Consider the following 576,716-nt stretch of genomic DNA (forward strand, 5'->3'; position numbering starts at 1 on the left):
ACAGCACCTATCAAATCAATAGGATTCCCTGTTGAGGTCAAGGTTGGTTCTGAGCTGTTTCAGTAGTCCATACAAGCATGCTGCCTCCTCACGGCTATGAATTTTTAAAACTGGATTTCACTTGAAGAACTTAAATGACCTGCATTACTCAGCGTGGTGCAAAATAAGGTACAGATAATAAACTATGTCCATTATGATGCATGATTCACACCATCACTGAAAACTGAAACTAACCCTTGCCAAAACAATGCCGCATTAATAAAAGACATTCCCATTAATAGCACGAATTTCACAAGCTGAAGGCTTCTGTAAGTGCTTTACAGACGACAAACTGCTTGTGAAATGTGGTCACGGTTATAGTGGTGCTTGTAGCCTGCACACAGCAAACTCCCATAGACAGCAATGTGAACTGACCGAGATTGTTGATCCATAAGCTCCTCTTCAAAACAGTGCTGGGGAATCACCACTGGGCTCAGACCAGGATTGAGTTTCTAGTTTCCTTCAAAACGTCACATTCTTTCAGTTCTGCCCAGGGAAAGAGGCATCCTCTATTAGGGGTGAAAGGGCAGTCCGTCCATTTACCCAACTTGTCAATGTCCCTCTGAATATATAATCGAAAGAACTGCGGATGCTGCAAATCAGCAACAAAAACAGATGTTGCTGGAAAAGCTCAGCAGGCCTGGCAGCATCTGTGGAGAGAAAGCAGAGTTCAATGTTTCAGGTTGAGTGACCCTTCCTCAGTTCTGACAGACCTGCTGAGCTTTTCCAGCAATATTTGTTTTCGCTCCTAATGTCTCTCTGTAGTCACTCAGTGTTATCCTCACAATTCTCCCTTGCTTAGTATCATCTGCAAATACACAGATTTGTTTATATAAATCAGAAAAAGCAATTGGCCCAGCACTGATCCCTGAGGAACACCACTTTTGATTTGTCTCTAATCTCACACATGCCCATTTCTACCCACCCTCTGTTTCCTACCTTTCAGCCAACTTCTAAAACCAAGGACCCATCAGTAGCAAACATTTATAATTTGCCAGCCAAACTGCCATGTTGCACTATATCAAATGCTTTCTGAAAGTCCAAATATACAACATCTACAGCAGCACACTCATCCACTATCATCTTTTACTTTCTTGCTTTGCAAGGACAACTCACTTCTGGACTAATACATTCAAGGACTTTGCTTCCATCATCCTTCCGGGAAGGGAGTTCCAACAACTCAGAGCCCTCTGAGAGAATTCTTTCTTTTATCTCACTTCTGTTTTAAATGGGCACACCCTGATTTTAAACAGCAATCCCCTAGTTCTAGAATTTCGCAGAGCTTTGTGCATAGGAGTTGCTGTTGTACAGGACATTGGTGAGGCCTCTACTGGAGTTCTGTGTGCCGTTCTGGTCACTCTGTTATAGGAGGGATATTGTTAAATTGGAGAGGGCTCAATAAAGATGTACCAGGACGTTGTCGGGAATGGAGGGTTTGAGTTATAACGGGAGTTGAGATAGGCTGGAACATTTTTCATTAGAGCATAGAAGATGCAGGGGTGACCTAACAGAGGTTAATAAAATCATGAAGAGTACAGATAAGATGAATGATGGGTGTCTTTTCCCTAGGGTTGGGGATTTCAAGACTAGGAGGCATATTTTTAAGGTGGGAGAAGAAAGAGGAAGTAATAGATGTAGGGACAGTTACAACATTTAAAAGACATTTGAATTAGTACATGAATAAGAAATGTTTGGAGGGATATGGGCCAAGTGTAGGCAGGTGGGACTATTTTGATTTGGGATTACGGTTGGCGTGGATTAGTTGGATTGAAGGGACTGTTTCCATGCCATGACTCCCTGACTCTAAGAAAGATCCCCTCCACGCCTATCCTACCTAGACCCTCAGGAGTGTATATGTTTCGATTAAATCAGCTCTGAATCTTCTAAACTCCAGAGGACTCTTTCAGAAGATGCGGTTGTCACTGATGGATTAGCATTTGCTGAGCTGACTGGCTTCAGGGCGTATTGACAGTCAATGACATTGCAGTGAGTCTGGAATCATATGTAGGATATACCAATCATGAACCAGATGGGCTTTTACAACAATGATAACATGACTGTCATTAGTCACTCCAGATCTTCATTCATTCAAATTTTACCATCTGCCACACTGGGATTCAAACTCTATATCCACAGAACAATAACCTGGAATTCTGGATTTTAATCCAGTAACAATACCATTATAGCTCCACAACCTACCCCTGCATAGAAATGATTAATTCTCAAAACTGCCAACGTTTGTTAAGTTGCGATGAAATGAACTTCGTTTTCTTACAAATGTGTCCCCTAATTTTGATGCCCAGTCTAAAATCAATTTTGCCTTTACAGTTTTGGAATTCACAAAACAGATTTGGCCGAGGATAGTCCAACTTAGGGCGTTCAGATAAACAGCCTACTGCATGAAAGTGATGGAAAGAGGTGTAACATGCAAAGCATTCTATGTAATCAGATATTCAATGCCAGCCAAAAGCTTATATTGTATTAGTAATGAATTGCCTTGAGGAGTCTCCAGGCTCCTGGAGTTTAAAGGTACTTTAGCCATTTATGTTGCTTTTGATTTATTTTGTAATGCAACAAAACTCATTTTCAACTTTGCATGGTCTCAGTGAAAATCTAACTCATCCAATCAGGATTACATAAATTAAACAACGCTAATAGAATTCTTAGACCTAGACAAGAACTCTTGGTCTATGCAGAAAGAAACACTGCAAAATGAAGAGAATAAATAACAGCAGCAAAACTGCAACAAAATGGAGGTCTAAAGCCAAGAATTTGGCATCAGAATTTTCCCTCTAGATTTTCCTCAAAGATCTTGAATCCATGTCTGCTAGTTCTGACACTTTTAACAATGGAAATAATTTCCAATATGCTAAGAATATGAGAGTTTAAACCACAGCATTAATAAGGGCTGTGGCTAGGGGTAAGCAACGGCCTCGTGGCACTATTGATAGACTATTAATACGGAAACTCAACTAATGCTCCAGGGACCTGGGTTCAAATCCTGCCATGACAGATGGTGGAATTTAAATACAATAGTTTAAAAAATAATCTGGAATTAAAAATCTACTGATCATGATGAAATCATTGCTGATGGTTGGAAAAGCCCATCTGGTTCACTAATGCCCTTCAGGGAAAGAAATCTGCCACCCTCACCTGGTCCGGCCTACACATGACTCCAGACCAACAGCTATGTGGTTGATTCTCAGTTGCCCTCTGAAATGGCCTACTAAGCCATTCAGTTGTGTTAATCACTACAAAGTGTCAAAACAATGAACCCAGATGGATCACCTGGCATCAGTCTAAGCACCAGAAAAGACAATGGCAGAAACAAACCTATTCGCCCTGCAACGACCTCCCCACTAACACTTGGGGGCCACTGCCAACATTGGGAGAGCTGCATCATAGATTAGCTAAGCAACAGCCTGACATAGTCACGCTCACAGAATCATACCTCACAGACAATGTCCCAGACACCACCATCACCATTCCTGGATATGTCCTGTCCCACAGGCAGGATAGGCCTAGCAGAGGGGGCAGTACAGTGGTATACGGTCAGGGAGGGCATTGCTCTAGGAATCCTCAACTATGACTCTGAATCCGTGAAGCCTCACGGCTTCAGTTCAAACATGGGCAAGGAAACCTCCTGCAGATCACCACATCCCGTCCTCCCCCAGCTGATGAATCAGTACCCCTCAGTGTTGAACAACACTTGGAGGAAGTACTGAGGATGGCAAGGGCACAAAATGTACTCTGGGTGGGGCGGGGGGGGGGTGCGGGGGGGGGGGGGGTTCAATGTCCATCACCAAGAATGGCTCACCAACAGTAGTACAGATTGAGCTGATCTGGACATGGCTGCTATACTGGGCCTGCAGCAGGTGGTGAGGGAACTAACAAGAGGGAAAAACATACTTGAGCTCATCCTCACTAATCTGCCAGCTGCAGATGCTTTTGTTCATGACAGTAATGGTATGAGGGGCCACCACACAGTCCTTGTGGAGACGAAGACCCACCTTCCCATTGAGAGTAACTTCCTATGTGTTGTGTGGCACTGTCACTATGCGAAATGGGACAGGCTTCAAACAGATCTAGGAACTCAAGACTGGGCATCCATCAACAACAGCAGAATTGTATCCCAACACAATCTTTAGCCTCATGGCCCGGCATATCAAGCCAAGGGATCAACCCTGGTTCAATGTAGAGTGCAGGAGGGCATGCCAGGACCAGCATCAGGCATAGCTGAAGGTGAGGTGTCAACCTGGTGAGGCCAGGACTACTTGCATGCCAAATAGCATAAGCAGCAAGTGATAGACAGAGTTAAGCGATTCCCACAACCAATGGATCAGATCTAAGCTCTGCCGTCCTGCCACATCCAGTTGTGAATGGTGGTGGACAATTAAACAACTCACTGGAGGAGTAGGCTCCACGAATATCCCCATCCTCAATGATGGAAGAGCCCTGCACATGAGTGCAAAAGATATGGCTGAAGCATTCACAGCAATCATCGGCTAGAAGTGCGAGTCGATGATCCATTTCAGCCTCCCACAATGATCCCCAATGTTACAGATACCAGCCTCCAGCCAATTCGATTCACTTCATCTGATATCATGAAATTGTTGGAGGCACAAAGTACTGAAAAGGCTACGGGCCCTGAAAGCGTTCAATAGTACTGAAGATTTATAAGGGGAAATCATGCTTGACAGATCTGTTGGAATTCTATGAAGATGCAACTAGGAGAGTTGACAAGGGGGAGCCAGTTGGTGTTATATATCTGGACTTCTAGAAAACATTTGACAAAGTCCCACATAAGAGATTAATGCACAAGTTTAAAGCACATGGGATTGGGTATGTGAATTGAGATGGATAGAAAACTGGTTGGCAGAGAGGAAACAAAGAATAGGAATTAATGGGCCCTTTTCAAATTGGCAGGCAGTAACTCGTGGGATGCCACAGGGATCCACGATGGGACCCCAGCTATTCACAGTATATATCAATGATTTGAATGATGGAAATTCTGAGTTTGCAGATGATATCAAGTTGGGTGGGAGGATAAACTGTGACGAGGATGCAGTGTTCCTTCAGCATGATCTTGACAGGTTGGATATGTGGGAAAATCAATGGCAGATACAGATAATTTGGATAAATGTGAAGTTATTAATTTTGGAAGCAACAACCGAAAGGTAGATTACTACTTGAATGGCTGTAAACTGGGTGAGGGGAGTGTACAGCTGGCCCTGGGTGTCCTTGTGCACCAGTCGCTGAAGATAAGCATGTAGGTGGCAGCAGGTGGCAAAGAAGGCAAATGGCATGTTGACCTTCATTGCAAGAGGTTTTGAGTATAGGGGCAGGGATGTGTTGCTGCAGATGTACAGGGCCTTGGTGAGACCACACCTGGAATATTGTGCGCAGCTTTAGTATCCTTTTCTGAGGAAGGATCCTCTTGTTCTCGAGGGAGTGCAGCAAACGTTTACCAGGCTGATTCCAGGGCTGGTGGGTCTGACGTATGAGGAGAGATTGATTAGGTTGGGATTGTTTTTTGCTGGAGTTCAGATGAATGAGGGGGTATTTCATAAAGAATTATAAAATTCTAACAGGACTGGACAGGGTAGATGCAGGGACAATGTTCCTAATGATGCATGTGTCCAGAACCAGGGGTCACAGTATGAGGATTCAGGGTAGACCATTGAGGACGGAGATGAGGGGACATTTCTTCACCCAAAGAGTGATGAGCCTGTGGAATTCATTGCCAAAGGAAATAGTTGATGCCAAAACATTGAATGGATTCAAGAGACTTGATATAGCAGTTGGGGTGAATGGAATCAAAGGCTATGGGGAGAAAGCAGGATTAGGCTATCAAGTTAGATGATCAGCAGTGATTGTGAAGAATGGCAGAGCAGGCTCAAAGAGTCGAATGGCCTCCTCCTGCTCCTATCTTCGATGTTTCTATGATGTGCTCCAGAGCGTCACTCCCCTAGCCAAGCTGTTCCTCTACAGTTACAACAATGGTACCCGACAATGTGGAATATTCCCCAGGTGTGACCTGTACATTAAAAGCAAGACCAATCCAACCCGGCCAATTCCTACCCCATCAGTCTACTCTCGATCATCAGTAAAGTGATGGAGGGTGCCATCAACAGCACTATCTAGCAGCACCTGCTCAGCTATGACCTGCCCAGTGACACCCAGTTTGGGTTCTGCCAGGGCCACTCAGCTCCTGACCTCATTACAGCCTCGGTTCAAAAATGGACAAAAGAGCTGAATTCCAGAGGTGCGGTGAGAGTGACAGTCCTTGACATCAAGGCTGCATTCGACTGAGTGTGGCATCAAAGACATCTAGCAAAACTGGAATCAATGGGTATAAGGGGAAAACACTTTAGGGTTTGGAGTCATGCTTGGCACATAGGAAGATGGTTGTGATTGTTGGAGGTCAATCACCTCAGCCCCAGGATATCTCTACAGGATTTCCTCAGGGCAGTGTCCCAGGCCCAACCATCTTCAGCTGCTTCATCAATGACCTTCCCTCCATCATAAGGTCAGAAGTGGGGATGGTCACTGATGATTGCACAATGTTCAGCACCATTTGTGACTTCTCAGATACTGAAGCAATCCATGTCCAAACACAACAAGATCTCGACAATACCCAGGCTGAGGTTGGCAAGTGTTAGGCGACATTCACACCACCCAAATGCCAGGCTATGATCATCAATAAGAGACAATCTAACCACCACCCCTTTGGCATTCAACGGTGTTACCATCTCTAAACACCCCACTGCCAACATCCTGAGTGTTTTCATTGACCAGAAATTCCACTGGGCTCACCACATAAACACAGCGGCTACAGGAGCAGACCAGAAGCTAGGAAGACTACGGCGAGTAACTCACCTCCTGACTTGTCAAAGCCTGTCCACTATCTACAAGGCACAAGTCAGGAGTGTGATGGAATACTCCCCACTGGCCTGGATGGGTGCAGCCCCAACAAAGCTCAAGGAGCTTAACACCATCCAGGACAAAGCAGCCCACTTGATTGGCACCACACCCACAAGCATCCACTCCCTCCACTGCCGACACTCAGTAGCAGTAATGTGTACTATCTACAAGGTGAGCTGCAGAAATTCACACACCCCAGCAGAAGTAGAAATATGAGGTTACATCTGATTGTGTGTAGTGCTAATGATCACAGCAACTGTTATTTCTGACTCCAGCATTGACAGCTCCCACTATCTACAAGCCACTTGATCTTGCTTTTCCTGCAGCCTTGTGCTAAGGCAGATCCACAGCCCATCCTGATTTCATGAACCATATGGCTCTTTGCTGTGCACTAATGGCCCGAGGTGGCTGGGCCCACCTCACATAGAAGTGGTCAATGTTCCTGAAACCAGGCAGGTAAAAAGATTGGCTGCACCTTTGCTTAAGCATCTTGGTCAGTCTTTAATTCACTTGTTGAGAAAGGATAGAACTGGAGAAGTGAGAATCAGTGCCCGACTCCCGCGGAATTTTCTGTGCAGTTTCCTGATGAGGCCTTGACAGTGGTTTATGGCCCTCAGTTGCTCAGTGGCCCTTTTATAAGTGAATGGCGCTGGTCTGATTGTTCTGTTGTCTTGCAATTTACACCTCACGGAACGTCAACGGCCACCGAACCTCTGAAAGCCCTTCTGTGTCCCATAGAATAAAAGGTTTGAAGTGGCTCTACTTCACATTAGTATGGGGCAGTCAATAGGTTTCTACAAAATCCCATCATCCACAACCTGAGCAAGGACACTGTAGATAAATTCAAGGTCCATTAATAGCTTTGTTAAGATAGTAACAGAGGAATCTTGTTTCAGTATGTTTTTCTCCTATTCATTTGTCGGCTGGCCCAGCATTTCTTGCCCATGCCTAGTTGCCCTTGAGAAGGTGGTGGTGAGCTGCCTTCTTGAACCGCTGCAGTCCTCCTGCTGTGAGTTGACCCACAATGTCCTTAGGGAGGGAATTCCAGGATTTTGACCCAGCGATAGTGAATTAAAGGCGAATTAAAGATATAAACTTATTTCCAAGTCAAAATGACAAGTGGATTGGAGGGCAACTTGAAAGTGGTGGTGTTCCCATATATCTGCTGCCCTTGTCCTTCTAGATGGAAGTGGTTGTGGGTTTGGAAAGTGCTGCCTGAGGATCTTTGGTGAATTTCTGCCGTGCATCTTGTAGACAGTACACACTGCTGCTACTGACCGTCGGCAGTGGAGGGAGTGGATGCTTGTGAATGTGGTGCCAATCAAGCGGACTGCTTTGTCATGATGGTGTTAAGCTCCTTGAGTGTTGTGGGGGCTGCACTCATCCAGGCACCTTGTTTTTCAAAAATAGAAAGGTCATGGGGGGACATGTCAAAGAGCAAATCCCCATCCTGGGTATTTCTTCTTTGGTGGTGGGTGGAGTGATGAGTTGGCTGACATCTCCTGATTTTGTCACTTGGAGAGTCATTCTGTTTCTATAATACCTCCTTAAGCAAGACCGGGGAAAAAAAAGCCAGCGAAGGGGTTAGCACGAGTAGCTATCATCTGTGAAAATGTGACTTACTGTGATGTTGAATTCTTGGCTTCAGTCTTTTCAGCTGTTCGACTACAACTTGTCTCAATCTGGATGAATGGATTGGATTGAGTCAAGAGGACTTCTTAACCTCTGAACATTTTCACCATGCCTGGTGGTAAATCAGCAATGAAGCCGTATATTAGGGAAATACAAATGTCAATGAGTTGATAGGATTAAAAAGAAAGGTGAGTGAATTAAACATGAAGTTAGGGAAACACACTTAACTCCAACAGTGTCAGGCTCTAGCGTCAATGTAATACAGGCTGTCAACTGGCAGATTGATTTTATTTCGCTGTTACAAAAATATGCGGGCAGAAAAGAAAAATCCCTTATGAATTGGAACATGGATTCCCAATAGAAAACATGCAAATCTGGGATTCGAAATAGATTCAGTTGCATTTACCGCAAAGCGTCCTCAGCGTTCCTTTGGTCCTGTTGTATTGTATCGCCCTGTCGTTCCTGGTTATTGTCTCTTCCCTGGCATTTGAATTGATGGTTCTCCTTTGTGTTCACTAATAGCATAAAGCAAAGTAAGTAAGGGGGGCTTGTGAATTATTGTACAACCAGTAAGTTCAAAGAATGAGATTGGTACAGATCAAGGAGAGAATACTTGACAGTCTTATTATTGCTGAAAGCAGCAAAATGCCATTTTATATTTGCTTTAACATGTATTGATTATGAATAAATTACTTTCAAAACAAGAAAAACAGATGTTTTTAGGGTTTCAATGCATTTTTGAATCTGTAATGAAGCAATGATGCAGACAGGTGTACCCTTGAGCTCTGTGGGAAGCTAGTCCCTTGCTGAGATATTTGAATCATTGGTAGCCACAGGCTAGGTGCCAGAAGACAGGAGATTGGCTAACGTGGTGCCACTGTTTAAGAAAGGTGGTAAGGAAAGGCTAGGGCATTATAGACTAATGAGGCTAACATCAGTGGCAGGCACGTTATTGGAGGAACCCTGAATGTCAGGATATACATGTATTTAGAAAGGCAAGGACTGATTAGGGATAGTCAACATGGCTTCGTGAGTGGGAAATCATGTCTCATTAACTTAATTGAGATTTTTGAAGAAGTAATGAAGAGGGTTGATGAAGGCAGAGCAGTAGATGTGATCTACATAGACTTCAGTAAGGCGTTTAACAAGGTTCCTGATGGTAGACTGGTCAGCAAGGCTAGATCAAATGGAATACAGAGAGAACTAGCTATTTGGATACAGACCTGACTTGAAGGTAGAAGGCAGAGGGCAGTGGTGGAGGACTGCTTTTCAGACTGGAGGCCTGTGCCAGTGGTGTGCCATAAGGATCGGTGCTGGGTCCACTGTTTTCATCATTCACATACATTTATATAAATGATTTGGATGTGAACATAGGAGGTATGCTACTAAGTTTGCAGATTACACTCTTGGTCAGTGAAGAAGGCTGCCTCAGAGTACAACAAAATAATGAACAGATGAGCCAATGGGCTGACAAGTGGTTTAATTTAGAGAAATGTGAGGTGCTGCATTTTGAAACTGCAAATCAGGGCAGAACTTACACACTTAACAGTAAGGTCCCGGGGACAGTTACTAAACAAAGAGACCCTGGAGTACAGGTTCATAATTCCTTGAAAGTGGGGTCGCAGGTAGATAAGATTGTGAAGAAAACGTTTGATATGTATGTCTTTATTGGTCAGTGTATTGAGTATAGGAATTGGGAGGACATGTTGCGGCTGTACAGGACTTTGGTTAGGCCACTTGTGGAATATTGTGGGCAATTCTGGTCTCCCTCTATAGGAAAGACATTGTGAAATTTGAAAGGGTTCAGAATAGATTTGCAAGGACATTTCAAGGTTTGGAGGGTAGGAGCTATATGGAGAGGCTGAGTAGACTTGGGTTGTTTTCCCTGGAGTGTCAGGGGCTGGAGGGTAGCCTTATAGAGGTTTATAAAATCTTGAGGTATGTTCATAGGGTAAATAGACAAGGCATTTTCTTCAGGTGGTGAAGTCCAAAACTAGTGGGCATGGGCTTTAAAGTGAGAGGGGAAAGATTTAAAAGAGGCCTAAGGGTTACATTTTTCACACAGAGGATGGTGCACATATGGAACGAGCTGCCAGAGGAAGTGGTGGAGGCTGGTACAATTACAATATTTAAAAGGCATCTGGATGGGTACACGAATAGGAAGGGTTTACAGGGATATGGGACAAATGCTAACAAATGGGATTAGATTTATTTAAGATATCTGGTCACCATTGACGAGTTGGAGCAAAGGGTCTGTTTCCATGCTGTGTATTTCTATGACTTTTTTAAAAAAAGATATTCACATAATAAGGGCATCACCAACCAGGCAGCATTTATTGCCTAGGGGAAGTTCAGAGTCAACCACATTACTGTGGACCTGGAGTCACATATAGACCAGGAGTTTCCCTCCTTAAAGGGAATTAGTGAACCAGATGGGCTTTTCCTCCAACAACCATCATTAGGATGTCAATTCCAGATATTATATTGAATTTAAATTCCACCATCTGCTGTGGCAGGATTTGAACCCAGGCCTCAAGAACATTACTAGGTCTCTGAATTAACCATCCAGCGATAATACCACCAGGCCATTGCCTCCCCATGACTTGCTGGCTGTGGCTCCATGAGCTAAATTCCCAGTTTAGGCTGACATACATATGGGTATCTCCACTATATTGTTGGGTGTGTCATCCTTCATTTGAGATTTTAAACTGCATGGTACAATTTGGCATTTCTTTGGGGATCTTCGATTTTCATAAGGGGGCCTACGCCATCTGTCTGCTCAATATGCACACAATAATGCAGGCTAAAATTGGATTGGCATCAACAGAATTAACCATTCAGCCCCTTCTTTACCGCCTGCTGCACCTGCATGCTTACCTTCAATGACTGATGCACAAGGACACCCAGGTCCCACTGCACACTCCCCTCTCCCAATTCAGGTAGTAATCTGCCTGATTAACCTCCCATTTATCCAAATTGTACTGCATCTACCATTGATTTGCCTACTCACTCAACCTGTTGAAATCATGCTAAAGGATCTCTGCACCTTTGTCCTAGTTCATCCTCCCTGCTGTTAATAGCCGTTAATGGAGACTGTAGTGACTAACAACAGGTGGTGTGTAAGGGCAGACTATGTGATAACAAGGCCCGGTGTGTAGGGGCTAGAATATGGGAGAGTTTAAGCCCTAAAATTATTGAAGTTAATATTGAGTCTGAAGAGCTACAGGGTCCCCAAGTGGAAAATGTGGTGTTCTTCCAGCTTGCATTGAGCTTTGCTGGAACACTGCAGCAAGCCTGAGGCAGAGATGTTGGCCAGGGAACAGGGTGGTGCGTTAAAGTAGCAGGTAGCAGGTAACAGGTAGCTCAGGGTCTTTTTAGTGAGCAGAACATAGATGTCCTGTGAAGCAGTCACCCAGTCTATGCTTTGTTTCCCCAGTGTGGAGGAGACCACATTGTGAGCGATGAATGCAGGAGACTTGATTCCGGGAAATGCAGGTAAAGCTCTTCTTTATCTGGAAGGTATGTTTGGGCCCTTGGATAGCCTGGACGAAAGAGGTATTTTCCTAGCTACCATAAGTTCGGAGGTAGGGTCACCAGACTCCAGGCATTGACTGTGATTTCGCTTTATGGTTGCTGCCGGACCTGCTGGGCTTTTCCAGCAACTTCTGTTTTTGCTTTTGAAATATATCGTCTGCAGGCCTTTTGGTTTTTATTCCCAAACGATGCACTCACCCAGGCTGTGCATCTCACTCTGGATGGGATTACACCTTCCTGACTGCGAAGCGTACAGATGGTGCATTTTCATCAGGGCCTTTCTAAAAAAATAATAATGTAACACAAAGGTCGGAGGTGTCGTTGACAGTGTAGAGGGCTGTTGTAGGCTGCAGTGGGACATTGACGGGATGCAGAGATGGGCTGAGAGGTGGCAGATGGAGTTCAACCTGGATAAATGCGAGAGGATGCATTTTGGAAGGTCGAATTTGAAAGCTGAGTACAGGATTAAGGATAGGATTCTTGGCAGCGTGGAGGAACAGAGGGATCTTGGTGTGCAGATACATAGATCCCTTAAAATGGCCAACCAAGTGGACAGGGTTGTGAAGAAAGCATATGGTGTTTTGGCTTGCATTAACAGGGGGATTGAGTTTAAGAGTCGTGAGATCTTGTTGCAGCTCTATAGAACTTTGGTTAGACCGCACTTGGAATACTGCGTCCAGTTCTGGGCGCCCTATTATAGGAAAGATGTGGATGCTTTGGAGAGGGTTCAGAGGAGGTTTACCAGGATGCTGCCTGGACTGGAGGGCTTATCTTATGAAGAGAGGTTGACTGAGCTCGGTCTCTTTTCATTGGAGAAAAGGAGGAGGAGAGGGGACCTAATTGAGGTATACAAGATAATGAGAGGCATAGATAGAGTTGATAGCCAGAGACTGTTTCCCAGGGCAGAAATGGCTAGCACGAGGGGTCATAGTTTTAAGCTGGTTGGTGGAAAGTATAGAGGGGATGTCAGAGGCAGGTTCTTTACGCAGAGAGTTGTGAGAGCATGGAATGCGTTGCCAGCAGCAGTTGTGGAAGCAAGGTCATTGGGGTCATTTAAGAGACTGCTGGACATGTATATGGTCACAGAAATTTGAGGGTGCATACATGAGGATCAATGGTCGGCACAACATTGTGGGCTGAAGGGCCTGTTCTGTGCTGTACTGTTCTATGTTCTATGTTCTATGTTCTATTACTTAATACTCAAAGTGGCACGAATGTCCACCATAATGTTAAAACAAGTTATATTCGATACTATGTAAGTGATTTCATATCGGGATTGACCTCGGTGATACAGGGAACGGGAATAGCTGAGACCCAAGTGCATTTAGATGAGATGATAAATGATTCTCATCAGAACAAAGTGTTTAAAGATTACAAATCATCACCAGTTTTCCATTCAAGCTAGATTAGAATTGTGCAGTGCAGAAGGGAGCATTTGACTTATTGTCACTATTGAAAGAGTTGTACAATTTGCCTCACTTCCTTAGCCTCTCTCCATAGCCTTGCAAGTCGTTTTCCTTAGCACATATTCAATTTCTTTTTGAACATTCCTACTGTATAACTTACATTATTCTACATAATAACAGCTCACTGTGCAAAAAGCATTCTCCTTATCTTCCCATTGGGTCTTCTGTCAGTTGTCTTCAATCTGGGCTACTGGTTATCAACATCATGCCACAAGAACCCATTGCTCCTCATTTACTCAATCAAAATCCTTAATAGTTTTGAACAGCTCTGTTAAATTTCCCCTTGGTGGAGGGCTCAATGCCCAGGCAGCACAGATTTAAGGTAAGGAGCAGGAAGTTTAGAGACGTGAGGAAATTTTTTTTTTCACCCAGAATGTGTGGGGAATCTCAAACTCACTGCCTGTAAGGGCAGTAGAGGCATAAACACTCACACCATTTAGGAAGTAGTTATATCTATCACTTGAAATACCAAGGTATGCATGGCTTTGGGCTAAGTACTGGAAAATAGGATTCAAATAGTCGGTGAGGGATAGTAGGAACTGCAGATGCTGGAGAATCTGAGATAACAAACTGTAGAGCTGGATGAACACAGCAGGCCATGTAGCATCGGAGGAGCTTGAAGGCTGACTTTTCAGGCCTGGACCCTTCTTCAGAAACAGGCCTCAAAGCTTCTTCTGAAGAAGAAGGGTCTAGCCCTAAAACATCAGCCGTCCTGCTCCTCTGGTGCTGCTTGGCCTGCTGTGTCCATCCAGCTCTACACCCTGTTATCTCAGAATAGCTGGTGGCTGTTTTTAACCAGTGTAGACTCCATGTGCTAAATGGCATTTTTTTTGTGTTATAGATCTCTTTAACTCCATTTTATTTGCTGAGCTCAATGTGAAGGAGCAGCACACAAATAAATGCAGTGAGATAGCTGGCCTTCAGTTTTAATTTACGTGTTGTAATTTATGCCTTTTAGTTTTCTAGCATTAGTACACATCTATTCGGGTTGTTTTTGAAATGTTTCCCTTTGGCGAGGGAATTCAGATAGCAAGGAGTGTGTAAGAACTCATTAATGTGAAGTCATCTACTCTATCTTTGCTGCTGCTTCTTTCACCGTACTGACAAGAGATGACAGGCTTTCATTGTTAATGAATAAGCTGGGAGAAAACAATCAGAATGGTCTCAGATGATCAATTCAGCTCAGTCCAATTTGAATGTGCTGCAGTCTGCAGATTAGCAAATACTCTTCCCCTCACCCTTCTCGTCCAGTTCCAGCATCAAAGAGCACTTGTGACATTCTGAGCACGTACAGAGAGACAGCGGTGAGGGACTCACGTAGATGGGTCTGAAACGGGTGTGAGTGAGTCAGCGAGCTGTCTTATACACAGTTCCCCGTTTTTATTCCTATCAGACCGAGTTGTACATAGAAAATCAGGGAAGATGCAAAATGGGCTGTTGACTCGTTATCACTCTGCTCCACAGTCAATAGGCAGAATTTAAGGTGAGTTTGAGGGTAGAGAGGATGGCGGACTGGACCCTGACATATTCTAGACTCTGCCCCGTTAAATCTATGGCACTGAGGCCTATGGATGGCTTTATACTCCACCGTCCACTGCACACAGCCAGACTAACGTACAAACTGTATCTTTTTGATGAACTATCTGCTTACTTTCTCTCTTTCCTTAAAAGCCACAGGAGCCTCAAAGGCTAGCTGAGTTCTGTAGCCAGGTAAATACCAAACAGGGAATCCTCTCACTCCTATCGTCAACACCCGACTAAACACAGCAGGAACATCTATGTTTTACCAGAAAAGTAAGCTGTTGCAGCGTTGTATTTGCAAGGCACTACAGGATTTTGACTGGTCAATAGTCAATCATAAAAGGCACCTGCAGTTACATCTCAAAATCCTTATGCGCATGGCAGCCATTTTGAATCTTATAGAATCACAGAAAGATATTTGTTGCACTACTTAAAGACGCCAAGAATAAAGAATTGTTACATATGTGTTTGACAATAAGGAGCTGCAACCAGCCCGAAGATTTCCACATGGTTGCCCTGTTGTCAATGTGAGGTTCGATAAGATTGCTATATCTTCAGCAGTCTCTTCAACTGAAAGCAATGAGTAGGAACAAAAAGAAATGCATAAAAACCAAAAGAACTGCGATGCTGTAAATCAGAAATCAAAGTAGAAATTGCAGGAAAAGCTGAGCAGGTCTGGCGGCATCTAAGTTAACATTAAGATTCATATGTTTTGTTATGAGTTCTGCGTGACAACAGGCCAGATGATGAGAAACGGGGAGACACAAGTCAGGAGTTGTTAGAAGCAAAGTGCAAAATGTTTGAGAGAGAGAATAAGAGGCCTCACAAACGGCTAGTGTAGTAAGCAAAGAAGCTGAGAGTTTTCCATAAATAAGGATACAGGATGCTTAAAAGAACTTTTATTTTATACACAAGGGGTGCATCCCATGTCAACTGAAGGCACAGAGGAGATTTGTCACAGCAAAGCTAGGGCAGCATGGTGGGTCAGTGGCTAGCATGGCTGCCTAACAGTGCCTGGGACCTGGGTTCAATTCCACTGATGGGAGACTGTCTGTGTGCAGTGTTCACATTCTCCCTATGTCTGTGTAGGCTTCTTCCCACATCCAAAATGACCAGGTTAGCTGGATTGGCCATGCTAAATTGTCCACAGTGTCTGGGGATGTGTAGGTTAGATACATAGAGTCCCTACAGGGTGGAAGCAAGTCATTCAGACCATCAAGCCCACACTGACCCTTGGTAGAGCTTATTTCTCTAACCTTGCATCTTCAAGGCTAATCCACACAATGGGCAATTTAGCAATGTCAATCCACCTAACCTGTACATCTTTGGACTCAAGTTGGCTTAGCCATGGGAAATGCTGGGTTATCGGTCTGGGTGAGATCCTCTTTTGAAGGTCAGTATGGGCTGAGTGTCTCCCTTCTCTGTTGTAGGCCTTCTAGGAAGACATTGATGGTGTTGACCTCACTGTAGGTAGGGTTTGGAAACTCTTTGAGAACTAGGAACCCTTTGCCAGTCACTCAACCTTACTACATAGGGAGAAACAAACACAAAGAGATAATGCTGGGCTGGAAATATATTATGCAGAGAATGGATTGTAAGGCAGGGCTGTCACGTCAGGTATATGTTATGAGAGGTTTTCTGGATTTAGCATCAGATTAGTTTCTTATTAATCCATTACTTGTTTTATTATAGTATTTAATCAATGTTGGTTTTTAAAATAATAACTCACAAATGTGGGATGCACAAAATCTGAACAGAAAGTGCTGGATAAACTCAACAGGTCTGGCAGCATCTGTTGAGTGAAAAACAAGAGTTAACATTTCTGGTGAAGGGTCACTGGACTCAAACTGTTAGTGTTGATTTTTAGCCCAAAAACTTAAAATCATGATTTACAGTTAAGTTGGTCACTAGAAATTTTAATCCTTTGCTTAAAGTGATCGGTCCGCATGCTACACCAGTCTATCAGCGTGACTCGTGTGAGCTTTGTTCCAATCGCTATGACATTGCTTGCTTACTGACATTCAGGTCCTGATTTTAACAGTCACGCTCCATTAATCTGCCACTTTCAAACTCCTCAACAAATAGGGCCAGCCACATTGGAACAAACCATTTAGGTCCCCAAACTTTCTCCACCATTCATGGGGATCTTGTTTGGGTAGTGAGCTAACTCACTATTCCTGCCTTCATTCTATACTCCTTGTTCCCAACATATACCAAGGACGTTATTTGGAAGCAGCTGATGGGCTGGTCAAATTGAGAATCTGATGGGGGGGTGGGGTCTGTACTTCATTGTGTGAGCCTACGGAATAATCTGCAACATAAAGTGGCTATGAGTCCCAGAGACCCCCATTAGGAACCCAGGCTGAAGTCTGCAGAATCCTGCTGAGCTCAGGAAAATGCCCTACTCATTGAGCAACCTATAAAATGCATTCAAGGTGAGCACTGAAGGCTTCTCCTAGCTCCAGGTTCCTGTCTTGGGAAGCTGCTGTGGCTGGTTCAAGAAGCTGTCACTGCTGTCCCACTCCATCTTAAAGGGGTGGGTCACAGTCTTGGAGTTGACGTCCTTATAATCCAACCTTCCTGGAGACAGGGCAGTACCAGGAGAGACTCAGCCAGAGGACGAACCACATACAGACTCCCTGCTGAAGTGTCCTGTGGGAATATTCCAGAGGTGCCCAGGTCTCCCACCTGTAAAGTTGGGCTTTAAAAGGATATTCTCAAATCGGGCAAAGAAGGGTTAATCATTAAAGATTAATTGGACATGACAATAATCAGTTGAAGGAAAGTTGAAAAGTAAATGAAAAACAGACACAGTGCAAAAATGTATCAGTGATAATGGGAACTGCAGATGCTGGAGAATCCAAGATAATGAAATGTGAGGCTGGATGAACACAGCAGGCCCAGCAGCATCTCAGGAGCACAAAATCTGACGTTTCGGGCCTAGACCCTTCATCAGAGAGGGGGATGGGGTGAGGTTTCTGGAATAAATACGGAGAGAGGGGGAGTCGGACTGAAGATGGAGAGAAAAAAAGATAGGTGGAGAGGAGAGTATAGGTGGGGAAGTAGGGAGGGGATAGGTCAGTCCAGGGAAGATGGACAGGTCAAGGAGGTGGGATGAGGTTAGAAGGTAGGAGATGGAGGTGCGGCTTGGGGTGGGAGGAAGGGATGGGTGAGAGGAAGAACAGGTTAGGGAGGCAGAGACAGGTTGGACTGGTTAGGGGATGCAGTGGGTGGAGGGGAAGAGCTGGGCTGGTTGTGTGGTGCAGTGGGGGGAGGGAACAAACTGGGCTGATTTTGGGATGCGATGGGGGAAGGGGAGATTTTGAAGCTGGTGAAGTCCACATTGATACCATTGGGCTGCAGGGTTCCCAAGTGGAATATGAGTTTGCTGTTCCTGCAACCTTCGGGTGGCATCAGTGTGGCACTGCAGGAGGCCCATGATGGACATGTCATCTAAAGAATGGGAGGGGGAGTGGAAATGGTTTGCAACTGGGAGGTGCAGCTGTTTATTGCGAACCGAGAGGAGGTGTTCTGCAAAGCAGTCCCCAAGCCTCCGCTTGGTTTCCCCAATGTAGAGGAAGCCACACCGGGTACAGTGGATGCAGTATACCACACTGGCAGATGTGCAGGTGAACCTCTGCTTAATGTGGAAAGTCATCTTGGGGCCTGGGGTAGGGGTGAGGGAGGAGGTGTGGGGGCAAGTGTAGCATTTCCTGCGGTTGCAGGGGAAGGTGCCGGGTGTGGTGGGGTTGGAGGGCAGTGTGGAGCGAACAAGGGAGCGAGCAATGCAAAAATGGCCCATTATGACTGGGGGAGCTCCTTGACCTTGAGGAGCTGTGCGAAACATCTGCTTGTGTGGTCTACATGGGCCTATCTGGACTTGTTTTCCACCTATTTTCGAGGGCTGGAAAATTACTGAATTTGTCATGAAATGGGAATTCAGCATAGCCTTAGATTATGAACAGGGCTAACATCAGCGACTTTCCCTGTCAGACCAGGATCATGAGACTGGGACTGTGGAATCTGAGATAGAGCTCCAATTGCCACTATCACTAAAATCCCCAGTGTACAGAAGGCAATGTGAGACTCATATGCTTGTATAGATATTTGGGTATTATGCAGTTCAAGCTATTGGATTTTCTCAATAGTTTTCATATGTCTCCTATATATATTAAACAGACTAAGCTACTTAATTTACTTCATATTAAAATGCATGTGTCTCCTTGTAATAATTTTTTATCAGATCTTAAAGAACCCATTAGATGCTTTGAACCTAAAAATGCCCCCCGCTCCCACTCTGCCCTGTGGGAATTCAAGCTGAGGCGGGTGCTCTAGTCTCTGAGCAGGATGCAGTCAGTATGTCTACAAACAAATGCCCTGGGGTCACCCAACCACAGCTCCAAGGCCAACGTGCTCCACTACAGGACAGGCTGAGGAACCCAGGGCTGCACTGAGAGGTCATGGGATCTACAAGGATGACAGCCTTCTGCAAATAAATGATTGGCATGGTAGAGATGTAGCTATATATACCTTATCACATTTATAAATACCTGTTCATCTTACCACTCGCTGCAGTGCCTTCTGTATTCCAGCTTACAGACTCCAATCCCAACATTCCCCAAACTTCCTCCTGCAACAATGGCTCCTGGTAGCCTTTCCCCTTGACTTTGGTGGACCAAGATGCCCCGCTATCCATGTGGCTTATATTCTTGAATGACATGATGGGCAGCCCAAAACGCTGAGTAACTTGACTCCTGGTTGAGAGACAGTAAGGACCCCACCAAAGATATTTCCTCCACCACCCCTGTGCTTTTTCCACAGAGACTGTTCACTCAACAACTCCCTCATCAGTTCCACGCTCCCCACCAACCCCTCCACCACAGCCGGTACCTTTCCCTGCAACCACAAGAGGTGCAATATCTGCCCTACACCTCCCTTCTCACCTCCATCCAAGGCCTCAAACAAACCTTCCAAATCCGGCAGAGATTCACCTGCACTTCATCTAACCTCTTTCATGTATTCATTGCTCCGATGTGGTCTCCTCTTTATCGGGGAGACCAAGCACAGACTCAGGGACCAGTTTGCAGATCATCTGTACTCTGCATGCACCAACCGACCCGATCTTCTGGTTACCATCCATTTTAACTCCCTGCCCCACCACTCCCCTCACACCATGTCTATCCTATGCCTCCTCGACTATCAGCGTGAGGACAAACGTAAACTGGAAGAACAACACCTCATATTTTGTCTTAGGAGCTTAGAGCCCAATGGCCTGAATATTGACTTCACCAGCTTCAAAATCCCTCCACTCCCAGCCTTATCCCATGTCCAGCCCTCCCTCTCCTTCTGACCTTCCTCAACTCACCTAAGCTGTCCATCTTACTACTCACTTACCCACTCCACCCTCCCCACTGACCAATCATAATACCTCACTACTCGCTCCCACCTGCCTCCATCTCACCTATCCTTCCCCCAGTCCCAGCCCACCCCTTCTATTTGTTTCTGGGCACCCGTCCCCCTCCACAGTCCTGACGAAGAATTTTGGCCTACAGCATTGCCATTCCTGCTCCCCACATGCTGTCTGACCTGCTGTGTTTCTCCAGCTTCACACTGATACACTCCAGACTGATGCCTGGACAGTTCCCTGACTGTTTTGCCTTGACTCCCACAGTGGCCATCCTCTGAGCCCATGCGTGGCGTTTAGCTTGCTCACACCATTTCTGTCACTGACGTCTGGTTCCACAGATCCACGCAAGTGAAAAATACAGTTAGAGGGGACACTGGGGTTCAGAGCCCCAATCCTCTCCCTGACTGGCCCACCCAGTGCCTAACTCTGCCCATGCTCCTGGACTAAGATCAGAGTTGAGTTTCTGCATTGGGAGTCCCTAACTGAGATCTTGATTGAGGAACTTTGAGACATGGTCGATGCACATACAGTATGCTTGCTGTGTACACAGCTGGAACATGCTGCTGATATGAGACTGACAAGCAGGTCAAGCCGCCTGGTTCTGCATCTGCACTAAACTAGAACGCAATGAGTCTTTAAGTCCTGGCTGAGCAGCCAATACATACAAAGGCAAGGCAGGGTAGCTCAGGAATGCTACGGCTGTCCAAGTAGGTACAGAATGAGTGAGGGTTGAAGAGATCAAGCCTCCCTGAAATGCACCCTGGTCCAATCTGAGATCTAGGCCCCTGTCCATGAGTACAAAGCATCCGAGCAGCAATATTCCATTGCAAGTTATGTCAATGAGCTTTAAAGTGAAGCATTGAAGTGCAGAACCGCACTGTAAATGAATCAGAGATGTGCCACGGTGATAGGGTGAGGATGGCACATGCCAAATGCCAAGCTCCATGGATGTGGAGTGTGTGCTATCACTGCCCATGGAGTGTTCCCTGGGACATTGCTGTCTGGTGTCCAGGATGGAGATCTGGAGGGACAAGCAGCCAGCTGTGGTCACCCGATACCCGCTATGGTTTCATGTCAGGGATCATCACCATTTAGTGCCTGTTCTGCAGCTGGGAGAATGTGAGCCTGCAGATCAATCAGGCGAGGATAATAGTGATAAGGCTGATAACCCCCATCAATTAGCCATTCATTTCTCACTCACATGAATCTCATTGATTACCAGGGCTTGTTTGAAAAATGCGACATTTTGCTTTCAACTTTGAGAAAGGCCTCACTTAATAGTTCACGTAACTTGGCTAAATTCTTCAGCACTGACCACATTATTCAGGGCCCGAGAAGTTCCTGCCTATTAACTCAATTTCTCATTCCCCTCACACTGGTAAATCTGTTGAGCATACCCAGCATTTTCTGTCTTAATTCCAATAGGGAAACTAATATTAAGACAAGAGCAGAGAAAATTAAGAGGAGATTTATGGACAGCTTTCAAAACAAAATGGGATTACGACAGAGTGAGTAAGAGAAACTGAGACAAATTTAGAAATCGCTGGAAAAGCTCAGCAGGCCTGGCAACATCTATGGACAGAAATCAGAGTTAACGTTTCAAAGAGACTATTTTTGTTTCTGAATTACAGCACCTGCAGTTCTTTCACTTTTTATCAAGAGAAATTGGAAAATTATTTCTACTGACAATTCTTTAGTTAACAGAAAGCGTACAGTTCAGACGATTAGCACTAAAACCTGAGAGAGGATGGGTATTTCTTCCATTGCTTATGGTTTGGAATGCACCAGCTGATGGAAGACAATTCAATGGAACTTCCAAGACAACAATTACTTCTGAAGTGAAAATAATGTTCAGAACAATATGGAAAGGATTTTGAAATTAGATTGATCAACCAGGCCCTGTGGGCTAATTGATCTCTTCTTGAACTGTAAGATGCTACAATATAAATGATTCTGTGGCACTGTTTGAAGGATGGAGTATGACTAACATTGCATCGTCATCCAAAAACAGACTAGCTACTTATTCAGCTTATTTGTGTTCTCATGGGTCTTGCTGTGTTGTGAATTGAGTGAGACAGTGACTGTTATCATCTAGTACCATCAGAAGAAATACCTGAGACCTAATGGAATGAAGGAAGAGGTAATCGATAGAAAAGTTGCCATCATCTTAAAAGGCCTTAGGGCTGCTCTGTCAGAGAGAGAAAGAAAGAAAGAGACACTGAAGATATGTGAATTGGGTGAGAATTGGTTGGACAGCAAGTAATCAATTGGCTCTGAGCTTATGGAACCAGGTTATCAGAAATAATGTGGACTGGATCAGTTTAAATACTGTCATCTATGAGTGTCTAATATTTGTAACACTGAGTGGTTGCCTCAAAATGTAAGGATTCAGGGCTATAATTTCCCACCCCTGCATTGGAAAGTGAGCCTTATGACCAGTAGAAGAATGAAGTTGCAATGTGGACATCAAAGAGGAAACAAGGTGAGGCTTTAGTAATTGCATTACCAAACAGAAGCAGGAGAAGAAGCAAAGTTTTTTTTTAAGAACTGAGGTCTGAAGCATGGATCAAGTTTTACAAAAATTATTAACTGCAAGTTTGAGAAGATTTACTGGAGGCGTACTGATGATGCTACTTCACAAGGTGACAAAAAGTTTGCAACCAAACCCATTGGCTCAGAGAGCATCTCTACAACCTCAAATTGCTAACTTCCGTGGCTAAAATTGATCAACATGATGGCCTATTGACTGGTTACAAGTCATGGTCAGATTTTGACAAAGTTCAAAAGACTGGGGATAATGCCATGGAAGAGTACATAATGGAATTCAGTAGATTGCATACAAGATTGCAGAAATTCCAGTTAGAAATTCTCCCAGCTGTAGTGGCATTTAAGTTAGTATCCATTAGGGACAGACTTCTAGCTTTGGCAGAAGTTAAATCATGGATAAATATACACTATGAAAACAAATGTCAGAAATCCCAAAAGAATTCCTACAGGAACAAAAGCAAAGTTGCTGGAAAGGCTCAGCAAGTCTGGCAGCATCTGTGAAGGAGAAAACAGAATTAATGTTTCAGGTGCGGTGACCCTTCCTCAGAACTGATAGTAGCTGGGAGAACGTCAGTTTATATGCAGAAAATAGGGAGGTGTGTGGGGTTGGGAGTAAAAGATAGGATAGAGCCCAAAGAGAGAGAAAGACAGTTGGACAGACAAAGGAGTTGCTAACGATCAGGCTAGGGGGGTGAATAGTTGTTAATGGGGACTGTTAGTGGGGACAACTATTCACCCTCCCAGCCTGATCGTTAGCAACTCCTTTGTCTGTCCAACTCTCTCTCTCTCTTTGGGCTCTATCCTATCATTTACTGTTCTGGGGAGGAGTCGCTTGACCCAAAACGTTAACTCTGTTTTCTCCCCCACAGATGCTGCCAGACCCACTGAGCTTTTCCAGCAACTTTGTTTTTGTTACTGAAACTAAGTATTTGTCAGAAGGGAATCAATGGAGAAATGTGACAGTTATAAGTAGAACAGGGGAGGTTACCGGCAAATGGAAAAATGTAATAGTTGTACAGAGTGAGGCCTGGAAGTTAGGCCCATGGATTGGGAACATGAAGTATGAGATGGAAGGTAAAAAAAAGTATAAAATCAAACAGTGGATCCTGGAGCAAATAGCCCCCTAGAACAAGATGGCCGACATCTGAGAGGAATCATAGTAATCAAAGGCAGACGCCAAACAGCAACAGGGACAAATAAAGAGTTGAAGTTAGTATGAAATGAAAAGAAATGCAAAGCAAATTGAAATGGATGAATAGCAGCTGTCAGATAGCTGATCATTATTCAACAAAAGGAGCAAGTTCTAAGAAATTGTTGGACATTCTGAAAGAAAGACATTTGGGAATTTAGTGTGCAAAAAGAATAAAGCAGAATCATAACATGTTATTAGTTCATTTGTTTTATTTATTGTATGGACTGGTTTATTTAAAAAAAGGAAATTTCTTATCATCTAATATGGTCTGAAGGAATGCCTGAGACTGAATGAGAGAACATTCCATGGACTTTCATATTTCCCAATCAATTTGATTAGCGATGTTAATACAACCCCCGGAACAGGGTCAAACTGGAATAAAGACCCCTGAATCAGATGGGGGAACACTCCCACTGTATCACAAGAGCCCCAACAGGTGATGGATTGGATGAATAGATTGGGTGTATATTGATTGTATAAATATGGGGAGCTAGTGATCAGCAGGCTGTGAGTGTCGTGGAGTGCCATTAACTGAAATAAAGCTCTCACCAAAAGATATAGACTTGGACTCTGTTTAAAGGCAGTTATCTTCTAGTGTGTATCAATTATCTCATTTTGAAAGTTTTCCATTGTGAATGAGTCGGCTGTTCAGATGCAAGTACAACTTCTTTCTTTGTGGGGACCGGCAAAACCAAAATCTATTTTTATTACATGGACATGTGGTTTTTTTTGGGAGGGTGTGCGATGAATGTTTTCCTGTTGGCATTCCCTGATTTTATTAGTCAGTGAAGACAATTAAAAGTGACCTTGAATTTTTTTGGCTTTGTTTCAGTAGAACCATTCAGAAAAAGGGAGCATAGTTGGAGTTGTCATTCTGAAAGGTTCTAGTACCACATCACATGATTCATTCATACAAAAAAGGAAGTGGGATGAGTGTGTGTTTTAAGTTCTAATTATCATGGTAAAAGTTTTATTTACATTCCATGTCTCTCACTTACATGAAAGGAATCTAAACTATAATAGCTCTGGATTTTCAAAAATGGAAAGTCTATTTTTATGAAAATGCCTTCAGCCACTAATCTATAAAGAAGCTGAGATGCAATGGAATTAAAATTCAAAGTCACCTCCGACATGTTTTTTTTCAGCTCTGTTGACGGCATTCAGCTATTTTGAATCATTTTGGTGTTTACAAGTAATGGAAGCAGATTACCACAAAACACTGAATTGCTGATGATTCAGACGCAAGGCCTGATCTTCAATTTAAACCTGTGACAAGAAGAGCTTCAGCATAAGTACAAGTGTAACAAGCCTCAGGCAAAATTAGAATTTAGTCATTTTTCCTCAACTGAAATGTGAATACGCAGCACAGATTCCACACAAAGAGCTGCCGGTTAGTTCTGTTTCACCCTGCAATTTGTTTTTAGCAGGTTCCTACTGAAAATATCCCTTTTGCCGTGCTATCTAAAACTGCACTTTTCACATCTGGGGGACAAAACCATATCCCTCATGTGATTCCATTTTTTTGAAAGGCATTTCCCACTGAATTTAAACTAAACAGTGACAAGTCCACTATAAATGTGTCCAGCTGAGATTTAGGCAGGTTTATAATTTGGACAGAATAAATCAGATCAAGCAATGTTTTAATATTTTATTGTTGCAAATCTCAAACCATCAGCATTCACCAACTCATCCAGCATTCTGATGAATAGAAAGCCCAGAGTCACAATACTGATGGACCTTAATAAAGCTGGACTTTGTCTCTAGCTCCGGAGAAGAATATTATATATCACTTCTGATGATCATAACTCTCCCCTCCTTCCCGCCTTGTCTTCTTTTGCTGCATATTCAATGACCATTCTTTGCATTTATTTCAAAGCCCCATAATAAATCACCCTCAGAAAGCCATTGAGGCAAAGAGATGTTATCAGTGCTTCCATAGAAACATTATTCTTTCTTTTACTTCAAAACGATTAGAGCTGCCATCCCCGATGGCAGACTGTGCAGTTCGCCTCCTCATATCTAATTTGTTCCTGCCTCTTTCTGTGTCATTCAAGTATCTTTTCAAATTATTTTTATTTATATACCCTGAGTGTGCTTTGTTGTTTCTTGCCTGCTTTTAACCAGGGGCAATTTAAGAGTTTCTTTTTCATTGACTTATCACTCAGTTTGCTTCTTATGTGTGAAATGCAGAGGTTGTCAGTTTTGTAGGCAGGAAACTGTGGTTTCCATCAATGTAACTATTTGTTACTGGGGTCACTCAGAGGGAGGACAAGTCACGATGGATAAAGTAAGCTGAAGAAACCAATGTCCATGTTAATGTTCACACTGAGGAAAAAAGGCGCGTTGACCACTGCAATGAAGCTTACTGATGCCGCATTGATTTGAACCAAACAAAACATTTACAGTTCACATCATCTCAGTGTGTAATCTGAGGCTTATAGCCGACAGCGCCCAGTCTTCTTGAAAAACCCCTGATTTTGGCCTCTCGGCCATTGTTGGCCATGCCTTCAGTTGCCAAAACACACATTTCTTTGCCCGCCCTACCTCTCTTTTCTCCTTTAACAATGTCCTTAACTCTTTGGTCATCTATCTAATATCTCCTTGTGTAGCTGAGTGTTCAACTTTGCTTGTGAAGGACACTGGCTTGTTTTACAATATTAAACCTATTTTCATTCATGTTGTTATCCCAAAGGACAAAGGAAACACTATTACCAATGCCCACTGCTCATGCCAGTGTCCTTTTGTTTTATTTTTAACTCAATCTGCTGAGATATGTTGTTACACACCTCGAGAACAAGTGGGACTTGAATCCAGTCCTCCTGGCTCAGAGATAGGGATGCTACCACTGCACCACAAGAACTCTCACGGACCTAGTGTTATTTAAGGTTATGTTTCTGAAGAGGTTAACGTTGGTGATTGTATTACCACCGAATCTGTTGATGCCATACATCCTGGGTTGAGAATAAAGTGCCCATCTTAAGACCCCAATACAAACAGATGTCTCATCTCTGGCTCCTAACTCTTTCAAATGAGGTCTAACCAGCCACAATAACCATTACTAATATACAATAAACTGCATCTTGTTGTTCTAACAAGTTCAAATGGCCTGTACACAAAATAACAGCAGTTTTACCAAGTATTTAACAAACACAGAATTGCACATTTCTACATTGATCTACTTCATCTAATTTTTAAGAATTGTGCATATCATGCTACTGTGATGCTGTATTGTTGTTTTATTTTTCTCGGCATCTGGAGTCTCATTAATTTTCAGGAGTTAAAATTGGGCCACACTGTAAAATGGTTTGCAAGCACTGCTTGATAAGCATTGTCAATGCAATCAGTGGGATGAAAATCAGGCAGGTTCAATCACGGATGGTTGGTCAATTCCAGTTAATTGAATTGTGTGCAAGGGTGATAATGAATGCCAGTGAAGTGAAGTTTCATTCATAAAGTTCTAATGAAGACCAGTACCTGGTAGGCAAATCATTTGCGTGCTTTATTCTGTTCTATTCTGTCATGTTCCATTAGTCTTGTTGAACATTGGAAGAGGTGGAGGCCATGCATCCCCTTCAGCTTGCTGCGCCATTTATTGACAACATCTCTGATCTGTGGCCTAACTCCTACCTACCTTTGGCACATATCCCTTATGACTATCGGTGCAAATATCCAAGTCATTAATAAATAATGTGAATAAGTGAGGGCCTAACACAGATCCCTGTGGGACACCACTGGTGTCATCCTGCCTATTTGAGGACCTACATTATCCATACTTTCTGTCATCTGCCATTCAACCAATTTCGCAGCCATGTCAGTAATTTCTCCTCAATTCCATGGGCTTCAACATTAATCAACAATCTCTTATGTGGGATTATATCAAATGCCTTATGGAAGTCCATACAAACAACATCCACAGACATGTCCCCCACCAACTACCTCAGTCACCTCTTCCAAAAATTCAACGAGCTTTGTCAGACATGACAAATACCTGTCATGATCCAACGCTGCCTCTCCCAATTAACTGAAATTTTTTCGAGGTGTTCAGTTACCCAGTCCTTAATTATAGACTTGAACAATGTCCCTACCAGAGATGTCAGGCTGCCATAAAGGGTGTCTTGGCTGTATGGAGAAAGGGTTTCATTTTTACTCTATAGCAGCAACATCTTCACTGAGTGAGCTGGTTGTGGGTCTAACCTTCACTGCAGTAGCGTGAGCACAGGAACCAGGCTGATGTTTCAGTGCACTACTGACAGAGTGCTGCTTGGCAGAGGTACTATCTGTTACTGAATAAAGACTCTTTAACGTGGCTGTGAAAGATCCCAAGATCTGAAGAATAGTAGGGACGTTCTCCTCATGCCTAAGTCAATATTTATTCATCAACTGACACCACCAAAGCAAACGATCTGATCACATTTGCTGCCTGTCTGTTCAACTGTGCACACATTGACTACACTACAAAAGTGACTTCACTTCAAAAAGTCCTGGTGGTTTTAACCTCAGTAAAGACACTATAAAAACAAGCTTTTTCTTTGCACAACACTCGCTATTCTACCATATAAGATGACATTATCAGATTCATGAAGAAATTAGCTTTTCTCAATTCCACTTCATAAATATCAGGACAAGAGACAGTTTCATTGAGTTATATTTTCTCAGTTTGTATTGTCATGTGACTGAGTGGTTATGCTGGCTGACACACTGATACTCGTCCCAAACCTCAAGTCATCAAAGACTTTCCCGGCAAGTCCCCATGGTCTTCATAAAATCATAGTCAGATAAACAATCAATGGCAACAAAGAAGAAAAATGACCTGAGTTATCACTCGCTTTTATTGTTTCAACTCGTTAAGTGTAGGGTTAGTCCGGCTTCAGTTGTCAGGTAGCGTACTGACTGCTTAAAATATAGCTGTCTCTGGATGATGCACTGTTTCATTTGTTATGATATGGGATTGAATTCCTGTGGCCTGTCCCCTGGTGGAAATAGAATGATAGAGCTCCAAATACAACTTCAGAAAATGTGATGCCACATTGTTCTCTGAGACAGTCTCCATTGTGCTGGGGTCCTACCTGGAAAGATCACACAGTTAAGATTAGATTAGACTGGATTGCCTACAGTGTGGAAACAGGCCCTTCAGCCCAGCAAGTCCACACTGCCGCTTGAAGCATCCCACCCAGACCCATCTCCCTGTAACCCACACACGCCTGAACACTACGGGCAATTTAGCATGGCCAATCCACCTAGCCTGCACATCTTTGGACTGTGGGAGGAAACCGGATCACCCGGAGGAAACCCACACAGACACGGGGAGAACGTGCAAACTCCACACAGACAGTTACCCAAGGCTGGAATTGAACTCGTGTCCCTGGCGCTGTGAGGCTGCAGTGCTAACCACTGGGCCACCGTGCTGCCCCAAAATATGAATTTTGATGTCTGGAATAGATCCTTTAAAGGCTGGTTCTTTTTTCACAGGAACATAGGAGTTTGAGGGGTGACCTTGTTGAGGTTTGTAAAGTCATGAGCCACGTAGATAAGTGAATGACAAAGTTCATGTCCCTAAGGTGGGGGCGTTCAAACCTAATGCGCATATTTTTAAGGTGAGAGGAGAGAGACTTAAAAAAGGCAAAAGGGGCAATCTTTTTATTCAGACAGTGGTTTGTGTAAAGAGCACACTGCCAGAGGAAGTGATGGATGCAGGCCCAGTTACAACATTTAAAACACATTTGGACAAGTTCATGGCTACAAAAGCTTTGCAGGGATATGGATCAAATACAGGCAGCTGGGATTGGTTTAGTTTGGGAACATGGTCGACGTGGACCTGTTGAACTGAAGGGTCTGTGTCCACGCTGTATGACTTTATGATTCTTGTCTCAGTGAGACCCTGCTGATATAATTGGTACTGAACTGGGTTTGTGCAGTACATTCCTCGCTATGTCGGCTAGCAGTTCAGGCCAAAGGCTAGTAAATTTCACTTCCTCTTCGTAGGGTGAACTTGAGAGTTCCATATAACCAGCCCGGGTCACTGACTCTCTCACATTCCCGAGTTAACCCGCCCAAAATCCATAACGGGGAACTGCACCTTGCAATGAGGGAATAACCAAAGTTCACGGGGAAATAAGCCTCATCCACATGAACAAGGCAATGCAGCTGCCAGAAGGCAAGATGCTCAGTGTATCTCATTATCCTTTCAGTTCAAAGTTGTCTCCCTCATGTTGCCAAACCTGTTCCAGTTAGCTGCAAACTACTTCCAATCTATTTCTCTTCCTGCAGGGAAAATGACTCCCACTACCCGCAGCACAGTGTAGGGATATCCACTCCACCTCTACGTATTCCTGGACAAGTGTTCCAGGCTACTCTCAAGCCTCATAGCCTTATCACATTAACTGGGTAGTGAATCAACTCTTCATTGCTCAACTGAACCATTCTACATTCTCAGTCAAGCAGCCTCTTCATTCCCTAACCCCGTCTAATACTTTTTCCAAAGTGTTGTTTTCAGTTGTCTTGCACAGTTCTCCTTCCGGGTCAGTCGTAGTAGTGCCTTGGAGATTAGTTTTTCTAAAAATCTTTTCTCCAGCTTTGTCAACCACTTGTGAAGCCAATTTGAGGGTGGTTTGCAGGCTAACTTTGTACAGATATCTTTTCTGCGCCAAAGGCACTTACCTAGTGTGACAGATCCAAATTGGCAGAGACTTAGACAAAACTTTGCTGGCCAAAATCCTATATCCTTCTCCCCTGACAGAAAAAAAAGTTGTCAAAACACTTAAAGAAGAGACTATGCTTTTAGGAATGACATTGAATTTCTCTGCAATCTTAACATCAGTACCTAAGATGACAGCCATTGATTGGTTAGCCACCTGAGAATATAGATATCTCTTCAGCTCTGCTGTACTGATGCTCACAATCTTATTCATCAAAACTCTTTGTTTTGTGCAATCATAAAATTGTTAGTTTATCTTTAAGTAGACATCTTCCCTTTTCTAATAACTCTGTGTAGACAGGGACTATACTCATTGGAATTTAGAAGAATGAGAGGGAGCCTTATAAAAACATAGAAAATTATGAAGGGATCAGATAAGATTGATGCAGGGATGTTGTTTCCACTGTCGGGGGACCAGGCTGAAGTATTCCCCACCATCTGTAGCAGAGTATTAGATTCATCTTGATCATGTCCTGAGATCACATGATCACAGAACCCAGTCTTTAGTGATCTGATTGTGATACCAAGAAGTGGCTCAGCATTTTGGAAAGGAAAGGCTATGGGCTCTAGTAAGTGTGTGGTTGCAATGTTGTTCTCCTAGCCATATTGTTCCAGTCTAGTTACAATGCTGACATTCATCTGACAATGTGGAAGAGGACCCCAGTACATCTGGTACAGAAAATGCTGCACAATGGATGATTGGTCCAACGTGAGCAATGACAGCCCCATTAAGCTACTCTGAGGCATCAGTAAAGTGATGGAAGGCATCATTGATTGTGCTATCAAGTAGGACGTACTTGTCAATAACCAGCCCACCATTGTTCAGTTTGATTTCCACAAAGTCCATTTGGCTCCAGAACTCTTGATAATCTTGGTTCAAAAACAATAAAATCTTACATTTTTATAGTTCCTAATGAAAGCCTTGTGGAGGAACATTGTACAAGGAAGTATGATAGCAAACCACATAAGAAGCTATTAAGTTAAATGACCAAAAGCTTGGATTCTACACTAAGGAACACTGGCAGAGAGGTCCTAGGACAGAGATTATTGGTCTCCAATAACAACATCTCTCTATTTGCTTGGTATGACTTCAAACTGTAGAGAGTATGCCAGTGATTCCTGTTGACTTAAATTTTGCTCGGGTTCCTCAAAGGCTAAGTTAGGTCAAAAGCTGCTTTAATGTCCACCAGCAAGATTCAAGAAGCTTGATACCATTCAGGATAAAGCAGCCCACTTGAATGGACCCCATCCACGACCTTCAATATTTCCTGTCTCCACAACTGTGCAGGAATTGAATCTATGCTGTTTAGCTCAGTTGACAGGATGACAGGTGTAGGGTATACTGTTGTATGCTCTATGCTCCATCACCAGTGCTCTGGTGCAGAGTGGTAAGGCTGTGATTTCGTGAAAGGGGAATTCAGCGAGAAGGGAAGGGACATGGTCTTTTCCCTTTTACTTTCTCTACCTTCAGCCCACAGGGAGGCCAGGATTTGAGTAGCTGCAGGAGAGGGGTACGTTTTGAAAATATTCAAAAGTGGCATTACAGGGAACAACTTATTAAGTGGGATTGGGATAAGTGGTAGCCTTGGCAAATAAAACCGAGTGAGCATTTGTCCTGTGATAGTGGGAACTGCAGATGCTGGAGAATCCGAGATAATAAAGTGTGGAGTTGGATGAACACAGCAGGCCAAGCAGCATCTTAGGAGCACAAAAGCTGACGTTTCGGGCCTAGACCCTTCAACAGAGAGGGGGATGGGGAGAGGGTTCTGGAATAAATAGGGAGAGAGGGGGAGGCGGACCGAAGATGGAGAGAAAAGAAGATAGGTGGAGAGGAGAGTATAGGTAGGGAGTTAGGGAGGAGATAGGTCAGTCCAGGGAAGACGGACAGGTGAAGGAGGTGGGATGAGGTTAGTAGGTAGGAGATGGAGGTGCAGCTTGGGGTGGGAGGAAGGGATAGGTGAGAGGAAGTACAGGTTAGGGAAGCAGAGACAGGCTGGGCTGGTTTTGGGATGCAGTGGGGGGAAGGGAAAAGCTGGGCTGGTTGTGTGGTGCAGTGGGGGGAGGGGACGAACTGGGCTGGTTTTGGGATGTGCTCCTGAGATGCTGCTGGGCCTGCTGTGTTCATCCAGCCTCACATTTCATTACCTCTGAGCATTTGTCCTGTCCAGTCGTTAAAGCGAGAAATGATTTTTAGTTTAGATTAAGCAGATTTAAATAATAAGGGATCACTGGTATATGTTTTATATTTTTTTCCAGAAAATGTAAAAGGAAGAGAGTAATCTGAGGGTAAGTGATGGTAAGGCGTCTCATTTGGGCAGAATGCTCCTACTGTGAGGTGTGAGAGGTCAGAGCCATTTCCAGTTTCCAGGCAGACCATTGCAGGTCCTGGGAAACTATGTTTTGGATCGGGAGTGACTGGAATCACTATGGAGTCTCCACAGAGCTGAGACCTTCATAGATAGCACATATAGTAACTGGTACTGGCAGAAAGGAAATGTGGTGTTCACCAGACAGAGCTAAAGCACCAAGCAGGGAGTGCATGAGTCCACTGGGGCCACCTCTCTCTCTCAAACAAACAAACTCCATGTTTTGGGCAATGCTGCAGGAGATGGGTTCTCAAGAAAATACAGTGAGAGCCTAGTCTGTGGCAACAGAAGTGCCTCATCTACACAGGAGGCAGTGAGGGTAAAACAAAGTTTCTGAACACAGCAGTGATAGAGGCATTTAAGGTCAGAGGAACAGATAGACACTTCTGTGGCTGCAGGCATGATGCCAGGGTCTTATGTTACCTCCCCGGAGCCAGGGTCGAGGATGTCACTGTAAAACATTTTGAAAGAGAAGGGAGAACAATCGGAGATTGTGATCCATGTCAGCACACAGATGAAAAGAGGGATGGGGGCCTCAAGCAGAAAGTTGGGGGGTAGGAAATAAATTTTAAAAAGACCTCAAAGGTAATAATCTCTGCATTACTCCCAGTGTTATGTGTTAGCGAGATCAGGGATAGCAGAGCATACTGAATGAATGTGTGTTGGTAGGTACTGTGTAAAGTGTGTGATTTAGATTTCTGAAACATTGGAATTAATTCTGGGAGGGATGGGAGCTATACAAGCTGGATGGGATGCTTCCCAGCAGGACTGGAACCAATGTCCACACAAGGGTTTCTGCTAGTCCAATCCAAAACTAGCGTCCTAAATCTGAACACCCAAGAGGTATGAGGGCTGAGTTGTTTTCAATTGATGGGATTATCTCACTGAAAGGCATATCATGGATTGCAATGCCTAATATTGGTGAACAATGTAACAGTTATGCATTTCTTTTGGGTGAAAGAGCACAACAGAAAAAAAATGGCCAAATCATCACTAACAAAAGAAACTAAGGATAGCATTATCTCCAAAGAGGAGTCAACTAACGTTGTTAGAAAAAAACAGTAGCCAGTATGAGGACTTAGAACAGGTTAGAATTCAGCAAAGAAGGGCGAGGAGATAGATTAACAGGGAAAACACAGAGTATGAGAATAAACCTGCAAGAAACATAAGCAACAGAGTGTAAGAGCTTCTGTAAGTACGTAAAAAGAAACTGTTTAGTGCAAAAGAAATCTCTTATGATCTGAAATGAGAGAATTGATCATGGGGAGCAGGAGAATGGCAATTATAAGAAAAAGAAAGAGCCATCAAACAATTACTTTGGTTCTGTCTTCACAGAAAAAGACACAGATAACTTGCCAGAAATGCTGGTGGAGCAAGAGAATATTGAGAAAGAGGAGTTGAAGAAGAATAGCTTTAGGAGAAAGAAGTGGCGCTGGAGAAATTAATGACTTGAAAACTGACAAATGAAGGTCTGATAGATGACATTGCAGGACACTAAAGAAAGTGATAATGGATGTGATGGTTGTATTGGTTGTCCTCTTGCAAAATTCTGGAACAATTTGCAGGAGATTTGGTTGGATGCCTGTTTTCACTGGAGTTTGGAACAATGATAGAAAATCTCACCCAAGCCTATAAAACTCTGACAGGGCTGATAGACTGCATGTAAGGGTGATGCTCACCCTGACAAAGAGATCCAGGATGTTAGCTCACAGTCTCAGGATATGCTGCTGGTCACTTCAGACTGCAGTGAGGAGAAAGTATTTAACTGGGCGTGCCGTGAGTTAAAAACAAAGAGGGAGTGAGAAAGCCAGGAACCACAGACTGTATTCCCAACCTGTAACAGGAAAAATTGTTTGATTCTATTATAAAGGATGTGATGGCACGACATTGAGAAATACCAACTGGGTCATATACGGGCTCATAAAAGGAAAATCATGTTTGACAAATGTACCGGAGTATTTTTGAGGACTTTGGGTCGACCACATTTGGAGTACTGTGCACAGTTCTGGTCGCCACATTACCAAAAGGATGTGGATGCTTTGGAGAGGGTGCAGAGGAGGTTCACCAGGATGTTGCCTGTATGGAGGGTGCTAGCTATGAAAAGAGGTTGAATAGATTAGGATTATTTTCATTAGAAAGACGGAGATTGAGGGGGGACCTGATTGAGGTCTACAAAATCATGAGAGGTACAGACAGGGTGGATAGCAAGAAGCTTTTTCCCAGAGTGGGGTCTCAGTTACTAGGGGCCACGATTTCAAGGTGAGAGGGGAGAAGTTTAAGGGAGATATGTGTGGAAAGTTCTTTACGCAGAGGGTGGTGGGTACCTGGAATGCATTGTCAGCGGAGGTGGTAGAGGCGGGTATGATAGCATCATTTAGGATATTTCTAGACAGATACTTGAATCGGCAAGGAACAGAGGGATACAGATCCTTGGAAAATAGGCGTTTAGATAGAGGATCTGGATTGGCTCAGGCTTGAAGGGCTGAAGGGCCTGTTCCTGTGCTGTAATTTTCTTTATTCTTTGTTCTACAGCCAAAAGAATATATGAGAGAGAACTAGTGGATAATGTGCATTTGATTACAACAAAGTTTTTGGTAAAGTCTCACTCAACAGGTTGGTTTGCAACATTAAAGGACATGAGATTAGTGGTATTACACTGGCATGGACTATGAACTGATTAGCAGACAGCACACACAGTAGGAAAAATAGGCTCATTGTCAGACTGGGAGGCAGCGACGAGTTTGCTGAGAAAACAAAACAAGGTGGCATCATGGGTGGTGAGGAGGCTATAAAGAGGTTTCAAAGCAATTTAGGCAGTTTGCACATGTAGGCTACAGATCAGCCATGATCTCATTGAATAATGGAACAGGATCAAGGGCCTGAATGGTCCCCACCTATTCCTATCTTCCTACATGAGCAAGTCCATATCAAATATGATAAAGTGAGGATAAACATAAAGAGAAAAAAACAGAATGGCAGAGTATGATTTCAATGGTGTTAGATTCGTCAATATTGCTTGACCAGGGGACCTGGTTGTCTTTCTATACCAATCAGTGAATGCAAATATGCAAATACAGCAAGTAAACAGTGTTTTGGAATTCATTTCAAGAGAGTTTGAGTAGAGGAGTAAATTAGACCATATCTGGAGTAAAGGGAGTAGTTTTGGCCTCTGTACCTAAAGGCATTATTGCCATAGAAGCAGTGTAGCACACTTTCATTTGATTGATTCCTGGGATTGAAAGTTCACAGTGTGAGCAAAGATTGGGTCAACTAGGCCTGGAATTGAGAAGAATAAAAAAAATTCATTGAAACATATACATTTTGAGAGGGCTAGACATACTGGATGCAGAGATGATGTTTCTCCTGAGCTGACGTGTGTCTCAGAACATGCAGAAGGCCCATTTTGGATTAAGGTGAGCAGAAATGCTTTCACTCAGAGGTGATGATCCTGTTGAATTCTCTACCACAGAGATTTGCAGAGGAAATGTGTCAGAATATCCTGAAGTAAGAATATACTTAAAGTTTCCAGAAACTAAATGGGTCAAAGGGTATGGGAGAGAACAAAAGTTTGAGATGGAGAATCAGCCATAATCATATTGAATAGTGAAGAGGCTTGATGGGCTCAATGGCCTCCTCCTGATTCCATTTTCTGTGATTCTATGTTATGGAGGTAGAAAGAGGTGATCTTAAAGAGGGCACAGATATAGTGTCAGAAATTCATCCCAGGGTCAAATAATGCAACAAATAGTTTGCTTCACTCTCAAAGAGTTGTCAGGAATGGTATTGGAATTAGTAGCCAGGAAATAGACTATCCAATTACTTGGGTTTTCCAACAGCTAATTGGAGGAAATTTCTGTTTATCCAGCACTGAATGTTGGATAAATAGGCTGCTATTTCGGCCACAGTAATGGGTCAAGAGAGGTGCTGGGAATAAGAAGCTTGGGGCCATTAATGCTCATGTATGCAGCATACTTACAAAAGCGGCCCTGTAAGAGGAGCACTATAGCAACAGCAGCAGCAAGCATAGCAACCAGAGCACCATAGATACAGGAGCGCTATAGTTACAGAGGCGCCATAGTTACAGGAGCACCCAAATTACAGGAGCGTTATAGTTACAGGAGCGCCATAGTTACAGAAGCACAATAGTACAGAGGCTCCATAGTTACAGGAGCGCTATAGCTACAGGAGCGCCACAGTTACAGAGGCGCCATAGTTACAGGAGTATTATAGTTACAGGAGCACCATAGTTACAGGAGCATTATACAATAGTAACAGTAACAGGGAGACAGTGATGCAGTGGTAATGGTTTAGTGGTAATCCAGCAAAGACTGTTAATTCAAGCTAATAATTCAGAGGCCCAGGCTAAGCTTCAGTGACATGGTTTCAAATCCCACCACAGCTGCTAATATAATTTCAATCCACTGAAATCTGGAATTGAAAACTGGTCCCATTACTGGTGACCAGGAACCAATTACCAAATGTTGCAAAAAATTAATCTGGTCCAGTTTAGGGAAGGAAATCTACCAACCCTCCCTGGTCTGGCTCATATGTGACTCCAGATCCACAGCAACATAATTGATTCTTAACTGGCCTCTGAAACAGCCCCCATAGGCCATTCAGTTGGAGAGAAATCAGAGACAGACAACGGATACTGGCCTTATCAATGGCTCTCATAGCCCTATTAAAAAATAAAGGGAAAAGACAGTGCAACAGGAGCCCTCTAGTATTGATAGTGCAGTAAGAAAAGAACTGTATAGTAATAGTAACAATATTTCATTTCTTTTTATATAAAACTTTTTCAGAACTTCCCCTTTATGCAATATTTTATGAGTTATGGGAAGGTATAGAGGGCTAGCTTTCACTGGATTAGGGAAGTAAAACAAATCTCAGTTTTACAAAGCATTTGTCACTGAATGCAGTTTGCAAAAGCAAGGTCTCTGGTTCTCAAATAGGTCTGGTATTTCTAAATCTGTTGGCACATTCTTGGAATCTCAGACATGAGCATTTCCAGTTGATTTCAAACAACCAAATGGTTCATATTTTGGACTGAAGGCACAGTTTTCGCTAAACTTGATTTGAAGGGTTTTTCATAACGTCACACTGATTATTTCCATTGTGTTTGTACCCCTTGCTGCTTTGATCCTATGCCTCTTAGTTTGATGTTTGGCTGTTGCTGTCTGCAGTCCATCTTTTTGTTTTATTTCAGCTTCACTGGTAAATAGACAGTCTAGCCCAAGTCAGACCAGTGCAGCTTGGATTCCTAATTGTCTGATATTGTTTCATGAGTAAACCAGCTTTGATTACTTTCACTTGTCGAAGTTCAGTTTCACTATGTGCCTAAATATACGCAGCAATGTTCTCCTCCAGAACTGAGGGAATGACAGCTGTTAGGGAAGGCACATTCGGCTGGGGACCCTTTATCCTTGAGGGTAACATGGAGGTCTTTACGATTATGAAGGGTTTTGGGAGAAAATATTTTTCTACTGGTGGTGGAATCTAAAAGGAGGGAACACAAGTAAAATGAGGAACTGAGGAGAGAGTGGTTACAATGTACAACATTTTGCCACTTGAAGTGACTAGGATTGATATAGAATCCCTAAAATGTGGAAGCAGGCCATTTGGCTCATCGACTCACACTGACCCTCCGAAAAGCATCCCACCCAGATTCATCCCCAACCCCCTACCCTATCCCTGAAACCCTGCATTTCCCATGGCTGATCCACCTGGCCTGCATATCCCTGAATGCTAGAGGCAATTTAGCATGGCCAATCCACCTAACCTGCACATCTTTGGACCGTGGGAGGGAACCAGAGCACCCACAGAAAGCCCACGCAGACATGGGGAGAATGTGCAGACTCCACACAGAGAGTCACCTGAGGGTGGAATCGAACTCAGGTCCTAACACTGTGAGGCAGCAGTGCTAACCACTGAGCCACCGTGAGAGCAAATTAGTCATATAGAAGGGAGAAATGATTAGAAGGATATGTTGATTGGGTTAACTTGGAGAAGCATGTTGGTTTGTGTAGAATATAAATGCTCTGGAAACTCTCTTTTTGTCATTTCCATTAACATTCATCTATATAACTCGATGAAGTAGATGTCCAAAAAATTTCAATCTGTCATGCCCATTTTTTGCCTCAATGCCCAGCCCTCACCACCCACAGCTTCCATGTGCTCAGACTGGCCCACGGTCATCTCAGCTGCCCAGTGAACCCAGGCTGCTGCTAACAGTCATCTCCAGCTCCCAGGACCCTGATTGCTCTGGATTCACAGCCTCCTCACTCCCTAATTCTACCAATGCCAACATTCGCAATTCTTTTCCTCCCACTGTTTATATATTCAAAATAAGACACATGAACAATGTTTAGAGGCCTTCAATCACCCCCTTCCTCATATAACCCCCCCCCCCACACACACACACACACACACACACACACACACACACACACACACACACACACACGCGCACGTGCGCAAACACACACAGGCACACTCTTGCATATGCACACATATACACGCACACATATGCACACACTTACATATACACACAAACATTCATGTACACACACACATATATGCACACACACAAACAAGCACATGCACACAGGCACACACTTGATCGCGTACACACACACACTCACAGACACAAACATGCACACACACGCAAGCATACACACACACTGTGCACATACATGCACAAGCTGCACACACACACACACACACACACACACATACATGAATACACATGCACACAGACACACACATACACATGTAATTACATGCACATACATTCACACATACACATGTGTGCACACACACACCACACACACATGTACACACACATGTGCATGCACACATATATGCACACATATGCATGGACACATTCACATGTACACACACACATAAACACATACATACACACACACACATACACACACACACACACACACACGCACACGCGCACACACATTTGCGCGCACACACGTGTTCCCAATTATGCATGTGTACACATGGTGTCATCGGCAGAGGATATTCAGATGCCTTTGATATCCTTTCATTGGTGGTCTCACTACAGTTAAAAGGAGAGTCAATCAGTCTGCCTATTCTAACACATTTAAAAATGCCCCTAATGTAGCACTTCCCCAGGCATTGTGCAGTGAAGAATCTATGCGAATGGAAACCAGCAAAAACATCTTGAGATTGGTGAAATTGAGTAATGATGGGACCTGATTGCTCACTCTAAATTGATTTCTTCATCTGAGTTCTGTTTTTTTTTGCCTGTTTGTCTCCATGTCAGTGTGCATTTTACTGTGCTCCATCACCAGCACACTCGCTGGCCTGCAAGCAGCTTATAAATGATGACATTTGAAACAAACTCAAAAGGAGAATACTAGGGAATACAAAGATAATGCTTTGTTTTATTATGCCATTTTCTCATCATCGCTGTGCACTTTTGGAAAATTGCAGGTACACTAAAAAAATCAGAACACATTTGCTCCTTGCCATTACCATTGGAACACTGTTTCAAAAGTATCTCAGGATATGAAACAGGAAACAAGAAGCAAATCAGTAAATAAGAAACATAGAAAATTAATCCTAGCTCAGGCTGAAGAGCCAGCATGTCCCCTGTTTTATTTTGATGTATATTGATAACATGGAGGAAAAAACAAGTGAGATCCAATTTTGGATGAAAAACTGTTGAGTTCTATTAATCAATTTATTTATCTCTCTCTCTCTCTCTCTATCTATCTAACTATCTCTCTCTATCTACCTATCTCTCTATCTAGCTTTCTATCTACTGATTTTCGTCATGTGTCCCTAAGTACAGTGAAAGGTTCTGTTTTGCATTTTGTACAGACTGATCATACCAAACAAAGTACATTAAGGTTGTAGAACAGAGTGAAGAATACAATGTTACAGCTGCAGAGAAGGTGCACAGAGAACGAGATCAACATTTAAATTTAAAATTTGAGAGTTTCTTTCAGAAGCCTAGTAGCAACAAGGAAGAAGCTGTTCTTGAATCTGTTGGTATGTATGTTTAAGTTTTTGTTTGACCAATGGAAAAGATTGGAAGAGATTATAACTGGGTTGGGAGGGGTCTTTCTTTGCGATGATACATTGATGCATGCTCCAGTGGCTGGTCTCTGAAGCTGGGCCTCCCAGGCAAGATTTTCATGATGGTGGTGAGCTGACTGCCCCTGTCATGTCTCCAGAAATGGCTTACTGTTAACACCATATATTAATTTGTTTGGGTGACGTGCCTGACAGATATCAGTCCTGTCCTGAGGCCAAGTGATGGTGAAAGAAGGAGAGGGAGCAGTGTCCCTGAGAGAAGCAATGCTGTTTCCTCACCATCTCCATAGAAACAAGCTCAGAAGGTGCAGTCCGTTATGGCAGTAGATGTGAACAGCCCCAGGAAGAGCTCTACGAAGTAGAAATAGTTTTCCAGGAAAGGTCCTTACACAGATGTTAATGCTCTTATTCTCATGTTCTATCCAGAAAAGTGGCTGTGCTACTAGATGGACTCGGAACAGTAGATGAGGAAGAGATAACAAGGTGTAGAGCAGGATGATCACAGCAGGCCAAGCAGCATCATAGGAGCAGGAAAGCTGACATTTCAGGCCTAGACCCTTCTTCAGTCAAGGCCCAAAATGTCAGCTCTCCTGCTCTTATGATGCTGCTTGGCCTGCTGTGTTCATCCAGCTCCACACCCTGTTATCTCAGATTCTCCAGCATCTGCAGTTCCTACTGTCTATGGATGAGGAATAATTCAATCAGAGAGTAGTGAGCCTGTGGAATTCTCTGCCACAAGAAACTATTGGGGCCAGTTCATTAGCTAGATTCAAGAGGAAGTTGGATGTGATCCTTGGGGCTAAAGGGAACAAGGGATGTGGGGAGAGGATGGGAATAGGATATTGAAATTGCATGAGCAGCCATGATATATTGAATGGTGGTACAGGCTCAAAGGGCCATGTGGCCTATTCCTGCATTTATTTTCTATATTTCTATAACGGGGATGCCTGGGCCAATAGTCTGAAGATAGGTGTTCAAATCCCACAATGGCAGTTAAACTTAAACTTACTTAAAAGAGTAAAATGTGGAACTCAAAGACGGAACTAGAAATAATAACCACAAATTTAGCAGGTTGTTGCTAAAAACGGAACAGAAGCAAAAAAAACCCAGTCATTAATGTTCTTGAGAGAAGGAAATCTATTGTTCTGGAACAAAAACAAAGTCGCTGGAAAATTTCAGCAGGTCTGTGAAGGAAAAAACAGAGTTAACATTTTGGGTCCGGTGACCCTTCCTCATAACAGGACCCGAAACGTTAACTCTGTTTTTTCCTTCATAGATGCTGCCAGACCTGCTGAGCTTTTCCAGCAACTTCTGTTTTTGTTCCTAATTTACAGCACCCGCAGTTCTTTGCGTTTTTAATCTATTGATCTGACGCAGTCTCCCCTACCTGTGACTCCAGGCCCATTCCAAACTGCTGTGAATTTTCCTGCAGAATGCACGAGCCAAACATCTGCAATTAACTGTGAAGCACTGGGTGTGCTACCATCCATATGTTCAAATTGTGTTGGTTCTTTAGGGGCTTATGTGGTTGCATGTGTGTGAGGATAGCCGCCTTGTGTTCTAATGAGAAGAGTCCTGTAATCTTTTTATTACATGTCTGCAACTGATGACATGCTACAGCATAGACCCGGCCTGACTATTGAGGCTGTGAGGAGAAACATTAGCTCCAGGTCCATTTCCAATAGGTTCCTTCTCTACTCTCTCACGAGACATCATCAGACTGGTGCTATTGCACTCAAATAAGTACTAACTCTCCAGACACATATACAGTAGTTCGACAGCAGGGTGGCAACGTCACTTTCTCAAGGGTGAGAAATGTTAGTCTTCCCACTGAAACCCACATTGTGTAAATAAACGAACACAGAAATCCTTCAAAATCCATTCAAGGTGAAAGGGAAGAAAAAAAATCAACGTATATTTTCTGATAATCACAAGCATCTACTCACAGTTAGAAGTTAGAGCTACAGTTATCCAGTTGGGTGATGTACCTAACCCTAACTCCAGAACTCCTATAGAACACAATCCAATCTAGATGCTTCACAGTTCGTAGGGAATCTAATCTAATCTAAATGCACTTCCCAAGACTGCAAGAAACTGCAGAGAGTTGTGAACACAGCCCAGTCCATCACACAAACCAGCCTTACATCCATTGACTCCATCTATACTTCCTGCTGCCTTGGGAAAGCATCCAGCAAAATCTAAGACCCCTTTGACGCCCGTTATACTCTATTTCACCCTACACCATCAGGCAGAAGATACAGAAGTTTGAACACATGCACAAACATATTCAAGAACAGCTTCTTTCCCTCTGTTTTCAGGCTTCTGAACAGACCTTTCAAATGCTAATTCTGATCTCTCTCCCCCTGCTCCTTCTTTACAGCCGTAAGACTGTATTCTGCTACCCTGATGAACTTTGTGTGGTGCGGTCTGCCTGTATAGCACGCAAAACAAGGCTTTTCATTGTATCTTGGTACATGTGACAACAATAAATCCATCAATCATCCTCCCAGGCTCCATGCCCCTATCCCCTTTCCTCAACACAATGCTGCCAAAGGATCACTGGACTTGAAACCTTAGCTCTGTTTTTCTCTCTACAGATGCTGCCATACTTGTCAGGCTTCTCTAGAATTTTCTGCCCTTCCTGCAGATTTCCAGCATCAGCAGTTCTTTGTTTTGTGTTTTTTTTTGTTTTACGCATTGCTTTCACCTTGTTGCTTGTGACAGATCCTGTTCCATCGGTACTGAGCACCCTTTCACAGCTCACCTTCCCTTTAATGTGTAAGTTGGTGACTAGTGAGAGAGGCACTGCTGGTACTGTTCAGATACTCATGTTTCTAACGGGGGGGGAGGGGGGAGAGGGGATTTTATTGATTACAAGGGGGGGGGGGGTCTTAGCCGATTCTTCCCTCCAGAGTTAAAGTGGTGAGGAGACTGCAGCGTTAAATGCCATGACCTGAGCTCGGGTCAACTAACTGGGATGGCGTTTGGGACATGGCAAGTTGACAGTAAGGCCCAGGCGTTTGTTGTGCCTCACTGAGCCACTGAAGGCTCCGTCATATCTATCTGACTTGCTGATCAGGGAAAAAACATTTTAAGAGTTTTGTTAAAGTATTCGCCCTCTTTAATTTTCCCAGCAAGTTCCCTCACTTTCCAGAACATGTTGATTCCTGTGAGGACGTAGTTACGTAACATGCAGACCGTTGTTTGAAAGCCGTTTGTCGGGTGATGCATCGTTCATACGTGAACTGGACAGTGTGAAAGCTATTTAATTGTTAGGCTGTGCTGCAACTGAATGTCAACAATGTCTACAGACACACGCAGTGTTTATATCAGTGATTACTGATTAAAAGCAGGAACCCTGGATCTCCTCTCCTTTCTCTAAAGCCACACACATTGCTGAAAATCCAAAGATCTCAGCACATCTTATGGCAAGTGCTGAACAGAAGTGCAACATGTAGTGTCCCTACCCGATGAGCCAGGAGGCCTCCCTCTTTTAGTGCTGTGCTGTATTTAACGGCTTAGAATAGAGCAAGGAGTGTCTTCAGTGTGTATGGCTCAGCTTAACACTGAACAGTTTATTCAACACTCAATCATTGGGGAATCCTTTTTATAAATGGCTTTGAAAGACAGTGGCCACGGGCTTCACTGTAACATCACAGAGAGCACAAAGTCACTTCTGTACTTCTCTGTTTAGTTCTACGATATCTGTGACTTGTGACTGTAACCACCAGACAGTGCTGAGAGTTGGCCCAAGACTAAAAGCAGAACTGTGCTTACTTTTTGTGTTTCCTCCTCTCCCACGTTATTCATATCTTGTCTCTTTGCGCATATGTCCATAAGTGTACAGGAACTTTAAAAGGGGTAGAGTATAAGTTATAGAGTTATAAGTTACCAGTTTGTTTCTTCCTCATCAATGATTGAAGCTGTTTGATTACAATAAATGATGAGGTTCTTGTTAATGATATGAACCAAGTTTGAATATTCTTCTAATTTGATTTTGATAGTTAAGTAAAATTGGGAAATTCAGTCCCCTAATCAAATTTTCATATCTGTGACAGATCTGAGAAGAGTGGGGCTCTATTTCCGGAGCCCTATCCCAAGGAATCATGACAGTAGGAATTCTGTGATAAATGAGCCACCTCCTGATTTCTCAAAGCCTCAAACAACAAGGTACAAGTCAGGTGTGTGATGGGATATTTTCTGTGTACCTTGATTAGTGCAGCTCCAACATCATTAAGGAAGCTCGACATCATCCAGGGTAAAGCAGCCCAATAAATCAGCAAATACCTAACATTTTCAACACTCACTTCTTTCACTATGGACACTCAGCAACTCTACTATCTACCATGGACAAGATGACAGACAATAACGCACCAACCAACTCAGGGGTTCTTATGGCACAGTGCTAGTGCCCTTTTCAGTGAGCCAGCAGATCTGCATTCAAGTCCCCCACTACTCCCAGGAGTAAGTTACATAAGGGAGAGCCTTCCTGTACAGGGTGATCAAAGGGCAGCTGTCCAAGGAGCCAGGGAGACCACACTGGGAGTATTGAGAACAGTTTTCATCCCCTCATTTAAGAAGAAAAATCATTTCATTGAAAGCAGTTCAGAGATATTTACTGGGATGATCCCTGGCATGGAGAGATTGTCTTTTGAGCAAAGGCTAAAAACGTTGAAATGCTACTTGCTGGAGTTTCAAAGAATGAGAGTTGATCTTGTTGAAACTAGTTGGATTCTTAAGGGGCTTGATAAGGTAAAAGCCGAGAGGATATTTCCTCCTATGAGAGAGTCTAGCACGAGAGGGGGTAGTCTCAGAATTAATGGGTGCTAATTTAAGACTGATATGGGAATGAATTTCTTCTCTCAAAGGGTTGTGGGTCTTTGGAACTCCTTGCCACAGAGAGCTGTATGGATAAATTCCCTGTGTATATTTAAGGCTGAGATAGATAGATTCTTGATCAATCGGGGAATCAAGCGTTTATGGAGAAATGGCAGGAAAGTCGACGTAGGGAATGTTGAATCCTATTGGATGGCAGAGCAGGCTTGAGGGGCTGAATGGCCTACTCCTTTACCTATTTCTTATGGTTTTAAAGTCCCTTCCACGGCACTTTCCAATCTGCAACCACTGACATCTGTAAGGACAAGAGAAGCAGATACATGGGAAGACCACCAATAGTAAGTGCCCTTCCAAGCCACTCAACATCCAGACAAGCTCACTGGTACATTCAATGTCACTGGGCTAAAGTTCTGTAACTCCCTGCCTAGCACCATTTTAGGTGTGTCTACATCGTGTGGGCTGCAGGAGTTTTAGAATGCAGCTCACCCTTACCTTCTGCAGGGCCATTAAGATTGAGGAATGCAAGCTGTTTGGCCAGCCATGCAGGTAGGGCTTGACATCACCTCAACCATGAAATGAGAACTTCCCCTGTGTGCTTTTGTGGGAATGGTGACAACAGAATGGAACTGTCACTGGGTTAGTAATACAGAGGACCAAACTGATGCTCCGAGGGTTTTTGTTCAAATCTGTTAAATAAAATGAACCAAGTGTGGAATTGAAGGCTAGTTTTGATAATGCTGATTATTAACTTACCTTTGATTGCTGTTTTAGAAAAGATTCTGTATCACAATGTCCTTTAGGGAAGGAAGTCTGCCCCCTCACCTGGTCTGAACTACATATATCTCCAAATCCACAGTAACTGCCCTATGAAATAGCCAGATGAGGGGATGAGCAGCAAATGCTTCCCTTACTACCTGGAAGAATAAATATAAAATATAGAGGCATGAGTTAACTGCTTTCCTGTTAACAGGTTAAAGTTATTTTAATTTTCATTCAAAGTGTGAGTATTTGAGTAGATTTACTAAATTCATTAAGATACTGCAAAAAGGGATAGTCGGAGTTGTGCATATGCAGGGAAATTCTCTGGATTCCACTGATTCTCTGGAGTGGTTTTCAATGGAAACTTTGGGGTATCGGCATTAAGTACTTTGTGCCATTTTTACCCAGGATCTGTTGGCTGAGTTTTGTTGCAAGCCATTAACGTAACCCACAGTAAAGATTCCAGTGTGAACATGTCGTAGTTCAGTTTGTGGCTGGGCTGTTTAGTGTCTGCCATCTGTAAGATGTGCTACAGAAATTCACCAAACGCTCCTTATACAGCACCTGCCAAGCCCATGATCACTTCCACATAGAAGGGCACATGGGAACACCAGCACCTGCAAGTTTCCCTCCAACCACTCACCATCCTGGCAGAGAAATATATTGCCATTCCTTCTCTGTTGCTGGGTCAAAATTGTGGAACTCCATTCCGGAAAGTTTGAGGAAGGGTCACCGACTCGAAACGCTAACTCTGTGTTTTCCTTCATAGGTGCTGCCAGATCTGCTGAGCTTTATCAGCAACTTTGTTTTTCTTCCTTGCTTTTCATCCCTGAAGTTGGTAGGTATACCTACAGCACTTGGATAGCTATGGCTCAAGAAGGCACCTCGAAGGAGTAACTAGGGATGAACATTAAATATTAGCACAACCAGTAAAGTCCACGTCCCATGAGTGAATAAAAACAAAGCTCCCTAACCAGAAACTCAGCTCATGTTCTGGGGGCGCCTGGGTTTGAATCCTGCCATGGTGGATGGTGGAATTTGAATTTATTTGAAAAACAAAATCCTGGAGTTAAGGGCCCAATGATGGCCATGAAACTAGTGTTGACTCTTAGGCAAACCCATCTGGTTCTTTGGGAAGGAAAACTGCCAAGCTTACCTGGTCTGGCCCACATGAGAATCTAGGCTCTTAACTACCCTTTGGGCAATTAGGGCTGGGCAATAAATGCTGGCCTAACCAGAGACCCTGGCATCCTGTCAACGAATTAAACTTAAGGCTACACTCTGGTGTGACCCTAATGGAGCGTAACGCTCCTAATAGAGTGATGTTGGGAGGAAGTTTACAGCCATCTTGTGGGTTTGAAGATGTGATGGGGGGGTGTGGGTGGGGAAGGAAGAACGCGTAAAATGCAGCGCATGGCTTTCCTGCTCTCTGGCTCCCCACTTTGACTGATTTTCCATTTTATTTTGGGGGGGGGGGGTGCTGGTGTTGGTCATTGAAGGAGTCAGAAACCACTCACCTCACTGCAGCCTGCCAATAGACCTCATTAATACTGTTAGCAGTACTCGCCATCATTAGCTCCAGTGGCCACTGCTGGAACCTGGCATTGCTAAAACAACAGAGCTATTGACCAATCTGATTGCCTGGCAGCTCAGCTCTCTCTAGTGGTGGAAACCATCACCTTAGCCAATTAATGCCCTTCTGAATATTAAATGGCTGCAGGGCAGTCGATATGGGGTGTTCAGATGATGTGGTGGGAAATCTTGCCTTGTAAAAAATCCTCCCCAATGACTGTTCAACATAAACTGAAGAGGCCTATCTTCTCTCGAAAACAGTTTGTGTAAAAGATCTCACTGCACTCTGGTGAAGTGGAGCTTACCTTCGACTCCCAGCCAATCTCCCTCAAAGAGCACTAAGACAGATAATCTGGTCATTATCACATTGCTGTTCTTGGAGTCAATAAACTTGGAGTGGGAAAGCACAGCAAGTCAGATAGCACCTGACAAGTGGGAATGTCAATATTTCGGGCCAAAACCCTTCAACAGGACTGGGGAGGGGGAAGGGAACCCAGAAATAAATGGGGGCAGGGCTGGGCTTGGGGGAGGACAGGTGAGATGGAAGTAGGTGCATGCAGGTAGGGGGTTATGGTGGTTGGTTAGTGGGAAGGGTAGGGAGGATAAGTGAGTCAGGAATTGGACAGGTTGGGTGAGGAGTGATTTTGAAACTGGTGAAGTCAATATTCAGGCCATTACAATGTAAGCTCCCAAGGCGAAATACGAAGTGTTGTTCCTCCAGTTTACATTTGACCTCATTCTGACAGTGGAGGAGGCCAAGGATGGGCATGTCACCAGGGGTGTGGGAGGGGGAATTCAAGTGGATGGCAAATGGAAGGTCAAGTTAGTTGGTGCATGCAGAGTGCAGATGCTGTGCAAACCAATCCCTGGATCTGTGTTTGGTCTCCCCAGTACAGAGGAGGCCACTTCGGGAGCAATGGATTCGGTAGATGAGGTTGGATGAAAGTGCAGGTGAATCTCTGTTGGATTTGGAAGGTTTGTCTGGGGCCTTGGGTGGAGGTGAGAGGGGATGTGTAGGGTCAGGTGTAGCAGCTCCTGCGGTTGCAGGGAAGGGTACTGGGTGCGGTGGGGAAGTTGGTGGGGTGTGTAGAGTGGACAAGGGAGTCACGGAGTGAAAGGTCTCTGCCCCCAAGTTGATGCTTTCGGAGCTTACTTTACATGTATTAGTTTTAATTAATGTAATGTTACATTCATTACATTGCAACAGTTGTTGTACTTCAGAGTAAGGCTTCATTGACCATACGGTGCTTGGAGATGTCCTGAGAGATGAAGTCGTAGCAAATGGAGTGAAGTCAGAGTATCAGCCATGATGGCATTCAATTATGGAGCAGGCTTGAGGGGCCGACTAGTTTACTCTTGTTCCTATTTCTTACATTCCACACTGCACAATTATAAGCTGATTATTCTTAAATGTTTCTCTGTATGGTTTTGCATATTGAGCAAACTTTGATTTTTGAGCCTGGAAACGTGATGTTTGTGAGGGACCTCTTAACACTTTTAATATGCCACTGGTCTGTCTGCAAGGTCAAAACAGCCATTCACCCAGTAAAGACACCAGATAGGAGAATGTCATATAAAGCCATTAAGTGCTCCAAATCTCATATTACACACAGCAGTCTCAAGGCTTTGATTGCTGATGGTTACGTTTGTTGTGCTAATCAATCATACATTAGATGTTTCCAGTTTGGACTATAGGCGCTGGTTCGTGTTTCAACAGGTGGCTGTCTTCAGTTGCACTTTGTCCGAGTACGATCCCATCAGGCTCAGCGCTTCCAATACGCACATTAAAAAATGTCCATATTGCAGTCCACATGTTGCATCAAGCCCCAACGGGAAACATCAAGAGGGTAACCGCGGAGAAAATTCTGCAGTCTCCAAGAAATACAGCTCAAAGCTCAAACTAACTTCTGCGATGCAATAAGCCTTCAATTTGAAATTAAAGAGAAACTGTTCATAGGTGATCTGACTTGATGGGCTGAAGGGCCTCTTCTCTACTTTTTTAAAAAAATTAGAATACCTACAGTGTGGAAACAGGCCCTTTGGCCCAGCAAGTCCACACTGCCCCTTGAAGCATCCCACCCAGACCCATCCCCCTATAACCCACACACCCCTGAACACTACGGGCAATTTAGCATGGCCAGTCCACTTAGCCTGCACATCTTTGGGCTGTGGGAAGAAACCAGAGCACCTGCAGACATGGGAGAATGTGCAAACTCCATACAGATAGTTACCCAAGGCTGGAATCGAACCCGGGTCCCTGGCACTGTGAGGCTGCAGGGCTAATCACTGAGCCATCATGCCGCCCCTACTGTATGATTCTGTGATTTGTGAAACCTCTTTGTGTCAAATTGAACCTTAAAATTGGTTGAATTCCAGCATCTGGGATATTTTATTGCCATTCCGGATGCCATATCAATACACGATGTAGGACAACGTTCTGCTCTTCATTGAAACCTCAGAAACTGCAAATGTGAGCAACCAGCAGTCTCAAAGCTTGGATTGCTAATTTTCTGGCTACCATGACATTCAGAGAGCAAGACATCTGACATTTCCCAGCCTCACACTCGCTCATTAAGCTTCTGACTCACTTGGTTGAATGCTGAGCCATATCAGTGAGGCAGCTCGAAAATTCTCTGGCCAAAAATGAGATCAGTCATGAACAGATCAATGGCCTTTCTCCAGATAACAGTTTCCATTATTCAAGAGTCATCAAACTACGCTTTATACCTTGAGCTTTATCATGGAGCAGAGTTAGGTGACAGGCCCTAAATAGATCAAACCCCACTCTGTTGGTGTTATTCTGAGCCACACCAACATGTCTCAACTGAGCCCTCGAGGTCCGAGTGACATTCATATGTATCATCAATTAAAACCTACATGCTGCTTCCAAGTCATCAAAGCCATCACTAAGGTCTATGAGTTGTCAATAAATCACTCATTAGTGTTTCCATTTGTGCATTCAGCAAGAAATTGTGATGAATTGGATGCTGCTTACTTCACAACATGCTGCAAATCATTGGTTAAAACTGGTGCTCGAACTGAGTTCACTAATTATTTGCATCCCTAGGATACTTATTGTGGTAAGTTTTTATAATAACTGGATGATTTTATTTAGGAATGATAAAACAGGAAGCTTAGTTACTAGGGTAACCTGTTTGTTGCTCACAATATTAAAGTAGGGCAGCGGTCTCCAACTCTTTTAGGCTTAAGATCACTCCTTGAAATGAAATGCAACCCATGCTACACCCCAGGTAAATTTTACAATAAACAGCTTATTTCTAATGTAATATAAATTTAAAGGCAAATACATATCATTGTCGTTTTGTCATCTACTCACCAAGTCTCATTGTGACACTTGGCTGTACATCATCTACCTGTGTCTTGAAGCCTAGGTTATAGTTCGAGATGGTTAGCATATGAAGAGAGACTGGATCAGTTAGGACGACGTTCTGTCCAAGTTAGAAGAATGAGGGCAGAATATTTTAAAAAACCAAGAAAATTCTAACAGAACTAGACAGGGTAAATGGAGGAAGAAAATGATGGAGGGGTCCAGAATGAGGCATCATAGTTTAAAGATAGACGATTTAGAGCCGAGAGGAGGAAAATTGTCTTCACGCAGAGAATGGTGAGCCTGCAGAATTTTCTGCCACAGGAAGGTGGTGAGGCCAAAACATTCGAATGTTTTCAAGAAGGAAATGAATGAAGTTTTATAGAGCTAAAGAGGTCAAAGGACATGGGGAGAAAGCAGGAACAGGACACTGAGTTGGATGATCTGCCATGATTATATTGAATTAGACAGCAGGCACAAAGGGCCGAATGGCCTACTTCTCCTCCCATTTTCTATGTTTCCATGTGTACAGCTCATGAAATGAATATCCTTGCCAGAACAGAAGTGTCTTAGCTGGGCCACGCTGTAGAACAAGGCCAAATAGCAGCTCGAGAGGTTAAAAAAGGGCTATTTTGGAAATTCCATGCCTAAAACAAAACACCAAATTTTGTGATGTGTTGGCCTGGGTGGATTTTACTGGATACTTGTTCTAATCAATAACAATGTCAGGGGTCCTTTGATGAATCTGTTAAGGGAAGGTAGAAAATGTTATTGTCACAAAAAAAGGCAGTGTATTTGACAACTTGAAAGCTGTGCTGACAACTGCACTAGTTTTCACAGCATCAAGTTGTGAGAAGTCATTCAAACTGGCTGTTGGTGCCAATGATTTCAGTGTGGGTACTACAAGAAACGGAAATGTCTTGTCAACTATTTTTCAAAGAAACTATAAGCATGTAAGCCGAAATGTTCAGTGGCAGAGGAAGAGATACTGAGTCTTTTGTTGTTTTCACAACAGTTTAAAACTCATAGCACCAACAATGCAAAAGGAATTGTCATTTATCACAGCCACAGTTTTTTCTTTCTAGAGGAATTTCACAACAAGATATTACAACTTGTATTTTGCTGGAGTTTAATTCTCCTGCCATACAACTTAAAACTCCTTTATGCTCCTAGAAAATACAATGATACACCTGATGCTTTAACAAGAGCACACATGAAGAAGCCAAAGTTCAGTGATTCAAATTGTTTTATATAAAATATGCTTGACATAGAACTCATTGTATGTTTAATGTTAATCAGTTATTATTGTTAATACAACGTAGAAAATATTTTTAATTGGAGATTAAAATGCCTCTCAAGGATGTATTACATTCTTCTCTGGGGAGAAGTGTGATGAAAGATGTATGAATTATTTATATATGATTAGGTGTCACATGTAGACTTTGGTTTTCAAACTAGTGGCATGTGGTATTGGTTACTTGCGTGAAAAATACACAAAAACAGTGTCAGAGAAGCCTTCTAGAATAATGAGCTAGTCTGAAATGTGGCAGAAAGCATGTGAGTGCAAAAACCCCTGGAAGTGGGAATGGAACATTGTTTGCTTTTACTGGGGAATTTCTGAAAGGGAGTATAAATACTAAAAGCACTCACTTGCTTTTCATTCAAAATAAATAAGCATTGCTTTTAACTCAGAAAAAAAAAGAGATTGAAAGGTTTTACTGCAGTTTTGGTGGGGACCTGAACTGGAGTCAACTATAGTTTCACTCCTAGAGTAAAGGACATTTCAGTTACCTCAGTAAAATGGCTTAATTTGAACAATGTTCCAACCATGAGTGTATGCTAATAAATTAGCAGATTAGTGAAAGAATGAGAAACCTTCAGTTTTGTCATATTTGTATCCAAGGCTAACACTGTTCACAGAACAGAATGAAAGAGAAGAAGTTGAGTCAAACCTAAAGCTTTGATATCGAAAGATAATTTCTGAGGATTTAGAATACTGTAATCTCATTGAGTTGGGGAATAGTTGAGATTTTGCTTTGGTTTGTGCTTTAACTTCTTTCAAAGAGTTCTACATTTAGGTAGCTTGGTTTATTTATATTCTCTTTGTGCAATAGACTTCTGTTTTGTTGGAGAAAATCTGTAACCTTATGTATCTATGCTTTAATGAATGATCACCAGGTCAACTAAACAAAATCCTATGTGATCTGTGGAGCTATTTCTGGGATCTGATTTATCAATGAGGCTGGGGATATTCATGGAAGCTTGTCTATTGTAGATCACTTCTGCTGTTTGGTGTGCACCTAGTCCTGTGTTGACTCAGAGGCCAGCTACTTCAGATGAGGCATTGAGGCTTATGATTCACTGAGAAGCTTGTCATCAACTCTGAACCAGCTGATCTCAGTTCGATCCAGCAAGGATTCTTGTCGGTAGGGGCAAAGAGTTAGTTATCATTGAACATGTCCTCTCCTACACTTGGGGAGCAGAGAGTTAAATCTCAGCTTTCCAATTTGCATACAGCATTCTCTCACAAACAGCAAAGTGATCATAACCAGATTATCCATTTTTGTGATGTTGAATGGGAGATAAATATGGTCTAGCACACCAGAGATAACTTGCCTGGTTACCTCCAACATGGCCCAATGTGATTTCAGACATCCACCTGAGGCTCAGGGATGGCTTTGGTTTAACATCTCATTGGAACAACATTAGCTCCTTCAGTCCTGCTCTGACAAGTCAGCCTTGAATCTCAAGCTCAAGTCCTACAATGGACTTGAATAGCTAACCCTTTAACTCAGAGGCAAGCATGCTACTAATATTCTATTAACCTTTCTAAATGAACTATGTTACTTTTCTGCCATGTTTCTGGTACGTTAAGCCCCTTACTCTGATTGCCAGTGTTATTATCTCATGGGAGAAAACAGCACCTATAGTTTGAAAGTCTATTCTAACTAAATCAGTTTGTCCCACTCTGTGTAAACCTGCTGAAATTTAAAGTTGATTGACATTGGTGAATAGATTAATGCAAATTATTGTTGGAGGTAAGCCATTTTTTCATACTTCAATGTGGCATTACAAAACCCTTTCTTCATCATACATGCTCATCTTGCCATTTTGCAATATGCCTATTCATTCACAGTTTATTTAACTCCATTATCTCCACTTATTAATGATATTCACATTGATCCATCCTTCTGCATTAGAGTTTTATTACTTTCCTGCTTGCCAATATTTCTATTCTTGCTTAGTATTTCTGAACAGAAATGCAGGGTTACAAGGATGGGATGGGACTGGGAGGGTCGGTGTGGATTCGATGGCTCAATGTCCTCCATTGCACAGCAGGGATTCTCTGCTTCTATTTGCCATATTCTGTAATGCTACACATAGAAATTAATGTCACATTGCTTGTCATCTTGACATGATTCAGGAAAGAATGCTATCATGACAAAAATGTAACAATTTAGAAAAATACTGATTTTTCAATGATTGTTGATTGACTTAACGGTATCTAAATAGGTACAGAAGCGAGGTGGCAGTCTACAATTAGAAAGAGGAATTGGTGGCATAGTGCTACTGTCACTGAACTAGCAATTCTGAATTCCAGGCCAATGTCTGAAGACACCATGGCAAATTGTAAAAATTTAAATTTAATAAAGATTTAGCTCAATGGTAACAGTGTAACCAATGTCAATTGATATTTTTAAAAAAAAACCTTGTTTACTAATGTCCTATAGAGAAGGAAATCCGCAGTCCTTACCTGGTCTGGCCTACATGACTCCAAATCCGCAAATACGTGATTGATTCTCAATTGTCTGCTAGGCAATTAAGGATGGGTAAGCCTGGAAAATTAGGATGAGCTAATGATGCCTATATCTTTTGAACAAAATTTTTAAAAGTAGTTTAAGGGTTCTGGTTGCAGTGACCTTATCTCTGAACCAGGATGCTTGGGTTCAAATCCCACCTGCTCTAGAGGTGAGTCATAACATTCCTGAACAGGGTTGATTAGAAAATATAAAACAAAAAGCAAAGAACAATGTGTGGGTAATTGATGACTAATAAACTGTCAGAAGGAAGGAGTAAGTAAACCAATTAAATTATCTTCTGAAAATGTTTTAATTAGGTTTTATGAACTTGTGGCTAACCAAAGATATGATCAAGCAAGCTAGTCTCTAGATAAATGTGTGTACAATATCCAAACTGATATTTGAGTACAGAGACATTGTTGCACTCTCAGAGGTACTCTCTTTCAGTTAAGACATTAAGTTGAGGGCTAGTTTGCTCTCTAAGGTAGTTGTAAAAGATCCCACAGTGCTATTTAGAAGAACTAGGGGAGATCTAACCAATACGCTGCTCCTCAATCAGGTTAGGTCCTTATCATATTTGTTGGACCTTGCTGTGAACTGATTGTCTATTATGTTTCCACATTACAATACTTTAAAAGTGCCGCTTCTGCTGTAAAGCATTTTGGGATGTTCTGTAATCATGAAAAATGTTAAACAAATGCAAGTCCCTTCCTTTTTCTAATTGTGACTTAGGGTGATTGTATAAAGTAAGTGATACTGAATTATCTGCTTTGAAACATCAATCCCCATTCCATTCCCATTTACCTTAAAACCAGGGATTGGAGAGATGTACAGCAGGAGGGTACTTTGATTTTGTCTGTTTTATTCAGTCACTTGAGACCAAAATGACCTATTAGTCTTGAAAAACCTTCAAATAGTGGATGTTTTCAGCTACATGCCAGGTGCAGCAGATAAGCAATGTATTTTTTCAGGTTGAAGTAATGGAGAGGTGTGTATAACGGAGACCTCTTTAGAAACTCAATGGCATTTTAAAACATTTTTTTGAGGAACAAGACCTGACGGAGGAATTCAAATTTTAAAAAAAAACAGGCATTCCAAGTAAAGAAACACTCCTTTCCTGCAAAATAGCCATTTACTTGTTCCTTGTACAATTTATTATATTGCATTCATAGGAAGTACAACCCTGATGTGATGATGTTCTGTGACAGTGTATAAATGCGCAGACTCTACCCAAGTAGCTGATTGGGGCCTAGAATGGAGTCCACCCTTGGTCTCTGAAGTGAGTCACCCTTATTCAGCCATACCTCCTGTGTTGAAATCTAAACTGAAGTTCTTCCCACATTTCATATTTGTCTCAATTGAACAGATAGCAGTGTATTCTTGACACAGCTTCATGGAGAGCAGCTGATGTTTAACAACTAGCAAAACAGCATTTTCAGGAATCTGTGGTGATCCAAAAGTCAACATTTAGCAATTTTCAGCTTCAGCTGAACAAATAGTGCACAAAGGACCAAACACCATACAACAACATTAGTAAAAACTTGCAGAGCTCAGTTCATTAAGAACATTGCCAGTAGCTTAATAACTGGCTCAGCACCATTAAGGCACTTTGATTGCTTCTTGAGTTGTATGCCTGTTATGATTTATTCTGCATTTGAGGGATTTCCCATTCAGTCAAATACAAGTTTGAGCATGCAAGTTATACTGGAATTATTCGGACAATACTTCAAACTGTGCAGTCACCGCCTTTCTGAAACCAAATATTTTCATAGTTTATATTCTATTTAGAACTTGGCCCTGAGCCAACCTAATAATTTACTCTTGGTAAGATAGACAGAAGCTTATGCAGTCTTATTTTATGCCATAGACTGGTGAGTGGCTTCAAAAAGCTGGACATTAGCACAACAGGCTTCTTGTTTACTGGGTGTTAACATCAATTGGGTGCTGTATGAATTACTTAGCAGGAACAGTGCTGAAAATGTCCATATTTATCAAGGTCATCCATCATAGAACATAAATTATATGTTGCTACATTTAGCAAATGGCAGATATTATATTGATGGCTCTTTAATTTGATGACAATAGTTTGTCATCTTTCCTCAAAATTGCTGTCATGTTCACTATTTTACAATTTAATTCAATCTCTCCCATCTCTCTGGAGATTGCTAAGGTGAACCGCAATATAGGTCTACCATAATCAGCTGGCTCCAGTTAGATTTGGTATAAATTCTAATGCTATGTTCTCTCCACTGTTTTGCATCAATTCTTCTAGTCTGTCATCAGAATTTCCCCCCATTACCACAAAAGTCATTTTTATCTATTGCATTTTTATTTGATCGATTCTGGCAGTTAGTACATAACTTAGCTTTCAGATTTTTCATGCATCATTTTGCCTCTGAACTCAGATGATTTAGAAAATGTCAAAATGATTTCAACTTCTTCGGTTCAAAGCAAGACTGCAGTAGTCTCTCTGTTATTCCATGCATTTGTCATAGGCAACGTAGATATGATTATGAATTTCAGCAAAGATGCTTTGAAATGCTTTTCGCCCTCCTGTGGTGTTGCTCATATGTGCAAGTAAGGAGTTGGACTCCTTGTGGATGGGTGTGGGGGAGGTGCGATGGTAGCAGATGGTGACTCCAGGTTCCAGCAGATTGAACATTTTTTTTAAAATCTGTGGTTGTAAGGGATGGTTAGTACACACATATTCATACAGATCTGAAAGGCCACAAATCTGTCACAGAATAAGGTAATGCATCTTTCTCTGTTAGACCAGGTGCTGAACCATGGCCATACCCTTCCTTGCATTAGGACCATAAGGGCATCAGTAGGTCATTCTGCCCTTTAAGCATGCTCTACCGTTCTATCGTGAGGCTGTCTTTAAATTAGTAAGAACGAGGGAGGGACATATTAAGAAGTGAAGTGAGCTAAGTTTTGAAGGGAAAGGGAAAGGAGGATATGAGGCAACACATAAATGTCCATAGCATAATGGTCAGGCTTACAGGGGTGTAAAAGGAAGGTGAAAGTCCAAATGAGGAAAATTACTGTTAGGAATAAGTGAGCCTGTCTCAAATAATACACACAATCTCTGTAATTAAACAGGGGAGCTGGAGGCCATAATATATTTCATCAACCCAGTCATAATGAGGATTACTGAGATATGACTATATAAATGTCAAGACTGGCAATTAAAGGTTGCAAGGGTAAAAAATAGGAAATTTAGGAAAGATGAAAATGTCAAACAGGGTGGTAGAGTGGTTGCACTCATCAGAAGTAACACAATGAGAGTGGAGTAGAGTAACACAGCCTTCGATGCAGCTAAAATAGAATCCACATGGGCAGAGATAGAGGATAAAAAGATCAGCCACATTTGTAGGATTAAATGGCAGACCACCTAAGAGTGAAAAAGACTGGAGGAAGAAATAGACAGACAAGTCAGAGAAATGAGTATGAATATAGAATAATAATCATAGAGATTTCAATGTCACCGATATTATTTGGCTACATAAAGGGATCAAATTCCTGGAATATGAATGGGACTCCTTCCTAACCCATTGTGTCAAATGTCTGACAAGCAATGATTTGTTACAGGAATGTTACAATGCAATTCAAAGAAGTAAAGTAGCAGTTGAAGCAAACATCTGAGAAATAGTAACCACAATATCATATGATTTTCCGAATCTTAAAGCATAAGTATGATGAAGACGAGGGGATTAATTTGAGAAAAGCTGACATTTGGGGCCTGAGAAAAGAATAATAGGGACAGCAATAATGGCAATCAATGTTGTGACCAGCAATGAGAAACATTTAGCAGAATTTAAGAAAAAAATCAAGCTAAACACTGACAAAAAACTGTGGATAAATAAAGACATAAGGGAAATAGCGACAGTAAGGATAAAACCTTACCTTGATTATCTAGATAGCAAAAGGGAGCATAAATTGAAGAATATAAAGGGATTTAGAGGGAAGTCCAAAAACAGAATTGGGAAGGCAAAATTGAACTATAAGATAATCAAGATATGCAAGTTATATAATATACAAGAATATAAATAAAAAATACATAATTTCAGCGTGGATATAGGGTCATTGTGGGATGTAGAGGATAAATTTATCCAAGGATGACTGAAAAATCAAATAACTATAAAGAGTGTTTTAAACTAAACAGATGTAGGTGGATTCTGGGGAGGGGATACGCAGATTTAAAAATCAAAAGGATTTGGTGGCATTGGAAGGTAATGCGACCCAGAGTGGGCCAGAGTGAACAAACATTAAAAGAAGCAGCAAATAAGGTCAAAAGGGCAAATTACAGGAGACAAAACAGAAAGTACTGAAGAAACTTGGGTGAGTATCTCACTGCCCCAAAGCCAGTCAACTATCTTCAAGGCACAAGTCAGGAGTGTGATGCAATACTCCCCACTTGCCTGGATGGGTGCAGTCCCAACCACACTCAAGGAGCTGGCACCATCCAGGTCAAAGCAGCCCACTTGATTTGTACTCTACCTACTAAGGGCGCTACATTTTGCTTGAAAAATAATCTTATGAATGGAATAGAGGAGCAAAGGAATCTTTGGATACAAATACACAAATCAATAAAAGCAGAGACACATGTCATTACAATCATTAAAGAAAACACCAGAACAAGCACTTGGGCTTATTCCCAGAGGATTTAAATTGAAAAGTCAGGAATTTATGCAAAACTTGCGATCAACTGATGAACTTTGGTGAGATCACACTTGGAGTGTTCTGAATGTTCTGATTTCTGTATTATGAAGAGGCTACCGGGGCATGGAGAAGTCAGCAAAAGCATTAAGAAGGATACCACCAATGTATAGGTTGCATTGGTTAAATCCTATCAGAAACCTCGAATTCCTTCCCTACAACACATGGCCTGCGACAGTTCACAAAGACAGCTGACCACCACCTTCTCAAAGGCAACTAAATACGGGTAATAAATGCTAGCCCAGCCAACAGCCACATCCCACAAGTGAATAAAAGAATAATTAGCTGAGAGTCGCATTTTGCCAAGTTCCATGGAAGATTTCTCTGCAAGGCATAATCTCATTCAATTGGCCCAGACTTGCTTCATTAGCCCTGTACCCTAATGGTGCCTTCTAATCCGATGCTAACCCAGCTCTCCCACTCAGCATTTCTGGAGGTGCTCACCACTGCCAGGATATCCTGGGATTTAAAAAAAGCTACTGCTCACCCAGTAAAGCGCTGGAATTCCAGAGCTGGCTTCATTGTTGCAGATATTCGACTTGTCTGTGCAGAAAATGGAAAATCGATTCTCCGTCTTGCAGATGGGGACCCCAGTGGACGGGATGTGGGGAGATGGGATATCTTCCTTCCCCAGGACCGGGAGAGGAGGCATGACTGCAGACTATGAAGATGAATGAACATCCCCGCTTAGAGAGATTCAGGTGTTTAACACGGTGTATTCACGAGCACCTGGGACAGGGTCAGGGACTGCACGCAATGGGCTCCTGCTTTTGGTTCATTCACAGCATATACTGCATGCAGCTTCACTGTCTGGGAGTCTGGGTAATGAGGTTAACCTTTGAAGGACCCCACATCTCTGGAAAATGAAGCTGCCTCCCTCTGTCCCTCTCATAATGAAGCACTTACCCTGCCCACTGCAGCCCCTTCCATCCCTATTGCTGGTTATTGTCAGCACAACGGAAGGCAGCTGCAGTCCCTCCTCAAACACTGAGTTTCAGGCTCAGAATCTCACCTCGATCAGCCTCCAAAACCTTAACCTTCCTTTCTAAAGCTGCCATCCCCGTTAATCTCAATAGCTTTGCAATTCCCCACTCAGACCTGCATATCTAAATCTGACCGCCCCCACCCATGCCCAGACACAGATACACTGAGTAAGGCCACTGTCCACCATGGAAGCAGTGTGCAGCTTACAGTTGATGCTCCCCATTTCTACAATACCCCTTTGCCCTCCAATGCTCTGTCACCAGCCCCATATCTTATAGATTTTGTTGCCCCCCCACCTTTAGTATTGTAATCACCTCTGCATCCCAATAACTCCAGTCCTCATATTGCACATTTGAGGGCCCCCATCCCCATCCAGCAATATTGTCTCCTGACAACCCTCCCATTAGCCTTTAGTGGGCTGACCATGCACCCCCTCCCAACACACTGAGCCGATAAGCCTGAATGATGAGTGACCCAGACCCCTGACTGATATCTGTCCAGCTCCTTCTTTGTGTTCCCATGATTCCCCAAAGCCATAAGGCTGACTCTGGCACACTCCCTAAAAGGAAGAGATACAGTCACTATGACCCAGACTGCACAAGCCTCTCAACCGACCTTGGAATCTGCCCTTAACTTACTTTGCCTGGCTGAAGGGCGTCTCCCTCAAACTGACTGGGGACCACTCCGCTTAGACTTTGAGATGCGTCTGGGTGATGAACATGAGTGTGTTTACCATGTATGTAAAATTGGTCTAGCATGGTACCATACAGCAACCTATCCAGCTCCTTGGTTGATGAGCAGTTCAAGCTGCTTGGCCCTGTGCCTGTGCCAAACTGCAGGCAGTGAGATTTTAAGGTCTGGTTGGGCAGCCAATACATACAAAGGCAAGACAAGATAACTCAGGAATGCTACAGGTGTCCAAGTAGGTGCAGAGTGAGTGAGGGTTGAAGAGAGCACTCGAGCATTCCTGAGATGCACCCTGGTCCAGTCTGTGAGCTGGATCCATTTCCTTATGTACAAGGTGTGTGGGCAGCAGTGGTCCATTACAAGTTGTGTCAATGTGCTCTCAAATGCAGCACTGAAGCGCTGAACCGCACTGTAAATGAATCAGAGATGTGCCACGATGATGGGGTGAGGATGGCACATGCCAAATGCCAAGCTCCATGGATGTGGAGTGTGTGCTATCACTGCCCATGGAGTGTACCCTGGGACATTGGTGTCTGGTGTCCAGGATGGAGATCTGGAGGGACAAGCAGCCAGCTGTGGTCACCCGATACCCGCTATGGTTTCATGTCAGGGATCATCACCATTTAGTTTCTGTTCTACAGCCGGGAGAATGTCCGTCTACAAATAAATGAAGAGAGATTAAGTAGTGATGATGGTGATAGTAAGTAACAATCACCATTGATAGTCCTTTTGCTGCTCAACAGTTATAATCTGGTCTCAGTGCCTGGGGCTTGAGTGAAAAGTGTGCCTTCTGGTCTCAGCACCAAATTTATCGCCATGTCCAACGGTGTTTTGGTCCAGGGAAGATTACACACTGAAGGATAATGGATGACATTAAGATTATGAAGGGTTTCGATGGAGTGGGCCCAGTGAAAGCATTTCCACTTGTGAAAAAAAAGCAGAACAATATGTTAGCCGCCAAGCTATCAATCATGGAATTCGAAAAAAATACTTCCTAACCAAGAGAGTTCTGAGAATATGGAACTTGGCAACAGCGAGAGTTGTTGAGACAATTTGATAGATCTAAGAGGAGACTAGATATGTTGGAAGGAGAAAGAGTTTACTGATAGTGGTAGGTAAGGAAAGATGGGTAAAGGCTTGATTGTTGTGAAAATGCCAACATTTTCATAACTGTGGGTCGGTTACATAGACTTTTAGAGCTGAATGACTTGTTTCTGTTCTGGCTAGCCTCTGAAATTCTATGCACATAACTGGTCTGTACCACAAATCATGGAATACATGGCACCCCTTTTATGTTAAGGATACAATGTCATTGTGGTGACATTAGTATTTGGTCATGTGTGAACTGAGTGATAGCAAATTAGCAGAGGCAATTTCCCACGCAGATCTGAATAAGGCTGCTAATGGAAACAGTGGACTGTTCATTAAAAGGTAAAGTCATCATAACCTTACTGGATATAGGGCTGCTCTCTCATTAGAGAGACACAACGAGTGGTGGTTTAACCTAAGGGTCACCATGCCTCAGATGAAGGGAGTCCTTCATTGTAACCTCAGAGAGTGCAACAACTGAACCTGCATTGTTGAGGATCCTCTATATTACATCCAGTCAACTAGGACGTTCAATGACAGGGACACTGGGTTTTTTTTCCAGGTTGGGATTCAAATTCTCAAACTGCCATGGTTAATCTGAATCAATGGGCTTTAGATTTTAATTCAGTGCCTCTCTATCTGCATAACATAAACCAAGTTCAATCCCTCATTCTGCGCTATTTCGACAAACCTACCACTTTGTGTCTCGAATACATGTGAGATGTGTAGCTACATAAACGAGGTCAGGCTTTCCAGCACTAGGGCTGAAGCAGGAGATCCCAAAGGAAGAGCTCATCACCGCAATCCCGTTCAAAGGGCCCACCTTTAATGGCTGCCAACTGGAAGAGTGCACAGAGCAGTTCCTTTTCTCAGATAGTGCTTGGAAGTATTTCTGCAAGAAGCACATCAAAGGAGGGCTGCCCTGTTTTCAGGTCTCAGGGTACCCTCGCAGATGGCAGGTGCTATCAGTTCTGTGTTTAACATTCGAGGCATCAGAGAAAGAAGTGAGAATAACCTGAGAATGTCCATCACGGTGCTGTTGATGTAACTGTAACATGACGATGAGTTAATCAATCTCCACATGTTCCTTGTCACACTGCTGAGCTTGACCATAGCTTCATTCAAAATCCTTTGAACTAGATACATCCTGAAAGCCACAAGTGGCTCTATACTACAGCAGGAAGATTTTTGTTAAAGCCAAACTATTGCGCATTGTGACTTGCAGGGCTGAGTCCACATTGTTACAACATGCAGTTTAAAGAGAGAATGGGGCCATACAGCAGTGAAGCAAAGGGATACGTGCACAGCGTAGACGTTAAGATATCTTGTAAGTGATGCTGGACATGGGTGGTAACTGCAAGAAATAAAATATCTTTTGAAAATATTTGCATAATTCAAGATGGAAGATCATTGGGTCTTGACAATGTGTACCTTAAGTGAGCAGAGAGAACACAGCAAAGGTCCTAATCACTACTTTTAAATCTGTTTTAATATACAAATATGCTGGAGGAAAATGTTCAATGTTAGATCCTTGATCAGAAATGGAAAAATATAACAATAGAATCATGGAATGGCCACAGCAGAGAAAGAGGACAATCTGTCTCTTGTGTCAATTCACTGCATGAACAATACAGTTAGTCCCACTTCCCTGCTGGGCAGCATGTACCAACACCTACAGTCACCAACCCTCCAACAGACCTCATACAAAAGCAGAATAGCATAGATCCCAAAATACTGGAATTGCTCAGCAGGGCAGACAGCACCGGTGCGGGAAAGCTGAGCTAACTTTTCAGTCTGTCTGACCTTTCGACAGAAACTGGAGAAAGTTGACGATGCAACAAGTTTTAAGCAAGCACAGCATCAAGGAAAATGGGAAGGGAGAAAAACAGTAAGGTGCTCATTAGAATTACGACAATAATAGGCTTTAACTGGTGCATTTTATCCTAGTTTTTTTTAATGAAGAAAGGTGGAGCCAGGGTTGTGAGCGGTCTGCCCCAAGCCAATAAAGTAAACAGCTTGTGAGGCAGTGATAATGGGAACTGCAGATGCTGGAGAATCCAAGATAACAAAGTGTGGAGCTGGATGAACACAGCAGGCCAAGCAGCATCTCAGGAGAACAAAAGCTGACGTTTCGGGCCTAGACCCTTGCTTTCAAAGTGGAACAATAGATGCAGCATGAAGGGGTGTAGTCAAGCTCCCATAGAATCAGGATTCAAGAGGGTTTAAGAACAGGAACAGAGATGTGTTGCAATTATACAAAGCCTTGGTGAGACCACACCTGGAATGTTATGTGCAGTTTCGGCATCCTTATCTAAGAAAGGATGGTCTGGCTACAGAGGGAGAGCAGCAAAAGCTTACCAGCTGGATTCTTGGGATGGCATGACTGATGTATAAAGAGAGACTGGATCAGTTAGGATAATAGCCACTGGAGTTTAGAAGAATGAGGCAGATTTCTCATAGAAATCTATAAAATTCTAACAGGACAAATACAGGCATGATGTTTCCAATGACTGGAGAGCCCAGAACTAGGGGTCACAGTCTTAGGATACTGAGTGGACCATTGAGCACTGAGATGAGAAAAAGTTTCTTCACCTAAAGAACGGTGAACTTGTAGCATTCTTTGTCTTAGAAAGCAGTTGAGACCAAAACACAGAATGTTTTCAAGGAGTTAGATATAGTTCCTCGGGCTAAAGAGATCAAAGGATATGGAAAGAAAGTGGGAACAGGATGTTGAGTTGGATGATTAACCTTGATCACATTGAATGATGAAGCAGGCTAAAAGGGCTGAATGGCCTACCCCGCTCCTACTTTCTATGGTTAGTCCTCACACAACCCAGTCAGTTAAAGTCTTCCAGTCTGAAAATGCCCTGTGTGGGGACATTGAGAGCCTGGAGAAAGTGAGAACAAATGGACGGGTATGGATGCGTTTAGAACACATAATGTAGACTCTCTGGAAGCAGGCTGCACCAGACGAGAGTGCATTGTTCTCTCAGGGAGATACACAGAGAGCAGATGGACATGAACATATAAAGAAAACAGATTAATCATTACCAGAAGTAATAATAGAATCAGAACCCCGCAGTGGTTGAGAACGCCCTTGACCTTGGCTCCTGCATTTCCCGCAACACATCCCTCACACCCCTCCCCCACCATAACCGCGCTAAGAGAATCCCCCTCATCCTCACATACCACCCCACCAACCTCCTGATACAACGCATCATCCTCCGAGACTTCCACCATTTACAATCCGACCCCACCACCCAAGACATTTTTCCATCCCCACCCCTGTCTGCTTTCCGGAGAGACCACTCTCTCTGTGACTCCCTTGTCCACTCCACACTGCCCTCCAACCCCACCACACCCGGCACCTTCCCCTGCAATCGCAGGAAGTGCTACACTTGCCCCCACACCTCCTCCCTCACCCCCATGCCACGCCCCAAGATGACTTTCCACATCAAGCAGATCTTCACCTGCACATCTGCCAATGTAGTATATTGTATCCATTGTACCCGGTGTGGCTTCCTCTACATTGGGGAAACCAAGCGGAGGCTTGGGGGCTGCTTTGCAGAACACCTCCGCTCGGTTCGCAACAAACAACTGCACCTCCCAGTCGCAAACCATTTTAACTCCCCCTCCCATTCTTAGACAACATGTCCATCATGGGCCTCCTGCAGTGCCACAATGACGCCACCCGAAGGTTGCAGGAACAGCAACTCATATTCCGCTTGGGAATCCAGCAGCCCAATGGTATCAATGTGGACTTCACAAGCTTCAAAATCTCCCCCTCCCCCACTACGTCCCAAAACCAGCCCAGCTCGTCCCCACCTCCCTCACCTGTCCTTCCTCTCACCTATCGCCTCCTCCCACCCCAAGCCGCACCTCCATTTCCTACCTACTAACCTCACCCCACCTCCTTGGCCTGTCCGTCCTCCCCGGACTGATCTATCCCCTCCCCACCTCCCCACCTATACTCACCTCTCCACCTATCTTCTCCTCTATCCATATTCGGTCTGCCTCCCCCTCTCTCCCTATTTATTCCAGAACCGTCTCCCCATCCCCCTTTTCTGATGAAGGGTCTGGGCCCGAAACGTCAGATTTTGTACTCCTAAGATGCTGCTTGGCCTGCTGTGTTCATCCAGCTTCACACTTTATTATCTTGGATTCTCCAGCATCTGCAGTCCCCATTATCTCAGAACCTGGTATATGTATGGTTCACATATATGGTATTATTTAGTATCTATATCTAATGACTAGTTTCTTTGAAGTCAAAGCATGAAAATAGTTCTTGACTTTGCCTTCTCCTCAACCAACACATAGTGAGGCAGCAGTCTGTGCATTGTATCAGATTACCACCAAGTCCATAAGAACTTACATTCCCAAATCAGGAGCACAGAATCAGGGAAATTCCCAGCTCGGCAGTTCGGCAAGTACGAGCTGTCTAATAGCTGCCCAGCTGAACAGTGCAATTGGATAAAAGGGCTGCTCATGATTATATTGGCTGTCCCGAAGCAGCATGACAAGCATAAAGAGATGTCAGATGGCACAGCTATGGAGACGGTCGCATCCTGGTACCATGGGCTGCTAATGATATTCTCCATTAACTCAGGTTATTATTATACCCCAGGAGATGCCTCATTACATGTCTCATGGCCCTTCGCTCAGCTGCCTGACCTCTTGTCGCTCATCGATTGGCGTATGCCCACTGAACTGAGGCTTGACCAGATCCCCCACAGTTGCATAGTGACATTGCACAGCAGTCAGACTCAGAGCAAACTGGTAAATGGCCAGGAGCACCATCATCTCAGAGTGACAGCAATGAAAGCCAGGCTCTACAGTATTTGCTTTAATTGACTGAGATATAGAAACACGGTTGGTGCATGTCGTGTCACCAATGTGTGAGGACGATACCAGACTGCTTGTTACACAATTTTATGGCCAGAATGTTACACCAGAAGAAAGTGCAAAATGAGTGGGAGTTTCAGGAGAATCATCTCCAGGTGAGGAGTTGCGAGGCAAAGATCTCCTATCCAGTCAGTCAGAAGCACAAATAAGCTGTAGCAAGAAATCTCAGCAGCAGATAGTGTCTCAGGTACACATAGAAATAAATTAACTATATTCCCAGGGAGTACTCTCCCTACACAGAGAGAGAGAGAGAGAGAGATTGCTGGTGGTGAGTTAACACTGGGGGTGCACATGCCTCAGACAGAGGGTGAGCTAGAGAAGGTAGAGCCTTTACTCAGTGCAGAAATTGAACCCATGCTGTTCACATCACACAGCATTACAATCCCAGCCAGCCAACTGAGTTAAAGACAATGCCCACAGTTAGCTATGGATTTCGAGGCAGGAAATGTACCCCAATCTGTTGCTTTTGGCGCAGTGATTTGTTAAGCACAAGCACTCGAACGTCAGGGTGTTGGTTAACATATGCACCCTGCAGCCTAAGGAGCACGATTTGGCACGAACCTCTCACGTAGCACTGAGGACTACTCCTATAAGTGGACACGATACAGAAGTGAATACTCAAAGGGATACCACAACACGTTACAGAGATTTCCCCAAGGCTGGATCATACTTCAGCTAGCATCATTTCACCAACTCAGTGTCACCTCAGCCCCTCCTCCCACCACCCAGCGTCACCTCACCCCCCTCCTCACACTGCCCAGCATCACCTCACCCCTCCTCCCACTGCCCAGTGTCACCTCACCCCCTCCTCCCACGGCCCAGTGTCACCTCACCCCTTCCTCCCACGGCCCAGTGTCACCTCACCCCCCTCCTCCCACTGCCCAGTGTCACCTCACCCCTTCCTCCCACTGCCCAGTGTCACCTCACCCCCTCCTCCCACTGCCCAGTGTCACCTCACCCCTTCCTCCCACTGCCCAGTGTCACCTCACCCCCTCCTCCCACGGCCCAGTGTCACCTCACCCCCCTCCTCCCACGGCCCAGTGTCACCTCACCCCCCTCCTCCCACTGCCCAGTGTCACCTCACCCCTTCCTCCCACGGCCCAGTGTCACCTCACCCCCCTCCTCCCACTGCCCAGCGTCACCTCACCCCCTCCTCCCACGGCCCAGTGTCACCTCACCCCCCTCCTCCTACTGCCCAACGTCACCTCAGACCCTCCTCCTACTGCCCAGCGTCACCTCACCCCCCTCCTCACACTGCCCAGCGTCACCTCACCCCCCTCCTCACACTGCCCAGCATCACCTCACCCCTCCTCCCACTGCCCAGTGTCACCTCACCCCTCCTCCCACTGCCCAGTGTCACCTCACCCCTCCTCCCACGGCCCAGTGTCACCTCACCCCCCTCCTCACACTGCCCAGCGTCACCTCACCCCCTCCTCCCACTGCCCAGTGTCACCTCACCCCTTCCTCCCACGGCCCAGTGTCACCTCACCCCCCTCCTCACACTGCCCAGTGTCACCTCACCCCTTCCTCCTACTGCCCAACGTCACCTCAGACCCTCCTCCTACTGCCCAGCGTCACCTCACACCCTCCTCCCACCACCCAGCGTCACCTCACACCCTCCTCCCACCGCCCAGCGTCAGCTCACACCCTCCTCCCCCCGCCCAGTGTCACCTCACCCCCTCCTCCCACTGCCCAGTGCCACCTCACCCACACCAGGCCTCCTCACCAGCCTCCACCGTGGCTCACCTCACCGGATTCCACCCAGTACCACCTCACCCAACCCGGGTCACCTCACCAGCCCCCATCCTTTGTCACCTTGCCCACCCAGTGCCACCTTGCCCATGCCAGGCCACCTACTGCCCCCCACCCTGGGTCACGTCACCAGCCCCTACCCCGAGTCGCCTCACCAGTCCTGACCAGTGTCACCTCGCCCACCCTGGGTTACCTCGCCCACCCAAGGTTACTTCACCCCTCGGCTTTCAGGGAGATGTAGTGATGCCTGAGGTGGTACTAGCTCACATTCTGAACTCAAATAGCATCCCAATTAGAGGATGCAGTCTGCATGTGGATATAGCGCTGGAAGATCCTTTACAGTCGTTCATGGGACCCAGCCAGCATTTATTACCCAACCCTAACTGCCCTTTAATAGGAGTTGGTGAACTGCTGTTTTACACTCCTCGCTGAAGACAACCATATCTGACTTTGGACTGGTATTGCTTTATCAATGCAGCTTCCTCCATGACCCAAGCACGTCCAATATCACAGGGTGGACGCTGAAACAATGATGCCCTTCATGGGGCAACTGAGAATTAGGGGAACTGCTTCAAAATAAGGTGTCTCCCAATTAAGTGATAATAGGACTGATGAAGTGTCTAGGCCCAAAACGTTAGCTTTCCTGCTCCTAAGATGCTGCTTGACCTGCTGTGTTCATCCAGCTCTACACCTTGATATCTCGGTGTCTCCCAATTAAGATGAAGATGAAGGCCAATTTCATTTCTGAGACATTCATTCATGTTTAGAATCCTTTACTCAAGATAGCAGTGGAGGCTTGGTCAATAACTATATTAAATACATTCAACGCCAAGTTAGATTCTTGATCTATGACACAGTTGTGTTTTTGAGCAGAAACAATTTCTTGAGATCTTGTTGTGCACCATTCTCATGTACCCCAGCCAGGAGCCAGTTCAACTCTCTTTTGCAGGAATGCAGGGAAACACTACATGAGCTGTCAACTTATGGTTGTAGTCTAATATTGGCTGAGGTAAGAAAAATTGCCCAACACAGAATCGAGTCCCGCCCTTGAGTCATCTCAGAAAATTGCTCCTTTGTCACCTGATGAAGCAGCAGTGCTCCGAAAGCTTGGGATTTCAAATAAACATGTCAGACTGTAACTTGGTGTCATGTGACTTCTGACTTTGCCCACCCCAGTCCAGCTATGTCACCTCCATATCAGAATTTATATGGGCACTGATTAGAGGTAAAGACATACGTCATATTCATTATCACATTTATGCAGAATTGGTGTGTCAAATTAAAACAACAGAAATGGACCTCCCTTGTCTCCAAATGTGTAACCCCTGATTCATTGCATGAACAAAATGCCCTGTACCTAAAGATTGCCATCACAACAAATTCAGCAAGTCAGCTCTGGAATGGATGCCTGGCAAGCTATCAACATTCCCTAAGCAATTCTGCACAGCTGGAGGGACTCAAGCACAATATTCAACGGCCATTGAAATTATTTAAGCAAAGAGGATTCCATGCCAGTGTCAGGGCAGAGTCCAGGTCTGATAAGTGATGTTAAAATGGCACTCTCCTTGCACTGGCATAAGTTGGCCATGGAATTGCCAGGCAGAACTTTAAACCTTTAGGACTGTACAAGGGTTGATGTGGATGGTAACTGACTGAGAATCCTAACTGAATAACAGCCATATGGCTGCAAATCAAGAGACGGTTGGACAAATACAAATACAATCTTGTTATATCCTTTTGAATGGCACGAGAAAATGCCATTTCACCTTTCATCCCCAGCATCTGAGCAGCGGCAATATAAACTATTCAGCAAGGAACATGTTCCATTCATAATGGATAAGAAACAGCTAAGGCAGGATAAATGAGCAAAGATATGAGATCCTGTCTCAGCCACTCTCAAACTTCCCCAGCTGCAATTTAAACACAAAGGAGTGTTAGAATAGTGTGCTCTGGAGAACATCTTCAATGATTATCAGTTTTTAAATGAGGCATTGCATCTTATACTTTGGAAACAACTTGAATTTAATGGCTACAGGTTGGGTTTCTGGGGGCTTGTGAAATCCTTAGCACCCAAAGGGAGGCTGGAGAGACTGGATTCAGCAGTTAAGCGTTTGTCTGGCACTGCTAGTAATCAAGGCAAGGACGAGCTGCATCTCTTACCAAGTTGTGGCCAGTACAGCTACAACACTGGCATTTACTTGGTCATGTAGAAAATTGACCAGCTCTGCCCTGTCCAAAAACCACTCCAGCCTGTTGGCACCTTATTATTCCACTTTCAACCATCGGGAAACCAGTGAACAGTGCTCTCAGGCAGCACTTACTAGAAACATAGAAGACACAAGCAGGAGTGAGCTATTCAGCCCTTCTAACCTACTCTGCCATCCAATAGCATCATGGCTGATCATCCAATTTAGTACCCTGTTCCTCTTTTCTCCCCATATCCTTTGATCCCTTTAGCTCTAAAAACTATATCTAACTTCTCCTTGTAAGGGGTCAATGTTTTGGTCTCAATCGCTTTCTGTGGCAAAGAATTCCATACGCTCACCACTCTCTTAGCAAAGAACTTTCTCCTTATTTCAGTATTAAATGCATGTCCCAATCTCCTTATTCTGTGCTCCTGAATCTGGATTCTCCAGTCTTCAGGAACATCCTCCCCGTATTTACCCAACCTTGTCCTGTTTGAAATATATTGGTTTCTTTGAAATCCTCCATCATTCTTGAAACTCTAAACTGGTAACATCTTAACCAATCCAGGCTCTTTTTATACATTAATCTTGCCATTCTCAGTCTGGTAAATCAATTTTGCACTCCTTCCACAGCCAGAACACCCTTCCTCAGATAAAGAGACCGAATCTACACACAATAGTCCATATGTATTCTTATCAATGCCCTGTACAAATGAATCAAGTCAGATGCACTCCCGCACTCAAATCTTCTCTCTTTGAAGATCAACATTTGCCTTCTTCACATCCTGATGCACCATCATGTTTACTTTCAGCAATTGGGGTTCAAGAACACCCAGGTCTCATTGCATCTCCATTTTCCACAAGCTGTCACTATTCAGACAATACTAACAGATGTTCTGCCTGAATTCCATCTGGATCAAATGGTTCTAGGTCGTATTTCAGCTTTGAATCAAATATGGAAAGGGAGGGGCTGAATTTAAAAGTTAAAGAACTACTCATTACATGAAGGCAATATTTAATCACATTTAATAGCACTGAAGAGCTCTAGAAAAATTGAAGTCAATGGGTATCATGGTTGGAGTCATACCTGTCATGTAGAAAGATGGTTGTGTTTGTTGGAGACCAGTCATCTCAGCTCCAGGGCATCTCTGCTGGAGTTCCTCTGAGTAATGTCCGAGGTCCAACCACCTTCAACTGCTTCATCAATGACCTTCCCTCCATCTTAAGGTCAAAAGTGGGGATGTTCACTGATCATTACCCAGTGTTCAATTCCACTCCTAACTCAATGACCCAATGCAGCACAACCCGAACAACATTCAGGCTTGGGCTGGGAAGTGACAAATAAGGAGAGATGGTGATGTCATGGTAATATTATTAGCTTTGTCATCCAGAGGCCCAGGCTAATGCTGTGTGGACATGGGTTCAAACAGCACCACTGTAACTGGTACAATCCAAATTCAGTTAACAAATCTGCAACTGAAAGCTAGTCTCAGAGGTGGAGATCACAAAATGATCATCAATTATTAAAAAGTCATGCAGTTCACTACTGTCCTTCCGGGAAGGAAATCTGCCACCCTTACTTGGTCTATATGTATCTCTACAGGTTAACGTGGTTGACTCTTAACTGTCCTATTATATGGCCGAGGAGGTCATTCAGTTCAGGGGCAATAAAAAATGGGCAACAAATTCTGACCCTACTAGCAGTGCCCACATAAAATGGATAAGAAGAAAAAAATAAGCAAAATAATTCACACACCACACAAATGCCAAGGAATTAGTATCTTGAATAAAGGAAAATCAGACAACCTACCCTTGACATTCTATGTTGGTAACCTTACCATTGATGATCTTAAGACCATCTTTGACCAGAAACATGACTGGACCAGCTATTTCAATAGCTTGGCCACATGAACAAATTGGAAGCTACATATTTTGCTGTGAGTTATTCGCCTCCTGCATCCTCAAAGCCTGACCACAATCCAGAAGACGCTTGGGAAACATGATGGAATATTTCCCAGTTGCCTCGATGAGTGTGGCACCAACAACATTCAAAAGGCTTGACACCATCTAGGACGAAGCAGCCCTATCCCTTATTTTCAACAATCGCGCCATCTACCAGCAGTGTACTGTAGCTGCTGTATACATTATCTACAAGATGCACTGCAGCAACACAATGAAACTTCTTCGTAGCATCTCTACTGTTTCACTCATGTTTGGAAGTGCAAGAGGATGCAGCTGTGGCCCCCATTTTAGTTGCAGAGTAAAAGCTTACTCATGAAACACTGGCAAATTTGTGCTGATTATATAACCAATCGACTGTTCTACTCTCAAGGACAATACTTAATCCAGCTTTCAGCTTCATCAGTTCTAAAGCCTTGCAGTATCATATTTCAAATCTTATTGAAGAACTCTGAGCTCCCCTCCCAACCTCTGGTGGAATCAATTTTTTTTAATACGCCCAACATAGCCCAATAAAGTGTTCACATCGAGGATTCTGTAACAGCAAAATCATTTTCCAAAGACATTGAAGTAGTGAGTGCCCTTCATAAATAATTGCTCAATTTAATCTTATTAGAAATTCTCCCTCCACTGGCAGTATTCAAATCTAACTACTAAAATTAGCTAATTGCATTTGCTCCTCTTGAAGCAGGACAATAAATTAAAAAAGAAAGACTGGGCAGGAGGATAAGAATTAAGCCAATAAACTGAAATAACTTGTTTACAAAATTGCAGCAAAGAAGCACTGATGGGTAGCTAAAGCCTGGCAGTGCTTTACACTGATGAATTTACTGGTGATATTTAATTGAATGTCCTTGCTGATGACTTCAAGTTGACAGTAAATGATGTGCTTATCATATATTCTACCAAAAGAGCCTGAGAAACAAGACATTCATTTGGAAAGCACACCGCATGTGGCTGCAGGATGCACACTCACAGTCACAAGTGTAGTTCTATCATTCACCTTGATTCATGAGATTTTTATGAGGAGGGTAAGTTTCAGACTGTCAGGTCTTAAGATCTTATAGATGTGGTAATTCATTTTGTTTATCAACTATGTCACAGCCTTCCAGTTTCCAATGGCACTGAGCTAAGGCATCCTATCGGGACATCACTAATGATCAAACCAATATTGAAGTTTACAGAATCTTGACAGGGCTGAAAAAGGCCATTTGGCCCATCATGTCTGTGCCTACCCTCCAAAGAGCATCCTGCCCAAACCCAGCACCCTACTTATTCCCATAGCCCCCATTTTACCTGGCTAATCCGTCCAGCCTGCGTATCCCTGGATACAATGGGCAATTTAGCATGGCCAATCCACATAACCTGTGTGTCTTTGGATTGTAATAAAGACCATAAGACATAGGAACAAAAACTAGGACATTCAGCCCATCGAGTCTGCTCCACTATTCAATCATGGCTGATAAGTATCCAAAATCCATTCTCCCACTTTTTCCCCATAACCCTTGATCCCCTTGATAATCAAGAACCTGTCTATCTCAGTCTTAAATGTACTCAATGACCTGGCCTCCACAGCCTTCTGTGGCAGTGAACTCCAGAGACTCACCACTCTCAAGCTTTAGAAGTTTCCCCTTATCTCCATTCTAAAAGGTCTTCCCTTTACTCTAAGGCTGTGCCCTCGGGTCCTAGTCTCTCCTACCAATAGAAGCATCTTCCCAACATCTACTCTGTACAGGCCATTCAGTATTCTGTAAGTTTCAATTAGATTTCCCTCTCATGCTTCTAAACTCCAATGAGTATAGTCCCAGAGTCTTCAAACATTCCTCAAGTGTTAAGCTTTCCATTCCTGGGATCATTCTCGTGAACCTCCTCTGAACCCGCTTCAGGGCCAGTGCATCTTTGCTGAGATATCGGGCCCAGAACTGCACACAATGTTCCAAATGAGGCCTGATTGGAGCTTTATAAAGCCTCAGTAGTACATTCCTGCTTTTATATTCAAGTCCTCTCAAAATAAATGCCAACATTGCATTTGCCTTCCTGACTACTGACTCAACCTAGAACTAGAACTCCCAAGTCTCTTTGCACTTGAGACTTCTGAATTTCTCCCCATTTAGAAAAGATTTTATTCTTCTTACCAAAGTGCATGGCATCACACTTTCATACTTTGTACTCTATCTGCCACTTTTTACCCATTCTCCTAACCAAATCCTTCTGCAGCCTCCCTGCATCCTCAATACTACCTGTCCTTCCACCTATCTTTGTACCATCTGCAAACTTAGCCAGAATGCCCTCAGTTCCTTCATCTAGATCATTAATGTATAAAGTGAAAAGTTGTGGTCCCAACACTGACACTAGTGAAACATTACTTGTCACCGGCTGCCGTCCTGAGAAAGACCCTTTTAACCCCACTCTCTGCTTTCTGCCAGACAGCCAATCTTCTATCCATGCTAACACCTTGCCTCTAACACCATGGGCCCCTATCTTACTCAGCAGCCTCCTGTGTCGCCCCTTGTCAAATGTCTTCTTGAAGTCCAGGTAGATAACATCCATTGGCTCTCCTTGATCAAACATGATCATTACTTCCTCAAAGAATTCTAACAGATTTGTCCAGCATGACCGCTCCTTCATGAAGCCATGCTGAGTTTGCCCTATTTTATCATGCACTTCCAAATATTCAGAAATCTCATCCTTCATAATGCACTCTAAAACCATATCCTTGAACAAGGTTAGGCTGAGGTAATTTTCAGTCTTTTGCCTTACTTCCTTTTTAAACTGGGGTGTCACATTAGCCATTTTCCAGTCCTCTGGGACCCTTCCCAACACTAATGATTTCCAGAAGGATCACCGCTAATATCTCCACTATCTCTTCCGCTATTTCCTTAAGAACTCTGGAGTGTAGTCCATTGGGTCCAGGTTATTTATTCACCTGAAAGCCATACAGTTTTTCTAGCACCTTCTCCTTGATGATAGCCACCATACTCAGCCCTGCCCCCAACTGTCACAAATTTTTGGGATTTTACTTGTGTCTTCCACTGTGAAGACTACCACAAAGTAGCAATTCAGTTCCTCAGCAATTTTCTTGTTCCCCACTACTATCTCTCCAGCAATGTTTTCAAATGGTTCAATGTCCATTTTTGCTTCTCTTTTGCCCTTTATAAGTTTAAAGAAACTCTTACAACCCTCCTTTATATTACTGGTTAGCTTAGCCTCATATTTAATCTTCTCCCTCCTTATTTCTTTTTTTGTTGCCCTCTGTCAGCCTTTGTAAGCTTCCCAGTCCTCTGGCTTCCCACTGCCCTTCGCCACATTATATGCTTTTTCTTTTGCTTTCATGATATCCCTGACTTCCTTAGTCAGCCATGGTTGCCTCATCCTCCCTGTACCATGCTTCTTTTTCCTAGGGATGAATTTTTGCTGCGTCTCCTGAATTACTTCCAGAAACTCCTGCCATTGCTGTTCCACTGTCTTTCCGGCTAGGCTCCTCTTCCAGTCAATTCTGCCCAGCTCCTCCCTCATACCTCTGTAGTCGCCTTAATTTGGCTGTGATATCATTACCTCTGTTTCTACCTTCTCCCTCTGAAATTGCAGGGTAAATTCAATCATGTTATGATCCCTGCCTCCTAAGGGCTCCTTCACCTTAATCTCCCTTATCAGGTCTACCTCATTGCACAACACTAAATCCAGTATTGCCTGTTCCCTATTGGGAACAAACTACTCCAAAAAGACATCTTGTATACATTCCACAAGTTTCTTTTCTTGCAACTCACTACCCACCTGGTTTTCCCAGCCCAGCTGCATATTGAAATCCCCACGATCACTGTGAATTTGCCTTTCTTACACACCTTTGCTAATCTCCTTGTGTATCTTGCGCCCCAGTTCCTGATTCTTTTTACCTCTGCAGTTCCTCAACTCGACACAAACCGATTCTACATCATCTAACCCGACTTGATTACCATTGATTTAATTTCATTTCTTACTAGTAAGGCAACTCCAATCCCACTGCCCACCTGCTCATCTTTTCAATAAGATGTATATCCTTGGATATTCAGGTCCCAATCCTGATTCCCGTGCAGCCACGTCTCCATGATGCCCACCATGTCATATCTGCCAATTTCAATCTGTGCCACAAGCTCATTGACCTTCTTTCTTATACTGTGTGCATTCAGATGTAACACCTTCAGTCCTGTATTAACCATCCCTCTTCTCATTGTCACTCATTTATCCAGTGTGCTTGAAGTTTGATTCCTAACCCTTTCCAAATACTCTGTCCTATTTGTGTCTGTGAGACATAATGACCTCAGGAGGAAACCAGAGCAACCTGGAGTGAACCTGCAAAGACATAAAGGGCTATGTGCAAACTCCATCCAGACAGTCACCTGGGGGTGCACTTAAACCCAGGTCCATGGTGCTGTGAGGCAGTAGTGCTGACTACTGAGCCAGTGAGCCACCCAGGCATTTTTGGGTGGAGAAAATGAGGTGTGATAATCCTTATATCAGAAATGTCAGCTAATTGTGACAGAAGATGAGATACTAGCCAGGAAACCTGGAAGGAGATCATCCAGTGTTTCAGGGCAATGTCCATTGTGCAATGATCCCAGTTGATGGCAATACTCAACAGGCCAGATCCCACAATGTAACGTGGCTTAATAAATGATATTATATATTATATATTTAAGCAAAAATAATCAAAGAACTGCAAATGCTGGAAAATAGAAACAGAAACAGAACTAGCTAGAAAGACTGAGCAAGTCTGGCAGCATCTTTGGACAGAAAGCAGTGCGAAAATTTCAGATCCAGTGACCCTTCTTCAGAAGTATTCAGATGCTGCCAGACCTGCTGAGCTTTTCCAGAAATTTATGTTTTTGTTTTGTATCTAATTATGCAGTCGCTAATAAGATGATCAGTCACTGGAACATATTCACATAAGGCTGCAGATTTTAAAATTTATTGAAAAGAAAATGTATGTGCATGTATGTACATGGAGGATAATTCTTAACAGAAGCGTCAAAGCAAAATTTCAACCTGTTCCCCAACAGAATCAGTTGCAGAGTTTCAATCCCAGAGAAACATGACACCTTTCTCAATTTCTAAAATATTTCCTGAACTAGTTTCCCTAAGTTTCAGTTTCTAGGAATGTGGAAGCAATTTTACAATTCCTTTCGGACATGGATGGGCATGAACCTCTCACAGTTCTGACGGCCTAAATATTCAGTTCTAACAACATGAAGATTTCTATCCAAACTCTCCTGGCTTAGAATGTTCATGGACTAGAAACCACTTTTTTTGAGGTAGCTGGCTGCTCTGAACAGATCAAAACAATTTGGTTCTCCTCATAGAATCAATAATTGTTCTCTTCTGAAATTAACTCTGAGTTCTTCTGAATAGAAATATTATGAAGTTCAATCCAAACTAATTGCCTCAGCGCATCAAATACTCAATAAGTTAAACAGTTTATCTATTAATCCATTTCAGATACTCTGGTACACAAGTGAATGTAGACTCATGCATTCTCAAAAATGATACATTTATGTTACTGTTAAAATGGCTTTCTGAAAACAAAGATTCTTCACAGAACAAACCAAACCACATGTGTCTCTTTTTTATTCAAATCCGAATTCCAAAAATGATAATAATGTTATACAGGTTTATCACAAGCGCTAGAAAGGATTGGAAGGAGAGGGAAAACAGAATTAATATTTACTGACCACTAAAAGGAAGAACAATGTGGGAGACTCACAGAGCCAATTTATCTTGTGTCAAATTCTGGCATCAAAATTGACAGCTTACAGGTGGCAAATACAATCACTCCATAGAAGAACAAAGACGCAAGAACAATGCAGCACGGGTACAGGCCTTTCGGCCCTCCAAGCCTGCACTGACACATTTTGTCCTTCCATACTAAAACTGCCTTCACTTACAGGATCCATATCTCTCTACTCCCTTCCTGTTTGTGTGTTCGTCCAGGTACTTCCTGAATGCCGCTATTGTGTCTGCTTCAACCAGCTCCCCTGGCAGCGCATTCCAGGCACACCCCACTCTTTGTGTGAAAAACATGCCTCGTACATTTCTTTTATTTCCCGCCCCCACTCTTAGCACCTTGAACGTGTGCCCCCAAATAATTGACACCTCCACCCTGGGAAAAAGTCTCACACTGTCCACTCTATCCATGCCATTTACAATCTTATGAACTTCTGTGAGATCATCCCTCACCCCCCGCTGCATTCCAGAGAAAATAAACCCATTGTATCCAAACTTCCTTCATAGCTAAATTCCCCCTTACTAGGCAACATCCTGGTAAACCTTTTCTGTACCCTCTCCAAAGCATCCATATCTTTCTGATAGTCACAGAATCTTAGTGTAATACAGCTGGCCTTTCAGCCCAAACTAGTTCATGTTGACCATGGTGCCCACTCAGCTAGCTCTAATTGCCTGCATTTGGTCCAAATCCATCTTACCCCTTTCCAACCATATGCTTACCCAAATGTTTTTTTTTAAATGATAGAGAAGGGAATTCCCTCTGGTTATTGATCATTAGGATGGGATGCTGTTGGAATGAATGGGATTGTACTTTTACTGTGTTTCAAAATCGTTAAATGTGTCTAATACTTAAATAGTTAATCTAGTTATCTTCATTTATTTAGTGTAAAAATTCTGTATTATTGTTAAAACTAAATCTACAGGCAACGTTCTATACCTGTGTTTCAGTGAATGATTCCATCATTCAAACAACATTAAGAAATACAGTCTACCAAGCCAGGTTTTAGACTGGGATGTGACTTGCCCAGGAACAATATCAGCTGGAATCATAATGATAACTCACCCCGACTCCCCAAAGCCTGTCCATCATCTAGAAGGCACAAGTCAAGTGGGCAATGGATTACTCCCCACTTGCCTGTACGAGTGAAGCTCCAACAACGTTCGAGAAACTTGACGCCATCCAGGACAAGATAACAAAGTGTGGGGCTGGATGAACACAGCAGGCCAAGCAGCATCTCAGGAGCACAAAAGCTGATGTTTTGGGCCTAGACCCTTCATCAGAGAGCTCTCTAATGAAGGATCTTGGCCCGAAATGTCAGCTTTTGTGCTCCTGAGATGCTGCTTGGCCTGCTGTGTTCATCCAGCCCCACACTTTGTTATCTTAGATTCTCCAGCATCTGCAGTTCCCATTACCCCCACCATCCAGGACAAAGCAGCCCACTTGATTGGCATCACATCCACGACCATTCAGTCTCTCCACCATCAAGTGCAGTGCATACCATGTCGCACATGTACTGCAGAAGCTCACCAAGGTTCCTTTGGCAACACCTTTCAAACCCAAGTCCACTATTATCTAGAAGGTCAAGACCAGTAGATACATGGAACACCGTCACCTGCAACTTCCCCTCCAAGCCACTCACCATCCTGCCTTGGAAATATATCCTTCACTGTCGCTGGGTCAAAAATGTGGAACTCCCTCCCTCATGGTAGCCAACTGCAGCAAAAGGACTGCTGTGGTTCAAGAGGGCAACTCACCACCACCTTCTCAAGGCCAACCAGGGAAAGGCCAATAAAAACTGGCCCAACAAATGAAGTCTGTGTCCCATAAATGAGCTTTTCTTCCAAACAGTTGTATAAATGAACAATTAGTTTCTCACTCAATTTAAGGCTTTTTTACATTTAGTGCTGCCTTAATAAACACACATTAAAAGGTAAAGTTGCCATAGCGTTGATCTCTCATTCGTGAGAAAGATGACTGACTGTCCAAAGGTCACTAAACCTTAGGTGAGGGGCAAGGGGCTTCATGGTAATTCCAGCTGGTATGGGAATTGAACCCATGATGTTGGCATCTCTCTGCATTGCAAACCAACCATTCAGCCAACTGAGCTAACGCGTGCCCAAAAAACATCCATCACCATTCGTCCACTTATGTTGACTTCTAAACTATGCATTAGTTGGAACGAAAGATTGAAAGGTCCTTAATTTGAAAAATTTACATGTGTTTCTCTCCTCAACAGATTCTGCCTAACTTGGTTAATGTCTCTACCATTCTTTATTTATATTTTGGATTTCCAATTTCAAATCAGAAATCCATATTTCAGATTTAAAGAACTAGCCATTTGGATACAGAACTGTCCAAAGGAAGGAGACACAGGGCGGTGGTGTAGGGTGGCTTTTCAGTCTATAGGCCTGTGATCTGCAGTGTGTCCCAAGGATTGGTGCTGGGTCCACCGTTTTCCATCATTTATATAAATGATTTGGAGTGAACATAGGCGGTATGGTTAGTAAGTTTGCAGATGACACCAAAATTGGTAGCATTGTGGACAGCAAAGAAGGTTACCTCAGGGTACAACAGGATCTTGATGAGATAAGCCAGTGGGCTAAGAGTGGCAGATGGAAGTTTAATTTAAATAAAGATGAGCGCTGCATTTTGAAACGACAAACCAGAGCTAGACTTATACACTTAATGATAAGGTCGTGGGGAGTGTTGCTGAACACAGAGACCTTGGAGCACAGATTCATAATTCCTTGAAATTAGAGTCACAGGTCAACAGGGTACCGAAGAAGGGATCTGGTAAACTTGCTTTTATTTGTCAGGCTATTGAGTATAGGAGTTGGGAGGTCTGCGGCTATGCAGGACAATGGTTAGGCCACTATTTGAGTACAGCATTAAATTCTGGTCTCCCTGCTAGAGGAAAGATGTTATGAAACTTGAAAGCACTCAGAAAAGATTTACAAGGATGTGGCCAGGGTTGGAGGGTTTGAGCTATAGAGAGAGGCTGAATAGACTGGGGATGTTTTCTCTGGATCGTCAGACGCTGAGGGGTGACCTTATAGAAGTTTATTAAATCATGGCGGGGGGGGCATAGATAAGTTGAATAGCCAAGATCATTTCCCCAGGATAGCAGAATCCAAAACTAGAAAGCACAGGTTTAAGGAGAGAGGGAAGAAATTTAAAAGGGACCTAAGGGGCAACTTTTTCACACAGAGGGTGATGCGTGTATGGAATGAGCTGCCAGGGGAAGTAGTGGAGGCTGGTGCAATTACAACATCTGAAAGGCATCTGGATGGGTATTTGAATAGGAAGTGTTTAGAGGGATATGGGCCAAATGCTGGCAAATAGGACTAGATTAATTTCAGATATCTGGTCAAGGTCAGAAATCACACGACACCAGGTTATAGTCCAACAGGTTTATTTGAAAACACAAACTTTTGGAGGCTCACTTCTTTAGGTCATGGATATGTGATCAGCACGGATGAGTCGGACCAAAGGGCCTGTTTCCATGCTGTACAGCTCTATGAGTATCTGTGAACATTTATGTTTACCATCTGCTATGGTCATTTTTAAAGATGCTGCATTGAAAAATTCTTTTTATCGTGTATCTGAAGTGTTACATGCCCTAATTTGTCAATATTTCAGACTGATACTGCTCCCAGCAACCTTTTCATTTCAAAATAGAATTGCTAACTTTAATCAGGCTTACTTATTTAGTAGTCAGCTGGCTTGGTACTGTTGCGCTTTTAAAATTCTGGATTATTGGGAGACAGCATCAAAGACACAGTGAATGAGCATGAACAAGTATCCGTCTATCTAGCATAGTCAACATGGGCTGGAGAAGAGTACATCTTTTAGGAGCCATAGAGTTGTTTGGCACAGAAACAGATCCTTTGGTCCAACTCATCCGAGCTGACCAGACATCCCAAACTGACCTAGCCCCATTTGCCTGAATTTGGCCCATATCCATCTGAACCTTTCCGATTCACATACCCACCCAGATGCCTCTTAATTGTTGTAATTGTACCAGCCACCACCACTTCCTCTGGCAGTTCATTCCACACACACACCATCCTCTGCTTGAAAATGTTACCACTTCAGGTCCGTTTCAAACCCTTACAGTCTCAGTAACATCCTTGTAAATCTTTTTTCTTGCACCCTTTCTGGTTTAATAGCATCTTTCCTGCAGCTGGAGGACCAGAATCCTGGAAACTGCATCTGCAGTTCTTTCAGTTTTTACATTTTTTCATCTGCTGGAGAAGTCGTACAACAGGATAATATCTTAAAATTTGACGTATTCAGCAGTAAAGTCAGGAAAACCTTTTCACAGGATGGGCAGAGGAACTCAGGAATGTCTCCTGTTAAATTTTGTCGAAGCTGACATAATTAACATTTTCAAGAAAGCAGTGAACAGATATTAGTTTGGTAAAGTTACCTCAATGCATGAAGGTGTATAAATTGAGTTCTGGTAAAAGTCAGGGATGATTTAATTGAATGCCAGAACACATTTGAGGGGCTGACTGGCTCCCATTTCTATGTTTCCACATCAGCACCTATAAAGATGACAACACATTGGACAACTGAGGAAGTGTAGCTTTCCCAAAGCAGTTGTTTTATGAATGAGAATTTCTACTGTAGCCTCACCTGTCTGCATTAGTGGACATGAACATTAAGAGACATAAACATCTGAATAAATGCAGAAGGGTTTTCCTAGTGTCCCCATTAACTCTCAACCAGCATCACCAAAATGAATTATCAATAAGACCACAAGAAATAGGAAGAGGAGTAAACCATGTGGCCCCTTGAACCTGCTTCACTTTTCAATAGCATCATGGCTGATCCAACATTCTTCACATCCACTTTCCTGCTCTTCCACCATAACCTGTGTTTTCCCGACTAATTCAAAATCTATTTATCTCAGCCTTAAATATACACAAAGAAATCTGCCCTCACAGCTCTCTGTGTCGAGTAGTTCCAAAGACTCTCAACCTTTAGAGAAGAAATTCCTCCTCATTTCATTCATAAGTTGGTGCCCCTTAACTCTGAAGCTATCCGTTCTGGTCTTAGGTTCTCCCATGAGAGAAAACGGCCTTTCAGAACTTATCATGTCCATCCCCTTGAGAATCCGATATGTTTCAAAGAGGTCACCTCTTATTCTTCTAAATGCCAGTAAATTGCCCCCAACCTGTTTCATTTTTGCTCATAACACAATCCCACCATCCTGGGAATCATCTTGATGAACCTTCTCTGAGCTGCCTCCAATGAAATAATGTCTCTCCTTAAATGAAGGGACCAAAACTGTTCACAGTACTCCAGATGTGGTCTCACCAGCACCTTGTACATGCTTATTTAATTGTTCTTGTTCTTTTTGAGGGATACCTTTCATGCAAATTTACATGCATCTTTTTATTTTTGCATTTTTTGAAGTTGCAGACTGAAATGAGAAAGAATTGTTTGTAAAATCAGTGTTTTGCAAGAATTGCTGTACGTTTGAAAAGCAAACAACCTGAAACTTATGGCAAGCATTGTTAAGGGATTAATTGATTTATGGACTAGTAACAGTTATGAATGGCAGAGGCCTTTTTGCCTGCCAGGACCTGTGGGTTCGTTCTGAGACAATTAAATCGCTTGGGGATAGCAGCAGTGAGATATGGAGAGAAGTGACCAGATCTCCACCAGCTCAGAAGCTGTGTCTATTCTCTGCAGCCAAAATCCACTTCGAAATTGAAGAGCCTATCATTCCATTAGCTGATGTATATAATTGAGATATTTTGTGACTTTTAACCGATAAGTCAAAAAGCTTTGTATAAGTGAAACAGCCACCCTGTGCCTCTTACAAACTAGAGGAAGTCTTCAGAAAATGAAAGCTGAGATGAGACTTTCTGATCAGTAAGAAGCCACTCAACAGATCTTGTAAAACAAGATGACTGAATGCTCCCCCAGTTTCCCTGCATCCATCAGAACTTTCCCTGTTTATGTCTGACTGTGCATGCATGCAAGGAGGAGTTTATAAGGAGATTAGAGTTTTAATTTGTAGTGTTATAAGCTGACAGCTATAACCATATACCTGGAGTTAGAACCTAATTAATTAAGATAAATAATAATTCTTGTTCAGTACAGAAATCTGCTCATGCATTGTATTATCTTCAGTCTGAAAATCAGGTAAATTGTGCAACGTTTGTTTAGTTTTGGAAATCATTAACTTTTGTGATGACTCCAGTTTGATTGACTTGTTGGTTAAACTGGACGTAGCATTGTCTGGCAGAGAAAAAAAGGTAGAGTAATTGAGGTACTAACACAGCATTTGGGTTTTACAAGGAATAGAAAGAGGCTGGATGCTTCTTGGAGTGAAATGTTCAAATCAGGCGGTATTCAGTAACAATTAAAGCGGCTTGAGCATGAGGAGAGAGTGAAGGGGTGGAAGAAAATGACAAGTAGAGAGCAGGCAAAGATAAAGAAAAGAAAATGAAATTGAGAAGTATGAACATGAGAAAACTAGAATTAGAAGTGCAAAGAGAAAGGGAAAATGGCACTGTTGGAACACATGGTGTTGTATACTGATTCAAGCCCTGGTGGGGAGAATCGAAGTCAGAATTTGAAGTCCAAAAAGGATATTTTAAGTTTTTATGGGCGCTAACAAAATTTGAGGGAAGGGCCGTGGAGGAATTCTTTGTGCCATTTAAGAAAATCACAAGGCAAATATATTGGACAAAAGGGACCAGGCATTGCTCATGCTGAGTAAATTGACAGATAAAGTGCAGAAGATTTATGGCAGGGGTGGTTTCTTAGGATTTTGATGTTGTAAAGAAAGCAATATTGTCCGCTTACAAGTTAGTGCCGGAGGCATATTGGCGCGGGTTCTGGAATTTAAGGAAGCAGCCTGGGCAAACCTATATTAAACTTTAAAAAGGCTAAACAAGGTAACTTCAGCAGGTGGACTTAAGCATGAGAAGACCAAACCACTTGTGAAGTTATACAGAGGTTATACACTGGGAGACTTTTAAAAATTTACTACCTTCCATCATGAAAACACATGGTGAGCAGCAAAGGTCCATATCTGCTAGATCGGCTGCAGTGATCGCTAACAATTATGAGTCAGTCCATAAACCTAAGCCTATTCTCTGTCACCCGCATAAATTCAAAAAGGATAGAATGGAGATGAAAGGTAGCCAGGGTAAAGAGTAGATAGCTGGGAATGACCAAGGTCTCCTCTATATATAAGTAAGAATGGAAATTATTGACAGTGAGAGTTGTAGGCTGAGGTGTTTTTTCTGTTCTGACAAGGTGGGACATGTGCCGGGGCGGCACGGTGGCTCAGTGGTTAGCACTGCAGCCTCACAGCACCAGGCACCCAGGTTCAATTCCAGCCTCAGGCAACTGCCTGTGCAGAGTTTACACATTCTCCCTGTGTCTGCGTGGGTTTTCTCCGGGTGCTCCAGTTTCCTCCAACAGTCCAAAGATGGGCAGGGTAGGTGCTTTGGCCATGCTAAATTGTCCCGTAGTGTTCAGGGGTGTGTGGGTTGTAGGGGAATGGGTCTGGGTGGGATGATTTAAGGGGCGGTGTGGACTTGATTTAAGGGGCGGTGTGGACTTGTTGGGCCAAAGGGCCTGTTTCTACACTGTAGGGAACCTAATCTAATCTATTCTATTCATTCAGAAAACTGGATGTTGAGAGGAAAACCCATGTAACTTTGTACAGCTTGGTCAATTAAGTCCAAAAAGGAAATTCACAAGTAAAAAGCCGCAGATATGTTTATAACTTTAGCTGAACAAAAAGACCGGAGGTAGATATTGCCGTGAGTGCAAAAGAAATACATAGGGCAATTGAATGGTTTTTAATCTAAAGGAATTTTGGATTAGTTAAGAGGAAGACCAAGTTATTGTAAGATCACAATATTGAGAATAGCACATGAAGGTCCTATTGGCATGGATAAAACCAATTAATAACTAAGTTATATTTAGGTATTAAAGCTATCCTCACAATCTGAAACAAGCACATTCACATGATAGAACAGACAATAAAGCTCTGCAGAAGTTTATGGTTTAAAAAAAACACTTCTGTAGTTCAGGGGTCCAATCTCATAGGATAAAATGAGATCACTTATTTTCATTCCCTGAGTTTCTTGCAGGCAAGATTGAAATGCAAGCCACTGAAGAATCATGAAAAAATTTCAGACCAGGCTTCAGTTCAGACAGAAAGTCAGTTAGACTTAGATCTTTGCATAGAAGTAACAGTTCAGCTTCCAAAGGTGTATGAGATAATCAGATATTGTCAGACCATACTTGGACTGCTGTGCACACAGACTTGGTCACCTTATCTCAGGGAGGATATGATTACCACATAGAGACTACAATAAAAGTTCACGAGACTTGTTCCTGGGATGGCAGACCTCTTCGATGAAGAGAGATTTGGCCAACTGGGTCTACACTCTAGAGGCTTTCAAAGGATGAAAGGTGATCCGATTGAAAATTACAAAATACTAAAAGTGATTGATAGGGCAAATGAGAGGCTTCCTGAGTTGCAGAGTCTAGAATTAGGAGGGACAGTTTCAAAATTAGAGTGATGTCACCTAGGCCTAAGTGGTGGAAAACCTTTTTTATTCAGAGTTATGAACCTTTTGGATTCCCTACCCACGAGGGCTGTAGAGACTCACTCTTTGTGTATATTTAAGGTATAGATTGATACATTTTGATTATCAGTAGTGTACAGTATAAGTGAGTAATAAGTATTTAAATACCTAGTCAGCTATGATTGTATTGGATGACTTATAAATGGGCTGAATGGTGTATTCCTGTTCCTATTTCTAGAACTTTCTCTGGAAATACTTCACTGTGAGAGAGGCCTCTTCAGCTGCTCCTGCTTTAAGGGCTCTCCACATGTTTTCGGGGAAGAGATCGCTGTTTATTGTAAGCTGTAGACTTGGTGTCCTCATGGTGATACACCCCGGTGGCCTAGTTAAATGGAAACTGACACCAGAAGAGTGTTGCTAAGCAACCTTCAGCATGTAGGCCCCATCTCTTCCAAAATCAGCTTTGTCCAAAATAAAAGCTTTAAATCTCATGCCTTACTTTTCCTGAAAGCTTTGCTTGCCCCTTTCCAAAGTTATTTGACGTTTCAGTCATTTGCAGGCAAATTGTAAAGTGAACTATTTCCAAAAAGAAAAAATGGCCTTTCAAAATCCTGGTAGAACATAAAAACTAGGAGCAGAAGTTGGTCATTCAGCTCCATGAGCCTGCTCCACCAATTAATACGATCTTGGCTGATCTCATTTTGACCTGAACTTGACTTTCCTCCCCACTCTCCATAACCCTTCGACCCATCACTAATTAAAATCCGGCATGCCCAAGCAGCTCCATATTTCCAGTCCCTTAATTATTTATTTAAGCAGGAGAAAGTGAAAAGATTTCTCTCACAATGAAGTATTTCTGGGAATCCAAGAAAGTTCCAGCAATAGGAACAGGAATGAGCCATTCAGCCCAATGAATAGGCTATCCAAATATGATCATGGTTGATCAAACATTTCAATACTTTGTTATAAAGTATGCACAGCCAACAACGTGACCAGAGGTCCTGGTCAGTTAAAACAGACAGAGTGACAAGCAACTTAGAGACTGGAGCAGCGAGGAGAGATTTGGACCTGGCCAGTTAGCGCAGTGCAAGCAGGCAGGCTCTGAGCCCACATTTGGAGCGTGAAGCCTGGAATTAAAAGTGGTGTCCACACACAGCGGGTAGGACGTGACTGGTGTGAAGCAAACAGCCTACAGTGGCAGCATTGAGTCTGTCTTGATGGGACAGAAAATCCTACAGGTTGATGTGGAACAGCCTCTTTGTTTTAACACTGAGCCACAGACAAGCAAGTCTGCACGCTCCTAAGCTCAAATGGTTGGGGGCAACAATATGTCCCGTTTGCTCGGGTCTGTCAACTCTAATCATCCACCGGACGAGGACCTTGCTCCGTCAGGATCTTGTGCAATAAAGTGAGTGGAGGTAGATTTAGGGGAGACATCAGAGGTAGGTTCTTTACTCAGAGAGTGGTCGGGGCGTGGAATGCATTGCCGGAGAGGGTAGTGGAGTCGTCCTCATTAGGGGCATTTAAGCAGCTATTAGATAGGCATATGGATGATAGGATAAGGAAAGGGTGGAGGTTAGATAGACCTTAGGTTTAGGGTAAAAGTTTGGCACAACATCGTGGGCCGAAGGGCCTGTACTTTTCTGTGTTCTTTGTTCTAAAATGTTAACCTCAGTCCTTGGTTAAAAGAAATTTATTTAAAAGTGTTGAAATGGTTCAAAATCTTACAGCTTTTCTTTCCCCACAGCGTCTGGAAATACAGTTATGCAGTCCCAACAAAATGGCATCTGTTAAAAAAAAGGAAAATATCAATTCGAAATAAGAAAAAAGCCGAAGTTGATAAATTTTTTATTAGGTAAGTAACGAGTGCATGTAAATAGAGATGGATCCAATCAGCAATGAACTTAGTGAATGGTGGAAGATGTTTAAGGGGCAGAATGGCCTTATCATGTCCCTAGATTTCCAAAGGAAACTGTTGACTTTTCAGACACTCATACAGAGATCTATTAAATCTTTCATTTATAAAAATCTGTGATATTAAAAGGGGTTACCGTATAAAATAGGATCTTGAATCTTACTGTATTAGAAATCAGAAGATGCATGTTGAAGGAGTTACTCTCCTGATGTATCATTCCTCCACTGGGTACAGTCTCCTCACATACAGGACATCGCATTCCCTGCGACAATCCATTATGTCTCCTCAAATAAAACTTCCCTCACTTTGTCATTTTGAAAATAAGTATAAGAAGTTCAGAGAGACGATCAAGAGAGTTGCCATACTTTCCAATCACACTCGATTTTAGGACAAAGGATGGCTAGCTAGAATCTACAGTGGAAGTTCAAAGGAGGTCACTGAATCATTGGAATAGATTCTGTAGCGCATACAGTTCTGAAACCAGCCTTTGTGCCCATCTGCTTTATGCTATCTGTGAGTCTTCAACATAAGAAATAAGAGCAGGAGTAAGATAATTGAACACAAGATCCTATTCTGCTCATTACTGGGATCAGGGCTGATCTGATGCTGCCTGAACTCCACTTTAGTGCTTTCATTATTCTTCATTTAACACTCCCCATATATCTTCTTATTCTTGTGCCTCCAGCTTATCATTCATTATATCCACACAGCTCATGTCAACCACACACACCCACCCCCTGACAAGTTCCACAATCTAACCATTTACCACAAAAACAAGATCCTTCTAAATTTCTTATAGCATTTATGAATCATCTAATTGTTGCCTAGAGTTTCAAACTACATGACACGAGATATTTCCCCTGCATAAGCTTTTATAGCCTACAAAAAAAAAGCAAGAGGGTCAGCCTGTTCAAGTTTCCCTGACAAATACAATCTCTTGGTAGTGCCGTCCCAAGTACAGAGCCCATAGAGATGATAGGGCCTTCTTTCTCTGGGATCAAAGATGCTGGGTGGGATTCCACACCCACCAAGAGATGTTCACCTTCCCTACTCAGCAGCACCATTGGGGGCTACTGCTGGTACTATACCCATTCAAGGCCTCTGATCAAGGAGGGACCCAGTCCATAGGTGAGAGTGATGGAGTGGAAGAGTTTGGGGGTTGGGGGGAGGGGGCGGAGTGAGACGTGGGTTGGGGTTGAGAGGGAGGTTTGTGGAAGCGTGTCACCAGCAAAGACAGAGATTGACCGTCAACAAACCTCCCTCCCCACTTTTCCCTGACACTGGGTTCCTCAATCAAGAACAGGACCATAAGACCATAAGACATAGGAGTGGAGGTAAGGCCATTCGGCCCATCGAATCCACTCTGCCATTTAAATCATGGCTGATGAGCATTTCAACACCACTTCCCTGCACTCTCCCCATAGCCCTTGATTCCTTCTGAGATCAAGAATTTGTCGATCTCTGCCTTGAAGGCATCCAACATCCCGGCCTCCACTGCACTCCGTGGCAATGAATTCCACAAGCCCACCACTCTCTGGCTGAAGAAATGTCGTCTCATTTCAGTTTTAAATTTACCCCCTCTAATTTTAAGGCTGTGCCCACAGGTCCTAGTCTCCCCGCTGAACGCCTAGCGTTCACCCCTTCTAAACCATACATTATCTTGTAAGTTTCTATTAGATCTCCCCTCAACCTTCTAACCTCTAATGAGTACAATCCCAGGATCCTTAGCCGTTCATCATATGTTAAGCCTACCATTCCAGGGATCATCCATGTGAATCTCCGCTGGACACGCTCCAGGGCTAGTATGTCCTTCCTGAGGTGTGGGGCCCAAAATTGGACACAGTATTCTAAATGGGGCCTAACTAGAGCCTGATAAAGCATCAGAAGCACATCGCTGCTTTTATATTCCAACCCTCTTGAGATAAACGACAACATTACATTCGCTTTCTTAATTACGGACTCTACCTGCAAGTTAACCTTTAGAGAATCCTGAGCCAACACTCCCAGATCCCTTTGTACATCTGCTTTGCGAATTTTCTCACTGTTTAGAAAATAGTCAATGCCTGTATTCTTTTTTCCAAAGTGCAAAACCTCACATTTACTCACATTGAATTTCATCAGCCATTTCCTGGGCCACTCTCCTAAACTGTCTAAATCTTTCTGCAGATTCCCCACCTCCTCAGCACTCCCTGCCTGTCCACCTATCTTCGTATCATCAGCAAACTTCACCAGAATGCCCCCAGTCCCTTCATCCAGATCATTAATATATAAGGTGAACAGCTGCGGCCCCAACACTGAACCCTGCAGGACACCACTCGTCACTGGTTGCCATTCCGAAAAAGAGCCTTTTATCCCAATTCTCTGCCTTCTGTCAGACAGCCAATCCTCAATCCAAGCCAGTAGCTCCTCTTGAACACCATGGGCCCTCACCTTGCTCAGCAGGCTCCCGTGAGGCACCGTATCAAAGGCTTTTGGAAGTCTAGATAGATAACATCTACTGGGTTTCGCTGGTCTAACATACTTGTTACCTCTTCAAAGAATTCTAACAGCCTTGTCAGGCACGACCTCCCCTTACTAAATCCATGCTGACTTGTTTTAATCTGACCCTGCACTTCCAGGAATTTAGACATCTCATCCTTGACAATGGATTCTAGAATTTTACCAACTACCGAGGTTAGGCTAATGGGGCTATAATTTTCCATCTTTTATCTTGATCCTTTCTTAAACAAGGGAGTTACAACAGCAATTTTCCAATCATCTGGGACTTCCCCTGACTCCAGTGACTTTTGAAAGATCACAACCAAAGCCTCCGCTATTTCCTCAGCCACCTCCCTCAGAGCTCAAGGATGTAGCCCATCAGGGCCAGGAGATTTATCAATTTTTAGACCCTTTAGTTTTTCTAGCACTTTCTCTTTTGTAATGCCTACCATACTCAACTCTGACCCCGGCTCTTCCTAATTGTTGGGATACTACTCACGACTTCCACTGTGAAGACTGACACAAAGTACTTGTTAAGTTCTTCAGCTATTTCCTTATCTCCCATCACTAGCTTTCCAGCATCAATTTGGAGCAGCCCAATGTCTACTTTTGCCTCTTGTTTGTTTCTTATGTATTGAAAGAAGCTTTTACTATCATTTCTAATATTACTAGCTAGCCTCCCTTCATATTTGATCCTCTCCTTCCTTATTTCTCTCTTTGTTATCCTCTGTTTGTTTTTACAGCCTTCCCAATCTTCTGATTTCCCAGTGCTCTTGGCCACCTTGTAGGCTGTCTCTTTTTCTTTGATATATTTCCTGACTTCCTTTGTCAGCCATGGCTGTCTAATCCCACCCCGGATAATCTTTCTTTTCTTTGGGATGAACCTCTGTACTGTGTCCTTAATTACACCCACAAACTCCTGCCATTGTTGCTCTACTGTCTTCCCCGCTAGGCTCTGCTTCCAGTCGATTTTCGTCAATTCCTCTCTCATGCCCCTGTAATTACCTTTATTTAACTGTAACACCATTACATCCAATTTTGCCTTCTCTCTTTCAAACTGCATACTGAACTCTGAACTCTATTATGATCGCTGCCTCCTAAGTGTTCCCTTACTTTAAGGTCTTTTATCAAGTCAGGCTCATTACATGGCACTAAGTCCAGAATAGCCTGCTCCCTTGTGGGCTCCATCACAAGCTGTTCCAAAAAGCCAACCTGCAAACATTCCATGAATTGTCTTTCTTTGGATCCACCAGCAACATTATTTACCCAGTCCACCTGCATATTGAAGTCCCTCATGATCACTGTGACCTTGCCTTTCTGACATGCCCTATCTATTTCCCGGTGCATCTTGCGCCCCTGGTCCTGATCACTGTTAGGAGGTCTGTACATAACTCCCATTATAGTTTTTTTGCCTTTGTGGTTCCTCAATTCCACCCACACAGACTCCACATCTTCTGACCCTATGTCATTTAATGCTGTAGATTTAATTCCATTCTTAACAGACAAGGCAACCCACCCCCTCTGCCCACCTCCCTGTCTTTTCGATATGTTGTGAATCCTTGGATGTTTAACTGCCAGTCCTGAACTCCCTGCAACCATATCTCTGTGATGCCTACCACATCATAATCATTCAAGAGGATTTGTGCTGTTAATTCATCTACTTTGTTGTGAATACTACGAGCATTTAGGTAAAGTGCCTTAATGCTAACTTTCTTATCATTATTAGAGAGGTTGGTAATCCCAAGATGTCTTAAGCTATCCTTCCTTTTTGCTGTATTCCTAGTCTGCCTCGAGCCTAAATCCACCTGTACACATGCTATCCTGTTGCTTATCTTTCCATTTAACTCCATACTCCCTGTCTCTTTCACTTTCCCTTACCCCTGACTCAGAAGTTTAAAGTCCTACTGACCACCCTATTTATCCTTTTCACTAGAACACTGGTTCCAGATCGGTTCAGGTGGAGACCGTCCCAATGGTACAGATCCCTCCGGTTCCAAACCTGATGCCAATGCCCCATGAAATGGAATCCCGCTTTCCCTCACCAATCCCTTAGCCACGTGTTTACTTCCCTAACTTTCTTTTCCCTGTGCCAATTGGCATGTGGCTCAGGCAGTAATCCGGAGGCAACAAACATGCCAGAGTTTGCCTGCTGTGGTCGCTCCAGGGTGAGTCCCTGTTTGTCACTGCATTAGAGCCAGCGGTGATGGGAAAGGGGATCTTAAATTGGCGTGGAATGCCCTGCCTGCAACAGAGTGGACTCACCAAGTTTAAGGGCATTTAAATGGTCATTGGATAAACATATGGATGATAATGCAATAGTGTAGGTTAGTTGGGCTTCAGTTTGGTTTCACAGGTTGGCGCAACATCGAGGGCCGAAGGGCCTGTACTGCGCTGTAGTGTTCTATGTTCTATGTTCTATTTTTGGACCTAAATGGTCAGAGTACACACACGATGGCTACCCAGAGCTCTTGATTAAAACACCCTCAAATCCTAATCTTGCCAGATTAACTGTGATTTATCCAAAATCTGTGTAGATTTAATATTTCGCATCTTTGCGAGCTTAGCAAGATTATTGAGTCGCATTGTTGAAAAGCCCACACAAGTACAATGGGATTAATGACTTCCTATTATGCTGCAACGTTTTATGATTTTTATTTTCTCATTACCAGAAGAAATTTGGCTTAATGTATATTTTTTTTTCAGCAGAATAACCCATTTAAAATTAAGCACCTTGCTGTATCCTATTATTACTTTGGCTTACAAGCTCATTCCTGAACTATATTTTTCATGCTTTAACTGACTGAAGTGTCCCTTTCAGGCAGCAGGAAATTAAATTGTCATCTCATTCCCTGCACTTTCCTTTCTGAATGAGCACATATTGCTCCATTCGATTGCACAAAATTTGATGGGGAGCCCAAAGAATTAGTTCAAAAGGGAAGGCTTAGGGACTTTACTACAAACATATACAGAATTTAATGTGCATTTTTATGTGAATTGTGCAGCATATTTACACTCCAGCAATCTGTGGGAGGCAGATAATTCCAAAATAAATTTTGACCACATGGTCCAAACTGTTGGCCTGTGTCTGTAATGCCTGGTGCCAGGACACAGTTTGATCATTTAACACCCACTTTTTTCTACCAAAGAGTCCACAAAATAAATCATTCAAATCAACAACAACCATGCCCATCATCAATAATAATTTACATTTATATAGCATCTTTAAAGTAGTCAAACACCCCAAGTTACCTCACAGGAACATTGTAAAACAAACTGTGACTCTCATGTCAATACAGTGGCCCTAAGAGGTGTATTTTATCCTGGGTTGTTTTGAGGAGAGGTGATGAGCAGTCTACTAGAACCAGAGTAAACAGCTCGATACACCTTTGGTTTTTGTTAAAGCTAGAACAATCGAAGCAGCCTGAATAGATGTGGTCAAGCTCCCACCGAACTGGGATTTTTAGTTTTTGCTTTCAGCAATTCCTATTGATGTCATGAAGAAGTGAATGCTATTTTTCCCTGTCTGAATTACAGCCAAAATCTGGGGGTTCTCTTCCTGCTATAGGAGTTGCATATGAGACAATCTGTGTTCTGAATTTACCATTTGTCAAGGGTGTGCTTATGGCATGTTACTATCTTGGAAGTTAATTAGTAATAGTTACTGCATCAATTATTCTGTTAAGTTATTTCAATTCCTCCCTTCTTTTGTTGTATTTTAATTATAGTGGATGAATAAAGTGTGTTTTGCTTAAATTCTGTTATTTGACCAATTGAGTTGCAACTGGAATGCAATACCCTACATTTATCCTTAAAATAAGAAAATGTTAGCATCTAGACTATTTTCTGAATATTTTGAGGGGGTTTGGTCTCGCCGATAACACCCTGCTCGACATGAGGAGATATTTGTGTTTTTTTTCAATGCAATGAGTATAACAGGTAAGGCAGATGGACTTACAGTCTGGATTAGTATATGGAACTATGATGCTGTGGCTATTACAGAAACTTGGCTGAGAGAAGGGCAGGTCTGGCATCTCAACATGCCAGGGTTTAGATGTCTCAGGCTTGAAAGAGAGGAAAGTAAGAGAGATGGGGGTGTTGTGTTACCGATTAAGGAGAATGTCACAGCTGCAGTGAGACAGAACATCTTGGGAGGGCTCATCCAGCAAGATCTAACGAGTAAAACTCAGGAATGAGAAAGGTGCAATCACTATGATAGGGTGATAGTATTACTCTTCCAATAGCCAGTGGGAGATAAAGAAAGCATAAGCCGATCATAGAAAGATGTAAAAACAACAACATTGTTGTACTGGTTGATTTTAACTTCTTCAGGGGCTAAGAGGAGGCAGAATTTGTTAGGTGCATTCAGCAGGGCTTCTTGAAATAGATGTAGGCATTCCAGCTTGGGAAGGGTACGTACAAAACCTGGTATTGAGAAATAAGCCTGGCCAAGTGATTCAGTAGGCTAGCATTTTGGGAACAGCAATCATAATTTACTGAGCTTTAAGATAGTTATGGATGAGGATGAGATTGATCCTTGGATGAAAATACGAAACTGAGGGAAGGATATTTACAACAATATGAGGCAGGAACTGGAAAAATTGATTCTGGGCTGGTACATCTTTTTAGGATATTTGGGAGCCTTCTAAAGGCCAGTTGATCAGAATTCAGGACCAGCATGTTCCTGTGAGGATGAAAGTTAAGGAAAACAAGATTCAGGAATCTTGGATGACAAGAGATATTGAAAGATGGTCAAAAAGAAAAAGGAAGCTTATGTAAGGTTTAGGAAACTGAAATTTGGCAAGTAAATATAAAGGAAGCAGTAAAGAAATTAAATAAGGAATTAGCAGGGTTAAAAGGGGCCATAAAATGTCTGGGCAGATGACTTTAGGAGAATCCAAAGACATTTTATACATACATTAGGAGCAAGAGGGTATCTAGGGAAAGCATATGTCCACTCAAGGACACAGGGGGAATTTATGTATGGAGCCAGAGAAAATGAGTGAGGTCTTTCATGAGTACTTTGCATCAATATTTAACAAGAAGGACATGGATGTTGGTAAGATTAAGGATAGGTATGTTGTTATTGTAGGGTTTGTCAATAGTAGAAAGGAGGAGGTGTTACATGCCTTGAAAAACAGTAAGGTAGATAAGTCTCCAGGGCCGGATGGGGTCTAATCCAGGATATTGAGGAAGGCAAGGGAAGAGAGTGCTGGGGCCATGCTGGTGATGTTTGTATCCTCTTTGGCCACTGAAGAGGTCCCAGAGAATGGAAAATAGCCAACATTGTTACTTTGTTTAAGCAAGGCAACAGGACAAATGTGGGAAATTATAGGCCAGTGGGCCTTGCATCATTGGTAGGGAAATTATTGAAGAAAATTCTTAAGGACAGGACTTACTGACATTTGGAAAGTAACAGACGTATCAGGGATAGCCAGCACAGCTTTGTGAGGGGGGATTTGAGTTTTTCAGGAAAGTGCTGAAGATGGTTGGGTAGTGAATACTGTCTATGTCGGCATTACTAATGCATTTGGCAAGGTGCCCCATGGTGGGCTGGTCCAGAAGATTAAGTTACACTGAATCCAAGGTGGGTTAGTAAGTTAGATCCAAAATTGACTTGGTCATAGAAGACAGGGGATAGTTGCGGAGGGGTGTTTTTTTCTGATGAGATGTCTGTGACCGGTGGAGCTCCAGAAGAATCAATGCTGGGGCTTCTGTTGTTTGCAATACAGAAAAAATGATTCGGATGAAAATACAGGTGGTCTCACTAGTAAGACTGCGGACAACGTGAGAATTCATAGAATTATGGATGGTGAAGGAGGTTACCAAAACATACAGCAAGATATAGATCAGTTGGAAAGATGGCTGGAGAAGTGGCAGATGGAGTTTAATACAGACAAATGTGTGGTGATGGATTTTGGGAGGTCAAATGCAAGAGGGAAGTATGCAGTAAATGGTAGGACCCTTAGGAGCATTTATATACAGCGGGATCTTGGGATGCAAGTCCATAGATCCTTGAAAGTGGCAATGCAAGTGCATAAGGTGGTAAAGAAGGCATTTAGCATGCTTGCCTTCATAGACAGGGCACCGAGTGTAAACGTTTGCAAATCATATTGCAGCTTTATGAAGCTTCAGTTCGGCCACATTTGAAGAACCGTATGCAGTTCTGGTCCCCACACTACATTAAGGATGTGGAGGCTTTGGAGATGGTGCAAAAGACATTTATCAGGATGTCACCTGGATTAGAGCGTGTGAACGTGTGAACTATAAGGAGAGGCCAGGCAAACTTGGGTTGTTTTCGCTCGAGCACTGGAGGCTGAAGGGCAAACTGATAGAAGTATACAAATTTATGAGAGGCACGGATAGAGTGGAGAGTCAGATTCTTTTTCCCAAGGTAGAAATATCAAATACTAGCAGGCATAGGTTTGAGGTGAGAGGGGCAAAGTTTAAAGGAGAAGTGCAGCAAAGTTTTTTTTGCACAGAGGGTGATAGGTGCCTGCAATGCAACCTGAGTGGAACCTGTAGAAACTGAAACGTTTAAGTGGCATTTAGAAACAGTAGGGCATAGAGAGATATGGGCCCTGTGTAAGTAGGTGGGATTAGGTTAAAATGGCATCACGGTCAACACAGACATTATGGGTGGAAGGTCCTGCTTCTGTGCTGTACTATTCTATGTTCAATGTTCTATCCAGTTAATTTAATGGATTCAGATTACGTTTTGGCATGACCAGAGAGTTACGACTAAAATCCTTTACACTATTCACATTTAGTCTTCAGTGATCCAGTTGAAATCACAACCCTCAGAATAAGTGGTCTCGATGAAGCAGACTGAGTCAGAGTAAACATCAGCGGTCCTCTGAGGATCATCTGTATTTTGCCATCATTTTAAAACTCTTTGAATTGTAAAGAAGTGATTTCAGCTCCACAGGAGTCAGCTGTGGACAATAAATTGTCATGTTTAAAGTGAGCTATTCTCACCTCAGGAAATCTCGTTGGATTTTCCAATTGAAAGATTTGGAAGAAATTCCGCTGTAAGTTTTATTCTATTTTGTTTTTGGGCTGCTCAGTTTAAAATTGGCATTTTTCTCGTGGTCCAAGAGAGTTAAAGGGGGCACTCACCTTCCATTTCCCAGCTTCAACTTCCCTTAAGCCTTATGGTTTACACAGTGAGGGATTTCTTTATTATCACTGCCCTGAAACAAATGGTCTCCAAAAAGATTTAAAAATGGGGTATTTTCTCATTTGGTTAACATAGAGGGTCCTTCCCTTTCAAGGCATAAATCCGCAGCCTCCATCACACTGTGACTTCTGTAGCAATGCAAAAGGTGATGAAGAAAGGGTAAATGGAGTTGAAATATTTCATCAACAAACGCTGGAAACCAAAAATTACTGAATTCTATTGGACCTGGCAGCTCCAGGCTCAAACAGAACAACCATTCTGAATCTGGAGACGCAGATTGCCAAGCAACAGAATGCACATTAATTCGTTTCCAAAGTGATATCATTACAGTTGGCAGTGTGCCCCATGGCATATGCCATCAAAAAAGATGAGAACAGCAACAATATGGTAACACCATCACTTACAAATTCTGCTCTAAGTTGTAAACATCCTGCCTCAGGCATATCAATATTCATCACATTATACAACTATTACCATAAAAGTCAAAACTTAATTATTTCTGCACTTAAACCACCATTCTGAGCCGCTTGGGTGAGATTTTCCCAATCTGACCCTCAGGGGTTCAGGCTAGAATTTACGTCTACTAACCAAGACCAGCATGACCTGATCCAGTTTTCCTCCGGGCGCAGGATAAATTCCAGATGAGAACGTTCTAGGCAAGAAGGGTAGCACCACTTCAGAGAGAGCACCGTGGGTGCACCTTCACAGGGAGATCAAGAGCTGCACCAGGACAGGAAGTGCAGCTAACCAGAATAAAGTGTCTAAACAGCCTCTTCGACAGCATTGACCTGAACTATCAGTTAAGTAAATGTCACCAAATCCCAAGGCCTCAAGCTGGGCTCAGGTCAGTGCTGCGCCATAGAAACATCGAAAATATGAGCAGGAGTAGGCCATTCGGCCTTCCTCCACCATTCAATATGATCAGGGTAGATAATCCAACTCAGTACCCAATTCCCACTTCCTCCCCAAACCCTTCTTTATTCCTTTAGCCTTAAGAATTACATCTATCTCCTTCTTGAAAGCATTCAATGTTTTAACCTTGACCGTTCTCTGTGGTGGATAATTCCACAGGCTGGCCACTCTGGGTGATGGAATTTCTCCCCATCTCAATCGCAGATAGCCTACCCCCATGTCCTTAGACTGTGACCCCTGGTTCTGTGCTCCCCGGTCATCAGCAAAAACTCCTTCCTGCATTTCTACTGCTCAGTCCTACATAGAACACAGAACATAGAACATTACAGCACAGTACAGGCCCTTCGGCCCTCGATGTTGTGCCGACCTGTCATACCGATCTGAAGCCCATCTGACCTACACTATTCCATGTATGTCCATATGCTGTTAGAATTTTGTAGGTTTCTATGAGATTCCCTCCTTCATTCTTCTAAACCTAAGAGAATACAGTCCTAACTGACCCGGGAACAAAAACAAAGTTGCTGGAAAAGCTCAGCAGGTCTGGCAACATCTGTGGAGGAGAAAAAAAGAGTTAACGTTTCGGGTCCGGTGACCCTTCTACAGAACCCTCTGATTCAGTCTGTCTTCATATGTCAGACCTGCCATCAAATTTTGTTGAACTCCTTTCCCAGCCAGAATATCCTTCCTCAGATAAGGAGGCCAAAATAACACACAGAACTCCAGAGGTAGTCTCAACAATGCCCTGTATAATTGCAATGATGGCCAACATACTATTTACCTATTATATGAGGCTATAGAATCTTGAAAGATAACCAGCAATGCATCCACTATTTCTAAGAACTTCAAAGCTTTGCTCAGCCAGTTAACATATAAAGTGCCACAATTAATGCAATGAATAACACTTATTTGCAGAGTGCATTACATGGCCCTAACAGGCCTCATGCCCTAGTTCAACTGCTGGCCCAGTCCCCGCACATCTCATGCAGATTCCCCACTCCATCCTCGATTGGTCTAGCAGGTCACATGTCTTCTCCCTCAGATTGTCAGACTCTGGGGATTTATCAGCCTTATATCCCTCAACATTCCCAACACCATTTCCCCACTGATACTGATTTTCGACAGTTCCTCCCTCTGACTGAACCCCAGACGTTTCTGGGACACTCTTTGTGCCCCCACTTTGTGAAGGCAGAACCAAAATATATATTTAATTGGTCTGTTATCTCCTTCTTCCTCGTTATAACTTGCCCTTTTCCTGACTGTAAGGGACCTACATTTGTCTTCATCGATTTTTTTCTCTTCAGGTCCCTATAGAAACTTTTACAATAAGTTTTTAGGTTCCCCACTAGCTTACTCTGGCACTCTATTTTCACTTTCTTAATCAAACCCCTGGTCCTTCTTTGCTGAATTTTAAACTGCTCCCACCCTTCAGCTCTATTGCTTTTATTGGCCAATTTAAATGCCCTTTCCTTGGATTAAATAATATCCCTGATTTCCCTTGGTACCTATGGTTTGAATAGAAATGAAAAATTGTTGCAGTTCCTCCATGAGCTCTTTAAATGTTGGACAAGCCAGCAACTTATTCTTTTCTTCTTGTTCTCAGGCTGTTGCCTTTTTTAAAAGAAGAAGAATAATGTCCATTGGGCTGTCTTATAATCCCAGCTGATAGTAAAATTGGACAAGCCAATTCTCAGAGTGAAACCAAGATTGATAGCTCTCTGCTCTTCCTCGAGCAAAGTCCTGAACCGTCCTCACCCAACACCACCCTCCACTTGGCCGAGCTCGTCCTCACCCTCAACAAGTTCTTTTTAAATTCCTCTCATGTTCTTCAGGTGAGGGAATGGCCATGGATACTCATGTGGGCCCCAGTTATGGCTGTCTCTTCTTGGGTTTGTGGAACATTCCTTGTTCCAGTCCTATTCTGGCCCCTACCCACAACTCTTTCTCTGATATATCAATGATGTCAATGGTGCTGCTTCCCTCTCTCAGCCGGAATTGGAAAAGTTTATCGATTTTGCTTCCAATTTCCACCCTGCTCTCTCTTTCACCAAGTTTATCTCTGACTCTTCCCTTCCCTTCCTCGACATTTCTGTTTCCATTTCTGGGGATAGACTGACCAGTAATATCCATTTACAAACCCACCAACTCCCACAGCTACCTGGACGATACATCCTCACACCCTGCTTCCTGTAAAGACTCCATCCCATTCTCTCAGTTTCTCTGCCTCTGTCATATATGTTCAGATGAGGCCAACAAGGGAGCCTCTGAAATGTCCACCTCTACCTCAACTGCAGATTCCCCAGATCTGATGTCGACAGGGTCCTCAACCGGATCTGGCCCATCTCCCACACTTCCACCTTAACCCCTTCTCTTCCCTCCCACCACAGCGATAGTGTTCCCCTCATCCTCACCTACCATCCCAGCAGCATCCACATCCAGAAGATCATCAGACGCCATTTCCGCCACCTCCAGCGAGATGCCACCACCAGACACATACTCCCCTCCCCTCCCTTGCCCACCTTCCGCAGGGACTGTTCCCTCTGGGACACCCTGGTCCACACTCCCTTCACCCCCAACACCTCCCCACAGGCCTATGACACCTTCGCCTGTAACCAGCAAAGGTCTAGCACCTGCCCATTTACTTCCTCCCTTTCCAGTATCCAAGGGCTCATATATACCTTCCAGGTGAAGCAACACTTCATCTGTACTTCCCAGAATCGTGGCTACTGCATTCACTGCTCACACTGTGGTCTTTTTCACATTGGGGAAATGAAGCGTAGACTTGGTGACTGCTTCGCAGAACATCTACATTCTGCTGCAAAAAAGACCCTGAACTACCTGTTGCCTGCTGCTTTAGCACACCATCCTGTTCTCTGGCCAACATCTCTGTCTCTGGCTTGCTGCAGTGTTCCAGTGAAGCTCAGCACAAGCTGGAAGAACAACATCTCATTTTCCAGAGATAATAAGAACTGTCAATGCTGGAGTCAGATATAACACAGTGTGGAGCTGGAGGAGCACAACAGGCCAGGAAGCATCAAAGGAGCGGGAAAGCTGATGTTTCAGATCGGGACCCTTCTTCGGAAAAAAACAAAAAGAAGAAGGATCCCGACCCGATACATCAGCTTTCCTGCTCCTCTGATGCTTCGTGGCCTTCTGTGTTCCTCCAGCTCCACACTGCGTTAGCTCATTTTCCACTTGCAGTCACTGCAGCCCTCCAGACTCAATATCGAGTTCAATAATTTTAGGGCCTAAACTCTCCCATGCCCTAACCCCGTACCACACACACAAGGACTTGTTATCACATAGCCTGCCATTACACACTACCTATTGTTAGTCACTAATAGTCCCAATTAACAACTCCCAGCCAGATCATATCAAATCCTTTGTCTGTTCAACTGTTCTTCTCTCTGTTTAGGCTCTATCTTATCATTTACTCCCTCCCCACCTACCCCTCTCCCTATTTTCTCCACATAAAATGACATTTTCCCAGCTACCATCGGTACTGAGGAAGGGCCACTGGGCCCGAAACGTTAACTCTGATTTTTTTCTTCACAGATATTGCCACACCTGCTGAGCTTTTCCAGCAACTTCTGTTTTTGCTCCTGATTTACAGCATCCACGGTTCTTTTGTTTTTTTTATTTGATAGCTCAAGTTTTATATTTGCAATTTGTGTACTGTAGTTGTCAGTCATTGAACAGACTCACATAAGGCTGCCAATGTACTTTTTTAACAAAAGAGCATCAAAGTGTAATACACACAACAGGAAACAAAAACACAATCCATCTTACATTATGAAATGACTGTTTGAAATCTTATTGCAACGATCAGAAAAAAGGATAAAGCCTTTTAACCTCAACAGCAGCCTTGCAAATACACAATTCTGTTTCTAAGAGATACATACTCAGAGAAGTGCTACTCTGTTTCCTCTTCAATGTTTCTCATTCAGTTGTTATAGCTGTACTTGGTATCCTGCCATGAAATCTCAGCATTTACTTGATGTTGTCTCCTTTCCTTAATGCCTCTTCATATGGCCCTCAAACAAACTACTAACATGGCTAACAGGCTCATTAACATGTTCTTTAAACTATTGCATTCATCAGGTTTGTAAGATATACAAACATACAGAAAAGGAATTAACCTGTTCAACCCTTTGAGCCTGTTCTGTCACTCAACAATATCTTGGCTATTGCGTATGTGCTTGGAATTCCACATTCCCACCTGCTCTCAATAATCTCTGATTCCCCTGTTCAATAGGAATAAGAATTTTTCTACTTCTGCCCCAAAATTATTCCATAAGGCCATTAGATGTACCAGCAGAAATAGGCTATTTACCCTACTGGGTCTGCACCCACCACACCATTCTGATCTGATTGCCCTCAAGTCTACTTTCTTGTTGTTTCTTCATAATCTTTGATTCTTTTACTGCTTAAAAATGTTTCTATCTCAATCTTGAACATACCACTTTGACCTTATTTGCTGCTGTTATTTTGTTTATACATTCTGTCCCTTTCTGTTCCACTCTGGGTATCATTACTTAAAGAGCTGGCTTCCAATGAAGCCAGAGATAATGGGAACTGCAGATGCTGGAGAATTCCAAGATAATAAAATGTGAGGCTGGATGAACACAGCAGGCCAAGCAGCATCTCAGGAGCACAAAAGCTTTTGTGCTCCTGAGATGCTGCTCAGCCTGCTGTGTTCATCCAGCCTCACATTTTATTATCTTGCAATGAAGCCAGATTGTTTTTACTCTGTGAGCATACATACCCTCTCTCCAGGACACTCCCCCACCCCACCCACAATTAATTTTGAAGCCCTCTCCACAACCATTGATATTCAACTCACCAGGACACGATGCTGCTTGACCTGCTGTGTTCATCCAGCCCTACACTTTGTTATCTAGGACACTTATCCCATTGTGGTTCAAATGAAGCCCATCCTTCTGGAACAGCTCCCTCCACCCCAGTGCTGATTTCAGTGCCCCATTAGCTGAAACCCATTCCACCCACATCATTCTTTGAGATATGCATTTAACTCCTTGGCTTTATTTATCCTAAGCCAGTTTGCTGATGGCTCAGGTAGTAATCACAACATTATTACTTTGGGGGTTCTGCTTCATAACTTCGCTCCTAATTGTTCAAATTCTTTCAACTTAACTCCTCCCTGGACCTATCACCATTATTGTCATTAGGCTAATCCAGTTCAGTTTCTGGTCAATGAAAATCCCTAGAATGTTGTTAAATGCAGTTGTCTTTTAATAAATCCATGCTGATTCTGCTGAAGTAATGTATCTTTTACCATGCGGCTAGAAGTTAAAATGACAAGCCTGTGATAGTGGATCTAACTTTACAATTTCTTATGGGCAAAGCTGCCCGTTTGCAAATTTTGAATTGAATTAGCTTTAGTGTAATTTATACACAAATGAACACTGTGAAAAGTTGCCATTTGCAGCACCATGTTGGTACATATCTTCAGTTACAAGATCAATTACCATGGAACAATGTTACCAACACATGAATTTTATGAAGTTTGCAATGTTTTGCTTTGGGGAATTCACTTTTAAATTTACGGTTACCTTAACATTGTGTAGTTGAATCAATAATTTTATCAAGTATTCCTCTCAGGTTTGGCCAAACACAACCAAATCATTTACACATATAACACAGTTACGTCTTCGCTTCAAAGACATTGTAAATCTATCATTGAAAAGTTGCTGGTGCATTTTTGAATCTGGACAGCATGACTTTGCATTGATTAAGTCTGTCCAGTGTTATAAAAGCTGATATTTCTTTGGCTGTATCAGCTAATGGATCTTTCTGTTATTCTAATAAAGAGCAATATTTTACAACAAACCATATTTTCTCTCAGTAAGATCTTCAAGTCATGGAATCAGATACAAATCTGCCTTCATTCCTGTTAAAACCCATTGGATAATGTTTGCTGATTGTCTAGCCACACTACACCAGGCATGTCCCAAAACTTAATGATATACTGAAGGCACTCAGAATCCCAAATTTTGCCTTTTGAAATCAAGTGATCAGAAAACATTGTTAGATCTTCTGCTCCGAGGAAAGCTTGAACAACAAAGACATTATGAAATTACAGCCGGGTAATACACTTCACACCTTTCTTGTTTACAAACTCAGCATGTATAGATACATAGAGCATCAAATGAGGCCATTTGGCCCATTTTATCCATGCTGGTCCGCAGAGATCTGTCTCGTCACTTCCCATTTTCTAGCTTTGGCCAACAGGCATGAAGGACATGGTTGTGCAATTGGGTCCCGAAATAACTGCTGAAATGTTATGCGAGTTCCAGACTCAACCATGCGAGTTCCAGATTCCCACAAGCCTCTGCGTGAAAAGAAATTCTCAAGTCTGCTCTCAGCCTTCCGCTGTAGGTTTATAGCCCTTGGCTATTGACTCCTCTATGAATGGAAAATGTGCTTTCCTATCCATCATATCTATGCCCTTCATAATTGTATATGCCCTTATCAGGTCTCTTTTCAACCTTCCTTGTTCCAAGGAAAACAATTCCAGCCTATCCATTCCTTCCTCATAGATGTGATCCTACAATCCAGGCATCATCCTGTTTAATCACCTATGCACCCTCTCCTGCACAACCATGTCCTTCCTATAATGTGCTGACCAAAACCACATGCACTATTCCAGCTCGGACCTAACTAGCATTTTATACAGTTCCAGCATAACCTCCTTGCTCTTTCTAATGGTCATCTATTCTATGCATCAGCTAATAAAGGCAAGTATCCCATATGTCTTTTTAACCGTCCCTGCTACCTTCTGTGATCTGTGCATATGCACACCAAGGTTCCTCACATCTTTAATACTTTTCACTTCTCCTGAAGCCACTTGCTTTGTTAACCTTCCCTCATACTTTTCCAAGTTGAATTCCATTTGCCTTTGCTCTGTCCACCTGACCAGTCTATGGATACCCTCCTCTAGTTTACAGCTATCCTTGTCACTATTTACACTCTACCAATTTTTGTGTTATTTGCAAAGTTCATGATCATACCATTTAAATTTAAGTCCAATCCTTAATCTACATGACAATCAGCAATAGTCCTAATATGGAATTCTCTGGAACCCACTGGAAACAGACAGGCAGTCACAGAAACATTCCTCATCACCCTCAGCTTCCTGTCCCTCAGCCAAGTTGGGGGCCAGTGTTGAATAATCTCAACATCATAATCCTCTGGGGTTGAGAATCCCAATGATCCATAATCCTCTGAATGAAGACATATCTCACCACCTTAGTTACAAATAGCTGATTCCTCAGCCTGGGGTAGTGAGCTAGGTGGAGATCTGAGAGGTAAGGGGAGTGCAGAATGGGGCGACAAGATAGAGGCCGGAACAATGGATGAATTACTTTGAGTTTTGGATTCAATTTGTGGTTGCAGTTTGAGCACATGGTGGTAACGTCAACAGCACTGACTTCCTGTTTCTTTGGCAGGAAATACACTGATCATTTATAGACAGATGGTGAACACTAGGTGTCCCAGCACTGATACTTACAATATGTCTCTCTCTGACAACTTGACAGAGTTGCCTTAATTCCTCCCTTGATCATTTCAATCAATTCTGCTGCCTGACCAACGACACTGCATGTGTTGACCTTTGGCAAAAGTCACTAAATCACAACTCTTCTGTAAATGTATTTATCACATTGCCCTTGCAAGTTCTCTGTAGTGAATCACGAAAGCATTAGAAAAGATTGGATAACCATGATCAGAATATATGCTGACAATTCCTTTTACAATAGTCTCTGTTTCAAGAAAAGTTATTAAATTATTTTCCTCACAAATATTTAACAGCTAATGTTCTAGCATTCTCCTTATCAGTAACATTAATCTAATGTATCTAGATAGCTTCATAGATTAGATAAAATTCCCCTTTTGAAGGTAGGAATTTTATTCACTGCCCATTAATCCTTTCACGCAAGCGGAGGCTTGGGGACCGCTTTGCAGAACACCTCCGCTCAGTTCGTAACAAACAACTGCACCTCCCAGTCGCAAACCATTTCCACTCCCCCTCCCATTCTCTTGATGACATGTCCATCATGGGCCTCCTGCACTGCCACAATGATGCCACCCGAAGGTTGCAGGAACAGCAACTTATATTCCGCCTGGGAACCCTGCAGCCATATGGTATCAATGTGGACTTCACCAGTTTCAAAATCTCCCCTTCCCCCACTGCATCCCTAAACCAGCCCAGTTCATCCCCTCCCCCCACTGCACCACACAACCAGCCCAGCTCTTCCCCCCCACCCACTGCATCCCAAAACCAGTCCAACCTGTCTCTGCCTCCCTAACCGGTTCTTCCTCTCACCCATCCCTTCCTCCCACCCCAAGCCGCACCCCCAGCTACCTACTAACCTCATCCCACCTCCTTGACCTGTCCGTCTTCCCTGGACTGACCTATCCCCTCCCTACCTCCCCACCTACACCCTCTCCACCTATCTTCTTTACTCTCCATCTTCGGTCCGCCTCCCCCTCTCTCCCTATTTATTCCAGTTCCCTCCCCCCATCCCCCTCTCTGATGAAGGGTCTAGGCCCGAAACGTCAGCTTTTGTGCTCCTGAGATGCTGCTTGGCCTGCTGTGTTCATCCAGCCCCACATTTTATAATCCTTTCACGCAGTTCCTTTTTGTATTTTAGAGGTAAATATGGATATTCGTGCTTCAGCCATCTAGTCCCTGGGCTTCTTGAGTAAACTTAGATACCGGATTCAAACCTGGGTCCCCAGAATGTTATCTGAGTCTCTGGATTAACAGTCCAGAAATAATACCACTAGGCCATCTCTCCCCATCCCCAAGTCTCCAAAGCAGTGAGGGCCAAAGAAAAGACAAGTTAGCTAAGCATAAAGCTCCAGAAAATAAAATGCTCTTAAGGTGACAGAGTAAAAGACATCCTACATGATTCTTGAACAACATTAAGATCATAAAACCATAATATATAGGAGCAGAAATAGGGTCTACAATCTCTGCCATTCAATGAGATCATGGCTGATCTGTTAATACTCAATTCTGCTGCCTTTCCTTATAATCCTTACTTCCTTCACTGATTAAAAAACTCTGTCTATCTCAACCATGAATAAAATTAACAATGCAGCCTCTCATAGCCCTCTGGTAAAGAATTCCATGGAATCATTGCTCTGAAAGAAAAAATTCCTCCACATCTCTGCTTACATAGGTGACCCCTTACTCTGATGTTATACTTTCTAGGTTTTTGAGAAGACTCTCTGGTCTTAGAGTCTCCCACAAGGGAAAACAACTTCTCTGAATCTGCTGTCCCTAAGAACCTTGCCTGTTTCAATAGTGTGTCTCTGAATCTCCTAAACACCAGCGAGTACAAGCTCAGTCTACTCAAACTCTCGTCTTAAAACAAGCTTCCACAGATGAAGGGTCTAGGCCCGAAACATCAGCTTTTGTACTCCTGAGATGCTGCTGGGCCTGCTGTGTTCATCCAGCCTCACATTTTATTATCTTCCACAACCAGGGTCAGCCTTGTGAACTTTCTCTGTACTGTCTCCTGTATATCTTATCTTAAATACCATGATCAAAGTTGTTCACCGTATTTTAACTGTGGTCAAACAAAGCCTCTTGTATGGTTTTCACAAGGTTTCTGTATTCTGTGCTGCAGTCCATATTAAATAAAGGCCAACATTTAACATGACTTTGTTATTGCCCAAAGAACGTGGATGCTAGCATTTTTTGTTTTCATTTTCACATGGGCATTGCCAAATTTCTCTGTTCTCCATCTTTCTGCAGTCATTTTCAAATTGATTAATAATCAGCTCCTCTATCTATCTTGTCAAAGTGTATAACCTCACATTTTCCTGCCATGTATTTCATCTGCCGCCTTTTTGCCCAGTTACCTAATCTGTGTCGATGCCTCTGAAGATTCTTCGTGTTGTCCTCAGTCTTACCCTTTCACCTACTTTTGTACCATCTATAAACTTGGCAATAGTTCATCAACTGTCCTCATTCAAGACATTAATATATTGCGTATAATCGCGGTCCCATCACTGATCCCTGTGGTACTCCACTAGTTGGAGGTGCCATCCTGATAATGCCCCCCTTATCCCAACTTTGTGTATTCTGTTAGTCTGTTAATCCTTTATCCATGTTAGTATACTATCCCCAACATCATGGGGTCTTATTAACTGGCAAAAAAGTGTTGTACCTTATCAAATATTTTCTACAAATCCCAATGTATTATATCCACTGCTTCCCCTTTATATATTCTGTATGTTACTTCCTCAAACGACTATAATAAATTTGTCGGGCACGAAGCCATGTTGACTTTTCTTGATGATGTCATGTATTTCTAGATGCTCTGCTCTTCCATCCTGTACAATAGACTGATATTTCCCAATCACAGACTGGACTATAGTTTTTTCTTTGTCTCCTTCCCTTTTCGAATAAATTGGAAGCTTTCCAATCTTTGAGGACATTCCTAGAATCTAAAGATTATGACTTGTGCATCTATTATCTCTGTTGCTACTTATCATATCCTTGGATACATTCCATCAGCTCCAGGCTACCTATTGACCTTTAATTCCATTAGTTGCATCAGTGCATTATTCTTTAGTAATAATTACAATATTTATTCCCTTTCCTCATTTTGACCTTTGGTTATCTGGTATTTCTGGAATATAGTTCATGTTTTTACTGGGAATTCTGGTGCAATGTATTTATTCAACTCTCCTGTCATTTCCTGGTCCCCCATTATTATTTGCCTTGCTTCATTCTCTAAGCGGGCTTTGCTCAGTTTTATGTCTTTCTTCCTTTTTTTTAAGATGCTTTTGCTGTCCAACTTACTTGGAAGTTTATCTTGTCCCTCATTATTATTTTTTGGTTATTTTTTGGAACTTGCCAAGTATTCTGACTTGCCACCATTCTTTGCCACGTTTTATGTTTTTCCAACAACTTAATGGTCTGCTTAATGCCCCTGGTTAACCATGGATGGATTATGCTCTTCCTAGTTTCCTTCTTTTGCAGAAGGGGATATCTTTATTGTGAGCCATGAGCTATTCTGTTAAAATCTGCAATTGTTCCTCAACCATCCTTGCTGCTAAACTCCTTTCCAAGTCACTGCCAGCCAACTCTGTCCTCATTTCTTTGTAATCCCCTTTCTTTTAAACTTGCCATAGTTGTTTCCAGTTGTATTGAAGCTCTGAAGAGTCTCCCTCTCAAACTGAATGCTAAATTACGGTAAATAAAAACAAAAGAATTACAGATGCTGTAAATTAGAAACAAAACAAACTTGCTGGAAAAGCTCAGCAGGTCTGGCTGCAGTTGTGCAGAAAATATCAGAGTTAACATTTTGGGTCCAGTGACTCTTCATCGGGGGCACTGAACCCAAAACGTTAACTTAGATATTTTCTTCACTGATGCTGCCAGACCTGCAGAGCTTTTCCAACAACTTCTGTATTTTGCTAAATTATGGCCACTATTTCCTACATATTACTCTGAATCAGTAAATAATATTCCCCATTGCACATCACTAGATATAAAACTGTCTGATTCATGATTGGATCCACAATGTTTTCTTCATAGAATCCATAGAGTGCTGGCTATTTGTCCCATACAGAACCTCTGAAAAACATCCCACTGGACGCACCCCTCTGCCCTATCCCTCTACATTTCCCATGGATAACCTACCTAGCCTGCACACCCCTGGGCACCAATGGCAATTTAGCATGGCCAATCCACCTGACCATCATATCTTTAGACAATGGGAGGAAACCAGAGCACCCAGAGAGCTCTCACATAGACATGGGGAAAATGAGCAAACTGCACACAGACGGTCACTCGAGGGTGGAATTGAACACAGCTCCTTGGCACAGAAAGGCAGCAGTGCTAACTATTATTACATCGTGCCACCCAATTTCTTGGACATTAGTAGATTCATGTAAGTTTCAGCACAGTTCAATAGTCTGTTTCTGTGCTGCACATGCACCACCCTCTGTGTGAAAAAATTGCCCCTCGGGCCCCTGTTGAATCTTTCTGCTTCACCTTAAACCTATACCCTCTAGTTTTGAACTCCCCTACCCTGGGAAAAAGACCTGGGCTATTTACTTTATCCACACACTTCATAATTTTATATATCTCTATTAGGTCACTAATAGCTTAAAGGATAAAAGTCCCAACCTATCCAGCCTTTCCTTACAACTCAAATCCTCCAGTCTTGGTAACGTCCTTGTAAATCTTTCTTGCATCCTTTCCAGTTTAACAATATCCTTCCTGCAGCAGGCAACTGAAATTGTGCACAGTATCTGCAGTGTGGCCTTACCAATGTCTTGTACAATTGCAACATGACAAACCAACTTCTGCACTCAATGGTCTGACCATTGAAGCCAAGAGTGCCAAATGCCTTCGTAGCCACCCTGTCAACCTGTGGCACCATTTTCAAGGAACAAAGTATTTGTTCTCCATGTTTGACAACTCTCCCCAGGGCCCTACCATTACTGTATAAGTCCTGCCCGGGTTTGCCTTACCAAAATGCAACACCTCATATTTATCTAAATTAAACTCCATCTGCCATTCCTCCGCCCACTGGCCCAGTTGATCAAGTTCCCATTGTACTCTTAGACAACCTTATTCACTGTCCAATATACCAATTTTGGTGTTTTCCACAAACTTGCCCATCCAGGCCTCCAATATCCTCATGTAATTTTTTTAAATATATGGCGAACAACAGTGGGCCCAGAAACAATTCTTGCAGCACACCGCTGGTCACATGCCTCCAGTCTAAATAATAACCCTCTACCACCACCCTCTGTCTCCCACTGTCAGGCACATTTTGTATACGATGGGCTCGCTCTGCCTGGATCCCACATGATCTAACCTTAATAACCAGTCTCCCATGCAGCACCTTGTGAAGGCTTCGCTGAAGGTCATGTAGACAGCATCTACCATTCTGCCTTCATCCATCTTCCTTGAAACACTCAGTCAAATTTGTGAGACATGGTTTCCCATGCACAAAGCCATACTAACTATCCCGAATCAGTCCTTGCCTTTCTCTCAGAATCCCTTCCAAAATATTACCCCCCCCCCACTGATGTCAGGCTCACTAGTCTGTAGTTCCATGGGTTTTCCTTGCAGCCTTTCTTAAATAATGGGACAACATTAGCCACCCTCCAGCTTTCAGGTATCTCACCGCTGGCTGTCGATGATATGATTACCTCTGCCAGGGCTGCAGCAATTTCTTCTCTAGCTTCTGACAATGCCCTGGAATGCATTTGATCAAGTCCCAGGAAATTATTTACCTCTGCAATTCATGCACTATTTATTTCCCTGAGTTTCCTCGATTCATTGGCTTTCTCCACGTTAAATATGGATGTAAAATATTCATTTAGGATTTCACCCATCTCCTGTGATTCCACATGTGAACAGCCTCGTTGGTCTTTAAGTGGCCCTATTGCCTCCCTAGTTACTCTTTTGTCCTTAATATACTTTTAGAATCTCTTTGGATTCTCCTACCTTATCTGCCAAAGCTATCTCAAGTCCCTTTTTTGCCCTCCTCATTTTCCTACACTCCCTCTACTCCTCAAGGGATTATCTTGATCCTAGTTGTCTATATCTGACATATGTCTCCTTCTTTTTTCTTGATCAGAGCCTCAATATCTCTGGTCATCTAGTGTTCCCAACTCCTGCCAGCCATGCTCTTCACGTGATAGGAACATGCTCTCTCCGAGCTCTTGTTAGTTCCCTTAACAAATCCTCCCACTTGCCAGATATCCCTCTACCTGCAAACAGCTTCCCCAGTCAACTTTGAAAGCCCCTGTTGAATACCATCAAAATTGGCCTTGCCTCAGTTTGGAACTTTAACTTGTGGACCAGGCCTATACTTTACATAAGTATTTTAAAATTAATAAAATTATGGTCTCTGGTCCTGATATCGTCCCCCACTGGCACCTCCTTATTTCCCAAGAGGAGGTTCAGTTTTGCCCCTTCTCTAGTGGAACCATCGACATATTGATTGTGAAGGTTTTCTTGAACAAATTCCTCCTCATTCAAGTCCTTAACACTATGGCAGTCCCATCTATATCTGGGAAGTTAAAACCTCCTACTGTTAACAACCATATTACTCTTACAGCTATCTGCGAGTTCCTGATATATTTGCTCCTCAATTTCCCACTGACTTTTAGGGACCCTATGGTAAATTTCCACCAAAGTGATCACCACCCCCTCTTATTTCTCAGACCCACCTATATAATCCTCCCAGGGATATTCTAAGTATCGCCATGATGTTTCGCTGATCAAAAGCACTACTACATCCCAGGCCACACATCGCTGCCCATTGACATCCTCGCTTCCCCTTCCATCCTTCCTATAGCACCTATACCCCAGAACATTGAGCTACCAGCTCTGTCCCTCCCACAGCCAGTTTCTGTGAAAGCTAAGATATCCCAGTCCCATCTTCCCATCCATGCCCTGAGTTCACTCGCCTTACCTATCAGACCTCTTGCATTGAAACAAATGCAGTTTCACAAATTAGTCTTTGCTAGTCCTCTACCGTGCTCTTGCCTCCCTTCTCTTTAATTTCTGTATCAGCCTCAACCTTCTGTCTTGTCTCAGTACAGTTTAGGGTCCCACCCCCTTGCCTGGCTGGCTTATAGACTCCCAAGTAACTCTGACAAATCTCCCCACCAAGATGTTGGTCCACCTCTAGTTCAGTGTCATTTATCTGAGGAGGAGATGGATTGGTGAAGCAATGCATTTAGTCTTGTGACTGGAATTAGTGATTTTTTTTCTGCCAAAGTTAAGGTGCTACTGAAAGACCTTGCCAATTAGGAGAATATATTGAAAATTCAGACAGGTTTATCCTTCATGATCCCTGCCTCCCATTCAATATATTGTTATCCATTAGAATTAATCAATGGGAAGGCATATGGAACCAGAGCCCAAGTTCATAATGTATTCCCAGGGAGAGAGGCTCTGTGGCAGGAACATAATATGATTAAAGTTTATGCACAATTTATACACAGTTTGGCGGTGTAGCCACAATAACTATTGGGGTAATGGGACACCAATTTGGATTGAACAAACCCTGTCTTAACTTTGTTGAACAGTTGGAGTATGGGTTTGGAGGTTGTCCATGCTTGCATCGAGTTTAGCCTTCTCAACGAGTCTACTGGTATATGCAGATCATTACCCCACTGAGCTCAGAGGGGAGAAAATGGATTTTCTTCCATCCATCTTCACCTTTTCTATATCTTGACCTTATCAATCCAGAGAGCTTGTGACTGAAACGGAGCTGATTGCCAGGCATGGTGTAATAACGGGCCTGTTGGGTGGAACTGTCCAATTCTACAGCCTGGTATTCTCTCTGGCATGAGGGGTTTTGATATTTGGTTGATCTGCCTCGGCTATTCCAATTGAATCTTGGCTTCAAAATAATTTTGCAAGTTTACTTCCACTCAGCACACCATCGGCAGGAAGCAGTGATATCTCAGAAGGCAGTTATTTCCTGATGCAGGGTTAATCGTGTGGTCTGTATTGGCAACAGTGCTTTCGCAACCAGTCTCAGGAAACCACCTTGTTCAGATGGTGAGGCTCCCAGGTCAGTGCTGTGTCCCCCAACCAAAGGATGTGGGTCATATTCAAAACAAGATAACAGGCCTGATTAGATCAACCAACTTTAGGCGTATCACCGTTGTAACAAGTGGACATAGGCCCAGGGCTGTGTATTTCTGTCCAGCCCATGCATGTGTATAGTCACTCATAGTTACTATTCGCAGAACAGAGAGGAAATAGACTAGTGGTATTATCACTTAACTACTAATCCAGACACCCAAATAACATTCTAAGGACCTCAATTCAAATCCTGCCCCAGCAGACAGTAGAATTTGAATTCAATGAAGAGTCTAATGATGACTATGATTGTCAGGGGGAAAACCCATCTGGTTCACTGATGCCTTTTGGGGAAGGAAACCTGGTCTGGCCTACATATGACTCCAGGTCCACAGCAATGTGGTTGACTCTTTACTGCCCCCTGGGCAATTAAGGATGGGCAATAAATGATGGCCTAGTCAGCAATGGCCACATCCCATGAGAGAATTTTTTTTAAAAATTGAGTTTGATTGGGCCAATGCTGGGATAATGATACACTTGGCTGGAGCATCCTGAATTCAAGCTCACTATTGTGTTTGCATCTCCTGTACCCATTGTGGCTTCCTCTACATTGGAGAAACCAAGCGGAGGCTTGGGGACCGCTTTGCAGAACACCAATGCTCAGTTCGCAATAAACAGCTGCACCTCCCAATCGCGAACCATTTCAACTCCCCCTCCCATTCCTTAGACAACATGTCCATCCTAGGCCTCCTGCAGTGCCATAGTGATGCCACCCGAAGGTTGCAGGAACAGCAACTCATATTCCGCTTGGGAACCCTGCAACCCAATGGTATCAATGTGGACTTCACCAGCTTCAAAATCTCCCCTTCCCCCACTGCATCCCAAAACCAGCCCAGCTTGTCCCCTCCCCCCACTGCATCCCAAAACAAGCCCAGCTCGTCCCCGCCTCCCTAACCTGTTCTTCCTCTCACCTATCCCCTCCTCCCACCTCAAGCCGCACCTCCATTTCCTACCTACTAACCTCACCCCGCCTCCTTGACCTGTCCGTCCTCCCCAGACTGATCTATCCCCTCCCTACCTCCCCACCTATACCCTCCTCTCCACTTACCTTCTCCTCTATCCATCTTCGGTCCGCCTCCCCCTCTCTCCCTATTTATTTCAGAATCCTCTCCCCTTCCCCCTTTTCTGATGAAGGGTCCGGGCCTGAAACGTCAGCTTTTGTGCTCCTGAGATGCTGCTTGGCCTGCTGTGTTCATCCAGCTACACACTTTCTTATCTCGGATTCTCCAGCATCTGCAGTTCCCATTATCTCTGATCACTATTGTGTCTTCTGCCTTGTGCTCATTATTGTGTTTTCTAACTTGGAGACACGCAGAGATGACACAGCAGATTCTATGTCCAAACAGGGTTTTTATTTATAGTTGTTTAAAATGCCTGTTTTTGTATTTCTTGTTTCAGTTCAGTTTCCATTTCCCCTTGTACCACACCCAGTTTTGATGAAGAGCTAACAGACCCACAGAATCAAAAATACCAAACAACTGAACCATCAAAATTCACCATCTCAGAATAAACAGGTAGAAAGTCAAAACGGAGGTTATGACACATCTCTGTGCTCCAATGCATGTGGGTCATCGGAATTCTCTATTCCAAGAGATCTGCAGGTGCTCAGACATTGAGTGTGTTCAATACAGAGTTTGATTTTTTTTGGGTACTTGGAGATGCTGTGAGAGAGTGGACTTGCAGTATAAGATCAGCCATGATCTATTAAATGGCAGATAAGGCTGATAAAATCAAATGAATTACAAGTTTATCTATTTATGATGTCCTAAATCTCTCAACTGTAATCCATCCCAAAATCCCTGTGATTCCACGAACAAAAGGCAGAATCATGTTGGAGCATCAACAATCTCATCTTTGGGTTAGAGAGCTAGGATACTGAGTGGCATTTTGTTGGCATGTTTCTCATGCGCAGAGAGCAGCAGATCATATGAAAAATCACGAATGCGGAAAGGGTGTTGAGCTCATTGTCAGTCATTTCCTTACTATTTCACAACTCTTAACTACAAACTATATTACTTATGTCTGTAAACTTTCCCCACTACTCTGCTTGAGGTGAAATTAGAGCGACTGCCCTTCCCAGCAAGGTCTCATATGACCGTGTGTGACATCAAGGAACTCTGGCAAAACTGAAGTTGAAGAGAAATCAGAGGGAAAATTCTCCACTGGTTGGAGTCATGCCTGGCTCACAGGAAGATGGCTGTGATTATCGGACATCAGTAATTTCAGCTGCAGGGCGTCTCTGAAGAGTTCCTCAGTGTGGTGGTCTAGGCCCAGCAGTCTTCAGCCGCTTCATGAATGATCTTCCTTCTATCATAATATCAGAATTTGGGACATTTGCCAATTATTACCCAGTGTTCAATTCTACTCACAACTCAATACCCCAATGAAGCACAACCTGAACAATATTCAGGCTCGGGCTGCTAAGTGGCATGTAAATAGATGGCTGCATTCTGTCAATGAATAAAAAGACTGAAGAAAATATAATGGGGGGGTAATAAAAAGGCAATGATATTAAATAAACACAATGGATCCATCTTCACAATAAGGACACTAAAATCATTTGGAAATAAAGGAGAACTCAGGGCATAACTTACTCCTCCCAAAAGGTGAAGAGAAGAGGGAATAATTAAAGATTAATCCCTGACACAAAACATTAACACTGCTTCTCTCTTCGCAGACGATACTAGACCTGCTGCATTTCTCCAAAAGTTTCTACGTTTCTCTCGGATTTCCAACATCCATATTATTTCACTTGTATTTGGAAAGAGATGTTTGACTTCAAGGGATGTTCCTGATAATAATTGCTGAGTTGAGGAGATTATCTGATCAGGAAAGGTTGAATAGACTGGGTGCAATTATGGAATGGGCCAGAGGCGAAAACAAAAGAACAGTGTGATTAACTCTCATTAAACAAAACGTCTGTAAAATAATGTTGCAATAAGCTGTAAGAAGATTACTTTTAAAGGAATTGACTTGAAAGTAATGATTTTTAAAAACTTTTTGACCTGTTTGTAAATTTTAATGTGCTATCTGTCTGCTAAAACTAACTGATTGCTAAACTATACAGTATATTGGTCAGGCATGACAGTGTGAGTTTATCTAGTGCTTTGAGACTATAGCCTTTGGGCTGCAGCATTTTTCTAACTTTTTGATGTTTTTCCTTCAGGAACTCCATTAGTGTGTTTCTTTTCTCCGATTTCCATTTTTATCCTCGGCATTAGGGTTTCAAGAAACTAATTGAAGTTTCAGGAAAGATGCTTCATATATCAATCACAAAACATTAAGGTGGATAGTTCCTCACACTGCTCCTCCACTTCCTGTCCCCACTTGTTGTTGTGTGATGAGCGGCAAGGGCTGTCACACACCACTGACCAGCAATGAACTACAGCACCCAGCATAATAAATTCTGCAGGGGTCCTCCAGAGCATCGTTCCAGTATGCTGACGTGTGCAGTATAAGATTTCACATGGAAGCATAGTTTTCTCTGGGTGCATGCCACTACAGGCTGCATGGCTCTGTTCTGGATTCATTGGAGGGTAGCCCTTGCCCCCTCATCGACACCCTTCAGGTTGGAGCATTATCTCAATTGCAGCCTCTGCTGAAAACAAACCCCGATTAAAGAGTTTGTTACTGCCGTTAGGATACTCAGCACTGGTACTGTGGAATGTCAGAGTCTCTGTGGCAATGCCACCGGTCCTCAGGCCCAGGGACATGTGTTCAGAGAAGGCAGAAGGCGGAATTTTAAAATAATAATTCTGGAATGGATAGTCAGTTTCAGTCAGGTAAGCACAAAACTGCCATTGATTGGCATTAAAAATGCTTCCCGTCAGGTTCACTACTATCACTCATGGAAGGAAATCTGTCAATGTTATCCGGTCTCCAGGTCCACAACAATGCGGCTGACACTTAACTGCTCTCAACAGCAATGTTACCTTATTCATTCACAGGAAGAGGACATCACTGGCTCGGCCAGCATTTATTGCCCATCCCTTATTATAGGGCAGTTACGAGTCAACCACATAGCTGTGGGTCTGGAGTCACCAGATGAGGTAAGGATGGCAGTTTCCTTTCCTAAAGGCCATTAGTAAACCAGAATTTTTTCCAACTATCAAACAATGGTTTCGTGATCATCATTAGAGTCCTAATACCATATTTTATTGAATTCAAATTCCACCATTTGCCGTGGCAGGATTTGAGCCCACATCTCCAGAACATTATCTGGATCTCTGGATTAGTAATCCAGTCATAATACCACTGGGGCATCGTCTCCCCACTAGAAGGAAAAGCAGAAGTCGCTGCAGAAACTGAGCAGGTCTGCCAGCATCTGTGGAGAGAAATCAGAGTTAATATTTCAGACCCAGTGTCTCTTCTTCAAAACACTGGACCCAAAATGTTAACGCTGAGTTCTCTCCACTGATGCTGCCAGACCTACTGAGATTTTCCAGCAATTTCAGTTTTAGTTTCTGATTTGCAGCATCTGTAGTTCTTCTGTTTCTTTTTAATTCAGTGTTTCCTCATCAGAGATGGATAACAACTGCTGGCCTTGCCAAAGGTTCCCATTTCCTACAACGGAAGTATATCTGGCAGTGTATTGTGGGATTGAAATTATTTTTGGTTTTACTCGATAGCTCCTAGTGCACTCTGGGAGAATATAGCTTCCTGCTCCAAGCTCTTCCTCCACATTTTCTCCTTTATCTTCCTGCATTTCGCCGTGTTATGGATGGTTTCTTTTCATTCTCTAACTCATGTTGTGTTCTGAGACAAATGTTAATGTTTACATGTTGAGAAGTCTGACTTGTTCAAAAGTCTTTGAAGATATAAAACAGTCCTTCAGGATCTTTTTTAAATATCTTCTAATCAACCTTCCCAAAGACTGAGTGGGTGAGTAAACTGTCCAGTGCTAAGCTGAACTCTACAGGCAGGGATGGGCCTTGCTCTCATCTCCATATTTTCCCAAATCAACATGCTCAGAAGTGTTGTCGCATATCTCTGGTAGAGGTAGGGCTTGAACCTGGGACTCCTGGCTTAGAAGTAGGGACATTACCACAGCCCCGCAAATGCCCTCCCCTGCTGGCCTTCACAACTTGGAATAAGTGCAAAAAGCTATAAATACTCTGGTAATCATAGCAACAGCCAGAGTAAATTAACCAGTCATTAAGTTGCTGATGATTTCTTTAAATAGTGCTGATGGGTGGGGTGGGATGTACTGATCACTGATGCTTAATGCAAGTTCAGAAGTGCAAGGTTAAGAACAGGATGTTAACGCGTCTGTTGAGCTCTGAAATGGCACAGTTAGCATCAAAGATTGACGTCACAGTTTGCGTGTTTCTATGTTCGTGCAGCTGACATTCTGTGTGTGTGTGTGTGTGTGTGTGTGTGTGTGTGTGTGTGTGTGTGTATTAACACCTTCATCACAAAGGCATCACCCATGATTTAGCCCATAAGTATGTCGGTGGACACCGCAAGCAACATTCCTGGAGATCCAAGGTGGGTGTTCACAACTAAAAAAGTCAGTGCCAGTGATTCCTTTTGTAGATGCATCTTTGCACATTCCAATTGTACGTGGGTGAATTCACTTTGATGCTCCTATCCTGAATAGCCAGCCTGAACCATAAGGCTGAAGTGAATGGCCAAAGCTTACAATTCCTCTTGTAACAGAATGTTGTAATATTGATCGTTTAACAAATACCAGTACCTTCCACTCTTTTTAGATTAAATCAGTGCTTGCAAGCGAAATCACATCGCCAAGCCTGCCCTGGGAGATCAGTGTTCTCACGGATGTCAGCTGTTGCTGCTTCTCCTCCTGTTTGCTTTGCCTATTACTTCCTACACGATTGCTTGACTGCTGAAAATATGTTTCTTTTTAAATAAAAACAGAAAAAACATGCCTGTGACAAAGCTTGTCCCAAACATACCTCCCTAATTGTGCTGATTTTATGGAAAGTTGGTTGGCACATGAAGATGGTCTTGATGAGTGGGATCCTGGTTATGATATCCTATAGGTTTCCCTCTACTCAATAATTTCTCTGGTATTAACATTTACTCTGAAGGCGAGATGATAAAACTCCAGTCTGTAGATTTATTGGTTGCGCTACCGCATACCTGTTGGCCATTCTAATAGCTTTATTAGGCATTTCTTGACTGATCTCGAAACTGTTTCTTGGGATCTATATGTCAAGCTTCCCATTGCCTATGGAATGCTGGGAGAGAATTTGGCCAATTTCTGAATATTATCCATCATAAACTGTTATTTCCTGTTGCACCCTTTCGCTTCGAAAAGTTGTCTTACTTCATATTCCGTGAGTTTTTCTTTAACCCCCACAGTATTCAACCCCCAAATGCCTAATTTCTGATCTCTAGGATCATTTTGCCCGTTGCTGATATTGCCATCCCTGAACCCCCCGCTATCAACATCCTGGGGGTTTCCATTGATCAGAAACTGAACTGGACCAGCAATGTAAGTACTGTGGCTACAAAAGTGAGTAGAACCTGTGAATTCTACAGCAAGTAGCTCACTCCAGACAAGGCATGAGTCAGGAATGTGATGGAATGCTCCCCACCTGCCTGGATGAGTGCAGCTCCAACAACAGTCAGGAAGCTTGACACCATCCAAGACAAAGCAGCCCGTTTGGATGGTGCTACATCCACAACATTCAACATTTACTTCTGATGGACAGTGTACTGTCTACAAGATGCACTGCAGCAATTCACCAAGGCTCCAAAGACAGCACCTTCAAAACCCATTATATTTACTGAGATAGCAGGAACTGCCGAAGCTGGAGATTCTGAGATAACATGGTGTGAAGCTGGATGAAGCAGTATCAGAGGAGCAGGAAAGCTTGACGTTTTGGGTCGGGACCCTTCTCCAGAAATTTATATTTACTATTATTTTTACTGCCTAGAAGAACAAGGGCAGCAGGTACAAGGGAACACCACTACAAGAATGTTTCCTTCCAAGCCACACACCAACCCGAATTGGAAATATGTCACTTTTCCTTTGTTGTTGTCAGATCAAAATCTTCTCTTCCTAAAAGCATTATGCTCCTGGCCTGCAGCAGTTCAAGAAAGCAACATACTGAAGAGATAATGGGAACTGCAGATGCTGGAGAATTCCAAGATAATAAAATGTGAGGCTGGATGAACACAGCAGGCCCAGCAGCATCTCAGGAGCACAAAAGCTGACGTTTCGGGCCTAGACCCTTCATCAGAGAGGGGGATGGGGTGAGGGTTCTGGAATAAATAGGGAGAGAGGGGGAGGCGGACCGAAGATGGAGAGTAAAGAAGATAGGTGGAGACAGTATAGGTGGGGAGGTAGGGAGGGGATAGGTCAGTCCAGGGAAGATGGGCAGGTCAAGGAGGTGGGATGAGGTTAGTAGGTAGCTGGGGGTGCGGCTTGGGGTGGGAGGAAGGGATGGGTGAGAGGAAGAACCAGTTAGGGAGGCAGAGAAAGGTTGGACTGGTTTTGGGATGCAGTGGGTGGGGGGGAAGAGCTGGGCTGGTTGTGTGGTGCAGTGGGGGGAGGGGACGAACTGGGCTGGTTTAGGGATGCAGTAGGGGAAGGGGAGATTTTGAAACTGGTGAAGTCCACATTGATACCATTAGGCTGCAGGGTTCCCAGGCGGAATATGAGTTGCTGTTCCTGCAACCTTCGGGTGGCATCATTGTGGCAGTGCAGGAGGCCCATGATGGACATGTCATCTAGAGAATGGGAGGGGGAGTGGAAATGGTTTGCGACTGGGAGGTGCAGTTGTTTGTTGCAAACTGAGCGGAGGTGTTCTGCAAAGCGGTCTCCAAGCCTCCGCTTGGTTTCCCCAATGTAGAGGAAGCCGCACCGGGTACAGTGGATGCAGTATACCACATTGGCAGATGTGCAGGTGAACCTCTGCTTAATGTGGAATGTCATCTTGGGGCCTGGGATAGGGGTGAGGGAGGAGGTGTGGGGACAAGTGTAGCATTTCCTGCGGTTGCAGGGGAATGTGCCGGGTGTGGTGGGGTTGGAGGGCAGTGTGGAGCGAACAAGGGAGTCACGGAGAGAGTGGTCTCTCCGGAAAGCAGACAGGGGTGGGGATGGAAAAATGTCTTGGGTGGTGGGGTCGGATTGTAAATGGCGGAAGTGTCGGAGGATGATGCGTTGTATCCGGAGGTTGGTAGGGTGGTGTGTGAGAACGAGGGGGATCCTCTTAGGGCGGTTGTGGCGGGGGCGGGGTGTGAGGGATGTGTTGCGGGAAATACGGGAGACGCGGTCAAGGGCGTTCTCGATCACTGTGGGGGGAAAGTTGCGGCCCTTAAAGAACTTGGACATCTGGGATGTGCGGGAGTGGAATGTCTTATCGTGGGAGCAGATGCGGCGGAGGCGGAGGAATTGGGAATAGGGGATGGAATTTTTGCAGGAGGGTGGGTGGGAGGAGGTGTATTCTAGGTAGCTGTGGGAGTCGGTGGGCTTGAAATGGACATCAGTTACAAGCTGGTTGCCTGAGATGGAGACTGAGAGGTCCAGGAAGGTGAGGGATGTGCTGGAGATGGCCCAGGTGAACTGAAGGTTGGGGTGGAAGGTGTTGGTGAAGTGGATGAACTGTTGGAGCTCCTCTGGGGAGCAAGAGGCGGCGCCGATACAGTCATCAATGTACCAGAAGAAGAGGTGGGGTTTGGGGCCTGTGTAGGTGCGGAAGAGGGACTGTTCCACGTAAGCTACAAAGAGGCAGGCATAGCTGGGGCCCATGCGGGTGCCCATGGCCAACCCCTTCGTCTGTAGGAAGTGGGAGGAGTCAAAAGACAAGTTGTTGAGTGTGAGGACGAGTTCAGCTAGGCGGATGAGAGTGTCGGTGGAGGGGGACTGGTTGGGCCTGCGGGACAGGAAGAAGCGGAGGGCCTTGAGGCCATCTCCATGCGGAATGCAGGTGTACAGGGACTGGACGTCCATGGTGAATATGAGGTGTTGGGGGCCAGGGAATTGGAAGTCCTGGAGGAGGTGGAGGGCGTGGGTGGTGTCACGGACGTAGGTGGGGAGTTCCTGGACCAAAGGGGAGAAAATGGAGTCCAGATAGGTGGAGATGAGTTCGGTGGGGCAGGAGCAGGCTGAGACGATGGGTCGACCAGGGCAGGCAGTTTCGTGGATTTTGGGAAGGAGATAGAAACGGGCTGTGCGGGGTTGGGCAACAATGAGGTTGGAGGCTGTGGGTGGGAGGTCCCCGGAGGTGATGAGGTCGTGAATGGTGTTGGAGATGATGGTTTGGTGCTCGGGTGTGGGGTCATGATCGAGGAGGCGGTAGGAGGTGGTGTCGGAGAGTTGGTGTCTGGCCTCGGCGATGTAGAGGTCAGTGCGCCATACTACCACTGCGCCACCCTTGTCTGCGGGTTTGATGGTGAGGTTGGGGTTGGAGCTACCTACTAACCTCATCCCACCTCCTTGACCTGTCCGTCTTCCCTGGACTGACCTATCCCCTCCCTACCTCCCCACCTATACTGTCTCCACCTATCTTCTTTACTCTCCTTCTTCGGTCCGCCTCCCCCTCTCTCCCTATTTATTCCAGTTCCCTCTCCCCATCCCCCTCTCTGATGAAGGGTCTAGGCCCGAAACGTCAGCTTTTGTGCTCCTGAGATGCTGCTTGGCCTGCTGTGTTCATCCAGCCTCACATTTTATCAACTTACTGAAGAGTTCATCTGGGAATGCTGAGTGATAAGGTAACGCTAGAATTGGGCAAGAGGGGTGCCAGAAGGACAGGGTGAGTCGTAACAAGGTGCTTTTGGTAAGATATGATGACAGATCTTGCAAGAGATCATGGCAAAAAATCTTTTAAAAGCCTCGACACAATGACTTAGCCAAAGAACTAGGGATTGGGAATCAATGGTGGGCTAGCCAGAAACTTGCACGTCCCGTAAATGAATATGAAAGTATTTACTTTTAACGTCTTCTTTTTCTTGCTGAACCATCACCCAAAGCACTAACTGTCACTGTCAGTACTTATACTTGAATACTTTCTTGCTGAAGGACCAGCTATGGGTGGGTTCTCCTGTCTCTTGCTGAGCCAAGACCACAAACAGCAACCCTCACTGTCTCTTCTTTCTTTGCCTCCTGCCATCACCAGACATAGAAATTCCTTAAAAATTCATTCACAGGATGTGGACAACCCCGGCTGGGCCAGCATTTATTGCCTGTCCCTAGTGGCCCTTAGAAGGTGGTGATGGGCTGCCACCTTGAACTATTGCAGCCTAATTGCATTGATCACAAAAATCGCTGAATTTTTGCTAATATGGCACATAATTCACATTGGGCACTTATCCCAAATGTAGCTTTCCAACTCCACAATGAATCCAACTGTGAGATAATTTAAATATTTTGCATAGATTGAGTCTAACATTCATAGAACATAGAACACGGAACAGTACAGCACAGTACAGGCCCTTCAGCCCACAATGTTGTGCTGACCTATTATCCTACTAAGCTCAATCTACCCTGCATACCCTACATTTTACTATCCTCCATGTGCCAATCCAAGAGTCACTTAAATGTCTCTAAAGTATCTGACTCCACTATCACTGCCGGCAGCGCATTCCACACACCCACCACTCTCAATGTGAAGAACCTACCTCTGACATCTCCCCATACCTTCCTGCAATCACCGTAAAATTATGCCCCCTCGTAATAGTCACTTTCGCACTGGGAAAAAAGTCTCTGACTATGCACTCTATCTATGCCTCTCATCATCTTGTACACCTCTATCAAGTCACCTCTCATCCTTCTTCACTCCAATGAGAAAAGCCCAAGCTCCCTTAACCTTTTCTTATAAGACCTGCCCTCCAGTCCCTCTGCACCCTCTCTGAAGATTCCACATCCTTCCTACAATGAGGTGACCAGAACTGAACACAATATTCCAAGTGTGGTCTAATCACAGTTTTACACAACTGCAGCATAACCTTGCAGCTCTTAAACTCAATTCCCCTGCCAATGAAAGCCAACACACCATTTGCCTGCTTTACAACCCGATCAACTTGGGTAACAACTTTGAAGGATCTATGGATGTGGACCCCAAGATCCCTCTGTTTCTCCACACTGCCGAGAATCCTGCCATTAACCCTGTATTCTGCATTCAAATTTGACCTTCCAAAATGAATCACTTCACACTTTTCTGGGTTGAATTCCATCTGCCACTTCTTTGCCCAGCTCTGCATCTTGTCCTCAGGTATATTCTTTTGGCACAGTTGATTGAGGATTTTCAATTAATATTATCTCTGGCACATTCATTCTGGTTGCTAAGAATCAATCTGCATGTTATCTCCACACTACATCATCTCCCACTCGTATAGTGTAGGAAACCGGTCCAGTCTGTGCTACGGTGATCACTAGTACTTGCTTCTTACCAATGGTGTACTTCCAACAACACCTCTTCACTATTTTGGAAATTGTGTTGATTGGCTTTGCTCTCCCATTGGAAAACCTGATTGTTCCTTTGGCTGAGTGTCATTGCTTTCGCCTCATCTTGCCCTCACCTTTCCTAGACAATGTTGTCATTCACTAGATATCCCCAGACTGGGCCAGAATCCCTGGTACCCCCCACCATCTTGAAAATGTCACTGGGCACTCAGACAATTCCCCAGTATTCTGAAGCTACACCAGACCCCCACCCCAACCACACAGTGACGGATATTCATTCTGACAAAGGAAGAAATGGTGCTATGATTCTCCAAAGGGACCTGGAGGTCCTGGATGCAGCAAATGAAGATCAGGCATCACCCTAAGGAATAGCCATCAATGCCACAAGAAGGTCAATGCCCTTCTCTGCTCCACCAGGTAATGTGCCACTCTCTTCTCTCTGCTACTTCACGCTCGGTCATTGAACCCACCTTCTAGGAGGTCTCATGGTCTGTCACTCTCACTACTGCATTCAACATCTTCCCTCATTCACTTTCATTCACCCCCACACCTCCACCTCCTATGTCATGAACCCTGCATGACCTCTGCTCTTACTCGGGTATCCTTGCCAAGCTTCAGCAATTCGCACCAACCATAACATGTGTGCCACCAATGTCCATCCCGCTCAATCCCTCCTTTTTTTCTCATTCTATGAGAAGACAGCCCACAACAGGGCAGAAAAGACCTAGATGGGTGAAGACGATTTTTCATTTGAGGACTACATCCTGTCCCTTGCAGGATAAGACCCGGAACAAGACATCTATGTCCCCCACAACAGAGTAAGTCCCACTCTACATCCCATTGCAACTCACTGGAGCACATTGATGGGCTGTGTGGCCTAATTCTCCTTTCTGTCTTGCTGGTACCAGTAGGATGAACATAAGCTTGGCGGGAAAATAGCTTGCTCAACCAGAAAACAACTCTTCAACCCGGAAGGAGAGAGGATTGAGGCCTCAGAGGAAGGTTCAGTATAACTGCACCCTGAGCCTAACCAGGTCAGCTATAGACATCAAAGTGGGAGTGTCACATTTGGAAACTGTGAGACCACATAACTGCAATAGATGAGGGAGAAATGCTCCAGGACTGGGAGGCTTGCCAGAGAGCAGGCACCTGCTCACGTCCAGGCAGGAGATGACCCTGTGGTGTCAGCAATCAGTGACTTCGTCAAAGTACACAGGGAGCAACAGGAGTAGCTGTCAGGGTTGCAATGGTCCACATTGTCCACGGTCTACAGCAATGAACTATGCCATGGAGTAGTGCCTCAAACATGCATTCGTCTGTCTGCATGGGCAGCTCGCTGGTTGCCATGGAGAGCCAGGCCCAGCACCCTTGTGGCCTGCTGGAGAACTGGGCCTAATGTCACCCCAAAGAGAAGGCACCCAGGTGAAGGACAAACATCACGCAGGCCCTTCAGAAGACTCCTCTTGGGACACCGCGGGGGGGCTAAGCCCTCCAGCTCCACCCTGCAAGACCTCCCCCCATGCCTTGGAAGTTGAAGCCGTGAGGGTCCACTTGCCTCTGGCACATCAGGGCCATCCAGACACAGCTGTCCTTCGGTCTACCCGAACTGCCTCCAGTGTCAACAGGCTCCACAGGTGGGCAGGTTCCCTCGAGCCTGGTTCATAACCTGGAATAACCCAGAGATGTAGTGGGAGGGCAAAGGAAGAAAATGTATATATACATGTTACCACATTTGTATAAATGTAATTGGTTATACAATGCATCTGTTTTTTAGAGTTTCTTCTTTGCTTGGGATGTCAGTATTCCAGCATGATGCCAATGTCCTTGTCCATCAATGAATGAATGCCTGAGTTGAGAGCCTGCTACAGTGTCTAGAAGCAAGAGGAACAAAGCACATACAGGCCACAGGGTTCTGCGGCACTATTACCCCTCATGGCCAAACATCCCTATCCCTTCCCTGGCCTCTGTGTCCAAAGATATTGTTGGGAATGAGGTGTTCAACAGTATCTGGGGCAGAGAGGCATACAGCAAACTAGGAATTATTTTTTACTCTTTTTCCATTCATGGGGTGTGGGCATCACTGACCAGGCAGCATTTATTGCCCATCCCTAATTACCCGGAGGGCAGCTAGAGTGAACCGTGTTGCTGTTGGTCTGGAGCCACATGTAGGCCAGACCAGGGAAGGACGGTAGTTTCCTTCCCTAAAGGACGTTAGTGAACCAGGTTGGTTTTTCCGACAATTGAGAATGGATTCACAGTCATCATTAGATTTTTAATTCTAGTTATTTATTGAATTCAGATTCCATCATCTGCCGTGGTGGGATTCAAACTCCAGTCCCCAGAACATTATCTGGGTCTCTGCATTAACAGGCCAGTGATAATACCACGAGGCCATCGCCTCTCCCTCCTTAGGAAGCCTGCAGGCCTATGTACCAGGCAGCGCAGGAGTTAGGTGTAATGTCGCTGCCCACTAAAAGCCTCAGACCAGTGAGTCTTACAGCCCCCTCCCTCAGAGGAGGAGACATTTGCCCCCACCTACTCCAGATGGGATCACAATCATTTTCCTTCCCAGTGTATAGTTTCAATTTCCAGTAAAATGGCAGATGGTAGTAAGCAGACATTAGCCTCTGTTTCTCCATGATCCTGCCCCCTCCTCACTTACCCTCCACTCCCAGCCCTGGCTATATAATGTGACCATGCCTGGTGTGGTCAGACACCATCCACCCCTGAAGCCAGGGTTATCTTGACCATGCATGAATCATTCCCATATTATCCCATTCCCATCCATGCTTTACCATGGCCTCCCAGGACAAACACAGCTGACTGCCTTTACAACTCTCATCACCGTAAGCACAGACACCACCCTGCCTCCACCCAACCTGTACACACAGATTCCAAGGTCTCCTTCGTGCACAGCAGCCCCTCAAACATTGCATCTCAACTCTCCTCTGAGCCATCCCCAGTGCACGGCCTCACACTTTTCCAGGTTAAATTTCACTTGCCACTGCTTTGCCGTGTGCTGATATCTTCCTGCAGTTCCTGACTATTCCCTTCATTACTTTACCACTCGACCAACTTTCATAATATTCACAAACCTCTTGTTCATTCTCTCTATGTTGAAGTCTATAACACTAGTGTTATGGTATGAAAAGAGGCCCTTTGGCCCATCAGATCTGTGCCAGCCACCACGCACTTATCTACTTTGATTCCTTTCCAAAGCACTTGCCCTTTAACGTTTTATGCTAGAGCATTTCAAGAGTTTATCGAAATATTTCTTTAATGTCATGATTGTTCTCGCCTCTGCTAGCCTTTCAGGTAATTAGTTCCAGATACTCAACATCCACTAAGTGAAAAAAATTCTGCTTCAATCCCCTCTGAACATCTTGCACCTTCCCCTAACCTTATTACCCCTGGTTATTGGCCACACCACTAAGGGAAAGATTTCTTCCTATCCACCTAATGTATGCTCTCTTGTGGGCCTCAGTCAGGTCCCCCCTCACCCTTTTGTGCTGTAGGGAAAGAACCCTCATCTGTTAAGTTGTCTGCACAGCTCAAACACTCGAGACCAGGGAATATCCTCTGCACCTTCTCCAGTACAATCACACACTTCCTAGAGTGTGGCGACCAAAACTGCACAACTGTGGACTAATCAAAAGCTTATACAGCTCTATCATAATCTCCCATCTTTAGTACTCTATGGTACAACTCATAAATAAATATTAAAGGCAAACATCCCATTTACTTTCTTAAGCACCTTATCCATTTGTTGCCTTCAAGAGTCCCAGCACGGAGTCCTATCGAATCAGACTGAAAACAGACGTGGGACCCTCTCTTTGTACTTTTATTCCATTTGTTGCCCAGTATCTCAACAGTCAGTCCTCCCTGAAAGTTCACTTTTGGAGGGTGTTGTGCTCCAGTTGATGTTGTTCCTCAACAAGCAGTACCTCGGCACTTATACCTAAGATAGCACAGCGTGTAGTAACATTAGACACGTTTCACTGCACTCCAGCACTTTTGTACTTGAGTACACAAGACAATAAACTTTAAATCTACAATCTAAGTATAGGAGGTGCGGTTAGTAAGTTTGCAGATGACACCGGAATAGGTGGTGTAGTGGACAGTGAGGAAGATAATCTCAGAGTACAATAGGACTTTGTTCAGATAGGCCAATAGGTCGGGGAGTTTAATTTAGATAAACGTGAGGCGCTGCAATGTAGAAGGGCAAGATCAGGGCAAGTCTTATACACCTAATAGGTGGGGTAGGGTCCTGGGGAATGTTGCTGAACAGAGACCTTAGCGTGTAAGTTCATAGTTCCTTGAAGGTGGAGTTGCAGGTAAACAGGATAGTGAAGAAGGTGTTTGTTACACAGCATTGAGTAAAGAAGTTGAGATGTCAAATTGCAGCTGTACAGGACATTACAATGGTTAGGCCACTCTTGGAATATTGCATTCAATTCAGGTCACCCTGCTACAGAAAAGATGGTCTTAAACTTGAAAGGGTGCAGAAAAGATTTACCAGGTTGTTGCTGGAGTTGGAGAGTTTGAGCTTTAGAGAGAGGCTAAATAGGCTGGGACTATTTTCCCTGAAGCTTTGGACACTGAGAGGTGACCTTACAGAAGCTGATAAAATCATGAGGTGCATGGATATGGTCCAAAGGCAAGTTCTTTATCCCAGGGCAGGGGAGTCCAAAACTAGAAGGTGCAGGTTTAAAATGACAGGGAAAAGATTGAAAAGGGACCCAGGGATAACTTTTTCACACAGAGGATGGTGCGTGCATGGAATGAGCTGCCAGAGGAAGTGGTGGAGGCTGGTACAATTACAACATTTAAAAAGCATCTAGATGGGTACATGAATAGAAAGGGTTTGGAAGGACATGGGCCAAATGGGGCTAGATTAATTTAAGATATCTGGTTGGCATGGACAGTTTAGACCAAAGGGTCTGTTTCTGTGCTCTACAACTGTACGACTCTATGACTGCAAAGCAAGTATCCCATATGCTTTTTTAATCACCTTATCCACCTGTCCTGTTGCCTTCAAGAGTCCCAGCACTGAGTCCTGTAGAATCACATTGGAAACAGACATGGGATCCTCTCTTTGTACTTTTGCTCCACTTGCTGCCCAGTACCTCAACAGACAGTCCTCCCTCAAAGTTCACTTTCAGACGGTGTTAAGCTTCCAGCAGATGTTATTACTGGCCTCAGAGATCAGATTCTGATTTGCTTGTTTTGATAAAGTGGACATCCCCCATAACACAAGCATGCATTGCTGCAGGAATTGCTTTAATTTCGAAGTTTATGAACAAATGAAATGAACATAAAATAGAATAAATCGCACCATATACTTATACAACAAATTTAACTTTTATAATCACACCAGTATAATCCCCTTAATCCAAAAGCACTTCTTTTAAATTGAAAAGAAAACACACAATGGCAGTTGAACAGTAACCAAAACACGCCTCTGACACAATACTCAAAAATACCACTTGTACAATATGCACTGTATCTTCAGTCCCCATATATATGATACCTGTAAGTGATAAGGTTAGGATTATGATTATTTCAACTAATAGGCTGGAACTGCAGATAGAATATTTTTGGAACTATTATACATTTGAGCTTATATGTGCTGAGCTTTAAGTAGACCTTACAAGGTTTTATTCTAACACTTCTGGTCTGGGACTAGCACTAACTTCACTCTAAGACAACCTGGCTTCACAATATCCTTCCTTCTCAGGATCACTGGCCTATACCGCTATCTTCATCCAGGGACTTGAACACATTACTGCGCATAACTCAAATTGAAATGAAAAAAAAACTCTCTCCAAACTATGCGTATTCCCCTTAAGCTTGGAAAAGCAAGTTCCAATAATGTCTAACAAATATTGAACCCTTGTTATTTATCTTGCCAGATCTCAAAACAATCCAAGATAAACATAAATCAGTGAAGAGACACACAAAAAACCTATTATAGAGCCAAAGAATCATAGAGCATGGAAACAGACTTTTCAGTGCAACCAGTCCATGCTGACAATGACCCCAAAACAAATTAGCCCCACCAGCCTGTACATGGGCCATATTCCTCCAAAGCTTTCCTATTCATGTACCTATCCAAAACTATTTTAAACATTGTAACTGTACCTGCGTTGACCACTTTCTCTGGAAGTTCACTCCATACACGACCAACTCTCTGCGTAAAAAGTTGCTCTTCATCCTTTTAAAATCTTTCTCCTCTCAGCTTAAAAATATGCTTCCTTGTTTTGAACTTCCCCACCATAGAGAAACAATCCTTGTCATTCGCTTTATCTACGTCCCTCGTGATTTTATAGTTATAAAGCAGAAGTTGAACCCCACCTGTGAGAACTACAACCGAAACACCCAAAGCGGAGCACCCCGCCCTATAATCTGTAAAGGGAGTGTGAAAAGTGGTGTAACCTCCTTCTCAGCAACTTCTAGTGAATAATTAAAATAAATCTCTGACACTCACTTCATAATCAAGAAGTAAAAATGTATTTATCTAACTCTAACAGTGAACAAATTAACAGCTATTAACAAACCAAATGAATCTCTTCTAACTGTTCACTATTCCCGAATAAAACGAGATACTAATTGTATGCTGCTCCAACAAAATACAAGTCACATTTATAAACAAAGAATAGAATATAGTCTCCCAAAATTACAGCCAGGCTCCATGGCTTCCAGAATGTTCTGTGCTTTCTTCATCGATTTTTCTGTCAGAAAGGCCTTCTGCATCGATTCTTTCATGAGGAAAATTCACTAATTATGCATTGTGTACCTTCGTTATTTAGAAGGTGCTTTCTCTAAGACACACAGGAGTTTGCAAGAGCCAGCAATTCTCTCTTGAGTGCTGAGAATTGTTAACTCTGGCAGGTGACAGTTAGCTCTCCTGTCTTTGTCCAACAACCCCTTTCTTTTTGTACCCTTGATGACATATCAATTTCTTACATTAGGATTGGTCTTATGTTGTCAAAGCCAACGGATTTAAATTTAATTGTTTTTTACTATCTAAGTGCCTGGTTCAAATTGATTGACTAAATTAAAAATCTTGTCATCTTGGTAAAAAACTGTTGGTTGGCCTACTAACTGTACGGCCTTTTGATACAAATGTTTCAATTTGGGTGCTTTCTGTGAACATACAAACTTTCAAGCTAACGCTCACAGACATCCATTTAAATCTCTAAGCACAGAAAAAGCACACCGTCTTTTAAAGGGACCATATAATGCTTTTCTCCCTAGCATTTTACAAACACTAAATTCTAACTCCCTGCCTCCCAACCCAGTAGTATTTAAAGAATTATACAGCACGGAAACAGGCCTTTCGGTCCCCGACACTGACCATGTTCCCAAACCAAATTAATCCCACCTGCCTGAACATAGGCCTTATTCCTCCAAAGCTTTCCTATTCATGTACCTATCCCAATGTGTTTGAAATGTTGTAACTGCACCTGCATCAACCACTTCATCTGGCAGTTCATTCCACGCACTAACCACTCCCTCTATAAAGAATTTGCCCCTCACGTCCTTTCCAAATTTTTCTCCTCTCAGCGTAATAATATGCCCCCTAGTTTTGAACTTCCCCACCCTAGGAAAAAAGATCCTTGTCATTCACCTTAACTATGCCCTTCATCACCAACCCAAGGAAACCTAAACACATAAATAGAAAGCGGGACATAACACCAGTGCTTCACCGGAGGCTCACTGATGATGTTACCTAGAATGGTGACGAAACATCTGAAAACGAACCTTCCAGCTCAGCGAGCAAACTCACATCCAGCCCTTCATGACTTTATAAACCTCAATAAGGTCACCCTATACTCCTGTGAAAAATGCTCCCAGACTTTCTAGTCATTTTTTACATCTCACACTCTCTACTCCAGGCAACATCCTGGTAAATCTTTTCTGAATGCTCTCCAAGTTTGTTCTTCCTATGACAGGGCAACCAGAACTGGACACAGTATTCCAGAAGAGGCCTCACCAATGTCCTGTACAACCTCAAAGTGAAAGTCCCAACTCCTGTACTCAAAGGTCTGAGCAATGAAGGCAAGCATGCTGAACAATTTCTTAACCACCTTTCCTCCCTGTGATGCAAATTTCAAAGAATTATGTACCTGAATCCCTAGATCTCTCTGTTCTACAACATTACCCAGGGCCCCACCATTAATTTTATTAGGTCCTGGCCTTGTCTGTATTTTCAAACCACAGTAATTCAAGCCTCAAAAGCTTCAGAAACACAGAAAACATATGTTACCAACTCATGAAATCCAAACATCCAAACGGACAAATATGTATATATACATATATATGTGTGTGTGTGTGTGTGTGTGTGTGTGTGTGTGTGTAAATGACATGTTTAAATCACAAGGGCAAGCCATTTTTAGGAGGACCAATCTAGCAACGGAATCACATTAATGACTTAAGCCATTGGGTCCAATGTTGACTGTGAACTCAGTCAGCATTGTGTTACACATTAGGTCATAAGTGACTACTCTATTGATAAGTAGACATGACAATGCTTGGCCCAAAGGGAACCAGTCTGCATCACAATGCTTACTCCCAAAAACAGGTCGAACCAAAATTCACCACTTGCCCCCACTGTCACCCCTCACCCCATCCCCTACCCTTGCCCGAAGCCTGCTTATTTGACTGTCCCAGTGGCTTCAATTGATTTTGTTTTCATATTCTCAATGTTACTTTACGTTGAATGTGCTTTTCTCAGCTTTCCTCTCGAGGGGGAGAAAACTAACGCTGGCTTTATAATATATTGGTACTCCAGGAGAACAGAGGCCTGCCAGGCAAAAACATTCAATGCAAGTTGTCAAGGAATCATAATCAGAGGACATCAAAGCTCAATGCTGGATCACAGCAGCCGGAGGTTTAATCCATGTAGGCACTGGGTTAAACCAGGATGTCCTTGTAATTAGTCCTGTCATTGCTCGGGCAATTAGCATGTCTGATATCCTCCCTCTGACACTGCCAAATATCATTGAGCATTCGCATCTTATTTACACAGCTTTCTGATGGCTGAAATGTTGATAAGGGCAGGCTGAATGGAAGAAAGACACCCAGTGTTAAGCTGCTTGCTTTAGCTGTTTGGACATCAGCTGAATCCACAGCACACAACCGTCAGCATTGAAACCATGGCTCTGCCATCTAATCACTTCATGTGGTGATTTGTGCATCTAAATCCCTTTCCTCCTCGTTTCAGATCTTCAAAGAAGTGTATGATTCCCCTTCCAACAACTTTGCCCTCACCCATTATATACAGCCCATATCTTTTTTATTCAGCCCCATTGTACAAGTTTCATTAATGTCTTCCTGAACTTTGTCATAGTCTTCCTTAGAATTGACTTGATTCTAAACTGGATGCCCCCCTGGACAATTTGAAACTGTACTTCCGATCCCATCCTCCAAAATGTGAATAGTGATCCCAGTATTGATCCTTGAGAAATATCAGCCATCACCTACAGGGAGAGAAAATGGTCTCTATTTCAAACTAAGAGAGATCACCCCTCAGCTGGAACATTAACTTCATCATGTTCTTTGAAGATATTTACTGACCTGCTGTGAGCTTTGAGCATTTCCCTTGTGGATTTAACAACAGCTTAGAAACTCTTATGGAGCACACTTAACCAAAACAAAACAGTCACCAATGTCAGTTGATGGAGTGCTTGCTATGCACTGTGATGGCTTCCTTGTCTTGGTTATTGCTATGTGCAATAGCGGATGCTAAGAAATCATTGGCATGCCTCATTGTTTGGGGAGCTTGTCTACATTCTTATATTGGCAAGGCAGTAACTAATGTGACAACACAAGTATTAGGACTTGGCATTAATTTACTATTCTGCTATTAACATATCTCAAGAGATTAGGCTCAAAGTTTGGGCCGGCACAGTGGCTCAAGGGTCAGCAATGCTGCCTCAAAGGAATGCAGGTTCAATTCCAACCTCTGATGACTGTCCGTGTGGAATTTGTACATTCTCCCTGTGTCTGAGTTGGTTTCCTCCCAGAATCCAAAGATGTTCAGTCTAGGTGGATTGACCACGGTAAATGCAAGGTTATAAGGATAGGGAAGGGTCGTGGGTCTGGGTGGGATGCTCTTTGGAGGGTTGGTGTGGACTCAATGGGCTGAATGGCCTGCTTCCACACTGTAGGGATTCCATTCTATGCTCTTATTGCGGCATTACAGGTGTTCTTAGAGTTCCAAAACAGCGTCTACAGCACTTGAGCACGCCATTGGATATTCCACCTTGATATGACTGTTAGTGTCCACAACAGGAAACATCTCCTTGAATGAATGCAGACCAGGCAGATCATTATATCAACTGACATTGAATGATGATTAAGTGCCAAGTGCCTTTTAGAAGCTAAGGCACCAGATAAAACTATACCTCAAAATACAAGGGCATGTGGAAACAATACTTTTAGTTCTCACCAGAGCAGGTCTCAAGACTCATGGTGGACTAGTGCTCATCGTACAACATCACCATCCCATTGTGCCTAGGGACACTACCCTGAGGAATTCCTGCTCTAAAGTATGGAATTGAAGTAATTGATGTCCAACTACCATAAGCATCTCTGGAACTATCTGCTGCAAGGGGAAGGGTGTTGAGCTAGAATTCTATAAAAAGGAACTTCCTCTTTCTATCACTGAAAAAAAATCACACAATTCATTTGACAGCGCAAAATGCAACACTTTACCTCTAATCCACTGAGGCAAGAGTTGAAATAAGGATGTAAAACTGTTTGCTTGAAAGACAGAAAGTCAATCATTTCGTCTGAAATTCTGCTAACAAACACTGCTGGAAATCTCAGCTTGTTGTGGAGAACTGACCGGAATGAATGGGGCTGAAATTCTTCAGGCTGTTCAGCCCATTCCTGCTGTACTTTTGGCAGAAAGGTGCCAGTGCCAAGAAAAGATGAAAATTAACCTGGGGTTGAATTTATTTTTTGGTTCATTCACAGGATGTGGGCTTTGCTGGCTGGGCTATTTATTGCAATCATTAGTTGCCCGCGAAGGGGTGGTGGTCAGACACCATTTTAACAGCTGTAGTCCATGGTGGAGACAGCCACAATGCAGTTGGGAAAGGAGATCTTAAATTTGAATCCAGCAATAGAGAAGGCAGGGTGAAATAGTTCCAAGTCAGGATAGTGCGTGGCTCGGAAGAGATCTTGCAGGTACTGATGATTCCAAACATGGATGTGCCATGTCCTGGTGTTACATTAAGACATTTTAAGACATAGGGTCTGCATCTAATTCTTACAGGGGGCTAGAATCTTAATGTCAGGCAGTTTCCACCTCCCTTACTTCCGAGTCACAGCAAAAAAGATATTCAGGGCCGAAACATGTGGGAACGACTTTAATAACTGAGACTATCTCCTTCGCCTTGCCTTTCCCTATTCTGACCAGTAAGCATTAGAACCATTCAGCATCCTTGTGAAGAAGCTCTGGCTGAGCACAGGGAAATTTCAACCCAAACCTGTCACAGGGAAAAGTAGTGGCATCGATTTTGCCGAACCAGCAGTCCAGAGGCCATGGACTGTTACTCCCGTCGACATGAGAATATAGATTCATAATGAATTGGCAGTTTATCAAATTCAAATTTGGTTAAATATATCAGATACTTTTTAAAAATTGAGATGAGTGAAATTGGCCTTTAAGATATTGGATTGTTGGCTAGCGCAGTTGGTTGTATGGATGTTTTGCGGTAGGAACAACATGGGTTTCATTTCCACCTGCCTGAGGTTACCATAAGGACCCTCGTTCTCAACCTCTCCCCTTCACCCGAGGCACAGTGACCCTCAGATTAAACCACCATCAGTTGTCTCTCTCTAATGAGACAGCAGCCCTATGGTCTGGTAGGGTTAGGGCAACTTGACCTTTCACTGTTTTGTCAGAAGGGAACCCTGTCGGTTTTTTAAATCAGTATGGCCCTGTGTAACTCCAGTTCCAAATCAGTAAGGTTGAGCCATTGAATCGTTGCACCGATCAAGGATGGCTATAAATTCCAGCCTTGTCAGAAATTTGAAAATTGAGAACCATTTAAAAAAAAAACTTGCCAGAATGCAAAATTACGGTAGTGTGGACTAGATTCATGTCCTAATACAGTAAACATTGGATGGCACTGGTTTGTGTTTCCAATTACTTACAAAGCTGGTCTTCGGCATTCTTTGAACCCTTCACCAGGAGCCAATGGAGGAAGAAGCGTGTTACTAGAAATTATAATTGACTGCACCAGCTCAAAGAGCCAGAGTCAACATTGATGAAAGTGCAACAGAAGGAGAGGGAGAGCTCTGGGGGCCATACAACGTCATTCACCAGCAAAGTTCGGTAACTCTGGACTAAACTGATTGCCTCAGTTGGATGGAAAGAAGCTCCCAACGGGTCATAAGCAACATAAGGAACAGCTTTCAGTCGGTTATCTGCACCACGTCCGAAACCAGAAAAAGTTTTACGACCTCATCAGGTTAGGTAAGGTAAAAAGATACAGCCATGCACTTTATCCATCCTGTGAAGGTGTAGAATATTGAGCTTAAAGGCTTTGGTAGGTTAGGGGTGGGAGTAGGGAGGGTACAGAGGGTGGTAGAGAAAGTTCAGAGCAGCCACAATGGATGGGAGCGAAGGATAAATATTCCAAAATTGGTAGAACATCAGCGTCTGGGCCTCACTTGTCCCTATTCTCAATACTGATTGATTTCAATCCACAGGAAATAAAAGGACTGCAATATTTACAAAAGAAATTTTCCACTATGTTGTGCACGAGTTATGCTGACCTGATAAATAATGAGCAATCTTACAAGGACTGAATCAGACAATATCCGTTTTTACTGTTTGGGACTCCGGGATATTTACTACTGGTTTGGAGGCTGCTTTCTCAGATTTCAATCTTCTAAATAACCTCTACAGTTTTATGGTGACTGAATAATTAAAATTCCAATTTTATTACCCTTCTGATGGAATTTTTCAGGCAATCTGCTGTTGCTTTCCAAATTACATTCCATCCATTTTGCCATGGAAACTGAATTATCGATGGCCTTGATCATGGGCACTAAAGCCCCAACTCCAAGAGATTATTGGCCCCTGTTGCATATTTTGTTTGTATAAGACAGTTGGTAAGCCATTAAAATTTGAATATTCGAAGCATTGATTAATTTTAGTGTACATTGATTTTAAATGCAAATTGTGCTCATCCACAAAATATAACAGCAATCTGACAGTACTGCAGTAAGTAATTTACCCCATCTTACTATTGTATTCCTTCATTAAAATGAAATGTTCATGAAATGAAAAGTTTTTTTGGGGAGATGTAGCATTCCAAAATGTTTCTGCAGGTGCAAGTGATGATGTAAATGTTCGATTAAATATAAATTTATGCAATAAATTCTATTTGGTTTCTCAGCAATAAAGAAATGTGCAAGTGAAAAAGAAAGCCATGGCAACTGATTTCTGTAATTCTCTTCACGTGACTTAGTTTGGATTTCCTGCTAAAAGGAATTGTTTGCGTTGATTTTCCACCATTTCAGCCACTGTTGTTTTTCCCTCATGCATCAGGAACAAGGAATTAGACAGTGGTTTTGGATAGAATGATTCTTCAAATAAAGTGTGTTAGATAATATTTAATCGTGAATCCAGTGTCTGGGACAGAAGCCTGTATAAATGCGAGGAAAAATGCAATGAGACTTCTCACATCTTCGATGGTAACATTGTTTTCTTCAAAGGCTGGTAACAAAACCAAATAAATGAATTACAAAAGAAGGTGATATGTGAAAAAAAGGCCTTTTCACAACTCCAGGATGTTACAAAGCCTTTCACAGATTTAAATTAGAAGGAGCAGCCAGTATCATGAAAGTAAACTGAAAGGTTTTTGTTTGCTAAATCCCATGTGTGATTTGTCCTACATAATATTAGTGCCATCATCAATAGCAGCACCCAAGAGATGGACTTGGAATGAATCAAAATTTGCATTGTATTATTGCACAGCATCAACAAGTTAGCACCTTGACTCGGTCATGCATTGCTGCCACTTGCTTTTGTTCCATTATGCATAACATCTGGTGAGCTGTGTTACAGCTTCACTCAATCACTTCCACAAGGCTCTGTTCGATAATTGGCCACTTTCAGGTTATGTTCGAGTGCATGAACAAGCATCAGATGCAAAAAAAAAGACCCAGCAGGCATTAAGTAACCACAGCGAGTTCTTGAAATTTCTACGTCAACATTTCTACATTGATATTAAAGTGATCCGCTGCCTTTCTGTCTAAAATTTTCCTTTGCATTGCAGTAAGAAAAGCACAAACAGCATGCGTTGCAATACATTTTCACAGTTTCACAGTCTAATTCTCCTCCTAGCTGTTAAGACATTTTCTGCTCAAAATTGTGGGGGTATATAAGAGTGGTGGGTGCATGGAATGTGCTGCCGCTGGTGGCAGTAGTGCCAGTTAGAGACATTCAGGCGACCCTTGGAAAGGTACATGGATGATAGCAAGATGTAACACAGCTCACCAGACATTATGCATAATGGAACAAAAGCAAGTGGCAGCAATGCATGACCGAGTCAAGGTGCTAACTTGTTGATGCCGTGCAATAATACAATGCAAATTTTGATTCATTCCAAGTCCATCTCTTGGGTGCTGCTATTGATGATAGCACTAATATTATGTAGGACAAATCACACATGGGATTTAGCAAACAAAAACCTTTCAGTTTACTTTCATGAGGGTATGCAGGGTAGTTTGATCTTAGAGTAGGATAATAGGTCGGCACAACATCGTGGGCCGAAGGGCCTGTACTGTGCTTTACTGTTCTGTGCTCTGTGTCCTATATTCATCACATGGGCGACTGCTACTGTTCAAGAATACAGCCCATCATCACCTACTTGAGGACAGTACAAGGGTGACCAATAAACTCTGTGTTGTCAGCAATACACACACCCAGCCAATGGAGTGGGAGAGCAACAGAAATGGCGGGGGTGGGGGGGGTGGTTGCTGGCAGGGCCAATGTAGAAATAATATTTTATCTCGGGAGCAAATTTAGAATGAGAGGTTAAAATAGTATCAGAGATAATGGGAACTGCAGATGCTGGAGAATTCCAAGATAATAAAATGTGAGGCTGGATGAACACAGCAGGCCAAGCAGCATCTCAGGAGCACAAAAGCTGTGCTCCTGAGATGCTGCTTGGCCTGCTGTGTTCATCCAGCCTCACATTTTATTATCTTAGAATGAGAGGTCACTGTTTCAAAACAAGAGGTCATTCATTTAAGGCAGGAAGAGGGGAATGGCTTTTGTCTCAAAGAACTGAGTTTTTGGAACACTACAGCACAGAACCAGACCATGCAGTCCAACACATCCATGCCAAACAGGTACCCTAAATTAATCTAGTCCCGTTTAGCCCGGATCCCTCTAAACCATTCTTATTCACGTACCCATCCAGATGCATTTTAAATCTTGTAATTGTGTCAGTCTCCACCACCTCCTCTGGCAGCTCATTCCATACAAACGCCGCCCTCTTGTATGAAAAAGTTGCCCCTTAGGGCCCTTTCGAATCTTTCCCCTTTCACATTAAATCTACACCCACTAGCTTTGGACTCCCCTATCTTAGGAAAAAGACCTTGGCTATTCACCCTATCCAAGTCCCTCATGATTTTATAAACCTGTGTAAAATCAGCCTCTAACAATCCATGAAAAACAATCCCAGCCTCTTCAGCCTCTTCCTATAAGCTTAAACCCTCCAGGCCTGGAAACATCCTTGTAAATCTTTCCAGAGCCGTTTCAAGTTTCACAACATGTTTCCTACAGCAAGGAAGAAGAGTCTTTGTCTATTTTTAAATCAGACATGGATTGATTCTTGAAAGCAAGGGAGTGAAAGGTTATTAGGGCTCAGACATGTATGTGGAGGTGAAGGTTACAATCAGGTCAGTGATGGTTTTATCAAGTGGCAGAGCAGGGACAAGGGACTGAATGGCCTCTGCTCCTAATTCACATGTTCATTGTATACACAATAACATTCTTCTCAACTCATTGTATATGCTTATGTGAGGAGAACCATTGAGGGTGGGCAGGATGTTCTTAGTGCCCACTCACACCATTCTGAACTCCTATTGCCAGGGCCAAAGTTTAAAAAGCACCTGGACAATATTTCACACTCTGCAAGCCAAAAGTATCACGCCAACCCAGCCCTACAGACATCTGACACCAGACCAGCAGTGGTTCAATGCTTTGGCGATGCTGTCCTGGGCATTCTGCGGCAGGCAGTCCAGGAAAGACGGGATGTACTGTTTCCGTGGGATGACGATAAAATCCCAATGGACAAACGCAGAATCAAGGCAGCAACAGAGTCAGTACGGTAGGAAGCTGCACAATGGTTGGCTGTAGTGCCATAAGAGAATGAATGATTTGGGCGGCAGGGTGGGATGTGAGAGGATCCAGAGATGCTTCTGTGCGATTTGAACGAGTTGACTGACTGGACACCTGCATGGCGGATGTAGAACCCTGCAGGCAAGTGTGAGATTATCCACAATGGGAATGAAAACAAAAAAACAGATTATTATCAGGGTTGCTGTAATTAAAGAGAGTGAAATGCACACCCAGGCCAGGGTGTTCTGACACAGGGAGGCTCTTTGCAAACTCTCTACAGCAGACCCCATTCTCACATTTCTTCCAACCATTCTACATTCTTAAACCTAAATCCTAAGTCTATAAAAATTGCTGATAATGTTCAACTCTAATGCTGATCTTGCTTTCATGCACCTCCTGTGCAGCTGTAACCTCATATGATCTGTGTGTCCTTGTACGTTATAATTTGCCTGTACCGCTCACAAAACAAAGCTTTCACTATACTTAGGTACATGTGACAACAATAAATTAACCAAATCAAATTGTACGCTAGTTGCTGGAAGTAAGCACACTGGTGTAGCAGGAGGTAAAGAAGGCTGCCATGACTGACCTTGTTTGGCCAATCGATATTTAGATTAAAATCCCTCATGATAATTGCTGTACCATTTTTACAAGCATTAGCTATTTCTATGTTTATTGCCCGCCCCACCATCGTGTCATTATTTAGTGGCCTATAGACCACACCTATCAGTGACTTCTTCTCCCTGGCATTCCCAATTTCCACCCAAATGGATTCAACATTTTGTTCAGTAGAACTTATATCATCTCTCACTACTGCCCTGATATCATCCTTAAAAATTGGAGCAACACCACCTCCCTTTCCTTCCTATCTAACCTTCCAAAAAGTTTGATACCCCTGGATATTTAACTCCCAGTCATGACCATCCTGTAACCATGTCTCTGTAATGGCCACTAAATCATTCCCATTTGCCATGATTTTCACCGACAACTCGTCAAAGGGATAAAGGCAGATCCACAAACGTTTGACACTCCAAAATTAGTCCATGACTTGCAATGATTTCTAGGAATGGTGAACTAACTGGCAAGGTTTTTGCTTCTTTAAACAGCATTGGCTGAAGTCTTGAAAGAGCTACTCAAAAAGATGCAACGGTGGCACGAGAACTCACATGAGGAACATAGCTTCCAAAAGATCAAGGACATGCACATGTTCGTGCTCATTACAATACATTATAGCTAACCATTATAGCTGTGGATGCTTCAGCAACAGACATAGGAATAGCGCCTTCTCAGGAGGAATCAGATGGGTGTTGGAAACCTGTGTATTATGCATCAAAAATACAGAAATACACTCATGGGAAAGAGGACTTTCTGGTCATATGGAAATGCAAGATGCTTCCAGACTACATCCTTGCCTTGAAAATTCTCAAAGATACAGACCATAAACCACTGGCCTGCCTGTTGGATGAGAAACAATAAACATACCTCAACACTACAAAGGTATTATATGTCTAATCAGTCTTGTCTATGAGATCAAATGTGCACAGAGTGAGGTACAAAATACACAGAATAGCCTCTCAAGTGCATTTGTCAACAACCTTACAATGTGTGATGGGGAGTAATTCACTGGTGAGTTGAATTACATAATCAGATCACAGTGATCTAGTGGCTAGCAACCCAAAAAGGCTTGATCAAGTATGACAGGAACAGGGTCTGGAATTGTTGCTATTCATCATTATTTTGTTGCAAGTTATCCAGAACAAAGGGCCAATGGGTTGGCCATGGAGACCTCTTCTGAGCATAAACAAATGATGGACAACTTCTTGACATTTGGTGACTGGTGACTCCATCTTCCCTCAGAGACAGCATTCCAGATATGTGGACATGAGCAAATGCAGAGCTAGGGTGCAGGCATTGGTATGATGGCCAGGGATCTCAAAAAAAATTGAGAAGCTCATGGCTGACTGTGAAACTTGCATTTTTGAGCACAAGACTATCAGATGTAGGAGTTGCAGGAATAGGCCGTTCAACCTATGGAGTCTGCTTCAGCATTCAGTGAATTCATTCAGGAAGTGCTCTTTCACTGACATTATTTGTGGTCCATCCTCTTCATTGAACCATAACTGACACAAACTTTGGATGGAAGATCAGTGGCAACACTTTATCCCAACCACAAGCCATTAGTGGTTAATACACAAGGCTGTAACAGACACAGATAGTAATTAGGAATGCTATTAGAAAAAGTTATTGCAAGGGAATTGAATTTAAAGCATGGAGGTTATAACCTTGCTCACACAGAGAATTGGCGTACTGTGTGCACTATTGGTCAGCTTATTTGAGGAAACATTCAGAGAGGGTTTACCAGCCTAATACTGACAACGTGAGTTGTGCGTTAAGAAAAAGGTTAACTAAGTTGTGTTTATCCTTGCTGGAGTTTAGAGTTTGAAGCAACTTGTTAGAAAGATGTAACATCCTGCGGGGTCTTGATTGCATGCATGCACAGAGGATGTTTTACTTTGTGAGAGAAACTAGAACTGGGGTCACTGTTTAAAAATGAGTCACCCAGCTCAGACAGATATAAGCAGTTTCTTTTTCTCACAGAGGGTCATGAGTCTTTGAAACATTCTTCCCCAAAAGGTGGAGAAAGCAGCACCTTTTAATACTTGTGAAGGAGATTGATTCTTGACAAATGAGAGCGTGGCGGGTTATCAGAGGGTTAGGGTGGGGAACATGGTTTAGTGTCTGGTTAGGAATGTGGAGTAACCAGATCAATTGCGACCATATTGAGTGCTATAGCAGCCTACACCATGTTAGTAAATGACTGGAGGACTGTCTTCTGTCAGAAGGAAGACTAGGCTCAGAGACCTCTGGGGTCTTAGTTGAACCATCGGAAGCATTAGCCAGGGGTGGGACAACAAGTAATCCTGCCAGTATAAGTGCCAGAACAGCTAAGTGTGGGATCTTATGAATGGGGAGTTCCATAAGGCAGTGGAAGGATTGGATGACCAAGTGGATATGGACATGATTGAGGCAAATCTCTGCAGGGATTTGTGGGGGGAAGTAAGAGTGTGCACCAATCTGGAAAGAGAGCTCATGATGAGGACACTACCGTACTTTTACATGTTGGTGCCTTGCAGGGTGATCTGATGGGCCACCCTCCCCATTACTGACTTCACACTGTCCAGCACCAAATGGCCTGTAAGAAGCCAGTCACTTGCATCCCTACCCATAGGCTGCTGTGCCTATTCCCCAGCTGGAAATATTGTGGGCATATCAGAGACATGGGTGGTCATTAAGGCAGCAGCAAGGCAATCAGGGAACTTTAAGGTCATCCTTCTGTACAAACTCCAAGGAGCAATGCAAATTCTGCCCCATATCCTCATTTTGCAGTTTTATACCTATCATGTCTATGGTTTTATTTTGTTAGCACCTTATATTTCACCTAGATTTTCTTAGGCACTTTCATTTTTGTTGACACACCTCGAAATATCATACTCATGCCAAACAATCACTTCTTATTTACTCAGCTAGACCTCAAACTACTGATTTCCTGTTTGAGTAATATGCTTCATTATGTAACACTCCCTTGTCAGACACCCAGGGTGTGTTCCTGTCATGTACTCACTTAGCTGAGTGTTGTGGTCAGCTATTGAAGACCAATATTAATAAATTAATCATTTGATCAGACACTGATATATAAACTCAGTTAGCACTAGTTACACTGATTCAATTCAGATCCAAAAGCAGGGGACGTCAAATTTATACAGATGCAAATGTATACAAATATAGAACGAAATTGAATATGAGTTAAGACAATCCATGTTTGCTCAGCAGGTTGGAGGCTACTTTCTTTTATTGACCTGCAGTGCAGATGAGCATTAAATGGACTGAATTTAACAAGGGAAAAAATATCTTCCAGGAAAATGCAAAGAAAAAGACACATAAATTTCTAATGCTCCTTTCATATTGCCATGATGTTCTGAAGTACTTTACAGCTCATTAAATATTTTTTAAAGTCTGGCTATTGTTATAGGAAAGGAAATATTGAAGTAAATTTGTACACAGAAATATCCTGGAAGCAACACAAATGACTTAGATCATCTTTCTTTTGATATTATCTGAAGAATATATGTTGGTGAGGCAAATGAACAGTGCTGAAGTTTCTCTCTAGACATTTTAGAACGTAGAACATTACAACACAGTACAGGCCCTTCGGCCCTTGATGTTGTGCTGACCTGTCATACCGATCTGAAGCCCATCTAACCTACACTATTCCATGTACGTCCATATGCTTATCCAATGACGACTTAAATGTACTTAAAGTTGGCGAATCTACTACCATTGCAGGCAAAGCGTTCTATTCCCTTACTACTCTCTGAGTGCAAGAACTCTTTGACATGCAAGTGGTAATAACCGTGCCTCTGGATCAAATACTCCACATTCAAGTTCCACCTTCTCCAGACATTTGTAGTAACATATCTGGACTGTTGATTAAAAATATATATATTTGCTGTCGAAGAGATCTTTACTCTTCTTTGCATATTGCCATGGGATCATTTGCATCAATCCTGCAAGGTGACAGGGGAGGGTGTCATGGTTTAACCTCTCCTCTGAAAGAAGGCTCCCCATTTGCGCAGCATTCACTCTGTACTGCTTGGAAATTCCAGCCAAGGTTACATGTTCAAATGGAAAAGGGACTTAAGTCACAACTTACAGGTTCAGAGGTGAGATTGCTACCTGAGCCAAGAATTAGCAATGACTGGAGTTGTTGTAACATATTTAATTCTAACAAAGAAAGGACTATGAAGAGCCAGTATTTACAGCCAATTGCAATGTCAAGATCCACCAAGGAGCAGTTTACTTAGACTTAAAGACACAGCCCAATACAGTCCTGGGCAGAAAAGTAGCTTCTTTCCTTTTCTTTTCTACTCTTTTTCATAAATCATTCATTTCTCTCACCTTTTAATGACTGTTGGTTTGCTTCTTAACCCAACTTTTTACTAAATTGAAACCTCATTGAGGTATCGCAGTTCTCTTGTGGATGGCATTGACCATTGCAATATGTACATCTCCAAAGAGTATGATTCTTGGCACCAGGGCCACTAAGAGTGAAATCTAGCCCCACCTGCAGCAGAGTGAAGGGGTAATGCTGTCCTGGCTAATTAATAGTTGTTCCAATCAAAATGTTGTAGGTCCCCCTGAAGTCAGAGAGCAGAAGACCTTCAATGAGCTGAGTCTTAAGATGTGGAGATATGTTGATGTGAAAGAGTTTGTATTGATTGCTGTCAAAAATGTCTCTGGCATCATAGTAGGCTCATACTTTACTCATTTACTTGAATGAATGATTACAGTACAGCCTTAGTGACTTAAGCTAATTCAATGACATTTTACAAATATCACCTGGTTCAAGAGAACCAGTCCTTTAATTACAGAACAGAGTGCAGAACATAATTTGTCAATAAAGCCTTGCTTAGTAGTGATATTGTGAGGCTGTTTGTTTCGGAGCATTCAGGTTAGACCCAGGAGTTGACAGCTTTCTCAGCTTACACTCCAAGGGGTCAGACAGTTTGCGGCTCACACCATTCTCTGCTCACCCTCATTATGAGGCCAGAACTGAGGAGGTTTGTTGATGCTTGGGCAGTGATTCAGTGTCATTCACAGGTTTTTTTGAGGAAGCCCACATCCACGGACAGTGAGGCCTGGGTAGCATTCAAGCTTGGACCAAAAAGTGGCAAGAAACAACCATCTGCAAAAATAGGACTACCTAACAAACTTGGGGTGGCTCAATGGTTAGCACTGCTGCCTCAGAATGCCCACAGGCTGGGTTCGATTCCACCCTCGGATGTGTGGAGTTGGCATGTTGTCCCCATGTCTGTGTGGACTTCCTTTGGGTGTTCTGGTTTCCTCCCACAGTCCAAAGATGTGCAGTTTAGGTGGTTTGGCCATGTAAAATTGGCCATAGTATTCAGGGGTGTGCAGGTTAGGTGGGTTAGACAGGAGAAATGTGGGGTTACAGGGATAGTGTAGAGAGGTGGCTCTGCTTGGGATGCTCTTCAGAGGGTTGGTGAGGGCTCAGTGGGCCAAATAGCCTGTTTCCACACTGTAGGGATTCTCAGATAAAATCAAGGTACTGTAAATGTGTGAGATCTGAAATAAAAACAGAAATTGTTGGTGAAAGCTCAGCATCTGGGAGAAAGTGTCAGACTTAGTGTTTTGAGTCTGATATGGTTATTCCTTAGGTTCTGAACAGGAATTGTATTTTACTTGAAACATTAAACATATTTCTCTCTATGAAAGGTACAGCCAAAGATTCTGAGTTTCTCCAGCACTTGATGTTTGTTTTATCTGATTAATTTACCTAGAAATTAAAGACATTTTCATAGTTGAAAGCCGCATTATCAACATTCCAGGAGTTACTACTGACTAGAATTGAACTGGACCAGCAATATAAATACTGTAGCTGCAAGAACAGTTCAGAGGCTGAGAATTCAATGGAAAGTAACTCACCTGCTATCTCTATAAATCTTTCTCCACATCTAGACAGAATGAGTAATCACCACTCGCCTGGATGAATACAGTTCCAACAACATACAAGAAACTCAATGCCACCAAATATGAAATAGCACCCCATCACTACAGCCAATACTCACTGCTTTCACAGCCAACACACACTGACAACAGTATGTACCACCTACAAGACACAATGTAGCAAACCTCCAAACCTGCAACCTTTACCATCTTGAAAGACAAAAGCAGCAGATACATGGCAACACCATCATCAACAAGTGCCACTCCAGGCTGTACACAATCCTGAATTGGAAATAGATCATTATTCTTTCACAGATGTTGGCTCAGAATACTGGACATCACTCTTTAACAATGTGTGTACAACAGCTCAAAATAAATAGGGCAGAAGGCAAATTCACACCCAACCTTGTGAAATCACCTGGTAAAATTTAATCATGGGAGGGAGTCATCCCCCTAATTAGAATGGGCAGAACTTGTGAGGACCTTGTTCCTCCAATCCCAGGCCTGTTCACTTTTATGCTTACTTCTCATATGTTCCCAGTGGGCCTATCAGCACTGAGTGTGGGACAGAAGCAACCCGTGGATGAGTGGGTAAGGAATGAAGAGCAGAAAGAAAATGAGACAAGCTCCAAGGAAACACTTTTTTGGGGTTGACGAGGAATTCAGAGGTTGAGCAGCTATCCTTCAGGAATTCCATCCTCTGGGTCAATCAGGGTACATCTGTTGGAGGTAGGAATGAAGCTCAAGGAGTGTCGGGGGTGTGGTAGTTGGGAGGAGAGAGAAATGTTATAAGAAGGATGGGGCAGATGGGAGAGGCTGCTGTTGGTATAGGCAAGAGGTTTGGGGGAATGTGGGAAACAGAAAATAGCTGCCAGGTGGGTAAGGGGGAACGAAAGAGGCTGAAAATGGATTGGTGGAAGAAAGAGGCTACAGGCAGTGTTGGGGGAAAGGTGGTGTCTTGAAATGGATGGTGGTTGTCAGGGCATACTACAAGGGGGATGTGGAGGAGAGTGGTGGTGGCTTCAAAGAGGGGGTGAAGAGGGAGAGGTAGCCAGGGTCTGCAAAGAGGACAGGGACAGGGCAAGAAGTTGCAAGGCAGGGAGTGTGAGGGCCATTGCATGAGAGAAGAATGGGATGCTGCAACAGTGTGAAAAGGGGAGGGGGATCCGAAATACAGGTAGGGTGAAAGGGCGGAGAGGGACATTGTAATGGGGTGGGTGGGGAGATAAGGATGCCGTAAAGGAGGACAGTGAGGGTAGCTTATAGGAGCGAGAGAAGAGGAGGATAAAGGGTTGGGGGAAGATGGAATCCACAAGGGTGGAGACAGAAACTACAAAGGCGAGGGCTTAATTTAAGCCTGTCAACCAAAGCATGCCCAACTAGCCTGGAGCCAGAGAAAATTAATATCATTGAAATAATGAATTCCTTAGAATTGAAAGTCACATCTCTTTCTTAAGGGAGCATATGTTAGAAGGTACTATATAGGAACAAACGTAATGGATGTTTTTGTTGTAATGTACACTGAACCAGTTGTTAAATTTAAATCTGAAATTGAGATATGAAATGCTGTAAAAAAGATAGTGGCTAGCTAATTAAAACTTTTCAATTTTAGACATATGCAATGAATAAACGTTAGCAGTGAGCTCACAAGACTGTAGATGGTTTATTTGGGGTGATGGACTTCTTTCTATCGAAGTGCGTGTGTTAGTTATTTTAAAAATAATTTATGTTAATTTATGTCTGTTTTCTGGGTCAATTTAAATACAGTGTCACCCTGCAAATTAACACCTTCCTTGTGTGTTATTGCTTTAAGTTTAATAAAAGGCTGGTATTTATTGAGGATATTAGTAATTTCTTCTAATTATGTTTTGTGTGAATCCAAATACTGCATTTGTCAACATGAAAACAGAAAACATAGTTAAAATGTAAATACAGCCCCTCATTAATTAGCGAAAATGAAAATGGAGAACTGAGAAGCCAGACAGTAACCGTTGAATATTAAAAGGCTGCATTCATTAGTACTACATCTATTTCATCCACCACTGTTACACAGCACCAGCAATGTGTACCCATCCACAAACTGCACTGAGACATCCATTGAGGTTCCTTAGATGGACCATTTAAACTCACAAACACTAACTTCTAAAAGGAAAATGACAGCAGCTGCAAGTAGTCACTTCTACTTTCAAGTTCCCAAGTAAACCACACCCCAGATTTCTTGGAAATATATCACCATTCCTTCAGTGTCGCTAGGATAAAATCCTTGTATTACCTCCCTCATGGCATTGTAGGCTACCTACAGAATATGGAATGTAACAGTTCAAGAGGGCAGCTTACCACCACCTCATCAAGTGCAATAGGAAATGGGCAATAAATGTTGTCCCACCAAACTCTGCCCGCATCTCATGAATGAATAATAAAGAAAATTGTCAATGACTTCACTAAGAACATGTAACATTGAACAGTACAGCACAGGTACAGGCCTTTGACCCATCATATCTGTGTCAGCCATGATGCTATTCTAAGCTAATCCCACCTGTCTGCAAATGGTCTGTATCACTATTCTCTTACTTTTTATGTATTCCTAAACTACATCGGTGCATACAAAGAAATGGATTTGAATTAGCGTGTCATTATGAAGCGATGTAACAGCAGTTGCCAGGAACAAATTTAGACATAAATGATGAATGACAGTGGTCCAAGCCTCCGAACCTCAATTTCTTCGTCTGCTGAGCAGACATTCAAGGTTTGTGAGCACAAATTGACATCAATGTGCAGGAATTCCAAGTGTTTAGAGTACTCCCTGCATTATTCCATGTGGAACATCACTTCCTTTTTCTTGCCAGTCTGAGAAGCTCCTCTGAATATCCTATGAGGGGAAGGGAAGGTTGAGATGAAATCTATTCTTTGTCTTTTGTTTCCACATTGTCCTCCAGTGCAGTCTGTCTGATCTACAAGGTGTCCCAGATCTGTGCATGAACAGGGTGGGAGATGTACCCGAATAACACATTTCCAGAGTTCCACATCTGGTCTGGGCACCTCCTCTTCCTGGCCAAAAACTCAAACAACTATGAGTTTGACAAACAATCCCAGCACTCGCACCGTTCATACTCTGAATTACTGCATGGCTCTCCCAGTGATGGGTGCAGACACATCACAGGAAAGCTTCTGCTGCAGCCACTGGCTACACCAGTGGTATGGGCATATGTGCAGGTGGCCATTTTTAGTGCCACCTTGGTGTTCATTGCTTACATTCCAAAATCCAAAATGGGCCTCAAGAAAATCTCAGGATGAACCTAAAATAATGACAATATTTTATGGTCCAGAGCATATAAACAACCCATGGAGTGCAGCAGTCCAGTAACACTGCTCATTATGACTTGATTATGTGCAGATAGCAATGGGCAATTAATATTGGCCTTGCTATTGATATCCACATGTCATAAGTAAATGGACATAAAGCAATATAGTGCACCAAGACATTTTCACAGTTTCAGAAGTATCTTTAGCATTTTTCAGCTCATTAAAGCATAATGAGGATTACCATTTGAAAGTTCAATGATTGTTTGTGGGGTATGAATTGTGTCTGCAGTGGAAGCTTTGTTTTCAGGTAGACATTAAAGGCAGCACAGAACCAGTTCATACTGCAATTGTTGCAAAATCCAAGTAGCTAAGCAACACTCCCAGAGGGCTCCATCACTGAATCATTCCCAGCCAAGCAGATGAACAAATTATTACATGGTCACTTTAATTTCTCCTGAACAGAACCCAGCCACCTCTTTATGCCAAAACAGATTAACCAGGTTTTAGACTTTAGACTAGACTTTGAAAAGCTGCAGCAGCTTTTCCAACACAAGACAAGAAATGATAACTTGTTCCAGCAAGCGGGTTTCTAGGACTTCACTCACTCATTCTAATATCCAACATGCATTCCATCGCTTGCTTTTGGAAATCATTTAAAACAAATTTTATATGACTATACAATGAAAGAAGTTTTTCAAAAATCTGTCTAAATCTGCCTACCAATGGTTTGGTGTTTTACAGGTTGGATTATGTCAGGACGAATTGGCTTGATTAGTTAGAATGTGTCATAAGATTAATCACCATATCAATTGAGAAATTTCTTGTGTCCTGCCTCTTCTACTTGATAGTGGGATGGAGAGCCATGATGAGCAACCCTCAGGCAATAGAGAATGCTACAGGAAGTGAGAGAGCATGCTTATGTTACTAAACTAAATATTCTAAAGTCTGGATTAATAATCAAGACAACATGAGTTTCAATTCAAACAGTAATTTTAAAGCTTGAATTTAATTTATCAAGTTTATAAGTGAAAACAATCATGAAGGTGTGCAATTTTCATACAACAATCAACTCGTTCACTCTTATCCTTCATCGAAATAAAACTATGCTTCTTATCTGGACTGTCATGTAGACAGCTCTCAGTTCACATAGAAACACTGAAACATAGAAAATAAGTGCAGGAGTAGGCCATTCGGCCCTTCGAGCCTGCATCACCATTCAATATGATCATGGCTGATCACGTATTTCAGTATCCCATTCCTGCTTTCTCTCCATAACCCTTGATCCCTTGAGCTGCAAGGGCCACATTCAACTTGAATATATCTAACAAACTGGCCCCAACATCTTCTTCTGGGAGAGAATTCCACAGGTTCACATCCCTAATCATGATGACATTCTTCCTTATCTCAGTCCTGAACGGCTCCCCTGCTATTCTTAGACTGTGACCCCTAGTTCTGGACTTTCCCAACATTGGGAACATTCTTCCGACATCTAGCCTGTCCAATGAATACAAGCTCAGTAGATCCAGTCTTTCTTTGCATGTCAGTCCTGCCATCCTGGGAATCAGACTGCTGAACCTTCACTAGACTCTATCAATAGCAAGAATGTCCCTCCTCAGACTAGGAGGCCAAAACTGCACACAATACGCAAGGTGTGGCCTCAACAAAGCCCTGCATAATTGCAACAAGACAACCCTACTCTTTTAGTCAAACCCTCTTGCTATGAAGGCAGGCATGCCATTAGCTTTCCACAACACCTGCTGCACCTGCATGCCAGCCTTCAGCAACTGTTCGACCATGATCCCCAGGTGTTTTTGCACCTCACCTTTTCCTAAACTGCCACCAATCACCGCATTAATCTGGTTGACTCTTAATTGCCTTCTGAGGTAGCCTAACAAGCCATTCAGTTGAGTCAAAATGTTAGGTTGCTGAGGGTTGCTCATCATGGCTCTCCATCCCACTATTAACATTAAAAAATTGTATAGTTTAAGTTTCCTTAATCTCACCTCACAGCTTATCTTCTTTATACTTTGAATCGTTCTTTTTGATGGTCTCCATTGATGTCCCACAGTGTGGAGATCAGAATTGTACACTGTATTTCAAGTATCCCTCAACCAAAGCAGTGAAAAACTATATCATAAATATTCTACTTTCTTGGACTTGGTTGGCAATGTGGTTGTTTTCTTTCTAAATTGTTTCTACTCATTATACTGACAGCAATAATAATGACCCACATTTTTGCAGCATCTTTAAGATATTAAGATATTGCTTCACAGAGAGGAATTATAGCCACACAATAACATGATATGGTCAGAATAATAGTTTTGATTATTTTAACGGAACTAATGTATTTATGGAACAAATCCCATGGAGTACAAAATACAGGGGAAAATGAGATATTGGACTGAGGGGCATAGGCTTGGGTAGGACCACAAAGCAACTTGGAAGCAAAGACAAAAATCTTGTAATCCCTAGGCCTCCTCCTCATGCTTGTGTAATTGTTAAGATGCGTTTGTCCAGCCCATATTTCAATCTGAAGCATCTGCTGGAATTACCAGTCTTCACTTTTTTTTGTTCATTATGAGAACCAAATTTTTTGCAATAATAAGAACTCTTATTGTCATCATTTCATATCATTTTATCCTCTTTGTGCTATGCCATTGTGATGAGGATCCCCACATGCAACCTGTCCTATGTGACTAGAGAAGGTACAATTCAAAAGCACTTTGTTAGCTGTAAAGTACTTTGGGATAATCCAAGGGTGATGCAGTATAAATACAGGTGTCTTTCTTCCTTAACCAAAAATACTCTTTTAGTTCTGACTGGTCTCTTATTTTCAGCATTTTCTATTTTCATCACACCTAATGATTGTAGCAGAATCAGAGCTCCGATAAGTAAACATCTCTAATACACCCTGTATACCCTGAATTATGGTGCATAACAAAGCAGAAAGTCTGCCAGATATCTGTGTCACACACCTGTCCCAAATTTATTCTCTGTGTGAATTTCTATATTACAAAACCAATGAGATAATGACAACTAAACAGTGGCAAATGGAATTTAATCTTCAAAAGTATGAGGTGCATTTTAGGAGGAATTACACATTGAATGATAGAACCCTAGAATGTACCAAGGAACTTTGGCGTACTTGTCCATAGATTGTTAAAGGGAGCAGGGGAGGTAGACAAGGTGATTAAAGAGTCCTATGATCTACCTTCCTTTGTTAGTTAAGGCATTGAATAAAAGAGTAGGGAGGCTATGGCCACAGCTAGAGTACTGTGCACAGTTTTCATCACCAGGCTATATGAAAGATGTGAAACAAAAACAGAAATTGCTGACAAAATTCATCAGGTCTGGCAGCATCTGTGGGAAGGAAGCAGAGTTAACATTTCAAATCCGGTGACTCTTCATCAGTGCTTTGTCCCCACAGGTGCTACCAGACCTGCCGAATTTCACCAGCAATTTCTGTTTTTGTTTCAGTTCTCTGGCATCCTCAGTTCTTTGTTGTATTATATATAGGAAGGATGTGATTGCGTTAGAGCAGGTGAAGAAGAAATTCACTAGGATGCTGCCTAGGCTGGAGTGATTTAGCTATAGACAGAAATCCAGAAGATTGAGGGTATCTGGAAATCATTGCCTGACATAAGATAGAGGTGGGAAACATCTAGAGATTTGAGAATTATTTAGGTGACCTTTTGAATCACCATAGCATACAAGGATACAAGAATGCAAGTCAACTGCTGGAAAATGGGGTCAGAACAGATGGATGTTTGATAACCAGTGGGGACTTATTGGGTTAAAGGGCTTCTCTCCATGCTGTTAAAAACAAAACTCTATGATTCTATGGACTTACAGCTGGAACTTCAAAGCACTAGATACAAGGGTGCCTTCATAGAATCCTTCAAATCTAAAGTCAAAAAGAGTGGTCCATGAAGTGTCCACTTCAACACCTACTTCACGGAATTGATTACTCAAAAACTAAATCCACTGGACAGGAGAATAAAGTGTGAAGCTGGGTGAACACAGTAGGCCAAGCAGCATCTCAGGAGCACAAAAGCTGACGTTTCGGGCCTAGCCCCTTCATCAGAGAGGGGGATGGGGTGAGGGTTCACCTGGGTCATCTCCAGCACATCCCTCACCTTCCTGGACCTCTCAGTCTCCATCTCAGGCAACCAGTTTGTAACTGATGTCCATTTCAAGCCCACCGACTCCCACAGCTACCTAGAATACACCTCTTCCCACCCACCCTCCTGCAAAAATTCCATCCCCTATTCCCAATTCCTCCGCCTCCGCCGCATCTGCTCCCACAATGAGGCATTCCACTCCCGCACATCCCAGATGTCCAAGTTCTTCCAGGACTGCAACATTCCCCCCACAGTGGTCGAGAACGCCCTTGACTGCGTCTCCCGCATTTCCCGCTACACATCCCTCACACCCCGCCCCCGCCACAACCGCCCAAAGAGGATCCCCCTCGTTCTCACACACCACCCCATCAACCTCCGGATACAACGCATCATCCTCCGACACTTCCACCATCTACAATCCGACCCCACCACCCAAGTCATTTTTCCATCCCCACCCTTGTCTGCCTTCCGGAGAGACCACTCTCTCCGTGACTCCCTTGTTCGCTCCACACTCCCCTCCAACCCCACCACACCCAGCACCTTCCCCTGCAACCGCAGAAAGTGCTACACTTGCCCCCACACCTCCTCCCTCACCCCCATCCCAGGCCCCAAGATGACTTTCCATATTAAGCAGAGGTTCACCTGCACATCTGCCAATGTGGTATACTGTATCCATTGTACACGGTGTAGCTTCCTCTACATTGGGGGAACCAAGCGGAGGCTTGGGGACCACTTTGCAGAACACCTCCGCTCGGTTTGCAATAAACAACTGCACCTCCCAGTTGCAAACCATTTCCACTCCCCCTCCCATTCTCCACATGACATGTCCATCATGGGCCTCCTGCAGTGCCACAATGATGCCACCCAAAGGTTGCAGGAACAGCAACTCATATTCCGCTTGGGAACCCTGCAGCCCAATGGTATCAATGTGTACTTCACCAGTTTCAAAATCTCCCCTTCCCCTACCGCATCCCAAAACCTGCCCAGTTCGTCCCCTCCCCCCACTGCACCACACAACAAGCCCAGCTCTTCCCCTCCCCCCACTACATCCCAAAACCAGCCCAGCCTGTCTCTGCCTCCCTAACCTGTTGTTTCTCTCACCCATCCCTTCCTCCCACCCCAAGCCGCACCTCCATTTCCTACCTACTAACCTCATCCCAACTCCTTGACCTGTCCGTCCTCCCTGGACTGACCTATCCTCTCCCTACCTCCCCACCTATACTCTCCTCTCCACTTATCTTCTTTTCTCTCCATCTTCGGTCTGCCTCCCCCTCTCTCCCTATTTATTCCAGAACCCTCACCCCATCCCTCTCTCTGATGAAGGGTCTAGGCCCGAAACGTCAGCTTTTGTGCTCCTGAGATGCTGCTTGGCCTGCTGTGTTCATCCAGCTTCACACTTTATTATCTTGGATTCTCCAGCATCTGCAGTTCCCATTACCACTGGACAGGAGGTGTCTGTTGAGTGCCAGGCACCAGACGTCTGAAACTACTGCTGTACTCAGAATTCAATTGTGCCAGGATGCTCCCAGGAGGACAACAGAAACTATTTGACATGTCGTCAATGCACCCTGAAGAATTTAAACATAGCCAGTGAAACATGGGGAGTCTTGGCTTATGATGGACCAAAACGAAGAAGATCCATCCATCCAGAAAAACTCTGACAATGTTGATGGATTTAATCGGGAACATGAGGTCGAGGCACAAATCTCCAAACAGCCCATCTACCCAACCCTTCAAACAGTATATGAGATCCCGTATGAGTCTGACTCTGCAGGTCACACATTGTTTCTTTGGAAGAAGCCCAATCACAGTCTTTCAAGCTTTTAATGGCATTATTTGAAAGAAGATACTTTAGGATGATTCATACTCAAACAAAGCCTGTCAGGCCACATCAGCCAAGTCCTGACCAAGCTCGTCTGCAGGAACTGATGTACTTACCCAGCAGTGGTTATTGGCATTGACAGCAGGATCTGCAGATGCTGGAGAATCTGAAATAACAACATCTAGAGCTGGATGAGCCTATGAAAGCCTATGGCCCGAAACGTCAGCTTTCCTGCTCCTATGACACTGCTTGGCCTGCAGCTCTACACCTTCTAATCTAAGTAGTTATTAGCAATTGGTTTCACAGGCTCCAGGATTCTGGGAGCCAGATGGAAAATTCTACCAAATGGCCTTTATAAACTTGTAATCAACAGGCAGTGTAGTACTCCAAAGCTAGGACACAGCTACTTAAACTGATGCTACAAATTTGCTTCTACCTCCTTCTTGCCTCATTAGAAAATTGACCGACAGAGGCAATAGTACGCAATGGAAACAAGGATAGCCGCTCATACTACAGCAGTCATCAGACCGCTTTAGTGCAGCATATGGCTACATTTTGAGACTTTTCTTTTATTTTGGTAGACACATTTAATTCATAGCAACTGAATTAGGAGAAGTGGTAAGGTGTCAGTTCACACTTTAGGATGGTAAGTGGACAATGATTTCTTAAAAAGTATTCACTGGAACTTAATATGCTTGTATAGTTTACCATTATCCACTATATCTGGAAGGCAATGTTCTTTGAAACTTTTTCCTCCAATTTACAAACACAAGATAAATCATGTAATTTTTTTTCATTTGCTACTATTGGAATACTGTATATTTAACAAAGGCTCTCACAAGCACAAACTAAGAGCTGTTTCCAATTAAAAAATACACCCAAAATAGATCTAAAATAAACTTTTGTTTGGATAATTTGTTAATTATAATCATCCTACTGTCAACAGTTGAAAGTGCTGATTTTTTTTAAAAACCTATGCTATTAAATTGGACGCGTTTGTCTATCAGTTCTGCATTATTAAATTGATGCATTAATTGATACTTCCTGTGATGTGATTAGTTGGTCTAACTGCCCTGTTTGAGTGGGAAACATGCATGAGAAACTCAAGAGATAAGATACTCACCATTCAGTTCCTAGGCTTCCTCTCATAACCACACTATTTAGGTGATTGATTGAGCTAAATGCCTGATCAATAATATCCCCTAGGATGTTTGTTGATGATCATAATGCCAATTAACTTCATGATGAAATAGTTAAACCATCATCGCCTAGTATTTCCGCAGAGTGAAGATAGCTTGACAAATTCTCAACCAAAAACTAGGTGTCTCAGCCGTGATGCATAAGGGCATTATTATTTTTCCATATCTGAAAAAGCTCAAACTGAAACTGACCACTGTGCAATCTCCAGGGAGCATCTCACTTCTGACCTCAAGATGGAGAGAAGGTGATGGAAGAATGAAGCTGAAGATAGTTGGGCTTGGGATGCTTCTTTAATGAGCTCCTGTAGTGATATTCTGGGGCTCCAGAAACAGAAACGTCTGGTTTTGTACTAGGTTTAACTTCAGCCCTAGACAGTCCCCTCTAACATTCATCGAGTTCAGTTATTGGAGCTCCTTGGGTCACCTTGATGTCAAAGCCTCTCGGGCATCACCTCTGAGATTCAACTCCTTTTTGTCCATGTTCCAAGATGATATGCATGTACATATTATACATAGGTCAATTGATTGGAGGATGAACAGAGAAATCTTATTGAGCTGGAATTGGAAGAACAGAACCAAAACTTCCTTCACTTGAAGCTGCGTAAGAAGAAACATTGAGCCCCTAAATTTTTTAGAGGTAATTTAGCTCTGCTCAGTTAGCTAAGTGCTGATTGATAGATTAAGGTATCCTTTCCCTGTTGGTGATCTTGATGTCAAGTAAGAAAATCTGGTACTGTTGTTTGCTAGGTGTCAGGATTATGAGTCTGCGCAACATTTGTTCCTTAATGTTAAACAGATAAGCTTGCTGATATGCATTCATTTTATCAATAGGCCAGGCAGTATTTTGTAAGAAACATCACCTAGTTTTATCTCTAATAGTAGCATTTTCTACTTCTACTCTATTTCTAAATCAAAAACCATACTGTCGAAAGCCTGGAAGCATTATACCATTTTAGATGGTATAACATACTGCTCCATATGGGTACAATATACAATAATGTTCTGTTCATTTGAGCCAAAGTCTTATTCATTATAAATAATTACACTCTAAGTTCAAATGTCAACAAATTGCTTTTAGGTATATCCTGAGGTCATTTAGAGGACATTTCTTGTTGCAAGTTAGGCTTTTCTGAAACCAGCAGGAAATGAATGTTTTTTTTTAAAGGCTTAGTAGTATGCTTTTCTAAGCAGTTTGTAGATTGTTCACACCACTAATTTTCTCCTTGTGGTTGCTATACCTGTTGTTTTCTTAAGATTTTTTTGTATCCACACTATTTAAGGGCTGTCTTATTTTTCAATTCTAACAAAGGATCTGCACTTATGTTCTGGCTTTTTTTTTTCAACAGATATTGGGAGACCTGCTGAGTATTTCCAGCATTTACTTGTTTTTATTTAAAGTTTCTAGTTCATGTTTTTTCTTTCATTTATTTGTTAACCTGCCTGACTATTTACAAAGACTGCAATGGTCACAGATAAGCTAGTAAGCATGAACCAAGTCTGAGAGAGGATCACTTGACCCGAAATGTTAACTCTGATTTATCTCCATAGATGCTGCCAGACTTGCTGAGTGTTTCCAGCAATTTCTACTTTAGTCTCTAATTTAAAGCATCCACAGTTCTTTTGGTTTTTATGAACAAACTCTACTATTTCTGCTCTATGTAAGTCCATCAAATACATCATAGAGCAGCTTACACAGTTAATCTACACAGCACTTTGAAATATGCTGCACTGGTGACACAGTCCAAGGGCCATGATCTTTGCAGTAATAACAAACTGACAACCAGATCAGATCAGACATTCACAAATGCTGCATAACACCATTGCTCAGTTTATTGTTGGTTGTTTGTTTTATTTTACAAGCTGTGAAACAAAAGTCAGGCATTAGTTTATTTCCAAATATGTAGCACTAAATTATTTGAGGAAATGTTTGTACAGTTACACTGGAAGGTTGTTCAGCATGAAAATGATTGTGTTACCTTGAGTGATTTACACAGATACAATCAGATGAATAAAAGTGTATGGAAAAGATTACTTCAAATGAAAGCTTGAGCTATCTATTTATTTAAAAAAAATATAAGTATCTTCTAGGAAATACATGACTTTTTTCCAAAACAAAACCATTATTTGTAATTGTTGTTGCTGGAGCTTGCGTTAGTCATAAAGACATTATCATTTGTATGTTGGATCCAGCTAATGACTGCCAGACAATGCAGCTCAACAGCTCTAAGTTACTGTTGGGAACAGATCCATGTATGGAAGCAAAAGCACAAAACTACAGATAAGCTCAGACAGAGCTATGCAAACCATGTTTAGAGACACTTAAAGGACAAGAATCTTCCCTGATGTCTTTCTGTTAAATTTAGAGAAGCTATCACATGCCGTCTTTTTCCATAAAGATCCAAACAGCTGCAGGGACTTTTCTAAGGTAAGCTTTATAGATATATTTCTTTGACTCTCATTTTCAAATCATATGGTACTCATTCTGATAGTTGTAGTTGAGCCAAACAATTACTGGATGCTGGGTAGCTTTAACAAGAGTAATTGCATCCAAAATACTACTCACCAAGTTCATCAGAAATATATATTGAAGACGGTGGAAAATAGCGACTGCCATCCTTAAAACTTGTTGAACAGTGTGTACAATTGATTAATAAATATTAGGGTAATACTGATTTTGCATTGATTTAGTTTCCCAGACAAGGTCATAATCAAAATTAAGACAAACAGAGACAACTAAGTCGAGCTGTGTTCATTTTTTTACTTTGTGATGAAAATAAATGGGAATGACACCTTGAATATATTAATGTTTCTACAATCAATCTCCCTTCTATATTGTGTAAATGTTATTTTGATCACTGAAGTTAATATATATCTTAACCTATTCCACTGCTACCTGGCGATGTACTGAGGGAGTGTTGCATTGCTTGACTAAATGTTAAAATTAGGCCCTGGCTGCCAATCCCAGTTATTTGGTTAGAATTAAATATTCAAAGAAAGCAGTGAATTCTCCTGGTATTCTGGTTAGCACATATCTTTCAGCCAATGACATCATAAATCATTTCACTACTAATTGTCTTTCCTGGTATGAGATTCTTACGATGAGCAAAAAGGTTGGTCAATTTATCTATGAATTACAGTTATTGAACTTCAAGATCACCAACACTGCAAGAAATGCTTTAAGCTGCTTCTGAGAAATGTTAAAAGAAGTAATATAAAAACAAATCTTTCTTTTCATTCCATGAAGAAATTGACTGAGGTACAGGATAACTAACCACAAACTCTGACTGCCTTGCACAAATAACCTTTATTCAGCTATAAACCTAGATGTTGATTGTTAGCATTCAAGTTACAGCACTATTCACCTGGGTGAAACTGCCCAGACGGGTTCATTCCCAAAGTGAGACTAAACAGAATGCAGGTAATTATATGATTCCAGCTAAAATGACATCCAGGTCCAGTTCTTCTCTGACCAAAAACCCACTCATCCATTTTTAGGAGGAAAAGCTGCAGAATAACCAAGGAACTTGAATCTTGAACAATCATGTATTCCTCTAATCCAGGAGCGATGAGAGATTGGAGCATCTTCAAAGATATTGCTGTTGACAGTTTTACTGTTCAATCGATTGATATTTCACATTTATTGCCATCAACAGCAGAGTATTAAGTACTTGGAAAATACGCAATGACCATCTCATTCTGAGACTCCACTTACTGGCATAACAGAATTGAGGATAACTATTTCCATTCAAGTCTTACAATTCATATGCCTTGGGCTGTATTATTGTACAATAATGGACTGTACAATAGGTTGCTTAAATAAACGGCAAACACCAATCCTATTACCGCACACAATTTGTTCACAAACATCCGAATTTGAAAAACATATCGCCTGAAAATAAATCGATTCTTTAAAGAGAGCAAGAAAACAAAATCCTAACAAAATAATCGAAAGGAAAGCGAAGGTTTGAGATGAAATCCGGGGAGCGAACAGAATAATTGAATTGTGTAATAATCAAATCGAGATTAGTAATGCAAAGCCTTGTAGATTGATTGATGTAATGTCACACGAACTGTATGAAGATTGTGAAATAGATGGGGTTTCCGGTCCTCACGTCTTTAATCAAAATGCAACAATTAATATCTTCTTGGGTTTAGGCCGGATGAATTCCAGTTTTGTCAAACAAATTACACGGGAGTGTACAAGCCAGCCGACTAATGGGTGTAATTTAAACCGCTACTGTTCAAGAATTATATATTTTCTAAGCGTACATATGACACATCTTGTAGCCGTTACCCATTTCACATTTCACAGGCATGTTGATAATAATGTGTAGCCTATCCTTGGGTTCCCAGTTGTAGTAATATGCAGGTTTGCCAGGGGGCACAGCGTTAAACGTTCATAATTTTTGCTTGCTACAATCGCCCTATCGCTGCAGTAATCCCAGGGCAAGATTGTTACATTTTATCAGGTGCTTACAGTGCTGCTAATTGATGCTATCAAGAAATGAAGTTTGTGCCCAATAAACAAGCTGTTGCAACCAGAAAGAATATTACTGCCTTGATTTGAGATGGCAGTAAGTAATCCGGCGATTAGTGATTTAGCAGAAATCTAGGGCAGGATGATTACCGCGAAGTCTGACCGATATGATTCATTTTCAAACCTTTTTGAATGGGCATAAAGTTCAGAAATGCTGTGTCTCCAAACGATCCACTAGCAAGTAATTAATAACAGACACTTTAAATATATTACATGGCAATTCAAATTCGCTTCGGGTTCACTGTACAAAGCATGAATAGCATGCTGGAGTGTATCGTATGTAAGTAATTTCTCTCGATAGCAAAATATCCTCAACTGTTAACTTCCAAATTGATAAATACAAGGCAAATGCATAATCCCGCGACAAATAATATTTCTTAAGGTTGATAGTTTCTACGCAAAAAGAGACATTTTTACAATATACACAGGGGAAAATCTTCGGAAGCACTTTTGATGAGAAGTGAACAGCATTCGTATAGCGCCTTTCACGAACTCGGGATGTCAATACCAAACAGTCAACAAAAACTGAGTTCGCTTAAAAATCTGGGCTGATATCCTAAGGCAGAACTGAAGGAGTGTTGCACTGGCAGAATTATCATCCCAGAATGAGAAATTAAATGAAGGTCACATCGCCCTCATGGGTGAAGGTTAAAAAAGAAATCCCATGCCGCATTTGGAAGGAAGAGCATGGGAGTTATCCTCCGGTGTTCGGGCCAATACTTCACCGCCATCCAACATCACAAAAATAGCTTATCTCATTATTGTCATATTGCTGTTTGTAGAAACACCCTAAGTAACTCCAGCAATTGTACTTCAACACACCGTCAATGGCTACAAGAAAAAAAACTTTGCGAAGTTCTTTGGCCATAAAAGGTACTATATAAATGTACGTGATCCTAAACAGTTACCATAATATAAAACCAAAGTCTTGGTGGATGCTGTAAATCTGAACCAAACACCGGGAATGCTGGAGGAGTTCAGCAGGTCTAGCAAGCATCAGTGGAGAGAGAAATAGAGTTAACGTTTTGAGCCCATTATGATTTCTTCACAACACACAAAAATATCTTTATATAACTCATTACTTTTGACATTTCAGATATCTGTTAAGGGTTAGGCAGATCGACTCCCTTGTCTTTTTAAATAGTACTTTAGCAAAAAAAAACCTTCAAAGAACAGACAGGAACTTGGACTAATTGCTAATATAGACTTTCTTGGGTGCAACATCCTCTTGATAGTCTAGATGATGCATTGAAGTTTCGAATGTAAGGTTTGAATCCACAATCTTCTATGTGTGAAGCGAGAGTGGGACTGTTAAGCAATTGCCGACTCTAATATCTAAATATCGAAAAAAATGCTCTCCCCTCACTGGTATCGAGGAATATCCATTGTGGATAAAACATAGTGCAATTAAAAAATGCAGTCAAGTAAATATTGTTTTGGAATATTTGCTTGAAGGAACAGCGTTTTGTTGGATGGACATTTAATCAGAACCGCACTGTTTTCCCCGTCGTTCTTGTTTCGGGGGTGATTTTGTGAGGCTCATTGGCAATAGTGCTTTGTAATTTAACTCAGCAATCTGTAATTGTGCAGTAATTGGCGACGTTCTGGCCTAGTAGGAACGGAATCCTAACTTCATGGTTGCGACGATTGCTCATATAACAGATGTTGAACAAAAAGGTCAAAGAACATACTTGTGACCTTTGTTTCAGATAGAGTCCAGTACCTTAAACCTCTCTCTTATGAAATGGTAACTGTTATTTAGAAGATGGGAAACTACCTAAATCTAAATAGCGCCTTCAACTCGCAAGCTTTTGGATTAATGGTGCAAACATCTTCCGTCCGATGTCACAACAGCACAAGTGCAACATCTGTAAATTATACAAGCAATGTCTGTCTGCAACCAGATCAGAAAATATTGCAATCCGTACCGATTTAAGCTACTGTTTCACTGCACCTTGTGGAGGTCTATTTAACCTGTACCTTATCTACACTGTATTCGAAATGTTCTTCTCAGTAAATGGGTCTCCTTTTCATTTTCACTTCGTCGTACGGAATACTAAACTCATTTTCGTTTTGAAGGTGTGACCACTTAAAACACATGAGGCTATGTATCAGTGTGGTCAAAATAAGTCGATTTGGCACAATTAGATTGAACGAGAAAGCTGCGATCTTTCTCTCGCTGTGCGCTGGACCAGGAAGAAACTCACTGCGCAACACGAAACCAACTTCAAAATCAATCAGAAGCAAGCAAATAAAGTCTTTGCTGGAATCTAAAAAGACTTCAATACGCATGGTTGGTTTGAAGAAGGCAGCCTACAAGGCCTCGAACTACTGTAACTAAAACATTCCTAGACATTCGTCGCTTCTCGGATGACAAGAAAATCGGAAGTGTTCCAAGAGCCGCTGTTACATCATTATTTGATTAAATTTTCAAGAGATTGCTTAAAATGCAGCCGCTTGACTTGCTTCTCACTATTGTCTACTGACTCAATAGAAAAGCATATCATCTTAAGCAAAGTGATACCAGATAGAAATAGAACAGGCAACTGCTTTGTCGCAATGGAAACCAGCATTTGTATTCTGAAGTGCATTACCGATGAACCATTAAGTGTTGATTAGTGACTTAGAACAAATTAACTGCAACTACCAAGAATTGGGTGCTATCTTGGATAAAGGCTTTCAAGACTTTTAAACAACAACTTTTAATTTTTTATCACTTTGGAACCTAAAATCTGATAAATCTGGGGAGGAGAAAGCCGAGTCGTATTATCACTAGCCTATTAATTCCGAAACTCAACTAAAGTCTGGTGGTGCCTATTGGCAGATGGTGGAATTTGAAGTCAATAAGGAATCTGGAATTAAGAATCTAATGATGTCCATGAATCCATTGTTGATTGTTGGGAAAACACATCTGGTTCACTAACGTCCTTTAGGGAAGGAAAGTGCCATCCTTACCTAGTCTGGCCTACACGTGACTCTAGGCGCACAGCAAATGCAGTTAACTTTCAACTGTCCTCTGGGGAATCAAGGATAGGCAATAAATGCTGGCCAGCCAGAGATGCCCACATCCCATAGGTGAATGATGAAAAATACCTTTCTCCATTCACGTCAACCCATACAGAGTGAAACTGTATACAAAATTGAATTGCAAATATTGTTTAATTGCTATAGAGGCTGCTGTTCACCATAATTCCTCATGAAACAGTAAATACAACATCAGACACCCCAGAATGATATGAGGTTTTGATCTGGCAAACAGAGTCCGTCAGGTCATATATCTGGGCTGTCTAGGAGCACTTGACTAAAACGCTCATGCCAGCTTTATTAGAAAAAACTTTGGCTCATGGACATACAGGGACAATGGTCGCGTGATTTAAAAAGTTTCTAAAAGACAAGAGCAGCAGTGAATGTTTCTCAGAATGATGAGAAGTTTTATAGTGGCATATCCTATGTGTTGGTGTTATTAGAATGATTGATCTTTTTGATGTGCAGTAACGAACTGGATTTGGATATCTATGGCACAATTTTAAAGTTTGTAGCTGACAAAAACCTGGAAATGTAGTGATGAGTGAGAAGGATAACAGCAAATGAAAGGAAGATGTACATGAACGAGATTGGAAAACATAGCAGTTAAAATTTAATGTCTGTGTGGTGATATATTTTAGTGGGAATAAAATCCAATTAATCATTTTTGAAAGGGAGTGAAAGATCAGACAGAATTGCATGTATATTCACAAATCTTTGAACAAGTTCAGCAGGCTGTTAAGACATATAACAGCCAACATTCTACCAGCGTTCCTGATTACCTGCTGGACATGTGTGCCAGCTTTCTGTGTTTCATCCAGCAATACCACTGGTCTCTTTGTATTGCCACTTTCTGAAGCTTTTCTCCATTTAAATAATAGTCCTTTTGTTCTCCCTTCCAAACTGAATAACTTCTCAGTATGTCATACTCCATCTTCCACTCATGTGTATCAATCTATCTCTGCAAACTGTTGGTATCCCCCTTGTAACCTGCCTATCCACTATTTTTGTGTTGTCTGTAAGTTTGACTGGAGTTGATTTGTTTCCTTCCAATATACAAGATTCATGATTTTGTATTATGCTACAGAAACAAGAAATTATGCTAAATGTTTAAATATATCACTAGTTATGCCCAGCTGGATTATTGTGTCTGAATGTAGGTATAATTTAAGAGGCAGACTGAAGCCTTAGATGTGGTGCAGAGGAAACTAGTTGAAATCATACCAAGGAAGTAGACTTTTTTGTTTGTTCGTGGATTAACCAACACTTACTCCCCAATCCTGGCTGTCATTCAGATGGTGATGAGCATTTTTCTTGAATCACTGGAGTCCCTAAGTGCACATACGCCCAATTGGTAACAAGGAGGAATTTCCAGTATTTTAATTATTTGACAGTGAAAGAATTCCAAGTCTGTGATCTGGAGGGGAAGTGGCAGGTTATCTTGATCTTGAATGCTTGCTGCCCATGTTTTTCTAGGTGGTAGATGTTGTAGATTTGGAAGGTTCTACTGAGGAAATCTTGGGAAGTTGCTGCTTTTTGTAGTTGGTATCCATCACCATTAAGGTGGTGAGGTGTTGGAGGGAATTAAGATTTAAGGTGGTGAACGTGGGTCAATCCAGAAGACTGTTTTGTCCTTGAAGATCTCAAGCTTTTTGAGCATTCTTAGAGATGCACTCATTTAAGCAAGCACGACACATTCCATTATCTTCTTGACTTCTGCATTGTAGATGGTGGGAAGGATTCAGGGATTCAATTGGTGAGTTGTTCTGCATAGAATTTCTAGTCATTGCCATGATCTCGTAGTCATGCTATTTATAGGGATGCTGCACTTAGGTTTTTGGCTACTGGTGACCCCAGTGTAAATAGGGATGGGGAATTTCATTGGTGTCAAGGGAGGAGGGTAGCTTTTTTTTTGTATTGTACAAAATGCGGAGGAATAGAATTGTGGGAGATATAGCAGTTTGGATTGGAAATTGGCTTGCTGAAAGAAGACAGAAGGTGGTAGTTGATGGGAAATATTCATCCTGGAGACCAGTTACTAGTGGTGTACCGCAAGGTTCGGTGTTGGGTCCACTGCTGTTTGTCATTTTTATAAATGACCTGGATGAGGGCGTAGAAGGATGGGTTAGTAAATTTGCAGATGACACGAAGGTTGGTGGAGTTGTGGGTAGTGACGAAGGATGCTGTAGGTTGCAGAGAGAAATAGATAAGCTGCAGAGCTGGGCTAAGAGGTGGCAAATGCAGACGTGTGAGGTGATGCACTTTGGTAGGAGTAACCAGAAGGCAAAATATAGGGCGAATGGTAAGATTCTTAGCAGTGTAGATGAGCAGAGAGATCTCGGTGTCCATGTACACAGATCCTTGAAAGTTGCCACCCAGGTTGACAGGGCAGTTAAGAAGGCATACAGTGTTTCAGCTTTCATTAACAGAGGGATTGAGTTCCGGAACCAAGAGGATATGGTGAAGCTGTACAAAACTCTGGTGCGGCCGCACTTGGAGTATTGCGTACAGTTCTGGTCACCGCATTATAAGAAGGATGTGGAAGCTTTGGAAAGGGTGCAGAGGAGATTAACTAGGATGTTGCCTGGTATGGAGGGAAGGTCTTACGAGGAAATGCTGAGGGACTTGAGGCTGTTTTCATTAGAGAGAAGGTTGAGAGGTGACTTAATTGAAACATATAAAATAATCAGAGGGTTAAATACGGTGGATAGGGAGAGCCTTTTTCCTAGGATGGTGACGGCAAGCACGAGGGGGCATAGCTTTAAATTGAGGGGTGAAAGATATAGGACAGATGTCAGAGGTAGTTTCTTTACTCAGAGAGCAGTAAGCGAATGGAATGCTTTGCCTGCAACGGTATAGATTCGCCAACTTTAGGTACATTTAAGTCGTCATTGGACAAGCATATGGACGTACATGGAATAGTGTAGGTTAGATGGGCTTGAGATCGGTATGACAGGTCAGCACAACATCGAGGGCTGAAGGGCCTGTACTGTGCTGTAATGTTCTACGTTTTCTAGAGACGATAATTGTTTGACCCTTGTCTGTTGCAAACATTACTTGCCGCTTATCATCATGAGCCTGAATGGTGCTTGACTCTTGCCATTCAAAGGCCCAGACTGTTTTGTCATCAGATGAACATTACAATTACCAGTGGTATCCCCACTTTTGACCTACTAATTGACATTATTGATGAAGATGGTAAGACCTAACACACTGCATTGAGTAACGCCTACAAATGTCTTGTTTTTCTTTTGTTCGGAAAGCTGCCTCCTAACAAGTACATCCATCTTCCAAGCATGAGGTATGACTCCAATCTTATAGAGTTCTCCCTCAATCTCATTTACTCCAACTACATGGAGAGGCAAGAGAAGTCTTCCTTAGCAAAAGTTAAGACATTTCTAAGAGGAGTTCTAAATTCTGAAGGTTTCTGATAAACTAAGGAAGAAATTCAACCACACTCACCCCCCACCCCGCTCCCCACAACATCATCACCACCACCAAATCTTCAAAATTATATCATGGATCTTTAACATTCACCTGACGGAACATCTAATTATTGCTGTATTGACTTATTACTCAAGGTCATGCGCTCAGGTCTCTAAGATCCTGAATTCATAATATTTGACAGAGGAAAGGGCGACCATTAAGACCTGGAAAACACAACTTTAGTTAAATGCATCACCATATATAGGACTCATGTCACAGGAAAATAGCTCTCATATAGCAGTGGCAGACTATCAACCATTCTGATTTTCCCAAAATGTGTATTCGAATTTTGCATAGCCTAACTGGCCATTACAAATGAAATCATCTCATGAAATCAATGGTATCTTGGAACACTCCAGGTTCTGTATTTGCCTAAATGATTTTGATAAATGAAAAACGTTTGCTTTCATCAGAAGAAGCAATTTGCTGGTCTTGAACTAACATTCTCTGGGTACCAACTTCAAGAACAGGAAACCACTGACCATTCATTCAGCGAAAACTCCGATAAGACATAAAGCAGATCTCCCTTGATGTGCTGCTGCTCCTTTCAAATGGGCTTTTCTTTTCATTGGATTCGTTCAATTTGTAAAACATAACAACTCCGTGAGGCGTGAGTGTTAATGAAATGGTGCTCCTTGCAGTATTTGGAAACATGCTTCAAGGGCAAACAAAAATGAGATGTCTCAGTGGTTTAATATGACAGCTACTGCAAGTTCAATTTAGTTTCTACAGTTACTGGTTCATGGAGATAAGTTAACGTAATACAGACCACGGCACAATAATAGCAACAACCTATTGATTGGTACTACATTGCATTAGGGGATCGAGGACTCCCAGTAATAACGTCCTTCAACAACACGTTCAAGGTTACAAACGTGCATGCATGTCTAGTGCACATGCACACATATTACTCGTGCATGTACAAAGGACACACGAATTATGTCAAAATGGAAATAAATCGCAGAGATGACCTCACATTGTTTTCAATCAATACATCACAGTGAAGACGCCGATTTCAAGAAGTATGCTTTCCAAATCAGCGAGATTATAGATGCCTGAGTGGAAGATTGCGCGTGGGTGGCGATACTTCAATGTTTTATGGGGCTGGCGCATCACACCAATATCAAAAAGATGATGAAACGACAGACCGCGAACACTACTCGAGTTGTCTGAAATCATTCGGCAGTTTGGCATAAATTATGCACTGAAAGCACGATATGCCTATTCACTTCACTAATCGTGGGCATACGGGGTTTCTGAAAGACGAAGATTCTCTTAAAACAAAACGTGTTACTGTGCGAGCGTTTCCCTTTTTCGATTCCACTTCCCTAGCTGACTGGAACTCGTTCCTCTTTAAGACGGCCGGCAGAATGATCAATGAAGTAGGTGGGTCACGCCGAGATAAGAGTACTGGCAAGAAGCCCATGATGCACTGCAAGCCTGGGCTTTCTCACGATCAGAAATCGGAAAATCGTAATTGCCTTAGACATCCATAGTGCTTGGATTGCACAGTACTCAGACGGTTGGTGACCACAGTGGTTATATTACGTGGAAATGCTCTACGCATAATAATGAAAACATAATGCGGAGAAACTTTGACCATTCCACATCTCCTAGGTTTCATCTCGGCTTCGTACTTTTTTCAATATCCATCAATATTCCGTCGGATTTGAAACTGAACGGTTGATTCTATGGCTGGGAGTAAGCGCGAAGTCTAGCGGATTTCATTGTAGCTCGCTTCCCTAAACACTATCATGGTAAAAACCTTCCGCTCCTGATTTACAAGAAAGGCGAAGGCAAGGGTTGTCGGACCTCATATCGAGGAATCACCACCGACTAAACGCAGTGGGGTATGTTCAACCTGGTTTGTATAAAACAGCTTTTCTTTTAAAAAAAGGAAATGGAAAGCAGTTCTTCGCTCGTGCGTTTCAAATAATTTAATGTTTTCTACACAGCAAATAGAAAATCGACAGCCGTCCATGGCTAGAGTTACCCACCACTGACTTTCTGGCCATTCTTTATAAAATTAAAAACCGATGCATTCTTAGAGAATATTGCCACGCCGATGCGTGTTTAAAACATTGTAAAACAGAAAGACACAGATGTGTAGAGTGAAACCGAAATTGCAATGGTAAATTATAAAGAACTAATTGATTAACGTGGCGAGGCAAGCCCGGCACATTTAAACAGTTCTTATGGCAACATATTGAAACTGACGTATGCGACTTTGGGCATTTTTTTTGCAATTGCTTGGTACCACTAAAGCCGAATGAATAGGATAGGTTGAGTTTGATTTCTCTCTCGGTTTCTGAGGCTTATGTGACGCAGGGCTTGCCATTTAGGCAAGCTTCCTGCAAGCATTCGGAACATGTAAGGGCAATTTTACACGGTAAGGCAGCATCAGGTAAACGCTAAACTCTAACGACCGCCTGGCAGGACATTTTTTTTAGAGCAGTTACACCCCATTCATGCACAGGACGAAGGAAAGGGCATTCTGTAAAGTATTGCTCTGACCAAGTAGACATTGACATTATTTTTAATACTTGTATGTGTTTCTCTTTCTAAACGTTGCAGACGGAAGGGTCTGGAAAGCGGTCGACGGTCGTCATGGCGAGGTGGTGGAAAGCAGCGCCCCGTGAACGTGCGCTGGAGGCTGGCTTGTGGCTGGCGGTGCCTCTCTTGCTGTTGCTGGTGGGCGGTGTCCGGCAGGTGGAAGGGAGCGAGAGCGGCTCGGCAGCCGAGCAGCAGCAGCGGCGGCAGCAGCAGCATCAGGGGGAGGGAGAGGCGGCGGCGGCCGCCAACAACGACGCCTCCAACGCCTCGTCCAACCTGTGCCAGGGCTCGTACAAGTGCACCGAGGGCGTGATCCTCCCGGTGTGGTACCCGCAGGACCCGTCGGTGGGCGACAAGGTGGCGCGGGCCATCGTCTACTTCGTGGCGATGATCTACATGTTCCTGGGCGTCTCCATCATCGCCGACCGCTTCATGTCGTCCATCGAGGTGATCACCTCGCAGGAGCGGGAGATCACGGTGAAGAAGCCGAACGGCGAGACCAGCACCACCACCGTGCGGCTGTGGAACGAGACCGTGTCCAACCTGACCCTGATGGCGCTCGGCTCCTCGGCGCCCGAGATCCTGCTGTCCGTGATCGAGGTGTGCGGGCACGGCTTCCGCGCCGGCGAGCTGGGGCCCAGCACTATCGTGGGCAGCGCGGCCTTCAACACCTTCGTGATCATCGCCATCTGCGTGCACGTGGTGCCCGACGGCGAGGTGCGCCGTATCAAGCACCTGCGGGTCTTCTTTGTCACCGCCGCCTGGAGCATCTTCGCCTACGCCTGGCTCTACCTGATCCTGGCCGTCATCTCGCCCGGCGTCGTCGAGCTCTGGGAGAGCCTACTCACCTTCATCTTCTTCCCGGTCTGCGTGGTCTTCGCCTGGGTGGCCGACCGCCGCCTCCTCTTCTACAAGTACATGTACAAGAAGTATCGGGCCGGCAGGCACCGCGCCATCATCATCGAGACCGAAGCCGAGCGGCCCGGGGCTGACCCCGACCCCACCGCCTCCTCCTCCTCGGCCAAAGTGGACATCGAGATGGACGGCAAGATGTTCAACTCGCTGCAGGAAGGCGCGGCCTCCACCTCGTCCTCCACGCCCCCGGCCTCGCCCAGGCCGTCCGCCGAGCCTGCCCTCGACGGAGGAGCCCCTGCCTCCGGCCCTTCGCCGCTGACCAAGGACGAGGAGGAGGAGTCGAGGCGGGAGATGGCGCGCATCCTGAAGGAGCTGAAGCAGAAGCACCCGGACAAGGAGATGGAGCAGCTGATCGAGCTCGCCAACTACCAGGTCCTGAGCCAGCAGGCCAAGAGCCGCGCCTTCTACCGCATCCAGGCCACCCGCCTCATGATCGGCGCCGGCAACATCCTCAAGCGCCACGCCGCCGACCAGGCCCGCAAGGCCGTCTCCATGCAAGAGGTCAGGCCCGAGATCGACGAGGGCCCCGTCAGCCGCGTCTACTTCGACCCTGGCAGCTACCAGTGCCTGGAGAACTGCGGCTCGGTGGCGCTGACCGTGGTCAGGCGGGGAGGGGACCTCACCCGCACCATCACCGTCGACTACCGCACCGAGGACGGCACCGCCAACGCCGGCTCCGACTACGAGTTCACCGAGGGCAGCCTGGTCTTCAAGCCGGGCGAGACGCACAAGGAGATCCTGGTGGGGATTATCGACGACGACATCTTCGAGGAGGACGAGAACTTCTGCGTCCACCTCAGCAACCTGCGGGTGGACGGTCCCGGGCCCGCGGCCACGCCGGCGAGCGGGAACCAGCAGCCGGCGACCGGCGCCTGCACCACGCCTGCGCTGGGGCCGGGCCCGGTCAGCGCGCAGGCGCCCTCGCCCAAGTTCGGTGTCGGTGACGTCAACGACGCAACCTCGGTCTCCAGCGCCCACGCGTCGGCCGCCCCGGCCCCGCCCGCCGGGGCCGCGGCCAATCACGTGGCGGGCGCTGCGCCGCCTGCGTCCGCAGAGGTCGCGTGCTTGTGCGCGCCGTCGACCGCCAACGTCACTATTTTCGACGACGACCACGCGGGCATCTTCACGTTCGAGGAGAAGGTGACGCACGTGAGCGAGAGCGTGGGCGTGATGGAGGTGAAGGTGCTGCGCGCGTCGGGGGCGCGAGGCGCCGTCGTTGTGCCGTACCGCACGATTGAGGGCAGCGCGCGCGGAGGCGGCGAGGACTTCGAGGACACGGCCGGCGAGCTCGAGTTCGACAACGACGAGATTGTGTAAGTGGCGGCTGGAGAAGGGACGGAGGGACAGGGTGGACTGGAGCGGGGCGAGGCTCGTTATTACCCTCGTCCTCCTCGCACGCTGTCCTCCTCTTCTCTGCTGGTTATCTTTCGAATTTCATGTCCGCTTGTCTCCCTGCCGTTTGACCGTCAGTGATGCCATATTATATGGGTTTGAGGCACCAACCAGTGCATTTATCCGAGCGATGGATCAAAATACACGCATTGAGTTTCTTTTTTCACAGCCTCATAGAAATATGAACAGGAGGCAGGCCATTCATTATGACCATGACAGATCATCCAACCCCAATTGCCTGCTCCTGCATTCACCCCATATCCTTTGACCCTTTAGTCGTAAGAACTGTTATCACCGAATAAAGACCAGGTCGGTTAGGACCATACTGAGTGGAGTTTAGAAGAATAAAGGGAGATCTCATATAAACTTATAAAATCCTAGCTGGATTAATTGCAGAAAGGATGTTCCCTGATGACAGAGGAGTCCAGAGGATACAAGATGGGCCATTCAGGGCTGAGATGAGGAGAAATGTCTTCACCCACGGAAAGGTGAACCTTTGTAATTTTCTGTTACAGAAAGCAAGAGGGGACACAACAGTCAATGTTTTCAAGAAGGTTGTAGGTGTAGGTCTTAGGGGTAAAATTGTCAAAGGGTTGGGCAGAAAGCGGGAAACTGACTTTGGTGATCAACCATAATTTCGAATGTTGCTGCAGCTCCAAATTCCATTTAGCGTAGATACACCCACAATGTTTTCAAGAGAGAGGGACTTTTGACCCAATGACACTGAAGGAACAGCAATATATGTGCAAGCTAGGATGGTGGGTAGCTTGGGTAGAACCTGTAGGTCATGGTGATCTCATTTCAACCACAATAGTTATCATGGTGCATTTCGACCACAATAGTTATCAAAGGGTGCTGAAACAACAAATCTGGTGCTTGGAACAAAGTTGGGATTTCCTACACTATAGACCTGGGAGAAAGCCAAGATAATAGTGGTGTATTTCTTTCTGCATATCTTTGCTACTGTTGTCTACAAAGGGAGGAGAACACTGATGATTCAGAGTGGTGGAGAATTGCAGCATCAGCCTGCAGCCTCAGTTGTACTACATCGACTCATTAATCATCACTTTTCATCACAGGGCTTTTGTGATGTAGGGCCGATTTCAAACATCACCTGCGCCAGAGGTGTGGTATAATATTGCTGAGCGGACTGATTAGAAAACGCCACTTTTAATCATTTACTGTTTTCTACTGCACCTTTAATCCATAAGCCATTTGAACTTGAGTATCGCTGAAACAAGAGACATGGTAGTGAAGCTTTAAGTCTCATGCTTATCAGAGCAGATGCAAGAATGCCAAATTTCAAAGAGAGTAGCAACTTAATTGCAAAAGAAAATATTATTGATCTGTTGTAATGTCACTTCTGATTGGCCAGGGTGTTGTCATGGAAAATATACCAGGAACCTATGATTTTATGTAATTCAAAAAAGATTTGTTGTCTGGATATGCTCATTTTTCCTGTTGATGACAGATTTTGGTGTCTGATGAATATAGTTTTTGGCAAGTTTAAGTCCTGTTCCTACTTTCTGTGTTTCTACGTTAATTCTTCTTGAAAATCCCCACCCAAAGGAAGCAGATTTGCCTTTACCCCCACATACCCCTTCTCCTGCACCCCCACCCCCACAAAGAATGCAGGGAATTGCCAGCTAGTGCTGGTCTTTATTAGTGGTTGGTTACAAACAATGACAAGCAGTGTTCAGAATTAGAGCCTGGTCCACACAAAGGTGATGCCAGCTTACACTTCTTCAAACACAGTCGTGAAAATCTGGGGTCCTTCTCCCAGAAAGAACAGTTGGTGCTGGGTGGCTGCTCAGTCCTTCAAAAGTGAGATTGATGGATTTTTGTTTAGTAATAGCAATGTGGTTTTCTGAAGTAAGCTAGGTGAATAGCAAGTGGTTTGACTGAATGGTCCACTTGTGTTTCTATGTTCAGTTCGCATGTGGCGGAAATTTATCCAAAGAAAGGTAGTACTAAAATAACTAACATTTCACAGAGGTTGTGAAATCAATTTCATGCAAATTTTCTTTTTCTGTTTTAGTATATAGATTTGCCAGTACGGCAGTTTCTTACTAGCACGACCTAAAGTAGTTGTTTTTATAGGTTTGATCTGATGGTCATGTCTGCTCTTAAACAAGGGGGTCAGTTGTCATCCTAAAGTCAATAATGCTCTGAAAATCAGGATTTAGAACTGATTCATCTGGTGTGGCTGCCCATTATTTGACAACATATCCAATGTGGCTTGGACATGGGCGTTGAATCACCTGATGTCATTTCGTTCACTTTAATGTGGTGAACAATCACGTTGAACTCTGCCAGTAATGGTTGGGCTATCCAATGGGGCACAACGAGATCTAGGTGTTCTTGTACATCAGTCAATGAAAGCAAGCATGCAGGTACAGCAGGTAGTGAAGAAAGCTAATAGCATGCTGGCCTTTATCACAAGAGGAATTGAGTATAGGAGCAAAGAGGTCCTTCTGCAGCTGTACAGGGCCCTGGTGAGACCGCACGTGGAGTATTGTGTGCAGTTTTGGTCTCCCAATTTGAGGAAGGACATTCTTGCTACTGAGGGAGTGCAGCGTAGGTTCACAAGGTCAATTCCCGGAATGGCGGGACTATCATATGTGAAAGATTGGAGCGACTGGGCTTGTATACACTTGAGTTTAGAAGGATGAGAGGGGATCTGATTGAGACATAGAAGATTATTAAGGGATTAGACACTGTGGAGGCAGGAAGCATGTTTTCGCTGATAGGTGAGTCCAGGACCAGAGGACACAGTTTAAAAATAAAGGGTAGGCCATTTAGAACAGTGTTGAGGAAAAACTTCGTCACCCAGAGAGTGGTGGATATATGGAATGCTCTGCCCCAGAAGGCAGTGGAGGCCAACTCTCTGGATGCTTTCAAGAAAGAGTTGGACAGAGCTCTTAAAGATAGTGGATTCAAGGGTTATTGGGATAAGGTAGGTACAGGATACTGATTGTGGATGATCAGCCATGATCATAATGAATGGTGGTGCTGTCTCGAAGGGCCGAATGGCCTACTCCAGCACCTATTGTCTATTGTCTCTTGAAAAGAGATCATTGGTTTCCATTTGGAGATTGCAAGAGGTTTAACAAGAGCATATTCTGGTTTGGTTTTGCATTTTTTTTCCAGTTTCACTCATTTTCATCTGAGAGGTGTTTGTTTCATTGTGAAGTGAACATAATATTGAACAACTTTGACCTCCAAGGAAAGGAGGCTCCAGATGGACCAGCTATTGAGAGTGAGTGGTCCTTGATTTGACCATAAATTGCAGGAAGAAGCGTGGTTGCTCAGAGAAAGCCGTCTTACTCATGTAGTTTGCAGACCTACACTGAGGCTTAGTGAAGTGAGATACGGTGTAGGAGGGTAATGAACTACTCAAGAGAATTGCAAAAGTTTCAGAAAACAGCTACACACTAAGATCAGTATCATTAATATGTGGCGTCATCCACTGCATTTATGGTAATCAGAACTCACCTAAATGAGTAGGCACATTCATGAGCTGCAGAGGATTTCTTTTCCAAACTATCCAGATTGATTAATTCTTGATCTCACAAGGAATCAAGGGCTATGGGGAGAGTACAGGGAAGTGCAGTTGAAATGCCTATCAGCCATGATTAAATGGTGGAGTGGACTCAATGGGCCGAATAGCCTTACTTCCACTCTAATGTCTTCTGGTCTTATGGTCTTAAATGCAGACTGGTTCTTGCAGGTCTGCACTCACTTTCCAGGTAGTCTTCGTAATGCTTATATCCTAGAGCATTCCAGCATTTTGCTCACTTAGAGAAGCACAGCACATCCCAGGCTAGTTGACAGCAAATAATAGATATGCTATAGACTTGATGGATTACCGAGCTTTGAAATCCAAGGACACCAGTGGAGACGAGAAATTACTGTAAATGCATTTCGACCACAATAGTTATCAAAGGGTGCTGAAACAACAAATCTGGTGCTTGGAACAAAGTTGGGATTTCCTACACTATAGCCCTGGGAGAAAGCCAAGATAATAGTGGTGTATTTCTTTCTGCGTATCTTTGCTGCTGTTGTCTACAAAGGGAGGAGAACACTGATGATTCAGAGTGGTGGAGAATTGCAGCATCAGCCTGCAGCTTCAGCTGTACTACATCGACTCATTAATCATCACTTTTCATCACAGGGCTTTTGTGGCGTAGGCCCGATTTCAAACATCACCTGCGCCAGAGGTGTGGTATAATATTGCTGAACGGGCTGATTAGAAAACACCACTTTTAATCATTTACTGTTTTCTACTGCACCTTTAATCCATAAGCCATTTGAACTTGAGTATCGCTGAAACAAGAGACATGGTAGTGAAGTAGTAAGTCTCATGCTTATCGGAGCAGATGCAAGAATGCCAAATTTCAAAGGGAGTAGCAACTTACATTGCAAAAGAAAATATTATTGATCTGTTGTAATGTCACTTCTGATTGGCCAGGGTGTTGTCATGGAAAATATACCAGGAACCTATGATTTTATGTAATTCAAAAAAGATTTGTTGTCTGGATATGCTCATTTTTCCTGCTGATGACAGATTTTAGCGTCTGACTAATATAGGTTTTAGCAAGTTTAAGTAAGCAACATTTTGAGCCAGACTGATGATCTTCAATTGCTTGTTAGTATGATTTTTACCCTTTTCCCATGCCTGTAAGTTGTTGCTCCCTTTGAAATTTGGCATTTTTGCATCTGTTCTGATGAGTGCAAGATGATATGTTTCATCAGTGAGCCTCCTTTTTAGGCAATACTCAGGTTCTGTACTGGAAAGCAACTACCATTTGAATTAGCTCTTTTACTCTTTAGTACATCCCGTTAAAGCAAAAGATCTAGGAGCAGAAGTAGGCCATTGAGTCCATCAAAATTATACACTATTCAATGAGATCATGGTTGATCTGATGATCCGCAATTCCATTTTCCTGCCATTTCCCCAAAACACTTGATTTGTGTACTGATTGAAAATCTGCTGTGTGAGCCTTGAATATACTTGACAAGAAAACCTCTACAGCTCTATTTGGTAAAGAATTGCATCAATTCATTCAAATTCCTGCTCACCTTTACTTGAAATGGATAACCCCTTATTTGGAGATTATACCCTTTGACCCTGTACTATCTGACAAGGGAAAACAACCTTTACGCATCAACCCTGTCAAGATCCGTAGGAATGTTGTGTATTTCAATAAGGTCTCTCATTCTTGTAAACTCCAGAGGGGACAAGTCCAGCCTTGATATCTCCTAATAAGGCTGAACCTCCATACCCAGGATCAATTTGGTGAACCTACTCTGGACTGCCTTCTATCTCAATGTACCTTTCCTTGAACAAGAGGACCGACAATGTTCATAGTATTCCAGGTGTGGTCTGACTAGTGCCTTGTGTAGATTTATCAAAACTTCCTCATTTTTATACTGCATTCCTTTTGATCTAATGGGAAACATCCCATTTGCCTTCCCTATTACCCATTTAACTTGTATGCTAGCTTACATGATATATGAACGAGGATTTCCAAATCCCTCTGTTCTGTAACTTTCTGATGTCTTTCTCCATTTATATGACATTCTGCTTAGCTATTCTTCCCGCCAAAGGGTATAACCCTACAGTTTCCCACATTTTATTCCATGTGCTACGTTTTTCCCCACTCAATTAACTTGTCTGTCCTCCGCAGACTGTTTGTGTCATCCTCACTGTTTGCCTTGCTACCTATTTTTGTATCTGTAATCTTGGTCTATAATACATTCCCTCTCCTTGTCCAAGTAACTAATACATTTTACAATTAATTGTGGCCCCAGCATTGCTCCCTGGGGCTTTCTACTAGTTACATATTGCCATCCTGAATTTGCCCCCCTTATCCCAACTCCATCTTTTGTTATTGACCACCTTCTGAAAATTCAAATATATTACAATCAGTGTTCCCCTTTATCCATTCTACGTGTTTGCTCCTCTAAAGATTGTAATTAATTTGTCAGGCAAGATTTCTCCTTCATGAGCCAAGTTGATTCTACTTGATAATTGTTAAACCTAACTACATGCTGTGCAATTGCATCCTTCATAGTCGACTCTGACATTCTTGCAATAACAGGTGTTTAGCTAACTGGCCATTAGTAACCTATTTTATCTCCTAAAAAAACAGTGCATCCTCTGTCTCTAATAGCTACTTCCTTTATTATCCTAGGGTGCATCTCATCGAGCCCAGGGGACTTAGCGGCCTTTTACCCCCATAGCACATATTCACTCGTGATATGTATTGTATTTGTTTCCTCTCCTCCTTTTGCCTTTTGAATACTTAGTAATTTTGGAATGCAGTCAGTGTCTGCTGTGAAGACTGTATATTTATTCAACTCCACGACCATTTCTTTGTTCCTCATTATTATTTCCTCAGGCCCATTTTCTAAGTGGCTCAGGTTCACTTTAGCTTCTCCCTTCATTTTTATATATTTGAAGAAGCTCTATTGTTTGTCATGATATTACCTGTAAGTTTACTCTCAACATTTGTTTTCTTCCCATTATTAATTTTGGTCTTATTTTAAACTTTTCCCAATCTTCTGAGTTAACAGTGATCATGCTTTGCTACATTGTATATTGTTCTCCTTTCATTCTGATGTTATCCTGAATTTCCTTGGTTAATCAGGGTTGGCCTATCCCCTTTTCTAGAATCCTTCTTCCTCGCTGGAATATGTTTTTGCTGTATGCTGTGAGCTAGTATATTTTAAAAAGTCATCCACTGTTCCTCAACTGTTTTTACTGCTGAACTCCTTCGCCAGTTTATTCCAGAAAGCTGTGCTGTTGATCCTTTTCAATTGTGCTTTTTTAATCTTAACACAGTTGTTTCCGAATCAAGTTTATCCCTGTCAAGCTGAATGCTAAGTTCTGCCAAGTCATGGTTAATATCAACCTTTGGCATACTCATTGATGGAGCATCCATAATTTGGCATAGGCAATTCTAAAGAGTTATAATATCTTCAGTAAAGGAATCCTTCTCATTTTAATCCAAAATGATCAGCATCTTTTTCTGAGACTTCGCTCTCTACCCATCAAGCAATTCACCGTCTTCCATGTTTCAATGAGATCACCTCTCAAGCTCCCAAATTCCAGTGCATGAGTGATAATGAGAACTGCAGATGCTGGAGAATCCAAGATGAGAAAGTGTGAAGCTGGATGAACACAGCAGGCCAAGCAACATCTCAGGAGCACAAAAGCTGACGTTTCAGGCCTAGACCCTTCATCAGAGAGAGGGATGGGGAGAGGGAACTGGAATAAATAGGGAGAGAGGGGAAGGCCGACCGAAGATGGAGAGAAAAGAAGATAGGCAGAGAGGAGAGTATAGGTTAGGAGGTAGGGAGAGGATAGGTCAGTCCAGGGAAGACGGACAGGTCAAGGAGGTGGGATGAGGTGGTAGGTGGGAAATGGAGGTGCGGCTTAAGGTTGGAGGAAGGGATGGGTGAGAGGAAGAATAGGTTAGGGAAGCGGAGACAGGCTGGGCTGGTTTTGGGATGCAGTGGGGGGAGGGGATGAGCTGGGCTGGTTTTGTGATGCAGTGGGGGAAGGGGAGATTTTGAAGCTTGTGAAGTGCACATTGATACCATTGGGCTGCAGGGTTCCCAAGCGGAATATGAGTTGTTGTTCTTGCAGCCCTAGGGTGGCATCAGTGTGGCACTGCAGGAGGCCCATGATAGACATGTCGTCTAAGGAATGGGAGGGCGAGTTAAAATGGTTCACGACTGGGAGGTGCAGTTGTTTGTTGCGAACCGAGTGGGGGTGTTCTGCAAAGTGGTCCCAAGCCACCACTTGGTTTCCCCAATGTAGAGGAAGCCACACCGGGAACAATGGATACAGTATACCACATTGGCAGATATGCAGGTGAACATCCTCTTGATATGGAAGGTCATCTTGGGGCCTGGGATAGGGGTGAGGGAGGAGGTGTGGGGGCAAGTGTAACACTTCCTGCGGCTGCAGGGGAAGGCGCCGGGTGTGGTGGGGTTGGAGGGGAGTGTGGAGCAGACAAGGGAGTCGCTGAGAGAGTCGTCTCTCCGGAAGGCAGACAAGGGTGGGGATGGAAAAATGTCTTGGGTGGTGGGGTCGGATTGTAGATGGCGGAAGTGTTGGAGGATGATACGTTGTATCCAGAGGTCGGTGGGGTGGTATGTGAGAACAAGGGGGATCCTCTGGGGGCAGATGCAGGGTGTGAGGGATGTGTTGCGGGAAATGCGGGAGACGCCGTCAAGGGAGTTCTCGACCATTGCGGGGGGAAAGTTGCGGTCCTTGAAGAACATGGACATCTGGGATGTGTGGGAGTGGAATGCCTCATCCTGGGAGCAGATGCGGCGGAGGAGTTGGGAATAGGGGATGGAATTTTTGCAGGAGGGTGGCTGGGAGGAGGTGTATTCTAGGTAGCTGTGGGAGTCAGTGGGCTTGAAATAGATATCAGTTTCTAGATGGTGACTTGAGATGGAGACTGAGAGGTCCAGTAAGGTGAGGGATGTATTGGAGATGGCCCAGGTGAACTTGAGGTTGGGGTGGAAGTTGTTGGTGAAGTGTATGATCTGTTCGAGCTCCTCGGGGGAGCAAGAGGCAGCGCCCATACAGTCTTCAATGTAACGGAAGAAGAGGTGGGGTTTGGGGCCTGTGTAGGTGCGGAAGAGGGACTGTTCCACGTAACCTACAAAGAGGCAGGCATAGCTTGGGCCCATGCGTGTACCCATGGCCACCTCCTTTGTCTGTAGGAAGTGGGAGGAATCGAAAGAGAAGTTGTGGAGGATGAGGATGAGTTTGGCTAGGCGGATGAGGGTGTCGGTGGAGGGGCATTGGTCGGGCCTGCAGGACAGGAAGAAGCGGAGGGCCTTGAGGCCATCTGCATGAGGAATACAGGTGTATAGGGACTGGACGTCCATGGTAAAAATGAGGTGTTGGGGGCCAGGGAATTGGAAGTCCTGGAGGAGGTGGAGGGTGTGGGTTGTGTCACGGACGTAGGTAGGGAGTTCCTGGACCAAAGGGGAGGAAATGGAGTCCAGATAGGTGGAGATGAGTTCGGTGGGGCAGGAACAGGCTGAGACAATGGGTCGACCAGGGCAGGCAGGTTTGTGGATTTTGGGAAGGAGATAGAAACGGGCCGTGCGGGGTTGGGGAACAATGAGGTTGGAGGCTGTGGGTGAGAGGTCCCCTGAGGTGATGAGGTCATGGATGGTGTTGGAGCTGATGGTTTGGTGCTCGGGGGTGGGGTCATGGTCAAGGGGCCGGTGGGAGGAGGTGTCGGAGAGTTGGCGTTTGGCCTCAGCGATGTAGAGGTCAGTGCGCCATTCTACAACTGCGCCTCCCTTGTCTGCGGGTTTGATGGTGAGGTTGGGGTTGGAGCGGAGGGCTGCCTGTTCTGTGGGGGAGAGGTTGGAGTGGGTGCGAGTGGTGCAGATGTTGAGGCGGTTGATGTCTCGACGGCAGTTGGAGATGAAGAGGTCAGGGGAGGGTAGGAGGAGCTCGAACAGTTCATCCACTTCACCAACACCATGCACCCGAACCTCAAGTTCACCTGGGCCATCTCCAACACATCCCTCACCTTCCTGGACCTCTCAGTCTCCATCTCAGGTAACCATCTAGAAACTGATGTCCATTTCAAGCCCACTGACTCGCACAGCTACCTAGAATACGCCTCCTCCCACCCACCCTCCTGCAAAAATTCCATCCCCTATTCCCAATTCCTCGACCTCCGCTGCATCTGCTCCCAGGATGAGGCATTCCATTCCTGCTCATCCCAGATGTCCACGTTCTTCAAGGACCATAACTTGCCCCCCGCAGTGGTCGAGAACTCCCTTGACTGCGTCTCCCGCATTTCCCGCAACACATTCCTCACACCCTGCCCCCGCCACAACCGCCCCCAGAAGACCCCCCTTGTTCTCACATACCACCCCACCGACCTCTGGATACAACGTATCATCCTCCAACACTTACGCCATCTACAATCCGACCCCACCACCCAAGCTATTTTTCCATCCCCACCATTGTCTGCCTTCCGGAGAGACCACTCTCTCCGCTACTCCCTTGTCTGCTCCACACTCCCCTCCATACCCACCACACCCGGCACCTTCCCCTGCAGCCGCAGGAAGTGCTCCACTTGCCTGCACACCTCCTCCCTCACCCCTATCCCAGGCCCCAAGATGACCTTCCATATCAAGAGGATGTTCACCTGCATATCTGCCAATGTGGTATATTGTATCCATTGTACCCGGTGTGGCTGCCTCTACATTGTGGAAACCAAGCGGAAGCTTGGGGACCGCTTTGCAGAACGCCTCCGCTCGGTTCACAACAAACAACTGCATCTCCCAGTTGCAAACCATTTTAACTCGCCCTCCCATTCCTTAGACGACATGTCCATCATGGGCCACCTGCACTGCCACACTGATGCCACCCGAAGGTTGCGAGAATAGCAACTCATATTCTGCTTGAGAACCCTGCAGCTCAATGTGGACTTCACAAGCTTCAAAATCTCCCCTTTCCCCACTGCATCCCAAAACCAGCCCAGTTCTTCCCCTCCCCCTGCTGCATCACAAAACCAGCCCAACTTCGTCTCCTCCCCCCACTGCATCCCAAAACCAGCCCAGCCTGTCTCCGCTTCCCTAACCTGTTCTTCCTCTCACCCATCCTTTCCTCCCACCTCAAGCCGCACCTCCATTTCTCACCTACCACCTCAATCCACCTCCTTGACATCTATCCTGTCCCTACCTCCTCGCCTATACTCTCCTCTCTACCTATCTTCTTTTCTCTCCATCTTTGGTCGGCCTCCCCCTCCCTCCCTATTTATTCCAGTTCCCTCTCCCCATCCCCCTCTCTGATGAAGGTTCTAGGCCCGAAATGTCAGCTTTTGTGCTCCTGAGATGCTGCTTGGCCTTCTGTGTTCATCCAGCTTCACACTTCGTTAAATTCCAGTGCATAGTGCCCCAATTTACTCATTCGGTCATCCAAGGAACCAACTTAGTAGACTTTTGTTCTACTGCTTACAATGCAAACATTTCCTTTCTTAAGTACGAGGAGCAAAACTGTACACTGTGCTCTGGTTGTGATCTTGTCAAAGATTTATACAGCTGTATCAAGAGTTTTTTACTGTTATGGTCAAATCCCATGTATTAAAGGCCAACAGGTGACCTGCCTTTTCAACTGTTTAATATGCTGTGTGCTAACTTTGTGTTCATGGAACATAAATCGTCGAACAGTCCAGCGCAGTACAGGCCCTTCAGCTCTTGATGTTGTACCGACCTATTATCCTACTAAGATCAATCTACCCTGCTTACCCTACATTTTACTGTTCTCCATATGCCTATCTAAGAGTTGCTTGAAAGTCTCTAAAGTATCTGACTCCACTATCACTGCTGGCAGCGTATTCCACACACCCACCACTCTCTATGTGAAGAACCTACCTCTGACATCTTCCCTATACCTTCCTCAGTCACCTTTAAAATTGTGCCTCCTCGTAATAGTCATTTCTGCCCTGGGAAATGTCTCTCCCTATCCACTGTACCTATGCCTCTCAGCATCTTGTCATCCTCTGTCAAGTCACCTCTCATTCTTCTTTGCTCCAATGAAAAAGCCCCTAGCTCCATCAATGTTTCCTCATAAGACCTGCCCTCCAGTCTAGGCAGCATCCTGGTAAATCTCCTTTGTACCAGCTTCCACATTTTTCCCGTAATGAGGTGACTGGAACTGAACACAATATTCCAAGTATGAGTGCATTCAAATGCTTAACAAATTTTAAGAAAATATCATGCTTTTCAATTCTTATAGGCAAATTGGACAATCTAACATTTCCCATATTGAACTCCATCTGTTTTTCACTCATTTGATCTGCCTATATCTCTTTCTGGCCTCTTTGTGTCACCCAGTTCAAAGCTCAATTCTCTTCACACTCCTCTAGCCTGGATGCCAGTTTCTGTGCCAGTGTGTATGCATAGAAAGGACTGAAAACTGCTGATATTGAAAAGGACTGATGGTGGATCAGAATGAGGGTGATCCCCTTTGATTTCTCGCAGCAAGACCTAAATTATAGAGAGACTAAGAGAAAATTGGAAATGCTTTAGGGTCAGGAACTAATGGGAAGGTAGTGCAAAAACAAATACAGCAACATAATTCCACACTTGTACATGTGATTTCCTAACAACAGGATAGGTTAAAGGAATTAAAGTATGCACTACGTCATGCTGGACTCCAGCCATGCTATGCTTAACATTTGCCTGCTGACTGCTTTCATTATCTCCCAGGCTTCGTCTTCTAACTGATTAAGGATCTGCTCAAAAGCTGTCTTTGCCCTCAAGTTTGATTGGCTTGGAAGAAGATAAATGTAATATCTCATCTGAGCAAAAGAGATAACAAGAAATCAGTTGTACCCTTTGTCGTTGGGATAAGCTAATAGGACACTTTCTGGCAGAGCATCTATGCTCTGGAGCCGGCATTCTTAAATAGTGCCTTACTGATCTGCTGCAGCATCATACATGCAACCCTTCTCTGGGGAAGCAGGCCTGACTTCAGATCTTCACCCATCCTATTAGAATCTCCATTGGCAGTCCCTGTAGAAGACATTTATCACAGGAAGTTTCAAAACCACTACAACTTTTTTTTCCAATTTTAAGAGGTCAGTGCCAGCATCAAATCTGCCAGTTATCCTGTTCCCCAAAGCTACAAGCTGCCAGTCAAAATTACTAATGTACAGGCAGTGCACTTAATAGATTGAATTGAAGCTTGACTATCAAAATGATTTGCACTTTATGCTGGTGATATCATGTAGGCATTCAGATCGTCTTGTTCCCTGCCTTCTGCAATGTACAAGGAAATCCAACCACTGTATGAAAATGGTGTTTTTGAAGATTCTCTCTCTTAAATTTTGAAACCAGATTGTGTGTGTTACATTTAATCTTACTGTAATTTACTTGTAGGCAAATTTATTTAAGATAAAAACAATTTATTAAAATTTATAGTGAAGTCTGACATTCAGCACAGACAATAATATGTTTTATGTTATGTGTACTCGATTTGAAGTTGTGATAAAGGAAAATGCAGTTATTTAATTTCCATTTGACAGGCTGTTTAGAAATATGGATTTATTGTTGAAACTCAGTTTTGTGGAAGAATAAATAATACACATTGTAGCAAGGATCAAATTGCCTATTATGAGCTGGCTCTTGTGGTAGTCTAGCAACATTAAAACACTGCGTGCAGTCATCATAAACAACTATGTTTCTTTATCTTCACTTCAGGAATAACTAATTTTCAGTCAGCAGATGTATGTGCATTCATTGTAAAATGCATTTTCCTTACTTTTATTGAATAAAGATAATGCATTTTTAGTAATGCACGCTGAACTTGTCACTTCATGAAGCTTTTGCTTTGAGGTATATAAATGCAGGAAGGCTCCTGGTCTACCCAAAGTAATATCTCACTGGGCATGCAGAAACATTTAGACACTGCTGCAATCATACTTTAAATAGTGGCTGCTTCATAGTCAGCATTAGTGGAGCTTAAGGAATACATAATTTGTATAATCTTTGGCTAATTCTATTTCTGAAGAATTCACACCGAAGACCGATAACCAGAATTAGACACAGTTCTCCCATTAGGATGAAATAACAAATTGACTCAGCTTCTGGAGCATGAGAACATGATGAAGGAAATGATTCAAGGAAGATTGATCAGATGTAGACCAAGGGCAAGAAAAAGATTGATGATGTTAGACAAATTGAAATTAAAAATGGGAGCCGACTGCAAGCAGTTGGAGGGGAAAGATCAAGACTGTGAGATGTCAAGAAATGTACAGGAGGGACTGTCCTTAAGCAGATGACTACTCTCTTTATAACTTCCTTTCTTTCATGTGCTGTGCTTCAATTTATAAAGCTAAGGATTTTGTATTGCCGTGATATATTCATCACATTCTCCAGGTTCTCCGGCCATTCAACAGTTTTTGGTAATATACTCCTAGGTCTTTTATGTATACACACCTTTTTGAAGCGTACCTTAGCTGTTTTGCTTTTCCTGATTCCTCCTACCAAAATGCATCACTTTGCATTTCTCTCCTTAAATTGTGTCTGAATGGATGCACTCATTCCATAAGCCTGCCTATGTCTTCATAAATTCTTTTCGCAACCCTTCTCACAGTACTAGGAAGTATAGTTTTTTTGATTTACTTGTGTGATGTGGGCATCACTGAATGGCCAGCAGTTATTGCATGTCCCTAATTGTCCTTGAGAAATTGGTGTTGAGCCGCCTTCTTGAACCACAGCAGTCTACATGCTTTCAGTTGACCTACAGTGTCCTCGGGAGGGAATTCAAGGATTTGACCCGCGAGTTAGGTTTGTTTTTCAGAGACCCTCATGGACTTGATGCATGAACACGACACTGACCTGGTTACAAAAACACAATCCTTTATTTAAGCAAGTACAAGCTGCAGAGGATCACTGTATGCAACTTGGCACAGAGTGCTGAGTATCGTGAGCTATTCTGTCCGAACAGGGGACAGTGCCCGCTTTTATACCCTTGGAATTGGCAGGTACGTAAAATAAGTACTACTTCTGAGAACAGGATACAGCTTTGATTGTCACGAAGTGTATGATAATGACACAATGCGATTTCAAGTGGTGACAACTGCCTGGATTGATCAAAGGTCACTGACCTGGCCATCTCAGCATAAACAGGGGTAGGCAGCAGTGTGGGTAGAGCCATAAAGATTACAAAGCTTAATGCCATTTGTTTTTACAAATGTTTCACATCCCAATAATGTTTGACATCTAATCCTGTTTGGGCAGGAAGTTGAGACAGTGTTCACATACCCTCCTTATAAGCATAAAAATTCGTAGGATGTTAACCCTTTAACATCTCACGGGGACAGTGAAGGAACAACAATATATTCACAAGTCAGGAAGGTGAGTGGCTTGGGAGAGAATTTCCAGGTAGTGGCATTCCCAAATTGTATCAAATTTATATTCTGAAATTGTGTCCAGCACGCCTGAGTCTCACTTATATATAAAAGACAACAGTTGCCATAATGCTTACCCCAGGGAGAAACCACAATATATATCTTAGCAAAAATCATTTGTGCACCACTATCTTCATTCAGCCAATTTAGTATCATACAGCCTTTCTCTATAATTCCACTGGCTTCAACTTTGCTGACAACTCAATTACATGGCATTTCATTATACACTTCTTGAGAGTCCGAATATAAAGATGATCACATCTTCCACGTAAATTATTGCCTCTTAGAAACCCCACCAAATTAACGAAACAGCTTTTTCTTTTTAATTCACACTTGTCTAAGTAACTCTTAATTTTCACCTGAGTTATTGTTTGTAAAAGCTTTCTGAACAGCAAGGTTAAACTGACTGGCTTAGTGCCGCTGGGTTTATCCATGCGACCTTTTAAGGTGTAACATTTTCAATTCTGCAGCTCGGTATGTAAGGAGGATCGGAAGATTATAGGTAGTGCCTACACAGTTTCCACCATTACAAGAGTCACTATCCTCAGACACATCCCATCTATTTGCTATGACATAATAACTGTAAGAACCTCCAGTTTTCAGTACCCTATTTTACCGTCTTGAGAGATTGTTAGCTCAGTCATTCGGACAGCCAGCATGTGGATCAGATTAATGCCAAAAGAATGGGATTCAATTCCTTTTCTGTCTGAGATAGATTTGGGGCCTGCCCCCTCCTTTTTCACTGATTTACTGAAGGAAATATCTGTGCCATTCTGGCTGTATAGTATTGATAATTTAAAAAACAACTACAAAAGTTGTTATGATGGAAAGAACATTTGTTCTTTGGTTGACAGGCAATTTATACTCCAAGATTAACAGAATGTTCATTCATACAGTGTATCAGTAGCTTTACTGAAGTTATGTCTGCTGATAGGCAAATCTCTGAAGAAACGCCTGACAATTATGAATGTGCAACCATGCAAGTGTAATTACATCTCTCCAGATGTACAAAGAAGGAATGGTGTAGCATGTTCTTCCAATGATGGCTGTTTGTTTTTTGATATCATTGGGAGGTTCACTGATTTGCATTATTACATTGATTAAAATTTGCTTTCTCTGGTACATTTGTTTTGCATTGAATGATTTAACAAATATGTTTCTTTCACATGTGACCTTCCAACTGCTTTTTTGCTTTTATGAAACAGAAAGGCAGATTGGGAATTTGTTCAGGATTCCAGTAGATTTTTTCACTTTTCAAAAACATTTGTTCATGGATATACATGTTGCTGCCAAGATTAGGACTGTGTTTATTGCTCGCACCTAACTTCCCTTCAGAACATAAGAATTAGGAGCAGAGGCAAGCCACATGACCCCTCAGGCCAAAACCTATAGGAGCCTGAATGGTGTGTGCTATGGTAAGAATTGTGGTAAAGGTTTGGAGAAGCCTGCTGAGGTCGATTACAAGATAGCAAAGTGTGAAGCTGGATGAACACAGCAGGCCAAGCAGCATCACAGGAGCACAAAAGCTGCCGTTTCGGGCCTAGACCCTTCATCAGGGTTAGGAATAACTTGCAACTTTTAAACTACATTTGGTATGAGATTCTCATTAGGCAGCAGCAGTTTGCCTGTCAAGGGCATTATTCCTTGTTAACAGCCATATTAACTTAACTGATCTGATGTCATTAATATGCACTTTTCTATCGTACCACCCATTTTGAGCAAACTGGATGTCAGGAATTATTGACATGGATATTAGATGAGGATTCTGGCTATTTAAGCATGCTGCTTGCTTTAGAGGATTTCCATGTTGGACATCAAGCACCAAAATCGTGACTGGATTGACATAACCCCACATCCATGAACGCTGGTATCTGTGATGTGCTTGTCTCAAAGATCCCGCACGGCATTTCTCTGACCCACTTAAAATGCACTTCATTTGCTGTACATTGTGGTGCAGTAATCACTAAAGATGGTTCTGGTGCAATTCTGTGTTATCCTGGTAGCGATGAGTTGTTCCAGTTCAGCACATTATAAATTGAGATTAGAATCAGGTAAGACTGATGGTGGATGATCAGCCATGATCATAATGAATGGTGTTGCTGGCTCGAAGGGCTGAATGGCCTACTCCAGCACCTATTGTCTACTGTCTATTGTCTATAAGACGGGCAACATGGGAATGGAGTAGTAAGTTAGAATTTGGTAAGGTCAGATGAGAAAACTTACTAGGCCTTGCAGAGAGAAGCTTCCATGAAATTTAAGAAACTGCCATTTATTAAAAGCATAAGATTCAGTCCCTGGAGTCTGTTTTATCGTTCATTGAGATCATGGCTGATCTGTTTATGTTTTATATTCCACATTTCCATTTACGCTTGGTAAACTTGTCTTATTATTAGATAAGGGAATTAATGTACTACTATTTCAAAGCTATTCAGTGATCTGCCTGCACTGCCTACTGAGGTAGAGAGTTCGAAAACTTCTCAATTCTGAGAAAAATCATTTTTCCTTATCTCTACTCTAAAAGGGCAATTGTATTTTTAACATTTTCTAGTTCTTAATTCTCACACAAGAAGAAGCATGCTTTCCACATCCACCTTGATAAGACTATTCAGAGGATGGTTGCGACTTGCATTCTTGAGTGGCTGCAAGTTTTTGGGGCATAGAAACAAGCATTTGTTTGTGGTAGACACTGCTGCTACTATGTAACTGTAACGTAAGAAGTGAATTTTTAAAGTGTTGCATACAAGTCAACATGCATTGGTGCTGATCCTTAGCCCAGGTAAATAGGGAAAGTTGGTGGCAGGAAGGACATAAGGACATACAGTCATAAAACATCCTGTCAGATCCAAAAATGATCTTTCAAATGATGGAGTCATCAACCAGCATTGTGGTTATTGCATGTATTGTGACAAAAGCTGAAAGGGGAAAGAAGGTATGGAGCCTTGTAAGTGATTTTTGAGCTTCACTAATCCAGGAAATCGGGGTGGGGTGTTGGTATTCTGTCACGCTTGGTGGGACTAAAGTTAGAGGAGTATACAGATTGACTTTTAGTCCCATTCCTCCACTGGCTCTAACAACTTTCAAGTTTAACCAGAATGCTGAAAGAGCCAGTTAAGTAATTGTTAGACTGTATCGGTTTATGTGCTTGAGTCAGTTTAAGCTAAGTTTCTCAGTCTACAAAGAATAGCTAGTTTATTGCAAGTAAATCCTATTCAAACAAATATCCGTAGATTATTGACAAAAAATGTTTACACAGTATCAATTGGTATGCTTTATATTCTGTCTCTCCCAACTTAACTTATGACAGATATGGTAAACAGACAAAGTGGTCAGTCACCCCACAGAACACCTCCATTAGAAAATATGATCATGACAGTCCCCACAATTCTTTAGCAATCCCTTCCAGATGTTAGTGATGCTGTAGGTCATCTAGTTTCATTTAAACATCACTCTGGATTCCAGTTCTTCATCTTTGATGACGTGACTTTGAAATTCCATCAAAAATTGCTCCATTATGGACCATACCAAAAATTGTTTGGTGATTCACCTTCCACTTTTGGGTTGATGTTTGCTTGGAAACTGCAATTCGACACTTACTCAGAGTTATAACCCCAGCTTTTCACTGACAGCTTCATCAAATCAGTAATGTGCCACAATTTTTCTGAGCTCCAATCTGGCTTAGATGTACAAAGCAAATGCAATTTGAGTTTCTTTCACCCTTGCTCAAAACTATATGGAACTATTAGTGGCGCATACCTCCTCCTGAGTCCTCACAGCTTCGAGGACTTAGCTGGAACTGGTACTCCAAAATATAGCTGCCTATTAATTTCCAGAATGCATTGCTGAATTATAACAGCACATAGCCATCTAACTGCTATTGACTCATTACTAAGTACCTAACCACACCAACTCGGAATTGTACAGTTGCCTTTTCAGCAGTACACATAAACAATTGATTTCTGCGTGGAGCTTGCTTCTATCTTTGTCTCTAACTCAAAATAATGTAATTTTGGAACTTCACTTCAGTGATCCCTGAACTGTTTTGAGTGACCTATTAAATCCCTTGCAGCAAGAACCGCCCTTAATCCTAGGCAAATTGCATGGAACTAATGTTTTGGAATAGTCAAGTGTAGCAAGCCATTGAAGCTGTTTGTTCTGTGATTTTCATAGTGCTCTGAGTGCTGGCTCCTGCAGCACAGATTCATTCAACAAAAAACATAATTCATCACATATTTGCAAGGCAGAAGTTGGAAATAGCAGACAAGCTCTGGAGAGTCAGGAGCTGAAGTTCTTACTGCAGAGTTGTCAACCTCTGACCTGCGCATGTAGCAGCAGTATTTTCATGGCTGCTGTTGTTCAGTTTCTAGTGAATTGCACCCTGCATAGTGTTGATGGTAGGGGAATGACATTGTACTGAAATTGGATTTCAGGATCAAGTGGCTAGATTCTTTTGTGTTAGTGATGGTCATTTCCTAACACTTACGTGACATAGAACATAACTTGCCACTTATGAACCAAAGCCTGTGTATTGTGCAGGCCTCGCTGCATGTTAACACAGGCTGAGGAGTCGCAAATGGTTCTGAATGTTGCACAATCATCGGTGAACACCTCCATTTTGACGATATGATAAAGGGAAGATCATTAATGAAGCAGCAACCATGAAGATGGTTGGACTGAGGTCACTACCCTGTGAAACCCCTGCAGTGATGTTTTGTTCTGAAATGATTGACTTTCAACTGTCATAACAGTTTTCGTTTAGGCTCATTACGATTCCTACTCATGGAGACTTTTCTCTTTGATTCTTATTGAATTTAGTTACATTAGAGCTTTTTAATGCCCTTTGAATGTAGACTCCATAAAATCGAATGTTGAAGATAATAAGACCTTCGTCCTCTAATAACCTCACTCTTCTGTCATCTTTAATGGGTGTGGCTTGGTAGTTGGACAGGATATACCTAGCATTAGTGATGTAGGTGTGTGGAACAATAATTGTAATTATAACTATGTGACCATGCCAGACTGTCTGCAGAACAAGTCTCCCAATTTGTGTAAAATTGGGAAAATTATGAACAGATATGATGGTGTCTCTTATGATAAATGTAAACACTCTTTTCTCATACCCTTGTTTATTGGAAAGTTCTTGCAGAGATATTGGGGGAGATTGGCTTTGATCTCACCATTCCACAGCAACGCCTTTTATTTAACTTTACTGTTTCCCAGATGTTGAACTGTAGATTGCATGACACCTGTTTAGGAAGCTTGAAGAATTTTCATGCAGTATACCTGCATAACATTAAGCCTTCCTGAACCATAACCAGTGAAATATGCTACCTCAGTTGGCTATCCTTGGGTGCATCAAGCAAGTAACAGAAGCTGTGGTAGCAAGCATCTGCTTCAGAAGACACAGAATCTTTCCTCAATTGCATGGTTTCCAACAGTGCAGAATACTGTTAATAAGGCAAATACTGTGGACACTGAAAGTCAGAAATAAAAACAGAAGCATTTGCAGATCTGGCAGAATTTGTAGAGAGAAAAGCAGTTGACATTTTGAGTGAAATATGACTTTTCCAAATTAAGGGCGAGTCATATTGGACTCAAACCGTTAATTGGTTTTCTCGCCAAATGATTTCAGCCCATTGATAAAGCTCTCATGTACAATACAGAAAATTGAGCCTGGTGGTCATCAGCTAATGGACAGACTATACTTCTATCCCTTAGTCAGGGATGTCAAGCTTCCCTTGTAGAAATCTTTAGGCAGCAACGTACCAACCAATTGGGTATTCAAGGCTCACATCACAAGACCTTTAATCTTCCTCACTTCTTGGCATGCAGGTAGCAGAAATCTTCGTGACAGCTTTTTCTCTGCAGCTTCCGTTAAACTATGGCAAGAGATTCAAGAAGAGCCTAACACAAAACGTATCCCTAAATCTCTAATGCAAAAACAAACCCTTAGAAATCAAACATTTAAATTTAAGTGTTTTGCTACAGACAAAATGAGGAAAAGATAAGAAGGATTAGAATTCTTGGGAGTCAAACAAAAGTAATTCTATCACCGTGGGCAGAAAGCCAGTTGATAGACAAGAAACAAGGGATTAAAGTTTGAAATGTTGCTGAGATATGATTTGGATTGGTGGGTTAGAAGCAGGGGATTGAAGTTTGTTGTTAACAGAAGAACAGGGCTTCTGCTGAATAGTAAGAACTTTCGGTGCACACAGATGTTTATAAGGACGGAATCCAGAGTGGCAGATAGATGTGGAAAGGTGTAGGGTACCTAATGCGTTTTGAGGGGGATGAAATGAAGAATGGAATACATATTCAGTTGAAATACATTGAAAGGTTTGGATGAACAAAAGGTCCTAGAATGCCAACTGAATTATTCCTCATGATTGGAGTGAAGGCATGCAGGTCCATTTAGATAACAAAATGTGAGGCTGGATGAACACAGCAAGCCCAGCAGCATCTCAGGAGCACAAAAGCTGACGTTTCGGGCCTAGACCCTTCATCAGAGAGGGGGATGGGGTGAGGGTTCTGGAATAAATAGGGAGAGAGGGGGAGGCGGACCGAAGATGGAGAGAAAAGAAGATAGGTGGAGAGGAGAGTATAGGTGGGGAGGTAGGGAGGGGATAGGTCAGTCCAGGGAAGACGGACAGGTCAAGGAGGTGGGATGAGGTTAGTAGGTAGGAGATGGAGGTGTGGCTTGGGGTGGGAGGAAGGGATGGGTGAGAGGAAGAACAGGTTAGGGAGGCAGAGACAGGTTGGACTGGTTTTGGGATGCAGTGGGTGGAGGGGAAGAGCTGGTCTGGTTGTGTGGTGCAGTGGGGGGAGGGGACGAACTGGGCTGGTTTTGGGATGCGGTGGGGGAAGGGGAGATTTTGAAGCTAGTGAAGCCCACATTGATACCATTGGGCTGCAGGGTTCATGAGCGGAATATGAGTTGCTCTTCCTGCAACTTTCGGGTGGCATCATTGTGGCACTGCAGGAGGCCCATGATGGACATGTCATCTAAAGAATGGGACGGGGAGTGGAAATGGTTTGCGACTGGGAGGTGCAGTTGTTTGTTGCGAACCGAGCGGAGGTGTTCTGCAAAGCGGTCCCCAAGCCTCCGCTTGGTTTCCCCAATGTAGAGGAAGCCACACCGGGTACAGTGGATGCAGTATACCACATTGGCAGATGTGCAGGTGAACCTCTGCTTAATGTGGAAAGTCATCTTGGGGCCTGGGATGGGGGTGAGGGAGGAGGTGTGGGGGCAAGTGTAGCATTTCCTGCGGTTGCAGGGGAAGGTGCTGGGTGTGGTGGGGTTGGAGGGCAGTGTGGAGCGAACAAGGGAGTCATGAAGAGAGTGGTCTCTCCGGAAAGCAGACAGGGGTGGGGATGGAAAACTGTCTTGGGTGGTGGGGTCGGATTGTAGATGGCGGAAGTGTCGGAGGATGATGCGTTGTATCCAGAGGTTGATGGGGTGGTGTCTGAGAACGAGGGGGATCCTCTTTGGGCGGTTGTGGCGGGGGCGGGGTGTGAGGGATGTGTTGTGGGAAATGTGGGAGACGCGGTCAAGGGTGTTCTCGACCTCTGTGGGGGGAAAGTTGCGGTCCTGGAAGAACTTGGACATCTGGGATGTGCGGGACTGGAATGCCGCATCGTGGGAGCAGATGCAGCGGAGGCGGAGGAATTGGGAATAGGGGATGGAATTTTTGCAGGAGGGTGGGTGGGAGGAGGTGTATTCTAGGTAGCTGTGGGAGTCGGTGGGCTTGAAATGGACATCAGTTACAAGCTGGTTGCCTGAGATGGAGACTGAGAGATCCAGGAAGGTGAGGGATGTGCTGGAGATGGCCCAGGTGAACTGAAGGTTGGGATGGAAGGTGTTGGTGAAGTGGATGAACTGTTCGAGCTCCTCGGGGGAGCAAGAGGCGGCGCCGATACGGTCATCAATGTAATGGAGGAAGAGGTGGGGTTTGGGGCCTGTGTAGGTGCAGAAGAGGGACTGTTCCACGTAACCTACAAAGAGGCAGGCATAGCTGGGGCCCATTTGGGTGCCCATGGCCACCCCCTTAGTCTGTAGGAAGTGGGAGGAATCGAAAGAGAAGTTGTTGAGGGTGAGGACGAGTTTGGCTAGGCGGATGAGGGTGTCGGTGGAGGGGGACTGGTCGGGCGTGCGGGACAGGAAGAAGCGGAGGGCCTTGAGGCCATCTGCATGTGGAATACAGGTGCATAGGGACTGGACGTCCATGGTGAAAATGAGGTGTTGGGGGCCAGGGATTTGGAAGTCCTGGAGGAGGTGGAGGGCATGGGTGGTGTCACGGATGTAGGTAGGGAGTTCCTGGACCAAAGGGGAGGAAATGGAGTCCAGATAGGTGGAGATGAGTTCGGTGGGGCAGGAGCAGGCTGAGACGATGGGTCGACCAGGGCAGGCAGGTTTGTGGATTTTGGGAAGGAGATAGAAACGGGTCGTGCGGGGTTGGGGAACAATGAGGTTGGAGGCTGTGGGTGGGAGGCCCCCTGTGGTGATGAGGTCATGAATGGTGTTGGAGATGATGGTTTGGTGCACGGGTGTGGGGTCATGATCAAGGGGGCGGTAGGAGGTGGTGTTGGACAGTTGGCGTCTGGCCTCGGCGATGTAGAGGTCAGTGCGCCATACTACCACTGCGCCACCCTTATCTGCGGGTTTGATGATGAGGTTGGGGTTGGAGCAGAGGGAGCGGAGGGCTGCCCGTTCTGCGGGGGAGAGGTTGGAGTGGGTGAGAGGGGTGGAGTGTTTGAGGCGGTTAATGTCTCGACGGCAGTTGGAGATGAAGAAGTCAAGGGAGGTTAGGAGGCCTGGAGGTGGTGTCCAGGAGGAGGACTTGTGTTGGAAGCGGGTTGAAGGGGACACTGGAGGAATGGTTAGGTTCCCGGTTGAAGAAGTAGGCGTGGAGGCGAAGGCGGCGGAAAAATTAGTCTATGTCCAATCGTGACTGGTATTTGTTGATGTGTGGTTGTAGGGAGACAAAGGTGAGCTCCTTACTAAGGACTGACCATTCGTCCTCAGTCAGTGGAAGGTCTGGGGGGATGGTGAAGATGCGGCAGGGTTCAGTATGGCTGTCTTCTCTGGGGTTGCTGGCTGTGGAGGTTGTGGACGGAGCGATGAGGTCGTCGGCCGTGGGCGGGGTTCCGTCGGCGTCGGCCGTGGGCGGTGGCCTCCGCCGCATCTGCTCCCACGATGAGGCATTCCAGTCCCGCACATCCCAGATGTCCAAGTTCTTCCAGGACTGCAACTTTCCCCCCACAGTGGTCGCGAACGCCCTTGACCGCGTCTCCCGCATTTCCCGCAACACATCCCTCACACCCCGCCCCCGCCACAACAGCCCAAAGAGGATCCCCCTCGTTCTCACACACCACCCCACCAACCTCTGGATACAACGCATCACCCTCCGACACTTCCGCCATCTACAATCCGACCCCACCACCCAAGACATTTTTCCATCCCCACCCCTGTCTGCTTTCCGGAGAGACCACTCTCTCCGTGACTCCCTAGTTCGCTCCACACTGCCCTCCAACCCCACCACACCCGGCACCTTCCCCTGCAACCGCAGGAAATGCTACACTTGCCCCCACACCTCCTCCCTCACCCCTACCCATTGGCCCCAAGATGACTTTCCACATTAAGCAGAGGTTCACCTGCACATCTGCCAATGTGGTATACTGCATCCACTGTACCCGGTGTGGCTTCCTCTACATTGGGGAAACCAAGCGGAGGCTTGAGGACCGCTTTGCAGAACACCTCCGCTCGGTTCGCAATAAACAACTGCACCTCCCAGTCGCAAACCATTTCCACTCCCCCTCCCATTCTTTAGATGACATGTCCATCATGGGCCTCCTGCAGTGCCACAATGATGCCAACCGAAGGTTGCAGGAACAGCAACTCATATTCCGCTTGGGAACCCTGCAGCCCAATGGTATCAATGTGGACTTCACCAGCTTCAAAATCTCCACTTCCCCCACCCCATCCCAAAACCAGCCCAGTTCGTCCCCTCCCCCCACTGCACCGCACAACCAGCCCAGCTCTTCCCCTCCACCCACTGCATCCCAAAACCAGTCCAACCTGTCTCTGCCTCCCTAACCGGTTTTTCCTCTCACCCATCCCTTCCTCCCACCCCAAGCCGCACCTCCATCTCCTACCTACTAACCTCATCCCACCTCCTTGACATGTCCGTCTTCCCTGGACTGCCCTATCCCCTCCCTACCTCCCCACCTATACTCTCCTCTCCACCTATCTTCTTTTCTCTCCATCTTCGGTCCGCCTCCCCCTCTCTCCCTACTTATTCCAGAACCCTCACCCCATCCCCCTCTCTGATGAAGGGTCTAGGCCCGAAACGTCAGCTTTTGTGCTCCTGAGATGCTGCTGGGCCTGCTGTGTTCATCCATCCTCACATTTCATTATCTTGGATTCTCCAGCATCTGCAGTTCCCCTTATCACTGATACAATAAGGAGTATCAGATCAGTCATAATCCTATGGAATAGTGGTGCATATTTGAGGGGCAGAATAGCCAACTTCTGTTCCTGTTTGTTGTGGCCTTACAAACGGAGAACCAACATAATGCGGTCTGTTTCTGACATTATTAAATTCAATATTGAGACCTTCAGAGTGAAGGCCCATGGTAGGATGCAGAGTAGAAGAGATTAAGTAGCTAATGGGGAATGATGCAAGGCAAAAGAGATGATAATAGAACAGATGAAACAAAAGATGGCCCTAAAAGAAATGTAAACAACATCAGCAGAAACATGCACACCATTTCCTGTCCAAATAAGTAAGAATAGTGGCCGAGATTTATGCCTTTCCCAGCGTTGTAACCAAAGTTATGTGTTTTCACTTTCTCATGTTTTGCCTGACTATAATTAAAATTCAATGTACCAGCAGAATGCATTCAAAACATATTCGATTCAGCGTCTGGGGAAGCTAATCATTAGTGAAACCTGCCATACAGTATTGAAGAGTCTCCTGGTCAAAAAGGGAGCCTTTGCATCACAAACACAACTTTACTGCTCAACTCCATTGCCTCCAACATTAAGACAATTAATGATAGGACCTTGGATACTATTGTAAGACAGAGGGACCTCCGGGTGCAATTACATATATTTTTGAAGTTTGCATCAAATATAGACAGGTTAGTTAAAAAGGTGCTTGGCACACTTGTCTTCATCGCTTCATAGGAGTTGGGAGAGAAGCCATGTTGGGGTTGTACAGGACTTTGATGTAATGTCTTCTGGAATACTCTGTCCAGTTCTGGTTGCCCAGTGAAAGGAAGGATATTCTTCAGCCAGAGATGGTTCAGAAGAGATTTACCAGGATGTTGCTGGGTATGGAAGATTTGAGTTATAGAGAAAGTCTCGGTAGGCTGGGACGTTTTTTCGACTGGAACATAGGAGGTTGAGAAGTGATTTGATAGAAGTTTTTAAAGTAATGAGAGGTATCGATAGTGTAGTTGGTAATTGTCTTTTCCCTAGGATGGGGAATTTCAAGACTGGGGGACACGTTTTTAAGGTGAGGATAGAGATTTTAAGAAGACGTGGCTTGCACGTGGAATGAACTTCCTGGGGAAGTGGTGGATGCAGGTATAATTACAACATTTAAAAGACATTTGGATAGGTACATGAATGGGAAAGGCTTCGAGGGATATGAGTTAGGAGCAGGCAGGTGGGACTAGTCCAGTTTTGGATTATGTTCTGTATGGGGTAGTTGGACCAAATGGTGTGTTTCCATGCTGTATGACTCTATGACTTTATGACTTCAGAGTACAAAGGGTATATTTTTAAAATTAAACTCCATTTGTAAATATTTCACATTACATTGATTTAGCTTCATTCACGCTTGCATTTATCATCATTTATGGAGAGTAGCTTAGTCAGCTGAATATACTGGTACGCCTCATGGTTGGCATGTGTTGATGGTTATCGAGAAGATATGGATATTTCCTTTATTGTACAAGAAATAAGGCTTGCTTTTGCAATCACTCTTTATTGAATGTCCACATTAGTGTACAGTTATACTCACTGCTCTGGGGAACATAGCTAAGCTTGCAGGCTTAGCTGGCCCTTCTTTTTAGACATTGAAATGGATAGTGAAAACAATCTCAGGAGGAGTAATTGAAATGCAGTAGGTAAACTCTAAAGTGTTATAAGCACTTCTCTAACAAAAAAATCTGAGATGGGGACATATTTGGGTGATAAATAAAGTCCTGTAGAGCTCTCATTTTCTTTTTGTGACTGAGTGCTCCCACCGCTACAGTTCAGGACACCAAGCCCATTCCTGATCTCTCATTCCCCAGGCACCAGGCAGAGAAAACATGGGTAGGGATATTTGATCCCAAGAAAAATTGGCACTTAGCTGACAGACCCGAAGCAAGCCTACCCCTAAGCCATAAAGCATTCTGATGGGCTATTCAAGCTCACAATTGGATTTCCACCACTGACTGAATTGGAAGCCCCAACTTCTGGAGCAGCCAGACAATCAGATTAACCAGCAGTGCCAAAGCTCCATTGTGGGCATCAACAGAACTGATGGAATCCTTAATTAGGGTTTTAGGTAGAGAGGGGAACTTAGCACTTTTTGGGACAGAGCAAGGGAAGGTGAGTTTTAAAAACATATGGATGGAACATAGGGAGACTTGCTACCTTCTCAGAGTGGGCCCTCCATGTGAAAAAGCAGCACTCATGGCAATACTTTCCCTTCCTTCCATGTTTTCAGATTGTGGTAGCATAAGTTTACCTCTGTTTGTGTTTGAATACTGGTCCCTGTAAAATAATAACCCATTTTGAATGCTGAGGGGGTGGAGTTACTGGAAAGCATTATGACATTTGTAGTAACGACTGAATATGATGTTCATTGAGAAGAAATTGCAGCAAAATCACGATTGGATTTAGAACAGGAATCTACAGGTCAGAGACAGAACTGAAATATAAGGGAGATGTAAACACAAGTGTCATCTACCTTCCTGCACAAGACTTGAGATGTTAAGAGAATGTAACGGAATGTTTTACAATATTGAATGCACTGTATAATGCAATTTATTGTGTGTAGAACATTTAAGTGGTCAAATACAGTGAAAATCTAGAGGCAAAGTGCATCTTGAGGTTTCCATTCATCTGTTTACAAGGGCACACTGGCATCTTATGATTTATATTGCTTATTATGATGGTTTAGAGTCAAAACAGTCATTGAAGAAGTTGGCTAAATGAAGTAGCCTTAATTGATCCTAGACCACTGTTGTAGCAAGGACAGGACAGGCACTTGAAGAAAGTTTATTGATCAATTCACTGCTGTCACACACTTCCCTCACATCTGGCTATGAATAAGGAAAAAGTGCAGGTACTGGGAGGCAGCATGAGACATATCTCAACTGGAAATTCCTGAGTTTTTGGAAAATTGCAATAAAAGAATTCACTTTTTTTTGCTCGGTTTTTATTATGGCCTGAGCAATTGTACACTTTTTTAAAAACAGTTGAGTAACTGTAATGAGATGTTGACATCTGTGTCAAAATACATCAGTGCTATTAGAGTTTTTGTTGTAGGGCTTCATGGTGCAATGTCTGAAGAACAACCCATCTGTCTTGTTCAGTTTTGAGCAATTGGTGCATTATAGATTGTTGCTGACTGAAAGCATTTTGGCTGGTGCTTGGATTAATAGTCACTGAGGTAAATATTAATGTTTCATTGTGCAGGGTGATAATTAACCGTGAAAGAGACTAAATATTACTCTAGAAGTTGAGTCCTATCCCTATCAAGCAAAACTTCAGTGGGAATGTACAAATTTGAGCAGCATCTGATTCTTCCAACATATTCCTAAACACTATTCAAGTCAGGTGGCACCGCATGGGCTAAAGACTGGGCTGGAACCTAGATGTCCGAGATGAATGACAAAAAAAAGTACCTGAAATGCTAAGCTTTCCCTGTCCATAGGCCTGCTGGAAATTTACAGCATTTTCAGCTTTGATTTCTGATTTCCAGTGCATGCTATATTTTAACTTGTGGATTTTCTGGATCTGATTCTTCAGTATTATAATAAAAACTATGTATCATAGTTGTTTGCATTATAAAAGGACCCAACATATTAATTCAAGCTGTGTGTATAATATTTTATATTCATTCAAGGGATGTAGGTGTCACTGGCCACGCCAACATTTATCACCATCCCTAATTGCCATAGTGGTCAGTTAAGTATCAGCTGCATTGCTGTGAGTCTGGAGTCACGTGTAGGCCAGACAGGTAAGAATGGCGAATTTCCTTCCCTAAAGAACATTAGTGAACATGATGGGCTTTTACAACAATTGACACTGGTTCCATGGTTATCATTAGACTCTTAATTACAGACTTTTATTGCATTCAGTTTTCCTCATCGTCCATTCTGGGATTCGAGCCTACATCCCCAGAAATCTTGCTGGATTAATTGTCCAGTGATACCACTAGGCCAACACCTCCCTATTAAAATAACAAAGAAAAACAATAACAAATTGGGGGTATTGAATTTTATCATTTTGACATTGCATTGTGAGTACAGAATTAATGGCACAGGTTTAAGGTGAGAGAGAAAAGATTTAAAAGGAATTTGAGGGCAACATTTTCACACAGTGGGTGGTGCACATATGGAAAGAGCTGTCAGAGGAAATGAGAGGTAAGTACAATTACAGCTTTTAAAATTCATTTGGACAGGCACATGGATAGGAATATCTTAGACGTATATGAGTAAAATGTAGTCATATTGGCTTAGTTCAATTTAGGAAACCTGGTCAGTATGGGTGAGTTGGGCGAGGGTCTGTTTCTGTGCTGTATGACTCTGTGACTCTGTATTACCTTTGAAAAGTATGCTACCGTTGGCCTGCAAATCTCTTACATTATCCATAGTTAGACCGCCCCTATGTCTTCACTTGTGGGCCCTGCGGCTGAGGAAGGAGATATTGGCCTGAGAGGGGGCACAGATTTATCCAAATAAAACGTTGTCTGTTTGAAAGAACTGTCATTTTCAGTATCAAATCATATATTACAATACTTTAACTTACAAATTCTTCATTCTCAAAAAGTTGCAAGCTCCATTTTAAAATTCCTTAAGGACTCAGGGTTCCAGCACCCCTTCTGGTGGAGCGATCCAGATCCTGACAACTCCCTGAAGATCCGGAAATTGCTGTAGTCCATGTTGAGTCCTGAGGTTTATAAGGTGCTGAATTGAAAAATGAGATCCTGTTCACTGAGCTCCCATTGAGTACCATTAGAATAGTACAAGAAGCAGAGGTCAGAATAGTTGTGAGCAGACAGTTAAAATGACAAAATGACAAGGCTGCACTGTGAGTGCTGCTTGGCTCAAGAGAGCTGTTTGAAGTTAGGTGAAAACATGGAGTTCAGTGAGGCAGGGAGGAGGTGAAACTGAAAAACTGAGTGCAGTGCTCAGTCTCAGTCTGGTCAGTTCAGAAAGTGACGTGGTCCCAACAGAAACATCCAATTGGTAATTGGTACCTATAGAGTAATTTCTTGTAGTTTTTAAAGTATAATATATCGGCTTAAATAAAGGTAGGGGCTTTTGATTGTAATAGAAATGTTTGAAATTAAGGAATGTCCCTCGCTAAATTAAATTCTCTTTATGGGACTAATTAGCTTCATCTGGACTGAAGAACATTTAAAAGGTATCTGGGTGACTGTATGAATAGGAAGGGTTTAGAGGTATAAATGCCAAATGTTGGCAAGTGGGACCAGGTCAGTTTGGGATGTCCGGCTGGTGTAGACGAATTGGACTGAATGGTCTTTTTCTGTACAGTTTGACTCTTAAGACTCTATTTACACATGGGTATTTTGGTAAATGTCTTCTGGTTTAATTATCTGAGTATAATATAATTTAATTTCTTAAGAAGCGTATCAGAATTTGAAAAAAATTTCCTTTTAAAAGTTAGAAAGTACGCTTCAACTCTCCCAGGAGAATTCATGATCTCTTGAAAAAAATGAAAGCCATTGTGGTCACCAGTTTGCACTGATTAATGTGGTAGGATTGCAAATTACATAGAAGTTTAACAATTCCCCTCAGTACTTCAAACTAAAGGCATTCTAAACAGATATGTCATTCTTTACTAGAAGCAATTTTATTACCATATACGGCCAAAATAGTACTGAGTATTGCACAGCTATTGGATAAGAATTATTTCAGCAGCACTCACCAGCACATTGCACTGTATTATCTCTTTTATGGGAAATAATATAACTACTAGTGTTCAGCTTTTAACAGTTCCTTTTTCATCATCCAACATAAAAATCCCTTCATAGAGAGAAACTCCCTCCTGATGAATAAAGTGTAACCTAATAGTCAATATAATCATACACAAATGTAAAGTTACTCATCAGCTCAGTGTTTATATATTTGATTCCCTTATTACTTCTGAAACTGAAATTGTTCCAAAGAGTCTTTGGAATTAGACATAATTAACAAATAATCTCACTTACAGATAGAATTTTAAAGTTACAGTTGACAAAGTTAGCTCAAATGACATAAGAAAGTTAAATAGAAACACATTAATTCAGTAACTTTTTGAAGGCTTACTCTGCAGATTTTTCAGCCAGTTCAGTTCATTCTATATGGTATCAATAAATAAACAAACGGACTGGATATTGCTGGCAGCCTTTCATCCCTCGTGAGACAATGGTTTGCGCTATGGTCAGCTGTCTTTTGAGTGCAGCCTCTTGTAGCTCAGGAGTAGTGTAGATGTCTCTGCTTCATTTTCTGCACAGGAAGATAGTGGCATAAGAAAGTACACAATTTATGAAGAAGGGCCTAGGCCCGAAACGTCAGCTTTCCTGCTCCTCTGATGCTGCTTGACCTGCTGTACACCTTGTTCTACACCTTGTTATCACACAATGCTGACCTTGGTTTTATTGGCCCTTCTCTCAGCTATCTGATCTTTAACTCTCTGCTGGCCCCTTCCAGTGCCCTTCTAAACATCAGCCTCCAGGGATCACATCCATCTGTATTTATCACCCAGTTTTTGATGTCAGTGCAGCCATTTTGATATCTCGCTTGCAGGTGTCCTATGGTGGAGGTATGGCTGTCCAGCAGGTTGTGACTAACTTGTGGATTCACTTTACAGAGAGCCATTCTGTACATCGGTGTCATATGCTTGATGAATGTAGCTGAATCAAAACAGATATTGTTGGCCTAGCAGCAAGTATATGCTGATGTAATTAGCTTCAAGGGAGTGACTTTGACTTGCAGAGAGATGCTAATAACATATCTGAGACAGCGAAGATGAAAACTGTTCAATCTTTTCTTCAACCCTGCATACACTGCCCAGGTCAGAGGCTCATTTGAAGCAGTAGTGAGGCAGGAGGTCCAGGTTCAAGTCACACATGCTCCAAAAGTATGTAATAACATCGATGTAAAGGTTAATTAGAAAATACATACATTGCGTAGGTTTCGCTACTATCAAGGAGGGAACTGAGTATACACTTTAATGTTCTCAGGTAGATTGCTATTATTTCACGTGCTGTTATTGAGCTTGGACATTACAGCTGCATCTTTTGTGATACATTTGTTTGTTTTAGTTGAGGTTTGTGAAGTTATCAACAACTTCCAGTGTCATATTATCAATGCTGATAGATATCAGCATGACAGCATCCGGATCATGACATTTGTTATCCTGATATGACTGGTCAAACCAAACTTCATACTGCTGTGTCATTGGAAGTTTCCATTTATTTGCTGCGTAAGGTGCAAGGGATTCTGGTATAAGGTTATCAACTTAAAGCAACTCTCTGTAGACTTGTACTCCTTTATTGAGAAACTTAGGTAAGCCAGGTTGAGCAGCTTTCTATCATTTCTGGCGTGTGTGTAGACACTTCATCCATCTGAATCCATCTATTTCCACTCTGTAACATTACCTGACTTCACCTGTAGAGATGCTTCAGTGTAATTTGGACGCGTTGACCATGATAGGTGAGTATAATGTGGGTAAATGTGAGGTTACCCACTTCAGAAGCAAAAAGCAAAAATTGGATTGCTGCCTGATGGGCGATAGATTGAGATACCATGCAACAAGACCTGGGTGTCCTTGTACACCAGCCACCGAAAGTAACTGTGCAAGTGCAACAGACAGTGAAGAAGATGAATGGTACATTGGTTTTCATGGCAAGAGAATTCAAGTACAGGAATAGAGATGCTTTGCTGAAATTATACAGCACCTTGGTGAGATCACGTCTAGAGTATTGTGTACAGTTTTAGTCTGGAAATCTGAGGAAGAATATTCTGGTTATGGAGGACGTGCACCAAAGATTTACCAGTCTTGTCATCCCAGGAATCAGGCATGTAAAGAGAGACTGATTCATTTAGGACTATACTCACGGGAGTACAGAAGAATGAGGGTGTACCTTATAGAAATCTGATAGGACTAGACAAGAAAAATGCAGAAAAGATGACCCAGAACCTGGGGTCACAGTTTAAGGACACTGAGTAGGCTGTTTAGGACTGAGGTGAGGATAACAGTCTTCACCCGGAGTGTAGTGAGCCTGTGGAATTCTGTAGCACAGAAAATAGGTGAGACTAAAACATTGAATGTTTTCAAGAAGGAGATAGATGCAATACGTGCAGCTCAATGAATCAAAGGGTACGAGGAGAAAGTGGGAACAGCGTTGGATAATCAGCATGCTCATATTGAGTGGTGGAGCATCTTGAAGGGCTGAATGGCCTACTGCTGTTCCTAATTTTCTGTTTTTCAATGTTTTACCCCTGTGTTAGCTCATGTATGCTGAATATCTCATCTATACCTTTCCAATCTCTAGATTTGACTATTCACTGTCCTTCTGGAGAGCACCTAACACAACCACATAGACTTGAAGTTATCAAAACATCTGCTGTCATGCTCTAATTCATACCAAATCACACTCACCCATAAATTGTTCCCTGGCCTACATTGCTCTCAATTATATAATGCCTTCATTTTAAATTTCTCATCCGGGATTTCAATCCCTCCATGCCTCATTCCTTCCTGTCTCTGTAATTTCCTCCAGGACCACATCTCTAAAAATAAATCTGCGCTCCTTTAGTATTGGCTACTTGGATATCTGAGAGTTTAATTGCTCCAATGTTGATGGCTGTATCTTCTGCTTTGAGCCTTAGCAATGGAATTCCTTCTTTCTGATTTTTCTGATGACGGGCCTAGGCTCAAAACGTCAGCCTTCCTGCTCCCATGATGCTGCTTGGCCTGCTGTGTTCATCCAGCTGTACACTTTGTTATCTCGGATTCTCCAGCATTTGCAGTTCCTATTATCTCTGAATTCCTTCTTTAACCTCTTTTGTGCCTATTTTTCTCCCTTCAGCCCCTTCACCAAAATTTTGATCATCTTCTGAATATCTCTTTGTGCTTTTGCTGTATTTTGTTTCATAATGTCCTTGTGTGGCAACTTAGGATGCTTTAAGCCACTGTGTAGAAACATGTTTTGTTGATATCTTTGAGAAGAACCTTTTTAATGCCATACTGTATAGCTGATATAAAATATACAAAATTATTTTATTGTAAAGTAATAACTTTGAACATACATTATTTTTAATACCATCTACAGCCCAAATATGACAATATTTTTGAATGCATTATAGAGCTTTCAGCAGTAAGAGAATCAGTGGGCAAAACTACCAGCATTCTCCAAGAATATGGCTCAGTTTATTGAAGAGCATAATATTTTAAATAAGTAATAATTAATATTTGATGATCTACCTTTCATTTCTAAATGGAGCGGTAGTTAACTCATTTGAACGCTGTGCATTAGCTTATGCACCATATTTACCTCTGCTGCTATACATGGGTGGACGTAATGTTTTCACTCTGCTTGGCAGTACATTAGTCTGTTTATCTATAAACAATATATTTCAAAGATTCATGGAAGGATTTTAACTGGGTAGTCCATGGCTCAACAAGGAACTGATTAAGTTTTGCTCAAGGTGCGAATATGGATTCTGGAAATTTTTAAAATATCTGTTATTCGGGAATTGGTTGAATTGACTTGTCTTTATAATATTGAGTTGTTTGATTCAGGATGTCATCAATTGTTTTAAAAGGATGTGGATTGCCTCAGCTGCTGGATAGTATTTATTACAGCCATCAAAAATTATCATGATGGGATTTGCACTTACAATCTCAAGGAAGCCAATCTAGTAGCATGAATATTACACCAGCATATTAATTCGTCTGTATGTATGGTAATGTAGAAATGTAGAGTGAAATTGCGATGAGTACAATTGCAGGAGTTGCACGCGCAAATATCTCTTAAGCAGAATTTTGATAAAATTGAGGAACCTGATTTGCACTGTACATCAATATATGACAACACAGTATAATAGTAAATGTGTAAAAATGTCATTACTAGGTCAGATGACTAAAAATATAGTAAAAGGCATTGAAAAATATCAGCAGTCCCACCAGTTGTACTATTAATGTTAATTTGTTGATTTCACTTACTAAATTTGCCATTTACTGTTTTTTGACTACTGTCCTCATGAAAAAATATTGCTAGGATTCTTTAATTAATTCAAAATAATCTTCTTACTAGGAATGAAACTTATTCTTGATGTAAGTGACAAACTCTGATAGCAATAAATTTGGATTAGAGTCTTTGGGACTTGCCTCAGTCCACGTCTTCATTTTAAATCAGGTTGACAAAAGTATTGGCATTTGGAAACTCTGTCAGATTCTCAGGAAATTCTGCTGAGAAAATGATTTCAGAGAGAGAGTCTCAGATTCTGGGGTGTTTTATTTACAATGATCCCTCAGTCTGTAAAACTGACTCCTGAAAAATTTGCTTGTCCATTCAAAATGTCTAACGATGACTATCAAGTCATTCACATATCAGCCTCCGACACTTCCGCCATCTACAATCCGACCCCACCACCCAAGACATTTTTCCATCCCCACCCCTGTCTGCTTTCCGGAGAGACCACTCTCTCCATGACTCCCTTGTTCGCTCCACACTGCCCTCCAACCCCACCACACCCGGCACCTTCCCCTGCAACCGCAGGAAATGCTACACTTGCCCTCACACCTCCTCCCTCACCCCTATCCCAGGCCCCAAGATGACTTTCCACATTAAGCAGAGGTTCACCTGCACATCTGCCAATGTGGTATACTGCATCCACTGTACCCGGTGTGGCTCCCTCTACATTGGGGAAACCAAGCGGAGGCTTGGGGACCGCTTTGCAGAACACCTCCGCTCGGTTCGCAATAAGCAACTGCACCTCCCAGTCACAAACCATTTCCACTCCCCCTCCCATTCTTTAGGTGACATGTCCATCATGGGCCTCCTGCAGTGCCACAATGATGCCACCCGAAGGTTGCAGGAACAGCAACTCATATTCTGCTTGGGAACCCTGCAGCCCAGTGGTATCAATGTGGACTTCACCAGCTTCAAAATCTCCCCTTCCCCCACCGCATCCCAAAACCAGCCCAGCTCTTCCCCTCCACCCACTGCATCCCAAAACCAGTCCAACCTGTCTCTGCCTCCCTAACCTGTTCTTCCTCTCACCCATCCCTTCCTCCCACCCCAAGCCGCACCTCCATCTCCTACCTACTAACCTCACCCCACCTCCTTGACCTGTCCATCTTCCCTGGACTGACCTATCCCCTCCCTACCTCCCCACCTATACTCTCCTCTCCACCTATCTTCTTTTCTCTCCATCTTCGGTCCACCTCCCCCTCTCTCCCTGTTTATTCCAGAACCCTCACCCCATCCCCCTCTCTGATGAAGGGTCTAGGCCCGAAACATCAGCTTTTGTGCTCCTGAGATGCTGCTTGGCCTGCTGTGTTCATCCAGCCTCACATTTCATTATCTCACATATCATTGTAGTTTTTTAAAAAAAAACTGGTTCCCTAATTTCCTTTAAGAAGGGAAACTGCTGTCCTTAACTTGGTCTGAGTTCCACCTGATACCATAGCAATGTGGTTGATTCTTAATTGACTTTCAAAATAGCCTAGCTTGCCATTTAACTGCTAGAAAGGAAAAAAAGGATTGAAACTTGATGGACTACCTTAGTCGATATTCTGCCAACCTGCAAAATCATCCTTACTAACATCTGGGGGTTAGTGCCAAACCTTGTAGAGCTGTCTCACAGACTAGTCAAGCAACAGCCTTACATAATCTTACCTTACACAACATCCTTGATAAGATGTAGCAGAGGTAGTGACACAGTGGTACCCAGTCAGGAGGGAGATGCACAAAGACTCAGCAATATTGACACTAGACCCCATGAAGTATGTTGGCACTGGATCAAATATGGGTGAGGAAACCTCCTTCTGGCTATCCAGTCTGCCAAACATTCTTGTCTCCTTCTGTCTCTCTCTCTCTCTTTCTTTCTCTCTCTCTCTCTCTCTCTCTCTCTCTCTCTCTCTCTCTCTCTCTCTCTCTCTCTCTCTCTCTCACCCCCTCCCCCCCAACCCCTCACCACCCCTTTTCTACCCTCGCGCCCCACCCAGGACTGACGAATCATTAGGAGAAAGCACTGAGGATGTCAAGGGTGCCTTGAGTGGGATATTTCAGTGTCTAACTTCAATGTCACAGCTGGTCAGTGGCACCATCACTGACTGAGTTGATTGAGTCCTAAAAGGACAAAGCTGCTGGACTGGTTCTTTGGCAAGTCGTGAGTTGCCAACAAGAGGTAAAAATATAATTTCGCTCATCCTCATCAATCTGTCTGCCAAAGATGCATCTGTTTATGACTGGATCAGTACATGTAGCACCAAAATTAAATCCCTTCTTCGCATTGAGAACATGATCAATCATTTTTACGGCTCTATATGCTGAATGAGAAAGACTTCACACAGGTCTAATGACTCAAGACTGGTTATCCAAGAGGCACTATTGGCCATCAACAACAGCAGAATCGTGCTCCAACACAATTTGCAACCTCATGGTCTGGCATAGCCTCCATTCCATTACTACCATCAAGTCAGCGGATCAAACCTAGTTCAATGGAGAGTGCAGCAGGGCATGCAAGGAGCAGCACCAGGCATACCTAAAAATCAAATGTAAACCTGATGAAGCTACAAAACAGGACTATTTGATAGCCAAACAACATTACCAGCAAGTGATGGACAATGTTAAGTAATTCCATAATCAGTAGATCAGTTCTATAGCCCTGCCAGTTCTAGTCGTGAATGGCGGTAGACAACTAAACAACTCACTAGTAGAGGTGGGTCCACCAACATCCCCATCCTCAATAATAGGTGAGCCCAACACATCAGTGCAAAAGATGAGGCTGAAGCATTTGCAGCCAACTTCACCCATAAGTGTTGAGCGGGTTATCCATTTCAGCCTCTTCCAGAAGTCTCCAGCATCACGGATGTCAATCTTCAGCCAATTTGGCTCACTGTATGTAAAATCAAGAAATGTTTGGGGGCACTGGATACTGACAACATACTGGCAATAGTACTGAAGACTTGATGCCCAGAACGTAATGCGCCCCAAGCCAAGCTGTTCCAGTACCATTACAACACTGACCATGTAGAAAATTGCCCAATCATGCCCAGTACACAAAAAGCAGGAGACATTCAACCCAGCCCGTTATTGCCCTATCAATCTATTCACAATCATTGGTAAAGTAAAGGAAGGTGTCATCAAAATGGCTTCAAGCAGCATTTGCTTAGCAATAACCTGCTCATTCTGACGCTCAGTTTGGGTTCCGCCAGGGCCACTCAGCACCTGATCTTATTACTGCTGGATCCAAACATGGACAAAGGAGCTGGCTCTAAAGGTGAGGTGGGAGTAACTGAGACTGTCTTTTTGACCAAGTATGACATCAAGAAGCTGTAGCAAAACTAGATGCAGTGGAAATCGGGGTAAAACCCTCCATTAGTTAGTTATATCTGCATTAAAGGAAGATGATTGTGATGGTTGGATGTCAGTCATCTCATTTCCAGTATGTCTGCGCACCTGCTCCTCATGGTAGTGTTCTTGGCCCAAACATCTCTAGCTGCTTCATCCTTGAGATTTCTTGCATTTTAAGGTCACAAGTGAGGATGTTTGCTGATAACAGCGCAATGTTAGCACCATTTGGGACTCCTCAGATACTGAAGCAGCCAATGCCCAAATGCACTAAGATCTCGACAAGATCTGGACTTGGTCTAACAAGTGGCATGCAACATTTGTACTGCAAAAATGCCAGGCAATAACCATCTCCAACAATAGAGAATGTTACTAATGTGCCTCAGTTTTCAGTGTTATCACTGTCGTCACTCTGAGAGTTGCCATTGACCAGAAACTCAGCTGGACTGCGGGTTCGAGAGCAGGTCAAAGGCTAGGAATCTTGCAGCAAGTAACTTTCTACCTGACTCCCCAAACCTGTCCACTATCTCCAAGGAACAAGTCAAATGTTGGCATACTCTCGACTTGCCTGGATTAGTGCAGCTTCAACAACACTCACAAGCTTGGCACTATCCAAGACAAAGCAGGACACTTGATTGACATTATATCCACAAGCATTAATTTCCTCTACCACTCAATAGCATTCAATAACAACAATATGTACTGTCTGCAAGATGTGCTGCAGAAACTCACCAAGGCTTCTGAGAAAGCACCTTCTAAACAGATGACCATTTGCCATCTGGAAGGATGAGGGTAGCAGATAAATGGGAGCACCACCATCTGCAAGTTCCACTTCGTGAAACTCAATGATTCACACTTGAAAATATGTTGTGTCCCTTCAATGCTGTTGGGTAAGAGTCCTGGAATTTCCTCTCTAATGACAATGTGGATGACTTATAGCAAATGGTCAAGATGCCAGATCACCACGACCTTCTCAAGGACAACTATGGATTGTCAATAAATTCTGGCCCAGCCAGCTATGTTTACTTATTTGAGTGAATAAAACAGCCTGCTGAAATAACCCTAATTTATCCATGTTAAAAATGTTTCTTGATGGTGATAGTGCCGATGGAACAGTTTTGCAGGCAATCATCTCCCATTGTAGCCAAAGCTGGAGCACCCACACCACTGACTCTGCAGATGATAATGCTGCACGTTTTCTTGAATCAAGTTAGTCATCTTTTACTGCAGGTGAACTTCTTGTATCCCAGCCTCCTTGGCAGCTCTTTTTGTTTTTCTCCACAGATTTTGTTTTTTGTATTAGTTTCAGTTCCACTCCAGTCAACAACAGATTTAACTTTTTCACAGGTCTAGTCATACTTGGAGAGTTTGAATGCCCTTTCATTGGGATATCTTGATGTCAAATAATGGCTTGCCCGGAGGTCTGTGTATTTGCATTGTAGTGTGACCTCACTCTGCTCTGTAAAGGCACAGTCATGTGACAAACTTGTTTGAGTTCAGCTAATCTGAAGTTATCAGCCTGGAAGAGAGATAATGGGAACTGCAGATGCTGGAGAATCCAAGATAATAAAATGTGAGGCTGGAGGAACACAGCAGGCCAAGCAGCATCTCAGGAGCACAAAAGCTGACGTTTCGGGCCTAGACCCAGATGAAGGGTCTAGGCCCGAGACGTCAGCTTTTGTGCTCCTGAGATGCTGCTTGGCCTGCTGTGTTCATCCAGCCTCACATTTTGTTATCAGTCTGGAACTTGGGTTTATCATAGCCTTTATTATATTGGGATTGCTATTCTGCTGGAAGGAATGGCTGAAACACTTCGCAACTGGAATTTTGGGTTATCCAAATTTGAAACATCAGAATTTCACCATAAATATCAATTCTAAAACTAGTAAGACTTTCTTTGCTGATTGATTGTTAGCTATATTCTTCTTTATTGCACTTCCCTGAAGTCAAAAATATAAAAATTAGTTTGTTTGACTAGAGTAAGCACAACGATTTTTCTGTGCCAACAATAATCTCTCTTCACTGTCATAAATGCTTCCTTCTGTGATTTATTTGCTTATCTGTTTTCTTTGACTAATAGCTAAGAAGAATTTGCACCAAAAAGTAATACTTCTACAACTGAAAATTGTTTGCCAGAATAAATGTGAAATCATATTACATTTTATTTTATGTATCAGACAAAGCAGTGAGCAAAGTAATAAATATTCTGTAGAGTACCGATTTAGTTCCTTTTGTCCCAGATAATCATGAAACACGTGTGATGGTCCCTTTAGTTTATATGATACAAAAGAAATTGGTTACATATACGTAATGTGTATCATTTCCTTAATATCCAAAATTGTTTTGTTTATTTAAGTAGAAACTGATGTAAGTTTAGCAGAATAAATCTGTCATAATAGCAAGACGTCTATACAGCAGCAATAAGTACAGAATCTTACTTGTTTAAGGAAGTATTAAGGAATATGATTGCACCAGTAAAATGATCATACAAGGTACACACAGCTTCAAAACTCCTCAAACATGTGTTCTACTGAGTTTTACGAATGACATTATGCATGTAATTCTGAGTGACATCTAAGAATTTTCCCAAATATATGTTTTGAGCAGATGGGCAGAAGATCCAATGCATCCCTGCCCCAAGCAAGCCCAGTTGGGACAAAGCCCTGGTTTAACATGATCTCATCCCAGTTCTTTTATCCTGGGGCTCACAGTCAAGATTTTTGTAATCTCTTACTGTGGGAAATTTTGGGAGCTAAGAAATTCAGGGGTGCCCACAAATGTAACTTTTATTTTCAAAGTAACCTGTTTGAATGTGTAAAGGCCAGAACCCCCCCTCAAAGAAAAACCTCCTGACCATCACACCTGAGGTAGGACTTGACCCTGGATTTTCAGCACAAGAGATAAGGTCAACGCTGCAATTTGCTTGCAAATGTTATGTCGTTGTGCATGAGTCATAACACCCTCGTGCAGTTTCACTTTGATTTTCATTCTGGAACTCCTCAATGTCAGCAAGTTTGTCATTGCTATTTTCAGTTGCATCAGTTGATGCTTTTCTGCAATAAATTTCATTTGCCATATACATGTTCATTCTCCCAATCTGTCTGCTCTTCAGAGTCTATGTCTATTTTGATCAACACGTACAACTTCTGTAACATACAAACAAAGAACATGAGTAGGCCCCATCATTCAATAAGATCATGGCCCTCTCATTTTAACTTCAGCTCTACTGCATGTCCTCAGTAACTTTTCATTCCCTTGGTAATTAAGAATGTATCTACCTCTGCCTTAAAAAATATGATGTAGAATTACAAAAAGTAACACTAGAGATAAAATAAGAAACACCTTGTGTGACTTGGAGGGGATGTTGCAGATTGTGGTTTTTCCATGTGTCTTGCTGCTCTTAGGTAGAGGTTGAGGCTTTGGAAAGTGCTGTTTAGAAGATTTTTTTGAAGCTGTGGTGAGGTACTACTGTGCATGCTGTAAGGTTGTAGATCTTGTATGTCAGTGGAAACAGTGAATGTTGAAGCTGGTGGAATTGGTGCCAGTCAAATGGGCTGTAATGGCCCGATTCTTGTCAAGCTTCTTGCATGTTGTTTGAGTTGCATTCATCCAGGCAAGTGGCAAGTATTACATCATGCTCTTGATTTGTGCCTTGTAAAATGGTGGGGTTTTTGTGAGTCTGCAGGATGAATTAATTTTGACTGAATTGTTAACTCCTGACTTACTCTTCCCTGCATGTACCCTTAGTCAGTACCTATGACCTCTAGTTCACAATGACCCCATTAGTAGAAACATCCTCACTACCTACTCTGTCAAGGCTCTTCAGAGTCTTGTACCTTTCAATAAGATCACCCTACATTCTTCTAATCTCTAACAAATAAAGATCTAACTTGTTTAGCCATTGTTGATATGTCAACCCCTTTATTCCCAGGCACCAGCCTAATGAATTCTTCTTAGACTGCGTCCAATGTCTGTATATCATTTTTAAAATATTTGAATTAAAACTGCATAGTACTCCAGATGAAGTCCTATCAAAACTCTGTACAGTTATAACAAAATTTTACTATTTTTAGATTGTAACCGTGTAGCAATAAAGGTGAAAATTAAATTTTCCACCTTAGTTACTGCTGTATTCGATGCTAACATTTTATGTTCTATGCACAAAAAAAACTGTTCCCTAATTTATTTTCATGAGAGAGCAAACCCAGCCTATTCATTTTTTACTGATAGATATAACCTTGCATTTTTTAAATCATCCTTGTGAATAGTTTTGCATGTAATCAGTGCCTCCGTTCATTTTTATAATACAATGACCAGACTTGTACACAGTTTTCCAAGCATGATTAATTCATGATTCCGCACAGGTTTAACATATCTTCTCTGCTTCTATCCTTCTAGAAATAAATTCTTATGCTTAGTTTACTTCGTTTATGACCTTATTGACCTGCGTCACTACTTCTAGTGTATTTGTGCATTTGCACTCCACTATAAAATTCCCTTTCCGCTACTTCTACCCCATTTATATTCTTATTTTCCAATATATAATTTCTATATTTTTCATACCACAATCTATCATCGTACACTTAACTTTTGAAATTCATTTGCCAATTAAATGCTCACTCGTTCATTTTGATGTCTTTTCATTCATTGCAGGCCTCCTTGATACTGAATTAGCTCCCCAATATGGAGGCAACTGGATGCACAGATGGGAGAAAAGAGCGTAACCTGACAAAACTATTCCCTTGACCTTCCTTTCCTCATGAACCTCACCCTGATTGATAAAATAAAAAATTACATGCCTTCTTACTGCTAGATCCCACAGGGAGTACATCTCGACTGTGGAATTTTAGGAACCATAGGCAGACTGCCTCGCAAGCTGACAGCGGGACCGTGATTGACCAAGGAACTTGCGCATTCTCACTTGAAAACTTGTAAAACGCTTAAACAAGTTTTCTTGGTAATGATATAGCCTTTTAGTCAATAAGGAACAGCCTCAAGGAATCCAGTTTGACCAATTAGTATGCCAATCAGCAGAGTGATGGAAAGAGTTTTTGAATGTGCTCTCAAACAACACTTAGTGAATAATAATTTACTCATTGATGTCTAGTTGAGATTTTGACAACACTGACTGAGGATCAGTCCAAATATGGGATTGCATGATGGCTCAGCGGTTAGCACTGCTGCCTCACAGTGCCAGGCAACTTTATGCACGGAGTTTACACGTTTTCCCTATGTCTGTGTGGGTTTCGTCCGGGTGCTCTGCTTTCCTCCTACAGCCCACAGATGTGTAGGTTTGGTGGATTTGCCATGGTAAATTACCCCGTAGTGTTCAGGAATGTGTAGATTAGGTGTGTTACAGGGGGATGGGTCTGGGTGGGATGCTCTGAGGGTTGGTGTGAATTTGTTGTGCCAAAAGGCCTGTTTCCACACTGTAGGGATTCTATGATATGATATGGACAAAAGAGTTGAACCCCTGAGGTGAATTGAGATTGACTGCCCTTGACATCAAGGCAGCACATGACTGAGTTTGGCATCAAAGTACCCTGACAAAACTGAAGCCAGTGTGAACCTGGGTTGAAAGCAGTGGTCAGAATTGTACCTAGTTTAGAGGAAAATGGTTATGGTTGTTGTGCGCCACTCATCTCAGTTCTGTGACATCACTGAAAGCTTTCATCAGCATTCTAGCCTTCATGATGTTTCAAAGGTCATTGATGAACACTTGAAGTTAAGCGTGGGGACGTTTGCTGGTAATTACGTAATATTTGGCACCATTTGCAACTCCTCAGAAATTGAAGCAGTCCATGTCCAAACTAAGTAAGTCGTCAACTACATTTATACCATAAAAGTGCCAAGCACTGACTTTAACATACAGAAGAGAATCAAACCATCTCCCTGACATCTAATGTTGTTAAAATTGCTGAATCCCCTACTGTCAACTTCCTTGGTGTTACCATTGCCAGAAGCAGAACCCATACAAGTACTGTGGATGTCAGAACAGGTCAGACAACAGGAATTCTGTAGTGATCAGCTTATGTAATTTCCCAAAGTATTCCTACTATCTACAAGGCACAAGTTAAAAGTGTAAGTAATACTCTCGATTTGCCTGGATGTGAGTACAGCTCCAACAAAACTCTCAAGAAGCTCAATGCCATCTACACCAAAGCAGCCCTTGACTGACATGCGACAGACCATCTTAATGATCTGTTCCCAACCCCATTAGTGCACAGTGATTGCAGAGTGTACCATCTAGAGGATTCAGTGTCACCACAGGGAGGTGATACCCTCATGATATTACCCAGAGAAGTAAGTAATGTTCTGGGGACCCATTTCCTAACCTGCTGTGTCAGCTTGTGGAATTTAAATTCAGTAAAACTCTGGAACTAAGAGTCTATTGATGACCATTGCTGATTGTGAGAAAAAAACATGTGGTTCACTAATATCCTTTAGGGAAGGAAGCTGCTATCCTTAACTTGGTCTGGCCTACATGTAACTCCGTACCCACAGCAATGTGCTTGACTTTTAACTGCCCTCTGAGCAAGTAGGAATGGACAGGAAATACTGCTCTGCCAGCAACACCCTCATCCTTTGATTGAGAAAAAAAACAAGGCTGCTGTGAAAGCAGCTTCCAGACTCTCAAGTTCCACCACCTAGCAAGACAAGGGCAGCAATTGCAAGAGAACATCACAACCTGCAAGTTGCTCCTCAAACCACACTCCAGGCTCACTTGGAATAATGTTACCAATATTAGTAATTGCAAACAACTAATTAATTTTGGAATATAAATTGTGAAAAAAGGTTTATACAGGTTTTACACAGGGACAAACATCCAATATATTCCAACTTTATATACCATATTAACAGTGGATAACTAATCATAGCAGTGTGAATTATTAGTTTTTTTTATTTGAAATTAAGTGATACTTAAACTTTTAAAACATATTAGTCACTACGCAAAGAGTTATAGATGAAATCTTTTCATAAATTTTTTTTAATTGATTTCTTAGAATCTCTGTGGCTGAGTTATGCAGTTAGCTTTACAATTTTCCACTGGCATAAATATAGAATAGGCAAGCTCAAGCAAAATATGTGACAGCAAGAATATGTACAGACAAGATATGTGCATAGACTTAAAGATTTTTAAAATATACGTAGTAGCATTAAAATGTCCCATTTTATGATTTATCTTTCAGAGAACTGACATTCACCACACACATCTAATTTAAACTAGTGTTGAATAGAGTGGGCCTATCTTTCCTGAAATTTAGAAGGTGAGAAATTAATTGAACCATATAAAAATCTTAAGAGACTTGAAAATGCTGAGAAAATGTTTCCCCATGCTGGGGAATTTCGAACTAGGGGTCACTGTCTCAAGTAACAGGTTAGCCACTTGTGACTGAGATCAGAAATTTCTTCACTCAAGGGATTGTAAATATTTGGAATTTTTAGCCTGTACAGCTGTGGATGCTCCATTATCGAGTATGTTCAAGTCAGAAGTTGATAGATAGTGGACTGTTGTGGAAATGTAGAGCTGAAATAATAAATCAGTCAAAATGATAGATGGAGCAAGCTCAATGGCCAGATGGTACAGCCTTGTTTCTGTTGTTTATGATCTTACATATTGGCTCAATGTCTTTCTTTTTTTAAAAACTGTGTTTTATCCTAGCTTACTACTTATCCTGCTCAAATTAGAGTCGTACAACACGGAAACAGATCCTTTTGCCCAACTCGTCCATACTAACATCCCAATCCGACCTAGTCCCATTTGTAAGCATGTGGCCTATATCCTCTAAATCTTTACTAATCGTATACCCATCCAGATGCCTTTTAATTATTGTAATTGCACCCACCTCCACCACCTCCTCTGGCAGCTTATTCCATACACACAGTGCACTCTGCATGGAAAAGTTATCACTCAGGTCTTTTTTAAATCTTTCTCCTCTCTCTTTAAACCTGTACTCTCTAGTTTTGGACTTGCCTACTCTTGGAAAAAGACCTGAGCTATTCACCCAATCCATGTCCCTCATGATTTTACAAACCTCTCTAAGGTCACTCCTCAGCCTCCAGGGAAAAAGCCCCAGCCTATTCAACTCTCCCAATAACTCAAACCCTCCAGTTCCAGCAAACATTGTTGTAAATTTTTTCTGCACCATCTCAATTTTAATAACATCCTTCCTATAGAAGGGTGACCGGAATTATACGCAGTGTTCTAGAAGTGGCTCATCAATGTCCTGTACAGCCACAAGCTGATTCCTGTAGTCAATAATGTATTTAATCTGCATGTTCCTTTTTAAAGGCTTCCTGTTTGGTTCTTGATTCCTTACTTTCGCTTCACTAATTTTGATGTTTGCCACATGGATTTTTAAAGCATTTTGTTTCAATAGTGGGCACTTGTCATGAGCATGGATAGCTCCCAGTGTAACAATAATGTGAATAAATAAGATTCCAGCAGACCAGACAAATTATTCTAGCGTTTCTAGTTAAGCTGGAACTTTTCAATAAGGTCTAATGAACAATCTTGCCTGCTTTTTGACATTTAAGACTTTACTTGATACTTTGCTGACCTTTTCATAATCTTTTTAAAGTAGTGGATAGATATTCAAAAGATGAAAAGAGAAAAGAAGGATATATAAAAGTCAACATATAACTTGTTACATAGAAGCATTGGAGTAAAGGCAGAAATAGACCAGTTAGACCTTCAAATCTGCTCCATCATTTAATAAGATAATGGCTGATCTGATTGTATTCTGAATTCTCCATTCCCCACTGTACCTGACAAGTTTGATTCCCTTGCCTAACAAGAATCTGTCTATAAATTTTAAAAAAAACAAGAATTTGCCTATCTCTGACTCAAAAATATTCAATAATCTTGCCTTCTCCACCTCCTGAGGCATAGAGTTCCAAATTTGTACAACCTTTTGAGGAAAATAGATTTTTAACACTGACATAAAAAAACTCCCCTTATTTTAGAACAGCATCCTCTACTTCTGAACTCATCGAGTTGAAAATCATGACCCCCGGCGTAGGCGCAGGTCATGAGCCCCCATATCTTAGTCTAGCCTGTATTCAAGTTTCAGTCTCTCTGAGTGATCAGTTGAGTTATTCCTGGAGGTATACAGCACAGGAACAGACCCTTCAGTCCAACTTATCTGCGCCGACCAAATATTCTAAACTGATCTACTCACATTTGCCAGCATTTGGCCCATGTCCCTCTGAACCCTTCCTACTCATGTACCCATCAGTCTGCCTTTTAAATGCTGTTAATTGTACGTGCCTCCATCACTTCCTCTGGCAGCTCATTCTATACACGCGTGCCACCCTCTGAGTAAAAAGCTTGCCTCTCAAGCCCCTTTTAAATCTTTCCCCTCTCACCTTAAACCTTTGCCCTCTAGTTTTGGACTCCCCTACCCTGGTGAAAGAAAACCTTAGCTATTCACCCTGTCCGTGCCATTCATGATTTTATAAACCCCTGTATGGTCACCCCTCAGCCTCCGATGCCACTAACAAAAGTAAATACCCTTGACACATGCATCCTGTAAAGAACATCCATGTTATTTCAAACTCCAAACAAATTACGCCTTGCCCTTCTAAACTCCAGTGAAAACAAGCCAACCCTTTCTTACTTTGCTCATGGACAACCTGCTGAATGTGTCTTCTGAATTGACTCCAATTCATTTACATCCTTACTTAAATAAGAATACCAAAATGGCACGCAGTTTTCAAGATGTGGTCTCACTGATGTCCTGTGTAATTGAAGCAAACCATCCTTATTTTTATGTGTATATCTCCTCACTTTGTTTCTTGTGCACTAGAACACTTAAATTCCTCTGCAACTTGGAATTCTGTAATTATGCTCTATTTAAATAATACTGATTTTCTCTGTTAAAATGGTATCCTGCCTTTTTATTCTTCCTGCTAAAGTGAACGTCTTCACATTTTCTCACATTATGCTTTATCTCACTCAACATACCTATATTGATCTGCATTGTTATTATGTCATCTTCATAACGTACTTTCTTCTACTCATGTTTCTGTTTGTCCCTTGCTGTCTGTCACCGACCTTGATTTTGCATGCTAGCATTTTGAGCTTTTGCCTCGACTCTATCCCTTGATATGTTACATTTACCTACTATTAAAGGCAAATTGTGCTTAAATAACTTGATTTGAGATCTCTAATGAAGAAGCAGGAAAGACTTTCTGGGTTGATATGAAATGCTGTTGATCTCTGTCATGGACTTTGAAAAGAAAAATAGCATACCATGATATTTGGGAGCAAATTTAAAGCCAGTAGATTAATGGGACAATGGCAAAAAGCATATAAATTTGTCTAAATGACCCAATGTAGATTAGTGCTTACATGTTTATTTTTAGTTCTAGAGGACAGAGTACAATAATGTTACTCAGGGGAATCAGTTAAGATCACTTTTTTGATGTCTGTCAGTGACCTAGAATTGGGTAGACAGGGCATGATTTCAAACTTTGCCGATGACCCAAAAAGTCAGAAATGTAGTGAATAGTGAGGAGAATTGTCGCAGCCTTCAGGAGAAGACATGGACAAACCGCTAAGATTTAATGCTGGGGCAAATGAAGAGCTACTTTTTGCAGGTTAAGTACAGAGATGCACTATAAACTGAATAGTACAGTTTTGGCTGAGATGCAAGAACAGAGAGTTGGATGTATGTCCATAAATCTTTAAAGATGACAAGACTGACAGAGTTTCTTCATAAAAACAGGCATGGAGCCCAATACAAGCTAATACCAAACCTTTACGAAATACTTACATTAAGCCTCACTGAGATAATACACTGTAAATCAAGCTCCATTATTCCTGGAGTCTTCACAAAAGTACACAATATTCTGCAATTTACCTATCGCTTTGTCCTCAATTGACAGAAAGCAAGGAATAGGTTTCTGTATTTAACAAGGATTACTGTTTGTTATAAAGAAATAGATTCTTGCTACAGGCCAATGATCATCAACTATATATAACTCGATATATAGCTCTACTAGTAAAAACTCTAACCACTTACAAAATTGCCCCAATACACACACACACACACACACACACACACAAAAATGCCACGGGTGGTTGGAAAGACTGGGAAGACAGGCCTTCTTCTACACAGATAACATGGTGTGAAGCTGGATGAACGCAACAGGCCAAGCAGCATCAGAGGAGCAGGAAAGTCCGATGTTTCAGTTCAGAACCCTTTCCTGAAGAAGGGTCCCGACCAGAAACGTCAAACTTTCCTGCTCCTCTGATGCTGCTTGGCCTGCTGTGTTCATCCAGCTTCACACTGTGTTATCTCAGATTCTCCAACATCGGCAGTTCCTACTGTCTCTTCTTCCACACAGTTCACTTTGGGCTGTCAGGACTTGCTGTTCCTTCAGTCTTCCTTCAGGCACTTTCACTTGCAGGAAGCACATAATGACTTGTTAGCACTTATAAAGTTTCTGACATACTGGTTAAAAGCTACAGTTTACAGCAACTGATGAGGGCAAATAAACAGGCTTTGTACAGCAGAGGAAAGCACGGCACCTTTTTCAGAGGTCTGATGGCTTCTGACCAAAAATTGACATCGACAGCTGAGAATCAGTTACACAGTTGTTGGAAAGCAGAAGTCCTAGTCTTCAGTAACTCCAGACCAATCAGCCAGTTGCTGCCGGTTAAATCTTCCTTTACACACTCCCCTTAGCTCCAACTGGTCTGTAGTAACCTCCTCCACTGCTTAAACAGCAATAGAAACCGCACTGAGTTGAGTGTTTCTTGCTTTAAAAAGCTCAGTAATCCTTTCCACAATCCTTTGTGTTTAAAACAGTCCTTTTCACATTTCAGTCCACAAAAACAGTGAAAAGAAAAATTGTGTTTTACTCTAAAGCAAAATCAAGAAATGTGGATGTTGGAGATCTGAAGCAAAAACAAAAATTGCTGACAAACTCAGTAGATGTGGCAGCCTATGTGGGAAGAAAGCACAGCTAACATTTCAGTTCTGCTGACTTTTCATCAGAACGGTTAGTAGATAGGAAAAAGTGGTATTTAGGCTGAAGTTGAAATGGAGGAGGGGGAAATGGGAGACGTGAACATATGGCTGGAGACAGAGCTCAGAAGGAGAGAGATCAAGAGAGAAATCGAGAGAGAGAGAGAGAGAGAGACAGAGATAGAGAGAGAGATGAAAAGGGTAGGTAAACAAAGAGGCAATAGATAGCTGGCCAGGGCAGAAGAAAAGCTGAATAAATGATAATAAGAGCTAAAGAACATAGAACAGTACAGCACAGTCCAGGCCCTTCAGCCCATGATATTATGCCAACCTATTATCCTACTCCAGGACCAAACTACCCTGCATACCCTACATTTTACTCAGAGTGAGAATATGGGTTAGTTCTGTTGAATGCGACCCATGTAATGTGATCATGAGCCTAGGAGTATGTGTGAATGGGTACTGTGCTAAAAGCAACCCACATCATAACAGGAGTGGATGAGGGGTGGATTAAAAAAAACATGGAAAGATGGAATCAAGTTGTAAAGTTCTTGAATTTGATATTGAGCCCTCAAGGCTACAGGGTTCGCAAGCGGAAAGTGAGACCTTCCTCTTCGAGGTTGTGCTGAGGCTTGCTGGAAAACAGCAGCAGGCCTGCAACAGAAATGTTGGCATGGGAACACAATGGTGTGTTGAAGTAGCAGGCAACTGGAAGCTCAGGATTATTTTTGCGGACAGAATGTAGAGGTTCTGCAAAGTGGTCATCCAGTCTGCTTCGGTCTTTACACTTGATTGACCCCAGCTGTGCATTTTGTATGCAGCCCAAGTGTTTATAGTGTGTAAATGTACAGACCAAGTGTTTTTAGGTATATGAGAATACACTACTTTAAGTTTAATTCTATTAATAGACTACGAACAAGGATCTTAAAATATTTCTACATGTCTTTGCAACTAAAGAAATGATTTAAAAAGATGTTTTACAAATTTAGAGAAATGCTTATATACGTTTGAGGTGCAGATTCGTATCTTAAAATTGCATATCTTCTTTAGTGTCTGAAGTAAATGAGTAAATTTATAAGGTAGGCCTTTTATTCTTAAAATACTACTGGACCTGTTGCTTGTTATGATGAGATCTTTATTGGCTTGAAAAGTATTTGATGAAATTATGGGATAATTTTCTGACTGATGTTCCAGTTTGAGGTTTCACCAGTTAAAAACACGCATGGGAAATTTGGGAATGCTCCCCACATGACTTTTCTAGCTGGAGTAAGAGCATCATTGATTCATATAGCATGGAAACAGACACTTCAGTCCAACTCATCTACATGGCCCAGACACCCCAATCTGATATAGTCCTATTTGCCAGCATATCCCTCTAAACCCTTCCTATTCATATACCCATCCGGATGTAGACCTCCATTTACACTTCTGGCTGCCACCAAGAGGCTGCCAACAGTATCAATGGTCCCGCCCACCATGGTAATGCCCTCCTACTCTTCCATCAAGCATAAGTTATAGAAACCCGAACACATGCTTGAATAAGTTCAAGAACAGCTCCTTCCCTGCCATTATTAGACTGATGAATGGACTCTCTCTAACTTCGAATAGTATTGATCTTATTAATATTGATCCTGCATCATGCACCTCCTACCTGGAGGTATGCCTGTGTGGAGGTAGACCTGTATGCCTCACTCTGTCTAAGCACCCAAGGATCTGTACATCCTTGATTACTATGATCTGCCTGTACTGCTTGCTAAAATCTTTTTGCTGCACTTATGTACATGTGACCACAATAAATCATATCAAATCAAATCAAATCAAAACAGCATCAAATCAAAATGTTGTAATTGTACCAGCCTCCTCCACCTCCTCTGGTAGCTTATTCCATACGGGCACCATCCTCTACATGAAAAAGTTACCCCTTAGATCCCTTTTAAATATTTCCTAAATTAAATTAGTCAGAAAATCATGCGTAACCCATGTGTAATTTTTTTCTGTGGATTGTTATATGGTGATGCCAGGTGTACAGAGTAGGAAGACAACCTTTTTTATGACAACAATGGTTGAACATTTAAAATAAAAAAAGTGCTGAGGCTCTTTGCAGAACCATAATGTAGCAAAAATAGATACCCAGAGAAAATATTGGGAAGACAGATGAAAAGATTGGTCATATGGAAATGTCTTTAAGAAATCAGCCTTACAGCAAACTCCTGCATAATTTTAAAATTAAACCTTTTGATGAAAATAGTCTTACCGTGTAATGAAAATCATGCTTCAGTTCCTTGATCCCATTCTGTGTTGACAATTGGACAGTGCCATGAATAGCCTAGGCATCCATGCTCCATTTTAGAACAAAGTTATCTCTGGGGCTCATGGGCAATGGGATAGATAGAAGTAAATAAATGCATTTATATTGCACTTTTTTTAATACCAGCATGCTCCAAGAAACTTCGCAGCCATTGATGTACTTTTGAAGTGTAGACAGTATTGTAATATAGGAATTGCAACAACCAGTTTGTGTACACCAAAAGTGTGAAGTGATTCAGTTTGGAAGGTCGAATTTGACTGCAGAATACAGGGTTAATGACAGGATTCTCGGCAGTGTGGAGAACAGAGGCATCTTAGTGTTCACATCCATAGATCCTTCAGTGTTGCGACCCAAGTTGATAGGGTTGTAAAGAAGGCATTTGTTGTGTTGGCTTTCATTGGCAGGGGAATTGAGTTCAAGAGCTGTCAGATTATGCTGCAGCTCTCTAAAACTTTGGTTATACCACACTAGGAATATTGTGTTGAGTTCTGGTCACCTCATTACAGGAAAGATGTGGAAGCTTTAGAGAGGGTGCAGAGGAAATTTGCCAGGATACTGCCTGGACTGGGAGACAGATCTTATGAGGAAAGGTTGAGGGAGCTAGGGCGTTTTTCATTGGAGCCAAGAAGGATGAGACGTGATTTGGAAAAGGTTTACAAGATGATGAGAGGTATAGATAGAGTGCATAGTCAGAGACTTTTTCCCAGGGCAGAAATTACTACTACGAAGGGGCATAATTTTAAGGTGATTGGAGGAAGGTATAGGTGAGATGTCCGAGGTAGGTTCTCCACACAGAGAGTGGTGGGCGTGTGCAATGCACTGCCGGCAATGATAGTGGAGTCAGATACTTTAGAGACTGTTAGGCACATGAAGTTCAGTAAAACATAGGGTATGCAGGGTGGATTGATCTTAGTAGGATAATAGGTCGGCACAATGTCGAGGTCTGAAGGGCCTATACTGTGCTGTACTGTTCTATGTTCTGTGTTCTACATTCTATCATAGATTATTGCACAACAATGTGAAAATAATAACATAGCCTGCTGTTATGTTGAAAGATAAATATTGGACAGTCCAGCGTTGTCCTCAAATTCTATTCCTACACCTAACTCCGGGCTAAAATGGAGTACGACTCATTTAACACCCTACCAAAGTCCTCTGGCTCCACCCTTGTTTCCTATTGGACCCAACCCTTTCTCTGGTTTTTGTGTTCCCTTTAATATGTTTGTAGAATAGCTCCTTAAGAAAGATGTCCTATGCACTTTTCAAAAGGAATATCTTTCTAAGATCATCAAAAACAAAATGCCATCTCGAGACAGTATGAATTGGTGAGATATTCATTTATCATGAAACTGATTTAGGTCTATGGAGTATTTGTTCTAAAATAACCGCTAGAGGCAACTTAAGCACTGGGAAGAAATGGTGCGATTGGAAATTCAACTACCTAAAGCTGTATTTTGAACCACAAAAGTGCACATGGAGGCCATCATTAACTTACAAAATCAAAACCAAGGTGGAATTCTACAAATGTTTACTGAAACACCAAGAGATCATGAGAGAAGTGCAAGAATGCACATCTCTTATTTATTGAGTTAGAGTGTGATGCATTGGTATTTTGACTTCTGAATGAAGTGAAGTTGCTATCATGACACATTGTAGTGGATAAAAACTGAAAGAACTGCGGACCCTTCCAGTCACTGGACCCAAAACATTAACTGTTCTTTCCTTCACAGATGCTGCCAGACCTGCTGAGATTTCCCAGCAACTTTGTTTTTGTTGCACAATGTAGCGTTTACTAATGCAAAACTGCAGTGTCTTGATTGAGTACTGCAAAAAACAAATGAATAAGTTTGATATTTATTGCCTGAAAATACGTACAAAACCACAGTGTCACATTGCATTGACAGATCTGAACTAGTGTCGCTGTAAAAATTATTTCAGAGAAGCTGTTCGATAACAATCAAAGCTATATTTTACAAAGACCAAAGTTAGTAAACTGAAGACTCCGTAACTTGGCAGACAGGCTCTTTGGAGTGAATTTAAGGAGGTTCAAAAGGCTTCTCTCAAGAAAGTGATGTCAACGCTGCTGCTATCCTGCAACTCATTCAACAGTTGTGTGACCACCTGAAAAGCACATTTCCAGAAGAGGAATTAGTGGTATGCATTTGATCAGCTACAGTTACCAACACAAACTGATTATGAATTTAGAAAAAAGGGTGTTGTGCAACTGATATTCCACTCTTATACAAAACTGTAATGAAAACGTGATTAGAAATATATATGAACAATACTCTGACTTCAAACTTATGGTTGTGGAATAAGCCAAGATGGATTCCATTTAGACATTGTGATTTAGACGACTGTGGCCTACAAGATGACCACTTTCAAGGAATGTCCAATTGTCTGGAATAACAAAGTGAGAAGCTGGATAAACAGAGCAGGCCAAGCAGCATCTTAGGAGCACAAAAGCTGATGTTTCAGGCCTAGACCCTTCATCAGAGAGGGGGATGGGGAGAGGGTTCTGAAATAAATAGGGAGAGAGGGGGAGGCGGACCGAAGATGGATAGAGGAGAAGATAGGTGGAGAGGAGAGTATAGGTGGGGAGGTAGGGAGGGGATAGGTCAGTCCAGGGAGGACGGACAGGTCAAGGAGGTGGGATGAGGTTAGTAGGTAGGAAATGGAGGTGCGGCTTGTGGTGGGAGGAGGGGATAGGTGAGAGGAAGAACAGGTTAGGGAGGCGGGGACGGCCTGGGCTGGTTTTGGGATGCAGTGGGGGGAGGGGACGAGCTGGGCTGGTTTTGGGATGTAGTCGGGGAATCGGAGATTTTGAAGCTAGTGAAGTCCGCATTGATACCATTTGGCTGCAGGGTTCCCAAGCGGAATATGAGTTGCTGTTCCTGCAACCTTCGGGTGGCATTGTTATGGTACTGCAGGAGGCCCAGGATGGACATGTCGTCTAAGGAATGGGAGGGGGAGTTAAAATGGTTTGCAGCTTGGAGGTGCAGTTGTTTATTGCGAACCGAGCAGAGGTGTTCTGCAAAGCAGTCCCCAAGCCTCCGCTTGGTTTCCCCAATGTAGAGGTAGCCACACTGGGTACAGTGGATACAGTATACCACATTGGCAGATGTGCAGGTGAACATCTGCTTAATATGGAAAGTCATCTTGGGGCCTGGGATGGGGGTGAGGGAGGTGTGGGGGCAAGTGTAGCACTTCCTGCGGTTGCAGGGGAAGGTGCCGGGTGTGGTGGGGTTGGAGGGGAGTGTGGAGTGGACAAGGGAGTTCTGGAGACAGTGGTCTCTCTGGAAGGCAGACAAGGGTGGGGATGGAAAAATGTCTTGGGAGGTGGGGTCAGATTGTAGATGGCAGAAGTGTCGGAGGATGTTGCGTTGTATCCGGACGTTGGTGGTGTGGTATCTGAGGACTTAGGGGATTCTCTTTGGGTAGTTATTGCGGAGGCGGGGTGTGAGGGATGTGTTGCGGGAAATGCAGGAGACAGGTCGAGGGCGTTCTTGACCACTGCGGGGGTGAGGTTGCAGGCCTTGAAGAACACAGACATCTGGGATGTGTGGGAGTGGAATGCCTCATCCTGGGAGCAGATGCGGCGGAGGCGAAGGAATTGGGAATAGGGGATGAAATCTTTGCAGGAGCCCCTCCCTACCTTCCCACCTATACTCTCCTCTCCACCTATCTTCTCCTCTATCCATCTTCGGTCCGCCTCCCCCTCTCTCCCTATTTATTTCAGAACCCTCTCCCCATCCCCCTCTCTAATGAAGGGCCTAGGCCCGAAACGTCAGCCTTTGTGCTCCTTAGATGCTGCTTGGCCAGCAGTGTTCATCCAGCTTCACACTTTGTTATCTTGGATTCTCCAGCATCTGCAGTTCCCATTATCTCTGACTCCAATCGTCTGGACATTTTCTCCAACACTTCAAGCATCAAGTGAGTATTATTTAACTTAATGAGCTCAAATAAACGTAAATCCAGAAATAGACTAGAAATAGATCAATTGGACAACTTGATGCAAATTAGGTTGTACATTTAATTTAGGCAAAACTTCAACCTGGATGTGATATGCAGTCATCAACTGCATTGACCTGAAAAAAGCACTAGTGTTCTCTTTTGATCATGTATTATACATAATGTACATAGCACCACCACTAACAGGTCCCAAGATTTCTGTCCCAAGCGAACACATTTGTTTATTTTATCAGATAGAACACCTGTAACTCTAAAATAATATAGGTCCCTGCTTAACTATTTAATAAACACAACAAAAAAAGCTTTCCTACACCTGTAAAGTGATATAAATGCACATTTTTAATAGCCAGAAAACATACTGCAGAAATAATGTTATATGACTTCAGTTCATTTGGACCAAAACACTGCTCAAACTGTTCAGATTTCTGCACGGGCACCAGAAAAATGAGAGGGAACATTGGTGATAGAACTTGCTGTAAGTTAAGACATAGGAACAGCTTTGGTTAATCTCAAGTTTACAGAGGGTAGTATGTAGGAGACCAGCCAGCAGTTCATTGGAATGATCAAGTCTAGAGGTAACAAAAACATGGATGATGTTTTGGTCAACAGATAAGCTGAGATAGGGCAATATTTCAGAAATGGAAATAAACAGTTACGTTGGCATTATATATTATACCAAGGCCATTAACAGACTGGTTGAGTTACAGACTCACAGAACAGATAGAAGGATGGATTTGGAAGCTAGGGAACAGTATTTAGAGCAAGACTGAAAACAATGGAACAGAAACAGAAAATGCTAGAAAAGTGCTCAGAAGTTCAGGGAGCATCTGCATCGAGAACAGAGTCAATGCCTCAAGTCTCTGATTTTTCATATGCTAATTTAGCAGTTAGCTCTGCCACCTTCAGAGATTTGGGGACTCTTCAGATCGCTTTCTTCATGTCCAGCTTCCCTCCCAATTTTTACTTCTAAAATGCATAACTTTGCACTTCTTTTGGTTAAGTTTCATCTGTCTTGTGTCTTCCCGTTTCAGCAGTCTTCCATCTGCATATCATGCAGTCTGGTCCTATTTTTCTCATGGTTTGTAATGCTGTCAAGAATTACACGTTCACCCTGAGTTAGAACACTGTGTTTGGGTTTTGGACTCCCCAATACAGGGAAGATATGGAGGTTTTAGAGAGAGAACAATGCAGATTCAGTAAGATGTTTACTGGTATGTGGAATTAAAACTATGAAGAAGGATCTGAACAATTGAATCCTATGTCATCACAATGGCGTGCATTATGAGATGATAAAATTGAAATGTTTAAAATAGAATGGTGGGACAGAGTAGAGAAAAAATACACTGATTTGCTCCTAAATAAATCTGAATGATTTTCAAAAAGCTAGAACTTGAATATTCAGCATTTTTTGTGGCAAAGCTACATAAGGCCAGAATTTACTGTTGCCAGCAAATGAACCTTGCTAACTATTTCCTCAGCATTTCCATACTCATTAAATTTTTCTAACTTTCTGCACATTGCAAATCCAGGTGGCACAGTCACATAATTCTGGTAATTATGTTTTCTTAACCAATCATATTGGAGTATTGTTCATGAACAGCACAGGGTCAGAATTAGGAAGTGTAAGTTAGAATATTCAATTAGTTTCAGATTAGGTGCCAAAAGTGAAATTAAGAGAGGAAAGAATTGTTTCTGGTGGTACAGAACTCGAATACTTTGGAAAAGAGGGACATGTTGCTGAAGCTTTTCATCATACATTCATCAGGACAAAAGAACGCCAAATTTAAAACAATCACAACACAATACTGAGAAAAATGCTTTAATGTGGTTTATATTCAGGCTAATTGTCACTGCATCTCTCTCAAACAGGGGCTGATTGAAATTTTCACAAGTAATAACAATAGCCAGACCTCTTTTTCAATTTGTACAAAACATAGTTCAGTGTTCAGTATGCATTATACCTCTTGAATCAAAGAGTTGCATTTCATCCACTGTGGTGAGTGAATTCTGCTGTTCTGAGGAAAGGTCACCGGACCTGAAATGTTAACTCTGTTTTTTCCTTCACAGATGTTGCCAGACTTGCTGAGATTTTCCAGCAAATTTGTTTTTGTTCCTGATTTACAGCAAGCACAGTTCTTTCGAATTTTGCTTAATCCCTACTACCTGGAACTGCAGATCTTCTTTCATCCCATTTAATTGGGCTGTCAGCTCAGTTGGATGGGAGCATTATTCCATCGTATAGCCTCAACCTTACTGTTGATGACTTCGTTCTTGGGTCACCATCCTGAATCACATCACAAAGGTCTGCAAAGCTCACGATATTCCATGACTATCTGAAACTTCAGTTTGTTGATTATTTTACCTGTTGTCATGATTCCAAGGGTAACAAACTATTTTTTTTTAACTTAAGATTTGATGATACCAGCCATTTATAGGGTATACAGTGATTATCAAAATCAGCATCTGATGCCTCTCCAATAGTGATATATTTAGGTTTTGTTTCCTTCTCTTCAGCAAAATGCTTTATACAGACAGTTCTGGTTCTTGCAGTTAGTGACTGCTTTTCTCAGCCTGAACATGCTTCCTTTGCTTTCCTGGAGTGCCCTTTGCAGTATATACATCCTGTAATCTGGCTTTGATCTTTCTGCTGCTCCTTCCATAAATATTTCTTCCTTTCCTCCATTATATTGTGCTTGTAAGATATGGACTGCCTCTCAGCAGGCTGCAAAGTCTCGTCAGTTCACCCATTAATATTGTGCAGCTGATGGTAAACAATCTTCTGATTATGTCCGTAACACTCTTTTTAGACCCTTTTAAAATTTATTCCTAACATATGCAATGCTGGAATCTTTACTTCTATTTTTCTAAGAACAGTAACTGAAGAAACTATACCTAGAGACCTTGTACCCTAAGAAGGCGCTATGCGTGGCGACTTAAACATTTTTCACTGTATTCATTTGAGTACGTGACAATAAAGCTAATTTCTAATTCTCATTTTTTTTTGACATTAAGTTTCCTTCCTCTCAGTGGACATTCTCTTGTTGTTAGATCTCATTTGTCGAAAAATCTTATCTCTGTTAGGAGTCAGTAATATTGCTCATTGAAAGCAACATTCTCTTCTTCCAGGCCTCTGGTATTGTACATGGAATGGTCATAAAAAATGGATTCAAATTTCAAAATAACAGCAGGAGAATTTAAAAAGAAAGCTGACATCAGTAATGGTAAATATAAAACTCATGGATTGTTGTTAAAACCCAGCATGTTCACCAATAGGGGCAGCATGGTGTTTAGCACTGCAGCCTCACAGCGCCAGGGACCCAGGTTCAATTCCAGCCTCGGGCGACTGTCTGTGTGGAGTTTGCACATTCTCCCCGTGTCTGCGTGGGTTTCCTCCGGGTGCTCCGGTTTCCTCCCACAGTCCAAAGACGTGCAGGCTAAGTGGATTGGCCATGCTAAATTGCCCATAGTGTTCAGGGGTGAGTGGGTTACAGGGGGATGGGTCTGGATGGGATTCTTCAAGGGGTGGTGTGGACTTGTTGGGCCAAAGGGCCTGTTTCCACACTGTAGGGAATCTAAAAGAAAATACTCTTAAGGGAAATAAATTATATGCCTATACCAATATGTAATTCCAGGCTTAAAGCATTTTGGTTAACTTCTAATGATCCAGCAAGTTACTTCGCTGTACTCAAGAAATAGATTCACTACTAACTTCTGTAGGGGAAGTAGGGATGGACAGTGAATGTTGTCTTTGCCTGCATTGCCCATATTCTGTGAATATGTAGGCTGTGTCGGCTGACAACCAGGAAATACTTATATATGCTAGCAAAAATAAATATATATACAACAAACTTTGTTTTACCTGGCACCTTATGAACTGGCAATCTTAATAAACTGGCAAAAATGATATAGAACAGAATGTAAATTTATCATCACGTGTACTTTTACATCAAAAATACAATGAAAAGTTTTATAAATTTCTACACCAGGATCCCCATATTAATGACAAAAGTCAAACATAATAATAAAAATAATCAAAATTGAGATAAAGTTCATCATAGCTCACTTCATGGCTCCTGGGCTCGGGGAAAGTCACTTAAGGAATGATGGAACATCCTGAAGACATAGCTGAGACGAGACCACCATGCTGGGACACACTGGGATATGACTGCCATGCCAGGCCGGAAACCTCCGCTGAAGAAGGCTGCCCTGCTGGGCTGAGACCTCTATGCCGGGCTGCTGGAAGCATCCTTGTTGCCCGGCCAGAAGAAGCCCCTGTTCCCCATCTACTACTCCTCCAGATGTTGCTGCCAATCCACCATGTGCTCCTTTTACTGATGTTTCCGCTTCTTCAGGTGCCCAGGCTAAGCTGTGAACCTAGAGCCTTGACACAGTCTGCAAGTCCAGGACCTGCTCTTCACTCGTTAAGATTGTCCTGGCATTGCTGCTGCTGCTGCCATTGGATGCCTCCTCCTTCATCTGTCGCTCTCCAGCTTCAGAGAAAAGAAAACAAAGCCTCAAATACCAAGAGGTTTACTATATTATTATGCCCAATTATTTAAATTTATTTTCCTATGTGTAAATATACTTGGCCACCTGAAATATCAACACTTGATTCAATTTTCAGTTAATTCAAGGGCCACTGGACCCAAAACGTTAACCCTGATTATTTTTCTTCACAGATGCTGCCAGACTTGCTGAGCTTTTCCAGCAAATTCTGTTTTTGTTCCTGATTTACAGCATCTGCAGTTCTTTTGGTTTTGATTCAGTTTCGAGCCAGTTTCTCCTCAAATACCGTGTCCTACTGCCATCACCAAATAGTCAGTTGAGGCAGTGTAGGTGAGAAGGCGCTCTGCCGGAAACTGTTTTATTTAAGACAAAGTTGCATTATTATTTAAGTGAGTTATGGTGTAAACAAAATATAACAGTGATGTGTCTACTCCCTGCATTACGTTTCCATTACTTGGTGTGTGTTTTTACATTGATTATGTGAACCTCGTGATTATCCGAAGTATTTGGTATTTGGTACACTCCTGGCCCCATAGATAATAGATAATAATAAGTTTACTGTAACTGAAAGTAATTGAATGAAAGAATATGTTGGTGAATGTAAAAAGGTGTCAAAGTAGGTTTTTAAATTTTTTCAAAAAATCAGCTTGTATACTAGGCATACATATGTACAGAATGAGAAAGATCAAAAGTGAACAGATGCAGTTGTCAATTAATGGTGGATTATTGGTGTAAGAAACAGCTTGTAACTCAAAATAAACATGTTTTGAGTTTCTGTCGTGAATTCAGTCTGTAACATGGTACAATTTCAGATGAGTCAGTGGACTGGGGACTAGACATTGGAGTTTAATTTAGATAAATGTGAAATGTTGCATTTTGCTAAGGCAAACCAGGGCAGGATTTAAACAGTAAATGGTAGCCGCCTTGGAGAGTGTTGCCAAACAAAGAGATGTATGGATGCAGGTGTATAGTTCCTTGAAAGTGAAACCACAGATAGACTTTGTGGTGAAAAAGGCATTTGGCACACTTGTCTTCATTGATTGGTGCATTGAGTATAAGAGTTGGGATGCCATGTTGCAGTTATACAGGACATTGGTGAGACCACTTTTGGAATACTGCATACAATCCTGGTTGCCGTTCTGTCGGAAGGATTTTGCTAGACTTGAGAGGGTGCAGAAAAGATTTACAAGGATGTTGTGGGGACCGGAGGGCTTGAATTATAGGGAGATGCTGAAAAGGCTGCGGCTCACTTTCCCTCGGGCATCGGAGGCTGAGGGATGACCTTATAGTGGAATATAAAATCATGAGGGACTTGAATAGGCTGTGGCATTCCAAAACTCAAGGGCATAGATTTAAGGTGAGAGGGGAAAGACTTAAAGAGATCTAACAGGCAAATTTTTCATGCAGATGATTGTGCATGTATAGAATCAGCTGCCAGCAAACCTAGTGGAGGCTGGTACAATTACAACTTTTACAATTTAATGGGCAAGTGTGTGGGTACATGAATAGGAACAGTTTTGAAGGATATGGGCCAACTATTGGCAAATGGGACTAGATTAAATTAGGATAGCTGGATGGTGTGGATGAGTTGGACCAAAGGATCTGTTTCCATGCTGTATGACTCTATGAGCCTTAAGTATAGGAACTTTCAAAGACAGAATTTGGAGAAACTCAGCTGCTCAGGTAGCATCGATGGAGTGAAAAACAGAGTTCATGTTTTGATCCCATTGACCTCGCGTCATAACTGAAAGCAGCTTGGAGGTGTTTATGCTGATGATGGGGATGGTATGGCAAGGTAGATGAACAGATGGGGACAGTACTCACACAGAAGAAAAAAATGAGGAAGCAGTCAAAGGGTTTGCTGATAGTAATAAATGCTCAATAGGTGATAATGCAAAATGTGAATAGTTGCAAATGTGTTGGCTCTGCTGGGAGCAACTTATATAGGACAGGATCTAGAGGTGTGGGTTGGGAAATGCACATGGAAGACAGTTTACAAGCTCTGAAATTGCTAAACTCAATTTTCCATCCTGAGGACTGTAGGGTCCCTAAGAAAAAGATGAGATGTTGTTCCTCCAGCTTCCCTTGAACTTAGCAGAGTACTGCAACAGGCCTGAAACAGAAATGTTGGCATGCAGTCTGGCGGCACGGTGGCTCAGTGGTTAGCACTGCAGCCTCACAGTGCCAGGGACCCGGGTTCGATTCCAGCCTTGGGCAACTGTCTGTGTGGAGTTTGCACATTCTCCCCGTGTCTGCGTGGGTTTTCTCGAGGTGCTCTGGTTTCCTTCCACAGTCCCAAGATGTGCAGGCTAGGTGGATTGGCCATGCTAAATTGCCCGTAGTATTCAGGGGTGTGTGCGCTATAGGGGGATGCTTCAAGGGGCGGTGTGGACTTATTGGGCCGAAGGGCCTGTTTCCACACTGTAGGGAGTCTAATCTAATACGCTTAAAGGTAGAGTCAGACAGTGAAGTGTCACCTGCAGGGGACTGGTGCACCTTGGGCAGCATCTGCAGTATTTTCTGTAGTGGATCTGCAGTTAAAGTTGCAGTTTTATTTGCTTATAAGTAAAATTGAGTTCTGTTATCTTCACCTTGATTTTTACAGCAACCTCTGATCCATTGTGTTTTTTTCTCATTTCAGAGAGAAAGACCAACCGAGAGAAATTGAGTCAGATAGTGGTAAAGAGGTTGATTAGAAAATTTTTGCTCTACTTTAAGAAGATGAAGAATCCAAATTGAAGGTTATTTCTGGGAATACCTTCTTTGCTTAGTGGAAAGATCAAAGTATGTCTTGGCTGAGGATGTGATTTCACATTTAATTTTTCACAATGAACAGAACAAAATTGCAGCTTTTTAAATTAATATCTCCGAACAGAAGTTTTCAACTATTTTTACATTATGGTCAGATGATTATTAAACTTCTGTATGTTATTTTTATCTATGATAAGAATTTAAATAGAATCAATATTTCCTTAAAGGTCTGTTTGTACAGCTGTGCTAATTGTGCATTCATTGCAGTAGCTTCTTCAAGTAGAATAATCTCTGATTCAGTGAACATTGCAATGAAAGGTCTACCAGATTATTCTAGATAAAAAAAATGGATGCAACATTCTACACCTCCAATCTGTCATGTTTCTGTGAAGCGTTGTTGAGTTTTCAAAATAAGACCAGATCAAAAAAGGATTGAAGAATGTAAAAATCAAAAATGCTTAAAATGGTTTGAAGGCAAAAAAAAAATTAACAACCAGTCAGAACAGAAAAGAAGGCAGAAGGTGAATAAATTAGATTGTTCCATATATTTTTAATGGTTTTTGATCATACCGTTTCTCATCTCTAACCCACATGTGAAATTTGCTTTTACGAGGTAAACAGACAAAAATCTATTCCTATTAACTGACTTAGCAACTGGCCATAAAATGTTCTGGATATTTATTTTAGGTGGGATGAAGTAGCAAGTCTAATGTACATTTTTATATAATCGGTACAGTAAAAGCATATGTAGCATGGAATTAAGCTGAACTGGCTGAAATGTGATTGTTGAATGATGCAGCACAGAAGGATGGCATTAGCCCATCTTCTTTGTGCCACAGTGGTTGACTAAATGTTGTCTTTCTTCTAAGCTGTAAGATTTTATTGTCTACAGAATTAGGGTTCTAGCACAATAAAACCAAAGAAATGACATATTTCACGAAAACACGATTAAAATTAATGGTGACATTTTCTTCTGTGTTATTTCAGAAGACAGCATCAGCAGGAAAGAACCTGAGAACCTTTGAGAAAGTAAGAAAGAAAGGAAGAAAAGGGCATTTCCCATCAAATGTACTTCCTTTTATTAAATTCATTCAGTAATTATTTAGGCATTTAGAATTTGGGCAGAAGGATAAATAGAACCTGAGTAATGATGCAGAATATTTCCACAGTAGCTCTTCCCATTCTGTACCCTGACACTTGAGGTGAAGTTGCCTCAGTTGATCGTTACACAAATAAAAACTGGCACTGGTTTGTTTATACTTTCAAGTCAAAAAGAACCTGGTTAATGCATATAGATAAGCAAGGGGAAATGAAGAGCAAGAGTCTTGAAACCATTGTTTTTGAAATGATATAAACTGTTGTGAACGCTTCCTGCACTGCATACATACTTCAGACACTAACCCATTGCAACTAAACCTGTTGACTCCCTCTTCCTCAGGGCTACGAAAATTCATGCAGTTGTCTCAAGGCTGTACTTAATTGGAGTGCCAATATGAGTGAGCCATCTTACAAATGTCCCAAGCTGCAGCTTCATTTTTTTTGCTGGGAATGTGGGCAATGCCACTAATTGTTGCTTATTCCTAATTGCCCTTGATGGCTTGCTAGGCCATTTGTAGGGGAAGTGAACCTGGATTGCTATGAATCCTGGACTCACATCTATGCAGACCAGATAAGGATGATTTCCTCCTATAGAGGGGACTAGTGAACCAAATGGGTTTTTACAAAATCAAAAATCAATTCAGATTTTGCCATCTGATTAAAAAAAGTCTATTGATTCTAAATATTAATATTGATTTTCTCTCCAAAGATGCTGCCAGACCTGATGAATTTTTCCAGCATTTTCTGAGAGCTATTAAATAGCTCCTTGGAACACATTCAGAAAGGCAAGACTAGTGGTGTATCACAGTTGCAGCATGTGCGAATTTATGGGTACCAGATTGGCCCAGAGCAAATATGTCTGCAGCAAGTGTTTGAAGTTCAAGCAACGTTGGCTCAGAGTTTGTTGGCTGGAGGTTGACCTACAGACACTTCAACACGTCAGGGAAGGGAAATTTATCGGCATCTTTGTACTGTGAGACAATTGCAATGCTTCAGGTTGGATCTTCTGATTTGGTCAATGTTCAGTGAGTGGAGAGTGTGATTGTGATTGAGGCAGATAAGGAGACCCAGAGGTATGCGCACTGGAAACTTAGCCTTTCTAGTTGTCCAAGAAGTTTGACGTTCTTTCAGTTCTTTGGGATGAGAGTGACAGCTATGGCTTTTCTGTAGTGGTAATAGTAGTGAGTAGATTGACGTGGTTTTCTACAGCGAAGAGCATGAGTCTAGAGGCTGTGTTGCGTGCAAAATGCCAGAGTTATGTACATCTGCTCAGGAATGGAGACAAATTTTGACTCAATACAAGGATCCAATCATTGTGCTCCATGTAGATACCCATAACTTAAGCAGGATAAAGAAGGATGTTTTGCATTGTTTGTATGAATAGCTAGACACCAAATTAAAGAGGAGAACCTCAAAGGTCATAATCTAAACCTTATTACCTGAACTACATGCAAATTGACATTGGGAATGTGAGCTGGCGCAAAATCCCCATCAGTTTATGCACATACCCTCGATTTTAAGTCCTCTGAATGCAGAAGTTGCGGAAATTACTTTGTATTAAATTCACTGAACTTTGGGGACTCCAGAAACCATAAACTGCAACTGAACCAAGAAAAGGCTGGTTGGGACAGAGTGGGTAATATGCAAGCCCAAGGGGTTAGCTTGCAGAAACTGAAGGAAGACGCCCATTCATGCCCCAGTTTAAACAATGGAAGTCAGACTACAGAAAACAAACAAACTTCAACAACTTCAGCCTTTCTGGAGCCAACAGAGGTACAGAGCCATACAATTTTCTGACCGCTTCTCATGCACAAAAATACCGAACATTCCACACCATTGTGCTACCTGCAAACATGTTCCATCCTATGAATGCAACGACATTCGCAACTCTATTCAAACCAGAATGGATACCCACCCAAGGGACATTCCAAAATCATTCACCTCAATCGAGAAACCATTCACACCTACTCCAGTGATCCAAGCCCAGCATGGCAGTGAAGAAGAAGCAAAGAGAAAGAGAGTGATACCTGTGATACTAACAACACGTTCCAATTCCAACGCTGTGTGTGTTCTGAGGTGGGCTCTGCAAGGAGTGTTCGAAAGCCCGTGCGAGAAGCAGGCTCTGCTCATGAAGGGAAGCAGCCGTCGCAGCCACTGAACATGAGCAACTAACCACGAGCCTCCGCTCGACATCCAGAGGCAACCAAAGGCAGCCAGAGATGTGAAACACCATCGGGGGCAACAGCAGCATCATCTGCCACCATCCAAGGCAATAACCTGCTTGCAAGGACCACCAAGAAAGAAAGAAAACCCATGGTACCCACCGTTCTGGTCCCATGCACCTAATCGCATCAGTGGACACCACTAGAATGACTATTACGATTACTTGTACCCTTAATTAAGTCCCAGCTACTGCAAAAGACTATGGACAAGAGCCAGTCAAGATCGCATTTTCACACCGTGGCTGAGCCTAAGGTCTCCGAGACCCTCTGACCCAGATTGACTAGTCTTAGATAGAGGAAGGTGAAGTTTCGGAGGGCTAACGGTTTAAGACACCCCTCAGGAAAGAAGGTGGAATAGGATTCTGGGTCAGCAGGTACTCTCCCTCCCTCTCTCTCTCTCTCTCTTTCCCTCCCTTGTTAGCATGAGTAACACCCACCCACTGTATCTATTTACCCATTTGTCAAGTCTTGGCTGCAAGGCTTAACTAGGGCTGAAGTTATCTTGGAGACAGGTCTCAGACAAAGCTAGGCAGTTCTTTTGATATTCACTTTCTTGTTTTCTGTAAATATATTAATTTTGCTTGTTTGTTCAATAAAATCATAATATTCTTTGCCTCAGAAGCATTTGCCTCCTCTGTTTTCCACCACAACACATTCCACTACAGAAGCCCAGTGTCAGAACCAGGGAGCTGGTGAACAGTACCAGGAACCACTCTGTACAGGAAAACCAGATTAGAGAGATGACTGTGTGGTTCAAAGACTGATGTGGGAGAAATGGGTTCAGATTCATTTAGCACTGGCATCAGTCTGTACCAATCTGATGTTCTCCACCTGAACCTTTTGCTGGTGTTCTTGCCAACCAACTTGCAAAGGAAGTACAGGGGATCTTAAAATAAATAGCGGAGACAAGGGATCAAATTTAGGAACATATGGTAAATTAAAGAGTGGAGCCAAAGCCAAAGGGAAAGTTATTAATACAGTAAATGATGAATAGACTATAACAGATTCATAATCTCCACTCATTTCTAAGAGTCAAGGATAAGAATTAATGGAGCATATGAAACAAAATGGATGAACTGAGAGTGCAAGTAGATATTAATAAGTATAATCGAGAGACATGTCTGCAGGCTGACTTGGAATGGGTCCTGAATCTTGAAGAACACAGGACTTTTAGGAATAGCAGGAAATTAGGAAAAGATGGAGGATTGGCTTTGTTGGTCAATGGTGATATCAGCACAATTAAGAGGGATAACCTAGGTTCAAAAAACTAACATGGTGACGGTTTGTGTCGAGATGAAGAAAAGGCGATTTTAATCTACATGTTGACTGGAGAAGTCAGATGAGCAAAAGTGACTGAAATAAGGAGTTCACAGCAGGTTCTCGAGCTGACCAGACAGCAGGCTATACAAGGCCTGGTTTTGTATGGTGGGTTAGGATTAATTAATGATCTCATAGTTAAGATGTTATCTGAGTAGTGGTGAACATAATATGCTTGAATTTTAGATTCAGTGGGCGGAAATAAGGAATGGGTCCAGGACAATGTTGCTTTAAATTTAAGTAATTGTGAAAGTATTAAAATAGACATGGCTAAAGTGAATTTGCAAATTAGATTAAAGGATATGTCAGTAGAGATACAGTGGCAGACATTTGAAGAACATGCAAACTGGATATGCATTCCAATGAATAGGAAAAATTCTAAAGATGGGCTTATCATCTGTGATCAACTAGAAATGTTTCAAAATTAAAGAGAAAAGCATGTTATTATGCAAAGACCACTTTCAGGTCAAAAGATTGGACAGAATTTTAGAAAAATGATCAAAACTAATGGATACTACAAGAGAAAGTTGCTTCAGAGATAGTAGGAAGTGCAGATGCTGGAGAACCTGAGATAACAAAGTGTAGAGCTGGATGAACACAGCAGGCCAAACAGCATCTTAGGAGCAGGAAGGCTGACATTTCGGGCCTAGACCCTTCTTCAGAAATAGGGGAGGGGAAGGGCGTTCTGAAATAAATAGGTAGAGGGGGGAAGCGGATTGAAGATGGGTAGAGGAGAACATAGGTGGAGAGGAGACAGACCAGTCAAAGAGGTGGTGATGGAGCCAGAAAGGTGAGTTTGGTGGGGAAGTACGGAGGAGATAGGTCAGTCCAGGGAGATCGGACAGGTCAAAGGAGGGTGGGGGAAATGAGGTTAGTAAGTTGGAAATGGGGGTGGGACTTGAGGTGGGAGGAGGGGATAGGTGGGATGAAGGACAGGTTAGGGAGGTGGGGATGAGCTGGGCGAAATATGAGTTGCTGTTCCTGCAACCTTCGGGTAGCATCATTGTGGCGCCGCTGGAGGCCCAGGATGGACATGTCGTCTGAGGAATGGGAGGGGAAGTTGAAATGGTACATGACTGGGAGGTGCAGTTGTTTAAACAGCAACTCATATTCCACTTGGGAACGCTGCAGCCCAATGGTATCAATGTGGATTTCACAAGCTTCAAAATCTCCTCTCCCCCCACCGCATCCCAGCTCATCCTCGCCTCCCGAACCTGTCCGTCCTCCCACCTATCCCCCCTCCCACCTCAAGCCCAACCCCCATCTCCGACCTACTAACCTCATCCTGCCCCATTGACCTGTCCGTCCTCCTCGGACTGACCTATCCCCTCCCTACCTCCCCACTTACACTCACCTCTACCAGTTCCATCCCTGCCTCTTTGACCTGTCTGTCTCTTCTCCACCTATCTTCTCCTCTATCCATCTTCAATCCGCCTCCCCATCTCTCCCTATTTATTTCAGAACCCTCTCCCCCTCCCCCTCTCTGATGAAGGGTCTAAGTCCAAAACATCAGCTTTACTGCTCCTAAGATGCCACTTGGCTTGCTGTGTTCATCCAGCTCTACACTTTGTTTTTTTAGATGTGGAGAGAATGTATTTTATGATGGGAAGAACTGGAACAAGGGGTCACTGTTTATACGTTAGAAGTAATCAATTGAAAAGAGATCACACTTTTTTTTCTCTCTGAGAGAACTCTTATTCCAAGAAGTTGGCAGAAGCAGAGCCCTTGAAAGTAGAGGTAGAGAGATTCACGTTAAGGAAGAGGCTGAAAGATTCTTAGTGATAGGCAACCATGTAGATTTGTGATTACAACCAAATTTACGGTGATCTTATTGAATGGCGGAGCAGACTTGAGGGATCATATTTGTATGTTCTCATGTATGACTGTATGTATAACCTTCTTAAGAATTGTTGGAGCTGCTCTCATCTAGGCAAATGATGCATACTTCAGCATACTCCTGACCTGCGCTTTGCCCTGACCTCCCTCAAAGTTGCCACCCAAGTGGATAAGTTTGTTAAGAAAGCATATGGCGTTTTGGCTTTCATTAACAGGGGAATCGAGTTTAAGAGCCACGAGGTTATGCTGCAGCTCTACAAAACCCTGGTGAGACCACACTTGGAATATTGTGTCCAGTTCTGGTCGCCCTATTATAGGAAAGATGTGGAGGCTTTGGAGAGGGTGCAAAGGAGGTTTACCAGGATGCTGCCTGGACTGGAGGGCTTGTCTTCCCAGGAGAGGTTGACTGAGCTCGGACTTCTGTCTGGAAAGAAGGAGGAAGAGAGGTGACCTGATCGAGGTGTACAAGGTAATGAGAGGCATGGATAGAGTCGATAGCCAGAAACTTTTCCCCAGGGCAGGATTGGCTGCCACGAGGGGTCATAGTTTTAAGGTGTTAGGAGGAAGGTATAGAGGAGACGTCAGAGAGAGGTTCTTCACCCAGAGAGTTGTGAGCACGTGGAATACTTTGCCAATGGAAGTCGTGGAAGCAGAGTCATTAGTGACATTTAAGCGGCTGCTGGACATGCACATGGATAGCAGTGAATTGAGGGGAATGTAGGTTAGGTTATTTTACTTTTGGATTAGGATTATTCCACAGCACAACATCGTGGGCCGAAGGGCCTGTACTGTGCTGTACTTTTCTATGTTCTATGTTCTGTGTAACCGCAGCAAACTTCTTTCATGCTAGGTTTGACAGTTACAACTAACTGTTAGGCTGTGTAATCATCACAATTATTGATATATATCATGACAACAAGCAATAAGTATAATTATTTGAAACACATACCAAACTTCCTTCGATATTGAGACCAAGTATCGGGGAAGGTGTGATTTAAACTGGGTTTGATATAACTAATTACTCATTTGGATCAGTACTTTACAGTAGTAAATAACATCTGATTTTTGTATTTATGGTTACATTTATAAACTGAAGCTAAGAAAGTTGTGAAATTGAATTGCTTGAGATACAAAGTCGTTTTTGTAAAACACAGGTTGAACTGGGAGATGCAGAACTGACTTGAAACCATTGGTAGAAGTTTGTAGTTACTCTGTGACGTCATTACATAGATAATTTCCTATACTGTGGACACAGGAATTTTTAAAGTACATCTGATTTCTGTTAATGTGGATGTGAATTCTGAGTTAACCCGAGAGAACTTGCTTGCAACCCATCCCAGTATAAACATTTATATTTCACAAAGGGCTATCTATAGATTTCTGTCTTCTGTACTGGAAATGCCAGACACCACCTGCAAAATAATTTAGTCTATAATTTTAGTTATAGATTTCTTTCCCAAGAAAATTTCAATAACAGTAATGAAAGCAAGTGATTGAAATAGCAGCTTTTTAAATTAAGCTTGAATTATAGTGTAATGAAACAATTCTTAATGTTCCTAAGGAAATAAATTGAATTATTCATAACTTTTAACATTCTTTTTGCTTTATTTTCAATCCATGGAAATACCCATCGAGTCAAATGTTCTGGCACAAGTTCTGTTGGCTTCGTTCTTTCTGCTTTGGCACAGTTCCTTGTTTTGAAAAGCTACATAAACTACAGCAGATTTTCCATTACCCACGGTTTAAAAAAGTAAAAGAAACTCACTTAAGAAAGGAAAGAAAACACTTGTTCAACATCAAGGAAAATATATTCTGCAAGCTGTCTCGGGAAAAAGTTTGAGCACGGTGGTCTGTTGTTTCAACAAAAATTTTGAAATTAAGTCATGCTACAGTATCCTAGAGGTTCTGTTAATGAAGTTGCAACCCATTAAAATGCTAGCTGCAGTCTGATCACACTGAAATCTAACTTGATAGTCATGAAATTTGGCTCTTTAATACTCAGTATTTTTGGCCCAGTGAGTGCCAATTTGCTTACAGAATGGTGTCTATAATGCACATAACTATATTTGGTGCTGGATGGTGTTTAGTTTATGTTGTTAGGCAGCATGCTTCAGAAGTACACAGAGTATACTGATAGTAACATTAGTCGACTTAATGGTGCTACCTCTGTCATTTTGGAGCTTTGCACGCTGTTTGTTGCACCTGTTTATCTTCATGTAACTAAATACAATCATCACCTGGAAGGATCGCACCTGTCTCCAGCACTATTTGAAGGGATCATCACTACTTTGAGTTCAATTGCTGTTCTGATTGTAGGAGTATTGTAGTTTTGGAATTGTTCCTGTCGTACCAAAGGGGTTGTATGTATTGTAGCACATATCACTTGTTCCTATATTTGGTCCAGTAATTAAGATATCTCTTTGATTACAGAGTGACAGGCAAAATGAGCAGATACAGAAAAATGAAAGCTGTTAGAAGGAGGAAGGGGAAGAGTTGGAGAAGAGCTCTGAACAGATGGCAAAATCTATCCAGCAAGTGAAGCTTCAAAAAGCAACTCTATGGCAGCCATTCTTGCCGAAATCTGTCACTTGTGATAGCCAAAAGTGCAATCTTGAAGCAGGTCAAGGACAGCCTTGACAGAGCCTGTGAAGTTGACTCTGGCATCTGACTGGCCTGGTGTCAACAGATAGTATTTGCAAAATCCACTGTTTGCCTTCCATTGTTGCATAAGGCTGTATATTTCGAAGAGAGCTGCATATATTTCATACTCCCATGCCAGACAGACCAAATTTGTAGCTTATTGAGGATTGTAGACTTGCCTCTGGTGAAGCGTGCCCATGACTTGTAAGTACTGTGTATTAACTCTGGGGCATATCTGAACTGAAAGGTGTTCCATTCAACATCCAGCTAATGTATGACCATACCCAGAAAATCACGTAGGTCAGTATTTGGACTTGACAGCAGTAATAATGCTTTCATTCTTCAGTCTGCTAAGCCATTTGCATTTCATCCAGTGTTTCAAACCAGGGTGGCTACTGGAAGTAAGCTCTATCAATTGACCGCAGGACTGATGATTCTAATGCACAGCACATGCATGTTTGAATGACTTTCAACTAACAAAAACTATGCTGCCACAGTAAATATGTGATAGTGCTCAGGAGGAGCCTTGCTATAATGGACAGAGAGCCTGTCAAGCTTACGGCTGTATGCTGCACAACCTCACCATTTGAGGATGTAACGCCAGCTGTACAATATTCAGCTGAATAGGAGGAGGAAGTAAAAAGAAGGCAACCGACGTATACCTTTTATTGCCAGGTTGTCTATGAATGCCTTATCGAACTGAGAAACTAGTAAGCTGAACCCCAGTTCCCCATTCTTGTACAATCATATGCCTTAGCTTCATTCTGTTACTGATCTTCACAGCATCAAGTTTTCACAGTGCTAAAGTTCAGAACAGGGTAAACATTACAAACAAAATTTATAAACAAAAGTATGTAATATTGCATATAGATTTTAGGTAACTGACTTTGCATTCCCTTGAGGCCTGTCTTATTTCTTCTGCAGATTGCTACCACAGTTGCTCCTACATAATGTTACATGTGGCTGAAATGTGACTGCTGTGTAGACAATGTTTTTTCATGCAGCATAATTTCAATTAACATGGCATTAAAAGGCCCTGCTGTGGGCTTCCCGAACTTGATATGATGGCAGTCATCTGGGCTGGGTAGCTGAGAGACAACAGTAAAGGCATCAGCAGAATAGTAGTGGTGGAGAAAAGAGTATTGTTATCAGAAGAGCCAATGGCATGTTTATGTTGGCGATGGTAAGAGCTGCCAATGCTGGAGTCAGAGATAACACAGTGTAGAGCTGGAGAGGCACAATAGGCCAGGCAGCATCAGAGGAGCAGGAATGTTGACATTTTGGGTAGGGACCCATCTTCAGAAATGGGGGAGGGGGAAAGGGAGTTCTGAAATAAATAGAAGAGGGGGAGCAGGGGAAGGTAGGTGGGATGGCGATAGATGAGTGCAGGTGGGGATTGGTCACTGAGGTGGGAGGAACAGATAGGTGGGAGAGAAGATGGACAGGTTGTGTCAGGTCAAGGAGGCGAGAATGAGAGGGAGGGTTGGTCATGGGATGAGGCCAGGGGTGGGGAGATTTTGAAACTGGTAAAGTCCACATTGATAATGGGAACTGCAGATGCTGGAGAATCCAAGATAATAAAGCGTGGAGCTGGATGAACACAGGAGGCCAAGCAGCATCTCAGGAGCACAAAAGCTGACGTTTCGGGCCTAGACCCTTCATCAGAGAGGGGGAATGGGGAGATGGAACTGGAATGAATAGGGAGAGAGGGGGAGGCGGACCGAAGATGGAGAGAAAAGAAGATAGGTAGAGAGGAGAGTATAGGTGAGGAGGAAGGGAGGGGATAGGTCAGTCCAGGGAAGACGGACAGGTCAAGGAGGCGGGGTGAGGTGGTATGTAGGAAATGGTGGTGCGGCTTGAGGTGGGAGGAAGGGATGGGTGAGAGGAAGAACAGGTTAGGGAAGCAGAGACAGGCAGGGCTGGTTTTGGGATGCAGTGGGGGGAGGGGACGAGCTGGGCTGGTTTTGTGATGCAGTGGGGGGAGGGGAGATTTTGAAGCTTGTGAAGTCCACATTGGTACCATTGGGCTACAGGGTTCCCAAGCGGAATATGAGTTGCTGTTCTTGCAACCTTTGGGTGGCATCATTGTGGCACTGCAGGAGGCCCATGATGGACATGTTGTCTGAGGAATGGGAGGGGGAGTTAAAATGGTTCGCGACTGGGAGGTGTAGTTGTTTGTTGCAAACTGAGCAGAGATGTTCAGCAAAGTGGTCCCCAAGCCTCCGCTTGGTTTCCCCAATGTAGAGGAAGCCACACCCAGTGCAATGGATATAATATACAACATTGGCAGATGCGCAGGTGAACATCTGCTTAATATGGAAAGTCATCTTGGGGCCTGGGATAGGGGTGAGGGAGGAGGTGTGGGGCAAGTGTAGCACTTCCTGCGATTGCAGGGGAAGGTGCCGGGTGTGGTGGGGTTGGAGGGGAGTGTGGAGCGGACAAGGGAGTCGCGGAGAGAGTGGTCTCTCCGAAAGGCAGACAAGGGTGGGGATGGAAAAATGTCTTGGGTGGTGGGATCGGATTGTAGATGGCGGATGTGTCGGAGGATGATCCTCTACATTGGGGAAACCAAGCGGAGGCTTGGGGACCACTTTGCTGAACATCTCTGCTCAGTTTGCAACAAACAACTACACCTCCCAGTCGCGAACCATTTTAACTCCCCCTCCCATTCCTCAGACAACATGTCCATCATGGGCCTCCTGCAGTGCCACAATGATGCCACCCGAAGGTTGCAAGAACAGCAACTCATATTCCGCTTGTGAACCCTGCAGCCCAATGGTATCAATGTGAACTTCACAAGCTTCAAACTCTCCCCTTCCCCCACTGCATCCGCATCCCAAAACCAGCCCAGTTCTTCCCCTCCGCCCACTGCATCACAAAACCAGCCCAGTTCTTCCCCTCCGCCCACTGCATCACAAAACCAGTCCAACCTGTCTCTGCCTCCCTAACCTGTTCTTCCTCTCTCCCATCCCTTCCTCCCACCTCAAGCCGGACCTCCATTTCCTACCTGCCACCTCATCTCGCCTCCTTGTCCTGTCCATCTTCGCTGGACTGACCTATCCCCTCCCTACCTCCACCTATACTCTCCTCTCTACCTATCTTCTTTTCTCTCCATCTTCGGTCCGCCTCCCCCTCTCTCCCTATTTATTCCAGTTCCCTCTCCCCATTCCCCCTCTCTGATGAAGGGCCTAGGCCCGTAACGTCAGCTTTTGTGCTCCTGAGATGCTGCTTGTGTGCTCCTGTGTTCATCCAGCTCCACTCTTTGTTATCAAAGTCCACATTGTGACCATTGGGCTGTAGGGTCCCAAGGCGGAATATGAGGTGCTGCTCCTCCAGTTTTCGGGTGGCACCATTGTATGCTGGAGGAGGCCAAGAATAGATATGTTGTCCAGGGAGTGAAAAGAGAAGTTGAAATGGTTCGCGACTGGAAGGTGTTGTCATTTGTTGCGAACAGAGCGCAGGTGCTCTACAAAGTCTTTGAGCATCCAGTTGGTCTCTCCAATGTAGAGGAAGCCACAGGAGGAACAGTGGATGCAGTAGACCACATTGTAACACTGTCATTCCACAATAATCCTAATAATCTGTTGGAGGATTGGGCAGATTGCTGAACCTGTGTGACACCCTGCTGACCCTTTGAGCAGTGGGGCTAGATTGTTTATCTGGAGTCAAGAATTGGAACTGAGTACAAATTATAGGTTCTGACCCTCTGCAACATGCTTTAAGCATGGCCAGTCTGATCCTCAATATTCTAGCCAATTAAAGGCTATTTCCTGGGCTTATTCATTGGGGATGATCGATGCATCTCGATGCTGCTGCCCCATTTGGAAGTCCTCTAGCACTTGAAGGTTGCCAGCTTCACCAGCCAAGCTAGGAGCTACCAATGTGAGTATGGTGGCACTGAAGGCCCAATGTTAGCTTGTATTTTTAAAAAAAACCACACCCACCTGACCATGCTCCTAGAGGTCAATCCCTCCACAATTGTAGGTGTGGATCAGACATCCGCTGCCCCCCCCCCCATCTAGAGGTTCAGTATATTGACCTGGACTGGGGCTTCTCATGTTACTGACAGGAAATCTCAGTTATCATGGATGGGTTTGGGGCCTTCACAAGCTCTTTAGTTTAAAACAAAGCTTTGAATGTCACTCCAGGAATCGCAGACACAGTGCGTATAGGTATACAGTCATACAGCATAGAAACAAACGTCAAACTACTAGTCCCATTTACCTGCACTTAGTCCATAGTGAATTACGTCCTGGCATTTTAAGTGCTCATCCCAATGCTTAAATACTACATGAGTACCTGCCTCCACCACTCTCTCAGGCAGCATGTTCATATTTCTTCCACCTTCTGGGTGAAAATATTTTTTCTTAGATGTCCTCTAAACCAGTTACTCTTTATCTGAAACTTATGCCACCTGCTCTGAAACATATTTGCCATGGGAAAAAAAGTTTCTCACAATCTATTCTGTGTATGCCTCTCAGGATTTTTGTGCTGTACCACATTCCTCCTCAGACTCCTCTGCTCCAAAGAAAACAAATCCAACCTATCAGAGCTCTTCATAAGCGAGACTCTTCAATATTCCTGGTGATCTCCCCTGCGCCCTCTCTAGCACAGGCACATCCTTCCAATAGCATGGACAACATTTTGTAAATTGTAAAAGTGCACCTTCACTCCTGTATTCTACGCCCTGGCTAATGAAGGCAAGCATCCGCCTATGCCTTCTCACAAACCTGTGACACCTTCAAGCATCAATGGATTTGTTCACCAAGGCCCCTCTGTTCCTCAATTCTCCCAAGGGAGCTACCATTCATAAATACACATAACAAACAGCAAGAATCCCAGCACCAAACCTTAGTTTACACCACTGGTCACAAGCTTCCAATCTCAACGACCCCTCACCATGAACTTCTGTGTCCTTTTTGCACGCCAGTTTTGGATTCACTTTGCCAACTTGCCCAGGGCCCATGGGCTCTTAGCTTTTGGACCAGCCTTCTGTGTGGGACCTTGCGAAAGTCTCACTGAAGCCCATCTAAACCACATCAACCAAGGTACCCTCATGATATATTTAGTCAAAAACTCAGTAAAATTTGTCAGGCAGGAACTGTGTTCAGCAAATCTGCACTAATATTCCTGATCAATCCCTGCCCTTCCAATCCCTGTCCCTCAGAGTTTTGTTTTCAATAATTTCTTAACCCCTGATGTCAGACTAACTGGTCAGAATTAACTGACTTATCCCCGTTGCCCTTCTTGAACAAAGGAATCACATTTTCTTGACCTGTGGCCAGTGAAGTATTTAATTTTGACATCTTCAAATTGTGAGCCCATCCCTTCCCTTTCTTGTTACATTCTCTGTCACCATGTCTTCTCTCCCCTGTTCCCACTCCAGTGGGACTGTTTGTTCTTCCCAGACTGGAAGTTGGAACACCATGTTCTGCCATTCTCACATTCTGATCACTTAATCTAAACTGTCAATGTCCTTTCTCCACGGGCACTCCAACATCCCCCCCTCAGACTATTGCGCAAATGCTGTCCCCTCCACACTTAGTTCATCTAGACTCGAAACGTTAGCTTCCTTTCTCCCCAGGGATGCTGCCTGACCCACCGTGATCTCTAGCCTTATTTTCAGTACAGATTCCAGCATCTACAGTAATTTGCTGCTCTTACTCTTAGTATACATATAAAAAGCCTTTGGGTTTTCCTTAAACCTATCTGCCAAAGATACTTTATGGCCCCTCTTAGCCCTCCTAATTTCTTTTTATTATGCAATCCCTTACAACTCTGTACACTTTTCAAGGGTATCTTTTTTTTAGTGTGTCGTACATCACATATTCTTCCTTCTTTTTCTTTATCAACTTGCAATATCTCTTGACATCCCTCCCAAGGTTCCATTGCCACTCTCTCTTAGAGGAATGTGGTGGTCCTGAATTCTGGCAAACTTCTAACAAATTCCCAAGTTCCAAATGTAGACCTACCTGTTCTGTGGGTGCCAGATCATGTCTAATGATATTGAAGTTTGTCTTCCTCCAATTTAGACATAACTTCTGTACCATCTTTATACCTTTCCGTAATCCTTTTGAAACTTACTATCCCCAAAATGGTCACCCACTGAACATTCAACCACTTGACTGGATTCACTCCCTAGGATTGGATCTGGCATTGCCCCACCTCTAGTAGAGATAGTAAGAATTGCTGATGCTGGAGTCCGAGATAACACAGCGTGGAGCTGGAGGAACACGGCAGGCCAGGCAGCAGCAGAGGAGCAGGAAAGCTGATGCTTTGAGTCGGGACCCTTCTTCAGAAATGCCCAAGATGCCCATTTCTGAAGAAGGGTCCTGACCTGGAACGTCAGCTTTCCCGCTCCTCTGATGCTGCCTGGCCTGCTGTGTTTGTCCAGCTGCAGACTCTACTTTCACCTCTAGTAGAACTGTCTTTGTGCTGGTACAAAATACTGTCCTAGATGCACTTTTAAAAATTCCACCCCATCTAATCATTTCACACTAACGTGATTCCAGTTAATGTTAGCAAAGTTGAAATACCCAGCAATATGACTGTAATCACACCTTTCTGTGATTTACAAACATGCTTCTCTATCTCACTCTGAGTGTTGGAAGCCCTGTAGTATAATCCCAGCAAAGTAATCACTTCTTCTTTATTTCTAAATGGACAAGTAGGAAGCCAGCATCACTTAGGAATAACATAATTTTTTATAATGTCTGTAGTAAGTGAAAGTTTTTCAAATGCGTGGGGAATTGATGTTTTTTTGCCATGATTTTTTTGCCAAGTTCTTTGGATAGCACCCTGCACATTAATTCCTGAAAACATTATGAAGTTGAACAACTCTAAAGTTTCAGTAAAAAAGCAACAAAACAGGCAGTATTTACTGAGGTACTGAAGTGATTTAGATAATTAGCTAAAATATTCAGCAAACAGGTAGAATAAACACCAAAAGGAAGCAATGTAGATGAAGTGAGTAACCAACTGACGTTGCCACCTGTGATCCCACAACCCTGTCCTGAACTGAATTGGTGCAAGACGTCAGGGAATAGTGGGAGAAGAAGCAGCCAAGATAGTACGGATGATTGGCCATTGCTTTTAAAAGCTAATTATAGGTGAGACAGTCTGCACATGTCCTGGAGCTGACTTCTCTGCATGTGGAACATGATGATGTTAGCAGCATATTTGCAGATCCATGCTTTAGCCTGTTGCAATCAGCTCATAACAATGGCCCGTCTGTGCGTGCTTGTGGACCATCGGCCACGTTATCAGCCATTTTGGTGTTTCGAGTAATTGATAATAATGGAGTTTAATTGACTGCTCAGTACTTGCCAAATTGTGCGCATATCCACCATCAATCCAGACCCTGAACATTTTAAAAATCTAGTCCCCACCATCTGCAACAATGATTGAAATATGAGTTTGTAATGTATATTTTGGGTGTGCAATGGAAGCTGAGTCTTCTGCCACCAATTGCTGCTACTTGGTTGGACCACAAGCGTGTTAATAGGTTTAGTTCCAGGGACCCCCATGGGTCAGCATGGATGTTTGGTTTCTGCAGTAGTGCTTTGAGGACATCCTATTTAGCATTTCCATTGTCCGCATAGGCATCTCCTGCCATTGTCAAGTTCTCAGCAAAACTGTTGTTTTAGGCGTGTGATGTTAGTTATGTGGACAGCATATCATGCCCAGTGAAGTTGGTTTTGTATGATCAGTGCCTGGATGCTGGATCTATTGGCTTGGGAGAGGACACTGCTGTTGGATCACTCTTCTTATTAGCAAATTTGCCACATCATTTATAACCTTTACAAAAACTTGAAATCTTGAATATAGAATTCAGTTCCTTCGTGCCAAGCTGATTGATATGTCTGAAGTGAAAAGCATATGTCCTGCTACAGTCGTAAAAACAATGTTGGAGAAACCCAGTAGATTTAGCAGAATCGATGGAGAGAAAAATAGAGCTAAAGCTTCAAATCTTGATGTGACTTCTTTGGATTGAATTCTGAAGAAAATTCAGACTCAATATATTCACTGATTTTCTCTGTACTGATGCAGCCAAATTTGCTGAGTTTGTCTCGCACTTGCTTTCTTCATTTCAGATTTACAGCATCAGTGGTATTTTGCTTTTATTTGAGTGCCCCAATACAGATTGTGCTGGGGAGCATAACTTCTTGCATTCTGCCAAACAGAAGTACATTTGTATTTATTTCCATATTCATCTTTTTAAATAATCTCCAATTAGATTAGTCAGACAACATTTGCCTTTCAGAAGTCTGTGCTGACTCCTGTAGATCACATATCCTTGTCCAAGTGCACAGTCATTTTATTCCTGATGAGATACTCCAATACTAGTCTCCATAGACACTACCTGCTGCCTTATTTGTTGATCTTGGTTGCTTCAGTTTGGAAGTGGAGCCTCATCTGACAAACAGACAGCTGTTAACAAACCCTCTGGAGGCCTGACTGTGGGAAATGCTGACATAAGGAATTCATGCCCTTAGCTGAATCTTTAATATCAAATGCCTTATTAAGGATAGAGGGTCTACCAACTGATATACCTTTTAAAAGGCTCCAGTGCAAAGCTGGAATCCAACATGTCTAGGTTCTAATGTAATCTGTGCACCTTCTAGCACTGTCCTGCTGAGGTGATAATGAGCAAGCGTTGAAAGGCTGTAGAATTCTGCCCTGAGGCATTTGGCACAAACGAATCGAAAATATCATGTTTTCAAAACAGAACTGTATATTTCTTTGGAATTCCACTTTTCAATTTCACCATTTGTGAAGAAGAGTATTGCTGGGTTGTGATGTTAGCAATTTCCCTCTAATCTCTTGACGAAGTGATCTTTCACATATAACGCAACAAACAACTGCACCTCCCAGTCGCAAACCATTTCCACTCCCCCTCCCATTCTCTTGATGACATGTCCATCATGGGCCTCCTGCACTGCCACAATGATGCCACCCGAAGGTTGCAGGAACAGCAACTCATATTCCGCCTGGGAACCCTGCAGCCATATGGTATCAATGTGGACTTCACCAGTTTCAAAATCTCCCCTTCCCCTACTGCATCCCTAAACCAGCCCAGTTCATCCCCTCCCCCCACTGCACCACACAACCAGCCCAGCTCTTCCCCCCCACCCACTGCATCCCAAAACCAGTCCAACCTGTCTCTGCCTCCCTAACCGGCTCTTCCTCTCACCCATCCCTTCCTCCCACCCCAAGCCGCACCCCCCGCTACCTACTAACCTCATCCCACCTCCTTGACCTGTCCGTCTTCCCTGGACTGACCTATCCCCTCCCTACCTCCCCACCTACACTCTCTCCACCTATCTTCTTTACTCTCCGTCTTCGGTCCGCCTCCCCCTCTCTCCCTATTTATTCCAGTTCCCTCCCCCCATCCCCCTCTCTGATGAAGGGTCTAGGCCCGAAACGTCAGCTTTTGTGCTCCTGAGATGCTGCTTGGCCTGCTGTGTTCATCCAGCCTCACATTTTATTATCTTGGAATCTCCAGCATCTGCAGTTCCCATTATCTCTTTCACATATAACCCTTTGTAAGTTATTGTGCAGGGTACGCCATCAGCACTTCACACTTGTACCTTCATATGTTTGTTGCAGTATGTTGGAGGCATTTTGTTGATTGTTATTGGTTTCCTGAGCACCGTGGGTGCCAGAGCTGACTGGCTGCTTTGAGAATGAATAATGTTGTGAGTTTACTTGATTTCGTACCTTCCTACAGATTAGTGTCTAAACTCAGTGTGGGAAATCCTGATTCTCTCCATTGTAGCAGAAAATTAACGCAGAGTAGCAGAGGAAAATTTGGCATATCAATTTGTTAACTAAGTAGCCATTCCATTCTTCTTCATGCTTTAAAATAACTTTTGAAAGTGTCCTATTTGGCAACTTTTATTTCTGTCATTCGTAGGATGTGGGCACTCGGTGGCTAGGGGAGCATTTATTGCCCATCCTTGTTCTCCCTTCAGATGTGGTGGTGTACTACTTTCTTGAACAGCGACGGGAGAAGTGTTGGAGGTACAGCTGTAATGCTGTTCAGAATGGAATTCCAGCAGTTGGACCCAGCAACAGTGAGGGAGAGGTGATATATTTCCAAGTCAAGATAGTGTGTGGCTTGTAAGGGAACTTGTAGATGGTGATGTTTCCATGTATCTACTGTCCTTGCCAGAAGTACCAAGCTGTTGGCAAGATAATGTCAAGAGTTATAGAAATGAGAAAAGTCTAAAAATGCGAAGATAAAAGAACATTGAAACTACAGAGCAGTAAAGACAAAAAGTTGGTTATTACATATTGGTATATATATTTTTATTATTGGACGTTTTTGATGATGAGCAATTTAACATAACTAGGTTTGTTTTCACCGATGCAGAAAAATAGATGGAATATAATGGAACTTCCAAAAACACGTAAGGAACTTGTATGAAAGTGAATGTTATTAGTCCCATTGTGTTCAGAGAAAATAGTGAGGAGATTCGTAAGATACTAATGACTATTTTGAACAGGTTGGTAAATGAAGTTATTAGTACATCAGGAATAAGTCAATGTTATTTTTATTTATAAAGCCTGGTAGAACCACCATGAACAACAACAAGCTCATTAGTCTTATTTCAATTCTGTGTAAAATAGTGGAATAATTAGGAGCGATTATGTGTACACAAACCTGGTAAGTAGCAGCCAACATGGCTTTAGACATTGGATGTCCTACCTAACTATGTTTTGCACCATTGTTGGTAGGGATGCATCTGCATGCACATTCATATCTTGAATTACACATCTGTTACCTTAATATAATCATTAAAAGAGATACCCAGGTGTCAGTATCTGAAGCAGGCTTTCACTACTGTTCATTCATAGAAGTAAATAAAATTCCTAATACCATATAAATGTCCCTTTTCAGACTGGTTCTGCTGTTAACTGTGCTGGTATAAACTGACTTTTACATCCATACTCTAGCCATCATTTGCGAGCACTGTTGCCACTTGACCGTGAGTTTGTTTGAGGAAATGAAAGCCCAAGTCAACTGCAGTAAAACATCAGATCTGTGTAGTTAGACCTTTGAAAGGACAATTGTTAAAAGTTCTGCATGAGCAGCTTATTAACCAAAGTTAAGACTATTGGAATTTTGTTGCATATGAATACTAAATTAATTAAAATGTAGAAAACAAATGGAAGGAAGCACTGAATGAGGGTCTGCAGGCTCAGTGTTGAGACTGTTGCAATTTCTACATCGCTCAGTGCAAAAACAAATTTCTCCACCTGCCTACCTTCATTTGGTGAAATGTAAAAATTTGTACAATTTTTTGCCAACTTCCTGTCCAGGCACAAATGTCTTTCTCTGCCCACATTTAACATGCTCCACAGTTTTAAAGAAGATGTTAAATATTCTCTTGGACATCTACAAGGTTTAAAAAGTCTCAGTATCTCAAATCTTTTCACTTAACCGTAAGTCATAGAACCCCTACAATGCAGAAACAGGTCATTCAGCCCATCGAGTCAACACCTTCCCTCCAAAGAGCATTCCACCCAGACTCACCCCACTACCCTGTCCCTGTAACCCTGCATTTCCCATGGCTAATACACCTAACCTGCGTATCCCTGGACACTATGTGTAATTTAGGATGTCCAATCCACCGAACCTGCACATTCTTAAACTGTGGGAGAAAACCGGAGGTCCTGTAGGAAACCCTCACAAACGACAGGGGCATGTGTAGACTGTTCACAGATAGTCACCAAAGTCTGGAATTGAACCCAGGTCCCTTGTGCTGTGCGGCAGCATTGAGGCACCGTGCTGCCCAAACATTTGGATCATTCCTGTTCTGCCTCACTTGCATCTTCTGCAGGATCTTTTTCTTGAGGGATCATTTTGAAATTTTACTTTGGGGCTAAATTTCGATTCCTCAGTAGTTCCTTCTTCATTCTCTGTAACTCCTTAATTAGTAGATGTAGTCACATAACATTACTTAATATATCTGTGTTGATTTTTTTTTAGAATTTCTTCCTTTGTATAAACAAGATGGCCCAAATGACGAGCAAAAAAATCTGGATATGATTATCAGCTCATGATTGACAGGATCAAAATAGTAAATTAACTATATGTCTGAACTCAACTTTTGTGAAGCAGCTCTTTTATTTGGCATATCATGGATTATGCAAAGTGATTTAAACAAAGCCAGAACGAAGATAACACATAGAAACTGAGTAACACAACTGTTTTGCTTGAAATTGAAGGCCCCATTATAACTAAAATTATAAAATACTTGCATTTAATCATTACTTTGTCCTATGTTTACCCTATATTATCATCAAGTGTTACGAAATGCAGTTGTATAAATTCATCAAAGTAACATCAACATTTCAGGTTTGATGTATTTAGTACTTGTAATACAGGATGAAGCTCATACAGTATTAACAACAGGGTGTGATCTTTCTGGATCATGCATGTCATGCTTCAGTAAAAGGTATGGTTTCACCATCCAGGAGCTAAGATTGTCTGCCCTGTCACCATGAAAAGTCTTGCTTTTTAACCAGCAAACTGCTCTTAATTTTAAAAACTAACGTAGAATTAATCTCAAATTCCAACTATTTGATGCAGTTAAACAGAGAATAGATAGGGCTCAGTAATTTGGGTAGTTAGTAAAAAAAAACATATGGATCTGCATTTTTCTCATTGCCTTCCCACCTGTGTCCACCTCCAAAATAAAATTGGCTGCTTCCCTTATTTTCATTGTAGGTGGGTGCTCTAGCCTTCTTTCTAGCCATTTTCTGGGTTCTTTCACCCCAACCTTTTTCCTTCTTTCTTTTCCCCAAATCCTTGTCCTGGTCATCTAAGGTGTCACGTGTTTCCATTAAGCGAGTTGTTGTGATTTTGGAGAATGTGCAGTGTTTAAGTGAACCAGATAATCATCTAATAAATTTGCTTTAGTTCCTCTGACAGGTCCGCTATTCTTTTTGTCTTTGATGCATGTGCAATCACAACTTCTGCCTCCAGAGGAACAGCAAAGGAAGAGGCTGCAACCTGACACTGGAGGGTCTCAAGCAGCCAACATGGGAAAGATAGAATCTGTCATTGGAAGATTCACTCCTCAGATTCTGAATCGCACATTTTCTCACTACTCCTGCAATTACACCATAGGGTAATTTCCGTATTCCCATGGCTTAACTTTTCTATACCGAACATAAATCACACGTTCATTCCTGGTTTGGTGAAGAGTTCAGGAGAGCATGTTAAGAACAGGACCAAGCATACCGAAGAATAAGGCATCAACCCAGTGAGTTACAACACAGAACTCATTTGTTTCCTCCAACACTTCCGCCATCTACAATCCGACCCCATCATCCAAGACATTTTTCCATCCCCACCCTTGTCTGCCTTCGGGAGAGACCACTCTCTCTGTGACTCCCTTGTCTACTCCACATTCCCTTCCAACCCCACCACACCCGGCACCTTCCCCTGCAACCGCAGGAAGTGCTACACTTGCCCCCACACGTCCTCCCTCACCCCCATCCCAGGCCCGAAGATGACTTTCCATATTAAGCAGATGTTCACCTGCACATCTGCCAATCTGATATACTGTATCCACTGTACCCGGTGTGGCTACCTCTACATTGGGGAAACCAAGCGGAGGCTTGGGGGCCGCTTTGCAGAACACTTCCGCTCGGTTCGCAATAAACAACTGCACCTCCCAGTCGCAAACTATTTCCACTCCCCCTCCCATTCTTTAGACGACATGTCCATCATGGGCCTCCTGCAGTGCCACAATTATGCCACCCAAAGGTTGCAACTCATATTCCGCTTGGGAACCCTGCAGCCCAATGGTGCAGCCCAATGTGGACTTCACTAGCTTCAAAATCTCCCCTTCCCCCACTGCATCCCAAAACCAGCCCAGCTCGTCCCCTCCCCCCACTGCATCCCAAAACCAGCCCAGCTTGCCCCCGCCTCCCTAACCTGTTATTCCTCTTGTCTATCCCTTCCTCTCACCTCAAACCGCACCTCCATTTCCTACATACTAACCTCATCCCGCCTCCTTGACCTGTCCGTCCTCCTTGGACTGACCTATCCCCTTCCTACCTCCCCACCTATACTCTCTTTTCCACCTATCTTCTCCTCTATCCATCTTCGGTTTGCTCCCCCTCTCTCCCTATTTATTCCAGAACCCTCTCCCCATCCCCTCTCTGATGAAGGGTCTAGGCCCGAAACATCAGCTTTTGTGCTCCTAAGATGCTGCTTGGCCTGTTGTGTTCATCCAGCTTCACACTTTGTTATCTTGGATTCTCCAGCATCTGCAGTTCCCATTATCTCTCATTACAGCCTACCATTGGAGCCAGTATGCAATGGACAGAGCTGAACAATTGCACAATCAGTGAATTATACCAAATTCTGTTCTTCAGCATTCAGCTGTGTTTGGTCGACAGTTAACCAACTAACAGGAGGAGGTAGCTCTGCAAATGTCTGCGTTGATTGTGGAGCGCAGCACATCAGTGCAAAAGAACAGGCAGTGCACTCAGCCAGAAATGCTAAGTGGGTCATCCATCTCTGCTGCTTCTGAGCTCTGTAACATCACAGATGTCAGCCTTCAGCCAGTTCACTCCTTGGAATATTAATATTGACTGAATACTTTGGGTGCTGAAAAAGCTATGTCAAAATTCCTGCAATAGCACTGAAGACCTGTACTTAAGAATTAATCACCTGCAAGCCAAGCTGTTCCAATAAAGCTACAATATTGGCATCTACCTGGCAAAATGGGACGTTGCCCTGGTATATTCCATCCATAAAAAGGACTAATTCAGTCCAGCCAATTACCTTCTCATTAGCTCACTCTTGACCCAAACAAAGCATTAGAAGATTTTGTAATCAGAGATAATGGGAACTGCAGATGCTGGAGAATCTGAGATAACAAAGTGTGGAGTTGGATGAACACAGCAGGCCAAGCAGCATCTTAGGAGCACATAAGCTTTGTTTTGACGTTTCGGGTCTTGACCGTTCATCAGAAAAGGGGGATGGGAAGAGGATTCTGAAATAAATAGGGAGAGAGGGGGAGGCGGACTGAAGATGGATAAAGGAAACAATAGGTGGAGAGGAGAGTATGGGTGGGGAGGTAGGGAGGGATAGGTCAGTCATGGGGAGGGGAACAGACAGGTCAAGGGGGCGGGATGAGGTTAGGAGGTAGGAAATGGAGGTGCATCTTGAGGTGGGAGGAGGGGATCGGTGAGAGGAAGAACAGGTTAGGGAGATGGGAATGAGCTGGGCTGGTTTTGGGATGCATTGGGGGAGGGGAGATTTTGAACCTGGTGAAGTCCACATTGATACCATTGGGCTGAAGGGTTCCCAAGCAGAATATGAGTTGCTGTTCCTGCAACCTTCTGGTGGCATTATTATGGCACTGCAGGAGGCCCAGGATGGACATGTCGTCTAAGGAATGGGAGGGGGAGTTGAAATGGTTCGCGACTGGGAGGTGTAGTTGTTTGTTGCGAACCGAGTGTAGGTGTTCTGTAAAGCGGTCCCCAAGCCTCCTCTTGGTTTCCCCCAGTACAGCGGATGCAGTATACCACATTGGCGGATGTGCTGTTGAACATCTGCTTGATGTGGAAAGTCACCTTGGGGCCTGGGATAGGCGTGAGGGAGGAAGTGTGGAGGCAAGTGTAGCACTTGCTGTGGTTACAGGGGAAAGTGCCGTGTGTGGTGGGGTTGGAGGGGAGTGTGGAGCGACAAGGGAGTCACGGAGAGAGTGGTCTCTCCGGAAGGCAGACAAGTGTGGGGTTGGAAAAATGTCTTTAGTGCTGGGGTCAGATTGTGGATGGTGGAAGTGTCAAAGGATGATGCGGTGTATCCGGAGGTTGGTGGGGTGGTGTGTGAGGACTAGGGGGATTCTCTTGTGCTCTTAAGATGCTGCTTGGCCCGCTGTGTTCATCCAGCTCCACACTTTGTTATCTCTGAAGATTTTGTAAGCAGTGTTGTCAAAAATCACTTACTCACTGATAAGCTACTTAACTCCTGACTTCATTACAGCATTATGCTAGACAAATGCGTTACTGTTGCTGCTGCGATTCAAACTCATGTTTATATACAATTGAAGAATTTGTTTGCAGTGAAGAGATTTGCAGTGACGTTGCTTAACATCACTTTGACTTCAGTCTTGAAGCAAGGGGTCAAATTCTGGGCTGTTCTGCTTTTGGCTGCACAGTCATACCTCTGTCTGATTTCATTTCCCAAGATATTTTCCTGTTATTCATTAATCTCGTAGACAGCACTCCAGCGATTTTCTTGCCCTAATATGACTTTTTCCTTTAATTGTGCCATTTTCCTTGTGGTGTAAATTGGTCTGACCTGAAATGGGGCCTGTCGCCAATGGCATATTTGAAGGTTTTGGACAATCTGAACTTGGTCCTTGAACTACATTAATATGTCTGAATAAGCTGCCTGTATCAAGCACCTTGTGCATATTGATAAATCTAGTATTAAGTTATGTGTAAAAGTAAGTGTTAGGTGACATGGATGGATCATCACTATTTGTATGGTTGTGGGAATGCTTGTTTTCCTGACTCCCTTGAAATATTTTTCAAAATATTATTTCTTTTAAGAGACCCTTTAATGGTAGTCGGTATATAATGTATAGTATCTGCTTACAAATCAAGTGGCATTCATAATCGTTATAGAGTCATAGAGACGTACAGCATGAGAAACAGACCCTTTAGTCCAACCAGCCCATGCCGACCATAATCCCAAACTAGTCCCACTTGCCTCTGCTTGACCCATGTCCCTCCAAACATTTCTTATTCATGCACTTACCTAAATATTTTATAAATGTCGCAACTGTACCCACATCTATCACTTCCTCTGGAAGTTCATTCCACACGTGAACCACGCTTTGTGTAAAAGGATTGCTCCTCATTTTTTAAAATGTTTCTCCTTTAACCTTAAAAAATATGCCCCCTCGATTTGAGATACCATGCCCTAGGGAAAAGTCTCCTACCATTTACCTTATTTATGTCCCTCATTGTTTCATAAACCACTATAAGGTTACCTTTCAACCTCTGATGCTCCAGTGAAAAAAGGTCCAAGTCTATCCAGCAAATCCACACAGCAACTCCTTATAACTCAAATCCTCCATCCCAGCAACATCTTGGTAAATCTCTTCTGAATCCTGTCCAGCTTAATAATATCTTTCCTTAAAGTAGGGAGACCAGAACTGGAAGAGGCCTCACCAACATCCTGTACAGCCTCATATTGTTTTACACTCATATGAGGAGCCTAATGTCTATATTATGTAGCCACAAGAAATGCCACAAAGGCAACTTATCAGTATGGCAGCTCCTACATTTAATTTTCAGCTTTTATCACTGCTGTACTCTCTACACCTGCCAAATTAGAACCTGGAAATGAAAAAAAGTCAGTTCAGCAGATATATTACATTCTGTTACAAGCTATTACATGAAATAGGATAAACAGTACCTTAAAACACTGCAAGTTATGATGTGTGAATAAGTAGACACAGTATTATGCTGAATACGGATGGTTAGAAAGAAAGAAAAAAAGGCAGTATTCAAACACCATCACCACTGAGTCACTGACCATCTTGACTTGGGCATGAATTGTTGTTGATCCGTCATCACTTTTCAAATCTAACTTCATGTACTTGTGGGAACAGCATCAGCAAAGTGATTGCAACAGTTTATGTAGAAGACCATCACACCATTTTAGGCAAACTATTAATAACCAATGAATATGACTTTACATCATTTTGGCAAGACCATAATTAGTTCTAGATATCAGGTCTACTTGTTGTGAATCAGTTAACCATGATTTACACCAGTAGATAAAATACAAAAGGTTTGGTTTTTGCTGCCAGATTTCTGCAGTTTGGAATATTGATGAATTTAGGCTCTTAAAATGCTACTGCTGCATCAGTTAAGGCCCTACTCTTGTGTGTATAATAACATTCAAGTCATTAGATCCTGGGTTTGGAAGATGCAGTTGGAGGGGCCTTGTTGAGTTGCAGTAATGTATCTTGTAGATAGTACAGTTTGGAGCCATTATGTATCAGTGGTGAAGAGATTAAATGTTGACTGGATAGGGTGCCATTTAAGCGAACTGTTTTGATCTGGATGGTATCAACCTTCTTGTTGTTAACTCTGCACCTGTCCAGGCAAGTGTGGAGTATTCCATCATCTTCTTGATTTGCAATTTGTAGCTTGCTAGATAGACATTGGAGAGAGAGTAAGTGAGTTATTCATTGCAAGATTCCTAATCTCTGACGGCAGTTGTACATATAGTATGCCGGTATTTGGCTGGTATCATGTTTAATAATGTCATTAATATAAACATTGTTACATTGATTTTTTAGCAGCAAATGAAAGATATTGTACTAATTACTATGATTACTTCATTAATGAATAACATACTATTATGTTTATAAATTTTAATGAATCATTGATTAATTATTTACAGTCGGGAATGTCCATTAGCACAATATGTGTCTTTGTTCTTTGGCGTATTAGATATCAAAGTTAAAACTGTAAAACAGCCTTGAGTGCCATTTTTAAATTTATGACTTCCCTGAAGTTTGTATATGCAATATCAATCTGTCCTAAATTCATGATCTTATAGTGAATGGTTTATGCATTGAAACACCTCCGTTTTCCTATTTTTTTGGTCAATGCATAATGTTCATCCCGTAAGTATTATACTTTCCATTTATTGAAACTGAAGTTGGATTGTAAGCGGCTGTGAATGTCTTATTGATTGGAAAGTGGTAAAGCAATTTAGTTGACATAATCTTCAAAAAGCTTTTCTCACAATCTAAAATGCATTGGAAACCGTAGATTGTATTGCAGCCTCATAAAATGCTCCTGACCATCCATTATTCAAGCATAATATTGTGTCTGCTTATTCATGCAGCATAACCTGCAGTGTTTTAAGATACTGTTTATCCTATTCAGTGTAATAGCTTGTATCATAATCTCAGAAACTATTTCAAGACGATTGCAAAGCATCTTTGCTACACTTGTACATTAAAACATCAGTACTCTGAGATAGTAAGAACTGCCGATGTTGGAGTCAGAGATAACACAATGTGGAGCTACAGGAGCACAGCAGGCCAGACAGCATCAGAGGAACAGGAAAGTTGCTGTTTCAGGTTAGGACCCTTCTTCAGAAATGGGGGAGGGGGCGGTGGGCTCTGAAATAAATACTCTGTCACTTCCAAGGTGGAATTACTTTTCTACAGTGCTTGCAACATCTGGCATATAGGAGTAAGGTAGAATAATTCATTCCATTTATCACACTGAACATAATGGATAGGTGTTTTTGAAAATAAAAGCATGATCCACGGACCTGGTATATTTTTCAGTGGAGTATTTACAGCAAGACTACCACCTTAGCACCAATAAAGGAATCAATAACCTCTGGCTCTTTTAGTGGTAAAGGGAAAAGTTGTGTGTCTGGAATTGAGGGAGGGAGTAGAAGTAATGTGTTGCTGTGAAGTGGGAAAGCCAAACAAAATTTATTGCATTTAAATAAATACAAAAAACTCCAAAGTAAAAACATGAATTGCTGTGTCAGCCGGTCAGGCATCATTTATAGGGAGAGAAACAGGCAACTGGTCAATGACTCTTAACTGGAATTAGAAAAAGAGAGTCTCTACTTTCAATGCAGGCAACAAGGTGTCACCATTAAAAATCGCCGCCGAGATCCATCTGCGCATGTCCAGGTGCATCCAATATTCAATATCCTTTTATTATCACATGTGCCCCAATTTAGGAGTACAGTGAAAAATGTTTACAATATCTACTTTCTTAAGGCAACATCTTAGGTATAAGTATCAAGGTACCATTCATGGATACAGCAGAGGGACAAAACTAGTGGCTAATTACACAGTTAAAAATAAGTAAAAATAAGAATATATTAAGGGTTAGCATTGCAGTGGTCTAAGGTAAGGATTGTCCCCTTACACTGGTCTCTGTCCATGACTCACTGCCTGCATGCTGCTCTGGTGGCTACTTTCCAATTGCTGCTTTGGGGGCTTCCTCTCAGCACTACTATGATCTCGCAGCCCACATGCTGCTCCAGGGCTCACTGCTCACGATGTTCTGGGCTTCAAAGTGTAAGGCCATGCTGCTCACTCCGGTTCTCTGTGGGTCTTGGCCTGTGCTTGCTCTGGTTCTCCATGGGTCTTAGCCTACTCGCTCCAGCCTGCTGCAGATCTCGGCCGCCCGCTTCAGTTCTCCATGGGTCTTGGCCCGTGCTCGCTCTGGTTCTCCGTGAGTCTCAGCCCACTTGCTCCAGTCCTGTGCAATTGCACACTCGGTGGTGGGGGGGTCAGGTGGGGTGGTGGGGGGCAGGTAAGGGATAAAGGGAAAAAAAGAGGGAAAAGGGGTAAAGGACTTGGCTCCAATCGGAGTGTCCTACTCTGCCACCATTTTGGACCATCTATTGACCACAACTCGAACTCACTGAAATATGCAGTTCCCCCTGTTGTTTATTTCATTGTCAACCTGGTTAGTAATGCTTTGTGTTGTGTGGCATGATTGAACATGGTGGCACAGTGGGTCAGTGGTTAGCATTGCTGACTCACAGTGCCAGGGACTCAGGTTTAATTCCAGCCTTGGGCGACTGTCCATATGGAGCTTGCTCATTGTGGATTTCCTCCAGTGCTCTGGCTTCCTCCCACAGTCCAGAGGTGTGCAGGATAGGTGGATTAGCCATGGGAAATGCAAGGTTACAGGGATAGGGTTGGCAGTGGTGGATTTGGTTGTGTCGTTCTTTGGAGAGTCAGTGTGGTTTCGATGAGCTGAATGGCCTGCTTCCACACTGTAGAAATTCTCTGGTTCATAAATCAAACATGTAGTTAATAGAAATAAAGCTACATTCAGTAAGAACATTTCTGATCATCAACACTGGGAACGTGAACAGACTTGGATGAACCAGGTTCACGATTTATTCCCACAAATTCCCTGCATATGTTGTGTAGCACTGGCCCTGGGCTGGATGTGCACTGAACTGTAGGAAGTTTCTAATTTAAAACAACATTGAATGTCTGACAAATAATTTCAAAGCCAAATTGCAATGCTGCATTTGTACTTGTGTGTGTGTTTTATTGCCCGTAATCATAGCTATTGGACAAAAGAGATGTTACCAGGTTTTAAGCAAGTGCAGAGGCAGGGAAAGTGGAATGGGAAGAAAGGAAGAAAAAGGACAAGCCTCTGGTAGGGTGGAAGTCAGGGAGAAGCATTAAATGACAAAAGATGTCATAGTATACAGAAAAAGAGAATAGTTACTAGGCAAATAAATAAATTAAAGATGGATCTGGAGAATGTGTAGTTGGGATTAATTTAATCATTACGAACAACTAATTTTCAAAAAATACATGCGGTGGCTATGACCTGACATTGTTGTTTTCAATGTTGAGTCTGAAAGGCTATAAAGTGCTTAATCACTTAATAATAAGTATTCCTTGAGCTTCATTGGAAAAGTGTATGGCACTGAGGTCAAGAAATCAGACCTGGACAGACGTGGAGAATTGAAATGACAAGTGATTGAATTGTGTACATCAACAGTATTTTTGTAGTTTATTTAGATGACAGGAGCCCAATTATAGGAATTACAGTACAACATAAGCTATTGATCTCATCAAATGAGTGCTGTGCTCACTTTTGGACTAGAACTGCTTACTGAACATTTAGTTTCATGTGTTTTTACTGTATGATTTTATTTACTTTTGATGGTTCATAATTAAAATATGTCACGGAATTTCCAGAGTATGACTGCGGGTGTATGTGTGACCAATTCAATTTATAAAATGAGAGCTAAGTACAATTTTGTCATTGCATAAAACTGAAGTGTGTGGTGCCACACAGTGGTAAAAGACAGTTTGGATACAGTACTTTGTAAATTGGATCACTGATATCACATCAATGGATGGTGTAGAGCAAATTTGAAGCACTTCATGAGTTGTGGAAAGAAACTGGAGACTAGGATGTTTTACATTTGATAACCACTGATTAGACTGCAGTTGAGAGCCTGTCCTTTTTATCTGGTATAGAAATAAAGAATGAAATTGCAAATAAAGATATTTAATACATAGATTTACATTTAACCTATTTTATTGATGGGTGTGCCATAATAAAAACAAGCTGATTTTGTTCGTTCATATGTTTGACACATGATGTTTATCATTTGTGCTGTGAATTGAGTTACTTAATTAGATAGCTGTTCTGTAATTACTGCACAGATTTATTCATCTCTACAGAAAGCAAAACTACATCAAATTCAGGAAAAACAAGAAACTGAGCAATCTGGAAAGTAAAATAGAAAATACTGGAAACATCAAGTAGGTTGGTCAGTATCAACAGAGGAAATACCTGTGCCTGAAAAGACTTTTTTTGCAGAGATGCACCTTGAACTACTCAATGTTTTCACTGTTTTTTTGTTTCTGCTATTTGTTTCCATGCTTTTTTCATACAGTCGATTTCAGTAACTGAGAGTATTCCATGAGCAGTATTTTAAGCTACATATGGAGCAAGTGTAGTCATAAGCAGGTACTCAAAATACAGTCGTCAGCGGGTGTACCAGTTCTTCTGCTCTGTCTCCACTCCTCAACCATATTGCCAGAGGCAAGGTGGTGACAGAAAGGTGTGTCGACTGTATACTCACAAGCAGCAGATAGACAAATAGACTAACTGAATACTAACTGAGGCCTGTTGTCAACTGAGATTATCCAATCTATCTCCTGGTCAAGAGACAGTGGAGAACAAGGCAACTGCCTGGAGACTGATTCACAATGGCAGTCCAAGTACTTCATCAGGGCTCCACTTTCCTGGGTTCAGCTTTAGGCCAGTTTGTGGTCACTTCTTCTGCTCCCAAGATTCCTTCTCACAAATCCAGGAAGGTGGACCAGATGCAAAGGTCATTTTTAAATTTGAAAGTATTTGGAAAGAGAATACATCCAGTTTGGAACAGCTCTCCCTGACTTCCTGACAATGGCAGCATGTTGCTACTTTTAAGATTGAGGGTTTCCCCTAATGTTTCAGCTTCCAGAACCTGCCTGCTGTCTTTTCTTGGCCAACAGAGGACAATAACAGATGAATAATTGCTTCCAGCTCAGCGTGAACCTCTGAATCCTGATAGGAAACCTCTACTCATAAATGCCCCTAACCTGCCCTTTCCCTCCCAGTGTATTGCAAAAGCCAGATTGTTGATAGCTGTTACCCTCTCTAATTTGTTGATAAAATTTTCTCATCTTAGCTACCTCTGAACTGTTTTTACGAGTGATTGGCAAGTATTTTCCTTTCTGAAGTTCAATTGAGGCATTCAGAAGAGCATTAGATGATAATTCACATAGAAATAACATCCAGCGTTATGGGAAAAAAGCAGGAGAATGCACAGAAAATCATAATACTCAGAGAGCTGATACACACACGCAATGGGCCACATAGCTTCCTTCTGCATCGTAAATGTTGGAAGTTGGAACTGAGTACAAGTATTCTTTCGTACGCTTCATCCATTCAGCAAACAATTTCAGAGATGTCAGCAGAATAAATAGCATGGGACTGAAGTTGAAAAATGTGGAAAAATGATTGTGCTTAAAGCACCGTAAAATGAATATTTCATGTTGTTGGTTAGTCAGTGCTTCCCTGTTACAGAGAAAATCCACATCTGCCGTACAGAGATCTTGAAATAAACTAAGTCACCCTGTTTAAGAATGAGCCACTCTCATTCTGAGAAACCACCTTAATTTAAGGACTTATTTTACAAATCGATTTGAATAAAATAAATTCTACCCGGATTGTGTTGATTTTTTTTGCAGTTTCCATGCTCTGTTATTTTGTGAAAATATGCAGTATTGATTTCCATTTGTCAGTGCATACGTTTTAGTTGACTCCATTGCTCCTTACTTCATGTATGATTCCTGAAATCATAAGTGTGAAATTTAATAGGGGCCTGAACAGCATGGGCAATGGCAAGCAATGTAGCAGAATCATGCAAGGCTGCTCTACATTGAGAACAACTTGCTGCATAGATAGATAGAAGGTTTGTTGTGAACAAAAGAGACTCACGGTTGATGTGTTGCCTCCCAGGTGCCAGGGCCTGTGATGTCTCAGATCGTGTCTTTGGGGTCCTGAAGGGAGAGGGTGACCAGCCCCAAGTCGTGGTCCACATAGGTACCAACAACATAGGTAGAAAGAGGGATAGGGATGTAAAGCAGGATTTCAGGGAGCTAGGGTGGAACCTGAGAGCTAGAACAAACAGAGTGGTTATCTCTGGTTTGTTACCTGTGCCACCTGATAGCGAGGCAAAGAACAGGGAGAGATATCAGCTGAACACGTGGCCGCAGGAATGGTGCAGGAGGGAGGGTTTCAGGTATACAGATAATTGGGGCTCATTCTGGGGAAGGTGGGACTTCTACAAACAGGACGGTCTCCACTTGAACCAGAGGGGTACTAATATCCTGGGTGGGAAATTTGCAAGTGCTATTCAGGTGAATTTAAACTAGCTCAGCAGGGGGATGGGAAACTGTGGTATAGTTCCAGTACACAGGAGGCCGAGAATAGGGAGAGCATGGACAGGATCTCACTGTCACAGGAGTGTGATGGCAGACAGCAAGCTGGTTGGAAGCGTGTCTACTTCAACGCCAGGGGTATCCTGAATAAGGTAGGTGAGCTTGCAGCTTAGATAGGTACCTGGGACTTCGATGTTGTGGCCATTTCGGAGACATGGATAGAGCAAGGTCAGGGTTTAGATCTTACATAAAGATCAGGGAAGGTGGTAAAAGAGAGGGAGGTGTGACTTTGTTAGTCGAGGACAGTATAACGGTGGCTGAAAGAATTTTTGATGAGGACTTGTCTACTGAGGTATGGGCAGAGGTCAGAAACAGGAGAAGAGAGGCCACACTGCTGGGAGTTTTTTTAAAGGCCCCACCAAAGTTCCAGGGATGTGGAGGAGAGGATTGGCAAAACGATTCTGGGCAGGAGTGAAAGAAACAGGGTGGTCATTATGGGAGACTTTAACTTCCCCAACATTGACTGGAAATGCTGTAACTCTAGTATGTTGGATGGATCAGTTTTTGTCCAATGTGTGCAGGAGGGTTTCCTGACCCAGTATGTCGAAGGGCTGCCACACTGGATCTGGTACTTGGTAATGAACCAGCCGGGTGTTTGCTTTAGTGGTAGGTGAGCACTTTGGAGAGAGTGACCATAATTTGGTTACGTTTAATTTAGCAATGGAACGGGATAGGAACATGCCACAGGGCAAGAGTTATAGATGGATAAAGGGCAATTATAATATGATTAGGCAAGATTTAGGAGGCATAGAATGGGGTCGCAAATCGTAGGGGATGAGGGGACAATCGAAATGTGGAGCTGGTTTAAGGAACAGATATTGCATGTCCTTGATAGGTATGTCCCTGGCAGGCAGGGAGGAAGTGATAAGGTAAGGGAACCATGGTTTACTGAAGAAATTGCATCTCTTGTTAAGTGGAAGAGGGAGGCTTAAGTAATGTTGAGACAAGATAGTTCAGATGAGGCAATGGAGAGTTACAGATTAGCTAGGAAGGATTTAAAGAGAGAGTTAAGAAGAGCAAGGAGGGTCATGAGCAGACATTGGCAGGTAGAATAAAGAAGAACCCTAAAGCTTTCTATCGGTATGTGAGGAATAAGAGGATGACTAGGGTAGGAATAGGGCCAGTCAAAGACAGAAGTGGGAAGTTGTGTGTGGACCCTGTGGAGATCGGAGAGGTGCAAAACGAATATTTCTCATCTGTTTTCACTCAGGAAAAGGAGAATATTGTAGAGGAGAAGACTGAGTTATGGGCTATTAGAATTGAGAGGATTGAGGTCAGTAAGGAGGGGGTATTGTCAATTCTAGAAGGTGTGAAGGTAAATAAATCCCCTGGCTGGATGGAATTTTTCTGACGATTCTCTGGGAAACTAGGGACTGGAGCCTTTGGCCTTGATCTTTGAGTCCTCATTGTCTACAGCTTTAGTACCAGAGGACTGGAGGATTGCAAACGTTATGCCCTTATTCAAGAAGGGCAGTAGAGATGACCCAGGTAATAATAGACCAGTGAGCCTTACATCTGTTGTAGGAAAAGTTTTGGAAAGGATTAAGAGAGATAGGACTTATAATCATCGAGCAAGCAACAATTTGATTGGAGATAGTCAACATGGATTCGTCAACGGCAGGTCATGTCTCACAAACCTCATTGAGTTTTTTGAGAAGGTGACCAAGCATGTGGATGAGGGTAGGGCAGTTGACATGGTGTACATGGACTTCAGTAAAGCCTTTGAAAAGGTTCCACATGGTAGGCTATTGGAGAAAATGCGGAGGCATGGGATTGAGGGAGATTTAGCAGTTTGGATTAGAAACTAGCTTTCTGTAAGAAGACAGTGAATGGTGGTTGATGGAAAATATTCAGCCTGGAGTCTGGTTATTAGTGGTGTGCCTCAAGGATCTGTTTTGGGACCACTGCTGTTTTGTCATTTATAAAAATGACTTGTACTCAGGCATAGGTGGATGGGTTAGTAAGTTTGCAGATGACAGTAAAGTCGGTGGAGTGGTGGACAGTGTGGAAGAATGTTTGCAAGTTGCAGGGAGACTTAGATAAACTGCAGAATTGGGCTGAAAGACAGCAAGTGGAGTTCAATGCAGATAAATGTGAGGTGATTCACTTTGGGAAGAATAATAGGAAGGCAGAATACTGGATCAATGGAAAGATTCTTGGTCATGTGGATGTGCAGAGGGATCTTGGTGTCCATGTACATAGATTCCTGAAAGTTGCCACCCAGGTTGATAGTGCTGTTAAGAAGGCTTACAGTGTGTTAAGTTTTATTGGTAGAGGGATTGAGTTCCGGAGCCGTGATGTCACGCTGCAACTGTACAAAATGCTAGTGCGGCCTCACTTGGAATATTGCATACAGTTCTGGTCGCCCCATTACAGGAAGGATGTGGAGCATTGGAAAAGGTGAAGAGGAGATTTACCAGGATGTTGTCTGGTCTGGAGTACAGGCCCTATGAAGAAAGGCTGAGGGACTTGGGTCTGTTCTCATTGGAGAGAAGGAGGCTAAGAGGGGCTTTAATAGAGACATACAAGATGATCAGAGGATTAGATAGGGTGGACAGTGAGAGTCTTTTTCTGAGGATCATGACGTCAGCTTGTACGAGGGGGCATAGCTGCAAATTGAGGGGTGATAGATTTAAGACAGATGTCAGAGGCAGGTTCTTTAGTCAGAGAGTGATAAGGGTGTGGAATGCCCTGCCTGCCAATGTAGTTAACTCAGCCACATTAGGGGCATTTAAACAGTCCTTGGATAAGCATATGGATAATGATGGGATAGTGTAGAAGGTGGGGCTTAGATTAGTTCACAGGTCGGCTGAACATGGAGGGCCAAAGTGCCTGTTCTGTGCTGTATTGTTCTATGTTCTATCTTTTAACTATGTCCCAAGCATTGAGGTGAGATTTTCAGTAGGCAATGGTAGGTTGCCAGGTAATGGGGATTATTGGTTATTATTGACCTTATTAACTGCACACCTCACCTCATTAATGTCTAGCTTCCTATTCCATCGCCTGCCACAAGTAAATTAGTTATGAAGAGAGACAGGATAGGCTGGGTTTGTTTTCCTTGGACCTAAAGAGGGACCTGATTGTGGGACAGTCAGTTCAACTATAACACATATTTCTTCAATGTGAATTGTCTTTAACATGTTTGAAGAATTGAGACCACTATTTGTAGAACGCGAACTTTCCTTCCCTTTATTACATATAATGAATTCTGGCCCCATGAGTTTAAATGGCATGGCTATTGTGCGATTTTCTTGTAATGCAAGATCGCATGAAATTGTAACTATCGTGGTATATCAGAACCAACTGACTACAAAATTGTTAGAAGCACAACAGAATAAATAGTGCAAATCTTTGTCCCCCTAACAAATGTGTCTAAGAGCAGAAGGCATAGGTTTAAGGTAGAGAGTAAGTGGTTTGGAGGAGAGCTGAGAAAAAATTATTTTCACCCAGAAGGTGTTAGAAATAAGGAATGCACCATCTGAGAGAGTGGTGGAGGCATGTACTCATGCAGCATTTAAGAACCATCCAATGAGCACTTAAAATGACAGGGCATAGTAAGCTATGGACAGGTAAATAGGATTAATGTAGTTTAATGTTTGTTGATTAGCATAAACATGGTGGGCTGAAGAGTCTGTTCGCAATAAGCAACTGCACCTCCCAGTCGCAAACCATTTCCACTCTCCCTCCCATTCTTTAGATGACATGTCCATCATGGGCCTCCTGCACTGCCACAATGATGCCACCCGAAGGTTGCAGGAACAGCAACTCATATTCCGCTTGGGAACCCTGCAGCCCAATGGCATCAATGTGGACTTCACCAGCTTCAAAATCTTCCCTTCCCACACCACATCTCAAAACCAGCCCAGTTCGTCCCCTCCCCCCACTGCACCGCACAACCAGCCCAGCTCTTCCCCTCCACCCACTGCATCCCAAAACCAGTCCAACCTGTCTCTGCCTCCCTAACCTGTTCTTCCTCTCACCCATCCCTTCCTCCCACCCCAAGCCGCACCTCCAATTCCTACCTACTAACCTCATCCCACCTCCTTGACCTGTCCGTCTTCCCTGGACTGACCTATCCCCCCCACCTCCCCACCTATACTCTCCTCTCCACCTATCTTCTATTCTCTCCATCTTCGGTCCGCCTCCCCCTCTCTCCCTATTTATTCCAGAACCCTCACCCCATCCCCCTCTCTGATGAAGGGTCTAGGCCCGAAACATCAGCTTTTGTTCTCCTGAGATGCTGCTTGGCCTGCTGTGTTCATCCAGCCTCACATTTTGTTATCTTGGATTCTCCAGCATCTGCAGTTCCCGTTATCACTGGGCCGAAGAGTCTGTTTCTTTGCTGTAAGCCTCTATGACTCAGATGCCAAGAATTCTTTTTGTCAAAAAAGATTGGATTCCTGATGATTCCAGCCCACTGTTGGTTGCAGAAGGTTTACATGTTGCTCACCATGCAGCAACATCTTGGTGTATGATTCTGGGTACCAGCGGATGTATTCTTCAAATTAGAATATACTAATTGCTAGCCCCTCTGGATTCTCAAGGCTGGTTCTCAGGCTGATCCACCTGTAAGACTCTGAGGAATTACAGACCTGCATTTAAGGGCATACCAGTAATTAGCATTAAAAGATTGCTGCAAAGACACTTTGTTCCCACCTTATGGATTAGACCATGCTGCATCTCAGGGCTGCTCACTTAACAGCCTACTTCAAGCTTGTCTATATTGGGAGATACAAACCAGATAGGACTAATTGACACCTGTTTTCAGTAGATGTAAGCTGAATGCAACAGATAGTTGTAGACTGTAAAACAGCCATTGGTCATTATGCCAGTATTTGGTTTGTATTGTGGGGGTGAACTGGAGCCTTTTTTTTGTGTGTGTTCACTTTTGCTGCCGATAAATAAAAACTGATGTTTGGAATGATCCAAGATAATAAAATGTGAGGCTGGATGAACACAGCAGGCCAAGCAGCATCTCAGGAGCACAAAAGCTGACGTTTCGGGCCTAGACCCTTCATCTGAGAGGGGGATGGGGTGAGGGTTCTGGAATAAATAGGAAGAGAGGGGGATGCGGACCGAAGATGGAGAGAAAAGAAGATAGGTGGAGAGAGTATAGGTGGGGAGGTAGGGAGGGGATAGGTCAGTCCAGGGAAGACGGACAGGTCAAGGAGGTGGGATGAGGTTAGTAGGTAGGAGATGGGGGTGCGGCTTGGGGTGGGAGGAAGGGATGGGTGAGAGGAAGAACAGGTTAGGGAGGCAGAGACAGGTTGGACTGGTTTTGGGATGCAGTGGGTGGAGGGGAAGAGCTGGGCTGGTTGTGTGGTGCAGTGGGGGGAGGGGATGAACTGGGCTGGTTTAGGGATGCGGTGGGGGAAGGGGAGATTTTGAAGCTCGAGAAGTCCACATTGATACCATTAGGCTGCAGGGTTCCCAAGCGGAATATGAGTTGCTATTCCTGCAACCTTCGGGTGGCACCGTTGTGGCACTGCAGGAGGCCCATGATGGACATGTCATCTAAAGAATGGGAGGGGGAGTGGAAATGGTTTGCGACTGGGAGGTGCAGTTGTTTGTTGCGAACCGAGCGGAGGTGTTCTGCAAAGCGGTCCCCAAGCCTCCGCTTGGTTTCCCCAATGTAGAGGAAACCACACCGGGTACAGTGGATGCAGTGTACCACATTGGCAGATGTGCAGGTGAACCTCTGCTTAATGTGGAATGTCATCTTGGGGCCTGGGATAGGGGTGAGGGAGGAGGTGTGGGGGCAAGTGTAGCATTTCCTGCGGTTGCAGGGGAAGGTGCCGGGTGTGGTGGGGTTGGAGGGCAGTGTGGAGCGAACAAGGGAGTCACGGAGAGAGTGGTCTCTCCGGAAAGCAGACAGGGGTGGGGATGGAAAAATGTCTTGGGTGGTGGGGTCGGATTGTAGATGGCGGAGGTGTCGGAGGATGATGCGTTGTATCCGGAGGTTGGTGGGGTGGTGTGTGAGAACAAGGGGGATCCTCTTGGGGTGGTTGTGGCGGGGGCGGGGTTTGAGGGATGTGTTGCGGGAAATGTGGGAGACGTGGTCAAGGGCGTTCTCGATCACTGTTGGGGGAAAGTTGCGGTCCTTGAAGAACTTGGATATCTGGGATGTGCGGGAGTGGAATGTCTTATCGTGGGAGCAGATGCGGCGGAGGCGGAGGAATTGGGAATAGGGAATAGTTTGGAATGATCCAGTTGCTTGCCTGTATCTGATGTTCCCACACTGGACAGTGTCAGGATGTGAGTGTCCAGTGGGTGCTGGGGTACAGATAAGCAGTAATATGGAAAGGGTGTTTAGGCAGGATGTAATTAAGGACAGGCTAGTAGTGTGACCTGCCCTGTGCTGGTAGCAGTGTGGCTTTGTGGCTGCTGTAATATGAGATTGCAAATGCTTATCTGGATTTTTAAAAAATATTTATCATGGGCCTATAGACATCGCTGGTTAGGCCAGCATTTATTGCCCATCCCTAATTGCCCAAAGGGCAGTTAAGAGTCAGCCGTATTGCTGAATATATAGTGTCAGTTCACAGATGTGATTTTACAACAAACAGCAATGGTTTCATGGTGATTGTCAGACTCTTAACTCCTGATTGTTACTGAATTCAAAATGCTACATCATCTGCTCCAGGACACTACTTGGGTCTCTGAATTAATAGTCCAACAATCACACTGATGGGATATTGCCTGTCTGGAAGTGCTCAATGATCTGTAAAGATAGCGTGGATGCCAGGATGCTGGTCTTTTGGCAGATATCCGATGAATGAGTTGTTGTTCTTGGGATTGAATTTTGTGATGGGGCACTGAAAGGATGGGCTAGGTAGCCATGAGCAAGTTTAAGATCAAGCAAGAGCTCTCAAAGGAAGAGAAACCCTCTATGTAATTCAACGGAACAGACACTTTGCCAAAAACACTTAGGACTCAATCCATTAGATTCATTTGCTTTGAAAAAATCTTAAGAAGTAATTACTGTATTCTGTTGCAAATATGGCATCCTTAAAATTGAGCCTGGGATTGTTGCTGTTATGTGAAAATGAAATTCATTGCATTATATCCTAACTGCATCACAAAATACCATTTAAAGGAAAAGGACACCAGGAACTATCACCTCATTGCAGTGGACATTAGGATAATATTCACAGATATATTCTGAAAAGGGTGAATGTACTTTCTATCTGGAATTGATCTTAGGCATACTACTTTAAATATTAAACAATAAAAGTAAAAGAACTCCTGTAAATAGAATGTTTAAAATAAATTCACTTGGGAAAATTGTAATTAACAAAAAATGCTTGCATCTGTTTTTATATCCCGTTTCAAGTCTGGCTCACCATTCTCCTACAGTCAAGGGAACAAGAGCATCTGCGTCAAAGACTTTTCCAGATTATTGGAAGCTTTCCCCCTTAGGGATTGAGACAAGTCAGATTTTTACACAGCTGTCGAGATCTCCCTGTGGATTTTTACTTCATCGAATGAAGGATACTTTGCAATGACAAAGCATGCCACCATGGCAAGATGTTCAGTTGATCTATTGGTTAACAACCAGCGAGCCCTGTCAGATAGAACAGCTAAATTAAATACCAGCTGACAGAGCATTTGAATACAGTCCAAGTTTCTTCCAGGGTCCAGAATATTGATTTGAAGGTATACTATACGAAGAGTAATTCTGCATGAGTTTCTGGGCTCCATTACAGAACTTACAATTCTTTTCTGTGGAAACAGCATTTTATTCCATGGTGTAATAATTCAAGCAATTATAATGTTGTCAAATGCAAATTGGCAGGATATTACCTCATTCATTTTTCCATTCAAGAACACAAGGTACATACTTTTGTGCATTTTCTTTATGGTTGTTCATAAAATGAAAAGATAAGCTGTTATGTACCTTGACTTCCTTTGCACACTTCTCATTTCCAGATGTTTATAGTGGTAAATATTGCTAGCACTACATGCTTTTTAAATATTTAAAGCAACCTGTGTGAAAGTAAGATGATCTATCTTCCTATTATATGTAGAGATTCCAAGTTTTTTTTGACAATGAGCTATACTAGTTTAAATTTTTCACCTAAACTAATGTTGAGCATGACAAAATTCATTAAAGGACTTTAGTAAGCTAATAGTTTTGAAGGACCCTTAGTGGCTTTATTTGGGATTCCTTTGTCCTTCCTAGTTATTTGCTTCATTGTTCTCACTTCAAGAAGTCCAACGCCAACATTAAAACAAAATTGAACCAAGAAAATAGGTTAAGATCACAGCAGGATCATCTTGTCAGAACGAAGAAGCTCTATTCCAGTGCACTCCCGATGATAATATGAATCAAACAGGAAGGGTTAATCAGGCCATGCAGCATCAGAGGTTAATCAGAGCACTATTTCACATTTGGTGTTGAGTGTAACAGAACGTCAGTCTGATCTAGTAAAAGCCAAGTGCATGCCTGATGCCTGGAAGCACAGTATCTTTACACCTGGAATGGTCTTCCATGGGGTAATTAAAACAGATAGATTATATGTGCTAGTGAAGTGCTGAAATGGGCATGTAGCATTTTAGATTATCTAGAAGGTAAGTAAAGTTGTCTTTATCTGCACTTACCTTTATAAATCAGCACTATAATTACACCAGAATATGATCTTCATAAAATGCCAAAGTAATTACACAAGAATGTGATTTTCTTCACTCCTTTTCTTAACCTAGTGATTTCTCTATCCTTGTCTTTCTCCAGAAATGTTGGAGTATTATTCTCGGAGCACTCAACTGATTATGTTTCAGGCATGGACTCAGCCACTGTCAGTAGGCTATTTGACAGCATGAGGCACTGGATTTAAATTTAATTCCATCATATCCAAGTGTATTTTGTTAGAGTTTGCTGGCTAGTAATCAGGAACAGGCACACAGGCAGCTTGTTAGAGTGCTCTTAGCAGTGTGCTGGCTCAGAATCTTGTGGCACAAGATGACATTGCCCCTACCTCTGAGCCACGAGGCCCGGGTTCAAGTCCTATCTGCTCCAAGAGCTGGCCATAACATTCCTGAGCAGATTGCTCAAAAGTATTCGCCAGTGTGCTGGATAGGAATGTCTATTTCAGCAAGTCTAAATCATTGGTTTCAACCTGATTCATTGTGTTCTGTGTGTTTTAACTCCAGTTAATCAATGGAGCAGCTAGGGAATGTTAAATTAAGATGTTCACCAATTAACAGCACACCTTTAACATTCTAATTGGCATAAGCCTTAAAGAGTCAACAGTCGCATTCCACACACAAACAGCCTTCCCAACACCTTAGCCAGAAAGAAACAGGGAAGAACATGTGAACAAATTATTGAATAATCAGTAGGAAGGGATGAAAAAGCAGAGGAAAATTCAAGAGAATAGATACTGTAGTGAGACAAAGTGAAGAAGCAGTGAAGAAAAATGAGCCTAATAATTAGAAATATAAACAGACAAATAGGAGCAAAAGACAATGGCCTAGTACTTAATTGCTGAACTATTAATCTGGAGACCCAAATAATGTTCTGGTGATAACAAAGTGTGGAGCTGGAGGAAAGCAGCAGGCCAGGCAGCATCAGAGGAGCAAGAAAGTTGACATTTCACTTCAGGACTTTTTGGGTTCAAATCCCACCATGGCAGATGATAGAATTTGAATTCAAGAAAATCTGGAATTAAAAGAATTAAGAAGGGTGACCATGAAACCATTGTTGATTATTAGAAAAACCTATCTGTTTTACTAATGCCTTTTGATGGAGGGTTTTGTAAAGATCGAGCCTTCAGTCTTGAGTAGATCATATCAAAGTAAATTTATTCAAGCTTTTACCATTTGCAAGCAGGAGAGGCCATCCAAGTCAGCTTCAAAGACACTGCTGCTTACAGCTCAAAGCAAATGTACATGTTTTGAGTCATAATGGTTACATATAATATTGCTTCAAAATAAACCATGTGTCACTTAGTTGTCAGTCATTCCCTTATTTTCATATTGTAAACTTAGATTGTGGTTTTGCGTCTTGTGAATCTTAGACCTCTCAATCTCAATGGTTTGTGATTGTAACCTTTGGTTTTGTCACAACTTCAGCTTATGTGTTATTTTCAGGGTTTATCAGTCCTTACCCTGTCCTGTCCCACGCTTCTCCATGTGATTAATTCTGAGTGGTTACTTTGAGCAGTATAAATGTTCTCTGAACCCTAAGTAACTGCTAACTCTGTTTTTATGGTCATGTGATTAAATCACCTAAGCAGCACTAACTATAATCTTTTATGGGAGGGTATTTTGCTTTTAACCCTACTCTCTACTGTCTGTTCAAGCTTGTTTTTTGAGTTTGTGCCATGTTTTACAGTATTCTGCTCCCTTCCTTTTCCCTTTTTACACTTCCCTATCTTCCTTATCCTTCTGCAGTGCCCCCTGTTGGCCCTTGGCCACACCCAAGGGTGCTAAAGCTTCACTCAGGGCATTTGGTTAGATTGTGAGAGAAACACAGTATTTTTCTTCTATCCCTTCATTTCTTAAACTGTCTCTTATGCACACAGATATGTATAAATTGTAAAATTAATATAACAAATGGTAACACTACTAACTCTTGAGACATAATCTGAATCTGAGGGTAAATATGAGCATTAACGTCACAGTCCCACATGCCAGTTTAAAAGCTTAGTTCTTGTGATGCTTCATCAGCATTATCAGCGCAAATCTTTTTGGTGCTTTTGCTCCTTGGCCTCTTTCACAATTTGTATCCAATCTGCTGTCAGGTGTTGGTGGTAATTTGGTGTGTACAATAACAGTTATTTGTCCACATCTCTGCATTGGATTGTAAGGGATGCTTTAATCACTGGGCTCATCAGACTGACCATTTTGAATACAGTTTGAGGCAGAGGGATGGTCTCAGAAACACAGCATCAGTTCATGGCACCAAGGGTGGCTCTGCTACGTAGAAGGGAAGGAAAACAAGCAGATCTGTAGTGATAGAGGATTCAGAAGTAAGAGCTATGGACTGGTGTTTTTATGACCAGAGAGGTGAATCCAGAATTATGTGTTGCCTCCCTGATGCCAAGGTGAGAAATGTCATGGAGAAGCTGCAGGACATTCTGGGGTGGCAGGGTAAGTAACTAGTGGACGGCTTATTCATAGGTACAAATGACATAGTTAAGCAAGGGGATGAGGACCTCAAAGCTGAATATTGGGAGTTAGGAGTTAAATTAAGATGCAGGACCTCAAATGTAGTAATCTCAGGATTACTCCCAGTGCCATGTGCCACTGCGAGCAAGAATAAGAGGATTGATTAGATGCTTGCGTGGCTGGAGAAATGGTGTAACCAGGTTTAGATTCTTGAGGCACTAGGGCTATTTATGGAGAAGGTAGGACTTGTGCAAGCCTGACAGATTGCACCTGGGCAGAGATGGTACTAATTTCCTTGTGGGGCTTTTGCTAGTTGTGTCATAAAAGTTTTAAACTAGCACGGCGGGGTGATAGCCACCAAAATGTGTGCTCGACTGGGTCAGATTCAGATCAGGAAACAGGAGTTCGAACATTAATTAATGATGTGGCCATTGACATGGAAAGACAAAAGCAACAAGGATTAAAATGCATCCAGCAAAGGAAATTAATGGGATTAAGCTGTTTATATTTCAATGCAAGGAATATTACAAACAAGGCAGATGAACTCCGGGCATGGATAGACACATGATAGCACAACACAATGTAATGACTATAACAGAAACGTGGTTAAAGGAGGAGCAAAATTGGCAGCTGAGTATCCCTGGATAGGGCTTTCAGACAGGATAGAGTGGGTGACACAAAAGGAAGGGGACCTTAGCAGTATTGGTTACAGAATTGATTATGTTTGTGAGAAGGGACGATATCCTAAATGGGCTAACTAATGAGGCTTTATAGGTTGAGGATAGAAATAAAAAAGGGGCAGTCACATAGCTAGGAATATATGGCATGTTCCCAAATAGTGAGTGGGAAATAGAAGAATATATATGTAGACAAATTTCTGCCTGTATGAATAAAAGGGCAATAATAGTAGGAGATGTTAACTATCCCAGTATCAGCTGGGTTTCAAACAATATAAGGAGCTTAAGGATGAAAAACTTATGTAATGCATCCAGGGAATTTTTATTTTAAATGATATGTGACAAGAGGTGATGCAATTCTATATTTAGCTCTGGGAAATGAGTAAAGTGGGTAAAGTGACAGTGGACAGTCATATTGACTGCAATTCAGTTGGATTCGGTATTATTATGGAAAAGGATAGAGATAAATCAGGAGTAAAAGTTTCACACTGGGGGAAGGCAAATTTTAGAAGGCTGAGACGGACTGGACAGGGAGTCTAAAGGATAAATTAGTGGTAAACCAGAGGGAGGCACTCAAGGTGAGATCCTTAGGGCTCAAAGCAGACGAGTCCCCTCCAAAAATAAGAATGGCCCTGCCAAATCTAGACTCCCATGGTTGTTTGAAAAAATACAGGGAAACATTAAATGGAAAAAAGAAAGCTTTTGATAGTCACTAAAAAGTCAACACTGCAGATAGCTTAGAGAGTGTAGGGATTAAGTTTAAAAAAAGAAATAAGGAAATCAAAGATCCTGCGTGAAAAAATATTAATATTAAGCAAGGCAAAGTAAAACCTAAAAATCTTTTACCAATGTATAAAGTGCAAAAAGGATAGTTAAAGGAAAAAGTGGGACCTATCAAAGATGAAGAAGGGAAATTGTGTGAAGATGTAGAGAATATGGGAAGAATTTAAAAAGTTTTTTTTCATGTTAGCATTCGTAAAGGAAAGGGATGATGTAATTGAAGTAATCCAAGAGGAGCAGTCTGAAATATTGGACAGAGTAATCATAACAAGAGCAGACGTACTAGTGGAGTTGGAATTCTTGAAAGTAGATAAGTTGCCAGGGCAGGATGGATTATCCACTGGGATTTGAAAGTGATGAGGGAGCAAATAGCCAATGCTCTCAAGATTATTTTCTAATCTTTACTAGATGCAGGTGAGGTGCTGGAGGACTGGAAGAATGCAAATTTCCAATGTTTAGAAAGGGTACAAAGGAAATTCCAAATAATTATGAGATAACAAAGTGTTGAGCTGGATGAATACAGCAGGCCAAGCAGCATCACTCTCTCAGATGGTGCATTCCTTATTTCTAACACCTGGGTGAAAATAATTTTTCTCGGCTCTCCTCCAAACCACTTACTCTCAACCTTAAACCTATGCCTTCTGCTCTTAGACACATTTGTTATGGGGACAAAGATTTTCACTATTTATTCTGTTGTACTTATAACAATTTTGTAGTCAGTTGGTTCTGATATACCACGATAGTTACAATTTCATGCGATCTTGCGTTATAAGAAAATCGCACGATATCCGTGCTATTTAAACTCATGGGGCCAGAATTACGCTATATTAAATAAAGGGAAGGAAAGTTCGTGTTATACAAATAGTGGTCTCAATTCTTCAATCATGTTAAAGACAATTCACATTGAAGAAATACGTGTTATAGTTGAATCGACTGTACAACAATCAAGTCCCTCTTCCTGAGTCGTTTTCACCTTTCATCACCCAAGCCAGGATAAGATAGAGTCCCAACTCATTAAGTAATTTCAGAACTATTGCATCATTCCATCAGTGTTTCATACCCCGGACCAGTGCTTGTGCATCTCAAACTCCGTCTCAGCCTAGTCCTTGACTTTTTCTTTGGGTTCTTCTGTCACTAAAGCGACTCTTGTACAATTAGTTTGCCCTTTACCTCCGTTATCTTAATTTCCCTCACAAAATTATGATGTCACTTGATTATCATTCTAGATGATAATATTCTGTTGCATTGTCCAGGTCCAGTCCCTACAATATTGTGGTAAAGTTACCCAAAATACTGGGAGTATTTTTGCCTTAAACAGAAGGTGTATGGCATTGTTGGGCTTGCTTTCATTCATCCAGCGTCTGCCAAAATGGACCATTAACATCTGTCCATTTGAGGGTTGACAGTTGATTCAATAACATGTTTTTCAGCCTTGAACGGCTCTTGGACTGTGCTGAAGGTAGTCTGTTCCCCTACAGTTTAGCGCCCCTCCCTTACAGGTGCCTATGGATCCCATTTTCCCTGGCACTCATACCAAGGGTGGAGGTTCATACCCATTGGCTTTTCCCTTGCTTATACTTTACTTCCTAGGTTTCCAGATATTCTACTGGATACGAGAGACTGTCACTCCTGTTCCAACATTACCACAATTTTCTTATTTGGTTCTATTCAGTGTGACTGAGCCTTCAGTAGATCTTTGGAACCTCAATTTATGCAACTATGTCCTCGTGGGCGGTAAAATTAACATACTGACCCAATTTATTCAGTCATCGTCCAGAGTGACACCCCACTCATTGCACCTGTTGATGGAGGGTTTTGCAAAGATTGAGCCTTCAGACCTGAGCAGGTTATAACAAGGCAAATTTATTCAAGAGATAGTAGGAACTGCAGATGCTGGAGAATTTGAGATAACAAAGTGTAGAGCTGGATGAACCCAACAGGCCAAGCAGCATCAGAGGAGCAGGAAGGCTGACATTGTGGGCATAGACCCTTCTTCAGAAATCAGTTTATTCAAGGTTGTACCACATGCATGTGGAACAGGTCTTCCAAGTCAAACTCGGAGACAATCTACTGTTTACAACTCAAAGCAATGTAATTATACATGTTGCGTCACAATGGTTACATGCAATATTGCTTCAGAATAAACCTTATGTCAATCAGATGTAAATCATTCCCTTTTCTTCATATTGCAAACTTAGATTGTGGTTTTGTATCTTGTTAATCTTGGCCTCTCAACCGCTGTGGTTTGTACTGCAGCCGTTGGTTTTATCAAAACTTTAGTTTATATGTTATTTTCAGGATTTATCAGTCCTCACCATTTCCTGCTCCAAGTTCTCCATCTGAGTAATTCTGAGTGGTTATTTTGAGCTGGACCCTAAGTAACAGCTGACTGTATTTTTTTATTGTCATGTGGTTAAACTGCCTAAGCTGCACTAACTGTTGTCTTACATGGATGGATATTTTGCTCTTAACCCTACCCTCTGCTGCCTTTCCAATCTTGCTTTTCTTTTGACTGAATGAAAACTGAAAGAGCTGCAGATGCTGTGAATCAGAGACAAAATAGAAATTGCTGGAAAAACTTGGCAGGTCTGGCAGCATCAGTGAAGAGTAATCAGAGTTAACGTTTTACGCCCAGTAAGCCGATGAGGAAGGGACCCCCCCCCCCCCCCCCCCAAGACTGCAGCCACTTTGAGGGCAGCATTTGTAGCACAGATTGCCCAGGCGTATCCTTCTCAATACTAATTAAGCAACGTCTTGGTGCTTGGTGTTTGTTTGAAAGTTCTGCCGATGAGGCCTTGTGGCACATGACACTGACAGTCTGCTGAGGGTATCATGCGACAGGATCCACCATCTCATTTTGCCTCAGGGTCTTGAGGATGCTGCATGCTGACCATTTCCAGATAGAGTGGTGGTCAGAGTTTTTCCTTGCAAATTTCTCGATGAAGGACAGGCGATATGGAATAGTATAACAATGTGGAGCATTTAGTGGCAGCAACACCAGTCCCATGCTTCACAATACCGCGGACAGATTGAACCTCATTGCGTAGTGACACTTGGTGTTTGCATACCGAGGTTCTGTGCACAGCTTGATAAAGCTGCGCGCACTGGTGACCATCAGGATGAGGGCAATGTTGAATATGTTCTTCCCCCTCTTATCCAGAGTTTTGTACATGGAGTCCCTGCAGACTTGAATTATCTTAGACTTCCAGATGAAATGGAAGATGGCTCAAATGACTGAAAGAGCACAGTTTTGGGGATGGGCCAAACCTGCAATGCTTCCAACAACAGAGATAGTGCCTCACACCTGATTACCAGGTTTTACCTGCAGTGGAGAGGGAGCATGCTCCCAAAAGCCCAGTTTCTGCTTCACTTTGGGGATACTCATCTCCTAAGATTTTATCCACGTCCTGGCCCCTCTGAACCATATCCCCAGCACCTTCAGGTAATCTGTCCTGATGGTGAAGGGAATGAAGGATCATTTGGCCCAGTTCCTGAAGAACATGGCCTCGCTCTTGCCTCAATCTTCCTTGGCTCCTAAGTCCAGTTCGAACTGATCTCAGATGCTTATTAATCTATGAACTGTGCAGAAATGGCAACATCATCCATGTACAGGGAGGCCTTGACCTGCTGGCCTCCACTGCCTGGAATAGTCACCCGTTTCAGGCTCGCCTCCTTGCTAAGGCACTGTTAAATCCTGTGGACTCCGTTCATTCCTTTCAAGTGTCTCATTTGATGAGATTAAGTGACATTGGCTACTAATGAGCAAAATTGCTCCTCCCAGCTGATTTTGCACACTGGCATTTCAGTTGATTCTCCACCCGTGTCTCGTTTCATATGCAATCCAGTACACCTTTCAAACCAATAACTTTTCATTAGCAAATTAATACATAGCACTCCATGCAGCAAACAAGAAAAGTAGTGTAAGTAGTGCGTGACATTTTATTCTAGTGAGTTGATGCCTGACCCATCAGTGCATAATAAGGAATAACAGCAGAAAATTTGAAAATTACTCTGGAGCTAAACATCATTTGTGGAGACAGAAATAAAACTAATGTACTAAATTGGTGATGATTTCTGGCTTTGTGAAATTCTATCAGTATGGAGGCTGGAAAACATAACAATGCACTGTGTACGTGGAGATCTTAATTTACCACTCACTGATAGTCAGTGGACTCCTAGGTGTTAGCAATATATGTTTATCCCATATCCTTAAGGTGATGCCTTAAAATGTCTCTCAAAACTCTTGGAACATCTTCAATCTAGAACTTGTTGGATGATGATTTCTGATTTCTAAACAGTTATGGCAGGGTAAATAGAAGAAATAGACTGCTACATTTTTTTAAATCCCTGCAGTTGAAAGCAGACCATTCAGCTCATGAAGTCACACTGACCCTACCAACCATTTCCTCCCTCCCTACCCTATCCCTGCATTTCCCAAGTCTATCCTATCCAGCGTCCACATTCTTGGGCACTATGGACAGTCTTAGATAACAAAGTGTGAAGCTGGATGAACACAGCAGGCCAAACAGCATCTTAGGAGTACAAAAGCTGATGTTTCGGGCCTAGACCCAAAACGTCTAACCCCGAAACATCAGCTTTTGTACTCCTCTGATGCTGCTTGGCCTGCTGTGTTCATCCAGCTCCACACTTTGTTATCTCGGATTCTCCAGCATCTGCAGTTCTCATTATCTCATGGGCAGTCTTAGCATGGCTTGCCCACCAAACCCACACATCTTTGAGCTGTGGGAACCAAAGCACCTAGAATAAGCCCACACAGACAGTTACTTGAGGCTAGAATCAAACCCCCGTCCCTGGTGCAGTGAGGTAGCAATGCTAACCACTGAGCCACCGTGCCACCTCATCAATAAGCTGTAAAATTATTGTTTGAAGTTTCTTCTACTTGCTGCAGAAAGTCAAGACACAGCTTTGTGCAACACGCTGCTTTCATGTTTAGACTGTATCGCTGAATATTTATTTAAACATAGCCTAAAAGGACATTAATGCACAAACCGGTTTATCACCCATTTTTGGTTTTAAAATGGTTATGGTGCTAATGACAACATGATTTTCAGGTAAAAAATAAACAGCTCAATGTAAAGCTATGTAGAAGGCATCTGTTTTAAATGCAGCAACTAAAGCTGCAGGAACAGTCATTTAATTGGTATTATCAATACACAATCTCTCAATTGATAAGATAAACACTAGAGCTTGTCAGGTAGAATTTAGTTTAATAAGTAAGTGGCCTTCTAATATATCCTGTCAGTGTCTATTTCAGTGATGATTACTTAAAAAAAACTGCTGCTAATTAGCTGGTGGAATGTTTTCATATTACTGAATGTTAATTCACTGGCCTGCCAGTCTTTTTAGGACTTTAAGGACATTAGATAGGTCTGCTGTCTCATTACAGAGTGACAACTGGTGTTGGTTTAACCTGAGGATCACTGTGCCTCAGGTGAGGGGAGAGGTTGAGAAGGAGAATCCTTCAAGGTAACTTCAGCCATTGCAGGAGTTGAATCCCCTCACCAACCCGTCTTGCAGCATCTTCCTGCTTGCTAACCTCTGAATCAACACAGGAATCAGAGTGCTGTCTTGTAGATGGTCAGGTTTCATCCAAATTCATTTCAATTGCTTTACTTCATTCCCCTTTTCAAATAACACATGGATGAATGATACTCTTTTTTGAGTTCATGTTGATTAAATACTACTGATGAAGTCAATTGTGAATCGACGTATGCTTCTGACCCTTGTATCTGCATCTTTACCATCTGGTGAGACATATTAGGGTTGCTACACTCCAGTGATTAGTTTATTGGGCCAGTAATCCAGAGCGCAATATTTATAATGCAGCAGACATGAGCTGAAATCTCATTACACCAGGTCAAACACATGAATTCAGTTTAAAATGTGGTATTGGATTCTTGCAAAAATCCGCCTAGTTCATTAATGCCCTTTAGGAAGGAAATATTTCATTCTTCCAGTGTACAACCCTAGTTGCATACTGACGTGGCTTACTCTTGGCTGCCTTGTATTGAGATAATGTGAACGATTTGAATGTGTCCAGCTACAGCATAAATTAATTGCAGTGATTCAGATGGAAACCCACCCACAACTATCAGTTTCTAGGAGCGCATAGGAATGGACTATTAATGTCTGCTAGCAGCTCCCATGTTGTGAGAACTGACGATTTTAAAAGAATTATTCAGGCCTTGCAATTCCCTCGAATTCACAGCTGATTAAAGTGAAAGGTGCTGGCAGAATTCTACACAACTGCTAGTAATGTTATATGATGTGGCAGCAGAAGAATATTGTTGGAATAAGTTTAAAACTAAGTAGAGCTATTGAAGTAATCCAAATTACTTTCTGAAGAAGTGTCATTGAACCCAAAATGTTAACTCTGATTTCTTTCCACAAATGCTGCCAGACCTGCTGAGCTTTTTGAGCAATTTCTTTTGTTGTGTCTGATTTCCAGCATCCACAGTTCTTTCTTTTTTTAGTCAGAATTAGGGATGCAGAAGAGGTGAAGAATAGATGAATGCAGGTGTCTCAGAGTTGTGAGGCTGAGAAAGATTACACAGGTAGGAAGAGATTAAGCTGTGGAAAGATTTGAAAACATACGTGATTTCTGTTTAATGCTATGACATCTGTTGAGCAGGAGCTAATATTTGTTATTGAGTATGGGCAGCATTGGAATGATACTTATTGCGTCTCAATGGTAGTGTTCCTGCCTCGGAGTTAGAAAGCCCATATTCAAGTCCAACCTGCTGCAGGCATGTGCCATGATCTATTAAAGGTGAAAAGAACACTGGCAGCCAAGTTTACAGAAGGCAGACTGTGAGAGATTGCAGCTAGGTATACACAGGAAGAGTTGAGAGAAAAGGTAACCAAGGCATGATTGAAGATATCAGCAGGGGATGAGGTGAAGTCAGGCAATTTATTTTTTAAATAGCAGCATTGCTAATGGTATGAATGTGTGCTCAGAGCATCTTTACAGGGTCAAATAAGGGATGTTAAGGTTAAGAATGGCACATTGGCTCTGGTTAACACTGATGCTTCACAGTGCCGGGACTGGTGTTCGATTCCACTCTCAGGTGACTGTCTGTTTGGAATTTGTACATTCTCCCTGTGTCTGCGTGGCTTTCCTTTGGGTGCTTCAGTTTCCTCCTACAGTCCAAAGATATGAAGGTTAGGTGCATTGGCCAAGCCAAATTGCCCATAGTGTCTAGGGATGTGTAGGTTAGGTGGACTAGCCATGGGAATTGCAAGGTCACAGGGATTGGGTGGGTCTAGATGAGATGCTCTTCAGAGGGTTACTTCAGCAGTGTAGGGATTCTGTGAACAGACTGATGTGGTTATGAACTGTTGCTAGAGTGAGTGATGGAACCATTAGTTAGGAAACAGAATTTTGAGTGGGGACTGAAAGCTGTGGCTGTCTCCTTTTCAGTAGACAATAGGTGCAGGAGTAGGCCATTTGGCCCTTCGAACCAGCACCACCATTCGTTATGATCATGGCTGATCATCCACAATCAGTATCCTGTTCCTGCCTTTTCCCCATAGCCCTTGTTCCACTATCTTTAAGAGCTCTATCCGCCTCTTTCTTGAAAGTATCCAGAGACTTGGCCTCCACTGCCTTCTGGGGCAGAGCATTCCATATATTCACCACTCTCTGGGTGAAGAAGTTTTTCCTCAACTCTGTTCTAAATGGCCTACCCTTTATTTTTAAACTATGTCCTCTGGTTCTGGACTCACCCATCAGCGGAAACATGCTTCCTGCCTCCACAGTGTCCAATTCCTTAATAATCTTACCTGTCTCAATCAGCTTCCCTCTCATCCTTCTAAACTCAAGTGTATACAAGACCAATCGCTCCAATCTTTCAACATATGATAGCCCCGCCATTCTGGGAATTGACCTCGTAAAGCTATGCCGCATTCCCTCAATAGCAAGAGTGTCCTTCCTCAAATTTGGAGACCAAAACTGCACACAATACTCCAGGTACGGTCTCACCAGGGCCCTATACAGCTGCAGAAGGACCTCTTTGCTCCTATACTCAATACCTCTTGTTATGAAGACCAGCATGCCATTAGCTTCCTTCACTTCCTTCTGTACCCGCATGCTTGCTTTCATTGACTGATGTACAAGAACACCTAGATCTCGTTGTACTTCCCCTTTACCTAACTTGACTCCATTTAGATAGTAATCTGCCTTCCTGTTCTTGCCACCAAAGTGGATAACCACACATTTATCCACATTACACTGCATCTGCTATCCATCCGTCCACTCACCTAGCCTGCCCAAGTCACCCTGTATTCTCATAACATCCTCCTCACATTTCACACTGCCACCCAGCTTTGTGTAATCAGCAAATTTGCTAATATTACTTTTAATGCCTTCATCTATATCATTAATGTATATTGTGAACAGTTGCGGTCCCAGCACCGAACCTTGGGGTACCCCATTGGTCACCACTTGCCATTCCGAAAGGGACCCATTTATTACTACTCTTTGCTTCCTGTCAGCTAGCCAATTTTCAATCCGAGTCAGTATTTTGCCCCCAATACCATGTGCCCCAATTTTGCTCACCAATCTCCTATGTGCGACTTAATCAAAGGCTTTCTGAAAGTCCAGGTACACTACATCCACTGGTTCTCCCTTGTCCATCTTCATAGTTACATCCTCAAAAAATTCCAGAAGATTAGTCAAGCACGATTTCCCCTTCGTAAATTCATGCTGACTCTGACTTATCCTGTTACTACTAGCCAAATGAGTCGTAATTTCATCTTTTATAATTGACTCCAGCATCTTTCCCACAACTGACATCAGGCTAATGGTAGATGAACCTTTTGCTCAAACAGTATACCAGATGTCAAATTGTGATCTGATAGTGTAGTAAACATGGGGTAGTAGACTAAGGTGGTAGGGAGGTAGAGTTGGCTATTATCTGTACACAAGTGAGAAATAGTACTGTACATTCAGATGGTGTCATCATGGGACAGTGTGTAGATCTGAAATAGGAGAAGGTTAATGACTTATTGTTGAGAGATACTGGAGATAGTGTTATGGAAACACGGAAGAGAAGCCAATACAAGTGATGATCTGGCTGTGATTAGATAAGGTAAAAATGAAACCTTGAAATGAAAAAGCCAACAGCAGTCTTTCTCCAACTGGGCAATGCAAGCTTTGGGGGAAGATGGTTTGATAAATTGTGTGAAAGACTGCTGACAGATGGAGACCGATAAGGAGGAATAATTTACCTTTGTCTCTGTCACACAGGATATCATTCGTAACTTCAAGAAAACCTGTTTTGGTATTGCTGTAGTTGGAATTTCAGGAAAAGTGGTCATGCATTTGGGAGGCAAAAATAATCTCGAGATTTTTAGAGAGGAAAGGAAGGCTGGAGATGGCACAGTGATGAGCAAACTGGGTGGGGTCAAGTATTGGCTTTCTAATGATCGCAGGTTCAAAAGTGACAGGCAGTACCTGAAGAGAGGCAACCATTAACGATATCAGCTAACACGGGGACCAGAAGGGGAAATTAGCAGTGAGAAATTTAATGACAATGCAGATCAGGTACCAGGAACTAGATCTCACGAACAGTGATAAATTTGGAGATGCATGAAGAGAGACAAGAGAGCAACTGAGAGAGATGTGGGCTTAGGACTAAGACTTCAGGGGAAGCTGTGCCCGGTGGGCTTGTGGAAAGGAGTGACATGACAGGTGGCCAATGTTCTCATTTATCCTAAACAAGTCCATGAACTACTTACAGTTATTTTATGAGGTGAGGTTGAAGGAGACAAGGAAAAAGGATAAAGAAAATGATTTGCCATACGAGAAAGGAATGGGAGGCTATTTTCACATTTGAGGAAAATCCTGGAGGTTTCTGCAGGTGAGCCTTCAGGCCCCGATATGGCTTCATGTGGTGCATCAGAGCCAGTAGTGAATGGCTCAACAGTTGTCCGACATAACCTTTTAAATCTGCCTCCCTTGAAACAGTGATGAGGGCTGTACTGGGGAAGTGAGCAGGGTGAGAGAGAACAAATCACATTTGTATTAAAATCCACTGGGTAGGACTTTTCTGAATTGCAGTGCCAGATATCAGAATCACATTTCATGATGTGGCAAGAGAATTGAATGGGAAGGTGTTGCAGCTTGAAGTAACTACAATAGATGTGTTTTCTGCTTGTAGAAAATAACAATATCCCAACACATTCAAGCATGAAAAGGTGCAAGTTGTCAAACGCCTGTTTGAACATTTTAAAATTGACGTACTAGTCCTGCACTGAGTGATTTTCAGAGATAATGGGAACTGCAGATGCTGGAGATTCCAAGATAATAAAATGTGAGGCTGGATGAACACAGCAGGCCAAGCAGCATCTCAGGAGCACAAAAGCTGACGTTTCGGGCCTAGACCCTTCATCAGAGAGGGGGTGATTTTCAGCTTGTTAAGAACGGAATTTTGTCAATGTGTCTCAGTTCCTCAGTTAATCAAAGGAGAAGAAACATTGTGGCTTCCACCTCCGTGCATTGAACTTGATCTTTAAGTGGTTCCATCTCATACATGTTCTTCGATTGTATCTGCTAACTGAGTGACAAATTGTTTTTTAAACATTTATCATGCGAATGTGATGTTTACAAAATAGAATTTCGAATTTTCAAGACTCTTATCAGTTGCCAGAATTATAATCTGCACGATAACCCTTAGTAATTCGGCAGACACCACGTGTAGTTAAAGATATGTAAAATTTCAAAAATGACCTTGTTCAGTTGTGTGAAAAACATTGGGGCAGCATGGTGGCTCAGTGGTTAGCATTTCTGCCTCACTGCATCGGGGGCCTGGGTTCAATTTCGCCTTTAGGTGGCAGCCTGTTCGGAGTTTGCACAATCTCCCTGTATCCACGTGAGTTTCCTCCCACTGTCCAGAGATGCGCAGATTTAGTGGATTGGCCATGCTGAATTATCCATAGTGTTCAAGGATGTGCAGGTTAGGTGGGTTAGCCATCAAAAATACAGAAATTGGGTAAGGGGTTGGATCTGGATTGAATCCTCTTCGAAGGGTCTGTGTTGACTCAGTGGACTGGGTGGCCTGCTTCCACACTGTATGGATTCGATGATTTAACAGTTATGTGGTTTTTTGTAATTCTATGTACAATAGAGTTACAGTGACATACTGCACAGAAAAAGACCCTTTGGGCCACTCGTCCATGCCAACCTGATATCCTAAATAAATCTAGTCCCAATTTTCCAGCATTTGACTCATATTCCTCTAAACCCATTATATTCATGTACACACCCAGATGGTTTTTAAATGTTGTAATAGGACCAGCCTCCACCACTTCCTCTAGCATCTCATTCCATACACGCAGCACCCTCTGTGTGAAAAAGTTGCCTCTTAGGTCCCTTTTAAATCTTTCCCCTCTCACCTTAAACCTATGCCCTCTAGTTTTGGACTCCCCCACCCAGGGGAAAAGACCTCATCTGTTCACCCTATCCATGCCCCTCATGATTTTATAAACCTCTGTAAGGTCACCCCTCCACACCAGGGAAAAATATCCCCAACAAATTCAGCCTCGCCCTATAGCCCAAAGCCTCCAACCCTGTCAACATTCTTGTAAATCTTTCCGAATCCTTTCGAGCTTCACAACATCCTTCCTATAGCAGGGATGCCAGAACTGCATGCAGTATTCCAAGAGTGGCTTCACCAACGTCCTGTACAGTTGTAGTTAATGTAATTTAACTGAAGACAACCATGTGCATTTCCAAGATGATGTCCTAATTTAGTTGTGAAAACCTTAAGTAAAACGCATGTAATAAAGATTAAAGGTTCTCCATAGTGTGAGCCTGTTTTGTCACAAGCTGTCACGCTCTTCTCAGATTTTTCTGTTCCACTTGAACCGACCTACTGATTTCCTTTGCCTTTGTAAGAGTTTCCTGGCATCTGTTTCCATGGTGGTTGGCTTTGTCCTGTTGGTTGCAAGGCTTTCTTATGGTCACTAAGCTCAGTGATGTTTGCACTCATAACATTCCGCCTTGCCTGAGACCCATTCTGTTCCCGCCTCTTGATCACTTGCTGCTGTCATCAAGAAACCATTTTAAGATTTGTCAGGAATGCTACTAAGTACTAATATTTTTTAAAACGCTGAAGAAATTTGAATGACATTCATGCTGACAGGGGAAACCAAGATTTTTAAGGCACAGCTGGAATTCCCTCAAGGAGTTGCTATTACAGGAAACTCTTCTGTTTTTGCCCTTGTCCTTCCAGAAGTAGAACTGAAACCAGTTACTGCACCCACCTCATGGACACAGCCTTTGAGACTACTGCATTTCCAGCTCCCCAATCTTGACACATTTCTCCAGCTACAGAACCAAGGTCTCAACAAGCCTGAGTGCTGTTTCATAGTCCTTGCAATGTTTAGCCATAAATAAACATGCACACCAACACCTTTTAATGTGGTAAAATATAGTTTCACAGAAATATTATCAAATAAATCTGATAAGTTTGCATTATGAGATATTTGATTTGATTTATTATTGTCCTATGTGCTGAGATACAGTGAAAAATATTATTTTGCGTGCTAACCAGACAAATCATACCTTGCACAAGTATTTCGTGGCAATAGAACAGAATGCAGAATGTAGTGTTACAGTTACTGAGAAGGCACAGAGAAAGGTCAACTCTAATAAATGAGAGGTCTGTTCATAAGTCTGATTATAGTGGATAAGAAATGTCCTTAAATCAGTTGGTACGTATTTTCAAACATATATAATTTCTCCCCAGTGGAAGAGTATAACTGGAGTAGGAGGGGTCTGTGTTTACGTTGGCTGCTTTGCCAAGGCAATGGGAGGTGTGGGTGGAGTCAGTGGAAGGAAGGCTGGCTTTCATGGGCTATGTTCACAACTATGTAATTCGTTGTGGCCTCGGGCAGAGCAGTTATCATTCCAAGCTGAGATCCATCAAGATAAGATGCTTTCTATGCAAATTAGGATGTAGGCATTAAGACAGGTGAGGAAAAGCATGGTTAAGAAGAAGAATTTAAAGCAGTCCAGTTGATAGTATCTGTGGGAAGAAAACACAATTAAAGTTTTGAGTCTTGTGACTCTATCAGAACTGTGTTTCTCCAGCAATTGTTTTGGTTCAGATCTCCAGCATCTGCAGTTCTTTATTTAGTTACAGTAGACAGTATCCTGTTTTAAATCTGACATTTTAATACATGTTTAAAGGGCTGGGGATTAAAAAAAATTATATCATAACACTTCAGACCTTATCCACCCTCCACAAGTGTTTATATCTCCTCAATAGATATGTAACTCCCACACTGCAAACTAACACCTTGAAACAGTGAAAGTGGGATTTTGTTTGTATGATTTACACCATGCCTGTTTCTCCTTGCCAGCAAAAATGGCATTTTTAAGAGGGGACAGCACTTCTCTCCATTTTAAATAGTCTCCGAAGTTGGCCCGAACCTGCGAAAATCTGTGATAAACTGTGACAAAATGAATGGTCCACAGAGTGCCTTCTGTACCTACTTTTACATCTTTGGGCTTTGTCACAACAACCATGTTTTGATACCAGGATCTTTATGTATTAGTTCTGATTTCATTGCAGGTTAAATTCACAGAACAATTTTGTTTTCGTTTAACTGGCTTGTTTTTTAACAGATCATTTTATCATACTTGCTGAAACTTTCTTTGTTTAGATAGATAGTCTTGGCTATTAAGCTGATGAAATAAATGAGGATGAAATAAAGGGTAATTATCTAATGTTTCTTTTGTGTTCAGACAAAGGACTTAGAATTGTCTTAATCGCGGCTATTCTGTTCAGAGAATTTTGTAATTGTCTGAAAGTATGGCTTGTGTAAAGTCAGTTTTTTTTTCCGTTGGTCAATCTACACCAAATAAGATCAGAAAAATGTTCAATAGTTTACTCATGACTTCTACCCACCAGAATGTAGTTTAAATTAACATTCCAGTAGAGTATTGTAATGACTCCAACTATTTTAAGCAGTTTTTTTTGTGAAAGCGAAGCAGCTTTCTGCAAAAGGCTAGAGATTACCAAGATATGTATTTGTTGAAGCCATTTACTGCTTGAAGTGACTCCTCGTACCTGCTTTGTGTATGTATTCAGAGCTGATCATTACGCTCCAAGAAAGGAATTGATTTTAAAAAAGAGAACTTGTGTGTGTATCTGTGTGTACATATATGCATATATAGAACATTTACACAATCTCAAGATGTTCTAAAGTGCTTTATAGCCAAATGAATACTTCCCAAGTGCAAATGCGGGAAGTTAAGCATTACATTTCTCACAACGAGATGCCACAGATAATCTGTTTCAGTGATTATAGGCTAAATATAGGCCAGATACAGAGAGTACTTTGAAATACTGCAGGACCCTAGTTTAATATCCCATTGTAAGGTGACATTTTCAACTGCTGTACACTGTCAAGCTTTTTGTGCTAAGAGAGAGAAGACCTCAATTAGTGAAAGTGGTAGGACTGGTTCAAAAACTTACAGGAAATCTGGGCTTTATGAATAGAAGCATAAAATATAAAAGCAATTTTACTTCAAACGTATAATGTATTCATAAAAATCTGTGTGTGTGTGTGTGTGTGTGTGTATGTGTATGTATATAGTCACAAATGCAGTTGGTTTCTGTACAATTGCATGTCAAGTATCCAAACAAAACATTGGACTTTGACTCTATCCACAAAACCAAATACTTCTCTTACACATAAACTACTAATGTTTATTACATATCACATAGCTATGGAGAAGGAGAGGATTAGGCAAAGTGGGAGGATATTTATTTGGGGAAGAGGAAACAATGATGCGATTAGATATGAGTTAGGAAGCATGGGCTGGGAGCAATTGTTCCATGGTAAAGGCACTATAGACGTGTGGAGACTGTTTAAGGAACAGTTGTTGCGAGTGATGAATAAATATGTCCCTCTGAGACAGGCAAGAAGGAGTAAGATAAAGGAACCTTGGATGACGAGAGTAGTGGAGCTTCTCGTCAAAAGGAAGAAGGTAGCTTACATAAGGTGGAGGAAGCTAGGGTCAAGCTCAGCTCTAGAGGATTACAGGCAAGCGAGGAAGGAGCTCAAAAATGGACTGAGGAGAGCCAGGAGGGGGCACGAGAAAGGCTTGGCAGAACGGATTAGGGAGAACACAAAGGCATTTTACACTTATGTGAGGAATAAGAGAATGGTCAAAGAAAGAGTAGGACCGATCAGGGATAGCATAGGGAACTTGTGTGTGGAGTCTGAGGAGGTAGGGGAAGCCCTAAATGAGTTTTTTGCTTCTGTCTTTACGAAAGAAATGAACTTTGTGGTGAATGAAACCTTTGAAGAGCAGGTGTGCATGCTGGAATGGATAGAGATAGAGGAGGCTGATGTGCTGAAAATTTTGTCAAACATTAAGATTGACAAGTCGCCAGGCCCGGACCAGATTTGTCCTCGGCTGCTTTGGGAAACAAGAAATGCAATTGCTTCACCACTTGCGAAGATCTTTGCATCCTCGCTCTCCACTGGAGTCATACCTGAGGACTGGAGAGAGGCAAATGTAATTCCTGTCTTCAAGAAAGGAAATAGGGAAATCCCCGGCAATTACAGACCAGTAAGTCTCACGTCTGTCGTCTGCAAGGTGTTAGAAAGGATTCTGAGGGTTAGGATTTATGACCATCTGGAAGAGCATGGCCTGATTAAATGCAGTCAACACGGCTTTGTGAGGGGCAGGTCATGCCTCACAAACCTTATCGAGTTCTTTGAGGATGTGACTAGAAAAGTTGATGAGGGTCGAACTGTGGATTTGGTGTATATGGACTTCAGCAAGGCATTTGATAAGGTTCCCCATGGTAGGCTCATTCAGAAGGTCAGGAGGAATGGGATACAGGGGAACTTAGCTGTCTGGATACAGAATTGACTGGCTAACAGAAGACAGCGAGTGGTAGTAGAAGGAAAATATTCTGCCTGGAAGTCAGTGGTGAGTGGTGATCCACAGGGCTCTGTCCTTGGGCCTCTACTGTTTATAATTTTTATTAATGACTTGGATGAGGGGATTGAAGGATGGGTCAGCAAGTTTGCAGACGACACAAAGGTTGGAGGTGTCGTTGACAGTGTAGAGGGCTGTTGTAGGCTGCAGCGGGACATTGACAGGATGCAGAAATGGGAGGTGGCAGATGGAGGTCAACCTGGATAAATGCGAGGTGATGCATTTTGGAAGGTCGAATTTGAAAGCTGAGTACAGGATCAAGGATAGGATTCTTGGCGGTGTGGAGGAACAGAGGGATCTTGGTGTGCAGATACATAGATCCCTTAAAATGGCCACCCAAGTAGACAGGGTTGTTAAGAAAGCACATGGTGTTTTGGCTTTCATTAGCAGGGGGATTGAGTTTAAGAGTCATGAAATCTTGTTGCAGCTCTCTAAAACTTTGCTTAGACCGCACTTGGAATACTGCATCCAGTTCTGGTCGCCCTATTATAGGAAAGATGTGGATGCTTTGGAGAGGGTTCAGAGGTGGTTTACCAGGATGCTGCCTGGACTGGAGGGCTTATCTTATGAAGAGAGGTTGACTGAGCTCGGACTCTTTTCATTGGAGAAAAGGAGGAGGAGAGGGGACCTAAATTGAGGTATAGAAGATAATGAGAGGCATAGATAGAGTTGATAGCCAGAGACTATTGCCCAGGGCAGAAATGGCTAACACGAGGGGTCATAGTTTTAAGCTGGTTGGAGGAAAGTATAGAGGGGATGTCAGAGGCGGGTTCTTTACACAGAGAGTTGTGAGAGCATGGAATGGGTTGCCAGCAGCAGTTGTGGACGCAAGGTCATTGGGGACATTTAAGAGACTGCTGGACATGTATATGGTCACAGAAATTTGAGGGTGCATACATGAGGATCAATGGTCGGCACAACATCGTGGGCTGAAGGGCCTGTTCTGTGCTGTATTGGTCTATGTTCTATGTTCTATTATATCTGAGACACTGGGAGGGCCTGATACCTGAATGGACCCCCATTTACCTTTAGCAGGAAGACCTCATTCAGTGGTCTTGCCTCACTATACCTTGGCGGCTGCTGCTCCAAGCTTTAGTGTGTCCCTCAGCACATAGTTGAGGTCAACCCCTTGTTCTGGAAGGTTAACAAGATTCGGGCAGACCAAATGGAGTCTTTCACCACGTTGATGGTCCTCCAGGTGCAGTTGACGTTTATCTCGGTGTGCGCCTTAGGGGGACAGACAGTAGAGCTCAGAGCCTCGTGTCACAGAGCTGCTCGGGATGACCCTCAACAAAAACCGTTGCATCTTTTTGCTGACTCCCTTTGCAAAGGCACATTCCAGCAGGAGATATGTGACAGTTTCAACCCCCACTGCAGCTGCTTTGACCGACAGGGTGTATGTGAGGGAACACGTAGGTCGTGGCCAAGCAATGCCTTGATGCTTGTTAAAATGTTCTGGTGATAAGGCATTCTGCCAAAATGTAAAAGCACGGAAATTATGATGAACCTTTGTAAAATGTTGGCTTGGCGTCAATTTGAGCATGGTCTCTAATTCTGGACATCATACTTCAGGAAGGATGTGAGAGCTTTGGATTCGGTGCAAAATATACCGATAGAAATGGTCCAGGGATGAAAGTCTTCAATTATGTGGATGCATTGAAGAAGCTAGGGAGAAAATAACGTTAAGAAGGGACTTGATAGAGGTTTTCAAATTATGAAGAGTTTATTCAGAGTAGAGAGAAACTTCCTACTGACAGGTGAGTCAAGGACCTGAGAACACTAATATACCTATAAGGCAAAAGAACCAATGGTTGATTGATTTATTGCTGTCACATGTCCTGAGCGTCAGTGTAAAGTGTTGCTTTGCATTCTATACAGGCAGATTGTACCATAAAAGTGCATCAGGGTCGGAGAACAGAGTGCAAAATACAGTGTTACAGCCACAGAAAAGATGCTGTGTGAGAGATCAACATTAACATTTGAACAGTCTGTTCAAAAGTCTGATAACAGCTGGGAAAAAGCTGTTCTTGAATCTGTTCATACATATAAGCAAACTTTTATATCTTCAGCTCAACCAAAGAGGGTGGTAGAGAGTACAACCAAGGTTGGAGGGATCTTTCCCTCCAATACAAATGCTTTTACATATCTTTCGTTTGATTACATTCGTTGCTTGCAATGGGTGCAACGGGAAAGATATTTTAACATGATTAGGAGCTGGAATGCATTGCCTAAAACTATGGTGGAGGGAGGTTCATTTTGTATCTTTTAAAGGGTATCAGATAAATAGCTGATGAAACGGTACTGTATATTTTTATGTCTTTATATTGAGACTTGAAAGCAAAACCTCCTGCAGAATTGTGACAAGCATTGAAGGATAAAAGTAGCTTTTTAGTCAATGCCTTCTCTCTTCATGTTATAACAGCTCAGTAAGTCTGGCAGCATCTGTGAATAAAAAAAAGGAGTTAACGTTTTGGGTCCGGGAAGAGTCACCGGACCCAAAACGTTAACTCTGTTTCTTCTTCACAGATGCTACCAGATTTGCAGACCTTTTCCAACAATTTTGTTTTTGTTCCTGATTTACAGCATCCACAGTTCTTTCGGTTTTCACTTCATGTTATGTTCCATTCTCATTGTCTGTGGGCATCTTATTGCTGCCTAGTATAATTAATGTAGTACTTCCAATTGCAATAACAAATTGATTCAGAAATTGATAATATGGACAGTCCTCCAGAGTATTTCTTTAGAAAATCTTCAAGCTGTTCCTTTAAGAAAGAAGTGAAACTGGAATAGTCAATGCCTGAACTAGGGATTAGGCTTGTGTACGAAAGGACTTATTTGTATCCTTGTAAAGGAGCCTTTGGGAAATATCGACGATAATATGGTAGAATTTCACGTGACGTTCAAATGAAGGAACCTGTGAAAGAATGAAGCTCAATGTGGCTGTGGTAGGTTTGGAAAATACATTAAAAGATTTGTTACTTGACAGGCAACGGCTAATATTTAAAGTAATATTACATGGTCTCCTGCAGATATGCATTCTTTTTAAGGCGTAAGTGTCGAAAAGGAAAGGTTAATCAATTATAGCTTACAAGGATGCCAGAAGACATGGTAAGCCTGACAGTTTAGAGCTCTTCAGAACCTAGCAGAGGAGCACCAAGAAACCAGTAAAGAAAATGAAATAGAGAATACAAATGCAAGCTAGCAAGATACATTAAGTTGGACTGTGAAAGCTTTTTCAGGTATTTGAAATGGTAAATACGAGCCAAGCCAAAAGTGTCCTATTACAGGTGGAGATCAGAGAAATGGTGAAGAAACTAATCAGTTCCTTTGCATCAGTCTTCATGGAAGAAGGCAACACATAATATCCCAGAAATACTGGGTGATTAAAGGACTTGTGAAACTGAGGATTTATAAGAAAACATTAATAGTAAAGAGGATTAGATTAAGTGTTGGACTAGATGAGCCACATCCCAGAGTGTTAAAGGAGGTGGCAATGAGACAATGGATATCTTTCAAAGTTTTACAGCTTCTGCAAAGGTTCCTAAAGATTGAGAAATAGCAAATGTAATCCCACTGTTTAAAAGGGAGGGAAAGGGAGAATGGAGAATTACAGACCTGGTAATTTGATATCATTAGTGAGGAAAATGTTATAATTCTCGTATTCTTTATGATGAATTCTAAAATTGGGCAGAGTCAAAATGGATTTTAAAAAGGCAAATCAGGTTTGACAAGTTCGGGTGGAGTTTTATTTGAGGATGTAACTCATGAGGTTAAAGAAGAACCAGTGGATGAAGTGCTGCTAGATTTTCAGAAGATTTTTAATAAAGATCCACACAAGGTTAATAAATAACATTTGAGTGCATGGGATCAGTGGTGAATACATTGGTATGCATTCCAAATTTATTGATAGGCAGAAAAACAAATGAATAAACGGATTATTCTTGCAGTAGCAGGCTGTACCTAATTGGATACCACAAGTATCAGTGCTGAATTCATAGCTGTTCAGCCTTTATAAGTGATCTTGAAACATACAGGATTCTTAAGGAGCTTGACAGGGTAAATGCAGAGAGGATGTTTCCCCTCATGAGAGAGTCTAGGAATGAAGGCATGCCAATTTAATACTGAGATGAGGAATTTCATCAGAGGTTTGTGAGTCTTTGGAATTCTTCGCCACGGAGAGCTGTAGGGCAGAGCCCTTGCACGTATTTAAGTCTGAGATGGATAGGTGCTTTATCAGTAGGGGAATCAAGGGTTACGGGGAAAGTGCAAAAAAGTGTGTGTGAGTTGTGTCAGATCAGCCATGATCATATTGAATGGTGGAGCAGCCTTGAGGGGCTGAACGGCCTATTCCTGAAGCTATTAATAATGGTCTAATAGATGTGGAGATCAGTCATAAGATTTTCAGCTTTGCTGATGACAGAAAACATGGTGGAAATGTAAGTTGTGAGGAGGATGCAAAGAGGCTTCAAGAAGAACTAGCCAGGCCACATGCGTGGGCTAGAATATGACAGATGAAATATAACGTGAATACATGTGAAGTTATTCATTTGGTGGAAAAAGCAGAAACGCTGACTATTTCATGGAATCCCTACAATGCGGAAAGAGGCCATTTGGCCCTTTGAATCTGCACCGATCCTACGAAAAGCATCCAAGCTCCCAGGCTATCCTCATAACATTTGCCATGGTTAACCCACGTAGCCTGCACATCCCTTGACACTCTGAGCAATTCAGCATGACGTTGGAATTTTGAAGAATAAGAGGAGATCTCATTAATACTTATAAAATTATGACAGGGTGGATGCGGGTAAGACATTTCCCTGGCTGATGGATAAAGACCAAGGGATGTCCCAAGATAAGAAATAGACCATTTAAGACTGAAATGAGGAGAAATTTCTTCAGAGTATGGTGGATTTCAGAATTCTCTACCTAACGGCTACAATAGCTCAATCATTGTGCACATTTAAAATGGAGATTGATAGATTTCTGGAAGCAAATGATATCAAACGATATAAAGACAGCGCAGGAAAGTGGCATTGATTTAATTGAACAGTGGAGCGGACTCAGTGAAATCAACATGTTCATAAACAATGAGTTTATAAATCTACTCATTGGTTTTGAGATTGAAACATAGAGCAATCTCATTGGAATATATTGTCTGTTCTGTATTAGCTTGAATCATATGCTTACTGCCATGGAGTTGTACAACATGGAAAGAGACCCTTTAGCCCATTGTGTCTGTGGCAGTCATCAAGCACCATTTTCCAGCACTTGGCCCATAGCTTGTAATGCATAGCACTTCAGGTGTTCAACTCAGTATTTCTTCTGTGTCATTTTGCTGATTCCTGCCACTACAACTCATTGAGGCAGTGAGCTCCTTGTACCCTGACAAATAGATTTTGGAAGTTAATTTTTATTTGAAGGCCCATGCCTCCAAAGTCTTGGCATGTTAAGTTGTAGCACAGTAAGTCTGATATTAATATCAGATATAAGACTGATATCTATTACAAACTACCTAAGATTCTTAGTATGTGCCAATAATGGAGATGCATGGGTAGTCCGTGCCCCTTGATTTCCATTCTTCTACTGGTGTGAAATCAGGTGGTAAAATGGACACCATCTACAGCAATCACAGTTCTGCTAAAATTGGTAGTCTGAGTATTTAGACAAAGCACATTTTCATCTTGATCATGTGGGCATGAAGCATTGCGTAATGGTAGCAGAACCTGTCTCATTCTTCTTCCATGCTTTAAGAGATGTACAATTCTGCTGCTAGAATTTCTTTTCAACAGTCTACCAGTATGTAGTAAAGTAAAATATGATGGTGAAAATCTATCTCACTAGATCCAAGGCTCACTGTAGGTAATTATATTCTTGGCTATCATATCAACCAAATAGGTGCCTAATCTTTTTCGATTAAGTGGCCTCATATAGGAAAAGAATGGCCTCATACAGGGGAAAAAAGGTTGAGGAAGCCCTTGTAACTGATATTAGTGTCCTTTCGCCAATTATTTATTTAAAAAGTCAACACATTTCTGCTCTTGATCTCTATTCAGCAACCTGTGGTGTACAGTGTGCAGGTGTGGATGGTAGCACTTAGAGAGACATAATCAAAGAAAAAACCAACTGCACATGAAATTGAATAATTCATTTTAATTATGCACTTTGCTGCAAATGTCAGTGAAAGTTAAGGACTAATCCAGTGTAAAGTGGCACTTTTACAGTTCTTTGGCATGTTTCTTAAAGAAATGTTTCTTAATGTAGACATTTGAGATGTTTTTTCCTGTTTTATTGGCGTCAGTTTCTGAAGTCTTAAATATAAAATATGCAGTATAAATTGTGAATTCTACACAGTATTAAAGGCCTTGTCTAAACTACTTTGGATTTTTAAACAGATGCAGTTATCCAAATTGCGATCAAAAAGATAAATCGGATAAATACATGTGTTGGCATTTTTTTTACGCTGGGCGTTTGAGGGCACAGATCAGAAGATGTCAAAATGAATGCCAGTTTCCTAAATTTATATGAGCGAAATACAGAGAACTGTGTGGTTGGGAGTCAGCTCTGTTTAGATCAGGTCAGGTCTGATAGCATAACCTGAGTTTTTCAGCAGAGCTCATGCATATGTTGGTTAAGCATCTGCTGCATTCGCCCTAAGTTCACTTTCCTTTCTATAGCCAAAAATAAGTTCCTGTTCATATAATTAATATCATGGTAATGAAGTTAGCGGTCACTTTTTATACCTAACCTCTTACCTCATTCTTTTTAAACAGTAACATTGGAACATCTGTCCAGCAAATTTGTTTGAAATAGTTACCCTAATCAACGGCCGTTATCGGTTTCAGTTTTCATCTCTGGTTTTTCTGTCAGTGTTCGAATAATTGCAATAAGGCATAAATGAGCAGTAGGTCTTTGGATTAGTCTTATTGTTGTGCCTGACAACCAATGAAAAATGTTCCTGCTAGTTAAAAAATTCAGTGGTTGAAAGTAACTGCTTCAGAGTAACATCAATTTATAAGGCACTTTTAATATTATAATGATTCCAAGGTTAAAACTGAAACAGAGTCATAGTCAGCAATAGAACAGTTTTGTGGCATTGTCAGAAATTTGGACACAGATGAATTTTTAATAAGGTTGAACAGGAGGTCCTTTATTGAATATTGGAGGAAAGAGAGAGTGTGACATTGATGGTTAAAGAATTAACTTCCACTGATAAATTAAGTGCACTTAGGGAGATGGGATGCATAAGCAGCTTGATTCAGTGGAAGGAAGGTAAAGGTCAGGAAAGATTCTGAGAGACTGAAGAATTTACACTGATAAGGAGGAGTGAGGTCATGCAAGGATGCATATCTTAATGTTGAGGCACTAGGGACCTGTGAGTTACATTGGTCCATAAATGGCAGTTACAATAAATGAGCAGGACATGGAGTGGGATGGGATATGACCAGTTGAATTTTGGACAAACTGATAGAGCCATAGCATTTTTACAGCATGGAAATTGGCCATTCTGTCCATTGTGTCAGTACAGCCATCAAATCTCCATCGATTTTAATACCATTTCCCAGTACCTAATCTGTAGCCTTTTAATGTACCTGTTCAGATGTGTTATGACACCTCTGAAGCAGATAGGATTTAAACCCAGATCTCCCGACAATAAGGGAGATAGTAGGAACTGCCGATGCTGGAGAATCTGAGATAACATGGTGTAGAGCTGGATGAACACAGTAGGCCAAGCAGCATCAGAGGAGCAGGAAAGCTGATGTTTCAGTTGAGACCCTTCTTCAGAAAAAAAAAGAAGGGTCTCAACCCGAAACATCAGCTTTCTTGGTCCTCTGATGTTACCTGGCCTGCTGTGTTCATCCAGCTCTACACAGTGTTATGTCCTGACATTAAGATAGGGACTCTGCCACTGCACCACAAATGCCCCTAACCAATAAATAGTCTTGTATTTTATACGGCATTTCAAGTTTTCATCTTAAATAGTTCTTAAAAGCCATGCTTCTACTATGCTTCTGAGAAGTGAGTTCTTGATACCCACAACCCTCTGGGTAAAAAGCATTTTTCATGAAATCTCCTCTAAATATCCTGCTGCTTGCATTAAAACCCTGCCCCTGGTTATTGACCCCTTTACCGAGGAGGAAAATCTCCTCATCTACCCTGCCTGTGCTCCTCAGCAGTTTGTGCACCTCGGTCAGGTTTCCCCCTCAGCCTTCTCTGCTCTAAGGAAAACAACCCAGCCTAACTAGACTCTCTTCATAATTGAATCACTCTAGCACAGGCAATAGTCTGTTTAATCTCTTCCGCAGTTTCTCTGGTGCAACAGTATCTTTCTTACAAGTGTAGTGATCAGAATTGTACAGAGTACTCCAGCTACCTCCTTAGCAATATTATATACAGCTCCATCACAACCTCCCTGCTCTTGTATTCAATGCCTTGACTAATAAAGGCCCCATATGCCTTCTTATCCATCATATCTACCTCACCTGCTGCTCTTCAATAATCCATGAACATGCACACTGAGATTCCTCTGGTACTCTGTACCTTCTCGTGCTCTATCATGCAGTTAATTGAGAAACAAATGGACCTAGGAATGCAGGTGCACAGTTCCTTGAAGTGCAGTCGCAGGTGGGCAGGGTGGTGAAGAAGGCATTTGGTGCCATCATTGGTCAGTGAGTTAAGTATAGAAGTTAGGATGTCACATTGTGGCTGTACAGGGCATTGATTGGGCCACTTTTGGAATACCAGCATTCAATGCTGGTCTCCCTGCTATAGGAAAGATGCTATTAAACTTGAAACAGTTCAGAAAAGATTTACACGGATGTTACCAAATTGGAGGATTTGTGCTTTAGGGAGAGATGGAATAAGCTGGGCTATTTTTCCTGAAACGTTGGAGGCTGACGGGTGACCTTATAGAGCTTTATAAAATCATGAAGGGCATGGATAGGGTGAATACCTGAGGTCTTTTCTGTCAGGGTGGAGGAGTCCAAAACTAGAGGGTATAGGTTTAAGGTGGGAGTGGAAAGATTTAAAAAGGACCTGAAGGCACCTTTTTCTCGCAGTGGATGGTTCATGTATGGAGTGAGCTGACAGAGGAAGTTGTGGAGAAAGTTACAATTACAATGTTTAAAAAGCATCTCGATGGTTACACGAATAGGAAGGGTTTAGAGGAATATAGGCCAAGTGCTGGCAGATAGGATTCAATCAATTTAGGATATCTAGTTGGCATGGACAAGTTAGACGGAAGGATCTGTTACCATTCTGTATAACTGTATGATCTTGTATTCTCACTTGCCTTGTATTTTGGGAGGAGTAACATTATCTTACACTTTTATTCAGCAGATATTTGTAATGGATTTTGGCTGGGAGGGCTGCCTGAGGAATATTTGATTAATTTAGTCTGCAGGTAACAAAAACATCAGCCAGAGTTTTAAATGGCCACTGGATATTTTCTACTGGGCCAGTTAACCCTTCCTGAACCTTCTCAACATGATTCTAAGCCTTTACTTAGAATCTTTAATCCTTGATACTTCACTCTATCTACAAACAAATCTTAACAATAATTAAAATCAGATATCCTAACCACAGAGGCTTCATGATAAAACTGAGTGAGTTAGAACAGAAGACTAAATTGAGTGTATTCACATTTCCATTTGAGAGCCAGACGTGAATGTAATGGAGATTCCATTTTGTAGTTTCATCTCCAGGTAAGGTTTCATTTTGACCAACTGCTGTGCGCGTGGGATCACTTAATTTACCCTGCAATTTCAAATTGTTTTTTAGCTATTGCAAAACTAGTCTAATAATGTGAATGAGAGATAATGGGAACTGCAGATGCTGGAGAATTCCAAGATAATAAAATGTGAGGCTGGATGAACACAGCAGGCCAAGCAGTAGGTAGCTACTAACCTCATCCCACCTCCTTGACCTGTCTGTCTTCCCTGGACTGACCTATCCCCTCCCTACCTCCCCACCTACACTCTCTCCACCTATCTTCTTTACTCTCCATCTTCGGTCCGCCTCCCCCTCTCTCCCTATTTATTCCAGTTCCCTCTCCCCATCCCCCTCTCTGATGAAGGGTCTAGGCCCGAAACGTCAGCTTTTGTGCTCCTGAGATGCTGCTGGGCCTGCTGTGTTCATCCAGCCTCACATTTTATTATCTAATAATGTGAATCGTCTGCTTGTGTTGTATTACCATAGTGACATTAGAGGAGCAAGAAACAAGTGTAAAGCTCATTTTTAATGTTGGAATTAAAAGATACGAAACCATTAGACCTTTTGTTTATGAGTAAACATTTCTAGCTTTTAACATAAGAAGCATAGAATATAGTTAATTTACCAAAAGTTGGCTAAGTTACAATTTTGGAGGGAATTCCGTGGAGAGTTTCTCTCCATGGGCTCTAGCAAGTTATTCCTCATAATTCTCAACTGCTGACGTCATTATGTTCACACCTCGCCTCTATGGCATCCCTCTCGTGTTATCTTGCTATTAGTAAATGGCAAAAGTACTTACCCCTATCAGGACCCTCTGTGATTTCTGCCGGCATCGTCGTATTTAAAGCCCATCTGTGAACTAGATTGACCACTGTCATCCACAAATACACAGTGCACATTGTGGGAGGGAAACGAAAAAGAAATGTTTCTGAAGGCACATTGGTGATGTAGGTAAGGTGACATTTCACTGCAAATACAAACTCACAATTGTAAACATATTGCCACTTCACATCATCACCCGCCAGCTGAACCATAATTGTAACTGCAGCCTCAAGAATGAAGCTATGCAGGCTGCTTGACCTCAGCACCCTGTCTAAGGGACTGCTACTTTTCCCTTAACACCTAAAGTCGCATAATATCTGGTTGTTGTTCGAGGTTGATCATGGTCCATCTACCTATCTGACCTGGATGCACACCCCTGACTGATGAGTGACCAGACCCCTGACTGATAATTGTTCAGCTCGTGATAGACTTAACACCAAAACCCTGTTTGGCCTGACTGTGGCCAGTCCCCAAATTGTATTTATAAGCAACTAATGGCATTGACTGGCCCAAGAACCTGATCAATCACGTCCAAGTCAATGGACAGTGGTTGGATGTTGATTTTGACTTACTGTGCCAGTATGTCTGATGACATCCACCTTGACTGAGGACCACTCTCCAAATGACATGGCCATTTAGTTGAAGCTCATTCGGTGTGCATGCTGCATAGACTGATGGCACAAGCCTCTGTGTGATGTAGCATAGTGATTTCAGCAGTATGTTCACCCTCTTCACATCACCAGTGGCAGACATGACAAGCTTTTTGATTTTGCATGTGCATTAGGAGGCAAGGCCATACAGATGTACCATGCACATATAAGTTCTAAATAATGTGGCAATGTGCAAAAATGCAAGGCAAAGATAGTGTAGTATCCAGTGTGGCATAGAATGAGTGAACGCTAAGAGAGATAGCTAAGAGCCCCCACATGTACCCCTGTTCCACGAAATAGATGCCTGTCCTCACAGATGATGTGACCCAACCACAGCATTATGATTTAAGATATCAGTTAGTCCTAAAGTGCAGGTTGAAATTGGTAACCGTATTCTGAATGAGTCTTCTGAATGGGTCAGTGATTGCTTTGATGATGTAGTCAAGTTGCTGCTTGCCTAATGCTAACATTTGTGGATGGGGTTCAGGCAGCCACTACTCATGGAGCCAGCTATCTGCTCAGATAATTGTGCCAGTCATCGTCAATGTCTAGTGTTCCTCCATTATGGGGCAGAATTGCAAACCTCATGTAAATAAGCCAAAAATTGATATTAATGAGACATTGGCATGCACCGATAGATCTTCTGCCATTCTGTCTATTCTCATCTTGCCATTTAAACCTTGGGTGGCAAATTGGACTTTTTTTCACAATGTCAGTTTTTTGCAGTCCTGCAGTATTCTCCCAGCTGATTTGCTTGTAAAACCTGAGAAACAGATATGAAGCTTTGAGATTCCAGTTACTGTGTATATGCAGTATTCTGTTTGACACCAGGGAAAGCCTTTGAGTCTTTAGATGAGGTTTTGACCCAGATTCATTTAACGCCCTCTGTTTTAGGCAATACGGATGTGAAGAGCTGCACAAACCTTCCACCAAATTACACATCTGCCTGGGAGATTCTTTCTTAGTCATTGGGTCAAAATCCTGGGATCCCTACCTGAAGCACTGTGCTGCACCTATAAATTAGCCACAATATATATGCTTGTGATGTGTTAACTAATTTGACCTGATTTATGATTATACAAAATACATGTTTCTACACACAGAAAATTGAATATAAGGAACCTAAAAGTATAGTTTTAGTATAGAATCAAAGCTGCTGGAATGTGCATCAAACTAAATTCAACTTAAATGTTGACCAGCATGTCATTGGTTCCTTTTGGCCAACAGATCAGTTTAAAGTAAACCACAGTTGGATGCTTCACTTAAAGAGCAAGAAGTCACTTTTATAATGAGGCTTATATTTATATAGTGCTTTATCACACTTACATGACTCAAGATACTTCAGGAAGTTACTTCTATTCTAAATGTATTAAAGTTGTTCTGCAGGCAGTTCCAGAGTTGCAAACGGGTTTTGTTCTTGAATCCATTTGCAAGTCTATTTGTATAAAAATGAGAACACAATGCAGGACAATATAAAACAGCTGTTCGTAAGTACAGGAAATGTTCATGTATTGGATATTTAAAACTAAGCTTCTATATGGGAACGTGCTCATAAATATAAGCATTTCTAAGCCATAAATCAGGAATTTCCCCCATTCCACAGGTATGTACAAATCAAGTGGCTGTTCTGTTAGAAATGGTTTGTCAGCGACCGCCTAGATCTCCTGGCAGCTTCTTTGCTGTGAGCCAAGCTGCTGGAAATCGCAAACGAACATTTATTGAAAATTGAGCAAGTGGGAATAGTGACCAGCCACACGTTTGATTGATAAACATTAAAAGCTACGACTAAAGGAGGAAAAGACAGTTATTTGACTTCAGTTGTAGCCTCTTGGCTATCTGCTATTTTAATTGCTCCTTTGTGCCATTAGTTGTTGCTTAAATGCTTTTTTAAAAATTCCTTGTTTCTGGCTTGTTCAAGATGCTCCTTGAAAGGTAACATTTGGCAAAGGTTTTAGTTTTTTTCCAAGTATCTTCTTCTGATGCCTATGTTTGAATTTAGTTTGCTTCCTGTAAAGGATACTGGGACATCATACAGTTTCTAATGGAGTAAAACATAAGGCCATAAGACATAGGAGCAGAAATTGAGCCATTCAGCCCATCGAGTCTGCTCTGCCATTCAATCATGGCTGATAAGTTCCTCAACCCCATTCTCCCCCTCTCTCCCTGTAACCCTTGACCCCTTGATAATCAAGAACCTATCTATCTCAGTCTTAAATGTACTCAATGACCTGTCCTCCACAGCCTTCTCTGGCAGGGAATTCCATAGATTCACCATTCTCTGGCTGAAGAAGTTTCCCCTTATTTTCATTCTAGAAGGTCTTCCCTTTACTCTGAGGCTGTGCCCTCGGGTCCTAGTCTCTCCTACCAATGGAAGCATCTTCCCAACATCCACTCTGTCCAAGCCGTTCAGTATTCTCTAAGTTTCAATTAGATCCCCCCTCATGCTTCTAAACGCCAATGAGTATAGTCCTAGAGTCTTCAAACGTTCTTCATATATTAAGATTCCCATTGCTGGGACTGTTCTCGTGAACCTCCTCTGTACCTGCTCCATGGCCAGTACATCCTTCCAGAGATATGGGGTCCAAAACTACACACAATACAAAACGCTAGTGCGACCTCATTTGGAATATTGCATGCAGTTCTGGTCACCCCATTACTGGAATCATTGGAAAAGGTGCAGAGGAGATTTTCCAGGATGTTGCTTGGTCTGGAGCGCAGGCCCTATGAAGAAAGGCTGAGGGACTTGGGTCTGTTCTCATTGGAGAGAAGGAGGCTAAGAGGGGATTTAATAGAGACATACAAGATGATCAAAGGATTAGGTAGGGTGGACAGTGAGAGTCTTTTTCCTAGGATGATGACTTCAGCTTGTACAAGGGGCCATAGCTACAAATTGAGGGGTGATAGATTTAAGACAGATGTCAGAGGCAGGTTCTTTACTCAGAGAGTGGTAAGGGCGTGGAACGCCCTGCCTGCCAATGTAGTTAATTCAGCCACATTAGTGGCATTTAAACAGTCCTTGGATAAGCATATGGATGATGATGGGATAGTGTAGGGGGAGGGGCTTAGATTAATTCACAGGTCGGCGCAACATCAAGGGCCGAAGTGCCTGTTCTGCGCTGTATTGTTCTATGTTCTATGTTCTAAATGTGGCTTGGCTGGAGCTTTGTAAAGTCTCAGTAGTACATTTCTGCTTTTATGTTCAAATCCTCTCAAAATAAATGCCAACATTACATTTGCCTTCCTGACTACTGACTCAACCTGCAAATTTACCTTGAGAGAATCCTGGACTAGAACTCGCAAGTCTCTTTGCACTTCAGACTTCTGAATTTTCTCCCCATTTAGAAAATAGTCCATGCTTTTATTCTTTTTTACCAAAGTGCATGACCTCACACTTTCCCATGTTATACTCCATCTGCCACTTCTTTACCCACTCTCCTAACCTGTGCAAATCCTTATGCAGCCTCCCCATCTCCTCAATACTACCTTTATATCATCTACAAACTTAGCCAGAATGCCCACAGTTCCTTCATCTAGATCATTAATGTATAAAGTGAAAAGTTGTGGCCCCAACACTGACCCTTGCGGAATACCACTTGTCACCGGCTGCCATCCTGAGAAAGACCCTTTTATCCCCACTCTCTGCTTTCTGCCAGACAGCCAATCTTCTATCCATGCTAACATCTTGCCTCTAACACCATGGGCCCTTATTTTACTCTTAACATATATTCCCTCCTTACCTCGCTGTCTAATTCTACATCCAAATCATTAGCTTTCTGATCAAATGCCTATTGGTCCTGGACTAATATCTTGCAAAACAGTTTTGCATCTCTATTGGGCTTTTTCAGGTACATAAATTAAAATCAACTTGTTGCTCATGAAGCTTATTCTCTTCCTATCCAGCATACTTTTCAGCTTCAATTATGCAGTAGATTTATGTTCCAGTGGAAAATTAAACCAGTCAGCTAATGTTGTGCTTGTCTTTGCCCTTGCCTTTGAGGAATTTGTTGATTTGTATCTTCAAATCCCTGCACAGTTGGCTCCACACTGAATTGTGCAATCATGTCAATCCTGATGAGAGAAATAGAGATGCATTTTTTGTTAAATTAAAATCTGCTGTCGTGCCATTACTGCTGAACTTCTGTTCTGTTAGTATAACAGACAAATTGCAAATATTTCTAATTTATTTTTGCAGTCAGCTTATTGTGTTTTTCATCAGACTCTTCACAGTTTTGAAGTATTCTGGCTAGTGTAAATCCGAAAGAGGATTTTAAAAATCCATATATGCACTGAACAGTGTGCCTTATTTTTGAGTGTAAGGCCTAACTTTAAAACTTTACAGTTCTGTTGACTGCTAGTTATTCCTGATGTTGTACATTGAATAGGGTGAAAAGATCAATAACCATTGTTCTCATTGATTGAAGATAACAATGAAAAAAGAAATCTGCTCTGTCTGTATTGCAAAGTTTGCTAAATAGATGATGTGTTACAGATCATCCAAAGTCTGGGTTACTGAGTTTATACACATGTTGTATGTCAGAGTTTTGAATGGTAATAGGGGAGTCTCACACTTTCTTGCTATTACATGGCCGACCAGGAATCTCTCTTATTTTTACCACCTGCCATCAGTGTATGCTGGAAGGTTTTCCAGATTTATTATCAATCTGTTTTGCCAAGTTATGAACGGCCAACAGGTCCTGGATTAGACCTGGATCTCGTGCTTCTAACTCAAAGGCGACAATACTACCCATTGCACCACAAGACCATGATACATGGGATATGGTCTTATTATTAATTTAGGTAATTGATGCATTCAGCGTTTTAACAAGTTTTGTTAATCTAGACCAGTTCTGCATAGTGCTTACAATATCATCTTGCGTTTGTCATGTAATCAAGAGGCTGCAACACTGACTTGATTGCTGAAACAGTAATACAAAATGATCTTAAAAATAAAACTCAATATTTGTAGAACAGGGAGGCCAGTTGGTTCAGCTAGCCAGATGGATATTGCCAACAGAATGTGATTTATTCCTGTTCCAGCTAAGGTAGACTTTTGACCTACCTCCTCACTCTTCTATTGAGTAGAAGGCAACAGCAAACCATTGTTGAAAAAAATCTGCTGATGAAACATCTCAGCATAAAACAGCATCAGACAATGAGCCAAGGACCTTTTTCAATAAGTTTACTTGTCTGAAGCTTACAGCTTTACAATTTATGAAGAATTGATGACAATGAGTGAAGTGTCTTTAATAAATAAACTCGCAAATATAGTCAAAGGACGCTTCAAATTTATATCACAAGTCATCAATTCTCAATGTATAAGGCGACCAATGAGATACAACGTAAGCAAACCTAATAATCTGCAGCTGATAAGTAAAATGTGACAGAGTAGTCTGCCACTTCATTCAAGGAAAAATAGTTAGCCAGAACACCTTCTGTAGTCTTCGAATAATCCTCCAACAATTCGACACTCAGTCTGCCATACACAATATCAAATCTTCATGTGGCATCTTGAATCCAGAGCCTTTTAATTTAGATCAACTGAGATAACTCAATGCCAAGCTTATCTTGTTAAAGATTGTTATTATATCCAGTAATTCCGCCAAGGTTCCTTTGAATTTGCAGCTCCAGATTAGGACATAAAACATTCAGATGTCAGTAATGCAATTTCAAGGTGTCTGTGCCTCCTGTAATCAGGTATGGATACTAGTTGATTTGAATTTATGCTTCCAGGTTGGAGATTTTGTTTTTTAATCAACCTGTTTGGACATATTATGACACAATCTTTGGCAGGCGGGACTTGAACCCAGACCTGCATATCCTGATAAAAGCAGAAAAAAACTGCTGATGCTGAAAATCAGAAATAAAATTGGAAAATATTAGAGAAATTCAGCAGGTTTGATACCATCTGTGGAGAGAGAAACAGAGTTAATATTTGAAGTTTACTATGACTTTTCATACCCGGGTAAGGAACACTACCATTGCATCACTGTTTCAAAAACTGTTTTTAGTGGAAAGAGGAACATCATAATGTAAGTGAGTTTATATTCATTTCTAGCCCTTAGGACTTGTCAGTCTTGATCTCTGCAAAATGTACCTTGTTGCTTAGTCTTGATTTCTATTATTTTTAAAAATTCTGTAGGCCATGCAGTGTATTTATAATTCAATTGCTACAAAAGCTTTTCGAGAGCGTCCTTTAAAAGTGAATCTTAGAATGAATTCATTTACGTTAAGGTACAAATGAAATGTTTGGTGTAAAATAATATCAGTGATATTGTTAAAAATTCATAATCCCAATTTGGAGACTTGTGCAAAACGGGATATAACTGAAATATAAGTGCTTGCAGTCGTTACTTTCGATAGAAGATGTTAGGAGGGGTTGCAAATGTGAATGTGGGTTGCCAGTAGATTACATTACACAGAAATACACATTCATGAAATTATTCCAGCAAAGCCACTAGACAGGCATAAAACAGTAGTGCAGTTTCAGGTTGCCCATTCCTCATGTTATCAGGTATTAAGGCTTGTCATGTCATCTTATATTATCAAACAGACTACTGTACAGTTCTCTGTTTGTCAACAGTATAATGAACACTGGCAAAGCACAAATTGTAAATATTGCAGAGGATCATGAGAATACTTAAATTGGGTAATCTGCCCGTAATGTGACATGAGTATGTATGCAGCTTATTCTGAAGAGTAGACCCCCGTACAGTTTTCTCTTATAGCCTCTCACTCCCTCCTTGACTCTAGTATTTTTTATTCTACCCTCCCCCCACACACTCCCACCTAAAAACCAACATCAGCCAATTCGCAATCAACAGACTATTATTACAAAATTCTAGCATTCCCACAACGTCAGGAATGCTAGAAAAATACATAAATGACCTGACCTCCCAAGTTCAGCTGTGATCGCACACACATAGACAGGATTCTGGAAAAGAGAATAAAAATGGTTAGTGTTTTCAGCTATGAAGAGACAAAGAAATCTAAACCTATTCTCAGACAAACTGAAACTAAAGGAAGATAAAGTTCATTTTTATAATACACTGTTTTTGGATTCTTTGAATTACTCATAGCAGCAATTTGTACATGGATCAATCTTGAAACAAATTACAGTTTACAGATTAGTTCATTTTAATCAAATTATATTAATAAACTGACTTATCCCAAAGGACATGATCCTGAATTTGAATATTAGCTTCCCATAAGGTCTCTTCCAATTAAAACTGCAGATTTTTCACAGTTTCCTTATGGCAGCATCATTGCCGTAATTGTACTCTGGTGAACATTCTGTACTTTGTTCAGCCACTGTACCATCTTCACATTGTTATTGATATTTTAATTGTGTGCCATTCTACCTTCAAACATGCAAAAAGCCGATGAAGCCAGTTTCACCTCACTTGCAAAGTTAATTCTCAAGGAGTTTGTTTACCTTGATCAGTCACATCTGCAGCTGTCGCTGCTACTGTCCTTGCAGCAACATGCCACAAAGGGGCTTAATTCAAATGATAAGCTTCATGCACAGGGCTGACAATCACTGTGACAGTTTATAAGGGAAATGTGTCCATATAATTTAAACTCTGGTAAGGTTAAATTAAACAAATGCTTTTAATCTTTTTGAATTAAGTTTAACTGGTAACACAATGGTGATCTGAGCAGTTGAATAGATATATAGGGATTGCTTCTGTTTTGTCAGATAGATAGAATTCCTACAGTGTGGAAGCAGGCCCTTTGGCCTAACAAATCCACATGGACCCTTGGAGCATCCCACTCATCCCCTAGACCCATCCCCCTACGTCCCACACACCCCTGAATACAATGGGCAACTTAGCATGGCCAGTCCACCTAGCCTGCACATGTTTGGACTGTGGGAGGAAACTGGAGCACCCGGAGGAAACCCCTGCAGACATGGGGACAGTGTGCAAACAGACAGTTTCCTGACATGGGAATTGAACCTAGGTCCCCAGTGCTGTGAGGCTGTAGTGTTAACCACTGAGCCACTGTGCTGCCCCTTTTTAAAAATAATTTTAGGGCCTAAACTCTCCCATGTCCCAGCCCCCTATCCCACACACCAGGCCTTTTTACCTCATAGCCTGCCATTACACACCTCCTGTTGTTCTTTTAATGTATTAGAAGATATTAGAATGAATGTAATTTTTTTTAAAAGTTCAGTAATTCATTAGTAACTTTGTTTCAAAAAGAAAGAAAGAATTTCTTTGACAAGTTCTGTATAATTAGTGCCCCAGATGATGTTAGTCAAACAGAATCTCTGTCAGAAATACTGGGCTGAATTTTCCCAGGCGAGGGTAATCAGGGTTTGGAGAATGTGGGGATGTGAATCCCCAAAACTTACATTGGTTTGGATCCTAATCATCCTGTTCTTTTCTGAGTTCCACTCAAGTTAGATTGAAGGTAAGCAGGGAACATCCCTGCAGCGTGAATGAGGGAAGTACACAGCAGTCGATACCTCTTCATGAAACTGACAGGCTGGGAAGGTCTGGATGATTGACCAAGTGAGAGGCTGCCGATTGTAGCACTCTTAATGGCTTGATAGGTAATTATCAGCCTGATTTGTCTAGTACTTAACTCACCTTCACCTGCACTTTCCCACTATCAGTCTTCACTAGGGCATAGAGACAGCTCATGCAGCTCCACACTGTGCAGTTGTTGAGGGCTAAGGCAGTAAATAACGCTGACACTACTCCCTAGCAACTGTCTTCTCTTCAACCACAAAGCAGCCGACATAGCAGAGGGGATGGACACAGCTCAAGTTGGAAGTAAGTGTCGATGCGAACATACAGTTTATGGATAGGGAACCAATTCTGTCACCACGAGTGCTTCACCCTGTAATTTCTTAGAACAATACCTCATGCCCTGTGGCCCAGCTGGGTGTGCTTTGCCAGTGGAGTGGCCATCAAATGCTAGTGACTGGAAAACATTTGATTGCTTTCAGGCTAAAGGAGGCAATATAGGTAACATCTCTCAGTTCACCATCCACTGTTACTTCAGTTATGTCGGACAAATGAATTTGTTAATTTATTTTAAGCAGAAGAACAAGCAAATTGTACAGATGTAGCTTAGACAGAATACTGTGGTCAGCTGCATCCATGTAGCCTGGTTGGTGCTGTATAGAAACATGCTGCATTCTGCAAAGGTTACTATGTACTGAAATATGCCTTTGGTGTGTGGGCCCACAAAGCAGCTCAAACTGGTGGACACCCACTGTCATGGAAGCAGTCATGGTACTTGCATTCTGTGGCTGTGTCACCCTCTCCTGTTCCCTCAGTCTTAAAGCCATCACCACAAGACAAATGCTGGCTGCTGTGGAACAGGAGAAATTTACTTCGTGTCTGCTCCCAACTTTGCTTTGCAAGTCAACCACTCAGGCCTGATATGTGCACTTTGGGAGCCATGCTGCTCGCAGAACAGACCACTGGAGTTCTGAAGCAACAGGCCTGTTGTCTGATCTACTCTGGAGGAGTCACTCGGTACACGCTGTAGAGTCTGTTTTTGCCGAGATTAGTTTTGTTTACAGGATATATCAACACAACTTTGGGCTTTTCCCTGGTTGTACTACCTTCTAGCATTAGGGCAAAGGCACACAGAAAAAATTAAGGTTGCAAAGGGTAATCAGTTGGCATACATCTTCTATATGATGATATTTGATTGGTGCATTTTGAATACAATATTTATGTAATATAAGCAGCACACGACAGTGATGACTTTTTTGTTTACATTGATCAAGTGGAGACTAGCATGTTTTGGACAGAATGAGGTTTATGTGCAGAACTGTTGATGAGTAACAAGCTAGGGTTGCATTTACTAGTACTGTAGTTGGGTTGGACAGCACAGCCAGAAAAGGCCTCCTCCCTTTCTCTGCTGTGTCTCTTTTACATTTCCTTGCTGCTGCTTGACATTAAGCTGTAGCAAGAATTCTGCGGTTATGATGATGTGCTAATGGAGCAAGAACCTGGCTGTAACAAATCTTGATTAATGGGCAGTGACCTACCTGGCACAGTACCAATGATGTTACGCTGGCTGAATGCTGTGGAAGCCGGATCCCTTTTGGTTGCACTATGCCTTGAAGTACAGTTAAGGTGCAGTTGCATTACACCTTGAGATGCAGTTCAAGTGCAGCGTCCACAAGGTAATACACATGTAGTTGATAACAAGTCTGCATAATGGTCTGGGTCAGCAGAAGTCACCATGATAGAGGTAGATTTCATCAATTGTCTTCAACAACACCTGGGCGAGGACCGGGAAAATGCTAATCATGGTTCCTTATGTAATCTGGTAGCTGTGACTGTGCAGAGTACTGAACTTCTCTGTCCATGAACAGCAAGACCCTAGACAACATCCAGGCTTAGGCTAACCAGCAGTGAGTAACATTTGAGCCACACAACAGCTGAATAATGATTATTTCTAACTTGAGAGAACCTAACCACTACCCCTTGATTTCCAATGGTGCTACCATTGTAGAATCTCCTGCTATCAACAAACTTCGGAGTTAGCATTAACCAGAAAATAAATGACACCAGTCACATACTATGGCCGTATGATCAGGTTAAAGTCTAGAAATTCTGTGGTGACCAACTCGCCTCCAGTGCCTTTCCACACAGGCACAAGCAACGGGTTTGAGTTCTCTGCTTGCAAACTCCAACAACATTCAAGAAACTCTACTTCACCCACTACCAAACATCCTGCTTGATTAGCATCATGTCCATCACCTTCAGCTTTCAGTCCCTTCATCAATAAAGCACAGTGACTGCATTGTATACCATCTACAAGATACACTGCAGTAACTCATATTCCTTTGACAGCACCCTCAAAACACACAACCTCTAACATCTAGAAAATCAAAGGCAGCAGATGCATGGGAAGTCCCCTACCTTCATGTTCTTCTCCAAGACACACAACGCTTGGAACTGTATGACTTAATTAACTGCCATGAGTCAAAATCATGGAACTCCCTTTTTGTTACAACATTATACACACACCGCATTGACTGCACTGGTTCAAGAAGGCAGCTCACCACCACACTTCTCCAGGGAAGTTGGGGATGGACAATAAATGCTGGCATAGCCAGTGAGGGCCACATCCCAGCAATGAAGAAAATAAAAACTGAGTAGAAGTATGAATATTTGATGTTAGGCCTACGTATTCAAAACAAACACTTAGAATTCCAGAGAAGCTCAGCAGGTCAGGCAGATTTTTTTCTGAGGAAACATCAGCTTTCCTTGCTCCTCTGCTGCTTGGCCTGCTGTGTTCATCCACCTCCACCCTCTTAGGAGGGGCAACGTTTGTGGAGAGAGAAACAGAGTTAATGTTTTGAGTCCAGGATGGCTTCTTTATTTATTATTTATCCTTTGTTTAGCTATGTGAGCCCCTTTAGGTTGAACACACTATCAATATTCATCCTTATTCAGGATAACTTTAGGAAAGTGTTCAATGACCTGAAGTCTTGAACTAGAATCAAGACAAGACTATTGAGATGAGGTTTGGCAGAAAACATTGGAAAGAAATGGAAATGTTAAGAAATCTGTCATTGACAAGTGCAGCTTCTGTTATTCCTCTGCATTTTATGTCTGAAAAATTATGTGCTAGTCTTTAGCTTTTGGAGCAGTGGCCATCAACCCCAACAGTGTGTAGCCTTGATACTGGCTCCAAAAGTGAGTTTTTTTAAAGAAGAATTTCTCTCTCATTTTCTTAGTGTCAATCAGTGTGAAATACTACCAGCAATCCAGCATGCAGCAAGGTTCCAAGCAGTTGATCTTGAATTAGAGGAGATGTTTTATGCGGGAAACAGGAAATGGACCTTCATTTTTGGACCAGAAGGTGTGGCACAGCTTGCCTAACTATTCAGCAGGGAAGAAGATAATACACATCTGTATTAATTAAAGAATTAAAACACAAAGCCTGATTGCAGTTGAACTCAAAGGAAACTTGATGTTGATTTCTTTGTTTCATGCTGTCCTCTCTGCTGTCCCCTAATGCCAAGCTCACAGTGGACGCTGCATAGTCCCTTTCCAGCGCCAAATGGACACAAACAAGAACATGACTTTGACCACACTAATGCTGGATCCGCTTAATCCTTGGTTAAGATCCTCAGCACAATCTTGGATATAACTTCATGAAATTCAGCAGTATTGCTGGGGATTGTATCCCAGGCAGATTTTGGTTTGACGAGGAAATGATGATCAGAGAAATTCTGAGTAATTTAATGTGTCGTGTTTCTGATGTTATATTTTGCTTGTAAAACATGGCTAATCTGCTAGTCACAACTCTACAAATAGAGCTGTTCCTGTTTGTAACAGCAGTACTTTGATGATTAATTTTAAGGACCGCTGTACACAGAGATTGAAGGCAGAAATTGAGTGGGTCTAAATCAGAAATTCATGTACAGTCAAGCAATTCAAATATAAATTTTGAAATCATAGTCAGTGCCTTCTTTGGATTAAAAAAAGAGCAGGTGTCGAATGTCCTCAGCTTGTGCCATTAGACAAGTAAAGACACCGAAATGGCTCTGCAGGGTCTATTAACAAGTAATGTGACCCACTACTCAGAATGCTGGCAAGATCTTCAAGACAATTTAGTGTTCAACATGGTAAACTACTTTGTAATCTACAGCTGGCCTTCATACTCTTCTATAGGCATGTATTTCGCAGAAGTATAGGTACAAACTTACACCACCTATCTCAACCACTGTCGTTTATGTTCACTCCTAGTTGTAGGGGCACAAGTGAATCTCCACAAGCCATGTACAATTAACATACAAATATCACATTGATAGAGAAAATGAGTTCAAATTGGCCACATATTTATTGCCAATAATTTAGATCTTGATCAGTAGATCAGCTTGCTGATATTGTATCAGATATCCAACGTACATTGCTTTCCATTGACTGAAGTCCAAACAAAACTGACTATTTGTCCTTCAATACCTCCAATCTGAGCTTGGAGAGCAAAACAATTGGGAAAGCAGGGAATATCTTGTGTAGACCATTTAGATTATGCTCTTTTATGAAAATGCTCTAAATATACCCCTGCTGCTCATTGACTGAGTCTGTTGCTTTCCATTAAAGTGTAATCTACTCTGTGGTGAGTTGCATTCCCATTGGTTTGACCTATATACACCACTGAGAGGAAGTTGATGATCATGGGCTTTCCTTGGGCAATTTTTCCATTTGCAACTTGTCAAAAAATTTTGCTTCCAGCCACTTTCTCAGTCAGGCAGTGGAGACAATTTTGCGAACAGTGCCACACTTACAGGATCCCAAAAATCAAATAGGAGTTGAATTGACACATTAGCAGCTCCACTTTTCAGATGGTGAAATTCTGTTTCAAGTTGCTGTGCTGTATCAACCAACCTGTATTAACACCATCATTTAGCTCCACTTTTTCACTAGGACTTTAGGAAGCGGGGTACTATCTCTAGTAGTGATATATTATTATTCAGGTCAGGCTTGGTGTCCCTGTCATCCCAAAAACTTGGCTAAGGTGAATAGCTGAACTCATTCAACATTTGACTGTGTGCAATTTAGAGTTAAGATTTGAATTAGTGGCTATTAAGGATAGCTAGAGTGCATCTTCCTCTTTCTATTTTCAATTAAATAAGGAGACATTTTAATCCACCAACTCCATGTGTTGGATTTTTGATATACATTAGATTACATTTTACATTTCCCTGTCGAAACGTGTTGTGTCTGTTAGATCTTTATGTCAAGCATCTATATTGTAGTACAAACCTTGAATATTCCTGAAAGAAGGACATGTTGCTAAAGCTCTTCGCATTATACTTATCAGGACAAATGCAAGAATACCAAATTTCAAATCTTCATAACAATTTACACGATCGGAGGATAGGTTGCTGAGTCTACTCTGATTGGCTGAGGCATTGCCATAGAGAAAGTACCAGGGAACTATGGTTTGCCAAAGCTTCCTCCTTTTGTTTTGAATAAGGCCCATAAAGGGATCACTGCTGTCCACTCAGGGAAATGAAAGAATGTTATTTTTCGCTGTCAGCTCATGGTCGCCCCCTCCTGTGCAGCTGAACTGCCAGCCTGGCATCACCATATCATGGTGACACAGAATAGCTACATTAGTGAGCACAATTATCAGCCAAATCTCATGGGCAGCACTCAAATGAAACCTAAACCTGAACAATTGTCCAGGCTTCCTGAATGGATTTAAAGGGTGGTACCAATTTTTCACTCTTTTCAGGGAGGATTCTATACTTTGCCACAATTGTATTTATGTTAAGAATGTTTATGACAAGTTACAGTAGGTAACAGGCACCATACCCAAATTTTAGTTTATGCACTATCAACGCATCACACTCTCTTTTGGCAGTGAATTCTCATACAATTACGTATGCTCTCATTAACTGTGAAGCATGAATTTACCTTTAATGAGTTAGTTTCCAAGAATAGAATAATGAATGTTATTAAAGTACACAACAAAAGGCAAGTTCTTTATTTATCACCCTTTCATAGATGAAGTCAATTTGATCCCAATATAGAGTTAGAAAACAATAAGGCTGACAATATTCCGTCTATTGCACTTGTATGACTTACATTTTAATTTTTCTTAAATGCTGATGGGTGAGGCAATGGCCTAGTGGTATTATCACCATTAATCCAGGAACCCAGGTAATGTTCTAGGGACCCAGATTCAAATCCTACCATGGCAGATGGTGGAATTTGAGTTCAATTCTTATTAAAAATTGGAATTAAGAGTCCAATGATCGCTCCCAATTTTCTGAACAACGCAGATGAATCACTAACGTCATTCAGAGAAGGAAATCTGCCGTCCTTACTTGGTCTGACCTGTGTGTGACTCCAGATCCACAGTAATGTGGTTAACACTCTCCTGCTCTGTGGGTAGTTAGGGTTGAATAATAAAGGCTGGCCTGGCCAGTAATGCCTACATACTGCGAATGAAAGCACTTTCAGGAAATTATGAAGGTCTAGTTTCAAGAAAACCTTCGCAAGTGACAATTACCAGTGAGAAAATACGGATATTAATCTTCTACCCCATCTCTGCTATCTTGTTCGCAGTCAGTGATTCATGGCACAGTGCTGGAAAGTGAGACCTACATTAACCCTTTTTGAATGCAGTCAGTTTATCATTGTAAAATCCCCTGGTGTTTTAAATAAATAGATTAGAAGTAGAAGTTGAACAAGCGCAAACAAAGGAACATATCCAGCTCTGGTATTCTCTAGCTCTGTCTTGGGACCAAATTGACTTATTATTTATGCTAGTAAATCTGACTTCTCTAGATAAGGACTGGGAGGAATAAAATATTTATTACATACAAAATAATGTAATTTCATTCAATTTGACAGTGGCCCATTTTCCACAAAGGGACTCATACATTATTAATCATTCTGTCTGCACTGCGTTAATATAATCAAAACATTTTAAATAAAACATTACATCAATATATGTAGGCATGACAGTCCAGTTTTTTTAAAAAATAAGGGTTAAAGTTGAGTTAATTAACAATCAAGCGGATGAAGTAGATTTCCTATTCATTAATCTGCAATTTCATGAGTTTAATCCAGGAAGAGGGCAAGACTTCTACCTGTCATTTCAATTCCACAGTGGTATGATTATATTTTCTTCCTCAGGGTCTCATTAACTAAGCAGCCAACTCCCAGCAGCAAATAGAGTTTAATCACTGCTGTCTGGGGAGCTAGATGCAGTGGTGCTATAATGGACTTATTCCTGCAGTGTCTGAAGCACAGGACTCTGAAAATGTCAGGCAACTCTTTGGCTGGATATTCAACTGAGATGGTCCGTAGGGGACCTGAGATATTGGGGCCTCTTGACAGGCCAAGGTGCCCAGTCAGAGAGAAATCCTCTACAATTGCCTCTAAAAGGGACAATACGCGTTATCCATTTCTCATTCCTTGTTCTTCCATCCTTGGGAGTGATTACTCCATGGGACCACCTCGGATCTGTCAATGAGGTCTCCAGGTAAGAGGTGAGAAAGGCCTACCTTGCTCTCCTCTTTGCTGCCAGGGATCCTGCAGCCAGAAAAAAAATCTTGAGTGTTGTTGAGGCTTCCTGAAACACACCGTGGTCCCTTTAGAGAGAAATCCTCAGACACTGTAACTGTGCCATTCTGCCTGCCTTCCCTGATTGACCAAAGTGCCCAGAGATGAGCCCTTGGTTAGTTTGTTGTGGCCAGTAACAACTGGAAAGCCTACTAATCAGAGGTAAGGCATATGATCCCAAAATGTGACAGAGGCTGAGTCACTAAGGTTCTGACCTAGATCTCCTGTTCTGGACTCTATTCAGGTCACTTATGCCTCCCATGTAGGATCACTCTGTACTGAGTCCTTTCTTTTGTCTGCAGTAACCTTACCCTGCACTGTTCAAAATCACTTTCTGTTAGCTTCAATCTCAGTCACACAGTTTCCCTTAAAACAGGAATAGTCTGCATTTAAGAGCTGAAGGCCATTTATGACATGACTAGTCAAGCAAAGTTTCCCTATTATGACACCAAGTGGAGTAACAGAGATGGACAGCATGGAAACAGACCCTTTAGACCAACTCATCTATGCCGACCAGATATCCTAAATTAATCTAGTCAGCATTTGCCCCATGTCCCTCTTAAAGCTGCCTTATTCATGTACACATCCAGCTGCAGTTTAAGTGTTGTAATTGTACCAGCCTCCACCACTTCCTCTGGCAGCTCATTCTATACATGCACTACCCTCTGCATAGAAAAAAGCTGCCGTTAGGCCCCTTTTAAATTAGATTAGATTAGATTCCCTACTGTGTGGAAACAGGCCCTTCGACCCAACAAGTCCACACCGCCCTTGGAGCATCCCACCCAGACCCATCCCCCTGTAACCCACACACCCCTGAACACTACAGGCAATTTAGCATGGCCAATCCACCTAGCCTGCACATCTTTGGGCTGTGGGAGGAAACCGGAGCACCCGGAGGAAACCTACACAGACACGGGGAGAATGTGCAAACTCCACACAGACAGTTACCCGAGGCTGGAATCGAACCCGGGTCCCTGGTGCTGTGAGGCTGCAATGCCAACCACTGAGCCACCGTGCCACCCCTCTCACCTTAAACCTATGCCCTTTAGCATTGGCTTCCCTTACTTGGGGAAAAGACCTTGTCTATTTACCCTATCCATGCCCCTCATGATTTTATAAACCTCTCTAAGGCCACCCCTCTGCTTCCAACACTCCAGGGAATAAAGCTCCAACCTATTCAGCCTCCCCCTGCAGCTCAAACCCTCCAACCCTGGCAACATCCTTGTAATTATTTTCTGTACCCTTTCAGTTTTAACTACATCTTTTCTATAGCTGGGAGATCAGAATTGAACACAGTGTTCCAAAAGTAGCCCAACCAGTGCCCTGTACAGCTGCAACATGACACCCCACCTCCTGCACTCAATGTAGCCAGTGCTGAGATGATCATAGTTAAAAGGTGCCACTATCTAATAGGCATACTGCTCAGTTACAATACAAAGGCCACACTGGTTGCAAATTGTGTCAACAAAAACAGAAATGGCTAGAAAATCTCAGAAGGCGTGGCTGTGTTAGAAAGCAGAGTAAACACATCAAGTTCAGTAAATCTTCTGAAGACCCTCTGAAGTATCGCCATGGATGCTATCACACCTGCTGAGTTTCTCCAGCTACTTCTGCTTTTGTTCAGATCTTCAGCATCTGCAATTCTTTGTTTTATTTTAGTTGCAAAGAATGACCCCGTACTCAAAAACCAGGAGAGTCCAATATTTATCCCTGTCTTTCATACTAAGAAAGCAAAAGTTACTGTCACACAAAACATTCCATCTTTCTCTTTTGTATGATGTGCAGAGTAATTTCTGATGCAATTGTCATAAAACCTTCAGTGTTCTTGTGAAGATACTGATGGATACAGCTCAGCTTCTTGGCACAAAAAAATGTTGTGATAAAAGCGTGTGTTGATTTCAATGATTAAAAAGGAGGCAGCAATTTGGAGCCTATCTACCATCCCCTGAGAAAAAGGACAGGAAGTGACATCACCAACACAGGAAATGACATCACCAACCCAAGGAAACCTAACCAGATAAATAGAAAGCGGGACATAACACCAGCGCTTCGTTGGAGGCTCACTGATGATGTTACCTAGAATGGTGATGAAACGTCTGAAAACTAACCTTCCAGCTCAGTGAGCAAACTCACATCCAGGAGGCAGCAGCTTAAAACACAACTTGTTTATCAGGTTTTAATGCATGTTGAGTTTCAACATGTAAAAATTTGCTAGCAGGTGTTTGCTTGAGGACTCAAATGAATTCAAGAATATAAGAAATTTATATATTTGCAATGTATGCCCCATGGGTTCACTTTTATCAGAGACAGGCAAAGAGGAAGTTTTGGCAAATTTCATGGAAGGTCTCTCTGTCAGATAGTCAATATTTCTCATGCTGTCTTCCCAAATTGACTGCTTTCTCAATGCACCATGTCCCTATGGCACCCTGCTTTTTGTATTCTCTGTCCTACTGCAAGCAGAAGTGCAGGGACCTGCTGAGATTCCTGGTGTCATCAGCACCTTTAAAACCCATTCATGCACCTGGCGAAGTGCTCTCAGACTGCAACTGTACTGCCCAGTTCCTGTCGCTTACCCTAGATATTTGGAACAGAAGAAAATCAATACATTGTTCTGCTGATAGGACCTGGAGGTTCTGGTGCAAGTATTTTTGCTGCCCATGGAATGTGTCCTGAGATGTTGGTGACTAATGGTACGCCTGAGAAGCAATTGGTGATCTGGAGTCACCAAGTTACAGCTCCAGCTTTTATGTTGGGAATTGTTGCTGCCTGATTTCTCTCCAGAGAGTGGTGAGATTAGGTACCAGCTTATTAATGAGGTGGGTTGACAACTTAATGAGGATGGAAATGCATGCAAGTGGGGTTTTCACTGCTCTCTTGCAAGTACCCCATCTCACTATGTTTATAAAGTTAGAACTGACTGCTGTCAATATTAGGAAGCTCCTTGCTGTGATTCTCCCAAATTTCTCACCATTGGCCACGTTGATAAGAGACTGGGAAATTTCCACCCAATGAGTCTTTCAGTGATTTGGTGGTTGCCTTGTGAAATGCTACTCATTTGTAATTTTTTTTATTATTTCCATCTCTGTTACATACTGTAGTCACTGCTGATACTGTGTTTATTCAACACAAAGCCTATATATAATCAGGCTCAAAATTCTTGTCTTGAGCATTTGGTTCTATTTACCAGAACAGCCACTATTATTCTGTTTTAAAAAATGGATGTTTGTGCCTCAAAGTTGATCATCATTGTAAATAAAGCAAAATCAAAGCAATAACTTTTAAGTCTAATTCTAATAAGGACAATGGCCTTTGCAAAAATAAATATAGCCGCATACTGTCTCAGCAATAATGGCAAATAAATCATTAAGGCAGATTAGAGCAAAATATTGCCGTCTTAATTTGTTTATTTGACCAGGAAAATATTCATCAACCTTAAAAGCCTTTTATATCTTTTGGCTGAAAGACAGGTTACAAACAGATCTTTCAGCCCTGCTGGGGGTGTGCCATTCCATGCCTGGTCAAAATGGGATTATAATATTTCATTGGAATTAAAGTTATCCCATAGTAAATACTATTTTTTTTGCCACTTTCCCCAAAGTGAAGTTATTGCTACAAACAATATTTGTGTTCCAAAATGTGGTGAAGGACTTGCTATCATAATGGGGATTGAGACTTTCAGGGGCTCATATCTTTTTTATACCATGTGCTGAATGCTGAACAATCTGTTACATGTTATTGGCAGAGTGACTTTGTATGTTGTGTTCCTTATTTGAATGTCACAGCTGTGACTTCAGGTCATGCCTGCATCTGCTAGTTAGTGTTCACAGGCACCATTGAGCTTCAAATCTCCAGGCCTATTGTTATAGCTTCACAAAGGAAATTTACCTGCCTTGTGACCTGACTTGCTGTATGTTTATTCCGCTGACTTTTCCTCCTAGCACTTATCATCTAACTTCTCTCCACTTCAAATTTCACGGCATCATTTTGCATCTAATCAACTCATAGGCCTGGATTTTTGCCATTTTCAACAGCTATGAAAAGTTCCCATCCTGAATCTGGCCTTTGTGAGGATTGGGGATGGAGTGGGGGGGTTGTGCGGAATGGTTTACAGGCCGTACCTTACACTGCTCAATTCTGGTGGCAGACTATGTGAGGGATCCTTTGGGGATGGGGCGGGGGGGGGGGGGGTGGTAAACTACCTTTTGGGAAGGCTGTGTGCAGAAAATACATAGAAGTTTTGGAACTGTCAAGAAGTATAATGCTGTGAAGACCTGTCAAGAAATGTTGACTTGTTATGAAGTACCAAGAATCATCAAGATCTGACAAGACACATCAAGAAGTGTGCAGATCTGTCAAGAACTATCAAAATTTATCAGGAAATGGTATGATGCTCCATGCAGATTGGTAGACAGGAATGAGGTAGCATAGGTGATATGGGGGACAGGTAGAGGAATTGTACAGATTGGCATTGATGGAGCAAGGGGAGTGTCTGAACGTGCCAGGCAGTGAGGGAAGTGTGATGAGTGAGGGTTGGAGGAACATGTTATACTTTAAACAATTGTTCGTTTGTACACAGTTTGATTAGTGCTGGGGAAAAAAAGACATATTTTGTTGAAGCTTTTTCTCTTGCACTTTTCTGGACATACTGTTTTAAACTGTTTATGGAGACAATGTTAATTGTTTGACCGGTGGACTGTGATTGGCAGAGGCATGCCATGGAGAATGCATCAGTTCAGTGTTTACCTGTGAGGATTGTGGCTGGTGTTTTTTTTTTAAGGATGAAGCAAGCACAATATGTTATTCGATTTTTCAAGTACAGACTGTCTGTACGCACCTACCTCATACATAAGGCCCTGTTATTTGGAAGAGAAGGAACAAATGTACACTGTATCTGTTTCAACTGAACAAATTAGTTATCAGCCCTGAATAAGAGTAATATCCAAAACATTGACTGCTTCTGCAGCATCTGCAGTTTTTCTTGTCCCTAGTTAACAACCATTGTTTGGTTTATTCCTCTGGGCAATACCTTGACCCATCAGAGTCAGGATAGGTGGTGAGGGGAGGAGGGTTGCCAAGTGGTATTATTGCTAGCCTATTAATCCAAAGACCCTGAAAATGCCATAAGACCATAAGACATAGGAGTGGAAGTAAGGCCATTCGGCCCATCAAGTCCACTCCGCCATTTAAATCATGGCTGATGGGCATTTCAACTCCACTTCCCTGCACTTTCCCCGTAGCCCTTGATTCCTTCTGAGATCAAGAATTTATCGATCTCTGCCTTGAAGGCATCCAACGTCCCGGCCTCCACTGCACTCTGCAATGAATTCCACAAGCCCACCACTCTCTGGCTGAAGAAATGGCATCTCATTTCAGTTTTAAATTTACCCCCTCTAATTTTAAGGCTGTGCCCACGGGTCCTAGTCTCCCTGCCTAACGGAAACAACTTCCTAGCATCCACCCCTTCTAAATCACACATTATCTTGTAAGTTTCTATTAGATCTCCCCTCAACCTTCTAAACTCTAATGAATACAATCCCGGGATCCTTAGCCGTTCATCATATGTTAAACCTACCATTGCAGGGATCATCCATGTGAATCTCCGCTGGACACGTTCCAGGGCTAGTATGTCCTTCCTGAGGTGTGGGGCCCAAATTTGGACACAGTATTCTAAATGGGACCTAACTAGAGCATTATAATGCCTCAGAAGCACATCGCTGCTTTTATATTCCAACCCTCTTGAGATAAACGACAACATTACATTCGCTTTCTTAATTACGGACTCTACCTGCAAGTTAACCTTTAGCGAATCCTGGACCAACACTCCCAGATCCCTTTGTACTTCTGCTTTGCGAATTTTCTCACCATTTAGAAAATAGTGGGGACTAGGGTTCAAATCCCAGATGGTTGAATTTGAATTCATTAATAATTTGGACATAAACATTTCATATTGACCACAAAACCATTGCCAATTGTTAGGAAAAACCCATCTAGTTCACTCATGCCCTTTAGGGAAGGAAATCTGCCCTTTTCAGGTCTGGCCTATATGTGACTCCAAATACACAGCAATAAGGTTGACTCCTAACTGCCCAATGGGCAATAAATGCTGGCCCAGCCAGTAATGATCCCATCCTATAAATGAATTTAAAAAAAGGACAACCTGCTTGGTTTAAATTTAGACATAGTTTGGCCGTAAAATGTCAGACAATGTTGAACTGATGCATTTCCTGTGGCAGTGTCCATACCGATCAATATCCACTTGCCAACCAATCAGCTTTCTTGACTCTCTCACATTATAAAATGCTGTTTCCCCTTGACAGTAGCATTCTTACAAATGTCCTGATGTATGCAAAACAAAAAGCTTCAATAATATGTCTTTTTTCAACAACACTCAAATTTTGTATTGCATTCTTTAATATTTATCACAGGCCTCTGCGTTGATGCCTCCCTTGGGAACTGATTGTTATATCTGTTTCTCCTAAGTCCCCTGATTCAGTTTTCCCTCCACCACCTCATTCCCACCCAATAAAAGTTGTGGAATGTAGGCAACCAGTGGGTTTACAGAGACAAGCCCAGTCTCCATTTATGGCAGCACCAAATAGTCTGTAAAAACCAGAGAAAAAAAACTGTTCTGAGGAAGGCTCACTTGACCCAAGAAGTGAACTCTGATTTCTCTCCACAGGTGTTGCCAGACTTGCTGACCTTTTCCAGCAATTTCTGTTTTTGATTCTGATTAATCAGTTGTCAGGAATAAAAATGCATGGCTTCAGAACTGGCCCCAAAGAGTGACAGACATTTTTTTTGCTGGTGGCATTGGTTTCTGCTCCGGGGTTTAGGCTTTTGTTTTGGTGGTCGACCGATGTTTTTACCTCAGTCCAGAGAAAGTTTGTTAGTTGCAATCCCTTACTTTCTGTCCTTCAGTCTTTCTGTCCACTTTGTTTAATACCACACTACTTAATTTTATCGACAAGGCTTTCTGTGACTTTCTTTTGAAAGTCTGTCCACAGTGTTTTCACTGTGTGAGGAGGAATGGAGGGAGTGTTGTCTTTGTATAATTGCACAGCACTGTTTGCAGCAATTCAAGTAACAAAAAATTACAACATATTTGTTCATTTGAGGAAAAGATTTCCCTATGAGCCAGGGGTAACAAAATGGCAAATCCATTATCTATCAAAGTGTTAATCATTTTATTATATGCAGAGCACAGCTGTCCCCATTTTAATTCAATTATCAGTATGGAGTTTGTACTCAGTGTATAAAATCAATATTTAATCACCTGCTGAAAATAAAACTACCACTTATTTTTCCTTTGATAACTATTAAACCGAGCCACTTCCCTGGGTACAGCTGCAGAAAGCTGTCAAGGCACTATTTGACAAATTGAGGAATGCTGCACACAAAGTGCTTGATTCTGTGATGGAGTGTGTGATGTCACTGTGAACAGACGGTCCAAAGAATAACTTTGAACTTTCTGGTTGCTTTTAGCAGTGCACCATTGGAAGAAAATTGCGTAGAGTCAGTAAGTTGATCAACCTCAAGGCTGTTTCCTCCTCATATTATTACATCGGTTTTTCACATTTTACCACTTTACCATCTATGCATCTGTGCACTCAAATGTTCAGGCTGCTGAAATCATATCAATTAGATCCATTTAAATCCTTTTGTAAATTACCCAGTTATTTTCACTTACTTGTGGCATGTAATCTGTCCAGACTTGGCTGTAGCCACTGTAGGTTAAAATACTGAACTAGTTCCAACTTCCAGTGTTTCTTATTTGATACTGGTTGTGATTATACCGATCTGCAGTGACAACTGTAGGAATTGAGGCAAAATCTCTAGAAAGGTTCCCTTCAAACCACTCACCAGCCTGACTTGGAATTATATCACTGTCCCTCTGGTGCCGCTGAGTCAAAATCCTGGAACCCCCTCCATGAAATGCACACCTAGGTCCTCTGGTCTCGGTAATTTCCAGGTTCTGACCATTTTTGGTATAATCTCTTGCCTTGTTAACCCTCTCCAAGTGCATTGCCTCGTATTTTCAGGGGTTGAATTCCATTTGCTACTGGTCTGCTTACCTGACCAGTCTGTCGATACTTTCCTTCAGTTTACAGCCAACATCCTCACTATTTACCACCGTACCAATTTTTGGGTCATTTGCAAACTTCTTGGTCCATATACCCTACATTCAATCACAAATCATTAATGTTCAATACAAACAGCAATGGCCCTAATATTGAACCCTGTGAAACCCCATTAGAAACATGGGGGAGGCAATAATCTAGTGGTATTGTTGCTGAACTATTAATTCAGAGACCCAGGTACTATTATAAGGACTTGTGTTAAAATCCTGCTACAGCAAATGGCGGAATTTGAATTCAGTAAATGTCTGGAATTAAAGAGTCTAATGGTGACCATGAATCATTGTGGATTATTGGAAGAGCCCATCTGATTCACAGATGTCCTTTAGGGAAGGAAACTGCCATCCTGAGTTGGTCTGACCGACACATAATTGCAGACCCTCAGCATTGTGGTTGACCCTTAACTACCCTCTAGGCAATTAGGAATGGGCAATAAATGCTGGTGTAGCCAGTGATCCTCATGCTGTGCATAAATAAAAAAAAGTCATCCAGTCACTGAGTCATCCCTCTACCGCCTCCTGGCTCCCAGCCAACTTTTGGATCCAACATGTCACTTTGCTTTGGATTCCTTGGGGTTTACTTTTTTCATCAGTCTGCTGTGACTGAGATCCATGTTAAGTACATCAAATGCAACATTCCAAGTTATCAGCCACATTCTAGGTTATCTCCACAAAAGTAAAAGGTCAAATTACCTAATCTGAGATGTGTGATACCTCCTGGGTCAAAATGACTTAGTAACTTGCCCTTCCTAATGTGACACAGTATCTGCAGGCCAGATTTCAGCTTTTCAACTTGGATTGAAAGTTCCTCAAACAACAAATCCGTATTGCAAATGTGTTCACCCTGGATCATCTTGATGTTGTCCCATGTACTGTTATCATTATCGTATTTTTATTTATTAATTAATTATCCTAGTATTGCACCTCTTTAAATTGTAATTTTTTATACACTGGAATTAATCTTAACAATGTATATTTTAAGAAAGTGAAATAAAAAGAGAAAAAGACTAGAGATCTGTGCACAAATTGAAGGCCTTACCTTTACTTCAAAGACCATAAATACTCTCTAATCCTACTCTCAGTTTGCTGCCTTCTATTCGCTCACATTATAGAACATAGAACAGTACAGCACAGAACAGGCCCTTCAGCCCACATGTTGTGGTTTGTGATGGAAGATTCCTTTATTACAGTCATGAGACTTCAGATGAGGCACAAAATAACATTACATTTAATCTTGAAGAAGATTGCTGCCCATCTGCTGTTGATATTTTGATAAGGATGCAGATTTTTAAAAGACATACCTGATATTTCCTTCTGTCCCAGGCACAGCACTCCCTTATTTAACAGCAGTCATGCTACTCTGTACCATTGAACATGCAAATGATTTGAGCTTGAAATTAGAAGTAGGTCATTGCTGGATGAATTGCTGGACATTTCTCATCAAAGCAGCTGTCATCATGTGATCACAGAGCCGTCTTGCTTAGCTTATGTACAGGCTTGTTTTTGGAAGGGCTTAGTGCTCAAACACAAAGAAAGGAATAGTATATTTTGAGACCTTGATTAGTGGCATTTAATGCAAGGTGCCTCTTATATCATTAGCAGCTTATGATTCATGTTCTATTGAATATTGAATTATGTGATCAGCCTTTTCTGTACATGTAATTTTTGTTTGAAGGATCTGGGTAGTCACTGAAAATAAGAAAGGTTGAAAGAAACAGCTTTCTAATCCTTTTCAAATGACAGTGGTTGCAATAATTTTAGAATTTGCCTCAGATTGAATGCAAATATGTATTGACATCCTTTCAGTGCTCTGTGTATATTAATTCTGGGATATGTCAGTGGCGAATGAGTCACAATTGATAGTTTCCAGAAATCTTGCTGACATTTTAATCAACTTTCTGAGTATGGGCAATAATGGTATCATTGTTCTTGCTTTTTTTATAAGCTTCTGTGATTAAATACTCAAATAACTAAAATAACAAGGTGTAGAGCTGGATGAACACAGCAGGCCAAACAGCATCAGAGGAGCAGGAAAGCTGACGTTTCAGTCCTAGACAATTCTTCAGAAAAAGGAGGTTTTATAACTTATAACTAGGTTATTTTAAGTCTTCTCCTGAATATTAAAAACTCTTGACAAAAGCTATCATTGTTATACTATCATAGTCTGCGCTGCCTGAGTTTATTTTTTAGTCAATACCTATGGATTGTACTACCTCAGTTAGCTCATTTGTCTCAATGACTGGAGTATGATGCCTAATAAAGACCACATTGTGGGTTCGATCTCTGATCTGGCTATGATAATCACAGCAGCCTGTCTCCTCACAATCCCCTATGTAAATGGAGTAGTTGCCCTCGAGCTGTACATAACCAGTTGTCTGTCTCAAATGGAGAGATGCCTTAGTCCTTTGTGGGTGATAACATCTTAAATTTCGTTCAACTTTGAAGCAAATAGAGTCAGACAGCTCTTCAGCATGGAAACAGATCCTTCAGTCCAACACATCCATACCGGCTAGTTCCATTTTCCAGCATTTGGCCTGTACTCATCCAGATGTTGTTTAAATGTTGTAATTGTACTAGCCTCCACCACTTCCTCTGGCAGCTCATTCCACACACACACCACCCTCTGCATGAACAAGTCGCCCCTCGTGTCCCTAGAGTCATAGAGCTTTGCAGCATGGAAACAGACCTCTCGATCCAACTCATCCATGTCAACCAGGTATCCTAAACCCTCGGGCTCGACTCAGTGCTTAGGTGGCTTGAACGGATGCATATTTTTTCTCATCTCCTTAGGGATAATGATTCGGGTTTTTTTGCATGAAGTGCCATCTTGGGTGACTGTATGCACAATACTCTCTGATAACAACAGATATGTCCTTGATGTTCCTATTCATGCACCCAGGCAGATACCTTTTAAATGTTATAATTGTACCACTACCTCCGCCACTTCCTCTTGTAGGTTATTCTGCGCATGCATTACCTCCTGAGTTAAAAAGTTGTCCCTCAGGTCCCTTTTAATCTTTCCCCTCTAACATTAAACCTATGTCTTACAGTTCTGGACTCACCCACCCTGAGGAAAAGACCTTGTCTGTTTACCTTATCCATGTCCCTCATGATTTTATAAGCCTCTCTAAGATCAGCCATGATTGACTGGCGGAGCGGACTCAATGGGCCACATGGCCTAATTTCTGCCCCTATGTCTTATGGTCACTACGTATCCTCTGATACTCCAGGGAAAATAGCCCCAGCTTATTCAGCCTCTCCCTATAACGCAAACCCATCAACATTCTTGTCAATGTTTTCTGAACCGTTTCAAGTTACAGAATATCCTTCCAATAGCAGGGAGACCAGAATTACACACAGTATTTAAAACCTGGAATTAAAGACTAGTTTTAATGGTGACTATGTAACAACCATTAGTTGTTTTGAAAAAAATCTAACTGACCAGTCCCTTTTTAGGAAAAGGAAACTGCTGTCCTTGCCTGAGTTGGCCTACATGTGATTTGAGACCTACAGCAACTCCTACCTGCCTTCTGAAATGATCTATCAAACTACTAAAAAGTTCAGGTAAGGAAGCAGGGAGGCGAAGGCCAGTGGTTTATTGCTGGACTGTTAATCCAGAGACCAAGATAACATTCTGGGGACCCGGGTTCAGATCCTGCCATGGCTGATGGTGGAATTTGAGTTCAATAAAATGTCTGGAATCAAGTAATTTAAAGATGACCATGAAATCATTGTTGATTATCGGGGGGTGGGAAACCCATCTGCTTCACTAATATCCTTTAGGAAAGGAATCTGCCACCCTTATCTGTTCTGGCCAACATATACTTCAGACCCAAGACTCTGAACTGCCTCTTGGCAAATAGGGAAGGGCAATAAATGCTGCCTAGCCAGTGCTGGCCTCATCCTGTTAATGAATATAGAAATTAAATCAGATAAAGACCCAGCATTGACCTAGACTGTAGAAACTACAAGGGCAAATTCAGTCTTGTTGACCATGCAGAGTCCTCCTTACAGGTCTGTGGGATCATATGTCAAAGTTGGGAGAGTTGTCCGTGCAACCAATTAAGCAATAGCCTGAGAATGTTTATAACATGTGATTGAATGAAGTTGAGAGTATGACTATGTCTCAGGCACGACCATTGCCATCCTTAGATATGTTGCGTCCCACTGTAGGTCAGACCCAGCAGAGGTAGCAGCACAGTGGTGTACAGTCCTGAACATTGATCCCAGAGCCAAAAGGCCTCATGACATCAGGACAAACATGGAAAAGGAGCACTGCATCTGATTACCAACTTCACATTAAGGATACTTTCCATTGTGTTGTATTACACTACACCTGTGTGAAATAGAACAGAATTTGAACACGTATAGTAATTCAAAATGGACATCCATGAGGTACCATTGACCGTAAACAGCTTCATTGCTTGGATGTCCATTCTGCTTTTTTTGGGAGGTGGTGGGGGTTGTGTAAGTGGGGGAGGCAGGAGGAAATTATGTTGTGAGTCCTGGAGAATTGATTTTCTCACTGCTGCAGGAGGGTGCGTGATGCTTAATGATGTGCTTCAGCCTCTGGTTTACTTTCTGTCAATCTGGCAGGTCCACCCACACAGAACTGATGAGGACTGACCCAGAAAATTATTTGAGTCCCATGCAGACTCCTCTTGGCAATGGCTGTTAAGAAAACTGATGATTGACTATGGGAAAACAGTAATTCAGTTTCTGGGTACCAATGATTTGATTATCCTCAAGAGTAAAGCTTAAGCAGTTTATGAATGCCAGTAGAAGTGTTAGATTGAATTACTTTGGAAGCCTTTAGTCCGAGATTTGTTATTCTTTAGAACATATAGTTGTATTTTGTGAGAAATGATGGGAACTGCAGATGCTGGAGAATCCAAGATAACAAAGTGTGAAGCTGGATGAACACAGCAGGCCAAGCAGCATCTCAGGAGCACAAAAGCTGACGTTTTGGGCCGAGACCCTTCATACAGAGAGGGGGATGGAGAGAGGGTTCTGGAATAAATAAGGAGAGGGGGGAGGCGGACTGAAGATGGAGAGAAAAGAAGATATTTGGAGAGTATAGGTGGGGAGGTAGGGAGGGGATAGGTCAGTCCAGGGAAGACGGACAGGTCAAGGAGGCGGAATGAGGTTAGTAGGTAGGAAATGGAGGTGTGGCTTGAGGTGGGAGGAAGGGATAGGTGAGAGGAAGAACAGGTTAGTGAAGCGGGGACAGGCTGGGCTGGTTTTGGGATGCAGTGGGGGGAGGGGACGAGCTGGGCTGGTTTTGGGATGCAGTGGGGGAAGAGGTTTTGAAGCTTGTGAAGTCCACATTGATACCATTGGGCTGCAGGGTTCCCAAGCGGAATATGAGTTGCTGTTCCTGCGACCTTTGGGTGGCATCATTGTGGCACTGCAGGAGGCCCATGATGGACATGTCATCTAAAGAATGGGAGGGGGAGTGGAAATGGTTCGCGACTGGGAGGTGCAGTTGTTTATTGTGAACCGAGCGGAGGTGTTCTGCAAAGCGGTCCCCAAGCCTCCGCTTGGTTTCCCCAATGTAGAGGAAGCCACACCGGATACAATGGATACAGTATACCACATTGGCAGATGTGCAGGTGAACATCTGCTTAATATGGAAAGTCATCTTGGGGCCTGGGATGGGGGTGAGGGAGGAGGTGTGGGGGCAAGTGTAGCATTTCCTGCGGTTGCAGGGGAAGGTGCCGGCTGTGGTGAGGTTGGAGGGGAGTGTGGAGCGGACAAGGGAGTCACAGAGAGAGTATCTCTCCGGAAGGCAGACAAGGGCGGGAATGGAAAAATGTCTTGGGTGGTGGGGTCAGATTGCAGATGGCAGAAGTGTCGGAGGATGATGCATTGTATCCGAAGGTTGGTGGCGTGGTATGGAAGAATGAGGGGGATCCTCTTGGGGTGGTTGTGGCGGGGGTAAGGTGTGAGGGATGTGTTGCGGGAAATGCAGGAGACGCCGTCAAGGGCGTTCTCGACCATTGTGGGAGGAAAGTTGCGGTCCTTGAAGAACGTGGACATCTGGGATGTGCGGGAGCGGAATGCCTCATCCTGGGAGCAGATGCGGCGGAGGAATTGAGAATAGGGGATGGAATTTTTGCAGGAGGGTGGGTGGGAGGAGGTGTATTCTAGGTAGCTGTGGGAGTCGGTGGGCTTGAAATGGACATCAGTTTCTAGCTGGTTACCTGAGATGGAGAGTGAGAGGTCCAGGAAAGTGAGGGATGTGTTGGAGATGGCCCTGGTGAACTTGAGGTTGGGGTGGAAGGTGTTGGTGAAGTGGATGAACTGTTCGAGCTCCTCTGGGGAGCAAGAGGCGGCGCTGATACAGTCATCAATGTAGTGGAGGAAGAGGTGGGGTTTGGGGCCTGTGTAGGTGCGGAAGAGGGACTGTTCCACGTAATCTGCAAAGAGGCAGGCATAGCTTGGGCCCATGCGGGTACCCATGGCGACCCCTTTTGTCTGTTGGAAGTGGGAGGAATCGAAAGAGAAGTTGTTGAGGATGAGGATGAGTTCGGCTCGGCGGATGAGGGTGTCGGTGGAGGGGCACTGGTCAGGCCTGCTGGACAGGAAGAAGCAGAGGGCCTTGAGGCCATCTGCATGAGGAATACAGGTGTATAGGGACTGGACGTCCATGGTGAAAATGAGGTGTTGGGGGCCAGGGAATTGGAAGTTCTGGAGGAGGTGGAGGACGTGGGTGGTGTCACGATCGTAGATAGGGAGTTCCTGGACCAAAGGAGAGAAAATGGAGTCCAGATGAGTGGAGATGAGTTCGGTGGGGCAGGAACAGGCTGAGACAATGGGTCGACCATCAATGGGTTGTATTTTGTGGTTATATTTCATTATCATATTCGCCAAATTCATTTAAGGGATATTTGAGGAAGTATCCCTCAGAAAAGGAAGAGAAAAATAAACATTTCAGGTATATTATAAAGACCATACATAATAAAATGATCATATACAAAATTATTCACCACTTAGTGAGACTTCCTTCTTGACTCAATAAAGCAGCGATTTTGCCTGGGTTACAAAACTGCAGGCCCAGCCTCACTGCAAGATGTCTGTTTTTATTCATACGTTCTCAGGATGTGGGTTTCTCTGGCTGGGCTGACATTTATTGCCCTTCCCTAATTGCTTAAAGGGCAGTTAAGAGGAATCCACACACTGCTGTTGTGCTCAAGTCACATGTGTGCCAGACTAGGTAAGGATAGCTGATTTCTTTCCTAAAGGACATTAGTGTGGAACTGGAGGAACAGTAGGCCAGGCAGCATTAGAGGAACAGGAAAGTTGCCATTTCAGGTTACGGTCCTTCTTCAGGAATGGTTTTTTAAGTGTTTCAATGTGTTATGGTGTCAGAAATACAACAGTGTAGTGGCTCAGTGGTCAGCACTGCTACATCACAGTGCCAGGGATCTGGGTTCAATTCCAGCCTCACGCGACTGTCTATGTGAAATTTGCATATTCTACCTGTGTCAGTATGGGTTTTCTCTGGTGCTCCAGTTTCCTCCCACAGCCCAAATATGTGCAGGTCAGATGGATTGCCCATGTTAAATTGCTCGTAGTGTCCACAGATGTACAGGTTGGGTGGATTAGCCATGTTAAATGCAGGATTACAGGGGGAGTGGTGGAAGGGTTGATGCACACTAAATGAGCCAGATGAACACAGCAGGCCAAGCAGCATTAGAGAAGCAGGAAAGCTGACGTTTTGGGCCTAGACCCACTTTCCCCTCTAATTCCAATGCTCAATGGAGAAACAGACTCTCGGCAACTAGTATTGCACTCAGATGAGTTCTTCAGAGACAGCCCCGTCAGGAAAGGTATGACTAGATTGCCTTTTCATATCCTCTTCGTATTAACCTTGATCAAAAAAGCCAAAGACTGACGCTGTATTACAGTCCTGAGGGAGTGTGTTTTTCCACGATACAGAGTGTATAAAAATAATATCTCCAAAATAGCAATGTGATACTGATCAGATAATCTGATTTTATGATGTTGATTAAATGGATAAATATTGGCTGGTACGGTAAGAATAACTCTTCCACTCTGATTCAGAATAATGTCCTGTCTTCTTTCACATTCACTTGAAAGAGGGCTCAGCGCTTCAGTTTAATTTCTCATCTGAAAGACGGCACCCCTGACAGTGCAGAACTCCCTCAGGACTGTAATACAGAATCAGTCTTTTGCTTTTTTGATCAAAGTTAATGCGAAGAGAATATGAGAAGGCAACCTAGTCATACCTTTCCTGACTAGGCTGTCTCTGAAGAACTCATCTGAGTACGATACTAGTTGCTGAGAGTCTGTTTCTCCATTTAGCAATGGGAATTAGTGGGGAATGTTGATGTAAAAGAAAGAGGCAGGATTAGATCTGAGGATGTAGACGTCTGTGATAGTTTCAGTGTCAATCCCACCTGCAGCCCAGATTCCATCTCCTGCATAGGTAAGGACGTCCAAATGTGCCTGTTTCTCTCTCGTTAGTTCCCGCTGCCTTGATTTATACACAACTTTGCCCTACACATTATTCTCTAAGCCAGTCACCATCCTAACTTGGAAGTATCTCTCCGATGTTTCACTGTCACCTGGGTCAAAATCCTGGAACTCCTTCTCTCATGGCACTTGGTTCTACCTACACCAAATGGACTACAGTGGTTCAAGAAGGTAGCTCACCACTGTCATCTGATCGATAACTAGTGATAGACAATAAATGTTGGCCCAGCCAGTGTGTTCACATCCCATGAGTGAATAAGAGAACAAACAAACCTGTGAAAGGTGCAGGCTAGATACAAATGATGCCTGCTACACCTGATGTTAGCCTCCTTTACTTTATTCATCCAGCCAATCAATATTGCAGTTAGTGCAGGTTTGATGCTACAGTATATGAACTGAACAAGCAGCATGTTGTTTGTGTTGCCTTTGACAGGCAATAACTAAACACTCATCACGATCCCTGTACCTGTTTTATAAAATCTTTGTCAAATTTAGCCCCTAAAATATCTGATCGTGGCTCAAGATTAGAAACAACTTTTTCCTCGATTGTAGTAGACATGTGGAAGAGATTATCCACCGAGCAGCTAATAGATTCCGCAAGACTTGCATGAACATCTGGTCAGCAACAGGATTGAGAGTTACGGATATAAAAAATTAGAAAAGTCATGAATTATAAAATTCCATCCAAATCCATCTTTGCTCTGGGAGGCTGACTTGCCCAGTCAACATCTAGATAAGTTCAAAGCTCTTCCTTCGCAGAGTCTCTGACTACACTGAATATTAACACAAAATGTTTACCACTCTTTAAGAGTATCTTTCTAATATGCTTTAAATTTGACTGGACTCATTTGATTGGACAGACTTGTTTTGTATTGACTTTTTGGAATCAGTTGATCCATATGCTATGTGATCTATCTGTCACCAACCTTTAATCTTTTCTTGCCTCCAGTGATAAATGTTGAAGGTAGTGGTGATTGAACGCTGTCTGAATTATCAGTTTTCTGAGATGCTGGGATAACAATACTGGCATAGTAATGAAATTGACTGTGAAGTAATAATACTGAAATTAAGCTTATATAGTCAGTCTGGTGCTTTAATTGTAATTACCTTCAAAAAAAGGTGTAGGTAGGGAAAGATTTACGTTATGTTTTTGAAAAATGTAATGATCCCTCGACTTACTGTACTTTGCAGAATGAGGAGAGTAAGAATAAATGGTACATTTTAAAGGAACAGAGAAACCTGGGAGTTCAAATGCAATAATCTTTGAATGTAGCGCAACAAGTTGAGAACGCTGATTGGGAGAGAATAAAGGCTTACTAGATACTTGGCTCTATTAACACAGGCAGAGAGTTCAAAAGCATCTGTCACTATTTTCACCCTAGCTAGAATTTTATGTTTAATTCTGAGCATTGCGATTTAGGGTGTGGAGTTGGTACAGAGGAGAATGGCACTAGGAAAGAGCAACACAGTTATCTGAGGTAACGAGAGAAGCTGGGATTGTTCTTCGTGGATCAGAGAAGATTAAGGAGATGTTAAGGTTAAAATTATGAAGGCTTTTTATTGACTGAAATGGGGAGAAATTGTTTGGTACTGCCATTTGTGTTAAGGATTAAAGGAAACAGTTTATTATCAAACAGTCTAGGGAGGTGGTGTCCATGCAGAATGGCTACGAACTTGAAAAGCATAAATTTACATGATTGTTGAAAGAACAAGAGAGCAGGGCTAACTAAGATTGCTCTTTCAGTTCTCACAGACACAATGCATAACGCTACCTTGTATATTGTATAATTCTGTGAAAATTTAAGCTTTTTCCCAGAGTGGGGGACTCAATTACTAGGGTCATGAGTTCAAAGTGAGAGGAGGAAAGTTTAAGGGAGATATGCGTGGAAAGTTCTTTACACAGAGGGTGGTGGGTGCCTGGAACGCGTTGCCAGCGGAGGTGGTAGACGCAGACACGTTAGCGTCTTTTAAGATATATTTAGACAGGTACATGGATGGGCAGGGAACAAGTGGACACAGACCGTTAGAAAGTAGATGACAGGTTAGACAGAGGATCTTGATCGGCGCAGGCTTGGACGGCCGAAGGGTCTGTTCCTGTGCTGTAGGTTTCTTTGTTTCTTTGAGACCTTCAGGTTACTTTTTACATCTGTGTGCTAGCTCTAATGTTACTGTTATTATTCATTCATTGAATATGGACATTGTCAGTTAGACATGCATTTGTTGCTCTCCCCTTATAAGCTGTTGTTTTGAAGGGCAGCAGTCCAAGTGTTGTAGGTATATCCACAGTGATATTGGTACAGGAGTTCCAGGATTTAAAGTTAATGACAGAAAAGGAGTAATTATATAGTTTCAAATTAGGATGCTGCGTCTCTTGGACGTTACGTCTGATGGAGTTCCTGTGTTTTTACAGCCTTGCCCTTCTAGGTAGTAGAAATTGTGTGTTTAAAGGTGCTCCCAAAGCAGCCTTGATGGGTTGCTGTTGTACAGTTTTTTGATGATACACAGTATATCAATGGTGAAGGGAATGAATGTTGATCGTAATGCCAATTAAGTCCTGCTTTGTCCTATTTGGTGATGAATTTCTTGAGAGTTGGTGGAGCTGCACATACGTCAACTAGTGGAGAGCATTCCGTCATAGTTCTGACGTATGATTTGTAGATCTTAGGTAGGCACTGAGGAGACAGGAGGTGAGTGACTTGTCACAGAATTCTGAGCTTTTAAGCTGATCATGCAGTCACAGTATTTATGTTACCCTTCCAGTTCAGTCTCTCGTCAATGGTAACCCAGTGATGTTTAAGGTAGGGGATTCAGCAATGTTGAAGCCATTCTGAGCTGTTCATTTCTTGCCACTGGCCCTGCACTTGCTGCTGTCACGAGGTCTCCAAGGGTTCGCTGTCCCTGAGGAGCAAACTCCTGCTGCTGCATATGCTTAAAAAGGCCTGCTTTCGCCCTGTCAAAAATTCCAAAAAGACATCCAAAGAGAAGAAAAGGAAATAGAGCAAAAGAACACATTCAAAGGTTAAAACGGAGAAAAAAGCAAAGAAAGCAGGCGTGACCCCCCCCACGCTAGAAGCTGAAATGCAGCACCACTACTCCACTGCCATCTTGGACTGTTGATTCGTTGGATGGCATGGAGCCCAATGTGGAGACCCCCCCCACCCACCCTGATGTTGGGCAGAGCACAAGAAGAGAGGAGGAGCTTTGCTGTTATTTTTATTTTAATATTTCCTGTAACTCAAAATGGTGCCAGAGCATGCGACATATTATACTTTTCTCTGACTGTATTTATTTGTTAAATACAAGTGTCAATAAGCCACTCAATTCAATTCAATCCAAGATAGTTAGATTCTCTCCTGTGGATGACGATCATTGCCTGGCAAATGTAAGACAATGAAATGTTAATTGCCACTTTTCAGCCTGACCCTGGATGTTGTCCAAATGTTGTTGTCTCTGATCACGGTTTCTTTCTGTACCTATGAATTGTAAATTATACTGAAAATTTTATCTCTACCAAACACTTCAACTCTTCATCTCATCATGGAGGAAAAATCATTGCTGAAGACAGTCGAGCCTAGGACAGGACTATGAGGAACTCCTATAGAGTTGTACAAGGAGCCGAGATGACTGATCTCTGAGAGCCACATCCAGTTTCCTTCGTGGTAGTTATGACTCCAGTCATAGATTTTCCCTGATTCCCACCCCATTTGATCAGGCTTTTTGATGCCATTCCTGTGATGTGCCATATAGAATAAGCACACAGGAAATGTGGCACATGGAAAAATATAGTAAACTTGGTTTTATCATTTTATAGCCTGACTCTTTACCAGCTTCCCAACCTGTGGGATTCCCTGTTTTCTACAGTATAATGAACCCCAAACTATTACACTTTCTGCCAACCACTCTATTCTTATAACTTTGGTGGTGTTCTACACTATGTACTCACATTGAGGACACTCAATTTCAGACAGCAACACAAAACAATGCCTATTTTTTCAGGTTAAAATTGTGATCAGAGATAATGGGAACTGCAAATGCTGGAGAATCCAAGATAACAAAGTGTGGGGCTGGATGAACACAGCAGGCCCAGCAGCATCTTAGGAGCACAAAAGCTGACGTTTCGGGCCTAAACCCTTCATCAGAAAAGGGGGATGGGGAGAGGATTCTGAAATTAATAGGGAGGCGGGGGAAACAGACGGAAGATGGATAGAGGAGAAGATAGGTGGAGAGGAGAGAATGGGTGGGGAGTTAGGGAGGGGAGAGGCCAGTCAGTGGAGGACGGACAGGTCAAGGGGCGGGATGAGGTGTTTGGCCAAGGAGTCAATTTAATGTTCAAAAATATATTTTTGAAGTATTATTGAATTGTACATTTAAAATACTAGTTTGACAATGTACTACATCCACATTATATCTGTAGAAAAATATAAATAAAAGTTAATGCCAAATTCACAACAATAGTCTACTAATAGACCACAGGCAAGCAAGGATTCCTATGGAGGAAACTAGGCTTTGTAATGCCAGTGGTGCGCTTATATTGTGTAAAGTCTACTAGTAACGGGGTCATCTGAAAAGCTTAAGGAAGCAGGAGGAATCATGAATATGAATGTCAGTACTTCAAAATCTCTGAAGCGTACACTTGAGTGTTGATTTTATTTAAAAGTGCACAAAACTCAAAACATTTTTATTGGTGTAAAATTAACACAATCAAATCTTGACCCCCATTAACTGATTCTTTCTCAGTTCACAGCCTTCACAACAGCGTGATTCAGGAAGCTGGTGGTCTAGTGGTGTTGTCGCTAGACTAGCAAGCCAGACACTGCGGCAACATTCTAGGAACCTGGGATCAAATAATAACTAGGAGCAGAAGCAGGCCGTCTGGCCCCTTGAGCCTGCCCCATCATTTAATAACATCATCGCTGATCTGTTTGAGACTCAGCTCCACTAACCCACCCACTCACCATAACCCTTAATTCCTTTACTGTTCAAAAATTTATCTAGCCGCGCCTTAAAAACATTCAGCGAGGTAGCTTAACTGCTTCACTGAGTGGAGAATTCCACAGATTCACAACCCTTTGGGTGAAGAAGTTCCTCCTGAACTCAGTCCTACTTCTTATTACATAGATCTTATTACATAGAACATTACAGCACAGTACAGGCCCTTCGGCCCTCGATGTTGTGCTGACCTGTCATACCGAACTCAAGCCCATCTAACCTACACAATTCCATGTACGTCCATATGCTTATCCAATGACGACTTAAATGTACCTAAAGTTGGCGAATCTACTACCGTTGCAGGCAAAGCGTTCCATTCCCTTACTACTCTCTGAATAAAGAAACACCTCTGATATCTGTCCTATATCTTCCACCCCTCAATTTAAAGCTATGCCCCCTCGTGCTCGCTGTCACCATCCTAGGAAATAGGTTCTACCTATCCACCCTATCTAACCCTCTGATTATTTTGTATGTTTCAATTAAGTCACTTCTCAACCTTCTTCTCTCTAATGAAAACAGCCTCAAGTCCCTCAGCCTTTCCTCCTCATGAGACCTTCCCTCCATACCAGGCAACATCCTAGTAAATCTCCTCTGCACCCTTTCCAAAGCTGCCACATCCTTCTTATAATGCGGTGACCAGAACTGTACGCAATACTCCCAAGTGCGGCCGCACCAGAGTTTTGTACAGCTGCAGCATAACCTCTTGGTTCCGGAACTCGATCCCTCTATTAATAAAAGCTAAAACACTGTATGCCTTCTTAACAGCCCTGTCAACCTGGGTGGCAACTTTCAAGGATCTGTGTACATGGACACTGAGATCTCTCTGCTCATCTACACTACCAAGAATCTTAACATTAGCCCAGTACTTTGCCTTCCGGTTACTCCTACCAAAGTGCATCACCTCACACTTGTCTGCATTAAACTCCATTTGCCACCTCTCAGCCCAGCTCTGCAGCTTATCTATGTCTCTTTGCAACCTACAGCATCCTTCGTCACAATCCACAACTCCACCGACCTTAGTGTCGTCAGCAAATTTACTAAAGCATCCTTCTACACCCTCATCCAAGTCACTTATAAAAATGACAAACAGCAGTGGACCCAACACCGATCCTTGCAGTACACCACTAGTAACTGGTCTCCAGGACGAACGTTTCCCATCAACTACCACCCTCTGTCTTCTTTCAGCAAGCCAATTTCTGATCCAAACTGCTATATCTCCCACAATTCCATTCCTCTGCATTTTGTACAATAGCCTACTGTGGGGAACCTTCTCGAACACCTTGCTGAAATCCATATACACCACATCAACCGGTTTGCTCTCATCTACCTGTTTGGTCACCTTCTCAAAGAACTCAATAAGGTTTGTGAGGCACAAACTTCCCTTCACAAAACTGGGTTGACTATCCCTGTCAATTTATTCTTTTCTAGATAATTATAAATCCTGTCCCTTATAACCTTTTTCAACACTACCAACAACTGAAGTAAGGCTCACTGGTCTATAATTACCAGGGTTGTCTCTACTCTCCTTCTTGAACAGGGGAACCACATTTGCGATCCTCCAGTTGCCTGGCACTATTCCTGCAGGCAATGACGAGTTAAAGATCAATGACAAAGGCACGGCAATCTCCTCCCTGGCTTCCCAGAGGATCCTAGGATAAATCCCATCCGGCCCAGGTGACTTATGTATCTTCACCCTCTGTAGGATTTCTAATACCTCTTCCTTGTGAACCTCAATCCCACCTAGTCGAGTAGCCTGTATCTCAGTATTCTCCTCGACAAAGTTGTCGTTTTCTAGTGTGAATACTGTTGAAAAATATTCATTTTGCGCTTCCCCTATCTCATCTGACTCCACACACAACTTACCCCTACTATCCTTCATTGGCCCTAATCTTACTTGCGTCATTCTTTTATTCCTTAAATACCTATAGAAAGCCTTAGGGTTTACCCTGATCCTATCCGCCAACAACTTCTCATGTCTCCTCCTGGCCCTTCTGAGCTCTCTCTTTAGGTCTTTCCTGGCTACCTCGTAGTCCTCAAGCGCCCTATCTGAGCCTTCACATCTCATCCTAACATAAGCCTTCTTCTTCCTCTTGACCAGAGATTCCACCTCCTTCGTAAACCACGGCTCCCGCGCTCTACAGCTTCCTCCCTGCCTGACAGGTACATACTTAGCTAGGACACACACGAGCTTTTCCTTGAATAAGCTCCATATTTCTAATGTGCCCATCCCCTGCAGTTTCCTTCCCCATCCTATGCTCCCTAAATCTTGCCTAATCTCAGCCTTTCCCCCAGCTATAACTCTTGCCCAGTGGTATACACCTATCCCTTTCCATCACTAAAGTAAACATACAGAATTGTGATCGCTGTCACCAAATTGCTCACCTACTTCCAAATCTATCACCTGGCCAGGCTCATTACCCAGCACCAAATCTAATGTGGCTTCGCCCCTTGTTGGCCTGTCAGGAAGCCCTCCTGCACACACTGGACAAAAACTGACCCATCCATCGTACTCGAACTATAGTGTTCCCAGTCAATATTTGGAAAGTTGAAGTCCCCCATGACAACTACCCTGTCTCTCTCACTCCTATCGCGAATTATCTTTGCTATCCTTTCTTCTACATCTCTGGAACTATTCGGAGGCCTATAGAAAACTCCCAACAGGGTGACCTCTCCTTTCCTGTTTCTAACCTCAGCCCATACTACCTCAGTTGATGAGTCCCGAAACATCCTTTCTGCAACTGTAATACTGTCCTTGACCAACAATGCCACACCTCCCCCCCTTTTACTATCTTCTCTGTTCTTACTGAAACATCTAAATCCCGGAACCTGCAACAACCATTCCTGTCCCTGCTCTATCCATGTCTCCGAAATGGCCACAACATCGAAGTCCCAGGTACTAACCCATGCTGCAAGTTCACCCACCTTATTCCGGACGCTCCTGGCATTGAAGTAGACACACTTCAAACCAACTTCTACCTTGCTGGGCCATCTTGCGTCCCTGAAACTTTATTTCGGACCACCCTACTCTCAACCTTTTCTATACTCGAACTATAATTTTGGTTCCCATTCCCCTGCTGAATTAGTTTAAACCCACCCAAATAGCCTTAGCAAATTTCGCCGCCCCCCCCCCGGATATCGGTACCCCTCTGGCTCAGGCGAAGACCACCTTGCTTGTAGAGATCCCACCTACCCCAGAAAGAGCCTCAATTATCCAAGAATCCAAAACCCTCCCTCCTGCACCATCCCTCTAGCTACGTGTTCAACTCCTCGCTCTCCCTATTCCTCACCTCACTAGCACTTGGCACGGGCAACAAACCAGAGACAACAACTTTCCCTTTATTTTGAGGTGATGCCCTCTAATCCCAGTTTGACCGGCCAGCAGAAACAACCTCCCTGCCTCCACCTTATCGATTCCCTTCATCATCTTATATGTTTCTGTAAGATCTCCCCTCGTTCTTCTGAATCCCAGTGAGTATAATCCCGGTCTGCTCAGTCTCTTCTCATAATCCAACCCTCTCAACTCTGGAATCAACCGAGTGAATCTCCTCTGCGCCCCCTCCAGTGCTAGTACATCCCGCCTCAAGTAAGGAGACCAAAACTGGACACAGTACTCCAGATGTGGCCTCATCAGGATCCTGTACAGCTGCACCATAGTATCCCTGTTTTTAAACTCCATCCCTGCAGCAATGGCAGACAAAATTCCATTTGCCTTTTTAATTACCTGCTGTACCTGCAATCCTACATGTAGCGATTCATGCACGAGGATACCCAAGTCCCTCTGCAGCATGCTGCAGTTTTTTACCATTCAAAACATAGTCCATTTTGCTGTTATTCCTACCAAAATGGATGACCTCACACTTATCGACATTGTACTCCATCTGCCAGACCTTTGTCCACTCACTTAGACTATCTATATCCCACTGCAGACTTTCAGTGTCTTCAGCACACTTTGCTCTACCACTCACCTTAGTGTCATCTGCAAATTTTGACACAACACACTTAGCCCCCAACTCCAAATCATCTATGTAAATTGTAAACAGTTGCAGTCCCAACACTGATCCCTGAGGCATACCACTAGCCACTGACTGCCAACCAGAAAAACACCCATTTACCCCTACTCTTTGTTTTCTACTCGTCAACCAATCCTCTGTCCATGCCAATACATTACCTGTAATACTGTGTAACTTTATCTTATGTAGCAGTCTTTGGTGTGGCACCTTGTCAATTGCCTTCTCCTTGGCAGATGATGGAATATGAATTCAGATTTGGAATTAAAAGTCTGATGATATCCATAAATGCCCTTTAGGGAAGTAACATCTACCATCCTTAGCCCAGGCAGAATCGCCACTTTACCTGGATATGACCTCTCCTGCCGGCTGCACAGACCTAGCAAAGGTCGCAGTGCAGTGATATACAGGCGGGAGGGAGATGCCCTCAGACTTCTCATTGTTTCTGAATGCCATGAAATTTCATAGTATCAGGTCAGACGCGGGCAAAAATAAAGCATGTGGTTATTACTATGTACTGCCCTTCACCCCTCAGCTGACAAATCAGTACTCTACATTGAACAACACTCGGAGGAAGCACTGAAGGTGGCAAGAACACAGTATGTACTTTGGGCGTGGGACTTCAATGTCCATCACCAATAGTGGCTCGGCAGCATTAACACTAATCAATCTGGTTGTTCCCAAAGGACCAAAGCTGCTAGATTGGATTTGCAGCATTTGATGAGGTGACCAACAAGAAGGAAAACATGCTTGCCCATATCCTCACCAACCTACCTGTTACAATCAGTTGTATTATTTTGCCCTGTTGATAAGCGTGACCCAATGCACGTGTATGCTTTCTGCAAGGTGCACTGCAGAATTCACCGAACATCCTTGAACAGCATCATCCAAACGCGTGACAACTGTCATCTCGAAGGTCAAGGGCAGTTCTTAATTGGCACCGCCACCACCTGCACATTCTTCTCCAATGCCACTCATCATCCTGACTAGAAAATATATCACCATTTCTTCACTGTCACTTGGTAAAAATCCTGCAATTCCTTCTCTAATGGCATTGTGAGTCAACTTCCATCACTTGGACTGCATTAATACAAGAAATCAGCTCATCACAATCTTCTCAAGGACAAGTAAGAATGGACAGTAAAATCTGGTCAGCCAGCAGTACCCATGCCCCCATGAGTGAACGAAAAAAAAGTTCAGGAGGGCAGGTCTGGAGGAGCACAACATACACCTAAAAATGAGGTATTAACCTGGTGAATCTACAAAACAGGGCTCTTTACATGTCAAACAGTGTAAGCAGCAAGTAATAGGCAGATCTAAGCAATTGATGAGGAGAGGTATTTCCTTTTATGGGACAGTCTAGGACCAGATGACATAATCTCAGAGTAAGGGGTTCCCATTTAAGACAGAAATGAGAAGGAAATTCTTCTCTCAGAGGACAGTGAATCTATAAAATTCTTTACCGAAGAGGGCTGATAAAGCTAGGTTATTAGCTGCATTCATGGCTGTAATAGACAGATTTTTAACCAGTAGCGGATTATTGATTATGGTAATATGACCAGAAAGTGCATGATCAGATTAGCCATTATTTAATTGAATAGTGGAACATACTCAATGCGCCAAGTGGCATGATTCTGTTCTTATGCCTCATGGTGCCAACAATAGGTAAAAAAAACAGTGCAAGCTGGTCTGTATGTGTTAGGAGAAGAAATTGTGCTAGTTATTTGAAATACTTATGAAATATATCAGTTTGTGTTTGAGATGTTGCACTCTGAAGAGTACAGTTGAAGAACTGTACACTAGTCACCCCTGCTTTGCAGATAAAAGTCTGTTTTACTCTGATTACTAGAAGCCAGCTAGCCTGTCAGCAATGTAATCAAAAGGAAACAGATCAAGAGGATTGTAAATATCCTACAAAACTAAGAACCCTGAACTTCACTGTTCAAGTGTCAACATTCTATGATCTATTCCTCACCCGCACCCCATAGAGACTGATCCATTTAGCTTTAATTTTCATGTTTTTTTAGACTGTCTTCTCGTTTCTCATCTCTATGTGTGTTGCGTTATTATTTCTCTCACATTTAGTAACTGATAAGCTCACTTGTTAATCTTGCTGAGACCACCCAAGAGGCCGTGTGAATAAAGCAGAGGATTCAGTTCACCCTTCCTCACTCAGGGCTTGATAATTTGGAATACCCCATCAGGAACAGTAATTCAGGATCTGAATGTAACAACAGTTAATTGCCAGGCTGTGTTTACATTTAAACCAGGTAAGTTGACACTGATTGATCAAAATATTGCCCTGAGGAATGAACCAGAACATGGCAGTCACCAGTCTTTTTTATTGAGTTGAAACAGCTTATGTTCTTTCTGCCTGCAAAGTACAGGGTTTTAGCTATTTATATATATATATAACTTCTGGTGAGAGCAAATGTACTACATCGTGAGCCTAACTGATAATCTTAAATTGATTCTCTGCAAAATTTTAAAACACTGTGGATTATTCAACAAATGTTAACCAATCATGGAAAAACATCAATATTGACTGTGTTTTGAATTTTTCAAATGTGGGCTACATGGGTATGGTCAGTATCTCAACAAGCAGCCATTGGGACCAGAGAAATAGGAACAAGAATAGGCCATTTGGGCCTTCAAGCCTGCTCCACTATTCAATACAATTATGACTGTTTTGACATTCCTCACACCTACTTACCATGTAACCCTTGATTCCCGTACTGACCAAGAATCTATCTAGTTCAGCCTGAAATATACTCAAGGACTATGCCACCACAGCTCTTGTGGCAATCCTTCCTAAAGTGTTTTAACCAGAACAGGTGCAAAACCATGGTTGTGGCCTAACCAGAACTCTCTAAATGTTCAGCATAAGTTTCCTGATTTTCTACTCAGTCCATCTATTATGAAGCCTAAGATCTATTTGATAACTACTCCTCTCAGTATACCTTGCCATCTTCAAAAGTCTTTGCACATAAACCTATAGGTCCCTCTGTCCTTGGGTACTCTACAGAACTGTGCCATTAAGTATTTATTGCATCTTCCTATCCCTGCTACTAAAATGTGTTAATTCACATGTCTCTGTATCACATTCTTAAGTGTCACCTTTCTGTCCATTCTGTTATTTGATGTACACCCTGCTGCAGTCATTCTCACTGTCTGCTATATCTCTGGTTTTGGTGTCATCAGCAGTTTTTCAAATTTTACTATCTGTTCCACTGCCCAAGTAACTTACAATAATTTAATTTAAAGACACTGACGTTTGGAAAATCTGACTGTCAACCAACCTTCCAGTCTGAAAAACAACCATGTACCACCATCCAGCCTCACATTTTATTATCTCTCATGTACCACCACTGACTGTTTTGTATTCTTCAACAATCCTTTTTTGTCCCAGATAACACTAACTCGCCAATTGCATGAGCCTCAATTTTGTTAACCAGCCTTTGCGGTGCATTTTATTACGTTGCCACATGTTTTTTAACAGTCCACCTTGATAACGTCAACCATATTTATTTCCAACAATCTTCACTGTTACCTCATCAAAAGATACAATTAGATTAATCACACATGCAGAGCATTTGTAAGACTATGGGTGGATGTAATTATTACTTATGTAATGGCTGTCGGCTATCTAGACTTCTGAGATGGTGACAGAGTAAGATGAAATAATGATGGAAAAGGCTAATTTAGAGAGTAAACACAAACATAGCCCTGTCATACCAAATAGTCTGTGTCTCTGCTGCAGTTCTGAGTTATCAATGTAATTATACACCAAGGACTCCTTATTGAGGGATAATTTATTGTCAAGAACTGCTGGACCAGGATTGTGCTGGCAACAATAACTGTTACGGATACAATGTACTCTTTTCACTTTGGCTGCCTATTTTCCATATCACTCTTAGAACTGTTGACACAGACCGTTATGTGAAGTCTAATTGGCTCTGACATGAACATTGGTTTAAGTGCATAATGACCATTGATTTCATTGGAGGCAGTCTTATAGTAATTACCTTCTGACTGTTTTTGGTGAGGACAATGGCAACAAGCTCAAAATCTCAGAAAAATGCACTTTGAAATAATGAATAATAAGTCTCTCTTTTGTGTTGTTCAAGGCTCCCAATGACATAAATTAGTGTAAATCTCCTGGAAAATTTGATATTATTGAGTTAGTACGTTATTCCAGGCTGTACTTCTCTGGGATATTAAACTGGTGCCATTGCCTTTGCCAAAAACAGTCAGAAGTTGATTGCCATACACCTGCTGTCATTGAAATCAGTGGCGTTTATTGATGGATTTAGCAGTTGCATTTTCCACTTCTTTAAGAATACATGCCATCTACCTGTCTTCATTATCATAACCAGATATACTCCTAAAAAAGGACTCTCATCAGTGTTTCCCAAAAGAATTATACTGAGCCAATTGAATATGTTCTTTATAAATGGGAAAGCCACATGTATGAAGTATTGGGCTAGGATTTGAAGCATCCACATTGCAAAACTGTTGTGTTCATTTTAATTTTTGACATTGGCAAGATACCCATTCTTTTCTGCCAGTTTCTTTACACTTCTCATGAAGTCATAGAGATGTACAGCATAGAGACAGACCCTTTGGTCCATCTCATCTATGCCAACCAGATATACTAAATTAACCTAGTCCCATTTGCCAGCATTTGGCCCATGTCCCACAAGTCCTCCCTATTCATAATCCCCATCCAGAATCTTTTTAAAATGTAATTGTAACAGCTTTCATCAATTCCTCTGGCAGCTCATTCCGTACACACACCACTGTCTGCACAAAAAGGTTGCCTTTAGGCTCATGTTAAATCATTCCCTTCACACCTTCAACCTATGCCCTCTAGTTTTGGATTCCTCTACCCTGGGGAAAAGACCTTGACTATTCACCCTATCCATGCCGCCATGATATTACAAACTTCTATAAAGCCACTCCTCAGCCTCCAATGCTCCAGGGAAACTAGCCCCAGCTTATTCAACCTCTCCAGATAGCTCAAACCCTGGCTACATCCTCATCAGAACTCTTTCAATTTGTGCAGTTTCTTCCCTAAAGCAGTGAGACCAGCACTACTCCAAAAATGGCTTGAGCAGCACCCTGTATATACACCCAGTGTATACTCAATATTGAGCATTATGCCCCTTGGCACAAGACCAGGGAGAACTGCAGATGTCTCCTGCTCACTCCCAGGCAGCACACCATTGATGAAGAGCTCAGTTTTTTTTTGTGCAGTAAAATGTCCAGAAGCAGTTCTCAAGCGAGTGCTGATGATTGGATGAGGGTAAGGCTATCAGGAGGTAGAAATGGCAGAGGCTGCAGGCAAAATGTAAGTCTGGTTTTCCTGAATGGAGCCAGTCCAGTGTGAACAGTGGCGGGGCTGAACAATTTGAGAAAGTGGAACTAACAGAGGTGAAAGCCTTTATTTGTTTAGTCCACTTCTTTATAGCTGCCTCAGGTGCCTTAACCAATATGCTAGGTGACACATGCTCACTACAAACCATATTTGAAGCTTAGGTATCTGTACAATAGGTGCAGTGACAACCAATCTGTGGACCTCTTTCTTGCTGGGATATGGGTACCTGTTAAGTATGGGTTCAGATGCTGAAACCTGGAAAATTATCAACCTTGGCAATATCACATCCCAGTCTGAATCTGTCATCACTCTCAGAAGGCGTGATCAGATAATGTTCCCAAGGGAAATTTATGGCTGCTATTTCCATTCTTGCCATCTAATAGGAGCACCTCCATAGGTGGCTTTCCTGAGGAACATTTCGATTTAAATTTGTATCAGTCCCAATTGTAGAATATGCAGCCGATGTCAGAAAATTATTCTTATCCAGACAGGAAGCACAATTCAGAAATTTAATCATAACTCAAAATCCAAAGCATTATTGTGAACTGTGCTGATACTTTACAGTGTGGAATTAGTGCCCCCAGTTGTCATCTCCAAACTTTGGGCATGAAATGCATGGCACTTACTTAAAATCCATAAAACCCTCACAATTCCATGTTTGTTCAGCAGAATGTTATTAAGGCCTGCAGACAAGGAAATAGACAGGAGCATGTAATACTATGCAAATCAGGATTCTATTGAAACAATAGGAACCCACAGCAATTTTTGAACCTCAGTGATGGATATGTGGTACATGTATACTCCTTGATAATATAAGAGATGGGGCAGTCCTTTTGAAGGCATCACTCAAACAATGGGGCAGTTCGATTTCTGCTCGACTTTCATTCTTTCTATTGCCTCAAAAAAATCATATTCCCCACTCTCTGCTCTCTTGTGGTCATGTAAACACCATTCCCCAGAAGCACCAAACCATCAATAAGCTGTCCATCACTAATCAGAACATAAAGACAGCTCCCCACAATAAGGAAATATGGCCTGGAGTGTCAGGACTAAATATATGGAGAAGAATGTTCCTTGATTATACTGTCTAGCTCACTAGAACTTCCTTCTGTGGACTAAAGGTAGCTTTTCCAATGTGGAAGAAAAAGGAACATCAGCGCAGTTTCCTACGGTTTTAGTCAGGGTCACAGTAAACAGTCACAAGTGGCCTAGGTAATGTGCACAGGAACCTAGCTTGAAATCTCTAATGTTTTTGATGCGATAGCCATTGTGCGTTGACAATAAGGCTTTAGCAACAAGCCAATTGTTCAAAGAGTCACTATATCACTAGGCTGAGAGGCTTTGGGCATTACTACCTCGCTACCCACCCTCACACAAGGAGTGGTCATGACTAGCCTGGCAGGGTGACAGGAGGAGCAGAGATAATGGGAACTGCAGATGCTGGAGAATCCGAGATAACAAAGTGTGAAGCTGGGTGAACACAGCAGGCCAAGCAGCATCTCAGGAGCACAAAAGCTGACATTTCGGGCCTAGACCCTTCATCAGAGAGGGGGATGGGGAGAAGGTTCTGAAATAAATAGGGAGAGATGGGGAGGTTGACCAAAGATGGATAGAGGAGAAGATAGGTGGAGAGGAGAGTATAGGTGGGGAGGTAGGGGATACGTCAGTCCGGGGAGGACGGACAGGTTAAGGAGGCGGGATGAGGTTAGTAGGTGGGAAATGGAGGTGCGGCTTGAGGTGGGACGAGGGGATACGTGAGAGGAAGAACAGGTTAGGGAGGCGGGGATGAGTTGGGCTGGCTTTGGGATGCAGTGGGATGAGCTGGGCTGGTTTTGGGATGCAGTGGGGGAAGGGGAGATTTTGAAGCTTGTGAAGTCCACATTGATAGTATTGGGCTGCAGGGTTCCTAAGCGGAATATGAGTTGCTGTTCCTGCAATCTTCGGGTGGCATCATTGTGGCACTGCAGGAGGCCCAGGATGGTTGGGCCTCCTGCAGTGCCACAACGCTGCCACCCGAAGGTTGTAGGAACAGCAACTCATATTCCGCTTGGGAACCCTGCAGTCCAATGGTATCAATGTGGACTTCACAAGCTTCAAAATCTCCCCTTCCCCCACTGAATACCAAAACCAGCCCAGCTCGTCCCTGCCTCCCTAAACTGTTCTTCCTCACACCTATCCCCTCCTCCCACCTCAAGCCGCACCTCTATTTCCCACCTACTAACCTCATCCTACCTCCTTGATTTCTCCGTCCTCCCTGGACTGACCTATCTCCTCCGTACCTCCCCACCTACACTCTCCTCTCCACCTATCTTCTCCTCTATCCATTTTTGGTCCTCCTCCTCTCTCCCTATTTATTTCAGAACCCTCTCCCCATCCCCGTCTCTGATGAAGGGTCTAGGCCCGAAACATCAGCTTTTGTGCTCCTAAGATGCTGCTTGGCCTGCTGTGTTCATCCAGCTTCACACTTTGTTATGACAGCAGGAGCAGCCAGTTGTGGCCCCCTTAGTCATGTGAGGAGGGATGTTCTGGCTCAGAGATGGTGGTAAGCTTCGCGAATCATATTTTGCAGCATTCTCCATCATCATCAGTGCTGATTTCATGCAGAACCACAGAGTAAAATCCAAACTATTAATGCATAAATACTCCAAACTTGAAAGTCTATGTAATCAGAATATCTACCACTGCAGAGAGAGTGATATGTTTACATGGGAATGCTACCCCTCTGCAAGTTCCATTCCACGCTGCAAACCACCTTGACTTGGAAATATGTCACTGTCCCGTCAGTGTTGCTGGCCCAAAATTGTCACCACTGTGGCTTTCGCTGCACCCCTTGACTGCAACGGTTCAAGAATGGAATGCACCACCACCTTCTCCAGGTTAGTAAGAGATGGCATAGCCAGAAATATCCACATACCATGAACCAGTAAAATATATATTCTTGACAAATATTGTTCTGATTAAGCAGTGCTGCGGCATGCTTTTTGTTTATTCCTTGCTTTAAAGTTAGCATTCAAATATAAAATCCTAAGTCTCGACTATTTGCTAAAAAGATCATTTGGTATGTTATACACATTACAATGAATATAATCATTCTATTGCCACTATCTAACAACAAGGTCAATTTTTAAGTCTATTCATTGTAAAATAGGTTAAGTTTTTATTCTTTTATGGTTTATGGATGTCATTGCCAAGTCCAGCATTTGTTGCCCATCGTCCTCGACATGAACATTTCAGAGCAGTTAGAAGTCAAACATATTCAGTCACAAATCGAGAGACTGGGTAAGACCAGTAACCTTCTTTCCCAAAAGAACATTAGTGAGTTAGATAGATTTTTACAACAGCTGTTGACAGTTATCATCAATCAGAGGATACAAAATTTCTATTCCAGAATTCCATTAGCTGCTGTAGTGGGATTCAAATTGGCATCTCCAAAGCATTAGCTTGGGCTTTTAGATTACTGTTCTACTGACATATACCACCGTCTTCCCTGAATTTTTATGTGTGCTGATTTGTCAAGTCTTTGATGGTGACATAGCAAATGAAATGGATTTGTGAAAATGCGATTTTTTAAATAACATCACAACCTTAACATTTCTTAACTGATAAATATGAGTCAAAAATCATTAAACAGTATTAAGTTGTTATAAAATCTAAAATTGATAAACTGTATTAGGTGTATTAGGACTTTTCAACAATTAAGTATGCAGAAATTTGAAGAGTACGTTATTAGTAGTTGTCAGGATAGGTGTATTTAATTGGGGCATTATAATGATAAATCTGTGATTACTTGTTATTTCTTGTCACATTATGATTGATCAAATTTGTCATATCATGCAGTTTTTTATTTCCATCTCTTTTTATTTGACAAACTATAAGTTCATTTCAAGTCTCTTGGCAGATCTAACTTCACTGGATGTGAGTTTTTAAAGATCTTTTTCCTCCCTTTTCACGGGCAACCTCAGACATTGTGAGGAATTGTGAAGTATACAGGGTATAGGCCAGTTGAATAATTTGGTGCTGAGTCCTGCTATATCTTCATTCTACAGAGAATGATATAAGTCAGGGGAATGTACCTGCTCAATGTAGGCTTCAAAAAAGGTGAGGGATCTTGTTTCATTATGTCATCACATCACTTAAACAACAGCTGGTGATTAATATCTGTGTGAACTGACTTTTCATTCACGTTTCCAAAGGTGAGTAGTTTATTGCGACAAACCTCCAAGCGGGTAGGACTTGAACCTAGTCCTCCTGCCCCCATGCTAAGACACAATCACTAGACCACTCCTAAAAGTGAATATGTTGCCAACTGATTTCTGCTTAGCTGACCTCCCAAATGTAGATTTTTTTTTAAATTTCACTCATGGGATGTGGACATTGCTGGCTGGGTAACATTTATTGCCCATTCTTAGTTGTACTTGAGAAGGTGGTGGCGAACTGCCACCTTGAACTGTCACAGTCCATGTTGTGGAATGATCCAGGATTTTGACAGTGACAGTAAAGGGACAGCAATATGTTTTCAAGTCAGGATGGTGAGTGGCTTGGAGAGAAACTTGCACGTGGCCGTGTTCCCATGTCTCTGTTGCCTTTGTCCTTCCAGGTAGAAGTGGTCGTGGGTTTGCAAGGCATTGGCTAAGGATCTTTGAACTTCCCTGGTACAATTTGCAGATGTTACGCATTGCCACCACTGAGGTGGAGGGAGTGGATGTTTCTGCATGTGGTGCCAATCAAGTGAGCTGCTTTGTCCTAGAAGTGTTCTTGAATATAGTTGGAGCTGTACCCATCCAGGCAAGTGAGGAGTCTTCCATCATACTCCTGACTTGCATCTTGTAGATGATGAGCAGGGTTTGTAATGAGCTGAGCAGGCAGTGTTGACACAGCTGCAAAAGGATGTGCAAGCTTTGCTTGATTGACATCTTTATTATCTTGTAAAACATTGTGAAAGTATGTGAAGCCAGTAATAGCTTTTTGTCATTGATACTATGAATGATTGTGGCTGATTGAGAAGGCAAAAGGACAGTGCATTTCAAAGACCATGTAGAGTAGCACTCTGGGCTAGGACTTCTCCATTGCTCAGGGCTTCTCCGCGAAGCCACATGAACTGTGTCTCCTGACAGAATGGGCTAAACTCCATCAGAATTGCAGGGGTTGGTGAAAATGCACACGCTTCCCAACAGGCTAACTACTCAGGAGTGCCAACATAAGGCTGGTGATTGGCACCATTAGATTGCACCAGCAAAAATGGCTGAAAATTGGACTAGGACAAGAATCCTGGAATTGCATCTAACCTGCTTTTTTTAAAGACTTCCCAACACTTCAAAAATCTAGGGATTTACACGTCATCTTTGGGCCTCAGCCAAAGGAATTTTAGTTAAGCTGTACCTTAACTGAACTTATGGCAGTCGCAATGGCTAACCCCCTCCCTGTGTACTGGTTCTGAAGGAATAAAGGCATAACTGAAGGAGCTTATGAAACCAAAGTTTTCAAAATTCTTGTTACCTACTATAACGTGACCCTGCAAAGAAATGTTATGGGCAGAGAGGCACCAGAGTAACAACATCTGCAAGAAAGGAAAATAAAAAAGCTCCTCCCTATCACTCAGTCAAATATCATATCCATAAAAACAGCAACATTTCTGCCAGCCATTTTAAGCTGCATTTTTTCCAAAAGAACGTCAACTCATATTACAATATCGTCACCCCCACTTTCACTCAGCCAGGATATGGTACCGATATAACACCTGTATGTTTCTTCTAAGTGGAAGTGCTGTTGTGTATTTTTCTGTTTTTCACAAGTGTGCTTCATTTAAAGCCTTTCTTCACTGGGAAAAGGAAATGGTGGATTGTTGCCAGTGTTCACCACAGCGATCTTGGTGTTAGCTCTTTGTCAGCTTATGACCCTGAAGATACCAACATTGTTTGGATTGACATATGGCTGCATGTGTCTGTCCTCTATGTAACCGTTTGGCAGACATGGACAAAACACTGCAGCCAGCTTGATTCTTTGTCTTGCTGCATGCTCCCTCACTTTGCAAAGGAAAATTGGGCAGGCTACAGAATGGTTGCTGATTCCACACTGCCATTATGGAGTTTGCACATTTTCCCCTGCCTGCAGAGATTTCCTCTGGGTGCTCTGGTTTCCTCCCACTGTCCAAAAATGTGTAGGTTAGATGGATTAGTCATGCTAAATTGCCCAGAGTATGCAGGGATGTGCAGGCTCGGTGGATTAGCCATGGGAAGCCCAGGGTTACAGGAATAGACCCTCAACACTGTTGAGCCCCTAATACTTCTACTCCTGTTGTTCCTGGAAATAGTGCCCTTGGTATAATCCATCATATTTGAATCAAAATCATATCATTTATAAATTAGCAAGTGTACAAATTTCAAATGAAGATTTTTCCTTCATCTTCCAAAAACATTTATTTTATTGTCAGATTTTCTGAATGATTGCTGGAGTTCAATGCCAACATTTTCTGTAGTTCCATGATGTGGAGTTTCTCATGCAACCAGAAAGCCACCAAAATGTTTAATTTTCACCTCTTTTGAACATTATTGTTTATTATAATGACCCAGATGGGAAGAGTACATTGTCTTTCTTTAATCCTGCCACTTTACTAGTCTCAAGATCAGTTTAATTGTTTTACCCTGTTTCCAATATGACTCGTCACTTGATTTCTCTATGTTAGACTTAAAATAAAAAAGGCCATGTAGAGTGGCACTCTGGGCTAGGACTTCTCCATTGCTTTATCAACAAGATTTCTTTAAATAACACAATATTATTGATTTATTATAAAATAGAATATGTTTCACAAGGATGCAGAAGTGATTCATGCACAGTTTGTAACATGAAATGAAAAATATTTACCCATCTAAAACATGCATATTCATGACGTAAAAGGGAAGAAAGGATTCTGCTCTGCAGAGATTTACCTCAGAGGAAAAGACACATTTTTTGACCAATAATGGTTAGTTCTTGAAGAGTAAACAAAAGGGTGAGGCATGAAATGTTCAGGTGGCCGTCAGTCTGCCACTCTTACACGCATAGACAGGTCAGAAATCATGGCAGTTGCTTCTGGGTTCTTGACAGATGCAGCTTCCCCAGAAAATTCAGCACCGAGAAGTTTTCCAGTTTGCCTTCAAGAGGCCAATGAGTTTTGCGTTGAATACACATCCATGATGCTGCAGAAACAGGAGAGATGACCCCTAGTAGTTTATTACGCAGCAGGCTTCCCCGTGATGAAAACCGAAATCTCCAGCTTCCTCCACAACTCTATTCAAATAATGCAGTCATAAATCCCAGGCAGCTGACTGCCAGCAAACAAGTCCAACAATTAATGGTAATTCAGTGGTTCCCAAGAAATGCATTGGTTAAGAAAAACTCCAGTATGTCTTATGTGACCTTTAAACAGAAATCAATCGGTATCACCACTGAACTTGAAGTTAATGTATTTTCCACAATGCTTTAAAATTGAAGTTTTCAGAAATATTAAATACAAAGCCTTCATAATGACATTATGTTAAAAATGGTTTTAATTTACTGTGGTTTTCCCTTCTCTGTATTATGCACAGTGTTGATATATTGCACATTATTTTACATTATTTAGTATATCATTAGTTTGAAGTGAGTTATGAGTTTAATATATTAGGTATGTAATTGTATATTTATAACTCATTCTTAGGCCATGTTCAGTGCTGCAACATCAGTATTGCCCATCCTTGGTTATCCTTGTGGTAGGATCTCATTCTTTAACTCTTAAGTCAATCAGGTGTAGTTACTTGGTAAGGAGTGAAAGAATTTTGATTCACTGATACTGAAGGTATACATCTAGGTCACAAGCGTGTGTGTGACTTGGAGGTGACACATACTTCCTGCCATTGTTATTCTAAGCTGTGGAAGTCATAGATTTAAAAGTTACTGTTAAAGAAGTGTTGGTGTCTTGTTACAGTGCGTTCTATAAGTAGCACACACACAAGGAATGTTGAAGACACAAATCTGAGTATGATTATTGCTTCCCTAATCTGTAGGATTGTTCCCTGACTTTGGCAGCAGACCCCAGATGTTAGCGAGGAAAACTTTGCAGCGTTTCCTCACGCTCAAAAGGTAGACATATGACTCATCAAATTCATGTTGGTTTTCCTCAGAGCCATCCAATCAGTCCTACCCTGCTGTTTGATCTCCACAGTCCTAAAAGCTGGGGAGAAAGGCGTAGGAATACGCCATTCAATCTGATCAGGGCTGATCGGGCACTTCAGTGCCTTATTTCCTGCAAGCACTCATTCAAATTTCTGTTGACATCATAGTTTCTGCTTCCAGCACTCCTGTGGGCAGTGTGTTCCAGATCATGAGGTAACAATGTGTAGAGCTGGATGAACACAGCAGGGCCAAGCAGCAGAGGAGCAGGAAGGATGACGTTTCAGGCTGAGACCCTTCTTCAGAAACTATCCCTGCAGTGTGTTCCAGATCCTTACCACTTGGCGTATAAAATAGGTCTTTTTCATATTTCCCCTGCATCTTTTGTCCTTAAAACTGTGTCACCTTGTTCATATACCATCAGACTAATGGGAAAAGTTTTTCCTTGTATACTTCATCTAAATTTGCCATATTCTTGAAGACCTTAATCAAATTTTTCACTTCGGTTGCAATTGCAATAATCCCGGCCTCTCCAAGCTAACTTTGTAATCAAACTTCCACATGCCCTACAATCCTTCGACCATTCCAGTAAAACTCCTTTGCTCCCTCTCAAGGATCTTCACATTATTCCTCAACCACGATGATCAGAACTGGATGTGAAACTCCAGTTGGAGACCAGTCAGAGCTTTATAAAGCATCAGCACGACTTCTGTGCTTTTGTACTTAATACCTCTAATTGTGAAGGAGAAAATCCCATATACTTTACTAACTGCCCTCAATTTATCCTGCCTTTTTCAAAGATCTACGCACCTGGGCCTCAGGTTCCTCTTATACAGAAGAACTGTGCCATTCAGTCTGTAATGCGACTCCCTGTCCCTTTGACCAAAATTCAATCGTTTCACAATTTCTCTGTTTGAATTCTGCTTATCGCTTAAAAACCCATTCCACCAGACTATCTATGAGTCAGTACCACGCTGTTTTGTATCACCAGCAAATTTTGAAATTTTATGTTGTGTTCCAAGACCCATGTCATTTATAATTAGCCTTTTGTGCTGCCTGTTCACTCACTGAAGACACCTAACCACCTTCCCTCCACCCCATCAACACTAACAGTTTGGCCATCCAATTTCATCTCATTTAATCCCTTTCATTTTCTCTAACATCAGGTAAAAACAACCCACAAAGGGACAGAAAGAGCCAAGATGGGCAGTGGGATGTCTGACATCCTTCACCTCAGGGTTGCAAATATGGTTTCCAATCTTAATTGGGAGATATAGGGCATTGATTTTTTTTTATTCTTGGCAACTGTCATGAGTAATGTTTTTACTTACTTGCTGAAGATATTCACTGCTATTCATAACATGCTCTGCATCTGCAACCAATATCTTCTAGACCATTTCAGCTTTTATTTTGGGAATTGCTCTCGGGTGGTAAATGCATTGTGATCTAAGTGGAAGTGTAAGACTTAAAGTATATGGCATCACATGACTGAAACCTTTGAAATATGAGTGTTTCATTATAGTAGAAGATTGCTGTTAATTATAGTAAAACATGTTTTCAAAATGAGTCAAATATAGACATTTTTACATTTTGATTTCTACATATTATAAATTATTAGTCTTTGTTTGATTATTGAATATGTAAATCAGCCTCTTCTGCAAATTAAACAGGTATTTATATTAAATTTAGGTATTTAGTATTCTTAAAATATTTTAATTTAGATAAATTTGTACTTTCACTTTTTCTGAGTTAACATAAATGTTTGTTTATAGCAATTGTGATTATTGTGATATTCAATATTTAATGAAAGCTTAAGTACAGTGCAGTAGGGAACTATTTAATCTGTCAATGCAAACAGGCATTAAATTTATTATTGGACATGTGGTTTGGAAACAAATGCCAGGGTCATCAGATTTGAAGGCTGGAACTATAGCTGAGACTCCCTCTTTGTATTAGTGCCCGTGATCGCTGTTAACCTATCTAGCTTATAAGGAAATGTATGTTCTGTATAACATATATTTTTATTTATTTAAGAACTGCTTGTTTTGTTATTAAACAGATTAATTGTTTGTCAATTATCCAATTAAAATTCCATTTCAATCAAACATTTATGTACACATGTAACAAGAATGTGAAGTGCTGGATGCACTTTTGATACTCGGCTTCTGTTTATTTCAGAAAAAAAGTAGTTAACAAAGTGCAGTTGATTGAGAACATAACAACCCAAGTTTTGAAAGTCAAAGTGTTTCATGGCGTTTTTAATGATTAACTTTGCCTAAGATAACAAAAAGTTGGTTAACATGGCTTCAATGGTCCTTGTGTCCCAGCTGGAAGCTTTCACCTGACCAGATGCTGTTGTCCTGGTCCAACACTCTTCTGAGCCCACGGCCTCTTTTCTGTAGCCCTGGTTGCTATTTTCAAACCAAGCTGACTTTTGTAACCCAGTTTCTCCCAACACCAGTGTTATTTGTTAACCCAGTTGCTTTGTTCTGGGTCCTAATCTCCATTACCAAACTTAATTTCTGTTTATGTTGCCCTGTCTTTTCTTTTTAATTCTCATTTTATGTCAGTCCAAATGCATCAAAGGTTCAACGTGCCAAATCCAAGTTTGGATCAGCCCAACTGACATGCAAATTGTATGTAGGATTTTGGGATTGTCTCTATCACCGTCCATGAGATAAAATTTACTATTGCTCCCTTCACTTTGTAGTTTAGAAAACGGCAGCGGTTCTATTCTCCAGATGTCCATTTAAAAAAAAATCTTAAAAGCATGAGAAACTCAAAAAAGGCTTTCAAAATAAGATACAACAGTCAATTGTCTCCTGTTCTCTCTTTGTTCTTAATTCTTGCTTTTTTTCCCAATTCTTTTCTTCTCTATTTCAGCAAGACAATAGCAATCAGAGTAATTGATGATGAGGAGTATGAAAAAAACAAGAACTTCTTCATTGAGATTGGGGAGCCACGCTTGGTGGAGATGAGTGAGAAGAAAGGTGGGGTACCTGCTCAGAGCTAAGGCCTTAATGCCATGCCTGAATGTCACAGGGATGCTCGACACTATCAGATGCCCAGGACATAATGCACACATTTAGACATGTGTAATAGGGTAAAAGTTTAAAAAGCCAATTTATAAAGAGGAAATTGAATACAATTTGCAAATGCCTTTTCGACCTTTTGATGACAGCTTCAAAAATGCATATGTAACCTTTGACATGAAACACCGTGTGTCCATTCAATAAAAATGGCTAGTTGAAAGACTTCAAAAATCATTTCAAGTTCAAAACCTTATGTACTATGATGGATTAAAAAAAAATATAGAAATTCAAAAAAGTAAAAGCCTCCTAAATGACAGATTAGCTCATTGAGTTTTAAGCAGCACTAATAAATTTATACCCTATTACATATTGCATTATCTGAATGTGATGCAGGATCCCTCCCTTCATAACATCTCACTAACCATCACTTAGTTTACTTAAGCATGTGTGACTGTGATGGACAACTCCAATCCATTGTTTGCCTTTGTCTTATGTTCTTACAGGAAAACCATTACCATTAATATAGTTGACCGTGGGGAATATGAAAAGCAAGGCAGTTTCTTCATTGCACTTGATGAGCCTGTGTGGATCAGAAGAGGAATGAAAGGTGTGAGAGTAACAAAAGACATTTTGAGAATTGTTTTCTTCTCTGTTTGTGTCCTACTCTCACACTGACTTTCACCTCTCACTTTACTATCTAAATCCTTTATCATATCAGATGTTGGGTGTATTTTTCTGTGTTTATTTTCCCATGATGAATGTTGAACTGTCTTTTTTCTGAAAGTCAGGTGTTCTATTTTTACACACAGTATTATAAGCTAGTTCTATTTGAGGATATTTTCTTTCTTTGTGGTGTACAAATATATATGAAAAACAATTAAAATGATCACAAGCAAGTTTCTGAACAAACAATTTGTTTTTTATTAAAAAGTGTAATAAAAACATTGATCACTTTTAAATGGGAAGCTTTATAGATAATGTGTTATAGTTTTCCAAATCTCATTTATAGGGACTGGGCTTTGACAATCCTTTTAGAAATTACAGAGGGTGGGTCATGGCAAAGTTATCCATCGCTTATATGTACACATTTGTTCCCTGTAATAAATTAGTAGAATGTACACACTATCCTGCACATAGTTGAAGTAGCCATTTCACATATCACCCCAGTGCTATCGTCAGAAAAAAAATGGTTTTCTTTTCTTTTTGTAACCCTTCCATTGTTCTAACTTTAAGTTCCTTATTTTGTCTTCTTTTTCTTTTGTACATTTGTTCTCTTTACAGCATTGTTGTTGAATGAGCTGGGTAAGCTTTCTTAACTTCTTTGTTTCTGTTTGCTATGTACATTAGCCATAACACGTTAGTTAGCCATGTAATATAACATTTTAGAAATTTGTAGGAAGTTGCTTAGCTTACATTCACAGTGGAATCTTGTTATATTTCTTATAAAGATTAGACCTATGGTACAGTTTATTATTTATTAAAATAAAGCTTTTTAAGATGTCCCAACGAACAAGTCCATTGTGTCATGAAATATTGGGACATATAGAACAGAAAAGGGTCAGTTTTGAACCTGGATGTGCTCTTGTAGTGAGATTGTCAGTACTTCTGGATTAGACAGTCTGAAACAGTCCAAAGAGCAACTTCTATATGAGGCGAAGACTTGGCTAATCTGTACCTAAAGTGAAGTAAGTGGCATTCAACAGACTGTCTTTATTTATTGCTGTTGCCAGAATGCATGTGGAAACCAGATCCCTCTTCCATAATGCTTCTGTGTACACAGACCTTCCAAATATTCAGGCAAGATAATGGAGGGCTGCAAGTCAACTGTAACTCACACCAATTAGGTGTCCACCTCGAAATAGCAGGAGCAATTCAGTGGTAAACTAAATAAATAGATTCGCTTTAAATACATTTTTCTTGAATTGTACTTTTCTCTAAAAATCTCTTGAAAGGATGAGTTTAGAAAAATGATTCCAAGATTCTGACCTTGCCTTTTGATTGAATATCTAGATTAATTTCTAATCTGCTGATGCCTATTCAGCTCCTTGAGTCCAGGACAGTTTCTTGCACATTTTTTTTCTCTAGTGAATGCTAATCAGATTCCATATCTATGTTCATAGAACATAGAACAATACAGCGCAGAACAGGCCCTTCGGCCCTCTATGTTGCGCTGACCTGTGAACTAATCTAAGCACCTCCCCCTACACTATCCCATCATCATCCATATGCTTATCCAAGGACTGTTTAAATGCCCCTAATGTGGCTGAATTAACTACATTGGCAGGCAGGGCGTTCTACGCCCTTACCACTCTCTGAGTAAAGAATCTGCCTCCATCACCCCTCAATTTGTAGCTATGCCCCCTTGTACAAGCTGAAGTCATCGCCCTCAGAAAAAGACTCTCACTGTCCACCCTATCTAATCCTCTGATTATCTTCTGCGTCTCTATTAAATCCCCTCTTAGCCTCCTTCTCTCCAATGAGAACAGGCCCAAGTCCCTCAGCCTTTCTTCATAGGGCCTGTGCTCCAGACCAAGCAACATCCTGGTAAATCTCCTCTGCACCTTTTCCAATGCTTCCACATCCTTCCTGTAATGGGGCGACCAGAACTGCACGCAATATTCCAAATGAGGCCGCACTAGCGTTTTGTACAGTTGCAGCGTGACATCACAGCTCCGGAACTCAATCCCTCTACTAATAAAACCTAACGTACAGTAAGCCTTCTTAACAGCACTATCAACCTGGGTGGCAACTTTCAGGGATCTATGTACATGTACATCTGCACATCCACAGTACCAAGAATCTTGTCATTGACCCGGTATTCTGCCTTCCTATTATTCCTCCCAAAGTGAATCACCTCACATTTATCCATATTAAACTCCATTTGCCACCTTTCAGCCCAATTCTGCAGTTTCTCCAAGTCTCCCTGCAACCTGCAACATTCTTCCGCACTATTTCATGGCAGACAGTTTTACTTTTTCACCAGTTCCCTCAACCCACTGACTGTCCCTGTGGATGTTACAGTGCCTATCGCAGATCAGACTGTGACGGGGTTAGAACCTAATCTAACTCAATGCACGAAGACCAAAAATATTACTTTTAGCCTCTGCCACACATCAGTGTCTTGCTGGACTCTATCCTACTCCTTGATCACTTACTGATACAAAATCAGACAAAGCCATAACTTCTCCCATTTGACTTGAAGCTTAGCATCCATCTTCACACCCTGTCCAGTTCCAAGGATTCCTTATTTAAACCCTTTCAGTATTGCCAACCTCCTTCTTTAGCTCAGACCCTTTGCTACTGAAACTTTTACCCTGATTTAGCCATCTTTAGACTCAATTTCCCTCTCTCGTCCCTCAGTAATCTTGGCCTGCCATATCTTTGCAATTTCCTCCAGCCTTCAGTCTGCCTCCGTTACTATCAGTTTGCTGTAATTTCTGTAAAGCACCCTTTCTCCCAGGTACATCACTATCGCTTTGGCCACCAATCGGTAGGAAAGGTTTTGCTTGCCTTGCCTCTATCCTCTGGAAACCCCTTTTGAAAGTCATCGTTCCTCTTTCTGAATTTTGAAAACCCTCCATCTACCCAATCAAACTTTCAGTCAACCCTGTCAACCTCTTCCTGTTATTTCGTTTGAAATTCATGCCTGAATTCTTATCTTCTCCTTGCTGGACCCTGCCTGCACACCCTGTACCCTTCCAAAGGCTCCTGTAAGTAATCTTAGAAGCTGACATTGAAGGTGCTACATAATGTAATTTGTTGCTAGAAAGCTGGAAGGCTGTTAAACATTTATTATAATTTTTTGAAAATGTACAGATTACTTTATGGATTCCTATGCTGATTCTATGAGTAGACTAGTGGGACAGCTTGGAGGACCTGTCAGGCCAGCTCTTTAATTACCACTGTAATTCAATGACAGAATTACATCTATTTATAAGTGATTTTATCCTGGCCGTCTTTTCCTTTCTCCATCTGGAATGGCAGGAATATTCCTCAGTGGGCACTGTTTTTCTCAGAGTTTGAAATTGTCCCTTCACCTCCCAAGGAGGGAAACATTTGCATGATGATACAATGTCAGTGGAACAATGTACATTATCAGCGAATATCCTAGACCCTTTTCGACAATCAGTTGAGTGCTTATACATATAATGGTTGTCATGAGAGTGCAAAAAGAAAATGTCATCAGAAGGCCTACCATATGTTGCTTGGTTGCCCAGCTGGAGTGGTTGGAAAAAGGACTCATTGAGGATTCCATTTCTGATAGAGAAATGAACATGGTGCTAAAATAAGGTCAGTTTATAATTGGATTTATTTGTGCCACCAAATTACAAAGGAAATTAATAGCATTGCTCACGAACTAAGAAATATACATTGAATCGTCTTTTAAAACTGTGCTAGGAAAATTCAAAGAAAATTGTCTGCTGTGATATAAATATTACATTTTGAACAATAACAATATTTTTGATATTATTACTATTAGGACCCTTCACAAAGACAGGTATGACACTGTTTATTAGACTCCTATTTCTTTAAATTCCAAATGCTAGTTTTTAAGTTAGCAGTATTTTTAAGTTGTTGAATATACGTTTTTGTTTCCCTTTTTACTCTTTAATTTTGAAGCAAAATACTTCAGTGGTAAGACTTTCTAAAATGAATTTCCAGTGCACTGTGTAATATTAGTTACTACATAATAACATATTAAGTAAACGTTGTAGCACTTTATAACATTGCATCAGAATACTCAAGATTTTAGTAATATCTTGAAACCTTTCACACTTTACAGTCTAACATGAAAATAATAACAACCAAACTTTGAAATTTTCATTCTCTACAAATTAACCCAGAGTTTGATACTAATAAGCTGAATACATGAATTTTTTTGTTGTCAGTGAGTTCTGAATAGGAAAATTATTTCATGCTGTGGATCATTCCCATGTTTTTAGGCCATGCTCTCTACAGGAAGGTTCATTTTAGGGAAAATCCGATTCCATCTACTGTGATCTTCTTTGCAGGTATAATGAGTACTTCTGTGTTGTAAGTCATTAGCTGCATTTCAGTTAACACAGAGAAGTTGCACTTTTTTGAAAAATAAAGATGCATTTTTGACACATTCGCTCGTCTGTATTTCATATCTCACTCATTACTTGTAAAATTCTGCCTAGGTGGACTGAAGCACCATAATTACATTAATTTATCAATGTGAATATAAAATGATTCTTTACACTTTGTATTTGCCATTTTGTTGCATTGATAGTTATAGTAGTTGTTACTAAAGCCACTGGAGTAATATTTTAATTAATTAAGGTTTGCATGTACTTGTCTATATTAAGCATTAACCATATATAGCACCATTCCACCCACTGGAAGCCCAATAGATTGTTATTAATATTTAGAAGATTAAAGCATAGTTGAATGTCAGATTTCAAACCAAGAGCGTATGATAAATATATTTACAGTGTATAATCGTGGAGAATATGAGCAAATAATGATATTATCCCTTCAGTTCGAGCATTGCAGTTTGCTAGTTTCTGTAATCACACTCTCCCTCCAATCATTTTGTGTTTGTAGATTAGATCTTTTCAGATAATACTCTGAATTTAATAAATAATTTTAACATAGAATTGTTGATAAGCCTTGTAAAAGGTAATATTGAAATGATGTTTTTAAGATGAATCTAGATAAATACAAGAGGTGAAATATGCTAATTGAGCTAGTCAAAGAGGGTAGAAGATTTGTGTGAAGCATAAACATTAGCATAAACCATTTGGGTTGAACAACCTATTTCTATTTTGGAAGATCTAGGTGATTATTTTATTTTAACCAGTATTATCGCCCAATACCATGCAGTGTTCCCTGTCATTTTTCATGTCACTGTGCAGAATGTTGAGATCTGTACAGAACAGCAGTTTCTTGAAGCAAAAGTCAATGTTTCGGCACACCAATCGGCATATGGGGTGGCTCCAGGTTGATACCATGGCCACATGCCGTTGCAAAATCTACTGCTTATGCAAGCTTTTTTTGTCGTGTTGTTTTCCTTGTTTCCATTCTATCAGAGCTAATTGGTAATGTATGTAGCACTCTGATTACAAATGCTATCACTAACACAACTTCTATTCCGTGATAATGGGAACTGCAGATGCTGGAGAATCCAAGATAACGAAGTGTGGAGCTGGATGAACACAGCAGGCCAAGCAGCATCTCAGGAGCACAAAAGCTGACGTTTCGGGCCTAGACCCGTCATCTGATGAAGGGTCTAGGCCCGAAATGTCAGCTTTTGTGCTCCTCAGATCCTGCTTGGCCTGCTGTGTTCATCCAGCTCCACACTTTGACAACTTCTTTTCCTTCTTGATTTGGAACTCTTCAATCCTTAAACATTTTACAAACTGCACACCTACGCCCATTTGAAATATGTAGAATGTGAAATATATGTCAGACGATCTAACTTCTTTCACGTTAGAAATTTAACACATGCAGCAAGACCCAACCAACATTCAGGCCTGGATTGATAGTTGGCAAATACGGGAAGCTTGACACCGTGTAGGACAAAGCAAGCTGCTTCGATTAGTACCACATTCACACACATGCACTCCCTCCGCTACCGATGATCAGTGTTAGCACTTGGTGTCATCATCAAGATGCACTGCAGAAATTCACCAAGCCTCCTTAGAAAGCACCTTCGAAAATGTTAGACATCACCATCCAGAAGGACAGCAGATACATGGGAACACCACCAACTGCACGTTACCCTTGAGGCGACTCACCATCCTGACTTGGAAACACATTGCGATTCATTCAGTGTAGCTCGGTTGAAATCCTGAAACTCTCTCCCCGACAGCATTATGCATCCACCTACACATGCAGTGGTTCAAGAAAGCAGCTCACCACCTTTTTAAGGGCAACTAGGGATGGGTAATAAATGCTGACCCAGCCAACAATTCCCATGGCCCATGAATGAAGAAGCATCAGGCAATAATCCAACAAAAGAAAATCTAACCAACTCTCTTTGACTTTCAATGACTACCATTGAATCTGCCACTATCAACATTCTGGAATGATCATTGACTATAAAGTGAAACAACATGCACAGGAACACTTTGGTTACAAGAACAGGCCAGGGGCTATGCATTCTGGGATGAGTAAAGCACCAAAGTTTTATAGCAGCATTAGTAATATTATAACCTGACTCCCAAAAGCTAGTTCACCATCTGTAAGACGCAAGTCAGGAATGTGATAAATTAATCATCAATTGCTTGAATAGGTTCAATTCCAACAATGCTCAAAAAACTTGACACAATCCAGGCTAAAACAACCCACTTGATTGGTATCTCTGCCACCACCTTAAATGTTCTAAGTCTCCACCACCAGTAGCAACAGTATTTACCATCAATAGGACGCATTGCATCAACCTGCCAAGCCTCCTATGACAACACCTTGCAGACAACACTCTCTACAACTTCGCCTTCAAATCACAAAGCATCCTGACTTGAAAATATATTGCCATTTTTTCTCTGTTATGTGATATAATCTTGGCTCTCCCTCCCACACTGGGTCCACCTACACTGTGTGTACTGCAGAAATCCAATAAATCATTTCACCTCCAAGCCTGGTGACGCCAATAGGTTCCAGCTTTTCCAGTAACACACTCATACAACAACAAATAAAAGAACAAATCTTTCAAACTGTGTTTAGTGGAGATTAACAAACTGCAAATCAGCCAGGATTTGATGACAAATGACACTGTTCCCTTTCAAGACAACACATATTAATATATTAGTATTATTATTTCACAGCTGTAGAGTATCGCAATCTTCATTCCTAGGTTTGATGACATTTCATATAAGAGCACAAGGTATAAAGTGGTTTTAATGCAAACAGTTAAAATATGGATATCTCAGATAAAGATGAGCTCCGAGTGGCTAAGCGTAATAAACAATGACATAAACAGAACATTTTATTTTCTAAAAGCAGCCAGTTTGGACCTATGGCATTTATAAAATGTTACTGTGAGATACCCAAACTCTGGACTGACATATCACAAAATCACCAATGTCAAGAATTTAATAGGAGTCAAACATAAACTGATCTGAATGTAGTGGAAAAATATCAATGGGACCTGATTATATACTGAATTAAAAACATTGAAGTGTGTTATTGCAAATCTACAACATATTCAATGTGACTTTATGTACAGCATTCAAATGACATTGAGTACCTGACCTTGACATTATGAAGTTAACATCGTAGTCTGAACTACTGTATTTATCACCCACGCAACCAACATTTTTTTCTATAATACTTCTAAGTCCTGCATTGCTGAGGCAGTTTATAAGATATTCCTGTGAAAACAGAGACTTGGCAGAGTTGATTCTAATTAAGTCAATATTATAATTCTTCATGTATAATGTGCTTCTGGCTACAATTACCCGAATATAGTTTTAATAGTTATGCCAATTTCGCGCCTATCTTTACCTTTTAACACTATCTTCAGTGATTTTTGGGTGAATTAGTGGAAGCTTACCTAATTTGTTAGACAATGTTTTGGGGAGGGGATTCCTGTGTCCCGTGCATCCACCTGCTGCCCAATCATTTGGGGCTTGCTCATCAATTTGGGACAGCCAAATTGACCAACCCGTATCCATTGCAATACATTAGTGAAAGCTCCCAATCCCATGGGCAAGGAGGCTGATACATTATTTCAAACTTCTTTTAAGATTTCCTGGCCTTGATACCACAGTGGAGTTGAATCAGACTCAAGAGTATAGATTTCCATGAATGTGTAAGTATGTAAATGAAAATAATGAGCAGAGGGAATGTCTGTCCTTCTGATCCTATTGATCTTGTAATGATGGTAGTTCCAAGGTCAGTCACAAAATTCTAGAATAGAATGCCCCCCTGATTAATTTCTTGGGTTCCTATAGAAGCCTGCCTGATTCCCAATGAAGTCCATAAAATTTTTAATCAGATTCAGTTAATTATGTTCAGTTAGTGGTCTTGCAAATAAAAATAAATTTTGTAACATTTTAATCAAAGTGCAAGTACAGTGCTGAGATATTAGCAATGGTAAGTGTGGAAAAATGTATTATACCGTTTGAGAAATGAGGCTGTTGAGTAATCCAGCATTTCTCCTTTTATTACTCAGCCAAATAATCCTAATTTCATTTGAGTAAATGTTTCAGAAATATACAGCTGAATGTAATTACATACTTTAATTTTAAAAATTTAAGAACATTGAAAACTGATACTCATTTGATAATAAAGTCTGGAGCTGGATGAACACAGCAGGCCAAGCAGCATCCCAGGAGCACAAAAAGAAGGGTCTCGGCCCGAAACGTCAGCTTGTGTGCTCCTGAGATGCTGCTTGGCCTGCTGTGTTCATCCAGCTCCACACTTTGTTATCTTGGATTCTCCAGCATCTGCAGTTCCCACTGTCACTCATTTGATGATGATGACTTCTATCTGCTTTAGATAAACTAGTTGAAATGAAATGAAAGTTGTAATATACAGCCAAGTAAATTGCATTATCTCATATAATTTCATATTTATCTTTTAAACCTGAAGAATTCAATTAGAATTCAGTCACTAAACAAACCATGAAAGTTAATTGTAGTGTTTTGAAATGTAAAGGCTGTTCTTCACATACATAGTTGTTGCCCAGTTTCTTTAATTTATTATCCCCGCTACACTGTGAACAAGTGTCACCAGGCATTATTATCAGAATGTGAGCTGGAAAATGTGAATTTTTCTTTCCACTGTTCATCAAGCGACCCAGATGGGGATAGATAATATTCAAGAGGCAGAGAACAGGAAAGTTGGAGTGACAGAGAAATATCTTAAGACTCAGTCCTTGGCTGTGCCTTGTTGGAAATCCAGCGTTCAACCACATACCTTGTGATAATGAGTAATTGTATCAGATTGAGAGAGTTTGGAAACTCATCTTCAAAGGCAGCCTGCAGCTGACACTGAAATAAATCTGCATGGCGTTACATTGCCTGTGAATATTTCATGTCAATCTGTATTTGAAACTAAACATGTCACAGGGAAACGCACGTCAATTTGTGATTAAGTTTAATTTTTCGAAATAAATATTTTGACATGTATATGTTCTAGGTATACAGGGTAATTATTCATATTATACCTCATTTCATTCCATGAAGACTATGCTACAACAGAAAATAAAAGGGATGCCTAGAAAAGAACATTTCCCAGCAACATTACCAGAAGCAGAAAACACAAGCTTCCTCACATTTACAATTCAAAACATTTCCTTTCTATTATTTTCATTTTCCAAAATGTTTTATGGAAAGAGAACACATTATGAAAAATGTTACCATATCGTCTACATTCTACTTTTGGCAGTGACCATAACTCACTTATGACTTTATTGCTCATAAGTCACTAGATCAGTCTACATTGGCCTATAGCTTACAATTAATGTTTCTTAATATTGTATCCACGACCTTTCTAGTGATCAGGCTAATTTGTCTTGCAGATGCTATTAAATGAATGCTATTAAGAAATTGGTTTTCTGTATGTTATGCTCGGGTTTAGCAGTTAGAAGTAGCCAGGAGGGTGGTGAAGGAAAATCAAAGCCTACCTGATTTTCCATCTGTTAACTTTAAAATGAATAGAAAAGGGACATTTTCTATTGCGCATACCTAATTTTGTTCTGTGTATTGTAAGAGGAAAATCTACGTGATCTATATTGAGCAAGTATTCATAAAGTGTCATGTGTCGCAGTAAGCTGTTATGCATCTTTGATTATTTATTTGTATGTACAAGAGAACTTAGTACCTGACAAAAATATTTTGGACGATGCAGTGTATTAGCAATCATATAAGGCTAAGAAGAAGGGAAAGTAGCTTTGAAAAAGGTATAATTTCAGAGTTACACACTGACAGGTTCACACAAACACAATGAAGTACTAAAAAAATCAATGACCAAAGAAGCTTTATAAGCAGTGCATGTGTTAGTTTTATAAACATATGATAAAATAAAGCTCTTTGATATGTAAGGACTTTTAGTTGACTTTATCACCTTTTTGCCATCCACAAACATCATCCATAGTGTCCCAAACTGTCCATTTCAGAACTTTTTATTCATTCTTCTCTGATCTTCTGTACAATTTAATTCTAATCTGTCCTTTATGAAAAAATGTAGTGTCTTGTCATTCTTGATCTAGATCTTCCTTTTGTCCATGTGGTTTGTTGCTAGATGTTTAATTGCGATAAATTATGGTATGACGTCCTATTTTTAAAAAAAGTACACATTATAGTGAAAGCACTAGCAGATTATTTGTAAAATATGTTTTGAAATTCTAATTGAAAACAAAGATTTTGTACAAATGTTGCCGTGTAAAATTTATATAATTATGTGTAGACTGTGTGGATTGACACTAAAGTTGAGGATAGTGTGGGAAAACAGTTCCATATATGGTAAGTGTGATAAAGTATAGGTGGCTTTACATAGACCTTGGTAAAGTTGAGGGACACGTAACTAAACATTGAAAACTTTTACGGGGAAGAGTTTAGTTTCATGTTGTCTCTGCAAGTTATTTGATTCTATTGATATTGAGTTATTTGATTATATTGTAGGTGATACCGAAGATAATCAGGCCATAGCAAATAAAAATGAGGAAGAACGGCGGATAGCTGACTTGGGCCGTCCTGTCCTTGGAGAAAATACAAAGTTAGAAGTCATAATTGAAGAATCCTATGAATTTAAGGTATCTGACAGTGTTATATTTCTCATTCTCTGATGAATATATGCATCTACATCAGTCCTATTATAGATGTTTTCTAATCAGGTGTACACGTTTGATGTTACATACTTCCAGCAAGAACAATGAAAAAGAGATTTTGATTATGTTCTCTGACAACCTTGTGTTTTGGATTGATGGGCTCCTACATGCAATAATAATAATAATAATGAAATAATAACAGCTGTTTATATATTTTCCAACATGTAAAACATACTTAACTTCAAAAATACAATCTTGCATGCAGATGAAGTTGCATACATTTCAATTAAAAATTAACTGCAAATGTGTTTAGAAAGTATATTAATTTGTAAATTAAATCATTTATAAAAGATACCAGCAGAAAAAATGCTTCACAGACATCTTCAAAGCCTCCCTGAAAAAAAATGCAGTGTCTCTGCTGACTTGTAAGAATCCCTTGCCCTAGACCATTCAAACTGAAGAAGAAGCATTCTTAAAAGGTACCAACCAGTTCAATCAACTTTTGATAGTGGAAAGTGGAGGTTGAGTGTGAACAGAAGGGCTGTGTGAAAATCTGAGCATCCCACCCTTTGCCTCATTAATGGAAGGATTTATGGATCCAGCATTGGATCATTTTGACATCACAGAATGCACAATTCCTGAATCACTAAATGATTGCTTTCTTTCTGGCATTTGTAAATGTGATGGGCTTTTAAAACAGTCTATTCTATTTTCCTTTATGTGCGTCATTGCAAAGGACAGTATTTGTTGCCCATCAGACTCAATCGCAGAAGGATCTAGAGGCCAAGCCACTAAATACGTTTAAGAAAGAAATAGATTTCCAGACACTAAAGGTATCAAAGGGGAGAGAGAGTGGAAATGATGAATGATGATGTGAGCTTGATGGACTGAATGGCTTTCTGCTTCAATTTCCTGGCTTTTTGTCCTTAGTTGCCTTTGAACAGAGTGGCTTGCAAGTGACATTTCAGAATCAACCACATTGCTGGGGATCTTGAGTATCATGTGAATCAAACCAAACAAAAAGCACCGATTTCCTTTTGTAAATGAGTTTTGCATTACAGACATGATATTTGAATTTAACAGTTAATCTGCAATCTTCAAGCCAATCCCCATTCCTCATCTGTCTTACTTTAGTAATCTTGCAGCTCCTCCATCGATTCTGAACAAGTCTTCAATTCTGCCTTTTTGTGCACTTTCAAGTAATGTGCAGTAAGTGTATGAGACAACTCAGTATCACCTTCACTCAGTCAGTCGTACTGTATCCTGGAACGTCACTACACACTCGAACACACAATGACGGCTGGAATTTCAGTGTAAAAAAACTGAGGAAACCATGTATTTGCAGAGGTATTAGCTTTCAGAGAAAATATTATTGATGGCAGTTCTGCCTGTTTGGTTGATGTGAAGGATTCCAAGGGACTGCTTGTAGAAAATAAAACAAGGAATCCCCTCTGTGAGCTAGCTAACATAGCTTCCTCAATCAATGATGCCATTCATTCGCCCACTGCAGTACACAAATTCACCAACATGACTGACTGCACTTAAATCACATTCGTTATTGTCCTGAGAGAACAATATGGTGCTACAGAATGCAAATTGTTTCTAATCCCAGATTTTAGGGGCTTCCCTGACACCACACATTTCATTCACTCTTCTAGACCCCATCAAATGCTGATCTTGTCAATGACATTCACATCCTATTAAAAAAAAATGAAAAGGTCAACTCAGGCCTGCTAAGTCCAGGCCTTCATATCAACTGTGGAAAAATGACTGGTCAGAATCCAGTGAGAATCATTATTTAGGTCATGGCTGTGATTTCACTGGGCAGTAGGAATCACCGTGCCAGAATACTAAGGCATCCAGTGCTAAATCAAATGATCAGAACAGAGTCCGAGATGGCATCATTGTTGGTGGAGGGAAGTCCATTGCAAGAAAGTTTGGGTTCATGGCAGAACCTGGAGGAGAACTCTTTCATCCTTTTAACTCACCAACTCGTTTCGGAAAGGGCAAATACTAATGGTGCATTAAGCTTCATCCATTATGATAAATGCCATAAGAGGTTGGGTAGCGTGGACAGCTCTAGATCTCAAAGAAGGTGGACCTACCATTCACCTCCCCTCATAGCCTTAGTATCAATTTCCTACACATTAATATAACTTTTACTCAATGCTCTCATGCGATAAATTATGTATTTTCTAAGGCACAAGCCTCTTCTCATTAAATCACAAAGTTTCTTATAAATAGGACTTATAGATTTCAACCTAAAGGGAGGTTGGTGGCAGCAAATCAACCTGACAGTGATTACAGCATAGTAAGCATCCACCATACAGAACGATGAGGATCCACTCTACAACACGGTGAGCAGTGGTGAGGATTGGAATTCAGAGATAATGGGAACTGCAGATGCTGGAGAATCCAAGATAATAAAATGTGAGGCTGGACGAACACAGCAGGCCAAGCAGCATCTCAGGAACACAAAAGCTGACGTTTCGGGCCTAGACCCTTCATCCTCAGGAGCACAAAAGCTGACGTTTCGGGCCTAGACCCTTCATCCTTCAGGAGCACAAAAGCTGACGTTTCGGGCCTAGACCAATCTTCTTGCACTATACAACAGGTTAGACAACACTGCAACATCTGATGAACTGAGACGGAAAGTGCAGCAGTATAAGATTGAAGCTTCATGAATCATGAACACTGCTCACACTGAACAATTATAGGCATTAGATGTCAATGAACTTTGAGAGTGGTCTTGAGGTGAGTTTCTGCTGGAGACTGGAGATGCCATAAGTGAAATTGAAATAACAGCTGGGCAAAGGGATAACTTTAAAAATGCAGCATCTTTACAGAGTTTGAAAGCTAAAAGTCGGCAAAGTAATTACAGCTCACAGCCAGCAAAGCAAGTAAGTATCATAGGGCAGAGTTACTGTAAGCAAAAAGAAGGATGCAGAGGTAATTTTAACATGAGGCTGCAGCACCTGAAATGTTGGGCAGCTAGAATTGTAGTGATAAATGGGAAATTTAGTAACCTAGCCAGACAGATTCTAGTGGAAGAAGTAAGTGAGGTGATTATTGAGATAACGGTAAGATCTGGAGACCTCATATTAAGAACGTGACATTAAGATAAATAGAGGAAGAACTTGTTAAGGCCGCAGATAGCTGGATTCACTCAGTCAAGATATTAAAGAAAATGGGAATCCTCATTAAAACTGAAAGATTATTAGCCATGCTGCAGAGAGTGTAACTCATCCAGGGAAAGTCATGGGATTCAGCTCTGAAGGCACAGACAACAGGATTCCTTTGGTAAAGAATTGAGCGTCTTCAAAGTAAGAAGAAATCAAAAAAATCACATTTGTCAAAAAAAAGTAGCAGCAGGAATAATATTGCCTTGAAAATTTAATTTCAGAGGTGAACTAAATAGAACACAAAAGAATAAAATTCTTGGAGAAACCAGTCCTTAAATACAGAACCTAAGATACAGATACTAAATCAAATGCAGAACAAGTAAACAAGATAACAAAGTGTGAAGCTGGATGAACACAGCAGGCCAAGCAGCATCGCAGGAGCACAAAAGCTGACGTTTCGGGCCTAGACCCTTCATCAGAGAGGAGGATGGGGAGAGGGTTCTGGAATAAATAGGGAGAGAGGGGGAGGCAGACCAAAGATGGAGAGAAAAGAAGATAGGTGGAGAGGAGAGTATAGGTGGGGAGGTAGGGAGGAGATAGGTCAGTCCAGGGAAGACGGACAGGTCAAGGAGGCAGAATGAGGTAGTAGGTAGGAAATGATGGTGCGGCTTGAGGTGGAAGGGATGAGTGAGAAGAAGAACAGGTTAGGAAGGCGGAAACAGGCTGGGCTGGTTTTGGGATGCAGTGGGGGAAGGGGAGATTTTGAAGCTTGTGAAGTCGACATTGATACCATTGGGCTGCAGGGTTCCCACGCGGAATGAGTTGCTGTTCCTGCAACCTTTGGGTGGCATCATTGTGGCACTGCAGGAGGCCCATAATGGACATGTCATCTGAGGAATGGGAGGGGGAATTAAAATGGTTCGCGACTGGGAGGTGCAGTTGTTTATTGCGAACCGAGAGGAACAAGTAAACCCACACTTGTATTCAACTGGGAAGTTACCTAATGTCACTATAGCTTGCCAAGACATTAAAGAAGGCACAGATATTGTTAATGAAGTTCTACAGGATTTTGAACTTACGTTAATCTTAGAACAAATAAAATTCTTGAAAGAGCAAGATTTAACAGAAGTGCTTAGTATCCAGGGAAATCCGTAGATAATCAAATTAACAATCTCTATAGATGTGAGTAAAACGATGAATGTGGAGTTTCGAAAATCATAAGTCATAGGAGACAAAATTGTTGATGGAATTGCTTATGAGCCTTGTCTGACTTATGACTATCCAAAAGCGATTTGGCTTTGGAGAAAACCATTTAGACAATGCTGAAAGCTGAAATCAAAAAGAAGAACCAGAGAAATCTTAAAGAGTTACAATGATAGTAGGAACTGCTGATGCTGGAGAATCTTAGATAACCCGGTGTGAAGCTGGATGAACACAGCAGGCCAAGCAGCAGAGGAGCAAGGAAGTTTGACGTTTTGAGTGTAGACCATTCTTCAGCAATGGGGGAGGGGAAGGGGATTCTGAAATTAATAGGGAGACGGGGAAGGTGGATAGAAAATGTATAAAGGAGAAGATAGGGTGAGACAGGACAGACAGGTCAAAAAGGTGGGGTTAGAGCCAGTGAACATGAATGTAGGTGGGGAGTCAGGAAGGAAATAGGTCAGTCCAGGGAGGCTGGACAGGTCAAGGAGGCGGGATGAGGTTAGTGGGTAGAAGATGGGTGTGGGGCTTGAGGTGGGAGGAATAGTTAGTGAGGCATGGACAAGCTGGGCAGGCTTTGAGATGCAGTCGGGGGAGGGGAGATTTTGTAGCTTGTGAAGTTCGCATTGATACCCTTGGGCTGCAGGGTTCCCAAGCGAAATATGAGATGCTGGTCCTGCAACCTTCGGGTGGCGTCATCGTGGCAACGCAGGAGGCTCAGGATGGACATGTCGTCCGAGGAGTTGGGGGGGGGGGTGCGGGGAGATGAAATGGTTTGCGACTGGGAGGTGAAGTTGTTTGTTGCGAACTGAGCGTAGGTGTTCTGCAAAGCGGTCCCCAAGCCTCCGCTTGGTTTGCCCGATATAGAGGAGGCCACAATGGGAACAGCTGATATAATATATCACATTGATAGATGTGCAGGTGAACATCTGTTCAATGTGGAAAGTCTCCTTAGGGCCAGGGATGGGGGCCTGACTTACAGCATCTGCAGTTCTTTTGGATTTTATTTTAATGGAATTGAAATTATCATATCAGTCATGATATCGCAGAACAGTGGATGGGTTGAATAGCTACTTCTGTTCCTGTGACTTACAGGAGAAGGATAACATTATCTCAGGAGTGCACAGGGTACATTCAGTTTTGTAAGGTGCAAAAATCCCTCAAGATGCAAGCAACAAATCAGCACTGATAGTAAGCCAGACAGCAGATACTGGGTTACTGTCAATAATGTGTGAACAAGGAAATCTCACAGCCTCCAGCAGTGCCCAACTTTTAAAAAGGAACTCAACACAAAATAGTGTAAAATAGTAGCGTGTGTACATAGATTTCACAACCAAGAATTTTCACATTTGAGCATGAACCTATGTCTTGACCTAAGCCTGGAGTAATGTATAGATCCTAAAGGATATTCATGAACATTTGTTTGTTAATGACAATTTAGCAAATTTCATGATCTGTCTTTTTTAATGCCAATCCATAAATTACTGGCTGTATTACATTTAATTTGAATATATAATCAATTCAGGGCCTTATCTGTTTCCAGTCAGCTTTACACAGGCCTTTGTTTAAGGCATTAAGTGATATTAAATTACTTTGTTCGTCATGATATCTGATCTGTAAGGTAGTGGAAAGCCTCTGTCTTACAAGTACTTCTTTTATTGCTGCAGAATACAGTGGACAAATTGATAAAGAAGACAAACTTAGCGTTGGTTGTGGGGACGAACAGTTGGAGGGATCAATTTATTGAAGCTGTCACTGTCAGTGCTGGTAAGTTAAGAAAAAAATTACAGTATTCAGCAAAGTTATTCAGAATAAGGCACTTTATTTGGTGGCTAATATTTCTATGAGTAACATTGAACAAAACACAGGGATGTTTTAAACACCAGCCCCTGACACAACCGTGGGTTTGAGTTGGGTGGAATGTTTTTTAAAAAAAATTTAAAATCTGGTACCTTCCTCTACTCACTTATTTGCAGTTTTAACAGTGGCTTATGGATAGCATGGAGGGCACTATGGGTCAGAGGTTAGCACAGCTGCCTTAGAGCACAAAGAATCCAGGTTTGATCCCGGCCTAGGATGATTGTCTGTATGTAGTTTGCGTAGTCTCTCCCCATACCCATGTTGGTATCCTCTGGTTTCCTCCCATGGTCCAAAGACGTGCAGTTAGGTGGATTGTCCATAGTGTCCAAAGATGTCCAGATTAGGTGAATTAGCCAGAGGAACTGCAGGGTCCCAGAGATAGGGTAAGGAGGTCAGTCTGAGTCCGATGCTGTCCGGAGTGTCGTGTGGATTCAAGGCACCAAATGGCCTGCTTCTACAGTGTAGGTATTCTAGGACAGAAGGCACAAGACAGGGCCTAAGGAAAACTTTCCTGCATTTCCAAGGGATAGTATTAATCTGTTTCCTTCCCACCTTAAAAATAGGATTGCCACAAATCCAGTACTTTGCAAACTTATTTTCAACTGTGATCCTTTAATGCTGTTTCCTGTCATTTTACTAGCCCCAAGTGAGCCTATATGTTTATTACAATGGGGGAAGAAGTAATAACTTTTTCCAATAACTTCTCCCTAAAAATAATTTTGCAATTGTAAATAGTGTTATTTCATAAGAATCATAATCAATCAAATGAGTCAATATTTAAGGAAGCCATTCAGTCTGTCATAACTGTGTGGGTTTGTTGCAAAGGCAGCACACCAGGCCCCACTTCCCAAGTATACCCACAATCAGTTTATTTCTCTCCAGCTATAATTATACAGTTCTCTTTTGAAGTCAGCACTTTCCAGATCCTCCACTTGCTGGGTAGAAAAAATTATTTCTCCTTGTGCCGCCATTGCAATTGGTACCACTGGTTCCTAATCCAACCTGACTTTTTAAAAAAAATGTCAGGAGAGACTATGTTAATAATTTATCTTCTATAAAAATCTTTCCTTTCTTTACTGAAGAACAGTTAGAAAGAAAGGTGAATAAATTTGCAGCAACCAAGTGGAGATTACGGTCATTTTAGTTTATTTGTTGCACCACAAGCCACATGTTAGTGATAGTAGAAGGCAAAGACTGAAGTGGTAGAAAGAATGAATCATTTTGCTATCTTAAAAAAAGACATTAATCCTTAAAATAACAGACAGGAATGGTGCCCAAAAGGCATTTAACAGCTAAAATTGTCAATAGTAAGTTTTAACCCAAAATGAACTTGTTTGTGCAGTGAATATCAAATGCATTGATGGTTCCATACAGTCTACTTAAACATGAAATTTTAGGGCTTTGATTCCATATACATGATGTGCTGTGCAGTTGGTCAGCCTATGTTTGTGTCCATGTTGACTGTCTTGAATGGATTCAAGGATGACCTTCTGGGATTGCTAGCAACTGAGAGAAATGAAATGGATTTTTATTTAAACCTGCCTTCACAGTTCTCTTGAGGATAGTTTGTTCTTCATGCTTATCTGCTGTAAAGACTGTTCTGTTCCCCGTTATCAATATTTTCTCCAAAGGCCCAGTTAAACATTTTATTCTGTGAGAGTTCCAATCACAGACCAGACAGAATATGCTGGATTACAACTAATCATCAAATACAGATAATTAAATCATTCACATTCAACTTCATACTATGAATGCTAGCCTGATAAGTTATTTCTGCTTTAGCTTTCCATTGTGCTTCATAGTGATTATGTGATGTTTTCATTATAACAATTTAAGCATTAAAATATTTGCCTTAAGCTATTGATAAATTCTCATCTTGATTATGAAGTCCCTCCATTGTCTTCCCCAAGCGGAGACTTTTCACTTTCTCCACACGGGTAAACCTACCCCAGCGCTCACGGTTTCTTGCATATCAGTAATTTAAGGCTGCAACATCGGTGGTGCTTTCAGCTGCTTAGGCCCTCATTATGGATTTCCCTATGGATTCTTGGCAGAAATCAGAACTGTACACTGATGTACATCAAAGGCCTGGACAGTTTTAGCAAGGCATCCTCATACCTGCATTCCATTCCCCTTGCAATGAAAGCCAACATGCCATCAGACTGCATCCACTGTACCCGGTGCGGCTTTCTCTACATTGGGGAAACCAAGCGGAGGCTTGGGGACCGCTTTGCAGAACACCTCTGCTCAGTTCGCAACAAACAACTGCACCTCCCAGTCGCAAACCATTTCCACTCCCCCTCCCATTCTCTTGATGACATGTCCATCATGGGCCTCCTGCACTGCCACAATGATGCCACCCGAAGGTTGCAGGAACAGCAACTCATATTCCGCCTGGGAACCCTGCAGCCATATGGTATCAATGTGGACTTCACCAGTTTCAAAATCTCCCCTTCCCCCACTGCATCCCTAAACCAGCCCAGTTCATCCCCTCCCCCCACTGCACTACACAACCAGCCCAGCTCTTCCCCCCCACCCACTGCATCCCAAAACCAGTCCAACCTGTCTCTGCCTCCCTAACCGGTTCTTCCTCTCACCCATCCCTTCCTCCCACCCCAAGCCGCACCCCCAGCTACCTACTAACCTCATCCCACCTCCTTGACCTGTCCGTCTTCCCTGGACTGACCTATCCCCTCCCTACCTCCCCACCCACACCTTCTCCACCTATCTTCTTTACTCTCCATCTTCGGTCCGCCTCCCCCTCGCTCCCTATTTATTCCAGTTCCCTCCCCCCATCCCCCTCTCTGATGAAGGGTCTAGGCCCGAAACGTCAGCTTTTGTGCTCCTGAGATGCTGCTTGGCCTGCTGTGTTCATCCAGCCTCACATTTTATTACCATGCCATCAGTCTTCCTGATTAATTGCTGTACCTGCATGTTCACATTCTGTGCTCCTCTGCACAACATTTATAAAGTATCATGCTTTAAGAAAAAAGTGTTCTGCTTTTCAAACCTAATGGCCAAATTGAATAGCCTCATCATACGCCACCTGTAACCTCGTTGCCCATTCATTTAACCTGTTTGTATTTCTTTGGAGCCTCTAAGCCCTACAAGGCTAGTATGGTCAACAAAATTTGTGACACTATTCGGTCTCTTCAAAGTCATTAATATTCATTGTAAATACATGAAATAACACCACTGGATTCTTGTTGCCCTTCAATAGTCACTGCCTGCCAACTTGAAAGTGCTCCATTTATCCCAACTCCTATGGTGATCTTAACTGTAACTCATCTGCTCATTCCAGGTATTAATTTAGTAAACAAATCAACTGCTTATGGACAGTGTGTAACTGTCTAAAGATGGCCAACATCGCTTTTTCACATCACTGCTAATAACTTTCTCATGCTGGCTTTGAGTTTAGGAATTGAGTGATCATAGAGGATTTTACAGTGTTACGTAAGTGATTGATTATTAGGAGCATGCTTGCCTTTGAATCGAAAGGCAAAGAGTTCAAACCTCATTTCAGAAACTTGAAACTGACACCCTTGTTTAATGCTGGAGTGCTGTACTATTGAAGGTGTCAGCTTTCAGATGAGGCAGCAAACATGCAGTGTCTGTTTGGAGAAAGGCAGTTGTACTCAGTACACTGGTTGGTTTGCTTGCTATTGTTATGTGACTGCTACTTTAGCTGTAAGTGCCTGTGTGCAATCTGTAGCACCCATTACATGGGTCAATTGAAGCAGGTGAAAGTGTGTAGTGCCATCAAAGAGCCAGGTACTGAAAGAAAGTGAGCAAAAAGAAAAATGCACTCTGCAACTTTGAATCCCTGGTGTTAAAATAGCTGTGCCTTTTCTTCACTCTGCTACTGCTGCGGAAATGACAGTAGTACGAGACAACTGATTCTCCCCCACCAAAAATCACAAAACTAGGAATTAGCTTCAGGATGAATGTTCAAGAATAAATAATAGCAACCCTCCTAAACAATGCACAGGGAAGAGTGCTATGAGCAATTTTGTAGCCTAGGTCTCATTAGAGAGGAATGAGAAATCCAGACTGCAGAAGAAGTTGAATTCAAAACTTGGACCACATGTCAGTGTTACTTATAAATAGTATATGTCACACTAGAGCTCAGAGGCAACATTCCGTATAATTTTGCTTGTTACTATTACTCAAAAAAAGCAATGCATAACAGCAGCTTTCGGAAGCGGTAGATAACAAGGTGGAGCTGGTAGAGCATAGCAGGCCAAGCAGCATCAGAAGAGCAGCAAAGCTGATGTTTCAGGTCTGGACCCTTGTTCAGAAAATCTGAAAGAAGGGTCTAGACCTGAAAAGTCAGCTTTCCTGCTCTTCTGATGTTGCCTAGCCAGCTGTGCTCCACCAGCTCCACACCTTGTTATAACATAAGAACTAGGAGCAGGAGTAGGCCATCTGGCGCCTTGAGCCTGCCCTCCCATTTAATAAGATCATGGCTGTTCTTTGAGACAAAGATCCACTTACCCGCCTGCTCACCATAACCCTTAATTCCTTTCTGTTCAAGGAGTTATCTAGCCTTAAAAACATTCAGCAAGGTGGCTTCAACCGCTTCACTGAGCAGGAAGTTCCACAGATTCACAACCCTTTGGGTGAAGACGTTCCTCCTGACCTCAGTCCTACATCTGCTTCCCTTTATTTTGAGGTGATGCCCTCTAGACCTACTTTCACTTGCTAGCAGAAATAATCTGCCTGCCTCTACCGTATCTATTCCCTTAATAATTTTATGTTTCTATAAGATCTCCCCATATTCTTCCAAATTCTGATGAGTATAATCCCAGTCTACTCAGTCTCTCCTCATAATCCAACCCTCTGAACTCTGGAATCAATCGAGTGAGTCTCCTCTGCACCCCCTCCAGTGCTAGTATATCTCTTAAGTAAGGAGACCAAAACTGCTCACAGTACTTCAGGCGTGGCCTCACCAGGACCCTATACAGCTGTAGCATAGCCTCCGTTTTTAAACTCCATCCCTCTAGCAATGGCAGACAAGATTCCATTTGCCTTTTTAATTACCTCCTGCATCTACAATCCTACTTGGAGCGATTCATGCACAAGAACATCCAGGTCCCTCTGCATAGCAGCGTTCTGCGATTTTTACCATTCAAAACATAGTCCATTCTGCTGTTATTCTTACAAAAGATGGATGACCTCACACTTAACATGGTCTGGCAGATGGCGTACATTTTCCCACTTAGAATATCTATATCCCACTGCAGACTTGGTCTTCAGCACACTTTGCTCTACCACTCACCTTAGTGTCATCTGCAAATTTTGACACACCACACTTAGCCCACAACTCCAAATCATCTATATAAATTGTAAACAATTGCAGTCCCAACACTGATCTGAGGCACACCACTAGCCACTGACTGCCAGCCAGAAAAACACCCATTTACCCCTACTCTGCTTTCTACTGGTCAACTAGTCTTCTATCCATGCCAATAGATTACCTGTAATACCGTGCAACTTTATCTAATGTGGCACCTGGCCAAATACCTTCTGGAAATCCAGGTACATCACATCCAAGCTCCCCATTGTCCACCATGCAAGTAATGTCCTCAAAGAATTCCACCAAATTAGTTAGACATGACCTACTCTTCATGAACCCATACTGGCTGTTCCCAGTGGGACAGTTTATATCCAGATGTCTTGCTATTTCTTCCTTAATGATAGATTCAAGCATTTTCCCCACTACCGAAGTTAAGCTAACTGGCCTGTAGTTACCTGCTTTTTGTCTACTTCCTTTAAGCAATGGTGTCACATTGGCTGTTTTCTAAACTATGGGAACCACCCCAGAGCCCAGTGAATTTTGGTAAATAGTTACCAGCGCATTTGCTTTTTCACCCATCACCTCTTCTGGTATCCTGGGATGCGTTTCATCAGGGCCAGAAGACTTGTCTACCTTTAGCCCGATTAGCTTGCCCAGCACTGCCTCCTTAGTGATAGTGATAATGATAGTTTCCTCGGTCCTCACCTGCTATAACTTTCTTGCCATCAGTTTAAGCATTGTGTCTTCCACCGTGAAGACCGACAAAATAACTTTCAAAAAATAACTGCCTCAGCTATTTCCTCATTCCCAGTTATTAAATTGGCCTTCTCAAAGGTTTACCTTCACCACTTTTACGATTTACATATTTATAGAAACTTTTGCTACCTGTTTATATTCCCTAACAGATCATTAATTATTCCTGTCTCATTACACAGGACTAGATCTCAGATAGCTTGCTCCCTCATAGGTTCCATTACATATTGTTCAAGGAAATTATCATGGATGCATTCTATGAACCCCTCCTCAAGGCTGCCATGACCGACCTGGTTTGACCAAATCGATATGTAGATTAAAATCCCCCATGATAACTGCTGTACCATTTTTACATGCATTAGCTATTTGTTTATTGCCTGCCCCACCATTATTTGGTGGCCCATAGACCATACCTATCGGTGACTTCTTCTCCCTGCTAATCCTAACTTCCACTCAAATGGATTCAACATTTTGTTCAGTAAAACATCTCACTACTGCCCTGATATCATCCTCAAATCAGAGCAACACCTCCTTTACCTTCCTGTCTGTCTTTCCAAACAGTTTCATACCCCTGCATATTTAACTCCCAGTCATGACCATCCTGTAACAGCTAATAAATCATACACATTTGCCATGATTTGCACCATCAACTCATCCACCTTGTTTTGAATGCTCCAAGCATTCAGATAAAGTGCCGTTATGCCATCTTGTCCACTTTCTTTTTGGTCCTGCTACCTCTATTACTAACAACTCGAGTTCTCCTTCCCTTTAATGTTTTTCCTAATTTTCAATGGAGTTGAAACTTCATCACCTGCTATCCTGCTGCTTTGCCTTACATTAATTGTTATTCTCCCTCTACACTCACTTCTTCTCCTTCTCCCTCCCACCCCACTTAATAGTTTAAAGCCCTATTAACCACACTTTACCATTTTCACCAGAACACTGGACTCAACCCTGTTCAGGTGGAATCCATCCCAGAGGTATAGATCCCTCCTGTCCCAGAACTGAGGCCAGTGCCCCATGAAAGGGAAACCCTCTGCCCCACACCACTCTTAGCCACATGTTAACTTCCCTGATCCTTGCCCCCCCATGCCAATTTGCAAGTGGCTTGGGCAGCAATCCAGAGATTATGACCCTTGAAGACCTGTTTTTTTTTTAAATTTTGTTCCTAGCTTTTCATAATCCAAAACAGGTCTTTTTTCCTAGTCCTGCCTATGTTGTTGGTACCACCTGCGTGGACCACAACAAGTGGATCCTCCCCCTCCCTCTCTAGCCGGTCAGAAATGTCTTGCACCTGGCACTGGGCAGGCAACACACCACGCGGGATTATCTATCTTGCGAGCAAAGGATACTGCTTGTCCCCCTATGATAGATTCCAGCATCAGCATTCCTACTCTTTCGGAAGCAGTAGTAATTCACTGGGATGCTAATTGGCTTGGGTAGCGGTTCAATGTTTAGCTCAGATAGTCAGTCAATCTAGTCACTGGAAAGAATTGAGAGAACAAGTGAGGCTTTGCATTATTTTTGAGACATTCCAGGGTTAACAAGAACACCACAATGGAAAAAAAGAGAATCATTTGCAGAAAATCCCAGCAGAACGATCAATTTCAGTGGATAGGATATAAAGTAAACTAGATTTCATACCAAGCAGACACCTTATCTTACATAGAACATAGAACATAGAACATAGAACAGTACAGCACAGAACAGGCCCTTCAGCCCACAATGTTGTGCCGACCATTGATCCTCATGGATGCACCCTCAAATTTCTGTGACCATATGCATGTCCAGCAGTCTCTTAAATGACCCCAATGACCTTGCTTCCACAACTGCTGCTGGCAACGCATTCCATGCTCTCACAACTCTCTGCGTAAAGAACCTGCCTCTGACATCCCCTCTATACTTTCCACCAACCAGCTTAAAACTATGACCCCTCGTGCTAGCCATTTCTGCCCTGGGAAATAGTCTCTGGCTATCGACTCTATCTATGCCTCTCATTATCTTGTATACCTCAATTAGGTCCCCTCTCCTCCTCCTTTTCTCCAATGAAAAGAGACCGAGCTCAGTCAACCTCTCTTCATAAGATAAGCCCTCCAGTCCAGGCAGCATCCTGGTAAACCTCCTCTGAACCCTCTCCAAAGCATCCACATCTTTCCTATAATAGGGCGCCCAGAACTGGACGCAGTATTCCAAGTGCGGTCTAACCAAAGTTTTATAGAGCTGCAACAAGATCTCACGACTCTTAAACTCAATCCCCCTGTTAATGAAAGCCAAAACACCATATGCTTTCTTAACAACCCTGTCCACTTGGGTGGCCATTTTAAGGGATCTATGTATCTGCACACCAAGATCCCTCTGTTCCTCCACGCTGCCAAGAATCCTATCCTTAATCCTGTACTCAGCTTTCAAATTCGACCTTCCAAAATGCATCACCTCGCATTTATCCAGGTTGAACTCCATCTGCCACCTCTCAGCCCATCTCTGCATCCTGTCAATGTCCCGCTGCAGCCTACAACAGCCCTCTACACTGTCAACGACACCTCCGACCTTTGTGTCGTCTGCAAACTTGCTGACCCATCCTTCAATTCCCTCGTCCAAGTCATTAATAAAAATTACAAACAGTAGAGGCCCAAGGACAGAGCCCTGTGGAACCCCACTCACCACTGACTTCCAGGCAGAATATTTTCCTTCTACTACCACTCGCTGTCTTCTGTTGGCCAGCCAATTCTGTATCCAAGCAGCTAAGTTCCCCTGTATCCCATTCCTCCTGACCTTCTGACCTTCCTTGTTGAATCATAATTTCACTTCATAGGTAATTTTCTGATGTCAGTGGAATAAAAAAAAATTACTGCTTTATAATCTTTGTGCCATCCACATGTTCAACACTTGTGTTACAAGTCTCTTGTTACAACACAAGATTGTGACTTCTGTAAAATGTGTGAAATAGTTCAAGATGGTGAGCCAGAAATGAAGTCTTTGACAGTAAGGTTATATGATAACTTGTCCTCTTGACATGAGGAATAATCTAAGCTGTGAGTCCGTTACAGTGGGAAGAATGAAGATCTAGTGCCCCAGAGTGTAGTGCTCACTGCTGAAGCAAGCCATTGACTGCATTTGTTTTTCTTCATTCATGGGCTGAGAGCATCACTAGCTAGCCTAGTATTTATTATCTGTCCTCTAGGCAATTAGAGATGCATAAGAGTCAACCACATTACTGAGAGTCTAAGGGCATATTTTTATGGAGAGAGGAGCAAGTTTAAAAAAAGGGACACAAGGGGCAACTTTTTCCACACTCTTTCATATGTGGGACAAACTGCCAGAGGAAGTGGTAGATGGAGGTACAGTTACAACATTTAAAATCCATTTGGACATGTACATGAATAGACAAGATTTAGAGGCGTATATATGGCCAAAATGCAGGTAAAAGAGACTAGTTAAGCTTGGGAAACAGTCAGCATGGATGAATTGGACTGAAGGGTCTGTTTCCATGCTGTATGACTATGAGGACATTAGTGAACAGACGTTATTTTCCTGACAATGATGATTTCAGGGTCAGACTCTTAATTTCAAAGTTTTATTGAATTCAAGTTCCACTATCTGCCTGGGTCCCCAGGATGTTACCTGGGTCTCTGGTTTAACAGTCCAGGTGATAATACCACTCAGCCAAACACAGTTTCTTAAAAATTACAAAGATGGTTTTACAGGACTAGATGAATTAATGATATGTCATCTTGATGTGGATAAGAGTGAGACTAACTCTGCCTAGGAGAATTCCAGCCACCCTCCAGGCTAGACTGAAAGGCAGGATAGTTGAGCTAGAAGACAAAGTAATAAAAAAGAAAATAACTATTCCTACACTGGATTAGCAGCATGGTAGCTGTGAAAAAGTTTGGAAAAAAACTGGGATTATGAATAGACCCAAAGGACCTCAACAAAGCTTTGATGAGATCTCACTATCCAGACCAACCGTTGAGAAGTTTTGCTATGATTTGGTGAGGCTAAGGTCTTTACTACCTTTGATCCAAATGAGGCTAAGTGGCAAGTGAAACTGGATGAAAGCAGCAGCTTTCTAACTAAATTCTGGATACCACTTGGAGGGTTAAAGATAGTTGTGCATGCTGTTTGGCATTTGCACTGCTCATTTCCACACAGCATAGTACATGATCCATCTGGAGCAGGTGCTATTACAGATGGTCTACTGGCTTCTGGATGTGGAGACATGTTGGAAAAGGTTGTTATAGATCATGATCAGAAGCTGGCATGACTGCTAGAGAGCGCTTACCGGATGAACCTAACGCAGAACAAAAAGGATATAGTTGAAGATGTCTGAAGTCAAAATATCTCCTATACTGACAACCAGGCTTAGCCTTGACCCTGGCGAGGGAAGACCTGTAACAGATGTAACATTGAGGCTCTGAAAACAATGCAACAATTTAATGGATTCATTTCTATTTTGCAAAGTTCTTAGCTAATTTCTCAATAGAATGTGAACATTTGTGCAAGCTTGATGCTAAGGACGTGCAGTGATTGGGACAAAGAACAGGAAGCAATGCTCACTACAATCAAACAACTAGTAAATGACAATCCATTACAGTAAGAAGCAATGGCAATCAACGATGAAGTCACATTGCAATGTAGTGCCAGCAACTCAGCCAGGGCAACAGTGCCACTTGCATCCAAGACATTAGGCAAACTGAACAATGCCACACTAATAGAGAAAGAGTACCTGGCAGGCATTTTAATCAGCATCTGGTTGCCAAACTGAGTGGATTCCAACCACAAGCAACGTCAAAATATCTTCCACAATCCACTATCTATTCCGAAGCATCTGCAACAAATATTCCTTTGTGTACAAAAATACCATCTGGATGCGAACAAAGCACTTGAAAGACAAGTACATTGCTGACATGCTGCTGGGCTATGAGGGAAGTTGAGGATGCTAAGGCAATGAATCTGGAAGATTTAAAAGGCTTGCAACAGCTCATGTCTTCAGAGACATTGAATCTGAAAGACATGTCACATGCTCATATCAAACCAACTAAACAATAAGATGCCAAACACTTTCTGTTGATGCAACTTGGTGAAAGTTTGGCCTTAAAACATCAAGGACACATCTGTTGGAATGTGTGTGTCTTGGGCATAGAGTAGCCCAGGGTGGCTCATTATATAGAGAAAATAGAATCATTATTCCTAAGGAGATAAGGAAAAAATACACATCCATACAAGCCACCTATGTATTGAGTCTAGTTTGAGGATGGCAATAAAGCGCTCTCAAGAATGGAACAAAACTGCAGATGCTGGAAATCAGAAAAAAATTACTGGAGAAACTCAGCAGGCCTGACAGCATCTGTAAAGAGAAAGGAGAGTTAACGTCCGCTAACCCTTCTTCAGAACACCTTCAAAAAAAACCTCAGGAAAAAAACCGCTCCACTAGCTAATCATGAGCAATGAAGTTGAACATAACATTTGACAAGTGCTTATAACAAATACTAAACTAAGGCGTCCCTTAAATGAAGAAAAACAAAAAACACTGGTGGCATCTGTGGAAAGAAAAATGAAGCTAATGTTTAAGTTCAATATGGCTGTTCTTTGGAATTTAAAAGGTCTGGAAAATTGTGTTTTTAAACTATTCATAAAGTGAGAGGAGGCGTGAGTAAGTATAATAGATATAGAGGATGCCCAGAACAAGTGACTAGGGAAGTATTAATGGTAGTGGAAAAGTGATATTGATAAATAATAGGTGTTAGTGGTTGGTGTAAATAGTTGAAACCCTGCCCTGAGTCTTGAAGGTTGAAACTGCTAAAATACAAATGAGGTACTATTCCTCAAGCTTTTGCTGAATTTCCCCGGAGCACTGCAGCAGGACTAGGAGAGAAATGCTAGTATAGGAGCAAGCTGGTTTATTGAAATGGCAAGCAATGCGAATGTTGGAATCATTCTTTCAGCCAAAAGAGAAGAAGAATGAGTATATGCTCTCATTGTTTACTCTTGCAGGAATTTATCCCATCACTAGGAGGAAATAGACCAGCTCACAATGAAAAGCAGAGAGAGAGTGTTGAGCACTACAAAGTATATTCTGACTGTTATGGCATTCCTAAAATTGTGATTAGTACCAGAGGTCACAATTCACAAATGAAGGATTAGGAAATTCAATACCATACAAAATCTATACACTATCCCCAGTCAAAGAGAGAGGCTGAGTGAAAGTGAAAGGGATATTTTTTTTAAAAAGTCAAGAACATCCAGCAGGGACTTGTACAAGGCAGACTTTTGAATTGAGAATTTTGGCTACTGAAGGAAAATCTGTCCAGTTAAAATCTAAAATTGTGCAACATCTAAACTATTCTTCTGAAGCCAGAAGTAGTAATAAGCACGAGTTATAAAAGCAAGGTGAAATACCAGAATTGCAAACAGCAAATTTCACTTTTACAAAGATACCAAGTCACTACCAGACTTGAAAGTTGGGCGGCCCAGAGTGCTAAGGTTCAACATACAAAAGTCAGCCACACAATTTGGTTGTGTGTAGATTAGTTGTCACTTCAATCATGTAAATATGAACAACCAGATATCACCACAACTAAAGAAGCTGTTCCTTCACTTGGAAAGGAAAGGATAGCAGATACATTGGAATACCACCACCTGTGAGTTCCCTCCCAAGCCCCACACACCATCCCTACTTTGGAAATATATCACCATTGCTGAATCAAACTGAGTCTTCCTTCCTAACAGCACAGTGGTTGTGCCTGCACCCTGCAGACTGCCACATTTGTAGAGGGAAGTTCACCACCACCTTCACCAGGGCAGTTAAGTTTGGGTGATAATTCTGGCCTACATTACATGAATAAAAGTGACCAGCAAGTTTAAGGGATCATTCATTTACTGCAGTCAATTGAGACAATGATCTCCTAATTTATTTTGTATATACTCCCTAATATTTAAGGTGACATGCAAAAGTGATTATTTGAGGTTTTGCTATGTCTGTGTCTCATCCCTTGATGTCTACATAGACAAATTAGTCAATCATGATTGTTGGATCATGACTAAGATTAGGATTCCAAAGGGATTTTTCCTGACTACAGACAAGGAACTCACCCTAAGGGCATTGTTGTTCAACACATAGCATGTTGACTGCAGCAGTTCAAGAAGGCAGCTCACTACCACCTTCAACAGCAGTTAAGACAGGCAATAAATGCTGACCCAGCCAGCAACTCCCATGTCCTATGAGAATGAGAAGAAGTGTACAGACAATTATTTATATTTACCTCCATCCTAATATAGTAGTCAATTTGCTTCCCTTTCAATTTTTCATAAATCTGTGGAATTTTAGAACATAGAACATTACAGCACAGTACAGGCCCTTCAGCCCTCGATGTTGTGCCGACCTGTCATACCGATCTCAAGCCCATCTAACCTACACTATTCCATGTACGTCCATATGCTTGCTGTAGTAAGCCAGTCAGTTGCAGAAGTGATCAGTTATATGAGGGACAGTTGAGATTTATATACCCAGCAGATTTTAATTTGTATCAATAACTTCAGGTAACCTTAATTCATTCTTTGATACCAAAATGTATTTGTACCTTTGGCATATAGTGAACTGCATCCATACGCAGCTTCTCTGAAACAATGTTAAAAACATTAACAGTGCACAAAAGTCATCCAGTGAGTAAGTGTTCACTTTTAACCCATGCCCTGGTAATGCTGAATATAGAACTTGGGTAATATGCCACCACATTTCTCTATAGTATGTACATTCTAGGGCGAATGTTGGTAAAACCCAGTCCTCATTTGCAGCATGCACACTATACACTGACACATGTTGGAGCAGAACTAGAACATTAGGCCACTTCAGATATGCTCTACCGTTCAGTCAGATCATGGTTGATGTTATAATCCTCAATTCCACTTTCCAGCCTTTTCTCATAACTCTTGATTCCTTGACTGATTACAAATCTGTTTATCTCAGCCTTGAATATACTTGACACCCCAGCTTCAACACTCTACTGTAGTAAATAAAGTACAAACTAGCCTCCAAGACAGAAAGAACAAGTCATCCCCATCTCTTCTTAAATGAAAAGACTTCTCATTCAAATGATGTTCTCTGGTCCTAGACACGTTCAAGGCAAATAATCTTTCCTTGGGTAAGGGGACTAAAACTGTTCACAGTACTACAGATGTGATAAGAGTGGTGTCTTGTAAAGATTTAGCAAGATTTCAGTTTTTATATTTAATTCTCCTTGAAATAAAGGCCAACAGTATATTTGCCTGCCCCATTATTTGTTGAACCTATCTATGTTCTGATTCATGCACGAGGTCTCTGCAATCCTTCGGCTGTAACTTTCTGCAATTTTACCCAATTTTAGTATTCAGCACATCTATTCTCCCTGCCAAAGTGCATATTCTCACATTTTCCCAGTACATGCCTTGCTACCTATTTTTGTCTCACCTGCAAACTGGCTGATACTACATTCAATTACATCCAAATCATTAATAAATCTTGCAGATAGTTGTGGCCCCCAACACTGATCCCCATGGTACTCCCACTTCCTACAGCCAAAGGGGTGGCCATGGGTACCCGCATGGACCCAAGCTACGCCTGCCTCTTTATAGGATAAATGGAACAGTCCCTGTTCCGCAGCTACACTGGCCCCATTCCCCCCCCCCACCTCTTCCATTATATTGATGACTGTATCAGCACTGCCTTGTGCTCCCACGAGGAGCTCTAATACTTTACTAACACCTTCCACCCCAACCTTAAATTCATATGGTCCATCTCCAATACCTCTCGTTCCTTCCCAGAGCTGTGTTTCCATCTCTGGCAACCATTTGCAAAATGGTAACTATTTCAAGCCTACCAACTCCCACAGCTACCTAGAATGCACCTCCTCTCACCCACCTTCCTGTAAGAAGGCCATCCCCTATTCCCAATTCCTTTGCCTCTGCCACTTCTGCTCCCAAGTGGAGGCATTCCACTCCCGGACATCCCAGAAGTCCCCTTTTTCAATGCCGTATTGTCACCTCCGCACTGGTCAAAAACTCCCTCGACCACATTTCTTGTGTTTCCCGCAACTCATCCCTCACACCCCCTCCCTGCAGTAACAAAGACAGAATCCCCCTCATCCTCATGTACCACCCCACCAACCTCTGGATTCAACACATCACCATCCACCACCTGCAATCTGACCCCACTACCAAGGACATTTCACCATCCCCACCCTTATCTGCCTTCCAGAGGGACCACTTTCTCCGTGACTCCCTCATCTGCTCCACACTCCCCTCCAGCCCCACCACCCCCACCACTTCTCCTAACAACTGCAGAAGTGCTACACTTGCCCCTGCACCTCCCCCCCTCACGCCCATGAAAACCTTCCATATTAAACAGATAATAAATGCAGGGTTCCCAGGCGGAATATGAGTTGCTGTTCCTGCAACCTTCGGGTGGCATCATTGTGGCAGTGCAGGAGGCCCATGATGGACATGTCATCTAGAGAATGGGAGGGGGAGTGGAAATGGTTGCCTGGGAACCCTGCAGCCATATGGTATCAATGTGGACTTCACCAGTTTCAAAATCTCCCCTTCCCCTACTGCATCCCTAAACCAGCCTAGTTCGTCCCCTCCCCCCACTGCATCACACAACCAGCCCAGCTCTTCCCCCCCACCCACTGCATCCCAAAACCAGTCCAACCTGTCTCTGCCTCCCTAACCGGCTCTTCCTCTCACCCATCCCTTCCTCCCACCCCAAGCCGCACCCCCAGCTACCTACTAACCTCATCCCACCTCCTTGACCTGTCCGTCTTCCCTGGACTGACCTATCCCCTCCCTACCTCCCCACCTATACTGTCTCCACCTATCTTCTTTACTCTCCATCTTCGGTCCGCCTCCCCCTCTCTCCCTATTTATTCCAGTTCCCTCTCCCCATCCCCCTCTCTGATGAAGGGTCTAGGCCCGAAACGTCAGCTTTTGTGCTCCTGAGATGCTGCTTGGCCTGCTGTGTTCATCCAGCCTCACATTTTATTATCTTGGAATTCTCCAGCATCTGCAGTTCCCATTATCTCTCATATTAAACACATGTTCACTTGCACGTCTGCTAATGTGGTATATTGTATCTGCTGTTCTCGATGTGGCTTCCTGTACATCAGGGAAACCAAAGGGAGGCTTGGTAACGGCTTTGTGGAACACCTACACTCCGTTCGTGACAAACGGCTGCACCTCCCAGTCACAAACCACTTCAGCTCCCCCTCCCACTCCTTGGGGGACATTTCCCTCCAGTGCCACCCGAAGGCTGCAGGAACAGCACCTCATTTTGCTTGGGAACCCTGCAGCCCAATGGTCTCAATGTGGACTTCACAAGTTTTAAAATCTCCCCAAACCCGACCTCATCCCAAAACCACCCCTGCTCATCCTCACCTCCTTGACCTGGCCATCTTTTCTCCCACCTATCCACTCCTTCCACCTCATGGACCAACCGCCACCCCCATCTCCTACCTACCAGCCTCATCCCCGCCTCCTTGACCTGTCCGTCTTCCCTCAACTGACTAACGCCCATCTCAGCTCCTCACCTTACTGGCTCCATTCCCCACCTCCTTGACCTGTCTGTTTCACAGGGACATTCTTTGCTGTTAGTCATAAACTGTTTTCTTGAATGTCTACCATATTTCTTGAAGCATCTTTCTGCCAAACTTCTTTCCCAGTTTGCTCCAGCTGACTCAGCTCTCATTCTTAATGAACTTTAGTTTCTTTGACACCATAGGCCATTTTTGTTCATTTACTTCAAGGATATATTGTAGTTTGAGAGTCAGCTGAGTTGTGTGAATGCTGCCTCAATACATGCCAACTCCTGTCACATCTATGCCTGGCATGCCTTCATAGCTACTGTGTTGGTGTGCAGTCTTAGACTCCATGCAGTATCAATGAAAAATTTTATTCATGGATATATTTCTCCATATTATTGGTACTAAAATTAAACATTCTGCCTCGTGAAAAAAAACAAAAATTAGTCCTACTGTGTCAGCAAACCAGAAACTTCATTAAGGGGTACAAATGTGACTTTACAACTTATTGAAATTGCCATCCATTCTCAGAATAATGGCATACCTACAGTGCTGAAACCCATTGACATTTGAAACTCACCCGAGCATTGATCATGGCTACAACTATTCAAGTGATAGATTTTTCCGTGCAAATGAAAACAGAATGCTCAGTTCAATTTTAAACCAGCGTTCCAGTCAAGCAATGCAAGAGCTCACATGGTTAGCTACTTGTTTAGTGTCAAAACCAGTGTTTATTCTTAATCAACCATACAAATTAAACTCACAGTAGAGAGATGATAGCACACAACTGCTGGGACACTATCTTTTTTAACATTGCATATGTGCTTTCTTTGTTAAAAAGCACTGTAAAGCATATTAACAAATACACAACTGGCCAAAGTAAAGATCAACCTATCTTTATCAAACAAATGACTATGATGAATTATTGCTTAAAGAAATCACATCAGGGGGTTTCCATGACACTAATATTGTAAAATCTAGTGGTTTGCCTTTCATGGATGGAAATCTGGCATCCTCACCTAGTTTGGATGATATGTCTCCAGCCCCATAATAATGTGGATGATTCTTAACTGATCTCTAAAAATTACCCCAGCAAACCATCTAAGACCATAAGACATAGGAGTGGAAATAAGGCCATTTGGCCCTTAAGAGTCCACGCTGCCATTTAAATCATGGCTGATGGGCATTTCAACTCCACTTCCCTACACTCCCCTGTAGCCCTTGATTCCTTGAGAGATCAATGAATTCCACAAGCCCACCACTCTGGCTGAAGAAATGTCTCCTCATTTCCATTTTAAGTTTACACCCTCTAATTCTAAGGCTGTGCCCATGGGTCCTAGTCTCCCCACCTAATGGAAACTTCCCAGCATCCACCCTTTCTAAGCCATACATTATTTTGCAAGTTTCTATTAGATCTCCCCTCAACCTTCTGAACTCTGATGAATACAATCCCAGGATCCTTAGCCGTTCATCATATGTTAAACCTACCATTCCAGGGATCATCCATGAGAATCTCTGCTGGACATGCTCCAGGGCCAGTATGTCCTTCCTGAGGTGTGGGGCCCAAAATTAGAAACAGTATTCTAAATGGGGCCTAAATAGAGCTTTATAAAGTCTCAGAAGCACATTATTGCTTTTATATTCCAACCCTCTTGAGATAAGCGACAAGATTACATTCACTTTCTTAATTATGGACTCTACTTGCAAGTTAACTTTTAGAGAATCCTGGACCAACACTCCCAGATCCCTTTGTACTTCTGCTTTACAAATTTTCTTCACCGTTTAGAAAAGAGTCTATACTTGTATTCTCCACACACCGCCCCCCCCCCCCCCACAAAAAGTGCAAAACCTCGCATTTGTTCACATTGAATTTCAGCCATTTCCTGGACCACTCTCCTAAACTGCCTAAATCTTTCTGCAGCCTCCCCACCACTACCTGCTTGTCCACCTATCTTTGCATCATCGGCAAACTTCATCCAGATCATTAATAAGGTGAACAGCTGTGGCCCCAACACTGAACCATGCAGGACACCACTTGTCACCGGTTGCCATTCCAAAAGAGCCTTTTATCCCAACTCTGCCTTCTGTCAGACAGCCAATCGTCAATCCAAGCCAGTATCTCACCTCGAACACCATGGGCCCTCACCTTGCTGAGCAGCCTCCTGTGATGCATCTTAAAGGCTTTTTGGAAGTCTAGATAGATAGCAATCTAGTTCAAGGGCATTTGGGGATGGGGAAACAGATGTTGGTTTTGCTGACATGACGTCACATTCCATAAGAGAAGAACAAAAACAATCACCTGACAGCCATAATTGACAACATGAAAACATTTGCACTGGCTTTCCAAACCTTCACTAGGTGCTGCATACGTCTCAAAAACTTAGATCTGCTGTTCTTTTATGGGCTGCCAAAGCCCTGGACCACCAGATGGAAATTGTGACAGAAGAAACGCAACTTTCATCCTTGGTTAAAACGGAGAACACATCTGCAGCAGGAGCAGCACGTACTTTGAACATAAATGTATTCCTGAGCTGCAGGAAGAGAGGGAATATGGTGCAGAATGTGAAATGCAGAGGAAAATTAAATTTCTTCCAACAGTTTGGCCACTTGCATATCAAAGTCCAACACGTCACCAGATGAAAATGTGACCATTGTGTTTTCATGTTGTAACAACACCAACAAACCTTTGAATCAGATGGTAATCGATTCTCCTTCAGTATGTTTTTACAACATGTGATTCTGCTGCCAAGTGACTCGTGGTAAACTGCAGTGAAAATTCCAATCTGGTAATGAGTTCAATTATAACAAACCCCACAATTAACCCAAGTTAGACTGTAGTGTTTTCCAAATCCAGAAAAAAAAAATCAAAATGCCACCATAATATGAAGCAGTGGAGGGGGCAGGGAGGGAAAGTGTATTAATCTCAGAGCAAGTGGGTGATAAAGAGTATTAGAAGTGACAGTACTTGAGGAGCTTAGCTCTAACCCAATTTCAAGATTGAGCTGCAGTGCTTTTGGCTGCCAAGGTGGTTTGAGAGTTTGAATATTTTAAAGATGCCATTGATAGCTAATTTAACACTGTTTTTAAACTACATGGAGACCTGAGGGGAAAAAGAAATGACAGTGATACAAATCTCTGGCTATCAAGACATCACATGTGCTTCCTTGTCTAAATGAAAAGTTTCACTTTCAGCCACCTGCTGGGAGTATATTTTCAATAAAATAGAAGAAAGTTTGCTGGAGATCTGAAACAAAACTAGTTGCTCAGCACATCTAACAGCATCTGTAGGAAGAAAGCACAGTTAATGTTGGGGATCTGGTGACTCTCCATCCAAACCGAGATTAGAAGAGAGATAGCAGGAACTACCAATGCTGGAGAATCTGAGATAAGTGTTAAGCTGGACAAACACAGCAGGCCAAGCAGCATCAGAGCAGGAAAGCTTGACATTTCAGGTCAGGACCCTTCTGAAAGCCCTCCCAAAACATCTAGCTTTCCTGCTCGACCCACTGTGTTCATGCAGCTTCACACAGTGTTATCTGAGAGTTGAAAAGTGTGGTTTTTGTACAGATGAGTTGTGGGACATGGAAGTGACTGTTGAGTGGATAGGTAGAGACAGCACCCAGGAAAAGTAAGAGGGACATGAAAGGGATAGGTAAACAAGGAGATTATTAGTAGCAGGTGTTACAACAGGGAAATGCCAAATTTCAGATTAAGGCTTGTTTTAATTCAATTATCAGCTATGACAGGAGTAGGGGTTCCCCCTCCAATAGTTACCCCAAAACACACTCAAACTCATCTTTCCCCCTCAATCTACAGAGAGTATAATTAAAAGAAAAAGTCCCCAATCTCTACTTTACAAGTAACAGTTTATTTATTTCACCCAACAATGAACAAAATCAACAATTCTCCCTTATACTAACTACTTCCTAACTGGCCTAAATACAACTGGAACACTTAAAATACAGACAAGCCCCACTAATATAAACAATTAATAAGAAGCAATAAACTATAACTTAGTCTCTCCAACTTCACAGACTGTTTTCTGGAATATTCCCTTCACAAACACCTTTCTTCCATTAATTCTGCTGTCAGGGATATCTTATCTCTTAACTGTGGACTTTGAGCTAAAATACTGTAGTACCTTTGATTAATTACATGCATTTTCTCCAGCAGCTGGCTCTGCCTGATTTTTCAACTGCCTTCATCTTATATACTCGTAATGACATAATCAAATCCTTATAATATGATTGGTTTCAGGTTGTCAACACTGTCAGATTTAAATTCAATTGACTTTCTGTATCCAGGTGCTTCTTTTTGAATTAATTGGCCAAATTCAAACTTGTTGCCTTGGGAAAAATGTAACTTGCTTGTTCTATACAAAATGTTCCCACTCGGGAACTCTCAGTGCACCTGCATTTATAAACTTGTAAGGACAGGTAAAGCACAAACTCTTAAAGGGACCACGGCTGTCCTTTCCCCACCATTGCTTTTACGAACAAATTCAACTTGCTGCCTTCCAATTTATAAATACTCTACCTAACTTTGTAACGCAGACCAGGACAGAAGAAAAGCTGAATAAATATAATAGGACCTAAGAGTTGGAGAGAATGAGGTGGCTTTGCTGAAAGCAACTCATATTATGATAGTACTGGGTGTAGAGATGAATAAGAAAACATGGAAGGATGGAATCATGATCAGAAGTTATTGACTTGATGTCAAGTCCTTGAGGCTGCAGCGTTCCAAAGCGGAAAATGCGAACTTGTTCTTTGAGCTTGTGCTGAGGCTCACTGGAACACGACAGCAGGCCTGTGACAGAAATGTTGGCATGGGAACACAGCAGTGGCAGGCGATGGGATACTTGGTCTTTTTTTTCTGCAGTCAGAACGTAAGTCTTTTGCAAAGCAATCGCACATCCTGTGTTTCATCTCCCCAGAGTAGAGGAGACCACATTGTGAGCAACGAATACAGTAGACTAGTGTGAGTAAAGTATAGGTAAATTGCTGCTTCACCTGAAAGGTGTGTCATGAGCCTTGGATAGGGAGGCGGGAGCAGGTAAATAGACTGGTGTCACACCTTCTGCAGTTGGATGGGAAGATGCCATAGGTGTGTGGGGAGGGGCAGTGGAGAAAGAGTGTACCAGAGGGCACAGTCCCTGAGGAATGCTGACAACAGAGGGGAGGTGAATATATGTCTGGCCATGGCATCCCACTGGAGGTGATGGAAATGGTGACTTATGATCCTTTGGATATGGAGTTTGCTGGGGAACTTTAGTGAGGACCAGGGTGGGGCGGTGGTGATCCCAATCATTGTTGTGAGAGGGAAGCAAAGGAGCGAGGAATGAAGTGAAAGAGAAGGATCGGATATGCTAAGAGCCCTGTTGAGCACAGATGTGGGAAGTCCTCAGTTGAGGAAAAATGTGGACACTTCCAAGGTTCCGCTGTGGAATGTAGCATCATTAGAACAGATGCCGTGGAGATGGAGAAACCAGAAGAATGGGATGGAGTCTTGGACTATGTGGAACATTCCTTGTTCCAGTCTGACTTGGGTACCTCACAACAACTCTTTTTCCAGTATGATGATGATGTCATTGTTGATGCTTCCTTCTCTCTTCTAAAATTTAAAAAAATATCAATGGCACTTCCAATTTCCACGTCATTCTCACTTTCATTCCAGTCCATCTCCGACGCCTCCCTTTACCATCTTGACATCTCTGTTTCCATTCCTGGGGATAAGCTGGCCATCAATATCCATTACAAACCCACTGACTCCCACAGTTACTTGGACTATACATCTTCACAGCCTGCCTCATGCCCATTCTCCCAGTTTCTCTGTCTCCATCACAAGCTTCCAGACTGATCTGAAATAATGCCCAGCCCACTTGCACGTACAATACAACTCACTCTTCCAGCTTGCAACCTCCGTCTTAACTCCTTGCAGATCAAATCCCTTTATCTTACCCCGAGCCTAGTACTTACAACTTTGCTCTGTCTTCAACTCCTCCCCTTGCAAAGTCTCTGAGACTTTGCAGTCACCCTCTTTCTCCTCCCCCCGCAACCTACTTTCCTCTGTTTCAACATCCCAACTCTGAACTATTTCCACAGACACCCACAGCCTTTCCCCCGCTTCCCTCCCAATGCCTGAAGCCTCAGTCCCTCTCACTCTCTCTCTCTCTGTTACCTCCAACTCCTTCTGCCTCTCACTGTCCCTTCTCCCTACCAGCCCATCAACCAGCTGTTCTCCAACCCCAACGTTATTTCTTCAGCAAATAAATACTGCAATACTTGTGGATGCTGTAAATCAGAAACAAAAGGAGAACTTGCTAGAAAAGCTCAGCAGGTCTTATTTCTCAGAACCAGTTCTGAGGAAGGGCCACTTGACCCAAAACGTTAACACTGATTTCTCTCCATAGATGCTGCCTGACCAGCTGAGCTTTTCCAGCAATTTCTGTTTTTATTACCAGTTCTTAAGCCTTGTTCCATTCCTACTGCCAATTCCCTGCTCCTCTGGCCTCGTTTTCCGCAGTCCAGGCCCAACCCTCATCTCAGTCTGCACCACAAACAGGTAGCTTCCTGCTGTTCCCCTCATCACAGGCTTATTCTGTCCTGGGTTTGTTCTGTCGTGAGGCTGTGAGCATAAAGCTCAGGAAAGAACTAGCCAATAATTGGAAGGGGTGGTGCTGCAGCAGTTCTTCTGAGATTCTGATTGCCCAGTTTACCAATACCCCGTAATTGATTTACCTCAGGCATTTTGGGGGAGTATTTGCCCTCTTCTTATGTGTCCACGCTCAAAATACAGTGTTCCTGGATCCCTTTAGAGCACAGATCCCTATGATTAGCACTGTTTGTATCCCCTAATCCAGGCTGTAACATAAATGCCACTGATGGTTAAAGTTGTAAATCAGGGTAATCAGAGACGCTACTACCAACAATCTGATGCTATAAAATTGCATCTGTAGGTCTCTACACATGTCCCTATATAGGAACACATCATCCAGAGCTGATGGGGAGTGAGGTCCAACACTTTTTAAGGCAAATAACCTTGCAGAAACTAGCCATAAAATGAAAATGCAGCAAGCATACTTTAAGTAAAATTAAATTTACAAGCAAGTTTTTTAAAAGATTTGTCTCTCATGATGTTCAGAAAAGCGGAATCCACTTCTAGTGAGGCAGTTAGTATTGCTTTCATTGAAATGTTTGAAAAGAAACTTCTGGTAAAGAATAGGATCAAGGGCTACAACAAAAGCATTGGGAACATGCAATAGGATTCATATGCATTTACAATGAGCGAGATGTTGCAGAATCATTTCTGATGGGTCCGCAGCCAAAGGCACTTCTATTACCTCAGCATTTTTGTCTTCTTCAGAGCAACATTGGGTAGGGATTACTCTGACTTCTCAAGTTATGGCTTATGTGTTTCAATGCATTGTTTTGCGGTTTCAAAGCATTATAACAAGTGTCAGTTTATACTTGTGCTGGTGCTGTTAAATCTCAAACAATGGCCTTAATGTTACCTCCGCAGTTATGCAATAATTGTGCCTTATGAGCACTCTGATTTGATTCTCTGTGCATACCAAGGGGAATATCTAAATTACTCAGAAGGTAATCCTGGACTCGGTTCACCTCGTGAAGGCATTCTCTTTCCTGTAAAAAGAACTAAAAATCACTAAAGGATGTAATAGAGACAATTCCTTGCAGTCCATTTACTAAATCTCATCACCAGCTCCAGTATACATAATCTTTGATCCTTAGAAGTTTTAATCTGCTTTTAAAAAAGAAAACTGTCAAGTATCACATGCTAATGATGAACATATTGATGCAAAGAACTTCTCAGTTAGCTGTCTGAAATTTTCTGTTATGTATATTTCTGAAGCTTTGGGACGTTCCGTGTAATGAACTTACTTGTATTGTTCTTGAATTGAGGTATTCAAACCAACATTGATGATTATTTAGATAGAAAGGGTGTGCAAGCGTATACAGAAAAGGCAGGAGATTGGCTGTAAGTAATGGTGCTCATTTAATGAGCTAGTGCGGGTACGATGGGCTGAATGGCAGCCTCCTGCACTGTAACAATGCTGTGAAAAGAGCATTTAGCACAAAAAACGAAATATGTTTTACACGTATTCAAAATCTTTTCATATTAACGATGAAACATTTGTGATAAAGTTCTCAGTCTATTGATGTTGATGTTTATCATGCTCATGTGACGTCCCCACAGTCACTGCTTCAACAGAGACATGAAACGTTTTGATTTTAATGAAACATCTTTTGACATTTCATTTCAGGAGAAGACGATGACGACGATGAATGTGCTGAGGAGAAACTGCCTTCATGCTTTGATTATGTGATGCACTTTCTGACTGTCTTCTGGAAAGTTCTGTTCGCTATTGTACCTCCTACAGAGTACTGGAATGGCTGGGCCTGCTTTGTAGTATCCATTTTTATGATTGGCATCCTAACTGCTATTATTGGTGACTTGGCTTCCCATTTTGGCTGTACCATTGGACTGAAGGACTCTGTTACTGCAGTAGTGTTTGTTGCATTGGGAACCTCTGTTCCAGGTAAAGAAAGTTTTCTTTGTTCTTTGAATAATCTTAACACTTCAAAAGTTATTTGTGATGGATTATATTTTGCAAAACGTGTGTTTATTCTAAACTTGCATTCAAGAAAGTTGCTTTTTGTCATTCGTCACAATTTTTGGCAGTTAACAATCCAGTAATTCAATTCGCTGTTTAAAATATTCTCTAGATTCGGGTTCTGAATTATAAGCATTTTCTCAACAATTTTCCATAAGTATAGTTGAAAGAACACAGTTCATTGACTTCAAAAATTAACCAAGCACTTTCTGTTCCTTTCTTAGATTTCCAGCATCTCTGATAATTTGATTTTTATTATTCAGTTCTAAAATGAAATACCATGCAATAATGAAAGAGTTGCTACAATGCCTTATACAAAATCAAAGAAAAGCAATGTATCAAAAATCTGAAGAAATTTGACTGAAATAAGTAATAATCATCCTGTTCATATCAAAACATTTGCAGTATATCTCCAAGGATGAGAGTGCACATATATAAATAAATAAACTGCTGGACCAGAGATTTTATAACATGTCTTCACCCTAGCCAAACTTCAGTACTTTATCTGTGTTCATTGCCAGTCAAATCAATGTTGCTCATCCTATAATTGTGTTTAGGTATACGACTATCTGTTTTGTTTATGCTGCTGAAACCCACAAATCTGGTCTCAGCATGTCTGAGGATAGATCCTATTTCTTATCTATTTGCATGTTGATGCTTCTCCATTGTTTTTGTTAATTTCTGTCATATCTCTCTCTCTCTGCTGGTTACTGTTTCTCTCTCTATCTATCTGTCTCCCTCTTTCTGCTGTACTCTTCTGTCTTATTAGCAAATCTCTCTTCTCTGACCTTGTTGCTGAGACGTGCTGCTGGTGTAATATTGAAGGTGACATTTCCACTGATAGTTATAGGGTACTGATTGTCAGATGTATTTTCAATCACGGATTAGGGGAAGTAAGAACAGTCTTTGTTCCATATCCTTTGATAAACTCATCTCAAAAAAAACCTATCCATCTCAGTCCTCAAAGCATCATTTAAGACGTGACATTCACAGCATTTTTTGGGGAGTGAGTTCGAGATTTGCACGATTCTTTTTGAAAATGAATTTGAAATGGCCTCTCTGTCGTTTAAAAATGATTTCATGTTGTTCGTATTTCTCCTTCTGGGAAGGAAAAACACAACTGAATCCAGATCACTGATGTCATTTAAGTCACAGAACTGGATTTACAGATAGGGTACGTGGGACACAGATCGGAGAAGGATCAAGCTGAAGCAGGAGGAAATTCGAAGCTTTTGCAGTTGAAACGACAGGGATTTCCCCAATGTGATGTGTAAGCAATTGTGGGAATTCTCACATGGTTGATCAAAAGCCTTAACTGTAGTGAGTTTGCCTGGATGGCACTTCACATCTATCAATTCCCAAATAGACTGGCATTGCAGACACAATTTATCAGTTAAAGTTTTGTATTCAATTACTAGTTCAAATCTTCCATCAGAGAGACAACCAATAGACCATAAGATATAGGAGCTGCATTATAACATTTGGCCCATTGAGCTAGCTCCACAACTGGATCATGGCTGATAGGTTTCTCAACACCATTCGCCGATAGGTTTCTCAACACCATTCTCCTGCCTTCTTCCTGTAGCCCTTGATCTCCTTATTAATGAAGAACTATCTTTCTCTGTCTTAAAGACACTCAGTGATTTGGCTTCCGCAGATCTTGATGCGATGCTTGGTTTGCGTTTCTTGCCTTCACATCCTTCTCTTTTGAAATCCGATGGAAAAGTAATCACTGTTAGTTAAAGTCTGAAAGTTCAGAAGAGACAAACATTTCTCTTAGTTTCAGTTTGCAGGGTGTAAATCCTCTCTTAAAGTCTTGTAAAGGTAAGGGTATACATTTGCCACTTCTGTACATTGTCGCCTATAAAGATGGCCTGTGCATGTATGTCCTGCTGACTATTACCCACATTAAACATGGCAGCCCTGAGCCTGGACCTGTCACCTCCAGAGACCTGCAACTGTTCCCCAATTGATGGATCATCCCATTCCATCCACCTAATCTAGGATTTCCTCGATACCCTCAAGAACATAAAAATCAGTGACGATGAGATTGTGGTATTCTTTGGCGCCACAGCTTTATTCACATCAATCGACATCTCACTATCCAAAGAAATAGTGACCACATTATTAGAGGAAGCAGCAACGCAGACCAGCAGCTTAATCAGCAATTACAACATACTCAAACAACTGGACCTCTACCTCACCACACACTTAATCTTAAATGGCCAGGTATACAAACAGGTCAACGGTACACCATTGAGGTCACCCATCTCACTGCAGAAGCAATCATGCAAAGACTAGAACACACCACCCTCACCCGCATTCAACTTAGACTGTGCGTCCAGTACATAGACGACATATTATTACACGCATCAAATTAGAAGAGACCGACCACCTCATCAACAGCATATTATTAGGAATTAAATTCACAAGGGACGAAAGAAAACAACAATCAACTTCCCTTTCTGGATGTTCGTGTTGAGCGCATGACCAATGGGAAGTTACAAGCCTCAGAAAAGCAACCCATACAGATCAAACCCCCAACTTGCACAGCAATCACCCCAACACTTACAAAAAAAGCTGCATTAGAACAGTATTTAAATGGGCCAGGACACAATGTAACACCCTGGAACAACGCAGGAAAGCAGAAGATCACCTATACAAAATCCTTGATATAAGTGGATATTCCTGCAACTTTACCTGCAGATGCCCATTAAATTGACAACAAGAGGACACGGTATGCCATAACATACTGGCCACACTGCCACACATCAAGTATACATCGAAACTGACAAAAAGACTCCTAAGACCACTAGCATCCATGGTGGCCCACTAGCCCACAACCACTCTATGATAAACACTTACAAGGATTAAAGACCCCATTCCCACAACATGCAGAACCAACATGGTTTACAAAACATCATGCAACAACTGCCACAAACATTACATCAGACAGACAGGAAGGAAACTCGCCATCAGAATTCATGAACATCAGCCAGCAGCAAAAAGGAATGAAGAACTCTCCTTAATATCAATATACTCAGACAATGAAGGTCATCAGTTCAGCATGGGGCAGGGTAGCCATCGTAGGTCAAGTCAGAAGCAGACATGCACGGGAATTCCTAGAGGCATGGTTCCCCACCCATAATGCAATCAACGAACACATAGAAGTAGACCCCATATACAAACCTAAACAGATCAAAACCAGAAATGACACTACTCACCATAATGGACAAAACAGTATAAATTCCAAGCAGAATATAATAACATCACTTCATTGGAGGCTCTACTGCTGATGCCACCCAGCATGGTGATGAAACATCTGAACGAGAACAAGCTTGGCAAGCAAGTCAACAACCTCATAGGCAACCTCTTGACCCACCACAAATTAGTCCTTAAGTGGTTAATTAACATCAATTTAAGGGCCTCCCCTCAACTTCTTCTTGATTACATGCCTTCCCAACATGCAAGAGAAGTGGCTGGTTTCAGGCCAGAACCAGGGGTGGGCCACTCAAAGCCTTGAACCTATGCCACCATTCTAGATCATGGCTAACCACCAACCTCAATTTTTTCAATCCGTCCCCATGTTCCTTGATGTCATTAGTATCTAGAAACCTATTGATTTCTGTCTTGAACCTACTCAATAACTAGGCTTGCACAGCCCTCTGGGGTAGAGAAGTTCAAAGATTCACAATCCTCTGAGTAAATACATTTCTCCTCATATCAAAACCAAATGGCATGCTCTTGCTTGGAAACTCAGCCTCACTGCTGAACAAGGGGGAAGCATCATTTCTGTATCTGTCTTCTCATGTGTAATTATTCCACATAAATCCCCACCTAATTGTATTAACTCTTTTGGGTCATTTTGATTTTCTTCTAGAAGATAACTCAGTAAATTATCTCAATTTTTGAGAACTTCCTCCTTGTCCAATTTAATTTGAGGTATGTCCAATTAAGAATCCTGTGAACTCGTTTCTTCACTCTGTTGTAACAAGTGACACATTGTCCTTTTGCTTTCCTTCCCTATCAAAATACCTTTTGAGCATAATCACATGACTCACTCTATGAGATTTCTTCCTATCTGGCATTTTTATCAAACAATTCACCTCACTCAATCTCCTTTCAATTTGATAAGGCCCACTAAACCTTGTTTTTAAAGGTTCATCACCCACTGAATCTCCACTAGCATAATTGTGAATTATCGATTTCTTGTCAGTTTCCCATTTCATACATGTCGTGCTACCTGTAAGTGCTGCCTAGACAACTCACTCACTCTATTTAACCTTTCCCTAAAGTTTAATACGTGGCCCAAATATGTGGTTCTCTGAAGTCTGACTCAGCAATTTCTCCATAATTAATTTCAGCAGTCCTCTCACACCCTGCCGGAAAATTAATTCAAATGGACTGAATTTGGTCGATTCATTTGGTGTATCCCTAATTGCAAAAAGTACAAATGGAATTCCTTTGTGACAGTCCTCTGGACAGCCTTGTCTATAAGCCTTCAACATGGTCTTGAAAGTTTGATGTCACTGTTCTAATGCTCCCTGCAATTCTGGATGGCACTCAGTGGATTTGAATTCTTTTATTCCCAAGGTATCCATAACTTCCTTGAATAATTTTGATGTAAAATTTGACCCTTGATCTTATTGTATCTCTGTGGGTGGTCAGTATCTAGCAAAAAAATTTAAGTACCTCTGCTGCAATTTTTTTTAGCTGTGATACTGTGTAATGGAATGGCCTCTGGAAATCTAGTGGACACATATGTTATGGTCAACAAATACTCATGCCAACTTTTTGTTTTAGGTAGGGGTTCTAATATGTTTGAATTATAATCAATGCCCTCATCCACCTATGAAACTTACTTTGTTTGATCCTTTCAAACTCAATGTACATTTGACCAGAATCCCTCCTTAGATTCCTGAAATGTCTGTCGGCTTCTGGTACAAAGTCATACGCACTTAAGATGGCATTTTCCACCTGCTCATACTCCCCAGATACCTCCTCTGATAGTGATGCAAATATCTCACTAGTTCTACCTATCAGCTTTGTTTGAATCAACAGTACCTACATGGTTTCCGGCCATTTCATTTGTTTAGCCACTTTCTCAAAGAAATGAAAAAAGCTTCTCAGTCCTTCTTATCCAAATTAGGCTTGGACATACTTGAACAGACTTCAGAAAGGCTCTTAGCTAAAATGAGATTGCTGTCTATCACTATCCTCATCAATACTCCTACCTTTCACCTGTACCTCCACCATTTTAAGTCCAATTTGAGTTCTCAGATCCAATCTCTAAAATTCAAAAACTCTGGCTTTCTCCCTTTCTTCTGCTAGGGCCTTCCTCTTCTGCTGCTTTCAATTGTAATTCAAACAGTTCATATCCTTTTCGTGTTCAAGCTGCATCATTTTCAATTGAATTTTAGCTCTTTCCAAAGATTCCGATAGCATTTCCAGCAATTGGAAATGCTGTGGGATTGCCACAACTATCTCCCCTTTTCTCATAGGCAACTTCAACCTCAACTTGTTTGTCAATTCGGAAAGCTTTACCTTGCTATCTTTCTCTAAACTCCCAAAGTGGTTTCTTCCACCCCAGGAAACTCTTTGCGACCGAAAAGGCCATTATTACACAAGGCATACCCAGTTCAAACCAACTGAATTCAACACCCAGAATAAAAGACACTAAACTTAGCAGTCACTATCTTTGAGTCCAATAATTCTAAATCCAACCTGGAATTAGAGATTTTGATTCTGACAAGACCCCAAATTTGATATGGACCAGACCATACCCGCTCAAAGTCTCCAGAAGATAGCCTAGACCCTAACATTTTCTTATTTTAAAGGTAAATGTAAGGTGTTGCATTCCAGATACAATTCAGTTGGTCAAACTACTAGATTTAAAGCAAAAACAAATTTATTCATCCATTATAATTAAAATACAGCAAAAGGAAAAGAAACTTGGAATAATAACTCCATTGGAAATCTTAACGGAATAATAGACTATTAATAGATTTAATTACTAACCTGTAACTCTTCCAATACAGTAACATCCCATAAGCATACTCTTGGCAAAAGGTAAATTCAGAACACAGATTGTCTCACATGCAGTTCTCCAAATCAGGATGAAAGAGCATCAAAAACAATTCTGGAGAGACATAGACAACTCCAGCCTTCAGCTTTAGCAAAGAGAGATGTGGCAGCTTTTCACAACCGCAGCAACTTCTACTACTGAAAGCTGCAATGATGGAGGTTGACCACACACACTCAGGCTGCTTCTGTTGTTCCAACTTTAAAAACGAACCCCAAGGCGTCACAAGCTATTTGCTTTACTGGCTTTCCAACTAGACAGCTCAGGACCTCTGTCTTAAAGCTTTTCTTTGGAAAAAAAATTAGAAAAAAAAGCCTCGTAAGGTCAAGCATCATCACAATGTCCTCGATGTAACAAATCGATAAACAACTTAGATATAGTAAGAACTGCCGATGCTGTAGTCAGAGAGAACACAGTGTGGAGCTGGAGGAATGCAGCAAGACAGGCAGTATCAGAGGAGAAGGAAAGTTGATGTTTCAGGTTGGGACCCTTCCCAACCTGAAATGTCAACTTTCCTGCTCCTCTAATGTTGCCTGGATTGCTGCATTCCTCAGCTCCACGCGATGTTAAATCAACAAACAATGTTGGATTTAAACATAGAACATTACAGCACAGTACGGGCCCTTCGGCCCTCGATGTTGTGCCGACCTGTCATACCGATCTGAAGCCCATCTAACCTACACTATTCCATGTACATCCATATGCTTGTCCAATGATGACTTAAATATACCTAAAGTTGGCGAATCTACTCATTTAGTAATGAGTAATGATCCAGATTTATTTAGTAACCTAATTGTGTGTAAACATTTGTCAAGTAGTGATTGAGCTCAGTGTAGCATTTGAAAGTGAAAAGCATAAATCAACTATTAGAGCTTTATGTTTAGAGAAGGCCGACTTTAATGAGATGAGATAGAGACTGTCCACAGTAAACTGGGAAAGGCTACTAATGGGAAAAACAGCAGAAGAACAGTGGATGATGTTTAAAGAAACATTTAACACAATACTAAACCAGTTTATACCCCTAAGAAGGCTAACTGAACAGTCTGAGATAATAAAATGTGAGGCTGGATGAACACAGCAGGCCAAGCAGCATCTCAGGAGCACAAAAGCTGACGTTTCGGGCCTAGACCCTTCATCAGAGAGGGGGATGGGGGGAGGGAACTGGAATAAATAGGGAGAGAGGGGGAGGCGGACCGAAGATGGAGAGTAAAGAAGATAGGTGGAGAGAGTGTAGGTGGGGAGGTAGGGAGGGGATAGGTCAGTCCAGGGAAGACGGACAGGTCAAGGAGGTGGGATGAGGTTAGTAGGTAGCGGGGGGTGCGGCTTGGGGTGGGAGGAAGGGATGGGTGAGAGGAAGAACCGGTTAGGGAGGCAGAGACAGGTTGGACTGGTTTTGGGATGCAGTGGGTGGGGGGGAAGAGCTGGGCTGGTTGTGTGGTGCAGTGGGGGGAGGGGACGAACTGGGCTGGTTGAGGGATGCAGTAGGGGAAGGGGAGATTTTGAAACTGGTGAAGTCCACATTGATACCATATGGCTGCAGGGTTCCCAGGCGGAATATGAGTTGCTGTTCCTGCAACCTTCGGGTGGCATCATTGTGGCAGTGCAGGAGGCCCATGATGGACATGTCATCAAGAGAATGGGAGGGGGAGTGGAAATGGTTTGCGACTGGGAGGTGCAGTTGTTTTTTGCGAACTGAGCGGAGGTGTTCTGCAAAGCGGTCCCCAAGCCTCCGCTTGGTTTCCCCAATGTAGAGGAAGCCGCACCGGGCACAGTGGATGCAGTATACCACATTGGTAGATGTGCAGGTGAACCTCTGCTTGATGTGGAATGTCATCTTGGGGCCTGGGATGGGGGTGAGGGAGGAGGTGTGGGGACAAGTGTAGCATTTCCTGCGGTTGCAGGGGAAGGTGCCGGGTGTGGTGGGGTTGGAGGGCAGTGTGGAGCGAACAAGGGAGTCACGGAGAGAGTGGTCTCTCCGGAAAGCAGACAGGGGAGGGGATGGAAAAATGTCTTGGGTGGTGGGGTCGGATTGTAAATGGCGGAAGTGTCGGAGGATAATGCGTTGTATCCGGAGGTTGGTAGGGTGGTGTGTGAGAACGAGGGGGATCCTCTTGGGGCGGTTGTGGCGGGGGCGGGGTGTGAGGGATGTGTCGCGGGAAACGCGGGAGACGCGGTCAAGGGCGTTCTCGATCACCGTGGGGGGAAAGTTGCGGTCCTTAAAGAACTTGGACATCTGGGATGTGCGGGAGTGGAATGTCTTGTCGTGGGAGCAGATGCGGCGGAGGCGGAGGAATTGGGAATAGGGGATGGAATTTTTGCAGGAGGGTGGGTGGGAGGAGGTGTATTCTAGGTAGCTGTGGGAGTCGGTGGGCTTGAAGTGGACATCAGTTACAAGCTGGTTGCCTGAGATGGAGACTGAGAGGTCCAGGAAGGTGAGGGATGTGCTGGAGATGGCCCAGGTGAACTGAAGGTTGGGGTGGAAGGTGTTGGTGAAGTGGATGAACTGTTCGAGCTCCTCTGGGGAGCAAGAGGCGGCGCCGATACAGTCATCAATGTACCGGAGGAAGAGGTGGGGTTTGGGGCCTGTGTAGGTGCGGAAGAGGGACTGTTCCACGTAACCTACAAAGAGGCAGGCATAGCTGGGGCCCATGCGGGTGCCCATGGCCACCCCCTTAGTCTGTAGGAAGTGGGAGGAGTCAAAAGAGAAGTTGTTGAGTGTGAGGACGAGTTCAGCTAGGCGGATGAGAGTGTCGGTGGAGGGGGACTGGTCGGGCCTGCGGGACAGGAAGAAGCGGAGGGCCTTGAGGCCATCTCCATGCGGAATGCAGGTGTACAGGGACTGGACATCCAAGGTGAATATGAGGTGTTGGGGGCCAGGGAATTGGAAGTCCTGGAGGAGGTGGAGGGCGTGGGTGGTGTCACGGACGTAGGTGGGGAGTTCCTGGACCACCTCAGGGGACCTCCCACCCACAGCCACCAACCTCATTGTTCTCCAACCCCGCACGGCCCGTTTCTATCTCCTTCCCAAAATCCACAAACCTGCCTGCCCTGGTCGACCCATCGTCTCAGCCTGCTCCTGCCCCACCGAACTCATCTCCACCTATCTGGACTCCATTTTCTCGCCGTTGGTCCAGGAACTCCCCACCTACGTCCGTGACACCACCCACGCCCTCCACCTCCTCCAGGACTTCCAATTCCCTGGCCCCCAACACCTCATATTCACCTTGGACGTCCAGTCCCTGTACACCTGCATTCCGCATGGAGATGGCCTCAAGGCCCTCCGCTTCTTCCTGTCCCGCAGGCCCGACCAGTCCCCCTCCACCGACACTCTCATCCGCCTAGCTGAACTCGTCCTCACACTCAACAACTTCTCTTTTGACTCCTCCCACTTCCTACAGACTAAGGGGGTGGCCATGGGCACCCGCATGGGCCCCAGCTATGCCTGCCTCTTTGTAGGTTACGTGGAACAGTCCCTCTTCCGCACCTACACAGGCCCCAAACCCCACCTCTTCCTCCGGTACATTGATGACTGTATCGGCGCCGCCTCTTGCTCCCCAGAGGAGCTCGAACAGTTCATCCACTTCACCAACACCTTCCACCCCAACCTTCAGTTCACCTGGGCCATCTCCAGCACATCCCTCACCTTCCTGGACCTCTCAGTCTCCATCTCAGGCAACCAGCTTGTAACTGATGTCCACTTCAAGCCCACCGACTCCCACAGCTACCTAGAATACACCTCCTCCCACCCACCCTCCTGCAAAAATTCCATCCCCTATTCCCAATTCCTCCGCCTCCGCCGCATCTGCTCCCACGACAAGACATTCCACTCCCGCACATCCCAGATGTCCAAGTTCTTTAAGGACCGCAACTTTCCCCCCACGGTGATCGAGAACGCCCTTGACCGCGTCTCCCGCGTTTCCCGCGACACATCCCTCACACCCCGCCCCCGCCACAACCGCCCCAAGAGGATCCCCCTCGTTCTCACACACCACCCTACCAACCTCCGGATACAACGCATTATCCTCCGACACTTCCGCCATTTACAATCCGACCCCACCACCCAAGACATTTTTCCATCCCCTCCCCTGTCTGCTTTCCGGAGAGACCACTCTCTCCGTGACTCCCTTGTTCGCTCCACACTGCCCTCCAACCCCACCACACCCGGCACCTTCCCCTGCAACCGCAGGAAATGCTACACTTGTCCCCACACCTCCTCCCTCACCCCCATCCCAGGCCCCAAGATGACATTCCACATCAAGCAGAGGTTCACCTGCACATCTACCAATGTGGTATACTGCATCCACTGTGCCCGGTGCGGCTTCCTCTACATTGGGGAAACCAAGCGGAGGCTTGGGGACCGCTTTGCAGAACACCTCCGCTCAGTTCGCAAAAAACAACTGCACCTCCCAGTCGCAAACCATTTCCACTCCCCCTCCCATTCTCTTGATGACATGTCCATCATGGGCCTCCTGCACTGCCACAATGATGCCACCCGAAGGTTGCAGGAACAGCAACTCATATTCCGCCTGGGAACCCTGCAGCCATATGGTATCAATGTGGACTTCACCAGTTTCAAAATCTCCCCTTCCCCTACTGCATCCCTCAACCAGCCCAGTTCGTCCCCTCCCCCCACTGCACCACACAACCAGCCCAGCTCTTCCCCCCCACCCACTGCATCCCAAAACCAGTCCAACCTGTCTCTGCCTCCCTAACCGGTTCTTCCTCTCACCCATCCCTTCCTCCCACCCCAAGCCGCACCCCCCGCTACCTACTAACCTCATCCCACCTCCTTGACCTGTCCGTCTTCCCTGGACTGACCTATCCCCTCCCTACCTCCCCACCTACACTCTCTCCACCTATCTTCTTTACTCTCCATCTTCGGTCCGCCTCCCCCTCTCTCCCTATTTATTCCAGTTCCCTCCCCCCATCCCCCTCTCTGATGAAGGGTCTAGGCCCGAAACGTCAGCTTTTGTGCTCCTGAGATGCTGCTTGGCCTGCTGTGTTCATCCAGCCTCACATTTTATTATCTTGGAATCTCCAGCATCTGCAGTTCCCATTATAACTGAACAGTCTGAATTTTTTCAGTTAATCAGGGAGAGTCGAAATGGATTCAGGACAGGTAGGTCATTCCTGACAAACCTCATTGAATTTTTTGAAGAGGTGACAAGGGGACAGTCGGTTCTGATGTAACGTGTGTTCCTTCAATGCATATTGGTTTTAGCGCAATTGAAAAATCATAGTATGTCATTTGTAGATTGCAAACTTTCCCTACCTGAATTGGCTATAACATGATTCTGACCCCATCCCTTTAAATGTTGGAGTTATTGCACGATTTTCTAATAATGGAAGATTGCATGAAAGAAGAACTATTGCGTTATATCAGAACCGACTGCAAAAAGCCACAATGTGGATGACAGCATAAAATTACAAAGGGATATTGAGAGACTAGATGAATGGGTGAAACTGAAAGCTAGAGTTCAATGTAAGCAAGTGTGAGGTTATCCATTTGGACCATAAAAAGATAGATCTGGGTATTAAGTTAAATACAGTGGATGTACAGAAAATAATCAAGAAAGCGAATGGAATGTTGGCCTTTATGTCGAAAAGTCTTGAGTACAAGGATGCAGAAGTTGTGCTGCAGTTATCCAAAACCTTGGTTACACCCCACTTAGAGTACTGTGAGCAGATCTGGGCACCACACCTTCAAAAGGACATATTGGCCTTAGAAGGAGTACAATGTAGGTTTACAACAATGACACCTGGACTTCTGGGTTAAATTAGGAGAGTTTATGCAAATCAGGCCTGTTTTCCTTAGAATTTAGAAGGTTAAGCGGTGATTGAATCGAAATCTTCTGGATATTAAGAGGAGAAGATAAAATAGATAAACATAAACTATTTCCACTGGTTCGGGATTCTAGGACTAAGAACCACAGAATGAATTAAGGCGAGACCATTTAAGAGAGATGTTAGGAAGCACTTCTACACACAAAGTTTAGTAGATGTTTAGAACTCTTTTCCACAAAAGGCAGAATTTGCTGGACCCGTTGTTAATTTTAAATCTGAGATAGAACTTTTTTTTGTTAATAAAATGTATGAAGGGACACAGGCCATGGGCATATAGGAGGAGTTAGGGAGCAGCTCTACTGTGATCTCAATGACTTTAGTGAGTCATGGATGATGAGACCTCCCTGAAGAATTTTTCTTGAGACTAGCAATATACTTACTCTGAATATTCTGAAAAATTCTCTGAAGTATCTGCCTCTGCATCGCTGATAATCTCTCACCCAGCTGAGTATGCCAATACCAATACCTGAGAAGGTTAAGGCAGTCCACCTATTTGCCTGATTGGGAAGAATACTAATTCCTAATGACAGGTTAAAAGTTTCAAAATCCTTTCTAAAACTAAGCAAGCTGTTTAATCAAGTGCATTGGATGTACTACAGCTCAGTTCAGGTATCATCAGCCTCATGAACCTGCTTAACTTTGTCATATTTGAACCCAAGGCATGCTCGAAAGAACTAATCCATACCATGTCTAAGACTTGTGTTCTTCCACCTCCTTACCATTGCCCAACTCCATTACCACCTCAGCTCTTTTTCTTCTGAAACTCTCACCCAAGCCTTTGCTCCTTCCAGAATTGACTATACCAATGCCCTTATGGCTTGTCTTATGGCTTATATGTGTAAGCCTCAGGCTGTTGCAATTAGAATTATAGTCAAGGATGAGATCGCTGAATTCTACCCTGTCCTTCCTATGACCTTCACCTCCTGTAAACCACATACCGACTTCGCTCACCTAAGTCCGGAGGGATCCAGTAATGATCACAGATCTAGTCCCTGAAACATTGCAGGCTGTAGGCAGCATCCATTATATCTGGTGGCACAGCCTGCAGTGGAAGGCTTTCTTTTCAGTTAGTTCATGGGATGTGCGTGTCGCTGGCTGGGCCAGTATTTGTTGCCCATCTCTAGTTATCCATGAGCTGATGGCAAGCTACCTTCTTGAATCACTGATAATAAAGTGTGAGGCTGGATGAACACAGCAGGCCAACCAGCATCTCAGGAGCACAAGAGCTGACGTTTAGGGCCTAGACCTTCATCAGAGAGGGGGATGGGGTGAGGGTTCTGGAATAAATAAGGAGAGAGGGGGAGGCAGACCGAAGATGGAGAGAAAAGAAGATAGGTGGAGAGGAGAGTATAGGTGGGGAGGAAGGGAGGGGATAGGTCAGTCCAGGGAAGACGGACAGGTCAAGGAGGTGGGATGAGGTTAGTAGGTAGGAAATGGAGGTGCGGCTTGGGGTGGGAGCTAGGGATGGGTGAGAGGGAGAACAGGTTAGGGAGGCAGAGACAGGCTGGGCTGGTTGCGTGATGCAGTGGGGGGAGGGGACAAACTGGGCTGGTTTTGGGATGCGGTGGGGGAAGGGGAGATTTTGAAGCTGGTGAAGTCCACATTGATACCATTGGGCTGCAGGGTTCCCAAGCGGAATATGAGTTGCTGTTCCTGTGACCTTTGGGTGGCATCATTGTGGCACTGCAGGAGGCCCATGATGGACATGTCATCTAAAGAATGGGAGGGGGAGTTAAAATGGTTCGCGACTGGGAGGTGCAGTTGTTTATTGTGAACCGAGCGGAGGTGTTCTGCAAAGCGGTCCCCAAGCCTCCGCTTGGTTTCCCCAATGTAGAGGAAGCCACACCGGATACAATGGATACAGTATACCACATTGGCAGATGTGCAGGTGAACCTCTGCTTAATATAGAAAGTCATCTTGGGGCTTGGGATAGGGGTGAGGGAGGAGGTGTGGGGGCAAGTGTAGCACTTCCTGCGGTTGCAGGGGAAGGTGCCAGGTGTGGTGGGGTTGGAGGGAAGTGTGGAGCGAACAAGGGAGTCACGGAGAGAGTGGTCTCTCTGGAAAGCAGACAAGGGTGGGGATGGAAAATGTCTGGGTGGTGGGGTCGGATTGTAGATGGCGGAAGTGTCGGAGGATGATGCGCTGTGTCCGGCGGTTAGTGTGGTGGTGTGTGAGAATGAGGGGGATCCTCTTTGGGCGGTTGTGGCGGGGGCGCGGTGTGAGGGATGTGTTGCGGGAAATGCGGGAGACGCGATCAAGGACGTTCTTGACCACTGTGGGGGGAAAGTTGCGGTCCTTGAAGAACTTGGACATCTGGGATGTGCGGGAGTGGAATGCCTCATCCTGGGAACAGATGCGGAGGAATTGGGAATAGGGGATGGAATTTTTGCAGGAGGGTGGATGGGAGGAGGTGTATTCTAGGTAGCTGTGGGAGTCGGGCTTGAAATGGACATCAGTTACAAGCTGGTTGCCTGAGATGGAGACTGAGAGGTCCAGGAAGGTGAGGGATGTGTTGGAGATGGCCCAGGTGAACTTGAGGTTGGGGTGGAAGGTGTTGGTGAAGTGGATGAACTGTTGGAGCTCCTCTGGGGAGCAAGAGGCGGCGCCGATACAGTCATCAATGTAACGGAAGAAGGGGTGGGGTTTGGGGCCTGTGTAGGTGCGGAAGAGGGACTGTTCCTCATGGGCCTCCTGCAGTGCCACAATGATGCCACCCGAACGTTGCAAGAACAGCAACTCATATTCCGCTTGGGAACCCTGCAGCCCAATGGTATCAATGTGGACTTCACAAGCTTCAAAATCTCCCCTTCCCCCACCGCATCCCAAAACCAGCCCAGTTCGTCCCCTCCCCCCACTGCATCACACAACCAGCCCAGCTCTTACCCTTCCGCCACTGCATCCCAAAACCAGCCCAATCTGTCTCTGCCTCCCTAACCTGTTCTTCCTCTCACCCATCCCTTCCTCCCACCCCAAGCCGCACCTCCATTTCCTACCTACTAACCTCATCCCACCTCCTTGACCTGTCCGTCTTCCCTGGACTGACCTATCCCCTCCCTACCTCGCCACCTATACTCTCCTCTCCACCTATCTTCTTTTCTCTCCATCTTCGGTCCGCCTCCCCTCTCTCCCTATTTATTCCAGAACCCTCACCCCATCCCCCTCTCTGATGAAGGGTCTAGGCCCGAAACGTCAGCTCTTGAGCTCCTGAGATGCTGGTTGGCCTGCTGTGTTCATCCAGCTTCACACTTTATTATCTTGGATTCTCCAGCATCTGCAGTTCCCATTGTCTCTTCTTGAATCACTGTAGTCCATGTGCTATAGAGAGACCCACGATGCCATTAGATATTGGTGATGATAAATAGAGATGATATAAGAGAAAATGTGGAGATGATGATAAGTAAGTTTATGGATGACACAAAGATTGACTGGGTGGTTGACAGTGAGGAAGGAGGTTTTAGGTTATAGGAAGATATAGATGGATTGGTCAGGTGGAATTTAACCCTGATAAAAATGAGGTGCTGCACTTTTGGAAGAAGCAACAAGGGAACACTTGATGAATGGCAATACACTAGGAAGCTCAGAGGAACACAAAAGTCTTGGGGTGCTTATCCATAAATCCCTGCAGATGGTAGGGCAGGTTAATAAGATAGTTAAGACTTCTTTCTTAATTCATTCACAGGATCAGGACCAGCATTTATTGCCCAGAGGGCTGTTAAGAGTCAGCCACATTGCTGTGGGTCTGGAGTCAAATGTAGAACAGCTCAGGTAGGGATGGTAGTTTCCTTCCCTGAAGGACATGAGCAAACAGATGGGTTTTTCTGACAGTTGATTAGTGGTCATCATTAAACTCTTATTTATTGAATTCAGATTCCACTGTCTGCTGTGGGAGGAATCAAATTTGCGAGCCAAACACCACCTGCATCTCCAGATTAACAGTCCAGCAATAATACCAATAGGCCAGCGTCTCGCCTTAACAGGATGCTTGCCTTTTTCAGTTGCAGTGTAGATTCTAAGAGCAGGGAGACTGTGTGGGACCTATACAGACATTGATTAAGGCACAGCTGGAGTACTGTGTGCATTTCTGGTCACCACTTTATAGGAAGGATGTGATTGCGCAGGACGGGGTGCAGAAAAGATTCGCCAGGATGTTGCCTGAGATGAAGAATTTCAGCTGTACAGAGAGGCTGGATAAGCTCAGTTTGTTTTTTTTTGGGAGGAAGTTTGGGGGAGGTGACCCTGATAGAAATGTATAAGAGTGTGAGGGACATATGTAACGTGAATAGAAAGCAGCAGTTTTCCTCAGACAAAGGGCCAAGAACAAGGCAGCATACTTCTAAAGTAAAAGGCAGGAGTTGAGAAGGGATTTGAGGAAAATATTTTTCACCCAAAGGGTAGTGGAGTTCTGAAAAGCCCTGCCTGTGAGGGCAGTCGAGGCAGGAAACCTCATAACCTTTATAAAGTACTTGGATGACGACTTGAAGTGTCATAACATTCAAGGCTGTGGGTCTAGTGCAGGAAAGTGGGACTCGTGTAGGTAGTAGGGTATTTTTGGATGTGAGTTTGCTCGCTGAGCTGGAAGGTTAGTTTTCAGACGTTTCGTCACCATTCTAGGTAACATCATCAGTGAGCCTTCGACGAAGTACTTTTGGTGGTAGAGACTCAATGCACCAAAGAACCTTTTCTGTACTGTTTAATTCCACTGTGCTAACATTAAGTGTAGCTCACTGGATTATGTTTCTCTGTACATCCCTTAAAATACCTGTCGGTAATGAAATTTTTGAAACTGTAGATCGTAGTTTGGTAAGTATTTGAATACCTTCCCCAGGGAAGAAAGTGCTTACGAAGTATACTAAAACAAAATATAATTGCCATCAGCTCAAAATGATTAATTGTTGAGCTATACAGGCTTTCACAGAAGAATACTTTGTTCAACAGATCCATCAAGATTAATTCTGCAAAAAGTACGTTATCAAAAGAGTATCTGACATGGTCCTTCACAGAGGAGGCACATGTATACAGTATAGTGTATTGACAAAGAGGTTATGTCAATATTTTAGACAGCTAGTAAAGATAAATTGCCATACGTTGGAAAATCAGGGAGATTGCAGAGATTGACTTTGAACTTTAATATTTCAGATTGAAATGTTGCTGAATAAGCTGTTTTGTTGATTATAACTGAATTAGCTGTCTGAACACGACCCTGGTATTCACATGACAAAGTGTGGGAAATTGCCTTGGTGTGTCCCGTTTAGAAAATACAGGATAAATCTAACTTAACTAATGATTGCTCTATCAATTTATTCTTGATTGCCAACAAAGTAATGTAAGGGGCTACTTGTATAATTTGCTGATGATCAACAGTACATCGATAGGTTGCTAGCAATGCTTTCAAGTGGCACTTTCAAAAAGGTAACCTGCCCACTGATGCTCAGTTTACTAGCTGCAAGGGCCCCTGAGCTCTTGGCCTCATTGCAGCCTTGGTGCAAACATGGACGGAATGCTGAATTCCAGAGGTGAGGTGGGAGTGACTCTCCTTGACATCAAGGCTGCATTTGATCAAGTATGGCATAAGTAGCCCGAGCAAAACTGGAATTGGTTGGGAGCAGGTGGATGAATACCAGGCCCAAAGGAAGATAGCTTTGGTTGTCAGAGGTCAACCACTTCGGTCCCCAAACATCATAGCAGAAATTCCTCAGGATAGTATATTGGACCAAACATTTTTAATACTTTATTAATTACCTTCCCTGCAGCACAAGGTCAGAAATGGGGATATTCACTGATGACAGCACAATGTTCAGCCTTATTCATGTCAAGTACACCAGAAGTTGGAGCCCTGTTCAATAAAAGGGTGACAGCAAGAAAGCTGGCAGATATAGAAGTCAGCCTAATTTAAGAGATTAGTCTGAAACACTTGAATAATTTGTGCCTCCAGTATGTTAATTCCATAGCGAAGGCAATGTCAATACTTGCTTCTATTCACCAAGGACCAAAGTATATGGGGAGAAACCAGGAACAAGTTACTGAGTTGGTTGATCAGCCGTAAACATGTTCAATGGTGGAGTAGGCTCAAAGGACCAACTGGCCTACTCCTGCTTCTACTTTCTATGTTTCAATGTAACAGATCAATGGCAACCATATATCCAAATTCTTCTGAACTGATCACTGGGTCAAAACCTCCTAGGCTTCCATACCACCCTTACAAGGACACCTGCAAGCAAGGCAGACTTTGACACAGACAGCTGGAAGACAGATGCAGATCACTGGGATCTCTGGAGTCTGACTGTTGGGGGTGCACTGGAAAAGACGAGCAGAAATGTCAAGCTCAGCTAGTCTGGAACGGAGCTCCTTAGAAAATAGAGGCTAGGGCATCCGCACCTTCTCTACCCCCTATCTTTTAGAGTCACAGAGTTATACAGCACGGAAACAGACCCTTCGGTCCATGCTGAACATAATCACAAACCAAAATAGTCCCACCTGCCTGCTCCTGGTCCATATCTCTCCAAACCTTTCCTATTTGTATATCCATCCAAATGTCTTTTAAACGTTGTTATTGTGTCCACATCCACTACTTCATCAGAAAATTCATTCCACATGCAAACTACCTTCTATGTAAGTGAGGCTTACACAGGCAATGTTTAGTGCAGTGTTGACCACCACAGCACAAAGCTGAAGGTGGAAGACTGTCATTAAATACATCAGACCCTGCTTTTAGTATAGTGTCCAATTCTGATAATTACACCTCAGCATGGTTGCTGAGAATACTTAAGAGCAGAAGACCAGCAATGTTTAATTGCAGGTACATACAGAAACTGGGATTGTTCTCCTTAGAGCAAGTTATGGGGAGATTAAATTCAAAGTGTTCAAAATCATGAGGTATTTTCACTAGAGTAAACAAAGAGCTGATTTCCTGTGGTGGGAGGGTCAGCAATCAGCAGACACATTCAGTTTTCAGCTGAGGGACTAAATGAATAATGAGGGAGATGTATTTTATGTCACAAGTTGTTATGATCTGAAATACATGGAACAGATTAACTTGGGAATTGGTTAACTGAATAGGAGTGTAAAGGCCAGGATTTTTGACTCTGAAAAGATCTCTCAGTGTCTGCACAAACATATTAGGCCCACTGGCCTCCTTCTGTGTTGTTCCTTTCTTAGCATCAGTCACGCTGACCAATTGTTTCTCCCCTCTTTTGATTCCCACCATCACATTGTCCTGTGAACGCCGATGAACTTGTTATGATCGTAGAATGATTACAGCAAAGAAGAAGGCCATTCTGCCCATTATATCTGTGCCAGCCCCAAGAACAACTCAGCTAGCCCGTACCTCCCCCTTCATTGGCCATCGCCCTGCAATTTATTTGTCTTCTGATTTGTAAATGATTAATGTGATGTGCAAATGAAGCAAGAGTGATGTGAGAAAAGCGTTTCTCACCCAGTGAATGGTTAGGGTATGGAATGCACTGCTTGGAAATATGGTGAAGGCAGCTTCAATTGAAGCATTCAAGAGGGCATTGGAGGGTTATTTTGATAGAAGTGATGTAGGGGAAATTGATGAAAAACAGGAGATTGGCACTAGTTAATAGAGCTGGTACAGGTACGTGGGCCAAATGGCCTCTTTCTGCTCCATAATAATTCTGTAATTTGGTGTCTGCAGTTTGTAAATTAATTGGCCTCATGTTTGATTAAGTTATCTTACATAAAAATACAAATTTTACTTGGTGTATTCACCATACATGATGCCTTGTCCCTCATGTGTTAATTGCTTGCTCTTTCCACTACTGTGCTTTGTCACTCTGCCTCTCTTTCATTCTCAGCCACCACCATTGGTGGCTTCAATCAGGTCCACCCTGTTTCTCCATTTTCTCTCCTCTTTTCAATTGTTCTGTGCAGTTGCTGGTAGTGTCTCAGATCAGGACCGTGCTCCATCCCCAGACACTCTTATCCCCTGCAGTTGTAGGTGTTTCTGATCAAGTCTGTGCTTCACCTATCTTCATGGTTCCTTCCTTCTCTGTGAGATGTGCTTTCGCACCCCAAATGGCCTCATTTATACTTCAATAAATTAATTTCTCCTCTGTGTTACTTGTCCCTATCATGATGCCCCTTCTTTCAGATTGTTCCACTTATTGTTTTCTCTTTTGTTATCACCCATGGATTATTTTTTCATTTAGAACATAGAACATTACAGCACAGCACAGGCCCTTCGGCCCTCGATGTTGTGCCAACCTGTCATACCGATCTCAAGCCCATCTAACCTACACTATTCCCGTTATGTCCATATGCTTATCCAATGACGACTTAAATGTACCTAAAGTTGGCGAATCTACTACCATTGCAGGCAAAGTGTTCCATTCCCTTACTACTCTCTGAGTAAAGAAACCACCTCTGACATCTGTCCTATATCTTTCACCCCTCAATTTAAAGCTATGCCCCCTCGTGCTCGCCGTCACCATCCTAGGAAAAAGGCTCTCCCTATCCACCCTATCTAACCCTCTGATTATTTTATATGTTTCAATTAAGTCACCTCTCAACCTTCTTCTCTCTAACGAAAACAGCCTCAAGTCCCTCAGCCTTTCTTCGTAAGACCTTCCCTCCATACCAGGCAACATCCTAGTAAATCTCCTCTGCACCCTTTCCAAAGCTTCCACATCCTTCTTATAATGCGGTGACCAGAACTGTACGCAATACTCCAAGTGCGGCCGCACCAGAGTTTTGTACAGCTGCAGCATAACCTTCTTGGTTCCGGAACTCGATCCCTTTATTAATAAAAGCTAAAACACTGTATGCCTTCTTAACAGCCCTGTCAACTTGGGTGGCAACTTTTAAGGATCTGTGTACATGGACACCGAGATCTCTCTGCCCATCTACACTACCAAAAATCTTACCATTAGTCCAGTACTTTGCCTTCCGGTTACTCCTACCAAAGTGCATCACCTCACACTTGTCTGCATTAAACTCCATTTGCCACCTCTCAGCCCAGCTCTGCAGCTTATCTGTGTCTCTCTGTAACCTACAGCATCCTTCGTCACTATCCACGACTCCACTGACCTGCAAATTTACTAATCCATCCTTCTACGCCCTCATCCAGGTTCATTTATAAAAATGTCAAACAGCAGTGGACCCAACACCGACCCATGTGGTACACCACTAGTAACTGGGCTCCAGGAAGAACATGTCCCATCAACTACCACCCTCTGTCTTCTTTCAGCAAGCCAATTTCCGATCCAAACTGCTATATCTCCCACAATTCCATTCCTCTGCATTTTGTACAATAGCCTATTGTGGGGAACCTTCTCAAACGCCTTGCTGAAATCCATATACAACACATCAACCGGTTTACTCTCATCTACCTGTTTGGTCACCTTCTCAAAGAACTCAATAAGGTTTGTGAGGCACAACCTTCCCTTCACAAAACCATGCTGACTATCCCTAATCAATTTATTCTTCTCTAGATGATTATAAATCCTATTCCTTATGACCTTTTCCAACACTTTACCAACAACTGAGGTAAGGCTCACTGGTCTATAATTACCAGGGTTGTCTCTACTCCCCTTCTTGAACAGGGGAACCATTTTTGCTATCCTTCAGTTGTCTGGCACTATTCCTGTAGACAATGACGAGTTAAAGATCAATGCCAAAGGCAATCTCCTCCCTGGCTTCTCAGAGGATCCTAGGATAAATCCCATCCGGCCCAGGGGACTTATCTAAGTTCGCACTTGGTAGGATTTCTAATACCTCTTCCTTGTGAACCTCAATCCCACCTAGTCTAGTAGCCTGTATCTCAGTATTTTCCTCGACAACGTTGTGTTTTCTAGAGTGAATACTGTCGAAAAATATTCATTTAGTGCTTCCACTATCTTCTCTGACTCCACACACAACTTCCCACTACTATCCTTGATTGGCCCTAATCTTACTTTCATCATTCTTTTATTCCTTAAATACCTATAGAAAGCCTTAGGGTTTACCCTGATCCTATCCGCCAACAACTTCTCATGTCTCCTCCTGGCTCTCCTGAGCTCTCTCTTTAGGTCTTTCCTGGCTGCCTCGTAACCCTCAAGCGCCCTAACTGAGCCTTCACATCTCATCCTCACATAAGCCTTCTTCTTCCTCTTGACCAGAGATTCCGCGTCCTTCATAAACGACAGCTCCCGCGCTCTACAGCTTCCTCCCTGCCTGGCAGGTACATACTTATCTAGGACACACAGGAGCTTTTCCTTGAATAAGCTCCATATTTCTAATGTGCCCATCTCCTGCAGTTTCCTTCCCCATCCTATGCTCCCTAAATCTTGCCTAATCTCATCGTAATTGCTTTTCCCCCAGCTATAACTCTTGCCCAGTGGTACACACCTATCCCTTTCCATCACTAAAGTAAACATAACAGAATTGTGATCGCTATCACCAAAGTGCTCACCTACTTCCAAATCTATCACCTGGCCTGGCTCATTACCCAGTACCAAATCAAATGTGGCTTCGCCCCTTGTTGGCCTGTCTACATACTGTGTCAGGAAGCCCTCCTGCACACACTGGACAAAAACTGACCCATCCATCGTACTCGAACTATAGTGTTCCCAGTCAATATTTGGAAAGTTGAAGTCCCCCATGACAACTACCCTGTCTCTCTCACTCCTATCGAGAATCATCTTTGCTATCCTTTCCTCTACATCTCTGGAACTATTCGGAGGACAATAGAAAACTCCCAACAGGGTAACCTCTCCTTTCCTGTTTCTAACCTCAGCCCATACTACCTCAGTTGACGAGTCCCGAAACATCCTTTCTGCAACTGTAATACTGTCCTTGACCAACAATGCCACACTTCCGCCCCTTTTACCATCTTCTCTGTTCTTACTGAAACATCTAAATCCCGGAACCTGCAACAACCATTCCTGTCCCTGCTCTATCCATGTCTCCGAAATGGCCACAACATCGAAGTCCCAGGTACTAACCCATGCTGCAAGTTCACCCGCCTTATTCCGGACGCTCCTGGCATTGAAGTAGACACACTTCAAACCAACTATATTTCTATATTTATAAATTCTCATTTTAATTGTGATTTTTTTATTGCTTATTAAAGAACTTGCAGTCCATCAGTGCAATTCATACTTCATGTACCAACAGAGATATTAGCTGCTTGAATTGCTTAAAAAGTTTGAATAGCTTACCTGAGCTATTCCTTTTACCTCAAACAATGTTGAATTTGTTTCTTATCTCCAGGAGATCAGTTCTGGGAGGGGTGGGGAGCATGTACTTATTATATACATGGATACGTAACATAGATGTATGTGCAGATAAATAAAATGCAGAATATATAGCAAATCAGGCCTGTCCATTTTTGTCAGCTTAATTACTAATCATTCTCCACGTTGATAAGTGCAGCTAGGAATGGACTCATTTGTGTTAGAATCAATTTTTTAGGAAATTTAATAGATTTACAGCTATAAATGACACATTTACTGTAAAGAATAAAGCCCCGAATTGTAGATTAATCATTTGATTGATGTAACTTCCTCAACAATGCACAAAAAAAACCATTAGGCACATATAATCAGATATATTTGTCTGAAGTACAAATTGAAAGGCAGCATATATGCGCGTTATTTTTTCTAATTGGATGTAAATGTCACTAATGGCTAAGTAATGTGCTTCAGGTGTAATATAGGCATTGGTTATTTTTCATTGTTGACTTTAAACTTGAGTTTTTTTTTCTCATTGTCAATGCTAAGAAGTGGACTGTAAACTCTGGAGACAAAATCTGTCAACATAGCCTTTCTTAACATCTACTACACACCTTCAGTCACCCAAATGGCTGAACATGCTTCCGGCTAGAACAGGCATCCTCTTTCATAAGCAAGGCCCATGATGTTGGCTTTCAAAGGTATTGGCTGAGAGCAGGTATCTCCTGATCCTGCAGTGAGTAACTGCCCTCTTCCTTATCTCAGTCCCCAGATTCTCCTATCCACTTATGCCCTGTGCACTTCCCACTGCCTACCTCATTCTCTAGATTCCTCCACATTGCTGTGTCTTAAACAATGCTCAAAACATAAAGTGAGTGGCAAAGCCCTGAAATGCTGGTAAAACTGATCATTCAATAGCCTGAATTTTGATAACATTGTTATAAATTCCTAAGAATCACTGCAGAGACAAGCAGTTATTGCCCATCCCTCATTGTCCAAAGAAGGTGTAGTCAGTTGGTTCCCTGCACTGCTGCTGCAGTCCTTAGAATTTAAGGACTCTCACAGTGCTGTTAGAAAGGGAAGAACATGATGGACAGTGCGATAGTTCCAAGTTATGGAGGTGAGAGGCTTGGAGAGGAATTTGTAGGTGCTGGTATTCTCATGTATCTGTAATGATACTGTTACTGTAGTGTGCTTCATGAATGGTACACACTGCTACCAGCTATTCATCAGTGGTGAGGAGAGTGAATGTTGAAGGTCTCGGGTAGGGATTCAGTCAGGCAGCTTGCTACATCTTGGATGGTGTCACACTTCTAGAGTGTTTTTGGAGCTACACTCATCCAGGCAAGTGGGGTGTATTCCATCACATTTCTCACTTGTGCCCGTAGGTAGTGGACAAGTTTTGGGGATTCAGGAGATGAGTTATTGAATGGAGCATTGCAAGCATCTGACCTTCTGTTGTAGCAATAGTATTTAGATGGCTGGTACAGTTCAGTTTTTGGTCAGTGAGAAGCTCCAGGATGTTGTTAGTAAGGAATTCAGTGATGTAAAGTCAAGGGGCGATGGTTAGATTCTCTCTTGTTCAAACCAGGCAGAATAAAAAAATTGAAACAGAAGTTGGCCCTTCACCCCTTGAATTCTGCCTTTTCATTATACACAAACATTAATCATCTGCCCAAGGCCTTTAATTCTGTTTTGTGCCAGATTCTCATAGTCCACAATTCCTCAGTACTTCACAATATCGTGATTGTCTGGCACTTGTATGAGATTATTGTTGCTTGCTACTCATCAGTCCAAACCTGGATATTGTCCAGCTCTTGCTGAATATGTACGCTGACTCAGTGAACATCACCACTTCTGACCTTATGATGGAGGAAGGATCATTAATGAAGTAGTTGAAGATGATTGGACCTAGGGCACTACTCTGAGGAACTACTGCAGAGATGTTTTGGAGCTGAGATAATTGACCTCCAACATTCACGGCCCTTTTCGTCTGTGCCACGTATGACTCCAACCACTGGAGATTTGATTCCCATTGAGTCGAATTTTGCTAAGTCTCCTTGAAATCATACCCAGTCTGTTGCCTTGACATCAAACGCATTCACCTCACCTCACAAGTTCAGCTCATTTGTCCATGTTTGGACCAAGGCTGTAATGAGATCCGGAGCTGAGTGGCCCTGTCAGACTCCAAACTGGGCATCACTGAGCAGGTCATTCCTTTGCATGTGCACTTGGTGGCACAGTTGATGACACCTTTCATCACTTTACCAATGATTGAGAGTGGACAGATGGGGTGGTAATTGGCAGAGTTGGATTTGTCCTGATTTTTACATAAAGGACATATCTGAAAATTTTCCACTTTGAAAGGTAGATGGCAATGTTGTAGCTGTACTGGAATGGCCTGGTTAGGAGTGCAAGTAATTTTGAAGCACATGTCTTCAGTATTATTGCTGGAATGTTGTCAGGCCCATAACCTTGGCTATATCCAGTAATTCCAATCATTTCTTGACATCAGGAGGAGTGAATTGAATTGGCTGAACACTGGTATCTGTAATGCTAGGGACCTCTGAGGAGACCAAGATGGATCATCCATATGACACTTCTCAATTAAAATAGTTGCTCGTAATAGTTTTGTATATTCTCAGTTTAATGCTTTGTGATTGGACGTATAAAACTATACATTCTGATGAATTACAAATTTTTATTTTGCTGCAATTGTGGATAACTTTACAAAAAAAAAATTCATCTGTGATGTTCAGAGTTTATCTGAATTGATTTAAGTAATAAGGAAGGATTTCCAGGATCCACAGTTTTTCTTTTTTTGGGAATAATAAGGGATTTGTTTTTTATCTATGGAGAACATTACAGAAGTGGAGGCCTGTGACCAGCGGTGTGCTACAAGGATTGGTGCTGGGTCCACTGCATTTTGTCATTTATATAAATGATTTGGATAGGAATATAGGAGAAATGGTTAGTAAGTTTACAGAAGACACTAAAATTAGTGGTGTAGTCAACAGTGAAGAAGGCCATCTCTGGGGACAATGTGACCTTATCCCAGGGTAAGGGAGTCCAAAACTAGAGGGAATAGGTTTAAGGTGAGGGGGGAAAGATTCAAATGGGACCTAAGGGCAACCGTTTCATGCAGCGCGTGGTGCATATGTAGAATAAGCGGCCAGAGGAAGTGGTGGAAGTTGGTACAATTACAATACTTAAAAGGCATCTGGATGGTTACATGAATAGAAAGGCTTTAGAAGGATACGGCGCCAAATGGTACTAGATTAATTTAAGCTATCTGCTTGGCATGAATGACTTGGACCAAAGGGCCTGTTTCCTTGCTGTACAACTCTATGATTCTGTGACACAACATTTGGAAAGAAGTTGCATTTGAGTTTTTTAGACAATTTAGTTGGATTTGCAGCAGTAACTTGGATATAACAATTGAGGGCTTCTAGGAATAAAACAGGTAGTTGAGAGCAAAATGTGAATTTACCATCCCATTCTTGTACCTTTAACTGCTAAAAGCAGTGAAGGGTCTAACTAATATCTCATTGGTGTGATACCTATCCATAATATTCTCCAAATGTACATCAGGCTCCACATGCGCAGCATTGTAGAGTAAGGAGAGGCCCTTAGGCCTATCGTGTCTGTACCACCAAAACTACCAATACTAGTCCCATTTTCCTGCACTTAGCCCATAGCCTTGAACATTATGACACTTTCAGTGCTCATGCAAGTACCTTTTGAAGGTTCTGATGTTTCTGCCTCAATTACCCTCCAAATATTGCACTCCAGGCCCTCACCACCCTCCGGATGAAAAAAGATTTCCTCTAATTCCCTTCAAAACTTCTGCCCTCGTATATTGACAGCATTCAGCTGTACCTCACCACTACTCTTGGCACCTTCACTGTTTCTGATTTGTCACACTACTTGTCTAATATCCATTGCTAGTTAAGCATAAATTAAATTAAAGCAGCAGCTAAATATTGTGAAGGTCAATGCCATTCGCTTTAGAAGAATCACAGCTTTGTTATTAGCTTGTCGAGGGAGAATTATCATTGACGTTGACTTAGGGTATATCTGCCCTTATGGCAGCACAACTGTTATGCATTGTGTATATTCCAGTTCAGAGGTCGGTTTGTATTCAGAGAAAATTGGAAATATTAATTTTGAAATTTATGTTAAAATCTGACTCGCAAATTTTAAAAAAAGCTTCTTTCACTAAATCATTTGTATAATCATGGACTAAGATGTTAGTGTAATAGATTTTTTTTGTCCATTGTTTTGGGAAGGCACTAAGCTTTTTAATCTAGCAATCAAGTTTCGTACATTCACGAATAGACAAAACATGATTTCTGTGCCCATTTTTCTTACCCATTAACCAATATGCTGTAAGAAACTGTCATTTGGTTGCAAGAGATTCTGTGTAGTTTGTAGCAGCATCCAGTGAATTGAAGACGGTAATGTGGATCTCTTTGCCTACAAAAGAAGTGAATAAAATATATTATGACGTTCAATCAAAGTATCAGAAGTGTTAAAAGGGGAGACGGCTATTTGCACATCTGAATTGGGAAAACTCTAGCTACCAGACAGTCGCAGAAGGCCCTTCTCAGAATGCATTATGTTTGAAACTACCCAATGTGCTTAGCGAAGCTCATTCAAACCAATATCCAGGATTGTCTTCTTCAAGAGAAGTAGGTAAAACAGATTTTTAGAATTGATTGTGTTGGATTGATGTGTTGAAATGAGTGCACTCATATTCTGCAGTAGACACAGAAAGTACACAATAATACATTCAATAATTTCATGTCTAAACCACAGCCCCACAGCTCACAACTACCTCATCGATTTCTGGGAGCGGATTATGGTACAGTCAGATACCGAGGAGTTGGTCCTACCTCTTTAAGAGACAAGATTCTGCCTTTAGAACCTACTGATTTATCAGAAGCAATTTTCAATCCCAGCAGGAGCCCCACTGACAGTGATGCATACAGCAGGGACTGCAACCAAGAGAGCCAGCCCTGGATACATTACAGAAGTGGAGGATACTGCACGTGGCAGGAAATATGTGGTGTCTGGGTTGTGCAACCAGTCACCCAGCTTGTAGCATGCCGACTGAGCAGGGTAATGTTTATGGTTGGTGACGGTGACATGGTCATTTTCACAAAGGTGACTTCCTACAGGAAAGACTTTTCCGTTGGGCATAGGGTACCCAGTAAGCCAGGACCCCACCCATCCACATACTCACAGGGAGGCACTGACGATTTTCTGGGCATATTGCCACCTCCCTAAAGGAGCCAACCACTGCTGTTCTGATGCCAGAGTTGACAGGAGAAGTTATTTAGGTTGCCCTTAATTGTCTAGTGAAGGGCCTCAATTGGCCTGTGGCTGGCAAGGACCATCCTCTGCAATTCCAACCTAGTTCCATGGCATTGAGAGGATTTAGATCTTCCCCACTCACCCAGGACTTCCCTCATTTCCTCCTTCACTCTCCCCCCCCCCCCAACTCACTCACCCACTCTCTCTCATATTCACACATGCAATACACACACACATTCTCACATACTCACACATACTGTCTCTCTCCCCTACCTGCTTTCCCGCATTATTTTAGGACCTCCTCACCCCACCACTTCACCTGTCCCAAGAACCCACTTTTAGAAAGGTTCAACTGAAGTTCCAACAGGTGTAGATTTCTCTGTAATTTGGTTTTTTGCTTTTGACCACATCACTGGGATTCCACATGCTGCAGGTACCAGTGAGCTAATTAAGAGTATGTTGTAACTGAGATTTGTGTAATTGTGTATAGGGAAATACAGTCCTGGTATCCTTAATTGTTTTCTGATACCTGACTCATCATTCTGATTCTTTTTTGACAGTGACTCTATGTAAGTACTACGAAGGAACAAATTCAGGTTTTGAAATAAATCACAATCTGGGAGAAGAGCCAAGGCTATATTGTGATTGGAACACAGAATGGAATTGAAAAATTACAATGAGCAAGCTGTTAGTGGAGCATTCATCAAAATATTGATGTCAGATGAGGGTTAGGAAAATGGAAGAAAACTGTAAAGGTTACCTGAATTTGGTAGCACATTTTAGTGAAAAGTATTAAATGCGAAGGTCGTTCACAAATTCCTTGATGAATGCAGTGGGGTGGTGGGGTGCGTGCAATGGGCAACACTAATGGAAATTTCCACTGTGCACATTTTGATTCAGCGAATAAATGCAGAATTCAATTAGGAATTTAGTAGTTTCTGAAAATGAAATGTATTGATTCAGCTGTTATTTAATTTGTGGTGATTATATATTGTGGTGAATACAACAGAGTACTTCTTATACAAGTGGCTGCCCAATCTCTCTCAGTATGTGTGAAGAATGCTAAAACAGAAGTTAATTTTTTTTAACATGTTAGATTCCTGCAGATTAGACCTAAGACTATACTGAAGTAATGCCTCTGTCGACTATTTATCACTTGAATATAGAACAGCATTGTGACAGAATTGTGAAATAAGTGGAATGAGTGTTGCTGAAGTGGTCTAGCAGTGAATCATAGAATCCCTACAGTTTGGAAGCAGGCCATTCAGCCCATCAAGTGCACACCAACCCAAAGCATCCACCCAGACCCACCCCCCTATTCTATCCCTGAAACTCTGCATTTTTCATTGTCACTTCACCTAATCTGCACATCTTTAGACTGTGGGAGGAAAACGGAGCACCCAGAAGAAACCCAAGCAAATGTTGGGAGAATGTGCAAAATCCACATCGTTGTCCGAGGGTGGGATCAAACGTGGGTCCCTGCTGTAGGGAGGCAGCAGCGCTAACCACTGAGCTACCGTGCTGCCCTAAAACATTATAATGTAGTAATTATGTAGCTGGACTTGTATTCTACAGGCTTATATGAACAATTCTAAGAGCATGGGTTTACATCGCAGTGTGCTGTTTGGAAAAATTGATTTTTTTTAATGTCTGGAAGGGAACAGCTGACCTTCATAAATTCTGAAGCCCTGAATAGTTCCCTAATGAAAAGGGAGCTTGCTCTCCATATCTAATCTCATGCGCCAGAAAGAAAGGACATCTCTATCCTGCCAATGGTCTGTTTTTAAGGATTTGAGATGGCCTTGGCTTGGAATATAGCATTTCACAGCAGCTTAGATGCACAAGGAGTTAACGTCATTGTGAAATTTCAGGTAATACCAGGCAGGGACACTGCACCCACCACAATCGTCCTGCCCCCACTAAGTGAAGGGGGTAAGCCAATACTGACTCTGGCGTCTAGTCCCATGACGTTACTATCCATGGATTATTCATTTCCTTGAGCTGAGATTTCTTCCTGCACCTGGAGAGAAGGTCCCTTCCCTCAGAGGTGCCAGCCAGACTGCAGTCATCCCCTTTTGGAAATAGCCTTCGTAGTCGGACACACGGTAAATGGGAGCATGTGGGATTGTCAGGGCCAGGTGGCACCACACATTGAGGGAGGTGAGAGGGTTGCAAGGCGTATACTCTTTGGAGTTTAGCAAAATGAGAGTCATCCCCTTATTGAAAAATACAAAATTCTAGAGGATTCAACATGTTGGATGCAAAAGGTTGTTTCCCTTAGGAGAGTCTAGGACCAAAGGGCATGATCTCGCAGGAAGGGCCATCCATTTAAGACAGACAGGAGGATGCTTCTCCATCCTAACTTTCACACTTCAGACTTGACTCTGTGCTTCCCTCTATTTGCCTCTCGCTTTTTCTTCCAGTGTGCTTTTTCATAATTATTTTCATCTCCTGTTCTTCTCTGTCTCCCTTTTCCTCTCACTCACCCACTGCAAACCTCTCATTTCCCTAAATTCTCTGTAGTTTGCTTTCTCCTCTCTTCAGTTTGCTCCTCACTGTTTCTAACACGTGTTTTGTGGTAGTAATTAGTTTGCGTTTTACAGATGAAAATGATTATGGTGCCTGCCTTGGTAAATCATGTTGCTTTCATTCACTCCTATTTCTACCTTAATTCAAAGCTGGCTCAGATTATATCCGCCAGTAGGAGTCGTGCATCTCGTCTGTACGTTTTTCTTTTATTTTTCTGAGTGGTATGGACATCATTGGCTCAGGTAGCTATTGTTGTCCGTCCCCAATTTCCTTTCAAGTGAATGTCTTGCTTGACAATTACAGAGGGCAGGTAGGAGTGAAGCACATTGCTGTGGGTCTGGAGTCACCTGTTGGCCAGACCAGGTAAGGTCCACAGATTTCCCTCCCTAAAAGCTTTAGCAAACCAGATAGGTTCTTCTGACAATCAACAGTATTTGCATGGTCTCCATCAAAATATTCCAGATTTTTGTCAAATTCACCATTCAGTAATTTTATGTAATCAGAACATTAATGTTGCATTAGTATTATTAGTTCACAGACATTAATATTATGTTACTGCTTCTCCGTCTTAAATCCAAAGCATTTTCCTGGGCCATTTTACAAATGTGCAATGGAAAATAATATCCAGAAACCCAGTATATTTGAGCCTGTTATAGCCTTGTGAAAAATAAAAGTTATTCCTTCCTCAGGTGATACTTATTATGGAGAATCTATTTTCAAAATGAGAAGTAAATTAAGGACAATACCAATGAACTGAATTCATCTTACAACCTGCGTAAAACAATAACTTGGTAATCTGACAGTTTTTCCTGTCTTTTTTTTTACAGATACCTTTGCCAGTAAAGTAGCTGCAATTCAAGACCAGTATGCTGATGCTTCTATTGGTAATGTGACTGGGAGCAATGCTGTGAATATTTTCTTAGGAATAGGGGTAGCCTGGACAGTTGCAGCAATCTATTGGCATGCTCAGGGAAAGGATTTTGAGGTGCTGCCCGGAAACCTGGCCTTTTCAGTCACTCTCTATACTATATTTGCTTTTATAAACTTTGGTGTGTTACTGTACCGAAGGAAGCCAGAGATTGGTGGCGAGTTGGGTGGACCACGGACTGCCAAGATTTTAACCTCAGCAATGTTCACTTTGCTTTGGTTAATGTACATTCTTCTCTCATCTCTGGAGGCCTATTGCTATATAAAGGGCTTCTAATAGTGAACAGAACATGAACAAAATGGACGTTTAGTATTTCACTCACCTGCTGATGGAATGCTAACTTCTGAGAGGATTCCTTTTACTAGGTAGAAGTGGATCTCACAGTGTTCCATCTGCAGGGGCATCATAACAGCAAAGGCTATGAATGTAGGGCTCAATCTGCTACTGTACAGATAATTATACCAAATGGGAAATATTTTTTATTGACAATAAAGAGCCTAAAACTGTATTTATGGCACTTCTAACCACAGTAGCATGCCCTCCTCCATTCATGGAATGATGCCTCTGTACTAATGCGACTGTATGAGATCAAGATGCTTAAAACACAAGAAAAATGGCTCGTCCTGTTATTTTGTTTTGTTTTGGATCTGCGTGCCCTACACTTCATTTAACATAATGTGTGCTGACAGCTCATGATTAAACTCTAGTGTTGTCAACATCTTGGAGTTCTTGATTTAATTTAATCTGGGTTCCTTAGTAAAAATGCACAGAATATGCGTAACTGCGAGACGTTTGCCCATACACCATGTTATTTGTTATTTTTGTACAATAGTGTTAAATGTGATACTGTAATGCTGTGCATGGTTAAGACATTTGTCCTGTATGTAATATAAATATGTCGCCAATCTCAAGATCTACCGTGTATTGTTTATTACTAGGAATTGCTTGCTGCATATAGTGAGGGGAAAGGGCTGTAACTTGCACCTAAAATTTACCGCAATCATTTAGAAATATTTCTAAGTGATACTATTGGAGGAGTACCTTCACCAAGACATACTTGATCTATGAATATGACTTTTTTTAAAACTTAGAAGTCGAACAATGTTGTTTAAAATTGTTCATGGTCATTTGTTTTTGTTTTATTATGTAAAATATCAGTATTGATATTTTTATTGTCTGGTTGCTTTTGTTGCTGTCAGTGTTGTGGCACAATAAATCAGGAGACAGTGTAATTGGGATGGTGCATTTAAATTAACCTGAGCAGAAAAGCAATTAGTGTATATGTTAAAAATTGTTGAGGAGACATCAAAAATAATGCAATCAACTAATTCATTACTTTTGTCAGTGATTAGGATTATTTGTGTAAGTATTGTCCAGCCATCAGAATCCCATCCCAAACCTTCTGAAGTGAGGTTCTTACAAGAAGCATATATTCCAAAATGCTGGCTGTGGCATGTGGAATTAAATGTTTGCGAGTGAACACTTCAGTGAAGCTCTTGATTGGGAAACAGCAGACAGGTTATATGTAGAAATGGTGATATATGCAAAATAAGATCTGAATAAGAACTATTGAAGCAAAAATGTTATGCAATTCCTTGTGAGCCATAGGTTAAGATCTATAAGGACTAATGAAAGAAGAACTAAGTGCACTGTTCCCTGTAGGTTGCAGAATTGTGCAGCAACCGAAAGGTTCATCAGCAGGTAGCACACAAGGCAGCTCCTTCAGGTTATCACATGTGCATAGCCCCATAATAAAACCTTAAGGGGTTATGCACTTAAGTAGTTCACATGCACACTCCAGAAAAGATAGAGGATATATTATTAAGCGCAGTAAATGTTTTTTTTTTCTATTTCTTTCGGTTTGCTCCATGATTTAAATAATGTAACGTTAAACTTTCACATTTGGTATCATTTTATGTCAATTGATCATTTGAAGACAGGTTACACTTAATCCTCATAACTGGACTTTGGACATTGAAGATAATAAAATGTGAGGCTGGATGAACACAGCAGGCCAAGCAGCATCTCAGGAGCACACGTCAGCTTTTGTGCTCCTGAGATGCTGCTTGGCCTGCTGTGTTCATCCAGCCTCACATTTTATTATCTTGGAATCTCCAGCATCTGCAGTTCCCATTATCTTTGGACATTGAACATTGCTTGATCATAATCAACACATAACAGATACATGCTACAATGCGTCAGCATTATTGATAAATATTGCACACCCCTCGCACCCTGATCATGAAGGGCTGTAGTGTGTATTTGTTGTTTTTCGAGTGACCATTTTACCTTGCTATGCTTAACTCATAACTCTCAGATTGCCTGTTTTTCCCTTAAAACTGATAAAAGACGTTGTTCCATAATTAAAGGACATTCCAGTAACAAGAAAAAAGAAACAAACCCCCATGATGTAACAATGCCACTGGCACTTCTGTAGAACTTTTAATGATTGAACTGATCCCACTACTAACTATGTGTATAACTGGGAAAACCATAGTGCAGGTTAGTTTTCTGTTTAAGCAAGCAACAGTTCTGTAGGCAAGTTATATTTATCTTGGGTGAAGAAAGGGAAAGGTTTTTTTTTATTATTGCATAGCATGTGGGTGCTGCACAAGGCCAGAATTTATTGCCCATCCCTGTTTGCCCATGAACTGATTGGGTTGCTGGTTGATCCCTGAAGAACAATTAAGAGTGAACCACATTGCTCAACTCTCATCATGTACAGGCTGCCTTCCCTTTAGTGAACTTCAGAAAGTGCTGGAAAAAACTTGGCAGGAGTCTGGCAGCAACAGTGAAGAAAAAAAACAAAGTTAACATTTCGAGTCTAACATGAGACCATTCTTTGGAACTTTCACTAACTCAGCTGTCAGTCATCATGACCATTATAGCTGAGACCAGTTTTATATTTCAAATTTAAACATTGAATTGAAATTTCATCATTCTGTTTGATCCTTGTGTTACTAGCCTGGTGACATGACCACAGTGTCAACATCATCGCAAAGTTTGATTACATTGAGATCTGCACTTGCATGAATTTTTAGTCATTTCAGCAAAGTCTGATACTAGAATAATTTGAAGCTTAGTGGCAGGGCCATTGACTTATGGCAACTGAATAAGTCTTGGAGATCACATTCCATTGCTCCATTCATTTTTCAGTGAAACTATAAACCATTGGCCTGCTCATTCACATTACTGCACAAAGCACTGTCATTCAAGATCTGTTTGTTCTGATGCCACAATTACAAATGTGTCACAGTATGCTGAGGGAGATTACAGACTGTAAAAATCCACTTCAATTAGTTTGCTGTTAATTGTTTTTATGAAAAATACAAGATAATGTTTAATTCTCACATTTAACAGAGAAAATGAATGGTCAGATCTGGAGAAAGAAGTGTTAGAAGCAAATGTAATTATTCAATGACAGAGTATGCTGCTCTTCATTACTTTAGATTTTGTCGTTCTTTATGTTTAAATACATTATTATTGACAACACTGTAATTTTATTCTCTTTATGAATATAGTTTCTACTTCTTAGTTGATTTGTTGTTGAAAAATATTTATCATCACAACACCATTAAAAGGGAACCTTGCAGGAATCATTAAATTCTCAAGAAAAATAGTATTTTGTCTTGGCTGTGGGAGAGAGACAATCATAGTGGTGCAAATTAATTTGGCTAATGAAAGACAGATATAAAGTGTTTGCAGGAAAATAGATGCAAGCAGCTGAATGGTAGTTGAGCCTTGCAGCTGAATTTGATAACACTTGACATGGGAGTTTTATTTGTTCAAACACATAACATGAAGGATGAGCATTTGAGTGCTGCCCCAGGGGATTGGCGGTGTGTTTGACAGAACGTTTTGCCATTTTCTTTGTGACACTGTGCACTGCACCTGATCCAGTCCTGTTTCAATAGTGCCCCAAGAAGATGCAACCTGTATGTTATTATTTATATTTACCATTTTGCTCATTTCTCACTGGGGAAAGTGATGTACAGATGCTCAGCAGCCGTCTTGGTCATGGACTTAGACTTGAGACGGAGAGGTAGGGGATTCCCAGGCAATCACCAACATACATTCTTTCTGCATGGGCACCATGTGGTTGCATGTTGTAACTGTAACTTAGGAGTTTATTATTTGAGTATTAATTTATATTGTGTCTTACGGTTTAGTGGAAGTATCTTTCCAACCTACTAATAAGGTTATAGTGTAAATGCACATGGTTATTTAAATTAATGTTCAGCTGTATTTATTATTATTTGCTTTTCAGAACAGTCATTTATTTAACTTTACCCAATTGAAAATTAAGGATCATATCATAAATGTTGTTCTTACAGGGAAATCAAGCAACCATCTGTGAAATTCACTGACAGAACTGCCACTCTGTAATAAGCATATATTCTTCACAATGGCAAGCAAAATAAGTTTCATTTGATCATCATGATCCTTTTAAAATAAGGTTTAAACATGACAGGTAAACATAAAAATAAAAGGGATTTTGTTGTATAAAATTAACAATTTAGATTCACTCTGCAGTTAGCAAGACCATAGGTTTCTGAAGGCACCCCTGTGTCTGACCAGAATCTAGTGAAATAGATGCTTTGATTCCTGTCAGTGTCACTAGTTACTTCCCTTTCATCATGACATGCTTTATTGATCCTGGTTGAGAATGAAGAAAGGGCTGTAATTACACAACAAAATATCTCCACTGAACTCAGTAATTAAAATGAACTGTTTTCAAGCAAAATTTATTTCTGTTTACCACGTCCTAACTTCCTATTAGTTTTATCCATGAGAAGACATTTGAAACTAAAAAGATCATATGCATGACTTGCCTCATCTGGTATCTGTGCAAAAAAGATCAGCACGTAGAGCAGTAAGTTGGATCAGCTGCTAAACAGGGATATGCTGTTAGATGAAAACCAATTTGCTGCTAAATTGTACTTGTGTAGCTTACAACACATAAAGCAAACAATATAATGAATATTAACGCTCCTGAATTTGGCATAAGTGTGTTTATAATTTTTGCAATATCGGATGATAAATCTACATTTTCAATTAGTATTGCACTAATGAGCGTTTCATTACTGTCTCTGACTGTCTCTAGTCACAGTATTATTTTGCATGGATTATCTAAAACAGTTTTCTGTGTTTTAAGTCATCCTGTTGTGTCTCACCTGAAGGCACTTACCTTTTGACCTTGTGCACATGGTATCTTCTAGAATTACAGATTTATCTCTTATCCCTGTTGTAATTCTACAGCTGCACTGAATCACTGCTTTGTTTTTGGGATGCTGCATGGTGACTTATTGTATTGTCTCATGTGAATGGAGGGGTTTTATGGCAGCTACATGGATGGTTTTGCTGTTTAATGGGTGTCTTCTGGTCATTGTAATGTTAGTGCTCTGGAGCTAAGAAGAAGCTGATCTGTTGCTGTAGCAATTTTCTTAATGCCCTTTGAGAACAGGCTACAGTATTCATGCCCCACAGCACATGGGCAAATTCAACAGTTTTCTAATTCTACTTTGATATAGTAATTTCCAGATCCACATAAAATATTTCGAAATGTGCATTCTTTGATAAACGTGAATAAATTTTCTTTCAGTGCTAATACAGGATCAAAGGGCAGCTTAGGATATGGTTGACTTACTTCAGTTAATGTAATTTTGTTCAGCCTGTCATGTTATAACAATGAGTTTAAAAATATCAACAGTCAAAAAATTTGTGCTGCTGATATTAACTATTGAATTCAATGCATAATTTCTTCCTGTCTGTTATTTTAACAGGGGAATTAACTCCGTTCAAAATAAAGCATTTAATGGACCCATCATACGTACCTGTTATGTGCAAGCCTGTTATCACCAGCACACCCATCAAAACTGAATTTTTTTTATCTAATTGCTGTAGAAACAACAGGTTTGTTTGTATCTACCAGCCAGTAGGTCAGCGAAGTGAGCAACCAAGTTTAGTAGGAGGTTTCAACAGAAAGTGAAAACAAGGAGGCTAGACCCGGACTGGCCAGAGGGAGGCTGATCCCGGACTGGCTGGAGGGAGGTTGATCCCAGAGTGGCCAGGGGAAGGTTCACCCCAGACCGGTGAGAGGGAGGCTGGTCCCGGACCGGTCAGAAGGAAGCTAGTCCCGGACTGCTAGCATAAGTGGGAGGTTTAGCTATGAATGTTCGTGGCTTGTAGTCTGGAGACCAGGTGTGGATCTGTCACATGGAGGCCCAGCCTCAGCTGATTGATGTGCTGCTTGCTGCCTGCTTGTGTTCCCAGCTAAAATGAAACTTGGCAGCAAAAAGTTGCTGTCAGTCTCCATGGACAACAGATGTCCTCTCGCAAAAACAAAATACTTTGACCATTGCAAGGAAAGGCTCCACTCCATTTTCATTGGTCATCTTCTTTGGGCATCAGAGTGGCTCAGTGGTTGGCATTGCTCCTCAGAGCACCAGGGACCCAGTTTTAGTTCCAGCCTCGGGTAGTATGGAATTTGCACATTTCCCTGTTTCCTCCTACTGTCCAGAGTTATGCAGGTTAGGTGGATTAACCATGCTAAATTGCCTATAGTACCCAGGGATATGCAGACTGGGTGGATTAGCCATGGGAAGTGCAGGGTTACAGTGATTGAGTAGAGGGATGGGTCTGTTCAGAGGTTTGGTATGGACTTGACGAACCTGCTTCCATACTGTAGGAACTCTTTCCACCAGCAGTTATAATGGACTATTTATCTGAAATATTCGTTACAGAACATCATTAGATCTCTTCAGTGACAATCTGGAATCCAAGAACTTAGCCACAAAAATATCAATTGATTATATATCAGGGCAGCAAGTAACTCCTTCATCCCTCAGACTTTGCAATGTGTGCCAGAACACGTTTCTAAAAGCAAATGAATTGTTTTTTTTTACTTTAGGAACACACCCACTACCGAGAGCAAAAGGACGGGATTTGATACCACATAATTATGACAATTTAGGCTGCAGCCTCTTGAGTAGGCCACTAGCTGGGCTGTGTAGGTAGTCTGTGGTGCTTCCAATAAAACATAACATTTCTACCTCTGATATGAATCTTCCAATGCCTCGGAGTTGAAATCCTTACGTTCTTTTGACAGCACTGTTAAAATCCTGACATTTTATTCTCATCTTCATAACAGCAATGCCACAGCAATTTGGGGGATGGGGGGAAACGTATCATGGTTTGGAAAATAAAGATAATAGAGCATGTTCACAAGGATTAAGAGTCAGTATATTAAGCAATGTTTAAGCTTACCCAGTGTCTGTCCACTTATGGATTGATGTTTAATGGTGCATGATGTATCAAGGTGATCATTTTCGTACAGCCATGGTGTCATTGGTATGTAAACAGAAGTCAATTTATATTTCTATTGGCATGAATTGGATATGCAGTACAATATTACCTTGGTGAAGCAAATGTTAGAAGCTAGTAAGAATTATTATACCTGTGACAATAAGTTGACAAACATTTTCATTTGCTCCTATATCTATGAGAATTCTGTCATACAACATAACTAAAATCAGCAATGTCAAAACAAGGTTTATGGCAGTTGGATGAAATGCAGGGTGTACAAATAAACTCAGTAAAACTCTGCTGTCAAAATTTGCTACCGTAGCTTTTGAGTTTACTCTCTGTTGTGTATGTCCAAAGGTTTTAGTTAAAATATTTTAAAAGAAGGCTTCTTAATTTTGTACATACGTGAAGAGGAAAGAAGTTAAATATGGCTAAAATATTTTTAATTTTACAACATGTTGCAGAGCAGAGGCTTTTCTCCAATAAACTAGAGATTTCACAGAAATAACTGTTTGTGCATGCTGCATATGTTGTGACTTGAGAAAATTTATCAATGACTAAAATGCCTTATACAAACAAATTCTATAGTACATAACCCAGAGATGATCTGAAAATGGTTCATCACAAATATGTCTGGACTTTATGCTGTTTTATGTCATACTACTCTGCTTGATTTGTCTGTCATTTCTGTATTAAGGAACCGTTACTCTTGTAAAATTGTGCTGTGTATCTCTCCATTGCTTGAATTGAATGGCTTTGTATAAATCAATGTCATAAGCTGTTTCCTCTCTTGCCATATTTCCTAACACATTAAATATAGATGTTTGTAAATTCTCCATAATTTCTCGTTCATTTTGCGTGTCTTGATACAATCAAGTCCAACAGGCATTTCATTCAATATTACTGTGTTTATAATATTCACTTCAAGTTATTGCAAGCTTCCTAATGATAGCATAGTTCTTTTAAATAAAGTAAGTAAACTTTTCAAATTTGTTCACAGTTTTCAATGCAAACAAAACAACAAATATTGATCATTTTAAATTTTAATTTGCTACTGAAATTCACACATTTTAAAATCAATCCTAAAGAAGCCATGCAAATTTCATGAATGATAAATGTTACATTATGTTGCAATTTGTGATCAATAATTTTTAAGTACATTATGCTTACCATAATTTGAAATGCAGACTGTAAAGTCTGAATTCTGTTCATGTGACATGTGATGCCCATCCTTGTGTGTTCTTGTTCAGTGCATTCTGCTAAATGTTGTCACTACAGAACACTCCAATTACACCAGGAAAGGAATTTAAAAAAATAAAATAAACACATTACTGTTTCACTCTTTTAGAAGGATTATATCTTATTTCACTCCCTTCCGTAACTGTGTTGACTTGTTATTCCCTTCATTGTTCAGATTTGTAAGACCCTTCACCACACATCTGTGTCATCAGTAATATTGCTAGCTCAGTTTCTGCTTATCTCTATTGTTCTGTCCATTGAAAATCCTCTTCTTGATTATTCTGTAAATTAATGTTTAAATATTTGCGTTTATGCATAGAAGATTTGAGACTACTTTTTATCTTGATCATGGAACATGGGCATTGCCAGCATTTATTGCCCGTCTCTAATATCTCAATCCCACACACACGGAACATTAACTTGGCGTTCTGGTGTTCTATCTCAGTGACATTACCACTGTGACACTGCCTTCCTGAAAGGTGATCAGTGAACTTGAAATCATTTATGATTGAGGTTTAGACTTGGTGCTCCTTTTGTGAAAGTCAGTAAAGCCCAGGAGCCCCTTATGAAAGTAAGTAAAGACTGAGCCCTGAAAAAGTGGCTCAGTGACAATCAATTTACAGCATTTTATGTTTTCAAGGTTACATGGCTGCTGTCTGTAAGTGTGTTACCACAGGTGCTGGGAGTATCTGCTCACAGTACGCCGGGTGTGATGTCAATCCATGTGTAAAATTGATTTAATGTCAGTTCTGCCGTTGTGGAGTTCAATGATTCAGCAAATGCCTTTTGCTAACTTCACAGCTGAGCACAAGTTAAGCAGGAGAATAATACTGCCCATTCTGTACCCACCACTCGCACTTTCAGGCTAATTATTGATTTGATTTATAATGGATGTTGAGTTTTAGAAATGATCGATCTCCAGTGTTGTTTACAGTTGCTGTAATCTAGAGAGTGTAACAAATTCTGGGAGACCCTTGATTCAGACTGCATGCAAATCACTGAATGTAAGTACTATGCAAGTGGATGTAGATTTATTAATTTATTTATAGTAAGTACAAATCTTTGCTATTCATTCATGAAATGTGGGTGTCACTGGCTGGGCCACCATCAATTGTCCATCCTTAATTGCCATGAGAACGTGGTGGCGAGTTGCGTTGTTAAACCACTGCAGTCCACATGCTGTAGGTAGACCTATAATGTTGTTAGGGAGAGAGTTCTTGGATTTTAACACTGAAGGAATAGTGATATATTTCCAACTCAGGATGGTAAATGGAGGGGAGCTTGCAGATGGAGCTGTTCCAACATATCTGATGCCGTTGTCCTTCTAGATGGAAGTGGTCATTGGTTTGGAAGGTGCTGTCTAAGAAGCTTTGGTGAATTTCTACGGTACATCTTGTGTATAGTATACATTGCTGCTACTGAGCATCAGTGATGGAGGGAGTGGATGCTTGTGGATGATATGCCACTTAAGTGGGCTGCTTTAAGCTGCACACATCCAAGCAAGTGAAGAGTATTCAGTTATTATCCCTGACTTGTGCCTTTCAGATAGTAAACAGGATTTGGGAAGTCAGAAATGAGTTAACACGCTGCAGAAATCCTAGCCTCAGATCTGCTCTTGCATCTGCAGTATTTTTCTGTCTGGTCCAGTTCAATTTCTGGTCAATGGTAATGCCCAGGATGTTGATAATGGAGGATTCAGTAATGGTAACGTCATTGAATGTCAAGGGATGAATGATGAATTCTGTCTTGTTGGAGATCGTCATTGTCTGGTACTTGTGTGGTACATATCAACCAAAATCTGAAAATTGCCTAGGTCTTGCTGCATTTGGACATGGATTACTCAGTATCTGAGGAGCCAAAAATTAGCAATCATTGGCAAACGTTCCCACTTCTAATCTTATGATGTTGGGAAAGCCATTGATGAAGCAGTGAAAGATGGTTGCAAGTAGGACAGTTTCCTGAGGAACTCCTGCAGATGACTGACCTCTGTCTTCCATTATGCCACATAAGACTAACCAATGGAGTATTCTCCCCATTCCCATTGACTCCAGTTTTTGTTAGGGCTCTGACGATGTGGCCTCGGTGTCATAAACAAGCACTCTCACCTCACCTCTGCATTTCAGTTTTCTTGTCTATACTTGAAACAAAATTGTAACACGGCCGGGAGATGAGTGACCATGACAAAATCCAAACTTGAGTGTCAGCAGGTTATTGCTTCAGAAATGATGCTTGATCGCACTGTTACTGACTCCTTCTGTCACTTTAGTGATGATCAAGAATGATGTGGGAGTAATTCGTCAGGTTGGATTTGTCCTGCTTTTTGTATACAGGATATACCTGGGGAATATGCCATAATTTCAGGTAGGTGTTAGTGTTGTAACTGTCCAGTTGTAGAGCTGTAACTCCAGTTGTAACTGGAGCAACTTAGCTAGGGGAGCAGTGAGTACTGGAGTACAAGTCTTAAGTACTATTATCCAATGTTATTAATTTTATTAATGTTGACATCAGAGTAGTGTGACTTAAACATTTGTCACTGCATTTTTGTTAAAAATACAAGTGATAATAAATTACTATTCTTCAATTCTGTTGTCAGGCCCACAGTTTTTGCAGTATCCAGCACCTCCATCCATTCTTGTTTTTTTGTATTCATTCATGCAATGTGGGCATCATTGACTGACTAGGCCAGCCTTTATTGTCCATCCCTAACTGCTCAGAGGGCTGTTTGTTAATGGTTAAACTCATTTATTGGAGTTGCATGTAAGTCAAACCAGATAAGGATGGCACATTTAAAGTTATTGAACCAGATGAGTTTTTACAACAGTCAGCGGTGGTTACGTACTTGCCCTTAGATTAGCTGCTTTTATTCCAGATATTTTCTATTGAATTCAAGTTTTCACCATATGCTGGAATTTGAACTCAAGTCTCCTGTACTTTAATCTGGATTTCTGGTTTACTCGCCCAGTGACACTACACTAGCACCTCCCCGTCCTCCTAAGTGTGGAGTAGCTGACAACTGATGCAAGATTGTTGTGAATGAGGATGTGAATATCTGTGGAGCCTAGTTGTTTAGTCAGTGAGTTGTTTAATTGTCCACCACCATTCACGAGTGGATGTGGCAGGACTGCAGACCTTTAGATCTGATCTGTTGTTTGTAGAATCACTTAGCTGTGTCACTTTTTGCTTATGCTGTAACGTAATAATTAATAAATGCCGTGGTATTCAGCCACTTCACTTTGGAATAAAAGCAAAATATGGCAGGTGTTGGAAATCTGAAATAAAACTGAAAGTGCTGGAGAAACTCAGCAGGCCTGGCAGTTTCTTGTAGATGGAAACAGATTCAGTGTTTCAAGTCTGATTTGACTATTCTGTAAAATCATTCTGCTTTCTATCCACAAAAGTGCCCAGACCTGCTGAGTTTCTCCAGCAATTCCTGTTTTGTTGGTACCACCGTCTCTGCCTGTATTCATTTTACTGTAGTCATCTTCCCAGTGTGTGATGTGGAAATTGGCACTTATTAAACGTTCACGTGTTGGATAATTTGAATACTCTTCTCTTTAAATCAGCTAAAGTTAAAAAGCTAAACTAATTTAGAACATAGAGTTAAAAGCTTGGAATTTCACCATTGTTTACTTTTCATAATAAGCTTCTGAGTTGCAAATCACAAGTGCTGAGTGCAAAACAGTATACTGGCCATCCCACACTGGATTGATTCAGCTTTCAAGGTCTTTGCAGAGGTATCTTCCAATTAAACAATGCAAATGTGGTTTTTTACAAGCTTATGATAATGTGATATATCTAACAACTACAAACAAAGGCATGGCCATATGGTGTTTGAGTTCCTTACATCAATTATAATTCAGCTGAATATAACATTAGTATAACTGATTAATGTACTGCAATTAGTTGATTGTACCTCTGCAATCAAATTTGTTGAAAAATAAACTGAATACTACAAGTGTGTTATATGATACTTACAGAAGGTTTGGGTGCTGACTAAATGGATTTATACAAATCACTTTCTCTCAGCCATAGGTGCAATTGTTTGCAGCCTCCTTGGATCACACTGTGATGGGTGGATTGAGTAGAGGTGCCGTTAACTGGTTCCCTGTGTCAGGTTCACCAATTAATTATGTATCTGGACAGGAGACCCCAAGTGGTGGTATTCTCAGGTGAGCAGGGAGGAACTAATACCCCTTCTTCATTTAACAATCCTCAACTCAGTTGAACTCAACAAGGTTAATACAAAGGAGCCCTTCTGAATATCTTTTCTAGTTCCAATGTATTTATGTTTTAAAAGGACCCAAAATAATCCAGTTTGCTCATGTTAAGGCACGATTGAGTTTTCAGTTACTAAAATACAAGGGAAAATCATAAAATGTAACACACATGCACCCAGATTAGAAATGCAAGGTGAGCAACACGTAACAATTAGAAAAGACATCCAGGGATCATTCTTTGACCTGTCCATGAGGAGAATTTCAAAGGATGAGAAAAAAAGGTAGGGAGGTTTTGCTAAAATTACACCAGCGACAGCATGAGCACTGTGGTCAGTTTTGAGCCCTTTGTCTAAGGAAAAATATACTGGTCTTGCAAGCAACCTAGAGAAGGTTCACTAGGTTGATCCCACTTATAAATAAGCTGAGTAGTTTAGGTCTGTACTCAATGGAGTTTAGAAATATGGAAAACCATCTATCAAAAACATATGAGATTCTTAGGAGGCTTGACAGGATAGAATCTTGCCCCCTGTAGGAGAGTCTAGGACCAGAGGGCATAATCTCAGAGTAATGGGTCACCCATTTAAGACAGAACTGAAGACGAATTTCTCCTCTCAGAGGGCAGTGAATCTGTAGAATTCTTTATCACAGGGAACAGTTAAGGCTCAGTCATTTGAGTATATTCAAGGCTGAGCTAGATTTTTAATTAGTAAGGGAATCAAGGCTTATGGGGAACAATATAGGAAGTTGAATTGATGATTACCAGAACAGCCATGATCTTAGTAAATGGTGGAGAAGACTTGAGGGGCTGAATAGCCTACTTTTGCTATGTCTTTTGGTCTTAGAGACAGTGAAGTGTTGATATTGGCATTGAGCAGTTGGTCAGGAGATTCTGGATTGTTCAAGTAGCCAAAGGAATTTGTCCTGTTTCCTTTTGACAGTGGCTTTGCTGAGTTGTGACTCGTTTCCAACAATCAGTGGGAGAGGAACCTTTTCTTTAACCAGCAAACACAGGGGTCCCTGGTGGATGTTCATCAGCTGTGACCTTCACAGTCCACTCCAGTCGCTACTCTATGTGAGATTCTGCCGTTTCCCTCGGGATTGAGAATAACAGGAATTTTCTGGAAAATGAATTACGTTCTCTTAATTGCGTTTTCTCTGAATTTAAATTTGCAACCACCTTTGTCCTGCCTGTCCTTTCTTTCATTTTTTTTAAACCAGAAATAAAAACTTGTCTGAAATCTCTTTGTTATGTCTGTGAGTAATTGGGGCTCTGATTCGTTGCCATGACACTGAGTTGCACTAGAATGAAATGTGATTCATTTCCATTTCATTCCAAAAGGGCAGGATAAAAGAGGAATTGTATATAAACCACAAATGCATTCTCTTATACACACACACTCCTAGATCTGGTCAATATTATCTTTTCAATTCTGACTAGGTCTCTCTACGTTTAGGACAGGGCTTCCGTGATACATTTGATTTCCCAGCAATTGTTAGGTTGTACAAATGGTAGACAAGGAATAACGACTTTTATCCTGAAGCTTTCCACAGTTGGTCGTATCCCGTGGTCACTCTAGACTGCCGACTTTCCACAGACATTTCCAGCATAGGTCTCAAAGTGTTTCAGAGCTGGTAATAAACCAAGGGTTTCCTTCTGTAATGTGGAGTATTGGTTCTGATGCTTGTGTAGATTTTTGGGAAAGTACTCAATTGTTCTGGATTAATCTGTCTGAAGGACAGGCCCTACCCTAACGTAACTTGAATCGAAGGTGACTTTAACTGCCGGTTAACATTTGGAGCGGCATGCACAGACTCGCCTGTTGAAATGGCCTGCAGCTTCTCAAAGGGTGCCCAGCACTTCTCAGTCCCTAATCTCTCTGTTTCTCACTGTGGAGTGGCCAGGAAAAGCTTCCAGTAGAACCCACACATTCCTGACAGCCTCGCAAATTCTCATTCCGTTCTGGGAATGGCGAGTGACCTTGCTGTTTGTGAGATTGACCAGATCATCTGACTGTACTCCCTGGGAGAGAGTTTCCAGTCGCTTCATGTGAATTTATTTCTAAGGTATTGCAGCCCAATAGGAAATCACCTAGAGGCACTACACAATGAGAGAAGCCAACCACTATCAGCCTTTAAAAGGTGGTTGGGGTGATTTGCAGACTGGATGGTGTTACTGGATACTGTAATAACTCATCTGGAGTTACAAAGACAGATTTATTTCATGATTCAGTCAAGGGATCCTGCCAGTGTCAAGTGAGTGAATCTATCCGTGTGATATAGACTGATTTACCTACCTTTTAAGGCAGTCTTCCAGCTGGGGCTATCGGATTTGAGTCAGCATTCGTTCAGGGGAGCTCATGTCTGAGCAACTTGAATGAATGTTTCAAAGAGCTGAACAGGTGTGTGGTGTGTGGCAGTGCATTTGACTTAAGCTTCTTAGCTATCTGCAAGGTTTTTGATAGCTACATTTCCCCAAGGTATCTCGGCAGCGCCTCTAGCTGATGGATTACTGTTCCTTCCTCATTTTCACGGGTTATCTATTTCCTCTACTGCAGCACCTCATTGGTAAGATGATAAGATTTGGGGGCTGCCTCTGCCCCAGCTTCAGTGAAAGCACTCTGAGCTGATGTTTCTAACAATGGCTCTGTTTGCCAGGCTGGTACCAAGGGGATTGAGTTATTCCCACCTCAACGCTTTTGAGTTTCTGGACAAAAGGGTTTCAGATAACCAAGGGGGAGGGTTGAGTGTCATCTCAACAGCTTGGCTGGTGGTAGACTATGTGGTCACACAGTCAGGGAAGATATTAGCACCTTCAGTTTCCCAGACCTCAACAAGTGTCCCGGAGGCCACCGGAAATGCTACTGGTTGTGTCAGGTCATTGCCAAGCAGAAGGTCAACCCCACTGATATTCTCCCTTCTCCAGACACAAGGTTGCACCAGATGAAGGGAAGTGTGCATGTATTCATTACTTCAGATCCCCCTCCACCCCAACTCAATCTGCTTTACCAGCATGTTGAAACTTCACTGCACTCTCTGGTAAGAAGTTCAGGCCATAACTGTTGCAGGAGACTTCGGCAGGTCCCAGTAACCTTCATGACCAAGTTGCTCACCTCACCCTGGAGAAACATGGTTGCTGTACCTTCAGGTACAAAGCCCTGGTCGCTCTCAGGGATTTGCTTAATTTCACCACTATGCTCAGGAATGCCTTTACATGGATGCACGGTCCCAGTCAGAGCTGTGGCCTGACCTGCCAGGTTCTCTGACTGATTCCCATCCTTCACAGAGAATGTCTGCAGCCTGATAAATCCCACTTGTCCTTTTACATATCCTCCAGCCCAAACATGCTCTATGTTTCAGCAGCTAGAAAGTGCCAGCATTCTAGCCTCACTCCTGTGCCCTGAGGAGGGGCCCCCAGCATTTCCCTGTCTCCCATGACCGCTCCATTTCCTTTCATTATCTGCATGCCCATCCTTTACAGTTGTTGGGGCAGAGACTAGGGAAAGGTCTAGTTTGGAACAGGGGTTTGTGGATCAACTTACGAACGTCAGTTGAGGTAGCTACCTAACTAGCAGCTGCTACCCTCTGTTCCCCAAATGTGTGTTCTTATTGGTGAATAAATGGAGTTCTTAAACTGCTGGGAGAATGTTTTCACAGCGGTTCTGTTTTAAGTGCTTGTATGCGTAGGTCATAAGAAAATGGTTTAACCCTTTTAAATTCTCATAGTATCTGTACCCAACTCCATGATTCCTTAAAAGCCCTGTGCCAACTTCCTGACAACTCACACACACCATTTTATACCTACCATGTCAACTCAGACTATTTGCTGAGGGGGATGAAATTTCTGAGAGTGCACCTCAAAATATTTGACTAGTACATACTTAAAAAGTACCCTTTTCGCTGGCCCAGTGTTCAAGGGGCTTTCTTAATGCAGGAGGGAGTGAACTTTGTGAGCCTTTGCATCAGGCTTACTCTGCAGTGATAAGGACTAACCACCTTGCCTGTGCTAACCACACGAGCTAAATAAGGCTTCTGCCCCTCCTTCATCAAACTTAGAGATTAATTTAGCAAACTGAGATGCCTCTGCCTTCAAATCTGAGCTAGTGATATCTTCAAGGAGCACAATAGAATTCCTGCCCCTCAACTCAAACTGTTTAAGCCTGAACTCCCTTTCGTTCTCTCTGTCCTGGGAGTTGCCCTTGGCTCTCAGTGGCCTTTCCTCTATTTAATTTTCCTCCCTCTTACCCTAACCCTTTCTTTATCTTTTTCATGAAAGTCTACTTTCCACTGTTCCAATTTTAATCTCTTTACTGCTGCTCTATCCATTTCATTATTCTCAATTACCACTTCCTCTCAATTACCACTGCTGAGGTACTAGTTGGCTTCCAATATTTCTGAAGCATTAGGAGATCACAGTTTTTTTTACACTGTATTTCATTCTTTGCAGTGCTGAAGTTCCTTGACACCATCTGAATATAATATTCACAGAGTCTCTTGGGATGAGTATAATGCACACAGTCACTGAACTACATTGTCAGAATTTATATTCCCAGACATTGTTAGCTTGCATATCCTTCTTTAACAAAGAAAAACTATCTTACCTAAAACTTCAATATGTTGAGAAGGATTTCAGGACTGATCTGAGGAAGGATCACTAGACCCGAAACATTAACTCTGATTTCTCTTCACAGATACTGCCAGACCTGCTGAGTTTTTCTGGCAACTTCTGTTGCTGTGTCTGTGATCTATTGTCATGACAGAAGATCATGGTACAAGCTGGTACGGACCCATGCTCCAATTTTAAAACGTACCAAAGAAGTTTAAAATCCAGTCACTATATTTGACTTTCTTTTATTCCTGATTTAAAAACAAGCATTGGAATTCATGTTCCCACTTCAAAGAGTTTGCTACTACTTGGAGATGGCAATCAAAATGGAACATAAGTGTAATTATAGACCATAAGATATAGGTGAAGAATTCGGCCCATTAAGTCAGCTCTGCTGTTCAATCATGGCTGACATATTTCTCAACCCTATTCTCCAATCTTTACCCCAAAATCGTTGATACTATAAGGCAGCGGTGCAAGTTAGATAGGTCTGAGGTTTCGGGTAAAAGTTGTTCCTGTTAGCAATCTAGAACCTAACTATCTCTGTCTTAAATACATTCAATGACTTGGCCTTCACAGCCCTCTGTGGCAATGAGTTCCACAAATTCTCCATCCTTTGGCTGTGGAAATCCCTCCTCATCTCAGTTCTAAAGGGTCATCCCTTCACTCTGAGGCTGTGCTCTCAATCCTAGTATTTCCTACTAGTGGAAACATCTTCTGCACATCCACTGTATCCAGTGCTGTCAGTATTTTGTAAGATTCAATGAGATCTCCCCTCATCCTTTGAAACTCCATTGTTGGAGCGCAAGCCTCAACCCTTCGTCCCCACATCTTTCTTGTAAACTTCCTCTAGACCCCTCCAAGATCAGCATGACCTTCCTTAGATGTTAGGCCCAAAACTGCTCACAATATTTCAAATGTGGTCAGACTTGAGGCTTATACAGCCTCAGCAGTACATCTCTGTGTGTCTTCTCGCCCTTATGAAATGAATGGCAACATTGAATTTGCCTCCCTAACTTCCAACTGAACCTGCATGTTATCCTTTAAGAGTCCTGAACTAAGACTCTCTAGTGTGTTTGTGCCTCAGATTTCTGAAGGCTTTTACCATTTAGAAAATAGAAGTATAGACTATTGTGGCCAACAAAGTGCATAACCTCACACTTTCCAACATTTTATTCCATCTGTCTCTTTTTTGCCCACTCTCCCAGACTGTCCAAGTCTTTTTGCCGTGTCCCCATTTTCTCAACACTACCTGTCCCTCCACGTATCTTTGAGTCATGCCCTCAACTCCTCCATCCAGCTTGTGAATGTATAACATGAATAGTTGTGCTCCTAACACAGCCCCCTGTGGAACATGAGAAAAGGGTGCTGAATAGTCAGCTTGTCAACTCTAACTCATCAAGGCATTTTTATGGAGGCTGTATCAGTGAGCTGTAGTTTGCCATGAATTGGTTTGATTCTAAAATGGTGCAGTGCCCTGGACATATTCCTTATGCCTGCAAAGGGCATATTCCTGGATATGAATATATGTAACTTCTAGCAAGTGTAACGAAGCACATTGAAAGCCTGGCTGATAGTCTTCAATTGGAGGTTATTGTCGTACCAGCACACTCTGGATTTTTTCAGCAGTGCTGTCCAACCGTGCCACCACATCCTAATGTTTGACGCTATATTTTGAGTTTTGCAAGCAAAGGCTGGCTGAGTACAGTTGGTATTCTGACTATTATGAACAACCAATGAGATACACAGTTTGATATGGTCCACTTGCTGTATATCAGGTGGCAAGGGCTTTGCTTCCATGGAGGTGACGTTATCCACAGGGGACGTAGCAGCTGATAATGAACCATGCCCAAACAAGTAACTCCGGGATCCTCCAGAGTGCTCCAGCCAATGAAGGCATTGTTTAGGTTCCTCAGTGGTGTTTAGTTTGATATGGGATAAACAGTTTACATACCTAGCATCACATCAGCATTGCATTCACTTGTCATATTACACAGCATTTTGCTTCCAATTTACCCAGGCTAGAGACATTGTCACCCTACTAAAATACCCAATGCCCCTCCACCAATTCAGTATTTTCATTCTGGGTTTCTCCTTTGTCCATTTCCATAGCTAGTCTAAACCTAAACATTATGCTGTCTAAAATATTCTTTACTGACATTTGATCCACTTGATTCAATTTATTCCCAGAAAGTGTGCCAACAATTTTTCCTCCCTCAGTGGGTAGGAAGCGTGCCAACTAAGAAAATTCCGGTGTGTGCATTTCAAGTACACTCATCTAACCAAAGTGTACACAACCCCAGTATTAACCTAGCATCATTTGGGAGCCATGGTGTACACCTTCAACGTGCAGGAGCCAGCCTCAGTTTTCATTCATCCTCCTGTTCATCAGCCACTTGCTGTATATCAGGTGGCAAGGGCTTTGCTTCCATGGAGGTGACGTTATCCACAGGGGACGTAGCAGCTGATAATGAACCATGCCCAAACAAGTAACTCCGGGATCCTCCAGAGTGCTCCAGCCAATGAAGGCATTGTTTAGGTTCCTCAGTGGTGTTTAGTGAGACTTTGCAGGCCACAAGGTTGTTGAAGTTATGTACAATGTGAGACAGGCCTAGTCCTTTGCGAACAGAAAGAACACATTGCAATCATTCCACCTTTCCCCCACAAGATTTTGTTTGGTTGGACAATTTCCCAGTGCATTCCTGGGCAATACCTTGACCAATCAGCATCCGCTCGCCTGGTTCAAATGTCAGCAAAAGTTTGGAGCTTAAGCTGTTCTCTGGTGCATTCCCCCTGGTAATGCCTCAAATCAATCATACAACCAACAGAGTCAACCACTCAGCACCCTCTTCACATGCAGTATACATTATTGTTCCTTTTTGAAATTTGGTATTCGTGTGATTCTGTCCTGATTTTGCTTTGACAGCATGCCGCTTTTTCTTTCAGCAATATTCAAGTTCTGCTCCAAAAAATGACCATTTGATAGAAATTATTCACATAACCCTAGTTGTGGAGAGCACATCTTCAATATTGGCAGATGTTACAGAAGTTGAATTGATTGTGCAACTTAGGGAGGGTGGTAATTGACTTTTGCTCATGGAGTGGGTGGACATAGGATAGATGACGGTGATATAAGATAATTGGCAATAGAATCTACAGAGAAATGTTTTAATGCAGTTAGTGTTTAAGACCTAGGATGGACTGCCAGGGAGTGTAGTGGAGATAAAACCTTTCCTTAGAAATTGAAGAAGGATAATATTTGCACAGTCAAGGGAAATGATGGGGAAGTGGGAATAGCTGACTTGTTCTTGTAGAGATCTAAGGAGGACATGACAGTACTGATCAATGAATCTTTGATTCACGTGAGCCAGTGCTATAGGCTTTGACAATTCTAAATTTCCACTGGTCCGGAATTGAAAACGTTCATCAATTTCACTTACAAGTTCGACCCTGCTGTCATTTTCACCTGGTCCATCACAGACTTCTCCCTTCCTTTCCTTGACATCTCTGTTTCCATTTCTGTGGTAAGACTGGCCATTAATATCTATTACAAACCCATTGACTCACACAGCTACTTAGACTATACATCGTCACACCCTGCTTCCTGTAAAGACGCCATCCCATTCTCTCAGTTCCTCCGTCTCCATTGCATATGTTCCGATACGGTCAACTTCAGCAAGGAAGCCTCCAAAATGTCCACTTTCTTCCTCAGCCGAGAATTCCTCAGCGCTATTTTCAACAGGGCCCTCAATGGGTCTGACCCGTCTCCTGCACTTCCACCCTCACCCCTTCTTTTGCCCCCTGCAACAGCAGTAGGGTTCCTCTTATCCTCATCTACCATCCACCAGCATCCACATCCAGAAGATCATCAGACGCCATTTCCGCCACCTCCAGCGAGATGCCACCACCAGACACATTCCCTTCACGTCCCTTGTCCGCCTTTTGCAGGGACCATTCCCTCTGGGACACCCTGGTCCACACTTCCTTCACCCCCAACATGCCCCCTACAGCCCCATGGCACCTTCCCCAGTAACCAGCAAAGGTGCAATACCTGCCCATTTACCTCCTCCCTCCCCAGTATCCAAGGGCCCAAACATACCTTCCACGTGAAGCAACACTTCACCCGCACTTCCCAGAATCTAGTCTACTGTGTTTGCTGCTCACAATGTGATCTCCTTTACACTGGGGAAACAAAACAGTCTGGGTGACCGCTTGACAGAACATCTACATTTTGCTCACAATAAAGGCCCTGAGCCACCTGTTGCCTGCCATTTTAACACACCATCCTGTTCTCTGGCCAACATCTTTGTCTGAAGCTTGCTGAAGTGTTCCAGCGAAGCTCAACGCAAGCTGGAAGAACAATGTTTCATTTTCTACTTGAGGACCCTGCAGCCCTCTGGACTCAAGATCAAGTCCAATCATTTTAGGGCTTGAATTCTCACATGTCCTAGCCCCCAAACTCATGCGCCATGCCTTATTATCACAAAGCCTGCCATTGCACATTACCTATGGTTAGCCCTAACAGTCTTCATTAATAGCTATTCACCCTCCTAGCCAAATTGCTTTCCACTCCTTTGTCTGTTCAACTGTTCTTCTCTCTCTTTGGGCTCTATCCCCAGCTATCATTTACTCATTACCCCGTCCTCCATCCTATCTTCTGCATATAAACTGACATTTTCCTGGCTACCATCAGTTCTGGGTAACAGTTACCAGACCCAAAATGTTAACTCTGGTTTTTCTTCACAGATGCTGCCAAGCCTACTGAGCTTTTCCAGCAATTTCTGTTTTTATTCCTGATTTACAATATCTGCACTTCTTTGGGTGAGAGAAATCAGAGTTAGCGTTTCAGATCTGGTCACACTTCCTTGGAACATTGCTGTTAGTCTGAATTTAGAAACTAAATTTAAGTGGAAATTTAAGTTTCTACATTCAGACTCGCCACATTTCTATCTGAGATATAGTATGTATGGCAACCACATGTATACCTAAGTAAGTCTAGGCAATTGAACACGCAGACACTGCAACTCAAACAACACTATCTAATAAATGAAATAGGTTTCAGCAACAGTTTACATTTTCTCCGAAAGGCAAGCAGCATGGGTAATTTTTAATCTTTTTGCTTTCGATTTTCTCTTCCCTTTGTGATTTCTGCACCAAAGTCCATAGCTCATTGATCAGTTTGTGTTTTGTGGTTCCCTGTCTACATTTTCCTGCAGTTATCATGTTGCTTGTTTTGTTTTGCTACACTGTGTTGTGTCTGGAATGATGTCACACTTTAAAAGGAACACAGCAAAACCAATGATCTCTGTTGATAATGTATATTGTATTTCCTGATAGGAAGGAATTGAACGGATGACCTTTTTTTTGTCTTGCAATCAGCTTTTGATTGAACACTGTTATCTGTATTTAATCAATCCCTTCTGCCCTGCTCAAAGTAGTTTTACTGTTGCTCTTAATGAGGCATTGACTCAGCCCCAACTCCTTTCTAACCACAGTTTCGTTTGAAAATTAGCTGGGGGAATAAGATTTCAAATTTAGGATTTGACCTGATCTTAACAATCTCTTCCCACAAACATTCTCACTTAACAATGGGAGCTCTAATTGATTCAGCCTAAGTGTTGCTGTACAAGACTAAGGGAAATTTAAGTGGATTATAATGAATCTTAATAACTGTGAAATACACAGTCTACTGCAGCGTAGGTGGCACATATGATTACTAGAGTATTAGGCAGATTGGAATAATCTATTAAACTAACTGCTCTTAATAACAACAAACTATTTTGCTTTTATATAATAAAATCTGCGGAGGTGCCTTATGAGAGCATTATGAAGTAAAATTTGACACTGAAGTACTGAAGCAGATAGTAAGTCACATCAACAAAATCTTGGTCAAAGGTATGCCTTAAAAGAGAAGAGAAAGTATGAGACCTAAACCGACGTGTATATGTCTTCAAGGACGTTTATCTGAAGTCGGTGCCAATCACGACCCATCTCATCAGGAAATGATATGTTAGTTCCATGATTGATCATCAATCTATAAGCAGCAGTGGTCAAAGACAGGTGTGTGACACTTAGATCCCAATGAAAATTATCTGTATGTAGTCTCATATTCAAATTAAAAACTCGCAGTATTGTTTCATTTTCCCTTGTGCGTGATTGGTACATCTATATCCAAAAGAAGAATATGACATGATGACAGCAATGCGACCTCTGCAGATTTTTAATTTTTATGTGCACTATCCATTACACAGTGATGGTGTCATTTTAAAAGATTGCAACCATTTCACATTTAGCAGAAGGAAAGAGCTGTTGTGAAAGTGATGAAGATACCAAACCTTAATATGTGTAACGTAGGAACAGGAATAGCCCATTCATCCTATTGAACCCACTCCTCCATTTAATTAGATAGTGGCTGATCATCTATGTTGACAACAGTTTTGCACATAATCTCCACATCTCTTGATGGATATTCTGCAGTTCCATGCCTTCGTTTTGGGATTGCACCTTGCTCCAGCCACCGGCTCCTCGCGAGATTACTCGAATCGGTGAAAGCTTAAATAGTAAGGTCTGTGTGCTGTAAGCCTTAGCAGGAACAGAAATGAGATGGCGATGTTGAGAGGGTCTCACTGTAGGCAGAGTTCATGGACGGGGGTGGGGCACTTCATTCTGCTTTTGAGGAAGTTAAAACACTGCAGACTGAGCTTGAGATCAAATCTATCCAGCAACAGCCAGGAGAAGCCATTAAAAAGCCTTATTTGACTGTTCGCTCTCTTATTTCAATTGTGCAACAAATTTCCCACCCAACACCATTTTCTGTGAGTGAGCTTGGAGCTAAAACAGGGGAAAAACAACAAATCAGAATACTCACCCGCATCATCATTGCAATCAAAGAGTAGCCAATGAACAGTTAAGGTAGTGACCACTAGAAGTGCTGCAATTCAGCCAATTAAACCTCAGAAAAGCTGGAAGCAACTGACTGAGCTCCTGAACTTTCCACACAGCATTAAAGCTGCCACAAAAACTAAAAAGATGACGGTAACATTTCCAATATTCAATTGGAAAGCAATTTATCTCCTCTCTTAAAACATTTTGATCCAACAATATGCCAAACTATATTCAATATTTCTGAACCAGATTAAGAAGAATATATTAAAATTAAAATCGCTTGAAACAACAAAGAGTTACATGGGCTGAATGTGGCAAGTCTGTCCAATGACTATCTGACATATCCAGAGTAAAGATGGTCAACACTGGAAGATCAGTAGGTGCAGCTCAACTTCTGGATGCATGATCTGGAATTCATGTGTCTTTAGGCAAAAACAGAGATCAATGACCAGTTCATAAGTATGTGCAGGGACTAGCGGCATGATTGCAACATCAGAGTAGCGAGCTTGTGTGCATCCAATAAAAGGGCATCTTCAGTCAACCCAAAGCTTGCAACATGGAAGCAGCACTAAAAAAGTCGTGGTCATTCTAATGGGGAGACAGCATCAATGGGCTATGCATAATTTATATATTACTGCATGCTTAGCTAATGCAGGCACATCTCATGAGTCGATTGTAACGTGTGATCTCATACATGCAGCCAGAAAATGCCCAGCTTTTAATGATATATCCAGGGCATGTGGCTACCAGAACACTTTGGAAACCCCAATGGAGAAGGCAAATGCTGAACCAAGTGACCACGATCACCCAAGATATTTTGTACAATAAACACCATGAGCCTACCAGCACGCGAATAGTCATCATCTCTTGGTATCATCAAGACAATGACAAGGGCCACAAATCACTAGTTGCACTGTTAAAAATGTGTTTACAAAAGGGAAAAAAAAAACCTAAATCCTGCAATGCAGATCATCAGCCAGCAGGCTATACAACTTCCACTTCACAGAACACCTACGTTCTGTCTGCAATAAAGACACTGATCTTCTAAGATAACAAGGTGTGGAGCTGGATGAACGCAGCAGGCCAAGCAGCATCAGAGAAGCAGGAAGGCTGACGTTTTGGGCCTAGACCCTTCTTCAGGGTTGCCTGTCATTTTAGCACACCACCCTGTTCTCTGGCCAACATCTCTGTCTCTGGCTTGCTGCAGTGTTCCAGCAAAGCTCAGCATAAGCTGGAAGAACAACAGCTCATTTTCCACTTGGGCACCCTGCAGCCCTCTAGACTCAATATCGAGTTCAATCATTTTAGGGCCTAAACTCTCCCATGTTCCAGCCCCCCACCCCTCACACCAGGACTTGTGATCACAGAGCCTGCCATTACACACTACCTATTGTTAGTCATTAATAGTCTCCATTAACAGCTATTCACTCTCCTAGCCAAATCACTATCGACTCCTATGTCTGTCCAACTGTTCTCTTTATTTGGGCTCTATCCCCACATATTGTTTATTTCCTGCCCTAATTCCACCCCTCCCCCCCCCACCCTATCTTCTGCATAAAAACTAGCTAGGGCTACCATCAATTCTGAGAAAGGGTCACTAGACCTAAATGGTAACTCTGATTTCTCTTCGCAGATGCTGCCAGACCTGCTGAGCTTTTCCAGCCACTTCTGCTTTTGTTTCTGATTTTCAGCATCTGCAGTTCTTGCTGTTTCTATCTGGGTATAAAACACTGTATGGCACTGCGAAAACAACATGGAATTGTTATTCAGCTGCAAACTGCAGATAATCGATCCCAGCTACCACTCATTTATACTTCCAGGAGTACCTGATGCATTAATAAAAAAAAACAGATGAAGGTGAAAGATGCCCATGACCAGGCTGTGGATAACAATTACCCAGTGAGTTACCCAAATTGAATATCAGACACAAAGTTTGTGTATAACACCACACTGATGGAAAATGGAATTCAGCAGAAATTGTCGCCATGTGCCCAGAGTCAAGATCGTATTAGATCCAAACACTAAATGACACTAAATAGATACCAAATCAGAATGATACCACAGCCAGAAATATCAAATAATCCTGTTGCAACCAGGGTGCAGTCTAAGAAGCAGCACAAACAAAACATCCCTGACCAACATTACAAAAAGCTGGAACATCCTCCAGCAAAACGTCCCATGACTAAATCCGGACAGATAAACACATCCCTCTGGTACATGTCAGAGACTGGGAAACATACTCCTCTGTGTCAAAGTGCATGCTAATGCAATGTTATTTTCTTTGGTTTCATAGTTTAAGTATGAGCTTTTAGTTAGAAAAATGGATATGTTTAACATGATCTGTGAAAACCTTTAAAGGCTGTATCTTAAACTATAAGCAATCAGCAACCACTTCAGCAGAACACAACTTACAAATCACATATATAATAAAGTGTGAAGCTGGATGAACACAGCAGGCCAAGCAGCATCTCAGGAGCACAAAAGCTGACGTTTCGGGCCTAGACCCTTCATCCCATACCTGAGAACAGTCTATGGGCAGCAGTGATTGAAATCAGCTGAACTACAGTTAGCTTCCAGAGCAGTTTAAGTAAAATTATCTTCAAATAAACAAGGCAGATTATTAGTTCACCAGCCCTTGTGTATGATTGGTACATTTACATCTAAAAGAAAAATCTCACTGCAGTATGCTTGAGAGACCAAAATGTGAGGCACACAGATGACTCAGAGGTTTTTCGATGTAAAGGAGCTTCGAGTGAAAGGCAGGGGTGAGGAGCAATTTGAAAGGGTGAATTTTAGAATGAGATGCTGCCTAATCAGTGTATGTCAGTGAGCACAAAGGTGATGACTGAGCAGATAACACAGTTTCAGGTGACCTGAAATTTTTATAATGCAAAGGGTCATAAAGACACAGTTCCTGCTCATTTTCCGTTGATTGTCAGTAGTTAAGTTTACAATAAACAGGTCATTACTTGTTACGATCATCCTGCCTCATTTAAATTTATAAAAGACAAAGAAAGGATATTTGCTTCAAAAAAATGTACTTCACCAGGTACGAATTAATAGTCTGATTTTTATTTTGTTCTAAATTCTTCTTATGATGGGATACTGTCCTTATATGTTTGTACTTGTTCCCAAGTTTTCCCTTCTATTGCAAGGTGAACCATCATTGTCATCAGCAAGACTCTCTCTGATTCTTTGTGGAAGCATCTCAAGTTGCTTCACATGAGCACAATGGGTCAATGTCTGAATACAACTAAAAGAAGGAGATAGCCAAAGAGATAGTTTGAAAGGAGGGTGTAGAGACTTTCCAAGATAACAAGAGCTGTAGAGCTGGATGAACACAGCAGGCCAAGCAGCATCAGAGGAGCAGGAAGGCTGGCATTTCAGGCCTAGACACTTCTTCAGAAATGACTTTCTGTAAAGCACAGAGGGAATTCTGGATTTGGAGGAAACTGACAGCTGAAAATGCCATCACCAACGGCAGAGTAAAACAGAATGGGGGGTGTGGTTCCAGTGGAAGGTACTTCTTTAACACAGCCTGGCATTGACCTGCCTCCCATGTCCCTTCCAGTTGAGGAAGCTGCAGCACTCATGAGTTGCTGTAGGCTGGCATTCCAAAGGGGATGTCAGACTCCCTAACTATCTTGCAGTGTTTGCAATGACAGGAAGAAAGCATGAGGGGGAATACAAGATCACTCCTCAGAGGGATCCTTCTCCTTTTTGCTTTCTTTTCTCAACAAAGTAAAAGATGCACAAGATTTACATTTGCGCAGGTTATGTCTGTGGAACTAACTAACTGTGGAACTTGCAGTAGCAATCAGATTGTTCAATGAGATTATTTTCTAAAAACACTCTATAAGCGGCCTTTGTTCTGTGTTCAGAAATAACTGCTTCTAAGTCAATCAAGATAAAAGTAGGTCTTTTTGCAGGTTCCATTTCCTAATGTTTACAAAATTTACAAGCACTTAGACTTATTACTGGTAGGCAGCATGATTTTGTGTGGGTCATTGTGCCTCACTAACTTTATCAAGCTTTCTGAGGTGGTCAAAAAGACAATTGATGAGAGAAAGGTGGTTGATGTTATCTACATGGAATTTTGTAAAGCCTTTGACAAGGTCTTTCATGGCAGACTGGCGCAAAAAGTGATGTCACATGGGATCAGGGAGAACTGCTAGGATGGATATAGAACTGGCCTAGTTTTAGGAGACAGAGGGTAGTGGTGGAAGGATGTTTTTCAGAATGGAGTTTGTGACTGGTGGTGTTCCACAGGGATTAGTGCTGGAACCTCTGCTGTTTCGAGATCTACATAAATGGAGAAGGGTCTAGGCCCTAAACGTCAGCTTTCGTGCTCCTCTGATGGCGTTTGTCCTGCTGTGTTCATCCAGCTCAACACCTTGTTATCTCTGGAGGAAAATGTAGCTGGTCTAATTAGTAAGTTTGCAGACAACACAAAGATTAGTGGAGCTGTGGATAGTGAGGAGGATTGTCAGAGGATACAGCAGGATACAGATCAGTTGGAGGCATGGGCAGAAAAATGGCAGATGGAGTTTAATCCAGACAGAAGTGAGATGATGCATTTTGGAAGGTCAAGTACAGGTGGGAATTATACAGTGAGAGGCAGAACCCTTAGGAATATTGATATGCAAAGGGATCTGGGTTTGCAGGTCCACAGGTCACTGAAGTGCAGGTAGATAAGGCAGTAAAAAAGGCCAATGGTATGCCTGTTTTCATTGCAAGGGGCATTGAGTATAAAGATAGACAGATTATGCTACAGCTTTATAGAACTTTAGTTAGACCACGTTTGGAATATTGCGTACAGTTCTGGTCACCACACTCCCAGAAGGATATGGATGCTTTGGAGGGAGTGCAGGAAAGTTTTACCAGGATGTTGCATTGTAGGGATGATTTTAGCTATGAAGAAAGGTTGGATAGGTTTTCACTAGAACACAGAAGGTTGAGGGATATTCTAATAGAGTTTATAAGATTATGAATGGCATGGATAGAGTATGGAAAGTATGAGGCTTTTTCCCCAGGGGGTTGGTGTCAATTGCTGAGGGACACAGGTTAGAGATGCAGTAGGGGAAGTTTAAAAGAGATGTGTGAGGTGAGTTTTTCATACAATGGGCAGTGAGTGCCTGGAGCACACTGCCAGGGAAGGTGGTGGAATCAGGCACAATAGCAACATTCAAAAAGTACCTGGATGAATACGTGAACAGGAAGGGAATAGAGGTTAATGGATCCTGTAAGTGAAGACAGTTTTAGTATGGAAAGGCAAAATGTATCGGCACCGATTTGGAGGGCTGAAGGGCCTGTTCCTGTGTTGTATTGTTCTTTGTTCAGCAGAAAATGCAATGCTTCTCACCGTTCATGGGTAAACCATGTTTAATTTTAATTCACTCTCATGGAATATGGGCATCGTTGGCTGGGCCAGCATTTATTGCCCATCCCCAGTTGCCCGTGCGAATGTAGTGGTGAGCTGCCTTCTTGAGGAGCTGCAGCCCGTGTAGTGTAGGTGGACCCACAATGTTCATAGGGAGAGAACACATTTTCAACAATTGCTTGTTTAACCAACTGACTGAAAATTTCAGCATCTGTGCATGAAATAGTTTTTCAAGGAAACAAAGGGAAATATTTCAAACGATGTGTGAGGTGATGCACTTTGGTAGGAGTAACCGGAAGGCAAAGTACAGGGCTAATGGGAAGATTCTTAGCAGTGTAGATGAGCAGAGAGATCTCGGTGTCCATGTACACAGATCCTTGCAAGTTGCCACCCAGGTTGACAGGGCTGTTAAGAAGGCATGCAGTGTTTTAGCTTTTATTAATAAAGGGATCGAGTTTCGGAACCAAGAGGTTATGGCGAAGCTGTACAAAACTCTGGTGCGGCCGCACTTGGAGTATTGCATACAGTTCTGGTCACCGCATTATAAGAAGGATGTGGAAGCTTTGGAAAGGGTGCAGAGGAGATTTACTAGGATGTTGCCTGGTATGGAGGGAAGGTCTTACGAGGAAAGGCTGAGGGACTTGAGGCTGTATTCATTAGAGAGAAGAAGGTTGAGCAGTGACTTAATTGAAACATATAAAATAATCAGAGGGTTAGATAGGGTGGATAGGGAGAGCCTTTTTCCGAGGATGGTGACGGCGAGCACGAGAGGGCATAGCTTTAAATTGAGGGGTGAAAGATATAGGACAGATGTCAGAGGTAGTTTCTTTACTCAGAGAGTAGTAAGGGAATGGAACACTTTGCCTGCAATGGTAGTAGATTCGCCAACTTTAGGTACATTTAAGTCGTCATTGGATAAGTATATGGACGTACATGGAATAGTGTAGGTTAGATGGGCTTGAGATCGGTATGACAGGTCGGCACAACATCGAGGGCTGAAGGGCCTCTACTGTGCTGTAATGTTCTAAAAAAATGTTCCAACCTTTCACAGAATCAATAGAAACCCAAAATAACACTGGATTGTGAGAGGTATATTATAGCACGGAGGGGTCAGTTGCACAGACCATAATATTCACAACTACAATCAGCAGTTTGGTAGTGATCACACACAGTAAAATGAAAATGCTGGAATATCTGTGCTTACTGCCTGATAGATAGTGTTCCCTCGAAGCAGCTGCATATGTGCACAGTGCACCAAGGTTCCACACACAATTGATCACAGCTTTACCTGTTGGTGCCAAACGTGACAGCCACATGCGCATCTCAGAGGCCAGTACAGCCTCAAAGAAGGTGCTGGTGACACGATAATGTCAAGTTTCACACATTAACTGGATTTCAGGTTAATTAGGAGAAATTTCCTTTGTGTATGACAATGGCAAACACAAAAGGCTATTAGTGCTGTCAAAAAAAATACATTTAAGATGAACCATGAACATAGAACATAGAACACAGAACATTACAGATCAGAGATAATGGGAACTGCAGATGCTGGAGAATTCCAAGATAACAAAATGTGAGGCGGGATGAACACAGCAGGCCAAGCAGCATCTCAGGAGCACAAAAGCTGACGTTTCGGGCCTAGACCCTTCATCAGAGAGGGGGATGGAGAGAAGGAACTGGAATAAATAGGGAGAGAGGGGGAGGCGGACCGAAGATGGAGAGAAAAGAAGATAGGTGGAGAGGAGAGTATAGGTGGGGAGGGGATAGGTCAGTCCAGGGAAGACGGACAGGTCAAGGAGGTGGGATGAGGTTAGTAGGTAGATGGGGGTGCGGCTTGGGGTGGGAGGAAGGGATGGGTGAGAGGAAGAACCGGTTAGGGAGGCAGAGACAGGTTGGACTGGTATTGGGATGCAGTGGGTGCGGGGGAAAAGCTGGGCTGGTTGTGTGGTGCGGGGGGGGAGGGGACAAACTGGGCTCGTTCAGGGATGCAGTAGGGGAAGGGGAGATTTTGAAACTGGTGAAGTCCACATTGATACCATATGGCTGCAGGGTTCCCAGGCGGAATATGAGTTGCTGTTCCTGCAACCTTCGGGTGGCATCATTGTGGCAGTGCAGGAGGCCCATGATGGACATGTCATCTAGAGAATGGGAGGGGGAGTGGAAATGGTTTGCGACTGGGAGGTGCAGTTGTTTGTTGCGAACTGAGCGGAGGTGTTCTGCAAAGCGGTCCCCAAGCCTCCGCTTGGTTTCCCCAATGTAGAGGAAGCCGCATCGGGTACAGTGGATGCAGTATACCACATTGGCAGATGTGCAGGTGAACCTCTGCTTAATGTGGAATGTCATCTTGGGGCCTGGGTTAGGGGTGAGGGAGGAGGTGTGGGGGCAAGTGTAGCATTTCCTGCGGTTGCAGGGGAAGGTGCCGGGTGTGGTGGGGTTGGAGGGCAGTGTGGACCGAACAAGGGAGTCACGGAGAGAGTGGTCTCTCCGGAAAGCAGACAGGGGAGGGGATGGAAAAATGTCTTGGGTGGTGGGGTCGGATTGTAAATGGCGAAAGTGTCGGAGGATGATGCGTTGTATCCGGAGGTTGGTGGGGTGGTGTGTGAGATCGAGGGGGATCCTCTTAGGGCGGTTGTGGCGGGGGCGGGGTGTGAGGAATATGTTGCGGGAAATACGGGAGACACGGTCAAGGGCGTTCTCGATCACTGTGGGGGGAAAGTTGCGGTCCTTGAAGAACTTGGACATCTGGGATGTGCGGGAGTGGAATGTCTTATCGTGGGAGCAGATGCGGCAGAGGCGGAGGAATTGGGAATAGGGGATGGAATTTTTGCAGGAGGGTGGGTGGGAGGAGGTGTATTCTAGGTAGCTGTGGGAGTCAGTGGGCTTGAAATGGACATCAGTTACAAGCTGGTTGCCTGAGATGGAGACTGAGAGGTCCAGGAAGGTGAGGGATGTGCTGGAGATGGCCCAGGTGAACTGAAGGTTGGGGTGGAAGGTGTTGGTGAAGTGGATGAACTGTTCGATCTCCTCTGGGGAGCAAGAGGCGGCGCCGATACAGTCATCAATGTACCGGAGGAAGAGGTGGGGTTTGGGGCCTGTGTAGGTGCGGAAGAGGGACTGTTCCACGTAACCTACAAAGAGGCAGGCATAGCTGGGGCCCATGCGGGTGCCCATGGCCACCCCCTTAGTCTGTAGGAAGTGGGAGGGTCAAAAGAGAAGTTGTTGAGGGTGAGGACGAGTTCAGCTAGGCGGATGAGAGTGTCGGTGGAGGGGGACTGGTCGGGCCTGCGGGACAGGAAGAAGCGGAGGGCCTTGAGGCCATCTGCATGCGGAATGCAGGTGTACAGGGACTGGACGTCCATGGTGAATATGAGGTGTTGGGGGCCAGGGAATTGGATGTCCTGGAGGAGGTGGAGGGCATGGGTGGTGTCACGGACGTAGGTGGGGAGTTCCTGGACCAAAGGGGAGAAAATGGAGTCCAGATAGGTGGAGATGAGTTCGGTGGGGCAGGAGCAGGCTGAGACGATGGGTCGACAAGGGCAGGCAGGTTTGTGGATTTTGGGAAGGATAGGGTTAGGGTTAGGGTTAGGGTTACAGGCCCTTCGGCCCTCGATGTTGTGCCAACCTGTCATACCGATCTCAAGCCCATCTAACCTACACTATTCCATGTACGTCCATATGCTCATCCAATGACGACTTAAATGTACCTAAAGTTGGCGAATCTACTACCGTTGCAGGCAAAGCATTCCATTCCCTTACTACTCTCTGAGTAAAGAAACTACCTCTGACATCTGGCCTATATCTTTCACCCCTCAATTTTAAGCTATGCCCCCTCATGCTCGGCGTCACCATCCTAGGAAAAAGGCTCTCCCTATTCACCGTATCTAACCCGCTGATTATTTTATATGTTTCAATTAAGTCACCTCTCAACCTTCTTCTCTCTAATGAAAACAGCCTCAAGTCCCTCAGCCTTTCCTTGTAAGACCTTCCCTCCATACCAGGCAACATCCTAGTAAATCTCCTCTGCACCCTTTCCAAAGCTTCCACATCCTTCTTATAATGCGGTGACCAGAACTGTACACAATATTCCAAGTGTGGCCGCACCAGGGTTTTGTACAGCTGCAGCATAACCTCTTCGTCCCAGAACTCAGTCCCTCTATTAATAAAAGCTAAAACACTGTATGCCTTCTTAACAGCCCTGTCAACCTGGGTGGCAACTTTCAAGGATCTGTGTACATGGACACCGAGATCTCTCTGCTCATCTACACTGCTAAGAATCTTCCCATTAGCCCTGTACTTTGCCTTCCGGTTACTCCTACCAAAGTGCATCACCTCACACTTGTCTGCGTTAAACTCCATTTGCCACCTCTCAGCCCAGCTCTGCAGCTTATCTATGTCTCTCTGCAACCTACAGCATCCTTCGTCTCTATCCACAAATCCACCGATCTTAGTGTCGTCTGCAAATTTACGAACCCATCCTTCTACGTCCTCATCCAGGTCATTTATAAAAATGACAAACAGCAGTGGACCCAACACCGACCCTTGCGGTACACCACTAGTAACTGCTCTCCAGTTTGGACATTTCCCATCAACTACCACCCTCTGTCTTCTTTCAGCAAGCCAATTTCCGGTCCAAACAGCTATATCTCCCACAATTCCATTCCTCCGCATTTTGTACAATAGCCTATTGTGGGGAACCCTATCGAATGCCTTGCTGAAATCCATATACACCACATCAACCGGTTTACTCTCATCTACCTATTTGGTCACCTTCTTAAAGAACTCAGTAAGGTTTGTGAGGCACGACCTACCCTTCACAAAACCATGCTGACTATCCCTAATCAATTTATTCTTTCCTAGATGATTATAAATCCTATCCCTTATAACCTTTTCCAACACTTTACCAACAACTGAGGTAAGGCTCACTGGTCTATTTTGGAACACTCGGGGAAGTGCCTTTTCCGAGTCATTACATCGCTCGTCGATGTTGTTGTACTCTCTAGCGTCACCGCAGACCAAGGGTCCGGGTGATACTGGTGTTATATGAGGCAGGTTGTTATTGTCATTAACGGAGACAGATGTTATGTGCAACTTTGATGTTACCAGCTCGATTACAACTCCTTCCATGAAGGCAGTTGCATCAGTTGTTTCGTTGCCAGTCTCATTTGTGATATTTTGGTCTGTGCCCATCTTCGTTTCTCGATAACTTTTGTTGTAGAAGGTTTGGGTGGTTATGCTTATCTCTACCGGAGGGTGGGCAGCCCTTCCGGTGCCTTCTACAACGTTATCTATGTCATCCATTACTGGGTGAGACGGCCCTCTGGAAGGGGTAACCGGTCTCAACTCCATGTAAGGCAGGAGGTAACGTCTCAAGGTTGCTGTCTCGGTCTGGACCGAGATGGACCTTGTTGCGGGTTTTGAGCATGTACAACCTAGCGACTTATCACAGCTCGCGGTTGTGGACGAGGCTGCGGGGGGGGTTGTTTATCCAGGACGCTCCCCAGCCGGACTGCTCCAGAGATTCTGGAAGACTCATTATGGTTTTTTTGGTTTGGTCTACGCAGGCCAGGGCCGTCTCGTACTTTTTCTGGTCGTTTAGTCACCCAGCAACCAGGATTGCTGGGCTTACCGGCGAGGCCAACGAGGAGGCATGACTCACACTATGCGCCAAAAATACGTCAAAACGTCATAGTGGGCAACTATGTCCCTCCGAAGAGAGCCTTAAGAGAGTCATAGTTACTCCCGCTAATTACCAGGGTTGTCTCTACTCCCCTTCTTGAACAGGGGAACCACATTTACTATCCTCCAGTCGTCTGGCACTATTCCTGTAGACAATGGCGAGTTAAAGATCAATGCCAAAGGCTCGGCAATCTCCTCCCTGGCTTCACAGAGGATCCTAGGATAAATCCCATCCGGGCCAGGGGACGTATCGATCTTCGCCCTCTGTAGGATTTCTAATACCTCTTCCTTGTGATCCTCAATCCCACCTAGTCTAGTAGCCTGTATCTCAGTATTCTCCTCGACAAAATTGTCATTTTCTAGAGTGAATACTGTTGAAAAATATTCATTTATCGCTTCCCCTATCTCATCTGACTCCACACACAACTTCCCACTACTATCCTTGATTGGCCCTAATCTTACTTTCATCATTCTTTTATTCCTTAAATACCTATAGAAAGCCTTAGGGTTTACCCTGATCCTATCCACCAACAATTTCTCATGTCTCCTCCTGGTTCTTCTGAGCTCTATCTTTAGGTCTTTCCTGGCTACCTCGTAGCCCTCAAGTGCCCTAACTGAGCCTTCACATCTCATCCTAACATAAGCCTTCTTCTTCCTCTTGACCAGAGATTCCACCTCCTTCGTAAATCACAGCTCCCGCACTATACAGCTTCCTCCCTGCCTGACAGGTATATACTTATCTAGGGCACACAGGAGCTTTTCCTTGAATAAGCTCCACATTTCTAATGTGCCCATCCCCTGCAGTTTTCTTCCCCATCTTATGCTCCCAAAATCTTGCCTAATCTCATCGTAATTGCCTCTCCCCCAGCTATATATTGGATTTCTGGTTGCAGGAGCAGTGCGAGCGGGAGCTTGGAGCAGGAGCCTGTCGGGAAGCCGGTGAGTCAATGTTTTTGAATCTATAAAAAGCTTACGTCCTGAATAGGCGGAGGGACGCTGAGCAGGAGCGGACATGGGACTGGTGAGTGAGTGAGGTAATAATTTTGTGAGGTTGCATTACCCGAAACACTACTCGGATAGCGTCTCCCACCCATCTTCTTCCTCGAACCAAAGAAAAAGGTTCTGTGTGCCTTATTGATAAGGTAACTAGTTTATTTTTTATTCTTTATTTTTTAACAGTCTTGGGAATTTAGAATAATAGGAACGGAGGTCGGAGCAGTTGAATGTTCCTCCTGCAGAATGTGGGAGGTAAGGGTCACCACTAGTGTCCCCGCTGACTACATCTGCGGGAAGTGCACCCAACTCCAGCTCCTCGAAAACCGCGTTAGGGAGCTGGAGCTGGAGTTGGATGAACTTTGGATCATTCGGGAGGCAGAGGGAGTTATTGAGAGGAGTTACAGGGAGGTAGTCACTCCTCAGGCACAAGAAAAAGGCAGATGGGTTACGGTCAGGGGACAGAAAGGGAACTGGCAGGCAGTGCAGGGATCCCCTGTGGCCGTTCCCTTCAACAATAAGTATACCGTTTTGGATACTGTTGGGGGGTACTTACCGGGGAAAGCAGTGGGGCACAGGTCTCTGGCACAGAGTCTGTCCCTGCTGCTCAGAAGGGAAGGGGGAAGAGGAGCAGAGCAGTAGACATTGGGGACTCCATAGTTAGGGGGACAGATAGGAGGTTCTGTGGGGACGAGAGAGACTCACGGTTGGTGTGTTGCCTCCCAGGTGCCAGGGTGCGTGATGTCTCTGATCGTGTTTTTGGGATCCTTAACGGGGAGGGGGAGCAGACCCAAGTCGTGGTCCACATTGGCACCAACGACATAGGTAGGAAGAGAGATGGGGATTTAAGGCAGAAATTCACGGAGCTAGGATGGAAGCTGAGAGCTAGGACGAACAGAGTTGTTGTCTCTGGTTTGTTGCCCGTGCCACGTGCTAGTGAGGCGAGGAATAGGGAGAGAGAGGAGTTGAACACGTGGCTACAGGGATGGTGCAGGAGGAAGGGTTTTGGATTCTTGGATAATTGGGGCTCTTTCTGGGGTAGGTGGGACCTCTACAAGCAAGATGGTCTTCACCTGAACCAGAGGGGTACCCATATCCTGGGGGGGATATTTGCTAAGCCTATTCTGGTGGGTTTAAACTAATTCAGCAGGGGGATTGGAACCAAAATTGTAGTTCGACTATAGAAAAGTTTGAGAGTAGGGTGGTCCGAAATAAAGTTCCAGAGAAGCAAGTTGGCACCGGCAAGCAAGAAGTTGGTTTGAAATGTGTCTACTTCAATGCCAAGAGCGTCCGGAATAAGGTGGGTGAACTTGCAGCATGGGTTAGTACCTGGGACTTCGATGTTGTGGCCATTTCGGAGACATGGATAGAGCAGGGACAGGAATGGTTGTTGCAGGTTCCGGGATTTAGATGTTTCAGTAAGAACAGAGAAGATGGTAAAAGGGGCGGAGGTGTGGCATTGTTGGTCAAGGACAGTTGCAGAACGGATGTTTGGGGACTCGTCAACTGAGGTAGTACGGGCTGAGGTTAGAAACAGGAAAGGAGAGGTCACCCTGTTGGGAGTTTTCTATTGTCCTCTGAATAGTTCCAGAGATGTAGAGGAAAGGATAGCAAAGATGATTCTCGATAGAAGTGAGAGAGACAGGGTAGTTGTCATGGGGGACTTCAACTTTCCAAATATTGACTGGGAACACTATAGATCGAGTACCATAGATGGGTCAGTTTTTGTCCGGTGTGTGCAGGAGGGCTTCCTGACACAGTATGTAGATAGGCCAACAAGGGGTGAAGACACATTAGATTTGGTACTGGGTAATGAGCCTGGCCAGGTGTTAGATTTGGAAGTAGGTGAGCACTTTGGTGATAGCGATCAAAATTCTGCTATGTTTACTTTAGTGATGGAAAGGGATAGGTGTATACCACTGGGCAAGAGTTATAGCTGGGGGAAAGGCAATTACATTGAGATTAGGCGAGATTTAGGGAGCATAGGATGGGGAAGGAAACTGCAGGGGATGGGCACATTAGAAATGTGGAGCTTATTCAAGGAAAAGCTCCTGTGTGTCCTAGAGAAGTATATACCTGTCAGGCAGGGAGGAAGCTGTAGAGTGTGGGAGCCATGGTTTACGAAGGAAGTGGAATCTCTGGTCAAGAGGAAGAAGAAGGCTTATGTTAGGATGAGATGTGAAGGCTCAGTTAGGGCACTTGAGGGCTACGAGGTAACCAGGAAAGACCTAAAGAGAGAGCTCAGGAGAGCCAGGAGGAGACATGAGAGGTTGTTGGCGGATAGGATCAGGGTAAACCCTAAGGCTTTCTATAGGTATTTAAGGAATAAAAGAATGATGAAAGTAAAATTAGGCACAATCAAGGATAGTAGTGGTAAATTGTGTGTGGAGTCAGATGAGATAGCGGAAGCACTAAATGAATATTTTTCGACAGTATTCACTCTAGAAAATGACAATGTTGTTGAGGAGAATACTGAGATACGGGCTCCTAGACTAGGTGGGATTGAGTTTCACAAGGAAGAGGTATTAGAAATCCTACAGAGGGTGAAGATAGATAAGTCACCTGGGCCGGATGGGATTTATCCTAGGATCCTCTGGGAAGCCAGGGAGGAGATTGTTGAGCCTTTGGCATTGATCTTTAACCCGTCATTGTCTACAGGAATAGTGCCAGATGACTGGAAGATAGTAAATGTGGTTCCCCTGTTCAAGAAGGGGAATAGAGACAACCCTGGTTATTATAGACCAGTGAGCCTTTCCTCAGTTGTTGGTAAAGTGTTGGAAAAGGTTATAAGGGATAGGATTTATAATCATCTAGAAAAGAATAAATTGATTAGGGATAGTCAGCATGGTTTTGTGACGGGAAGGTCGTGCCTCACAAACCTTATTGAGTTCTTTGAGAAGGTGACCAAACAGGTAGATGAGAGTCAACTGGTTGATGTGGTGTATATGGATTTCAGCAAGGCGTTCGATAAAGTTCCCCACAATAGGCTATTGTACAAAATGCGGAGGAATGGAATTGTGGGAGATATAGCTGTTTGGACCGGAAATTGGCTTGCTGAAAGAAGACAGAGGGTGGTAGTTGATGGGAAATGTTCATCCTGGAGCCCAGTTACTAGTGGTGTACCACAAGGGTCGGTGTTGGGTCCACTGCTGTTTGACATTTTTATAAATGACCTGGATGAGGACGTAGAAGGATGGGTTCGTAAATTTGCAGACGACACTAAGGTCGGTGGAGTTGTGGATAGTGACGAAGGATGCTGTAGGTTGCAGAGAGACATAGATAAGCTGCAGAGCTGGGCTGAGAGGTGGCAAATGGAGTTTAATGCAGATAAGTGTGAGGTGATGCACTTTGGTAGGAGTAACCAGAAGGCAAAGTACAGGGCTAATGGTAAGATTCTTAGTAGTGTAGATGAGCAGAGAGATCTCGGTGTCCGTGTACACAGATCCTGGAAAGTTGCCACCCAGGTTGACAGGGCTGTTAAGAAGGCATACAGTGTTTTAGCTTTTATTAATAAAGGGATCGAGTTCCGGAACCATGAAGGTTACGGTGAAGCTGTACAAATCTCAGGTGCGGCCGCACTTGGAGTATTGCGTACAGTTCTGGTCACCGCATTATAAGAAGGATGTGGAAGCTTTGGAAAGGGTGCAGAGGAGATTTACTAGGATGTTGCCTGGTATGGAGGGAAGGTCTTACGAGGAAAGGCTGAGGGACTTGAGGCTGTTTTCATTAGAGAGAAGAAGGTTGAGAGGTGACTTAATTGAAACATATAAAATAATCAGAGGGTTAGATACAGTGGATAGGGAGAGCCTTTTTCCTAGGATGGTGACGGCGAGCACGAGGGGGCATAGCTTTAGATTGAGGGGTGAAAGATATAGGACAGATGTCAGAGGTAGTTTCTTTACTCACAGAGTAGTAAGGGAATGGAATGCTTTGCCTGCAACGGTAGTAGATTCGCCAACTTTAGGTACATTTAAGTTATCGTTGGATAAGCATATGGACGTACATGGAATAGTGTAGGTTAGATGGGCTTGAGATCGGTATGACAGGTTGACAACATCGAGGGCCGAAGGGCCTGTACTGTGCTGTAATGTTCTATGTTCTATAACTCTTGCCCAGTGGTATACACCTATCCCTTTCCATCAGTAAAGTAAACATAACAGAATTGTGATCGCTATCACCAAAGCGCTCACCTACTTCCAAATCTAACACCTGGCCAGGCTCATTACCCAGTACCAAATCTAATGTGGCTTCGCCCCTTGTTGGCCTATCTACATACTGTGTCAGGAAGCCCTCCTGCACACACCGGACAAAAACTGACCCATCTGTAGTACTCGATCTATAGTGTTCCCAGTCAATATTTGGAAAGTTGAAGTCCTCCATGACAACTACCCTGTCCCTCTCACTTCTATCGAGAATCATCTTTGCTATCCTTTCCTCTGCATCTCTGGAACTATTCGGAGGACAATAGAAAACTCCCAACAGGGTGACCTCTCCTTTCCTGTTTCTAACCTCAGCCCGTACTACCTCAGTTGACGAGTCCCCAAACATCCTTTCTGCAACTGTAATACTGTCCTTGACCAACAATGCCACACCTCCGCCCCTTTTACCATCTTCTCTGTTCTTACTGAAACATCTAAATCCTGGAACCTGCAACAACCATTCCTGTCCCTGCTCTATCCATGTCTCCGAAATGGCTACAGCATCGAAGTCCCAGGTACTAACCCATGCTGCAAGTTCACCCACCTTATTCCGGACGCTCCTTGCATTGAAGTAGACACATTTCAAACCAACTTCTTGCTTGCCGGTGCCATCTTGCTTCCCTGGAACTTTATTTCGGACCACCCTACTCTCAAACTTTTTATAGTCGAACTACACTTTTGGTGCACATCCCGCTCCTGAATTAGTTTAAACCCACCAGAATAGGCTTAGCAAATTCCCCTCCCCCAGGATATCGGTACCCCTCTGGTTCAGGTGAAGACCATCTTGCTTGTAGAGGTCCCACCTACCCCAGAAAGAGCCCCAATTATCCAAGAATCCTAAACCCTCCCTCCTGCACCATCCCTGTAGCCATGTGTTCAACTCCTCTCTCTCCCTATTCCTCGCCTCACTAGCACGTGGCACGGGCAACAAACCAGGGACAACAACTCTGTTCATCCTAGCTCTCAGCTTCCATCTTAGCTCCCTGAATTTCTGCCTTAAATCCCCATCTCTCTTCCTACCTATGTCGTTGGTGCCAATGTGGACCACGACTTGGGTCTGCTCCCGCTCCCCCTTAAGGATCCCAAAAACACGATCAGAGACATCACGCACCCTGGCACCTGGGAGGCAACACACCAACCATGAGTCTCTCTCGTCCCCACAGAACCTCCTATCTGTCCCCCTAACTATGGAGTTCCCAATGTCTACTGCTCTGCTCCTCTTCCCCCTTCCCTTCTGAGCAGCAGGGACAGACTCTGTGCCAGAGACCTGTGCCCCACTGCTTTCCCCGGTAAGTCATCCCCCCCAACAGAATCCAAAACGGTATACTTATTGTTGAGGGGAATGGCCACAGGGGATCCCTGCACTGCCTGCCGGTTCCCTTTCCGTCCCCTGACCGTAACCCATCTGCCTTTTTCCTGTACTTGAGGAGTGACGACCTCGCTGTAACTCCTCTCAATAACACCCTCTGCCTCCCGAATAATCCGGTTCATCCAACTCCAGCTCCAGTTCCCTAACGTGGTTTTCGAGGAGCTGGAGTTGGGTGCACTTCCCGCAGATGTAGTCAGCAGGGACACTAGTGGTGACCCTTACCTCCCACATTCTGCAGGAGGAACATTCAACTGCCCTGTCCATTCCCATTATTCTAAATTCCCAAAGAGACTGTTGAAAAATAAAGAATAAAAAATAAACTAGTTACCTTACCAATAAGGCACACAGAACCTTTTTCTTTGGTTCGAGGAAGAAGATGGGTGGGAGACGCTACCCGAGTAGTGTTTCGGGTAATGCAACCTCACAAAATTATTACCTCACTCACTCACCAGTCCCAAGTCCGCTCCTGCTCAGCGTCCCTCCGCCTATTCACGAGGTAAGCTTTTTATAGATTCAAAAACATTGACTCACCAGCTTCCCGACAGGCTCCTGCTCCAAGCTCCCGCTCGCACTGCTGCTCAACCAGAAATGGAAAGGATCAGATAAACTCACATTTGCCTCTGCCTCACTAATGGGGCATTGTGTTTTCATAGCATTCACATGGCTTTCTTTAAATGCTGTCATGATATTGCCACCTTTAAGGGTCCTCATGAAAATCATTTGAGATAAACTGATATTACTTCTAAGTGAAATTAATCTAGATACAATTTGTACGTGAATCTCATCAAGATGATTCTGGTAGGTGCTCTATAAATGTATTTGATCTTATTGAAAATCAGTAAATAGACTTTTGTTGGCCTTAGTGTACCCCAGGAGAATGTGGTCACAGTGATGTTAAGATGCCACGTGCTGCCACTAAAATAACACGGAAGGTACAATTATCTATGAGGCATAATACCTTTCGTTCTGAGCACTCGCACTTTTCATTCAATCTTTTCTAATCTACTTCCAGCATTGGCAATGTACTAATTCAGCAGCTTTGTCAGATTTCCTTTGTATGTGAGGACAGAGGCAAAATAATTAAATCTGCTGCATGGTGAAGCAAATAGCTACAAAAGCTCTGGTGCTGCATTTCGGTATGGGTCCATGTCAGCAGTAATTGCTGTTGTAACATGATTGAAAGCCATAGCTGAAGATGATCTCCAGAAACAAAATACCTTGAGACAACATAATGGAACAATTAAAATAAGACACAGCAGTAGCTTGTGCTTCAAAGTCACACATAAAAATATGGGAAATGTCCTCCATGGTTGTCCTTATCCGCAAGACCTGGGAACCAATAGTCAGAGATCTGCTTCTTGAGTTATTGCGCTGCTTCTGTTGCATTTCCCAGTTGCCATTATAACAATAAAGGTTGGCCTTTTCCTTGCTGAATTCCTCTCTAACTGGATAACCCATTTAGTTGCTCAGCAGTCAGTTTTCGCATTCATCCAAGTTTTATTGCATTTCACATTAACCAAAGCATTTCAAAGGGTTTGACAGTAAGTTAGGAGAGCCAGCAGGGCACCTGCTGCTGAGCTTGTAGGAAGTTCTCAACATGTCTGAACCATGAGATAATGAGGCCGCCTCTTACAATGAGAGCTCAATTGCAGAACAGTTTTCAAGCTTACTTCAGATAAACCTGGACATACAGCTTTCCTCACGGCACAATCTTCAACATGAAGACAAGGAGCACCATTTTAATGGATTGGTCAATTCAACATTGTTTAAATAGTGTGTCCTAGCGGTTCTGTCACTATCTTGTACTATGGTTGATCATTGTAGATTTCCACAGTCACTAAGGTCTGTTTGCTCATTCCCTACAGGATGCTTTAGCTGAGGGGGCAGTCATTACTCCTTCCACATTGGATTATTGCCACAGATCCTAACCCTCTGCCTTCTAATGCCTTGCCCCCACACTCTCTCCGCTGGTCACAAGAGCAGCCCATACCTGGTGGCACACCTTCCAAACAGAAAGGAGTCACACAGCATAGAAACAAGCCCTTCGATCAAACCAGCCCACACCTACCATAATCTCAAACTAAACTACTCTTACCTGCCTGCACTTGATCCAAATCCCTCCAAACCTTCCATATTCGTGAACCTATCCATAATGTCTTCCTCTGGAAGTTCATTCCACACACAAACCACTCTCTGTGTAAAGTAGCTGCCCGACATGTCCTTATTAATCTTTTCGCTCTCACCTTAAAAATATGCCCCCCCCGCCAGTCTTTAAATCCCCCACCCTAGGGAAAAGGCAACTGCCACTCACCTTATCTACACCCCTCATGGTTTTATAAACCTCCATAAGGCCACCTCTCAACCTCCCGTTCTTCAGTGAAAATAGCCCCAGCCTATCCAACCTGTCCGTATAATTCAAACCCTCCATTCCTGGCAACATCCAATAAAACTTTTCTGAACCGTCTCCAATTTAATAATATCCTTCCTACAGTTGGGTGACCAGAACTGGACAGAATACTCCAGGAAAGGCCTCACCAACATCCTGTACAACCTCAACATGACGTCCCAGCTCCTTTTATTGAAAAGTCTGAGCAATGAATGTGTTAAAGTTGTGCAGAGATATCGTGACTTGGAATGCAGGAAGCTAGAATTTGTTTGTTAACACAAAATGATAAGGGAGAAGAGTGCATCGTTCTTTTAAGAGGCAAAGTGCTTTCTTAAGCTTGGAGATTTATACAGAAAAGAAAATGCCGGTATGTAACTGAAGCGGGTACAGACAGTTCTGAAATTGAAACATGTATCAATTAATTGTGTGGCTGGAAACCTTAGGCTTGATCTGATGTTTTGGCAATGAGCTGGAATCAGCCAATTAACTTAAACCAAGCACTTACTGACTGAAAACCAATTTAAATCTGATGGTTTTGACAACCTCGGACCAATGCTATTGTAGGAAAATTGATATGTCATCCAAGGTATATAAAGAGAGGGTTTTTGAAAATCGTTGTGAGAGTGAACCACCATCTAAGAAATAAGCACCTAGCTCTCACAATGAATCACTAAACCTTTGAAGAAAGCACCATCTATCCACAAAAGGTACCATGGCACCTCTAGCTAGGAGTTCTCACAGAAGAATTCACGGAAAAAAAATCCCTGACAGCTGGATCAGCTGAGGAAAGTAATTTATGATTCAAGAACAACAGAAGAAAGGCATGTAGACCTTGAGAGACTCACTCTTAGTGTGATTTGTGTGTATTGGAACAGCATAACAATAGAATTTAGTTCGATTAGGGAAGAGTTAGTAGTTGAGGGGGAATAGTTTGGTTTGTTAGTAATTCGGTTAATTTGTTCATAAGACCATAGGACATAGGAGTGGAAGTAAGGCCATTCAGTCCATCGAGTCCATTCTGCCATTTAATCATGGCTGATGGGCATTTTAACTCCACTTACCCGCACTCTCCCCGTAGCCCTTAATTCCTTGCGAGATCAAGAATTTATCAATCTCTGCCTTGAAGACATTTAACGTACAGGCTTCACTGTACTCCGTGGCAATGAATTCCACAGGCCCACCACTCTCTGGCGGAAGAAATGGCGGCTTATTTCAGTTTTAAATTTACCCCCTCTAATTCTAAGGCTGTGCCCACGGGTCCCAGTCTCCCCGCCTAACGGAAACAACTTCCTAGCGTCCACCCCTTCTAAGCCATACATTATCTTGTAAGTTTCTATTAGATCTCCCCTCAACCTTCTAAACTCTAATGAGTACAATCCTAGGATCCTCAGCCAATCATCGTACGTTAAACCTGCCATTCCAGGGATCATCCATGTGAATCTCCGCTGGACACGCTCCAGGGCTAGTATGTCCTTCCTGAAGTGTGAGGCCCAAAATTGGACACAGTATTCTAAATGGGGCCTAACTAGAGCTTTATAAAGCCTCAGAAGCACATCGCTGCTTTTATATTCCAACCCTCTTGAGATAAACGACAACATTACATTCGCTTTCTTAATTATGGACTCTACCTGCAAGTTAACCTTTAGAGAATCCTGGACCAACACTCCCAGATCCTTTTGCTCTTCTGCTTTACAAATTTTCTCACAGTTTAGAAAATAATCCATGCCTGTATTCTTTTTTCCAAAGTGCAAGACCTCACATTTGCACATGTTGAATTTTATCAGCCATTTTCTGGACCACTCTCCTAAACTGTCGAAATCTTTCTACAGCTTCCCCACCTCTTCAGTACTACCTGCCTGTCCACCTATCTTCGTATCATCGGCAAACTTCGCCAGAATGCCCCCAGTCCCTTCATCCAGATCATTAATATATAAGGTGAACAGCTGCCGCCCCAACACTGAACCCTATGGGATACCACTTGTCACCAGTTGCCATTCGGAAAAAGAGCCTTTTATCCCAACTCTCTGCCTTCTGTCAGACAGCCAATCCTCAATCCAAGCCAGTAGCTCACTTTGAACACCATGGGCCGTCACCTTGCTCAGCAGCCTCCCGTGAAGCTCCGTGTCAAAGGCCTTTTGGAAGTCTAGATAGATAACATCTACTGGGTTTCCCTGGTCTAACATACTTGTTACGTCTTCAAAGAATTCTAACAGGTTTGTCAGGCACAACCTCCCCTTACTAGATCCATGCTGACTTGTTCTAATCTGGCCCTGCACTTCCAGGAATTTAGACATCTCATCCTTGACAATGGATTCTAGAATTTTACCAACAACTGAGGTTAGGCTAATCGGCCTATAATTTTCCATCTTTTGTCTTGATCCTTTCTTAAAGAAGGGGGTTACAACAGCAATTTTCCAATCATCTGGGACTTTCCTAGACTCCAGTGACTTTTGAAAGATCACAACCAACGGCTCTGCTATTTCCTCAGCCACCTCCCTCAACTCTAAGGTGTAGCCCCTCGGGGCCCGGAGATTTATCAATTTTTAGATCTTTTAGCTTTTCTAGCACTTTCTCTTTTGTAGTGCCTACCATACTCAACTCTGACCCCAACTCTCCTTAATTGTTCGGAGATTACTCACGTCTTCCACTGTGAAGACTGACACAAAGTACTTATTAATTTCTTCAGCTATTTCCTTATCTCCCATCACTAGCTTTCCAGCATCAATTTGGAGCAGCCCAATGTCTACTTCTGCCTCTCGTTTGTTTCTTATGTATTGAAAGAAGCTTTTACTATCATTTCTAATATTACTAGCTAGCCTCCCTTCATATTTGATCCTCTCCTTCCTTATTTCTCTCTTTGTTATCCTCTGTTTGTTTTTGTAGCCTTCCCAATCTTCTGATTTCCCAGTGCTCTTGGCCACCTTGTAGGCTGTCTCTTTCTCTTTGATACATTTCCTGACTTCCTTTGTCAGCCATGGCTGTCTCATCCCACCCCGGATAATCTTTCTTTTCTTTGGGATGAACCTCTGTACTGTGTCCTCAATTACATCCAGAAACTCCTGCCAGTGTTGGTCTACTGTCTTCTCCGTTAGGCTCTGTTTCCAGTCGATTTTCGTCAATTCCTCTCTCATGCCCCTGTAATTACCTTTATTTAACTGTAATACCATTATATACAATTTTGCCTTCTCTCTTTCAAACTGCAGACTGAACTCTGAACTCTATTATGATCGCTGCCTCCTACGTGTTCCCTTACTTTAAGGTCTTTTATAAAGTCTGGCTAATTACATAGCACTAAGTCCAGAATAGCCTGCTCCCTTGTGGGCTCCATCACAAGCTGTTCCAAAAAGCCATCCTGCAAACATTCCATGAATTCCCTTTCTTTGGATCCTCCGGCAACATTATTTACCCAGCCCACCTGCATATTGAAGTCCCTCACGATCACTATGATCTTGCCTTTCTGACAAGCCCTACCTATTTCCCGGTGCATTTTGCGCCCCTGGTCCTGACCACTGTTAGGAGGTCTGTACATAACTCCCATTATGGTTTTTTTGCCTTTGTGGTTCCTCAGCTCCACCCACACAGACTCCACAACCTCTGACCCTATGTCATTCAGTGCCATAGATTTAATTTCATTCTTAACTAACAAGGCAACCCCGCCCCCTCTGCCCACCTCCCTGTCTTTTCGATATGTTGTGAATCCTTGGATGTTTAACTGCCAGTCCTGAGCTCCCTGCAACCATGTCTCTATGAAGCCTATCACATCATAATCATTCAAGATGATTTGTGCCGTTAATTCATCTACTTTGTTACGAATACTACGAACATTTAGGTAAAGTGCCTTAATGCTAACTATCTTTATAATTATTAGAGATATTGGAAATCATAAGATGTCCTAAGTTATCCTTCCTTTTTGCTGCTTTCCTAGTCTGCCTTGAGCTTAAACTCACTTGTACACATGCTATCCTGTTGCTTATCTTTCCATTTAACTCCATACTACCTGTCGCTGTTGTTTTCCCTTACCCTGACTCAGAAATTTAAAGTCCTGCTGACCACCCTATTTATCCTTTTCGCTAGAACACTGGTTCCAGATCGGTTCAGGTGGAGACTGTCCCAATGGTACAGATCCCCCCGATTCCAAAACTGATGCCAATGCCCCATGAAATGGAATCCCTCTTTCCCTCACCAATCCCTTAGCCACGTGTTTACTTCCCTAACTTTCTTTTCCCTGTGCCAATTGGCATGTGGCTCAGGCAGTAATCCAGAGATTATGACCCTTGAGGACCTGTACTTCAATTTCCTTCCTAGTGCTTGATACTCCCTGAACAAGTCCTCTACCGTAGCTTTGCCTATGTTGTTAGTCCCAACGTGGACCATAACTAGATCCTCCCCCTCCCACTCCAATAACCTTTCAACCCGGTTGGAGATGTCCTGCACCCTGGCACCGGGCAGGCAACACACCATGCGGGACTCCCGATCCGGCTTGCATAGGATACTATCTGTTCCCCTAATAATAGAATCCTCTATAACAACTACCTGTCTTTTTGCTCCCCCCTCTTGAATAGCCTTCTGCACCATGGTGCCGTGGTCAGCTGGCTCATCCTGCCCACAGTCCTTTTCCTCATTCGTACAGGGAGCAAGAATCTCATACCTGTTCGTCAAGGTCAAGGGCTGAGGCTCCTGCACTCCTGAACTCAGAATCCCCCTACCTGCCTCACTTACAGTCACACCCTGTTGTCCCTGAACACTTTTTGAATTTGAAATACTTAATCTACCGGGTGTGACTGCCTCCTGAAACAAAGTGTCCAGGTAACTCTCCCCCTCCTGGATGTCCTGCGGAGTTTGAAGCTCAAATTCCAGATCATCAATTCTGATCCGGAGTTCTTCCAGCAACCGACACTTGCTGCAGGTTGTTATTTGTGACACATAAGGTGAATATCAAGGAATTTATTTCATTTAAATACTCTTTTTAACAGTTTATAAAGGTGGGGGGAGTGGTTCTGGGTGTTTAAGGTATCACTATGAGAAGGGAGCCTCTACTCCCACCGTAACAGATCAGTGGTTTGTGTTTCAGTTTCATTATCAGAGGCGTTCGAATTCCTCTCTGTAACAAAGGCAAGCATGTTAAACACCTTCTTAATTAGTCTATCCACCTGGGATGCAAACTTCAGATAGAAAGCAAAAGGGCACAAAATGTTTGAAGAAAATGAAATAAAGAAGTCGCTTAGTTTTTTCTTGAAACGGGCAATTTGTTTTGCTGCCCTGGAGACTAATTCTTAATTTCTAAGTGGAATCCAGGACAATCGTGAAGGATTGGCAATCCCATGTGGCAGATCGTCACAGCCAGTTGAGTATTTTCTAGGCAACACTCAGCTGCTGGTTCTGGTACAATTTCACACCTGAGAAATCGAATCAGTGAAAAGTAAATAACTTTAGCTAATTAATAACACAGGAACTTAGTACAAAACAGAACTGTTTAACAATATGTATTTGAATTCTTAAATTTCTTGCTACTGGCAGCCTTTCACCGGGAAAAGGAGTACGAACCTTCTCAGAAGCAGGGAGAGACAATGATGAAGGAACCAAGCAGAAAATGACAAGCTTTAATTTCCCCCAGATTTTTATAACTTACATTCTCAGCCAGCAATGCCTGATTGAGAGTGACCATAGCACAGGTCAGAAAGGAATGAACAGCTGGAGGCTAATTCATATTCCATTCTCTCCATCCAACATCTCCCCTGATATCAACTCAGCTTTTCTGCTTCATGCTTTGCAGTGCACCTCATTGGTGGAAAGGTAGCAATGAATATATAGTAAAACTAAATGTCTTTTCTTCAATTCATTGTATTTATTGGTCAGTGCGTTGAGTATAGGAGTTGGAAGGTCATGTTGCAGCTGTACAGGACATTGCTTAGACTACTTTTGAAATACTGGGTTCAATTCTGGTCTCCCTGTGATAGGACGGATGTTGTGAAACTTGAAAGGGTTCAGAAAAGATTTACAAGGAGGTTGCCAGGGTTGGAGAGTTTGAGCTAAAGGGAGGAGCTGAATAGGCTGGGGCTATTTTCCCTGGAGTGCCAGAGGCTGAGGGGTGACTTTACAGAGGATAAAATCATAAGAGACATTGATAGGGTGAATAGTCAAGGTCTTTGGGGTGAGGGAGACCAAAACTAGACAGCACAGGTCTCAGATGATAGGGGAAAGATTTAAAAGGGACCTAAAAGGGAATTGTTTCTCACAGAGAGTGGTGCCTGTGTGGCATGAGGTACTAGAGGAGGTCATAGAGGCTGGTACAATTACAACTTTGAAAAGGCGTCTGGGTGGGTATATGAATAGGAAGGGTTTGGAGGGATAGGGGCCAAATGCTGCCAAATAGGGCTAGATTAATTTAGTATATCTGCTTGGTATGGATGAGTTGGACTACAGGTTCTGTTTCCATGCTGCACAGCTCTATGACTCTTAACTGTATTTATTGCCCATCTCTAAATGCTGCAAGGGTAATTAAGAGTCAGCTGCATTGCTATGTTCCTGGAGTCATATTTGGGCCAGACCAGGCAAGGATGGTAGATTTTATTCTCTAAATAGCATTAGTGAACCAGTGTTTTATAACCATGCTTATTAACTATTGGCTAACTTAAGTTTATTTCAAATTTCATCACCTACTATGGTGGGATTAAAAATCCTGTCCCCAGAACTTTAGCCTGCAATTCTGGATTACTAGTCCAGTAACATTACCACTGTACCAATGCCTCACTCTATATAGGGAAACCATAACTGATGAATACAGCCTCAAAGTATTTATTTTCTCAGGCACTAATCAACTATCTTTTTATCAGTCTTATATATGTTGATTTCTGCTAGAAACATCTGTGATGCCCTGGGTAGACCTGCTGCCAACAATCTTTCTTCCCGCTGTTAATAGTCTGGGTTCCTGATGCTAGGTTGAGAAGGATCCCTTACAATACCTTGGGCAGAAGATGAACTCTATCATGGTGAGGTTTATTACATTGTAATTTATAGACAGTTACATTACATCTTAACTGTCTCTTGTGCGACATCTGGCTCAGTTTAAAAGAAGTCTATAGTTCTTCAACTGAAACATTCTCACATCACATTGTTAACAAGCTCAGAGCTTCACCAATTCTCCAGAAACTCCTGAAGAACCTGCTAGCTCCTCCCACCAGCAGTGCTTTATATCCAAATAGTTAGAGTCTATCTGATGGTGTCAGTTAACCCTTTCAGGTTTTATGGGTTTAATGGGTAGGGAAGTGTGTTCATTCTTCTGGCCCAGTGTCAGGGAATAGATCAAATAATTGATCCCTTGAAACAGGCACCTGCTTTATGTGGGAACATCCTTCTGCTTTGGCTGTGGAGTCTGGAGGAGCAGGCTGCTTTCGCCGAATCACCACCTCACAGGATTCTTGCCCTTCACTCAGCACTGCTCTCCTATCCTTGACCTCCCATTCTGAGACTGTGTCTCTGGCCTCCAACCTTCTTGCTTGTTTCATTGATTCTATCCCTATCTGATCCTCACCAGCACCTGCTCCCCTCTGATCCAAACTCTCCATCTCCTATCTCTCTCATCTCCACCTTCGCCTGTATCTATCTCCCACTCCCCATCTCTTATTTCCCCTCTCAGCTCCAATACCCTCTCCACAGCTCCTTTGGCACTACCTCCAGCCCTTGCCTCTCTCTCTTACTTCCGCCTCCCCAGTGTCCCAACTCTCTCATCCTTAACTATCTCACCTAAGCCATAGCATCTGTCTCCCTTTCTGTGTCTCTGATGCCCCTCCTCAGACTCCAACCTTCCCCCTCTTCAGGACCAGTCTCCTATCTAACCCCACTCCAGTCAGAGAATGCCGAGAACCATAGCTGTTGAGAGCAGCCAAATTTCCCAACCTTGTGGGAGTTGTCTGCGCACAAAGTGGGTCTCACTCTCGAGTACAGTGACCACACTTCAAAATCAATTCATTGGCTGTCTTTTTCAGTGAATCATTGCCCAACTAATGCTACTTGTAAATTTAATCGGGACATTAATTGTGTGATACAATACAGGAATGCCCTAAATACAGATCATTCTGTATGAGCAACTGCAGGTGTCACCTGCTATTAACAACGGCTACAGAGTGTCTGAACTTGGCTTTGTTCTTTAAGTAGCATCAGTCTTCGGTCCCACTCTTACATGAGAGAGCCAGCTGTAGCTAAAGATATGTGATCATGATAAATGCTGAGAGCATTCCTTGTGAATAATGATTACAGATTAGTTGGCCGTATGCCACTGTGGCAAACACACTTTAGCCTTATGAATTTTAACGTACGTTGTGATAAATGAAGCAGTGCGCCATTAGACAAAACTGATTTTGTTGAAGAAAGCACACGGACTACACTGCCTCAAAGACCATTTTCCAATCCTAAAACTTCCCAATAGTTGAATGAGGTGAGAATTGTGGGAACATTGGGGAAATTGGTGGAGAACAGTAGCTTTAAGATCTCAACTTTGAGATCACAAAGCCCCCTTCTCCGACCAGGTGTTGAACACCAAAATAAGAATCTTGCTGGTGAGCAGGGAGAACCCTATTTACATCAATTTTGTATGCATTAACGTCTCATTCTTAGTTAATCTCACTTCAGTTCTCTGCAGTTTCCAATTCTCTGCCTCACTATAATAGACGTCAAAAATTCTTGAGCTGAAAGTCAAAGGAGGTACCAGGAACTTCCAACTCCCCACTTGTTCCTCCAGCCCTCCATTTTATGGACCTCAGTCCCCAACATCTCTTCATGGACTCGCTTCATGGGCGGTGAGCGATTGTGTACAGTTCTGGTCACTACATTACCAAAAGGACGTGGATGCTTTGGAGAGGGTGCAGAGGAGGTTCACGAGGATGTTGCCTGGTATGGAGGATGCTAGCTATGAAGAGAGGTTGAGTAGATTAGGATTGTTTACATTAGAAAGATGGATATGGAGGGGTACCTGATTGAGGTCTACAAAATCATGAGAAGTATAGACAGGGTGGATAGCAAGAACCTTTTTCCCCAAAGTGTGGAATCAATTAGGGTTCACAATTTCAAGGTGAGAGGGGAAAGGTTTAAGGTTGATATGTGTGAAAAGTTCTTTACGCAGAGGGTGGTGGGAGTGTGGAACGCTTTGCCAGAGGAGGTGGTAGAGGCGGGCATGATAGCTTCATTTAAGATGTATCTAGACAGATACATGAATGGGCAGGGAGCAGAGGGATACAGATCCTTGGAAAATAGGTGACTGGATTAGACAGAGGATCTGGATCGGCGCAGGCTTAGAGGGCCAAAAGGCCTGTTTCCGTGCTGCAATTTTCTTTGTTCTTTGTTCGTTGTATTACCATAACCCTCCAGCACCACTTGTCCCTTCCATGGAGTTGCCTTAATACATCTTTATGGCACATTTCCTATCCACTGATCCTTGCATTACCCCACTAGGCTGACGGATAGCTGGGAATGTCAATTGTCAAAAGGTCATAAAATGCCCACAGAGGAATGTAGACAGCTTAAGTGAGTTGGCAAAAATTTAGTGGATGGAGTTTAACATGAGAAAATGCAAACTTGCTCCCTTCAGTGAGAAGAACAGAAAAGTAGAATATGAGTTGAATGGAGAGAGATTGCAGAATTCTGTTGTGCAGGTAGATCCAGATGTCCTTGTACATGATTCACGAAAAATTAGTATGTAGGTGCAGCAAGTGATTAGGAAGGCAAATAGAATATTGGTGGTTATTGCAAGGTAATGGACTTAGGAAGGTCTTACAGTAGCTGTACAGGGCATTGGTTAGACCAGTTCTGGAGTAGTGTGTTTAGTTTTGGCTTCCTCACTAAAGAAAGGACATAAATACATCAGAAACTCTGCAGAGCAGTTCCACTTAACTGATTCCTGGGTTCAAGTGAATTAAAGAGTTAAAGAGTTGGACCTGTACTCAGTGGAGTTTAGAAGAATGAATAGTGGGCTTATTGAAATATTTATGTTTCTGAGGGGTCTTGACATTGTGGATAATTGGAGGATGTTTCCCTTTGTAGAGACTTCTAGAACTAGGGTATACAGTTTAAAAACAAGAGATTTCCTTAGTTTAAGATTAAGACACAATTTTCTCACAGGCTGCTATTTTATGGAATACTCTTCCCCAGAAAGCAGTGGAGGCTGGATCCAGTGTTAGAAAGGTTTTTGACCAACGTTGGGGTCAAAGGTTACGGAGAGGCCAGTCAGTTAAGTGGAGTTAAGCCGCAATCAAATCAGCTGTGATCTTGTCCAATGGCAGAGCACAGCACAAGGAGCTAAATGGCCTACTCCTGCTCTTAAACCTTGTTGGGCAGGTGCTGGTGTTGGACTGGGGTGGACAAAGTCAGAAGTCATGCGACATCAGGTTATAGTCCAACAGGTTTATTTGAAATCACAAGTTTTCGGAGTGCTGCTCCTTCTTAAGGTGACTTCATAAGGTGGTGTGGTGTGACTCCTGACTTAACCTTTGTGTCCATGAGGCAAGGTCAGCTTAAGGCCCTTATTGTTTCAGCTGTGAGAGGCCCCATGTTCTGATCCTGGACAAGCCCCCATTACCTGTTTTCATGTATTACTGTATGCGTGGTTGTTATACCCATAACTCTGCATTGCGTTGGATGATGAACAGTACTCAAAACAAAAATACTGAAGCCTTTTGATAGCTGCATAAGGCTAGAATGAATGTTTTGGCACAGTCTGTGACTATTGGGCAGTAATTATCTGGCCAGGTTAGGTGTTCCTATGGAGAGATGTCTCAATGTAGGGATTTAAAACAATGGAGCTTGTGATGGAAGGTTACCTATTGACAAGGCAATGGCAGTATATTCTTAGCTGAAGCCATTGATTTGCATGCTATGTTTTTTGGGGAATGGTTTATTGATGTGGTTGACCTGGAGGGAGTGGAAAACAAACCCACAGTCACAAGGGATGAAATGATATATGCTCAGAGAGAAAGCAATTTTGAAATTGCTCACTGAGCCATTAGAGAGAGCTACCAGATTTCCACAAGCACATCCCATCGTATCATTTGTCAGCACTGAAGTAACTTTGAATGATATTCAGAAACTCAAATTAGGAAATAACCCATGACCTACCATAGCAAAGATTTTAATGTGCAGACTTTATCTCTGAGTAAAAGATAACATTTGTTTTAAAAGTGCTCCATATCACCCCTACTCCCCCATTCATTGTCATCTTGCACCACACCTCCCCCCTCAAAAAATCCCAATATAGAAAGACAGGTACAACTTAAGCACACGGTAAGGAACACAGCACTGACTGTCACAGCCAGTTGTGTAACTCTGATGAACATTTAGATATGGTCCTTTGCCAATATTAGGGGATTATGTTTCTGGGAATTTTTCAGCAAATGCCTTTTACGGGACTAACTGTGCTTGGCAGAATGATGATAACATTCTGTAGCAAGTCAGAGAAAATAGATGGCCATGAACAAAGAGCTGCTGTAATTAAATGTAAGTATGGACAATCTAATTAGGAGCCATAATTCAATTAATTGAAGACTGGCAGTGGAGGACAAAAGGAAAGAAAAAACCTTCCTGTTTTATAGTTTCAAGATTTATATCAACAGAACATCCCGGAACAGTTCCCAGCCACTGATTTCATGGAAGAGGAAATACCTTATGATATTAACATGTAGCACTTTGCCACCATGGTATTTCAAAGCTATTCAACTTTTGGTGGTTTTGTGCTTTTGTGCTTTTGTGCTCCTGAGATGCTGCTTGGCCTGCTGTGTTCATCCAGCCTCACATTTTATTATCTTGGAATCTCCAGCATCTGCAGTTCCCATTATCTCTCAACTTTTGGTGGAGTATTTTTGCAGCATTTGCAGCATTTTCTTTTGGTTAAATTCCAGGCAACACATAGTGAAATCCCAGAAATGGAAACAGATCATATCTATGGATTAGCCAGCCACAATTATTGATTACCAACCCATCAACTCTCACATGCATGTTATCTATACATGGGGAGGCAATGGTCCAGTGATATTAACGTTGGACTGTTAATCCAGAGACCCAGACAATGTTCTGGGGGCTGGGGTTTGAATCCCACCAGGGCAGATGGTGAAATTTGGATTGAATAAAATATCTGGAATTAAGAGTCTAATGATGACAGTGAACCCATTGTCAATTGGTGGGATGAACCAGAACCCATCACTAATGTCTTTTATGCCATCTATACCTACATGTGACTCCAGACCCACAGCAATGTGGTTGACTCTTAACTGCCCTCTGGGCAATAAATGCTGCCTGGTTATTGACAACCTCACCTTGTGAATGAATTTTAAAAACCCTTACATATTGATTCCTATAAAGACCCTACTCCATTCTCCCAGTTTCTCTGTCTCTGGCACATCTGCTCCAATGAATGCTACCTTTCCTACCTGAAGGGGAGACCTCAGAAATATTTTCCATTCTCCTTAATCAAGGATCCCTCACCACTGTGGTTGACAGGCCCCTTAGCTGTGTCCAGCTCATTTCCTGCACACAATTCCTCCCCTGGGGGATCGAATCTTCCCAGTCACCACTTATATCCCCATCAGTCTCCATGTCCAAAGATCATTAGCCACCATTTCTGTCACCTCCAGCAAGATGTCACCCTCAGACACATACTACCATGCCTCCATCCCCCTCCCTTGTCAGCCTTCCACAGGAACTGTTCCCTCTGGGGCACCCTCATCCACTCCTCTTGCATTATTTAATGACTATTTAACTAATTTATTATCCCCTTGTTCGCTCTCACGCCTGGCAGTGAAGGAGGCAGGTGAAACGAGGGAGTATGCCTATTTCATTGGATCCCCTGCAGTGCAGAAAGAGGCCATTTGGCCCATCAAATGTCTGCATGGAACCTCTGAAGGCCATCCCACCCAGACCCAGTCCCTTTAACCTATTCCCATAGCTAATCCACCTAACCTGCGCATATGTGTACTGTGGGACAAAACCCACACAGGCACAGGGATAATGCAAACTCCACACAGACAGTCAGCAAAGGCTGGAATTGAATCCAGGTCCCTGGTGTTGTGAGGCAGCAGGGCTAGCCACTGAGCCATTGTGCCACCTCTACCTGGAGCAGGTTGCTAGCCTCTCTGGAGGAACACAGCAGGCCAGACAGCATCAGAGGAGCAGGAAAGCTGACATTTTGGGACGGGACCCTTCTTCTTCCATTTCTGAAGAAGGGTCTCGACCTGAAACATCAGCTTTCCTGCTTCTGTGATGCTGCCTGGCCTGCTGTGTTCCTCCAGCTCCACACTGTGTTATCTCTGACTCCAGCATCTGCAGTTCTTGCTATCTCTATTTAAAAGCCATTATCCTTTTCAGATATTGTCTTAGACAGCTGTACACACGCACTCTGCTGTGCAGAATGCAATTGTAGTTTCAAAAGCAGCCAAATATTAATAATCAATTGCTGTGAACAACTGTGTAAGCAAACTCTCCAGGACATATCCATTTAGACTTCAAAGATAGTCAAACCTCAGATATCTATCAAAACTTTGCAACAGCTATAAGGAAGCCTATGTTGAACTTTAAACTAAATTAAAGCAATGTTGTAATTTTGTACAATCAGATCTGGATTTCAAATTGAACTGTTTGCAAAATTATACCATTCAGACTAGCTACTTTGTACAGTGGATAATCTACTGTAATGCATCTGAAGACTTTACGCATTCTCAGTATTGTTCTTTCCTTTGATAGCTTGCCAAATGACAGAAATATCAACATTGCAACTGATTTATTTCATTTTAACTTGCCTTTCAAATCGAAGCACTATCATCACTCAGCACTGTAGCATGAGAACCTTTTACCACATGTCAAAATGACATGCAAAGTAGGCAATGCCTTTTGTACTGACGTAGTAGATTCGCCAACTTTAGGTACATTTAAGTCGTCATTGGACAAGCATATGGACGTACATGGAATAGTATAGGTTAAATGGGCTTCAGATCGGTATGATGGGTCGGCACAACATCGAGGGCCAAAGGGCCTGTACTGTGCTGTAATGTTCTATGTTCTGTGTTCTGCTTCCAAACCATATTGTACCATAACACTTCTCTGCTAGTGTGGCATGTGCGCTGCCTACTAAAACTCATCTAAACCCACCAAAGTTGCAGAAGTTGCAAAATGCTCACTTGCATAACAGTGCTGGCAACATTGGATCAGCCAGCTTGTGGGCTCTTGACCCACTCTCCTCCCTCTTCCTGTGCCAATGAAAATTGTGAGCATTGGAAATGAGTGTTTGAATCCTTTAACTAGATTGCACCCCCACCCGATCCCCAAAATATTTAAAAACCCACCTGACATAATTTGGCCCTGTGTTGGGATGGGAAAATCTGCCCCCAAAATCACATATTCCTGCAGTTGAATATTCACCTAACTTGAATCATCTGCCTCCCCATGTTACACTTATGTCTCATGCTTATCAGACTGGCAACCACTAGTGTGACAAGAGTATATAATTTATATACATACGTATACCATTTTTATAATTCTAAGTTCAAAATAGATGCATGTGGCTGTCAGTTACTTCCATGAAGGTTTTCTTTTTAAAAAATTGACAATGTCAGAGAGTGCTTCCTGAGCAGTGTTTAAAGCTAATGTTTTGTCAGAGTGTAGGCACTACGTATTCCCGTGGTGTTAATGGAAGGATGATTATACTGGTGATTTGCAAAAGGTAGAGTAAACATACAAAGCCATTAGAGTGCTTTGGAAAAATCTAGGTTAAGCAAGTTTTTTTTTCATAAAATCAGTTCAGCAACAAGTTTTTGACTTCGTTCTATTGTGTAATAAACTTCTGTTCTATTGTTAAAAAAAACCTGAAGCCTTGTGTGTTTCTGTCTCCCTATTAGACCTCAATGAGGCAGTGCACTGGGAATCAAGCCCCACTAAAACCACAGTTATCATGAGAGGTAAAATTTTTCTAAAAGTACACAATATTTTCCAATTTGCCTGTCTTTTAGATCTGTACTGACAAAAAGCTGGGACCCATTTACTGTGCTGAGCAAGGGTTACTGTTTATTGCAAACTGATTCCAACTACTGGTAAATAATTATGAAATATAGAACTCAACTGGTTAACACTCTGAGTGGTAATGGGAACTGCAGATGCTGGAGAATCCAAGATAATGAAATGTGAGGCTGGATGAACACAGCAGGCCAAGCAGCATCTCAGGAGCACAAAAGCTGACGTTTCGGGCCTAGACCCTTCATCAGAGAGGGGGATGGGGTGAGGGTTCTGGAATCAATAGGGAGAGAGGGGGAGGTAGACCGAAGATGGAGAGAAAAGAAGATAGGTGGTGAGGAGAGTATAGGTGGGGAGGTAGGGAGGGGATGGGTCAGTCCAGGGAAGACGGACAGGTCAAGGAGGTGGGATGAGGTTAGTAGGCAGGAGATGGAGGTGCGGCTTGGGGTGGGAGGAAGGGATGGGTGAGCGGGAGAACAGGTTAGGGAGGCAGAGACAGGTTGGACTGGTTTTGGGATGTAGTGGGTGGAGGGGAAGAGCTGGGCTGGTTGTGTGGTGCAGTGGGGGGAGGGGACGAACTGGGCTGGTTTTGGGATGTGGTGCTGCACCTCCCAGTCGCAAACCATTTCCACTCCCCCTCCCATTCTTTAGATGACATGTCCGTCATGGGCCTCCTGCAGTGCCACAATGATGCCACCCGAAGGTTGCAGGAACAGCAACTCATATTCCGCTTGGGAACCCTGCAGCCCAATGGTATCAAAGTGGACTTCACCAGCTTCAAAATCTCCCCTTCCCCCACCGCATCCCTAAACCAGCCCAGTTCGTCTCCAATTCAAAACTCCTCCAACACACACACACACACAGATAGACAGGACAAAAAAAATGTGTGTTATGGGCGGAGGGAAAAACTGTGAGGACAGTTCAATGATCCCTGTTCACACGGTTTGCTGAGATGATCTATTTGGCTTTTTCTGGACTTTATTTTTGTCCTTGATCTGTCTTTTCCAAGTACTTTCATTTGCTTGCAAGAGAGACAGGATAGCTGGTTCACAGTTATAAAATCTCTGTCCTTGTTATAAAACTACAGCTTACAGCAAATGCCGAGGAGAATTCTTTTCTTCAGGCTTTAGGCATTGCCTGCTGCAGAGATAAAGGACAGCTCCTTCAATCTGGGATGTCTAATAGTTTCTCTCTCAAACATTCAGAACATAAGCTGTTCAGCCAGCAGTGTGCCAGTCACATGTTTGTTGGCAGGCAGTCTTCAATGAATGTTCACAACAGCACGTGTTGTCAGCCAAAGCTCCATTTGTATATCCTTCCAGCTCACCTGTAACTGTACTTTCTCCACTGCTTGAACAAATAGCTGTGTAAACAGCACTGACAATGAGTGTTAGATATCTTGCTACTAAAACTATCAGTAATTCTTTCCGCTGTTGAAAACAAACCTTCCAAAAACATGGAGAATAAAAGGTACAGTATTCATATCAGTGATGAACTAACGAGAAAAAAATGATGTATCAAGGCAGATTTCAGTCAGCCTTCTGTTGTATCTAGTGTCGACAATCAGCTGGCATTGCAAAACTGCAGCCGTCCTCATGCAAAGAACATTTAGGCAAGAGCAAATAAGCAAGCAGTCAGTGTAGTTTGTGTTAGCCCTCCTGATGTGTGTCTAAACTATGCAGAGAAGCAAAGCTTTTGATCTAAAATTTAGCAGATAATTGTACCTATTCGAGTTTGTCTGCTCAGCAAAATTAGTTCAGTTGATTTATTTTCACACACAAAAAAAAGCAAGGGCAGTTAATCAGGTTACAAACAAATCTGTGTGCAAATTCCAGTTTCAGACTGTTGAACATGGAGAGGAAATGCTGCTAACATTTAGATCATTTGTCTTCTTTGCTATAGAGGGACACTTTTTCAAAGGTGGAGCTCTTAAACACTGGCCGAAACAGGCTAGGATCTGTGGAGTGCTGGATTTTAGTGTTCCAGGAAAGTTTAAACCCAAAACCTTAAACCAAAATTTTGTTTTACATCAAATATTTTGACAGAAGCTGGAACCAGCTCTGTTGGCATTTTACTTCACATGGTCATTCATTCCTTGTGTATGTGGGCCAGCAGGTTATTCAGCTTTAGGGGCATCACTACTGTGCGCCATACAGTCTAGCGGCTTACAAACAAGTGAAGAGCTACTAACCAAGAGCAGAGATTGCTCGCTCACTGTGATAACCTATAGCTCTCAAGACTGACCATTATTGGCATCAGTACCCAGAATCAGATAAATTCCCGTACCAAGGACCTGGACTGGCATCTTTGTTGTGGATAGTTGCAGCCACTTGGCTCCAGTGTCACCCTTGTAAATGTTTTCTTAATTTCCTCCTGTGCCTCTGTCTCCTTTCTGTCATGTGGAGAACAGGGGCAGAGTTTTATGTATGGTGAGATTTGCCACCACCCCAAGAATCAGTGCAGAATACCTCCCCTCCATTCACAGCGGTGGCCCAGCCATTAACAACTCTGTGAAGTATTAATAGTTTGGAGAGGGGATCTCCACACCTCATGCTGCATAAGATCCTACTTTAGGGAGTTTCCTGCCAGCCAGAGCCAGTACTGGCCAGCAAAAACAGATTTGAGCTTTGTTTTAGTTAATTTGGGGGATGGGTGTGTCACTAGCTGGCCCAGCATTTACTGCCTAACCCTAACTGTCCTTGGGAAAGTGGTGGTGAGCTGTCATCTTGAACCATTGCAGTTCTTGGGGTGTAGGGACATCCATAATGCAATTAGGAAGGGAGTTCTGGGATTTTGACCCATTGACACACAAGAATGACCCACTTCTTCTTCTGTTCCAGTCAAAATCTTCTCTGTTTGTTTCAAAATTGAGACCAGGTGAGAATTGTCCCTAAATATTCCAACAATCAACCAGTTGAATTCCTGCCTTACAGTGACAGTCTGGGGTCTTGGCTAACCCATGGAAAAGTGCAGACAGATCAAGGATGGGCAGGAAGGCAACTGGAGGAGTACCCAGGGAATTTTACAAGCCCACACCCACTGCCTGCAAACCTAGAAGCTGGAAATTGTCGCATTCTGCCCCAGGACTGTGCCCAGTACTCTAACTGTAGGCTAACTAAATTTTGATGCAAATTAGGGTGCTGCATTAGAATTGTGTTCCACTAGAAATGAATCTCCTAAGCTTTTTTTAATTGCACTTTTCAAAATTTCACTAATTGATGACAATCCTCTTCATGATTTATGATCCCACTTCTCCAGCATTCCAATTTTTCCAAGGAGAAATTTGCTGTTGTAGTCCTGCTGCACAATACCAGCCTAAGGAATTGAGTATAGGAGCAAAGAGGTCCTGCTGCAGCTGTACAGGGCCCTGGTGAGACCGCACCTGGAGTATTCTGTGCAGTTTTGGTCTCCAAATTTGAGGAAGGACATTCTTGCTATTGAGGGAGCGCAGTGTAGTTTCATGAGGTCAATTCCCGGAATGGCGGGACTATCATGTGTTGAAAGATTGGAGCAACTGGGCTTGTATACACTTGAGTTTAGAAGGATGAGAGGGGATCTGATTGAGGCGTATAAGATTATTAAGGGATTGGACACTCTGGAGGCAGGAAGCATGTTTCCGCTGATGGGTGAGTCCAGAACCAGAGGACACAGTTCAAAAATAAGGGTATGCCATTTAGAACAGAGTTGAGGAAAAACTTCTTTACCCAGAGAGTGGTGGATATATGGAATGCTCTGCTCCAGAAGGCAGTGGAGGCCAAGTCTCCGGATACTTCCAAGAAAGAGATGGATAGAGCTCTTAAATATAGTGGAATCAAGGGTTATGGGGATAAGGCAGGAACAGGATACTGATTGTGGATGATCAGCCATGATCATAATGAATGGTGGTGCTGATTCGAAGGGCTGAATGGCCTACTTCTGCACCTATTGTCTATTGTCTATTGTCTTTCAATTAAATGGCCTTTTATACACCTATTCTACATGCTTGCTATATCTCCTTCATGTATTTTGTCACAGCCTTCCTCAGTATTTAATGTAACACCAGTTTAGTGTCCTGCAGGTTTGAAATTGTACTCTAATTCCAGAGTCCAAATCATTTGTGTAACTGTTAACCAGCAGCTTTTCCAGCACTTCACTCCATGTGGTGCAACTGTCCAACTTCTACCGTTCTGAGTAATTAGCATTGACACTGTTTTCTGTTTTCTGCATTGGAACCAACGTGTCATGCATTGAGTGAGTTGTTCTTTGGATCCACTGTCTCTGACCTTATTCACAAGTAACAAATGTGTTACCTTTCCAAAGGCCTTTTGAAAATCCAAATACTGTTATTACAGCTGTGGCATTACTTTTGATTACTTTTTCTCTTACTTCTTCAAAGATTTCAAGGATGACCTTCCTCTTTGAAATCCACACCGGCCACACTTTATACTGTGTAATTAGCTTAGAAAAAAGCCCTTACAAAAATCAGAATAATAAATCCATTGACATCAAGATGAACTTTAAAAGGTAAATCCTTGAGCTGTTGGATGTTGTTGGTATCACTGGTATCTGTTGCTCACTCTTAATTGTCCTTGAGAAGTTGTGGGAAGCCTTTTTGAGCCACTGCAGCCAGCCTGACGGAGTGCTTCAGTGATGCTTGATTGGATTTTGACATAGTGCTATTGAAGTATGCTCCTACATTTCCAGGTTTAGATGGCGTGTGACTAGTTAGGGAACCTGGAGGTGCTGGTGCCTATGGGATTCACTACACAGAAAGCAGTCAAGGCCATAACACTGTGTGATTTCAGGGATTGGATATAGCACTGGGGGCTAAAGGAATCAAAGGATAAAGGGGCAAAGTGTCAACAAGCTATTGAGTGGTATGATCAGTGATGGAGCAGGTTCGAGTGGCTGAATGGCCAATGCCGTCTCCTATTTTCAAAGTTTCTATTTCTCTTCCTATTGTTAAACATGATTCTTTTTCACAAAACCACATTTATTCTGCCCCACAACCTTGAACTTACCTAAGTTGTTCTGCTATAACCACTTCCATCACAGATACCAACATTTTCCCTTAAGCAGTTGCTCAGCTACCTGGTCTGTGTTTTTTCATAGAACAATACAGCACAGAACAGGACCTTCGGCCCTCGATGTTGCGCCGACTTATTGAACGAATCTAAGCCCCTCCCCCTACACTATCCCATCATTATCCATATGCTTATCCAAGGACTGTTTAAATGCCCCTAATGTGGCTGAGTTAACTACATTGGCAGGCAGGGCATTCCACGCCCTTACCACTGAGTAAAGTACCTGCCTCTGACATCTTCTTAAATCTATCACACCTCAATTTGTAGCTATGCCCCCTTGTACAAGTTGAAGTCATCACCCTCAGAAAAAGAGACTCACTGTCTACCCTATCTAATCCTCTGATCATCTTGTATGTTTCTATTAAATCCCCTCTTAGCCTCATTCTCTCCAATGAGAACAGACCCAAGTCCCTCAGCCTTTCCTCATAGGGCCTGCACTCCAGACCAGGCAACATCCTGGCAAATCTCTTCTGCACCTTTTCCAATGCTTCCACATCCTTCCTGTAAAGGGGCGACCAGAACTGTATGCAATATTCCAAATGAGGCCGCACTAGCGGTTTGTACAGTTGCAGCATGACATCATGGCTCCAGAACTCAATCCCTCTACCAATAAAACTTAACACAGCGTAAGCCTTCTTAACAGCACTATCAACCTGGGTGGCAACTTTCAGGGATCTATGTACACGGACGCCAAGATCCCGCTGCACATCCACACTACCAAGAATCTTTCCATTGACCCAGTATTCTGCCTTCCTATTATTCTTCCCAAAGTGAATCACCTCACATTTATCCGTATTAAACTCCATTTGCCCAATTTTTCAGCCCAATTCTGCAGTTTATCAAAGTCTCCCTGCACCCTGCATCATTCTACCACACTGTTCACCACTCCACCAACTTTAGTGTCATCTGCAAACTCACTAACCCCTGCACCAATGCCTGCGTCCAAGTCATTTATAAAAATGACAAACAGTAGTGGTCCCAAAACAGATCCTTGAGGTACACCACTAGTAACCAGACTTCTGGCTGAATATTTTCCATCAACCACCACTCATTGCCTTCTTACAGAAAGCCAGTTTCTAATCCAAACTGCTAAATCTCCCTCAATTCCGTGCCTCTGTATTTTCTCCAATAGCCTACCATGTGGAACCTTATCAAAGGCTTTACTGAAGTCCATGTACACCACATCAACTGCCCTACCTTCATCCACATGCTTGGTCACCTTCTCAAAAAACTCAGTGAGGTTTGTGAGACATGATCTGCCCTTGACGAACCCATGCTGACTATCTCCAATCAAATTGTTGCTTGCTAGATGATTAGAAATCCTATCTCCTATAATCCTTTCCAAAAGTTCTCTTACAACAGACGTAAGGCTCACAGGTCTATAATTACCTGGGTCATCCCTACTACTCTTCTTGAACAATGGCACAACATTTGCAATCCTCCAGTCCTCTGGTACTAAACCTGTAGTCAATGAGGACTCAAAGATCAAGGCCAAAGGCTCTGCCACCTCCTCCCAGTTTCCCAGACAATCCTCGGAAAAATCCCATCTGGCCCAGGGGATTTATCTATCTTCACACCTTCTGGAATTGATAATACCTCCTCCGTACTAACCTCAATCCTTTTAATTCTAATAACCCGTAACTCAGTTATCTCCTCCACAATATTCTCCTGTTCCTCAGTGAAAACAGATGAGAAATAATCGTTTAGCACCTCTCCGATCTCCACAGAGTCCACACACAACTTCCCACTTCTGTCTTTGACTGGCCCTATTCCTACCCTAGTCATCCTCTTATTCCTCACATATCGATAGAAAGCTTTAGGGTTCTCCTTTATTCTACCTGCCAATGTCTGCTCATGTCCCTTCCTTGGTCTTCTTAACTCTCTCTTCAATTCCTTCCTAGCTAATCTGTAACTCTCCATCACTTCATCTGAACCATCTTGTCTCATCGTCACATAAGCCTCCCTCTTCCGCTTAACAAGAGATACAATTTCTTTAGTAAACCACGGTTCCCTTAGCTTATCACTATACCTATCAAGGACACGCAATATCTGTTCCTTAAACCAGCTCCACATTTCGATTGCTCCCATTCCCTGCATTTTGCTAACCCATTCTATGCCTCCTAAGTCTTGCCTAATTGCATCATAATTACCCTTCCCCCATCTATAACTCTTGCCCTGTGGTATGTTCCTATCCCTTTCCATTGCTCAAGTAAACGTAACCGAGTTATGGTCACTCTCTCCAAAGTGCTCACCTACCACTAAATCAAACACCTGGCCTGGTTCATTACCAAGTACCAGATCCAGTGTGGCCTCCCCTCTTGTCGGCCCTTCAACATACTGAGTCAGGAAAACCTCCTGCGCATATTGGACAAAAACTGATCCATCCGACATACTAGAGTTATAGCATTTCCAGTCAATGTTGGGGAAGTTAAAGTCTCCCATAATGACCACCCTGTTCCTTTCACTCCTGCCCAGAATAGTTTTGCTGATCCTGTCCTCCACATCCCTGGAACTTTGCGGGGGCCTATAAAAAACTCCCAGCAGTGTTACCTCTCCTCTCCTGTTTCTGATCTCTTATATAGCTGAGGGATGCAATAAAGGTCCCTCCCTTCCCGGAAACCTCTGCTCCGAGGTGCTGCTGCTGCAACCAGAAATGGAAGGCTCCGACGCTCAAGGTAAGCTTTTTAAAGTTGGGAAAATCTCTGACTCACCTGCTTCCTGATAGGCCCCTGGCCCAAACTCCTGCTCGCGCTGCTGCTGCAACCAGAAATGTTGCCTTCAATTTTTGCATTAAGCTGTTACTTTCACAATTTTTCATTCTAATGGAAAGTTGCACGAATCTAGAATACTTTGGAAAACTGAAAATCAATGCAACAATATCTCACCTGTCACTGCTTTTACAATTCTAAGATAATGAGGACCGTGGAACTTGTTAGCCTGCAGCTTTATCAATTGGCTCAATATCACTTCCTTGGTAATTATAATTTATGTTACATTCCTCTGTTCTTTCCACTTTCTCATTTGCATCTATTTCTGGGACGTTACTTGTAACTTCTACAATAAAGTTCGATTCTATATCTGTTCAATTCATCTCCCATCTCGCTATTTCCCAACATTACTTTCATAGACTTATTCCTTACAGGATAAATGTTCATTTTGATAGCTCTTTTTTTTAAGTATCTAGGGAAACTCTTGTTATCTGTTTTCATATTTCTAGTTAGTTATCCCTCATACTCTAATCTTTCCCACCCTGTTAATTTATTCAGTATTCATTTGTGACTTTTTTTAATATCCTGTACAATCTTCTGACCACCATACATCTTTGCACAAGTAAATACATTTTCTTTAAGTTTGATCAGAGCTTTAACTTATTCAGGTGACCAAATGTGCTGGGTCCTTCGCACATTTTCTTTCTCATTGCATCAATTTTGTGCATTCTGAGACATTCTCTTAAATGTCTGCCACTGCATCTCTATTAACTTATCCCTAAACCTAACTAGTTATATAGAGTCATAGAGTCATGCAGTATGGAAACAGACTCTTCACTCCAACAACTCCACACCAATGATGTTGCCAAACTAGTCTAGTCCCACTTGCCTTGACCAGGCCCATGTCCCTGCAGACCTTTCTTCTTCATGTATTTATCCAAATATCTTTTAAACAGAGTAAACTGACCCTCCCAAATCCTCTGGCAGTTCATTCCACACATGAAGTGCTCTCTGTGTAAAAATGTTGCCCCTCATGTCCTTTCTAAATCTTCCTCTTCTCAGTTTAAAATATGCCCCCTAGTTTTGAACTAGCCCACCGTAGGGAAAAGATCCTTGTGATTCACCTCCTCATGCCCCTCATGATTTTGTAAACTTCTGTAAGGTCATACCCTCGATGTCTTATGCTCCAGTGAAATAAGTCCCAATCGTTGCAGTTTATTTTTGCTTTTATGTCTCTATAGTTGCCCTAATTTATAATTAAAATGGTCATCTTAAACCCACTGTTTTTCATTCTCAGATGAAATGTAAAATCAATCATGTTATGATCTTTGCTACCTCGGTGCAACCTGACTATCAGGAATTGATTAATCACATGATGTCGAACAATACCTAAATCTAGTACAGCGTGCTCTCTGTTTGGCTCCAGGACATTCTGTTTTAAGAAACTAATCTGAAAACATAATTCCTCAACTAGGTTAACTTTGTACATTTGATTTTTCCAGTCTATATGTAGATAAAATTGAGCAGGATTATCACCATACTTTTCTGACAAACTCAAATTCCTAAGTGCCCGGAGTCAAAGTAATCTACCGCACAGAAATAGGCCATTCAGTCCATCGTGTCTGTGTTAGTCAAAAGCAACCACCTGACTATTCTAACTCCATATTCCAGCATTTGGTCCGCATTGGACTTGACAATGGGCTTGACATTGCAAGCGCAGACCTGAAAACTGCACCATTTCAGTAGACAATCAAACGTACAGAAAGGTAAGAAGATGTGGTCTTTACAGATAGCATATGAGTTCATTATGTCAATTTGGCATCCAGACAGCAAGCACTGCAAAATGCAAATGGTTTTCCCTGGAGTTGGTCAGAGAGCTTTGAGGAACACATTTCAACCTATACCCTGTCTCCTTCATGAGCAAAAGCCTCTGAAATTATTTTGGAAAATATGCCCACATTCTACAACCTTTGATAATGCTAATGTGCTATGTATTTCTTTTAAGTAATTATAGCCAAGCACTGCAACTAATCATTTTATCCTCGGATTAAGAGCTAATATTTGAGACATGTCTTCTGAAAATGTTCAGTGTATAATCTTCTTGGTGCACAAGCCATTGTTTTTGGCAGCAGGCACTGCCATTCTAAACAGTGAAAAATGGGCACCATATGGATATCCCACAGGTTTTTAGAGTTCACAGCGAGAATGTACTGAAGCCTAAACCAGTCCATCTGTCCCTTTGACAGCTCTTCATGGCATCCCTTACTGATGGCTTTTGAAGTAGCTCTTGGGAGAGAACTTTCATGCAGCATTTTGTACCAGTCAAGTCTACAACCGTTGAATTCTCAGGGCTGCATCCTGTAGCTGAACACCACTTCATTTCCGAATATCAATGTCTTTTGAAAACTTGACCAGTGCCCAATCAAAAAAAGTATTAGTTTATATTGTTACAACCAAAATTGGAAGAATGCACTGTTTTTGGCTTTGGTCCCAGTACTCTGCAGGTCTCACATTAAATTTAATTATTTTACTCAGTTACAGATATGGCCAACAGGATGCTGTCTGTATTTCAGATTTAAAATGAAAGTTTAATCTACCAAGTTTCTTTAATGCACAAAATTCTTGAAGATAATATAAAACGATTCAACACACACACGCAGGAGCACAGACACACATACACAAAAAGAATTAACAGAAATTGTTGGAAAGTTTTAGCAGATCTGGCAGTATCTGTGGAGAGAAATTAGAGTTAATGTGGTGGGCTATTGGAGAAAATACGGTGGCAAGGGATTGAGGGAGATTTAGCAGTTTGGATTAGAAACTGGCTTTCTGTGGTTGATGGAAAATATTCAGCCTGGAGTCTGGTTACTAGTGGTGTCCCTCAAGGATCTGTTTTGGGACTGCAGCTGTTTGTCATTTTTATAAATGACTTGGACGCAGGCATAAGTGGATGGGTTAGTAAGTTTGCAGATGACACTAAGGACAGTGGAGTGGTGGACAGTGTGGAAGAATGTTGTAGGTTGCAGGGAGACTTGGATAAACTGCAGAATTGGGCTGAAAGGTGGAAAATGGAGTTCAATGTGGATAAATGTGAGGTGATTCACTTTGGGAGGAATAATAGGAAGGCAGAATACTGGGTCAATGGAAAGATTCTTGGTAGTGTGGATGTGCAGAGGGATCTTGGTGTCCGTGTACATAGATCCCTGAAAGTTGCCACCCAGGTTGATAGTGCTGTTAAGAAGGCTTACACTGTGTTAAGTTTTATTGGTAGAGGGATTGAGTTCTGGAGCTGTGATGTCATGCTGCAACTGTACAAAACACTAGTGCGACGTCACTTGGAATATTGCGTGCAGTTCCAGTCGCCCCATTACAGGAAGGATGTGGAAGCATTGGAAAAGGTGAAGAGGAGATTTGCCAGGATGTTGCCTGGTCTGGAGCAAAGGGCCTATGAGGAAAGGCTGAGGGACCTGGGTCTGTTCTCATTGGAGAGAATGAGGCTAAGAGGGGATTTAATAGAAACATACAAGATGATCAGAGAATTAGATAGGGTGGACAGTGAGTGTCTTTCCAAGGATGATGACGTCAGCTTGTACAAGGGGGCATAGCTGCAAATTGAGGGGTGATAGATTTAAGACAGATGTCAGAGGCAGGTACTTTACTCAGAGAGTGGTAAGGGCGTGGAGCGCCCTGCCTGCCAATGTAGTTAACTCAGCCACATTAGGGGCATTTAAACAGTCCTTGGATAAGCATGTGGATAATGATGGGATAGTGTAGGGGTATGGGCTTAGATTAGTTCACAGGTCAGCACAACATCGAGGGCCGAAGGGCCTGTTCTGTGCTGTATTGTTCTACGCTCTTTGTTCTATGTTTCAGACCCGGTGACTGACACTTCTTCAGAAATTCTGGTAACTATGAAAATGGCAGTTCTTATGCAAATGATAGGATGGATGAAGGGGGTAAGGAGTAAACAATAGGTGGGATAGAGCCCAAAGAGATCTGGAGGAAGGTACAGATGGTCTGATTAGCAAGTTTGCAGATGACACTGAGATTGGTGGAGTAGCAGATAGTGAAGGCGTCTGTCAGAGAATGCAGCAGAATATAGATAGACTGGAGAGTTGGATGGAGAAATGGCAGATGGAGTTCAATCCAGGAAAATGCGAGGTGATGCATTTTGGAATATCTAATTCAAGAGTGAATTACATGGTAAATGGAAAAGCCCTATGGAAAATTGATGCACACAAAGATCTGGGTGTTCAGGTCCATTGTACCCTGAAAGTGGCAATGCAGGTCAATAGAGTAGTCAAGAAGGCATGCGGCATGCTTTCATTCATCGGACGGGGTATTGAGTGCAAGAGTTGGCAGGTCATGTTACAGATGTATAAGACTTTGGTTCGACCACATTTAGAGGACTGTGTACAGTTCTGGTTGCCACATCACCAAAAGGATGTAGATGCTTTGGAGAGGGTGCAGAGGAGGTTCACCAAGATGTTGCCTGGTATGGACGGTGGTAGCTATGAAGAGAGGTTGAGGAGATTATGATTATTTACATTAGAAAGACAGAAGATGAGCTTCTGATTGAGGTGTACAAAATCATGAGAGGTATAGACAGGCTGGATAGTAAGAAGCTTTTTCCCAGAGTGGGGGATTCAATTACTGGGGGTCACGATTTCAAGGTGCGAGGGTAAGAGCTTAGGGGAGATATGTGTGGAAAGTTCTTTAATCAGAGGGTGGTGGCCACCGTTGCCAATGGACGTGGTAGAGGCAGGCACGATAGCGTCATTTAGGATGTATCTAGACAGATACATGAATGGGTAGGGAGCAGAGGGTTGCAGATCCTTGGAAAATAGATGACAGGTTTAGTTAGAAGATCTGGATCAGCGCAGGCTTGGAGGCCAAAGGGCCTGTTCCTGTGCTGTAATTTTCTTTGTTCTTTGTTCTAACAGTTGAACTGACAAAGAAATGGATAACTAGGAGGGTAAATAGTTGTTAATGGCGATAACAAGGTGTAGAGCTGGATGAACGCAGCAGGCCAAGCAGCGTCAGAGGAGCATGAAGGCTGACATTTCAGGCCTAGACCCTTCTTCAGAAATGGGGGAGGGGAAGGGGGTTCTGAGATAAATAGGGAGAGGGGGGAGGCAAATAGAAGATGGATAGAGGAGAAGATAGGTGGAGAGGAGACAGACAGATCAAAGAGGTGGGGGATGGAGCCAGTAAAGGTGAGTGTAGGTGGGGAGGTAGAGAGGGGATAAGTCAGTCCAGGGAGGATGGACAGGTCAAGGAAGCGGGATGAGGTTAGTAGGTTGGAGATGGGGCTGGGGCTGGAGGTGGGAGGAGGGAATAGATGGGAGGAAGGATAGGTTAGGCAGGCAGGGACGCCACATGTGCTCCCAGGATGAGGCATTCCACTCCCATATATGTCAGACGTCGTCATTTTTCAAAGACTGCAACTTTCCCCCCTCAGTGGTCAAGAACGCCCTCGACCACGTCTTCCACATTTCCCGCAACTCATCCCTCACATATCCTCCCTGCAATAACCAAAACAGAATACCCTCGTCCTCACATACCACCCCACCAACCTCCGGATCCAATGCATCATCCTCTGACACTTCCGCCATCTGCAATCCGACCCCTCCACCAAAGACCTTTTTCTCTCCCCACCCTTGTCTGCTTTCCAGAGGGACCACTCTCTCTCCATGACTCCCTTGTCCGCTCCACACTCCCCTCCAACCCCACCACACCCGGCACCTTCCCCTGCAACCGCAGGAAATGCTACACTTGCCCCTACACCTCCTCCCTCACCCCTATCCCAGGCCCCAAGAAGACTTTCCACATCAAGCAGATGTTCACCTGCACATTCACCAATGTGGTATACTGCATCCGCTGTACCCATTGTGGCTTCCTCTACATCGAGGAAACCAAAAGGAGGCTTGGGGACCGCTTTGCAGAATGCCTACGCTTCGTTCGCAATAAACAACTGCACCTCCCAGTCGTGAACCATTTTAACTCCCCCTCCCATTCTTTAGATGACATGTCCATCCTGGGCCTCCTGCAGTGCCACAATGATGCCACCCGAAGGCTGCAGGAACAGCAACTCATATTCCGCCTGGGAACCCTGCAGCCCAATGGTATCAATGTGGGCGTCACCAGCTTCAAAATCTCCCCTTCCCCCACCGCATCCCAAAACCAGCCCAGTTCGTCCCCACCTCCTTAACCAGTACACCCCAAGCCCCACCCCTGTCTCCTACCTACTAACCTCATCCCACCCTTGACCCCCTGATCTGTCCATCCTCCCTGAACTGACCTATCTCCTACCTACCTCCCCACTTATACTCACCTTTCCTGGTTCTATTCCCACCTCTTTGATCTGTCTGTCTCCTCTCCACCTACCTTCTCCTCTGTCCATCTTCTATCCGCGTCCCCCATCCCAATTTATTTCCCCTCCCCCATTTCTGAAGAAGGGTGTAGGCTTATGTGTAATGGCCGACTATGTGTTATCAAGGGTGTGTGTCTGTGTGTGTGTGTGTCTGTGTGTGTGTGTGGGTGTGTGTGTGTGTGTGTGTATGTGTGTATGTGTGTCTGTGTGTGTGTGTGTGTGTGTGTGTGTATGTGTGTGTGTGTGTCTGTGTGTGTGTCTGTGTGTGTGTGTGTGTGTGTGTGCGTCTGTGTGTGTGTCTGTGTGTGTGTGTATGTGTCTGTGTGTGTGTCTCTGTGTGTCTGTGTGTGTGTCTGTGTGTGTGTGTGTGTGTGTGTGTGTCTGTGTGTGTGTCAGTGTGTGTGTGTGTGTCTGTGTGTGTGTGTGTGTGTGTGTGTGTCTGTGTGTCTGTGTGTCTGTGTGTGTGTCTGTGTCTGTGTGTGTGTCTCTGTGTGTCTCTGTGTGTGTGTGTGTGTGTGTGTGTGTGTGTGTGTGTGTGTGTGTGTGTGTGTGTGTATGTGTGTGTGAGAGAGAAAGACAGGTGGGGATGTTGGGATAAGGACATGGGAGACTCAGGCCCTAAATGTATTGAACTCAATATTGCGGCCAGAGGGCTGCAGGGTTCCCAAGCAGAAAATGAGGTATTGTTCGTCCGGCTTGCACTGAGCTTCGCTGGAGCACTGCAGCAAGCCAGAGTCAGAGACGTTGGCCAGAGAACAGGGTGGTGCATTAAAGTGGCAGGCCACTAGAAGCTCAGGGTCTTTTTTGCCATCAGAATGTAGGTGTCCTGCAAAGTGGTCACCCAGTATACACTTTGTTTCCCAGTGTAGAGGAGACCACATTGTGAGCAGCGAATGCATTAGACTAGATCACGGGAAGTGCAGGTAAAGTGCTGCTTCACCTGGGAGGTGCGTTTTGGGCCCTTGGATACTGGGGAGGGAGGAGGTAAATGGGCAGGTGTTACACCTTCTGTGGTAGCAGGGCAAGGTACCATAGGACTGTGGGGTGGTGGAGCGGTGGGGGGTGTTGGGAGTGAAGGAGGTGTGGGGTAGGGTGTCCTGGAGGGCAGAAAAGGGAGGGGAGAGCAATATATGTCTAGTGTTAGCATCTTGCTGGAGGTGGGTACTGGTGGGATGGTAGGTATGGACAAGGGGAGCCCAATCGCTGTTACAGGAGGGAAGAGAAGGGGTGAGGGCGGGGACGCGGGAGATGGGTCGGAGCCAGTTGAGGACCCTGTTTACTGTGGCTCTGGAGAATCCTTGGTTGAGGTAGAAGGTGGACATTTTGGAGGCTCCCTTCTTGGAGTTGGCATCATCAGAACAAATGTGACGGAGACGGAGCAACTGGTGGAATGGAAAAGAGCCTTTACAGGAAGCAGGATGTGAGGTTGTGTCGAGGAGGTAACTCTGGGAGTCAGTGGGTTTATAATGGAAGTCAGTGCCCAGCCTATCCCCAGAAATGGAAACAGAGATGTTGAGGAAGGGAATTCAGAATCAGAGATAGACCAGGTGAAAGTGAGGGCAGGGTGGAAATTGGAAACAAAATCAATGAACTTTTCCAATTCCGGACGAGAGAGGGAAGCAGCACCATTGATGTCATTGATAAATCAGAGAAAGAGTTGTGGTTGGAGGCCGGAATAGGACTGGAACAAGGAATATTCCAGGCACAGACAGACAGACACACACACACACACACACAGACACACACAGACACACACACACACACACACACACACACACACACACACACACACACACACACACACACACACACACACACGTGTACATGCACACACATACACACACACACACACACACACACACACACAGAAAAATGCTTTTGGCTAATAAATCTTAGCCCTTGACAGCAAAGCCAAGAATAAAGTTTGAGATGGTGGAATGATTGCTAATTTGTATTCTGGCCTTGGTAGATGGGTGTTACCAAATGTAGGCAGCTGTCTCTGAGAACTTTACAACCACAGCCTCTCCAGGAAATGAGGTACTGAAGATTCTTCCAGACACTCTTCAATAAGTCAATCAGTTTTCACGTTAGATAAACAGGGATTTTTCCAGAAACAGACGACTGAGACTGGAAAAATCTTTTCATTCAGCAAGCGATTGTCAACCACACCAAAACAATCTTTGAGCGTACAAAATCATTCAAATGGATCAGCCATAAAACCCAGTCATGAAACAAAAAGCCAGGCAATTTCCCCTGAAGTAATTTCAGGCAACCAAGAGCAGCAGTTATAGCAAACTACGTGGTTTCCAAAAAATGTCTTATTTGAAAAATGTTCCAGTGTCTTTTCACTAAAAGTTTTTAAAATCAATCCAGGAAACTCCCAGATCCTTCAAATTCAATTCCATAAAAAAGATTAAACATGAAGCCATCATTAGAATCTGCATGCCTCCTTGCGCAGTGTTGTCATTGGCTTGGAGTACCGTTGGCTGTCAATCTGCAAAGTTTAGTTATGACAACTGAGCAATTTGCTGAAACTGTCAATTTAGTTTTATGTTTGCATTTGCTGGAACCTCGGAAAACCTGGGGGTTTTCCTTAAACTAATAATTAATTCAATTTGTCCAGCAGTTCTGGTCTTAATTGAATAAAGGACACAGCACAGGAACAGACCCTTCCACCCATCATGTTTGTGCTGATTGTGGTGTCAATCTAAAGTCACCCCTTTTGTCTGCACAGCCCTCTATTCCCTGCCTGTTCACTTGTCTTTCTAATTGCCTCTTAAGCTTTGCTATCTAACATGCCTCTGCCACCTCCCCTAGCAGCATGTTCCAAGTACCTACCACACTTGGTGTAAAATTCACACATTTCCTTTCAACTTTCCCCCTCTTACCTTAAACTTACGCCTGTCCAGTATTTTCCATTTCAACCCTGGGGAAAAAGACACCAATCATCCATCCTGTCTAAGCCTGGCATAATACTTCATGGTCTTCCAGAAAAAGTACTCCAGCAGCTACCTAGTGGAGTCTGCAACTCGCTATGTACAACGTACAATTAAATGTATTCAAAAGAAAACAAGACTGTTTTAAGTGAAAGCCCTCACTCAAATGATTTTGTTCCGTTTAATTATTCACTTCTGTTTTGCGAATGTTTCAGAATAGTGTACTTAAAAGTATGTTAAGCAATATGTTTATCTTTAATCCCAATTGGCCACGGAGGCTGGAACTATAAGAAGGACATTTCTCATTCTTTGTCATCCTTGTCAATTCATTGTGTGGAGTTACCCTTATCTGTAGTCTGCATTTTGATGTTGTAGGATTTTTAGTTGCCACAACGTATGGTTCCAGGAAAGTGTCATCTTAGTGTTCTTCCTTCATTGCTGTACACCCTTATGCAGTGTTTGTGGAGATAATGAAATGCATTGTTCAGATTTTTCATCACAGCATTATTTAGATCCACTATTTGCAGTTCCCTTTTCAAATTATTTAACAGCAATCTCCTTAAAATGTATGAAGCTGGATGAACACAGCAGGCCAAGCAGCATCAGAGGAGCAGGAAAGTTTGACGTTTCGGGTCGAGACCCGTTTTGAAGAAGTGTCTCGACCTGAAATGTCAAACTTTCCTGCTCCTCTGATGCTGCGTGGCCGGCTGTGTTCATCCAGCTTCACACCATGGTATCTCAGATTCTCCAGCATCGGCAGTTCCTATTATCTCCTTAAAATGTATCTTGTTTTATTATAGACTTTAACAAGGGGGTGGCCACCAAAATATATGATCACACTTTTCTTACCGACTGCTTGCAGCACCAAAATTGCATTGGAAATTACATGGAAGATTGCCCTTTCTCAACCTTGTTCGACCTTTAAATCTCTCTTCACACATATTCTACTATACTATAATGAGAAAACTCTCAAACTGCAGAACATGTAAAATCAAAGTCAGTAGAAGACAAACACTAAAATTGAGACAAATTGCTCATTACCCATTAGCTCAGAAACTAATGAAACTCAGAAACTAGAAACGTTCCAATTATATTCATTGGAAATCATCTTTAAATGAGTGTTTAAATTTGAAAAGGACTGATATTTTTCACTGACAGAGTTGTAGCACTACAAGGAACAAAATATTTGCTTTTTATAAGATGGTAATATTACAAAACTCTCATTTAAATTTCATTCTATGGAAATGGTTGCTTTGTACAATTGATGGGCAATCTGAAATGCCAGATGGAAATTTAACCTGATATTTCATTTCTTAATGGAAAATGCATTACAGACCAACATTTTAAAATTAGCTAAATTCTGGCCCATCTATTAACTAAGATCTTTGTGCGCTCACAAAAACCTTCGTTGTCATAGGGACCCATTTGGCATCTTGTAAATGTGGTAAATCCTAATTGTTTTGCTTAAATTCCATATTCTATGTCTAGACGCCCAGATTGAATGGAATGCTAATGTTTTTGATCCATTGTGTGTCTAGTACCCTTGAAACCCATCATACTTTATGGAAAGCTCTAAGTCAAGCTGCTGATTAATCTATGCAAGTTGCATTTGTGGTTCCTTGCATTTGACCAGCTCTGAAAAAGGGTTATCGATTGAAACATAGACTCTGTTTCTCATTCCCTAGACATTGCCTTTTGAGTTTTTCTTTTTTTTTGGTCTTACTCGAGGAATCACTGCTCCCTGCAGGAAGGCTTAAGGACCTTTAGGCGTATTCAGGGTTCTGAATGAAAATGAATGAATACAAATGCTGATTTTTTTTAAACTGCATAAATCATTCCCTGTGCCTGTCTCCAGTGTTTAAGGGGTTGGCTGATGGGGTTATTTACAGTCAGATGGAGAGAATCATAATTTTCAACTCTATTAGTGAACTGACTGCCTAGTCGGTCACTGATTTATGTGCTCTAGTATTCTGGGAGAGTATATAGCATATGTGCTGTAGTCATTACAATTCAGTAGTCATGAAGGACTCATGCAGCTCTATTGCTAAATGTGTTGAGTTGGATCCACCTCAATGCGAAAGAACTGTCTTTTTAAAAAGCCCAGGGCAAATGCAGGAACATTGTGCTGTAAGCACAGCACCTTTTTAACCAGGAGCACAAGTTGGAGACTCTCAATACTGAGTTGTGTTAGGATTCACAGTCAATATGCCAGCATACATTTGTAGAGACACGCTCATTATATCATCACTGCATTATGTACCTGCATGTATAAAATTCTCACCATCTTACACTCGGGATCAGTTGAAGTATGATATGCTACTGGAAGTATGCCCCTTGGTCAAAACCTGCTGAATTAATATTAGCCCAGACTCTGACTTGCCTGTGAGTGTAATGTTTGTGTATAAGAGTTAGCTGTAATAAATGTTTGTTGGATTCTTTAATACCACAATATCCACACCAAGTTTCTATTTCTAGTTCTGTTGAAAGGTTTCTAAAGCAGAAAAATTGACTCTATTTCTCTCTTCACAAATGCTGCTAGACCTGCTGAACCTCTCCAGCAATTTAGATTTTTGTCCCAGTTTCTAATGTCCTAGTTTCAGATAACATAAGCATTATTGCATCAGATAAAGCATCCTATCGGAGGCAAAATCCCATCATATTCTATCCTGGATTTAAGTTCCTGTAAAGTGTGGTATCCATTCTGGGAGCACAGTAGCCTCTGCTTCCAATACTCAAGACAATCTGTTTCAGCAGGAATTCTGCTCCCAGTTCGAAGTAAAAGCAAATACATGGTCTTCAAAGAAAGAATCCATTGTCTCACCAATATGGAGCTGTTCTCCCCAAGAGAGGTGACTGATGGTGGTTTAACCTGAGGGTGACCACATTTGAGGTGGGGGATGAGGTTGGGAAGGACAGTGCTTCATAGTAACTGGAGCCAGTAAAGGGTTTGAAACAGTGCTGTTGTCATCCTTCTGTATCATGAACTGGCTATGCAGCAGATAAACCAGCAGCCAGCCACCCCGTCCCATGAATGAATAATTTATGGCACTAAAGCATCTTTCAACACTTGAAGTCAGTTCAGCAATTTGCAGTTAATTAAGTTTTTATGAAGGTTTAGTGCACTATTGTATTTAAGGTTTGCCACAGCCTGTTTATGCACAGCAAGATCCCACTAACAGCAATTCTATAACAACTGACTTTTTTTTATAGGTGTTGGTTCAGGAATAAATATTGATCAGGACATCAGGGAAACCTCCACTATTTGTCCTATGAATAATGCTATGGGATTTTTATATCTACCGGCAGAAGAAGGTGAGGATCCGGTTTAACATCTGATCCAAAAGACAACACAGAACTCATTCAGCATGACCCAGGAACATGAGCTTAGATGTTTTGTCAAAATCCCTGAAGTGGGATTTGAACTCTTAACCTTCTGGCCTGAGAAGCAAGAGCACAACCAATGAGTCACAGCTGACATGTAAATTGGGACTCAGCTTGATTGAAAATTGGCAAATGACCAACAACAATGCTTACAGCCAAAAGTGTGCGATTCTTGTGGCCAGCTAAACAGTGGTTATGATGAGGACAACGGGGACCTGTCATGCTTGCAGCCAATAAAATACCTTCATGATACAATAACTGCTGCATTTAGGCATTGCATTAAAAAAATAGCATTTTAGAATGCAACACACAGAATATCCCCAGGTTGCAATAATAATGTGTTCCAGTTACATACGGCACGTGTCTGTACTTAACTGAACCTGATGCAAGAACACGAGACTATGCAGTTCTTCCCATACTTGAACAATGCTAATTGGTGGAGAAAATAACAAGTTTTCTTTGGTCTAGCCAAAATCGGATTATATTTTCCACTGCTGAAGTGGAAAAGAAGTCTTACATTGGCACACAGTTGAAAGAGGAAACTTTACACTTCTGCTGGATCCGGTTAAGTGAGCTCAATGTCAATTGAACCAAATGGAGATTGTTCTGAGGTTTGCAGTCCCATTGTCTATTCTAAAGATGGTTGTAAGAATTGAGGTGTAAAAGATGGAAGATTGAATTCAATGCGGAGCTTTTTAATAAACTCAACTAGCTTCCGAATGCTATGCCTTTCCGTAAATCGCCTGCCAATCCTATTTTGATATTTTCATCAGCAACTCCGAGTGAATTTTCCTGGTCCCTATGTGGAAGGGCTTGGAGGTGACAGGAGGTTGGTGGGTGGCTGGGACAATAGTGTGGAGTCCCTTCCAGAGACCCAGGGAGACAGGTCAGCTGCCTGCTGAATGGAAACCAGCAGCTAATTTCAATACATGAGCTCCCAAGTGGGGATTGCCAGCATTTTGCGCCAGGCAGAGACTCCCTGACCACCCTCCAGTAGCAGAAGGAGGTCAGCAGAGATCAAGGTCCCAAGCTGTAAAGAGAGGGGACGAGGGGATTGGCAGAGAAAGCCAATCGCATAGGCCCCATCCTCCCAATAGTCCAATGGGATTACTGCCTTCTCGCTCCTTCATATCTCCCAGCTTTGAGATGCTGGTCCTGAGATGGGATTTTTCTTTACTGAGCGTCTGTGAAGGACAATGAGCACAGAAGTGGCCATGTAGGAGGATGCCTCTTGCAGTGTTGCCAAGCTAAACACATTGTCAGCAAATGGGAACTGAACTCCCAACATTGGCTCTGAAGTCCAGGGGAAAGCCATGCTCTATAGTTGTAACTTAAGCTGATCATAAACAAAGAACTCAACTTGCCACAGAGATGTGTTTTATCTTGACATTCTCAAAGAATATACACCCAAAGAAAGCAGACAATCACAACATATCAGGCTGGGACCCTTCTGTTTACTGGCACACTCATGCAGCAGGTGAAGGCAGTATGCAGATACTCTTATCTCTAAATGCTAACAAGAAGCCAAACAGATGTTGGCAGACAATCACTTTGCCTGCACCATTCCATGAGAAGGCCTCAGCTCATCAACAATATGGCCTGTACCGCAATGGTGAGAATAGCGTCTCGTCATTTTTTTTAAAAAAAGAATCCCTGCAGTGTGGAAACTGGCCATTTAGCCCAAAAAGTCCACATCAACACTCTGAAGACCATCCCACCCAGTCTCACTCCCCTACCCTATCCCTGCAACCCTAAAGGCCCCATGGCTAATCCAGCTAACCCATACATCCTCAGACACTATCAGCAATTTGCCATGGCCAATCCACCTAACCTGCACATCTTTGTACTGTGGGAGGAAACCCGCACAGATACGTGGAGAATGTGCAAACTTCACACAGAAAATGAGGCTGGAATTGAACCCAGGTCCCCATGCCACCTTAAATCTCTGCGCTCATAGTTAGTTGTAGATTAACGTTACCCAACACTGCCTCCTCAGCACTCCCCACCTCAGCTTGGTACTCTCCCTCTCAGAATTACACCTTTCTCAACACCTCACCTTACCCCTGCACTCCCCCTCCTTCCCACTCAGATATCACAACCATCCAGCCTTGTACTCTGCTCACTCCCCCACACTACCTTGCAAACTGATTGTCCACAGTACAGACGGTACTGCCTCACCCTCATTCTAATCACGCTCGCCTGAGACTCTGGCCAGCCACAGGCACTAACAGCAATCTGCTTTCACACACAAAACAATTGCTGAACTTTTCACTATTCTCAGAACAGAAGCTCCTTCTTGTAGACGAACACCTCCTTCATTTGTGCTGCTCCCTGATGCCAACTTGGACAGGTTTTTGAGGCTTTGTGGACTGCACACCCACGTGAGCCTTTTACAGGAAAGATGCAAATCGCTCACTCCCACGCTGTGTGACTCACAGTAACCAGGAGCAGACGCAGACAGTGGGAGCATTCAGCCTTTGTGCAGACCTTCATCTTGATGGGGTAATGAAGCTTTGGAGAAGAAGAATGGTCCAGGGGTTAGGATGAGGTTGAAGAACACAGTCAGCAAATTATGTGCCATTAGGGCTGATGGCCTTCAGTTACATAGAACAATTGGAGAACATAGAACATAGAACAATACAGCGCAGAACAGGCCCTTCGGCCCTCGATGTTGCGCCAACCTGTGAACTAATCTAAGCCCATCCCCTTACACTATTCCATCATTATCCATATGCTTATCCAAGGACTGTTTAAATGCTCCTAATGTGGCTGAGTTAACTACATTGGCAGGCAGGGCGTTCCATGCCCTTCCCACTCTCTGAGTAAAGAACCTGCCTCTGACATCTGTCCTAAATCTATCACCCCTCAATTTGTAGCTATGCCCCCTTGTACAAGCCGAAGTCATCATCCTCAGAAAAAGACTCTCACTATCCATCCTATCTAATCCTCTGATCATCTTGTATCTCTCTATTAAATCCCCTCTTAGCCTACTTCTCTCCAATGAGAACAGACCCAAGCCCCTCAGCCTTTCCTCATAGGGCCTGCGCTCCAGACCAGGCAACATCCTGGTAAATCTCCTCTTCACCTTTTACAATGCTTCCACATCCTTCCTGTAATGGGGTGACCAGAATTGCACACAATATTCCAAGTGAGGCCGCACTAGCATTTTGTACAGTTGCAGCATGACATCATGGCTCCGGAACACAATCCTTCTACCAATAAAACCTAATACTCTGTAAGCCTTCTTAACAGCACTATCAACCTGGGTGGCAAGTAGCTGGTAATGTTTTCTTAGAGAAGAGAATGGCTGAGAGGTTATTTGTCAGATGTATTTAACGTAATGAGCAGCCTGAGAATAACAGGTAGGGAGGAAATAATTTCATTGACGAAAGGATCAAGAACAAAAGGGCATTGAATTAAGATAAACCAACAGAAGAAGCGATGGCGACCTGAGGAAAAACTTGCTCCTGCAACAAGTGGTTGGGATCTGGATTGTATTCCTGGAGAGTGAGGTGGAGGCAGGCTCAATCAGGGAGTTCAAAAGGGAATTGGATCAGCCCCTCAGAAAGAACAATGAAATGGTGCATAGCTTTTAATTCTTACTTCAAGCTAATTTAAATCAAGAGAATTTCCCACGTTAATTGTGTCCACTGAGTTTAATCTAGTCAAACCCACAAATGCTTAGTCTTGGTTCTGTAGGATTAACATAAGTACCCCACAGGGGAAGAAAATACCCAAGGATATTACCTTCCTCCAAATAGCCTGCTTAATTTTAATAAGTCTTGGCTGTGTTATAAACTTCTCAGATGTTTCAAAGCTTTGGAATTTCTCACTTCAGAATATATGCTACCCCACATAACAGCATATAAACAAATAAGATTTGTTTCAGCTTACTGAGCCGAGGGGTACACAGATGCCATTGTGAGGGGCAAAACTTTACAAAAAGGGCTACCTAAAATTTGTTCTCACTTGCCTCGTTCATCCCAATCGAAAAATGGATTCTTGCTGTAGTACAACAACGTTCCCTCATGCAATGATGGTACAGTCAAAGCTTTTACACTATTTGCCTTCTGCCAACACTGAGCTGAAGGTATAACATAGCCCATCCCTAATTGTTTTGGGATTGAGTACTGCACACTCTGGAAGCCCAGCCTCAGGATAGATCTGAATGGTGGCCCTGCTCTTGAATCAGGAACTCAGTGCCAAGATTGGCAGTCAAGCATAGAGACCAGGTACGAAGAAAACAACCCTCTCATTGTAGCATGAACCGCAGTTCTCAGGAGGGTGTGAACGGAATCGGGGGTAGGAGGGGAGTGAAAAGGTGAAAAGAGGAGCATTATAGGAAAATAAAATCCCACAGATGCTGGAGTTCTGAAACCTAACACTGGCTCCTCCATATTCTGAAATCTAAACAGAGAATCAATGGGCCAGGCAACATCACCAGAGAGAAATAGACTAAGGGCTACATGCTCAGATGTTTAGCAGAAGCAATAACTCTGCTCCCCTCTCCATAGAAGCTGCCTGACCTGCCGAATAGCTCTAACACATTCCAGAATTAAAAGTACTTCACCCTTGGCTCAAAACATAAGATAAATTGTGGGGACATGCAACTGTGACCGTGGGTAAATTGTTTGCGAATGCTCACATCTCTGTGAACTGCTCCCTCCAAGATTGATTGCATCATTACTCAAACAGCTCTGTCTGATGACTCCAGGGACATTACTCATGTCCACATTGAGCAGAAAGGCAAATGCTTTAAAGTCATATTGGTTAGCCAGGAATTCAGCGGCGCAATGACTGAATTCATATTTTGGTGATCTGTTTCCTGTGGAAGGTTCGGAAAGAATGAACTTAAGTTTTTATTTTAATAATGCTTCATCGTGTTCTCAGGAAGTCCCAAAGCATCGCACAGTCGATGAATTACATTTGAGATGAAGTCACTCTTTGAAAGGAAACTGCTTTATTTCACTTGCACCCTGCTCAGATGCACAAACAATGAACAAATGTCTGGTCGTTATGATTGCTGCAAATTAAGGCAAGTGCATTAGCAAAATGAATCATTAGGAGGGGCTATGTAAATGGTGGGGGGATGTCTCCCCTAGCTGAGGTGGCCCAGGACATAGGATCATAGTCTCATTACAGGGTTCATTTGAGACTGAGGGAAAGTTTCTTCACTCAAAGATGTGTGAATCTTTGGGACTTTATTTATTCATTTAGGGGACATGGGTTTTGTGGGATGGGCCAGCATTTATTGTCCAATTGTCCCAGAGAAGGTGGTGGTGGGCTGCCATCTTGAATCAGAGCCATTCATTTGGAGTAGTCACCCCCACAATATTTTTAAGGAGGGAGTTCTACAATTTTGACCAAGTGACACTGAAGGAATGACAATATATTTCCAAGGTTGGATGGTGATCAATTGCTGCAGGGAACTCAATGGTTGAGGATATTCTGGGGTTGGGAGATTGTTGGACACCAAGGGAATCAAGGGATTTGGGTGATAGTGCAAAATGGTAAATTGAGATAAATCCTTTGGTGGAGTAGACACAAAATGCCAATCAGTCAACTCTTGCTCTCTTTCTGAATGTTCTCATACTTTTCCTGTAAAATTCAAATATGGGAATCTCTAAATTCACAGGACCTGACAGCTGGGTAAACATTCATCTGTCAACCCTGCAAAGTTCTCCATCCAAATATCTGAGATCCTGGTGCCGAAACTGGGAGAGCTGTCTCACAGACCAGTCAAGCAATAATCTGACATCGCCATCCACACAGAATTGTAGTAGACAACACGAGCACTATTCATGGTGCACTGTACAATTCCCACTGGTGCCACAGCGGTATACAGTTGGGGAAGAGTTACCCTGGGATCTTCTAAAATTGACCTGAAACCCCATAAAGACTTCTGGCATCAGGATTATTATTGTCAAGGAAACCCGCGACTGAAGATTACCCACTGCCCGCCTTGGCTAATGAATCAGTATCCCTCCATACCATCAACAACTATAGAAGCATTGAAGTTGGTAAAGACATCCTGGTTTGGGATCCAAATTTCCATCACCAAAAGTGGCTCTGCAGCAACAGCATTGATCGAGCTGATCAAGCCCAAAAGGAAATAGTTGCTAGACAGGGTCAGTGGCTGGTGGTGAGGGAACCAACAAAAGGGAAAAATCCATCTGGTCGTGGATCACCAATCTGCCTGTCACAGGTGCATCTGTATATGACTGTGAAAGTGACCACCACACAGTCCTTGCGCAGACAAAGTTTGATCTTCACATTGAGAATGCCATCCATCATGGAATGCAATAGATTAGTACAGCTGTGGGAACTCAAGACTGGGTATTCATGAGATGCTATGGGCAATGAGCAGCATCAGATTCATACTCCCCACATAATCTACAATGACAGGACCCAGCAGATCCCCGGGTCTACCACTATAATCAGACGGGGAAGTCAACCCTGGTTCAATGAAGAGTACAGGAGAGCATGCCAGGAGCAGTACCAGGCATACCTGAAAATGAGGCGTCAGACTGGTGATGATACACAACACAATTTCTTATGTGCCAAAAAGCATAAGCTGTGAGTGATAGACAGAGATAATTGATACCACAACCAACAGATCAGATCTAAGCTCTGCATTCCTGCAACATCCTGTGGCGAACGGTGGTGGGCAATTAAACAATCCATCGGAGGAGACGGTCGCACATATAATCCCCATTCTTATGATGGGGAGGTCCAGCACATCAATGCAAAAGACACAGTTAGGGCATTTGCAACAATCTCCAGCCAGAAGTCCCGAGTGAATGATCCACCTCAGCCTCCTCCACAGGTCCCCAACATCATAGATACCAGTCTTTGGCCAATTTAATTCACTCCATATGAAATCAAAAAAAAATGCTGGAACCTCTGGAGTTAAGATTGATTCAGAGAAAGAAGGAACTGCAGATGCTGGAAAATCTGAGGTAACAAGGTGTAGGGCTGGATGAACACAGCAGGCCAAGCAGCATCAGAGGAGCAGGGAAACTGACGTTTTGGGCCGAGACCCTTCTTCAGAAAATGAAGAAGGGTCCTCCCCGAAACATCAGCTTTCCTGCTCCTCTGATGCTGCTTGGCCTGCTGTGTTCATCCAGCCCTACACCTTGTTATCCCTGGAACCACTGGATACTGCTGATACTGAGAAAATCAGTGACAGTGCTAAAAGCAACATATATCATAGTATGAGATAACAAAGTATAGAGCTGGGGAGGAGGAAGGCTGACTTTTCGGGCCTAGACCCTTCATCACCTCGTTATCTTGGATTCTCCAGCATCTGCAGTTCCTATTATCTCACATATCATAGTAGGATCACGGTTGTAAAATACGCGAAAGGTTGGCATCAGACTCTAAATTTATTGAACTCAGATACTCAAGCAGTTTATGTCTATATGTAATAAGACTTAGACAAAATCCTGACTTGGGTTGATAATTGTGAAGCAATATTCAAGCTGCACAAGTGCCAAGGAATCCCCATCTTCAACTAGAGAGGCTGTAACCAACACTCCATGACATTGCTATCACTGAGTTCCTCAGTCTCAATATCCTGGGGGTTTACTGACCAGAAACTTTATGACCATCCTTATACATATCGTGGCTTCAAGAGCAGGTCAGAGGCTAGGACCCCTGCAGGGAGTAACTCACCTAATGATTTCCCAAAACCTGTCCCCCATCACATGACACAATGTGATGGAATACTCCCCACTTGCCCGGATGGGCGCAGCTCCAACAACACTCAAGGACCTTGGCATCATCCACAACAAAGCACCCCGCTTTGATTAGCATCACATCCACAATTTTAAACCACGTTTTTCACCATTGATACATAGTGGCAAAGTGTCTATGATCCAAAAAAAGGCACTGCAGTATCGCACTAATGTTTCTTCGCCAGCACTTTCCAAACCGATACTCTCCATTACTTAAAGAATAGGAGCAGCAGATGCATAGGAAGAGCACCACCCATAAGTTTCCCTCTAAGTTATGCACAATCCTGACTTCCTTCAGTATCTCTGGGTCAGAGTCCTGGAGCTCGCTCCTTAACAGCAGTGTGGGTATAACTACAACCCAATGACTGCAGTGGCTCAAGAAGGCAGCTCACCACCACAGTCCCTGGGATAATTAGGATGAGACAATAAATGCTGGCCTAGCCAAGGGCAGCTACATTCCCTTAAATGGCAAAGCTTTCTTCTGTGCTGTAAGCACTCTATGGCCCAATTCCAAATCTCGACGTACATTGGGAGCATTCCAAAAAGCAATGCAAATGTCAGAATCAGAATAGTCAATACTTACCCATTTTTCACAGAATCACAGAATGATTACAGTGTAGAAGCAGACCATTCAGCTCATTGTGACTGCACCGTCTCTTTTATCTAGTGCTAGTCTCCTGCCTTTACCCCCCATCCCTACACACCATTTCTATTCAAATTAAACATCAAATGCCCTCATGAATGCCTCAATTGAACCTGCCTCTATCACATTTCCAGACAGTGCATTCCATACTCTGAGAATAACAAGGTGTATAGCTGGATGAACACCAGCAGGCCGAGCAGCATCTTAGGAGCAGGAACACTGACGTTTCGGGCCTAGACCCTTAATCAGAAATGAGGGTCTCGGCCCAAAATGTCAGCTCTCCTGCTCCTAAGATGCTGCTTGGCCTGCTGTGTTCATCCAGCCCTACACCTTGTTATCTCGGATTCTCCAGCATCTGCAGTTCCCATTATCTCTCGCATTCCATATTCTAACCACAAGCTGTGTGAATTTTTTTTTCCCTCACATCACTCTTGCTTCATTTGCACATTGGTTTAAAGCTAACCCTTTTCATTCTTATATCTTTTAGAAGTCAAAACAGCTTCACCCTGTCTACTCTGTCCAATCCACTTTTGAAAAGTTCAATTAGATCTCCTCTGAGACTCCTTCTTTCCAAGGAGAACAGCCCCAACTTCTTCAATCTAGGCCTATAACTGAAGTTTCTCATACCTGGAACCAGCCTAGCAAATTGCTTCTGCATGCCCCCTAACACATTTACATCTTTCTTTTTTGTGGTATCCACAACTGTATACAATGTTCTAGTTGAGGTCTATCAGGTGTCTTGCACAGGTTTTATTTCAAACTGTGTCTTTAGTTTGAGTTTGCCATCAATAGGATGTTTCACCTGTTGGGTGAGGATGCTGTGATATTGAAGAATCTAACAGATATACCTTACAGCTGACTGGCATGTACAAACATCTCATTCTTCAAGCATTTAAGTGTCTGTTCCAGTATAATGTTTTTCGCTCACAAAGATGCATCATGCATCCATATAGTGTCATGCTTCAAGTGTACTGAGGTAAAATGGAGAATGAAGCTTTTGTACCCTCAGATCACTTGCTATAATACAGCAATAATGTTATCAGAATGTCTCTTAAAAGAACACTGACTTACTGACTATGAGACATAACACAACAATGTCATTCAGGGAAGGAGCCTCACTCATTCAAATAAAGATTGCATTTCATGAGTGTGTTGAGAGATATACATATAAAAAAGTAACAGCAATTCCTCATCATTAATACACATTTAATGTTTAGCTATTGATGTGAAATATTCTGATTCTCTAGATTACAGTTAACTCATTCATGGTCATGGTCAGAAAATCTTCATTAATCAAATACTCAATATGCATGATCAGTAGACAGCCTGGCACAAAGCTGAAGGTAGTCTTGAATTTATAAAAGGATAATGTAAGAGGACAGGGTAAAATATTCATTGATATCAAGAAGACCACCAAATGTAAGATGATGTACATTCAATTGAGGGATCCAAGTCCTAGCAAGGCCAGCAATATTGGCCATCCTGAGTTGGCCTGGAGAAGGTAGAGCTGGGTCAGCTCCCTGAACTGTGCTTGTTAATAGGGACATCCAAGATTTTGACCTGGTAGTGACACAGGCAATAGACCTCACAGAATGAGAAATCACAGAGGTGTTATGGCATGGGGGAGGCCATTCAGTCCATCAGGCCTGCACAGCCTTCTCATATGAGCACCATCTCTTTGTGCCACTCTCCTGTCTTTTCCCCATACACGTGCATTTTTCTACTTAAATAATCCTCCAATGCCCTCTTAAATACCCCAACTGAACCTACCTCCACCACATTTCCAGGCAGTGCGTGTTTGACCTGAGCCATTCAGTGTGCGAAAAATATTTCTTCTCGCATCACATTTGCTTCTTTTGTAACTCACTTTAAATCTCTGTCCTTTTATGTTATGACCCTTATATGAACAGGAACAGTTTGTCCCTATCTACTCTCTCCAGGCACCCCATGAATTTGCAATTTTCTATCAGACTTCTTTGCCTTCTTCGCTCTAGACTTCTTTCTCTTCTTAGGTCCAAGGAGTACAGTCCCAACATCTCCAACCCATCCCCATTACTCAAGTTCATCATCCACCTGGAACCTTTCTTATAAATCTCTTCCGCACACTCTCCAATACATTCAAATCTCTCTTACGATGAGGTGCCCAGAACTATACATAATACTCCTGCTGAGTTCTCACAAGTGTCTTGTACAAGTTCAACATCACCTCCTGGCCCTCATATTCTGTGGTTCTATTAATAAAACCAAGAGCGCAGTATGTTTTATTAATCGATCTCTCCACCTGTCCTGACATATTCACTGTTCTGATCTGTGCACATATACATTCAGATCTCCCTCTTCTGCACACCCTTTAGAAATGTACCCCTATTTTAATTGCCTTTTAATATTCTTCATACCAAAATTGATCACTTCACACTTGGATTCAGATCATTAAAATATATATCAGGAAAAACAAAGATCCCAATACTGACCCCTGCGGACCTCCACGACAAGCTTTCCTCCAGGCCGAAAACTATCCATGAATCATTACTCCCTGTTACCTGTCACTCAGCTAACTTGTGGCCACATTGTTACTGTCTCTTTAATTGCATTAGCAATCACAAGTATGTTATGTGGCACTTTCTGCACAAAAATACTCCAGAAAGTCAGCGTAACGTGACTTTTAAAAGACTTCTGACTTTTTACAAAAGACTTTCTGAAGCATTATCAACAGGCTTTAGCCACAAGTGCCAAATGGATGATCTATCCAGCCTCCCCCAGTAGTCCCCAGCAGCACAGATGCCAGCCTTCAGCCAACTGGGTTCATTCATTGGAAATGACTAAAGGCACTGGATACTGCAAAGGTTATGGACCCTGATAACATTCCAGCAACAGCATTGAAGACCTGCGCTCCACGACTTGCCATGCCTTTGATCAAGCTGTTCCAGTTCAGTTACAGCACTGGCATCTACCCGACAATGTGGAAAATTGCCCGAGGTATGTCCTATACACAAAAAGTAGCACAAATCCAACCTGGCCAGTTACTGCCCCATGACTACTCTCGATCATCAGTAAAGTGATGGAAGATGTCATCAACAGTGCTATCAAGCAGCACTTTCTTAACAGCAATCTACTCACTGATTCTCAGTTTGGTTTCCTCCAAGGCCTCTTGTCTCCTGGCCTCATTACAAACTTCAGTTAAACATGGACAGAAGAGCTGAATTCTAGAAGTGAAGTGAAAGTGACGCCTCTTGACATTAAAGTCACAGTTAACCTAGTGCGGCATCAAGAAGCCCTAACAAAACTGGAGTCCAAAAGAATCATGGGAGAACACTCCACTAGTTGGAGTCTTACCTGACCCATAGGAAGATGGGCGGCGTGGTTGTTAAAGATCAGCCATCTCGGCTCCAGGACATCCCTGCAGGAGTTCCTCAGGGTAGTGCCTAGGCCCAACCATCTTCAGCTGCTTTCCCTTGACCTTCCCTCCCATTCAGAACTGGGGATGTTCACTGATGATTGGACTTTGTCCAGCACCATTTGTAATTCCTCAGATATTACAGCAGCCCATGTCCAAATGAAGCAATACCTGGACAACGTCGAGCTTTGAGCTGACCAGTGGGAAGTGATATTAGTGCCAAGCTGTGACCATTTTCAAGATGAGAGAATGTAATCATTGCCCCTTTACATTTAATGGCATCACCTACACCGAATCCCCCACTATCAACATCTTGGGCGTTAACATTGAGCAGAGATTAACTGTACTCACCTCAAAAATACTGTGGCTACAAGAGCAGGTCAGAAGCTAGGAATACTGCAGTGAATAATCCACTCTCAGCCTCCCCACAGCCTGTTCGCCATCAACAAAGCACAGGTCAAGAGTGTGATGGAACACTCCCCACTTGCCTGGATGGGTGCAGCTCCAACAACACTCAGGAAGCTTGGCACCATCCAGGACAAAGCAGCCTGCTTGATTGGCACCAAGTCCACAGCATCCATTTGCTTCACCACTAATGCTCGGTATCAGCAGTATGTACTATCTACAAGATGCACTGGAGAAATTTGCCAAAGTTCCTTCAACAGCACCTTCCAACCCCATGACCGCTTCCATTTGGAAGGACCAGGGCAGCAAAGACAAGGGAACACTGCTACCTGGAAGCCATCATTCTCACTTGTCAATATATTGGAAACAAATACATTGTTCCTTCCTTCACTGTGGGCTGGGTTAAAATTCTGCAATTCCCTCCTTAATAGTAATGTAGGTTTACCTACACTAATTGGACTGCAGATATTCAAGAAGGCAGCTCACCCCCACCTTCCTGAGAGCAACTAGGGACAGGTGATCAATGCTGCTCAAATCCCATGAATAGTTTTTTTTAAATAATCCACTTTGGACCTTTCTAATCAACCCACCATATTCCATGTGACTATGAGTTCTATCTTGATTAAATTTTCTGGAGTCTTCCCTATAACTGGGGATGTTTTTTCTTCACTGTCTAAATTTTCTTCAGATCAGATTAGGCTCTGCCAGTAGGTGAAATACTTCCACTGCAACAGCATCTGCAGTTCCCATTAACACAGATCCTCGGTCCTGACTGGTTTTCTAGCTTTTGAGTTGATTTGAAAATTGGAAGAAAACAGCTGCTGAGTTTCGAACTCGTGAACTTCATACTCAGAGTGAGCCATAGCTGAATCCTACTCCCTTCAAACCGAAATAGTCATTCACAAAAATTTCTTAATTGCTCATTTTGATCACTGTGCAAGTGCAAAAACATTGTCAAGTTATTTCATCGGATCTTAATGACAGACTTGACAAAGCTAATTGATACTTCATAACTCAACAGTAAGATTTAAGCATTTACTGTATATTGAAAACCCTGAATTTAGAAAGATGATGCTAGCTTTACAATCTCAAGTGTGCCAGGAATCAATCAGTCAATTTAATGCAGATAACATGAGGGTTTTGAAATAATGTAATATCCAGTTACTTAAACTAATTGATTCCACACCCAATTAATTAGTTCAATTGTTTTTGTCGTCTGGTGGTGATATATCATAATGTCCAATTGATATAAACATTCAGACATCCAAACACATCAGTAGAAGTAATTACTATCCTTAGTCTGTCACTTGGTGTAATTGCTCCTGCTGTTCTTGTGTCTCTTTTAACAATTTCGTCTGTCACACTTACCATCTTTATCAGTCTGAGCCATCTCCAGCCAACTTTGACTGTATCCTCTGCAAATCCACTACCAAAGATACCAAACTCAACTTAATTGAAAAGCAATATCAACAGCTGCCTCCAAATCACTGCTGCTTCCTGCCCTGAGTGATATATATGTCCTCTCAGAGCCCTTTCCAACCCCCAATTCTCCCGGATACTGCATTGTGACCTTTCTGAAGGAGAGCATGGGCTGTATGGAGCTGAATGTACACAGCTGGCCAAGCAGCATCCCCGCAATGACCGCCAGAAGAGATTCCCCCTCATCCTCACGTACCACCCCACCAACGTCCGGATCCAACGCATCATCCTCCGACACTTCCGCCATCTACAATCTGACTCCACCACCCAAGACATTTTTCCATCCCCACCCCTGTCTGCTTTCCAGAGGGACCACTCTCTCCGTGACTCCCTTGTCCACTCCACACTCCCCGCCAAACCCACCACACCCAGCACCTTCCCCTGCAACCGCAGGAAGTGCTACACTTGCCCCCACACCTCCTCCCTCACCCCCATCCCAGGGCCCACAAAGACTTTCCATATTAAGCAGATATTCACCTGCACATCTGCCAATGTGGTATACTGCATCCGCTGTACCCGGTGTGGCTTCCTCTACATTGGGGAAACCGAGCGGAGGCTTGGGGACCGCTTTGCAGAACACCTACGCTCGGTTCGCAATAAAGAACTGCACCTCCCAGTCGTGAACCATTTCAACTCCCCCTCCCATTCCTCAGACGACATGTCTATCCTGGGCCTCCTGAAGTGTCTCAACGATGCCTCCCAAAGGTTGCAGGAACAGCAACTCATATTCCACTTGGGAACCCTGAAGCCCAATGGTATCAATGTGGATTTCACAAGCTTCAAATTCTCCCCTCCCCCCACTGCATCCCAAAACCAGCCCAGCTTGTCCCCACCTCCCTAACCTGTTTTCCCTCTCACCTGTCCCCTCTCCCACCTCAAGCTGCACCTCCATTTCCTACCTACTAACCTCATTCCGCCCCCTCAACCTGTCCATCCTCCCTGGACTGACCTATCCCCTTCCCACCTCCCCACCTATACTCACCTCTGCAGGCTCCATCCCCGCCCCTTCAACTTGCCTGTCTCCCCTCCACCTATCCTCTCCTCTATCCACATTCGATCTGCCTCCCCATCTCTCGCTATTTATTTCAGAACCCTCTCCCCTCACCCCTTTTCTGACGAGGTGTCTAGGCCCAAAGCGTCAGCTTTTGTGCTTCTAAGATGCAGCTTGGCCTGTGTGTTCATCCAGCTCCACACTTTGTTATCTCAGATTCTCCAGCATCTGCAGTTCCCATTATATCTGATACTTTCCTGCCGTTATTAGACTTCTCAAATTTTAAATTTGATGTTGATGCACTTTGTTTGGTGTAATCTGCCTATACTGGATGCAGAACAAAACCTTTCACTGTGCCTAGGTACATGTGACAGGAATAAGTCAAACTGAGTCAAATCAAATATTTGGGCAGGACCTGTTTTCTGGTACTTTTCAGCCAAGCAACTGTTCTTGTTGCTTTGTTAAATGTGGCTTCAGTGAAACAATGTCAACATCCTAAATACCAAATAAACAGACTTTTCTACTGTTTAGGGACTGGTTTATCAAGCACGATGCAATATACAAAACTTATGGGATGATTACATGAAATACTTTGTACGTTTCTTACATCTGCAAATATCAATCCTTGAAAGTTGATAAACAGTTCAATCAAGAGTAAGAAGGAGGATCATACTGAGACCAAAAGAAATTAGTCTAAGTCCAACTGTTTCACGCAAATAAAAGCAAAATACTGTGGATGCTAGAAATTGGAAATAAAAGCAGGAAACACTTGCACAAATTGATGAAATCTCTGACAGTGGGCTTTGTTCTTCTTCGAGCGGCACCTAAGAAACACTGCAACATCAATCTTTAATGTAACTCTGAAAACAAGCGGTAGACTAAAATGTAAAAAAAAAGACTGCATCCTCATGGGACTAAGCAATTACCTCAGCCACCAGAAAACACATGATTACAAATAACATGATTCTGTAAGATACCAGCAATGCTCCAAAGGAACTGTACTACAGCAATGCAAATGATAATGTTGGACCAAACTGCTTGATTCTCTCTATCCTGTTTAGCATTCTACGGCCAGACATATCTGATGGATGTTGCACTCCAAAGGTTGCCAGGATTAAACAATTCAACAACAATTCAAACACTGTACTGCAGCATGAAAGTTGATGGACCCTGACAGGAGCCTCGTACACTGAGAAATTGAACAAAATCCATCAGCAACAAAGCTTTTGTTTAAATATACTGTTCCATTTGTTTCAAAAGTCAAGGTCATAGACGTTTGATATAATGCAAATATTGTTACAAATTTCGGCAGTATTTTTGGTACCCTAAACAGCAAGTTCCTGACAAGCTCATTATTCCCTTCATAGCTTGCTGACGCAAAGGTGTATCTGTGTTAAACTAATGGTTAAGTGGAGTTTGACTTCTTCCAATCGCACAGTGGAATCTATTGGCATCTACCATATGAAGAATGTCGTATATCAACGTAACCTATTGTCTTGACCACCTGTAAATCTTATCTGTATCTATTGCTAACCAAGCTCTCCTTCCTTAAAATGTGATGAAGTGTTTCTTTAGCTGGTGTACCTTTGCTCATCTGTTATCCAGTATTCCAGGGATGAGTGCGACAGAAGCACAAACTTAATGGTCAGAATTGTCCATAAATGTGTACCTTTCAATTATAGCACAGCTTTAATTGTTAAAATCCTGAGAAGTTTCCTGAGGATCTTAACCTCGGCACCCCAAGTTCTGGTAGTGCCATATTACACACTGCAGTGCTGACACTGTCAAAAGTAGGATGCCTTATCAGCATGGCTCGGGCAGGTACTAATGCTGGCTCATAGAGTCGTACAGCCAAACTGTGCAGAACAGGCTCTTTGGCCCATCGAACCCGCCCTGGCAAAGTAAAACAGGCACATCTTTCGGAAATGTTGGTGTCGCTATGCCCTTGAGAAAGGGGTATAACATCCCATATCACTTCTCATATTGCATCCATGCCTAGGACCTCACTGGGTTACAACAAGGTTGGGTGGGGATGGGTGGGTGTGGAGTCGAACTGGAAATAACCAAGTCTTCAACATTTCCCCTCCCTCCACATTAAAGTGGTGTATCCCGTTGCGCAGTCTCAGCCCCTTCTTCTGTGTTTCTATTCTCTTACACCTGAATGAGGATAAGGAGCGGGCAGATAGGCCAATATCCCCTTCCTCCTTTAACTCAGGGATGTTGTAATCTGTTATGGGGGAGCTGCCCATTTTGGTGTCACCGGGATTGACTAAGATAGTATCATTTTGCAAGTGGATACTGGGACCTCCCTGCATTGTAGGCTTGCTATTCAGATCATGGTTAATGATAAAAATGTTTTGAAAGCGAGAACATCTGCCTTTTGCAACTCCACACCAGAAAGAAAAAAAACAGTAAATCCAGCTTGAGAGACTTACTGGTCTGCCTCCCTGCAAAATGGAGGCTCAGTACGATTCATACAGTCACTTCTAAGCAACATGTGCTTATTTGCACTGCTTGTTCCCTCCCTTTATTACAAAAACACCCTTTGGGCTGTGATGCCCATCTCAAGGCTGAGCAGGAGCCAAACCTTGTGTGGGGTAAAATGGACTACCAGCTTGTTGTCAAATTGTCTCCTTTCTTGCAGTAGCTTTCCAATAAACTTGGTGTCCATTCCATACACAGTATCCCAGTCCTGCCTAGATAATAAAATGTGAGGCTGGATGAACACAGCAGGCCAAGCAGCATCTCAGGAGCACAAAAGCTGACGTTTCGGGCCTAGACCCTTCGTCAGACAGAAACGTCAGCTTTTGTGCTCCTGAGATGCTGCTTGGCCTGCTGTGTTCATCCAGCCTCACATTTTATTATCTTGGATTCTCCAGCATCTGCAGTTCCCATTATCTCTCCCAGTCCTGCCTGCAGCATGCGGCTCAAGGATTCATCTGGTGTGTAATCATTGACGTTCAACAGGGAGAAAATGATACAAAGGATTAAAGTAGCACTTAATAGCTGTGATTTATCATACACTGCATCAGGTGACTGAAGCTGCTCTCAAATTGTTCCTGGTATTGATATAACTGAGCAGCTGCTCCCAAGCCAATGACAGCATGAACACATCAATCCCACATACATCCCAAACTTCCTTCTGTGCAATCAGGCTTTAACCCGATAAAGGATGGAAAGGGCACAGGCCACCTTTGAAGCCAGGCTTGGAACTGTGCAAGCAGCCAGCATCAGAACAGTCAGGTGTGAGCCATCCTGAAACTAGGCCTCACGCCTTGTCTCCAAGCCAGGCTTCCCAAGAAGGTGAGGAAAAACAGTTGGGAACTGCCCTCTGGTACAGTCCAGGGGAGAGGGAGGGGGGAAAGATGTCAGATCTGGAAACTGGGAATGGGGGTGGGGGGAGGAACTGGATCAGGAGGGACAAAAGGACCTCTTTCCTGAGGGATCCTTTGTAAGGTATTTTTTATTAAAAAGGAACAGTTTATGCTTACTTTTGATTGACAGCTGCAGGGGCTTTTGAGGAACCCAGCCTTGTTGGGACTGAAACTTGTACTTGATGGTCTTCCGGTAATCCGCACATGAATACACATTTATCTACATATAAGTGGGGCATAATGCCTGTTTCAGGCTTCTGCTCAGAATGGCTGAAAACATAGTCCTTACAAATTAAGCAAAATTGCACAGAATATACACAGGACCATTCACAAACCAGTGCATAATGTATTTCAACTTTGAGATATTTGGAAGAAAGAGATTAAATCATCATGATTGGCCCAACAGGGAATGAACAAGGCAGAAGAGTGGATAATAATTGTAACAATAATAATCAGATGACAACAGTGACCAGCTTCAGGCCAATTGGCAAACACTTGTGGGGGTCTGAGTGACATGGTCCATTGTGTGATTTGTGACAGAATCAGAAACAAAGAAGCTTCTGCCTCAATGTCAGCACCAACGTGCCCCAGCTCTTATGCTTTAGACAAGCAGATGGCTACTTTCTCACAAGGCAGCAGTAGGTTGCTAATTGGTGGGATTATTGCTTGATCAACACCCTGTTTTCCAGACCAACTCACCTCATTAGTATTCAGCTCCCTATCATACCTAAGGCACAGAGTAAGTCAGATGTCGGAAAGTCTAGAGATGGAAATCAGAGCGGGTACCCGGCCAATTCAACTCATTGCTTGCTCTGAAGGGCCTCCTCAGTCTTGCATTAGGTTGCCTTGCCTTTTTGCAATTCTTCCCCTTAGCCAGAGATATCAGGTTTGTATTACTTCTATATTGCTGTACTGTTTAGTGCATTCACAATGGCAGGGAGATCTCTTTGTTGTCAAGTAGCCTCAGTCAGGTCAAGGGAGCTAGCCTTCTGGCAGAAGGTCCTCAGTGAAAAGCAATCTTCAACACCAGCCCAGGAGCTGGCTTCAAAACAATCAGTCAGCTGCTTAGGCAAGCAAAGGCAAGTTTCTCTCCATGTGAGTTTTGGGTAGCTCACCCCACCTGCCTGAGTCTTTCTGCCCTTTCTGTGGGCTGTTTTCCTCTGGAACGAGACAGAGGCAGGTCTGAAGGGGCATGAAAGTGGGTGGCACAGCTAATACTGTTGGTGCAGGTGGGGAAGTTCCCCGAGCGCGTGAGGAGGCAGCGCAGAAGGCAGGCAGGGTTAGTGACAGGGTAGATTAGGGTGTGTGATGCTGCAGGTAACAGTGAGAGTGGTGGGGGCCTGGGCCTTGGTGGGAGATCGGTACAGTATCAGAGAATGGGTGGGTATGAGGTATCAGAGAGACAATCATGGTACTCACATTGGAGGATTGGAGAAGGTCATTGACCTTGTTCCTAAATCACTGGGCATTCCTCCAGATGGCAGAGATTGCTTTATCCCAGGCAGTGACCTTGGCACAGGCTGGCATGGTCTTGTGTTGTGGCCTCCGTTGCCAATCCTGGGGAATCAGGAAGTCCCTCCTGTATATCACACCCTCTAGCAGGTGCTCCAGGTCCCTGCCCACAAAGCGGGCGCTGAGTTCCTCCAGTCTGCCATGGCCAGGCTAAATGTCACAACCTGTGCACGCCAGCTCCAAACTGACCCTGCTTGTCCTTGTGAACAATGCTCTTTTAAAGATGGTGTGGGTGCAGGAATGCTGGTCTTTTGGCAGATACCCGGTGAGGGAAGTGAACTTAAGTCCTAACATATCAGGTGGAATTTTAAGTTGATCCATAAACGTGGATTTGAAAGCTAATCTCAGCAATGCTACTATAATGGATAGTAACAAATGCCATCTGGTTCTGCAAATTCCTTTAAGGATGGAAATTTGCTTCTTTTGTTACCTGGTCTGATTTACACATGACTCCAGACCCACAGCAATGTGGTTGACTTTTGGGTGCCCTGGGAAATGGCCAAGCAAGCCACCCAGTTCAAGGGCAATTAGGATCGGGCAACAACTAAAGCTTGTCTTGCCATTATTATCCAACGTAGGAACGAAGAATATAAAGGGAAGGCTTGTAACCGGGTGGATGTCAGGAGAGGCTGGAATGTGAGTTGATTGGATGGTGAAAGGCAATAGGAACTAGTAATAGGATAATGAGAGGAATAAAAGATGGTAATAGAATTACTAACAGCTGCTTTTTGAGAAATAATGGGGGCAGAAGTTATGATTGCGAGTGTTGAGCTCAATGATGAAGGCTGTCAGGTATCTCAGCGAAAGACAAGGTGCTGTTCATTGAGCTCCGTGTGATCTTTATTGGAACCATGTAGGAAGCTGCATGAGGACACAGGCATCAACATGGCAAAGGGATGAAGAATTAAAATGAATGGAAACTTGGGGTCACACTTGAGAACTAAGCGCAAAGCAGTCGCTCGATCTGCTTTTGTGCACTTAAAACAGCCGAGCAAATCGAACAATTTCAAAGTAAGCTTCTATGCAATCAGAGGATACTGGAGAAACTCAGCAGCATCCATCCGGGAGAGAAACAGAGTTAACGTTTTGAGTCCAGGATGATTCATCTTCAGAAGAGTTATTTGAGTAAATGTCTATTTCGTTCAGACAGAGAGACTGAAAATCTGGGTTGGGGATGAGGTGTTGGGGAGGAAGAAAAGAACAGGCTTCTTTCAATTTAGTACCCTGTATTCACCACTTATTAAAACCAAAGGCCAGCAGTCTTTTCTGGAACTTACTCAGTGTGGCCCTACCTAGAATGAGCTATAGACTGTAGTCAGCATCTGAGGTGAATCAATGATTAGGAGGAAATAGACATAGTCACAGAGTCATACAACACAGAAACAGACCCTTTGACCAACCAGGCCGTGTAATTGCAATCTGAACTAATCCCACCTGCCAGATCCTGGCCCATATCCCTCCACCCTCCGATCAATGCCCTATTCCAGTGTGCAATGTAATTAAGCCCCCACTAGGAGGAGGGAACTGCATGGTGCACATATCAGTAATGTGAGACATAGCAATTGAAGCAAACTCACCTCGATGGACCACCAGCCACACCATTTCATCGGAGTATTGTTATTACAGTGGCTATTGGACTCAGCTCACAACCCGGAGTTCAGAAGTACGAATCCTACCCTTGCAAGCTGTGATGGTAAATTCAGTAAAGGTGTGGGTTGCCTACAGTTATGAAAGCTGCCTGATTTATGAAGGAAACCTCTTGAGAATGCACATAAACAACTTCACAGCATATGGTTCCAATAATGCCCTGCTACTGGGACTCAAATCTCGGGATCAAATGTGTGTTTAATCTGCTGAAACACAGGCTGTAATTACATGGAATTCAGGGTGGACAGGATGAACCTTTTACAATGCACAGAATTATATGGAGGATACAGTATAGAAATGGAATGGTGGCACAAATTTACCAGGTTAAAGGGGAAAGATGGTGGTGAAACAGTGACAGGCGATATTCAAGGAGATATTGCATAACTCTCAACAAATAAACACTTTCCACTGAGGATAGAAGACTCAACCAGAAAGATGCACCATTCATAGCTAACAAAGGAAGTTAAGGATGATATCAAATTGAAAGAAAAGTATACTGTTCTGCAAAGATTACTGGTAGATTGAAAAGGCTTTAGAGACCAGTAAAGGGATATGAAACAAAATAAACAAGCCAAAATTGCATGATAAGAGAAAAAATTAATAGAATGGAAGTTTCTGCAAGTTCGTAGAAAAGATAAGAAAACCTAAGGAAATGTAGGTCCTTAGCGACTGAATTGGGGAATTAATAATTGGATGCTAGGAAGTGGCTGAGACTTTAAACTCTTTGATCTTTGTGACTAACTTCACAGGAGAAGACACAAAAAGCATCCTAAGCATAGTTGAAAATCAAAAAGTAAAAAGGTGACAGGATTTTAAAGAATTGTTATCACTAGAGCAAAGCAATGGGAATATTAAAGCGGCTTCAGGCCCTAAAGCTGATTGCTTGATTTCTAATATGTTACTCCCCAAACCATGAGCTTCTGAGTTACACAACACCCTGTTATGCGAGACCTTGTCCAAAGCCTTCTGGAAATCCAAAGATTGTATGTCCACAGGCTGCCCTTTGTCACAGCATTGTTAGTCTTTCAAAGAACTCCAACAAATTTGTTAAACATAGTCTTATTAAACCAAGCTGACTCTCCCCAATTCCCTTGTAATTTCTAAATAGATAAAAGGCGAAGAAAGCCTGCCAGTGTAGATGTTGGCAAAAGCGCTACAAAGATGTCAGAGAGGTTTAGATTAACATGGAGGCCATGAGGATGGGGTGGCATGGGTTGCCATGAATGGGGCATTGGGAATGTGTTTGGGTGTTTGAGGGATGGGAGTTAGAGGTTTAAGGTCTTACCTTCAAAATGTTTGGTCAGAGTGCTGGAGTGCCGGAACAATCCTCCAATCCAGCCCACCACCTCAGCTGACAGCTTCTGGGCACCACAGGAAATCTGCGGTATCCTTCCTGGGTCAGAATTGCAGGTAAAAAGTTCTGACTCGGGAGTCAACATTCAGCCTTTTATGTTTCAGTGAGATCCCATCTCCTTCATCTGAAATATATACATTTTCCTGTTCAACTCTCCAAATGGAGCAGCCTCACTCCTCCTGGAAATCAATCTTTGTTTCAGCTCCTCTAAGTCAAGTCTATCTTTTTTTAGTGATACTATACTCCAGGTACTTCATGTACAATTGCGACAAGATTTCCTGATCCTAACGCTGCAACTCCCTTTGCAGAATCAATCTTCGAATCCCTACAGGGCAGTAAGAGGCAATTTAGCCTATCAAGTCTGCACCAACACTCCAATAAGTACCCAACCCAGCCCCCTACCCTATCCACATATCCCTGCATTTACTATAGGTAGCCCACTGAGCCTGCACATCCCTAAACACAATGGGGCAAGTTAGCAAAACCAATCCTCCTAATTTGCACATCATTGGACTGTGGGAAGAAATCGCACTGACAATGTACAAACTCCACTCAGACAGTTGCCCAAGGCTGGAATTGAACCCAGGTCTCTGGAGCTGTGAAATAGCAATGCTAACCACTGTGCCACCCAAATGTAATAATGCTAACAAACCGTGTATCATCTGTTTCAGTTGATTCAGCCAATCTCATGCGTAGACATTTGAATAAAATTTAGATTTACAACTTCCACCATTGACACGATGATCACAAGGCACTGGGTAGGGGTTGGGTCTGAAAAGGATGTTTTTCAGATGGTCAGTATGGGACACTGTAGGGATTTTATGATTTGAAAGTCCATTTCCAGCTACTGCACTGCTTCATTAAGGCCTTTTGTCAGTGTTACACACCCCAACAGCCTGTCCAGCCTCTACATAATTTCTCACATCCAATACAAAACCAGTCCTCACTTTCTCCACACCCTGGGGTGTTCACGTTGGTTTAAAGATGAAGGTGGCACTTGACAGTCATGGAAACCAGTCCACAGGAACGCAGTGCTGAGAAACAAAATAAATGATTGCTTTTTGGTCAAGCTGTTGTGCAAGAGTGCTCTCTTGTGGATAACGCAAGCTACTGAACCTGATTCATCTGCCTGGCATAGCATTGCTGCAACACTGTTGTATCAAGCAGCAGCCCTTTGCTTTATACCAACAATGGGCAAGAACATAGAAATCTGAGGTCATTGAACTTTCACAGCGAAAGTGGTGTTTGCTCTGGTTTCTGATGGCCAGTGTCAGGGACGCAGTCAGTTGTTTCAAAGCGATGAAACAGATCACATCCCAAGGAGCAGTTATTTTTAACAGGAGGCTCAAGTGACCCCCTTTTAGTCAACACTTGAGCCGGAGAGAGATGAAATAACAGTCCCCAAATGAATTCTAAAATGTCAGTGAGCCTTTGATGGTTTTGACATATAAAAATAAGATGTTTAATATGTTAGCAATTTTGTGCTGATCATAAGTCTTAGTACGACAGTCAGATTATATCTAATGCTTAATCCAAAGTATGTTGAACCCGGACAAGAAGCTAGTACAATGCTTTTAATTATATTTTGATACCTATTCAGGGCTGATCTCTCTGCTCCATGTAGCAAGGCTATGTTGGGTGATCCATGATTTCTTTGTAGGGTCTGTCCATATCAAGTGCAGGTGAATATTCTATTTTCGATCTCCAGATGCCTCATCAATATTTCCATAATTGATGGCAGGCTGCAGGCTGATGGGTGGAATGGAAAATTGTAAACTGAACAGAAGCGCTCACAGGGGGCTGATCTGGCAACATCACTGTCAGAATGGTGACAGCTCCTTAAAGAAAAGAAAGGTACTTATATCGAGGCACTGTTACCACCAGACAGCAACCTGACAAAGCACTCCACAATTGGGCTTGTTTTAATTCAGCTCATGTAATGCAGATTGATGTGTTTTGTTTCTAAACTATTCCTCCTTGCTGATACTGAGCCTTTGAGGTTTCAACCAAAGGAAACTCAGAACTACTCATAAACAAGCCAGAATGTCTGCCCCGCTCCCCCTCAATCACCTGTAATTTCATTCAGGCAAAACCCTTTTCCTGAATTACTGGAAATCGCTTTGATTCCTGTTACTGATTCAAAACTTTGCGGGAGGATAAAGGCTCCATCCACACAATGTGGTTGTCACTGTCTGCGTCAGCAATTACTTCCCACCTGGATTTGCCCTTGGGAAGTTGGTAGGGAGCTGTGTCATTCAACCATTGCAGTCGTTGAGCAGTTGGGGATTTCCACAATTCCACTAGGAATGGAGTTCCAGGATTTTCACCCAGTGACAAAGATGGAATAGTGATATATTTCCAAGTCAGAATAGTGAGTGGCTTGGAGGGGAACTTGCAGATAATAGTATATCTGCTACCCTTGACTTTCTAAATGCCATGGGTGGGTTTAAAAGGTGCTGTCTAAGGAGTCTTGGTGAGTTCCTGCTATTACTGTTGTTACTGTAAGTTTGTCATGAAGAAGATAAATGTTGCAGTGTGGATCATGTGACAATGGCAGCTTTGGCCTGGATGGTGTCAAGTTTCTTGAGTGTTTTTGGAGCTGTCCTCATATAGATAACTGGGCAATATTCCATCACAATCCTGACTGGTACCTTGTTGTTAGTGGATAAGCAATGGGGGAATCAGAAGATAAGTTACTCACTCTTGTATTCCTATCCTCTGGAATTGCTCTTGTTCCCACAGGACTTCTCTAGTTGGTCTAGTCCAGTTTCTGATCACCAGGATGTTGATAGTGGGGGATTCAGTGACGGAGTTACCGTTGAATTCCAAAGGGTGATGGCTAAAAATGTTATGACATGCTCCTGGAGCAGGAACGACTTGAACCCAAGTCTCCTGACTCAGAGGTAGGGACACTGCCACTGTGCTATAAAAATCCAGATCACACGCTTATTTAGTCATGGCCAATTATACAGAGAACAGCCAACAATGGTTGGCTTCTCTCTTGTTGGAGATTTCGCTTGCCACTTATCAGCTCAAAACTAGACACTGTCTAAGTCTTAACTCATTCAGAGATAGCAAAGACTGTAGATGCTGGAGTCAGAGGTAATACAAAAAGGGTCCCAACCCAAAATGCCAACTTTCCTGCTCTTCTGATGCTGCCTGGCCTGTTGTGTTCCTCCAGCTCCACGCTGTGTTATCTACCGTCCAGGTCTTGCTGCGTTTGGACCTGGACAGCTTCAATGTCTGAGAAGTCATGAATGGTACTGAGTATTCTGCAATCATCAGTGAACATCCCCACTTCTGATCTTATAATGGAGGGAGGGTCATTGATGAAGCAGCTGAAGATTGTTGCGCCTCGGACATTACCCTGAGGAATTCCTGCAGAGATGGCCTGGAGCTGACATGACTGACCTCCAAGGAACCACGACCATTTTACGATGTGTCAGGTATGACTCCAACTAGACAGGAGTTTTTGATTCCCATTGATTCCGGTTTTCCCAGGACCCCTTGGCACCACACTTGGTGGCACCAATGTCAAGGGCTGTCACTCTCAGCACACCTCTGGAATCCAGCTCTTTTGTCTATGTTTGTACCAAGACTATAATAAGGTCAGGAGCTAAGTTACCCTGGCAGAACCCAAACTGAATACACAGGTTATGGCTGAGTAGGTGCTGCCTGATAATGTTATCTTTCCCCAGTTTACTAATGATCAAGAGTTTACTGATGGCCTGATAATTGGTCCAATTGGATTTGTCCTACTTCTTGTCTACTGCACTTAGCTGGGCAATTTTCTTACATGGTTAGGTAGATGCCAGTATTGTAACTGTACTGGAGCAGCTTGGTTAGGGGTACAGAAAGTTCCGAAGCACAAATCTTCAGTACTATTGCCAGAATATTGTCAGGGCTCATAGCCCTTTCTGTTTTGTGTGAACACTGGCATCTGTTTGGAATAATTTTTGATGTGTGAAGAGTAATGGTGATTGCGATTGAGTTTCAGGATACTGAGCGAGTGCTTCATTGACAGAACTGCAAAGATAAAAATTACAATTTGTCCACCTGAGGAGGGGAGAAAAAGATAGGCAAAGAATAAATAGCAAAACCTTGGCACTTGCTCCTTGACATATGTGTGCAAGACCCAAAATTAGTCCCCAGACTTCATTAATATCTTTTTCCATGCATTGCTGCAGTTTTAATATTCTACCAAGTAAAATATAAGGTCACAGGCCAAGCACTACTACTTTAATGCAAACCTGGGCTGTTACAATCGTAAGAATCCTGACACCTGTTCCACTTGGGATTAATTGGTAGAAAGGGGACTAAAACAGGCATTAGGATCTGATTTACATGTGTGACTAAGATTAACGCCTCATTTGAAATCTGGCAGCTCAACAGTGGTGTACTCTCTTGGTGTCATCAAAGTGAAAGATGTATTTTCTGGACTGGGTTTCAAACTTCTGAGCAGGTCATTGGGCCAAACTATAGTCATGTATTCAATGTGGGCCAGCACATTTGTGTAGTTAAGTCTTTCTGTTTCTCCACTGCACGTTCCTTATTAACTTCTACATATGGTCTGAATCACTTATGATTGTTCATAAGCCCCACTAGGATATCATCATCAACTCTTCCAGAAAAGGAAGTCACCAAGAAACTATATTTACCCCTCTGGTCATTTTGAGGGCATAGCTAACTACCTCACAAAGTAGAGAACATAAAAGCATACAAAATATCAGCGGGAAAAGGCCATTCAGCTCCGCAAGCTTGCCCCACCTTTCTACAAGATCAAGCCCTAGACCCCAATTCCTCTCTTGTGCTGGCTCATCATACCCAGCAACTCCTCAACCTTTTGAAAATCTATCTACTTCCTTTGTAAATACTTGAGTGACCTAGCCTCTGCTGCTTTCTGCTGTACAGAATTTCAGACATACACTGACAAATACAGTTTGATACAGACCCAGCAGCCTATCCACGTCAGTAATAGTTGCCAGTTTGTGACCGTTTTCTCACGAGAGATGTGCATCACGTGTCACCTTGCGTCACATTAAGTGCACCATCTGTGCTTGTTTAGTTAAGACCAGCTTTATCAATCCTCCTCAAATAATTGTTTCCTTTGGTCAGTTGCCTGTCTCAGGCCTTCCCAGTTCCAGGCAGGAGGAACTCTTTCGACATGTGAATCATGTTTCACACACTGATCAGCATTACCTTACTTTTCTCCATATTAAATTCTATCTGCTGTGCCTTGGATCATTTACTTAATTTATCCAATCCATCAGAGGGCTATCAGTGTCTCTCGTGCTTATCCTACCACATTGTTTGCTATAGTTGACAATTTGACTACAAGTAAGCTCTTTCATATCAACAATAAATAATTCATTCCAACAATGTAAGAGTTGTGGGGAGTAGTCACTACAGTTCTGTATACAGTAAATCACTCCTTGTGAATTTGTTGGGTATAATTTGTTAGATCACTCTGACAGACCTTCACTCAATTTCTCTGACAACTGACATTTCCTTATCCACCCATCATTTTAGCTTGTTTGCTGTCGCCAAGTCAATTTACAAACCAGCTAATATATGATCATTCTATTTTAATCTCCATTTAAGGTCTCCAATGAGGATTCTGATCATAAAGTCCAAATAAATTATATCTGATATATTCATGAGTGACCTATTGCTTCTAGATCCAAGATGACCGTTCCCTATAGGCTATAACTTATCCCCAGATGACTATTGAACACATTCTGCGGAATCCTTTTATTAAGACTACATGAGCTTCCCATCAATCCATCATGCAGATATAATCATGTATTCATTGATGTCCTAAGAATATTAACTGGAACCATGCCTGTTTCCAATTTCATTCTGTTGTGGATTCGGAGGTTTATCTCTTCTAACCCAGTTCCCTCTCAGATATTTTGTTACTCATGTTTAGGTGCACTGACCTTTATGTGAGATATAACTTTGAAGGAAGTCTGACTCAGTCTTGAATATGTCCACAGTTTTCACTTTTAGAGATTGATATGAAGAATTCATTTGAAATTTCTGACACTTTCCTAACTCCCATAATATTTCTAAGTCATTTTGTAAAGTATACATAATTTTAGCATTCTGCCTAATTTATATCATTTCAAAAACATTTATTAAAAGCTACAATCTATAATTCCTCCGAACACTCTTACTGCTTATTTCCTTTATCTTCAACTGGTTTTATGAAATAAGTTAGCCTGAAATTCTCCAAGACTTCCACTGCTCTCCTGACACAATATAAAAGGCTGGCGCTGTGTTGATTCACTGTTTAATGCCAAAGATGTGACAGGAGACTAGAGGCGTTCCTATGAAATTGCACAGCCTCAAATGGTCACAATTGCCTGATAAGTTAGTTTCTCCCACACAATCCCTAGCTTTTCCTATGTGCTTCCTACACTTAAGCTCTTCCAAGTTTCTGAGGAAGCAGCATCAGACCAGAAATATTAATTCCGTTTTCTCCTCCGCAGATGCTGCCAGACCTGCTGAGCTTTTCCAGCAACTTTGTTTTTGTTACAAATTTCAGCTGGTTGGATCCTGACTCGCTCCAAGTATCCTTTACCCTGTGTTTTCTCCAATCATCCTCTTGTTGGCATTTCCACCATGGCCTCACCCTTCCTACTTGGCCCAAGGTACCTGCACACCTCCAACTTTGGCTCCTGAGCTTCTTATGCTTCCTTTGTCAAAACTTCAACTTTATTATTTCAGCTGAACATTGAAAATCCTCTGCCACTGTTTCTAAATAAAAAGCAGTGGAGACTTCCTTGGTTTCCTGACTGTGTTTATCTCTCAATCAACATGAGTGAACACAGATTATCCACTGTTTATAGGTACTAGATCTACGTAAATATGCTCCTGTGCTCCCCAAGAAAGCCTGTGCAGTGTCCCTAAATAATTACAGCCCAGTGGCTCTGACTTCAATAATTGTGAAGTGCTTCAATAGGTTGGTCAAGGCCTACATCAACTCCAGTCTCCTCAGTCCCCTAGTGTTTGCGTACTGACATAACAGGTCCACAGCAGATGCCATATCCCCAGCCCCGCGCTCATCCCTGGAACATTTGGACAACAAAGACACTGACGTCAGAGTCCTGCTCATTAACTATAGCTCAGCCTTCAACACCATTGTCCCCTCCAGACTGATCTTGAAACTGTGTGACCTTGGTCTCAGCTCTGCCCTCTGCAGCTGGATCCTCGGCTTCCTGACCCATAGGCTGCAATCAGTGAGGATAGGTAACTGCACCCCCTCCACAGTAACACTCAACACTGGGACACCCCGCCCCCACCAAGGATGTGTCCTCAATCCCCTACTGTACTCCCTGTACACTTACCACTGTGTTTCCAAATTCCGAATGAGCGCCATCTACAGGTTTGCCGACAACACCACCATAATGGGATGGATATCTAACAACGACGAGTCAAAATACTGAAGGGAGATAGAGGGCTTGGTGACAGGGTGCAATGAAAACAATCTGTGCCTCAACGTCGGCAAAATTGAAGAACTGATCATTGACTTCAGAAAGAAAGGAGGAGAACACACCCCCATCAACATGAACGGAACTGAGGCTGAGAGGGTGAAGAGCATCAAGTTCTTCAGAGTGACGATAATTGACGGCCTGTCCTGGGCTTCCCACGTAAATGCAACAGTCAATAAGGCACAGCAACGCCTCTTCTCCCTCAGGCAGCTCAGGAAATTCAGCATGTCCATAAGGTCCCTCACCAACTTCTACCGACATACCATGAAAGCACACTGTCCGGGTGCATAACGGCCTGGTACGGCAACTGCTCTGCCCAGGACCATGAGAAACTACAGAAGGTGATATGCACAGCCCAGACCATCAAGAAGCCAACTTTCCATCCACGGACTCCATTTACATGGGTCCCTGCCACAGAAAGGCTAGGAACATCATCAAAGATCCATCTTACTCTAGTAATTATCACATACAATCTCTTGCATCAGGCAGAAGATACAGAAACCCAAACACATGCACCAGCAGGTTCAGGAACAGCTTCTTTCTAGCCATTATCAGAATGTTAAGTGGACTCTAGCCTCAAATAATGTAACCTGCAATGTAACCTGTATGCCTCTAAATCTTTATGAACTGTACATCCTTTGCTTGCTGTGATTTGTCTGCACTGTTTGTAAACAAAGCTTTTCACTGTATTTCAGTACATGTGACAATAAAATCAATCAAGCAATCAATCAAACTACCACAATGGTTATACTTCAATCAGAATTAATTGACTCTCTGGTGGCTGTGGAAGGTGCAATATATGCCCACGTCGGGTAAGAATTTATTTTTAAGAGCTATGGATTCATACAGCATAGAAACAGGCCCTTTGGTGCACCATGTCTTGCTAACTAATTAACACCACACTACACATAATCCATAGCCTACTCTGCCCCTGCCCTGGCATTTCAAATACCCATCCAGATACTTCCTAAATGGTGTGAGAGTATCTGCTACCAACACCCTCTCAGGCAGCACCTTTCATATTTCTACCCCCCTCTGGGTGTGAAATAACTTCACAGAATTCAGTGTCCAGGTTACCCTTTATTGGCACATGCACAGTGCATGGGCTCTGACCAGCCAGCTCAGAGCCAGTCCATGGATTGAGAAGACCCTCTGACTCTCCAGTTTATATCTGTCAGGTAGGGCTCCCTGACTGACCGAGGTTACCAGCCCTATTCGAGGATCTCATAATCAATGAGATCTGCCTGGACCTCTCAGTGTATTTGCCAGATCCTGTTTGATGACATTGAAATTGGTCTTTCCTCAGTTTAGACTCTTCTGTACTGCACTTATCCCTTTCCGTAATGACTTTGAAACTTACAGATCAATATGGTCAATATCCCCAAAGTGCTCGCCCACTGACACTTCAACCGTTTGACTGACTTCATTCCCTAGGGTTAGGTCAAGCACTGCCCGATCTCTGGTAAGACTATCTACATATTCACACAAAAAGCTCGCCTGGATGCACTTTAAAAATTCCACCCCATCTAATCTTTTCACACTGAGGTGATCCCAGGTAACTTTAGCAAACATGAATCCCCTATAGTATAACCCATTGCCTCTCACGTCTCTCTGCGATTTGCATATATTTCTGCTCCACAATCTCCCTTTGACTGTTGGAAGGCCTGTAGCAAAACCCCAGCAAAGTGAACACCTTTGCCTACCCAGATGACTTCGTTTGACCCTGCTTATCTGATATATAGTATCATAGACTGTTCAGGAAAGATGTTAGGAAGCACTTTTACACTTAATGGGTAGTAGAGGTTTGGAACTCTCTTCCACAGACAGAAGTTGATACTAGATTAGTTATTAGTTTTAAATCTGAGATAAATAAGTTGTTGTTAAGCAAAAGTATTAGGGGATGGGGGTCAATGGAGTTAGGCCAGAGCTCAGCCATGATTTCATTAAATGGCAGAACACGCTTGGGGGGCTGAATGACCTACTCTTGTACCTTGTTCTTATATGAACAGAAACTTCATTGAATTAAATATTGGGAAAACCGATGACCATGTAACATTCTGTAACATTTCCCAATTGAACCTTGCCTGCCAAAACCCTTATTTTTCTACATTTGTCACCTCTGGACCCAATTATTCCAACATTCCAAGCCATGCTGCTTTCCCAGATCCCATGACTATAAACATTTAGGTTTCCAGAGCTCCACTGCCTGTGTCCTTATTCACAGCAAGTAACCCATCACCTACCAAGCCTGATCTACACTGACCAGTAATGCCCTAATTTCAGAATTCCCTAAAAAGGAACACCGAACTTTGGATGCTGGAGATCTGAAACAAACAGAAACCAAAATTGCTGGTGAAACTCAGCGGGTTTAGCGACCGCTGCAAAGAGAAAATCAAATTTGTGTTTCCAGTCCAGTCACTCTTCTTCAGAACTAGCAGCGACGAGGGAGAATGTGGGGGCATGGACGGTGGTGGTAAAAGATTGTGAAGTTGGGGTAGATAGTGCTGAGAGCAAGAGAACAAGAAAAGGGTAGTTAGACGAAGGGATTGTTGATAGCAAGCCAGGGAAGAAGAGAAGCTATTTTAGCCCATAGTGGAGTCTAGAAGTGGAAGAAAGTGGTTTCAGTGTGCTGAAAGCAACCTATTTGATGATAGGACCTGAGGGTAGACATGGAAGGAATTGTTCATGCTCTAAAAGTGCTTAACCCAATGTTGAATCCTGAAGGTTATCAGATACCTCGGCAGAAGGTGAGGTGCTGTTCCTTCACTTTGTGTGGAGCCTCAGAAACAACAACAGAAATTGCTGGAAAAGCTCAGCAGTATCTGTGGAGAGAAATGCTGAGGAAGGGTCACCGGAACCAAAATTAGCTCTGATTTGTCTCCACAGACGCTGCCAGACCTGCTGAGCTTTTCCAGCAATTTCTGTTTGTGTTTCTGATTTCCAGCATCTGCAGTTCTTTCGGTTTGGGTTTTGCATTGAGACTTACTGGAGCACTACAGCAGGCCTGAGACAGTAACGTTGGCGTGGGAACACGGAGGGGCGTTCAAGTGGCAGGCAACTGGAAGCTCGGGGTTTTTTTTGCAGGTAGAATGTAGGTGTTCTGCAAAACAATTACCGAGTCTGCGTTTCATCTCGCCAGTGTAGAGGAGACCACATTGTGAGCAGTGAATATAGTTGACTAGTTTGAATAAAGCACAAATAAATCACTGCTTCACCTGGAAGGTGTGTTTGGGGTCTTGGATACTGAGGAGGGAGAAGTAAATGGCAGGTGTTACACTTTCTGTGGTTGGAAAGGTGCTGTGGGGTGTGGAGAGGTGAGAGGTTCACTCAATATTTCCCCGCACTCACCTCGAACTATCAGTATAAATATTGTTGTGGTTGTAACAACGTCAGCAAGTGGACCTCATAGAGTATGGATTCCCTGATTAGGGTGTTAGACTGGTCCAATCAGGGACCCCTGGCTGACAGACATAAACAGGAGTGTCAGAGGTTCTGTTCACTCTGAGAACTGGCTCTGAGGGAGCGGGATCAGTGTCTCGGACTCTCCACGTATAAATAAAGAGGGGCTTGGTGATAGAATACCTGTAGAATTATTTCAAAAAGCACATTTAAGGTGAAGTGGTAGTGTCAGTACTCCTGGAGTAGGAGGTCCAGGTTCAAATCCCACCTGCTCCAGAGGTGTGTAACAATGTTAAAGAGCAAAAGAACTGTGGTTGCTGTAAATCAAGAACAAAAGCAGAAGTTACTGGAAAAGCTCAACGGGTCTGGCAGCTTCTGTGAAGAAAAACAATCAGAGTTAACGTTTCGGGTCCAGTGACTTGTGTTCTGAGGAAGGGTCACTAGATCCAAAATGTTAACTCTGTTTTTTTCTTCACAGAAGGTGCCAGACCTGCTGAGTTTTTCCTGCAATTTCTGTTTGTGTTGTGTGCAATAAAATCCCTGAACAAGTTGATTAGAAAAATAGGTTAAACCAAAAAAAAATCTTTTTAGCTTTTGTGCTCCTGAGATGCTGCTGGGCCTGCTGTGTTCATCCAGCCTCACATTTTATTATCTAAAAATCTTCACCTAGCTGCTTCTCGTTCTGAAGAAAAAGCCTCTGGATTTGAAACTTGACCAGTTTTCTCTCCAGAAAGGCTGCCAGGCCTGTTGAGTTTCTCCAGCAAACTTCTGTTTTTGTCTGTGTTAGAATTCTTCACTTTTTATTAAGGACTCACTCTTCCTTTTCTCTGTGATGTCCCCTTCCAGAACTATCTGAGGTATCCGTCTTCATTTATTTCTGGCCTCCAAACACTTGATTTTGTTCAGGCCCTGATCTACCAAATCCCCACTGTAAACCTCTCTGCATCTCCTATTCTCCTTAAACACATCTTAAAGCTTTTTTTTGACCCAGCTTTTATTACCGTCAGAGCTAACATTGCCTGTTGCGACTCTGTGTCTAATTTTCGGTGAGTAGCACTACATAAATAAAGAGTCTTGTTGCTCCTCCTCAACCCCAAATTGTTTCTCCAGGATTTATAAGGAGAAGAAATTACATTTAAACAAATTTAGTCCTCACTAATGAACCCAATGTAATCAGCATATTACCCAATTGCTCAGGCAGATAGACTAATGAAAGTTTATGGTCAAATAACAGTGGTTAAATGTCAAACTCTCCTTTCTCACTGTTTCTTCAAGTAATTGCCAAGATTAAAGTCCATGATAGGTAGCATTGAAAAATGTCTGCATTGCATTACAAAAGCTTAATAGTAGTCTTGCCAATATCAATTCACATACACACACACACACATTTACACACACAGATAGATGACTTCTGGTACAATCTATCCAACAATATAAACTTTAATTAAGATGTGCAAATGAGTGACTAAATTGCCGTCAATTAAGATATGCATAGAGTAATTAATATGTAAATTGAATTTTAGTGGAATCTATCACACAAGTATTATGTTCTGTTGTCCCATTCTCTGATGTAATAAATTCCATCAATTTGATGTGCAACAAATGTGACAGTGGCATCATTTTTTTAACCTTTAAGCCCAAGCTCTGAAGTAATTGGTATATGCTTTGATTTGATTAATTTTAGATCGCTCATTCTCATTGTACAATCGCAGAATCGCATGGTTGCATTCTCATTGAGTCACAGAGTCAGCCAGCGCGGAAACAGACCCTTCGATCCAACTAGTCAATGCCGACCATGTTCCCAAACTAACTCGGTCCCACTTGCCTCTGTTTGACCCACGTCCATGCACCCCCTTCCCATTCATGAACTTATCTAAATGTTTTTGAACTGTTGTAACTGCACCTGCATCCCCCACTTCCCCGGATGTTCACTCAACACATGAACCACTCTCTGTGTAAAATGTTGCCCCTAATGTCCTTTGTAAATCTTTCTCTTCTCACCTTATAAATATGCCCCATTGCTTTGAAATCTCCCACCCTAGGGAAAAGACACCTGCTATTCACCTCATCTATACCCCACATGATTTTATAAACCTTTATAAGGTCGCTCCTAAATTTCCTACACTTCAGTGAAAACGTTCCAGCCTATCCTTATAACACAAACCCTCCATTCTTGGCAACATCCTGGTCAATCTTTTCTGAGCCCTCTGCAATTCAATAATATTCTTCCTTTAAATGGGCGACCAGAACTGCACACAGTACTCTAGAAAAGCCTCACCAAAAGCCTCAACATGTCTTCCCATCTCCTATACTCAAAGGTCTGAGCAATGATTCCTTACCAATGTACACAGAAAGGCTACATACACAGACCAAACAGTGAATTACAACAGTAACCCACCCCAGCATCCACAAACAGAGCTGTGTCAAGGTTCTGTTTAAATGAGCAATAACTCACTGCAACACCCTGGACCTGCGCAAAAATGAAGTGGAACATCCATGCAGAGTCTTTGCAGACAATGGTTATCCTAACGGCTTCGTTCGCTGATGCCTGGCAAACAACACCAAGAAGATACTGTACTCTCCAACACACTGGCTACCCTACCCTATGTTAGAAACACTTCAGAGCTGACTACAAGACTCCTACGAACTCTTGGAATAAGGATAGCGCACAAATCAACAGCCACACTTCGCCAGTTACTCTCAAAGACGAAAGACCCCATACCCACAATAAGCAGGACAAATGTGATGTACAAAGCACCATATAGATGAGGTGAATAGCAGGTGTCTTTTCCCTAGGGTGGGAGAAACACCACATAGGACAAATGGGCGGGAAACTTGCCACCAGGATACATGAACACCAACTCACAGAGAAACGGCACACCATCTCTCCCTTGTTTCAATATATTCTGACATGGAAGGACATCAGTTTGACTGGGACGAAGTTACAGTACTAGGACAAGCAAGTCAAAGACAAGTGTCCATGGCAAAGGCAAGAATTCCTGAAGGCCTGGTTTTCAACCACCAATGCAATTAACAAACAAATAGACCCTATCTACATAGCACCCCAGTACAAAGCCGGAAACGAGGCTGCCAACCATGACAGACCGGACCATATAAATTCAGAATGGGACAGTGCAACAGTGCTTTAACAGACGCTACACAGCACTGAAGATGTCACCTAGAAGGGAGGTGAGACATTTCCACAAAAAGCTCATCAAACCAACAAACAACTCCAACCGCAACCCACGCCACAGATCTTTGTTGAAACATTAAGCCACCAATTCTGATGACATTTCCAAACTTTCTAACCATGTCTCATAAATTCTCATCCGCATTGTTTATATAAATGAAGTTGTAGGCATCGCCAGTTAGGTTAGCATTTATTACCCAGAGGGCAGTTAAGAGTTAACCACATTATTGTGGTTGTGGAGTCATGTGTTGGCCAGACCAGCTGAGGGCAAATAAGATAGGTTACTGTCCCCCCCACCAGCAACCCTCCCCCATCCAAACAAATCAACAATGTCATCAGTTGACCAGAATTTTAGAACATTCAAATTCCACAATCTGTCATGGTGAAATTTGATCCTAGCTCCTCAGGGCGTTACTGGGATCTCTAGTTTACTAGTCTACCAAGAATGCCACTAGGCCACTGTCTCCCCCAATCTAGTTTAGCTTTATTATCTATTGCCAATGTTCTGCACTTGCGCCATATCCCTGTACACCATTTCCATCCAATTAACCATCCAATACCCTCTTGAATGTCTCAATTGAACCCGCCTCCACTGCATTTCCAGGCAGTGCATTCTATACCCTGACTACTCACTGTGTGATAATGTCATCACCCACGGCCAAATCTAAAGGATGTTGGAAGAAAGATGACGAATGCTATGAGGGTTTTTGGAATCAGCCTGGGTGTTAAGTTCTGGAAATGCATCCTTAACTCTCTGCCTATTTTTTTCTTCCCTCCTTTAAGGCACTCCTTAAAGCCTACCTCTTTAACCAAGTAGTTGGTCATCAGTCCTGATAACTTCATCCTAAATCACAAGAACATATCAACCAGGAGGAGGAGCGAGCCTCTCCAACTTGCTGCATGATTGAAAGTGATTGTGGCGGATTTTTAATCACAATCTCATTTTTCTATGCTTTTCCATATTGCTTGATTTCATTGATACACTGAAATCTATCCATTCTGTTCTGAACCTACACAATGATGCAGCCAACATCCACAGTCCTTTAGGAAGGGATTTCTAAAACTTCACAATCCTGTGAGAGAAGGAAAGCTTCCTCGGCTGAGCCTCAATTGGCTGACTCCTTACCCTGAGACTGTGGTCCTCTCCATGTGGAAGAAGCAGCCTTTGAGCAATTTGGTTGGCAATGATCCTGTGGAGTACTTTGGGACTTTTCACTCTGTCAAAGGTGTTATGTAACTGTTGAATGGTCACCACTGTCAGAGTGACCAATGCCTACTCAATGCATGTTCCCAATTCAGCTAAAACACCCAATGAACCGCCCAGTGTACAATCTAGCATACCAGCCAGATTGGGAAGGAATACGATACAGCATTGTACAGGTCGGAAGCAAGCCCTTCGTTCCAACTCATCTATGGCAACCAGATAACTTAAATTAATCTAGCCCCATTTGCCAGCATTTGGCCCATATTCCTCTAAAGCCCTCCTATTCACATACCTATCCAGATGCCGTTTAAATGCTGTAATTGTACCAGCCATGGCCGCTTCTTCTGGCAGCTCATTCCTTACATGCACCAACCCCTGCGTGAGAAAAGTGCCGCTTATGTCCCTTTTAAATCTTTCCCCTCTCACCTTAAACTTATGCCCTCTAGTTTTGGACTCCCCTACCCTGGGGAAAAGACCTTGGCTATTCACCATATCCATGCCTGCTATGATTGTATAAACCACCACAAAGTCACCCCTCAGCCTGCAAAATTCCAGAGAAAATTGTCTCACCCTATCCAGTCGCTCCTAACAGCTCAAACGCTCTAACCCCAGCAACAGCCTTGTAAATCAACTTGATGAGATTTTGAACAGTCTGAAGCTCTAACCTCATTATGGAAAGCATCTTGAAAATCCTTCGGGAAATTCCCTGATTTGTTGCCACGTGAACTGTCTGCAGTTGCATCTTGGAATTTCTCCTTGTCTTGTTGGAAACACAGCAGTGATCTTGGTTTAGAAACTGCATAGAACTGCCCAGTAACATCTTCAAACAGAGATGGGATTAACAGACTTGCCCAGAGTGTTTTGTTACACAAGTCATATTCTTCAGAATTCTGTGTTGGACTTAGAGAATGAATTGTGTCATTGCTGATTGACAAACAGATATTAATCTCAACCCACAATGTTCCTAACCAGCAATGCTGTTAAAATCGCTGTTGAATTGTGCAGATCAACAGAAAGAAAACCTTATCACCAGGCTTACGAATGTCACGATTGACTTAAAATGCTCTCACTGTTATTTCTGTGTGTGTTTTTTCTTAGGAAATCTCCTTAATTACACTGTTCTTTGACTAAAATTCATGAAGAACCACAAAATCTTTTGCTTGTAAACCATGCACTGAAATTTCCCAGCTCAGCTGTCTGGATGAACATGAGCAATAAATGCCATGACAATAATCTTCCAAACGGCAAACCTCAGGGGAGCTGCAGTCACACTTGATTTTCTGAAAATGGCCCCATTTAAAACCGCAGTTGCTGTCGAAAGCAGATAAAGAAGAACGGGTGACTGCCAGCGAAAGGGCTTAGCTTCTTCCACGCAAATAGAAGACTCCCAGTGCCAGGGGTGGCTCCTTGCAAGTGATTGCATCAAGCTATTCAAGAAAACACGGAGTGATGTCATTCAACATGCTCTCAAAATGGCAGCTGTTGAACTCCAGGCAATGGGAGGGCAGCCTGGTGTTGAACAACACAGGAGTTGATGCAGTTGGCCAGATCATTGGGGTCTGAGCCAAGAAAACCTGAAAAGTTGGAGACAGAGGAGAAGACATAAGGGCCTTTCAGCATCAGCAGATGTAGGAATACTGGTCGGAGCTTCCTGGAGCTCAACAAATACAAGGGCTGAACATAAGATTACTCTAAGCTGTGCCAAGCACTAAACTAAGTGCTGGAAAATGCTGTTAGAATAGTTTGTTTTTGATGCGTGTAGACACAATAGGCCAAAGAGCCTATTTTTTTCAGTGCTGTAGATCTCTATGTGTGGACATTTATTGTCTATAAACCATGTGGAACAACGGGTCTTCACTGATAAATTCCCCGGTCAGGCCTCAGGGCCATGTGATCTAGCCATCATCATGACATAGCCCCTTATGCACATGCTCAGAAGCTATTATTGCTGCATTGGTACAGTCAACCCTTTACTATACATCTCCCTGCAAGATATTATTCTCTTTAACTATTTACACGACTTACACATCCTACTTCAGCTCTTCCAAAGTCTCTGTTTTTAAAGAGATAGCTGTCTGGGTGGTTTCACCAATCTCCTTGAATTGTGTACAATGTTAAGTAGGGTCTGTGTATTTCATACTCATTCTCTAGTTTCCCCTCTTGAGGATCAGGGCATATAACCTAACCTGCAAATGTTTCTTTTTCTGCAAAGACAAGGCTCTCCTGTTTCTGCAGATTATGCCATTTCCTGATTCAGATTTAGATTTCATTTAATTTATTGTTGTCACATGCACCTGAGTACAATGAAAAGTTTTGTTTTGTCAGCATTAGAGGCAGACCAAAGCAAACAAGGACATACAGATGAAAGGAGTGTTTAGACAGAGCGAGGTGTACAAGGTTACAGCTGCACAGGAGTGTACAAAAGCAAGATCAACATTAGATTTGAAATTAGAGACGTCCATTCAGCAGTCCAATAACAGCGGGGAAGAAGCAAATTCTTGAACCTGTTGGTGCGTGTGTGCAAGTTTCTGTATCTTCTGCCTGGTGAAAGAGGTTGTAGGAGCGAATTATCAGGCTGGGGTCGGTCTTTGATGATGTTGGCAGCCTTTCTGCAGCAATGAGCTGTGTAAATGGGGTCAATGGAAGGGTCCCCAGACCCGAAACATTAGCTCTGTTTCTTTTCTTCACAGGTGCTGCCGGGCCTGCTGAGCTTTTCCAGAAACTTCTGTTTCTGTTCCTGGATAGGTGCTTGGTTTCTGTAATGGGCTAGGCTGTGCACTCAATCTTCTGCAGTTTCTCATGGTCCTGGGCAGAGCAGTTGCTGTACCAAGCTGTTATGCATCCAGATAGAATGTTTTCCATGCTGCATCTATCAATGTTAGTGAGGGCCGTTATGGCCATGATAAATTTCCTGAGCCTCCTGAGGAAGAAGAGGTGCTGTTGTGCCTTTTTGACCGTTGACCCAGTGTGGGAGCACCAGGGTAGCTTATCGGCTATTGTCACCCCTTACGAACTTAACACTTTTGACCCTCTCCACTTCCTCTCCTTCAATGTAGATAGGGGTGTGTCCTCCTCCTTTCTTCTTGAAGTCACTGATCAGTTCTTTTGTTTTGCTGACAATGAGAGAGAAATTGCACCGTGACGCCAGGCACTCTATCTCCTTCCTATATAGCCAAGATCATCGTGGCTGTAGCCTCACAATCTCGCTGTTGCTCCCTGAGCACTAACACCTCTCTCCTTTCCTGCTCATGAAGCCTTTGTCTCTGATTAAAGCCGATTAGACATTTGGACTCTCCCCGAAGTAGAAATTTCCAGAACCCACTGTTTGCATTTAGCTTGGTGAAGATTTTCACTGTGTGTGAGTTCTGCGTGCCCATTGTATGACTTTGTTCAAATGTGTGATGTTAATAGAAGTTCTAATGAATTTGAGAACTGGTGCCATAGTAAATCACCAAGTGGTCTGTCCTATTGAAGTATCACTTCAATTTCACCTCTTACCCTCATTAGAAGAGGGTGTGAGTCTTTCTAAGCAGATAGACTTTGCCTCCACTTTCTGTGTAATGTGTTTTGCAGCATTCAGTTTTCCCAGAACTCTGAAGGGTTTCAGAAATTGTTATTTTTAAATTCAAGCGCTGGTTCTTGATTATTGATTCATCCACATGAAAAATGGGGTTGAGGCCCCTGCAGGCTGAGCCGTATCTGTGACTGGTTATGAATGACATATTGCTCAGATTTGTATGTTTTAGAGTAACATTACCTGAAACTGAACTTTTAACCTTGACACAAATCCCTCCTAGGCCTTTCTGATGAAGGGTCTAGGCCCGAAACATCAGCTTTTATGCTCCTGAGATGCTGCTTGGCCTGCTGTGTTCATCCAACTCCACACTTTGTTATCCCTCCTGGGCCTTGCAGGTTGATAGCTGCAGGCTGCAGGGTAATTTATTGCATCATTCTAATCCATCAAACAAACTAGTGACGCCTGCCCTGTGTCTAATTTAACATCTGAACGGTCTATTGATTTCAATGTAACTAATCCAATATCAATTTCTATTGTCTCCAACTTGCCCAAGAAAAGTGGTTTTTGATTTTGTGTAGGCCTTCCTTTAGAGTTGGCCTTCCTGTGTTTTATAAAGGCAGATTTTTGAGTTTAGATGCAATGTTTTGTTTTAAAGCCTTTCTTGTGCTCTTTCAGCCCTGAACCCTCCAAGGTCAGTGGTTGGAAAGGGTTTGGAGCAGGTCTGTACTTTCCCAGGCTTTCTGAGACCTGTTGCATTCTGGGATGTTTTGGGTGGCATTGAAAGGGTCTCATTGTTGACCTGAGCGAATATCCTTGTCTCTTGCAGCACAGCCTGTGCTAGTCTCTGGACTGCCTTGGCAGTTTCCCCACTGTTATGGCTCAATATCCGGCCTGGCCTCAAATTAGATCAGCCACTGACTCTGATACTACTGGGTTTCTCTTTCCTTACAACTTGCATTTTTTTGGCTGGTCTCTCCTTCCAGCAGGTCTGTGTGATTTGACGTTATTGTGGCTCAGCGGTTAGCACTGCTACCTCATAGTGCCAGAGACCTAGGTTTGTCCCCAGCCTTGGGTAACTGCCCGTATGGAATTTGCATGTTCTCCCCATGTCTGTGTGGGTTTCCTCCCGGTGCTCTGGTTTCCTCTCACAGTCCAAAGATGTGCAGGGTAGATGGATGGGTCCATGCTATATTTCCCATAGTGTGCAGGCTCAGTGGATTAGGCAAGAGAAATGCAGGGATGGTTTGGGTCTGGTTGAATGCTCTTCAGTGGGTTAGTGTGGATGTGATGGGCAGTTGGCCAGTTCCCACACTGTAGGAATTCTATGATTTTAGCTCCTTACGCACATTCTCAGTAGTGATTATTAGAGTGCTGGTACAATTAACTTCTTACTCCACAGCACAAAGCAAAAGGAGTAAGCTTTTACTTCAGCATGCAGTATCTATTTGATGTGTGGATACATCAGATGTAAGTCATGCATACATGCAATAGATATTCAGCTTAGCAAATAAACAAAACATTGAGGAAAGGATATCTCAATATTAAAACAGGAATATTTTAGCTGTGTCTGAAGCTGGCTTGTGTACCAGTCCCTCTAAATTTTCTCCGTAAAAGCATAGCATTTTCAGTACAGATGATGGCTTAGTGGTATTATTGCTGGGCTACTGGCGCAGGTTATGCCTGGGACATAGGTTCAAATCCCACCATTGCAGATCGTGTAATCTGAATTCAATAAAAATAAGGCAAGCCATTAGTCTGTTACTAATTAGAGATAACATGGTGTGAAGCTGGATGAACACAGCAGGCCAAGCAGCATCAGAGGAGCAGGAAAGCTTGATGTTTCGGGTCAAGACACTCCTCAGAAATGGGGGAGGGGTAGAGGATTCTGAAATAAATAGGGAGAGAGGGGGAGGCAGATAGAAGATGGATAAAGAAGAAGATAGGGTGAGAGGAGACAGACCGGTCAAAGAGGCAGGGTTAGAGCCAGTGAAGGTGAGTGTAGGTGGGGAGGTAGGGACGGGTTAGGTCAGTCCAGGGAGGACGGACAGGCCAAGGAGGTGGGATGAGGTTAGTGGGTAGGAGGTGGGGCTGGGGCTTGAGGTGGGAGGAATAGTTAGGGAGGCAGGGACTAGCTGGGCTGGTTTTGGGATGTGGCTGGGGGAGGGGAGGTTTTGAAGCTTGTGAAGTCCACATTGGTACCCTTGGGCTGCAGGGTTCCCAAGCGAAATATGAGATGCTGTTCCTGCATCTTTCGGGTGGCGTCATCGTGGCAATGCGGGAAGCCCAGGATGGTCATGTTGCCTGAGGAGTTGGGGGGTGGAAGTTGAAATGGTTCACAACTGGAAAATGTAGTTGTTTGCTGTGAACTGAATTGTCCATTACTAGTTGTCAGGGAAAAACCCATCTGGTTTGCTTATGTGCTTTAGGGAAGGAAACTGCTGTCCTTACCAGACACACACCTTTGTCATTTACTCTGAACTGCTCCCTGGGCAATAAATGCTGCCAAGCAATATCCACATCCAATGAATGGACAAAAAAAAATTCCAGCTCAGACACACTTTTGAATTCCAAAATTGCAATGATTTGAACCCTTCTACATCTTTTCAAATAAAATCTCTGAATTTGTGAGCAACTCGCCATTGCAATGTCTGGATCCTCTGTAGGGTTCTGGTGTCCGCAGGGACAACATCAGTGTTGAAGACTACCGCCAGCTGACAGCCTACCTCTCACTCACACAGGACTTCAAAACAAATGTCATGCACTCATCCGCTACCCTGTTGTTCCGATTGGACCCACTCCACGGTCTACAAACTGGCAACATCTCAAACCCACCGTGATTCACTTCAAACATCACCCACCCTAACCAGGTAACTGAGCCAGGAGGTAATGTCCCCAGGGTTCATCCTTCCACGGAAAGCCTGGACAACCAGGGTGGCAAGGTGGCTCAGTGATCAGCACTGCTGCCTCACAGCACCAGGGGCCTGAGTTCAATTCCACCATCAGACAACTGTCTGTGTGGATTTTTGCACATTCTCCCCATGTCTGTGTGGGTTTCCTCTCACAGTACAAAGATGTACAGTGAGGTGGATTGGCCATGCTAAATTACCCATACTGTCCGGGAGTGTGGGGCTTAGCAAGGTTACAGGGATGCTGGGTTTGGGTAGAAGGCTCTTTAGATGGTCAGTATGGACTGGGCCGCACAGTGGCACAGTGGTTAGCATTGCAGCCTGACAGCCCAAAGGAAGCAGGTTTGATTCTACCCTCGGGCGAGTGTCTTGTGGAGTTTGCACGTTCTCTCCGTGTCTACGTGGGTTTCCGCCCACGGTCCAAAGATGTGCAGGCTAAGTGGATTGGCCATGCTAAATTGCCTGTAGTGTTCAGCGAGTGTGTAGATTAGTTGGGTTATAGGGAGATGGGTCTGGGTGGGATGCTCCAAGAGTCGGTGTGGAATTGTTGGGCCGAAGGGCCTGTTTCCACACTGTAGGGATTGTATGATAAAGTGGGATTTTATGATTCTATGAACTGTTTCAGGGTGCACCAGGCAAGGTGTGGACATTTGCTGTGCCTGGGGAATTGGGGAACAGGTAAAAATTGTCACTGCAGCCATTGGAGTCAGACTGAACCACAGGCCCTTGTTCACCACTATATCAGCTGAAGCTGCTAACTAGAAAGCTAGCTTCAACATCAAACCGTGTCAGCTGTCCCCAGCCAGCCATACAGATTAAACAAGCACCCCCAGTGCATTAAGGAAGCCTTCTGTTACTGACAGCTGTCTGTGGCAAACTAAATTATTTTACAACTAGTCTGCCCACAGAAACAACCATCAGTTGAGGTACACAGATGCGCTGGTTTCACGCCAGCTCTATCCTCTCATAGGATTTATAAATCAGAGGCAAAATCAAATCAGTATTGCTGTGACCTTTTGAATTTCAAAGATTCCTTTCTGAAATATTTCTTTTTTTCTATTTACTTATTTAATTCTTATTTTCCCACCAACCCCCCGCCCATTTCCTGTATGTAACATTGGCCCCTGGTTGCACTGCACAGGGCACTTTACAAACTTATTTATCTGGTGTGAATTAATATATTGATTTCTGACTATTGGCCAGAAAACTCAGTCACCTGTTGCCATGGGGTGGCACAGTGGTTCAGTGGTTAGCACTGCAGGCTCACAGCACCAGGAACCTGGGTTAGATTCCAACCTCAGGTAACTGTCTGTGTGGAGTTTGTACATTCTTCTCGTGTCTGTGTGGGTTTCCTCCGGGTGCTCCGGTTTCCTCCCACGGTGCAGGCTAGGTGGATTGGCCATGTCAAATTGCCTGTAGTGTTCCAGGGTGTGTAGGTTATAGGGGGATGGGTCTGGGTGGGATGCTCCAAGGGGCAGTGTGGACTTGTTGGGCCGAAGGACCTGTTTCCACACTGTAGGGAATTTAATCTTTAAAAAAAAACTGGCTTGGCCACAGAGTCAGAGAGTAGCGGTGGAAGGGTGCTTTTCAGAATGGAGATCGGTAACTTATGGTTCCACTGGGATCAGTGCTGGGACCTTTCCTGTTTGTAACATATATAAATGATTGAGTGGCCTGATTAGTAAGTTTGTGGATGACTCTAAAATTGACTGAGTTGCAGACAGTGAAGAGGATTATCAAAGGAGACAGCGGGATAAAAATATGTTGCAGGTTTGGGTAGAGAAATGGTAGACGAAGTTCAAGCCAGCCAAATGTGAAGTGATGTATATGGAAGATCAAATTCAGACGTGAATTGTACAGTTAATGACAGAAGCATTAGGAGCATTGACAGGCAGAAGGATCTGGATGTAAGATCCACAGATCCCTGAAAGTGGCAACATAGGTGTGTAAGGTAGTTAAGAAGGCATGCAGCACGCTTGCCTTCATTGGTCTGGTATCGAATATAAATGTTGGCAAGTTATGTTACGGCCATGCAAATTTTTAGTTAGGCCACATTTGGAATATTGTTTGCAATTCTGGTCACCACATTCCCAAAAGGATGTGGATGCTTTAGTGAAAGTGCAAAGGTTTATCAGGGTATTGCCTGGTCTGGAGGGTTTTAATTATGAGGAGAGATTGGATAAACTCAGATTGTTTTCACTGGAAAGACAGATTAATGGGTAGACTGATAGGGGTTTGCAAAATTATGACAGGCCTACATAGAGTGGATAGCTAGAGGTTTTTTTCTGGGGTGGGAAGGTCAACTGCAAGAGGGCAGAGGTTCAAGTTGGGTGGCAGGGGAGAGTTTAGGGGAGAATGTGGGGAAATCTTTTCACACAGAGAGTGGTGGGTGTCAGTGAATGTGGTGGGAGCAGGCACATCAGCAACGTTTAATGTGTATCTGAATAGACACAGGAACAGGAGGTAAACAGAGGGATAGAATGTGGCAATAAGTAACAGGTCCAAATAAGGAATAGGAATCAGTGCAGATTTGGTGGGCCGAAGGGCCTGTTCCTGCACTTAATTGGACACTCTGTTCCAACAGCTCACTGTAGCAAGCAGTTCAAAAAATTCTTAACCCTTTGAGAGAAGAAATTCCTCCTCATCTCAGCCATAAATTTGTGCCCCTTAATTCTGAGACTATACCCTCTTGTCCCATGAGCTCCCTTAGCATTTACCTTGTCAAGCCCCTTAAGAATTCTGTCTGTTTCAAGAAAATCACCCTTCACTCTTCTAAACTCCAGTGATTAGCATCCCAACCTATATAACCTTAAATTCAACAGAGATTTTGCCTAGTTCCAAGCTGGCTGCATGGATCACCACGTAGATCCAGTGAGTAGTCTGAATTCTGACTGGATCGTTTTAATCAACTTTGAATGGCTAAAAGGGGCCGGAGAGGAATTTTCGCCACTTTTTGTCCCTAATGACTCAAGCTATGATTCATTTTTTCACTCTGTTGACTTGGATAGCTCATGCCTGCGCTGTCATCACCAGACAGAACAAGATGGATCTGATCTTTTGCTCGTTTATTCTATCATATGTTAATGTGGCATACATAAGGCATTTTCTGGATGAGAATCCTGGATTCTCTGACATTAACACAACTATATTACAGGTAAGATCAACTCTGTAGTTGATGTCAGATCTTATTGCATTTGAACAGTTGGACTGAGGGTGTGCAGCATTGACAGAGAGTCAGCACTGAGGCAGCATTGCAATACAGGACAGTCAGTACTGAGGGAGTGACGCACTATATTAGTCAGTACTGAGGAAGTGCTGCACTGTCAGAGGATCACTACTGAGAGAGTGCCACACTATCAAATAGTCAAGATTGCGGGAGTGCCACTCTGTCACAGAGTCAGTACTGAGGGAGGGCTATACTGTCAGAGAATCAGATACTATCAGATGCTCAGTACTGAGGCAGAGATGTGAACTACATTTGTGTGAATTTGTTTTCTTTAGTCAATAAGTCTGCTTCATCTGCTGCTTATAATTACTCTCCAGGGCATTGTTGAGACCCCTTCAGGTGAAACATGCACAGTACTTGTCATCATACCTGTGAAAGGGAGCAGTTCAGGGAAGATTTACGAGATTAGTATCTGGAATGAGCAGATAGCCGAATGAGGAAAGGCTAGACAGAGCAGGTGCGTGTCCTCTGGAGTTTAGAAGAATCAGAGGTGACTTAATTTAAATATATAAGATCCTAAGGGGAATTGGCAGGATGTTTCCTCTTGTGGGAGAATCTAAAAGTAGGGATCAGGGTCTCTATTTCAAACAGACATGAGGAAACATATTCCTGTCAGTCTTGCTCATCTTTGGAATTGCTTTCCTCAAAAAACAGAATCTTTAAATATTTTTAAGGCAGAGTTGGATAGATTCTTGATTACCCAGGGGACGAAAGATTATTGGGGATATGCAGGAATGTAAAGTTGAGGATAAAATAAGATCAGGTGTGATCTCATTGAATGACGAAACAGAAGGGCTGAATTGCCTACTCTTCCTCCTTGTTCATAGAGTTGTATCTTTGTATAGATTTGCTTCACAAAACCGTGGTGTTGCAGTTAGTGTGCACAGGCACATTTACCAGTTTTTGGCTTTTATACCTAGACAGATGGCATACAATGAGGTCGAGACTCTAACTCATAGACAGCATGAGTCCTGAGGTCTGGCATAGTGGATACTGGGAGAGTTGACACGGTGGCAGTAACAGAAAAGTGTAGTAGATGGGCTTGCGCTAAGTTGCCACAGGGGCTATAAAGGCCATTGGCGACTGGATATAGGAACAGAGTTTGATGCAAAGGGCCATGAGGGAATGGGTATAAGGCCACAAGTGGGCATGGTTATCTTAGGGATAATGGGAACTGCAGATGCTGGAGAATCCAAGATAATAAAGTGTGAGGCTGGATGAACACAGCTGGCCAAGCAGCATCTCAGGAGCACAAAAGCTTTTGTGCTCCTGAGATGCTGCTTGGCCTGCTATGTTCATCCAGCTTCACACTTTATTATCATGGTTATCTTAGGGACCAGTTGGGGTGAGGAGAGAGATGGGACAGCATGGATTGGTATAAATGAGGCATGTGGGTGTGTGAGAAGGGCTGAAGACATGCCTGGAAGGCTATTCTTTGTTTCATTGCCACTTTCAAATCTTTGACAACAATGCCAGGGCACTGAGGTAGGATTAAATCCTGCATACTGCAGCGCTTGTACTGTTTCTAGGCTCATCTCCATGACTTCCAATAAGCCTGGCCTGCTCACCTGGAG

At 42.7% G+C, this 576,716-nt stretch overlaps 1 protein-coding gene and 1 long non-coding RNA gene across 8 annotated transcripts; one reads left to right on the forward strand and one right to left on the reverse strand.

Moving 5' to 3' along the window:
• Positions 1-29,102: 29,102 nt before the first annotated feature.
• Positions 29,103-134,066, reverse strand: LOC132209565 (uncharacterized). Its single transcript, XR_009445716.1, has 3 exons — positions 133,937-134,066; positions 90,019-90,077; positions 29,103-29,328 (listed from the first exon to the last, which is right to left on the reverse strand). It is a non-coding gene; the product is annotated as an uncharacterized LOC132209565 (long non-coding RNA).
• A 29,387-nt stretch (positions 134,067-163,453) lies between these two features.
• Positions 163,454-448,690, forward strand: LOC125452780 (sodium/calcium exchanger 1-like). 7 transcript variants are annotated; one of them, XM_048531611.1, is made up of 11 exons: positions 163,454-163,562; positions 174,759-176,965; positions 372,808-372,914; positions 374,238-374,258; positions 377,437-377,454; positions 377,577-377,591; positions 377,900-377,968; positions 384,548-384,678; positions 390,683-390,782; positions 415,756-416,031; positions 447,874-448,690. In XM_048531611.1, exons 2-11 carry the CDS (start codon positions 174,792-174,794, stop codon positions 448,248-448,250), a joined length of 3,288 nt encoding a protein of 1,095 aa, XP_048387568.1. In that variant the 5' UTR covers positions 163,454-163,562; positions 174,759-174,791; the 3' UTR covers positions 448,251-448,690. The 7 variants fall into 7 exon arrangements, with proteins under 7 accessions (XP_048387568.1, XP_048387570.1, XP_048387564.1 ...); XM_048531607.2 differs by lacking the exon at positions 163,454-163,562 and adding an exon at positions 173,110-174,048; XM_048531610.2 differs by lacking the exon at positions 163,454-163,562 and adding an exon at positions 173,112-174,034.
• Positions 448,691-576,716: the final 128,026 nt, after the last annotated feature.

The sequence above is a fragment of the Stegostoma tigrinum genome, chromosome 4, assembly GCF_030684315.1.
Source record: "Stegostoma tigrinum isolate sSteTig4 chromosome 4, sSteTig4.hap1, whole genome shotgun sequence".
Lineage (NCBI taxonomy): Eukaryota > Metazoa > Chordata > Chondrichthyes > Orectolobiformes > Stegostomatidae > Stegostoma > Stegostoma tigrinum.

Bases quoted from the DNA above. Each gene is read 5' to 3' on its own strand.
- LOC125452780 (XM_048531607.2), top strand. The intron at 377,969-384,547 runs GTATAATGAGTA...ATTATATTGTAG, and splicing joins TACTGTGATCTTCTTTGCAG to GTGATACCGAAGATAATCAG. The intron at 384,679-390,682 runs GTATCTGACAGT...TTATTGCTGCAG, and splicing joins AAGAATCCTATGAATTTAAG to AATACAGTGGACAAATTGAT.